The 576,716-nt window shown below is 45.5% G+C and overlaps 6 protein-coding genes, 2 long non-coding RNA genes, 1 other non-coding gene and 1 pseudogene across 18 annotated transcripts; 6 read left to right on the top strand and 4 right to left on the bottom strand.

Annotated features, from left to right (window-relative positions):
* The first annotated feature begins 90,850 nt into the window (after nucleotides 1-90,850).
* On the top strand, nucleotides 90,851-340,945 carry MYRIP (myosin VIIA and Rab interacting protein). 3 transcript variants are annotated; one of them, XM_062200661.1, is made up of 16 exons: nucleotides 90,851-90,960; nucleotides 183,729-183,950; nucleotides 267,464-267,600; nucleotides 271,629-271,709; nucleotides 275,871-275,968; nucleotides 276,164-276,244; nucleotides 277,619-277,747; nucleotides 286,109-286,262; nucleotides 291,327-291,946; nucleotides 302,098-302,337; nucleotides 325,439-325,633; nucleotides 332,932-333,093; nucleotides 337,862-337,966; nucleotides 338,079-338,139; nucleotides 339,300-339,418; nucleotides 340,863-340,945. In XM_062200661.1, exons 1-16 carry the CDS (start codon nucleotides 90,851-90,853, stop codon nucleotides 340,893-340,895), a joined length of 2,547 nt encoding a protein of 848 aa, XP_062056645.1. In that variant the 3' UTR covers nucleotides 340,896-340,945. The 3 variants fall into 3 exon arrangements, with proteins under 3 accessions (XP_062056645.1, XP_062056646.1, XP_062056647.1); XM_062200662.1 differs by lacking the exon at nucleotides 325,439-325,633; XM_062200663.1 differs by lacking the exons at nucleotides 90,851-90,960; nucleotides 267,464-267,600 and having other exon boundaries at nucleotides 183,749-183,950.
* LOC133766861 (uncharacterized) lies at nucleotides 331,156-334,594 on the bottom strand. The gene is made up of 3 exons (XR_009866774.1): nucleotides 332,938-334,594; nucleotides 332,536-332,590; nucleotides 331,156-331,704 (listed from the first exon to the last, which is right to left on the bottom strand). It is a non-coding gene; the product is annotated as an uncharacterized LOC133766861 (long non-coding RNA).
* LOC133766860 (uncharacterized) lies at nucleotides 337,412-522,936 on the bottom strand. Its single transcript, XR_009866773.1, has 9 exons — nucleotides 522,852-522,936; nucleotides 519,920-520,062; nucleotides 517,684-518,279; nucleotides 513,749-513,855; nucleotides 435,695-435,769; nucleotides 345,030-345,184; nucleotides 344,354-344,449; nucleotides 340,014-340,114; nucleotides 337,412-338,007 (listed from the first exon to the last, which is right to left on the bottom strand). It is a non-coding gene; the product is annotated as an uncharacterized LOC133766860 (long non-coding RNA).
* On the top strand, nucleotides 352,793-353,171 carry LOC133766453 (transmembrane protein 258). The gene has a single exon (XM_062200123.1). The coding sequence runs from the start codon at nucleotides 352,823-352,825 to the stop codon at nucleotides 353,060-353,062; it is 240 nt and encodes a 79-aa protein (XP_062056107.1). The 5' UTR covers nucleotides 352,793-352,822; the 3' UTR covers nucleotides 353,063-353,171.
* Nucleotides 401,306-403,658, top strand: EIF1B (eukaryotic translation initiation factor 1B). Its single transcript, XM_062200122.1, has 4 exons — nucleotides 401,306-401,591; nucleotides 402,276-402,439; nucleotides 402,768-402,869; nucleotides 403,255-403,658. Exons 1-4 carry the CDS (start codon nucleotides 401,561-401,563, stop codon nucleotides 403,297-403,299), a joined length of 342 nt encoding a protein of 113 aa, XP_062056106.1. The 5' UTR covers nucleotides 401,306-401,560; the 3' UTR covers nucleotides 403,300-403,658.
* On the bottom strand, nucleotides 433,686-433,758 carry TRNAK-CUU (transfer RNA lysine (anticodon CUU)). Its single transcript has one exon. It is a non-coding gene; the product is annotated as a tRNA-Lys (tRNA).
* On the top strand, nucleotides 468,806-503,427 carry ENTPD3 (ectonucleoside triphosphate diphosphohydrolase 3). Its single transcript, XM_062200664.1, has 11 exons — nucleotides 468,806-468,877; nucleotides 469,656-469,707; nucleotides 473,229-473,356; nucleotides 482,320-482,437; nucleotides 491,647-491,797; nucleotides 493,370-493,529; nucleotides 494,527-494,760; nucleotides 496,267-496,539; nucleotides 496,704-496,814; nucleotides 499,331-499,468; nucleotides 502,138-503,427. Exons 2-11 carry the CDS (start codon nucleotides 469,668-469,670, stop codon nucleotides 502,372-502,374), a joined length of 1,590 nt encoding a protein of 529 aa, XP_062056648.1. The 5' UTR covers nucleotides 468,806-468,877; nucleotides 469,656-469,667; the 3' UTR covers nucleotides 502,375-503,427.
* Nucleotides 522,937-523,018: 82 nt separating the features above from the next.
* Nucleotides 523,019-526,671, top strand: RPL14 (ribosomal protein L14). Its single transcript, XM_062200660.1, has 6 exons — nucleotides 523,019-523,091; nucleotides 523,451-523,552; nucleotides 524,136-524,230; nucleotides 525,891-525,990; nucleotides 526,081-526,134; nucleotides 526,316-526,671. The coding sequence occupies exons 1-6, from the start codon at nucleotides 523,089-523,091 to the stop codon at nucleotides 526,625-526,627; spliced, it is 666 nt and encodes a 221-aa protein (XP_062056644.1). The 5' UTR covers nucleotides 523,019-523,088; the 3' UTR covers nucleotides 526,628-526,671.
* A 30,570-nt stretch (nucleotides 526,672-557,241) lies between these two features.
* On the top strand, nucleotides 557,242-573,101 carry LOC133766855 (zinc finger protein 621-like). Of its 8 annotated transcripts, none has more exons than XR_009866772.1 (8): nucleotides 557,303-557,569; nucleotides 557,980-558,056; nucleotides 559,528-559,654; nucleotides 560,106-560,210; nucleotides 564,141-564,668; nucleotides 565,734-565,802; nucleotides 566,513-566,585; nucleotides 572,668-573,101. XR_009866772.1 is itself a non-coding variant. In XM_062200659.1 (6 exons), exons 2-6 carry the CDS (start codon nucleotides 558,033-558,035, stop codon nucleotides 565,799-565,801), a joined length of 852 nt encoding a protein of 283 aa, XP_062056643.1. In that variant the 5' UTR covers nucleotides 557,303-557,569; nucleotides 557,980-558,032; the 3' UTR covers nucleotides 565,802-566,478. The 8 variants fall into 8 exon arrangements, 5 of the variants coding, with proteins under 5 accessions (XP_062056640.1, XP_062056643.1, XP_062056642.1 ...); XR_009866771.1 differs by lacking the exon at nucleotides 572,668-573,101 and adding an exon at nucleotides 565,490-565,641 and having other exon boundaries at nucleotides 566,513-566,530; XR_009866770.1 differs by lacking the exons at nucleotides 566,513-566,585; nucleotides 572,668-573,101 and adding an exon at nucleotides 565,490-565,641 and having other exon boundaries at nucleotides 565,734-566,478.
* On the bottom strand, nucleotides 562,352-562,857 carry LOC133766451 (large ribosomal subunit protein eL21-like; annotated as a pseudogene).
* Nucleotides 573,102-576,716: the final 3,615 nt, after the last annotated feature.

Raw genomic sequence — 576,716 nt, 5'->3', positions numbered from 1 at the left:
CACATTTCTGGGTTTCGGTCTCTTAATGTATGATTCTACATCTGGGATGGAAACCATCAATCTGCATTTCTAACAAGTCCCAAGTGAGCTGCTGTTGCTTATCTGGGGACTTCATCTTGAGAGTATTTGGTTTGGACCAGTTTTGAAGAGGGCGTTATAATTATTCCCATTTTACATATGAGTAAACTGAGGCTTGATGTGCCAGCCAGGACTTGCACTCAGGTCTATGGTCCATACCCTTCGAACTTGTGCTCTATTTGCTGCATCTTGTAACACAAGTTAATCACGCCTGACTTCACCAAATGTTCTCTGAGAAGCAGCTCCAGCTGGTTTCCCACGCGGTGTGAAAGTCTGTCTCGTGGGCTGCATGAGGTCGGTTCCAAACTCTTGCCTGCTGGCAGGAAGAAAGATGCATTAGAGTTTCTGGAGGTAATTTAGCTTCATTAATCAAGGCAACATTAATTGCTCCAATCTTCTTAATGAAAGACCACAGATGCAGACAACAACACTTCGTCCAAGACAACCTCGAGGGCTCTTCACCGAGGCCTGTGCTCAGAGCGTGAAAATTCTTCCCAAATGGATGCAGGTTCTGTTTTGACTGCCTAAGTCGCTAAGAAGTTCCTGAGAAGGTAAAATTCCTGTACCGGGAGACATGTGAGCCAGATCTCAGACGTCCGGATGAAGGGGGACTTTGGCCTTTGGAGAATTCAGGGACAGCCTCTCAGGTTTGATTGATGTTCTTTGGAAAAATTAGAAGTTAAAAATCAAAGGATACCATCGTTGTATACAATTTTTATCTGCCCATTTGAAAAATTGAATTTTACTAAGAAATTAAAGGCAAAGGGCTCCGTAAACAAGTGAATTACAAATTAAATTTCCTCCAGCATGTGAAAAAAAAAAAATGGAGATGGGGGTGAATTTGGAGGCCTCAAATACCCATGTGTACTTGCAGCTTTAGTTAAGTTTTCATTGAACTTCTAAGATACACTGAGGGCCTCCGTGATTCTTGGAAGAGGGCAATCTTCTGTGTACCTCTTCTCCTTTCCTCTGTCTCTCTCCAGTTTTCTCCATCGAACCTGATGTTTTTATTTAGAAGAGAGTAGTGTGTGGAGCTGAGACTGAACAGGCAACGTTAGCCCCAGGGCTGAACTTCGCCTTTCCATTTCTCCTGCCCAAGGTTCTTTTTTCTGACAGTCAAACAACCAACAAGCTGAGGGCAAACACAGGAAACTGTTATGGCAGATTCTTCAAAGCACAACTGGAAGTGCATTGCCAGCCATGGTGACCCACTGGGCACATGCAGGAGCTCTGAGTTTGCCACTCGTGTGATCATCATTTCCTGTCTCCTCCTTTTCATCAACACCTCTCTGTCCAGTCTCCTCTGGGCTACTTTCATTGAAAAGGAACACAATCAAAATCTTAAAATTCTGATCTCTGGGGTTTAGGAAGTGTCTTAATGCAATTGTGCAGAAATAGACAGATGGTTCTCCTCAAATAGATGAAAATGCACAGAAGGTTTGGTTATTCTTGAACTCTTTTTGGTCCAGAGAAAGACCCACTTAGCAACTCTTTAAAGCAAAAGGCAGTAGCCTGCACAAAAATAAGAAAGGGGACACGGCTCATCCTTTGAGGTAATAGCTGGCACATCCAGAGACAGACTTTTGCCTAGTGGAGGTTATTTTGTTATAAGGAATAAAAAAATAATTTGGAAATAAAAGTTCCTTCACAAAGGTGGCAACCTGTAAGTAGACATCATTATGACATTATTGTGATATGCAGGAATTAGATTATTAAAGTATATCCCAAGGCAACATCCTCCAGTTAAACTAAAACTCCTTTGCTTTAATAACCATATGAAGTTATGATTGCAATGCAATATTCACAAGCAAAAAATAACTTGAGCAAAATAATGCAAGCATATTTTACAGTATAGAGATGGTAGATTAAATATATGACTTTGCCTACAAATTCCTAAAGATAGATGATGGGTGAAAGCTGGGTGATGTGTCTGGTCCTAGCACCATTTTCACGGTCTAGCAGGTCTTCATTCAAAAGTAGTTTTCCTGGACCAAATTGGAATCCTCTTGTTCCTTCTCCAAAGGGGTACCATGGCATCCTCACCAGTCAGAACACTGTGCTAGAAAGGAAACTGTCTAGCACGCCTGAGACCAAGCGCCTTGGAGTGATCGACTTTATTCCTTATTGGTTGTGGGTGATGAGTATAGGGAGGGGCTGAAGCTTGGGGATATTGATAGAATTCCTAAAGGATATAATGGGGGTGGGGAATTCTAAACCAGCCATGGAAGGATGATTCCTGGTTTTTTATTATTAATGTTCTGGAAGCTCTGTGCCCAGGGAGCTGGTGCCCTCCACTCAGGCCCTGATGTGAGCTGTGTGACTAACTGTGATTCTAGATTCTGCTTCAGATCTTTAAAATGAGAGAAAAAGCTCCTGAGCCTTGCAGTCTATCCAGTTTGGGGCATTGATAGAGTGGTATATTACTGGGAATATATGAAAGGCTGTGTTCTAGAAATCACTTGACCCCTGAAACCCCAACTAAGGGTTTAATGGAATGAAATTCACCTGACTGCTTCCACTTCCAGCTTTTTATGACAGACTCACTTCCATGCTTTATTACCGGATGTCTTCTGGTCCTTCCATACATTTTAGGATGCAAGATCTCTGCTAATTTGCATATTTTTTGTTTGTCTTTAAATGGTTTTCTGTAGGTGTTATTTACCATGTGAGAAAAGTGAAAACCATCTGGCAGACAGATCTTTTTTTCTCTAGTTAATTTTGAATTCTCAATTTTCATTTTTGAAAGTTAGGCTACAATTTGCATACAACAAAATGCACATATATTAAGTGTACAATTTGATAAGTTTTTCTTATTTTAAAGATTTATTTAGTTATTTGAAAGTCAGAGTTACACAGAGAAGGAGAAGTGGGAAGGGGGGTGGGGAGAGAGAGAGGTCTTCCATTCGTTGGTTCACTCCCCAATTGGCCACAATGGCTGGAGCTGTGCCAATATGAAGCCAGGAGCCAGGAGCCTCCTCTGGGTCTCCCACATGGGTACAGGGGCCCAAGGACTTGGGCCATCTTCCACTGCTTTCCCAGGCCATAGCAGAGAGTTGGATCAGAAGTGGAGCAGCCAGGATATGAACCAGTGTCTGTATGGGATGCCGGCACTGCAGGTGGCGAATTTACCTGCTACGCCACAGTGCTGGCCCCACTTTGATGAGTTTTAATGTGTTTATCCCCTCGTCAACTCAGCAAGTTCCCTCATGCCTCTCCTACTCAACTCCTACAACATCCCTTAGTTTGTCTGTTCTTGAACTTTAGAGAAGTGGGTGCTCTTTTGTGTCTTGCTGCTTTTCATTTAACCCAACATTGCTCAGGTTTATCCTTATTTCTTCCTATTCCTTTGTATAGCTGGGTAGTAGTCCACTGAATTTTTGTCCTTTTGAGTATAAGTACTTCTTTTTTCCTGGAGTAGATATCTAGGCGTGGAACTGTTGTATCCCAAGGAAGTCACTTTGTGTTCTACAGGAAAGATGGATGTTAATGTCAGTGATATAACAATTGTGGACACAGAAAGATATTAAAGATGGCAAAATTTTGAGTTTTGATACAGAACTACATAGGAAGTTTGCCACAACTGAAAATGTAATTTCAAGAATTTTTGAATGTGTCTGAATTAGGTGGTTGGTTTCTAGAAAGGCAAACTGAATATTGGGTGTTATTAAACTGTTTTGCATGAAATGTAAACTGGAAAGATGTCATGGCATTTCCTGTTGCTGGACAGAATTCTTTAATGAGGGATTTTATTGGATAATTGGTTTCATTTGATGATTATGATGGATTCCTCCAGCCAGTGGTTATGCCCAAGCATATCTTAATGACACAAAAGACACAGAATTTTGTTAATTAATTTTTAAAAATATTTTTGATTTTTAATTTTTTTTTTGACAGGCAGAGTGAGAGAGAGAGAGAGAGACAGAGAGAAAGGTCTCTGCTGCAGCCAGTGCGCTGAAGCCAGTGCACCGGCTGCTGCAGCCAGTGCGCTGAAGCCAGTGCACCGCGCTGATCCAAAGCCAGGAGCCAGGTGCCTTCTCCTGGTCTCCCATGCGGGTGCAGGGCCCAAGGACCTGGGCCATCCTCCAGTGCGCTCCCGGGCCATAGCAGAGAGCTGGCCTGGAAGAGGGGCAACTGGGACAGAATCCAGCGCCCTAACCGGGACTAGAACCTGGTGTGCCGGTGCCGCAGGCAGAGGATTAACCTATTGAGCCGTGGCACCGGCTTCTTAATAAGTTTGATCAGCAAGAGGCACAAAGTTTACCAAGAGCTCAGTGGCTGCTGTGAGATCCAGCTCTTGCTTCCTCACTAGGTGACCAGTTGTCTCTGTTTGCCTGGGACTGAGGGGGTTCCTGGGACATAGGACTTTCCATTTTATACTGGTGATTGCCCTGGATAAAGCGGGGTGAGCTGGTCACCCTATTCCTCACATTTCGGGCTCTGAGGGAATGTTTGTCACAAGAAGGAACTTGCAGAGGAGATAGTTCCTCCAGGTTAACTCACTGCTTAGCCCTCACCCCACACCAGGGACCACCCAGGCGGCTGCAGTGGCCCCTCCCCTCCAGCTGGCAGTTTTCCCTCTGCTTTCACAGTGTCTTTGCTGCTTTTAAGACCTGTCCCAGATAGAATATTGTACAGCCAGCAAGGAAGGAGAGATGGAAGGGATTTGTTGTATGTCTTTCCCTCTCTCACTCTCTGAGGCTTTTACGGTGTTTGTTGGTCTTTCCAGCTCCTGTGTGCATCTTGGGAATAGCAGGTTGCTTTAAGTGGTCCAGGCAGTCTCCAACCCCTCTGGTGTCAAAAGCACTTCTGGTCGCCCAGTCTCTAGCAAGTTTAACAGTGCTAGAATTGTGCTGGGCCTTGGATTTGCACCTCAGATGTCTTCAAAGCTTCTTTAAGAATGAGCCTTAGGAAAAAAAAACAAATAAATCCAGCTACTGGTGGATTTCAGTTTCTGTTCTGAATGTATTTCAGGAGAAATTTCTGGTTCACTTCAGCAGAGGTTTTAAGTCACCACCCATGGCAGGTGCTTCTATTAACCTCCTCCATGCCTGCTCATGCTCACCATGTCAGTGCACAGGTGGCCTGCTTCCAAATGGGAAACGCCTACCTCTCTTTACAGAGAGATTTTTGTGGTCACCAGAAACCACGTCACTCACCTGCAGGAGGTAAAGCATGGCACTGTGAGTTGAGCACCCTCTGGAGCAGCCCTCAGCCCACGATGAACAGGAACTGACAGAAATGCACTGTGCATCATCCCCTTTGCCCTACAGTGCAGCAAATCTGAGGTCTGCCTTCCATGCTGGTTCAGGTTTTACCTGTAGGCTTAGGCTTCCGCAGCTCATACTGGTAACCTCCTTCAAGGTGCATCTTTGCTTCATCTTCCCTTCCTCACATCTGCAGTTCCCAATAGTGTTCTCTTCACCTCCAAAGCAAACCACCTGCACCCCACATTTGACTCTGCTATGGGGAAACCCCAAGCTAAGACTCTCCCACACAGAAATGCAAAGCAGGTTCTTGTCACACAGATCACGCTGTTGCCTCCTGAGAACTTTTTGCCAGTGAAGGTTATTGAGCGTTTGCTTGTTTCTCTTCTGTCTTCCCGCAAGACTGATGTCCGAGTGTTGAGTCTGTGTCCGTGTTCCTCAAAGCTGTCTTCTCAGAATGCTCACTCAGGGCTCAGTGAGTGGTTGCTACATGGGTGAATGAACCAGTGAATTCTGAGGAAGTTGATCCAGAGCTAACAGATCTGCAATCAGTTTACCAAATTATGCCTTCATGTGTGTGCACATGTGCACACACATACATGCACACGCACATGCACACGTGTGTCCATTAAGCTTATTTTTTATGCAAGAATATCCTCTAGTGAAATCTGGAATCTCAGGCTGGCTGATGTCCAATCCTATTCTCTAAACACTATGTTGACTTTTTTTTTTCATTTGAAAACAAAGTTATTTCTGTATATTATTCCTATCACAGAGGTTTATTGGGAACATTACATTACTTTGTGTGTGATATGGCTTTGAAAAGTGCAAAACATTCCTACCTCTGGCAGATCCTGTTTATATCCACATATGTGGACAAAGAACACAACTGATTTTTTTTTTCAAATTTAATTTGTTTATTTGAGAGAGAGAATTACAGACACAGAGAGAGGTCTTCCATATGCTGGTTTATTCCCCAAATGGCTACAATGGCTGGAGCTGGGTTGATCTGAAGCCAAGAGACAGCAGTTTCCTCCTCATCTCCCACATGGGCCATCTTCCATTGCTTTCCCAGGTCATTATCAGGGAGTTGGATAGGAAGTGGAGCAGCTGGGGCTTGAACAGGCGCCCATATAGGATGTCAGCACCACAGATGGAGGCTTAGCCTACTGCACCACAGCGCTTGCCCCATGACTGGTGTCTTTGACAGAGGTCAAAGACATCCTCCAGGGTATGACATCCAGGGCCACGACAACTTTCCTGCCGTATTTTCCTACTTCCATTAGCAAAATACAACATTGCCACATGTGTACTTTTCTGTTTATCGAGCCAAAATGAAATTTTTCTAACAAACAGATTTTTTTAACTTTTATTTAATGAATATAAATTTCCAGTGTACAGCTTATGGATTACAATGGCTTCCCCCCCCCCATAACTTCCCTCCCACCCACAACCCTCCCCCCTCCCGCTCCCTCTCCCCTTCCATTTGCATCAAGATTCATTTTCAATTCTCTTTATATACAGAAGATCAATTTAGTATAAAGATTTCAACAGTTTGCACCCACATAGAAACACAAAGTGAAACATACCGTTTGAGTACTAGTTATAGCATTAAATCAAAATGTACAGCACATTAAGGACAGAGATCCCACATGAGGAGCAAGTGCACAGTGGCTCCTGTTGTTGACCCAACAAATTGACACTCTAGTTTATGGCGCCAGTAACCATCTTAGGCTGTCGTCATGAGTTGCCAAGGCTATGGAAGCCTTCCAAGTTTGCCGACTCTGATCATATTTAGACAAGGTCATAAAAGACAGAGTGAGGATAGTAACCAATGATCCTAAGAGTGGCATTTACCAGGTTTGAACAATTATACAGCATTAAGTGGGGAAGAGGACCATCAGTACACACATGTTGGGAGTAGAGCCATTGGTGGTAGAGTAGAGGTTATGATTACAAAGGAATGAGGCCCAAGTACACTAGACAGGGCCTAGAACAAAGGACAGAGTCATTATTAGAGGAGCTAAGAAAGGTGCTGTCTAAGCAACAATTAAGTTTTCTGATTGAGAGGCAAATAGAACCTGACAGAAGGGGCTTGATAATAATCTGGTGGGCTTTAGGCCTTGTAAATTCAGAGGCCCAGACCTATCTATCTCTTCACATGGGGTATATCCTAAGGGAGGTGTGAACCTCCTAGGGGAAGGCACTCTGTTGACTTTCATTACTTGGCTGGCCTGGGAGGAGAGCTGGCCAGGTAAAGGCAGGTGGCATCTCTAACAAGAAATTTACAGTTCTGCCTGCAATGTTGCTGACCCTACTTGACCATCCCCTCAGCTGCAGTGGTCACTTTGGAAGTTGGGCTGAGTGTAGGGCTTTTCAGCTTAGAGCCAATAAGATCTGTGGCTCTGACCTGGGCATCCTTCGACTCCAGGGCAGGTCCATTTCCAGTGATCCAACTCTTGGCAGAGCTGCCAGGGCTCTTCACAAGCTGACTTCTGCTGAAGCCCAGGCTTACCACATTGAAAGCCACTGCAGTGGACTGGCCTGTTGGGTCTCCTTGAGGCAGATCACTGTACAGATCAGCCATTAATAGGCCTGCCACCCATTGCTTCTGATGCCGAGCTTTCTTTTCCTCCTGGTTTGTGTTAAAGCAGACCAGAGGATGCAAGTCAAGGGAGTGCCCATGTCCCATCTCTAATCTTCGGTGGCCTGAACTACAAGTCTATAGTCACAGGCATGTTCTGTAGTAGTTTTTCTAAGGTAGACAATGTCCATGAGGAAAATTATATTCTCACTTAAAAACTTTCTTTCCCTTTGGTCTGAAAGGGAGGTTTTTTCTACTTACTGTATACTTCGCTGATGGCGAAGTGAATCTAGCTATGAGATTATTATTTGAGTTCTTATTTTGGCTATGATATTGCAGAAAAATGTTAGCCATCTCTTTTATAAGGTCTAAAGATTAAATTGTGCATCCTACAGATTCCTTCATAATAGAATTAGTTTCCTACCTTGAAGAGAATAGAGAAATGAAAGAAGAAGTTGGGCTTAGAATAGAGAAATGAGGGAGCAAGTCCTAGATCGCTTGCTGACAATAGCAATATCACATGAATACTTAGCAAACCGTTTCAACCATTAGATAACAACTTAAGAAAACATTTACCAGAAGGTCCAATGCCTTCTATAAATTTTAAGAATCATGTATTTGGAAACACCTCTTAAATATCTAACATGGTGTAGTTTGTTCAGCCAGTAAACTTAAGCACAACCATCTAAAATGTTTTTAGTTTCTTTCTACCAACAAGTCTAAAACATATGATACACAGATTCAGGTCCCACAAATTAAAATGTATCTTTGATTGATTTTAGCAGCCCAAATTTATGGACAATCTTATCTATAAGCCATTTAAAATAAAACTCTTAATAAAATTTTCCCATGTGGACATACAATATGTACACACATATAATATAGCATAATAGACCAATATATCAATTTTAATAATAGCTTTTAAAATCTTTAACTCTTTTTGTAGATTGCCAATTGATTTGAATTGCTTTTTCTTTTTAGTAACCTCAGTTAACCATACTTTCTCTCAGTTGGTACTGTTAATACATTATTGGCTTCATCTGTTTACAGAGCCATCCCAAAGTATTGAATACAATAAAAGTGGCTGGAAAAAGTCCATAGGAACCTATAGGAGGACAGCTAAACACAGAACCAACAACGCTTTAGTTTTATGAGCAGCAGATCATATATAACTGTGGATGACAAAAGACTTTAAGTCGCCATGCTTAAAATTATAAACTCATCCACCAACAAGAGGCACTTGCTTACTTCACAGTATTTTTGAAAGCACCTGTAGGATTTTACAAGTATTTAACCCTTTAAGCCTCTGGGGCCTTCTCATTAAGATAACTATCATGTCTAGTAACACAAGATCATTAGACTTTTTAATTCTCAAACATTTGTATTAATAGCATTTTCCATTATAGAAACTTAAAGTCTGGTACCACATCACATCTTGACAGTACTTCCAATATACTCCAAATAGACTGATTAGTTGGTGTCTCTATAAGATGAGAGACATAGGTCCTTCGATTTTTTCAGTTGGGCCCAAACTGGAAAAACCAAAGTCCAGGATTTACTGGAAATTTTAGAGACCAGATTGTTTGAAACTTTGATTTTTTGAATGCCTGTCAAGAATGCCAAGAAGGCTCAAAATCCAAAATATCTGGTTGAAATAAGATTTCTTAAAATCATGACATAACATAGACCAAATTTGATCATTGTTACAAGGTGATTATTCAAATTTTTGAAAAAAGCACATATTTAAATAACCCATAGCTCTTAATAAAAATTCAGCTGTTTTTGAACAATTAGAATTTAACAGACATCAAGAGAACATAATAGATTACTTTAACACATTGCTTTAACAGAGCATCAGAGTTTAATTCTATGTCAAAGAGAAATTGAGCTTCCTGTGATGTTTTGCTATGAGGTTTCCTTCCTTTACCTTCTTTCATATTGGTGACCATGTTTCTGTGTTTCTGTGTGTAAGACATCTTTAAGCATCTTTTGCAGGGCAGGATGAGTGGCAACAAATTCTTTCAGTTTCTGTTTGCTATGAAAAGTTTTAATTTCACCTTCATTCACAAATGAGAGCTTTGCAGGATATAGTATTCTGGGCTGGCAGTTTTTCTCTCTTAGTACCTGGGCTATGTCTCGCCATTCCCTTCTAGCTTGTAGGGTTTCTGATGAGAAGTCTGCTGTGAGTCTAATTGGAGATCCTCTAAGAGTGATCTGACGTTTCTCTCTTGCACCTTTTAGGATCTTTTCTTTATGTTTCACTGTGGTGAGTTTGATTACAACATGTCGTGGTGAGGATCTCTTTTGGTCATGTTTATTAGGGGTTCTATAAGCTTCCTGTACTAAGATGCCTCTGTCCTTCTCCAAACCTGGGAAATTTTCTGCTAGTATCTCACTGAAAATGCCTTCTAATCCTTTCTCCCTCTCCATGCCTTCAGGAACTCCTAGAACCCGAATGTTGGGTTTTTTAATAGTATCCTGTAGATTCCCAACAATATTTTTTAGATTTCTAATTTCTTCTTCTTTTCTTTGGTTTGCCTGTTTCCTTTCCTGTTCTCTGTCTTCTAAGTCTGATATTCTCTCTTCTGCTTCGCCCATTCTGTTTTTAAGGCTCTCTAATGTGTTTGTCATTTGATCTATTGAACTCTTCATTTCATTATGATTTCTAGTCACTATCAGAGTTTCTTGTTCCAGTAGTTGTTTCATTTCATTTTGATTCCTCCTTAATATTTCACTTTCACGAGAGAGATTTTCTATCTTGTCCATGAAGGATTTCTGTAGTTCAAGAATTTGTTTTTGAGAACTTCTTAATGTCCTTATCAATTTTTTGAGATCCGCTTCTTGCATTTCTTCGATCTCATCATCTTCATAATCTTGAATTGGGGTGTCTTTTTCATTTGGGGGCGTCATAGTTTCTTCCTTGTTCTTGTTAGCTTGGTTTTTGCGTTTGTTGTTTGGCATGTTGGAGATATTTGGTTTCTTCACTGTGGTGTTTTTTCTTGTTACACTATGGCTCTATATTAAGTGGACTGTCTGCTTTCAGTGGAGCCTTAGAGGCTTGAGATGAGTGTGGACTGAGAGCTGTGTTTGGTTCCTCAGGGTTGAGGGTGTGTCAAGGATGACACTCCCAGGTTAGGTGTGGTAAATCTCTCTTTCTTTTTTTGATTTAAAAGGGAAGTAATTCCGCACAGCTGAACGTAATTGGAGGTAGTTAGCAGGCAAATGATATACCCACAGGAGCCAGAGATCGGAAGCTCTTTCCCAGGGGCCACACAGGGAATCTCTGCTGCCCTCAGTGTGGGCTCCAATTCTCCTGCAGTCTCCCACTGGGTTGCCAAGTTAGATGCTAATCTCCTGTTATTTCACCCCTCCCCCCAGAGTCAGGTTTTTCTGCTAGGCTCAGGGCTGGTGCAGACCTGAGGTCGCCCTGCTTATGACATATGTCCAAAATGGCGCCTGCTCTGTCTTGCTCGCCTTTGAGAGGTGAGCGGAGAGAGAGAAACTTGTGTCCGTATCAGTCACTTTTTTTATTTTTTTTTTCTCTCTCTTCTAGTTAGCCTGGTGAACTTTTCCCCACGGAGTTTCAAGCCTCGTTCCCTCTAGCCTCCTCTTTCCGCTTGCCCGCTGGTGTCTCGGGCTATGGAGGTTCGGCTCACCTCGCGTTCCAGCGCTGGTGCGTTGAGTCTGCCGCTGGTGTCCCGAACTTGGGCTCCCACGCTCTCCACGCAGGTCCACTGTGAATCACTAGTTCCGGAAGAGTTTCCTCTGCTGTTTCATCCGCTACTCTTCCTTGACCCTGCAGTATCTCCACTTATATTAAACTTTCTCTCCCCCCGGACTAAGTGTGCTTCCTGCCTATTCCGCCATCTTGCCGCCTCTAAGCTACAAACAGATTTTTTTTAAAGAAATCATATAGTATCTTTCGTTGCTATGATTTTTCTACTAGGAAAAAAGTGGGCTGCTTTTAGGATGCTGGTGAGGTGGCTTCGATAGTCGCACTTTTCAGAGGCAAAGAGGCTGGGTGCATTGGAAGCAAACAGGGGACAAGTGGAGGTGTGGATCACAGACAAGGATGGAGGAAGCTTGTAGAGGTGTCTCGAGCAGAAGTCCTGTGCAGACCACTGGCTGGCAGGCTTCCCACTTGGCTCCCCAGGTGATTTCTTCCTTCTTTCTCCTTTCAGGATTCCAAGCAACAAGTCCCGCCCCTTGCCTCATTCAGTGCAGCTTTCACTCTTGTCTTTATTTCTTAGCACCTGCCTGCACCCATGCCCACATGACTTCCTCCCTCTAAGTGGTTCTCGTAAGTTGGGTTTATCAGGATGCAGTCTGAGACAGGGATTCATGGGCACAACTTAAGGATGTGCTCTTGGGGGATCTAATAACATACAATGTGATAGCCAAAAATCTAATGGATCCCTTGTATTTCAAAATTCCATGATTCTATTTTTTTCTACCAAGGAAATCTTTTTCCAGATCTGGATTTCTCCTAGTTTATACGCGATGTCCATCTATAATATCTTTGAGTAAATGATGTAAGGATGTGAGTCAGAGGAAGTCAAATTCATAGGGACTTCGTTCTGAAACCTTAGATGGTGCTCCTTCCTTGGCATGTAATTTCCCAGTTTGTTCTACACAGGGGTCGTGTAGGTGTGGCCAGTATTCCGTGCTGAGGAAATTCTGTCACATGGGACCAAGGTTGGATTACTCGTCCCTTTTCAAATTATTTCTGTGACTGATGGTATTTTAGATGAATTTGTATATCATTAAAATATTGACACCTATGCTCCTTTCGGTGGCTAGATTCAAATTGTAATTTTTTAAACTGCTAGAAAAGAGATACTTTAGAAGGAAGAAACCATGTAATATCTTCAGTTGCTGTGATTTGGGGGATACTGTCAGCTCTCTAATATATTACATTCTAAAGACTTTGAAGACAATGTGTATCTCAGCTGAGAAGCCTCAAGTAAGAATAAACAGAAGGAGTGTGGGATGGTAAGGAAGCAAATAATCTTGCAGAGTGGTTACGACTCTCAGAAAATAAATGTGAAGAAGTAAGCTTTGCCACAACAGGAAATATTAGAGCTATTCCAAATGCCCATTAAACATACGATCAACTCCTTGGAACAACGGTAGAATTTACTTCCTGAAAGCAGTAGTATTTACAGAAGAAAAAAATGTGCATATTATTTTTGCCTGTGATTCTAATTTTAGAATTATTGACTGATTACAAACAAAACAGAAAAGATTAGAAGTGAGATGGAAAGTATGAGAATGCTAGTCTATTTTCCTAGTTCCTTCACTTGGCTTTGAGAACCAAGAAATATTACTTAAATTTACTGAGCCCACTTTTTTACATTTTAAGATGGAAATAGTAATAATAACATAGTGGTAAGATATAGTTAAAGCAAATAAGGCAAATGAAATGAGGTAGTATTATACATATTATAAAGATGGCACATGTATATAAATAATATGCCATCTTTTTTGTGATAGAAATAATGAAATAAGATACCATAAATGTGTCTGCTCATTTCTGTAAAAGGACACACAGGGAGGATAAACTAAAAACCAAAAAAAGTGATCAGTTACAGGGTGTGGTTGGGAACAGGGTGGAAGTGTTGATGAGAAAGAGTGGAGGCTGTGGGATGACACTGCTTTGATTAGTTGATTTTCTAGAATTTCACTTTTTTAAAATCATGTTTGTATTTTATATAAACCACAAAATAAAATTAGAAAGTCAACAAGGATGAGAGGGAAAACCTAAAATAGACTACAGATGAAAGCAACTGTAACTATTTCAAAGGAATAATGTAACAGGGAGCAAATAAGCAGTATTCATCCAAGAAACTTTTCAACACAGTGTTTTGACTGGGCGCCCTCAGAACAGGCTAGGAAAGAGCCGGAAATGAATACCAAACTCTGGGTAGCAGGGAGTTTGTCTGTTTTCCCCCACATCAGTGTGTGTTATAAATTCTAACATTATGTTCTAAACTGAGCAAATAAGTATAGAGGAGGCAAAAGCTAAAGTGACATCCATGGTATTGGATCTGAATTGAAAGGATCAGCATGAACCTGTGAGGTCAAACGCAGCAGTAATAGTTGATAGAAAGACATGTGTGCTGACATGTAGATACCTACGTTTCCTAGCTGTGCCCACTGGGAATTTGGAAGATAGGACACAGCAATAGCAATGAGCATACCTGGGGTCCAGATCTTAATTTCTAAATACAACCTGTAATACAAGAAACCAATGATCCTTGGAAAAATGATTGGTTGGTTACACAATTGGATCTGGGAGATTTCAAGATGAGCCCTGCATGTTTTGTTGGGCCAGAGAGGAAAAAAGTGCTCACAGACTGACAGAGCCAGGCTGAAGGAACTGAAAGCCAACTTAGAGGAGCATGATAGGCCACATAGGGGACAACTGGAATGTCAAGTAGAATAATGAAGGGGGCTGTCTAGCAAAAGCAGGCTTGAAATAGATGCGTGTGTGGACGGTCTTGATGGTTATTTTCCTTTGTAGCCCTTTTTTTTTTTTTTTTTTGGACAGGCAGAGTAGACAGAGAGAGACAGAGAGAAAGGTCTTCCTTTGCCGTTGGTTCACCCTCCAATGGCCGCCATGGCCAGCGTGCTATGGTGGGCGCACCGAGCTGATCCAAAGGCAGGAGCCAGGTGCTTCTCCTGGTCTCCCATGCGGGTGCAGAGACCAAGCACTTGGGCCATCTTCCACTGTACTCCCGGGCCATAGCAGAGAGCTGGCCTGGAAGAGGGGCAACCGGGACTAGAACCCAGTGTGCCGGCACCGCTAGGCAGAGGATTAGCCTGTTGAGCTATGGCGCTGGCCCCTTTGTAGCCCATTTTAAGCATAGTGTGGCTCAGAACATTTTTCAATTTTTAATTAGTAATTTAAAGTGTTTGGTAAATCGTCGTAAAGTTCAGGTTCATTGTGGAGAGGTGATGCGCAGGAGTAAGCCTGATGCTTTAACAGTTTTGACACAAAATGTGTGAAATCCTGCATAATGACAGTAATGGTTTAGATCACACTGAATTAGAATAGAATTCATGGGTCTCTAGTGCTACCCCCAATTGGAGACATGGGGAGAAAAAAAAACTGCTGCTCTTTATGTGAAAATTTTGTCTAATGTATGTAGGAAGAATAATGGGACTGGGGGAGAGTATCATTTTACAACCACTGTGTAATAAATAATTCTGGCTCACTACCCAAACATCCACAACAGCTGGAGCTGGGCTGGTTTGAAGCCAGGACCCAGCTGCTTCTTCTCGGTCTCCCACATGGATGCAGGGTCCCAAGGACTTGGGCCATTTTCTACTGCTTTCCCAGGCATATCAGCAGGGAGCTGGATAGGAAGCGGAGCAGCCAGGACCCAAACTCGTGCCCATAAGGGATGGCGATGCCACAGGTGGCAGCTTTACCACTATGCCACAGTGCCGGCCCCAGAAGCCCAGTTTTTTATAAATATCTGATCCTTGTCTCTTGTCTCCAACAATCTTGAAACAGAAAGAATATATGTCACCATTATTTTCATCTTAAATGAAATCGGGATACTGTGCATTCTGAATGAGTAATGCTAGAAGAAAGCTAATGTTGTGTGTGTTTGGAGTCATGTGGGTGTGAATTCATTGTTTTGCTTGCGTGTATCTCTAGTGTTTTGAATATGAGTGTCTCTGTGTGTTTTAAAGATATTCTGGTTCTCACCAGTCCAAGCATTGCAGAAATCCCCTGCTCGTTTTCTTCCTGGTACCCTGTCTCTCTCCGTGACAGCTGCAGTGGCATATGAATGTATTTGTTCTGGCCAAATGGCAACATTAATTTATTTTAGCAGATATATGTCAAACTCTATTAGGGGTAAAGGAGGAAGGATGTTTTCACGCCCTATCGGCAGACACTATCCAGGGCAAACTCAGTTTAAAATATTCTATTCTCGTTACACGTCAGAAAAACGGTCTCAGTCTGATCATGTATCTCACTTAGGAGTTCAAAGAATATGGCCATTTACACCATCCTGGGGATCCCTGTTCAGCAATAAAATGGGACCCATTTTCTGACATTTGCTGCCATATAAATCAATCTCAAAACATTATGTGCAGTGAAAGACGCCAAATGCAAAAGACCACAGATTCTGTGATTCCATTTACATGAAATATCCACAAATGAAAAATCTATAGATCTTTTGGGGTGAAAGGAAGATTCCAAGGCTGGATTATAGCAATAGCTGAACAATTCTAAATTTGTTTAAAAAAAATCACTATAAACCTAAAATAGGTGAATGCTATGGTTTGTAAATTAAACCTCCATAAAGATGTTAAAAATATTGCTACAATCTTATAAAGGCGGAATTGTGAGACTGTGCTAGATTTGTATGGTTTGCATCTGTATGGTACTCAGTGTCTCCCTGAGACTATTAAAAAAATCCAAGGTCAAGGGTCTGATATTGGCAATAAGAAAGTGAAGGAAGCTTGACAGAAAAAGGAACTCGGGTGCCTCCCAGCTATGCAGGTTGAGATGCTGTCATTCTAGCATCAAGACTACAGCAACTGGGAAGGCAGCTTGTTTGGCATATCAGACATCTACGTGCAGCTCCCTCTCATAATTCGCCTGCCAACGACCTGCCGTAGACAACACAACCTCTCTGTGACCTTGGCTATGTACGTAGGGTTTCTTTTTTTTTTTTTTCGTGCAAATTGTGTATGTAGGATTCCTACGTCAAGAGTTTTTAACTTTAGATCATCATAGCAATCTAATAATATTTTAACCATGTGGTGAATCAGACATCCAATAGAAGAAAAATTTCCAATAATAGGAAGTTGTTCCTTCTAACTCACACCAGTTAACGTTCCATGAATGACCACTCATTGGGGGGCACCTTTTAGAGTTCTGTCCCAAGTGGTGGTGGCTCACAGCATCATCTAATTTGGCCGACATTACCTAGGAAACGGGAGCATGGAGGCTCTCAGAGAATGTCACTGGTGCATGAGACCCCAAAGAGACCATTCCAGGAAGGCACATTGGGGGAGATCTATGGGTCCTTTTACTTCTCCACTTCTTACAGTCATATTTCATGCCTGGTGCCTAACAAAATTGTTTGTTTGTGTCCGGGCTGTGAGCATCTGCTAGGCCAAGAACTAACTGTGTTTCATTAGATTTCCATGTTCATAGCCCCCTTGGAACTGGATGACAATGCAAGATGCCCAACTGTTCCAAGTTCACTTTTGTTCTAACTCTGATATGCAGAGACCGTGAACAGATCTGTTGGTGCTGTGGCTGCTATGAGACCTGGGAGTGGCAGCCCCTTCTATGGCTGCCATCTCTCCAAAGGGAAGTAGAATGATCAAGGCTTTTCTATGCATGGGCAAGCTTTGAGCTATTGCACAGTATGAATGCAAACACTGGGGTGGGGTGTGGTGGTGGGAGCTGATCCAGAGGAGCAGCTAGCAGCAATGGGTTGTCCAAGATTTCTGGCAGGATTAGCACTTAGAAGCTAATCTCATTTTGCTTTGTGGTGTTGGACAAATGAGCTCAGTGGGAACCTTATTAAAGGGTAAATAGTAGCTGATCTGCAGATCCAAATCTGTCTATCTTCTGTGTATTCCCCAAACACTGAATGAGTAGAACTCATGGGCGTAATTGCTAACCAATTTCACTTTGCTTCTCACTGCTCCTTTAAATAAAGCTTGCTCATTGTGAGAAATTCTTCCTCTGGACTTAGGTGAAAACTTACTCAATAAATTCCTTTCTGATCACTCATAGGAAATAAAAGATCCTATGGTCACTTAAAAATAGAACATAGCTCTGGATGCCCACATCCCGCATCCTAGTGCCTGGTTCGAGTCCCAGCCCCTCTGCATCCACTTCAGCTTCCTGCTAACGCACACCCTGGGAGGCAGCAGATGGTGGCTCAAGCACCTGGGTCCCTGCCACCCATGTAGCAGACCTGGATGGAATTGGGTCAGGCCCTGACTGTTATGCCGTCACATAACACACCAAACATCGGGGTAAGGGGAAGGGTTTATTGGGGAAACCCCAGCAGACTGGAGGGAAGGAGCGAAGAGGGAAAAGGAGAGTAAGAAAGAGGGGAGAGGAGAGGAGAGAGGGGAGTGAGAGAGGAGAAGAGGAGGCTAGAGAGAGAGAGAGGAGAGAAGCCAAGAGCCATGTGTTCAGGAGCAGGCCCTTTTAAAACTTTGCCGGAGGGCGGGCAGGGAAGCAGGAGCAGTGAATCCAATTAGGATGGGGGTGGAGCTTGGCACCGGTGGTTGGGCCATGTGGCCACCTGACTTTCAGCAATGGTTCAGCAATGGCGGTGGGAGCCAGGGCATAGGATGAAAATCAGGGTGTAGATCGCGCTATAGATAAAACTGCGCCATTTTCCTAACACTGACTGCTACGGGATTTTGGGTGGAGTGAACCAGCAGGTGGAAGATCTTTCCCTGTGTGTCTCTCTGTCTTTCTATGATATCTCTGACTTTCAAAAATAAATACAATAAATAATAAGAAAGAAAAAGTTGTAATAATAATAACAAGCTAGATTCCAAACTTGATTTCAAGTTAAATCTTCACTACTTTCCTAGTTCGGGGCTTCCCTTCTAGCTCATCTCCTATCTGTCTACCAATCTGTTTTCTGAGTGTTTCCAGAAGTTGCCCAATGACCTCTGAGAATGGCTTGGGAGGCTGCTGCTTCCCACCCTCAATGAGGAATGCACACTTGTTGCTCCATTCCTGATGGCGACTCAAGATAGGGACGCCTGGAGTAGGCCTTAGGCTCCCATGACGTTCCTCAACCTTTGTGCTGAAGGCCTCTCTGTACAGGAGTGGCTGTTGACCCTGACTGTCCAACCATACCCCCCAGAGATTCCAGTTTAATTGATCTGGGTGAATCTAGGCCTTGCTCCTTCTTAAAAGCTCTCCTGGTGACTTCAGTGTGTGGCCAGGGATGAATCGCTGCTCTGTGACCCTTGGGTACTAGCGCCAGGGGAGTGTTGAAGCAGCAGAGACTCTTAGGAGACAACCAGAGATGAGACCCAGGCCATGGAGCTGGTTCAGGCTTTGAAGCACTCATAGCCCCACGGAGGGTTGCACAGTTATGCAAACACACTCCAGTTGAAACATGTGAGGGCTGGTGTTGTGGTGCCGTGGGCTGAACCACCGCCTACAGTGCCGGCATCCTGTGTGGGCTCTGGTTCCAGTCCCAGTTGCTCCACTTTTGATCCAGCTTCCTGCTAATGTGCCTGCGAAAGCAGAGGACGATGGCCCAGGTACTTGGGCTTCTGCCATCCATGTGGGAGACCCAGAAGGAGTTCCAGGCTCTTGGCTTCAGCCTGGCCCAGCCCTGGCTGTTATAGCCATTTGAGGAGTGAATCAGTGGATCAAAGATCTGTCTCTGTCTATGTCTCCCCCTCTCTGTAACTCTGCCATTCAAATAAATTATTTTTTTTTAAAGAATACTGTGAATACTTTGGGGTTTGGCAATTCTAGAGGTGCTGGAAATTGGGGAAATTCAATGAAAGCATGTATGAAAAGATTTGAAGAGTTTAGAATACAAAATATATGAAGCAAAAGTCAAAAGTTAGATTCATTTAATTTGAAGAAGTTGAGTTAGGGAATTTTCTGACTGTTTTGAAGTGTATACCTTTTCCTCATGTTAAGAAAAAAATCTAGTATACAAAAGTCCAACTGTGTATAATAGTGACACAAAAGAGGGTAATTATTTACACCTGTTCCATACACAACTCTCACACGCAGTAACTAAATATAAGCAGGGATTTGGGTAGAATTTACCATAGGCTGGATGCTAGTGTAAGCTCTGTAGAGAAATCATTTAGTCCTTAAAATAACCACATGACATAGATGCAGCTATTTTTCTTTTTTTTTTTTTTTTTTGACAGGCAGAGTGGACAGTGAGAGAGAGACAGAGAGAAAGGTCTTCCTTTTGCCGTTGGTTCACCCTCCAATGGCCGCCGCGGTAGCGCGCTGCGGCCGGCGCACCGCGCTGTTCCGATGGCAGGAGCCAGGTGCTTATCCTGGTCTCCCATGGGGTGCAGGGCCCAAGCACTTGGGCCATCCTCCACTGCACTCCCTGGCCACAGCAGAGAGCTGGCCTGGAAGAGGGGCAACCGGGACAGGATCGGTGCCCCGACCGGGACTAGAACCCGGTGTGCCGGCGCCGCAAGGCGGAGGATTAGCCTAGTGAGCCGCGATTTATTTTTATTTATTTGAAAGGCAGAGTTGCAGAGAGGGAGAGAGAGACGGAGAGTCAGAGAGAGATCTTCCATCTGCTGGTTCACCCCCCAAATGGCCACAATGGCTGGAGCTCAGCCAGTCTGAAGCCTGGAGCTTCTTCTAGGTCTCCCACGTGGGTGCAGGGGCCCAAGCACTTGGGCCATCCTCCACTGCCTTCCCAGGCCATTAACAGGGAGCTGGATCAGAAGTGGAGCAGCCAGGACTTGAACTGGTGCCCAGATGGGATGCTGGCACTGCATACCCACTACCCCACAGCACCAACCCCACAGCTATTATTCTTATTTTAGGTAGAGGAATGTGAGGCACTGAAAGGTTATATAACTTCCTCTTGTTACTACACAGCTCTCAGATTTAAGCCTAAGTAGACCAGCTGCAGAGCCCATGCCCTTACCCATCATGAGGTACTATATTTAGGTATGCGTGTAGATCCTTCAAGTAAATAGAAACAACAGGATATTTATTTGTTATGGGGAATTGGCTTGTGCAGTTATGGAAGCAGGATGAGTCAGCATCCTGGAGACCCAGGAAAGCCAACGGTTCAGTTCCAGTCCCAGTCTGAAGGCCCAAGCACCGGGAAGGCAGATGGTATAACTCCCGGTTACAGCTCTGCAGACTCAAGGCCCAGCAAGAGCTGTTGTTGGAGTTCAGGTCCAAAGGCAAGAAAAAAGCCAATATCCCAGGATGAAGGTCATCAGACAGAAAGAATTCTTTTACTCGGGATGGTCAGCACCCACTCCCCCTGCTTTTTTTTTTCCCTGAGAGGTTCACTTCCTGGATGTCCCCAACAGCTAACACTCCCAGAGCTGGACTCAGGAACCAGGAATACAATCCAGGCCTCCCATGTCAGAGGAAGGAACTCAATTACTTAGGCCATCATTGCTGCCTCTCAGGGTCTGCACATGCAGGAAGCTGGGGCCAAGAGCTGGAGCCGAGGATCAAACTCAGGCACGCTGATGTGGCGAGCAAGCATCTGGACAGTTCGGCTAAGTGCCCATTCTCAAATCAATCTGCCTTATTGTTCAGTAGAGTCAACCGATTAAGCAAGAACCACCCACGTGAAGAAGGGCAATCTGCTTTATTCAATCTGCCTATTTTTTTTAAAAGGACTTTATTTATTTGAGAAATAGAGTTACAGACAGTGAGAGGGAGAGACAGAGAGAAAGGTCTTCCGTCTGCTGCTTCACTTCCCAAATGGCTGCAATGGCCAGAGCTGTGATAGGAGCTTCATCCGGGTCTCCCATGTGGATGCAGGGGCCCAAGGACTTGAGCCATCCTCCACTGCTTTCCCAGGCTGTAGCAGAAATCTGGATTGGAAGTGGAGCAGCTGGGACTAGAACCAGCACCCAAATGGGATGCTGGCATTGAAGGCGGAGGATTAATCTGTGCCACAGCACTGGTGCCTCAATCTGCCTGTTAAAATGTTATTTTCATCCAAAAGACCCTCACAGAATTAATGCTTGACCAAATGTCTGGGCACTGCAGGGCCTGGCCAAGTTAACACATAAAATTAGTCATCACAGTATGTATGTATGCATGTAACTCTGTGTGTGTGTGTGTGTGTACACTCTGCATCCTGCCTGTCCATCTGTCCATCCATCTACTGGGTGTCTATCTATCTATGTGTGATGCACTATGTCTATCCATCCATCTGTTGGGATACACCCAGATATACATATGATATGGATAGATACACATTGTTAAATGTGTGTACATAAACTAGGGAGTCTTCAGAAAGTTCAAGGAAAAAGTATATTATAAAAAAACTGTGCATTGAGTTCAAAATTTCTGCACCAAAATAAACTTCACTTGCATGTTCTACACACCTCTTAAGTGTAGATAATGTTTTAAAGAATGTATATGCATTTTGTTTTACAAAAAGATATGTGTTTCCTTTAGACAATAAATACATTTACTAAGATGATAATTTATAGCACTGAGTTTCACAAATAAGAAAGAATTTTAAAGAGAAAAACATTCTGTTATCATGTGATAACCTGTTATAAATCCTTTGCAGTGAAAGTGTTTTGAAACAGATTAATGGGAAGGCACAAGTAGTTCAATGGAAAAATCTTGGACATTTGTTTTGGATTAGTTAGCATGTGATGGATAAATACAGTGAAAAATGTGTTCTTGTGATACTTTTCCTGCTGGAAAAGAAGCAAAATAAAAGATGGGCCTTTAAAGATTAAGGCTCTGAAATTTGGCGAGTCAATGTCTCATTGTTCTATAACTGGTTAATTGGTGGCAGAACTGGAGAGTAACCCCGGGGCTGCTGGGCATAGTCCCCCTGCACGTGAAGGGGTCCTTAGGAAGCTGTAGGAGTTTCGTTTTGCTTGCTTTGCTCTACTTTTTGTTTTTATAGTGAATGAGTCAAGGTGTTTAAAGGACTGCCTAGTAAACTAGCTGAAATATCATTTTTTTTTTAACAAATATCCTTTAAAATCTTAGAGCAAAGGCCTGGTTTCATGCAGCAATCTATTAATGAGTATGGACATAGTAAGATAAAATTCAAATGTTCTTCTACTCCCTTTTGATTTACTTCAGAAAAAAAATTTGAAGCCTTCCCTTATTGGGTTGGGATTCTTTATTGGTTTTTGATATTTATAATTTGATCATTATAGTACAATCTTAATCAAAAGGCTACTCCAAAATAAAGTCTCAGCATAAGCATCTGGCTAACTTATTTAAACAGCACTGAACTTAAAGAGCCCGCAGTCATAGTGAGCAAACATAATTGAGGAGGAGACATGCAAATCCTGGGACCTTCAGAGTGCTGACTGTGTAAGAAGGCTGACACCAGTGATAGCGGCTTTTCTATAAAGTTGTAGATAGTTAGTGAACCCTTTGAGAAGCAAAGGTAAGAGGACAAAGATGCTTTGTAGAATACTGCTGCTAAAACTTGTAAAAGGGCAGCTGCCCAATTTGCTTGAAATGTAGTAAGACCAAATTAGCTTATATTTTTAAAAAACCCAAAGCTGTCAGAGTCATTCTTTGTGCGGGCTCACATTCTCCTCTGGTAGGATGTGTGTTATGCATCTCAGTGAGTGTTTTAGGCTTGGTTAGAAGCCATCCATGGCACACCACTAAGCCTATTAGACCTCTGTTAGCTGGGTCTCCTGGGGGCTGTGTCTGCTATCTTTCCTCCCATACCCATGCATTTGCTCCTGAGATCAGAGATTCTGGGGGACAGAGTATTTGTGTCTTTGCAGTTGAGCCACTGCTTCTTCCAGGCATGGTTCCCTGCTCCCTTCTCCTGCTGAGATGCTACAGGTCCAGGATCCCCACATGTATCCTTCTTGACAAAGACCTAGAGTAGGTGCACCTGCTGTGTCCACCCCTCACCCCTTCTCATGGCCCTGCTCAGGTCTTCTTGTTGGGGCAGTTTTCCAAGCAGGAAGTGCCATTAGATCATTTCATTTCAAGCAAGGAGACAGCAGTGAGAGGAAGGGGTCTGAAAAGTTCTCAAAGGCACAGAACTTGTTTTCGCATTTCCGGAGCCCCAGATGATGCCTGGCAGCCGCTGGTGTTCAGTAAATAATGCCTGCATCCAGCTTGGACTCTTCCCCCTCCCACCTTCATCCTCAGGATCATTTTGGATTTCTTATGAATCTATCACAAAAACATTTTACTTATAATATGTGGCATGTGATTTGTCCAGATTAACAAAATCTCCTTAACTCCAAAAACATTTTCTTAGAAGTCAGATAAGTCATAGAATTTTATTGTAATAGATAAATGGATTTAAAAACCATTCATATGTAATAATTAAAAATTGATAACAATTACCAGAATTATCTTCTGTAGTGGAGTGGATAAAGAAATTGTGGTATATTCACACAATGGAGTACAGTATAGAAACAAAAATGGTCAGTCCATAGCGGATCACACACACAAAAGTGTGGATGACTCTCACAAATAAAATATCAAGAGAATGAAACCAAATTCAAAGGAGTAGAGTGTATGAGTTCTTTAATATAAAATACATAAGCCAGCTGAATTAAGCTGTGTGATCAGAAGACATAACAGTTGTAACCCTAAAGGCACTGGTCCTCCACTGAGCATGGGTATTTGGCAATGTCTATCTGGGAAGGCATTTTTGGTTGTTATACTCATAGGGATGCCACTGCAAGCTAGTCAGTAGAGGCCAGGGGTGTTGTTAAATAATAAACAATGCACAGAAAATCCCCCCACCCCAAGCAAAGAATTGTCCAGCCCCAAATGTCCAAAGTGCTGGGGTTGAGAAATAACGGCTGAAGTTGAGCCTGGGAGTGTCTGGGAGCTGATGGTGTTCTGTCTCTTGATCACACAAACATGTTCAGTTAAAAGATTTATTAAACTGTAATGTATTAGGTGTAAACTCTTTAATATATATATATTATCCTTTAATAAAAAGTTTTAAAACTGTTAAAATCTACCTATACTTTAGGAAACTCTTATTTAATAAAAAAAATCTGAGCACTCAATTAAAGAATATGTTAAGTAGCTAGGTATCGACTTATGTTGACCAACATCACCTAGACTTAGTAGAAAACAGGGAAAAATTAACTTACATGTGGTAGAAAATCCTAAATATTTAAGGATAAGACACAAAGTATTTCACTCATCAAATCGTGGACTGAATATCAAGATGTAGGTTGTATGCTCATCATTTTAAAATGGAAACAACTTCAATAACAGCATCATGGGCTAATAAAAAATGCATGAATGTTTTATTTACCAGAAAATCCTTGTTGATATGTAGGTAGGAATCTGGCCAAGTCACTTAAAATCTATTATATCAGCATCTGCAGAAACTACAGAGGAAAACAACCCAAGAGCGACTTTTGCAATGCCCCCACTGCCATCCCCAGCCTCTCACTGTGATGTTTCTCTTTAGCCTGCACAACGACAGTGTCCCCTGCTCTGTGATCAGGTCCTTGGCCCCTGAAACTTACAAGGTTGTTCACAGCTTGGACTGCCATTGGCAGAGTATTTTGAGCAGGGAAGCCTATTGTGGCTGTCGGGTCCTTGTCTCACATGTGTTTGTTGGGTGTGCTGAGCACTCCTAACTGTCTTTTCAGTTCAGAGTCTCTAATTATGGGAAGCCTCAGAGGACAGGATCTACATTCAAAACTGCTGGACTGCATTTGAGATAAGAATAAGTATGGGGAGGAGAGAAGTGTATCCTGTATATGGGCAGGCCATCAACAAGTGCGAGCAGATGACGGACTAGGTAGATAATTTTCCAAAATGACTACAGTTATCTCCTTTCCTGGATGTAGACTTTCATACAGTCTGGTTCTCCAGCTGCTCCCTTAGGCGCATGGTGTCTATTTCTCTACCTTTTCTATCTGAGCTGCTTTTGTGGCTTGTGGCTAACAGAATGTGGAAAAAGTGAGACCATGCTCATTCTGAGCCTGGCCTTCAAGAGGCCTTCTCACTTCTTTGGAATTGTTTTCCTTTTGTGTGACCAACCTGTGCTGGTCAGCTGAATAACAAGGGTCCTTGTGGAGCAGAGATCAGCCATCCCAGACCAGCCAGGCCCAGCTAGTCTGGGACGCTGCCCACAGATGTGTGAAGTGTGTCCAGCCAAGAGCAGAGAAATGACTCACGGATGCCCAGTTTGTGTTGACACTCCACAAAGCCATCGACTAAATCAGCTGGAGTGATGTCTTGGGCAGTTTTCACTTTTGTTCTCAGGCAAGATGACCAACACATATTGCATTTGTGCAAAGTCCTCTAGAAGCTTCTCTCACTAAATCACTGAACCGAATTTCTGCTACTTGCTTCCTCCAGTAACTTCTGGAGCCTTTGCTACGGTGGTAACAAAATGCCCTGCTGGCTACACCTGGGTCTTCTCAGAAGCAGAAGTGATACGGTGGAGGAAGTGATGATTTCCAAAAGGTGGGGAAAAAAACACATTAATTGTGCGTGCACAGGGTGCTTAGCCTCTACTGTGAGAACTTGTGGCCGTGATGTTTCCGGCTGGTTGTTCATTGCCTTGTAGATTCTGTCATCACCATAGATACCATGGCCACTTAGCCATTAATTACTGTCCTTGCATGGTTTTAAATGTGGAAAATAAGTAGAAAATGTCATTTAGGATAAGTCGGACATTTTGGGTGTTTAGATTTCCAGCTAATTTATTTTCTACCATATTTTCATCCTAGAGCTCCTCTCTCTTGAAGTGAGGAGAAGATGTGTTGGTTAATTTTATGCTGCTTGCTACCTATTTTTGAATAATATATTTTAGAGCAAAATTCCTGTTTTATGGAAAGTAGAATGTCACAAGCAAAAAAGTGAGGAGAGCTGTTAAATGCTTGAATAACAAATGCAGAGAGAATTGATGGATAACGGATGAAAGAGTATTGTTTGCTTTAATCTTACTTAATAGACTTTGTCTTCTAGCCTTTTGATTTTCTCTGGCTGACTTGTAGATGTTCTTGACTTGAATTCACTTGCCCTCAAAAATAATGAAGACTGTGAAGTGTGCGTGTAGTACAATTGGGGAATTCGCTGGAAACATTTGACCAGGTTGGTGAAAAATCTTTCAGCAGATGAAGATTCTTTAGGTTCTTTCTGTTAAAACATTGGTTTATGCCAATGAGTGACCATCATGGGGAGGCTCCATCCAGGTTCTTGTCCCCAACACAAGAAGGAATTCAAGGACCAACATAGATGAAGGTCAGACAAGAAGCAAAATTTATTTATGTGCAAAGCAAAAGTACATACTCAGGAATGAGTGCAGGCAGTTTTGGGGAGAAAGAGCTGCACTTGACAAGGTTTAGGGCCTTATATAATCTGGATGCATAGCGGGTGTTGTCTGCAGCCAGGCTTAATCAAATGTTTAAAGAAGGCAGAGTTTGAGGTCATAACCACTGGAGGACTGAGAGATGAAATTAGGATACCTCCATAGGACACAATAATCTGCAGCTATTAAAGTGTGTTTTTAAGGAATATTAATTGACTTGAGAAAGTATGCATAGTATTTCTGTAAGTGAAAAATATTTCTGGAGAGTCATGATGTCATCTTGTTCATAATGTGCATACATGTGTGTGACAAATACCACATACGTCGTCTCCAAAGGCAAAATTTTGAATGGGTTTTTCCCTTTAGTGTTTCCTTATGTTTTCTAGGCTCCCACCATCAGAATGTGTTACTTATGTAACTTGAAAATACAAAAATAAAAATGCAGATTGTATCAAGTAACTCTTGTAACACCATGTTAAAAAGCCATGCTAACAAAATAGTTTGCTACTAGAAAAGAAATTCCCAACACCTCCCTTCCCCTTCCCCCAAATGTCTTCCTGTTGCATGAATTTTGAAATCCCTCTTGTGGTCTGATGAGGATATTCTTTGCAGGGCTGCTGGATCTAAGTGGAATGAAATAATTGTTGACATTTACAACATGCACCCTATGTGCCAGACCTCACTCTAAACACTTCACGTGTTACTCATCTAATAGCCTGTGAGGTGTCCATCCTCATCATATAGATGTACTGAGGCACAAAGAACGTAAGTGAAGATGTGGCAAGGCCAGATGTCAAAGTCCTCACTTTCATTTTTTTTTTTTAAGAATTATTTTATTTGTCTGAAAGACAGAGTTACAGAGAGAGGCAGAGCCAGAGAGAGAGAGGTCTTCCATTCTGCAGGTTCACTCCTGAAATGACTGTAACGGCCAGAGCTGAGCTGATCCGAAGCCAGAAGCCAAGAGCTTCTTCCAGGTCTCCCACGTGGGTGCAGAGACTTAGGCCGTCTTGTACTGATGTCCCAGGCCATAGCAAAGAGCTGGATCAGAAGAGGAGCAGCTGGGACTCCATCTGGTGCCCATATGGGATGCTGGCACTGCAGGCTGGGGCTTTAACCCACTGCACCACAGCGCCAGCCCCAGAGCCCCCACTTTTGAAAATCTCTCCTACGGTTCTCTCCTCCCTAGAGGAAGAGGACATTTTATGTATTACTCAGGAAGGCAGGGCTCTGGAGGGAGGTCAGAACTGAGAGTGCAAGTTCCCAGTGGGAAGGAGAAGGCCTTGATCTCCTTGTCTTTGTCTATTCATGGAGGAATTCACTCTGAGGATAGCACTTATCATGTAAAACTTAAAGGGAGATGTGGGTAAAAAGAGACTCCGGTGAGCTCTCTGCCTTATGGAGTCCCTTTTATAAGGCAACGATAAACAAATAAGATGAGCAAACTGATATTTCAGAGTATGACTATTGAATCCTGGCTGTGTGCTAAAATAAAAGGTTTCATGCTTATATAAGCTTCAGAATCAGTGGCTTAGATAAAGTTAGATCTGTTGCTGGACTCTCAGAACCTTCATTATATTCATAAACTTTTTAATCTCTCTGTGTTGTGGACATAGAGTGTACCATTTCTCAACTTCTTGCAACCACAAAGAATCTTTCTCATGGAGTATCTCCTGTCACCTCCCCAAGTTAATGTTCTGTGGAGCAGTCCGGGAAACGTGAGTCTCCAGCAATGGGATTCTGTATATCCATTTCCTCCCATCCTTCAGTGTTTGTTTTGTTTTGTTGACATCTCAGGTTAATCTCAGGTATTCTCTAGAGACTTAAAAAAAAAAATTGTGGGGCTGGTGCTGTGCCATAGCGGATAAAGCTGTCGCCTGCAGTGCTGGCATCCCATATGGGCGCCAGTTTGAGTCCCGGCTGCTCCACTTCTGATCAAGCTCTCTGCTATGGCCTGGGAAAGCAGTGGAAATTGGCCCAGGTCCTTGGGCCCCTGCACACATGTGGGAGACCTGGAAGAAGCTTCTGGCTCCTGGCTTCAGATTGGCGCAGCTCCGGCCATTGCGGCCATCTGGGGAGTGAACCAGCAGATGGAAAATATATATATATATATATATATATATATATATATATATATATCTCCCCCTCTCCCTCCCTCCCTCCCTCTGCCTTTCAAATAAAATAAAATATGTATTTTAAAATATTTGTGTCTTTCTTTGGACATGTTTATTGTAGAGAGGCCTGCTAATTTGGGGGGTAGCTTGTTATACATAAAAACATAATTGATAGTGTTCTTCGCATCGTATTTCAGGTTTTTATTTTGATGATCTAAGCCCACTTTAGCTCTTCATATGTTGGCGAAGCCTCTGAATCTCAGCCATCATCCACATCCTAGCCTAGGAAAATCCATCTTACATTCACTATGATAATGCTGCTTGGTTCTGCCCAAGAGTGCACCCTGTAGGCTAGCTGGCATTTCCTCTCAACTCTCAGCACCTTCCACTTTCTTTCACAGGGAGTAAATGAGGATTTATGGATTCATTCAATGCTGTGTAAAAGCCAAGGGGTATCAGGTTCCATCTCCCGTTTGTCCTCCACATCAGTCTGCCACAATTTGATTCTCACTGGGCTGTATCTTCTCCATGTGGATACATGGTAACCATGTGGAGCTGCCTTCTTCCAAATTTCTAAGTAGAATATGAAAATAAATGAAGACAACCCAGGTGACAGAATGTTGAGGGCTTTCTATAGCAAGGGAGTCAGGTACCATCATCTGCATTTGGCAGAGGTTCAACAGCAAGCAGAGAGCTTAGGAAAACTTTCTAGCAGAATAAAGGTAAGACTTCAGGTGTGTCCTGATTGGAGGTTTATGCCAGGAAGAGGCTGTAGGCAGGCTAACCAGAAGCAAGGCATCCTATGTTACAAGAAGAGGGGGTAAGTGATAATTAGAAGAGGGGGAAAAGTGGTAAAAGACCACTATTGGTGGATAACAACTAGCAGTTTATCAAAAAGGGCAAGAATAATGATTGTTAGTCAATCAAAGAAGAACACTAGTCAGGGTTCTCTGGTGTCTTGGGCAGAAGCTGTGCATTCTCCAAGATCATCTGCATATTTCAGTGTTGTTAGCTCAGTTGTCTGGTTCCAAAATTGTCCTGAGTACTTGGCAAGGTCCTTTGCATTGAAGTTCAAGAGTAGCTTTTCTCTGATGTTTCTTCCAATAGATGGAATCTCCTGATTGTGGATCCTGAAGAAGCCATCTAAAGAGATGTTGTGAGAAGTCAGCCTCATTCTGTTGGTGATAGGACGGATATAGTCTATGAATTCTTTGTGATGTTTTGATCTCTCTGCATGCGGCAGCGTGTCAGAGGTGAAATCTCCAAATGCATGGGACTTCCAGTTACCAGATCACAAGGGGATAATTGACATGACCCTCAGAGAATGGACTGTATAATTTTCTATAGATTCCCCTTTTGACTATGGGTACAACCTATGGTCTGGTTAATTTTTATTAGAATGTTTTGGATTTGGTTCTGGCAAGACTTTGCTCTAATTTGGGGGTCTTTCTTGGCTCTCGGGTTTATTATGGAAAAGGGATACTATACATACCTTTCTGCGGCAATTCAACTGGCTTTTGCCATTGAGCATTTAGTATCAGTGTTTTGACTAAGAGGTGTAAAAATGTTTGCAGCTTACATGATTTTGAACCCAAAGGAAGCCTATAGCTTTCTATGAGTAGTAGCTAGAGGTGTCTGAGTTGAAGGAGATTCTGAAATAGAACTCTCACTTCAGTTTGGGTCTAAGGCTTAAATTATACAACTGCCCAGATATTCCAAGTACATGGATGGGATGGATTCTGAGAGGAAAATGGCTCTTGGTGATCATATGAGAATCAATAGAAAAAGCTGTAGGGTCTGGAAAATGAGAAGAAGAAGAGTGAATGGAAAGAAGTATAGAAAGAGAGCGGTCATAAGGATAAGGTGAAGGAGGGAGAGCCGGACACAGGCAGGCAGCTGGACAAGGAGGGGGAAGAATTACTAGGAAAATGAATATTGTTGTTTAACTTTGTCAAGTTGATTATGAGCTTTGACCAACGGATCTTTTAGTGAAACAATTTCTGAATCAGAATTTCATTTGGAAACTCCTACTTACCAATAAAAAAGTTGCTCTCTGAGACCGAGAAATCTTATTCCATTTCTATGCTAAGGTGCCTCTCAGATGAGCAATTTTGTTCAAGTAAGGTGTTCCTGAGAGTGGCCTTTCTTTTCTTTTTTTTTAAACTTTTATTTAATGAATATAAATTTCCAGTGTACGGCTCATGGATTACAATGGCTTCCCCCTCCCATAACTTCCCTCCCACCCGCAACCCTCCCCTCTCCCGATCCCTCTCCCCTTTCATTCACATCAAGATTCATTTTCAATTCTCTTTATATACAGAAGATCAATTTAGTATAAAGATTTCAACAGTTTGCACCCACATAGAAACACAAAGTGAAACATACTGTTTGAGTACTAGTTATAGCATTAAGTCACAGTGTACAGCACATTAAGGACAGAGATTCCACATGAGGAGCAAGTGCACAGTGGCTCCTGTTGTTGACACAACAAATTGACACTCTAGTTGATGGCGCCAGTAACCACCCTAGGCTGTCATCATGAGTTGCCAAGGCTATGGAAGCCTTCCAAGTTTGCCGACTCTGATCATATTTAGACAAGGTCATAAAAGACAGAGTGAGGATAGTAACCAATGATCCTAAGAGTGGCATTTACCAGGTTTGAACAATTATACAGCATTAAGTGGGGAAGAGGACCATCAGTACACACAGGTTGGGAGTAGAGCCATTGGTGGTAGAGTAGAAGTTATGATTACAAAGGAATGAGGCCCAAGTGCACTAGACAGGGCCTAGAACAAAGGACAGAGTCATTATTAGAGGAGCTAAGAAAGGTGCTGTCTAAGCTACACTTAAGTTTTCTGATTGAGAGGCAAATAGAATCTCACAGAAGGGGCTTGATAATAATCTGGTGGGCTTTAGGCCTTGTAAGTTAAGAGGCCCAGACCTATCCATCTCTTCACATGGGGTACATCCTAAGGGAGGTGTAAACCTCCTAGGGGAAGGCACTCTGTTGACTTTCATTACTTGGCTGGCCTGGGAGGAGAGCTGGCCAGGTAAAGGCAGGGGGCATCTCTAACAAGAAATTTACAGTTCTGCCTGCAATGTTGCTGACCCTACTTGGCCATCCCCTCAGCTGCAGTGGTCACTTTGGAAGTTGGGCTGAGTGAAGGGCTTTTCAGCTTAGAGCCAATAAGATCTGTGGCTCTGACCTGGGCATCCTTCGACTCCAGGGCAGGTCCATTTCCAGTGATCCACCTCTTGGCAGAGCTGCCAGGGCTCTTCACAAGCTGACTTCTGCTGAAGCCCAGGCTTACCACATTGAAAGCCACTGCAGTGGACTGGCCTGTTGGGTCTCCTTGAGGGCAGATCACTGTACAGATCAGCCACTAATAGGCCTGCCACCCATTGCTTCTGATGCCTAGCTTTCTTTTCTTCCTGGTTTGTGTTAAAGCAGACCAGAGGATGCAAGTCAAGGGAGTGCCCGTGTCCCATCTCTAATCTTCGGTGGCCTGAACTACAAGTCTATAGTCACAGGCATGTTATGTAGTAGTTTTTCTAAGGTAGACAATGCCCATGAGGAAAATTATATTCTCACTTTAAAACTTTCTTTCCCTTTGGTCTGAAAGGGAGGATTTTTCTACTTACTGTATACTTCGCTGATGGCGAAGTGAATCTAGCTATGAGATTATTATTTAAGTTCTTATTTTGGCTATGCTATTACAGAAAAATGTTAGCCATCTCTTTTATAAGGTCTAAAGATTAAATTGTGCGTCCTACAGTTTCCTTCATAATAGAATTAGTTTCCTACCTTGAAGAGAATAGAGAAATGAAAGAACTAGTTGGGCTTAGAATAGAGAAATGAGGGAGCAAGTCCTAGATCGCTTGCTGACAATAGCAATATTACATGAATACTTAGCAAACAGTTTCAACCTTAGATCGCTTGCTGACAATAGCAATATCACATGAATACTTAGCAAACAGTTTCAACCATTAGATAACAACTTAAGAAAACATTTACCAGAAGGTCCAATGCCTTCTAGAAATTTCAAGAATCATGTATTTGAAAACACCTCTTAAATATCTAACATGGTGTAGTTTGTAAACTACACAGTAAACTTAAGCACAACCATATAAAATGTTTTTAGTTTCTTTCTACCAACAAGTTTAAAACATATGATACACAGATTCAGGTCACACACTGGAAATTTTAGAGTCCAGATTGTTTGAAACTTTGATTTTTTTGAATGCCTGTCAAGAATGCCAAGAAGGCTCAAAATCCAAAATATCTGCTTGAAATAAGATTCCTTAATATCATGACATAACATAGACCAAATTTGATCATTGTTACAAGGTGATTCTTCAAATCTTTGAAGATAAGCACATATTTAAGTAACCCATAGCTCTTAATAAAAATTCAGCTGTTTTTGAACAATTAGAATTTAACAGACATCAAGAGAACATAATAGATTACTTTAACACATTGCTTTAACAGAGCATCAGAGTTTAATTCTATGTCAAAGAGAAATTGAGCTTACTGTGATCTTTTGCTGTGAGGTTTCCTTCCTTTACCTTCTTTCATATTGGTGACCATGTTTCTGTGTTTCTGTGTGTAACACATCTTTAAGCATCTTTTGCAGGGCAGGATGAGTGGCAACAAATTCTTTCAGTTTCTGTTTGCTATGAAAAGTCTTAATTTCACCTTCATTCACAAATGAGAGCTTTGCAGGATATAATATTCTGGGCTGGCAGTTTTTCTCTCTTAGTACCTGTGCTATGTCTCGCCATTCCCTTCTAGCTTGTAGGGTTTCTGATGAGAAGTCTGCTGTGAGTCTAATTGGAGATCCTCTAAGAGTGATCTGATGTTTCTCTCTTGCACCTTTTAGAATCTTTTCTTTCTGTTTCACTGTGGTGAGTTTGAGTACAACGTGTCGTGGTGAGGATCTCTTTTGGTCATGTTTACTAGGGGTTCTATAAGCTTCCTGTACTAAGATGCCTCTGTCCTTCTCCAAACCTGGGAAATTTTCTGCTAGTATCTCACTGAAAATGCTTTCTAATCCTTTCTCCCTCTCCATGCCTTCAGGAACTCCTAGAACCCGAATGTTGGGTTTTTTAATAGTATCCTGTAGATTCCCAACAATATTTTTTAGATTTCTAATTTCTTCTTCTTTTCTTTGGTTTGCCTGTTTCCTTTCCTGTTCTCTGTCTTCTAAGTCTGATATTCTCTCTTCTGCTTCGCCCATTGTGTTTTTAAGGCTCTCTAATGTGTTTGTCATTTGATCTATTGAATTCTTCATTTCATTATGATTTCTGGTCACTACCATGGTTTCTTGTTCTACTAGTTGTTTCATTTCATTTTGATTCCTCCTTAATATTTCACTTTCATGAGAGAGATTTTCTATCTTGTCCATTAAGGATTTCTGTAGTTCAAGAATTTGTTTTTGAGAACTTCTTAATGTTCTTATCAATTTTTTGAGATCTGCTTCTTCTATCTCATCATCTTCATAGTCTTGAATTGGGGTGTCTTTCTCATTTGGGGGCATCATAGTGTCCTCCTTGTTCTTGTTACCTCGGTTTTTGCGTTTGTTGTTTGGCATGTTGGAGATATTTGGTTTCTTCACTGTGGTGTTTTTTCTTGTTACACTATGGCTGTATATTAAGTGGACTGTCTGCTTTCGGTGGAGCCTTAGAGGCTTGAGATGAGTGTGGACTGAGAGCTGTGTTTGGTTCCTCAGGTTTGAGGGTGTGTCAAAGATGACACTCCCAGGTTAGGTGTGGTAAATCTCTTTCTTTCTTTTTTTTTTTTTTTTGATTCAAAAGGGAAGTAATTCTGCACAGCTGAACGTAATTGGAGGTAGTTAGCAGGCAAATGATATACCCACAGGAGCCAGAGATCAGAAGCTCTTTCCCAAGGACCACACAGGGAATCTCTCCTGCCCTCAGTGTGGGCTCCAATTCTCCTGCAGTCTCCCACTGGGTTGCCAAGTTAGATCCTAATCTCCTGTTATTTCACCCCTCCCCCCAGAGTCAGGTTTTTCTGCTAGGCTCAGGGCCAGTGCGGACCTGAGGTCGCCCTGCTTATGACGTATGTCCAAAATGGCGCCTGCTCTGTCTTGCTCGCCTTTGAGAGGTGAGCGGAGAGAGAGAAACTTGTGTCCGTATCGGTCACTTTTTTTTTTTATTTTTCCTCTCTCTCTTCTAGTCAGCCCGGTGAACTTTTCCCCATGGAGTTTCAAGCCTCGTTCTCTCTAGTCTCCTCTTTCCGCTTGCCCGCTGGTGTCTCGGGCTATGGAGGTTCGGCTCACCTCGCGTTCCAGCGCTGGTGCGTTGAGTCTGCCGCTGGTGTCCCGAACTTGGGCTCCCACACTCTCCACGCAGGTCCACTGTGAATCACTAGTTCCGGAAGAGTTTCCTCTGCTGTTTCTTCCCCTACTCTTCCTTGACCCTGCAGTATCTCCACTTTTACTAACCTCTGTCTTGCCGAACTCTCAATGTGCTCCCTTCCTATTCCGCCATCTTGCCTAATTCCGAGAGTGGCCTTTCGAGGTCAGGATCATTGTTGGTGAAGTTATATCACTTAGAGAAATAGTGAAGAGTCATGATTGTAATTAATGTTGTGTTGCAAAGCCAAAGTTTCATTCTGGAGGAGAAGAGGATTAGACTTAGGTCAACCCATGGGAGCAGGCAACAGTCAGTCAGTGGTGATGCTTGTGCCCTTTGTAGCTGGGATCTCCAGCCTGATGATCAACTGTCAATGAATGCTGACCTAATGGTCGGCACCTCCAGGGAGGCAGAAAACCAATGGAACATTCATCAAAGGGAACTTTGCCTCTGGGTCAAAGCTAAGCTCTCAGAACAAAAATTCGTGATGGATGGATGGAGAGCCTCGTGTAGTTTGTTGGTGACTTGACAATGTTGATCCACATGGGTGCTGGTTGGTTGAGAACTCCAAGCTCATTGGTCTGTGAGCCTGGCTCTAACAACAAGTGTATGGAACCTACACCTATATTTTACCTTGTGATTTTCCTTTCTATGACAAACTACACTTCAGACAACATAGCATAGAATACAAGCACAAAAGAGAGCAAAAAGGGAGCTAAAAAGAAGAACAGGCAAACACCTCCACTCTCTCTGGACTGAGTTCCTTGGCTATTTCTTCTGTTTTGTTACCTGAATTAGGTTGTTAGTTCCTGTTTGTCTGGCACCCTTGGTGGAATCCATTCTGTTTTGTCCCAAGGAAGTGGAGGAAAGGGAAAGCTCCAGGTGTGCCCTGATTGGAGGTTTTTGGATGGGGGAAGCCAACTAGTGGGGTAGCTAGAAGTGAGTCATCCTATGTGACATTAGCAAAGCATTGTTGCCTCCCTCTGATTAGTCCTAAATGGAAACAAGGCCAAAGGAATTGAGAGCTTGACCATCATTGGTCAAGTCCTGAGAATTCTGGCATGATAGAGGCTGTGGGTCAGAGTTCCTCTATCATACGTGGTCTGATCCTTGTTCATTTGTATACTCAGTCTCTCACGAGCTCAACCCTACTAACCCCCTCCGCTTTCACTGTCTGCCTCAAACGTTGTATTATTTCCACCTTATATTTCTCATTCTGGATGTCCAAGGGAACATGGACGATTTAGTCTTACCTCCTTGGAGGAACCAAATAATGTATTTTTTCCCCCTCTCAATATTGCTTCCAAATTATTCTCTTGATTTCCTGGAAGGGAGAGGTCTTCTCTATTTTCTTTCTGTATTGTGCAGACTTCTTCCACATTATATCTCCTTTCTTCCCTACCTTTGGATCATCACAATCTAGGTAAGATCTACTTTTCTGTCTCCTTCTGGCTTTGCCTTAAAGATGCTGGCACTGCTGAAGGGAGGATTACTCAGAGAACTATCATCAGTGAACTGGTCATATCTTTGTAACCAACATAGGGGTTCTTCACTTCTCAAGGAATCTTTAAAATACATAAAATTCAGGTCATCTGTTTGGGAAAATCAATGTAAATTTTCAGTGTGTGTGAGAGCCTTTGAACATCCTGCATTATAAATGTTATGGATGAACATTTTCTCTGGCCATTCATTCAGTAAATATTTCTTGAGCACTTCATGCTTCCTAGACTCTATACAATGCACTTAGAGATGGTGAACAATGCAAAGATCCCAGCCTGCATACAGCTAACATTCTAGTAGGGAGAAAAAAAAAAACAGAAAATAGAAACAGAGTAAGAAAGCTTACAGTGTGGTAAAGGGTGACAACTATTGTGGAATAAAGAAACTGCAAAGCAGGGCTTGGGGAATCAAGGGTGGAGGGATAGGGGACAAGTTCATCTGTCTTTTGGTTTGATAAATGCTTGAATTTACCACATCATTGGCAAGCTTACTGCTAACCTTAGTGAATAAGCTCATGACAATTAAACAATACCACAGGGGTGGAAATTGTTCTGAAGGAAATACATACTCAGATGCAGGGCTCTGGAAAAATTTCCAGACATTATTGCTAATTTTATTAATCCTTAGCCAGCTGCAGACTCAGTCAGCTGCCTTGAGTCTCAACTGGTTCAGGATTTGAGGAGCATAACAATCGGGTGTGGTTATGGAAGCTAACAGCCAAGTCTTTACTTTATCATAGACGTCTGACTTACAGAAAGAAAAATTGCAAGAAGAGAGAGTCATGGGTCAAGACTCCATAAATTATAATAATCTGTACTCCTGTAAGATAATATTGTTATCAGAATCTCACAGGAGCATTTAAATCCCCTCTTGGACACCTTAGTCAACAAATGACAAGATTCTACTATTATTTTTGCATTATTGTTCCAAGATAGAATCAACTTTACTAAATAAAGGAGAAAAGCTTTTTAAAAGGCATTATTTAGTAGGGGACAAATAGCTGTATAATAAAATATTCATTGTTCTAAAAAATACTGTACTTACCAGAAACAACACATTTTCTCTATATTTCTATTTCTATTTAGCCCAGTATGCTTTGTTTCATCCACTGAACATGCACATACTATCACATGTCTCTCTCTTTTTTTTTTTAATTTTTTTTTTTTTTTATTTTTGACAGGCGGAGTGGACAGTAGAGGGAGACAGAGAGAAAGGTCTTCCTTTTTGCCCTTGGTTCACCCTCCAATGGCCACCGCGGTAGGCGCGCTGCGGCCGGCTCACCGCGCTGTTCCGATGGCAGGAGCCAGGTGCTTCTCCTGGTCTCCCATGGGGTGCAGGGCCCAAGCACTTGGGCCATCCTCCACTGCACTCCCTGGCCACAGCAGAGAGCTGGCCTGGAAGAGGGGCAACCGGGACAGGATCGGTGCCCCGACCGGGACTAGAACCCGGTGTGCCGGCGCCGCAAGGCGGAGGATTAGCCTAGTGAGCCGCGGCGCCGGCCACATGTCTCTTATTTTTTTAATTAGTCATTGCTGAAGATCTCAGACTCAGGGTTTCTCTTCTGAAGCATGGATTAGTGAGGTCCATCTGGTTTCTGCAAGAAGAATGAATTGGACTGTGCTTGGTTTTTGTCTGCTGCCTCACAGTTGGGACTGATCCTGTGTGGTTCGGGTTCTGAGATTTCTGTTGCTGTCTGGAAGCCCTTGCTAGTCCAGACCACAGTGGAGCCCTGTGTTGAGAACCAAGATTGCAGGTCCATTTGATTACACTCACGTGTTCCCCCACTGTCCCTGGGAAGTTGACTTATGGAGGCTCCCAGCCATACTCTCAGGTGCTGGCTGCCTCCCATGGTTCCCATGCCAATGGCAAACATTTTCAGTCCTTGTGTTGAGCCCATGCACAAGCCCAGCCTCCTGATTTCTCAAAGTCACTTCAGTGTAGTAGTCTTCTTGCCCCTCTATGCTGCAGACCTTTGTTAGGTCGGGGCCACCCTGTCCAGTTGTGTATTTGTGTGTTGGACACAGGTGTAGGGCTGGAAGTGCAAGTGGAGGTTGAAATTCAGCCCATTCTCCACTTGCCAAGTTCGTGTTCTGGGGTTAAGCCAACCGTTTTCTGATGCTTTCACTTCAAGGCTGAAATAGCACTGATGCATAGAGAAGTTTCAGGAGAGACCTGAAAGTTAATGCAAAAATTGCATTGATAAATAGGTTTATTTTGATGCAAAAGATTTGAAATCAATATATATGTTTAGCATAGTACACATTTTCAATGAACTTTTTGAAGACCCCTCATAGATTTTGGGGAAATATCTCTCTGTGTTCTTGAACCATTTCCCAACTTGATTATGTGGAATTGTTAAAAAAAAAACAACTATTGAATGTTAAGAGTTCCTTATTCTAGATATGTAAATATTTTGTCTGATATGTGATTTGATAATATTGAAAGCGTGTACTTTGAGTATATAATTTAAGCTGTGATTTAAAACCTTTAATAAGGTCTTTCACAGAACAAGCATTTTAAATTACAACAAGGTTCACTTTATCTATTGTCTTCACTTACTTTTTCATTCAACAAATAATTATTGAATACCTGCAGTTTATCAAGATAATGTTCCAAGTACCCTGAAAATTCAAAGAGATGACATGGTCATAACTTCAAGGCACTTTCAGTGTACTTGGGGAGATGGGAGATATGCCTAAAGAACTAAAAGTGGGTAGCAAGTGCTAAGTGGTATGAAAGAAGCAGAGATGCTTACTGATAAGTAAATAGTGAAAGGTCTCAGGAGTGACTGAATGCTACTCGGAGTCCTTGTCCTTTTTCTGCCAGGATAAACTCATCAATCTTCTGGCGAGGAACTAGACCATCCAGTTCCCATGTGACAAGAAGACATGATGCCAGTTCCTTGTACACACAGACGTCCAAAAGCTCTTTTTGATGAAGGAAGAATCCATTAACGCTCTTCTAGCAGTCAGGATCATGCAGGAAATGGAAAAGCAAGCCCTGCCAGTGTGTCATGGGCAGCAAGAGGGGATGGGTGGACATTGCAGAAACCCAGCAAGCTTGTGCTTAGAATGGAGAAATCCAGGAGGTGGCAATTTAGGGGTCAACTTCTGCCAGGTTCATTGTTACCCAAATCACCTTAAAATGCCATACCTTTCACAGGGGGACTTTAAGAAAAATCAGTCTAACCTAAAGGACCATAAATATGGAATTGGAGCTCGTTTTTATTCCTATGTCTCTGGGTTTCCATCTGTAGTTTCTTCCTGTCTTATTTTTGACCTTGTTCAAGTCACTTACCTATTATGTATTTATTAGTCTTTCTTTTAAAGTGTTTATAACTTAGGTCAGATGTTCAGATCTTGATTCTGAGAGTCTGCAAAGGGGTGGGTCTATGTATCAAGCCAACTTTGAAAACATCTGCATGATGTCAATAAGCCTTTGAAGCCATCCCCAGTTTTGTGGTAGCACCCTTTCAGCCAATGACATACTGTCATCTGCACCTGGTCCAGTGTAGTGGCTTGCTCCCCTAAGCACAGGGCACCCGGTTTTGCACCTGACCTGATGTTTTGAGCAGGCGCTGTTATTTTTCATGCACACAACACACTCAAAAAGTGGTTCACTACTAAAACGCCAGGAAGGCAACACATCAGTCAGGTTGGGCACCTCTGGGCATGCACACAGACTCATGAAGAGGTCTCTGAGGTTAGGATGTGGATGTTCTTTTTTCCTGAGTCCTTTAGTGACTTTGATGAGAGTTGGATACATGTCGGTCAAGAGGGACTTGGCAGGAAGTAGTTCTAAAGACAGATCACCATCCCTCCACCCCTCCTGGGCTTTTGGGGCTGATGTAATCCCATATAACACTTGCTTTATAAAAAACAAAAGGGGGGAATGTTAGTAAAATGGCGCAGTCTTGTCTGTGGCATGATTTACGCCCCGGACACCATCCTAGGCTCTAGCCCCCATTGCCATCGCTGGAAGCCAGGTGACCAGATGGCACAACCACCCCCACTATACTGAGATTTGCTGCTCCCATTTCCCTGTCTTCTGGCAAAGGTATAACAGGACATGCTTCCTGCATATGTAATCTCTCTTCACATCTCTTTCTTTCTTCCTCCTTCATCCCCCTCCTGACTTTCCATGTTCAACCGTCTAGCCTGCTAGCTTGGGACCCAGCTGCAGGAGTTGAGGTCTTCTCAAGGTCTGGACATTAATGAATGTGAGTATCTCCACATGGGTTGCTACTGACCCCTTAGGAGGCACCTGTAGCCAAGCATTTGTCAATTAAAGTCAACATTTAAACTGATTTATTCCAACCACCAAGTCTATCTCACTGGCTTGCTTACCAACAATCAGAACAGCCCAGTTCTTACACTTTGCTCAAGGGCTGGACACATGACTGACGCAGGATGAATGTGTCTCCTTGGAAAATTTATTGTGCACTCTGGGAAGAAGATTCCCTCATCCTGGATTTCTTCTCTGGAGAGAAGAAAAATCCTAGCGATGTCGGAGGCCACCACGTGGAGCAGGTCAGCTTGATAATCCCACATCGGGAAGCAAAGAGAGAGTGAGAGCACAGGGCGAGACTGTGGTTCCATCGGTATCACTTGGACCTAGAGCTGCTTGAAGCTTGACCCGCACCTGGACTTTTGGGATTTAAGTGAGCCTGCTTATTTATTTATTTATTTATTTATTTATTTATTTATTTATTTATTTAGACAGGCAGAGTGGACAGTGAGAGACAGAGACAGAGAGAAAGGTCTTCCTTTTTGCTGTTGGTTCACCCTCCAATGGCCGCTGCAGCTGGCGCATCGTGCTGATCCGAAGCCTGGAGCCAGGTGCTTCTCCTGGTCTCCCATGCAGGTGCAGGGCCGAAGGACTTGGGCCATCATCCACTGCCTTCCCAGGCCATAGCAGAGAGCTGGCCTGGAAGAGGGGCAACTGGGATAGAATCCAGCGCCCCAACCGGGACTAGAACCCGGTGTGCTGGCGCTGCAAGGTGGAGGATTAGCCTGTTAAGCCATGGCACCGGCCTATTTATTTATTTTTAAGATTTATTTGAAAGGCAGAGTTAGAGGGGGATGGGGAAACAGAGAGAGAGAGAGAGAGAGGCCTTCCATCCACTGGTTCACTCCCCATATTTGCCAGAGCTGGACTAGTCTGAAGCCAGGAGCCAGGAGCTTCTTCCAGGTCTCTCACATGAGTGCAGGGGCCCAAGGACTTGGTCCATCTTCTACTGCATTCCTAAGCCATTAACGGACAGCTTGATCGGAAAAGGAGCAGCTGGGACTTGAATCGGTGTCTGTGTAGGATGCTGGCACCTCAGGAAGCGGTTTAACCTGCTACAACACCTGGCCCAATTTCTGTTAGAGCTTGGTTTCTGCCATTTATAACTGATTGTCCTTGTGATCTCATTAATAAGTTATATCTTATTCAATGGAAGAACATACAGATGGAAGGAAAGAAGGAAGGGAGGGAAAGAGGGAAGCAGGTGAACAGGAAGGGGAGATGGAAGGAGGAAAGGAAGGGGAAACTTTGTAACGGGAGGGAGTGACTCCATGATACATTATTGAGAGAGAGAGAGAGAGAGAGAGAGAGAGAGAGAGAAACCCGAAGAGTTCAGTGTGTTATAATTTGCATTCTTTGTAAGGATACCTTGTGATTCTGATACATTGTTTAGGGAGAAGCCCTCAGTATGTTACAATTTGCATTCTTTGTAATGATACCTTGTGATTCTATGATATATTGTTTAGGGAGAGAGCCCTCAGTGTGTTTCAGTTTGTATTTATTATTAATACAGTGATGCAAACAGTGTATGCCATTTCACAAAGGATGATTCTGTCCAGATGGACAGAATCTGCTTCTCCCTCCCTCACAGCAGTCGGCAGGTCTCAGTGTGGCTGACTGACTGAACCCTTTTCACCTTGTGGTAAAATCTTGTTGAAAAGCTAGTTTTAAACAAGCATTTAATGTTTCCCTGGGAGAACTGGGTCTCTCCATTAAGAGGTTATTGATCTAACAAAACTAAACCAAGAAATGAGTAAAGGATACAAACAGAGTTAAAATAAAAAGAAAATACCCTGGAGTCTTAAAGCAATGTAAAGATGTTCTCTTTTAAGATAAATGCAAGTCAAGCTCCTGAGGCCCCTTTTCACCTCTCAGACTGGCAAAGACTGAAAAGCTTGGATGGATGGAAGAGTGTATTCATGGAATCGAGAGTGGAAGAGTACATAAATGTCTCAGCATATTTAAAGTCAGGGAATTTAAAGCACAGAACTGATTGTACAGATGATGCGAGGTTCACAAGCTCCCAGGAAACAGCAGGGTCCGTGGAGATTAGCCACTGTGGGGTACCCTGTCATCTCCAGGCCAGAAGACAAAGTGCAAGATGTTGGCATAGTCACGGAGCTGGGCCCACAGGGATCCCGTCTTAGAGGACTTGGAACCACACAGGAGGAGCGGCGGCTGCCCCAGACAACCCCTCTGGGGCCACTAACCACTCAGAGAGAGAAGCATGACAAATAGCCTGGTTTCTGCTCTCCTTCCAGGCTCCCACTGATGACAGGGGAATCTGGTCAGTACAGACTGTAACAGAGTCACCCACCTCCCCTTCCCCTGGTGAGAAAGCAAAGCAGGAAGGGTTAAGAATGGATCTGAGGCCAAACAGGCTTAGGATTGCCAGAGAGGTGGTTTGTGTGTGTAAGCAGATCATTTCATAGCTTGTGTGAGGTCATGAGGTAGCAGCTCTGGGAAGGACATTTGAGATTACCCAGATTGTAAATGCCCGCAACCTTTGACCTCATGACTCCAGTACTAGGGGCTTGTTCTTCATAGGCACTTCCACATACGCACAGTGACATAGCCACGACAGGTTGGAAACTAAGTGAGCACAGCTGGGGCCCGTTACATACATTATGATATATCCCAGTCAATGGAAAACCATGTAGATATAAAAGAAAAACATTCTGGCAACGATACAGAATGACTCCGTGACAATATCTCGTCAAGAAAAAAGACCAAAAAAGACCAAGGTTAGAACATTGTGCATAGTTTGTATAACAGATGCTACCGTTTTGTATAACAAAAGGTAAAACGGAAAGCGTTAGACAAATACATTTATAGACATAGATTTTCTCTAGGAGGGAGAAATGTTTGGAATTCAGAGGCTGGGAGACAAGGGTGGGAAAGAGTCTTGTTAACTGTGTAGCCACATTTTAAGTATGAATGCTGATCAAGCGTAGATTTAAAAGAATTAAAATTGGATGTAAGATAGAAACAAACTTTCTTCTACTTTTACCAGTTTGTGGATATTAAAATTCCTTTCGGGGAGGAAACAGATTTGTAGAGAAATGAACTCCCTTCTACCTTCCAGATTCCCTTTGGAAAGGTTCTGAGTGTTTGGTGCTGCAGCAAAGGAGCCGCCCGCGGCCGCTGCGCACCTTGGCGCGGAGCGCCCTGCACCGACCCGGGGCTGCGGGACTGCGAAAGCGCCAGGGCAGGGGCTCCGCAAACGCCCTGTGCTCACCGAGTGACCACCCTGCTGCCAGGACGGACCGTGTCTTTCCACGCGGACTCTGGGGGGCGGACGGGCAGCTGTCTCCGGAGGATTCCGGGCCCTTGGGCAATGCAGCCACGGCCTGGATGGGATCCTTTCAAGTCCCAGCGATTCTTCCCCGACCGGAACTCCTGGCAGGAGCAGGACTGCTCACCTGCAGCAGGCTCTGGGGTCCTCCTGCCAGCGCGGGCCTCGCTGCCCCGAGGGGCTTTGGGAGACTTGGGCGCGCTTGCCCCTGGACAGCAGCCTTTGCCCGCGCAAAGCCGGCAGTGCGTGCTGAATGAGTGAGCGTCGCTAGAGAAGCAGATTCATGGGAGAGTGACACGAATCCAGATCGGTAGCCAGGGACTGCGCGGCGAGGAGCCGCCACGCGGGCTTCGGCACGACTCCAGGCAGGCCCGGATTCTCCTGGTTCCTCACCCGGCGTTCGGGGAGGGTCCAGGTCCCCGGGGCGCAGAGGCAGGGACAGGAAAAGCCTCTGAGGTCGCACCCCGGGGCCCCGGGTCCGCCTCCCCAGCACTGCACTGCGCCGCGGGAGCGCGCAGCCCGGGTCCCGCCCCCTGCCGATGCGCCCCGCCCCTCCTGGCGCGTGTCGCCCCCGCGCCCGGGGAGCCCCGGAGGAGCGGCCTGGGTCGGCGCCCCTGGTCCCGGCGCAGGCGCGGTCCCGAGCCGGGCGCTCCGCACGCGCCCCCGCCCCGCCTCCGCACGCGCCCCCGCCCCGGGCGCCTCTGATTGGCGGTCGGCGGGGCCAGCAGGTGTCGGCGGCGGCGGCTGCGGCCAGGCTGCCTGCGGCGCGGGCGCCTCCCTCGCAGCCGCTGCCGCCGCCGGCGCCGCCACGCTCCCGGCTCCCGCTGCGGCTGCGGTTCTGGCGCCCGAGCCCCCGCGGCGCTGCAGCCCAGCCTGGGCGCGCAGACCGACCCGCGCGTCGCGCTGCGGCAGGTGCCCTGGGCGTCCCGAGACGCAGTGCCTGCTCCCGGCCGGCCACCCCGCGTGAGTACCATCCCCGCTGGCAGCTGTGCGCCGCTCTGTCCCTCTCTGCCGCAACTTCAGGGGTGGTGTTTGGAGGGGGTCTCCCGCCTCCCCAACCCGCGCATTCCTGATCCTGGATCCCCGGGCGCAGCCAGCCAGTCTGCCTTTGCCGAGCGGCGCAGGAGGCACTTGAACTTGCTCGGGGCTCGCGGCGGAGTCGGAGCCGCCCCTCTCCCCGGCGGACAGGGCGGGAGCTCGCCTCTGCGCTTCCCTACGGCGCTGGCCACGTAGCGCTCGGGCTGCGGTTCACCGCGCACCGCCTCTGCCGTGGGCGCACCCGCGGCGGCGCCCGCAGCAGCCCGGCGCGGCGGACTGGACTCTGCGGGCTCTTGCTTTCTCTCAGATGGGGCGAACCAGGGACTCGCTGAAGGTCACCGCCGGTGCGCAGAGTTCGAGTCGGGGTCGAGGGGGGCGCGCTGTTGCGGGGCGCGGCGGCGGGGGTGTCTCTTGGCCTTCATCCCTTCCGACTCCTTGTCCTCAAAGCTACCGGACTTGGAGGGGTGAGAAGCCGATTCCAGGGGGCTCTGCTGAGGTTTGGGGGTAACTGCGGGGGACCTTCCGGGTGAGCGTGGGGACGCTTCCCTGCACCTGCGGCATTTGGAGCACCGCCCTCACCCCAGCGGCTTTCCATCACTTAATTCGCTGACATTTCGGCCAGGTGGGGGTATTTGCCAGTGCCTGTCCTTAGATCTATGCTGTTCCTTCTCCTTCGCTCAGAGAAGCTCTGTCCCCGAGGAGAAGTGTCCCTAGCGCGCACGCCACTTTGGGCCCAGGGACTTGGTAGGGGAAACAGGGACGCCCAGCCGCGCGGCTGGCTTCGCCAGCAGTGGCTCCCACCTGCTCCTGCTCGAGTCTGGCTTCCTTTCTGCCCGCCCCGCCCCCACCCATGATGTGAATTTGTTGATTGATCTGACGTCTTCCCAGCGGAGCGTGGGGGTCAGTCCCGGGAGCTGTGAGTGCTGTCCGATGGGAACTACGTGCGCCAGAGCCTTTGAGGCGGCCTCTCTGGGGTCGTGGGCTGTTCTAGGCGCCGTGAGTCGTGGACAGGTTCGTCCCTCCCTTTCCTGACCTCCAAACTCCGCGATGAAATGAGCACTCACGTAGCTTTCGAATGACTGATACGTGTTTTTTGAGCCTCAACTTTCTCGTTTATAAAATAGAATAACCCTTGATTTTCAGTCTCCCCCGAGTACCTGGGGTTCAGAGGCTATGGGAGACGTGAACCTGCACTTGGGGTACAAAGTAGGAGATTGGTCGAGGGATCTGGGGCTGTGGGTGGAAATGGAGGTGATTTAAAGACTCCTTCAGCAAAAATCCTCTTGTCAGAGAAATGTAGTTTTGCTAAGACTTTGACACATACCTTGTTAGGCCTTCCTGCTGGGGTTCCTGGCCTCACCTTGGGCAGCTGTCTGTCCTATTTACTTAACCTCTTTCAGCTGTGGGTTGTCTTGGAGCCAGAAGCTGGGTGTGTGGGGCCGGAACCGGCAGCTGGGGGTGAGTGGAGGCTTGTGTGTGTGTGGGGGGGGGGGGCATCAAGGGATCTCCGTGTGTCTCTGAGGAGATGGCTGGATTTTCATTGTGGTTTGGAATTCCTTCCTTAGTGTGGTGGAGGAGGGGCTCCAGGATATGGATATATATATATATATATATTTTTTTTTTTTTTTGAGAAAGTGAAGTGTTCGCCACAGTTAGCAACTTAAACCAGCAAGAGGCTAGACTGTGTGCTGTCTCCCTCCTCCCTGCCTCGAGGGACAGAAAGAAAGGTCATCTGCAGCCTTGGCCTTTATGGCGATTGATTCACACATGCTGGCTGAAAAGCACCTTAGAGAAAATGGGACATCTTCCCGCTTTGCCTTCCAGGTTATGAATTGTGTGTGTACCCAGCGTCTTGTCTCAAAGGCAAGGGAGAGAGCAATGCTAGCGCAGACCTTGGTGAATTTAACATATGGTGGAGTAAAACCCAGTGATAAAATGTGGTGCAGCTGGATGTGTGCACTAGATGGATTTTCACAAACCAAGTGCAGTTGTGTAACCAGTGCCAGCTTTGCAAGCTACAGGATTTCCAGTCTCTCTGTAACCTGTATAGGCTCAATTCCCCCTAGGCGAATCATCTCTCTTAGTTTCCCGAGGCAAGCTTTATTTTTATTACTGTGATTCTGTACTCTGTTACTTTGTTTCCCAAGCTAAAATGAGACTTTCTGATGATTGCTGCCATCCTTTTTTAATGGATGCAAACCAGGGTAGTTATACTTAAGCCAGGACAGAAAAGTAGAAGAATTTGGTCTTATGATCTGAGTGGGGAGTGAGTTGGTTGTCACAACTCACAGAGGCATCTTCACGCCTTTGGGTCATGTCTCACTCAGAAAAAACAGTGCCCAAACTGAAATATTGAGGCCAGTTTTTTCCCCCAAAAGCTTTCTCATTGAGTGAATTTAAACAATGTGAACGTGAAATCGTGTGACATCAAAATAGGAATGAAGACAACTGTGGCCACATTCTCACTTGCAACACAACAAAAGGGAAATATTTTAAATATTTTTACATTCCTCAGTGCTAAAAATTGGTGAAGAATTGGTAGAATTTCCGAGGAGAGATGTATGAATTGTTGGTTCTGTTGCCACATGGTGGCGCCACGTTGGCTGGAGAATTGGAAAACCTACCACTCTTTCCCAAATCCTCAGGAATTCCAGAAATAAAATCCAACCTGTTTCCAGAAATGATTCCCAAAGACTGTTTTCCAAATCTGACAGGAAGGTCCCCCCTCTCTCACTGCCAAGTCTCTGGATAGTCATTGATCCTGGCTCACTAGCACAGCTTGGGAGTGGGGCAGGAGGGGTGGAGTTGAGACACTTTAGGCTTTCCCTTTGCAGTGTGGAGCTAAGGTGGCGTGTCCCTGAGACTGTAAGCAGGGACAAGGGAGAGGCTGGCTTTAACCTGCTGTGCCACAGAGCTGGCCCCTGGACAATTTATCTTAACATAGTATTCCTTTTTTTGATGGACAGTGAGTTGTCTCTGTCTTGGTATTATTAAAAATACCATGGACCATGTCCTTGATAAGATCTCATAGAAAGTACAAGAGTGTGTCGAGGGTTTATATCCCTAGACGATGAATAACTTGGCAGAAGGAATCTGTTGTTTCAGCTGGTTTTGCGGGTTGCTCTGGAAGCTTCCATGGAGCCCTAATTCCCACATCTTCAGCCAAGGCTCGTGTTAATCAGATGCTGTAGTTAAGGTGAATCTGACAAACATGGAGGCGTTTCCCTGCCCTTCCACTTGGCATTCCCCCTAGAGATGATTTTTTTTTTTGAAGATTTATTTATTTATTTGAAAGGCAGAGTTAAAGAGAGGCAGAGGCAGAGAGAGTGACAGAGAGGTCGGCCATCTGTGGGTTCACTCCCCAGATGGCCACAATGGCTGAAGCTGCGCTGATCTTTAGGCAGAAGCCAGGAGCTTCTTTCAGGTCTCCCACGTGGGTGCAGGGACCCAAGGACTTGGGCCATCTTCTTCTGCTTTCTCAGAGAGCTAGATTGCAAGTGGAACAGCTGGGTCTCGAACCGTCGCCCATATGGGATGCCAGCACTGTGTAGGCAGTGGCCTAACCCACTATACTACAGCACCAGCCCCAAGATGATCTTTTTAATATATTTTGGTATTCCAGTTTTCTTTTCTATGCCTTGCTGGTTTTTATTGGAAAAGTTTTGTTCTTCACATTTAGGTCTTATTATTTATACTTCTGTATTTTATGGGGCAAGAATCTGTTTTCCATTTTGGAAACCATTTCTTTCTTTTTTCATTTAATGAATAGTTTGTTATTTTCTTTTTTTTAAAGATTTACTTATTTACTAGAAAGGCAGAGTTAGAGAGACAGGGGGAGAGAGATAGATAGAGGTATCTTCCATTCCTTGGTTCATTCCCCAGATGGCCACACAGCAAGGGTTGGGCCAGGCCAAAGCCAAGAGCTTCTTCTGGGTCTCCCACATGGGTGCAGGGGCCCAGGCACTTAGACCATCTTCTGCGGCTTTTCCAGGTGCATGAGCAGGGAACTGGATTGGAAGTGGTGCGGCTGGGACTCAAACCAGCACTCATATGGGATGCCGGTGCTTCAGGCAGTGCCTTAACCAGCTGTGCCACAAGTGCCAGGCCTATTATTTTCTCAGTTGTTTTATTGCCATCTCTAGCTTACAAGGGGTCTTAAACATTTCATGGAATATGCATATTGTGGAAAACTAAGTGTAGGTGTCCAGAATTCTTTGCACCAAAATAAGTTTATTTTTTAATTCCATTCTCCATGAGCTTTTTTATGAAGTACCCTGTTGTGAAAATTTCTGGTATATTTTTGGATTGGTTTCCTGATTCTGTTTAGTTCCTCTTTTTTCTTGATTCCTCAGCTACTATTTCATTTAATTATTAAAAGATGGACAATCTTCTCTCATACTTAAGATTATCTTGGCTATTTATATTTCAACATGAATTTTGGAATCTTCTTCCCATGAAACGTCTTGGTATAATTCACATGATATCTTTAGATTAATTAGATGAGACTTTTTTTTGGTCATTTTACTACTGATATGTCTGATTTGCAGGCGTGAGCTATCTGTATAAACCTTATTTTTGGCTCATCCCATAAAGCTTTATAATACAAGGGATCCTCAGGAAAGTCATGGAAAATGCATATTTTGAAAAAAAGAAATCCATGCATGTAGTTCACAAATTTTTACTGAAATGAGCATATTGTAATTCCATGTTTTTTCCATGAACTTTTTGAAGCACCTTGTCTACTCCATGAAGATCTGGGACTTGTGTTAGTCACTTCACAGGTTTTTATTGTCATTGTCAATTTTTAATCCACAGCTCTATTGAGTTAATTTCACATACAACACACCCATTTAGAGTTAATAATTCACTGTATTTTAGTAAATTCACAGGATTTTAGAAATCAACTTTAGGATGATATAATTTTAGGACATTTCTGTCTTCTGCAAAAGAAACCCTGTACCTGTTAGTGGTCTCTTGCCAGCCTTATCCCACCCCAATCTATTCCCAGCACTGGGCAGCTGCCAGCCTACCTCCTGTCCATGTAAGTTTCCACAGTTTGGGTGCATCCTGGACTTTCATATACTTGGGATTATATAATAATATGTATGCCATTTAGTGTCTGGCTGCTTTCACTTGGCATGTTTGCAAGGTGCATCTGTGTTGTAATATTATTGTTTCATTCTTCTGTTATTGATATATTCCAACCTATGTTTCTACCACATTCTACTTACCCATTCATGAGTTGCTTACAGATTTTTTTTTTTATCTTTTAAATGGGACCTTTCTTTCTCCAATTACATTTTTTTAAAAATTGGTTATTACCAGTGTGTGGTAATAGGGCTGGATTTTGCACATTAATGTTCTAGGTAGCATCTTTGTTGGCTTATAGGATGTTCTCTAGAAAACCTCATACATCAGAAATAATGGTGATTTTGTTTATTCTCATTTAATATCTGTCTTGTTGGCAGGTGCTGCCTCGGCTTTCTGGCATAATGCTGAGTGATCATGGTGACTGGGACCTCCAGTCTGGCATCTGATAGAATGCTTTACATATTTATTTTTAAAATTTCATTTAAGCTATACTCATTTCATGTATTTCATATGTACAGTTTTAGGAACATAGTTGCAATTCCCATCCTACCCTCCCTCCTGCCAACTCTCCCCGCCTTCTTCCTCCTCCCTCTCCTCTCACCACTTTTAACTTTTACAAAGATTGATTTTCAGTTCACGTTAAGAATGCTTTCAAATATTCACCAATAATATGATGGTTGCTTTAGGTTGGGGGTAAATATTCTCTAACTTTTTAAAAAAGAATTCCATACTTTTGGTATTCTGATAGTACTTTTTTTAAAAAAAAAGATTTATTTATTTGATAGGCAGAGTTACAGACAGGGGGATATATATATAAAGAGGCCTTCCACCTGCTGGTTCACTTCCCAAATGGCTGCAACAACTGGGGCTGAGCTAATTTGAAGCCAGGAGCCAGGAGCTTCATCTGGGTCACCCACATGGGTGCAGGGGCCCATGCACTTGGGTTATCTTCCACTGCTTTCCCAGGGCATTAGCAGGAACCTGAATTGGAAGAGAAGCAGCCAGGAGATAACCCGCCACCCATATGGGATGCCAGTGTGACAGGAGGAGGCTTAACATAATTCGCCACGGCACTGGCTCCTGGTCTTTGTTTCTTAAATTATGCTTGTGTTAAATTTCATCAAATTCCTTTCCTGTGAATTATCATTGGATATAATGTCAGCCGATTTTGAGTTTTCCTTCCAAAGTTGAGTATTATGGTATTATGAGAACATGGTGTGTAGCATTATAAATTAACATTGCATTGGCTTTTTCAAATTATCCTGACACCCAGCCCTGCGAGTGATCGTGGTGACCTTTTCCCTTCTCCCACTGAAGGATCAGTAGCTTGAAGAAAAATCAGGCTGGTTGGAGCATCACATGAGCACTTTTACTAATTATCTACTTCTATTAGTCCTCATGTTGATGTTTTAAGCCAAGCCCAGTGGGTCCTGCCTACCGAAGCATTATTTTTCTTCATGGCTCAGAGGCTCTCTGACTCTGTAGGATTTTATTGGACATCATAGTGCAAGTCCACTGCAGAACAGAATCGCAAATCTTGCAGAAGATGGAGGGCTGCATGGGGCTTGGTCAAACTGGGTTAACAATCTGTGGGAAGCACTTGCTTGCTGTGAAACAAGTGGGCTACAGGCAACCTTGACCTTGGTTAAGGACTCAGAGGAACAGGAACTGAGCAAGGATGTCCTGAATGCTGCAGAGGGGGATGAGCTGAGTGACCAGATAGAGAGAGGGTCTTCTGATGCCACCCTCAGAGAACTTGGCAAAAAAATGATGCTGTCTTTGAGCTTGTCAAAAATGTCACGTGCTCATTGAGGGATCTTAGGTTCTTCTAGGGAAATTAGACCCTAAATATGAAATCTCAATTCACTCTAGGATAGCACTTTCCAATAGAAGTATACTTCTCTGATCACATGTAGCTTAAACTCTCCTAGTAGGTGAATTTAAAAAGTAGCAAAAAAGTGGGACTGATCACAATAGTATGTTTAATCCAATCATCAAGTTTTTGGATACATTTCAAGATATAAATGTCATTACTTTCATCCTCTAATAATCTGCTTAATTCATGGGCCACAATTGATTCAACAAAGCCATTCTTTTAGGACATTACACACACTTCATCTTTATATATGTCATATTTTCTTAGGACCAAGTACACTGTCAAAATCCGTATGTTTTTCTTTATATATATATATATACACACACATATATATATTATACATACATGCATGCATGCATATCCAAATTACCCTCCAGGAAAGTTAATAAATTGATGTTGTCATTAGCAGTATGTGAATGTCCCAGATCCCCATGCCTTGCCCTGGATAACTGGGATTATTCATCAACATTGCCAATTTCTTAAGCAAAAGAAAGATCCCAGAATCTTGCCTTTTTCTTTCATTGTGCTTTTTGTCTTTAATTTTATTTATTTGGAAATCAGAGAGGGAGGGAGGGAGGGAGAAAGGGAAGAACCTGCCATCTGCTGATTTGCACCCCAAGTGCTGGCAGCAGCTGGGGCTGGACTGGGCAGAAAGCCAGGAGCCTGGAGTTCCACCTGGGTCACCCCCAGCAGGTGGCAGGGACCTAAGCTCTTGGGACCCATCTGCTGCCTCCAGGGTACATTAACTGGAAGCTGGCTCAGAAGAGAGCTGTCCTTGATCCCTGGCACAGCGGTATAGGGTGTGGGTGTCCTAAGAAGCAGCTTAAACCATTGTACTGCAACTTTCACTTTTCCTTACTGATGAGGCAGAATGTGTCTGCATGTTTACGGTTCTTCTTCACTATAGAGTTGTGCACAGGGCTTGTCTTGCTTATTTCTTGCACATTATGCAACTTGCATTTATCCCTTATAAATCATGTTCGTATTTCTAACTGTTGAATTTGTTCCATTATATGAAAATACCTTACTTTATTGATCTGTTCTTTTATAATGGACTTTGGGTTGTGTCTGGGATTTTTTTTTTTTTTTTTTTTTTTTTTTACTTTTAAATAGATGCATTCAATACATACCTTTGAAATGTATTTGTGGGACAGATGCTGTGGTGCAGTGGGTTAATGCCTTGGCCTGAAGCGCTGGTTCTAGTCCCGGCTGCTCCTCTTCTGATCCAGCTCTCTGCTGTGGCCTGGGATAGCAGAAGATGGCCCAAGTCCCTAGGCCCCTGCACCCACGTGGGAGACCTGGAAGAAGCTCCTGGCTCCTGGCTTCGGATTGGCGTAGTTCCAGCCATTGCAGCCAACTGGGGAGTGAACCAGTGGATGGAAGACCTCTCTCTCTCTGTCTCTACTTCTCTTTGTAACTCTTTCAAATAAAAAAATCTTAAAAAAATAGTTTAAAAAAAAGAAATCTATTTGTGCACATGCAGATGAAATTCTTGGGGGTTATATGCATAGAGTTGGAACTGTAAGATCTCTTTTTCTAAGAATTCATTCACCATTTATTGGTATCATTGCCTTTCAATTTTTTACATTTTTAAAGTTTTCATTAATATGAATAGAACAGATTTCACGTATTTCATATGAAAAGCTCTAAGAAGATAACCATACTTCTCCGACAATCCCTCTCCCTCCTCACTTTTTTTTTCTTTAATTTTTGCAAAGACATGCTTTTAATCCACTCTGTAGTCACAGGCTTAATTCACAATTAACCATAATATTCAACAGGTAAAAACTGGATCAATCATATCACAACATGTCTGTTTCATTCCTATGCATTTTTCTATGTAAACTTTCAACTTGACCACCTGATGCTAGATTGCTCCCCAAGTGACAATGTTCATTTAAACTCCTTTAGCAAGGTAGATATGTAGCATCTGTCACATTAACACAATAATGCTACAGAAGGAAGAACAAAGGTGTTAGAGACACTATGTATATATGTGATTATGTGTGTGTATAAATATTCTAAAGTTTATTTAGAAAGTTCAGAGGCCTTTGATGTATTCATTTTGAAATTAGGTCATATAAATAATTGTATTTACATGTCAACCATGTATATCATAGAAATATTTACCTAGCTTGGAAGAACTGGCAAGAGTTGAAGCGATAAGCTATTCGTAGTGCGTGTAATTAGGGTGCAGTGGAAGAGGAGGCAAGCTGCTCTAACTGTGCCCCTGCCTCGCCTGTCCCAGGACGCAGCTTCACCACTGGACAAGTTTTCCTTTTCGTCACTGTGTCTTTTAAAATCTGGAAGATTTTGATCGGGTGACTCCTAAGTAGCACTGTGCCATTACCACCCCATTGCAAGCGAGCATATGTATCCGGGACAGCAGCCCAGAGCTGCATGACCTCAGCAGGGATTAGTGAGGAAACTGTGGGCAGGTGGCCTTGACTGTGTCATGCCTGGATGCTTTCTTTACTCAGAGAAACCTCACCCCCTTCAGAGTCCTCCCAGCCCCCCGCCCCCAGAGTGAATCCCGTATTTCCACAAGGAGGGCAAATAATGCTCTGTGGAACTGTGTGCCCAAAGGCGTCCAGAAATTGTTATGGTGTTTTCCTCGACCGTTATTTTCTTGGGGCGATTGAGTTAAATCTTCTGTATGGACTTGTGTAACATCAGCTGGGGCAAGAAAAGCACCCTGTGCAATGTTCTGTGGCTGAGTTTCCCAGTGTAACGTCACTGGTGAGACAGATGTCGCTGTGTCGTGGGGCACACATAGATCCATGCCCTATGCCACCAAGCTAATGTCACTGAGCAGATACACGGGAAGAGAATGCAAGGTAAGGGTGCTCACGGAAGGGCAGGTGCCTGTGGCATTGGGATCCAGTGTGGCTATTTGCCTTAGTCCTTGAGTAATGTGGTTCTGAATCCTCATGGCTCAGATAACTATGTCCTAGTGGAAGGATCTTTTCTTTTTTTTTTTTTGGTGTGGACTATAACTACCTTAAAGTGTGCAGAGGCATTTTTTGGGGGATGGACTCCTAAAACCTGGGGTTCTGCTGGACTCAATGGGGAAAAGAAAAAGGATGCAAAGCTCTCTACATTGTATTTTTTTCTGAAGACTGTCCAATCTGTGTATAAGTGATGCGTCTAGTCCCAAACTGCTTCCTCACTTCCTCTTAAAAACCAGTGTCTCCAGCATTGTGTCACTCACCTATGTGGCTCCAGCCTCAGAAACTAGGGGTGGCACTGTTGTTACTGTTTTGTTATTTTTAGTTTTTTTAAAAGACATATTTATTTATTTGAAGGGCAGAATAACAGAGAGGCAGAGGCTGGGGCGGGGGGGGATTTCCATCCACTGGTTCACTTCCTAAATGGCCACAGTGTCCTCTTCTGGGCTCACTCAAAGCCAGGAGCCAGGAGCTTCTTCCAGGTCTCCCACATGGGTGCAGGCGCCCAAGCACTTGAGCCATCTTCCACTGCTTTCCCAGGCTACAGCAGAGAGCTGGATCAGAAGTGGAGCAGGCAGGACTGGAACCGGCACCTCTATAGGATGCCGGCACTGCAGATCAGGGCTTTAACCTGCTGAGCCACAGTGCCAGCCCTTTATTTTTATTTTAATTAGTTTTTAACAGCGGCAATGTGATTTGTGGATACAATTGGAAGAACCTAATGAGGCACTGGGTTTTTTTGTTTGTGTTTGTTAATGTAACTGTGGCTTTGTTGTACTCATTAGGGATTTTAATTGGCTAGAATGACACATAACCGTAGTTTTTGAGACTAATCTCAGAGATGCGGTTTTAACTGGATCCTTTCCAAAGTGTTTCAGAAATGCCCCTGTCGACTTTTGGGCTTTGCCACCTGGCACATGGATGGTATTGAGATTTCCCCCCCCCAGCTTCCCTCGAGCTCTCATGCCTGAGTCCTTCCTCCCCCAGGTCCCAGGTCCCTGATACCTGCTACCCTCACTGCTGGCACGGCCACCCTCTTGCTGCTTGAGTTCCTCTGCCCTGAGGCTGCTGCTTCTGGTGAATGGGAGCAAGGCTGACATTGCCCACTTCTCTTTTATAAATGGGCCAAATGCAACAGGGACGAGAAACAAAAGACCAAATGCGGTGTTTGGCAAATATGGGAGATGGTTAAGTTGATTACTCCAGCAGGTGTTGGAAAGGTTGCCAGGAGAAGACGACCAAGTGTAGGTGCGTGCCAGCGGCTTAGAGATAAGATCTGTGTCCTTGGTGAAGGCCAAGGCTTCTGCAGAGTGCAACTTCCAGTCGCTTCTGAGTAACTGTGGACACAGGGAGACTGCAGAGCTGTGGGCACTTCCTACTCCTGACCAAGCACCTCCCCTCTTGTCCTCATGATCAGTCTGCCCAGAGACAATCGCTACAGCTTCTTTGCAGACTTGCTGGGCAACTCTGATCCTCTTTTCTCCATGGGATCGTTCTTGTCTATTTATCAGTCTCTGTTCTCATCATCGTCATCATTTCCTTTCTTCTGCTGTTTGGGCTTTATTCCTTTTTTAATCTCTCCAGTTTACATGGTTAACTTATTAACTTGCAGTATTACTTACTTGACATCTGTGTGCTTAGGACTATAAATTTCTCTTTAGGTGTTGCTTGAGCAATATTTGCGTACCACAAACTTTGATATGTTGTATTTTTGTTACTGTTCACATCTAAGTTTAAAAACTTTTCTCTGATTGCTTCTTTGACTTAGGACTGGCTTATCAGTTCTCTTTCTAGAATTTAACAGTTGTTTTTGTTTTAATGCACACTGATCAGAGAGTGCTGTCTCCTTGATTCGAATTCTTTGAAATTTTTTTTAAGATTTATTTTATTTATTTGAAAGAGTTAGAGAGGTAGAGACAGAGAGAGAGGTCTTCCACCCGCTGGTTCACTTCCCAGATGGCCACAACGGTGGAGCTGCGCCGAAATGAAGTGAGGAGCCAGGAGCTTCCTCCGGGTCTCCCATGTGGGTGCAGGGGCCCAAGCACTTGGGCCATCTTCTACTGCCATCCAAGGCCACAGTAGAGCGCAGGATCGGAAGATGAACAGCGGGGACCAGAACCGGTGCTCATAGGGGATGCCGGCGCTTCAGGCCAGGGTTAATCCACTGCACCACAGCGCTGGCCTGAAATTGTCTGTACTCTGTCTATATATTAACTTCCACATTTCAGAGAAAACATGCGTGTTTGTATTTCTGTGTCTGGCTTGTTTCACGTGGCATAGTGATTTCCAGTTCCATCCATTTTGTTGCAAATGTCAGAATTTCATTGTTTGATTGACTAGTATTTCATTTGTGTGTGTGTGTATCACAGTTTCTTTATCCATTCATCAGCTGATGGCTATCTAGGCTGATTCAAGTCCACAGACTTGAGATTACAGGTGTCTCTAACATATGCTGATTTAATTTCTTTGGGATATAATCTGAGAAGTTGGATAGCTGGGTCATATGGTGGATCTATTTTTTTTTTTTTAAAGAGACTTCACACTGTTTTCTGTAACAGTTCCTTGAAATTAGTAGACACTTGTTTATGGACTGATACGTAGCTATTTTTCACAAGTTTTCCAAGTTTTCTTCAGAGAATTACTGGTTGCAGTGACTTCTGTCTGTTAGCTTAAGCTAGTTAATTGTGTTATTCCAAAATTCCATTTTCCTTACTGATTTTTTTAAACCTTATTTTATTGAAAAAATATTTTAAAAAAATTTTTATTTGAAAATCAGAGTTGCAGAGAGGCAGAGGCACAGAGAGAGAGAGAGAAGTCTTCCATCTGATGGTTCACTCTCAATATGGCTGCAATGGCTGGAATTGTGCTGATCCGAAGCCAGGAGCCAGGAGTTCCCTCGAGGTCTCCCATGTGAGTGCAGGGGCCTAAGTACTTGGGCCATCTTCTACTGCTTTCCCAGGCCATAGCAGAGAGCTGGATTGGAAGTGGAGCAGCTGGGACTTGAACCAGTGCCCATAAGGAATGCCGGCGCTTCAGGTGGTAGCTTTACCCACTATAGCCCCGGCCCTCTCAGCCATAATTTCTTTGAATCTTACTGTTCATTTTCTACCATCTCTTTGTGAAAGGTCATAGTCAAAGTGGAAGTTCTCTCCTCCCTTCAGAGAAAGGTACCTTCTTCTTTGATGGCCCCGTTCTTTCCACTGGGATCTCACTCACAGAGATCTTTCATTTAGGTCTTCTTCTTCTTTTTTTTTTTTTCTTTTCCAGGGTGTCTTGGCTTTCCATGCCTACAATACTCTCATGGGCTCTTCAGCCAGATCTGAATGCCTTAAGGGCTAATTCTGAGGCCAGAGTGCTGTTTAGGACATCTGCCATTCTATGAGTCTACTGTGAATCCCACTTCCCATGTTGGATTATTCTCTCCCTTTTTTATTCTATCAGTTAGTATTAGCAGACACTAGTCTTGTTTATGTGATCTCTTTGACTCTTAGACCTATCAGTGTGATCAATTGTGAACTGAAATTGATCACTTGGACTAGTGAGATGGCACTGGTACATTCCACCTTGATGGGATTGAATTGGAATCCCCTGGCACGTTTCTAACTCCATCATTTGGGGCAAGTTTGATTGAGCATGTCCCAAATTGTACATCTCCTGCCTCTCTTATTCCCACTCTTATTTTAACAGAGATCACTTTTCAATTAAATTTAAACACCTAAGAATAATTGTGTGTTAATTACAGAGTTCAACCAATAGTAATAAGTAGGACAAATAAAATACTAAAAGGGATAAAGTATTAAATTGTACATCAACAGTCAGGGCAAGGGCTCATCAAGTCACCGTTTCTCATAGTGTCCATTTCACTTCAACAGGTTTCCTTTTTGGTGCTTGGTTAGTTGTCACTGATCAGGGAGAACATATGATATTTGTCCCTTTGGGACTGGCTTATTTCACTCAGCATGATGTTTTCCAGATTCCTTCATTTTATTGCAAATGACTGGATTTCATTGTTTTTTACTGCTGTATAGTATTCTATAGAGAACATGTCCCATGATTCTTTATCCAGTCTACTGTTGATTATTCCTCAGAAACCTGAATATAACCCTACCATACAACCCAGCCATCCCACTCCTTGGAATTTACCCAAAGGAAATTAAATTGGCAAACAAAAAAGCTGTCTGCACCTTAATGTTTATTGCAGCTCAATCCACAATAGCTAAGACCTGGAGGATAAATATTAATCTTTTCAGATCATGTTTGACCAACTGCAGGCAGCTGGAGTTGCAGACAGAGAAACCATGAATAAGGGAGCGACTGTGGACCTTGTGCCTTCTTCATGTGTTACCTGTGAGCTTTAACCTCTCTCGCTTTATTTCCATTCTTAGTGCTGCATTAGGTTTTTATTTGTCAATCGGTTACTCTCTTCTCTGCCATGTCTATTGTGTTTTCAAATTTACTGGCCACCATATTGGGTAGTGCTTGTGGGATTGTTAGGGTTTCTAAGTTTTTGAGTCTCTGGGGTATATGAGGAAAGGATAACCTAAAATCAAGTATTTGCCTCTGAATTGAAGAAGAGGAAGAAGAGTTGATTTGCATAGCATCTGGCACTCTGATGGGCAGAAGGACTTCAAGAATTTGGTTTGGAAGATTCTCACTTCTGTATAATTAGGAGTGGGGGAGATGTTAGGATGCAGGAAAATAAAGTAGTTCTACGAGTGTGATCTCTTGCTGATCCCCCCACGAACCCACCCCTCAGCCTATGCTCATTCTCTAATCAAGGGCCCAGGGCCCTGGTCTATTTGTTTGCTTTTGGAAGTAGTCTCAGTGACTCCTTCCTGAATAGGGAGGGATCCTGGGTTACAACCCAACACGTCTTATCACCGCCTGCCATTAATTTTCCTCCAGTGTTTCTTCTTCAGGTTCATGGAAGAACTTCTCCAATAATTACCTTTCTCATGGATGGGTGTCTGACAGTGTTTCCATTCTCCCTGTTAGATGCATGAGAAATTCCCCTAATTGCCTCAGAGGCTCTGAGGCTGACGTCTTATGTTTTATTTTTCCCTCCCCTCTTCTGGATTCTTTATAATGAAGTGAGTCTCAGAAATAAGCTTTTGATTTGGGGGGACAGGCCCTCAGTCCTTACATTAGATAAATCCAATAAGGATGAAGAATTTTAAGAAAATACCAGCAATTCGTAGTGAGGAGAATTTGGAGCACGTAACACTCATTTCTCAAGCAAGGACTAGCTGAAAAGCTAGCAACAGCAAAATAGGGTTTAAAAAGTCTTTAAAACCAGGGAGGAGTGTAGAAGCAAAGAATTAATTTTATAGTAAAGCAATGCACCCAGCGAGCCTGCACAAAGGGGCACTCGGCAGCGGGAGTGGTGTTGTCTGTGTCAGTTTTGCCATGCAGGTGGCTTTGTTGTTTCTTGGCTGGTTTCAGACAGATGCCTGAGTGTGTATCTCAGGAGCCTTCATATTCTTAAGCCCCAGTCATTTTATCTCTGGGATTCCAGCCGGAGGGGGAACATCCTTAATGTGAAAAGCCCTTGGTGAAGAGGTGTTTATCACCGTACGCTGTCGCACAGCAGAAATTGGACTTGACCCAGATGAAGGAGGTGGTTCAGTAGATTGATCCACCTGATAAAACACAATGCAGCAGGTGTGAATGACACTTAATAGGGACCATCCTTATGCAGAAGATAGGCTTGAGAGTTCAGTGAAAAGGCATGTGTGTCACAGGACAGTAACAACACAGAGATGACGCCAAAGTGAACCAATGTGTTTAGTAGTAACTGTGTTTGATATTGTCATAGTGAGTTATTTTCTTTTATAGCTTATCTTATCTCTCTAGTTTTCCCAGTGAAGGACCCCAAGTTTGGGAATCCAGTGCGCTTGGGTGGTCGCCCAAAGACCCAAACTCCAGACCGGTAGATGAAAAAGCAAGAGGATTTTTATTAGGCGTTTGCACAAACAGGCTACCTGTCGCTTGAGGCGAAGAGAAGCCCGGAGCCGCAGTTACAAGCAACTTTTAAAGGCAAAAACCACAATATTAACATATTTCGTGGGCTTCAGCTTGACTGGCTAGTTTAAAGGTTGCCACGAGTACTCATTGGGTCCTTTAGATGGGGAGAGGCTGCCCAGAGCGGGAGTTACAATTAGTTTCTTTTCTGGGGGAAACCAAAACATTCGGAGAACAAAAACTCTCGGGAACTGGAAACTTAGAGTGTGTTAGCGAATCTTGGGGGAAGGGACATCTGGCACTTGTTCCCATGCGCGGCTTTTCAAAACTCAGTTTTTAAATGTTACAAGATTTATCCTTAGGCATTAGCAAGCAAAGCTAATGTGTACAGAAGCAAAAGATGTGCAGTTAGCTCTTAGCCACACTTGTCACAAAGCATACCAAACACCGGAGTAAGGGTCCTTCGGGTTTTTCACCAGTTGGGAATTTTGGAGGGAATTCTGAAAAAATCCTTAAAAACTCTACATAAACTCAAAAGAATGAGAGGGACAGAGAGCCAGTGTTGGCTTCCGGTGAGTGCCTGGGGATAGGCTGGGATAGGACAGGGGCTGGGCTGGGCCAGATGGAGATAGTATTGGGGACTGATTCTCTCCATGTCTGAAAAAGTTCAGAGTCCCAGCTGCATGCCTTACTCCTGGGTTCTTTGTTGGACACAGCTCTGTTTGGCAGTGGGCACCCCACCAGTGTGTGTGTTGGGTTTAGAATCAACAGGCAAAGATTCTAGCACATTCCTTTGGCTACATTACTGTTTTATACTTTTGGGATTATACTTTAGATTTTCAAAAACAAGGTGAAGAAAATTTGCCCTTAGTTTTTATCTGATTTGAAGTATTATCTAAGGTCATTACTGTTCAGTACAACAATGACCTTCCCGCAGTCTGTGGGAGTTGCACATTCCTGAACCATGTCTGAACCACCTTACTTAAAATAAAGCCACAGTTGTTTTGGTTATATTATGTTTAAGAGTTTTGTAGTCTTAGCCATAGAGGTCTATAACACACCTTTGATTAATCTTGAAGTAGCAAACTTTAATTGAAGTTTGTGTCCCTGAACCTCCTGCTGATGGGAGATGTGTTACTAAGGTATAGCAGGATTTGTGAAACCCGCAGTGGATTGGGCTAATGTTAAAGATCATTAAACAATTTCCCTCCTGCCTGGGTACTGAATTGGAGATTACTCTTGAGTTGCCTAAAGCAATTTGACAGTGCTCTTTGTTATCTGCCTAATAGGTTGTTATCTGGAATCAAATCTCTTTATAATGTTATTGCTTATAATGTATGTTTGAATATAACCCCACTTTGAAAAGTATAGCTGAGCACAGTACTTTACTGTAAGCTTTTATATTTGAAAACTGTTTTCCTTTTGAAAATATGCACTCTGGTTAGTTCAAACATTTATTTCAGCTTCTGCTGCTAGGAACTTTTTTTTTTCGCACACAGGCCTTGGGTCACTGAGAAAACAAAACAAAGCATAGAAAAAGCTCATATCAGAAGTGTTTTGATTGTTTTAAAACATTTTGTTTCAGAATAATTTTATAGAGTGAGGTGGTAATACAGAATTCCATCCATGGGTTCACCTCCCCCGCCTCCCAATGGCTTCCCATTTGTACCCAAGCCTGGTTGTCTAGTTTGGCCCATGGGGCCGTGCCCTTGGCTGTGCTCTGTCACAAATTTTGTACAAGAGCTGATTGAGTAAGCCCTGGGGAGGACACTGCCTGATTTCCACAGGGTCATCTTGTCCATCTGATCATTGAGAGCTTCATCTGCAGAAGGTGGGCTTGACTTCCCACACAGGTATTCAAATATCATCACACTGTACCCCCTTCTGAAAAGTCCATTGCTAGACCTCTTAGGCAGACCACCTTGTCTTTGGATTTCCAGTCCTGTTGTGTTGGTTGATCCAAAGGGACTTCCAGTGAGGACACAGAATTGAGGGAAGAGAGACCCCAACAGGCTCAGGTGGCATAGGAGTCTGAATCACCTGCCGATGCAACTGATTGCTTCTACAGTGGTTTGAGTCTATTTCTTGGGTATCATCTGCACTTGACAGTGCATGTGTACAGTGCACACCCAGCTTCTGAAGAAAGGCAGGTCCTTCTGTCCCCATGGTCACTTGCTAGCCCATAGTCAGGTGTGCAGCACAGGGCTTGGTGGCAAACACGAGCTGTTTCTCAGCAGGAGGATCATTGTCTGTAGAAAAGCTCAGGACTCTGCTCCAGCACCCAAGGAGCTTTTCTGGTGCTTCTCCTGCAGCTTTCCTGACCCCGATTTGTTGCAAACACTTTGCCAGTCATTGGCTCTGTGGGGTTGTGTATAACCCCAGAGGAAGAAAAGCTAGCTCCGCTGCTTGGACTGGCCACGGCATCTTCTCTTGCTCCAGGCTGTCCTGAAGACTGGCTTCCTTACAGCCCCTAAGTAGACTGGCTACAGCAGAAAACTCCTGTGTGTAGTCTCCCAAGTGTAAGAGTCCATTAAGCTTCACATCTCTTTTTCATATGGCGACCATGACAGTAAAACCAAGCCTCCGTTGTTGAGGACAATGAAGTGATTCAGAGAAACTGTTGACGAAATAAACTCTGGTGGTTGTTAATGGAGGCTGTAGCTGGTGTGGCAGTGTCGCTCTGTCTCCTCTCCGGGCCTGAATGAGGTGCTGTCAGGATGCTTTGCTGTTGGCATTGGCTGATGGCTTGATGTTTGCCCTTGGGATGGGTGGCCTGAAAGGTAGTGGAAGCTGGTTAGAACTTGGCTTTTTATTTCATATTTGAAAAAACAAATCCCCTAATTTGGGAGCTCTTGATATACCTTTCTCATTTTTATAATTGAGATCTATGTTTCTGTATCCAGGGCCATAGTTTGGTTTATTTTCTTTGTATTTTTGAACCAAATGGACCTCTGAGTTTAAAAGCCATTGAGTTGTAGGCACTTCTGTGGATGTTTTAGATGACCTGATTTGGCACAGGGTACTGACACTGTTTTAGTTACAGCACTCATAGATCTTGGTGAAATTTTTGCAAGAATTACTTTAATAGTCTGCTCTCAAATCAGTCAGTGGCTCTACAAATAAATACCATCAATGCCCAGGTAATGCCCAGAGACTTGAAGGACTGATCATCTACTTTCTCCTAAGCCCAGACTCTCTGAATAAGCCAGACCTTTGCCAGTCAGCCTTGAGAACAGCGTGACTGTGACACAGAAACTCTCAAAAGCAAATCCATACTGAACGTTGAGCAGTCACCTGAGACAGAACAAACAGGTTGAAAGGCCCAAGAGCAAAATGAGACGACCTTCCCGCAGTTACGGGAATGCCTGCAGATCAACTGTTGGTTCTGTGCTATCTAGAGGTGTCCTGGAAAATTCAAGAGTGTGGTTATTTTGGAAAGTTTGATTTGGGAACATTGAAAATGACAACATCACTATAGCTAGCACAGAAGCCGAAAGAGTTCCTGGGGTGCTTAGCAGGAATTAAGTTGGGGGACTCTCCCCAGAGTTCTGCCCACTCTAGAGAAATTGTTGTTCTTCCTGTTCCATCCCCAGCCAGCACAGCTTACAAGCACCCTCTGCCACGGTACCATCAAGAGCTTGGTTCCTGAAGCCTGTGTTCATCAGCCCCATAAGAACCCTAGGTCTCCAGGGCCGCTCTCGTCACTTGGATGAGATATTCACTCCCCCTCTACACTCTGTCTGACGTGGTCTCCCCTACCTGACTCTGTACGTGCTGCGTGAGCCAATAGCACTGTCCCCTGTAGCATCATCTTCCCTGATGCACCTCTTCCCTCCTTCCATCTCACGCTGTGTCTGTCCCACACCCCAGCCGACCCTGGGCCAGCAGTGGTGGAGATGTCCTTCCTGTCCCTCACTGCTGCTTTGTGGCTGTTGGAGCTGCCACTCCCCCACAATAATACAAAACTCCTCCACCAGACTTGTCCACGTGCTGCCCTCTATTGCTGAACGCCCCTGTCAGCTCTTGAACCCTTTCCTCTATTTCCCTCAAGATGAGCGCTTGCCCAGGGTAACAGAAATAGTGGGATAGATATGTATAGATATAGATATAGACTGTACATCAGTCTGTCTATAGATTGAAAGATTTATTAGGAGGATTTGGGTTACACACTTGCGTGTGCACAGTCTACAGGGTGGGCCGGGAGCCTGGGACCCAGCGCTGCTGGTGCTGATGAAGTTGATGTCTGCCTGTTGCTCAGTAACATTGTTGTTTTGGTCTCAGCAGGTCTTCAGTGGACTGGATGAGGTCCCCTTACATTATGGAAGGCAGTGGTTTTTTTACTGAAGGTTCACCGAGTTAAATATTAGTCTCATGAAAAATATTCTCTGGGTTCATATATAAAATCGTCCATCACAAGGCTACTGCTCACGTAGTTGGCACCTTTAATCATCTTGATTTCAAATAAAGATAGAAACAAGGTCATACTTACACCTAACTAACCCTTTTTTTAAAGATTTATTTATTTTATTTGGAAATCAAAGTTACAGAGAAAGACAGAGATCTTCCATCCACTGGTCTACCCTCAAATGGCTACAATGGCTGGAGCTGGACCAGGTTGAAGCCAGGAGCCCCATCTATGTCTCCCATATGTGTGCAGGGGCCTAAGGTTGTGGGCCATCCTCTGCCGCTTTCCCAGATGCATCAGCAGGAGCTAGATTGGAAATGGAATAGCTTGGACTAGAACTGGCACCCACATGGGATGCTGGTACCACAGGTGGTGACTTCACCCACGATGCCACAGTGCCGGGCCTCCCATCAGCTCTTTTTTCTAGGAGAAGGTGCAAAGGCTTTGGGTGATGTTTACTCTTCTTGATGCGACGTACCCTCAATTCCACAATCTGGAGTTGACAGTGCTTAAAACACTAGGCTGTGAAGGCAGTATATCTTAGGTTACATGACAAGGGGATAAGAGAGATAAGAAAGCAAAGTAATTTGCTATGCACACACACACACACATCCATGACAAAATAAGGAGGAAATGCAAGGGGCTTTGGAACGTTCATGGAAAATTCATGTTATCTGTTGATTAGGGTTTTATGTGGACTGTTTGAAGCCCATGTACTTGCAACAGATAGCATTATGGCTTCTGTAACTGTTGGTATAGTCACGGCTGATACTTAGAACTACCTTCTACTACCTGGCCCTAGTGTTTCCTTGCTGTCAGTAAGCACTTCAGTTGATGATTTTTCTGTAACCTCCCTTTCTGGATGACACTGCTTCTGGAGTAGTTCTCTGTGATCTGTCAAAATTAATTGATTATTAATCAGAGAGAAGCGAGAGGGGGAAAGCAGACAGGGGATGAGTGCTTATCTGTGGGTTCATTCCCCAAGTGACCACAACGGTCAGGAGCTAGGAACTCAGTCCGTGTCTCCACTGTGAGTAGGGAGCTCTCTACTTGAGCCTTGAGCCTTCACTGCTGTCTGCTTCAATGAGCATTGGCAGGAAGCTGGAATGAGAAGCGGTACTAACCAACTGCCCAGCCTCCTCCTCCTAGTGACCCTGTGCACATCTGCTCTGTTGCTGGGAATTCATGTGTTCTTTTGTCTAAATTCTCCACATGTGTCTCCCGTAGAGGTGCACGGAGGAAAGTCACAGGCGAGTTTGCTGCCTCTGTAATTCCTGTGCAGGACCACACTCCCTTGTGTTCCCTCAAGGATGTTCCTGAGCCCTCGAGTTGTTCTTAGTGTTGGGAGCAAACCTGGGCTTGATGCAGACTGCAGCCAACACACAGGAGCTGCTCCTGGCTGCTACGCAGACCCACCCTGGTCTTCTGGTGCTGTTGAGACACCAGATCTAGTGGGTGCTCTGAGAGCTTGGAGAGCGGCTGGAGCCCAGGGAGGTGTCACCCACGGAGGTCGGGGTGGTCCCTGTTAGGGATAGGAGCCATGTGTCCCCTCTGCTTTACCATTTCTCCTGTTTGGGAGTAGAGAACAAATGAGCAGCCTTCCGGGACTATAGGGTGCAAATCCGCTCAGCTCTGCAGATAGGTATCTCTGCAGTGTTGGAGTCAGTGCATAGAATGTTGTATCCTCACTTCCCACTTAGCGTCACTTAAATGTTTTCTCATAGCATTGCAAATGCTCACTGCAAATGTTTCTTATTTTTTAAAAAGTATTTAAGAGTTACACACATAGATACACACATACAGAGAAAAAGAGAGAGAGAGAGAGAGACAGACAACAGGCAGGGCCAAGCCAGCCCTAAGCCAGAAGCTTTATCCAGTCTCCTGTATGGGTAGGAGGGACCCAAACACCTGGGCCATCTTATGCTGCCTTTCCCAAGGCCTTAACACAGAGCTGGATTGAAACTGGAGCAACTGAGGCCGGCGTCATGGCTCACTTGGTTAATCCTCTATCTGCGATGCTGGCATCCCACATGGGCACTGGGTTCTAGTCTCGGTTGTTCCTCTTCCAGTCCAGCTCTCTGCTGTGGTCGGGGAAGGCAGTGGAGGATGGCCCAAGTGCTTGGGCCCTGCACCTGCATGGGAGACCAGGAAGAAGCACCTGGCTCCTGGCTTAAGATCAGCGCAGTGCCAGCCATAGTGGCCATCTGGGGAGTGAACCAACGGAAGAAAGACCTCTCTCTCTGTCTCTTTCTCTCACTGTCTATAACTCTATCTGTCAAAATAAAAAAAAAAAGTGGAGCAAGTGAGACATGAACTGGCTCCCATAAGGGATACCAGTGTTGTAGGCAGTAGCTTTACCTGTTAGACTACATGCCAGCCCCACAAATGCTATTTTTAATGGCTACCTAACATGTCCTTGAATGACCTTACAGTATCTACCTAAGCTTAAAAACGTAATTTTTAATTTGGGTTGGAGAGATCAAGAGCCTTAGACTTTAAGCAGTTGCCAAAATAAGAAGTATAGGGGTTGGGCATTTGGCACAACAGTTAAGATAACCATTTGGGACATCTGTGTCTCATGTTGGAGTGCCTGGTTCAAAGCCTGGCTACTCTGCTTCCAACCCCGCTTCCTGCCTCCACATATGCTGGGAGGCAGCAGGTGATGGCTCCAGTACTTGAGTCCTTGCTACCCACGTTGGAAACCCAGATTGAATTCTTGTTTCCTGGCTTCAGCCTGGCTGAGCTCTATCTCTTATGGGCATTTAGGAAGTGAACCAGCAGGTGGAAGGTCTCTCTTTGTCTTTCTCTATTTAATCTGTCTCCCTTTTAGATAAAATGAAAATGAAACACAAAGTACCTCTCCTTATTAGGTTATACTCATTTTACAAAGGGAATTAAGGTATAGTTTTGCTTCTCGATGCTTCCTCACGGCTGCTCCTTCAGAAAGGAGGTCTTGCCTTGCCCCGTAAGGAAGTTCTGATGACTGTTCTTGTGGAGTCGTACAGCACCACTAGGAGTTTGTGGGTGACACACGTAAGGAAGAAGGCTGACCTACTGAAGAACTCTCCTGAGCTCTGTCTTCAGGTGATGGGTAGATACGGAAGGGTGAAATGAAACAGATGTAGCAGAAATCCATAGCATTAATTTCCCATCCTTCAAAATCATTGGTATTTTGACTACTGGACACTTATTCTTGAAGACAAATGTGTGAGCATTGTAAATACATCCAATTGTTTTTAAATGTGAATTTTAAAGTCATCGCTTAGTCATTTAAGTTGGTTAGTGGAACATTTTTGTTTGTCAGTGGACATTAGTTGGTGGAATTAATATTAGTGGAATGTTAAGTTTGCTAGTGGACATTTCTTGGGAGACTACACTGAAGATTTCCTGTTGTTGGCAGTTGCTTGTCCTCAGATTTTTCTTCTTTCTTTCTTTCTTTCTTTCTTTCTTTCTTTCTTTCTTTCTTTCTCTCTCTCTCTCTCTCTCTCTCTCTCTCTCTCTCTCTCTCTCTTTCTTTCTTTCTTTCTTTCTTTCTTTCTCTCTTTCTCTCTTTCTTTCTTTCTTTTTTTTTGATAGCCAGAGTGAGAGAGAGAGACTGAGAGACTGAGAGAAAGGTCTTCCTTCCATTGGTTCACCCTCCAAATGGCCGCTACGGCTGGCGTGCTGTGGCCAGCGCGCCATGCTGATCCAAAGCCAGGAGCCAGGTGCTTCCTCCTGGTCTCCCATGCAGGTGCAGGGCCCAAGCACTTGGGCCATCCTCCACTGCCTTCCCAGGCCATAGCAGAGAGCTGGACTGGAAGAGGAGCAACCGGGACAGAATCCGGTGCCCCAACCAGGACTAGAACCCAGGGTGCTGGTGCCATAGGCGGAGGATTAGCCTAGTGAGCCGTGGCGCTGGCCTGTCCTCAGGTTTTTCTGCAACTCCAGATGATCCAAGTCACAGGAGAGTTTGTTCTGCAGCACCGAGGGGATGATGTTCCACTGAGGAGACAGCTAGGAGGCTTGGAAAAGTGCAGCATTGATTGAGAGAAAGAAAAACTGGCCCTTTTGATTCGAGAAGTGCCGATAGGAGAGGATTAGCAACTACCAAAGCCAGAGAATTTTCAGTTCATGGTCCCTCAAATATCCTTACAAGTTCCTAACTTGTAGGTCCTCAACAGTGATCACGGATGTTCCTGTAGGTACTGAGAGAGAGGTCAGGAGCGCGTGTCCTGAGTCTCCTGTCTTGGAGCAGGACACTGCACTGGATGAATGCATGTCCTAGGAGGGCTGGTGTGGAAACACGGAGCAGGAGGAGCAAGGGAGCCTGAGCGTGTGGTGGGGGGAACTGGGCTGGAAGGAGCTGCAAGCTCCTCCAGGAAGCCCTGGTGGTATCCATGTCCCCTGGTGCCCAGGAACAGCAGCAGTGGATCACTGGCTTGGGGAGCTGCCTCTGACGATATCCATCAAGCATTCTCTGGCCCCTGCCCTCCTGCCTCCCCTGTGGGCCAGGCCATTCTTCAGGTAACCATTACTACAGCACATGGGTTCCTCACTTGGTCATTTTATGTCCAGCCGTGCCGGGCTCTGTTCTGAAAGTGACGGTATAAAGGAATAGGACTTTCCTGGGGGCTCTGGGTCACCCTTCGAGACTAGGAGAGCCCTCTGGGGTTTGCTTACTTGACACCCAGGCTCTGCAGCTGTTATTTGCCTAGGCTGTAATTGTGATGTTGACACACGAATTGATACTTCTGGGGAAGTCCTTGATAATCACTTGCTCTCTGTGGAAGGTCAACAGTGTTTGTTTCAAGGCTACTTTTTGCTTTAATCCCTTTGCTTTGTGAACACATGCAACAGTAAACTTCACGGTACTGTGTTTGATTACCAGTTGGGACTTGGTGAAGTGTGCAGTAGTGAGGTTTTGGGTTATGTTTTTTCACCGTATTTTGTTCTCTATTGTAATGATGCGGTCTAGTTCCAAAGTAGTCAACCATCAGCTCTTAAACAGAAGTGTTTTTATTGCAGACAGAAGAAATGTACCAGGCTGTAGGACCGTGCAGGGAGCCGAGAGCATCACTACCCTGTCAGAACGGAAGGGGGATTCTCAGCAGGCTTAAGGGCAGTGCATTTTTATCATACGCTTATTAGTGATCTCCCATGGAGGGGATGAACATTAAAACACCCGGAAGGATGAGAATCAGACAGAGAAAAAGCCCCAGCAGCAGCAGGAGCTTCACACAGGGCTTCCACTGAGTTCAGAGGATTGGGAAACAAAAGTGGAGGACTGTGGGCCTCTCTGATGTCAAGATGATGGGGAAATAAGCTGAGCTGTAACGCTATGGGCTCTAGGCTTTTGGTTTCTTTTTCTAAGACAATTATTGAAGATAACACCAGAACAATTAACACCAAGATTTATAAGCCAGGTCATTTACTTACCAATAATGAATGTCATTTATTTGTCAATAATGGATGATGCTCGTGTGTGACTGTGTGTGGGTGTATGGGAGACAGAGGGTGAGAGTGCTTTTGATTGATTTCAGACCCTAGGATGTATGCAGTGATCACCACACAGCGAAGGCAGTGACACTGCCCCTCTGTACTCTGGGCGTCTCTGGGAGTGAGGGGTGGTGCCGAGAAGAGTTCCAGATGCTTGTACAGCCTTCTGCTTAGAGCAGAGTTTCTCAAGCTTTACGCTGTTGACATTGTGGACTGGGAAGTTCTGTGCCATTGGGGATTGTCCTGTGCTGTGCATTGGCACCTACCCACCCGGTGCCAGTAGCACACCCCCACTTGTGACAACCAAATGTTGTCCCCACACGTTAGTTCTTTCATTATACAAATCAGAGACACAATGAGTGTGTGTGTGTGTGTGTGTGTCAGAGAGAGAGAGAGAGAGAGGCAATAATCTTAATAAGAGATGTTAACAACTGATACCATTGAATTAGGAGAGTCGTAAAATATTAATGTTAACAATTATGTGCTAACAAATTGGATAGAAAAAGATGAATAAGTTATTTGAAACATACAGCTTGCCAAGACTGGGTCATAAAGAAAAAGAAAATCTGAACAGACCAATCCACTAATGAATAAGGAGATTGCATCAGTAATCAAAAGTCTTCTGACAAGCCAAAGACCAGTTGGCTTCATGGGTGGATTCTGCTGGCATTAAAGAATTAATGCGTTCTTTCTCAAATTCTTCCAAAAAGCTGAAGGCGAGGGAACACTTCAAAACTCACTTTACACGGCCAATGCTACTCTGGTACCCAAGCAAGATGAGGACACTGAAGGAAAAGACAGTTCCCAAGGGGCAGGCATGTGGCACGCAATGAGGACTGCACTTGGGACGCCTGCATCCTGGGTTGCAGTGCCTGGTTCACGTCCTGGCCCTGCTTCTTAACCAGCTTCCTGCTAATGCACATCCTGCCAGGCAGCTGGTGATGGCTCAAGTACTTATGTCCCTGCCATTCATCTGCGAGACCTAGATGGGGTTTGGAACTCCTGGCTTTGGTCTGGCTCAACTCTGGCTATTGCATGCATTTGGGAAGTGAAACAGCGGATGGAATCTCTCTGTCTTTCTGTTTCTTTCTCCACTTTTCAAGTAAAATGAAAATGGATTTTTTAAAGAAAGGAAAATTCCAGGTCAATAACCCTAATAAGTGCAAACACAAAAATTCTCAACAGAATATTAGAAAAATTAATTCAAAAGCAAATTAAAGAATATGCACCATGATCAAGTGTGTCAAGGAGATTTATCCCTGGGATGTAAGGATGATTCAATAATATATGTCAGTAAATCTGATAGACCACATTAGGAGAATGAAGAATAAAAACCATATTGTTTTCTCAATAGATGCAGACAAACATTGGACAAAGTTCAACATCTTTTCATGATGCAATCTCAACCAAGTTGAGTATAGGAGGAATGCACCCTGTATGACAAGCCCACAGCTGACATCATACTGAGTGGCAAGCAGGCTTTTCCTGGGTGATCGGGAACAAGATCAGGATGTTTGGTTTAACCACCCACATCCAGCATAGTACTGGAAGTCCCTGCCATGTAGACAAGGGAAAAATGCACCCAAATCAGAAGAGAAATGAAATTGTGTTTGTTTACAGGTGACATGATCTTATATGTAGAAAATCCTAAAGATTCCACAAAAAAAACTCATTAGAAATAATTAATTCATTAAAGTTATAGAACACAATATCATTATAAAAATTAGTTAACATTCTATACACTAACAACAGACTATCTGAAAAAAAGAAATCAACCTCATTTATAATAGCATCCAAAAGTAAAATATTTAGAAATATATTTGACTAAGGAGGTGAAGGATCTATACATTGAAAGCCAAAAGGACATTGATGAAAGAAATTGAAGACACAAATATGTGCAAATACTGGATCAGAATTAACATTGTTAAAATGTCAGTATTACCCAAAGTGATCTATAGATTCTGTGCAATTTCCATCAAAATTCCAGTGGCATTTTTCATAGACACAGGAAAAAAAAATCCTAAAATTCACACAGAATCTCAGAAAAACCCAAATAGCCAAAGCAACCTTAAGTAAAAAGAACAAAGTTAGGGGCATGATACTTCCTGATTTTAAACTATAAGTATGATAGAGTCAAATTAGTATGGTACTGTGGAGACCAAAAAAAAAAAAAAAAAAAAAAAAAAAACCGGAGCAGATTGTCTAGAAATAAACACACAATTAAATTATCACTTGATTTTTTTTTTTTTTACAAAGGTGTCAAGAAATGTAATGAATGAAGGATTGTCTGTTCACTATATATCCAAATGAGAAGAGGGAAGAGGTTTTTTTTTTTTTTTTTTTTTTTTTTTTTTTTTTTTTTTTTAATGTTAACTTCTAAGGTTCTTAGCCCTCACATGATTGCACTTGATCCCATTAGTAGCTTTGAGGTAGGAGTAAACAAGCAAGGAGTCAATTGTCAGACTGGAGTGAGGAGATGTGTCTTCCATAGCCAGTCCTGTCTCAGTCACTTGTTGCTTTTGGTTCTCAAGGTGAATGGTGTGCTCTGTACCTAATGCACAACTGTACAAGACAATCTCATACCATCAGTTTCTAGTTTGTTAGGTGTTTGTTTTTTAATCATGAAGGAATGTTGGATTTTGTTAGGTGCTTTTTATGCATCTGTTAAGCCTGCGAACTGTTGAGGTGGATTCATTCTGAGAGGAGGAGCGTGGTAGGGGCAAGAGGCGTGGAGTCACCACACAGACCCCGGGAGTCGGGTGAAAGCAGGCCAGAGGCAAGCAGCCTGCAGACTCATTTATTTCAGTTGCTACAACAGCTTATATAGCCAAGGCAGCCAATCCGGTCAAGGGGCGGTCTATGCCCTAACCAATCACAACCTGTTGCCAGGCAGTTTCTGAAGCCATCCAATCACAGCCTGCTGCCAGTCAGGCTCCATTGTCATGTGGTTTCCGAAGCCATCCAATCACAGCCTGCTGCCAGGCAGTTTCTGTTGCCTGTGGCCATCTTGGTATGGCCTTCTCATTCCACCACAGTGATCTTTATTCTATATTTTATTTATTTGAAGGGTAGAGAGAGTGAGACAGAGTTAGAGAGCACTCCGATTTGCTTTTTCACTCAACAGCTGTGTGCAACAGCTGGGGCTATGCCAGGATGAAGTCAGGAGCCAGGAATTTAAGTCAGGTCTCCCACGTGGGTGACTGGGACCCCAATTAGTTGAGCCATTGTCTGCCGCTTCCCAAGGTACACATTTTCAGGAAACTGGAATTGGAGGCAGAGCCAGGCACTCCGGGACAGGGTGTGAGCATCCCAGGCCGCGTCTTAACTGCTTTATTCCTCTTTATTCTATAAATAAGCTGTATCACGTTGATTGATTTTATACATTCAGCCAGCCTTGTATTCCTGGCACAAATCTCTGTTATGATGTATATAATTTTACTTATATGTTCCTGGATTTGTTGAGGAATTTTTCATATGCATTAGTGAGGGACATTGGTTTGTAGTTGTACTTTATCGCAATATCTTGGCTTTTGGTATCAGGGTATACTGATATATACCAGGGTATACTGGACTTTTAAAATGAGTCGAGAAGTATTTTCTCTTCTTCTAAATTTTTGGAGAGTTGATGAAGGATTGATGTTAATTCTTCTTTAAATATTAGATAGAGTTTACCAGTGAAGCCATCCTGTCCTCTGATTTTTTTTATAGTTAGTTTTTGATTACAATATCTTTTATAGTTATAGGTCTATTCAGATAGTCAGGGACTGTCTGTACTTATTAGTCATACAGGGAGCCAGGTGGAACCTGGGCTGTTTCAATTTCTGCATTGCTGGATAAGGAGTCTAAAATCTAAGTGAGATGATTTCTGAACCTTTTGAATGACTTGTAGTGAATGATGCTATTTGAAGGTAGTTCTCACAGTGGGCAGAGCACTGACTTTAGAGAGAGACCAGTGGTATTAGAATGACCAGGTTTGTAACCCTCGGTATGTTACTGAATCTGTCCAAGCCATTTCCTCCAAGGAATAATGAAACTATTTACGTGTATCGCCTAGAGGATTTATATAGTTGTTATTATTAACTATCTCTTTTTTATTTTATTTATTTATTTTTTAATTACGCAGAGTTAGAGAGAGAGAGACAGAGATAAAGGTCTTCCTTGCGTTGGTTCACCCCCCCAAATAGCTGCCACGGCCGGCGCACTGCGCCAGTCTGAAGCCAGGAGCCAGGTGCCTCCTCCTGGTCTTCTATGCAGGTGCAGGGGCCCAAGCACTTGGGCCATCCTCCACTGCCCTCCCGGGCCACAGCAGAGAGCTGGACTGGAAGAGGAGCAACCGGTACTAGAACCTGGCACCCATATGGGATGCCTGCACTGCAGGTGGAGGAGTTGCCAAGTGAGCCACAGCGCCGGCCCCCTATCTCTTTTTTATTTGTGAAAACCAGAAGTCAACTTTGTCATTTCCATTTTACTTGGAATATTTATCGCCTCCCTTCTACAAAAATCTGTACCACAACCATTTGTATCAGTTCAGTCTGCTCATGTGGGTTGGCAGAGACTCAACTACTTGAGCTATCACCACTGCCTGCCATGCTCTGTATTACAGGATACTGGAGCAGGGAGCTAGAGGCAGCTGTAGGGTACCCCAAAGTGGGGTGCGAGCATCGTGCTAGCCAAAATGCCTTCTCCTATTTGAGTTTTCTGGTCTTAATTTCAGCCAAAGAAATGATCAAGTTTAGGGCACGTGTTTGGTGTGGCAGCTACGATGCTGCTTGAGTTGTCTGCGTTCTGTATCAGAGTCAGCTCCTCTCCAGCTTTCTGCTGGTGTGCATCTGGGAGGCAGCAGGTTACGACTCAAGGATTTGGGTCCCTGCCAGCTACCTGGGAGACCTGGACAGAACTCTGCGCTCCCAATGTTGGCTTGGCCCAGCCCTGGCTATTGTGGGTATTTGGGCAGTGAGCCAGTGGATAGAAGGTCTCTTTCTGTCTCACTATAAATATAAAGAATAAAAAAGAACAGGTTATAAAAAAGGAGGAATAGTAAAGTTCATATGTCAGCTGTGGTTATCATTCTCACCAATCTCCTTTTTTGTCTGGTGGACTGTTAGACCTCCTGGAAGTTTTCCAAGACTTGATGACACACGTCTCTGACAGCTGTCTGTTCTCTCTGTCTGCATCCTATGCTGGTAGCCAGTGAGGGCTAATCTAACTTGAGAAGCAGGTACCTTTGGGAGAGGAATACGGTGCTCCAAGAATCTCTGACTAGGAAGCTTACAGGATTCTGTCCTTGAACGTATGCCAATTAAGTTACATAATTTGATTTAACCAAGAGCTTAAGTGTTTTCAATTTGCAATGTCAGTCACTTAAACAAATGTGGTTTTGTGATTTGAATTCAGGTTTGAAAATGAAGTCTGTTCTCCATAGGTACAATTCCAGGAAGACAACCACACTTTGCTTCCTGCCCAATACCCCTCTCTCCTTCCCTCCCCTCTCATAACAGAGGTTTCCTCATCTTCGTTGACTGATGTTTGCAAGTAAAGCAATACACTGCTTTGCTCCATGTGGAAGCTGCGTGTGTGTGTGTGTGTGTGACTGATGTGTAGACTTCATTATAGGATAAATCAGGCTGTGCCCTTGCTGCTTCCCCCGCTGGGGAGAGTCCAGTGTTAGCACCTCCACTGCTTTGCATTGGGACCCTCCAGTTTTTCCTTTCTCGTGGCCTCCTGCTCAGGTGTATGTGAGTGTACTAGCTAGGAAGCCAAGCATGGGGCTTGGGTCTGAGGCCTCAGGGTTCTCTATGCACGTTGTAAATGAATCCTCTTGTTCTTACTGGGACTGCACTGTGCCCTCTGCTGTGCCTGGAGTCTCTGCACCCACAGCTTCTCCAGCTCTGTCTCTCCTGAGTGGGAGCTGAGGAGGAGCCTGGTGCTCCCTGTTTTGTTTTTTTTTTTTTTTTTTCAGCCTTTTGGCTTTTGTGGATCAAATGGGCACGATTTTGGTACCTTTCTGCTCTGCAGGCTTGGATTTCATTTTATTTCGCTTGGCCCAGTCAGTCATCCTTTATCTGTGAACTTAACATTACTCATCTCCCTGTCATTTCCTCTCTCTTTTCTTTGTCCTTGAGTTGTTTATTGAAATGATCTTTTACAGGTATTTTGCAGTCTTGGTATAGAGTTTTTGGAGACAGCATAGAAAACAAAATGTCTTAATCCAATAAGTGTAACTAGAAGCATTTTTTATTTGTGTGCTAAATTTAGTCCTTGGTACCTTATGCTGTATCTGATTTATGAGAATTCAACAAGGCATCTGATTGTTCTCTCCTTTTTTTATTAGCTCGTTTCCAGTGAACAGTACATCATGCGTGATGCATGGAGTTACCCTTCACAGTTCAAAGACCTCTGAGTTTATGCCCAGTTAGAAGCATATCTGTTCCCTGAAGCAGGAAGTGGTTGATGTATTTGCAAGTGAATTTTTCCCCCTGTGTCCTCAGTTTCAGAATGGATGTTCTGAGTAATTGTATAGCTTTGTTTTGGGATGGCTTTCCCATGGCTGTTTGCTTATGCACTCAGGCGCATCACAATGTTTGTTTTTTAAACTCATTTAAGTAAAGTAACTGCTGTTCCACCCATAGAAAAGAAGGAGAGATGCTCAGAAAAGATTTTGTATAGAATGGGAAATCAAATCAAAGGATCTGCAACTTGGCTTCATGTGGTCTCGGATCTGAAATTGCTAATGCAGGTTCAGTTTGCTGGCGCTGTAGGCACCTGACAGAAGCAGACTTGTATCCTCTCTAGGGGAAAGTGACTTAATCATAGACTTCAATTTTTGCATCCCAGCATACGTTTAAAAAAATTACTAAGTGCAAGAGGAAGTAGAAGAAGAAATATTCAGGAGCAAAAGAACTGTAAAACATAAGCAGGCCTCCAGGGTTCCCTGTGTTTCCAGCCTGCCTGACTCCCATCAGATTCTGGACTCGCTAAGCTAAGGGAGAACTCTGAAAGATGAAGAGAGGGAAACTGGCCTGGGACCCCAGTGCTGGAGCAGCAGTGCAGTGCCTGGGTGTCCTAGGATGCCTCACTTGGTAGCAGAAGGTGTTGTGGGCTCAGCACTTCCCCGGCTCTGACATAGCAGTGCCAGGAGCCAGTGGTTGTTAACTGGGGGGTCCAACAAAACTGGGCGGCAGAAGCTCCTTCCTCCCCAGCTGGATCTGAGACTCTAATGTGCACTGAGCCATAGTAAGGAGGATTCTGGGCTGTGAGGAACTCTGTATCTGCCCCAGGCAGGGTGTATCCCACCACCACAGTGCCCATCCTTGAAGCCTCTGCATTCCCATGGGGCTTATACCCTCCACCCTACGTAAACACCATGAGTGGCCCGGCTGTACCAGCAAGAAGGATCCTGCTCCCGTGTGCATCCTAGCGCTGGGTACCTCTTTGACCTGACTCGTGGGTGCTCCCTTAGTCCACTGAAGGGCACCAGAAAATCTGGTCTCTGGAGCCCACTGTTAGCCTCCCTAACTCATGCAGCTCTGTAAGGAGTGGCATGAGATAAACAAATCAGATGGAAATAGTCACAGCAGGGGCAGGTACTTGGCCTCCTGTTAAGCCACCAGTTGGGGTATTCACATCTCATTTCATAGTGCCTGGATTTGAGTCCCAGTTTCCTGATAATGCACTCTATGGCAGGGAGCAGGTGATTTTTCCAGTTAGGTCCCTGCCATTCGTTGGGGAGACCTGGGTTGAGTTCTTGGCTCCTGGCTTCAGCCCCTAGCCCAGGGCCATTGTAGACATTTGGGGAGTGAACCAGGGGACAGGAGCTCTCTGTTTCTCTCCAATTAAAGAGTAATAATAATAAAAATCTTACAGCGATGCAAAGGTCTTGAAAATGAAACTGTAATTAGAACTATCCACAGAAATAGGGCAGGATCTGCATATTAAACAGTAACTGCCTGCTTTGACAAAAGATCTGAGTAGGAGCTGGTCTTAACACCACGGTCAAATTGCCTAGGATACAGTAGAAAATCACTAAGCTTACCACGAACTATGAAGATCATGACCAACACTGAAATGAAGCAGATGCTGGAATTAACTGGCAAGTTTTATATTGACTTTTAAAACATTTTGTTAAACTTTTTAACAGACATAAAAATTGTACATATTTATGGGGTAGTCTGTAATGTTTTGGTACATATATACCTTGTATGATGTCCAATCAGGATAAATATATCTATCTCTTTAGTCATTTAACATTTCTTTATGGTGAAAACATCTAAAATCCTATAGTCTAGATTTTTATTTTGGCAAGAATTTTAAGGCAGCCATCGTAAAATTGCTTCAAGATTTAATTACAGATTGAAATACATGGAAAATAAAATCAGATGACAAACTCATTGCTCTGTACACTAATTGCATTTCTTGGGATGTTTACTGTATTTTAATAGCACATTTTAAAAAATTAGAATAAAAATAGTTATAAAAACAAAACAGATTTGTAACTGAAAAATATAACAGAAACCTTAAGAAAATCTTGTGGAAGAGCAAAAAATGGAGTGGAGATGAGAAAGAATGTAGTTGGTGAAATCAAGGATGCATCAATAGGATTTATTCTGAATGAGCAAATGCACAGAGCCCCAGGGGCCTATGGGATAAAAACAACAAATCCAATGTGTTTAAAGGTTAGGGGCAAGAGAGAGCAGGATGTGGGCTAATAAGTGGCCCATTGGGCTGGATCATAGAGGTCTGGTCAGCAAGGTGGGTGTCAGGGCTCAGGAGGTGACAGGCCAGGATGAGATCATCAGGGCTGTCCTGCTACGCTAAATCCTCTGATGTTTGTCCCACAGCTGTGGGCAATGACAGAAGGGTTTTGTGCATGGGGATAGCTTGATCAGATTTGCTCTTTTAAAAAAGATCTCAACCATTAAAAGTGGTGTTTTCAATGTTGAATAGGCAGCATGTTTAAGTATTTCAGAATCAAAGATCATTGAAAAGGATGTTTCATGCCCCTGATCAAGTGCCCTTCCTTTTATGTGACCTATGATACTGGGTTATTTCAGTGGATTGTTCTGAAGGTGTTTTCTGCATACAGTAGCAAGTCTTTGTTTACATACACTCATTAGAAACATACTTTGTTTCTCCTTTTTTGTACAAATGATACATTGTTACCTCCTATTCTTTACCTTACTTTTTGAACTTAACCATTTAAGTATGTGCAAGTACATTAACAACATAGTTTCCCATTATGTTGCTATGCTACCATTGTTTTTGCATGAATATAAGTGTATTATCTTTGTAAGAAGAACTCTTTTTTAAAAAAATTATTTATTTGACAGGCAGGGTTGCAGAGAGAGAGTAAGGTCTTCCGTCTGCTGCTTTGCTCCCTAGATGGACACAACAGCCGGGGCTGTGCCAGGCTGCAGCCAGGAACTCTGCTGGGTCACCCATGTGGGTGGCAGGGTTTTGAGCACTTGGGCCATCTTCTGCTGCTTTCCCAGGCACATCCCCTCTCCCTCTCCCTCTCCCTCTCCCTCTCCCTCTCCCTCTCCCTCTCCCTCTCCCTCTCCCTCTCCCTCTCCCCCTCCCCCTCCCCCTCTCCCTCTCCTCCTCTCCCCCTCTCCCCCTTTTTCCCTCCCTTTAATTGATAGGTACTGACAAGTTGCCTGCCATATAGATGATATTAATTTACTTTCCTAGCAACAATATCTGTTAGTGCCTAATCCTCACAGATTTACTTGCATTATGTGATTATAATATTTTTAATCTTTGCAAATCTTCTTGGTGAAAAAAGTTCCCTTTGATTTGCATTTTTCTTTTTGTATATTGGTAGGTTTATAAGTCACTTAGAGTTCTTTTTGTGAATTCTATCTTCTTTGCTTTTTTCTCTTTTATTTTTCTCAGGTTCAATGAATTACTTATTCCAAGATATCCAATTCCTTCTTTTAGAGTCTCTTCTCTTTTCTCTTCATATCTATAATATTCTTCCAAATGTTTTTGTTGGTATTGTTAAATTTTGGATTTTTTTTTGAAACTCAGGGATATTTTTGTTCTTTATTTAGAAGGCAGAGAGAGAGAGAGAAAATTAATTTGAGAATGAGAGTGAAGGAGAGATAGAGACACACTGAGATCTCTCATCTGCTGGTTCACTTCCAAATGCCTGTCAGGTTGAAGCCAGGAGCTGAATCCTCAGTCCAAGTCTCCCACGTGGGTGAGACCCAAACATATGAGCCATCACCTGCTTCCTTCCGGATGCATGTGAGCCTAGCTGGAAGCTGGACTCGGAAGTGGGGCTGAAACTCGAACTCAGGCACTCTCATACGGGGTATGGGTATCCCAAGTAGGGCCTTAACCACAGTAAGAAATGTCTGTCCCTCAGTAGCCGTTTAAATCCTTTTCGTTTCTCATTTCATTTCTGTGCCTTTCCTCTTGACTGCTCCCTCGTCTCCTTGCTATGTGTCTTGCTTTGTTCCAGAAATTTCTCTTCTCCCTTTTTTGCCTTTTTGGCATAATTTCTGCATAGCTTATTTTCTCCCATAACATTCCTAGACTCTACCAACTCACATTGTATCATCCCTTTGATATTTTCTCCTATTTCTTCCTTCATGGATCTGATCATATTATTGGTTTTTCAATTTCTTGAAAAATTTGGTCACTCTTTCCATTGCTTCATTGAATATCTTATGAGAAATTTTCACCTACTATTTGTCTTACTCATTGTTATCTTAGTATTTTTATATAATTTCTGAGTTCTTTTTTGTTACTTATCATCCAAAGAGTTTTGATTTTTTTTTCCTGAGTAGCTATCTGTGGAAAGTACACAGTATTTGGGAGAATGGTCCAGGACAACTGACTTTTAAAAATGTTTTTGTGATTGGCCTTTATTTCACAAAGCTAGTGGAGAAATTTATTTTTTGTTTTGGGCTTTACATTTTTATTTCTCATTTTTTCTGGTTGCTTTTTGGATGATTTCTGGAACACAAATGGAGAAATATTGACTTTCGTACTATCAGATTCAAAGTAGAAGTCAGCCTAGATTTTTTTAAGCTACAAGAAGCCCAGAAATGTAAACATAATTGTTTTCAAAGTCAAAGAATGCTGTGTAGTATGAAGAAAGTTTCCATAATTTTCTCTTGACTATTCCAGACTACCTTCTTGAAATATCCAACATGAACATTTGATATATTTCCATTAGCATCTTTATATTTTTCAAACAAGTATATACAAAGGGAAATTCATATTATGAAAATCTCTTCATCGATTTCAAATGTTTTTGCACCCAGTTAAAGAAACAACCAACCTGGCCTCTGCTAGCCACCATCTTTTTTCCTTAAGTGTAACTACTTTTCCTGATTTTAAGCTTCACACAATTGGAATCATCAGTATGGACCCTCTGTGTCTTATTTTGTTCCATATAATGCTTGTGAGATCTACCCTTGCTGTTGTATGTAATATCTGTACTTCTTACTGTGTAGTATTCTAGTTGGTGGATGTCATAATTTATTCTTCTATTAATGGATATTTTTATCATTTCCAGTTTGACGTTATTATCTATAGTGTTGCTATACACATATGCTTTTGGTGAAATGCATACTATATTTTTCATCTCATTTTTTCTCTTGACATGTCATAATTGTCTTTTTAATACATCTTTATGGGCAAAAATGTGTTATATGACTGTACCATAATTTAACCGATTCTTCTCTTGGACTTTTTCTTTTTTCTTTCTTTCTTTTTTTTTTTTTTTTTTTGACAGGCAGAGTTGACAGTGAGAGAGAGAGAGAGAGAGAGACAGAGAGAAAGGTCTTCCTTTGCCGTTGGTTCACCCTCCAATGGCCGCCGCGGCTGGCACACCGCGCTGATCTGAAGCCAGGAGCCAGGTGCTTCTCCTGGTCTCCCATGGGGTGCAGGGCCCAAGCACTTGGGCCATCCTCCACTGCCTTCCCGAGCCACAGCAGAGAGCTGGCCTGGAAGAGGGGCAACTGGGACAGAATCCGGTGCCCTGACTGGGACTAGAACCTGGTGTGCCGGTGCCGCAGGTGGAGGATTAGCCTATTGAGCCCCGGTGCTGGCCGGACTTTTTATTTTTTTAAAGATTTATTTTATTTATTTGAAAGACAGTTTCAGAGAGAGGTAGAGAGAAAGAGAGAGATCTTCCATCCGCTCCCCAGATGGCCACAATGGCCAGAGCTGAGCCAATCTGCAGCCAGGAGCCAGGAATCCCTTCTGGGTCTCCAATGCAGGTGCAGGGGCCTAAGGGCTTGGGCCGTCTTCTGCTTTCCCAGGCCATAGCAGAGAGCTGGACCAGAAGAGGAGCAGCTGAGATTAGAACCAGCACCCATATGGGATGCTGGTGCTTCAGGCCAGGGCTTAGCCACTGTGCCACAGTGCCAGCCCCTCTCTTGGACTTTTCAACTAATTTCTAATGTTTTTGTATAGAAAGCAATGATAATATGAACATTTTCATACATATTTGCACATTTTTGCAATTTCTTGAAAGCAATTCTTACACCAATAGAAATGGCTGTGTCAATGTTTAGGTGGTTTTCCCAGATTACTATCTAAAACATTTATACCTACTCATGCCCCTCTATCACGTATATATGAGTGCCCATGTTCTAGGAATCTTATTAAGTGAAAAATTGCAACTCTTCTGTAATTAGCAGTACTTTGATTTGTGAAAGGAAACTTTTGACCTATGTGTTGGACGTTTGTAGTTGAATTGCCTTTTTAAAATGAGCTTTGTCATTTTATCTTTTAGAGAGTTGTGCATTTTCTGCAGTATTTGAGAAGGTTGTTTAATATATTAAAATGACTCTCTGCCTTGTTCTCTCCCATATTGTCACTTTCCTTTTAATCCTACTCATACTGCCATTTTGCTATACGGGCTTTTTGACTTTATATAGTGCTATAGTTTGAACAAGATGGCTTCTGAACTCATGGTGATATTTTTAATCTCAAAACTGTAAGTTAATGCTAAGGTGGTAGAAACTTAATTCAGTTTCGGTGTTTAGATGAACCTAGTGGAAGGAAGGTTCTTGGGTCATGGGGATTTGCCCTTGGAAGGCAGTTCTCAGGAGAGGATTGGTGAGAAGAGCTGACCTGGGACCAGCTTGGATCCTTTTTCTCTCCCTCTCCCTCTCCCACTGTCTCTCCCTGACTCTTGGCTCATCCCCGTCCTCTCCTTCCCTGATTCCTGGCTCCCTGTGTGATGATGTCTCAACTGTACTGTCTTCCAGCCTGTCCAGATGGCTAACCCAAAGGGGCCCACCAGATCTTGGACTATGAGCGAAAATAAACCTCCTTCCTTCACAAGTCTCCTCTCACAGGTGTTTTGTTATAGTAACAAAAAGTTGACTAGCACAAACAGTAAGAGGCTGGCTGTTACTTTTAGGTTATCCACCCCATTTCCGTAAACGTCTGCTTATTCTCAGTTCCTTTATGAGAAGACCTAACATTATAAAGATGGCAGCTGTCTCCCAACTCAATGTCTAAATTTCCCAATCAGCAAGAAATTCATTTGAATTTCTACTCCTCACCTGGTAAAATGATTTTTAAGTTTATCTGGGAATAGAAATGGGAAATGTTAGGCAAATGATTTTGAATAAGGAAAATAATGTGAGGCGATTGGCAATTCTAGATTTTCATGAGTTGTATCAGCTTGAGATCAGTCAGCAGATCACCTGCTCAGGGCAGGATGGGACAGAGAATCCTGAGAGAGACACATGTGTGTGTATCTGTCTTGTTCAGGGCTCATCTGTGTCAGAAAGACTCATCAGTGAATAATGGTAGAACAGTTGGCCAACATGACCAGCTTTGTGATTTCTAGGAACCATTTGTGAACGATGAAGGAGATGCTTCGTGCCGTTCTCAGGCAGGGGTGTAGCAGCCTCTAGGACTCACACACCCTCACACTCCCAGTGAGAACTCAGTACAGGTCAATATTAAATTCCCAGGAAAGCCTTCACCACGGGTCACATCACATCCCTGGTCTAATCACCTGTGCTCCCGTAGTGTGACCATGTCTGCCCTAGGCCTGTTCTGTGCATGGATAAGAGACGGTTTTCAGAAAAGAGGCTGGTTCGTGGCAGGCGTAACACACTTGAGAATGAGGGAATGCAGGTCAGTGAAAGATAGTCAGATCTCTAAGCACTGCACTTTTTTTTTTTTTTAATTATTCCTTTGTTGGTCAAAATTTTTTCTTTTTTCCTTCTAATAGCAAGTGCCTTAGAGGGGAGATTTTATTCTAATAGAGATTTCTCGGGAGGAATAGAAATTTAATTTCCATTTTAGCCAAAAACTAGCCATGGTTAAAGAGAGAAATGCCCTTCCTTGCTTTTAGGACTTTGGATATTACAACTTCATCTTTTTTCTTTGCTCTCTGTATTAGGTACATGGGCACTCCCACAGACAAAACAAAGAATAAAAAGCAAAACAAAAATGTACTGTGTGTCTGTAAAGACCCTCCTCCAGAGTGTGTCCTTGATGCTTCTGTGTGTGTAATTAATACTGAGGTTTGTTTGTTTCATTTGCAAGTTTTGTGTACTGTAGAACCTGCTGTGTACTTCCTCATATTAAGTGTACTAGCTGTGGGTAGCATGGACAATTCTTCGTTTTGATCTGGTAATGGTGAAGTTGTACTCATTTGATTTCCTTGGCCCAAGTCCATGGCATTTTAATTGTCAAATTTTCCTTTGAATAACAAATTCTCTGGGGGCCAGCACCGTGGTGCACTAGGTTAATCCTCCGCATGCAGCGCCTTCATCCCATATGGATGCCAGGTTCTAGTCCTAGTTGCTTCTCTTCCAGTCCAGCTCTCTGCTGTGACCTGGGAGGGCAGTGGATGGCGGCCCAAGTGCTTGGGTCCTGCACCCCATGGGAGACTGGGAAGAAGCTCCTGGCTTTGGATTGGCGCAGCGGTGGCCATAGCAGCCATTTAGGGGGTGAACCAACAGAAGGAAGACCTTTATCTCTGTCTTTCTCTCTCACTGTCTAACTCTGCCTGTCAAAAAAAAAAAAAAAAAAATCCTCAGCTTCTGCTAAATTTCGCCTGACAATGACATAGCGCAATCAGTTTGGTCATCGTGTTAGAGAAGCTGCTGGTGTTTGTTATCCTTGGTTTGACTTAGTGCAAAATCTCCCAGTTAGCTATTTCTTTGGCTACGAAGCAGGCATGTTATTAAGGAAATTGGTTTCTGTAGGCAGGTGTTGCAAGATCCAGGGTAAAACACCATCAAACTGGTGATTTAGTGACAGACTTCTTAGTCTAGTAGGCCTGTATAACCCCAGGAGGGCAATGCAATTTGAAACATTTCTCAGATTGATTAGACCAGAGAGCCTCTTACTCTCAGACTGCTTTTTGTGAACAGTAACCTGCGAAACACTTGTAGGAAATGGTGATCTAATTAAATGTTGACGTCGTATTAATTTTATCAGCAATGAATTTTATAATGTGTTCTCTCTGTTGCCATGCTGTTTGGATAGAAGCTGGAGAAACCAAGGAATGGGAGCACTGATGGAAAGGTTGGAGCACCTGAGCTGCCCGGGACGATGGGCATCTACATCCCGCTCCTGGGCTTGAGCTGTCTCACCCTCAAATGAGAGGTTCCTTCCCTCTCTGACTCATGGGCACCGATGCTTCTCCAGCTCTGTGGTGCTGTTCTCTCATAGCCCAGATCTAATGGTGTTTATTATGGGAAAGGAAGAAACTTTCACCATTTCCCAGTTTTCTCTTTATGTTCTGTCTTGTCCATTTAGAGCTACTGTACAGAAATCCTTTCTCCTCCTGCAGCCTTGATGGGTCCTTTTCAAGTTTGGTGGGATCAGAGCTGGTCTGCTTCGACTAACTGAGACTCTTAGAATCTTATTAGAATTCTCAGAAATGAAAAGCCAGCAGTGAAGTTAAAGGGACAGGCAGAGCAGTTTCTGGGAAACCCACAAGTGTCCTTACCACGTCTAATGGGGTATTGAAAAGGAAGAAGCCAGGCTGCAGTTTCCTTTTGCTGTCTAGTCTGTTTTTTTCCCCTGCCTATCAGGAGGCTTGAACATGGACTTTGGAGCCCCTCCCTTTATCTTTGCAGCCTAAGGATGGATTCTTCTAATTTACTTCAGGTGATCGGCAGGTGCACTAGGTACCCCCCACCCCGCCCCAACTCCCAACAGTGAAAAAAAAAAATGCTTCCTTTAAAAAATAGTTCCTGTTGTGATTTTCTAGTTACATCTTAAGATTAGTTTGTATCATACAGACATTATTTAATCCATTTGGGAAAAAGCTTTGAAATACAGAAGCTATTCTGTCCTTTAAGTCCATGGCTGTTATCTGTCAGTAGAAAAGGAGACAGTATTTGTTTAAATAGCAACCAAGAAATGGACTCTGCAGTGTGTAGTTGTGTCTTGCTTGAAAGAGAGGTTAGGAAACTGCAGACACCAAGTTTTTAGACCCAAGATTCACAGTTAGCCTTTGCATCTTACGGGAGGTGTGTGTATATCATACAGGTGTGAATCCAAGTCAGTCTGAGACACACACTCTGGCTTGCCATGGTCTTAGAATATGTAACTGTGAAATTGATTTTTCTCACCTGTAAGTGGTTTCCTGCTGGATCTGGAAGTGATTGCCTATAGGGTTTCATGGGAATTAGAAAATAGATCTAAATATATGTATTTCCTATACATATATATGAAAAAGGATCTGGAACATAGTAAGAATTCAATAGTGGTTAAAATCATTATTTTATTATAGTCCTCAGCACACTTGGGAAGAATGTTTTAAATACTTGTTTTAATTATGAGATGTATCCAGTAGATTATTTTTGTTTAGCTTTGGGTTTATTTTACCTTATATGCTTGTGAAGATACTGTATGAAGTACCTTAAATGATTTAATAACAATAAGGAGAAGCAGTAGTAGCAACACCACTCTTTCCAGTGGGCTGGAATGTTACTGATATCTTTGAAACCCCTGTTTATATCCCCTGTAATATCTTCTCTCTCCTCTCTCACTTTCTTCTTTATGGTTTTGTTGCCTTTATTCCTAAAAGTGCATATTCTTTGAGTTCTTAAGATTTTGAACCTGTGTGTAGGAAGAACTATACTGTGTTGATGCTGTACATGTTTTCTGCCCATGTGGTATGTTTCCCTGTCTCTACGGTTTTAGGGACACCCATGTTGATGACTGTACCTGTTGTGTGTTCTTTGTCACAGTGGTAGAGTATTCCATTGGACGGAAGAAATGCATTCTATGTTTTATCTTTATTCCTATTTATGGATGTTTGAGATTGCCTCCAGGATTTATTTTTTGCTGTTTTGAACATGATTGTTATGGAAATTCTCCTGTTAGGCTGAACTAGGTGAAATTAGCATTTTATAAATCAATATGATTTTACTTGAGTCAAACCAATTTCCATCTCTTGGTATATATTTTCACAGTTGTATCTGAGGACTATGCTTAAATGTGGCAGAAATGCTGGTTCCTAAAGTACATTCATCTCTAGCTTTACAAATGAAACCTGATTGTTTTGCAAAGATTTTGCCAATCTACATCCCCATATGAAAGATGCCATTGTTTACCTCCTGCCAACATTTGATTTGAATTTTTAATTTAGTGATATGAAGTTTCCTTTTAAATTGCAGTTCTGTAATTACTAATGACATTGGCCATGATTCCATAAGTGTTTTTCATTTTCTGTTTCTTTTCTATAATGCCTGTTCATATCTTTTGCCTATTGTCTGACCGTTGCTTATCTTTTTCTGTTTTAATTGTGGAAACTCTTTCTATAGTCTGAATATAAATCCTATGCCAATTATTTGTGTTGCAAATATTTGTTTCCAGTTTTTGGATTGTTTTTCTCTCTTTTTGTGGTATCCTTTGAAATTGATTTGAAATTGATTTTTATATGTGTGTATGTTGAGTTACTGATTGAACTTAATGGTTTCCAGATGTCCAATACCAGAACTCCTCTGAAGTCAAAGCCAGATCTGTCATGTATCACGTGTCCCTGTACAAATAATTATATTTCTGCTCATCACCACCATGCATTATTAATTACTTTAAATAGAAATAGTTTTATATGACTGAGAAAGTTCCCTTGTAGTGTTTGATTTTAGTGTTTCTCTAAGGAATGGGTATTGTATTTTGTCAAATGCTTCTTCTGTGTCTGTTGAAGTGATCATAAGAGTTTCCACTTTTATTATGTTAATATGGTGTACATGATTGTTGACTGATGAGTCAACCTTAAATCACTTAGACCAACTCCATTTTATCTTGGAACATGCTTTATCAAGCTGGATTAATTTCACTAATAGGTTCTTAAGGTTGCACATTTATGTTTATGAATGGGCACAACCATTCATTAAAATGACTTTTAAAAATATAGTTTCTGGGCTGTCATTGTGGTACAGTGACTTAAGCTGTTCCCTGTAATCCCAGCAAAACCCCACATGAGCCCTGGTTGAAGCCTGGCTGCTTAACTTCGAATTCAGCTCCCTGCTAATGTGCCTGGGAAATCATCAGAAGATGGCTCAAGTACTAGGGCCCTTGACACCTATGTGGTAGACTGGGATGGAGTTCCAGGCTCCTGGCTTCGATGTGGTCCAGCCTGGCTATTGAAGCCATTTGGAGAGTGAACCAGCAGATGAAAGATATTCTCTCTCTCTTTCTCTCTCTCTATCTCTCCATGCCCTCCATTCCTCTCTCCCCATCCCCTTTTGTGTGTGTATCTCTCTCTCCTGTATCTCTTTTAATTAAAATAAATATTTTGAAAGATATAGTTTCCTGTAATTTTTGATGAGCATAAGATATTTCTCTGAACATGACTAAATAGGGTTTTATTTACTTTTTTATTTTTGCAGAAATGTTTATTGACTTCTAGTTCTTATTTTATAGTCATATGATTAAGACTTTAAGGCATATAGTATACATAAGATTTTTTTAAAAATTGTAATTTTGGGGGCTGGCACTGTGGCTAAGTGGATTAAAGCCCTGGCCTGAAGCACCTACATCCCACATGGATGCTGGTTCGAGTCTCAGCTGCTACACTTCCGATCCAGCTCTCAGCTATGGCCTGGGAAAGTAGTAGAAGATGGCCCAAGTCCTTGGGACCCTGCACCAGTGTGGAAGACCTGGAAGAAGCTCCTGGCTTCTGATCAGTGCAGTTCCAGTGCAGACCATCTTGGGGGGTGAACCAGCAGATGAAAGACCTCTCTCTCTCTGTCTCTACTTCTCTCTGTAACTCTTTCAAATAAATAAAAAATAAAAAATCTTTTTAAAAATTAATTTTTTTCTTGCATATAATGCCTAGAATTTAAAATGTCAAACCCTAGAAATTGAGAATTTTTGAATATTGTGTTTTGGTGTTTTATGGAAATCTAAACAAAGTCTTCTGTTTGGTTCATTTTGGTGAAAAGAATAACTTTGTTCTTATTTTAAGAGTTGGGATGATGAAACTGGCAGATGCTCATTTTTCTTTTCTCCTGCAGCCTTGCTAAATGCATCTGTAAATGTTTGCTGAGTATGGGTGCAGAGAGATACTGTCATATATCAACATTGTTTTTAATTCTGTTTTAATTACCATGGGTTGATCTTTGTCCTTCTAGAGCTTGTATCTGGTCTTCAATCTGTGGTCTCTCCTTCTGTCTCCCAGGTCTTATGAACCATGGGGCGGAAGCTGGACCTGTCAGGTTTGACTGACGATGAAACTGAACATGTTCTCCAGGTGGTTCAGAGAGACTTCAATCTTCGCAAGAGAGAGGAAGAACGACTCAGGTGAGTGCCTCTGTTGCCCAGCAGGCAACAGCGAAACGGGTTCCTGAAAATGTCGTCTGCTGCTGGCCCTGAGTTTGGAAGTCTTCATGTCACCTAAACACACACTTGAATTTACGGGAATGTCCTGCCCTTTGCCAGCTTCAGAGCTGGGCATTGTGATGTCGGTTCAGAGTGATGACTTGATACTCCTGGTCAGGATTTTGTTGGCGCTCTCGTGTAAGTTAGGAGCTGTGGAGTGGGTGGAGTTGGTGGCGAAGATGACTGTTTTGAGCTTGCTCCTGGTCTGCTCTTACTGGGCAGTTTGCTTCTTGTGGCTGTTTTGTTACTTTGGTGAAGAATAACAAAGGCATCATGTGCACAGTGTTTTTCTGAGAGTGAGACCCAGACATGGTCTGCTGTTAGAACTCTCATCTACTATGGTAGAGAGAAGGAGCTCTGAAGATTGGTACGAGGAACCTGGGATTGGTTTAGGCTGTGATCACCTGACCTAACACTTCATTCCTCATTTTACTAGAGAGGAAATGAGGGGGGCATTTGGCATAGCAGTTGAGACTCTGCATCCCATGGTGGAGTGTTTGGGTTTGAGTCATAGCTGCATTCGCTGTTCCAGCCTCCTGCTGTTCACAGCCTGGGAGGCCGCAGGTGAGTGCTCAGGCAGTCGGATCCCTGCCACCTAAGCCCTCACCTGCTGTCTCCTACTTGCACAATAGCAAGAATCTAGATGGAAAGTGGAGCCAGGACTTAGACGCAGGCACTGCAATATGGGATGCAGGCATCTTAAGTGGCATCTTAACCACTGTACTGAGCACACACCCCAGATTTACCAGTTTGACACTGAGTGGGGGTATAGGTATGATTTAGAGCTTTGCATAATTCTGCATTTCCATATTTGGTTCTTGGAATATAAAACAGAAGCGGTCGGGGAGGACCCGAGGCTTTTGGGTTGGACAACTTGAGAATGAAGTTGCCATTCACTGTTGGGAGAAGACAGAGGAGAAGGGAGTTGGTAATGCGGGGAAGCTGAGGGTTCTGGCTTTGCTGTCTTGAACCTGATAGGGTTGTTAGACACTCAAAGGGGATGTCAAGTTGGCATTTATTCATATGCATCTAGGCTTCAGGTTGGGAGTAGTTCCTGCTGATCCTAACAATTTTGTAATGGAAAAGGTCACCAAAGCAATAGGATAGTAGGTGCAATAGGGTGATGTAGTACAATTGCTAAGCAGCACCAAGACCTACTTGCAGTGTGTGGTCACTATCCTATGATGAGACCAGTTTCTTCATGGTAGCGAGTGTTTTTCCTACATCCTTCAACTGTACCATGGGAAAGGACAATGTCTTACTCAGTTGTGTACCTCAAACCCTGGACTCACAGCCTGGCACATAGTGGCTGGTCCCTAAATATCTGCAACAGGTGAATGAATGTAGATGTTCTGTTAATCCCTTTGTCCAACTTCACATGTGACTTAAAGAATTGGTTTTGTTGTGTACTCTGCACCATCAAAGACCATCTGTGCATCATGCTTCATCTCCTGGAAACCCAGATACAGGTAAGCCAAGGACTTGTTCATGTCCTGTTTGGATCCCAGGGACTTCCTCTAGCTCTCTGTGGAGTCAGGCACCAATCTACATGGAAGAGCAGCTTTGTGTTTTGTTTGGGGGGGAGAATTTCAAAGGTGGTATGGCTGCCAGTGCAGTAGACAAGATGAGCACCACCACATAGCCCTACTACAGGTCTGAACAAATGCAGGCTCAACGGATCCGCCTGTGCTGGGAAAACACAATGTCTGGAACCATCAAAGAGGTGTTCAAAGAGGAATTACACCTGGCCACAGGCTCTCTTGTGGTCCTGTAATTACATGTTTTTCTATTTCTTCTGGGGGCACTTGTTACTTTTGTCCTTCTACCACAACCATGGCACTCCTCAGTGGATACTGAACCAACAAGGATGATGCTAAATAATTCCATCAGTTATCTTAATATTGGATAAAAAGATGGAGCCTCTGTTCCATATTGCTTAAATTTAAGTGCCTGGATGGGTCTGGGAAATGTTACAGAAGTATTTTTGAATTCTTTCAGATTGACTTGGATGAATGTAAAACTCGTTGTGGAAGGTTTTGCTTTAACAGTCTGAAACCAAATTAGTTTTCTTTTCTCCTTACCAGCTGGTCTTTATTTACCTAGTTTCACCTGCTGAGTTTGAGAAAATAGATCTTAGGTGTAGATGTTATCCTGTGTTTATTAATGAGATAGTCTTTAGGGCTGATGTGAAGTGTAATAAATAGGTGGTGTGGTGCGAGTGTGAATTAAATATTGTCAGAACAAATCATGGTAATGTGCAGATAGACAGTGATATTGAAGAGTTGACTGAGAACTTGAAAGGTATAAAGCAGTCGCTATGAACTGGCATTTCGCTGGGCATTCTGTACAATTCATGTTACTGATTCTTCACAGTAGTTCTTAGAAGGTGATCCCTGATTTACATGGAAGCACCCAAGATCAGAGAGAGATTGAAAAACTTACCCAAGGTCACATGATTAATTGGGGATAGAACCAGGATTCTATTTTCTAAATTCTTTCCATTAAATGGAGTGGGTTCACCCCCAATGGCTCCTGCGGCCAGCGCGCTGTGACTCGCGCACTGCGCTGATACGAAGCCAGCAGCCAGGTGCTTCCTCCTGGTCTCCCATGCAGGTGCAGGGCCCAAGGACCTGGGCCACAGCAGAGAGCTGGACTGGAACGGGAGCAACCAGGACAGAATCCAGCGCCCCGACTGGGACTAGAACCCGGGGTGCCCGTGCCACAGCCGGAGGATTGAGCCACGGTGCCGGCTCCTTCCCTCTTAAAATAATTCATTAATATTGTCAGATATTCAGTAAAGTTATCCAAGTGTCTTCTTTGTTACAGTCACTACATTCAAACCACTGTCCACACAAGATCTGCCCATTAACCTGGGCATTTTGTCATCATTTCAGACTTAGATCTGAAGGGAAGAAGGGTGCTGGGTGTCCCTGGGACATTTCAATTTGTTACTCTCACAGGAAAGGCTGCCTAGTAGGCAGAGCTCAGATGTGTTGTAATTCCCCCCCACACCCTTAAGAAGGTTCTTGTACTCTGCTGTGTGTCCTTCTCAGTCCTTCTATTTAAATTTTGATCCACAACAAATGATTTCTTTGTCCAGAAGGCACGCATTTAGGATGGATGTAAGGTTTTGAGAGATGTGGAAAGAGCAGCTTAACTGCTGGGGCCGTGGCAAGTGGGTGCGGAAGGGCGTGGGGTATGTGCTGGAGAGAGCCTTGGGGTCTCCATTCCTCCTCGGGTTCCTCCCGTTCCCCACTCCCCATCAGAGTCCATGGTGGACACAGTCACATCATAGCTGATGTGGACATACACACTTCTGTGTGTCTGCAAGAATCTTAGGTCTGTATCGGTAAAGGGGTTTTGTGGACCCCATCTTACCCCATTCTTGACTCTCCTGGCACTCAGGATGTGAAACACTGAATTTTTTTTTTAAAGATTGTATTTATTTTTTTTGAGAGGTAGAGTTACAGAGAGGTCTTCTATCCACTGGTTCTTTCCCTAAATGACTTCAATGGCCAGAGCTTAGCCAGGAGCCAGGAGCATCTTCTGGGTCTCCCAAGCACTTGGGCCGTCATCCACTGCTTTCTCAGGTCATTAGCAGCGAGCAGGAATGGAAGAGGAGCAGCTGGGACTCGAACCGGCGCCACATGGAATGCCGGTGCCCGCAGGCAGATGGTTAACCTACTGCGCCGCAGCGCAGTGCAATGACTGTGTGGTGTCCTACCCTTCCCTCTGCCACTCCTGCTCTAACTCAATCTCTCCCTACACTTTACTCTTACACATTCGCATGCTGTTCCGTAAGCATCCACGAGTCTCTGCTGTTTCCTTCATAAGTCAATTGTAACAAATAAGCAAGTCTTACATAATTAGAATTGAAAATACGATTTGCTGCTCCCTCTGTCAGAATTTTATTGAACTCTGCAGGTGCTTTGATCTCCTTTTCGCTTTATGATTGCAAAGTCAGTGCTTTTATTTCTTTGCTCTCATTTTAAAGGAGTCTTGGGAGGCCAGGGAGGCCGTGGAGTGTTTGCTTAGCCTGTTCCCCTGGAACCCAGAGGGTACAGTAACTTGCTTGCCAGTCAGGGCCATGTGGGATCCTGGGGACCATGCAGAGATGAGGGGCACTCCCTGTGTGTGTACCACATACACGGGGCACACTCTGGAGGCAGACAGATCTGAGTGAGAGGACTCCTGTCATGGGTCACCTCCACCTGGTCACCAGCCCTCCAAGTTGCAGGTCAGAACAATTCCAGGAAAGGGTGGGTGGCTGGTGCACGTTAACCCTGCCCTGTGTGCAGGGAAGTGAGCATTGCTAGAAGCTCTGTCCTGTCGCTCATAGCACCTCTGCTGATAGAGCCTCTTGTGGCCACAACCGCCTACGCTGTGGGCTCTGTTCTTTCTGTTCAGGGTCTGTCCCCGGGTCCAGTGTAACAGGCATCTCTCAATTACACAACTCTCGGAAAACTTCATAGAGAGAAAAATAGCCAGGCATCTTGCCCCATTTATGTCTGTGATCAGAAGCCTTGTTCAGCTACTTCATTTCTTCCAGAATTTTGAATTTCCAGGGGGTCAGTAGAAGGGCAGGAGCAAGAGGGGTCACTGTGTTATTTATACAGCTCTGGGCCTGGCCACGGGCACCCCTGGACAGCAGTTGGCTGAGTGTGTTTGTGATGACATTGTTCATGGCAGAAGTAAAGCTACCGGGTGCAGAGACCCTGACCAGCGGAAGACATGCAAGAGACAGCTTTGTAGGTCATAAACAGATCAGCAGAGAGACCGACACAGTTGCAGTGTAGTTGCGGTGGGGAGTGGCTAAGCTTTGTTTTCCTCTGTCTTGGACTCCGAGTGCTTCCTGTGTGAGTCAGACTTAGGAGGCCTGGCGTCTGATTGAGTCTACATGTCTCCCCATGAGTTGTGGGTTAGAACCTCTGACTTGAACATTGTCCCTGCTCCCAGGTACCTCGGGGACTGTATTTGTGTGGGTGCTGGGGCATTTGGTTTAGTGTTCACTGTCAAAGGCTGTGTTCCCTCCTCTCCATCTGCCTTCTGTGTAACTGGTACTCTTATTTATTCTTTTAAATTGTATTCATTTGAAAGGCACTGAAACAGAGATAAAGAGAGATCTTCCTTCTGCTGGTTCACTCCCCAAATGCCTGTAACAGCCAGAGCTAGCCAGGCTGCAGGTAGTAGCTTGTAACTAAATTTAGGTCTCTCATGGGGTTGGGAGGGATCCAAGTACTTGAGCCATCACCTGCTGCCTCCCAGAGTGTGCTTTAGCAGGAACTGGATCAGCAATGGAGACAAGATTTGAACTCAGGCGCTGTGATATGGAATGAAGACATCCCCAGTGATATCTTAACCCTTGTGCCAACTACCAACCCCTGGCAAACTGAATTTTAAGAGCTTTAAAGTTCATCTTTACTTATTTGAAAAGCAGAGTGACATAAAGGAGAAAGCGAAAGGGATTGTCCATATGCTGGTTCACTTCTCAAATGTACATAACAGCCTGGGCTGGGCTAGGCCAAAGCCAGGAGCCAGGAACTCAATGCAGGTCTCCCACATGGGTAACAAGGACTCGATACTCGGACCATCACCTGACACCTCCTAGCACATTAGCAGGAAGCTGGATTGAAAGCATAGGCAGAGGTGGGACTCCATCCCAGACACACCAGTATGGGAGGTGGGCATCCCAGGTTGCAGCTTAAACTGCTGTGCCATAGCACCTGCCCCAAGGACTTCTCCTTTATTGTTGCAGTGTAGTACCCGATGATATTCAGTTAATGTCTGTTCAGAGAGATGAAGTTATTAAAATAAGTAAATAGACCATTGTCCACACGGCAGAGACAAATGGTGCTCACCAGATATCCCACCTGCTCTGCACGTTGCCTGGCCTCCCCTACAGTTGGGCTGCAGCCATGTGACTAGGGCTAGCCAATCAGTTGTGAGAGGAGGGGCCTGTATTGCTTCCAGGGGGAGGTGTTTAGAGCCTGCTGCAGTGGGCCCGAGGTTGAGCCAGGACATCTCTGGAAGGAGGGCACAAGATCCCTCCGACTGAGTACAGGAGAGTTTATGTTGAGCGGCAGGGACTTGGAGGGAGTCTACTGGGTGCAGGACAGCCTCGGATTATCCTGGTTACTCATTTAGGCCACGAAGTCTAAAAGGGTGCTGGGTATTCCTCATGCCCCAGCCCTGGACTTTGCAAATGAAGAAGAGGCCTAGAGGGGGCGCAGGTGGCCATGCACCTGTGGTTCCTAATGCCAGGTCCCGCTTCTGCCATCATCTGCCACTCACATGAAAGATCTCGACTTCGGTGAGAATTACCAGGGATACCCTATGACGTTTATGGTATCGGGCATATTGACAAAACAGTTGTAAAATGAGTTTTCATGGCACAGTATTCTGGTGTTCAAATTGAGTCTTGGAGACACAGAAGAGAGCCACAGCTTTTCAATTTCCTCGTTTACTAAGTGCTTGCTGGAAGCTAGGGAGCACTTGGAGGCTTTCCAAATATTCCTGATGTGCTAATGGAATTGGTCAGTCGGGGAGCAAGGGTTAGATTGGCTGAATTCATTTCCCGTAACTGCGAGTGACCGTTAATTGTCAGGGTTTGCTGAACTAACAGTGCAATTATGCCCAAGAAGGACTGCTGGGCCCAGGCTGGGCAGGGGCCAGGGGGAGGAAGAGAGGGGAGGAGCAGTGAGGGAGAGAGAAAGCGCGCTTCCGGCTTCCTGTCACCTGGTGGGCTCAGCAGCTCCAGGGTCAGCTGCTCCTCTGGTGTTGAGGAGGAGAAAATGCTCAGTGTTGACGCCTTACCCCCTGACCTGGCCTGGCCCTCCTGACAACAACCTGGGGCAGTTCTACCCCTGCGCGAGTAGAAGACTCACTGCAGAGAAGCAAAACCGCTCTCAAAATTAGAAATCAAAAATCTTTTGAAATTCATGCTTGGGTTTTTATTATTTTTTGTAATATACATTTTTCATGAACTTTTAAACAATTTCTCATGTGTAGATTTCATAAAATTTTATATTTCAGAGGCAGAGACAAAATATGTGTATGAATGAGAGAGAGAGAGAGGGAGGGAGAGAGAGAGAGAGAGAGAGAGAAGAAAGAAGAGGAAGGGGAGATTTCTCTTCTGCTGGCTCCCTCCCCAATGCTGAGAATTCAGTTTAGGGCCTCCGTGTGTGTGGCAGGGCCTGAACGACTTGAGCCATCACCTGCTGCCTTCCAGAATGTGCCATTACCAGGAAGCTGGAGGGAGGAAGGTGTTGGGACTAAAACCCAGACGTCCTGATCTGGGCTGTGGGTGTCCCACACGGTGTCCTGACTGTTGGGCCAGACGCCAGCCCACTGAAAACATTTTTGTGCCAAAATAAACCTGTCTTAGGATTCCATTTTCTACTGTGGGAAGCACCCCCATATAGAATCTCCTTGGAGGATTAATTACCAGGTTTTGAAGTAGAAAGGATACAGTGCTTTAATAAACTGAACGATCTTTGTTCATTCAAGATTAACTTTCATTTTAAACAGTGCAAATTTTGTTGTAAGAGCTGCATTTTTCAAGAAGTTTCTTTTTTGAGAAAGTGTCATGTTCCTTTGCTTGTACTGTCCTTTCTTGGAGTCTGTGTAAATTGATCTGTTGAGTTGACCAATAACCCCGGTTGTAGGCTCTCCTGAGGTTGAAAGTCAGATCAAGATGTCTTAACCTAATTGGAATGCGTGTGCCTATAGTCTATAAATAACTGTGTGCACACGTGCACCTGCCTGATACCTCCCCACTAGCCTCCTGTAGCTCCTGGGATTCTCCACTGACACTGTGCTATTAACCTGAGTGGTTAATGAGCCTGCTGTCTTGGAGGGGATGTTGCAAGGCAGTGTTTCCTTCAATGACGTAGTCAATCAGTTTAGCCAGCCAGTCACCCCACAGACCTTGAAAAACCAAAGTGCCAAGCAGGTGCATTGTATGGGAAGTCTTAGACAGCTCTGTTTGCAAATCAGTTTGTGAAGGGTGGGGGAAGATAGAAAATGGAACTGGGAGATGTTGGGAGAGAACCTGGTGACTTGTAGAAGACAGGTGTGGGGACCCCAGGAAGAAGGAAAGTGGGGTGCAAGGGTCAATCTCAAAACTAAAAGAGCCTTAGAAGAGTTTTTGGAACTGTCTTTCTAATCTATTGCTATTTTTGTGACAATGAACAAGACAAATATATAAAATCAAAGCTATTTATTGGATGTTCGTTCATTGGCTTTCATATCATATTTTGAATGTCAGGAGCCTTCTGGGCAAATGTGAAAGGGGCAGAGGGCATGGGGAGAAAGGGAAGGGTTTAAAAATTTAATGAAGGCTTGAGCCCTTGAGGAAGAGTCCAGAGGAAAGGCTCAGCTCCACCTGGGTAATTGGGATGCTACAGAGAGTGAGACATAAAAGCATTGAACAGACGACCAGGAATTCTTGCATTTGGAGGAGGCAGGGTAAGAAGAGGGAAATATATCCTGAAGGAAAGGGTGCATCTGAGCTGACTCTTTGCTTTATTGAAAATGTTTACTCGAAAGGCAAAGCCACAGAGAAAGGAGGAGAGACGGAAAGATATTTCATCCACTGCTTCACTCCCAAATGGCTGCAATGACCGGAGGTGGACCAGGCCACAACCAGGAACTTCTTCTGGGTCTCCCACATGGGTGCAGGGGCCCAAGCACTTGGGCCATCTTCCGCTGCTTTCCCAGGTGCATTAGCAGAGAGCTCGATTGGAAATGGAGCAGCTGGGGTTCGACTCAGCACTCATATGGGATGCCGGCACTGCGGGTTGTGGCTTAACCCATGTTACCACGATGCTGGTGCCCTCAATCTGATTCTTGAAGATGGAGAGACCTGTTTAGTGGATTGAAACATAGGCAACAGGGCACACCCTGGTGGGATGGCTTGATTATGTGACCTCTGAATTTACGCAGAAATTTAAACCCCAGAATCACAAAGTAATGGTATCAAAAGGGGAAAACTTAATCCATTTATACTGTTTAGGGGTGGAGCTTTTGGGAAGTGATTATGATTAGATTCAATTAGATCATTGGGGTGGATCCTAGTGGCTTTCTAAGGAGACGTACATGTAACCACGGGTTCTCCCTGTCTCTTGCCATGGGCCATCACCAGAGGCCAAAGCAATGGGGCCACCCAATCTTGGCCTTGAACCTCCAGGGCCATGATCCCTATAACACTGGGTACCTCAGGTCTTTGAGTATAGTGATGAAAAGCTGGCTTATCCACCTGGCAAAGTCATAGGGATAGGAAAGGGAAGGGGCTGTGTTTGCCAAATTCCAAGTTAGCACCCATGGTAGGGCAGGGAAGGGGATGGCTTTGCTGGTCATTGCACTTCCGCCAACAGTGCGGAGTGGAGTGCAGTATTCCAGGAGTCTGACTTCCTCTCGTTCCCAGAGACTCTGGGAAAAGGGTATAGTCTGCATACACTGCGCAGCTGACACCCTAAAGTGGTGTCAGACGATCTGTTTAGGGTTCACAGTGAAGTGGATGGAAACCCAGGCAGAGTGGCCTTGGGGGAGAACAAGTAGAACTAGGACCCTCTTGGAAAATCGAGCACCTGGACTTACTAAAACCCAGGGTTTGTGCGGTGATGGGCAAGAATGGAGTTTAAGTCAAGATGTGGTGAGTGGGGAGCTAAGGACAACAACGTAGACATTGGCCATGTGTATTAGGGCTTGTCCAAACTGAGACAGGTGTAAAGCACACAAGATTTTCAAAATGTTTGTGGAAAACCTATGTTATTTAAAGAAAAAAAAAAAGCCCTGTGCCTGTGTTTCAGAAAACTTTTGGACCAAAATAAAGTTCTGTTTTAGTTGCATTTTGTTACAAACCTTTTAAAGTTCCTTAGTACATGGTGGATTTCAAAGATCAAGTACAGGGGCCGGCGCTGTGGCATAGCAGGTGAAAGCTGCCACCTGCAGTGCCAGCATCCCAGATGGGCGCCGGGTCAAGTCCTGGCTGCTCCACTTCCGATCCAGCTCTCTGCTAATGGCCTTGGAAAAGCAGTGGAGGATGTCTAAAGTGCTTGGGCCCCTGCTACCCAAGTGGGAGACCAGGAAGAATCTCCTGACTAGGCCATTGTGGCCATCTGGGGAGTGAATTAGCAAATGTATGATCTCTGTCTCTCTGTCTCTCTGTCTCCCTCTCTCCCTCTCTCCCTCCCTCTCTCCTTCCCTGTGTGTGTGTGTATGTGTGTGTTTGTGTCTCCCTTTCCCTCTCTTTTTCAAATAAATCTTTAAAAAAACAAATATTAAAAAGAATATAAAATATCCCAATATTTTTTATTTTCATTACACATTGAAATGTTTCTAAGAGTGCATTTGAAATAAAATTATTGCAATTAATTTCACCTTCTGTTTTATGTTTTTAAATATGGCTACTGGAAAGCTTTGAATGATCTGTGTGACTCTTTGATCTGTGGATGGCATAGTGCTTGTCTGTAGTGCAGGTTAAGGCAACTTTGGAATTTATGGAGTAAAAAAATGAGCTTTGTTATACTGTTTTGAGGGCTAGTCTGTTTTTATATGTGCATTGTTAGATCCAGCTAATAACAATCTAACAATCCTGTGTTGGCCTTTGTTATCAAATATTGCCTTCGATGTGTGAAGGTGCCTTAGAATCAAGCGTGGCGTTGAATGCCTTTTAAAATTGCAGAGGGAAGCACTGTGTTCACGCCATGCTCACAATGAGAGCGTGAACTTCTCAAGACTGAAGGAACCGCTTCCTGTTCCTCTGATGTCAGTGGTTGATGAGGTGCACCGTGACCTTTGAAATGGGGCCGTAGAATGGCCTCTTATTGGTAATTTGTGTCACATCCCTTGCACCTTGAAGTTAGCACAGTTCGGTCTACCTTCATGAACGACCTGGAGGGGTCACTGATGTGTATGCAGGGGGACTCCTACAGGGATGCATCAGAGAGTTCTTGGGAAAAATGGAACTGAAAGATAAGTTTAAAGGTTTGAAGTCCATGCATATTTTTTCATAATACATCTTTTACTGAATTTCTCATAGGCAAGGATTTCAAAAAGTTACTTTCACCAAAACAAACAAACAAGTACTCTCATGCCAAGGGTGGGAGTTGCAGTGCAGCAGGTGGAGCCACCGTTTGGGGCACCCGAATCCCACGCTGGAGTGCCTGATTCCAACCCTGGCTGCCGTGTCTCCTGTTCATCGTCTCGTTAATGCACGCCTTGGGAAGCAGTGTGTGATAGCTCAAATGCTTGGGCCCCTCCCACCCAAGTGAGACCCCCAGATGGAGTTCTGGGCTTCTGTCTTGAGCTCAGCTTGGCCCTTGCTGTGGTGAGCATTTGGAGAGTAAAGCAGCGGATGGAAGCTGTCTCTCCTGCTCTCTCTTCCCCCTTTGAGGTAGATGAAAAATAATTAAATATTTTTAAAAAAGGAACATGAGACATTAATGTAAAAAAATTTTTTTAAAAAAAGTACTTTCACATTGATGCTTTTATTTGCTTTTCAATGTGTGGCCCTTCAAAGATGTTCAGCCACTAGTTTGGAGATTCTGAATCCCTTCTTCCAATAACCCTGGATTTTTTTTAACTTTTATTTAATGAATATAAATTTCCAAAGTACAGCTTATGGATTACAATGGCTCCCCCCCCCCCCCATAACTTTCCTCCTACCTACGACCCTCTTGTCTCCTGCTCCCTCTATAACCCTGGATTTTTTAATAACAATTTTTTCTAGGCTCCTATTGTGGTGCTCCCTTCCTGATCTTATTTACTTTTCTACTGGAAATGTCAGAGGTTCCGCTCCTGGGCCTTGATAAAGCTTTTGTGGCTTCAATTCCTGGCCTGCCCTTCATTGCTGAGCCTTCTTGTTACAGGAAGCATTTCTTTGGCATGATGTGTGCGTAGAATTCAGGACTTGAAATGGAGTAGGGAGGGCAGTTTCCTCCCTGTCGGGAAAAGCAGCTCTCTGGAACCACAGTAATGGAGGCAGGCACACGGTCGTTTCGCTAGAATGTTCTTGCAGGAGGAGCTGAGCGCAGGTGGACGGCGTGGGGGTCAGAGCTGGTTTTTCTTCCTCAGCCCTGTGCTGCTACAGTGACAATGTCTACATTCCCATGGACCGGTCAGTGCCTTGGTGTCCAGCAGCTGCCTTCTGGTCACTACCCAGCTCTGAAGCCAACAGACACATCTCTCTGTGCATTTCTTCCGCTGACAACTGCACAAGAGAAGTCATCAAGACCCTCTCTCTGACTCTCCAGGTGACTTAGGATGAGTTCTTTGTCCCAGATGGAGAGATTCGCACCCCACACTGGAGATGGCTTTGCTGGAGACCAGAGACTGAGACCTGAAAACCCCACAAGAGCCAGCCCCGAGAGTCCCATCCTCGTGGGTTTTCTGCCAGTGCTGGCCTCACTCACTGGCGCTCTCATTCTGCATCGCTGCTTCTCCTGTTGATGGCGTGGGCCTGAGACTCAAGCCTCCTTCTCTGGCTGATTCTTATTTCCAGACCTCAGGCTAGAAAGAGTCTGGGTTGACCCTGTTGGCCCTGGATTTGCAAATGTGCGGCATGCCCAGTAGCTTGGCAGGGTCATAGGTTCTGAGCACTTCTGGGATCAGTGTGAGAATGGCGTGTCTCCCTTGTTCCTATCCGGGCACCCACCCTGCATGTTCCTGTATGCTCAGCCCCTGCAGCTGTGGTAGTTACCCCCAGGCAGCCCCTCGGCAGTGCTTCACTTGCCTTTTACAGTTTCCAGGCTCAGCATCTTACAAGACCCCCTTCCCCATCCTGAATGAGATGGCCCGAGCTGTGACTTTGCAGTATTCCGTGCCAGTAACGTGCTTGGAGACTGGACTTCTGGACTTCCCAAGCTGGTCCCAGACCCTGCTTTGAGGGCTACTGTTTTGTGTTGCTCTCAGAATTCCATCCCCCCACCCCCTCACACACACACACCCTGGTGCCCTGCTCAGCAGTACTGGAGCTTACTTGAATGCTTGTGCTGGATCCTTTGTTACAGCTCCAGACTAAGATTCTGGCAAGGTCCCGGGTCCCGTTGTAAAGTCACAGCACGGACGGCGGTTCCCTCCCTGTGCAGCATCCCTGTGCCCTGGGAGGAGGTGGCAGGTGCAGACACATGCATTTGCCGGGGCCTGAGTTTTTGCTGTGTGGGCTTTCCCTGCCTTGTCCATCTAGGGACATTTCCCCTCTCTCCCCTCCCCTCCCCTCCCCTCCCCTCCCCTCCCCTCCCCTCTCCACCCCTTTCCCCTCCCCTCCCCTCCTTTTCCTTCTCCCCCTCTTGCATCAGTTTCCCTAGTTCCAGGTTTATCCGTCTCTGTGGGTACAGACCCAGGTCTAGAAGGATATACCTGGACTGCTAGGAGAAAGCATCACACAAGTGTGTGTTGCTGAAGAAGGCCCATAGTAGCCAGCATTTGCTGTGCTTTGGGGTAGATGTGGCACGTGAGAGAGAACGAGGAGGAGTTCGCTGTTAACTGTGTTTCTCATCCCTCCTTCTTTGTACAGGGGATGTTCATTTTGTTTTTTGTTTTTTGGGTTTTTTTTGTTTTGTTTTTTTTTTTTTTACAGGCAGAGTGGACAGTGAGAGATAGAGACAGAGAGAAAGGTCTTCCTTTTTCCATTGGTTTACCTCCGAAGTGGCCTCTATGGCTGGCGTGTTGCAGCCGGCATGCTGCGCCGATCCGAAATCAGGAGCCAGGTGCTTTTCCTGGTCTCCCATGTAGGTGCAGGGCCCAAGCACTTGGGCCATCCTCCACTGCACTCCTGGGCCACAGCAGAGAGCTGGACTGGAAGAGGGGCAACCGGGACAGAATCTGGCGCCCCGATCGGGACTAGAACCCCGGGGTGCCGGCGCCACAGGCGGAGGATTAGCCTAGTGAGCCGCGGTGCCGCCCGGGGATGTTCATTTTACAGAGACCTCACAGTAGAGGCCTGGGGTTGGTATTTAATGGCAGATGCTTGATTGACAGACACTGTCTGTCTGTCCCACTGCTAACAGGAGAGCCCAGGGACTTGGTGATGCTGCCTTGCTGTGTAGTCAGGGAGTCCCCACCCGACAGGTGACCTTGCGGGCCGCCTTTGTGTTCTGTGTGATTTCCTCCTGTCAGGTGTGGATGATGGAGGCAGCTGACTGGCGTGTTGGGAGGGTTCCTGTCTTTCCCTTCACTGCAAATCAAAGCCCTTTGGACAGCCCCTGGAACACAGAAGTGAAAGACCTCAGGTGGGGAACTTGCAGAGGCCTGCTCCTGGCTGGTTGTGCTCTTCCATGAATTGGGGGTTATAACTACCTTTGCTTAGTACCATCGTATGTTTTTATGGTTATCTTCCTAAAGAAAGCTGCACTCTCTTTCTTTGTTATTAGATGATTGTCTTCTAGCACAAGGAAATGCCAGTGTTTGTTTTATAGCTGGTGCCTGATTAGACTTTCACTGTTTCTCTTCATTTTGCGTGTTTATTCCCATGCTGGCTTGCAGTAGCCAGAGGAGACCCTCAGATGCCAAAGCATTCCCCCCTCGTGGGATTGATGCCCTCTATTTAGGGAAGTTTATGCAATTTCTGTTACCTTGCATAACTTCTGTAGGAATTGTTAAGTGATTCCTGTGTCTTTCTGAGTATAAAAGCAAAGGGGAGATGCTTCATTTTCTTAGTGGTGGCCCACCATGGCCAGCTCTGGTCAGCCTTCTGTCCACTGAAGTGACAATTCAATCAGTGACTATGGGCCCTGATGGCAGCTACTCCAACAAAACCTCAAGTGCCACTGGTTCCATCGTTGGGCCAATTCTGAAATATCATCTCTGGATCTCAGAAGAACGTAGGCTGTCCCCAAGTCTCACTTTGGCTTGAGACTTAAAGTTTCAAATGCCATCAGTGAATTTCCTATTGAGCTGCCAGATCGGCTCGCATTTGGTTCCTGTCTTTGTCTTCTCTGGCCGGCCTCTGAGGGAGTAGGCCAGTTCTGTCACCAAGCAGGAGTCAGAGCAGCCAGCTCCTGAGAGAGCCTCCCAGCAGGAAGACAGCCAAGTGGACAGCATGCTGTCATGATCAGTCTTTGCTGTAGCCCTTGGACAGGATCCTCATGAAGACCGTGCAGCCACATGGGAAGATGGGCAAACAGCAACTAAAAAAAATAACAAGATGTCCACTGTATGTCCACTGGAATTATATCTAGTAAAATACGCATGTATACCTGCCCATGGATGTAAGTTAGGAAAAGCAAAGGACTGATAGTGATTGTCTTAGGCTGTTAAAATAGTGCGTGAGTTTCTGGCCTCTTTTTATGTGTAGAATTTTGCAAAGTGCCTCTATTAGTTTTGTAAAGAAACATGAGCTCATAATTTCTAAAAAGGTAATTTTTCCTTGTGTTTCTGTTGCATGTTTTTGGGAATGGAATTTAGGATTGGAATTGTTTTGAAGCTCTGGAATTCTGGTGAGAAATCACAGAGCCATAATGGAATGACTGTGGGTACTATGATGAAATGAAGAACAGCGGCCAGTGTTTCAGTGAAGAAATGAGTCTGTGTTAATAAGACAAAACCCATTCCAGAAGAAGAATTAAGGAGAATATAATGTCTAGGTGTATATCATATCTATGTATTAGTGGATCTTCTGTATGTTATTTATAAGGCTGTTTATTCTAATACTTATTAGCTCCCCTTTTTGTGAAAGGTAAGGGTGCTAATGAACTGGAAAGTTGGAGCACACTCTGCGCCTAAGGTTAAGATGCCGACTGAGACAGCCCTGTCCCATGTACGAATGCTTGGATTCACTCCCTGGGTCTCTGGGAGGTAGCGGTGATGACTTAAGTAGTTGAGTTCCTGCTACCCACATAGGAGACCTGGACTGAGTTCCCAACTTGTGGCTTCTGTCCAGTCCTGGCCACCATGGGCATTTGAAGAGTGAACCAGTGAGTGGAGAAGCTGTTTCTCTTTATCTGTCACTTTGTTTCCCAGCCCTCCCCCAATCACTCACACACACACACACACACAACTGGGATGTATCATTTGCATAATATTAGAATAATAGTAGATAGATATTGTCAATAAAATGACATTAAAGTTTGCATTTTATGTGATGTATTCTAACACAAAGGTATTATAACATGGAAATATGCATGGAAATATGTGAAAAACAGTTGGCCCTTGAATAGCAAGAGTTTGAACTGCTTAGGTCCACTGATACATGGAACTTTTGTTTTCAGAGACTGGCAACAATTTGAAAAAACTTGCAAATGAACAGCATAGCCTAGAAATTTTAAAAAGTCCCCATTGAATCAGCAATGGAAGGTCTCTTTCTCTTCCTCTGTTACTCTTCCTTTCATATAAATAAAGAAATAAATTTTTTTAATTTTTTTTTTTTATTTTTGACAGGCAGAGTGGACAGTGAGAGAGAGAGAGAGAAAGGTCTTCCTTTGCCGTTGGTTCACCCTCCAATGGCCGCTGCGGTAGGCGCGCTGCGGCCGGCGCACCACGCTGATCCCATGGCAGGAGCCAGGTGCTTCTCCTGGTCTCCCATGGGGTGCAGGGCCCAAGCACTTGGGCCATCCTCCACTGCACTCCCTGGCCACAGCAGAGAGCTGGCCTGAAGAGGGGCAACCGGGACAGGATCGGTGCCCCGACCGGGACTAGAACCCAGTGTGCCGTCACCGCAAGACAGAGGATTAGCCTGTTGAGCCACGGCGCCGGCCAATAAATAAATATTTTTAAAAGACTTAGAGGGTACCAATCGCAGTGGAGAGAAATATTAATAAATGTAAAATAAGTCACAATTGCATACAATTGCCTGCAGGAGTACTTTGCCACTGTAATAATTTTGTAGGGACCTCCTGCTGCTGTTGCAGGGAGTCAAAGATTTGATACAGATTTTCTGCTGCTGATTGGCGCGCCTCACTGCCATGTTGTTCAAGAATCAGTGATCGCTGGGTTGTCTTGTGATGCCTGTATTCTGAATCATTTTCTTTTGTACTTTGTTGAATTTGTGAGAATTTTCCGTGATGAACACGTGCTTGTGTTTAACTGAATAAGTCAAGTGGCCTCAGGTGCCATTTGAAATGTGGAAGACCTCTTAGTAAGGTAGGTAAGGAGAGTTGAAGGGAAAAGGCAGTGCCGTAGAAAGGTACTACTGTTCTCTTTCCCAAAGGGAAACCACTAGGCTGTCGCTTTCAAACCACAGTTCTTTGTTTTTAAGGACATAGTGTGGTAGAAGAATTTTGAGTGCTGTGCTAGTTCTTTGGCCAACAATGAGAACACATTCTTGACCTTGTTCTCTTTCAATGGTGTGTTTTATTTCCTATCAGATATGTGGATTTAATAGCTCCTGTATCTTAACTTATCTTAACAGAGAAAATTAATCATTATATTTCTTAATGGCACATGATTTCCTCTTAGTGAGCAATTGGTTCCCTCTACTTGGGTGGTTGGTAACACATTTTCATTGTTTGCACTTCATAGTCAGCTGAACAATGGAATAAAACATACATATGAAGGAAAATAAACCCAATTGGATTAATTAAAATTCATTGCTTTGAAATGAAAATGGACCTTCTAATTATGATTGTGACAATACAGAAAAATAAGGAAAGGACACAGAGGTTTAAAAAATTAAAATTGTATATAATTTCATCCTATAGAAATAACCACTATTAAAACATTAATAAGGCGCTGGCACTGTGGCATAGTAGGTTAAACCTCCATCTGCAGTGCCAGCATCCCATAAGGGCACTGGTTCGAGTCATGGCTGCTCTACTTCCCATCCATCTCCTTGCTAATGGCCTGGGAAAGCAGTAGAAGATAGCCCAAGTATTTGGACCCCTGCATCCATGTGGGAGAACCAGAGGAAGCTCCTGGCTCCTGGCTTTGGATTGGCCCAGCCCTGGCCATTGCAGCCATTTGGGGAGTGAACCAATGGATGGAAGACCTCTGTCTGTCTCTCCCTCTCTCTGTCTGTAACTCTGCCTCTCAAATAAATAAATAAATCTTGAAAAAATTAATAAGTTGCCGGCTTAGATACATAGCACTTTTTTTTACTAGTTAGTGCCTTTGATGAGTAATTTTTGGCCTCATGGTATTCATTGCTGTATTTGGTGGGAAAGCTTGTGAACAGGATAGATACAATCCTGGTCCCTCAGCCCTTACTATCGGGCAGGGAATGCTGTGTGTACAGGTGAAGAAGGTGTACAAGAGGGAGGGCAACAGGTAGAAGGTAAAATAGAAAACTACTTTAATGGTTTAGTATAAAAAGTGCCATCATAGGAGAAATGTAGTATTTCTAAAAAGCATGGATTTATGGTAGATGGATTTCTTTTTATTCTGACTTTTAAAATTTTTTATTGATACAAAGTATAAATTTCATGTAATTCATAGGTGCAGTTCTAAGAAGATAACCTCAGTGCCCATCCTTCCTTCTATTCTATTTTATCTTTAATTATGCAATGACTTAATTTCAGTCTACTCTATAATCACAGGCTTCATTCAGCACTAACTGTAATATTCAACAAGTAAAAAGTACGAAGACCAAACTTTCACAGGAATATAAATAAGAGCTAAAAACAAAAATCAAATTACAAGATGTCCATTCCATTCCTATAGATTTTTCTGTATTCTATATTAACTGCTACGTATCAGAGAACACATACGATATTTGTCTTTTGAGGTCCAGCTTATTTCACTAAGTATCATGGAACCTGGTTGGACCTATTTTGTTGCAAAAGCCAGGATTTCATTCTTTTTTTTTATGGCTGAGTAGCATTCCATATTGTATATATACCACATTTTCTTTGTACAGTCATCTGTTGATGGACATCTGGATTGATTTCCTATCTTAGGCATTGTGAGTGGAGATGCAGTAAACATGGGAGTACAAATAACTCTTTCATATGCTGATTTCATTTTGTTTGGGTAAATTCCCAGGAGTGGGATGCCTGGATCATATGGCAGATCTGTTTTCAGATTTCTGGGGAATCTGCATATTATGTTCCTTAATGGTTATACTAGTGTACATTCCAACCAAAAGTGTACCAGGGTACCTTTTCCCCCACATCCTCACTAGCATTTATTATTTTTTGATTTTTGGATGATAGCCATTCTAAGTGGGGTGAGGTGCAGCCTCATTGTGGTTTTGATTGGCATTTCCCTGACAGCAAGTGATCCTGAGCATTATTTCATGTGTCTATTGGCCATTTGCATTTCATCTGCTGAAAAATTCCTGTTCTTGTCTTTCGTCCAATTCTTAACTAGATTGTTTTGTTGTTGTTGAGTTTCTTGAATTCTTTATATATCCCTTATATTGACCCTTTATCAGTTGCATAGTTTGCAAATATTTTCTCCCATTCTGTCAGTTTCCTCTTGACTTTCTTAAGTATTTTTTTGCAGTGCAGAAGCTTCTTAACTTAATGTAATCCCATTTGTGTGCTTTTGCTTTGATTGCCTGTACTTCTGAGGTCTTTTCCAGGAAGTCACTGCCTATGCCAATGTCTTACAGAGTTTCCCTGATCTTTTTCTCTGGTAATTTGATGCTATCAGGTCATAGATTTAGATCACTGATCCTCTTTAAGTTGATTTTTGTATATGGTGTAAGGTCTTGTTTCATACTTCTGCTTGCAGAGATCCAATTTTCCTAGCACTATTTGTTGAAGAGACAGTCCTTTATCCAGGGCTCAATTTTACTTTCTTTATCAAAGGTTAGCTGGTTGTAGATGTGTGGATTGATTTCTGGGGATTCTCTCCTGTTCCATTTGTCTACTCATCATTTTCTTTTTGCCAGTAACAGGCTGTTTGATTAAAACTGCTCTGTATTTGTCTTGAAATCTGGTATTGTGATGCCTCCAACTTTGTTTTTGGTGTTTAATATTGCTTTAGCTATTCAGGGTCTCTTGTGTATCAATATGAATTTTAACATCATTTTTATAGATCTGAGAAAAATGTCCATAGTTTTTTTTTTATTGAAATATTGAATCTGGGGCCAGCACTGTGGTGCAGTAGGGTAATCCTTTGTGTGCGGTGCTGGCATCCCATATGGGCACCTGTTTTAGTCTCGGCTGCTCCTCTTCCAATCCAGCTCTCTGCTGTGGTCTGTGAAAGCAGTAGAAGATGCCCCAAGTCCTTGGGCCCCTGCATCCACATGCAAGACCGGGTAGAAGCACCTGGCTCCTGGCTTCAGATTGGTGCAGCTCTGGCTGTTGCAGCCATTTGGGGAGTGAACCAATGGAAGGAAGACCTTTCTCTCTGTCTCCCTCTCACTGTCTGTAACTTTGCCTCTCAAATAAATAAAATCTTTTTTTAAAAAAGAAATATTACTGAATTTATAAATTGCTTTGGGTAGCATGGTCATTTTGATGATAGTATTTCTTGCAATCTATGAACATAAAAGATTTTTCCTTTTTTGTGTCTTCTATTTCTTTCCTTAATGCTTTGTAATTTTCATTGTAGAGATCTTCACATCCTTGGTTAAATTTATTACAAGGTATTTAAATTTTTTGTAGCTATTGTGAATGGTACTAATCTTACAAGTTCTTTCTCAGGCTATTGATTTTTGTGTGTTGTGTAACTTTATCAAACTCTCTTATGAGTTCCAGTAGTCTCTTAGAGGAGTCTTTTGGTTCTTTTATATATAAGATCATGTCATCTGCAAACAGGGAAATTTGACTTCCTCCTTTCCAATTTGTATCCTTTTGATTTTATTTTCTTGCCTAATGGGTCTGGCTAAATCTTTGAAAACTGTATTGAATCGCAGTGGTGAAAGCAGGTATCCTTGTATGGTTCTGGATCTTAGTGGAAATGCTTCCAACTTTCCCCTTCAGTAATACTGGTTGTGGATTTTGTCATAGATTGCCTTGGTAGTACTGAGAAATGTTTATTCTGTTTCCAATTTGTGTAATGTTTTCATCATGAAAAAATGTTGTATTTTATCAAATGCTTTCTCTGCATCTATTGAGATAATCACATGGTTTTTATTCTTTAATTTGTTAATGTGATGTATCACATTTATTGATTTGAGTATCTTGAACCATCTTTGCATACCTGGGATAAACCCCTCTTGGTCTAGGTGAATGATTTTTCTGATGTGTTGTTTGATTTGATTAGTTTGTATTTTGTGGGGATTTGTTTATCGTGGATATTGGTCTATAGCTCTCTTTCTTTGTTGTATCTTTTCCTGATTTTGGAATTAGGCTGATATTGACCTCAGAGAAGGAGTTTGGGAGTATTCCCTTCCTTTCAATTATTTTGAATAGTTTGAGAACAGTTGAAATTTGTTCTTATTTAAAAGTTTGGTAGAATTGTAACATCATCTTTTTCATGTCTGACGTTATTAATTTGGGTCTTCTCCCTTTTTTTGGTTAGTTGGGCCAATGGTATATCAATTTTGTAAATTTTTTGAAACACCAGCTCTTCGTTTCAATGATCTTCTGTTTATTTTTTGGTTTCAATTTGTTATTTCTTCTCTAATTTTAATTATTTCTTTTGTGCTACTAATTTTTGGTTTGTTCTTGTTTTTCTAGGTCTTTGAGATGCATTGTTAGATCATACATTTGTTGTCTTTTTGATTTCTTGATGTAGGCACTTGCTGCTGTGAAATTCCTATTATTAGTGCTTTTGCTTTTGTGATATGTTGTGTTGTCATCACTCATTTTTAGGATTTTTTTTATTTCCCTTTTGATTTCTTCTATGACCAACCATTCACTCCCGAGTGTGTTCAATCTCCATGTGTTTGCATATTTTCAAGAGTGTCTTAAATTGTTAAATTCCAGGCACATTCTATTGTGGTCAGAAAAGATACATGATATGATTTCAATTTCTTTGAGTGTGCTGAGATTTGATTTATGGCCTAGCTTCTGATCTACCCTTGAGATCATTTATGCATTGATGAAAAGAATATTGTAGCTGTGGGATGAAATGTTCTGTACATATCAATTAGGCCCATTTGGTCCATAGTGTAGATTAGGTCTATTATTTGTTGATTTTCTGTCTAGTTGTTCTGTCCATTGATGAAAGTAGGGTATTGGAGTCTATACCTTCCTTTGCATCCATTAATATTTGTCTTATGTAGCCGGATGCTCTGGCATTGAGTACATGTACATCTACTATAGTCATATCTTCCTGTTGAATTGATCCCTTAATTAATACATAATGTCCTTCTTTGTCTCTTTCGACATTTTTTATGGTATAGTCTTTCTCTGGTAATAGCATGGCTACTCATGCTCATTTTTGCTTTCTGTTAGCATGGAATATCTTTTTCCGTCCTTTCACTTTGAGTCTATGTGTATCTTTGTTGGTGAGGTGTGTTTCTTATAGGCAGCATATAGATGTGTCTTGCTTTTTAATCCATTCAGCCAGTCTGTGTCTTTTAATTGGAGAATTTAGGCCATTTACATTCAAGGTTGTATTTAAAAGTAATTACTTGATCCTGGTGTTTTTCCATAAATATTCCTATTGTTTTCTTTGGCTTTTTTTCATACTTTGACTAGGAGATTATCTTCCTTCATATTCTATCATAATACTGACTATTTTTCTCTGATTTTGTTTGTAGCACATCATTTATAAGGCTGGACAGTGGTCACAACCTCTTTCAATTTCTGTTTTGGAAGGTCTGTGTTTCACCTTCATTTATAAATGAGAACTTTGCTGGATACAGTATTCTGGGTTGACAGATTTTTCTTTTAAGACTTGGACTATGTCTCTCCATTATTTCCTAGTCTGTAGGGTTTCTGATAATAAATAAGAAGTTGTTATAACTGAGATCCTTTGAAGGTAATCTGGCATTTTTCTTGTGCACATAGGAGAATCTTGATTATTTATTTATTTTTATTTTTGACATGCAAAGTGGACAGTGAGAGAGAGACAGAGAGAAAGGTCTTCCTTTGCCGTTGCTTCACCCCTCAATGGCCCCTGTGGCCGGCACACTGTGGCTGGCGCACCATGCTGATCCGAAGCCAGGAGCCAGGTGCTTCCTCCTGGTCTCCTATGTGGGTGCAGGGCCCAAGCACTTGGGCCATCCTCCACTGCACTCCCGGGCCACAGCAGAGAGCTGGACTGGAAGAGGAGCAACCGGGACGGAATCCGGCGCCCCGACCGGGACTAGAACCTGGGGTGCTGGTGCCATAGCCGAAGGATTAGCCTATTAAGCTGTGGCACCGACCCGAGAATCTTTTCTTGAAGCTTTGTTTTTCAAACTGTTACTATAGGGGCTGGCTCTGTGGTGCAGTGGGTAAATCCTCCTCCTGCTCCAGTTATTGTGGCCATTTGGGGGAGCGAACCAATGGAAGGAAGACCTTTCTCTCTGTCTCTCCCTCCCACTGTCTATAACTCTACCTCTCAAACAAATGAATAAAATTAAAAAAAAAAAAACTGTGAGTATAATGTGTCATGGTTGAGAGCTTTCCTGATTGTGTCTGTTGGGATTTCTGTGTGTTTCTTGTACTTGGATCTCCCCATCTTTCTCCAAATTAGAGAAGTTTCTGCTATTATTTTATTGAATAGGTCTTCTAATCCATTCTCTCTTTCAACAGTTTTAGGAAATCTTAAGATGTATATGTTAGGCCATTTGATAATATCCTGTAAATCTTGAATACTATTTTCAGTTTTTCTAATTTTTTTCTTTTTTTTTGTCCGAGATATTTCCAGAGATTTTTCTTCTAACTCAGATATTCTTTGCTTTGCTTCACCAAGTCTGTTGTTAAGGTTTTCCACTGTATTTTTTATTTTACATATTCATTTCTTCATTTCTAATATTTTAGTTTAATTTCTCTTCAGTATCTATATCTCCTGGCAAAACTTCTCATCTGTATCATGTGTGGATTTGCTTCTCTGTGTTTTTGACTAATCTTAAGATCATTGTTTTGATTTCCATTTCAAGCATTTCATCAATATCTTAGTCTTCACATTCTTTTTTTTTAAGATTTATTTATTTTATTTGAAAGTCAGAGTTACACAGAGAAAGGAGAGGCAGAGAGAGAGAGGTAGAGAGAGAGAGAGAGAGAGGTCTTTCATCCAATGGTTCACTCCCCAACTGGCCGCAACAGCCGGAGCTGTGCTGATCCGAAGCCAGGAGCCAGGAGCTTCTTCTGGGTCTCCCACATGGGTACAGCGGCCCAAGGACTTGGGCCATTTTGTACTGCTGTCCCAGGCCAAGCAGAGAGCTGGATAGGAAGTGGAGCAGCCAGGTCTTGAACCGACGCCCATATGGGATGTTGGTGCTTCAGGCCAGGGATTTAACCCACTGCACCACTGCACCAGCCCGTCTTCACATTCTGATATTGAAGTGTTACGTCCCTTTTGAACTATGCCTCTGTGGCTTAGTGGAGTGTCTGCTCCTTCAGTGGAGATCCAGAGACATGTGCTAGGTGGGGCCAGGGAGCTCTTGTCAGTGCTTGAGGGTGGGCAAGGGTGGGCAAGTGCTTGAAGGCAGGTGACACCCCAGTTGGACATGATTTCTATTGTCATCAGGTGGGGTGTGGGGTGTCATTTCGGCTGGTGTGATCACTGCCTCACCACCTCTGCCAAGATGATGAATGCCTGGGGTGAGCCTACATTACACACCCTGCCCACACAGGCACATGAACCACACAGAGGATCTGTGCAGTCCTCAGCGTGAGCACAGGACTCTGTGCAATGACCCACTCAGGGAACTCTTAGTTGCTGAAGCCAGACATAATAATTGCCCAGGGACCTAGCTACACTCCATGCCCTAACGTGCAGCCACAGAATTCCCACAGTCCAGTGTGGAAGGGGTCACAGAGAGAAGGGGAACCACTCTTAGCTCCACGAGCCTGTCCCTACACAGACACAGCCAAGGACTCCCCAGAGCCAGCTGCCTGTCAGTATTCCACCTTGGCAGTTGGAGTCCATGTGCCTGTGATAGAATGAAGGAGAGGAGTGCTTCACATGCCCAAGTGGACAGCTTGCCCCATGCCAACCCTACAGGCCAGACTCATGTCAGTGGGGACTGTGGGTTTACCGCCCCTGATGCCCCAGTAAAATCCCCAGGCAGCACGCACACACACATGCACGCATGCATACATAAGCTGCAGCAGCCTCTTCTCATATTATTAAGATTGTGCTTCCTCCTTGCTAGTCGCTCAGTGAGCCTGTTGGGGTATGGGAGGAAAGCAATGTGCTCTCCCGTCACATGAATAGGTGGGCACCCTGCCCCCTGCTAGTACTCCAGCCAGACTCGAAGTCAGTGTGCTCCACAAGATTCTCTCTCAGGCAGTATCACCAGTGACACAGGATGCCTTAAAGTCCTCTCACTTATCTCCAGGAAGGTGGCCTCTCCCCTGGCCCCCTGCCTGCTAGAGTCCCCAGTGGTGTCCCTGCTCACTACTCTGTGCTGCCCACACTGCTCCGTGATATTTCTCCTCTTTCTGTAGAATTGCCACCGCAAACTTCTCTCCAACTCTCCCTGAAAATGCAGTTACTCCACTTTTCTTCTGTTAAGGTTCCCATGGTCAAAATCAGCATGTCCTTGCCCTATTGAGCCATCTGGGATTCCTCGACAGATTTCTTTTAAAAATAGATATATAGTTTGTCCCCATGTAATAGTGTATTAAGCAGGAGTCTATTAAATTAGGCATGGCTGTGTTTTGTTACAGTATCATATATCACATCAGGTACAAATGCATCTGTTTAAAAACATCTTATTTTTACTTGAGAGGCAGAAACAGAGAAAAAGAGGAAAATACCCTCCGTCACTGTTTCACTTGTCAAATGCCTGTGCTAGCCAGCGCTGAGCCAGACTGAAGCCAGCAACTCAATCTGGGTCTCCCATGTGGGTATCAGGGACTCAAACACTTGAGCTTTCATCTGCTGCCTCCCTGGGTGAGTGTTAGCAGCAAGCTGGATTGGAAAGCAGAGCAGGACTTGAGCCAGGCACTCCAATATGGGATGTGGGCATCCCAAGGATTGTCCATTTTTTTTTTAAGGATTTTATTTATTGATTTGAGAGGTAGAGTTATAGACAGTGAGAAAGGAAGAGACAGAGAGAAAGGTCTTTCATCTGCTCGTTCACTCCCCAAATGGCAGCAATGGCCCATTCAAAGCCAGGAGCTCCTTCCAGGTCTCCCATGCAGGTGCAGGGGCCCAAGTTGGGCCCTCTTCTGCTTTCCCAGGCCATAGCAGGGAGCTGGTTCGGAAGTGGAGCAGCTGGGACTCGAACCGGTGCTCATATGGGATGCTGGCGGTGCAGGCAGAAGATTAACCTACTGTGTCACAGCACCAGCCCCCAAGTGTTGTCTTAAACTCGACACCGAACACTCTGCCTGTATGCATGTATCTCAGTCTCTTTAACAATGCTGACTACTTGCGTTGTTTATGGATTTTATAACAAAGAATGCTTCATGGAACATCTTCCTATATTATGAAATGTTGTCATGTTCTCCAGTCTATTTTTCTGAAAAGTTTATTCTTAAAATTACTGGATTTGAGGTATGGAATTAGACACTCGACCACATTGGTTTTCACTGGGCCATTAAAAGTTACCGTGCTTGCTAGTCGTGAGACGTTTTGTGTTTGATCTTTCTGAAGCTTGCATTCACAAAGCCTTGTGGACAGCCTCCAAGTGAACACGCCCTGAGCTGAGTTCTTTATAACAAGTGATGTTTGGCCAAGGCTCTCTGTTATCATTGAATAAGCAAACAGAACTGAGTTCCATGTATACCACAGCATTATTAGCAAGTACCTCTGCCTACATTCAGACTAGGAAATGAGTGTTGAATGCAGGTCAGAAGTACAAAGGAGGGCCATGTCCCTGGAGTTTCCTTTTGATCTCAGTATGTGTAAAGCATGGGAAGGAAGAGAGGACCACCACTAACCTTCTAAGAAACAATCAGCTCTTGAGACTTTGTCCCAGATTAGAAACGTTGTTATGTGAACCTTGCTGAACTCCTAGGAGTGAGTATAACTCATTTGGACCCGACATTTCCAATTTCTGGATTTTAAAGGAATAAGAATGACCTGATGTTCTTTGTATTGATGCTTTATTTTTTGTTATCGGTTTTAAGAGTTATTTATTTATTTGAAAAGCAGTGTGACAGAGAGAATTATCTTCCATCTGCTGGTTCACATGGCCGCAACAGCCAGAGTTAGACGGGTTGAAGCCAGGAGCCTGGAACTCCGTGCAGGTCTCCCACATGGGTGGCAGGGGCCCAAGTTCTTGGGCCATCCTCTGCTGCTTTCCAAGGCACATTAGCAAGGAGCTGGATGGGAAGCAGAAGAGCGGATACTCCAACTTGTGCTCCTAAGGGATACTGGCATTGCAAGTGGTGGCTTAACCCAGTGCACCACAATGCCAGCTCCAGTTTTCTTTGTGTTTGAAATGTATTAATTACATCAGTAAAAGCAGTAGTTTTTTTGTTTTGTTTTGTTTTTTGTTTTTTTAACTGAAGGAGATGTTTATTTGCTCTGAAATAGGTTTCCAGAGGGGAACATGATAATGATGGAGTGCCGCCATGAGCACATCTTTAGTTTTGGGGACCTTGATTCTGGTGTTCTGTATTCATCTAGGGCACCCAGATCTGAGACCAGGATCTGGGGTATTAAATGAGCTTAATGCTCTAGGCATTACCTTTCTGCGATTTAGAAGAACTGTAACTCATCAAACTTTTATACATAATTGTTTTGATGTCCGGCCTTAATCTATGGTGACATCCTCTTTTGTCCTTCATTTCTGTAGTCCCCACCCTTCTGTTTCATGTTGGTGAAGTTCTGTGATGGCCCCATACAATGAGGAAGAAGAGATGGAAGACATCACTACTGCTGTTTCGTGTCCTGCTTACCAGGGAGTAAGTGTTTAGGTTCATGAGGTTAAAAGGAGGTGAACATTCCTTCACTTTGGGCAGCAGTTACCAGATGAGAACAGATTCGGGGAGGACATGGCCATCATGACTCAGCCTGCCATTGTGTGTCTGCCTCGTGCTAGAGTTTTGTTAACTGCTCTCCTGCCTCCCTGAGTTATCCAGTAGAACACTACTGTCCTGTGATGTCAGACATTCTCCTGGAATTACTTCTTAATTAACTTTTCTGGTATTTAATCCTCAAAAACCCTATGTAGTGTCTAGGCAGTGGAGGAAAGTGCCTGATGGGATTCCTTTTATTGGCAATAAGACACAGTCCCTTGGAGCCCTACTAAATCAGTTCTCATTAGACATTGATTCCTGGGCCGGGAGTTCAGCAGATTGCGGCTGCTGTGTTGCAGGGTGCATTCAGATGGCCTTTGTGGATAAATGCAAACTTAATGGACTCCAGACCCGGAATGTTGAATGTCTTCAGTTCGTAAAGTTTTGTCTGAGAGGAGAGAGAGAATATGAACATGTGTGCTTGTGTTGTTGTCACATGGTTCAGGGAAGAGAGAGGAACCAGGGTAGTTTGGTGCATAAATGAGAGATGTCTGTTCACACTGCCATTGCACAAAATCAAACAAAAAAGAAATTGAGAAGAAGAATTTGAAAGTACCATGTAGTGAGGGCTGGTGTTGGGGTGTTGAGGGTTAAGTTGCCACCACAGCACCGGCATCCCATATAGGCATCCGTTCATGCCCTGGCTGCTCGACTTCCAATCCAGCTTCCTACTATTGTGCCTGGGAAAGCAGTGGAGGATGACCCAAGTCCTTGGGCCCCTCTAGCCACATGGGAGCTGAAGAAGAAGCTCCTGGCTTTGGTCTGGCCCATTCCTGACCTTTGCTGGCCATTTTGGGATATAAGATCTTTTTCTGTAACTCTGCCTTTCAAATATATAAAACAAATTAAAAAAAAAAGAAAATATCATCCAGTGTGGTTTGGAACTACTGAAAATCATGCTATAGGAGACTTATACATTACTAGTTGAAAGTATACACTCTTATTCCATTGATGGAGAACAATGTGACCAGAACATTAACACTGCAGCCTATAATCTAGTGATTTCATCTCCAAAAATTATCCTGAGGATGTACTTCAGACTCTTGAAATGATAGATGTTTGAGGTTGTAATTGTAATTTTGTTCAAAATGTATGCTTATAAGATATCAGGAAGATAAAATATGGTATATGCTGATACTGGGATGCCATGTTGTAAAACAATGAGGAAGTATTCTATAGTTATATTTAAAGATCTCTAAGATATAGTAGGTAAAATACAAACTCCAAGACTATGTAGTGATCAAATTTATCTTGAAAGGGACAAAAATGCAGAAGGAGGGAGGAAGAGAGAAGAAAGTGGACGAGATGTTCTGTAGATGTATAAAATATCTCTGGGTGGCCAACATTGTGTTGTAGTGGGTAAAGCCGCCACCTGTAATGCTGGCATCCCATATGGGTACTGGTTCGTGTCCCAGCTGCTCCTCTTCTGATCCAGTTTCCTGCCAGTGATCTGAGAAAAGCAGCAGGAGATGGCCCAAGTGCCTGGCTCCTGCCACCCTCGTGGGAGACCCAGATGAAGCTTCTGTCTGGCCAGGCCCTGGCCATTGCTACCATCTGGGGAGTGAACCAGTGGGTGGAAGACCTCCCTCCCTCTTCCCTCTTCCCTCTTCCCTCTCTGTCTCTCCGTAACCCTTTCAAGTAAATAAGTAAATCTTTTAAAAAAGTGTATCTAGAAGATTACACTAAAACCCATAACCTTCACTGTGGGGAGAAGAACTGGGTGGCTGAGGAACAAAGTTAGAAAAATACTTTGTACTGTGAAACTTTTTATGCCCTCTAATTTTGAGACATGCCACTTTAAAACCTCTCCAAAGCGTTTTTAATGGAGCGTAGGAAACACGCCTTACGGTCACGATGGCTTGTGTGATAATGCTGGGAGAATACTAAGGGTTCATCAGAAGTTTACTTCCGCTTTCCTGGACGCTAACGTAGTGCAGCTGTGGGTGCTCTGGGACGCGGTATTGTGTGTGAGTTTGCGCTTTTCCTTCTGGGCAGGGCTCTGCGAGAAATGCTCATTTTTACGTTTTCTGTCTGTTCCTGTGTAGCTCTGAAACTGTAAACACATCCGAGAATAAGGAGACTCCATTAATACTTGGCTAGAGCGTAATCCTTCTGCATGGGTGAGGCGGGATTTGATAAAGTGTTGGACGTCTGTGAGTTTCGCAAGGTGTTGACTGGGGAATCTGCAGAGAGTCACAGCGATGGTTTGGCTGAACCCCTTTTCCCCTTGAGGAAGGACAGTCCAGAGAAACAAAACTGTGCTTCAGTCCGCCACTAGGAAATAATGCCTGGCTGGTTCTAGTTCTGGTTTTTTGTTTTTTTGGTTTTTTTTGATTACCTATAGAATATATTTGTGGTTCATGAACTCACAATTATCCCTGTGCATTTAACTTAATTACAAATGCCTCTCTCTGTTTTAAATGATAAGAACTTCATCGCTGAGCAGAAGGAGTTGGGGAAGTACCTTCTACTCATTAACCTGAAGGACTTCAAGATGTTCAAGAACTTAGACTCACTTAAAATTGTCCAGTCAATTAAAAATGCAATCAAAAGAAAGCTTCAGGTTAAAGAACACGGAAAATAAAACAGTAATGAAACCTTGAAATTTGAGTTACTGTTGAATAATGACTTACAATAGTACAACTTAATATGATATCAAAAATCATTTCTAAGAAGAGAATAGTGTCTAAAAATCATTAATAATTGGGATATAAAGGATGCAATCCTTTTATCCCATGGGAGAGAAGAGGAGGCAGAATTACATAAGCATATCTCTAGATATTATTTTTTGTAGGGATTGAGAAAATAGCATTCAATGGTTTAAAAATATGAAAGCATTCAGTGGCTTAAAGATAAGCTAAAAAACATTTAAGAGTTGAAATACTGCATTTGAATCACCAAAGAAACAGAAAAAGATCAAAGGAAACTTCGATTTCTAGAGGAAATGACACTGGGGGAGGGGTGGGTAGCAGAGAGGAGAGCAGCCCCGGGGCACCTGTCCAAATGGCAGGAAAACATCAAAAACCTCATCCCGGCAGCTGTGAATCCATTACACCTGCTTGTTAATAATAATAATAAAGACCTTCAAATTTAATTTTAAAAAGTCAATGGTGTTGCCGGAGACCCAGCTAGATGAAGTGCTTTAGAAAGGATAAAGAACTGAGTGCTGTCGATGGGCAGACTTTTATGATAGGCCGAGGTTTCCCCCACCCAGCCCCATCCTACAGGGCTTAGGTTATGGAAAATGGCCCATTTGACTTTCAGGAAGGGAATTCTCCTGATGGGCCTAAGCACACAAGCCCTTTACAGAGTTTTCTTTGCCTTGGTGAGAAGGGAAAGGAAGAGGGTAGAAGTGGGACAGGGACTCAGTCCCCGGGAGGGTCGCAGTGCTCTGAGAAGCCCAAGGCAGGGATCTAAGAGCCTCCCCTCTGAGGCAGCCCCAGCCAACATCTGGATGAGACCAGGAGCCTCCGTCCTCCGTCGAGGGAGATGGATTCTGCAGCAGCATGAGGGACCTTGGATGGGAACCTTCCCCTGGCTGAGTCTCCCTCAGGAGGACGCAGATGGCGTCACCTCAATTTCAGCTTTATGAGACTCCAGACAGAGGACCCAGCTGAAAGGCGCCAGGATCCTGACCCAGGGAAACCATGGGATAATTAGTTTAGCAGCAAATGCTTGTGTTACTGCCAAAGTTCTACCACCATGGTAGAAAACTAATGCCATTTGTCTGTCCCCCCAGTAGTCAATTCTAAAGAAGTTTGCAGTGGTGCTATTAAGGCCAGGCAAGTGGAATTCAAGCAGAAAGCATTCAGTGAGACAAAGTAGGCTTTTTGCTACTTAAATTTACTCTATACATATATTAAATAATATTAAAACAATCTCAGTGTCTCAATTTGAATAGTAAGGCGAAAGACAGATGCTCAGCTGGGGACAGGTGCACACAGGTCAAATCAGCATAAGGTAGATAGGGCTGTGGTGATACTGCAGAGTGGATAAAAGAATATAGTTGGGAGCTCGCTCTGCAGTTGGGTGACTGGTCCTCCTGGTTTGGCCTCAGTGGGCAGATCTGAAGACCCACAACTCCCTTGGCATAAGAAGAGCTTTAGGCAGGTTTCAAATTCCTAGCAAAGGGCAGCCGTCTCTGGACTCAGATCACTGTTAAACTTGCCTTGTCCTAGACTGAGTGACCATTCCTGCGAGAACCAACAGATGGCTCTAGGGCGCTGAGGTTCTCATCCCTGTAGTAGATCCTGTGCAGGTCCACCAGTGTGGGAGCCCGGAGACCAGTCCTACTCCCTCCTGGTGGCAAAGAGGCCTGAGATCAATGTATCCAAAAGACTGAGGCAGCAGAACCAGGTCTGTACGATACACAGACACTGGAGTCGACAACTCTAGAATATATAAAAAATACTACCATGTTAAAGGAACTTGGGATATTAAGACAGGGATAAAGAGCAGATTCAAAAGCAAACAAAAATAATGCAGATTGAGATGCACAGTCATTTAAATAAAACCCTAACAATGTGCTAGTATTATATAGCAGGTTAAAGGAAGCTGAAGAAAGAATTACTACACCATAAGATAATTTAAAAAACAGAAATAAGAACATGAAGGAGAGGAGTCAGAAAACAGAATGGGATGAAGGCTGACTAGAATTGAAAGAAAAAAGGAAAGGAATGGGTTAGAGCAGTGTTTGCAGAGAGATTTGCTGAGAATTCCCCACAGCTGATAAAAAGCTCCAAAGAGTGTTATTCGTGAAGCTCATCACTTCTCAAGGGGTAATAAAAATAAATCTGCATCCAGAATATTCATAGCAAATAGTCACCAAAGAAGCAGAAGCAGGCGGAGGTAATGATTTAATTTATTCCAGTTAGATGCCTATTATCCAAAAATCAAAATATGGCAAGGACTGGTGAGGTTGTGGAGTAAAGGGTACCCTATTACACTGCTGGGGGGAATACAGGTTAGTACAACCATTATGGACAACAGTGGGGAGATTCCTCAAAGGGACTAAAAATGGTTCTTCGATATGAATGTGACCCAGGTATCCCACCCGTGAGAATATACCCAAAGGAAGTGAAATCCGCCTGTATACCTGCGTACTCATTTTTATAACAGCTCAATTCACAATAGCAAATGTATGGAATCGCCTAGATGTCCATCAACTGATGAATGGATGAAGAAAATGTGGTATATGTACATGATGGAATATTATCGAGCCAAAAAGAAATCGAAATCCTGACATTTGAAACAAAATGGATGGAACTGGAGATTATTATGCTAAGTGAAATAAGCTAGACCCAGAAGGACAAATATCATATATTTTTCGCTTATTTGTTAACATTTATGTAGAGAGATTATAAAAATTAGGGAGACTGGCATGGTGCCACAGTGGGTTAAGCTTCTGTCTGCGGTGCCAGTATCTCATATGGGTGCTAGTTCAAGTCATAGCTGCTCTCTTTAATCCAGTTCCTTGCTGGTGCACCTAGGAAGGTAGCAGAAAATGACCCAAGTTCTTGGGCCCCTGATCCAACGAGTGAGACCCAGAAGAAGATCATGGCTTCAGCCTGGCCCAGCCCCGACTGTTGCAACCATCTGGGGAGTGAACCAATTGATGGAAGATTTCTCTCTAACTCTGACTCTGAAATAAATAAGTCTTTAAAAAAATTATGAGTTGTTGTGTTATTTGTTGTATAGTTACAAATATTGCGTCACTGAATTAGACCATGTATATGACATCTACCCTTGCAGAGCCACTATGATCATTGTTAGGAATCGCATATTTTGTGATAGTAATATGTTCTCAGGAAAAATGTTTTATGTGTATAAGTGTATAGTATCTACATATGAAATGAATATTGCAAAATGTTACAAATTAATAAATCTCAATTTTAAAAATTCCTTTAAAGGGCTAGGCTGCTACTTGTTGTCAGTGGCCAAGCAACACTACTTTAAATCGGCTGAGAAGTAGTGATTGTAAAATTGGTAATCTTTGGTGATGGATTAGACGTGGGATCATGAAGAAATCACTTCAAGAATGCCTGTCTATGCTTCTGGGATAGATGAAGATGCCTTCGCTGGGATTTAAAAAACTACCAAAGTGGGGCCAGCGCCATGGCTCACTAGGCTAATCCTCCACCTACGACGCCGGCATCCCATATGGCAGCCGGGTTCCAGTCCTAGTTGCTCCTCTTCCAGTCCAGCTCTCTGCTGTGGCCCAGGAAGGCAGTGGAGGATGGCCCAAGTGCTTGGGCTCCTGCACCCGCATGGGAAACCAGGAGGAAGCTCCTGGCTTCGGATCTGCGCAGCACCGGCCGTAGCAGCCATTTGGAAAGTGAGCCAATGGAAGGAAGACCTTTCTCTTTGTCTCTCTCTCTCACTGTCTAACTCTATCTGTCAAATTAAAAAAAAAAAAAAAAAAAACTACCTAAGGAAAGCCAGCTTGGAGGGAGAAGTTCATGCATTTACTTTTGGACAAGTTGAGTGGGAGGTACTTTGAGACATCCAGAAGAAGGTGAGGTTCCTTTTCTAACCTGTCACCCAGTTCACAGTTACTGTCTTGTCTAAAACCATGTCATAGGAAGTTGCCTAAATGTCGTGGTGAAATTAACTCCTGTCTCTGACAATCTCTTATCCCATAAGAAATGAGATTAGCTTGGTGTAACTTGGTTTTTAGTCATAGCTCAGACACTTAAACCTGAGTGTTTAAGAGCCTCATTTTCTTCATCTGCACCATGGTCTTAAAATCACATACCCCACTGTGGTGTTGAATGACTCATGGCAAAGTCAGTTCTGGAAGCTTTTTGCTGCATGGTATGCCACACCATTGCTGTCCTTTCTTCAAGAGCTCAGTGAAACTACCTGTTCATTAGCTGCCTTTCTAGAATCTCATCAGGCACTGCTTGCTTTTAAGATTTATTTATTTATTTGAGAGGCAGAGTTACAGACAGAGGGAGAGACAAAGGTCTTCGATCCACTGATTCACTCCCCAAATTGCCACAATGGCCGTAGCTGAGCCAATCCAAAGCTAGGAGCCTCTTCCGGGTCTCCCAGGTGGGTGCAGCTTGAGCCATCTTCCACTGCTTTCCCTGGCCATTAGCAGAGAGCTGGATGAGCAATGGAGCAGCCAGGACATGAACCTGCGCCCATATGGGTTGCCGGTGCCACAGGCGGGGGCTTAGCCCACTGTGCTGCAACGCTCAGCTGTTGCTTTCAAACTTTGTATTTAAAACAAAAGCCACCTCCTTATCTCCTGTTTGGAAAGTGGAATGAGATTGGCTTGGTTCAGACCTCTTGGCACTGTCTTCACAAACTGTGGCTTGTGTTCCCAGGTATAAGTTCTTCTGGGGTCCTGGGATGTGGTTTGGCTTAGTTTACAATTTGAAGTCAGTAACAAGCACTTCTGTGATTTTTTTTTTTTGTTTTAACCAATTTTATCTCATCTTGGGTTTCAGTTTCTTATTTTATTGGAAAATAGTCTGCTCCATAGAGCAAAAGGGGGAACAGAAGATGAAGAGTTCCGATTCCCTACCAGCGTCTGTTAGCCCATATTCTACCATCTGTGCCAAGCTTACTGTTTCATAGTCCTGTTGCCTTAGGATATCCCAGACACCGTTTAGCTCAAATGTTCTTAGAGATTTCTGCCATTTAATTTTTAATATGCTTTTATCTTTAGTATGCACTTCTCAAAAAACATGAGTTTTCGATCTTTGGTTTAAACATATGGCCTCACCGGAGCACAGCACTTTGCGCATGGTAGATATTCCCTGCTTGTTTGTGTGAATGATTGGGTGGGTGAGTGACTTGGATCATTTTCCATATAGTCACATTGCTTACTTGAGATATTGTCTCCTTTCTTCCTTATCAAGGTCATTCCAATTATATACCAATTGATTTTCACTTACATGTTCTACTTCTTTTTAAACTGTATTCCAAAATGAGTCTGATATTGATAGTGCATAAGTTTTCATATATTCTAGAAAAAATAGACTTTCCTGAGGTCCTTTTCTGGACCTGATGATGCCTCGATTTTTATTTCTTCACTGTTAAAATTCTGACATAGGACCACTTAGTCGCGAGGCTTCTTTCTCTTTGGCATTAGGGGGACTTTATATTTGGTATCTGACCTCCTTTGGGACAGCTGGCATGGTGGAATCCCTCTTTCCATATGGCCTTTGTCCCTGAGCCCCTTCTCAGTGTGATAGCCTCAGGATTTCGAGAACACGAGTGCAAGTGCGAGGGCTCAGGAGCTCAGGGCTCAGGCTGATCAACTATTTTATATTCTTTAACATTTATTAATTTTTTATTTTAAGGGACAGTGAGAATGGGGGGAGGGTGAGAAAGAGAGAGAGAGAGAGAGTGAACCAGCCCTCATTGATTGGTTCACTTCCCAAAAGCCCACAATGGCCTGGTGACCCTGAACTCAATCCAGGTTTCCCCAGTATGTGCTGCCTCACAGGGTGTTGCACTACCAGGAAGCTGGGATCAGGCGTGGAGCCAGGACTCAGGTACTCCTGTGTGGTGTGACCGTGTCCCACGTGGTGTCTTAGCTGTTAGGCCACTCCACCTCTTGATGAGAGTTGCTACAAAGAACTGGTGGACATATTTAATCTACAATCTGTGCTAAGTCTTACCCATTTTCACCTATTTTCGTAATAGTTGTTGACTGTATTGGGCTACAGGATTCAGAAATCTAAAATAAGTAAGAGCAGTAGAATTATCAAAATCTTGGCACCCTGTATTTTAATTCGTACCTTTTTGTGTTCAGGTAGCAGAAAGTATGTTTCTGGAGTGGTTTGGCAGAGCGGGACTGGTTATTAGCAGTTAGCACAGATCATACATTTCGGAAACATTGATGGAGAAATAATGGCCTTATGGGCCCTCGCTTTGGGAGACAGAACAGCAAGGTAATTTTGTCACGGAAAGGTCCGTTTTGTCTGCCAGTGGTGTACGTTGGTGTTGTTTACTAATTGTCAAGTCTGCATGTGATGTCAGTGTATTGAAATAAAACTCAGTTCCCTGGCTTTGGTGTCATGAATAATCAAGAACAGCTAACCTGGCTAAACACCAGAATCATGTAGATAGCTTTTCAGAAAACTAGTATCCCGAGATTGTCATTTGTTTGAGTGTCATTGGATTGAGAAAGATTGGTAGAATTCAATTTGCATTTATTTTTTTCTGCTTCCAAGTGAATCTGATGTCCCTTCAAGAAAGACAAACACTACTTTGGAACAGAGCTTGGCTTTTCTTTTCTGTAAAGGGCTAGGTCGTAACTGTTGTAGGTTTTGAGGGCTGTAAGGTCTCTGTTGGATCTGGTGGACTCTTAAGTGCAGTTGTAGAGTTGGGCTTTCTGTGCAGTGGTTAGAATGCTGGTTGGTATGGTTACATTCCACATTGAAGGACCTGGATTGAGTCCTGGCTCCTCTGCTTCTGATCCAGCTTCCTGCTAATTTGCACCCTTGGAGGCAGCAGGTGATGGCTCAACTACCTGAGTCTATGCCACCTATGTGAGAGATCTGAATTGAGTTCTGGGATCCTGGCTTGGTCCTGCCCAGCCTTGGCTGTCATGGCCGTTTGAAGAGTAAACCAGTGAATGAGAGCTATCACTTCTCTCTCTTTGCCTTTCAAATAGAAAACAAATAGAAAAAGATAAATGAAGAATTTAAAGCAATCATTAATCATTGAAAAACCAAGCATGGCTGTGTTTCAATATACTCTATTTGTTGTGATTAAAATTTGAATTCTATGTAATTGTGCATATTTTATATATCATAAGATATTATTCTTTTGGCCTTTTTCCAAATCTTTAGGTGAAAAGCATCCTTAGCTCATGGACCATACGAAAATGGGTGATGGGCCTATTTTGGTTTAGAGTAGGGGTCCTAGTTTGCTGATTCCTCTCCTGGAATACCTCTGACAAATTTATTTCTACTGAAATGTTTTTCTTTGATCTAGGAAAAGATCCTCATGTTTTTAAAATTGTCACTTGTTGGGATGGGCATCTGGTCTACCATTGACATCCCTCATCACAGTACTTGAATTCTAGTTCTGGTTTTGCTCCTGATTTCATCTTCCTGCTGCTACTGCAGACCCTGGGGAGCCACAGATCATGGTTTGGGTGGTTGGGCCCTTGTCATGCAAGAAACCTGAAGTTAGTTCCTGGCTTCTAGCTTTTGTTCTGAATCAGCCTTGGCTGTTGTGGCCATTTGGAGAGTAAAGCTGCAAATGGAAGCTGTCTGCATCTTTATCTGCATCTCAGCCTTTCAAGTAAAAATCCTGTAAAATTTTCATCTTGCGGTGGCGAGGATGTTTTTCCTTTTACACAGTTTTCCCCTGCCATAAAGTTTATACATTTTAAGTGTACAATTCAGTGATTTCTAGTAAGTTTATGGAGTTGTGCAAGCATCACCACAATCTAGTTTTAGAATATTTTTATCATCCCCAAAAGATTGTTTGTGAATACTGAATTCTGTGTCTGTTCTTACCCTAGCCCCAGAAGTCCCTAATCTGCTTGTTTTCTCGGTATATTTGCTTTTTCTGGATATTCCATATATATAAAGTCATGTACTATATAATCTTTTGCAGGTGGCTTCTTTCCTTGAGCTCATGTAGTGTTCATGAGTTTATTACAGTATGCGTAGTCATTTATTTTCTGCTACAGAGTGTGTGTATTTGCCTCCTTTTGGTAATCTGTTCACTTACTGGATTGTTTCTACTCTTTCACTCTTTTTTTTTAAGATTTATTTATTTATTTGAAAGTCAGAGTTACACACAGAGAGAAGGAGAGGCAAAGAGAGAGAGGTCTTCCATCTGCTGGTTCATTCCGCAGTTGGCTGCAACGGCCGGAGCTGTGCCGATCCGAAGCCAGGAGCCAAGAGCCTCCTCTGAGTCTCCCACACGGGTGGAGGGGCCCAAGCACTTGGACCATCTTCCACTGTTTTCCCAGGCTGTAGCAGAGAGCTGGATCGGAAGTGGAGCAGCCGGGTCTTGAACTGGCACCCACATGGGATGCCAGCACCGCAGGCGGCAGCTTTACCCACTATGCCACAGTCCTTCTACTCTAACTCTTAGGAATAATTCTGCTGTGGAGAAATCCCTTTCTAATCCTAGTTGTTGGAGTTTTGTTAATTGTGAAGGAATGTAAGATTTTGTGAAATGCTTTTTTCCTAATCTGTTGAAATGAAGGTCGGAAGAGGGAATATTGGGTACACTGGACAAAGAAGGGATTGGCCTTGGCCTCCTGAGCCTCTATGCAGTGCATCTATTCTCGGAGCTGAGAGTTCACTGGTCTTGGCACAGCCCTGGGGATGAGCAGGATGAGCAGTAGATGTGACAGTGACTGGCTGCTCCAGCCCTCATCACTGGCTCAGGGAATGTCTGTCCAGTCGGTGGGGTGGGTTTGGGTCTTCCATGTAAGTGACAAATGAAACCCACATGTCCCACCTCGATTCAGTCCCATTTCTTGTGTCTCCTAGAGGCCATCACATCCCAAGTGGGAACTAGTTCTCACTGAGCATTTATTCCTGAGACCTTGTGAAAAGCAAGCGACCTATTAACAAAGCAATTATTTAATTTTGCTTAGAGAGACAGTTTAGTAATAGCATGCAGGAAACTTGCTGACGATCTTAAGTTGGATCTATTTCTTTTATAGCCTTAATCATCACATTTTAGTTAGTAAACGGGTTGACTTGCTCTTTGTTTCTTGCCCACCCGAAGAACTTTTAAAAACCCATGCAGCTTTGAATTGGAATATCATATGAAGATGGAACTATTCCCACGATTAAACTAGTGTGACTGACGTACACATCACAGCAATGCCAGTGGTGCCACGTGTACTTGTTGGGTATTTGGCCCAGTTCCAACATAGAACTGGATATCCTGGATCACCAAGTGGTGGTTTAGCTACAACAACCTCCCAGCAAGGGAATCCAGAGGCTGATGTTGCCTCAAATGGGAGCTTACGTAGCCCCTCATCAGTGCTAGTTTTACACAAGCACTTTTCCTGGAAGCAAGTCAGATACTGGAACCTTCTAAATACTGGCGCCTTTCCCCTTGTGTGGAGTGTGCTGTGCAGGCAGGAACCTCGTGCTGAGAAGTGGAACGTTGATTGCTGTCGCTCTTTTAACATCAGCTACGTGGGGTGGCACCTTGCAATCTGCGCATGGCAGCAGTTCCCTCTTCTCATCGAAACCTAGGCTTAAAAAGGTTTCCCTAGTGACTGGATCCAACGTTTGTCTGGCAGACTCGTGCAAGTTGAGTTCTGGAAGGAAATCCAGCCTTTAGAATCTCCTTAGAACATTGTGTCCAGGCTTGGAATCAAGAACACGTTGCCTACGCGTGTTGTTTTCCAGACAGTTTTTCTTGAGTTCTGCTTTCTGAAGAAGGTAGAAGGGTGCTGATAGATGGGAATGGACATGGTAGCAGCACACCCAGAGAGCAGAGCAACCCCACACATTGCCCTGATGGTGGCGACTACTCATGTCTGCTTCCGTCTCAGAGGACTTACCGATGTTTTTTCAACATGTTTTTTTCCTGTTCAACAGGAAACAGTAAGGCAAAGGGGAATAAGAAGAGAGGAGCAAGAAGAGAGGAACTGGTATTCTGTAAAACGAACTGTCCCTACCACGGGGGCCCCCCTTCCTCTGATGTTCTAGGAGTGCATCCAGGAGAGGGAAGTGCTGAGTTGGATAGTTGAGGCCCCAGGTGAAGGCACTGGCTTTGGGGAACAAGATCAGCCGCACTGCCCTTGCTACCGGTCTCTGGAAAGCCTGGGCTTGGATTTTGGATGAATACTTCCATTTATCTAGTTAGGGAGTCAATCTTTTAGTCCTATTCCTTAATGGCTGTTCATGGATTTAGCTCCCTCACAAGGCAAAATGTCTTATCCTGGACCATTAGATCAAAAAGGTGGGAATGGAAGGGAATTAAAAGCAAGCGTTATAGGCAGGCCCTGGGAATAGTGGTGTTTGTTGGAGCTGGAGGGTTAAAATGATCACTATGTGATTGTGTTTCAGGAAAGGAGGATAGATGGACTTATTTAAAAAACATTTCAGGAGGCTAGTTAAGAACAGGTAGCATAGCACGGTAATTTAGACTCTTGATCTCTAATTCCCTAATTCATCTGCGTTCAAAGGAAAGAACAACCATTATTCAGCTGTACAACCTCGAACAAGAGACTTAATCTCTCAGGGCCTCAGTTTGCCTATCTGTAAGATGGTTATGGCTGGCTCCGCAGCTCAGTAGGCTAATCCTCTGCCTGCAGCACTGGCACACCAGGTTCTAGTCCCGGTCGGGGCACTGGATTCTGTCCCAGTTGCCCCTCTTCCAGGCCAGCTCTCTGCTATGGCCCGGGAAGGCAGTGGAGGATGGCCCAAGTCCTTGGGCCCTGCACCCGCATGGGAGACCAGGAGAAGCACCTGGCTCCTGGCTTCAGATCAGCGTGATGCTCAGGCTGCAGTGCAGCGGCCATTGGAGGGTGAACCAACGGCAAAGGAAGACCTTTCTCTCTCTCTCTCTCACTGTCCACTCTACCTGTCAAAAGATGGTTATAATAATATTTTTATTGATATAGAGAGAACAGATTCCACGTATTTCATAGGTACAGTTCTAAGAAGATAACCGAACTTCTGTCCCCCTCTTCTCCCTCCCTTAATCCCCCTCCTTCCTTCCTTCCTTTTTTTCTTTTCACTTTTTGCTAAGACATACTTCAATCGATTGTGTAATCACAGGCTTAATTCACCAGTAATCATAATATTTGACAAGTAAAAAATAGACTACAGTTCCACAGGAGTGTAAACAAGGTCTGAAAGAAGCAATCGTATTGCAAGATGTCTACTTCACTCCTGTGCATGAACTCCCTGCTACAACTACTGTGGAGCACATCCCAGGCTGAGGTTGAATTTCATGATAGTTGCATATATATTTTTTTTTATGGAAGGTGATGGTTTTTCAAGAAGTTTAAACTTTCCAGGTAGTCTTCATTTATTATATGTGTTCACCTGATCATTATAACTGTTTGGAGAATTAGGACAAGAATAATAGCATTTGATACTCGGTTTTTAGAGGACAGTAATCAGGTATACTTGGTAGGTGTGGGAATAAAAAGTTCATTTAAAAACTCAGTGTTTTAATACCGTATCTTTTGAAACAATGTGGACTGGGAAGTAAATGTATAATAAAATTCACATTTGTGGCTAAGTCTTGAGACAGCATAATGGTCTAATAAAGCATTTTATGTCCTAGGACAACGTTAGCAGGAATTACTCTTGATAATTTTCTTCATGTCTTCCCATAAATCTTCTAAATGGACACGTTAAATACTCAATGTTACTTTATTAAACTGATGGATGTTAAGAGCCTTGTGAGTTTGACCTTCATTTTGTACATGTTTGTGGATTCCACGAGCCTCCTGGTGCCCTTGTATGGATGACTTCCCATACTTTTTTTTTAGCCTGCTTTCTGGTACCCCCATAATTTTGATTTTTTTTCAAGAAAGCATCTTTATAGAAGCGTGATTCCTCTTATTTTAAATCTTCTTACTATTGGGAGTCATTTATGATTTGCTCTTCGCCCACCCCACCCCACCGCCTAGAATCAATATAGCTTTAGTTTTTGCTTAATTAAAGCAATGAATATATTTAAGATCTCAACTCTTTGATTTTTGTGTTGGTCAAGGTCAAACAGAGGCAGAAGCAGTAGGAGACCTCTATGAAGAGATGTATTGTGAGGAACTGGCCTCTGTGATGAAGGAAGCTGGCTTGGCAAGTTCAGGTTCCTCAGGGCAGACCTCCAGGAAGGTCAGGCTGGGATGCTCTGGCATGAACTGAAGCCACTGTCCACAGGCAGAATTCCTCCTGTCTCAGAAAAGCCTTGGTTCTGCTCTGCTCTTAAGTCACTGTAGCTCCCATCTGCAGGTTCACTCCCCAGATGGTGGCAGTGGCTGGAGCTGGGCCAATCTGAGGCCAGGAGCCAGGAGAATCTTGTGGGCCTCCCACATGGGTACAGGGGCCCAAGCACTTGGGCCATCTTCCACGTAAAGCAATCTCTCTTACTATCTACTGATTATCGATTTTAATCACATCTGCAAAATACCTTCACAGGAGCACCTGGATTGGAGGTACTCCCAGCCAAATGCACACAGAGAATTGTCCATCCCAGTGTTTAAATGCCAAAAATTTCAAAGCCATTACAAGTAATACAGACGTATGCATAATTGTGTTTCTTTGAAACAAGGTGAAGCCAGTTGCTCCCTTAGTGTCGCACTGAATGCGCATCATGAAAGTAAAAGTTGGAGCTGCTGTTATCAGGGTGGACAGGATGATGTGTGTGTGGTTGTCTCTGGGACTCTCTGGCCTGCAGCCATCAGGAAGGGAGCGGGATAATTCTGGGATTTCAAGGAAAGTCCACAAAGTGCAATCTATTTTGTCTGTAGCTCACAGAACTAGCCTTTCAGAAGGGGGCTCTGTCTGATAACTTCAGAGGGCTTTCCTTGGCTGCTCCAAGTGTACCTGATGCCAGGTGATTGTCTAAAATAGCTGGCTGTAAGCCAGAAATTTTGAAAGCCAGGTGAGTGCACTGTGAGTTTCACCAAGAACATCTTTAATGTTGGAAGAGTGATTTTCCAACCACTGCAGGAAAGAGGATACAGATCTGGTACGAAGGGAAACAGTGAATGGCCAGTTAGTTTTTTTTAAGATTATTTATTTATTTGAAAGAGTTACACAGAGAGAAGGAGAGGCAGAGAAAGAGAGGTCTTCCATCTGCTGGTTCAATCCCCATCCGGCCACAGTGGTTGTAGCTGCACTGATCTGAAGCCAGGAGCCAGGACCTTCCTCCAGGTTTCCCACACGGGTGCAGGGGCCCAAGGACATGGGCCATCCTCTGCTGCTTTTCCCAGGCCATCACAGAGAGCCAGATTGGAACTGGAGCAGCCAGGACTCAAACTGGCGCCCTATGGGATGCCAGCACTGCAGGCGGCGGCTTGACCCACTATGATATAGTGCCAGCCCCTTGGCCACTTAATTTGTTGGCGTCTGCTCCCCCTTCTCAAATAAAAGCTTCCTAAAGGAATAAGCTACATAATTTCAGATCATGTCACAGTGAATAATGTAGCTGTCAGAGTCCCTGCAAGAAATGATGCATCCAAATTAGGGTAGTTTGAAGAGGGCTTAGCAAAAAGTGCTATTTATAAGGGTGCAGGTAGACTCTAAGGTAACCCCAATGATACAACCATTACTTTTCCCAGTCTAGGGGTTAGGACGAGGTTATGGGAGCTTGGACTCGATGATAAAGGACTGCCCTCATGGGTGCTCTGACCACTGATTGAGGGGTAAAATCAGTCCCTGGAGAGGGAGCTTGGGGAAGAGAAATACCCTCACTCAGAAAAGACCCCACTCTCTCCCACAGAACCAGCTGGGCTCCCCTCATTGTCTGAACTCTCCAAAAATGAGAGCCAAGAGTCTACTGACATGACCCCTGCAAGTCAGCCCCCCTGGGGTCCACAGTGGACACTGGTTCTGGAGAAACAATCAGAAGACAGTAACGAATGTCCCACAAGAGATCCAGATCTGTGAACGTGAACAAGCCACGCACTTCTTCTTAGCCTCAGTTTTCTTAATGACGATGCGGCCACCATAGGTGTCTGACAGGCAGCATAGTAGGCTATCTTAAACATGAGATGGTGTTCACTGTAATAGCTGCTGCTGTGATTAGTATAATTGCTAGCACCATTGTGATCCCGCTGAGCTCACAGCAGATGCATGGTTTGCATGCCAACAGGACAAGAAGTTAAAAGATCCAAGAAGCAAGGTCAACTGTTTTGGAAAAACAGCATCTTACATGTATGTGTATTTGTGTGTGTACAGGTGTGCATATTCTTTACCCTAAACTCTGATCATGAATAAGAGCAAATTCCCATCCCCACCGGACACTCCTAATGGCCATATGTTTCCACTTTTCCCTACCTATCTGCCAGGGATAAAAGAGATAATGAGGAAAGAATCTCAATTTGAATTCCATTCCTCTCCTTTCCCACCTACCTCTCAGTAGAGAATTTAATGACAGGGAAAATGGCCAACAGACTTGGGATCCCATAGGGGGTGGGGCAAAACTGTGACTAATGAACATTGCTTGATTTCACAGTTGGGCGAATTTGGTTTCATAAAACCTGTATTAGGCATGTCATGGCACTGCGTTGTCATCACTGTGCTCATACTGGTTATTTCTCTTCTATATGATATTCAGGATTGTAAAAGAGAAAGTATAAGTATGTAGGGGAGAAAAAAATACTTTTTTCTCAGCCCTCATGGGTTCTTAGTTGGAATAGACCCCAGTAACAAACAAACCTGAGGCTTAACAAGGGAAAAACGAACAGAAGTCGGTTGGCGTGTAGATTTCCTAGATAGATGGGCAGTACCCAGGGAATGAGCGATTATCCATGCCGTGGCTTTTCAACAAAGAATAGCAAATTTCTAGAGAAATGGCAGGATGAAAGAAGGGGACTTTGAGTCTTGGGGGTGGCAACGCAAGGCTTGTTAATACAGATCCTGGTTAATACAGTGTCTTAAGTAGTCTCCAATGACGTACCATTGTTCTGCCAGCAAAAAGTGGAGCTGGGTTATCTTTTTTCTTGTAAGTTTGTGTCCTGGTTTTAGGCAAATAGAGGGTGAGCACTGAGATTGCCTGCATCTGCTTCTTATTTGCCTTCAGCTCACCACTTCTCATGTCCAAAAGACATACTTGAGGGCAGCACATGCTGGCTTCCCCGGGACTTGGTATCGATAATAGAAGGGCACTCCAAAAAGGAAGATGGAGTTAAAAAGATGGAAATCCGTATGTATGAGGGGTCTTCAAAAGTTTGGGAAAAAGAGATGTTATGAAAAAACTGCCAGGATTTCAGAACTAGGTTGCACCAAAACAAACCTATCTTTTAATTCCACTTTCCATGAATTTCTTGAAGAACCCTCCCATAGATCACATTGCTTACTATGCCCTATTTAAAAGTACGATTTAGAACAGAAGTCAGATGGAAAGGTCTTAAATCATCATCTCAGAGAAGATTAAAGGGATTTGTTGGGCCGGCGCTGTGGCGCAGCAGGTTAAAGCCCTGGCTTGAAGCACCAGCATCCCATATGGGTGTTGGTTCTAGTCCTGGCTGCTCCTCTTCCGACTCAGCTCTCTGCTGTGGCCTGGGATAGCAGTGGAAGATGGCCCGAGTCCTTGGGCCTCTGCATCCGCATGTAGGAAGGAAGCTCCTGGCTCCTGATCGGCAGAGCTCTGGCTGTTGCGACCGTCTGGGGAGTAAACCAGCGGATGGAAGACCTCTCTGTCTCTACCTCTTTGAAATAAATAAATAAATCTTTTAAAAAGAGGAGGGGGAGGATTTGTTGTAATGTTGGCACAAAAGCAGTCTCTTCCTCCAAGGTCCTGGGGACAGCAGCAGGAGCACACTGGCTGTGAGACAAATTCTTAATCATTGCTCATGACAGGCAGTCCAGGCTGCTGTCTGGATGGGACTCCTGGTTGGGAATACAACCAGGTGGGCGATTTTGCTACCGTTGATCATATTACACCTATGAATGATTCATGTGCCATCTGTTGACGGTAAAGCCAGTTAAGGAATTCTAATAAATGCAGGATTCTTCTTTCCTAAGGGGAAAGCAGCTTTGACATTTATAACTTCCCTGAGCAATAAAATGCAAGGGAAAATATAACTGACAGTTACAGGGCTTTGCCACTCCTAAGCATTAGTCACCCGAAGCACAGTACCTGGTATCTGTATTTCTCTGAGTGTTAGCTACAGAATGATGGCAACGCGTTAAAGCTCAGTTACTCTTCATAATGTCTTAGATTCACATGAGCAAGACTTAATGACTCACAGAGACAATTTGGGATAAATACCGATATTCACCCTGGAATTTTCTTTTTCAGTGGCATTAATTATTAACAACACTGGTTTCTTCCCCAAGGTAGTAATTTTTGGCAGTTTAGTTCTTATTCAGTGTGTGCTGAAGATGAGATTGTTAGTTCCTCTTTCTCAGCATGCAATTATTTGTATAATAATTTAATGTTTTTATTGGTTAAAATAGCACCTTATATCAGTAGAAGGATGTGACTTTAATTAACAAAGTGGGTAGTGGACCCACTGCCAGTCACTTTTTTTTCTTTAAGATTTACTTATTTATTTGAAAGAGTTACACAGAGGAGAGGCAGAGAGAGAGGGAGGGAGGGAGGAGAGGTAGAGAGAGAGAGAGGTCTTCCATCTGCTGGTTCACTCCCCAGCTGGCTGCAGTGGCCAGAGCTTTGCCATTCTGAAGCCAGGAGCCAGGAGCTTCTTCCGGGTCTCCCACATGGGTACAGGGACCCAAAGACTTGGGCCATCTTCTACTGCTTTCCAGGCCATAGCAGAAAGCTGGATCAGAAGTAAAGCAGCTGGGACTCAAACCGGCGCCCATATGGGATGCCGGCACTGCAGGCGGCAGCATAACCCACTATGCCACAGTGCCGGCCCCATGCCAGTCACTTATTTTTCCTGCGTCTGCTTTCTCTTCTGAAATGCAAGAATGGACCCTTCTGACTTAGGCAGTGGAGCTGGAGTCCATTGGTGAGCAGCTCTTTTGGATCAGAAAAACAGTCAGCCCTGTAGGACCTGATTTTTGTCTTCAGCTCTAGGTTTTACTGACTTGAGTCACCTGACTCTATCGTATGTCACCCTTGTGTTTTGAAGGTACAGTTAATAAAATTGTGGTAAGACTAGCATGATACACAGATGTATGTTTGTACTGAATTAAAAAAAAAAGATCAGGAAGGAATATTCCTAAATATTGAAAATGATTATTCTGGGTGATTTTTGTTTAGTTCTTTATAAATATCTTTGAATCATAAGCGTACTTTATTTTCAAGGTGGTAGTAACTAAGTAAAAGTACCCCACTGGCCTCCTAGCCTTATCCACTGCAGAACACAGCCAGAGAAAACACTACAGAAATGAGGCAGGAGGATGTGTATCATGGGGGAGTCCTTGCCAAGGTGCGGGAGGTGCCAAAGGGCAGGGGGGTCAGGCTCCAGTGCGTTGAGCCCCCCGAGAGCAGGGAGAATGGGAAGGGTTGCCTGAATCAGACTCCCAGAAACAGGCAAGTTCGTGAGAGCCCATGGCACCCAGCTGGTGATGGGAGTGTGGGCACTTTGTTGACAAGGAGGCCCCTGCCGCTCTGAGTGCATCCTCTGTCTTACTGGCTGCAGCCTGATGCTTGGTCGGTGAACAGGAGCCAAAGACAGAGGGGAGTTCCCTCTCATTGGTTGGCTGCCTTTGACATACACTTCCACTTAGAGGGATGAGTCACCTCTATTAAGGGTCTGACCTGATGACTTTTGGTTAAATGTAACTCGAATCAGGGTAGCCTTGTGAAATCGACACAGAACATATTGAGAAGTTGGAGCAAATGAGCAAATGGAGAGAATACAATCCACAGACCTTAAGGCTGTTTAATTCCTAGGTCAATTTTTATTTTTCATCCTTCGTGCCTTGTCTTCGTTTGTGATTTCCCTTGCACCCAGTCCCCCAGGCCTCTCATATAAAAATCTTTGTCTTGGCCGCAGTGGCCAGGGCTGGGCCAGGACAAAGTCAGGAGCTTCTTCCGGGTCTCCCACATAGATGTGGGGACCCACGCACTTGGGCCATTTTCCGCTGCTTTTCCCAGGCTGTTATCCGGGAGCTGGATTGAAATTGGAGCAGCCAGGATTTGAACCAGTGCCCATGTGAGATGCCAGTGCTGCAGGTGGTGGATTAACCCAAAACTCCAGAACACCAGCCCTAAAGTTGAAAATTTTAACACTACTCAATAATTGATGAAATAAGCAGACTAGAAATTGAGAAAGATATATCATTGAAATTTAAGTAACAAGATTAGTAATTGATCTTAAGGAACTAATGAACACTGCACCCAATAGGACACATTCTTTACAGACCCAAAGTGTTTAATTAACCATATACTGAGAAAAGGATTGAAATTCTATTTAATAACTTGCATAACTACAGTGTAATTAATCCAGAAAATAATAGAAAATATCATATTTTTGGAAATGAAAGGATGAAATTCATATAAAACTAAATGTATGGGGCCAATGCTGTGGTGTAGTGAGTAAAGCTGCTGCCTGCAGTGCTGCATCCCATATGGCCGCTGGTTCGAGTCCCGGCTTCTCCTCTTCTGATCCAGCTCTCTGCGATGGCCTGGGAAAGCAGTAGAAGATGGCCCAAGTCCTTGGGCCCCTGCACCTGCGTGGGAGACCCAGAGGAAGCTCCTGGCTCCTGGCTTCCGATCGGTGCAGCTCCAGCCATTGTGGCCATCTGGGGAGTGAACCAGCAGATGGAAGATGTCTCTCTCTCTCTCTCTCTGCAACTCTGCCTTTCAAATAAATAAATAAATAAATATTTAGAAAAAAAAAACTAAATGTATTAGTGCATGATCCTGGACTAATCCTAAACTGTAGGGGAAAAACGTAAATAGCAAACAATAAGATAAGTGACATAATTGGAATATTGTCTGTAGATAACTATTTTATTAATCTTAGTTTTTTTTTTTTTTACTTTAACAACCACTGTGATGATAAAGGAGAACATTCTTGTTTGTAAGAGATGCACACTAAATTATCAAGTGGTTAAAGGCCTATGATGACGGTGAATCTGAAAACTGATCAATCTGTATCTAAGATGTATATGCTCTTTGAATCTCTGTGCTCTCACAAATTTAACTTGGCGGTTTCCTCACAGTTAAGCAGTTAATTAAATGGCCTAAGAAATTCCCGTGGATATTTCAAGATATTTTGACTTGAAGCTTACAAAAAATGCCATGTATCAGTCATACCTTTTGATTTATAGCTAAGACCATAAAGAGAGGGAAATTTATATCTTTAAATATTTAGATAATAAGGATAAAAAGTTAATGCATTAAGCATTTATCTCAAGTTGAGAAAAGCAGCAAATTAAAACTAAAGTAGGCTTAAAATGGGATGTAATAAAGACAAGTACATTAATAAAAAAAAATCTTTCTCTTCTTCCTGGATGGTTATAGCTGGTTGTGACCTTGCAAGATAGGAGCCCGCTTCTCCCTCCTGTGGGATTGCATTCATTCACCAGTGTGCATTCATTCACCAGTGTCTGTAGAGCCCCTACTGTGCATGCCCAGATCCTGGGCAGAGTTGAGGTGCTCCTGGATTTGGAAAAGTAACTTTGATTTGTCCACAAAAAGAGTCTCCAACCCTCATCTCCATAGAACCCCTTCGAGGGGAGTTCACTGTGTGCCCAGGAAGGCTGACCTCGTCCTTCCAGCTGTGCCTGTTGACCTGGGCTTGGTACCATGGTGCAGCCATGGTGATGAGGGCTGTTTCTAGTCAGTGCCCTTGAGCTGAAACCTGGGTGGTGTGTGATGCACCCATGAAATAAGCAGTAGTCTGCAAGCATAGAAGAGAAATTTCTACATGCTATATGAGGGTAAGTTCGTGGAAAACCATGCTATTGGGGCCAGCGCTGTGGTGCAGCAGCTTAAAACCATGGCCTGCAGCGACGGCATCTCATAGGGGTGCTGGTTTGAGTCCCACCTGCTCCACTTCCAATCCAGCTCTCTGCTATGGCCTGGGAAAGCGGTAGAGGATGGCCCAAGTTCTTGTGCCCCTATGCCGATGTAGGAGACCTGGAAGAGGCTCCTGGCTTTGGATCAGCTCAGCTCTGGCCATTGCGGTCATTTGGGGAATGAACCAGCAGAATGGAAGACCTCTCTCGCTCGCTCGCTCTCTCTCGCTCGCTCTCTCTCGCTCTCTCTCGCTCGCTCTCTCTGGCTCTACCACTCTCTGTAACTCTGTCTTTCAAATAAATAAAATAAATCTTTTTTTAAAAAAAGAAGAAAATTAATGGTATGAAAAAACTGTGGATTTCAGGGACCTTTTTTTTTAACACCAAAATAAGCATCCTTTAACTCTAGGAATTTTCTGAGGAAACCTCAGACTTCTGACCTGGCATTTGAGGGTACTGCAAAAAGTTCATGGAAAGTGCTATTAAAAGGAGCATTTATTTTGCACATGCATGTAGCAGACAAATAGAACACTGGGAATTTGATTTTTCCTAGTTAGTAGTGCTGGCATAAAATTCCTAAACAGAGCATCCCGGCTGCAGACATTAAGGTTATCAGCGGGTGGTGAGCACTGTAGGCTCAAGGCTTCTGCCCTGTGGAACATAGATGCTGTCTCCTGCAGCCCTCTCTTTTATTTTCCTGTCTTGACATGGCCTTGGGACTGTACAAAGTGAATTTGAGCCCCTGTCAGAATAAGTGCATCCTGTCTGTTGTATATTACAAAAACAACTGTGGGTGCTCAAACTTGAGAGCTGTGCGATGCTGAAGTCTTGATGTTTCTCAGACAGTAGACCTTGCAGAGCGTGCAGCCCAAGTTTTTAATGAGGTTGTCCCTCTTAGGATTTGCAGTGTTTGGTAATTAAAAGTCAGCAGCTGGCTTGCCAGATACAGGCAGATGAACAACCTTTTGTCACACATGCTGCTGGAGGAGGCAGGCAACGTTTGATTTCGTGGCATTTAATAAAGTAATTTTAAAATGGCAAGTAAATTGGCAATTGATGGTATTTTCAAATGAACACAGCTACCACCTAACTACGTTGTCACCTTTAATTAGCATCAGTGTGATCATTTTGTAATGCAACAGAAAGCCAGTGGTGAAGAGGTTTCTATGAGCTCCATCTCAAGCATTCCGCGAATGCCGACCATGGTGGTTGGTACTGAGGACGGAAGGTGAGCTTCAGCGTCCACTGGAACCACAGAAGTAAACGTCATACTGCAATGGTGGTGCAGGTGGTGGAGGAGGGGAGGTATCACGCTGCAGAGGTCACGTTCTCAGGAAGCCGAACTGAGACGGATTCAGATGCACAAAATTTAATGCAGGGGTGCTCCAGGGTGGGAGTGCAGTGTCTAAGTCGGGCTGGGTCAGGGAAGGATGTACTGCTCAGGTGGACTGAGCCTCGGGCTGAACCCACAGGAGCTCTGGAGCATGAATTGCACCAGAGTTGTCCCACATGAAGGCAAGGGGCTGGTCTTTGAAATTGCTCCCTCCCATGCCAGCCAGACATCAACTACCATTAAACAGGGTGCAGCCTGGAAAGGATGGATTATCAACCCTGGGCCAAGGAACCCCCATAAAGCCAAGGGAAATTTTCCAGAGAAGGGATCATCAGATTAGAGAATCGGTGCATCAAATTATAGGGGGCTTTGGGTATGGCACCAATGGCACCTGCACTAGAGATGCTAAGAGGATATGCAAGAGCATCTCAAAAGGTCCATGGAAAATGGAATTAAAAGGTAAGTTTATTTTGCTGCAAAAATATTTTGGAATGCCTGATTTTTTTTCCACAATATATTTTCCTTGGGCTTTTTGAAGTCCCTTCATATGCCTGGATTTCAAAATTTTTTGCATCAAGATAAAGTTACTTTTTATTTGCTTTTTTACATGAACTTTTTGAAGGACTTTCCTCTGACCCACTAATCCTTATTTGAAACCCTGCAGTAGGGGGTGGGTATTTGGCTTAGTAGTTAACACACCCTCATTGCACATGGGTCGCCTGGATTTGATACCCAACTCTGACTCCTCACCCTAGCTTCCTGCTAATAGAGATCCTGGGAGGCAGTTGCAATAATAGGGTTCCTAGCAACCAAATGGGAGTCCTGGATTGAGTGTCCTACTCCTAGATTCAGCCCAGCCCAGGTCATTAGTGATATCTCTGGAATGAACCAGCAGATAGGAGAGCTCTCGCGCGCGCGCGCTCATGCTCTCTCTCTCTTTCTCTCTCTCTCTCCTGTTTCTCTCTCTTCTTCTGTCATTATCTCTGCAGTGATCTCCTGTATCACTCAGAATACGATTCAAATTCCTGAAAAACTATTGTGGAGGCCTGTGAGATCTGGTATCCCTCTGACCTCATACCTTGGATGCCTTTGGGTCAGTGCTCATTCTCCACACACTACCCTTTTGCTCTAGTTACCATGTCTTTGGAATTTCAGATGGTTTTTCTATTCAGTCATGTATAGTTCCTATTTCATATGTTTTCAGTATGTGTTGAGGCATTCAATTATTTATCTTAAATTGTTACTCAGAAGTCAACCAGTGCCTATAGTAAGTAAAAATTTTAACAAAGTAGAATGTTGAGTTCCAGGGATGGATGAGTTACTGTTTCATGGGGACCAAGTTTCAAGATGAAAAGGTACACAATGGAAGGTAGTGGTGATTGTACAAAATTGTGAATGGATTTAAAACCACTGAAGTGTATACTTAAAATGGATAAGATGGTAAATTTTGTGTTATGTGTAGAGTTATAGATAGTGAGAGAAAGAGACAGAGAGAAAGGTCTTCTTTCAGTTGTTTCACTCCCCAAATGGCTGCCACGGCTGGAGCTGCTCCAATCCGAAGCCAGGAGCCTCCTTCCGGTCTCCCACATGACATGGGTGCAGGGGCCCAAGCACTTGGGCCATCCTCCACTGCCCTCCCGGGCCACAGCAGAGAGCTGGACTGGAAGAGGAGCAACTGGGACTAAAACTGGTGCCCATACAGGATGCCGGCACCACAGGCAGAGGATTAACCAAGTGAGCCATGGTGCCGGCCCCTAGCTTTATGTTGAAACTTGACATAGGGTATGATCTTTATGGCTCTAGAGAAATCTCTTTTTCCTTTGCCAAACATGATCAGAATTACTGTCCCCCTTGGTACTACTACAGAGTTGAAGATAAAAGAAAACAGGTTCTTTGAGGTTTTTTGTTTGTTTGTTTTAGATTTCACACATTAGGAGTGCTAGATGTAATGGACTTGCTTATCGGCATTGTACTCTTGGCCTTTAGCATCTACTTTTTTTACACATTTAGGTTTACTGCTTAGAAGTCTGGAGGCTGGGGTGATTTTTTTCTTTTTATTGATTTTGAAAGTGAGAGTTATATAGAAGAGGTAGGGGGAGACGCAGAGAGATTCCATCTCCTGGTTTACTCTCCAGATGGCCACAACAGCTAGGTCTGGACCAAGCCAAACCCAAGAGCCAGGAGCTTCTTCTGGGTCTCCCATGTAGGGCCAAGGACTTGGGCCATCTCCCACTGCTTTCCCATGCCGTGGACAGGCAGCTGCACTGGAAGAACAGCCAGGACATGGACTGGCACTCACGTGGGTTGCAGACATTGTTGGTGGTAGCTTTACCTGCCATGTCACAACATTGGCCCGTGGCTGGGGTCTTTTTAACAACTTTTAAAAAAATATAATACATTTTTTATTATTTAATCAGCAAATATTGTTTTCTTTCTTCTTCATTTCGTCACCTGGGTTCTATGTTAGCACTTGGTTTCTATTCAATGGCAAATTGAAAGAAGCCTGGCTCTTTGTCAAAATAATATGCTATCTCCTGCATTGCTTGTGTGTTGAGAATCCATTGCTCACCATACATGCTGGGGTCTTGGAGCCCCTGTGTTGTTGACATTGTGATCCTTGCATTGAGATGCTTTGAATCATTTTCATTGTCAGCCTGACTGCTAGTTCTGAAACCCTGCCAAAGTGCTGGAGAGATGGTTTTATCTGACATATGTCTTCCAATTGTAGGAGCGTGTGTTACTACTCACCCTTGCACTGTCTGTGTTGGCACTAACACTTAAGTCTGATGGTAGCACCGTATGCATTCATGTAGTGTGAGCAATTGGACCCTGGTGTATAGGCTCAATCCCCGGATACTGTTGACATTTTCTGTTCAGGGCATTGCCAATTTTCTTACCAAGGGAAGTTACCAAAAGGACCACTTCCAAGCTAGTCTTAAGCATTATTTACAAACACTTGATGGCCTTGATTGTGTTGAGTAATACTAATTGTTAATCATTGTGTTTCAGAAGCCTAGGGCCTGCCAAGTCTCTTGGGAATTACACAAAATGTTTTCAAAACAAATTTAGTAACTTCAACATCATCTAATATCTAGCAGGGAAAGCTAACCAGTAAACGTTGTTCATCTTGAGAAATATTGTAATGGGGAAGAGTTACCTTTTTATTAACTACTCTAGAGTAATTTTGTTGTTGCTGGAATCATGGTCCTAATTACTGGGCTTTCTTTCCTGGGATCTTGAAAAACACTTTGTTGTTTGTGAGGCAAGAATATATCCTGGTACATTGGCAGAAATTCCTCTGGTGTTATTTACCCAGTAATGTCAAACTCATAGGTAACCAGATATGTTGACGGCACTTTGCCGTATGTTTCGGTTGTCTAGGGAAATATTAATTGTGACACATCATAGAAAGAATAGCATTTATTAAACAGTGCATTCATATTACATGTAAAACCCAAGATTAAAAATATTTAAAGCAATCAAGAACTTAGTTTTTCAGAAATCTTTTTGAAATTTTAGTTTGGACAAGACTTAATCCATAACCAAATACCATTGCCAAATATAAACCTGAAGTACAGGTTTCTGATATTTGAAAAACTCAACCTGGATTACGTTTTAGCCTTTATGTGACTTAGTTCCTTTATTTACATCACTACTTTGGTGGTATGTGGGCACCAAACTAAATATTGAGACAGGAAAGTACAAAATAGGACTGCAGTAGAAGAAAGAAACTCAAAAACAAAGCAGAGCAAGAGGTAATAAAGGTTTCCTTGATCAAAACTGTGTCCTATGGATTTCAGATACGTATATATATATATGTATGTGTACCTCTTTGCTGTGTAACCTAATTGGTATCTCTTTGAGTTTGAGTAATATGAGTTACTGATTAGAAATCTTCATCACAAAGTAATTTGATCCTGCTGATTTCAGCTCCTAAATCCTCTCCTGCCATCCCACATCACCTTGAGGCTTTCTCTCTCCGGTTTATTTATTGATTCAGCAAAGAGCTGATGGTTTTCCATCTGACCCCAAGGCAGATATGCCCTCTGCCTTCGTGGAATTGACATCCTAGCGGAGAAAACAAGGGAATAAATGAATGGATTGTGAAGTCATTGGTTAGTTGGGCTGAGCCTCTGCACTAGGGCTTGAGCCTAAACACTGAGGGTCCAAGTTCTCACCCTACATAAAAGCATATGTTAACTGAACTCTGAGGTGGACTTTAGTGAGAATGCGTTCCCCACAGGATGCTTGAAGACATCAGCCTTTTTGTCCCTTGATTCCCGAATATGCACACACAAAAGACCAAATTCTGAGTTAGGTGCCAGGAAATCAAAACTGCTGACTTTGCTTTCTTCCTTGTGAAACTCAAGACTATATCATTCATTTATTGTTTTTTTATTTTTTATGTTTGCTCCTGCCCAGGGAGCTCTAACAGGAGCATCCCTCCTATTAGACTATTTGTGCAGCAGATGACCTAAACATCACCTTGGCCCCTGTACTCCTACCACAGAGATCTTCTCATACAAAATAAGTGCTTGTGGGGCAGGCCAGGGCCAGGCCTGGCAGACCAGAACAAAGAACTTTTTCAGGCCTGAGACCGTATGTTTGAAGAAGAGCTTTAAAGAGGAAGTTTCACAGTGTGATGTACAACGTAAGTCACACCGTCATTTCTGTCCAAAACTCTCGCTACAGTTGACATTGCTTACTCGTGTCAGGTGGGAATTAGATTTCTGTTTAAGGGATGTAGCTGCATGTGGAGGCTGACCTGACACTGGCCACAAAGTCAGAACATGTGTCCCAAAGGGAGCAGCCTCATTCTGGTTACATTTGATTCCTGTTCCTTTAATTTTTTTTCCTCATTTTTTTCTTTGCCTATCTTATTGATTACACAAGACTCCCCCAAAATTCTTGGAAAATGGAATTAAAAGATAAGCTTACTGTGGTGCAAAAGTTTTTTGAAATCATGCACAATGCACGTTATGAAAATGCGTTCCAAATTTTTTTGGCACCAAAGTAAGCTTATCTTTTACTTCTGTTTTCCATGAAATTTTGAAGTATCCCTGTATTTACCCATTTATATATAAGGGCATTAGTTATCATTACAAAAAAAAATAGACCTCTCTTTGAATTTCCTTGAGAATATAACATATGAAAGGCGGAAAGACCTGGGTCTAAACTCTTGCTCTGATAGCTGCCAGCAAGATGCTTGGACATGATGCCCCCTGCTGTATGTACCTGGTGCCCTTTGGCAGTCCAGTGACCCCTGTCTCACTGGCTCTGGGTGCCAGCTGCTGATGGGTCCCAACTGGTCCCACCCCTAGATAACTTCATTTGATGCATATTACAGCTCCCTTGAGTGAGAGGTGGAGTGAGTTCCTACAGAGACATCTGGCTAATCTAGGGTGACAGAAGCTGTCCTCTTCTCTCAAGGTGGGACCAAGTCTGTGAACAAAGTATGTTTCAGAGTTCCCATGGGGTCAGACTGAAGCAGTCTTCTGCTGAGACCATGTCTCTGCTTGGGTTCTTCCCCTCACTCTAATCTGCTTCCTGTGGTCCCCTTCTTATGAGGATACAATATAATACATACAGTATTGAGGATACAACTTCATAGCATAGCGTAGCATAGCATAGCATAGCATAGCATAGCATAGCATACCAGATGATAAATCATGTGCTCAAGAGTCCATGCCTCAGGCTGTGTCTGCTCTTTGGGCCTCTGTTGGCTTAATAAAGTAAAGAAAGATCACTCAAAGAATTATTTTGAGGATTAAATGAAATAACATCTGTCTAGTATATTAAATTTAAAGCCAGAAAGTCTTAAAAATCAGGCATTCAAAGGCTAGTATTAATGGTTGCTATTACAATGTTACTCCAAAAACCATGGTGAAAGAGATGTTGAGGAGCTGAAATCTTACTGGAAGCTCTCCAGAGTGTCTTGTTATTCATTCTGATTATTCTAGTCATCACAGTCCAGTGGATGACACACATTCCCTTTCCCCAAGTAGACATTTTCCAGTTTCTAAGTGCAGAGCTGCCCTCTAGTGGAGCAGCTCTTAAATGTTCATTGGGGACGGCAGGTAATTCTTGCAACCCAATGGCAAACTGAAGCCCGGCCTGTCCAGGCATCAGTCTCAATGAGCTTCTAGTCCCTCCACGGACCAACGACTGTAACCAGTTGTCCTGAGATCATGTGTCCCTGTTCCCTTGAGACTTGAGTTTTAGAGCCAGACAGAAACTGCTCCAACTTTGCATGTCCGGAGCAACACCTGAGAATTCTTGTGCACTACTGCCCAGGGTGATTGGGAGAACTGTGTTTTAACACTGCCATGGCCCTGATCTCCAACTCAGAGGTGTTTTTCTGTGTTGTGCCTCTGTCTATGTGGACATGAATTCTTTCCCTAGGAGTGGTTCCAATTTACTTCTTTACACTTACTCCTAAGTATTTCACTACCTTCCTACTGCTCTCTTCTTTGCTCATTTTGCGCTATTCACCTTGTCGTCTTACTGTTTATCTGACACAACAGACAAGCCTGCTGCCCCACAACCTTTGCACTGGCTCTTCCCTCTGCCTGCTGTGCTGTTGTACCATTTTCAAGTCCTTGCTCATGTGTTACTTTCTCGCTCTGGCCACCCTGTTACTATTTTAAGTCACCACCCCAGCATTCCAGGTCTCCTTCTACCCTGCTCTAATTTTTATTTTTACATGGCCTTTATTATCTCCTATCATGCTATATAATGTATTTCTCATTATGTAGTATAATGATGTAAGGGCCCCAAGAAGAGGATTTGTTGTGTCTTTTGTCTTCAGATAACAGTCTATTTGCCTAGAACAGTGCATAGCTCAAAAAGCATCTGTTGAATTAATTAACCTTTGGAAATAAGTTTGTTATCTGGTGGGAACACCACTTAATCCAACCTGGAAATGCAACTATCTAAAGGCTGTAGACAACAGATTTCCTGTGTTTCCTGAGACTGCTGGCTTAACTCTGCCAACCACCCAGTCTTTGCATCATGATTAACCCAAGAGACCAGTCTCACAAGGGGGAGGCTGTCATCAAACCTCCTTACTGACTGTCCCTAAGGGGCCATCGAGATCCAGCCCATCAAGCCTTTCATCCCTAGACAGCCAAGCCTTCTGCATCCCTGGACTCTGTCCCCATGTGGTGCAATTCAGCTCCACTTCTACCGCTCTGACCCAACCCTTGTCCTCTGCCCTCTGGAGCTCACTGTCATTGTCAGCAGGGGAGCTGTTATCCACAGCTTGGCTCTGAGGGTTGTCACTGTCATCTTGCCCTGAACCATGCCTCTCCCCAAGGACAAGTGGCTGTTTCTGCCCCTCAAGAACGCCAGGTCCTTGAAGCACATATCCTCTGAATGTTCTGCACCACCCACCTTTGTCCTAACCACCTTGTCTGTTAGCCTCAGGTCCAGTCCCCCGGGTCATCCTCCTAGTCCCGCCCACTAATCCTGTGACCCTTTCACTTCACTCCGGTGACTCATTATCCCAGCATTGACCCATCCAGCATCCTGGTCTCTCTATTCTATGTCTTCCATCCATCCTCCCAACCATGATCTTTGTCTAGGCCTTATCAACCTCAGTATGCCCAGCCCCCACATTCTTGACCTTATATGTCCTACTCCCCCACTTCCTGTCTTCTGGTGCCCCTTCTGATAAAGCTTCATCTAGCAGCTGCCACTTTTTCCCGGCTAAGGACCTCCTCTGACCTGCCTTCTTACTTACGTGGACTTCACGATCCATTAGGGTATTTGTTCCTTTGTGTCTTAGGCCATTTTGTGCTTCTGTAACAGAGCAATTTGTAATGAACAAAAATTTATTGCCTTATGGTTCTGGAGGCTGGGAAATCTAAGATTTGAGGGGCCAGCATCTGGTGAGGGCCTTCTTACTGTGTCATCCAATGGCATAAATGCAAAAAGATGGGGTGGAGGCAGGCCAAGGGGCCACGTTTGTCCTTGTATAGACAGTGAACCTACTCCCATGATAACATTGTTAATCCATTCATGGGGACAGAACCCTCATGCCCTAATCACCTCTTCAAAGCTCTGCCTCTTAATAATGTTGCAGTGGTAATTAAATTTCCAACACATGCTTCTTACAGGATGCATTCAAAAACAGCACTTGACATTGACCTTCAGCCCTTTGTCTTTTGCTCCTTCAGCCATACTCACATGACAAACTCTTCCCCTGGTTAACCCCTGGTATCCTCTAAGCCTCCCCCTGCACCTGAGCCACTGAATGTCATTGGGGGGGAAACATACTACCATGCTGACTGATGCTGCTTTAAATTTATGACGGGGGTCATTGGACCCTGCGGCCTCCCTGTCACCCCTAAATCTCTTCTCTGCTGGTCCTTCTTCCACTCATCACTTCTGTTATTCACTGAGAAAATAAAAATAATGAGAAAGAAGCTGCATTGTCTTTCAACCCCAGTGCCCACAGCCATGCTAGGCGGCTTAAAGCACACAGCTGCATGTTACTCGTGGGTAGCAGTGACCAGCCTGTGGATGGATGCAGGAAGCCCCAACATGTCAGTACCACAGGGATGGCCACAGCAGAACTGGCCTCTTTGGGTTATGAGACCTTGACTCTGGGGTAACCCTTCTTAGCTTTCAAAGACTGTCAACCTTCTAGTTACTTTATTTTCTGTGACTTCAGATAAATTATGGCGTCATTTTTAGTTCTGTTCCCTTTCATTGACTTGTTAAGTGGGTCATAAAGTATTTCTTTTCAGATAAAGTGGAGTCCATGAGGCATAGAATTCGTGAGTGGCAAAAGAGCTTATGAACATAGACACATATTCTAAATAAATGCATACATCTTGATTATTGTAGCTTTAAGTATGGTCACCCAGGAGGACCATTCAGAATCTACCTGGGAGGTGATGGCAGGTCCTCGGAATTCAGAGGTAGCTTGCTGGGGGTCTCAGTATTGCATTCTCTAGGAAGCAATGTAGGTTGCAGCTTGAATGTCAGCCCATCTTCAAGGGTGCAAGTGGTGCCTTATTCTTCAGCCTCCATTTCAGAATAGTTTCAAATTAACAACAAAAAATGTAAGGTATTAATAAGCAGTTCCCATATATACATCACCCCATTCTCCCTATTAACATCTAGTATGAGTATCTTTGTCACCTGGGAATATACCCAAAAAAATGAAATCAGAGTATGTAAGAGTATCTGTACCCCCATGTTTGGGGCAGCTCAATTCACAGTAGCTAAGATATGGAATCAACCTAGATACCTATCAGTTGATGACTAGGTATGTGGGATATATACATGATGGAATACTACTCAGCTGTAAAAAAGAATGAAGTCCTGTCTTTTGCAACAAAATGGATGGCTTAATCTTTTGGTAGGAGGCTAAGCATGTAGAAGGTGTTTGATCAGCATCGACAAAAGGACTGGTTGAGAGCTTGGTCCGTAAGACTGCATGCATAGCTAACTCATGGTGCAAGATGGTCCCTCCTGCCCCATTTTAAATTTCATTTTGAGTAAGTCATATTTAAATCAGACTCCAGCATTACCTTGTCACTCCAGCGACCTGCCTGCAAAGACAGTTGTAGCCCACTCTTCTACATTAGGAACGTTGGATGTGCGCAGTGACAGGCAGAGCTTAGATCAGGTGAGTAACTGGGAATAATGTTAGGTAAACAGAGACTAAAGCCAATCCAAACCACTAAAAGAAATAGACCTGTATCTATACATATGCACCTAGATTGATACATAGATATGCAAATACAGCTACATCTATGCTAGAGCCACCTAGCCAGCTAGGGATTTGTATTTCTTTAATTGTACCACGAAGCCAAATTCAAGCATTTTAAAGCTGAAGAATGTGGGTGAAGAGTAGAATCAGGAAGAAGGTGGTAAATGGCAGTGAGAACTGATAACTATGGTAATTGGTGAGGACTACCTATGAGGATGTAAAATAAGCCAGTTAGGTTTACTAGAACTTTTGGCTGACTCTGTGTGAAAACTGGTGCTTTCTCTCTTGATGACAGTCTGTGGTGTGTCCTCGAAGGCTTTTTAGAGAGTAGACATGTCTGGGTGAGGGTGGGTCCAGAGAAAGAATCAGACCTGCTTTGAGAATCCTAGAAATGGCAGAGCTGAAGGCCTGCTTGTATATGGATCGAGCCTCTTGACCATAGGTTCTTACTGAGTCAGTACAACTGTAGAGCTAGATGCCAGAGTTGGGATATTGGCCAGCCCTGGGTAGTGCAGATTTAATAGGCCGAAAAGGACATACCTGCAGTGACAGCTCTGGGTGAAGCACAGTGGGTTGAGAAGGCAGTAGTCTGGCCTCCCTTAATACACATTTTTTTCCATTACATTGATCTCTAGAGAGTGTGTACTTCTGTGACTAGCTTTTGTTACACTATACCTCACCTCTTTTGGCACAATAGATACAAATGAAGATGTTTCAGCTGCCAGCACAGATCCACTTCTCTTTAGTACTGGGATGATCGTGTTCTTTCTCCCATTTCTGAAACGCTCACACTGACCTGTGGCCATGTGGAATAACTCATCCTGTTGTCCTGACACCTAAGCCAAGACCGTGAGAGCTCTGTGCATGAGCAGTTTGCTCAGGGCCAGAGAGGAGCTACACGGGACTTCAGCCCAAGCCTTCCTGTGAAGTTTGGGAACTTCCTGCTGTGCCACCTGCCACCCTGCCTTTCGGGTGCTTTTGTGCTTTGCAGAAACTTCCAGACAACTTTGGAGACTTTGCAGCTCTCCTGGAGCCTTTGCCTTTCGAAATTCCCCAGTGTGCATGAACACGTTTAAATCCAGTGGATCTCAGCATTGGCGTGTCCTCCTCGGGATTTCTGAACTTAGCACGTAGTGTCTTGTCTTCCAAACAACTCTTAAAATATTACATTTTGTTAAAGTTTTACACAAAAGCTGACACAAGTCTGAGAAACCAGAGAAATTAGAAAGTATGCATTTGATTCATCTCAGAGGCACAAAGCAGAAAGGTTGCTGGAAGGAAATCTGTGATGCCAGGAAGGGTTTCCACTCTGCTTGATGCTGGAACAGGATCAAAGTGAGACTGTGCTACGGGATCAGAGGTCTGGTGTCAGCCGCTCAGCCTCGCTCACCCTGCGTTGGGCTGACCGAGGCAGCCCACATCTTTGTTTCTTCCTAAATCGCACATATTACCTGTGTCTTAGAGTCATCTTCTCCTGCACCCTGCAGGCTCTTATCGTTTTTTTTTGTTGTTGTTGTTGTTTTTTTTTTTTTTTTTTTTTGACAGGCAGAGTGGACAGTGAGAGAGAGAGACAGAGAGAAAGGTCTTCCTTTACCATTGGTTCACCCCCCAATGGCTGCTGCGGTCGGCGTGCTGTGGCCAGCACACCACGCTGATCCGAAGCCAGGAGCCAGGTGCTTCTCCTGGTCTCCCATGCGGGTGCAGGGCCCAAGCACTTGGACTATCCCCCACTGCCTTCCTGGGCCACAGCAGAAAGCTGGACTGGAAGAGGAGCAACCAGGACAGAATCTGGCGCCCCGACCTGGACTAGAACCCAGTGTGCCGGTGCCGCAGGCGGAGGATTAGCCTAGTGAGCCGTGGCACCAGCCAAGCTCTTATCTCAATACCTTCCCTCCATAACCCATGCTGCTTGGGCTAATGCCATGAGAAAGGCAGTACCAAGTTCGGATTCATTAAATGCCTGAAGTATGTGTTTCAGGCCTAGGTTTATAGTCTGCTGTTCTTCCTGTAGTTAGGTTTATTCTCTGGTTTTATTGATCACTATGCCTTCTCTTTGTCTGCTATTCCCAAGGTTAATAGGCCAGAATAATCTTGGCATTCAAAATGATGCAAATCAAATGTTCAAACATGGAAGATGGACTTTCGTAGGTGGATGACTTGAAGCAATGGGATCTTGATGGGCACAGAAATGCAATATTTGATGATGGTAGCATGAGTACTATTTCCCCTCACAGGTAATGGCTCACTTTACAGCACTCCAGTTGTTTTGGACCTATGTCATTCTCATCTTTTGAGTGGTCTTTATTTTGCCACACAGTAGAGCTGTCATAAACAGTTAGCAGATCTCCTTTGCAACTGAGTCTGTAATGAGGAAAGAGACATTAAAGAAAATAGGCTGAAATAGAAATATAGCGCACATCTACTCTATGTTATAGGAAATTTTAAAACATGTGTAAAGGAGAAATTTGAGGCACTGTGAGAATGGTGATGGTGCATAACTTTGATGTTGGATTAAGAGAAAGCTGAAGTGGAGACACAGAAAAAGGCAAAATGGACTTAGGGTTGAGTTAATACTGGGGCGAGGAGCTTGCACGATGAGAGACAATGTGGAAAACCTTCAAGAAGAGAAGAATTCAGCATTGGAAAAGACCAGAGCCAGGTGCATGTGATTGGAGCACCATGGGGGATGGGTGAGCGTGGAGGAAAGCCAGGCCACGTGTGCTCCTGTTGCATCCTCAGAAAAAAATGAAGCAGGCACCTAAGCCAGTCAGATTTTCATTTAAAAGTCTTTATTTAATTTATTTAAAACAGAGAGCAAACGAGCATGATAGCCAGAGCCGGGAACTCAGTCTCAGTCTCTGTCGTGGGCAGCAGGGACCCAACCACGTGAGCCATGGCTGCTGCCTCCCAGGGTGCACATTAGGAAGCTGGAATGAGGAGTAGAGATGGGACGCGAATGCAGGCAGGTGAGTATAGGATGCGGGCATCGCAAGTGCTGCATCCAACACCTGGCCCCGATGTTCATTTTTGAAGGGACTTCTTCCTGTAGGTTAGGGAAGGGATGGGGGAAGAGGGAGCAGTCACTCCACATTTGAAAGAGGCTGTCAGGGTGGAGCTTAGGGGGCGGAGCCAGGGTGACAGCAGAGATGGAGAAAAACAAATGGATTCCTGGGAGAGTATGTGCAGGAGCTAGGCTGTGTCAGCAGGGGCGAGAGAGAGAGAAAACCCCCTGTGTCTGGCCTGCACCTTTGTGTGGATGGAGGGGCCGTTACTGAGGCTGGATGCCTGGAGCGGAAGCTGTTACCTGTAGACTGATGACAGCTTTACAACCTGATGAATAGAGGTGTCTGAGGACCTCCGTGTTTGCACTCCGGGGTTCTGTGACTGAGCACGTGTTCTTGCCGGGAGCTCTTGCGTGTGAACGTTAATCACGCTGCCCTGTAACTGTGAAGACTAACAGGTTCTCCGGAACATTTGGTGCTTGCAGGATTTGTGGTCCAGCATTTGCACTAACCTATTGAAGACACGAGGGGAGAAATGGAATGGAAAACTGCTGCTGTTGTGTCCCCTTCCATAGCTGAGCGGAGGGAACGGGTGCTGTGAGGGTCCCTCTCATAGCTTTGCAAGCGTGAGGTGGTCTCAGCAAACACTCTGGAGAGCAATCTTTGCATTGGAGAACTGACCGACGTTGGTTTAGTGCCCAGCGTCGTTTGGAGACAGAGGCAGTCTGTATTTTTGTTAGAATTCTATATGTACTGATGGGTCCAACCATGGAGAAAGCAGTTTGAAAATAGACCTGATTGACTATCAGGAGATCATTCTCCTTGAGAGAGTGGCCTCCGAGGACTTAGCTGGTCCTCATTTTCCTATGAGTTGATGGGAGAGCACACTGTCCTCTGAGTATTCATTTCATTATTTATTTATTTTGGATTCATTATTTATTTAATGAATCCAAATTTCATATGTACAGCTCTTAGGATTATAGCGGTTCTTCCCCCCATTCCTGCCCTCCCACCCCACTCCCATCCCACCACCTACTCCCTCTCCCATCCCATTCTTCATTAAGATTTGTTTTTAATTGACTTTATATGCAGAAAACCTACTCTATACTAAGTAGCGATTTCAACAGTTTGCACCCACACAGACACACAAAGTATTTGTTTGAAGACAAGTTTACCATTCTCGTAGTACACCTCATTAAGCACAGAGGTCCAACATGGGGAGTAAGTGCACAGTGACTCCTGTTGTTGATTCAACGATTAACATAGATACTTACATAGATCTAAACACAGACATGGAGAGTGTTCCAATCAGAAAGTTGCGGGGAGCAGTGGCTAAGAAAGCTAGCCCACGTGCATGCTCCCAGCCTTAGCTGAGCTGGCCTTTGCCCATCAGGGCACACAGCCTGGGCTCAGGCTCTGCCCCTACCCATCCTGGGCTCTGTGTCGAGGCAGAGGTTGTGCCGCTGGGGTTCTGCTTCTGCAGGTGCTGGCAGTGTGCATTGAGCAAGTGTGGCGAGTTCTTGAGAGAAATGGGAACCAACAGGATGCGTGTGTACATGGAAGAGGTTGATGAATTTTAAGGCATTGGCTCACGTAAGTCTGCAGGGTGGCTAGGGGGCTGAAGGCCCCGGCAGGATCTTCAGTTCAGATCCAGAGACTGTCTGCAGACAAAATCCCCTCTTCTTCAGTGAGGGTGAGCTCCTTTTTCCAGATTCCAGCTGGTGGGATGAGGCCCGCACTCATTAGACAAATCTGCTCTACATGAAGTGTCCCATGTTAAATGTGAATCTTGTCCAAATAGTACCTTGGCAACAGCATCCCGACTTGTTGGATCAGACACCTGGGTACTGTATTCAAAAGTTTCTCCAAAAATGCCCTTCTAGGCTTCTCTGGTTCCTCCTGGCTGAGTTCAGTAGCTCCAGCAGCTCCAGCTGCTCCCCAAGGCCTAGTCTGCAGGCTCTGTAGTACTTGCCCCCTAAGGACATGAGAATGCAGGGAGCCAATGAGAATGGCTCTGCCTTTTTTTTGTCTCTGAACCTCTTTGTGTTTACAATATCATACAGTACAAGGCATCATTTCCATACATTTTTATTTAATAAAGAGCTACATAAAAAATGTAGGACCCATTTGTATGAGCAAGAGATAGAAGTTTCAAACAAGTCTGAATTTTTTCAGGATGAATTTTAAAGCAGTGGATAAATTTAGATGTTGGCTTCAGGACACATATTTTAACTGAGTTTTAAAAGAAAAACATGTTTGTAGAATCCTAACCCCTGGAGGCCATTAGATGAATGCTGTCTGTCTTGCTTAGATGGTGAAGTTCTCTGGCTTAGAAAGGCTGTACATCAACACAGAGGTCCCAGCTCTCTTTCCAAGGAGAAAGGAGTGTGGTAGGAGGAGGTGGGCCTACCGCTGCCCTATCTTTCTGGGATTCCAGCAGCAGGAGCCAGCTCAGATGAAGAGGAGCAAGAGTTGGAAGACAGAGCTAAGAGCAGACAGCTCTGTAGTGATACAGTAATTAAGAGCAGGACTCTGGGGGACTCTTAACATCATAGCTCTCAGAAGCCTGACAGGTGCAGAACCAGAAAATGCACATTGCAGTCAACCCTGAGAATGGTCGTCACAGATACAGCAAGCCCAAGCAATTGAATTTCTCTGCAGTGAGTTTGGCCCCCTCCATTCTCATGTCCTTAAGTCCAGATGGGACAGGCACAACCTGATGGATGCAGACATGCGTGATGTTTCCAGCAGGGGGCCCCGCTGAGCCCATCTGGGTGCTTTATTGCCTGAAGCTCCTCCTGCCCGCCTTTGCCCTGGGACTGGGGTTGTGTGGCGGGACCCACTGTTAGGGAAGTCCAGGCAAACGGCTGCACAGGGCAGGGAGAGGAATAGCGCATGGAGTGAGACCTCCAGCAGGGCAGGCAGGAGCTCGGAGCTGCATGGACCAGATGTGGAGACTGGCAGGTCCCACGGTTGCTGAGGCTCTGTCCTGGGCGGCATGGCCATAATAGGGGAAAGGGTGCCTGCTGTACTCTCCCTTGGAGGCCGAGGTCTTCCTGAGCAATCCAAGATGGACTTGAAGGGGATGCATGGCTTCTGAATGGACGGGGCTGCTTCCTGGATTCAGAAACCGGGTGTCACTGCAGGTGCCATGTCCTGTGAGATTGCATTTTTTTTTTTTTTTGACAGGCAGAGTTAGTTTGAGAGAGAGACACAGAGAGAAAGGTCTTCCTTCCGTTGGTTCACCCCCAAAATGGCTGCTACGGCTGGCACACTGCACCAGTCCGAAGCCAGGAGCCAGGTGCTTCTTCCTGGTCTCCCATGCGGGTGCAGGAGCCCAAGCACTTGGGCCATCCTCCACTGCCTTCCCAGGCCACAGCAGAGAGCTAGACTGGAAGAGGGGCAACCGAGAAATAAAATGGCACCCCAACTGGGACTAGAACCTGGGGTGCCGGCGCTGCAGGCAGAGGATTAGCCAAGTGAGCCACGGCACCAGCCAAGATTGCATTTCATTCCATCAGCTGGTCCCTGTGCTGCTCCCAGTGCTAATACAATGATGGAAACAGTGATTTTTCCCATGTGTCCGTGATGCTTGGTGCTATGAATGCAAACTTCATTTCTTTCCCATCACACTGTGCTTTGTGCTGGTTCTCCAGCTGGCATACCTCCCTGCTCCCCCCACCCACAGCAGGGTGTCAGCAGTCTGAGAATTCACGCTCCTGGCTCCAGACTGCTTAGACCATCCCGTCTGCCCTTCCCAGTCCATGCTGCTTCAAATCCTGCCACTCTGTCCTCGTCATCCAGCCTTCGCTTTCGATCCTACCATGTCCTCGCTCCACTTGACACTGTGCTGCCCTCCTGTCTCATAGTTTCAACTGTATGTAAGCAAAAAACCCTAATGACAGTGGCTTTTGTAGGGTGGAAGATGATTTTGCGTTCACATGCAGGAAATCCAGGAGTGGGTTTGGGATTAGTACCGCGGCTCCTCCATGTGGCTGAGGCCTCAGGCACCTGTTTCTCTGATCCACGTAGCCTCGCAAGGTCAAAGAGTAGATGAAGACTCCAGCCAGTGGCACCAGCAGAGGCTGACATGGGGCAGGAAAAGCAAAAGGCAAGAAAGGTGTGTCTTCTAGCTGAGTGAGCTTCCTCCAAGCCTCGTACATCCCACATGTCGCTTCCACCTTGGTCTCAGGGAGTGGAAGGTGGTTATGTCCCACATCTGGCTGGGACACGTGGTTTTATTGTAGGAAGCAGTGGCCCAGCTAAACCTCAAGGCCGTGTGTGTCGTCATGGAAGGAGGGAAGCAGGAGTGCGTGCCCCTCCCTCCTTCTGTCCCTCCTCCTCTACAGTGACCTGGCTTCACTCTCTGTTGCGGTTTTGGCTTTTCTTTTGGGTTCAGTGTCTTGGGCTGCTGAGTATGAAAGAAAATCTGTGTATATGTAACCCTCACTTAGTACCAGCATCCTAACCAGGCTCTGGGGCAATGGTACTTCCCACTGTGCTTCCACAAGTCCCTCATGTGAACCCAGGACACCTGCCCCATTGCTTTTAAGCTCAGAGGAGGCAGGGCATTACAGCCGCGTGTGACAGGTGCAGCTTCTTTGCTGAGTCCTTCATCCCTCTCTCTGTTCAATGAACCACCCTTTGTAGATGCAATTAGAAGCAGGAAATAGAGGTCCCGGGGCGTTGAAAGATAAACAATCTCCCCTGTAACTTGGGAAGTTCTTTTCGGCAGAATATCAGTAATTGAATACACAAAATGAACAACTCCAAAGCTACAGTCTCAAAAGAGTGTGCTTCAGTAGCATTCAAAATTACAGCCTCAGGTATCCTTGTTCAATGACTTTAAATGGAAGAATCCACTTAAGAAATAAAACCACAGGCAAATTCTCCATAGGTCAAAAAGGAAAAGCAGCATTTGCTTCCTTAAATTTGCTTTGTAGATTCTGATGTGCACATACTTATGCATGTCACCAAGTAAACAATAGAATGAAGTCATATTAATCATCATAACTATTTAAAATCAAAATTATAGATGGAGTCTTATAATAATATTAGTGTCCAGTTTATATGTATTTGTCTTTGGTTTAGTAGTATCATGGCTATCTGGGCTGTGAAACCAAAACTCCTGAGACTGAGAGATCTCTGAACAAGAGGGTTTGTTGGCCGGCGCCGCGGCTCACTAGGCTGATCCTCCGCCTTGCGGTGCCAGCACACCAGGTTCTAGTCCCGGTCGGGGCACCGATCCTGTCCCGGTTGCCCCTCTTCCAGGCCAGCTCTCTGCTGTGGCCAGGGAGTGCAGTGGAGGATGGCCCAAGTGCTTGGGCCCTGCACCCCATGGGAGACCAGGAGAAGCACCTGGCTCCTGCCATCAGATCAGCGCGGTGCGCCGGCCCCAGCGCGCCTACCGTGGCGGCCATTGGAGGGTGAACCAACAGCAAAAGGAAGACCTTTCTCTCTGTCTCTCTCTCACTGTCCACTCTGCCTGTCAAAAAATTAAAAAAAAAAAAAAAAAAGAGGGTTTGTTGAGCCATTACAGATGCCAGCCAGGAAAAAAGGACCTGCCCAGGATACATTCTCTCAGCACCAAACGGCAAGGCTGGGCAGCAGCTGGACATATGTCCATGGGGTCTAAATAGCAGAGTGTTTGACAGTGGGCATTTGGGGAAGGAAGGCGTGGGTTGGTGACAATGAGCCTATAGCAGCTTCAGGGAGGATGGGTGGGATTGCCCTAAGCAGGGAGAGCTCTTCGGTGGGGATTTACCCCATGGGCTCCCCTAGTTCAGGCCTTCAGACTGGAACTGAATGACAGCACCCATGTCCCTGGGCCTCCAGGTTGTAGACTGCAGGTCACGGGACAGCTCAGCCTCCAGAGGTGCACAAGCCCAATTCTCCTAACTCACTCAAACTCTGCGGGTGGCAGTGTTTCTCTAAGGAACCACTCTGTGGCTGTATCCCAGCCCCGCCTCCCCTCCCATCACCTGTCCTGCCAGCTGGCTCTTCCCAGATGCACCTTGTGTGCACTCACAGAGGGGGAACACTGCTCCCTTGTGGACCTCCCTTGCTGCCTTGTAGCTGTGTGCTGCCTTCTCCCTGTCTCTGACTTTCAGTCTCCACCGCTTCTCCCTGGTAACCGCCCTCACTCCCCTCCTTTCTCCATCATGTGCCCTTGGTGACGAGGTCTGGGGGCGGCCGATGGAATGCAGAGGAGCCACATTTTTGCCCCCAACTCATTATTCTGCTTTAGTCCTGGAGAACTCAGACTCCCACCAGCTGCTCACTTCCGCAGTCTGTAGGGACAGCGAGTGTGCAGAGCGGTTCCTGCCAGAAGACACACGCCTTTTATTCCTGTGCAAGGAAAGAGGCCGTGGGTATGCCTTACGGTGTGTGATGCCTGGGTTTCCAGAGCATGAGCCGTGTGAGCGCCCTGCAGGTTTACCATTGGACATTCCCATCCTTGTTGGAAATCTTCAATGGGACTAGAACCTCGCCCGCAGTGACATAATCCAAAAAGAGCTGGTTTATGGTTTCTCCGTGGCATCTCAGGACTGTGGCTGGTGGCCTGCAGTGGGAGAAGAGAGCCTCAGGACTGTGGCTGGCTTGGACTCCTGTGCAGGCTTCCCCACTCATCAGCTTTGTGAGACCGAGCAAGTCTCCTAACCTCTCTGTACCTTGGCTTCCTGCTCTATAAAACGGAGCAAGGAGAGCTGCCTGTCTCTAGGACATGGCATTGCATTGCAACTAAACAGAATCAGCGTCCATGAAGGTTCCTTGTACCAGGGGAGGCCGCACGCTGTCATTTTAGGCAGGTGGGCGCATTGGAAAGCCAGTGAGCAGCTTATTCATTTAAAGCATACAAAATGCTTCCATTCTTTCTTCATCCTGTCTGTTTCATATTCTCAGCACAGCTTCTATTGTGTTTGATTATGGGGCCAGAAGCACTGAAATCTACTGATATAATGTAAGCATTAAGTGTATTCATAACAGTAGCCTCATTTTCATAAGGAGGGGAAAACACAGCTCCCTGGCTCTCGCTCTCATGGTGTTCTCTAGATGCTGGTGTTTGGGAGAATATTTATAAGGAGCTGTTTGTTGTGAAACTGTGTCATGATTTCAGATTTTTATTTAATTAGACATGTCTTTTGCCATTTTTATCCCTCTGAGCAAAATTCTGAGTGATTTGTAAATATTTTCCTAAGATCAAAATATTGTCTTAAAAGGCTCCTTTGGTATAATTTATTTGAATTCTCTTCCTGGGCTAAACAAAGATTGAAGAATAATAAGCAAATGTTTTTAACATGAAGCAGTGTATACAATTTACCGAAATCATAGTTTTACATTTCCTGGAGCCCTGCCTTTCTTGTTTTCTTCTTGCAAGTGTTCAGACATTCAGAACATCTCCAGGGTCTCAGGAGCAGAACAGTCGCTCCCATTAGCATGCAAAGGTTCACGTGGAGCAGTGGGAGGAAGCTGGCCCTGGGCACAGGTGGCATGGTGCCCTGTCCCTTCCCTGGGCCTGTGTTTCCTGACATGTGTAATGAAGACGTCAGTCAAACCCTAAGTTTCTCTGTGGCTTCCTTCTCATCCTCATGGTCTATGGTAATTTCTTCCTTCCTGGGTTTGTCTTACATGGGACTCCAATGTGGGGTGGCCTGTGGACCCTCACCTGGATATATGCATTGTGCAGGATCCATGTGTTTGGAAAGTTGACCTAAAAATCCAGTATAGAATTTTCATTGACAAACCAGAGGATTCACAGATCTGTCCTGCAGCCCAGCTCTTGTCAAGGCCTGCCGAGTCGTGTCATAGTCTTCTGCTCCCAGGTCACCTTCGCAGGTCATGCACCTGGGGGACTCTGGGGATTGTCATAAAGCAGCAGCTCCATTCTCTTTGGCTTTCCGAGTGGGTCCTCGGCAGCCAGTGGCAAGTGTCGATAAGAATGAGAGATGACCGAGACTTAAGGCACAAACACATGAAGAACCCTGCTTTGCCAAGTTGCAGTTTGCAATGATTGATTCTTCCTGGAATGGTGCAGGATTCCAGGAGGAACTTGACAATTCTAATGGCCTCATGGGATTAGCTTTGCATTCTAACTTGCTTATGTGATTAACTCTGCAAGTAGTTGAATTGGGTCTAAGAAAATCTGGTTGCAAGGTAAATAAGGGTTTAGTTATGAATTGGTTCAGGGTGACTGCTGCACCCCTTCCAAAAGCCTTGGGGAGCAAAGGCCAGGGGGTTGTGGTCAGCCACCAAGAGATAGCACCTGCTGCAAGATCAGGTGAGAGAGGCCTTGGTCGAGGTCGAGACATTTCGGGCTCATGTTTCACGGAGGTGGCAGTAGCACTCCAGGCATGCCTTCTTCGCTGGTGTGGCATCTGGGACAGCACTGAGGTGACAGGGCACTGGCAGTGGAGGGAGACCAAGGGGGCCCCGTAATCTCCTCTCCAATGAGGCCATGTACTGGCCTGGGGTTGGGTACCATATAGCAAGCTTAGTGGCCTGGTCTGGTGGGCCCCTTATCCAAGATGACCAGAGGGGTTTGTTCACCACTGGTGCCCCTTCCTTAGCTCTGAGCCCTCCTGTGTATCCACAGCAGTGACGTCCATGCGTACCCGTGCTTAGCAATTGGTTTGCTCTCTGCGTCTTGTAAAGACATTATTATACTGATAGCAAAGAAAACATTTAGAACAGAACACCTGTAACCAACCAGTGTAGCTTGCTTACTTTTAAATTTAGCAAATAAGAAAGTTTACTGCACCAACGTAACTGTGGCTCAATTTTTGCCCTCACCGCTTTCTGGAAACCTCTGCGAGGTCACCGTTTTATTAACTTTAGTGGCCTTATGTTGCTTGACCTCTTGGTGGCACTGGACAAATCAGCCTATGTCCACCTTCAAGAATTCTTGCCTCCCTCTTCGGTTTCCTCCTTCCTTGTCTGCCAGCCTCACAGGTAGGTGAAGGGCTTGGTCCTGGATTCCCTCATTGTCCCTTGATGCTCTTCTGTGATAATCTCATCTCTGTGCTGGTGACTCCTAAATCTATGCCTTCAGCCCAGATTTCTTCTCTGAGTCTCAGACCTGTAGGCCTCCTTGCCTGCGAGGCATCTCTGCTTCTGTGTTTTGATGAGTGCCTCCCACACCCTCTGCTGTCCTAGCCTCTTCACTCCCAAGGGTACCCATCCCCCCAAGTGCTGTAAGTGTTGGGCAGTTGTCCACCCTTAGCAGCCCCTTCTCCAAGCATTGCCCTTGAGTGCAAGGGAAGCCCTCTGTCAATGACCAGATTTGAGGGTGCCAAAGCCTAGCCCTCTCGCTGCAGGTGGGACAACTCTGTGCTGTAATCTATGAAGCAGAGCTCCCTGTGTAATGACCACAGCCTTGCTTAGCCCCATGCCCTGTCCCATCTCCTTCCCCCCACTTCTAACTATTTTGTACGGGCATCTTTGCAGATTGCTTTAAAATCGCTTCTGTGTTTGAATCTATATTTTTTTCTAAAGATTTATTTATTTGAAAGATAGAGTTACAGAGAGAGAGAGAGAGAGAGAGAGAGAGAGAGAGGTCTTCCATCCGCTAGTTCACTCCCCAGATGACCACAACGGCTGGAGCAGTGCCAAGTCAGGATCCAGGAACTTCTTCCGGGTCTCCCATGCAGGTGCAGGCGCCCAAGGACTTGGGCTATTTTCTACTGCTTTCCCAGGCCATAGAAGAGAGCTGGATCAGAAGTGGAGCAGCCAGGACAGGAACCAGTGCCTATATGGGATGCCAGTGCTGCAGGCTGTGTTTTTAACCCGCTGCATCACAGTACCAGCCCTTGAATCAATATGTTTAATACTATCTTATTATCTGTTGTTACCTAACTTAGAAGTGATAGAGTCAACAAACAATTGCAAGTTTTTAAAACACTCGATTGAATTTATTTCTAAAAATAGAATGGGCATTTCGTTACTTAAACCCTTCAAGTTTTGTGGTGCAGTGTACCTTGGGTCCAAAGCCCGTGGCTGTTTGAAACAGAGAGGGTTTAAATTTCAAGTGGAGATGAACATCAAGTGCAGGAGCAGGCAGCCAGCTGTGTAATCTTGAATGTGTTCCTTTGGACCTGCCTGTTTACCTGTCCTTGGGATGAGGAGGGCTGAACTTGGAAATCATAAGCTTTTTCCTTGAGGTCAAACACTGAGAGGTGAAGAGGAGCATTTCCAACCATGGTAGATGCATGCAGGAAAAATTGTGTTTCTCAAATAGCATACTTTATATGCAAAGCATATAACCTCTCTTCTGGGCCCCTCTGGTTTTTGTAATTTGTTGTGTTCATATTTGCATGCTATGTTTTTAAAACCAGTTGCATAATGTATCTCCCCAACACCACTGTAGCCAAGCACGTCGATATCATGAGCTATGGTTCTGGAGACCCTGTGTGCAAAGGGATTCCTCCCCTGACCGTGTGACACTCATTATCCACATGTGGGACATAGGCATCTGTGGAAAATCAAGGCCGGATAAATGTAGAGGCCCCTCCTTTTCTGCCTCATGGATTTTGTAGGGGAAATTCTGCCGAATGCCCCACACATAGTAGGCATTCCATACAGGCATCCCCATTTCTTCTTTTTTTTAATACTTACTTATTTTTCATTCATTCATTCAATAGTCAGAGAAAGAGAGAGAGATTCCATCTGCTGGTTTACCCTCCAAATGCCCACAATAGGCAAGGTGGGGCTGTACTGAAGACAGGAGCCAGGAACTCCATCCTTGTCCCCCACATAGATGAAAGGGGCCCACATGCTGGTGCTGTCTACTGCTGATTTCCCAGGCACACCAGCAGGAAGCTGGATCAGAAGCAGAGGAGCCGGGACTGAAACTGCCACTCTGATATGGGATGCAAGGTGTCATGGGTGGCAGCTTCACCCACTGCGCCTCAGTGCCGCCTGCATACATTCCTCTTTATAAAAACTTGAATAAGGTCCTGAGGGCTTTCCTACCCTTCACTTTTGTAAGGGAGATGCCAAAGAAATGTAAAGTTTTAAGATGCCTTTGACAGTGTGAAGTAGATTGTTCCCTACTTTTCTTGCTGCAGCGAGATTTGAAGAAGGTAATTCTCTGTATGTGACAAGGGGGCTGCAGACACGAGGCTCAGCTGTGGGTGAAATCAGAGCGGTGACAGAGCAGTGGAACTGGCATCGCTGCACAGGCTGGCATTTGCCTTGACAGACATTGTCTTCTTGCCTGATACATCAAATATTAACGCGAATTAAACTAGGAGTTCACGTACCACACATGATGCATTAATGGTAGGAAATTGTGAGTCTCTAGACCATAAAGATCCTCTGAACTTGTGTCCCTCCCAGGGAAGTGGAGAATGAAGTCTGGAACATTTCTGTATTGTTGACAGCAACCTAGGGAGCAATGACAGCTCCATTTCTCTTGGGAGAGCTGTTTTTTTTTTCCCCCCCCTCAAGGTCAAATGTACTTCAATAAGCCCAGCAACAGGAATAAAATTCTCTGGGGCACAAGCATCTATTTCTGTGGATGCCATGTGATACTGGCTTTGCCCAGCTCTGCAGGGGTTGCCTGTATGTAGCCACAGGCTTGAAATCCAGAAAGATTGGGTTTGTCCAAGTGTGCATTTGTAAATGAATAAATAGTATGAGCATTTTAAATTCTGACATGTTAAAGCTTTTCTCTTATTCAGAAATAAAATAAGGTAGAACCCTATTCTTAGTGGGACCTGAGAACTGAGAATCCATGACCGTTATAAATGTCGGAGTGTTTTATTTTAATTCTGTGGTGCTTTGTTGGAGGTAAATTCTAAGCAGATGGAAATAGCAAGTCTTGCTCTGTGTGTGATTAGAATTTACAGGTGCGAAGGAAGAGTTAGCTAAATGTTTGGTTCTTTTGCCTGTACATTTTCTTCAGTCTTAGATGCTTAAGTGATTAAGGGTGAAGGAGGTTTAATGTTTATCTGGCCAGTGCTCATTCTTCACTGTCATCTCTTGCTGAGTGGCTGAACTTGAACTTGAGGAGAAAGGGAACACACACCCAGCCACTGATACAGGTCAGTCCTGTACTCTGGGACAAAGGGTGCCACCATTGGATTCTTTAAGGAATTCATTGTCTTCTCCAAAGCATATAAAGTATTTTTTTTTATTTGACAGGTAGAGTTATAGAGAGAGACAGAAAGAAAGATCTTCCTTCTGTTGGTTCACTCCTCAAATGGCCATTACAGCTGGCGCTGCGCCGATCCGAAGCCAGAAGCCAGGTGTTTCTTCCTGGTCTCCCAAGCCGGTGCAGGGCCCAGTCACTTGGGCCATCCTCCACTGCCCTCCCGGGCCACAGCAGAGAGCTGGACTGGAAGAGGAGCAACCGGGACTAGAACCCAGTGCCCATATGGGACGCTGGCGCTACAGGCAGAGGATTAACCAAGTGAGCCACAGCGCCGGCCCCCAAAGCATATAAAGTTTTAAAATGCAGCAAGGCATGTGCCAGAATAGAGTAGGAACGGAATGCTAACTGTGTGTAGCAGAGCTGGAACCTGGGGGAAAAGATGATGCAGAATTGGGAGGCAAAGAGGAGAGATTCATCTGTAATGAAAGAGTGGGAGGACAGCACCTGCAGCAGAGACCCAGGCCAGCACAGAGACGGAGAGTTCTGCACAGCTGGGGAGGTCACGTGTGGCCCACTGGTCAGCATCGCACGTTTCCAAGTGACTGAAGACATATGTTTTTGAGTCAACTCACTCTGTTCTCATTGTAGGTGGCTCAGAATAAAAAGTGCAATGTGGGCTTGGGTGCTGTGGTGCAGTGGGTTAAGCTGGTGCTTGGGACGTTGCCTTCTCATGTTGGAGTTCCTGGTTTGAGCCCCAGTTTCTGATCCAGCTCTCTGCTAATGCATCCTGGGAAGCATCAGGTGATAGCTCAAGTGCTTGTGTCTCTGCCACTCGCAGCAAAGACCCAGATTGAATTCCTGGCCCAGCCTGGCTGTTGTGGCCCATCAGGGAATAAGCCAGTAGATGGAAGATCTCTGTCTCTCTCCTCTGTCACTCTGCCTTTCAAATCAGTCAACCAACCATGTGTGAAGAAAACAAAATATGTTGTAGCAATGCAGCATGGGAATGTTGGGGCCTGAACTAAGGCAGTGGTGCAGCAGGACCAGGGAGATGTTCGGAAGTCAGACCTTAGTGGCTACAAGAATAGGAGCTGGTATAGAATTAAATGCAGAAGTTATAAAAAAGGCGAAAACTTGATGATGACTCAGGATTTCAGGAGAGTCTCTAGATGTTAGTCATACTCATTGGCAAAAAGTATGGGAATGGAAATAGTAAATATGCCTTTTGACATTTTGAGTTCGGTTCCATATAAAATTGCCACCTGAAAAAGATATTGCCAATATCAGAAACCTAAGAGACACATCTAGGAGAAAACCCTAGGCAGTTACGAATCTCAGAAGACGATGTGAGATGGAAGATTTCAGAAGCTCGGACTCACGGTCAGGAGTTAGACTTACGGGTTTTGTTCCCTGCTGGCGATGGCTAGAACAACGAGGGGGAGGGCTGAGGAGCAGCCTGTGCTAAGGAGGTAGTGAAACATGAATTAATCTGAAGAGGAAACCAGGTGGCTCCCAGGGAGTTACGGTGTCTGGAGGGGAGAGAGGTCATGACGCACATGTCAAGGAAGCAATGGGCAATGCGGGCTTTAAACGTTCTTTGCATTTGACCATACGTAACTTTCGTGCTCTGCGGATGTGTTGCTTGGGGTCTCATCTAGAAACCCTCTAAATATTTCACACAAAGGGTGTTTTGTTTAAAGAAACTAGCGGAAATGTTTCAGGATACAGAAGGGAGCGTAGCCATCTCCCACTCTCACCCCTCATAAGACAAAAAAGAACTATTTTTTAAAAGTATTTGGAGATACAGATATTTTTAATTTTTTTTAAAATTCTTGATCCACGTGTCATATTTGGATATTTTATGTATTTATTTATTCCCCCCAAAGAAACCTTTCATTTAAGGAATACAGACTTAATGCATTTCATAAATACAGTTGTAGGAAACTAGTGATTCTTCCCACTATACCACTCTCCCACCCCTCCTCCTCCTCCCTCTCCTATTCCCAGTCCCATTGCACAGAAAAAAACAAAAAACAAAACAAAAAACTGTTCCTCAACAGTCGAGACAAGGGCTGTTCAAAATCATTGCATCTTGAAGTTAATTTCTTTTTTTTTTTTAGAAATTTAATTAATTTTAAAGAGAAATCCAAGAATGATACATATCTTTAATAGAAAACTTTTACTAAATAAATATAAATTTCAAAAGTACTACTTTTGGATTATAGCGGTTCTTCCCCCCATAACCACCCTCCCACCTGCAAACCATCCCATCCCCTACTCCCTCTCCCATCCTATTCTTCATTAAGATTCATTTTTAATTATCTTTGTTTTTTTTTGTTTTTGTTTTTTGTGTTTTTTTTGTTTTTTTTTAACTTTTATTTAATGAATATAAATTTCCAGTGTACAGCTTATGGATTACAATGGCTTCCCCCCCCCATAACTTCCCTCCCACCCGCAACCCTCCCCCCTCCCGCTCCCTCTCCCCTTCCATTTGCATCAAGATTCATTTGCAATTCTCTTTATATACAGAAGATCAATTTAGTATAAAGATTTCAACAGTTTGCACCCACATAGAAACACAAAGTGAAACATACTGTTTGAGTACTAGTTATAGCATTAAATCACAATGTACAGCACATTAAGGACAGAGATCCCACATGAGGAGCAAGTGCACAGTGGCTCCTGTTGTTGACCCAACAAATTGACACTCTAGTTTATGGCGCCAGTAACCATCCTAGGCTGTCGTCATGAGTTGCCAAGGCTATGGAAGCCTTCCAAGTTTGCCGACTCTGATCATATTTAGACAAGGTCATAAAAGACAGAGTGAGGATAGTAACCAATGATCCTAAGAGTGGCATTTACCAGGTTTGAACAATTATACAGCATTAAGTGGGGAAGAGGACCATCAGTACACACATGTTGGGAGTAGAGCCATTGGTGGTAGAGTAGAGGTTATGATTACAAAGGAATGAGTCCCAAGTGCACTAGACAGGGCCTAGAACAAAGGACAGAGTCATTATTAGAGGAGCTAAGAAAGGTGCTATCTAAGCTACAATTAAGTTTTCTGATTGAGAGGCAAATAGAACCTGATAGAAGGGGCTTGATAATAATCTGGTGGGCTTTAGGCCTTGTAAGTTCAGAGGCCCAGACCTATCTATCTCTTCACATGGGGTATATCCTAAGGGAGGTGTGAACCTCCTAGGGGAAGGCACTCTGTTGACTTTCATTACTTGGCTGGCCTGGGAGGAGAGCTGGCCAGGTAAAGGCAGGGGGCATCTCTAACAAGAAATGTACAGTTCTGCCTGCAATGTTGCTGACCCTACTTGACCATCCCCTCAGCTGCAGTGGTCACTTTGGAAGTTGGGCTGAGTGAAGGGCTTTTCAGCTTAGAGCCAATAAGATCTGTGGCTCTGACCTGGGCATCCTTCGACTCCAGGGCAGGTCCATTTCCAGTGATCCAACTCTTGGCAGAGCTGCCAGGGCTCTTCACAAGCTGACTTCTGCTGAAGCCCAGGCTTACCACATTGAAAGCCACTGCAGTGGACTGGCCTGTTGGGTCTCCTTGAGGGCAGATCACTGTACAGATCAGCCATTAATAGGCCTGCCACCCATTGCTTCTGATGCCGAGCTTTCTTTTCCTCCTGGTTTGTGTTAAAGCAGACCAGAGGATGCAAGTCAAGGAAGTGCCCGTTTCCCACCTCTAATCTTCGGTGGCCTGAACTACAAGTCTATAGTCACAGGCATGTTCTGTAGTAGTTTTTCTAAGGTAGACAATGCCCATGAGGAAAATTATATTCTCACTTTAAAACTTTCTTTCCCTTTGGTCTGAAAGGGAGGTTTTTTCTACTTACTGTATACTTCGCTGATGGCGAAGTGAATCTAGCTATGAGATTATTATTTCAGTTCTTATTTTGGCTATGCTATTGCAGAAAAATGTTAGCCATCTCTTTTATAAGGTCTAAAGATTAAATTGTGCATCCTACAGATTCCTTCATAATAGAATTAGTTTCCTACCTTGGAGAGAATAGAGAAATGAAAGAACAAGTTGGGTTTAGAATAGAGAAATGAGGTAGCAAGTCCTAGATCGCTTGCTGACAATAGCAATATCACATGAATACTTAGCAAACCGTTTCAACCATTAGATAACAACTTAAGAAAACATTTACCAGAAGGTCCAATGCCTTCTATAAATTTTAAGAATCATGTATTTGAAAACACCTCTTAAATATCTAACATGGTGTAGTTTGTTTAGCCAGTAAACTTAAGCACAACCATCTAAAATGTTTTTAGTTTCTTTCTACCAACAAGTCTAAAACATATGATACACAGATTCAGGTCCCACAAATTAAAATGTATCTTTGATTGATTTTAGCAGCTTAAATTTATGGACAATCTTATCTATAAGCCATTTAAAATAAAACTCTTAATAAAATTTCCCCATGTGGACATACAATATGTACACACATATAATATAGCATAATAGACCAATATAGCAATTTTAATAATAGCTTTTAAAATCTTTAACTCTTTTTGTAGATTGCCAATTGATTTGAATTGCTTTTTCTTTTTAGTAACCTCAGTTAACCATACTTTCTCTCAGTTGGTACTGTTAATACATTATTGGCTTCATCTGTTTACAGAGCCATCCCAAAGTACTGAATACAATAAAAGTGGCTGTAAATAGTCCATAGGAACCTATAGGAGGACAGCTAAACACAGAACCAACAACGCTTTAGTTTTATGAGCAGCAGATCATATATAACTGTGGATGACAAAAGACTTTAAGTCGCCATGTTTAAAATTATAAACTCATCAACCAACAAGAGGCACTTGGTTACTTCACAGTATTTTTGAAAGCACCTGTAGGCTTTTACAAGTATTTAACCCTTTAAGCCTCTGGGGCTTTCTCATTAAGATAACTATCATGTCTAGTAACACAAGATCATTAGACTTTTTAATTCTCAAACATTTGTATTAATAGCATTTTCCATTATAGAAACTTAAAGTCTGGTACCACATCACATCTTGACAGTACTTCTAATATACTCCAAATAGACTGATTAGTTGGTGTCTCTATAAGATGAGAGACATAGGTCCTTCGATTTTTTCAGTTGGGCCCAAACTGGAAAAACCAAAGTCCAGGATTTACTGGAAATTTTAGAGACCAGATTGTTTGAAACTTTGATTTTTTGAATGCCTGTCAAGAATGCCAAGAAGGCTCAAAATCCAAAATATCTGGTTGAAATAAGATTTCTTAAAATCATGACATAACATAGACCAAATTTGATCATTGTTACAAAGTGATTATTCAAATTTTTGAAAAAAGCACATATTTAAATAACCCATAGCTCTTAATAAAAATTCAGCTGTTTTTGAACAATTAGAATTTAACAGACATCAAGAGAACATAATAGATTACTTTAACACATTGCTTTAACAGAGCATCAGAGTTTAATTCTATGTCAAAGAGAAATTGAGCTTCCTGTGATCTTTTGCTGTGAGGTTTCCTTCCTTTACCTTCTTTCATATTGGTGACCATGTTTCTGTGTTTCTGTGTGTAAGACATCTTTAAGCATCTTTTGCAGGGCAGGATGAGTGGCAACAAATTCTTTCAGTTTCTGTTTGCTATGAAAAGTCTTAATTTCACCTTCATTCACAAATGAGAGCTTTGCAGGATATAGTATTCTGGGCTGGCAGTTTTTCTCTCTTAGTACCTGGGCTATGTCTCGCCATTCCCTTCTAGCTTGTAGGGTTTCTGATGAGAAGTCTGCTGTGAGTCTAATTGGAGATCCTCTAAGAGTGATCTGATGTTTCTCTCTTGCACCTTTTAGGATCTTTTCTTTATGTTTCACTGTGGTGAGTTTGATTACAACATGTCGTGGTGAGGATCTCTTTTGGTCATGTTTATTAGGGGTTCTATAAGCTTCCTGTACTAAGATGCCTCTGTCCTTCTCCAAACCTGGGAAATTTTCTGCTAGTATCTCACTGAAAATGCCTTCTAATCCTTTCTCCCTCTCCATACCTTCAGGAACTCCTAGAACCCGAATGTTGGGTTTTTTAATAGTATCCTGTAAATTCCCGACAATATTTTTTAGATTTCTAATTTCTTCTTCTTTTCTTTGGTTTGCCTGTTTCCTTTCCTGTTCTCTGTCTTCTAAGTCTGATATTCTCTCTTCTGCTTCGCCCATTCTGTTTTTAAGGCTCTCTAATGTGTTTGTCATTTGATCTATTGAACTCTTCATTTCATTATGATTTCTAGTCACTATCAGAGTTTCTTGTTCCAGTAGTTGTTTCATTTCATTTTGATTCCTCCTTAATATTTCACTTTCACGAGAGAGATTTTCTATCTTGTCCATGAAGGATTTCTGTAGTTCAAGAATTTGTTTTTGAGAACTTCTTAATGTTCTTATCAATTTTTTGAGATCTGCTTCTTGCATTTCTTCGATCTCATCATCTTCATAATCTTGAATTGGGGTGTCTTTTTCATTTGGGGGCGTCATAGTTTCTTCTTTGTTCTTGTTAGCTTGGTTTTTGCGTTTGTTGTTTGGCATGTTGGAGATATTTGGTTTCTTCACTGTGGTGTTTTTTCTTGTTACACTATGGCTCTATATTAAGTGGACTGTCTGCTTTCAGTGGAGCCTTAGAGGCTTGAGATGAGTGTGGACTGAGAGCTGTGTTTGGTTCCTCAGGGTTGAGGGTGTGTCAAGGATGACACTCCCAGGTTAGGTGTGGTAAATCTCTCTTTCTTTTTTTGATTTAAAAGGGAAGTAATTCCGCACAGCTGAACGTAATTGGAGGTAGTTAGCAGGCAAAAGATATACCCACAGGAGCCAGAGATCGGAAGCTCTTTCCCAAGGACCACACAGGGAATCTCTGCTGCCCTCAGTGTGGGCTCCAATTCTCCTGCAGTCTCCCACTGGGTTGCCAAGTTAGATGCTAATCTCCTGTTATTTCACCCCTCCCCACAGAGTCAGGTTTTTCTGCTAGGCTCAGGGCTGGTGCAGACCTGAGGTCGCCCTGCTTATGACGTATGTCCAAAATGGCGCCTGCTCTGTCTTGCTCGCCTTTGAGAGGTGAGCGGAGAGAGAGAAACTTGTGTCCATATCAGTCACTTTTTTTATTTTTTTTTCTCTCTCTTCTAGTTAGCCTGGTGAACTTTTCCCCACGGAGTTTCAAGCCTCGTTCCCTCTAGCCTCCTCTTTCCGCTTGCCTGCTGGTATCTCGGGCTATGGAGGTTCGGCTCACCTCCCGTTCCAGCGCTGGTGCGTTGAGTCTGCCGCTGGTGTCCCGAACTTGGGCTCCCACGCTCTCCACGCAGGTCCACTGTGAATCACTAGTTCTGGAAGAGTTTCCTCTGCTGTTTCATCCCCTACTCTTCTTTGACCCTGCAGTATCTCCACTTATATTAAACTTTCTCTCCCCCCGGACTAAGCGTGCTTCCTGCCTATTCCGCCATCTTGCCGCCTCCATTTTTAATTATCTTTGTATGAAGAAGATCATCTCTCTACTGAGTAAAGATTTCAAGAGTTTGCACCCATGCAGACACAAAGTATAAAGTACTGTTTGAAGATTAATTTTTTTTTTGACAGGCAGAGTGGACAGTGAGAGAGACAGAGAGGAAGGTCTTCCTTTGCCATTGGTTCACCCTTCAATGGCCGCTGCGGCTGACGTGCTGTGGCCAGCGCATCGCGCTGATCCGAAGCCAGGAGCCAGGTGCTTCTCCTGGTCTCCCATGCGGGTGCAGGGCCCAAGGACTTGGACCATCCTCCACTGCCCTCCCAGGCTACAGCAGAGAGCTGGCCTGGAAGAGGGGCAACCAGGACAGAATCCAGTGCCCTGACTGGGACTAGAACCCAGGGTGCCGGCGCCACAGGTGGAGGATTAGCCTGGTGAGCCGCGGCGCCAGCAGAAGATTAATTTTACCATTAATTCTCATAGTACAACACATTAAGGACAGAGGTCCTACATGGGGAGCAAGTGCACAGTGACTCCTGTTATTGATTTAACAATTGACACCTTGTTTATGATGTCAGTAATCACCCAAGGCTCTTGTCATGAGCTGTCAAGGCTATGGAAGCCTCTTGAGTTCACAAACTCTGACCTTATTTAGACAAGGCCATAATCAAAGTGGAGGTTCTCTCCTCCCGTCAGAGAAAGGTATCTCCTTTTTTGATGGCCCCTTCTTTCCACGGAGATCTCACTCACAGAGAGAATGATGCATATTTTGCGAGCACTTAGACATAATTATAATACAACTCTTTGAAGACAGAGGTCATGCATGAGAAGTTAGTGCACAGTGACTCCTGTTGTTAATTTAACAATTAACAGTCTTATAATGTCAGTGACCACCCGAGGCTCTTGACTTGAGCTGCCTAGGCTATGGAAGCCTTTTGAATCCACAGATTCCATCAGTGTTTAGACATCCATTGCTTACTGGACTGCAGAGTTCCAGGGTGAGGGGGGCGTCCCAGCGCCTCCAAACAGTGCTCACGGGACACTTCTGAGACACGAGGAGTGCTGCTGCCTACGGCACCAAAGGGACTGGCAGTAACTCTGGCTTCAAATGGGCTCCTCCCTTTGTGGCTGCAAACCAGCGGCATATTCAGTGTGTGTCATTAACTCGGCCATTTGGAAGGAATGTTTATATTTGTATTTGCTTTCCTCGCAAATCAGAGAGTCTGGACTCTTTTGGCCTTGGCTCGTATTTTTTAGAGCATCATCACGGGGCAGGAAAATGATTTCGCCTGAAATGAGCCAGTGACAGAGTGATACGATCCATGACATATTAACGAGAGGACATACTTTTAAATTATGAGTATTATTACACTGTAAACTGACCCAGTTCTTCAAGGCATTTGTGACATTGTTGGAAGAAGCATCCCATAGTTGATCTCACCTTGCCTTCATTCTTTGTTCCACGGCTGTCTGGCTCCTGCCCTACCTCCCCCACTGAAATAGTTCTCACCTGATGGCCTGTGACCTGTGTGTGCCACCTCTGGTGGGGACATCTCTGCCCTCCTTGACAGACAGGCAACCCCTTCCCCTTCTGCAAACATCCTCTTCCTCTGCCGTCCTTCTCAGTCCCGCTATCTGGCTTCTCTTTAATCGTTCTGCCGGAGATTGCTATATTCCCTTACCTAGGGTGGATCGTCTATTCCCCTGTTAATGAACGCGACTCTGGAGTGTACATGGCTGGCCGCGCTCTCCTCTCTGAGTGCCACGAGGGTTTGGATATAGTCGGATGAATTAACTGTGTTCCCCAGGGTCTGTTGTGACTGAAGGCTCGTTTGGCCAGGCAGTGTTGCTGGAAGATGGGCAGTCATGGGAGGGCGGGGCTAAGGCCATCCAGCTGCAACTTCTTGGGGTTCTGGAGGTGGCAAAGTGTGAAGGTGAGGTACCAGCATCTGTCAGGGACCTTCTTTGAGCATCATCCTATGGCAGGAGGTAGAAGGTCAAGGGAGAGTTTAGGGGTTGGGGAGAGCCCATTCATATGACTGTGGCATTCATCTGTTTGTGAGGGCTCTGCCTCCTTCAAGGCCCCACCTCTCAACACTCTTGCATTGGGATTAAATTTCCAACACATGCACTTTGGGGGAAACATTCAAAGCACAGCAGCCAGTGATGACTTCCATGAGCTGCTGTGGGGGCAACAGACTCCAGTGAGTGAGAGACCATTCAGAATAATGGCATTCCATCCCTCCTGCCCCACCCCCAGGCCTGTGGTTCCCAATGCCCCCTTTGCTCATGCTAAACCCTGAAGGGCATGGTATAGTTTGTTGTTAGAAATCCAGTGAGGTTTAAAATGCCACCGAAATTTGCAGTCCTGTAGGTCACAAAACAAAACTCATCAAGCTTCAGGGATTCTGTGGATGGAATTCATGGAGCCTTTGTGATCCCCAAAGACTTTCCTTCCTGCAAAATTTAATTTAGTGTCTCTGAAATATCAATAAGACGATTTGATGTTGTTCTCTGGATTATAAACGTCAGAGATGCCACTAGCTTCTGCTCTGTAAATCTAAGGGACCAAATAAGACCACATTTCTTTGTTGAGAAAGCATCGCTGCACTGTCCCCCGACAACGTCGTATTTGGCCAGGTGAACACCTGTGCTGTTTGACACTGTGGCATCATTAGCTGGCCTGAAGTCGTCTCTCCATTCCAGTCCTGGGTTCGGCTCCCTTGAATTCCTAATGTTCAGGCTGAAAATACACAGCAGTGTCTGCTGTGCAAAGCACTAAGCCCTGCTTGGGTGTGAGGTGTGTGGGCCAGCCGAGGGCGCCCAGGAGCTAATACCGAAGACTCTCATTGACCCTTCATGGAAAGATGATACATTGTTAAGTGAAAAAAGAGGTAGAACCATACATTGATTTTCAAATATAGTAGCAGGGGGAGCTGAGATTCTGCAGTGCGTCCTTTGATTCAAAGCACACAAACTACTGATGAAATATGACCTTTAATATAAGAAAGGGAAAATACTTAACAAATCATATATCTGATATGGGACTCATATCCAGAAGATACGCAGGACTCTTAGAGCAAAACAACAAAAGGTAAACAGCCTAGTTTGGAAATGGGCAAAAAAATATGAATGGACATTAAAGCAAAATAGGTCAACAAATGGCCAGTAAATACATAAAAAGATCCAGTATCATTAGTCAGTAGGAAAATGCAAATTGAAACCACAATTAGGTGCCCCCACCCCAAGGGCTATAAAAGACAGAGTGAGAACTATTGATGGAGACGTGGAATTAGAAATTGGAACCCTCAGCTGTTGCTGGTTGAGATGTAAAATGATGCAGTCATTTGGAAAACAGTCCAACAGTTTCTCAAAGGGGTTAAACAGCATCCTCATGTCATCCGTCAGTTCTACTCCAGGAAACTGGGACACATACCCACACAAAAACTTGTGCATGAGGGTCCCTAGAAGCCTTACTTATAATAGCCAAAATCAGAAGGAGGCTACACGTCAGCCAATAAACCCATAGGTTAACTTTGCTGTATCCCTAAATGGAGCATTAGTTGACAGAGAGAATGAAGTGCCAAGGGTTGTGTGATTTGAATGGGTCTTCAGTGTAGTGTGCAAAGTGAAAGGAGCCAGGCACAAGAGGCATGTGTGCTACAGTTCTGTCACATCAGATGTCCAGAACAGGCAAACTGGCAAGGACAGGCCGATCAGTGGTTGGTGGGGGCTGAAAGCAGGGGGAAGTGAGAAATGGCTGTTTAGTGAGTCCTGGGGGTCTTTCATGATGTGCAATTGTCCTGTGACTCTATCAAGGCCTACTGAATGGTACTGTAAAGGAACTAATTTCTGCAATGTGGACGATAGCTTAATTTTTTCAAAGTCAAATGGGAGGAAGGGAAAAAGGGGAAATTGCTAGCAGGTGTATCTTAGTCGGTTGGAGTTGCCGTGACGGAATACTGTGAACAACAGACATGTTTGCTGACAGTTCGGAGGCAGGGCAGCCTGAGGTCACGGCGCTAGCTGGGCAGGTGTCTGGTGAGCACCCACTTCCTGGTCTGGAGATGGTGCCTGGTGGAAAACACAGGGCAGCAACCTGGGGTCTGTCTGAAAAGCCCTCTGACCTCATTTATGAGGGCTCCACCCTCATGACCTAATCAAGTCCCAAGGGCCTCACCTCCTAAAACTATCTTGTTGGGGGTTAGGTCTCAGTATGTGACGTGGTATTTAAGGCCATAGCAGAGTAGATGTGAAGAGGAAAATTTTTTTTTTTAAGATTTATGTATTTGGGGCTGGTGCTGTGACATAGCAGTTAAAGCTGCTGTCTGCAGTGCCAGCATCCCATATCGGCACCGGTTCCAGTCCCAGCTGCTCCACTTCTGATCCAGCTCTCTGCTGTGGCCTGGGAAAGCAGTAGAAGATGGCCTAAGTCTTTGGGCCTCTGCACTTGCATGAGAGACCTGGAAGAAGCTTGGCTCATGGCTTGGATCGGCACAGCTCCAGGCATTGCAGCTAATTGGGGAGTGAACCATCGGATGGAAGACCTCTTTCTCTCCCTCTCTCTCTCTCTCTCTCTCTCTCTCTCTCTTTGTCTGCTTGTCCTCTCTCTGTGTAACTCTTTCAAATACATAAATCTTTAAAGAAAGATTTATGTATTTGAGAGATAGAGTTAGAGAGAGGGACTGAGAGAGAGAGAGAGAGAGATCTTTGATCTGCTGGCTCACTCCCCAAATGGCTGCAAAGGCCAGGGCTGGACAGATCTGAAGCCAGAAGCCAGAAGCTTCTTCCAGGTCTCCTACATGGGTGCAGGAGCCCAAGCACATGGGTCGTTTTCCAGTGCTTTCCCAGGCCATGGCAGAGAGCTGGAATCGGAAGAGGAGCAGGCAGGACATAAACTGGTGCCCATATGGGATGCCGGTGCCACACGTAAAGACTTAGCCCAGTATGTACAGCACCAGCCCCATGAAGAGGGAATTTAAAACCAGAGGCATCAGCCTGATGCAGAGGAAACAAGGGTCACTGGGACCTGCTGCCTGCAGCGGTTTCTGTCTGGAGCAGGAGATGTGGCCTGAAGCTTTGTAAGGCAGGAGCTGAAGGTGAGGTGCCTGCCTGAAGTTCCTGCCACCTTGAAGGGCTGTCCTCTCAGGGAAAGACGCTGCTAGAAGTGTCCACCCATTTGCTAAAGGAGCCACAGGGAAGGTTATCTCTTCCCAGTCCCCTGGGAGGCAGGGACAAAGTCTCCTGGAAGAAATAAAGCAAAACCCTAAGCCTTTACCTCACAGGAGACAGAAGATCAAAATCTGGCTACTGTGGTACAGGATTCTCCTGAGAAAAACGTATGAACAGGTCCGGGATGATGGCCTCTGTGTGGGCTCTGGGGAAGGCAACATCATAGCCGCTGTGACTGAGACACCGACTTCCCAGGGATGTGCTGCTACAGGAAAAGCCATCTTGGCTGGAGCTGACCTTGATCAAAGTGACAAGCCAGGACAGCAGAGGCGCCTCCTGCAACTTGGATGCTAGATGCATTCAGTGGAATCACCTGTTCTACTTCTAAGAACTTCCTGTGACAGCCAGGAAGCGGGTGTAAAAGAAACATCTTTAGAATAATTTAAAAGATAAAAGAAGAAGCAGATAATACAGGGAACAGCACAAACGAGAAAGCAATAGGCAGGCTTAAAGTGGAAATAAATTGATAGAACTGCTAGAAATGACTGCAAATCCGTACAGTTGCAGGAGAGCTAAAGAGGAAGGAAAACACAGAGGGATAAAAAATTTATGGACTGGAAGCTGGCACTGAAGGGCTTATCCTGAATGTGTCTCTGAGCACAAAGACGGAGATGAAAGGTTAAACCACGGATCGAATGGCCGTGCATGCCATTTGGCCTTTTCCAGAAAGTCATGCAGTATGTAACTTTGAGTCTTGCTTCTTGACATAACGACTTTGACATTTCTTTGTGTCTGTGATTCTAGAGTTCTTCTTATTTATTTGTTTTCAGTTTATCTTATTTTCATTCTATTTGAAATGCAGAGAGAGGAGGAGGAAGAAGACGGGGGAGAGGGAGAGGGAGAGAGAGAGAGATCTTCTACCTACTGGTTTACTCCCCCCAAATGTCCCTAACAACCAGATCTCAGCCAGGCCAAAACCATGAGCCTAGAATTCAATCCACAAATCACAAATCTGTATTCTGACATGACTGCCAGGGACTCAAGTACTTGAGTCATCATCCGTGTCTTCCAGGGTGCACATTGCAGGAAGCTTGATTGGAAGTGGAGCCAGGACTCAAACCCAGTCACTTTGATAAGTGAATAACCACTATTCCAAGTATCCACTTCCCTAGCTCTTTGTTAATAAAAGTTTATTTATTTATTTGGAGGAACTAGAGAGAGCAATGGAGACACACACAGAGAGAGAGAGAGAGAGAGAGAAAGACCAACCTTCTATTCACCGATTCCTTCCCTCAAATGGCTGCAAAAACCATGAATAGACCAGGCTAAAACCAGGAGCCAGGAACTCTATCCTTGTCTCTCATGTGGGTGGCAGGGGCCCAACTACTTGGGCCGCCTTCTGTTGTCTTCTCAGCCACATTAGTGGGAACGTGTGATGGAAAGGGAGCAGCCAGGACTTGAACTGGGACTTTGATATGGGATGTTGGTGTTGCAAGTGGTGGCTAAACACACTGTACCATAATGCAGCCCCTCCTACTCCAAGTTCTTTTTATTTTTGACTAGTATTCCAACTTGTTGATATACCATTGTATCCTAACATTGACACATTGAAATGTATTTGGGTTGTTTATAATTATTTGTGATCATAGAAGAATCCCACTAAAACATTTGCATACAGAGAAAAAGAGGGAGAGGGAGAGAGGGAGGGGGAGGGAGGTAGAGAGAGAGAGAGAGATATGCTATGGTTTGGAGGTATCCCCAAACATTCATGTATCGAAAAATTCATTCCTCAATGCAGCAGAGCTGAGAGATAGGGCTTGGTGGCCAGGGTTTGTGTCATGAGAGCAGGGCACTCATGAGTAGATTAATGCCATTCTTGAAAAGCGAGCTATCATGGGGGTTGGTCCTGTCTTGTCTGTGTGTGCCTCTCTCCTCTCCTGATGTCTGCCATCTTAAGCATCACAAGGCCCTCACCAGATTCAGCTGTCTAATCTAAGAACTTCATGTGGTGGTCAGGCTACACTTGGGATGCATGTATTTCATAGCAGACTGCCAGTTGAGTCCCAGCTACCCCACTTCCTATGCAGCTCTGTGCTAATGCAACTGGGAAGTCACAGATGATGGCCCAATTGCTTAGGTCCTGTCACCCATGTGGGAGACCCAGAGGGAATTCCTGGCACTTACCTTCATCTTGGTATGTATGTCTGTGTGTGAAAGAGAGAGAAAGATCTTTCATCTGCTGGTTCACTCCCCAAATATATATATATATATACAAACACACACACTTGCACACACACTTGATTGCTCTGCTTTTTGAATAAAGGAATAATTCTTTTTTTAAAAAAATGAGTGCATTGGGGCTGGGGCCATGGGTGACTTGGTTAATCCTCTGCCTGCGGCACCAGCATCCCATATGGGCGCCAGGTTCTAGTCCCGGTTGCTCCTCTCCCAGTCCAGCTCTCTGCTGTGGCCCGGGAAGGCAGTGGGGGATGGCCCAAATGCTTGGGCCCCTGCACCCTCACGGGAGACCAGGAAGAAGCACCCGGCTCCTGGCTTCGGATCGGTACAGCGCCGGCCATAGTGGCCATTTGGAGAGTGAACCAGCGGAAGGAAGACCTTTCTCTCTGTCTCTCTCTCTCTCACTGTCTATAACTCTACCTGTCAAATAAATTTAAAAAATTAAAAAGCTTTAAAAAAATGAGTGCATGATAGAAAGCATTTGCCATATACATCATAGATATGCCCAGTATGAATTGCATAATCACAAACTGGGTGCAGAGAAATAATGATAGAAGTAAGTTATTATTGCAGCAGTAAAATTCCATAGTACTATTGTAGTGCAACTTACCATTATCATTGTAAAATGCCGTCCTTTTCTACTATAGTAATAATAGTATACTAGTAGTAAAATTACAGCATGGTAGTAATAAAATAGTAAAAGCAGTAATAGTAGTGGAAACAATAACTTGACTACTACTTACTGTGGCCCTCACTTGTGGGGTAGGAGAAAACAACTCAGACTTGGCAATGCATAGTAACTCGCTCGCTCTTAGCAAGCTTTTTCCCAAGTAACTAAGTCTGGTTTGGGTGAAGATTAATGTTTTATCCTAAGCGATCTCCTGCTTCCTTAAAAAGGCATTAATTACGTGGAAGGTTTTATTCTCCAGGGATGTGCTTAGTTTTGCAGTGGTTTTATCTCTGTGTAGTCTCTGAAATTGAAGTGAGAAGTTGGTGCTTTCTCATAGAAGGTACAACATACATCTAAAATATAATATACAGAATTAGCTCAGTGTTAAAGTTTGTCTCTGGACATGGTGCCAAGCGATTGCTCTTTCTGTAGGAAGAGCCTGGGTGGTTGCTTGGCCTGTGGGAGAGCCGGGGCAGGGTGCTCTGGGGAGACAGCCCCTGGCCTGATGTGCTCTTTCTCTCCTCCTCGCCCTTTCTCCACCCGGCCTTGACAGTGAGATGAAGCAGAAGCTGGATGAGGAAGGCAGCAAGTGCAGCATCCTCTCGAAGCACCAGAAGTTCGTGGAGCACTGCTGCATGCGCTGCTGCTCGCCCTTCACCTTCCTCGTCAACACCAAGCGCCGGTGTGGGGACTGCAAGTTCAACGTCTGCAAGAGCTGCTGCTCCTACCAGAAGCGTGAGAAAAGCTGGGTCTGCTGCGTCTGCCAGCAAGCGAGGTGAGTGGCCGGGCACACTCTCTCCAGATCTTGGCTGCTGGCTACAGCCAGGTAGGACCTGCAGCGTGTGATTTACAGATCCATGCAGAGCGCTGATTGCACTAAAGAGATTATTGAGGTGATATGTGGTTAAAAATACCTACTGGCCTTCATAAAGGGAACAAGAGAAGGCACAGGGAGTTCCCAGCTATGAAGACAAAGGAGAGCTATGGTGGTTTTAGGATTGAAGATATTTCTTTTGGAATTTCTCCTCTGACCTCATCCTTTAGTTCATTTATTTCACATATGTGTTGGATTCTTAAAAATTGTGATGTTGGTCAGAAAACATACATGATTTGATTTGATTTGACTTTTTAAATTTGTTGAGACTTGTTTTATAGCTTAGCATATGGTCTATCCTGGAGAATGTTCTATGCACTGATGAAAAGAATTTGTATTCTGCAGCTGTGGGATGAGATGTTTTGTAGATACCAATTAGATCCTCTTGGTTGATGATATAGAACTGAGTTGTTTCTTTGTTGACTTTTTGCCTAGTTGATCTGTCTGCTGGTGAACGTGGGGTATTGAAGTCTCCTATCATTACTGTATTGGAACATATGTCTCCCTTCAGATCCATTAATACTTGTTTTTCATAGTTGGTGCTCTAGCATTGTGTGCCCATACATTTACAACAGTCACATCTTGAGTTGATCTGTTAATCATTATATAATGATCTCTTTTAACAGTACAGTTTTTGTGTTAAAAGTCTATTTTGTCTGGTATAGCTGTTCCTGCTTGTTTTTGATATTCCCATTGGCATGAAATATCCTTCTTCCATCCTTTTACTTTTAGTCTGTGTATCTTTGTTGGTGAGATGTGTTTCTTGCAGGCAGCATTTGTATGGGTTTTGTTTTTCAATCCATTCAACTTCTGTATCTTTCAACTAGAGAATTTAGTTCATTTACACTTAAAGTTATTATTGGTAAGTAATGACTTGGTCTTTCCATTTTTCTGTAAATATTCCTATTGTTTTGGATCTCCTTTGTACTGTTCTAGGAAGTTTTCTGCCTTCACATTTATATTCTTTGATGATGCTAATTATCTTTCTCTGTTTCTGTGTATGGTATTTCCAGAGACCCTTATACTTAGTGAAATAAGCCAGTGCCCAAAAGACAAATAATGTATTTTTCTCTGATATGTGGTAGTTAATATTGAATACAAAAAAGTATAAGAATGAAAGTGACATCTTATCATTTGGTTATTGTTTATAGCCTTTGTCTATATTCCTGTGGAATAGTGGTGTGTCTACTTTTTAGTTGTTGAATATTATGATTAGTGACACATTAAGCCTGTAATTATAAAGTAAATTGAAAATGTGTTGTTGCAAAAATTAAAGGAGGAACAAAAAGATAGGAAGGAATGTTTGTTTAAGAGAGAGAGAGAAGGGAGGTATAGTTATCTTCTTAGAATTTTATTTGTAAAGTACATAAAATCTGTTCTCTTTATATTGATAAAACATTTTAAAAATTGTTATTTGCAGGAAATATTATGGTGAATTAGTCAGATTGTTAAAACTCCAGAAACTTAGGTGGACAATAGAATATGTAACTGTTGGTCTCAGTGTTGGTGATATGTGTCCTGACCACTTTGTCCATTGGCTATGAGGACACTGGGCAAGGAGTGACCAACATCTGGGGCTTGGAGGAAACTTCACAGAGGACAAAAATGGAGGAGTGAAAAATACCAAGGAGTCAGTGTTGTGCAAGGAGGGGTGATGGTCCCCATTGAAGGAGGTGCCTAGTGTGGTGTTTCATTTCCTGCCTGCGTGACAGGCGGCGTATTTCTTTAATATGTTCAGTACTGGAAACTGATGTCTTAGCATTTGCACAGAGTGCATTATGGTTTGTATTTGCTCTTTATGATACCTATTTGCTGTGTTTCCTTCCATATGCCTGTGTTACTTCGAGCAAGACTGAGGCTGGCTCTCAGGAGTCCCCCCGCCCCGCACCTTCTCCTCCTTCCCTCCTCTCTCCTTCTCTGCCCTGTTGACTCGGAGTTTTCACACTATCCCTAGCATTGTCCCATAGAACTAGTTATGGTGGCAGATACTGTCATTGAGGTCTCCAAGGAATCAGTCTCTGGGCTACAAAAAGAAAGGTAGCCCAGAGACATCAGTTGGTTTGTTGAGTGTCCAGTGTCCAGGGCTGGTTGCTTCTGGAGTTGCAGAATGAATGATGGACTACTTATTTTGGAAGTCATGTAATAAATGGAGCATTACCGAATCATTTCCTTTGTCATTTTAAGATCATAAATTTATCTTCTTGAAATTTATTGTATAAATTCATTGAAACATTGTAAATAATATATATATTTAGTTAGTTGCATTATGTAGCCTTCTGCAGGAAACAAAACTTACAGAGTGAGCCCAGCCCAGAGCAATTAGCCATGATTGTTTTGGTGTGACTTGATTCTAGAGTGATGTTTCTCCTTACTTTAGGAACAAATTGGCTTTCTAGCTCTTTGCTTCTTAACAAAAATTGTTCTTTCTGATTTTTGTTATTTGTATCATTACCCTTAACACACACCAGTTTGGTAGATTGTTTTCAGGGAATAAAAGGAAAAAAAAATTCATCCTTGGAACTTACATCAAAACACATCTCATTATGCCTTCATTTCTCTGTGATCACTGGTTACTTGGCATTCACACAGCCCACATAACTCGTGCACTAGCATATGCCCTTTCGGCATAAACTCTACCATGGATTTTACTGTTACCCCAATGTATTTGTAATACCCCTGAAGAAGATGCAATATTTTTTTAAAGATTTTATTTATTTATTTGAGAGGTAGCGTTACAGACAGTGGGAGGGAGAGACAGAAAGGTCTTCTGTCCATTGGTTCACTCCCCAAAGGTTGCAACTGCTGGAGCTGCTCCGATCTGAAGCCAGGAGCCACCCGGGTGCAGGGGCCTAAGGACTTGGACCATGGAAGATGCAATATTGATTGATGTTCACTGTGGCCTAAGGACACTCACAAGTTACTAACTCCATGGGGAAATGTTGAACCTCACTGGAAATCAGGGGAATAGAGAGTAATGCTTCAAGTCGATTGTTTCTCATTAGGTTATTGGTTTTTTAAATAAAATTTTTTACCCAGTTTTGACAAAACTACATTGAAAAAAGCATTTTCATTTTTAGTCAAGTCTAAATGGGCATAACCTTTTACCAGCATGTATCAGGAATCTGTAGCATATCTAAGAACTTCTACCCAGTAATTTCACTTTTGAAAACTTGTAACTAATAACAAAACAGATTATTTCAAAAATTGTAAAAAAAAAAAAAAAAACAGAATAGTGCTGAATTACTGGTAGCGTAAAAGATATAAGTAATCTAAGTGGTAGAATTAGGACATTCAGTTTGACAAAATGTGATGATGTCTTTAAAATAACCTGCATTTTTTATTGGCTTGGGTAAACACATTAAAGTGAAAGATGAAGAATGTCAAGTAAAAAAAACCTACATACAGCGTAATCACCGTGTAGTAAGTAAAACAGACAAAAGACTGAAAGGAAACAAAATCATTGCCATTAACAGTGAACACTTTGGGGGAGATAGGCTTGTGGGCGTTTTTTTTTTTTTCTTCTGTTTTCCATTTAGTGTCCAAGTTTTCCACAATTTGCACACATGCTTATATGAACAGTCATAAAGTAAATAAGCTTAAAGTAATGTAGGCCTGCTTTGAAAGGAGGACCATGTACCCAAGAGCCGAGGAAGTTGCTGATCATTTTAGGTTCATTGGGTGTTCATGAGTTTTCACAAATTGGATATGATGAAATGAGGATTAAAATTGATCCTGACATCTTATATAAATAAAAAATTGTTATAAGAGAACCAGGTAAACAAAAATTGACAAAAAAATTGATCCTGAATTGGAAATAAACTGAAATGATTAAAATTTCTTTAGAAACACAGTATGAGAAAATAAAGGATTCCATTTTTAAGGACACAGATAGGCTGAAAGTGAAAGGGTGGAATAAGATACCCATGCAAATGGAAACCAAAAAAATACAGGAGTAGCCATACATAAATCAGATAAAACAGATTTTACAGCAAAATAAGCAAGAAACAGAAAAGGAAGATCTTTATATAATGATAAAGCATTCAGCCCAGCAAGAGGAAATGATTGTAAAGATACATGTTCCTAATATTGCAGCACCCAAATATATAAACATCAACAGATTGAAAGAGAGAAAATTCAGTGCAGCAGTCATAGGGAACTTTAGTTTTCCACTTTGAGAAATGGATAGATCATCCATACAGAAAATCCACAAAGAAACAGGAGAGTTAATGTCAGCTACAGAACGTTCCATCCAATATCTACAGAATACACATTCTTTTCAGCAGTGTATGGAAGAGTCTCCCGGGTAGACCATATTGTAGGTCACAAAGCAAATCTCAACAAATTTTAAAAAATAGAACAAGAGTGAATATCTTTTCTGACCACAAGAAGGAATTAGAAAAATGTCTTGAAAATAATGAAAATGAAAACACAGCATACAAAATCTATAAGATACAGGAAAAGCAGTACTAGGTGGAAAGTTTATAGTAGTCAAAACCTACAGAAAGATTTCAAATAGCAACTTATCATTGTACCTCAAGAAACTATAAAAACAAGAACGAATCAATGCAGAATTAGTAGAGATAAAGAAATAAAGCTTGGAGAAGAAATAAATAATACTAAAATTTTAAAAACTTAATGAGAGAGGAAGTGGTTCTTTGCAAAGGCAGATGAAATTGACAAACATTTCTCTGCAAAAGAAAAAAAAAAGAAGATCCAGATAAAACTCAGAGATGAAAAGGGAGAGATTGCAACTGGTACCATAAAAATACAAGGGATTGTTAGAGATTATTATGAACAATTACATGGCAACAAATTTGATAACCTAGAAGAAATGAACAAATTCCTGTCCATATATTGCCTTCCAAGATTGAATCATGAAGAAATAGAATGCCTAAACAGACCATTAATTAAGTGGTTTTGAATCAGTAATAAAATGTCTCCCATCAAAGAAAAGCCCAGGGCCAGTGCCACGGTTCAATAAGCTAATCCTCTGCCTGCAGCGCTGGCATATGGGGTTTTAGTTCTGAGCAGGACACCAGATTCTGTCCCAGTTGCTCCTCTTCCAGGCCAGCTCTCTGCTGTGGCCCAGGAGGCAGTGGAGGATGGCCCAAGTGCTTGGGCCCTGCACCTGCATGGGAGACCAGGAAAAGCACCTGGCTCCTGGCTTTGGATCAGTGAGGTGTGCCGGCTGCAGCGTGCTGGCTGCGGCAGCCGTTGGAGGGTGAACCAATGGCAAAAGGAAGACCTTTCTCTCTGTGTCTCTCTCTCACTGTCCACTCTGCCTGTCAAAAAAAGAAAAGAAAAGAAAAGAAAAAGAAAAGCCCAGGACAAGATGGCTTCACTGCTGAACTCCACAATATGTTTAAAGAAGAATTAACACTAGTCCTTCTTAAATCATTCCAAAAAATAGAACCTGAGAGACTTCTTCCAAATTCACTTTACAAGACTAGCATTCCCTTGATACCAAAAACCAGGCGAGAACATTAAAAAAAAAAAAAAAAGCTACAGGGCAATATTCTTGATGAACATAGATGTAAAAGTCCTCAAGAAAACATTTACAAGCCAAATCTGAGAACCCATTAAAAATATTATTCACCATGATTGAGTAGGATTCATGGCAGGGATGCAAGGACAGTTTAACATACAAAAATAAATGAACATGATACACAGGATCAACAAAATGAATGACAAAAATTGTATGATCATCTCAATAGATGCAGAAAAGGCATTTGATAAAATTCAAAATGATTCATGAAGACTCTGAACAAATTAGGTTTAGAAGGAATGAGCCTGAACATAAAAGCCACATGTAACAAGACAGCAGGTAGCATCATACTGAATAGAGAAAAGCTGAAGGCTTTCTAAGATCTGGAGTAGGACATGTTTGCCCAGTTGGATCATTTTCATTTATCATAGTATTAGAAGTACTAGCTGGGGCCGGCGCTGGCACTGTGACATAGCAGGTAAAGCTGCCGCCTCCAGTGCTGGCGTCTCTTATGGGCATGAGTTTGAGTCCCAGCTGCTCCACTTGTGATCCAGCTCTCTGCTATGGCCTGGGAAAGCAGTAGAAGATGGCCCAAGTGCTTGGGCCCCTGCACCACGTGGGAGACCTGAAAGAAGCTCCAGGTTCCTGGCTTTGGATTAGCTCAGCTCCGGCTGTTGCAGCCATTTGGGGAGTGAATCAGCAGATGGAAGACATCTCCCCCTGTCCCCCTGTCCCCCTGTCCCCCTCTCCCCCTCTCGTCCTCTCCCCCTCTCGTCCTCTCCCTCCCTCCCCCTCTCTGCCTCTCCTTTTCTCTCTGTGTGATTCTGACTATCAAATAAATAAATAAATCTTAAAAAAAAGTACTAGCCACAGCAGTTAGGCAAAAGAAAGAAATAAATGGCATCCAAATTGGAAGGGATGAGTCAAATGACATAATCTTCTATTGAGAAAACCCCAAAGACTCCACAACAAAATTATTCAAATAAATAAATTCAACAAAGTTGCAGGATATCAAGTCAGTATACAAAAATGAGTAGTTTTATTATACTCCAGAGAGCAAATTATCTGAAAAGGAAATCAAGGAAACAATACCATTTCCAATAGCCAGAAAACCCAAACAAAACAAATACTGTGACCAGTAAATTTAACCAAAAATAGAAAGATTTCTACAATGAAAACTATAAAACATTGATGAAAGAAACTCAAGACACAAAGAAATGGAAAGACATACTGTGTTTATGGATTGGAGGAATCAATATTGTAAGAATTTCCATGCTACCCAAAGCAATTTACATATGTAATGCTATCTCTACCAAAATACCGTGACATTTCCCAGAGAATTAGAAAGAAAACTAATATTTTCATGAAACGACAAAAAACTCCAAAGAGCCAAAGAAACCTTGAACTAAAAGAATAAAGCAAGATGCATATGCTACTTGACTTTATTTATTTATTTTTATTTATTTGACGGGTAGAGTAACAGACACAGAGGCAGACAGAGAGAAAGGTCTTCCTTCCATTGGTTCACTCCCCAAATGGCCGCTAGGGCCGGTGCTGCGCGAAGCCAGGAGCCAGGTGCTTCTTCCTGGTCTCCTATACGGGTGCAGGAGCCCATGCACTTGGGCCATCCTCCACTGCCCTCCTGGGCCACAGCAGAGAGCTGGACTGGAAGAGGAGCAACTGGGACTAGAACCCGGCGCCCATATGGGATGTCGGCGCCGCAGGCGGAGGATTAACCAAGTGAACCACGGTGCTGGCCCTACTTGACTTTAAAATATTTTTCAAGATGCAGTATTTAAAAGAGCATGATATTGGCATAAAAACAGACACATAAAACAATGAAACAGAACAGAGATTCTAGAAGTAAATCTACTCATTGACAACCAAGTGATCTTGGATGCAGAAGCTAAGAGTATGCATTGGAAAAAAGTCTTTTCAGTAAGTGGTACTGGAGAAACTGGACATCTACATGCAAAAAAAATGAAACTAAATGCTTATCTGTCACCAGATACAAAAAAAATCAACTCAAAATGTGTTAAAGACATAAATTGTGAAACTGCTAGAATGAGACATAGAGGGGATGCTGCAGAACATTGAAGTGGGCAAGGATTTCTTTTTAAACAGACCCTTAAGCCCAGGAAACAAAAATAAAAATGGACAAATGGTATTTCATCAAACCAAAGAGTTTGTACAGCAAAGGAAAGAACCAACAGAGCAAAGATAAAACTCACAGAATAAGATAAAATATTGGCAAGTTATAGATTTGATGAGGAATTAATAACCAGAATATATAAGGAACTCCAACAATCTAATAGCAATAAAAGAGTCCAATTAAGAATTGGCAGCAGGTCTAAACAGACATTTCTCAAAAGAAGACACCTTAGCAGCCAACAGCTTCATGAAAAAAGCATTCACTATAACTAACCATCAGGGCAATGCAAATCAAAACCGCAGTGAGACATCATTTCACTTCTGTGAGATCAGCAGTTATCAAAAAGACAAAAGGTGGCCGGTACCGTGGCTTAACAGGCTAATCCTCCGCCTTGCGGCGCCGGCACACCGGGTTCTAGTCCTGGTTGGGGCGCCGGATTCTATCCCGGTGGCCCCTCTTCCAGGCCAGCTCTCTGCTATGTCCCGGGAAGGCAGTGGAGGATGGCCCAAGTACTTGGGCCCTACACCCGCATGGGAGACAAGGAGAAGCACCTGGCTCCTGGCTTCGGATCAGCAAGATGTGCCGGCCACGGCGGCCATTGGAGGGTGAACCAACGGCAAAAAGGAAGACCTTTCTCTCTGTCTCTCTCTCTCACTATCCACTGAGCCTGTCAAAAAAAAAAAAAAAAAAAAGACAAAAGATAACAAATTCTGATGAGAATGTGGAGAAGAAAACCCTTGCACATGGCTGGCAGGAATGTAAATTAGTACAGCTATTGTGTAAAAATGGCACAGAACTTCCTCAAAAACCGAAAAATAGAATTACTGTATGATCCAGTGGTCTATCTGTTGGGTTTGTATATCCCTTGGAAATGAAAGGACGCTGTCAGAGGCATTTGCACTCCCATGTTTACTGCAGTCTATTCACAATAGCAAAGAAATGGAAACAATCCAAGTCTCCATCCTTTGATGAATGGGTAAGGAAAATATGGCTCACATACACAGTGGAAGACTACTCAATTTGCAAAAACATACATGTCACTGGAGGTCATTGTGTTAAAGTGAAATACACAGAAAGACAAGTGCTGCATGATCTCACTCATGTGAAATCTGAACCAGTTGATCTCATGGAAGTTTAAAGTACGATGGGAGACTAGGGGAGAGAGAGGGGTGGGAAGAGATTGATGAGTGGGTTCTAAGTTATACTTAGAAACATTAAGTAAGGATCTTGATCTAATGTGTGGTAGGGTGACTGTAGATGATGATCATGTATATTTCTCTTTGAAAATACCTAGAAGGGAGCCAGTGCTGTGGTGTAGAAGGTCAAGCCTCTGCCTGCGCCATCAGCATCCTATGTGGGCTCTAGTTCAAATCCTGGCTACTCTTCTGATCCAGCTCTCTGCTATGGCCTGGGAAAGCAGTAGAAGATGGCCCAAATGCTTGGGCCCCTGCACCCACGTGGGAGACCTGAAAGAAGCTCCTAGCTCCTGGCTTCAGATCAGTTCAGCTCCAGCTGTTGTGGCCATCTGGGGAGTAAACCAGCAGATGGAAGACCTTCCTGTCTGTAACTCTACCTCTCAAATAAATAAATAAATCTTTAAAAAAATAAATAACTACATGGGGCCAGTGCTTTGGCACAGCAGGTTAATGCTCTGTGGCCATCTGGGGAGTGAACCAGCAGATGGAAGACATCTCTCTCTCTCTCTTTCTCTTTCTCTGCCTTGCCTCTTTTTGTGTAACTCTTACTTTTAAATAAATAAATAAATCTTTAAAAAATAAATAAATGAATAAATAAATAACTACAGTAAAAATTCCTAGAAGAAATGGTGAATTTCTAAGGAGATGGATATGTTTACCCTGATTGGAGATTAAATACAGCATACAGATGTATTGATACATCACATGGTACTCCACAAAGATGTACAATTTAAAGTCAGTTAAACATAAAATAAGCTTCAAATTTTTTTTATTTATTTGAAGGGGGGAGGAAGGAGAGAGATATATTTACTGGTTCACTCGCTCAAATGCCTGCAACAGCTGGAGCTGGGTCAGACCAAAACTGGGAGCCCAATCAATCCAAGTCTCCCATGTGGGTAACAGAGACTCAACTATGTGAGCCATCACCTGCTGCCTCCCAGGGTTAACATTAGCAGGAAGCCGGGATCAGGACTCAAACCCAGATACCCAATACAGGCTGCAGGCATCACAAGCAATACCCCAATCACTACACCAGATGCCTGTCCCAGCGTTTCATCTTTTTTTTTTCTGCTCAAATAAATGTTTAATTGTCAAGCTATTAATATTACAAAACTAGTATTTAGCTTAGCAACATGAATACCTAATGTAGACTGGTTTTAATTTACTATTTAATTGTAAGGTTATATAAAGAGAATTAAGAATGATATAACAAAATTTATGAATCCTTTACCCAGGTTATTAATTAAAATATTCCCCATGCTGTTCTTCATACTCAGAGTCTGAACATGCAAATCCTTAAGCAATGCACAGTAATCAGCTTGTTTGTTAACTTTCTACATTTGGAATTATAAGTGTATGTTATTCTGCAACTTGAATCTTTGCTCAGCTTTGCCATAAGTTGGCAAAAGTTGGCACAGCAGAGTTCATGCAGTAGCTATCGTGCTCACTGAATATTCCATATCTCCTGGCATTTCCCAGCCTCCTTGGCAGGTGACTTGGAGCCATGGGATTGGTTCTGGATGGTGAGTTGGAGCAGAAGTGTCATGTGCTTATCAAAGCCAAGCCACATCCCCAGGGTACTTCTCTCCTCCCCCAGCAGTAGCGTTGAAGGCCTTGTGTTCAGATCGTGTAGCAGTAAGATGGCAAACTCCCCGCTGGCCTGGGCTTCTGGGTGACTCTGTGGAATAGGGGCTCCTGCCAATCCAGGCTGCACATGTCCTAGGTGAAGAACCGTGATCTCTTGTGGTTTTAAGCCAGCTGAGAGTTGGATGCTAATACAGTAAGGCCTGCCCGTTCTGACTAATACAGCCAGCTGCACTGCTGTGTGCTATCCACCACATGACTGTACTCCACGTTATCTGTTTGCCTGTTAATGCAGGTTTGGGTTGTTTCTAATGGCCTAAGAGTTTCTGGGAAGTTTGCCACATACGCTTTCCCCTCCATCCTGCCATTCTCCTCCATGCCTGTTCTTTCAAGCATGGATCCTTGAGTTTGCGTTATTCTCCTGCCTCCATCCTTGTAATCCTGCTGTGCTGAAGGATTCTGAGAGCCTCTCAAAGCCCGCGTGTGCTTTGCCCTGGCTGGTCTGAGGTGGGTGTTCAGTGGTTACACATTGGTGGGCTGGATCAGGACCCCATGCAGAACTCGTTTGGGTGTTGAGACCCATGAGTTCATGTCCACCATGAGGATATGAAAAGATATCCTACTCACGTGACGGGAGTTTTGGGGAAGGAGGAGGAGGAAGTTCCTGCCAGGATAGGGGGCAAGCAACACAGAGAACGCTGCCTGGGCCCATAGGGAGAGGAACTGGATAAGGGTTCCTTTTTATTATTTTTTTATTATTATTATTTTTTAATTATTTTTTGACAGGCAGAGTGGACAGTGAGAGAGAGAGAGACAGAGAGAAAGGTCTTCCTTTGCCGTTGGTTCACCCTCCAATGGCCGCCGCGGTAGCGCACTGCGGCCGGCGCACCGCGCTGTTCCGATGGCAGGAGCCAGGTGCTTATCCTGGTCTCCCAAGGGGTGCAGAGCCCAAGCACTTGGGCCATCCTCCACTGCACTCCCTGGCCACAGCAGAGAGCTGGCCTGGAAGAGGGGCAACCGGGACAGGATCGGTGCCCCGACCGGGACTAGAACCCGGTGTGCCAGCGCCGCAAGGCGGAGGATTAGCCTGTTGAGCCACGGCGCCGGCCAGGGTTCCTTTTTAAAGCTCATTTGAAAGGCAGAAAGAGAGAGAAAGCGACAGAGACAGACAGAATGAGAGCACGCACGAGAGAGAGAGAGTGAGAGTGTGTACTTCTGTCTGTTGGTTCATGCCTCAAATGCCTGCCACAGCCAGGGCTCCCCTGGACTGAAGCCAGGAGCCTGAAGCTGGGTCTCCCAGGTGGGTGGGGTGGGGTGGCAGAGACTCAAGTACTTGAGCCATCACCTTCCTTCCAGAATGCGCGTTAGGAAACTGGGTCAGAAGTAGAGCTGGCAGTTGAATCCAGGAACCTCAGTCCAGGGTGCAGGAATCCCAAGTGGCCAGTTAACTGCTGGGCCAAGCACCCATAGCTGGGTGAAGGTGCTTGCATTGGCATGGGACGTGCATGAGCTGAGTATATGGACCTTGGAGCCACCTTGCCCAGTTACAGGACTGAAAGTGGAGGAGGAGAGAGGGAAGTGGGGCTCCAGAGCTGTCAGCCGTCAAACGTCAGAACTGGAGCCGCCGTCCTCATATTACCAGGCATCGTTAGCGTTGCTCCTCGAGGTGACTCCTGCTTTGGATGGCCATGTGTTACGACCATCTTGCCGGGGAGCTGAGTTCTCAGTTGGCTGCCGAGAGATCGGGGCAGTGGTGCCTTTGTGATACTTTAACCAGATGCTTTCTGACTAAATGCCTCTTTGTGAATGATAACCATGAGCTGAGAGAACTCTGCCACTTTGCCTTGTAGATAGCTTCTGCGTAAACTCAGAATTGTTCCTGTTTTTCTTATTCCAAGAGAAGAGCACCAACAAAATTGTATGCTCTGTTCACGACAATTTTGTGAATAAGGCCATGTGCATAGTTACACTGGGATATTTTAGAGGACTCTTGGGAAACATTAAGGATTTAGGTTACTAAATATTTTTGTATCAAACAAAATACAAAATATTGAATGTGCTTTCATAGGTATTCAACAGGGCATACATATTGATGCTGTTGATATCTTTGATTAATAGTTTGACTTTATCATGCTTTTTTTTACTTAAAGGCTTACTTATTTTAAAGGCACAGTTAGAGGGAGAGGGAGTGCCAGAGAAAAAGATCTTCCATCCACTGATTCACTCCCCAAGTGGCCACAATACCCAGAGCTGATCTGAAGCCAGGAGCTTCTATCCGGGTCTCCCACGTGGGTTCAGGGGCCCAAACACTTGGGCCTTCTGCCGCTGCTTTGCCATCCACATTTTAAGGGAGCTGGATCAGAAGAGAAGCAGCTGGGACTTTAACCAGCACCCTTATGAGATGCTGGGACTGCAGGTGGTGGCTTAACCCACTATGCCACAGGGCTGGCCCTTTATCATGCATTTTTTTTTCTTTCTTTCTTTCTTTTTTTTTTTTTTTTTTTTTTTGTTGTTGTTGTTGTTGACAGGCAGAGTGGACAGTGAGAGAGAGAGACAGAGAAAGGTCTTCCTTTACAGTTGGTTCACCCTCCAGTGGCCGCTGCATCTGGCGCACCGCGCTGATCCGAAGCCAGGAGCCAGGTGCTTCTCCTGGTCTCCCATGGGGTGCAGGGCCCAAGCACTTGGGCCATCCTCCACTGCCTTCCCGGGCCATAGCAGAGAGCTGGCCTGGAAGAGGGGCAACCAGGACAGAATCCGGTGCCCCGACCGGGACTAGAACCCAGTGCGCCGGCGCCGCAGGCGGAGGATTAGCCTATTGAGCCGCGGTGCTAGCCTATCATGCATTTTTAAAGCCCCACTTTTTGTTGAAATCAGCAGACAACACAATGAGATTTTAAAGCATTATTTAGTGCAAAAATTATACTATACCAAAAGTGTAACAAATTTTTTTCAAAAAAAACATGTGTTCTAGAGTATGTGTAATGGGTAGGGGACCTATTCGGAATCCCTGAGCACCATAATCTTGACTAAGGATCAGGTAAGGTTAACTTTGGATCCTATTGATTTTAATAAGGAGCCTGTGCTTGCACATTTCAATGTCCCTACAATCAAGAAGTGTCTTAAAAATAGTATCAAACATACTTTCCAGGCACCAGGGAAAGAGTAATTGTAATTGCCTATTCACTTATAAATTTGGCCTTGTGTAACAGGTGTCTGCTCTTGAAATAATCATGACAATTTAGTTTTTTGTATTGCTTGCACCATGTGCAATTTTTTTCATTTAATTTATGCTGGGTAATTAGCTCTTGACATGTCTTCATACACCATGATGCATCAAGTCAGAGAAAGATACTCTGTGCTTGAACAATCCCATGCCATGCAGTGCTGCTCAGTAGAAAATCTGTAAAGCGATCACTTTCCTGGATTAGATTGAGAATGGGATGGAATAAGATTTAAGAGAAGTTGGTGTGAAGTTTCAGCTATGTACTGTGAGAGACAGTCTATCTGTACAAATTTCAGAGTAAATCCAACCTCACCCAATACAAGTACACAGTGGGGGATGTTAGAATATGTGGCTTGAAGCTTTCAAAATGTGGTGTGTCATGAAGAGGACAAAAGATAAAAATGTGAGAGAGGGGCCAGCGCCATGGTGCACTAGGTTAATCCTCCACCTGTGGCGCCAGCATCCCATATGGGCGCCGGGTTCTAGTCCGGTTGCTCCTCTTCCAGTCCAGCTCTCTGCTGTGGCCTGGGCGGGCAGTGGAGGATGGCCCAAGTGCTTGGGCCCTGCATGGGAGACCAGGAAGAAGCACCTGGCTCCTGGCTTCGGATCGGCGCAGCACGCCAGCCGTCTCGGCCATTAGGGGAGTGAACCAACGGAAGGAAGACCTTTCTCTCTGTCTCTCTCTCTCAGTGTCTGTAACTCTACCTATCAAATAAATAAATAAAATCTTTTTTTAAAAAAAGTGAGGGAATGTTTGGATTGAGAGTTAAGGAGACAGAATAGCTAAACAAAGTACCTGATCCTGGATTAACTGCTAAGGTAGGGGACTAGAGCTAGTCAGCTACCTTAGAACGTCTGGAGAAAGATGCAAAATTTTGAAATTCATTTACCTGGAAAGTCTTCAGAAAGTTCATGAAATATTTGTTTCATGAAAGAATCCAAGGACTGGCACTGTGACACAGCAGGTTAAAGCTGCCACTGCAGTGCCGGCATCCCATATGAGCGCTGGTTCTAGTCCCGGCTGCTCCTCTTCCGATCCAGCTCTCTGCTATGGCCTGGAAAAGCAGTGGAGGATGGCCCAGGTCCTTGGGCCCCTGTACCCACATGGGAGACCCAGAGGAAGCTCCTGGCTCCTGGCTTCGGATCAGCTCAGCTCTGCCAATTGCAGTCATTTGGGGAGTGAACCAGGGGAATGGAAGACCACTCTCGTTGTTGCTCTACTTCTCCCTATAAATCAGTCTTTCAAATTCTTTAAAAAAAAAAAAAGGAAATTACATGGGTTTCAAAATTTTGATATCAGAATAAACATCTTGCATTTTTTCAAGAACCTCTCAAAGTAGCCTTGCACTGTAGTACTTGCAGGTGGACAGTGTAGCTAAAGCAGTGAAATTGCATGGGAGGTGCAATTAAGGAAAAATAAGTCCAAAAAGGCCCCCTGGGGGGAAAAATGAAGAACAAAGCAAAACCTTACCATATAGCAGGACAGGTAAAGCCAGTCTCCAATCACACGTCTCCTGTGTTGCCTGGGTCAGGCTGATTGTTTGTTCCTAGAGCGCAGGGCTTGCTCCCTTGCCTTCATTAACAGCCTTTCTACAGCCTCCTAAAGGGATCTGTTGACCTTGTTTGAGAAAAGCAACAAAAATGAGCTTGTGTTGACTTGAGAAAGGTGTCCTCACCCTGTGATTTCATTCCTCACCTTGTTCAAAGCAGCAGGTGGAGTGCAGTGAGTGTGTTGATGATGTGTTATCTCTAGGAGGGCCAGACGAGGCACGTCTGGGTTCTTGGTGAGACGGTATTTAGGAAATGATGATAACACGCAGACTTCCACATGCCCTGTGATCAGCCGCGTGAACCCTGTGTGATCATTCCCTAGGGATACCATAACCCGCTACGTGCCCTACAACAGAAATGTGTGTCTCAGGATTCTGGAGGATGGATGCTGGAAATCAAGGTGCAGGTGTGGCCTCGCTTCCTCTGAAATCCATAGGGGCGTCCTTCCTTGCCTCTTCCTGGCATCTACTGTTGGGTCAGCAGTCTCAGATGCCATCAGTGGTACCTGGTGGGTGTTGATGTTGGTCTCTCCAAGCTGAGGCATCTGGGGGTTAGTCTGGAGCTGGCGTCCATGTCAGAGACCCTGCCACCCATGTGGGAAGCTGAGAAAAAGAGATAACATCCAACAGCAACAGGTAGGGGAAAACCCACAACACATGGACAGTGAGGAGAAGGTGACAGGAAGTGTTCTGGGCCACAGAAAGAATTGTAGAGATCCTGGTTTCACATCATCATACCTTACGGGAGCATGCGGCTCTGGCGGCTCTGGTGGCTCTGGTCTCGGTGATGGTTGGCCCTTGTTCCACCCTGTCTCGAAGGGTGGCATTTATTCTTCTTTCCTTTCGTACCTCTCACAGCTGGAGTCCACAGAGGTTCAGGCAGTGTGGAATTGAAGACTCAGAGTCCAGACTGGGCTTCCCAGATCTGCAGTAATTCTTTCAGGTGGGACGAAGCTACATCCCTGCTCTCATTTCTTGGAGAAATAGTCCTTGGCACGGTGGAGAAAGACCCCCTCCCCCCCAGTTTGTGCACAACCTCTCCAGGGATTCATGGTGGGAGGAGAATCACACTTAGAGTCCCAGGGGTGCTCATTGTTTCTGAGAAGTAGAGGAGGAAGGAGGAAAAGGAGATTGTCAGATAAGCCCAGGCAGGCCTGTGCTGTGAACCACCTTGCCCTAGCCTGGGCTTGGTCTTCTCCTTTTCCCAGAGAAATCTGGGAGCTCCTGGCATGGGGGTTCTGATGTACACAGATACACACTCCAGAGTCCATGAAGGCCACCCTGATATGTTAAAGAAAACTTCTCCTCAAGGTGCAGTTTTTCCTTTAATTTTGTGGCATCTTAACTTCAATTCACGAAGGGTGTTAGCAACATTTTTTTTGCTTAGGGTGAAATTGAGCTGGATGAAGTGTAGATTTCAACGCTTTTATTGAGAGTTTTCACCTATTAATTGAAACTCTGGACATAAATGGAAGCCTGTGAGCCCCTTAAGGTTGTACCTCTTGTTCAAATGTATGTCTGATTCCTCATTCATCTCCTGGTTGAATTAAAAAAAAAAAAAGATTAATGAAGTAGAAGTCCTCAAATGTGCTCAATGAAATCTTAGTGCAGAGGAGATCCTGCACACCCAGCAATGTGTAGTGGATGCAGCCTGACATTTGGTTAAGGCTACAGGCTATGTGTAACAGCAAGTGGGTGTTGACTCTACAAATTGTTGTCTAAGGTATTCTTAGCATTTCACATCCCCAACTTCTTTTTGCTTAACTTATTCCTGCTGGAGTCTCTCTCTACTACACTGTGCGTGAAAAAATGTGATGTGTACAAGCCGTATGTGTGTGTGTTCAGATAAAAAAACTGAGACCTTTCTGTTGGCAGGCAACTTCCACATTTTTTTTTATTTTCTGTGGTTTCCACAGTTAACACTTACTACTTAAGCAATCAGGGAAACAACGTTTATGAATAAACATATGATGGCCTCGCAGAAAAAAATATTCTTAAAACCAGGCCAAGAATAAAAATTATCTTTTTCTTCCAGTTGTCAGAGGTGATTCAGAGTTGCAAATAACAAAGAAGAATTCTGGTTCTGCTCTTCCTGGAAGAGAACCAGACTCAAGTATCTATTCAACAGGTGCTCAGAAAAGTAGCCATTCATTACCTACTGGTGGCTGGGTTTAACAGAGGCTCCAGGACCAGGTAAATCAAGTCTGTGATCTGGGTGGGGGTGGACCCACTGGCTCATAGGAAGGTCAGTGTCATTGTTCAGTGGACATTCAGGAATAGCTTTCCTGAGAGTGCCTTGATGATCAGAGTGTGTGTAGCGCTCATCTTGAGTGCCATGGAGTATTGTACAGTCTGTGGGACAGTCACAAGCCAAGAGAAGCCGCTCCCTCCAGAACCCTGGGAGGTTTTGTTGAGAAGTAGCAGCAGTCTGTATTGACTGGGCTTTCCCTGCACAGAGGGGAGAGTGGGACTCTGTGGAGTCAAGCAAGGTGTGGCTCTCAGAGGCTTCATTTCTACTCACAGAGACCTAGTTGGCTTTTCCTTTGGTCCACCTAAAACCTACCTTTTCCTCTTCCTAATATGCACTAAATACCTTGAAACAAAGCCTAAGAGATGGTGGTAACAATTCCAGTACCAATATTTAAAGGGTGCTTATTAGATGCCAGGCATGGGGACAGATCACCCAGGAACCTGTATAGAGTTATCACCATCTCTGCATGTTTCCATCCATATAAGTCAATATTTTCCATGATGATAATCATGGTGATATCTACATTTTACTGTTAGTTGACTTAAGTATATCAACCCCTAGCCATATTTCTATATAATTTTTACACCAAAATAAACTTAGCTTTTAATCCCATTTTCCCCAAATTTCTTAAAGCACAGTCATTGGTAGTGATCCAGTAGAGGAGAAACCGATGAATGAACCAAGAGGGAGAACTCCAGGTGTAAGGCTCTTGGGAATCCAGGAGGGGATGGGCCCCAGAGCACGCGTGTACAGCTAAGTGTGCACCTGCTAGATGGCATATCCCACCACTTGGCAGAGTTGGGAAGGGGAGTGCAGACCCTGGAAGGCTTGGGTGCAAGACAGGGGACTTCCACTTGTTGTTATATATAAACAAAACAAAAAAAATGAGTTGTTCGGGGAAAGAGGGAAGTGTGTCTTCAGGAGAAACCCAGAAGGAAGGCTCATCAGAACCATGTACCCATTTGAAATCCATGGCCTTTGTTCATGCGAAGCCAGCCAGCTTGCTTGTGTAATCTTTATGTAGCATATTTGGTGCCTCACAAGCCAGCATGCCGACAACACATTATAAGACACATTTGGGGCAGGCATGGGTTTTGGTACTTAGCTCTTTAAGTCTATTGTATGTGTTGAAAATGAGAAAATGTTTGCTGTTATTTTTCTGAAGCCATATGTATCATATTTTTTGTTATCACTCAGTTCATAGTATATTCCAATTTCTATGGTGTTTTCTCCTGTAACTCCTGAGTTATTTAGAGCTATGTTTCTAAAATTTTCAAGCTTACAGAGATAGCTTGGCTGTATGTGTTGTAGTGATTTTTAACCTTACTGAATAGAAATCCGAGAGCTCCTCTGTAGAATGCCAGTCCTGTGAAATGTTTGGAGACCTGATTTGTGGTCCAGGATATGGTTAGTTTTTATAAATGTGTGTATTCTTTTATAAAAAAATGTATAGTTGTTGAATGCAGTGACATACTTCAGAAAGATCATGGAAAATGAAGTTAAAAGAAATTTAATTTTGGGCAAACATTTTGTGAACTTCACTCATAGCACTTTCATAATACCTTTTCCATGAACTTCTTGAATAGTCTTCATTTACATAAATAGATATGGATACTCATCTGTTTATTAATAATTTAAACTCTCCTATAGTCTTAATAATCTTTTAACCTGCTTGTATACTTTTTCATCTATCAAATTAGCAAAACACTAAAGTTTAATAATACCTAGGATGGATGTGTATATATGAGGAAACATACATTCTGATGCACAATAATAAATATATATATTTTATATATTAATAAACAAGTGCAAACTTTCAGAGAGCAATTACAGATACTTTTCAATTCTAAAATTTCACCAAACATGACCAAATTAGAAAAGAATGATGAAGATATACGTAAATACAGTGATATACTTACTGAAATATTTCTAATGATTAAAAGAAACCTGAAACTATATAAATGTCTACTAACTAAGAACTGGTTCAAGAACTGGAAATTGAAACATCCATTCCATGGAATTTTAAACAGATTCGTCTATCCTGATAGGAGAAGCTTGAGAGTATTGTTTGGAACTAGCTTCTTGGGTGCAAATCCTGACTCTATCATTATTGACTGTGTGATCTGAGCCAAGTCATCCCGCCTCTTGTACCTTCATCTTTGTTTGTATAATGTCAGTAGTAGCGCCCACCTACGAGGGATTTTGTGAGACTTACATGAATTAGTATAGTAAACTAGGGGACAAAAAGGTGTTTATCTTTGTCAGAGAACCATCCAGGGTGAGTGTTCCACTTTGGTCTGATCCGCCCAGTCTCCAAGGTCCCGGGACTCTGCCATCATCTTGGGGCAATACTTCACAGATTCCACTGCGTATTAGAATTCTCTGTAGAGCTTTGAAGGCATCATGTTGGCCAGCCACATTGCCCACCAATTAAATCGGAACAACTGGGTGGAACCAATGCTTGTCGGGGAGCCTTAGCATCTAATTGTCGATGTCACTGCTCTGTGACATGTCAGCCTCTGAAAAGGAGAGGGAAGCATGCAGAAGGCCCCTATTCTGTACGGGGGACCTGGCCTGAAAGAGGCACGTGCCACTGTACTTCCACTCCAATGTCAGGGCTGTAATCACCCTGACAACTGAGCTTACAGGGCACTGGCGGCCTCGGGGCTGAAATTCTGCTTCCAGGCAAAGAAGGAGAGATGGGATTTGGGTGGCCCCATAGCACCTCCATGGCACTAACCCTGTGCAGGTGACATCCTCTTTCCTACCAAAACAAAGGATTATCTAAATGGTAGGATTATGGTCTTTTTCTTTATGGTTTTCTGTATGGCAGAAACTCCAATGTTATTTTTTAACCTGGGAAAAAGAAATAGCTTTCCTTTGAAATAATAATACACAATTTTCAACTTATGAAGTGAGTTGGAGATGAGGAGCCTTCAGTATGAAATCCCTGCACCTCAAGGCAGCCGTCTAGAGGGACATTCAAAATGAGGCACAATAGTAAACCAATCTTGGCATATCTCATTAGGTGGTCCAATGTTTGAATGCAGCAGACAGCACCAGATGGTTGCATTGATAACCTTTTTCTATTGCATGTCACAGGTTGCACTGCCGTATGACTTATCATTTCAATAGAAGAATAAAACAAAACCATGAGTCCGTTATGATGATGTGTTTTTGCCACATTTTAAAATACAGTTTAGAACTTTATGGTACCCACCTCAAAACACTGCTGAATTCAAGATCTTCTTTCTCTCATAGTTCATCTGAGGGTACTTCAAACATCTGTGGAAAATGTAATTCAAAGATAAGTTTATTTTGATAAAAAGTCTTTCAAAGTCCAAGAATCTAAGGTGTCTGCAGAAAGTTCATGGCAAGTGCCAGCACTGTGGCACAGCGAGTTAAGCCGCTGCTTGCGACGCTGGCATCCCATATCAGAGCACCGGTTTGAACCCTGGCTGCTCGGCTTACCATCCAGCTCCCTGGTAATGTGCCTGGGAAGGCAGTGGAACATCTTCCACTCAAGTATTTAGGCCCCTGGCACTCCTGTGGGAGACGAAGTCGGACTTCCGGGTTTCTAGTTTTAGCCTGACTCAGCCCTGGCCGTTGCAGACATTTGAGGAGTGAAGCAGTGGATGGAAGCGCTCTCGCTCGTGTGCGCTCGCTCTCTCTCTCTCTCTCCTCCTCCTCCTCTCCTCCTCCTCCTCTCCTCCTCCCCCTCTCCCTCTCCCTCCCCCCTTTCTGTCATACTGCCTTTCAAATAAAATAAATCATTAAAAAAAAAAAAGTTCCTGGCACAAGTATATTCTGAAAAAATATTAGGCATGAATCTTTTGCACCAAAATCAGATTTTTTTTTTAATTTTATTTTTTCCTTGAACTTTGGAAAGCACCCTGATGCATGGAGAAGCTTCCCCCAGCCCCTCAGATGCTGGTAGGAAAGGCATCCTTGGAGTCCTCTCCTCCTCTCCTCTCCCCTCCCCTCCCCTCCCACGAGCCTCCCAGATTAGCACTTGTGAAATGGCGTCTTCTGCTGTGGCAGCCAGATGGTTCTGCCAAGAGTCAGCTTGTGTTCTGGAGAGGAGACCACTATTTTGGGAGATGCTGCCAGCTTCGGCTGAAGGAGACATGGGGGTGCTGCCTGTCACAACCTGATCTGGAACTCCTGGGGGAAGGGGAGCTTGCCATCCTCGGAGTCCTCAAAACGCCCCCCCCACCCTGAAACTGCGCATCCCCACTTGACCTTCATCACCTGGAGCTCTTCCCCACCCCCACCCCCCCCAGACGTGAGGCCGGGCAGTGCAGATTAGAAGGGGAACGGGCTCAGTTGCTTCAGACGGCAGTGAACACCCCACAAAGAGATGCAGGCTAGCAGAACTCGCTCCCCTGGGATTTATTTATCAGAGACTTGAAATACTGAATCTAGCGTTTGCTGATGTGATGGGACTTCAGAAAGCTCGTGAGTCTTGGGTATGGAGTACAAAAGAGAATCTGCGTGAAACTGACGTCTTGAGATAGGATTATTGTTTATGGCCCCTGTGTATAATCCTGAGGAACAGTGGTCTTTACGCTTACTATTGAATTCTTTATGTAGTGGAGGAAGAAGCATGTAAATTGGAAATATGTTATTGCAAAAATTAAAAGAATAGGAAGGAGGATGGCAGATGAGAAGTATCATTAGGTTCTTCAAACTGGATGTGTGTGTGTGTATATATATATATGTATATATGAAGTCTGTTCCCTTTATATTAATTTATTTTTAAAATTTGAATATAAATATTTAAAAATAAGTTTATTTGGGTGCAAAATATTTTGAAAAATCTATGCATAGTTTTTTCATAATAAGCATTTTCTGTTACCTTTTTGAAGACTCCTCATGTGTAAGAAGATCACACAGGGAACCTTCTGGGATGCTTTTGAGAATGAACAGCACCTTTAAATATCCTGGGACCAGAGCCATAAACCAGGACTGTTCTGGGCAATGGGTTTACATGCTGTCCCCAATAGGTGGCCCCTTTAACTTGCAGAAAAGCTACCCTTGGTCTAATAGTTCTAACTTCTCAACACCCAGGAGGCCTGTGACCCCACATTAAGGGAGAGTACCTATGAGTTTTGCTGTTAGAGAAATTCTATGCCCTCAGGGGACAGTTGCCCCAAAACCTCTGGACCAAGGAGTCCTGTTGGCCACTCACACCTCTGTCAGAGATAGCCCATGCTAACCTTAAAGCAGCTGCATTTAGCTTTCAGGCCGCGTCTGACTGGTGACACAATCAGGACTCACTGTGGGTCTATGTAAGAAGCAGCAACATCCTAAGAAACTGTTTCTAACCATACATCTGGTCATGAACTGTTACGGACAGGGGTTGTCAGGTGGTTTCATCATGTGCAAACCATCTTAGACTGACTTAACTAAAACAAGGTGGTACAGGTCAGTCATTCCATATGGCTTCTTTATGCAGTCAAGAGACATCATAAACTCCACATGTTGTGCCAGGACAGCACAGCCCTCTGATTCACAGAAAAAAACATTTTTTCTAAGTAGGAATGCATTTTAAAAGTGATAGAAAGCATAGTTAAGTAAATACATAAACCAGTAACATAGCTGTTTGTTAGCACGTGTTGTGTACTCTACGTAATTGCATGCGACAGGCAGTGCCTTAGGTCTGCTTATGCCAGCAACACCACAAACACATGTGATGTGTCACACTGTGACATCACTAAGTGACAGGAATTCTCAACTCCATTGTAATCTTACAGGCTCATCATCAGATATGTGATCCATCATGATCTGCAGCACACATACTATGCGGTACATGACTGTAGCACTGAAAAAGCCCAGTTTCTTCCTTCCTCATCCTTATCAGCTGTATTTCTTTTTCCTGTTTAACTGCCCTGGCTAGAACCTGCAGGAACACTGAATAGTACAAGTCATTGCCATTAGCCTTGGGCAATTCCTGCTCTTCAAAATTCACCAGTGTGTGTGAGAGGAACTGAGGGGAGTTTAGGATGCTCCTTTCCAGAACAAGTTCCTTTTTCTTCTTCCATTTCTAATAGTTTTTTACACAGATGGATGGCTTTCTTCTTTTTTAATTTGGTGACTTACATTAATTAGTTTTCTATTTTTAAAAATATTTCTTAATTTGAAAGGCAGAGTTGCAGAAAGAGAGAGAGAGAGAGAGAGAGAGAGGTCTTCCATTCACTGGTTTACTCTCTAAATGGCTGCAACAACCAGAGCTGAGCTGATCCAAAGCCAGGAGCCAGGAGCTTCCTCCGGGTCATCTGGAAGCAGAGGCCCAAGGACTTGGGCTACCTTCTGCTGCTTTCCCAGGCCATAGCAGAGAGCTGGATTGGAAGTGGAGCAGCCAGGACTTGAGCCAGCGCCCATTTGGGATGCTAGCACTTCAGGCAACAGCTTTACCCACTACACCACAGTGCCAGTTCCCATTAGTAAGTTTTCTAAAAAGCAAACTAACTTGCATTCTTGGCACAAACCAAGCTTGGTTGTATATTATCTTTTTTTTTTCCTTCAAAGATAACTTTAATGGTAAAATTGTCTAACAGCAGAGATTTTGCCTTCACAATTAAAGTTTAACATGAGTGTTGCAACTTCTTAAACAAAACTGTAATATACATAAGGGGAAATATTTTGGTTTCATCTGTGGAAAACATTAAATGATCAAATTAAAGTTATAAGGTTAAGCTCCTAGTTGTAATTTCAGTTGGTTCTGAACACAGGCTTCCTAGGATATGACCAGTGACCCTATTTAATGAAATCATAGTTGGAAATGTCCAAGTCTTGAAATAGATGCAGACATCCAGACACAGGAAGCTCAAAAGACCCCCAGCAAGATTGAACCAGAAGAAGACCTTCTCCAAGGCATATTATAGTCAGATTGTCAAAAATAAAGACAAGGAGAGAAAAACATCCAGTTGTATGTAAAGGAAAACTCATTAGACTAATAGCAGACTGTTAAGTAGAATGCTACAGGCCAGAAGAGAATGGAATGATATATTTAAGGTAATGAGGTAAAAGAAAGTCCAACCAAGAATACTATGTGTAGTGATGCTACCCTTTAGAGGTATTATTCTTTTATAATCTGTTCATATTTGTTAGTATTTTTTCACCTCTGTTCAGAGGTCAAATTGGTCTGTTTGAATCAGTTTCTGCTGTTGGTTCATGTTTTAAATTTTGGTATTCATGTTAAACATTTCCATGAATTGAATGAGGGCATTATGCCTTCTTTCTCTATTTCCAAAAAAATGTGTGTATAAAATTAAATGATTTGTTCTGTAATTTGTAGTCAAACTTGCTTTCTTGGGACTCAGATTGCTTTTTTAAGAAGAAATAATTTTACTACTGATTGACTTTCTTTAATGAGTGCAGAATTATTCATATTTCCTATTTTGTCATGAGTTGGTTTTTAGTAAGATGTGTTATCTAGGAATTTTCCTTTCCATCTTTCCAATTAATTTGCAAACCGCTGTTTATGATATCTTTTTCTCTGATGTCTGCCTGCATCTGTAGCTTCATGCATATACTATTTGTACTTCCTCTGTTTCAATTTTAAGAAAGTAGATTATATTTTTCTGTTTTTCAAAAAATCCTATTTCTGACTTTCTAGGTCTTCTCTATTGAGTATTTGTTTTCTACTTGTATTCATTTCTGATTTTTATCTTCTGTCTTCTTTCCACCCTCTGCTTTTCTTTGATTTCTGCTATTCGATGTTTAGATCATTTATTTTCAGACTTTTTTTTTTTCAGTAATTGTCTTTCTCTATATTGTAGCAAACACATCCTACAGGCATTGTTATCCTCTTCTAATTCTAAATATTGTAAATTTCTACTTTAGTATTTATTTTTTGACTCAAGTGTTCTTTAAAAATACATTTTTTGTACAAAAATGTGATTTTTATAAAATCTTTTTTTTCTTGATTTCAGACTTAATTGTGTTACGCTCATAGACTGTGGCCTGAATGATACCAGTTCTTTAAAAGTGAATGAGACTTGTCTGTGTCATAGACACCTTCCATAAATATCCTACACATGTCTGAAGAAAATATGCTTTCGTGAATTATTTAGTAGAGTGTCCTGTGTATGATCTTTTGATGGTGTGCTCTTCCGATCTATATTCTTGGTTCATCGCCATAATCATTGAGCCCTGGTAGTCTTTGTAGTCAAAATAGAGCCACGCCATCCCACTGTCAACTGTCAAAGGAACCTGGATCCAGAAATTGACGTAACTAATAGAATCAGAATTCCCCTAGTGAAAAATGGCAAAAGGAGTTACTTTCCATCCTACATTTATTCCAGAGACTTTATTATGCCCCTGCACCATGCCAGGTATAATACCAGGATCCCTAGGGCATAGGAAGCCTAAACAAGCCCAGGTTCTTCCCTCAAAGCCTCAGCTGTGACCCTGAGCTAGACACTCAGAGCTGATCAGTGGAGAGGATGCCTCCCTTGGAAGCTCCTGTCCTCCAAGTGCTGTGACATGCAGGAGTGTAACAGATGACCAGTGTCCAAACCCTTCTCAAAGAAGGCTTTAAACTGAGAAGCAAGATGATGTCAGCACTGGTCACATTCGAAGCAAATCTCAGGCAGAGTTTGGAAAAGCAAACAGTGATCTAGACCTCAAAGCAGTGTTAGCTCACCATGATTGAGCCCTAGTTGGGGCTCCTTCTTGGCAAGGGAGGCCACTCCCTTGATGTGGCCTTAAACTGTCATATATAGACATTCTCTCAATCACCTACTGTGTACCAGCCATTGTGCCGGAACCTGAGATGTTGACAAGATATATGAAATTTCGGCTTCACTGGGATTCACAGCATCAGGGGTGAGAGTGACGGTGGTCATTTAATTGTAAAAATGAATGGATATTTTCCAGCAATGCCAAGGCTTGTGCAAGAAGAGCTTGCAAAGGCATGAGCCCTGTAGGTGGGAGCGTTGTCTGGGCTGGCGATAAGGCAAGGCTTTCCCAACATGTCTGCTGAGATCTAAAGGTTCAGTAGGCATTATAAAAGCAAAGTGGAGGGGCCGTGGGGAAGGGAAAGTACCATACAGAGGGAACAGCATATGCAAAGGCCCCAAGATAAGTGTAAGCTTGGCCAGACGAAGAGCTCAGAGGCCAGGGTGGCTTTGGAGTCGGAGAGGGTGGAAGAGAGAGGGAAACGGTAAGGACAGAGGGTGCAAGTGCCTGACCTGTGCCCTGTGAGAAAGCTCCCCCATTTAATGCAGCAAAGATTTACTGAGCAACTGCCCTGTGTCATACACTGTTGTCCATGCTGCATGTTCTTCAGAGCAGGGTATAAAGTGCTTGACCTCGTGGTGCTTAGATTCCAGATGGGTGACAGATGGGTGACATGAGTGCTTAGATGTCTCGTCTGGGTGACAGTGGCCTGCGCTCAAGGTGAATTTGGAGAAATACTTTGGAAAGAAGTGGGACACATTTGAGAAAGTGCTCAGGTGTGTGCTACTGATGGAAAGTCTCCCTTAGGAGGCTTCTGTCTTGGATGTCCTCACAGCTCTTTGATGTTTTCCTGTTCTGTTGCACCTCGCAGTTGGTGAGTATACATTTAGTTGTCTTATTTTACTTAGTTTGTTTCTCTCTCTTTCCTTGAAAACGGGCTCCATGGAGCCAGAGACCATGTCTCCTTCTGTTCCGTGTTACGTCCCCAGCCCCTGGCCTGGTGCCTGGTGCTCCCTTAGGCGCTTAGTAAATAATTACTGGTTGGAGGAATGAATGTGTAATTGGTGAGTGAGGTGGGGATCCAGGATGACCCCTGGCTTCCCGGCTTACCCTCAGAAGTCGGAGTGGTCTCATAGATAGAGTTAAGGAGCAGTGTAGCACCAGGCTGGGGATGAGCTACGGATGACAGATTTGGTTTTGCACATGATGAGCTTGGGCTGCACTGAAAGTGCTGAGTCAGATGGAATGGTGGCCAGAATTCAGGGGCTCTGGAATGTACGGATGGTGCCCGGGCCTAGAAGGAGCAGACCAAAGTTGCATTATAAAGTGAGGGGACCCCTGGTGTTGGTCTGGGTGATGATTTTCTGGATGGGACACCAAAAGCACAAGCAGCAAACAAAAAAATAACCAAGTGGAACTGAGTCAGACTAGAAACTTGTACACAGCAAAGAAAGCAGTAAAATGAAAAAGTGATGCTTAGAATGGGAGGAAATTTTGGCAACAAAAAGTATCACATAGGATTCATATCCAAAATAGACAAGGAACTCATACAAAAAAGAACCAAAAACCCAAACATGCAGTTGGCCAACAGGTACAGAAAAAGATGCTCAAAATCTCTAATCAGGGAAATGCAAAGAAAACTCAGTGTGACATCACCACATACCTGTTAAGATGATTGTTATAAAATAAATAAATAGCAGATGCTAGTGAGGATATGGAGAAAAGGAAACTTCATTGTTGTTGGTGGGAATGTAAATTGGTATAGCCATTATGGAAAATAGTGTGGTTGTCTACTCAAAAAATTGAAAAGAGAACTACAGTTTGATACAGCTACCTCTCTCCTGGGTAGATGGCCAAGAGAAGTAAAGCTGGTACATTAAAGAGATGCCTGCACTCCCATGTTCATTGCAGTATGACTCACAATAGGCAAGATATGGAGACAATTTCAGGGTCCATGAACAAATGAATGGATAAAGAGAATGTGACACATGCGGAATGTCATGTATGGATGACAAATGATGGTCACTTCTCTCTCTGCTGTGTATATATGTGAATTACAGATGATGTATGTCAGGCCATTTTTGACAGCATAGATGGACTTGGAGGGCGTTATGCTAAGCTGAATAAGCCAGGTAGAGAAATAGAAATGCTGTATGGTATCACTTACATGTGGAATCTTTACAAACATAATTGTACCCAAAGACATCAGTAGAATGGGTTGGCTAGGCAGAGGAAGTAGGGAGATGTTGCTCAGAGAGTTCCAATTTTTGGTAATAATATCAAGAAGTTCTAGAGGTCTAATGTACAGAATAGTGACTATAGTTAATAAGACTGCATTGCATATTCAGATTTTGCTAAGAAGTGGGTTGGTCTTGTGGCATAACCAGTTAAGCCATCACTTGGGACACTTGGGACACTCACATCCCATATTAGAGTGCCTGGGATGGAGTCCTACCTCTGCTTCTGAGCCAGCCTCCTGCTAATGGACCTGGGAGGGAGCAGGTGATGGCCCAAGCATTTGGGTTCCTGTCACCCTCATGAGAGACCCGGATGGAGCTCCAGGCTCTTGATTTCAGTCTGGAGTTATTGTGGGCATTTGGAGAGTAAGCCAGCAGCTAGAAGATCTCTCTGTCTCTGTCCCTCCCTCTCTCTTTCACTGCACTTTTCAAATAAGCACATAAATAAATTCGCTGAGAGAGTATATCTTAAGTGTTCTCAAGAAAAAAAAAAAATAAAGAGGGACTGTGTGAGGTGATGGATGTGTTAAGTCAGTTCCATAAAGGATACGTGTGTCAGATCATCCCTTTATACACTATAAATGGGATATAATTTTATTTGGCAAGTCTACTTCAATAAAGCTGAAAAAAAGTGCAGGGCGAGGGTCTAGGATAAGCCTTGTAGTTCAGAGTTTCAAGGTTTGCTCTAAAGCCTCCATGGAAAAGCAATTTAAGAAGCAAAAACAATTATTTGTTTCCCCTTAGAGTGGACTAACCAGAACTTAATGCCTATTTTAGTTTTGAAAAAATATTCAAATGAACAGTAAACCCTGAGAGCTTCTGCACAGCAGAAGAAACCATCCTGTAAAGGAAGAGGCACTTCCGGTTGTGGTCTGATTTGGACCAGGCAACCTGCTGCGTGGAGGCAGTTGAATCCAGCAGGCACAAATGTAAAAGGTAATGCTGTGTCCATTAGGACTGCCAGCAGCTCTTCCAACTGAGAGCCAGAAGGAGGCTTTTAAATGTCTTCAGCGCCCATTTGAAAACGCAAACCGGTGGCCTCAAGAAGACAAACCACATGAGCCCCAGCTGTTGGGAGAGCAGGCGCACTCAGGCCAGGAACAGGAGCTGCCTAGCGGGTGTTTTATAAGCCCTCCTGCTGTCCAGATTGCCATGGACCCTGGCAGAGGTGTGGATTGCTCTCAGAATTGCCATAAAGGAAGCAGAGAAAATTGTGCTGTCTCTAATTCAAAGGCAGCAACCAGCCGGGAACACTTGGGAGTAGTTGATAGGAAGAAACGGAAAAGGCTTGTAGTTTACAACAGAAGTGAGGATATGAGCTGATTGGGAAAAGGGGATCTCCTTTATTCTAAAGAACTGTTCCATGGACCCCCAGCTGCCCAGGTAAATAACATCTGGATCCTCCACCTCGTTCAAATGAAACCATACAGAGACATCTGCACTCCAAGGACTGCGTGTGCCTGGGGTGACCATGCTGGGCGTGGGGACTTAGCCTCCTACCTCTGAAATGGGAAGACTGAAGAGACACATAAGGATGGCCATGTGGGCCCAGAAATGGAGCAAATCCCAGATGAGCTGTGTTGTACAGCTCAGATGTAATCAGAAAGCACAAAAATGTGTCCATTACTTTTCATAAATTAAGCTTGTGTCTTTAACTTTGGAACAATTATCTAGAAGGTAAGCTAGATCTTACCTTTCTTTATTTATTATTAGGTGTAAAAGATTGACTTTGCACTGTTTACAAATTTCTTTTTTTTTTTGGGGGGGGGGGGCGGCATTGTGTTGCAGCAGGGTGAGCCACTGCCTGCAACATTGGCATCCCATGTGGGCACCAGTTTGAGTCCCAGCTGCTCCACCTCCAATCCAGCTCCCTGCTAATTTGCCTGGGAAAGCACCAGTGGATGGCCCAAGTGCTTGTGCCCCTGCAGCCACCTGGGAGACCTGGAGGAGGCTCCTTGCTCTGGGCTTTGGCCTGGCCCGCCCCAGCCCCCTACCACTGTAGAGATTTGGGCAGTGAACCAACAGACGGTTGATATCTTTATCTGCCTCTCTGTAACTGCGCTTTTCACATATAAATAATTTTTTTATGTTTACTTATTTGAAAGGCAGGACAACACACACACACACGGAGAGGGAGAGGGAGAGAGAGAGAGAGAAAGAACCTCCATCTACTGATTGACTTCCCAGATACCCACACAGCAACCAGGACTGGGCCAGGCCAAAAATCAGAAGCCAGAAACTCCATCTGGGTTTCCCACGTGGGTGGTAGGGACTCAGTACTGGAGTCATCATCTGCTACCTCCTAGGTACATTATCAGGAAGCTTGGTTGGAAGCAGAGGCAGAGGCAGGCCTCAATTCTAGGCACTCCAATATGGGTGTTGGCATCCACAGTACGCACCCCTAATTTTCATATGTATTAAATTGAAGCCTTTGTGTTTAAAACTTGCCTTCAGGGAAACAAAGTTTGGGGTATATTCTCATATAAACACAGTTTTTAAGTGTATGTGTGTTTATGTGTATTGTCCAGTTTGTGGACAAATGGGATTAAAAGGTGAGTTTGGGTGCAAAAAATTTGTGAAACCCATGCATAATTTTTCATTGCATGCATTTTACATCAACTTTTTGGAAACCCCTCATATTAGGTTTATTTATACTTAAGTTTCCACCGAGTTACAGTTCTGTCAGCTTACAACATAGATCAGGGAGAGCTTTATGTGAATTATGATTTGGGAGAGGGAGGGAGCCTGGCAGAGAAGAAGGGTTAAGCAGGATATAGGATGAAGAAAGAATTTGTCCCTTCCGAAGACAGTCACTGGTATGACAGAGGCATGGAGTGCATTCTCGAAGGGAGGAGGGGTGGTTTGCCATTGACATTGGGAACTCAAGCATGCCTAGAGCAGTGCCACTTCTGAAAGGCTTCGCAAGGTGGAAGACGTGCAGTGCGCTCTTTGGTATGTGTTTATTGGGTGGGTAAGAATGGTCTCCTGCCACTTTGCCTCCAAAAATTCACCAAGAAAGCATTGAAAGCTTCTGGGAGAACACTTGAAGTCACTCGGACGCGTTCTTCATGTAAGACAGTAAACTTCTTCCTTCCCAGTGCTCCTTTGGCTACATTGAAGAACAGCACATTTTCTATAGCAAAAGCAAACAAGAGTGGAGATGGCTGCTACCTGGAGGAGCTGACAGAGAGGGGCATGTCCAGAAAAGGCATGTGCGCACATGGGCACCCAAGCTCTATTTCTAGCATCTCCAAACTAGAGCCAACCCGGAAGTCCATCAGCAGAATGGGTGTCTATACGGTGGTGTGTTCAGATGTCAGAATGCAATGCTGAAATGAAGAAGGAGGAACTAAATACTTGCAGCATCCTGGATGAACACGTATAATGCTGAGTCAAAGAGCCAGACACGGATGAGTACATGTCGTATGAGTGCCCTTGTGTGGAGTTCCAGAAAGCTCACACTGACCTGTGGTGGGAGAAAGGAGAATGCAGAATGCCCCGGAAGGCAAGAAGCTTTGCAGAATTAGGGGGAGCCTCCTGGAATGAGGAGAATGTCTTATACCTTGACTTCTCAGTGGCTTACATGTATTCCTATGGAGAAATTACTGAGTGCCACATCTAACATCAGTGCACTTTACTGTATGTACACTACACTGCCCCAAAATAAATAAATTAAAAAAAAAACAACTTTGTGACATTTACCCTGACTCTTCCATCTAACAGCTGTGTGGACACTGACCAGTTGATGATCATCTCTTTTTTTTTTTTTTAAAGATTGATTGATTGATTTACTTGTTCATTTACTTATCAACTTATTCAAAAGGCAGAGTTAGAGAGACAAGAGTTCTTCCATCTGCTGGTTCACGCCCCAAATTTGGCTGCAACATTCGGGGCAGAGGCAAGCCAGTGCCAAGATCCGGGAGCTCTATCCAAGTCTCCCTCATGGGTGACAGGGGCTGAGTACTTCAGCCATCATCTGCTGCCTCCCCGTGGGTATTGGCAGAGAGCTGGACCAGAAGTAGAGCAGCCAGGGCTCGAACAACCACTCTGGTACAGGATGCTTCTGTTGCAGGTGGAGCCTTAACCCATGGTACTACAGCACTGATAAATATCACTCAGCATCATTTCTTCATCTGCACAGTGAGATCTAATGACGGTTGGCTTGTAAGGTTGGGATGAATCGTGCCCAGACTCCCAAAGACAAAAGCTGCCATTTGTTTGACAGCAAGAATCTGCAGCCTGTGCCCTGGTTCTCATATGGAGAACCAGGAAGAACCTGGGGAAGATCTCAGAACCCTCTGCCTAGGCCTGGGGGACTCTGGTGGTGGTGGATGTTCTTGGTTTCCAGGACTTCATTTTAACACATTTTTTGTTGACAGTAAGTAAACATATTTACGGACTACGCTGTGACATTGCAGTGTGTATATATAATGCGTACTGACCAAAGCAGGGCAGTCGATAGTTCTCCTTCTTTGAGATGGCTTTATGATTGAAGACTTGGAGTTCTTTTTTCCTATTTTTTTTTCATAAAATGCGTCCTAGATTATTGTGGACTGTACTTTTTCGACAAGGTTATGTAACACAAGAAAATTACTCCTTCAGTCTAACTCTGAATTGGTACCTGTGACAAACTTCTTCTGTAACCAGTACCCCTCCTGGCCTCTAGTAGTCACCACTCTGTTCGGGTGGAATGATTTTTTTAGCTCACGTCTATGAGGGAGAACGTGTGCTACTTGTCTTTTTGTGTCTGCCTGATTTCGCATGAGGTCCTCGAGTTCCCTCTGCTTTGCTGCAAGAAACAGGAGTTCGTTTTTTGAATGGCTGAAGAGTGTTCCATAGTGAAGAGAGACCACAGGTTCTTCATCCATTCATCTGCTGATGGACATCTTGCTTGATTCCTTATCTTGGCTAGTGCCAACAGTACTGCAGTAAACGTGGTAGAGCAAGTATCTCTTTGATAGAATCATTTCGTGTCTTGGATGTGTGCCAAGTAGTGAGATTACTGCGTCGTATGGCCTCTCTATGTCTAAGTAATCTGCATACTGCTTTTATACTGGCTTTAGTAACAGACATTCCCACTAACAGTATCTAAGACTCCCCTTTCTCCACATCCTCACAAACATCTGTCTTTGATTTTTGGTTTTTGTGAGATTTATTCATTTAATCAAAAGTTAGAGTTACAGAGAGAGAAGGAGAGACAGAGAGATCTTCTGTCCACTGGTTCACTCTCCAGATGACCTCAGTAGCCCAGCACTGGGCCAGGCCTAAGCCAAGAGCCAGGAGCCAGGATCTTCCTCCAGGTCTTCCAGGTGGGTGGCAGAGACCCAAACACTTGGGCCGTGTTCAGCTGCTTTCCCCGGGCCATTAGCAGGGAACCAGATCAGAAGTGGAGCAGTCGGGACTCTAACCGGAGACCATATGGGATGCTGGCATTGGAGACCACGGCTTTACCCGGTATTCCACAGCAACAGCCTCTGTATTTTGGATAATGATCATTCTAATAGTGGTGAGGTGACATCTCATTGTGGCTTTGATTTGCATTTCCCTGTTAGCTAGTGATATTGAACACTTTTTGATACATTTAATGGCCATTTGTATTTCTTCTTTTGAGAGCTGTCTATTCAGATCCGTTGCCCAGTTCTTAACTGGATTATCTATTTTTGTTGCTGTACTTGAGTTTTTCCAAATTGCTGATGTATTCTGAATATTAATTTTGGGTTGATAAGTAGCTTACAAATATTCTGTTTTTTCTGTCAATGTCTCTTCGCTCTATTGTTTGTTTTTGTTTTTGCTGTACAGAAGCTTCTGAGTTTTGCTTTTGTTGCCTGCACTTTGGAGGTCTTATCCAAGAAGCCATCACCTACTTCAATGTCTTGAATTGTTTTCCCTCCATTTTCTTCTAGGAATTTCATAGTCTCAGGTCTTGGATTTAGATCTTAGATCCATCTTGAGTTAATTTTTTGAACATGGCGAAGAATTTCACTCTTCTGCATATACCATGGATGTTGGCCAGTTTTCATTCCTCCAGCCAATAATGCCCTGGCGTGCTCTGTGCCAGGCACCACACGTAAGCTGGAGAAACGGCCCTGAGCAGGGTAAGGTTCATCCAGGATCTCAGAATGTAGCGTGAGAGACAGAAAACCACCATTTGTAGCCACACAGAGTTAGTGCTGGTGCTAACAGGGTGACCAGCAGGGCAGAGCAAAGGCCCTGAGGAGCGACCTGGGACCTGGAGCCTATCCCTAGGGCTGTGGCTTCTCCCTGTTTTTGAAACATCAGGGAGAAGCTGGCCTAGGGCTGGATGGAATGCATGGGCCAAGACCATAGGGCCCTCTCCTCCCTGGTAGGGAGTTTATGATTATCTTGAGAACCAAGGACAGGAAATGGGGGGGCTGGACGTAGTGGTACCTGTAGAAATGGAAAGACAGGGAAGGTTTGAGAGAGATCTCGACATGTGCACAGTGAAAGAAGAAGAAATTGGGTGGTGCTGGGACCGCAGCTCGGACACCCCATGGGTGCAGGTGTCAGCTGCAGCTGCTGAGACAGGTGTTGTGTGAATGTGAGAATCTGGGCCCCCTGGTGTAGACATCCATTAGGAAGAAAGGGCCCCATAGAGAAAGAAGGCACCTTGATGCCAAATAAATCCAAAATTAGACTCTGGCTACTAAGCACTATACAGCCATACATTACTTAGCACTTAAATTTGAGAAGCATTTGTGTTTTCTTTGTCTTAATCTCTCATCATCCATGAGTTATGCACAGCCAACATTCCAATTGCATAGATGAAGAAATGAATGGTTAGAGGTGGTTATGACATCATCCTTTTTCATCTTTGGACTTGGTGCCTTTCCCTGCAGGTGCTGTGACTCCAAGTGAATTCACATACCAGTAGAAGTTTTGGTCCAAGAACTAGGATGCTTAAATACTCAAAATGTTAAAGACGTATGTGTGCCTCAAAAAATCACCTCAAACAAGAGCCAAAAACAAGCGAACAGAAAGTGAGACTTCACAAAATGTTTTTCTGAGATTTTCATGACTGTGTGGTTATCTAAAAGGTTTTGCACAGTAGTACAGAGGGAAATGCTACTCTTTGTAGGATGTTGCTGGCTCATTATATTGGCCTTGACCATGGATTGTTTATGCAGAATTGCATTTGCTTTCCATAAAACCTTTTCGTACAAATTCCTATTTTCTTCTCAAATTGCATAGAGGATCTTTAGGCCAAAGTGCATGTGGTATGTGAGTGCCTGCAAATCTATTTCAATAAACAAAGGTCAAGGAAAGTCACTTACCACCCTGCCTGCACATCGACAAGGAATACACAAGTGCTTTTCTCAATTCCTGTATTTTTGACCTTTGGAAAGTCTCTCTTAGGGGTTTATTAGTAAGTCCCTGGTATGATGTTACTGGATGCTAGCAAATGCCCCATGAATGTTGGTTGCATTCAAAATTTCATCCAGAAAAATCAACATGTTCAGTTTTATTTCTGGTCGGGCTTTGTTCTTGTTTGGTGAGCTTTGAGACATTGGGCAAAAGCCCCTCACTGGTCTACTGGTGACCAGGGAGGCCTGGGACATGAAGCACCCGGTACTGACCAGGGAGGAGATGGACAGGGTTTCTGCCTGAGCCTCACCTATATCCTGACAATCAGTGATTGTGACCAGGTGCTGTGTGCACTTAGAACTGAAGGCTGGCGTGACTTCCCCCAGCAGGGACAGAAAGAGGAAAGGATGAGACAGCAGGGGAGTTTGCCTCTGTGTTGGATACAGTGGCCACCTACTGTGGGGTGTGAGGCTCAAGTCCTCGCGGGGAGCACTCACTGTCAACCAGTCAGACTCGGTCTTGGACCACTCCAGCTGAAAGAGGGTTACTCACCACCGAATGCAGGTCAACGAAGGCATTGGTCAGGGGTGGTGCTGGGACCGCAGCTCAGACACCCCATGGATGCAGGTGGTCAGGTCCAAGGACTCTTCTGCAGTGGCCTCTCCTTTGCAGCCCTGGAACCTTGGTACAAGTCTAGCTTAGACCTAATGGCCTGCTCTCTACCAAGTGAGAAGTCATGTGAGAAGAGGAGCTGGGAGTTTGGGGGAGACTCCAAGTTTGGGTTTCCTGGTCCTGATGTTCATCTTGTTGAAACCTTTCCCTTGGTGCCACCTGCATTTTTACTTTGACCTTTATTTATTTATATATTTGAAAGAAGGAGCGAGGGAGAGGGAGAGAGAGATCTATCCCACCTGCTGGTTCAATTTCAGATGCTGGGCGTAGTCAGAACTGGGCCAGGTCTAAGTCCAGGTCTCCCTCATGGGTAGCAGGGACCCAACCACTTGAGCCATCACCTGCTACCTTCCAAGCAAAATTAGCAGGAAGCTGGAATTGAGAATGGAGTTGAGACTCTGACCCAGCCCCTCTGATGTGGGATGTGAGTTTATTAACCTCTGAGCCAAATATTCTCCTGCTTGTTTTTAATTAAAAATATGGTATTCATCCAGCACAGTAAGTTTAAAGGTCATAGGACCAATCAAGAGCCATCCCCTCTAACCCCAGGCCTGCTCTGGTTGTCTAATTGGGGTTGCTAGGCACACATGTCAGCAGACAGTTGCTGCGTGCATCTTTAGCTGGCTTTTGGTTTGTCTGTCATAAAAGACAGGCATGGTTTAATGACTATTAGCATTTTGAATGGGGTATTTCACTTGTCGCTTCTAATTCTCACATTTAATAATGTGTTTGATCTACAAATTAGACTGCAGGATTCTTATCCATGCTGCATTGAGGACTGGGTGGAAGAGGGAGGAATCAGACAGAACAAAGGCTCTTTCTCAGCTATGTCCTGCTCTCCCCAGAACCGCCCACAAGGAGCATTTTGTACGAAAATTGCCCGCGTCTTCACCTTCCACTCTCACCCTGGTAATGGTGCCAAGTATTGAATTTGCATGGCCAGAGATGAAATTGCAAACAGACTCATTGGAATGCATTGCAGAAGCTATAAATTGCTCCTCAGAGGCTCTGTGAGCTTTAAAAGAGACTGTGTTCCAGGAGTGTCTCCTGGGCCCTGTGCCGCCCATCTGCCTGAGGACACACCCCCCACCCTGGGGCTGTGAGGGGGATGCACCTGGTGCTCCAAGGCTCTTTCCCCTAAGGGTTGGAAACTGGCTCTGGCTTGTGACTCAGAGACCCTGCCTGGAGTCTTTGCTGCTTGTTCGTGGTCCGTACCCTCAAGTCCCCAAAGATGTCTCCCCCAGCTGCTTGGTCCATTTCCTGGGCCTTCTTCCTTCTGCTTTATCTCAGCAAGCTGCCAGGAAAGGCTAGGAAAAGTGATTACCCAACACACTAAGGAATGGATGTGCCTCCTTGAATCCCTCTCAAGTGAATTATTTTGACCAAGCAAATAAGTTGATGCAAAAACCTAGGACTTGACTTTGGAATGCTGTGTTGGCTTCTGTTCTCACATGTGGCTCAGGTGGGTGACTCAGAACCCTGTGAAGGGTTTGGAAAACACAGGACACATCCTCTGTGTTAGGCCTGTTGCATGTGTTCACTGATAAACCTTCAAACAACAAATTAGGTATTATTCCCAATTTACAGTGTAGGAGATGGACTCAGAGAGGTTGCAAACCTGCTCAAAAACACACAGCTTGTAAGGCACTGAGCTTGGATTTGGAACTCAGGGCATTTGACACTGAAGCCTTTAACCTTTCTGCCATCTGCCCAGGATAGCTGGGGGCATGAGGCTTCCACCACCGGCTTCTAGAAGCTAGGCGGTCTGGGGTGCTCACACTCGAGTTGAGCTTGTGAACAGGCTTCACGTTCCAGGAGGTCCAGGCTTTGGAGTTAGTAAAGACCCCTTCCTAGATCCCACCGCAGGAGATGAGGCCCATGCCTGGTGCCCCTGGCCCTCAGCCACTCATCGTGATTTCCTTAGCTCTTAAGAGAGAGGTGGAACTCCTTAACATCCAACAAAGGCTTGGTCCTTCTGTACTCCCTCCCTCCCTCTCTCTGGCTGTCTCTCTCTCTCTTTTTCTGTTATTCTGAACCTGCCCACTCTCCATTGGGAAGGTCTCCCTCCCATTTCGTCCGACTGGGACATGCCCTTCGCACATGATGTTGTCTCTGCTGGAAAGTTCCTCTGCCTCCCTCTTGACATCTTCCAAAGCCTTCTGCTTCTAGACCTTCCTTTCGGGACCAGGCTGCCGTGTAGCAAGCTGGCACCCTCCGGGTGATGTCTGCCTCACTGGGGTGTAAGCTCCCTCTCCTTCTCGCTCACCGTGTTGTCCACAGTGTGTGGCACATCCTAGGTGCTCAACAAAGCTCTTAAAGGGCTGATGACATGTTTAATGACTACAGTGGTCTTCCCAAGAAGGCTCGAAGATGCGGAGTTGGCATTCAGGGCTTGGGCGCGCTCTGCCTGAAGGTGCTGCTCTCACAGAGAGACAGCTCCTCAGCCTGGTTTTGGCCTCTTGACTTCTGGAGTGGTCTGTCGGCCTCCTCTGCTTTGTCACATGAAGTCCTGTTGCTGGAACTTTGGTTTCTCGTGCAGGCATCTTCTTTCCCAAGGCACTGGGGGCATGGCAGGAACAAGAGCCTGGTGTTTTGTCACCTCCTTCCCCAGGAGCTGTCACATCTCCTGCCTGGCTTAGGAGCAATGGAATCTCAGCAGGTGCTCAGGGATCTGTGAATCACCAATGGAAAAAAATCCAATCCAACCCAGCTTTTTTTTTTTCTTCAAAATTTTTTTATAAGGTGAACAAATTTCATAGATTTCCTATGTACAGATGTAGGTGTTTAGTGATACTTCCCACCCTGCCCTCATTCTCCTTTTCTTATTCTTTCTTTTAAATTTTCACAATGACATACTTTAATCTTACAATCATAAGCTTAACCCTCCACTAAGTCTTAAAGAAAGAGGCCTGGGTTCAAGGATATAAGTAACAGAGTTCAAGTGTAGTCTGGATTCAGGTGCACCTGGGTTCAGAGCCCAGGCTATACTCTGAAGTCTTGGGATTTTTCCATTGCCTCCTCCTGCAGATGGGCTTTGGTTTCTCACTCCTCACAGTAGAGAGATGAAGGCCAGAGCTCTGCTGCCTCCTGTGTGTGTCTCAGCCACACAGTCTCAGAGACTGCCCTGCTTGGCCCTGCTCACACTGATGTGCTGTGAGGCCCCTTGTCCCTCTCTGGCCTACTCACAATGGCTGGGAGACACCCTGATTCAGCTAAAACCCACTCTTGAAGCAGAGAATGAAGTCAGCTCCACCAAACGGCAAGAGCTGGGAGAGGGGAGAAGCAGTTGCCCTAATATATGGCCACTATTTTGCCATGAAGAGGGCGCATGGAGGGACCAGCACTGTGGTGTAACAGGTAAAACCTCCACCTACAGTGCTGGCATCCCATAAGGGTGCTGGTTCGAGTCCCTGCTGCTCCACTTCCAATCCATCTCCCTGCTAATGTGCCTGAGAAAGCAGCAGAAGATGGCCCGAGTCCTTGAGCCCCTGCACCCACATGGGAGACCCAGAAGAAGCTCCTGGTGTCAGGCACAGCTCTGGCCATTGAGGCCATTTGGGGTATGAACCAGGGAGACCTGGTTGGGGAGAGGAAGACCTCTCTCTATATATATCTCTGCTTCTGCCTCTGCCTCTATCTAACTATGCCTGTCAAATAAATACATGAATCTTTAAAAAAGGGGGGGGGGCACATGGTTGACAACCTGCAAGAAATCCAGGTTTCCTGGGGCCAGTGTTGTGGCATAGCAGGTAAAGCTGTGCCTGCAATGCTAGAGTCTCTTATGGGCACTGGTTCAAGTTGCAGCTGCTCCTCTTCTGATCCAGCTCTCTGCTAATGGCCTGAGAAAGCAGCAAAAGATGGCCCAAGTACTTGGGCCCCTGCACCTGTGTGGGAGACCCAGAAGTTCCTAGTTCCCTGCTCTGGCCTAGCTTTACCTTGGCCATTGTGGCCACTTGGGGAGTGAACCAGTGGATGGAAGATATCTCTCCCTCTCTCCCTCTCTCCCTCTCTCCCTCTCCCTCTCCCCCTCCCCCTCCCCCTCTCCCTCTCCCTCTCCCTCCCTCCCTCCCTCTGTCTTCCACCCCCTTCTGTAACTCTGCCTTTCAAATAAATAAATCCTTTTTTAAAAAGAAAGAAATCCAGGTCTCCACTACCACATCCTTGTGCAATTTTGCAAAGGAGCTACACCTTCTCTGACCCTGACTAGCCTAGCATTTTTTAAAAATATTTTTTTTAATTTGACAGGTAGTTAGAGAGACAGAGAGAAAGGTCTTCCTTCCGTTGGTTCACTCCCCAAATGGCCGCCATGGCTGCTGCTGTGCCAATCCAAAGCCAGGAGCCAAATGCTTCCTCCTGGTCTCCCATGTGGGTGCAGGGCCCAAGCACTTGGACCATCCTCCACTGCCCTCCCGAGCCACAGCAGAGAGCTGGACTGGAAGAGGAGTGACCGAGCCCATATGGGATGCCGGTGCCGCAGGCAGAGGATTAACCAAGTGAGCCATGGTGCCAGCCCTAGCCTAGCATTTTTAGCACCCAGGGGAGGGATGCAGCCTGACTACCTGACCCTCACATCCCGTACGGGAAGACTTTGTCAGGCTTGAAGCTGTACCACCAGGCTGGACCAGGCCAAAGCCAGGAGCATGGAACTCAATCCAGGTCTCCCACACGGGTGGCAGGAACCCAAGTACTCGAGCATCCTCTGCTGCCTCCCAGGAAGCCGGAGTGAAAAGCCAAAGGCAGGACACACATGCAGGCACTCTGATGCTGGGTTTCAACCACCAGGCCAAACCCCTGCCCCCAAAGGTCATGTTAATTGGTCTCAGTCAGCTGTGGAGTGGAAATGGCCACCCCAGACCAGAATTTCTGCATGGCCTCCTGCCAAGGACTTCATGGATGGATGTGTGGACCAGCCCAGGTGACTGTGACAGCAGCCTTAGAAACAGGGTTCAGTCCAGCAAGTCTCCAGTTGCTCCCTGTCTCGGAGCAGCAGGGCTGAGAGCAGGGACAGGAACGTGCCATCTCTGAAATGGTGGAAACCTTTGCCAGGCAAAAGGACAACTGTAAGAAAACTCTGGAACTTGGCGGTGCAGCTTGGCAAGGCTCACGCTGCCTGGCAAAGTCACTGTCTGCTGTTTGGATGGAGAAAACACCGCACCCAGCATCCGTGCTTCCTGCCATCTGCACAAGCTTGCCTGAAGATCAATAGCTCTGCCAGCAGCCTAGGGGAAAAAAAAAAAAACCTTATCTGTTGCCATGGAGGCTTCTGACTTCTTTAGAGTCAAGGCCTTGAATCACTGACTTTGCAAATAAAATCCACTACCACCAAGAAGAAAAAAGAAAGAAAGATTAAGAAAACATATAGAGTTAGGAAATTATTTCTCTGTATAACAGATTATCAAGCATTTATTTTGGGTTGGTTACTGTCCTAAGGGCTCCCCATAAGGAGTTATGTTACCCCATAAGGCAGGTGTAATTCGTCCATTTTGTGGACACAACTACCAAGGAAAGAGAGGTCAAGTCTTTTGCCTAAGATCTCACTACCAGCAAATTAAAAGACTCAAGGTTTGTACCTAGGCAAGACGGCTCCTCTGCACTCAGGAGAGGCTCCTTTAAGGAGGTGTGTGGCCGGTGCCGCGGCTCACTTGGCTAATCCTCCGGGTTCTAGTCTAGACACCAGATTCTGTCCCAGTTGCTCCTCTTCCAGTCCAGCTCTCTGCTGTGGCCCGGGAAGGCAAGACCCATCCCCTTAAAAGCCCCAGCCTAAATGTGAACTGTGCACTCCCCCTCAGGTTCTGTCTAGAGAACGTTCTTATGGATGTCCCTACCCTAATACACCTTGCTATGTTGCTTTCCCCTGCTCTCAGTCTCACGCCTGAATTCTTTCTTGTGTGAAGACAAGGCCCCTTTGCTTCTCTGGTAACATACTGACCTGGGTTCCATGTTTTTGTTTGCAGAATATACATTTCCTTGCATGTTCTTAGTAAGTGGTCACTGGTTTTTACTTGAAAATGAGCACCGCACGCGCTTTGTCAAAGTTGGTGTTTGTATCCTGCAAATGTGGAGAGAACGCATTTCTAATGCAAGTTATTTCATCAAATTGAGCAGAATTTGCACAGAGGCATTTGAGAAACGGACCCATTGCCAGAGAATGTGGTTAACTGACAGTGGGCAAGAAAAAGATTTCCTTCCTCCCTCTTCAATATCTTCTCTGAATCCACTTCTCTTTAGCTCCTGTTCTAAGTAGTTCTCTATCAACAGTGGTTTGCCCTCCGCAGAGTGCCCTGGGCTTCAGGAATATTCTGAAGCAGAAGCTAATGTTTTGACTTGCAAACTATGCTGCCACCCTCTTCACAGGGACACGCATGTTCTTCACAATCATAGCTAGAGCCTCTAGTGAGAAGCTTCCACGATTAATTCTGATCAGATATTCTGTTCCCTCCTTTTCTGTCTCTGTGTTTCTGTGTCTGAGTGTCTGGGGAATGACATGGCAATGTCTAGAATTGTTACATTTTACAGTCATCGGCTCTGGGCAGTTAGGTAGCTTTCCTTGGAGACGTTTCTGATGAGCCCCTGAATCTATCCTACCTACGTGGAAGGGATAGAGGTGGCAGGAGATAGATTTCAAGCCCCTGCCTGGGATTAAAGTTAGCAGTTTACTTCTTCTGAGATGGCGCCGCTGTAATTTATGTGGTCTGAGAAAAAAGCCATCATCTGTGCTTATTGGTGCTAGGGCTTTACAAAGTGTGCAAAAGTGTTGTGGTCTGGTACGTCACGAGTGTGAGACCTTTAGATCTGTTCAGTAAATTTGGAAAACCAGAGAGGGGTGGGGATGATACCCATTTTACAATGGAGGACAGTGAAAATGATTTGCCCATGTCACAGAGCTAGTGAGTGAGCAGGTCCCATCGTCACCCTTTTCCCATGGTCACTTGGATCCTCATGAATGGGATAGAACACATGCACGCACACTGTGCTTTTCTCGGCTCTGCGGAGATGTGTACCCATTTGCCCTGCCTCCCCAAAGAGTGAGCCCCTGGGAGTTCACCTCCAGCCATCCCCTTCCCTCAGTCCACTCCCCTGCTGTCACCTGAAGTGCATTGACCAAAGCAAAGCCCACAGAGTGTGACCAGCTGAAATGCACGTGATGAAACCTTGAGTCTTGGGTTTTTCTAGATCACAAGAGTCTGGAATTTGTAGGCCAGCACCGTGGCTCACTAGGCTAATCCTCTGCCTGCGGTGCCGGCACACCAGGTTCTAGTCCTGGTCGGAGCGCCGGATTCTGTCCTGGTTGCCCCTCTTCCTGTCCAGCTCTCTGCTATGGCCCAGGAAGGCAGTGGAGGATGGCCCAGGTCCTTGGGCCCTGCACCCGCGTGGGAGACCAAGAGAAGTACCTGCTCCTGGCTTTGGGTCAGCGTGGTGCGCCGGCCGCAGCGCGCCAGCCACAGCGGCCATTGGAGGATGAACCAATAGTAAAGGAAGACCTTTCTCTCTGTCTCTCTCTCTCACTGTCCACTCTGTCAAAAAAAAAAAAAAATGTCTGGAATTTGCAAAGCAAGAAAGTGGGGGGGAAATGCAGAAAATGTGGAAGTACACGTTACGTTTCTCCCACAAAGTCGTACTGTACTGGGCAGCCTTGGGAGGACGTGGGTGCCTCCCTGGCCCTGTCGCACGGGTGTTGATGGGTTTTTCTCAGTTTGGTTGACAAGATTTCAGAACTCTCTGTCACCTCCCTTCCGAGGACGGTGGTAAACACGGGCGGTGGCTCGGCGCTGTTCCCGCGCGCTCTCTGCTCCAGCTCTGGGTCTTTTCCTGAGAAGTCCTGCTCCTGCTTACGCTCTGTGTCGGCTGTTTCTGGCCATGAGTACACGAAGAGATGTGGGGGCTGCTTCAGCTGAGTCCTGGCAATCAATTCTTTGTCTTCACTGAAGAACTTGGCAGGGAGGAAATCGCTGGTTCCTCTGGTAACTATGGCAAGTAAACAGTGTTGACGTGTCCTTTTCACACTTTACTGTTATTGATTATTTACCAAAACCTTTGGCTATAGGCTGCCCAACTATTGCTGTGGGTGTTTTCCAACAGAACGGAGTTATCTGTGTTCTATGTATATGTCAGTGCTTAGCGTTTTGGATATGAGTATCTGTGCAAATGTAACATAATGAATTAGCAAGGGCATTGTGAACTCTTGACTCCATTTCTTTTTTTTTTTTTTTTTTTTGACAGAGTGGATAGTGAGCGAGAGAGAGAGACAGAGAGAAAGATCTTCCTTTTTGCCGTTGGTTCACCCTCCAATGGCTGCTGCGGCTGACGCATCTCGCTGATCCGAAGCCAGGAGCCAGGTGCTTCTCCTGGTCTCCCATGCGGGTGCAGGGCCCAAGCACTTGGGCCATCCTCCACTGCCTTCCCGGGCCATAGCAGAGAGCTGGCCTGGAAGAGGGGCCACCGGGATAGAATCCAGCGCCCCAACCGGGACTAGAACCCTGTGTGCCGGCGCCGCAAGGCGGAGGATTAGCCTGTTAAGCCACGGCGCCGGCCTCTTGACTCCATTTCAAGACTATGTTGGGAAGGGGGAGTGTTTCTGTATTGATGGCTTTAGAAAAACAGGTAGAATTTTTTTTCTGCTGCTGATAAAACCAGAAATGTGGTGTGGGGACTGCGGCAGTGGTGGCTAGTTTCGCTGCAGACCTGCTGTCTCCACATTGGGGCTGAATCCCTTGCTTTATTCCTACAGGGAAAAGCAAAGTCGCCTGTCAGTGGAAAGTCAGTAGTATACCCCAGGCCAACCCAGGTTGTTGGATGAGCACCAACCAATGTGTGCCCTAGAGCATTTCATTACTCACCCTTGAATTTTCACACAGCAGCCATCACATGACACGGTCTCCATCACCCAGAAGAGACAGGAAGAGATTTCTCGGGATCCTACAACTAGGAACCAAGCCCACAGGTCTTCCCCTTAGTTGTTTATTTTAATTGAGGTCATGAATGTATATGCTGTAAAACACCAAGCTCTGTTGATTTTTTGCAAGAAAAGGAAACCCTTGCGCCTCTGCCTACCCCCGGGCACCACCGTTTTCATCCTGAACCCTTGCTTCAATATGTGCCTCCAGTTTTCTAAACAGCATGCTTACGCTCCTGGTTCTAAGTTTTATCTCTTTATGTCCCTTTGGGAAACAGTTTAATTTTTACCTCTGATCCCCTCGTTACATCCATATTCCCTTGCAGCCATTCTCTGAGTATATTTATAACATCCTCTGTGCTACATCAGGTTTCAGTATCTCATCATTGCATCCATAGAAACAGCTTTCTGATGTTGCTGTTCCATGGTCCAAAGTCGTTCTGCTGTCTAATCCTGTGTGGCTTCTTTTCAGTCCTCTGACAATTCAGAGGCTCTGCTCTTGGATCGCAGTGTTAGAAACTTTCACCAAGGTGTTTCCATGTGTTTTTCTCTTTTCTGTATTTGGACTCTTAGAACGATTGTACTTAGGAAACACAGCTTTTTAGGTTTGGGAAATTTTCATGAATTCCTTCGTTGATTATTTTCTCTCTTCCATTTTCTTTGTCCCTTTGGTCATCACTCTCCAGTGGGTCACAAACAGAAGTTTGAGAAACTGTAGTCACCTGAGTTCATACCTGGGCTCCTGCAGCTGCACAGTTACTGTCATTTCTGTCTGTCTGTCTCTCCACCTTTCAAATAAATAATAGAAATTTAAATATATAATTAGTACTTTAAGGACTAGCTGTGGAGAACTGCCTTGTGCACATCTTTCTATATAAATCCAAATACCTGTAAGCATTTTGTCTGGATTCTTCTTGCGTCCTGTCAGATCTGTCTCCCAAAAGGACAAACCAGTTCAAATTTCCATGAACATAGGAATACCTGTTGGGTTACCTACAGGCCACTTCTAGGTGTTACCATCTTTAAAATTTTTCTGGTAATTTAAAATTTTGGTGAGGTAATGTATATTTTAGTAAGGTAATATATTTCGGTAAAGTGATATATTTGAGTAAGGTAATAGGCTTCAATTATTTCCCTTGTGGTTCCAACCTTGAGTATCATGCTTTTGAAGGAACTTCTAGAAACCCAAAGTGTAAATCATTTCGGTTTGTCTATAAAATCACATCAAATAATATTTCCCATTTTCCTGATGAGAAATTGACTACCAATAGAATTGTTGTGTTCATCTTCGATGCATAAACTTTTAGAGGTAGAGATGAATTCATCCAATGTCTACTGATAAATCCAGCTAATAGGGTAGCACGTGCACCTGTAAAAGCACCCAGGTGTGCAGCCACACTCTACCTGGGAGCCACAGGCCTCTTCCCCCCTCACCTCATGAACCGGTTTTACTGCCCCCTTCCTGTCCTGTGGGCCCGCCCTCTTGTCATCCACCAGCTCTCTCTGAGTCGGAGCTCAGCCTCTCTAGCGTAGCAGCCACACTTCTGTCTGTGTGGCTTCCATTCTATGTAGGGTTCTGTAGCAGAGATTTTCATCTCCGACCACAAAGAGGCAGTCTCAAGATGTTTGTTTGCAACGTATCCCGAAGGTTTCAGAGAGTTTTTGGAAAATAGAATTAAAAGCAAAGTTTATTTTGGTGCAAAAAATTTTGAAATCCATGCAGAGTTTTTTCATAATGTACGTTTTCCATTAACTTTTTGATGACCCCCCTTGTATTATTGTTTTCCACAATGAAATGCTATGTTTTATGTTTTTTAAGTTCTACTCAAGATGTTTATGTGTGGTTTATGGAGTTGAGATTTGGTATGAAGAAGTCTTTCAGCTTTGCGTTATCTCCCTTTCCCCTCTCCTCTGCCCATGCTCACAATCACTGTTAGCCCTTTCACTTACTTCGATGATAAAATTGCCCTTCATGTTGCTATACAGTGTGCCCGTATTGTTCCTTGTAAATGGTTTAGTTTCAGGCATTGTCTGTTACTTCCCACTGGGATGGAAGAATCTAGCCTCTTCTACTCCCTATCCCCTCCATGCCCCATCCGTATCTCTCCCTACACCTATGTCATCATTCAGCGTTTACATTACTACGCCTGCATAAGTGCTATTCCCAGCTAAGCCCTGTCCTAAACTGCGTTTTATGTCTTTCTACTATGTTGAATTTTTAAACAGTTGTGAAATGTGTCATATATACCCAAGAATGTCTAAGGTTTATTTTCACAGCTTAAACAATAATAATAAAGTGAATATCCAGGTTAAAGATAGCAACCTTGTCACAGTCACATTTGCCTTCCCTTCCCCAGAGGTCACCACTCTCTTAACCTCTCTGTCATCTTTTTTCCGATAGTGTTAGCACATGCGTAGGTTTATACTAACTGGACAGAGCCAAGGTTAGGAGATGTGTGGTGTGGATGCCTGAGTTCCCCCTCAGGGGTCAAGGAGCTCAGGCGCACTGCAGATGGCTGCCCTGGATGCAGCAGGCTGCCCGTCCACCCTGTCACTGTGCAGACCAACACCTGCGCCCATCTCACCGCAAAACAGCTGGAAACTCCGCAAGGAAATAGATGGGGTATTTCTTCTTGGACAGACGTTACTAAGAGGAATTTCGTGGGAGGAGTGTTGGGAGAGGAGCTGATATGTAAGTGGTGTAAATGTTCATGTTTGTATTGGCAGTCTCTCCAGGGTCAGCAGGACCCCAGAAGGCCAAGTATCAAGTACACAGACTAGAAAATGTGACTGCTACACCTTTCTCTTTAGCAGAGGGGAGCCTGACTGCTCACTGCCACAGCTCAAACTTCCTCACCCCCGCCACAGCGTCCTCACTGCAACCAGCGTTCATTGCCCTGGAATCGCTCTTCCCACGGCTCTAAACTCCCGGCTGAGTCAAAGGGTCCCACGGCTGTTCCTTCCTGTGGTTTCTGTAGCTACTAGTGTACCAGTTCATGATCCGTTCTTGTCCTCCGTGTTCTCAGAGGCTTCTCTAGACCAGCCCGTAACCATTCCTGCAGCCTAAGCTCCTCTAGGGTAAATGAGCCGTGCATTTGCTACAGATGACTCTCACTGTGGGTTGCCATGCAGTGAGCATGATGGAACCCCACTGTACATAGTTTTGGGAAGAAGGGAGTTGAGTAGCACATGATCCCTGCCCTGTGAGCTCCCGCAAGAGTAGAGAGAAAATGTGTGTGAGGATACAGGGCATCCAGAACTGTTAGGTGTGAGCAAGAGCTCAATGCGGGCAGGGAACATGCAGCCAGCCCTGGAGCCTGGTCGCTCGTTCCTTAACGACTTCTAGGTCATTATGGGACCGGCCCTGCCGGAGTTGTGGACAATAGAGTCTCAGCAGCGATGGAGGCAGAGAAGGCTAAGAGAAGACCTGAATCTTGACCTTGAAAAGCCCTCTTGCCTGTGATGGCCTCCTTGGAAAGAGACGTTGGCATTCTTTGACGGGCTACTCTGTCCTGAATCCAGCCTGTTTTTACAAACGTAATAGAGAGCGTTGCCTTTGTAGAAAATTGTGAGAAAGTAGTCCTTCCAGCTCAATTTGAAATAAGTCTATTTTAGAAGCCAGTGCCCAAAGAAGTCCCCCCAGAGGACCGATCATGTGAATACAGGAAGTGATGAGAAGCAGTGATGCCGATTCCTGGTCACAAGGGAGCTCCAGGTGGTCGAGGCAAGGGAAGGACTGGCTGCCTCCTTTGCACCTGCGCAGCCTGCCACAGTAGAGAGCAGAAGCCAGTGCGCACCAGGGAAGCCACAGATCCTTTCCCAGACACCTGGGCTCCGCCTGGCCTCCACAGGCCTGGGAGCTCTGCGGCCTGTTACTCCTTTTACTGTCTTTGCTTCTCGCTGATGGATGCACACGTGCCCAAGGCCTGGGGACATGGGGCCCAGCTTCCGTTGTCACCCCATGCTTTCACTGCAGGAACACAGGCCTCTGTTCTCTCTGCAATATCTGCCCCTCCTGAAGTTTTTGATTAATATATAACACCTGTACACATTTAGGGCCACTGTGCCATATCTCAGTAGATATATACAGTATACAGAGGTCAAATCAGACAATGAACATTCTCACCTCACCACCCTTCCTCGGCGTTCGGAGTCTCCCAGCTCCTGTAACCTGATTCTTCACACAGTAGATCCTGCGGTACCGTGATCTCACTTCCCGGTTTCAGCTCCCTCTCTGTAATTGTTTTCAAATAACCACAGATGCCTTCCTGGAACTCTGGAGTCGGGGAAGAGGGGTTGCATGTTTGTGTGTGTGCTCACCCGTGTTGATGGGCATCTTAATTTTCAGAAAGACCTTTCTAATGCTTCCAGGAAGGAGAAGTTCCAGCATGTTGATTCCAAGAAATGGGAAAAGGGCAAGGTTGGGACCAGGCCACCCTCAAAGGCAGTTTTCTGTACTTGGACTCTACCATTCAAGGTAGAACCACAGTCCAGTCCCCTCCACGGTGTCACCTGTTCACACTGGCTCACAAGAAGGGAAATTCGTAGCAGGCTGTTTGGCAGAACGGCTGTCTACCTGCTATGTTTTGTTATTCCTGTGGTCACAACCTTTGTGGACGTGTTGATGACCCTAGAGTAGATCACCAAGTCCCCCTCTGGATTTGTGGCTTCAGTAAACATTACTTGAAATTGTTGACGATCCGTTTAACTCTAAAGAGTGGTTCTGCTCGGCTCTGGTGTATGAGATCTTGGTTTTGTTCACCTAGAAACTCTGCACTCGAAACTCTTGGCATCTCAAAAGGAAAGACTGAAGACCCCTTTTCTAGTTGTGATAGCAAAGAAGTTTTAGAGACGGATTTGACAGTGTGTTGCTGGCACTGTTGCAACCAGCGATGTTGGAGGTAGCCGTGGACTGCGGACATCCAGGAGCCCCAGGGGTTCTGAAGAGTACTCCCATCCTGACTCTGGGTTCTGAGTCTCCCGTCCACACTTTCATAGGGTGGCTCAACCTTTATCTGATATATCGGGGTTCTACGCAGATTGCCCATGAAGAACATTTGGTTAAAAGAAAGTTAGCAGATGACCTGATACATTAAATAGTGCAGTACTAACTACGTTAGGAAGATAACAGATGGTTTCAGTTTCCAAGAGTTAGGGAGAAAGTGTTCCCCAATCAAGAGAGTCCTGGACCTACAGTCAATGGATCTAGGCTGAGGGCCTTGCTAACAGGCTGTATGACCACGAGCTGACCACTTTACCCATAGAGGTTAAACTTGATCATCCCAAAGGTTCCCTCTGGATCTGAGAATCTGTGAATTTATACTCTTGCTACTTACTGTCATTAAACAGACAAGTGCTCTCATCCACAAATCAAACAGGTGAGGGTTTGAAAGGCTTAAGCAAAAGAGATGGACCTGGATGGCCAGATTTCGGGCTGTGTTATTCCCATGTTTCCCTGGTTCTTAACACAGTCTTTTCCAGAGATGGAACGGTCTCTGTTGTCTCACCACATTCATACCAGCGTTGATTTCCTGCATTTAGGCTCTGGCTGGAGTGAAAGGAGGGGCTTTGTGGATGAAGACTGGAACACACTCGTACATGCATGCACACGTACATGTGCACACGCACACTCCATAGAAGTAAATGTTGCACAAGGAGGGGAAAAGGAGGAAAGAAGAGTGAAGTGGGGCATGAGGGAAGGAGAGAGGGTTAAGGAGGAACAGACGGGCATGCACACATCAGCCCTAACCATGCCGGGCTGACCCTGGTCCTCAGTAAACATTTAAGAGTCTCTGCTTCTGGGAAGAATGAGTGGTTGACCTACAACAATCCCATGGTGGTCAGTTAACCCCAGTTCCTACCCCCGCAGAAGCATCAACCTGGGCATGGGTTTAGCCCATCCCTTCCCAAAGCCGGCCGGATCCTTTGAGCAGTGCAACTATGTTGTAAAATGGCAGCCCTCACTGGGCCTGAGCTCCAGAGTGCAGGGGCACTGTGGGTAGTGTGGGCAGTCGGGGGCGTCAGGCAGGGTGGGGAGGACGGGGTAGACCCACTGCCTCCTTCTGCCCTCTGGATCCAACTTTTTGTGCCTTTTTGCTTCTATCCAGTAATGTGAATGTTAGAAATGTAACCGTAGCCATGGACTGGGAGCCAGGAGCCAGGAGCCAGGCTGGTAGAAAGCTGATGGTAGTGAGGGGGCTGTCATCTGTTTGTGAACAGGGGGCCTGACGATCCCTGTGGCCACGGGTGTCTGCCGTCCAACCCAAGGGCAGACCTCCTCGGAAAGCAGGTATGAGTAGCTGTCCTAGTTACTGAAGTTTATTACAAAACTCCACCCATTAAGATGGTTTGGTTCTGATGCCTGAAAGGGCTGTTAGAGCAGAAAAGGAGAATCCACAACCAGGCCTCAGTCCACAGGAAGATTGAGTAGATGAAGTCAGTGACATTTCTGAGCCTTATGGGATGACTTGTTAAAATAAATAATGCTGGGACAACTAGTTACTCATTTAGAAAAAATGAGGTTAAGTCCCAGTTCCATCAAGGTAAGTTCCAGATGGTTCAGGGATTTCAGTGTTTAAGAAGTAACAGCAAGAAAGTATTAGAATACATGGGAGAATGTATTCTTAGAATCTTGGCATGGAAGCAGCCTTTCTGGGAAACATAACAAAGCCCGTAAAACTTGAAGAAAAAAGTATTAATCACTATGACAACCTAATACTTTAAATGTACTGCAAGGCCAGATGTGCCATAAATGACGTGAAGAGATGAACGGTACAATAAAAGCAGGGGGCATTTGGAATCCCACAAATATGGACCAGCATGTGTGTAACAGCCAAGAACAGACTGACTTAGGGAAAGAAGACTTCTCATTAATCAAAGGCCAGCAGGCCAAGAAAGGAAAAAAGAAGCAAAATTCAGGAAAAAAGCACCCCAAAAGACGCTTACTGTCTGTAGTAAATAAATGGAATTCAAAGCAACAGAGTGGTCATTGACGTCAGAGTAATCAGCACCAAGAGCCTTAGGAGTCCAGTGTTGACAGCAGGGCATGAGTGGTGTTAGAAGGTGCTGTGGTGGAGATGTGAATCAGAATGGCTCCTTTCTTTGCTGGACAACTTGGCAAGAGCTATAAAAGTTGCAAATAGATAGAACCTTTGGACTCTCTGCTCCATTTCTGGGAACGGGGAATGCGACATAGAGATACGTCCACACGTGCCTAAAAATATTCAGTGCAATATTGCTTGTTATGGCAGAAGCTAGGAAACCGTCTCAATGTCTCTCAGTTCCATATATAAAGTATCGTACACACTTACAGTAGCATGTTCTACAGTGAGGAGGAAGAAAGGAGTGATGTGTTGCATGGAAATAGCAATATGATGCTATGTCTCTCTGTTCATGTTTTGGAGAACACCCAACACAAGGCTTCCCCTGATGTAAGATTGGTCATCCATAGAAAACAGGTGTTTCATTCCTACTTACCTTTAAGATGGAACTGGTATTTAAAACCATGTAGAGTTAGAATCTGAAGATCGAGATAGAATAAACATTAATGGCCTTGTCTTCTCACCCTGTTTGTTTGCAGAGAAAGAACCTGAAATGCACAAAGTCCATGGTCACTCGGCAAATTAGATTCAGAACTTTCCTGCCCTCTGTTCACCATTCCCCTTCTAAATGCTGTGGAATTTGCTTGACTACTATTTTTTAGTTTATTTAGTTTTTTTTTTATTAAACTTTTATTTAATGAATATAAATTTCCAAAGTATAGCTTGTGGGTTACAATGGCTTCCCCCCTCCCATAACTTCCCTCCCGCCCGCAACCCTCCCCCCTCCCGCTCCCTTTCCCCTTCCATTCACGTAAAGATTCATTTTCAATTCTCTTTGTATACAGAAGATCAATTTAGTATATATTAGGTAAAGGTTTCAACATTTTGCCCATATAGCAACATCAAGTGAAAAAACTACCATTGGATTACTAATTATAGCATTAAATAGCAATGTACAGCACATTAAAGACAGAGATCCTACATAATTTTTTTTCAAAATAATTAATTTTCTATGCCATTTCCATTTTAACACCAGGTGGTTTTGTTTTTTTTTTTTTTCATTTCCAATTCTCTTTATATACAGAAGATCACTTCAGTATATAATTAGCAAAGACCTCATCAGTCTGCGCCCACACAGAAACGCAAGGTATAAAAATACTGTTTCAGTACCAGTCATAGCATCACTTGGCTTTAGACGACACATTAGGGACAGATCCCGCATGGGGTGTAAGTACACAGTGACTCCTGTTGCTGACTTAACAATTTGACACTCCTGTTCATGGCGTCAGTAATCTCCCTAGGCTCTAGTCATGAGTTGCCAGGGCTATGGAAGCCTTTAGAGTTCGCTGACTTTGGTCTTATTCCGATAGGGTCATAGTCAAAGTGGAGGTTCTCTCCTCCCTTCGGAGAAGGGTATCTCCTTATGGGACATGTACTCCATAGAATACTATACAGCAGTAAGAAACAATGAAACCCAGTCATTTACAACAAGATGGAGCAATCTGGAAAACATCATGCTGAGTGAATTAAGCCAGTCCCAAAGAGAAAAATATCATTTGTTTTCCCTGATCGATGACAACTGAGCGCCAAAGAGGAAACCTATTAAGTGAAATGGACACTATAAGCAACAATGAACTGATCAGCTCCTGTCCTGACTTTAGATGTACAATGTAATACTTTATCCTTTTTAGTATTTGTTGTTGTTGTTGTTGTTGTTGTTCTAGTACTATTGGTTGAACTCAGTAATTAACACACAATTATTCTCAGGTGTTTAAATTTTAACTGAAAAGTGATCCCTGTTAAATCTAAGAGTGGAAAAAGAGAGGGAGGAGATGAACAATAGTTTATTTAGTTTTAAAAATTTTTTTGATAGTGAACAAACCTCATGCATTTTGTATATGTGGGAGGCTTGGATTGAGTTCCTGCTTCTGGCCCTGAACTGTCATGGACATTTGGGGAGTGAACCAGCACATGGGGGCTCTCACTCACTCTTGGGTCTCCTCCCTCCCCCCCCCTCCTTTCTCTCTCTCTCTCTCTCTCTCTCACTCTCTCTCTCACACACACACACACAAACACACACACAAATTAATGAATTAATTAAAAGAAACATATGGAAGTCATTCCCTTCCTCTAAAGAATTTTTGTGATCTCCACCAAAAACAATGAAAAATGCTATGTGAGGATTTTTTTTTTCATTTTCTGTTACTCTTAGGGGTCAAATAAGAGAAGACTTGTTGCTTTTTAATTTTCATGTATTTATCTCTGAACTAGGCTATCTTTACCCAGACTGGGAGGTCTGAGCCTGCCCGCCTGTTTACATCAGGTTGGGAGGGAGCACCTTGAGCCTACAGCTTCAGAGTGTGACATCTTGGCTTTTGACAGTTGACGAAGGGTGTGCACAGGGCAGAGAACAGAATGGAAGACCCTAGATGGACACTGCAGGTTCTTACTCAGCCATAGATAACAAGCAGCTGTGTCCAAAAAAACTCAAATTTGTTGGCATGGAGAAATTCAGGTGTTTCTCTGTCATTTCAGTTAGACTCTTGTTTTTGGCCATGAAGCACCTATTTCAGGAGCCACACCATGGCGTGTTTCAGGCCACACCCTACAGTAACTCCATAAATGCAGAGGGCATGGAGGCCGCGCGTGTATGCGTTTTTCTCTGTTGCTGCGTTCTCCTCTCCGTCCTGTCTTATTCTCACTGTCTTGCCTTGTAGCTCGGCTGGAATGCAGTCTGCTGCCAACGTGCTGTAGCACCTGCCTTGCATTCCTCCCCGCTTTTGTAAAATAAAAGTTGATTGATGTAAAATTTTTCAGCCAACTGTACCAACTTTCGATGGTCAGTTTGGAAAAATTTGATAACTGAACTAATGAAACTATTATAGCTTCTCTCTTAATGTGTCAGTCTAAGGGTTTAGAAAGACACAAGGATATGTGAAAGCAGGTAAGGAGTAATAGCAATGACCCTGGGGATGGAAAAGCAGAAACAGAACTCAACCCGGAAATGTGGCTTCATCAGTCACGTGATGGCTTTTGTGCTTATGCAAATTGAAACAAGTGTATGCAAATTGTAGCCTTCTAGGTGTTCTTACCCTACACCTACACCACTTGGGTAAGTTCTGTCCACACGTATGCCTCTTGTTTCCTGAATATTCCTACTTCTCCATGCTTAGCTGTTTGATTTCTTATTTGAAATGTGCTTTGTTTACTGTCCTTGCCAATGTTACATTGGAGTTGCTTCTTCCCTGAAGAGTGATATTGGCACATCTGAAGCAAGTATCTTCCATCATCAGTGCAGTATATTAATTTCTTGGTACATTTTTTCAGTAAGGAGGCAGAAGAGGAACAGTAGGCCTTAGTATATTGGGGATAGAAACACAGACTTATGTTTAAATCTTAGCTCCACCTGTAAAAAAAATATAAGTGTTTGTATCCTTACCCTCTACCTAACATCAAAATTAATCTCCTTTTGAACAAAAACTTAGGTATAAACAATAAAAAAAAAATCACAAGAGGTCATGGTCTCAAACCAGAAGCTTCATAAAAATTTTTAAAACCCTCCCTGCCCAAAACCATCATTAACTAAGTCAAAAGCAAATGACAAAGTAGGGCAATTACTTGTCATTTATATAGCAAAAGCTAATTCTCCTAACATAGTAAACCCTCCCTCCAAATCCAAAAGAAAAAGTACAACCACCACGTAGATAAAAGGATAGGAAAGGGGAACAGAGAGTTTACAGAAAATGGAACACAAATATCTCTCAAGCAAATCAGACAATGCTCAGCCTCCCTCATAACATGAAAAACCAGTCGCAGCAGCCACCAAGTGGATGGACAGTGAGCAGAAACCCTGATAATCGACTGTGTTGGCAGTGGTGTAAGTTAGCACGAGATTCTAAATGGGATAACCCATAGGGAATGGAGTCTGGCAGTACTGTGAAGTCCTCTTGCGTGTGCCTCGCACTCTGCACTCCATCTCTGGGAACTTACCTTGCACGTGCATTTATCTGCATTGATCCACATGCAAAGGCCGCTGCCTGTAGCACCCACAGAAGAGCAAGTGAGGAAACAGCCTAGCTGCCCATGCTATGGGGGTGCTCACAAAGTGAACCGCTTGTGTTCCAAGTGGGAATGAGGGACAACTGATTTCTGATGTGCAGTGATCGCTTTCTTATGAAAATGGCAAATAGGGAGCAGTATAACACAGTGATGCTGCCACCGTACAGAAAAAGCGCCATAGGGAATACGTTTCCATAGTTCCTTGTGTCTGTATTAAGGGCCTAAGAAACCAATAATACTGTTTGCCTCTGGAGATGGGAACTGGAAGGATGGTGAACATGAGGAGCAGGAGACTTAAATTTTAAATCCTGTGACCTATTAAATTACCTTTAAAAATTAACAGACAAGAAAAAGGAGCTACTGACTTCACCACTAACCAGCTATTTTGCCATCACAAAATAATACCTGTCCCCTATATGTCCTTTGTCTTGACAAAAGGACCTACCTCAGTGGCAGGTGCATACTCTGTATTCAGTCAGAGACAGATGTTATTAAAAATATTTTACTGTGGGGGCCGGCGCCGTGGCTCACTTGGTTAATCCTCTGCCTGCGGCGCCGGCATCCCATATGAGCAACAGGTTCTAGTCCTCTTCCAGTTGCTCTTCTTCCAGTCCAGCTCTCTGCTGTGGCCCGGGAAGGCAGTGGAGGATGGCCCAAGTGTTTGGGCTCCTGCACCCACATGGGAGACCAGGAGGAAGCACCTGGCTCCTGGCTTCAGATCGGTATAGCTCCGGCCGTGGCAGCCATTTGGGGAGCGAACCAACAGAAGGTAGACCTTTCTCCTGTCTCTCCCTCTCACTGTCTATAACTCAAATAATAAAAAAAAAATTTATATTTTACTGTGAATGAAGTGTAACATTTATATGACATCTTTAATTGCTCACTTCATGTAGCAAAAACCCTGCCTTTCCATTCCCACGGTAACACACTGTGTGTGTGTATTATAGCTAAAGTCCAGAAGTGGCTAATAATAACAGTAATCACATCATCTGCTTGTTCCCACAACCAACTAAGAATTTAATTTAAAGGGAGAACGCCCCAGGATTCTCATGGAGCCTAATGTTACCAAGAGTGAAACAGATGCATGAAACCCGAAAGGAAATTGCACACCCTTTGAGTATGAAGGTGAAGATGTTATCTGAGCCAAACAGGCACATGATCATCAGGACATCAGTGAGACATAACCCATGCAGCCCTTATGTGTCCCTGGCTGTGTGGTTAGAAGAAGCCATGGTCATTTGCATTCCGAGGATGAGGGAGAGAAGATGCAGAGAAAGAGAAGTGGATGTTTTCAAGGCCACGCGTGGGCTGATATGGGGAAGGAAGTTGGTATTCTTTGCTGTCTTGCTCCCCAGGACAGACAACTTAGCACAGGGAAGATGTAAGGTTTCCTTTCTAGACTGTCTTGGCTCAGGGCACAAATAATTTGCTGCTGCTTGAGCAAGAATAGCATCTCTCCAAATAGACACAGCTTCTGACAAGCAAAAGAAGACCCAAGAGCTTTGTCAAAAAGGAAAGCAAGACAAATGCCCCATTGAAATGATCTTTATTCCTGCCTCCACACAACTGGGGCTCAAAGAAGTCATTTCATTCCCTATGCCCCGGGCTGGACAGCTGTCTGCTTTGGTGTGAGTCAGTGTGGAGGTGGAGCCAAGAGCCCTGGAGACCTCCTGAGAGATGAACAAGTTCATGGCAAGGTCAGGCCAGTGGCCTCCAGACTGGAGAGAGGCCCTGGATGATCTGGTAGAGACAGCTGGGTGGTCCTACCAAGGCCAGGGTGGCTGCAGAAAGTGGTGCTGTGCCCAAGCCATGTGGATAGCACTTAGGCAAGTCCTAGAAGGACAGAGGGCACTGACCCATCCATTTCTGGTCCAGCTCAGAACATGTCCTCATGTAGACCTCTATCAGAGACCCATGTGACATTGGTTTCTGTCTGGATTGATGCTGGACCCAAGCTGCCTACATGGCTCTTCCCCCAAGCCACCTCAGATTCATGGATTTCTGGAAACTTCCACGGGCAAAAGTATTGATGACAAGCCATGTCATCTATGGATTTTTTAAGCCGCGTTATTCATACTTTGTTTCTTCACTTTTTTTAGGTTTTTAATTTATATAGACGTAATAATGGTGCGTACATATTTATGAGGTTCAGTGTGATAATTTAATCCATGTATATGACATGTAATGATCAAAATAGGGTAGTGAGCTTTTCCATCTCCTTAAATATGCATCATTTATTTGTTTTGGAAGTCTTTGATCTCCTCTCTTCTAATTCTTTATTAAATATGCCGATGATTGTGAACTGTATTCACTGTGCTATGCTGTAGAATGTTAGAAGTGGTTTTTTTTTTTTTTTTTTGGACAGGCAGAGTTAGACAGAGAGAGAGAGACAGAGAGAAAGGTCTTCCTTCCGTTGGTTCACCCCCCAAGTGGCCACCACGACTGACGCTGTGCTGATCTGAAGCCAGGAGCCAGGTGCTTCCTCCTGGTCTCCCATGCGGGTGCAGGGCCCAAGCACTTGGGCCGTCCTCCATTGCACTCCCGGGCCACAGCAGAGAGCTGGACTGGAAGAGGAGAACCTGGGACAGAATCTGGTGCCCCAACCAGGACTAGAACCTGGGGAACCGGCGCTGCAGGCGGAGGATTAGCCAATTGAGCTGTGGTGCTGGCCTATGGTTGTGTTTTGATACCCATTTTCTCTCTGGCCTCCCTCCCCTGCCCTGTAGAGACCACTACTCTACTGCCTACTTCAGAGAGATCAACCCTCTTACCTTCCACATATGCGTGAAAACACGTGCTGTGTGTCTTTCTGGGCCTGGCTTATTGCCTTTACCGTAACTGCCTCCAGTTCCATCCATGTTGCCGCAAATAACAGAACCGAATTGTTCTTATGGCTGAATATTGTTTCATTGTGCATTTCCACCACACTTGGTTTATCCGTTCATCTGCTAGAGAGTACCTGGGTGTTTCCGTATCTTGGCTACGGTAAATGGTACTGCAGTAGCATTGCAGTAGTCGTGGGAATGTAGGCATCTCTTGGATGTACTGACTTAATTTCCACTGGATACATACCCAGGAGTGGGATAGCTGGATGAAGTGCGAGTTTTATTTTTCATTTTTTGGGGAAACTCCACACTGTTTTCCAATAATGGCTTTGCTAATTTACATTTCCACCCACAATGGATAAGCGTTCTCCTTTTTCCACATTCTCACCAGCATGTGTTATTTTTGTCCTTTTGATTATAGCCATTCTTTTTTTTAAAAAAAAATTATTAATCTAAAGAGAACAGACTTCATATATTTTATAGGTATAATTTTATGAAGATAAGCATGGTGAGATGGCATCTCATTGTGGTTTTGGTTTGCGTTTCCCTGGTGACTAATAATAGTGAGCATTTTTTTCGTATCTTTTGAGAAATATCTATTCAGGTCATTCACCCATTTTGAGTTGGGTTATTTATTTTCTGCTGAGAAGAATGATAAGCATTTTTTCCTAGTTTCTTTTGAGAACTATCTGTTCAGGTCATTTACTCATTTTTAATTGGACTGTTTTCTGTTGTTGTTTGACTTCCTTCTCTATTCTAGAAATGAATGCCTTGTGCGATGGGTGTTTGCAGATATTATTTCCATCCTGTAGGTTGTCTATGACCTCGGTTTAGTGTTTCCTTGCCGTGTAGGAGCTTTTTTACTTGATGTGATCTCATTTGCCTATTTTTGTTTTTGTCGCCTATGCTTCTGGGATCATATCCAAAAAAAAATCTTTACCCAGACCAATTTTTTTAAACTATCTCCCCTATGTTTTCTTCTACTACTTTCACACTCTCTGAGCTTACATTTAAGTGAGATCCATTTTCAGTTGATTTTTAGATATAGTAAAAGATCAGGCTCCAGTTTGTTTCTTCTGCGTATGAATATCCAGTTGTCCCAGTATAGTTTGTTGAAGTGATGCCTTTTCTCTGGCGTTTTTGGCAGCTTTGTCAGAAATTAGTTGGCTGGGGCTAGTGCTGTGGCATAGTGGGCTAAGGCTCCGCCTGCGGCACTGGAATCCCTTATGGATGCTGGTTCATATCCTGGCTGCTCCTCTTCCTATCAAGCTCCTGCTGATAGCATGGGAAAGCAGTAGAATATGGCCCAAGTGCTTGGGACCCCGCACCTGCTCAGGAGACCTGGACAGAGCTCCTGTCTCCTGGCTTCAAATTGGCTCAGCTCTGGTCATTGTGGCCATTTGAGGAGTGAACCAGTGGATGTAAGACCTTTCTCTCTATCTTCCTCTCTCTGTCTGTAACTCTACCTCTCTGTAATAAAATCTTTTTAAAAAAATTACTTGGCTAAGGCCGGCGTTTTGGCTTAACAGGCTAATCCTCCGCCTTGCGGCGCCGGCACACCAGGTTCTAGTCCCAGTTGGGGCGCCGGATTCTATCCTGGTGGCCCCTCTTCCAGGCCAGCTCTCCGCTATGGCCCAGGAAGGCAGTGGAGGATGGCCCAAGTCCTTGGGCCCTGCACCCACATGGGAGACCAGGAGAAGCACCTGGCTCCTGGCTTCGGATCAGCGAGATGCACCGGCTGCAGCGGCCATTGGAGGGTGAACCAGTGGCAAAAAGGAAGACCTTTCTCTCTGTCTCTCTGTCTCTCTCTCTCTCACTGTCCACTCTGCCTGTCAAAAAAAAAATTTTACTTGGCTATAGATGCTTAGATATGCCTGTGTTCTCTATTATATTCCATTGGTCTGTGTGCCAGTTTTTATGCCTGTGCCAGGTTGTCTTGGTCAAAACAGTTTTGTAATGTGTTTCAGGGTCAGATAGTGTGAAGCCTCTGGCTTTGTTGTTTTTAACTGAAGATTTCTTTGGCTATTCAGGGTCTTGTGTTTCCATATGAATTTTATGACTTTGTTTCTGTTTCTGTGAAGAACGCCATTGCTATTTTTATTGCATTGATTCCATAGATCATTTTGGGCAAGATGAACATTTTAACAATATTAATTCTTTTAGTCTGAGAACATAGGATATCTATCCTTGTTTGTGTGTTCTCTTTATTTTCCTTCACCAATGTTTTGAAACTTTCATTGTGGAGATTATTTGCTTCCGTGAATAAATTTATTCTTAGGTGTCACTTTTTTTGCAACTAATTAGGAAAAGGATTTCTTTCTTAGCAAGTGTGTTATTGGTTTAGAAGATGTTACTGATTTTTGTATACTGATTTTGTATCCTGCAACACTGCTGAATTCATTTATCAGTACTGATGTTTTTATGTTTTGGTGGAGCATACATAAAATCATGTTATCTTCAGTGAGGGATAACTTGACATCCTTTTTCTGATTTCAATGCTCTTTATTTCTCTTTGCCTATTGATCTGGATAAGATGTCCAGTACTGTGTTGACTAAGAGTGGTGAAAGTAGACATCCTTGTTTTGTTCCTGATCTTGGAAGGAAACACTTATAGCATTTCCCCATTCAGTGTGATGTTGGCTGTGAGTTTATGATATATAGCCAATATTGTGTTGAACTGCATTCTTTCTATACATAATTTGTTGAGAGTCTTTGTCATGATGGGATGTTGAGTTTCATCAAATGCTGTCTTAGAGTTGAGATGATCATGTAGTTTGCTCCTTCGTTCTGGTGATGTGATGGATGACATTCATTGATTTGCATTTGTTGGCCCATCTTTGCATCTGATGGATAAATCTCCATTGATCTTCGATGTGCTGTTGGATTTGTTTTGCTGGTATTTTGTGCATTCTGAATACTGCCGTGTCCATTTGGCACCACTACTGCACTGGGAGTTACCAGTGTGCTCGTTGGAGACCACCCTCCATCCTGGGAGTCTCTGCTTCACTGGGTACTACTACCCTTGCCACTGGCATGGCTGTTTTCCACCTGCCAGGCTACTGGTGCCAACTGTGCTGTCTTGTCAGGATGCCCAAGGTCAAGGTGCCCAAGGTCAGGATGAAGCAGGTGAGACACCCCTCTCAGGTGCCAAAAAACTCAGTACTCAAGGCAAATCATACCCTCAATATTAAGTATTTAGTGCAGTATTTTTTAATTCAAAATTAATGCACAAGGGGCCGGTGCCATGGCACAGTAGGTTAATCCTCTGCCTGCGGTGCCGGCATCCCATATGGGTGCTGGTTCTAGTCCCAGCTGCTCCTCTTCCAATCCAGCTCTCTGCTATGGCCTGGGAAAGCAGTGGAAGATGGCCCAAGTGTTTGGTCCCCTGTACCTGCATGGGAGACCTGGAAGGAGCACCAGGCTCCTGGTTTCAGATCGGCACAACTCCGGACTTTGTGGCCATCTGGGGAGTGAACCAAAGGCCTGAAGACCTTTCTCTCTGTCTCTCCCTCTCACTGTCTAACTCTACCTCTCAAATAAATAAATAAATAAATAAAATCTTTTAAAAAAATTAATGCACAAAGTTTATAATGAACAAACTATAGAACTTTTAAATAAATTTAGGATTCTGATGCTGCCATTTCCAGCCATATTAAAAGCTGAAGTACAAGTAAATACATGTCCCCATGCCAGGCTTTTATGTATTCTAAATGGTTGATGTTTTAGAATATTAATATAGATGAAAAAATTGAAAAATTCTGATGTAGTTCTATTAAACTTCATCATTGTTTTTAATTTTTCATATTATATTCAAACCAGAAGTCATTGTAGTATTACTTCCCTGGAATTAATAGAAGCAGATTCATCAGCGATATTTTCAAAAATCTATTTTTGTTTATCTCATTTTTAACATCAATTTCAACAAATGAAAGCTGGGCTGGCACTGTGGTATAGTAGGCTAAGCCTTTGCCTGCAGTGCCAGCACCCCATATGGATGGCAGTTTGTGTCCCATCTGCTTCTAGTCAGATCCAGCTCTCTTCTTTGACCTGAGAAAGCAGTGGAAGATGGTCCCAAGTCCTTGGGTGTGTGCACCCACATGAGAGACCTGGAAGAAGCTCCTGGCTCCTGACTTCAGATAGGCCCAGCTGTGTTACAGCCATCTGGGGAGTGAGCCAATGGGTGGAAGACCTTTCTCTCTCATGGTGGCATGGTGGTGTTTTTTTTTTTTTTTTTTTTTTTTTTTTTTTTTTTTTTTTTGCTTAACAGGCAGCAAAAGACAACAGAAACCTAGGATTCACGGTGATGATCCGACCCCTATAACTCAAGAAAATTGCCTGGGAAGATGGAGTCCCATCTGTATGTGCCCCACTCACATCACAGCAGAGCAGCCCTGAGAAGCTGCCTACCTTGTGATCCCGTAGGCTAAAGCATTGGCAGACAGACATTTCTAGAGGGGAGCGGGGAACTGGAACAGAGCTGGAGCTGTTCTGGTCCATTCCTATTTCAGGATGCTCTCTTCCTAGCACGTTGTAAAGTTCTTCTTGAGAACTACAAGCGAGAAAGGGAGTAGAACTGAGTCAGTTTGAGACCACCTGTACAACTGCCCTGCCCCTGGGGCTTCCGAACAGCATGCTGGAACATACTGGAAGGGAAGTTCAGACCTCTTAGGAGTGAGCCTTAGAAATCAGACGTCACTTCTGCCACATTCTAGGGAACCAGAAAGTCATCAACACCAGTACAGACCCAAGAGGACAAGGAATTTAGACCGCACCTCTCAGCAGGAGAATCTTTGACATCTTTTATCTAGCCCCGTTCCAAGGAAGGATGCTTCCTTCAGAGGTTGGCTGCAGAGCATCCAGAAGCTCAAAGCTCCAAGTTCCAAGCACAGCGACAACCAAACCACAGTCTCACGTGGGCCAGGATTCTCCCCTACATGAAGGCCCCTTGTGAGTGCCTGCTAGGAACCTAGCATGTTTTGATGTCTACAGCCATGAAAAACTCCATCTGAGGAAGAGCGCTCCATTCCACACTGGGTCAGCTTTCTGGGAGAAGGATCAGGACCGCTCACCGTTGTGGTCAGGACTGGGGCTGGTGGAGACACAGGGAGGAGAGAGCTGGACTCGGCGGTGACTGATGCTCTGTCTCCCCTGTGTGCCTGGCCTTTCTTCTTCCCTTCCTTACTTTGGGGGCTGCTCAGGTAGGCTCAGTAATGGAAGAGGGGGATGGCCTTCCAGGAGGGAATCTGAGATCTGGCAAGGATGCTCTGGCCAGCTGGTGGGTGTGAAGGAAATTGTTCTGGCCTGGAGAAGTTGCGTGCTGTTGGATCAGCATAACGGAGGAGATGGGCATGCGAGACCCCAGGCCGACTCAGCCCTCTGAGGCTCGGCTGCTCCGACAGCTGGCATTGTTGAGCAGCTGCTTTGACCTCCTCTTTGGGCAGGCCTCCCACCTCTGCCTGCCTGATTGCCTTCCTTCCATCAGTCTCCCCCCAGCACCCTGTACGGAAGAAGCAGAGCAGTGGCAGTGGTGATGGGTGCAGACCCTGCATCAGGACCAGGGCACTCTGACTGCGAGGCTGGATAGTCTCAGGCAGGGGGTGGAACTTCTGTGAAATGGGGAGTAATAACATACCTGTCCCATGGGGTTGCTGTGAGGATTAAACAGGCTGATTGTAGAAGGCTTAGAAGTAGGCTCAAAAATGACACCTACACTACAGGTGATCTAGTGAGATGGACGGGCATCGAGGCCAGATGCAACTCACGTTCTAGCTCTGCTGCTTACTGCCTCTTTGGTCCTGGCATCTTGAATCCCCTGCATCCTCAGCTGGTTCACCTGCGTCCCTCTAGCTTCCTTAAGGACCAGAGAAATTGTGCACAGAGGCCCGGGAGCAGCTGCCCTGTACTCACTTCGCCTCCAGGCTTTTCTGCCTTCCCGTTGCTTGTCAGCTCTGCCTCCTTTCCTTAGCAGGGTGCCTCGTGTTAATGGCAGCTGTCACGTATCAACGGAGCGTGACGTTTCCGGCCTCCCAGCCACATCTGTCTGCAAATTCCCAGCAACACACTCAGGGATAGCAGCATGAGGGCTGTTCGATTCCATCTGGACTCCCAGCGTCTCGTGACTTTCAGAGCTGATGGCTCTGGCTCTGTGCTCAAGGGCCTCTGAGCTGTCAGGGCTGGAGGCCTCCTACCTTTCAAACCCCTGAATAAGATTCTTTGGCTTTCCCCATGGTGTTCAGTCCGGAATATCTTCCACAGGCTCTTTGTGCCATGCCCTCTCTGTGGGCAAAATCAGTGCTCCTCCAAGTGTGGTCTCTGACCGACAAGGTCATGTCACCTTCTTGGGAGGAGCTGTCAAAATGCTGGTTCCAGGCCCCACCCAGTCTGAACCCCACCCAACTCAGAGGCTCGAGGTCGTGACCAGCAGGCTGGGTTTTCACGAGCTCTCCAGGAGATCTTGATGCAAACTCAGATTCAACAACTACAGACGGTTAAGAAACAGCTTGACCCCAAGCCTGGCATTTTGATTAAGATGGAATACAAGAACTGAACACATTTTCTTGCCAAGTCTATTTTTACTGTTTACAAATTACACCCACACCCTTCCAAATAAGGGTGAAAAGAGACTTAGTATAAAATACTAATGCTGAGGTTGAGAACTCTACCGAGAAGCTGCCTTGGGAGAGGTTCTGTGCTGAAGGAGCCCTATGAACTCAATCACTAGACATTGATAATATCTGAAGAAGCATTGATCATCTCCACGTGCATCTGAAGAAACAAAACCTCTGAAATATTTGGGAGGAAAAAACTGCCTATACCTGAAAGAGATATTTTTCATTATTTTGGGAGGTTTTTGTTTGGAAATTGGTCACCAATTTCCAAATACCTTGAGCTTCTTTGTGACACTGTATCCAAAGAGCTTTTCAGAAATACTAATGCCTAAGAGTTGAGGCTCATGAAACAGGTGTGGATTGAGTGATTCTGGTGCCAAAGGCATCCCTGGGGCCTTCCCTCAATGCTGAGCATTTAGCAAGGCGAGCTGCCACAGCAGGGGACGGACCCAGTTGGAAACTTCTGGGCACACATGCCTCTATCTGCTGGCAGGAGACCTTGAGAGGAGCAGGTGCCCACATGGCTTTGCTCTCACATGACATAAAACAACCATGAAAGTCCCTAACTGGTGTCAGTGACCAACCCTAATGGACAAGCCAAGGTCCTCCAACTGATCCCATATGGTGACCCTTATAGGGCAAGAGCAACTCTTTGGGTTTACTTCTTTAAAAGAAAAGACTGGGGCCAGCACCATGGCTCACTTGGCTAATTCTCCACCTGCGGTGCTGGCATCTCATATGACCGCCGAGTTCTAGTCCTGGCTGCTCCTCTTCCAGTCCAGCTCTCTGCTGTGGCCTGGGAGTGCAGTGGAGGATGGCCCAAGTACTTGGGCGCCTGCACCTGTGTGGGAGACCAGGAGGAGGTACCTGACTCCTGGCTTTGGATTGGCGCAGTGCCGGCCATAGTGGCCATTTTGGGGGGTGAACCAACAGAAGGAAGACCTTTGTCTCTCTCTCACTGTCTAACTGCCTGTCCAAAAAATAAATAAATAAATAAATAAATAAATAAATAAATAAAAGACCTTTATTACAACAGTATTGTGTTTCTTCTGAGATTAAATAGCCAGTTTCTCAATGCTCACCTATTTGGGTTCTACAGTGAATGCTTCAGCATAGTCAGTGATGTCTCATGAAACTCTCCCATTTATCTTAGTATTTCCAGTTTGCAGACAAGAAAAATGGCACCCAGGGAGGTTGGTGAATCGCCCTTGACCACACAGGTGGTGGGTGGTGAGGTGCTTAAACAGGGTCCCAGAGATGCTTTTCACAGGCTACAAACTGATCCTCAGACATAGTCTCTTCTTTCCTTCTTATGAGCAAATGGGTCGCAGTTCTGCAGACTTACTGTCTACTTGAAACAAAAGCCATTTGCTTAGTAACCTACTGGGAGAGTCAGCGTGCGTTTCCAGATTCTAGTGTTCCCCCGCTGGCATGAGCATGGGTGCCAGTCATTCCCTGTGTACAGCCAGACTCCACCCCTACGGCCTTTCCCCGGCTCTGTGCTCCTGCTTGGCTGAGCCCCACGGGCTGCATCGTTCTTGCTTCTCTTTGAGCTTAGCCAGCGGAGGCCTTGCAAGCAGAAGGAAGGCAGGAGGAAGAGATCAGGTTGGATACAGGGTATTTCTCCTTGTCTCTTCCAGGCCATATCTCTAGCAGCAGTTGCACGTCTTCTGCTGCCCCAGCTCCCAGCTCCAGGAATCTCCTGGTAATGCTACCTCCTGTCCTGTCCCTTGGCCTTGGGGTGGCAGCAGCAACCCCTGTTGCCAGTCCATGAGGTGTCCCCTGGTCTGTGTTGCTCATCCCACGCTTACCAAGCTCTCCTCCGCATCTCAGGGATTGTTGCGCTATCTATATAGCCAGTAGCCTGCATTAAACTCCCTCTGTTTGAAAGACCTAGAGCATTTTCTCTTTTACTGCTACTCAGTGAATTACCAGTTTTTACTGAAGTTTCTCTCCTACATTCCACATAAATGAAAGCAAAGTTTTCCCAAGGGCTCCTTCATTATCCACATACAAGAGGTTTTCATAATGTTTGTGGAAAATATGTATTACAAAAATCTGTGCGTGGATTTTGAAATGCTTTGAACCCGGCATAAGCTGATCTTTTACATCCACTTTTCCATGAGCTTTTTGAAGTCCCCAGGTAGCCTCAAGGCCATCTTGAGTTGGCCATGGATTTTAATTGCTGCTGTTCTGCCGTGTTACCAATGAAGATTAGTTTAGCTCCGTTGTCAGGATAGTTTGTTGCAGACTGAACGGTGAACTTTGCGATGTATCTTGATTTGAGTGTGTATCAACAGAATTTCTGACATTTTATTTTCTTATATCACTTGCACCTGAATTGGGGAGTACCACACTGATTCTTCTGTTCTTTATATGTTTCTATCACCCAGTGGGAAGGCAAGTCAGCTGCTCTACTTGATCTACTAAGTAGACTGTGGTCAAAATTTAAAAAAACTGGGGCTGGCACCATGACTCACTTGGTCAATCCTCCGCCTGCAGCACTGGCATCCCATATGGGCACTGGATTCTAGTCCCGGTTGCTCCTCTTCCAGTCCAGCTCTCTGCTGTGGCCCGGGAGGGCAGTGGAGGATGGCCCAAGTGCTTGGGCCCCTGCACCCACATGGGAGCCAGAAGGGAGCACCTGGCTCCTGGCTTTGGATTGGCGCAGCGCCAGCTGTGGCAGCCATTTGGGGAATGGGCTGTCGGAGGGAAGACCTTTCTCTCTGTCTCTCTCTCTCTCTCTCTCACTGTCTATAACTCTTCCTGTCAAATAAACTTTTAAAAAAATTAAAAACAACATTGCACCACCTCTGAAAACACCTGGTCTGTGTTGCTCATCCCACGCTTCCCAAGCTTTGATGCACTTGGGAATTTTGCTGAAGTGCAGACTCTGATTCAGCAGGTGCAAGGGTGCGTGTGGACAGCTGAGATGGTGCTTTTCTGTCAAGCTTCTGGGTGGTACCCAGGCTGCTGGCTGGAGGAGCTGTAAGGTCTACAAGCACTCCCGAGGCCTCCTCCATAGTAACTTCAGCTTGCACAGGTCCCTGCTGGGTTGGGACAGAGCCTAGGGAAGCCTTGCTTCATCGCCAGCAGTGAGGTTCTGAGCATGCGCCACTGTGTTGTGTTAGTCTTCATCCTCTACGAAGCTTTCATGTGAGTGTACGTTCAGTGCTGTTCTTGAGCTGAGGTATGTGACTCAAGTCTGCCTTCCAAGGAGCATCCATCACGTTTACAGATGGAGTCACATCATGGACAAGGAAGTTAGCTGTTTACACAGCAAGTGGCTTGAAGTGATCATTATTTGCAGTGTGAAACTAAGGGAGGTATTTAAGGGAAACAGTGCACTGACTTCAGATCTTTCTTCGCATTCTTTGATTCATGGGGCTTCTAGTTCCTTCAGTTTTGGAGCAAAAGCCCAATTCGCGTTAAGAGCGCCACCTGGGCTCCTGGAAGCAAACAGCCCCATCAGAGATCACGGCACTGATACAGGAATGAGGCCTGCCATCTCTTCCCAGATCTGCTTCTACTTCAGTCAGTGATGAGTGAGCGCGTTATGTAACCTGTTCCCATTGTCCTCAGTAAAATCGGGATACCTCCAAGACATCCACTATGAGCTTAAATACTGCCTGTGGGCCGGGAACTCCCAAACTTAAATTTCTAGTTCCAATTTCTCTCCTCCTCAGGATATATGTGAATACTTCAAAAAGTTCATGGAAAATATTCTTAAAAACACATTTATTTTGGTATATAAAGATAAAGGCTTACAATTTGTTGGTAGGGATAGAACTTGCCACCTTGAGAGTCATTGAATACCTATTACTGGGGTCCTATAGGCAGAGACCTCAAGTACTTTATACACATCATAATACACATTTTCCATGAACTTTTTGATGCATCCTTATATATTCACATGGGTGCATTCACATGTCTACCAGGTATCACTACCTCAGGGTGTGGTAGTTGCCCCAAATCCAGGCATCGTAAATGATGCCTTCTGGACTGGAGCCTCTCCCCATACACCCCATCCTGGTTAGCTGTATGCCCATCACAGCTCACTTCCACACCATCCTCTTCTGCACTGTGTGCCCCAGGAGGCTACAATGGCTGTCCTTAGCCTTTAAACTCCAGAACTTACACTAGACTTGGCACACCAACACACTCAAAAAATGTCCTGAGTTGATTGGAACTCTATAAAAATGGGTGCTCCTTATGTCCCTGGAAGTTACTTCTGAGAACTGTGAAGAACTGCCAGTGTGACGATGGCAACCTTGTATCATCTCCACCTAACACACACTTACGAAAGGTGAATACAGGTATTTTGTCAATGATTTCTTTTTTTTTAACTTTTATTTAATGAATATAAATTTCCAAAGTACAGCTTATGGATTACAATGGCTTCCCCCCCCCCATAATTTCCCTCCCACCCACAACTCTCCCCTTTCCTGCTCCCTCTCCCCTTCCATTCACATCAAGATTCATTTTCAATTCTCTTTATATACAGAAGATCAGTTTAGTATATATTAAGTAAAGATTTCAACAGTTTGCCCCCACATAGCAACACAAAGTGAAAAAATACTGTTTGAGTACTAGTTATAGCATTAAATCACAGTGTACAGCACATTAAAGACAGAGATCCTACATGATATTTTTTAAAAATTGGTTAATTTTCTATGCAATTTCCAATTTAACACCAGGTTTGTTTTTTTTTTCATTTTCAATTATCGTTATATACAGAAGATCAATTCAGTATATAATTAGTAAAGATCTCATCAGTTTGTACCCACACAGAAACACGAAGTGTAAAAATACTGTTTCAGTACTAGTTATAGCATCACTGCACATTAGACAACACATTAAGGACAGATCCCACATGGGATGTAAGTACACAGTGACTTCTGTTGCTGACTTAACAATTTGACACTCCTGTTCATGGCGTCAGTAATCTCCCTAGGCTCTAGTCATGAGTTGCCAGGGCTATGGAAGCCTTTAGAGTTCGCTGACTTTGATCTTATTGCGATAGGGTCACAGTCAAAGTGGAAGTTCTCTCCTCCCTTCAGAGAAAGGTACCTCCTTCTTTGATGGCCCCGTTCTTTCCACTGGGATCTCACTCGCAGAGATCTTTCATTTAGGTCGTCTTTTTTTTTGCCAGAGTGTCTTGGCTTTCCATGATTTCTATTACCAGTGACTGCAAACTCCCATTAATCTGGAAGCCATATGAGCAGAGCTCAGTAGTGTTCTAATTATTATTTTACATTCTGCCCTCACTGTTTTATGTATGTATTTTATTTATTTTCTCACCACACTTAGAACCCATCGTCTTTCTTGGATGCAATCCTGCTATACAACAGCATCATACTAGGGGCTCTGTGACATGGTCTGTAATTCTGCAGCCTGTGGGGTAGATTTCATGGACACTGCTTTTAAATGAGGAATCTGAGGTTCAAGGAGAGCTAAGAGATGCCCCCAGTATCACACAGAAGTGAGTGAAGGGCAGAGGTGCAGGTCTCTTTACCCTCTGGCTGCTGGGCCTTCCTAATACACGTTAGGGAGTGCAGTCTTCCTTCCTCTTAGTAGGAACAACTTCGTGCACGTCATTCTTTTCTGTTTATAAAATCATATATGGCTATGCAGTTTGCAAAATTTAAAAAAAATGACATAATTCCACCATCCAGAGATACTGCGTTGCACTTTGATATGTTTACTTCCAGGTGGGTTTTTTTTTTTTTCTATTTATAATTACGGGTTTTTTAAATATGCCGCATTGGTTTTCTGTTAACGTTTATTTATGTATTTTCATTTTTTAATTCAAAGGCAGGGAGGCAGACAGAAATCTTCTACCCGTTGATTCACTCTCTCAATGCTGCCAACAACCAGGGCTGTGCCAGGCTGAGATCAGGAGCCAGGAACTCTATCCAGGTCTCCCTCGTGCGGTCAGAGACTTCATGTACTTGAACCATCACCTGCTGCCTCCCAGGAGAAGCTGGATCAGAAGCGGAGTAGCGGTAACTTGAACCTGGTGCTCCAGTGAGGGCTGTGAGCATTCGAAGCACCAACAAGTGCTGTGCCGAACACCCACCCCACTCCGTTGTCTTAAATTTTGTTCATCTGTAACATATCCCAGCATCTGATATGGGAAAAGCTTCCTTCTCCTCCATAGCTTTTCTTTTTCAAAACTTTTCTTAGGTATATATAAGAAGAGAATTCCTCATTTTTTTAAAGTTAAGTTTCTTTGTTTGAAAGGCAGAACTAGAGAGAGAGAGAGAGAGGTCTTCATCCACTGGTTCATTCCCCAAATGGCCACAATGGCCAGAGCTGCGCTGATCCGAAGCCAGGAGCTTCTTCCAGGTCCCCCACATGGGGGGCAGGGGTCCAAGGACTTGGTCCATCTTCTACTATTTTCCCAGGCCATAGCAGAGAGCTGGATTGGAAGTGGAGCAGCCGGGATTCGAACCAGTGCCCATATGAGATGCTGGCACTGCAGGTGGTGGCTTTACCCGCTACGCCACAGCACCTGCCCCAAATTCCTGATTTTTAAAAACTGAGGACTTGTCTCAGTTTCCTTCAATCTTGCAGATTGGATCCTTCTGAGACTCTGGGCACAGAAGCAAGGATCCTCTCCAGCAGAAACCACTGCAGAAGCTCAAATGGAGGCTGATGCCTGATGGCCAAAGGAATCTCAAATGCGCCTCTATCATTGTAGAAGAAATCAATTTCTTCAGTGCTAATGGAAATGTCAGTTTGCTTCTGAAGGCCTTCTCTGAGCTAGGAATTAGGGAAGGTGCTGTCCCACCAGGTGGTGAAATGAGGCCAGAAGAAAACAAGACCTTAGAGGTTTAAAAAATATTCTGTTCATTCTCTACGGCTGCAGAAAAGGAGTTCACGTGTGGGGGAGGGGGCAGAGGAGTGAAAACTTAGCCTCAGAAGAGAATTTTACCCCAAAGGGGGTCCCAGTGGCATTGAAGTTACCAAAGCAGTGTTGTTCCCTCCCTTCCGCTGCAAACCTCGCAAGGCAGCCTTGAAGCCGAGGAGCAAGAGACACTGCTAGGGCTGCAGCCCCTTTCCCTGTCTCCGTGCCCACCTGCAGCTCCTAGAGCATTGCAGCCCCTCAGCAGCTGTGGTCAAGAAATTCTCCAGAAGCCCAGGAGCTGTGGGGTGAAAACTGTGATGGCACCTGGACATACTTTCCTCAGCTAGAACCCTGAGCAGCTCCGGGTCCCCTTAGGGTTTTGATCTCTCTGTGGATCTAAAGGCAGGATTCTTCAGGAAGCCCCTGCCTGGGAGCATGAAGTGGCTGCCCCAACCTGCTTTTCCAGCTTGGACATTTGCTGCCCACTGGGCTGCTTAACCAACAGGCTCACTGCAGGTGTGTTGCAGAATCTTTGACCCCACGGTGAACTAGAGGGATACAAAATGATGGGCAGGAGCAGGCATTTGATGCAACAGTTATGATGCACCTGTCCCTGATCCCAGCGCCTGCTCCTAATTACAAATTCCTGCCAATGCAGACACTGGGAGACAGCAGTGATGGCTCAAGTGGCTGGGTTCACCTCTGTGGGAGATCTGGATTGAGTTTGCCTTCAGCCTGTCCAGTGCCATCCACCGTGGGTGTTTGGGAAGTGAACCAGCAAATAGGAGATCTCTTACTATCATCTGCGTGTTGGTGTGTGTGTGTGTGTGTGTGTGTGTGTGTGAGTGTGAGAGAGAGAGAGAGAGAGAGAGAGAGAGACTGACTGTTTCCATGGTTCACTTAATGAATACATACATACATAAATTTTTTTAAAGATGGGTATGATGTCTAGTACCTGTGTGCACAGAGGTCACCCAGCATGTGCTAGCTAGCAGTGCAGCCTGGCCCTGGACATAACTTGCAGCCCCAGGCCAGTCCTCCCTGTTGAGCACATTGGCTTTGTCAAAGCCAGCACAGGGATGCTCGTGTTGGTCACGGACTGTTGGATCGGGGTGGGAGTTAACAGTAATGCGATGGACTGATATGCGAGCTGAGATCACGTGGAGCTTCCCGGTGGGAAGCATGCAGATGCCTGCGCTATGTGGGGGCTGGAAGAAAGGAGCTGAAGGAAGAAGAGTGTGCAGGGAAAGCAGAGGTAAAAGGAGGAAAGGAAATTCATATTAACTGAGCCAATCATGGAAGTACAAATTAAGACACAGAACAAACCCTCCTGGGAAGCGAGCGGAAACAGGAGCTGGGGAGGTGTTTATGTTTTCATTTAAAAAAAAAAAAAAAAGAGTAGGATGGTGTTCTCCTTGCAAAGATTGTCTTGGTGTAGTGGCCCAAACTGTGAAGCTTGTGAACCACCTGTGGTCCCTTCTCTTGACTGCTTCACTGAGCAGCGCACACAGATTCCTGAATAATTCATGAGCACAGCACTGCGGAGCGCTCCCAAAGGGTTCACGCTCGGAAGAGAGGGGAAGAGGTTGGATTAGGTTTGATGGAGGAGAATGGAGACCACAGGTGGAAAGAATGTGTATTTGGGATTTTGTTTTGTTTGTATTTGGGAGTGTTTGAGACGTTCTCAAAAGTCCCTGGCATGCTGTAAGGACACCATGGGCCACTTAGATTTGCCTCGCAGTGACTTGAAGGAGAGGAAACGTTGTCTGTATCATTAAAGCTTCGAGCTCCTCTCTGGCTCTGTTTCCCTCTCGCCTTGAAATGGATGTATGGTTCCCATACATGTCACGCGATGTTACAATGTAGTATGACCAACATATGTATATAGTGTTGCTCTGTATGATACTTTTAATGTACGTTAATGGCATCATGCTGCGTTTGTTGAGTTCTGAAGGAGATTTTTTTTTAATGAACGTTTTAGGGAGGATGGGTTTGGTTCTCTGTGTCGTCCTGCTGCGATTGCTCAGGAGGTGGATGAATCCCAGGTTGGTGATGACAGCAACTGTTGTCCTTGCTTCAGGCATGAGCACTTCACCTGGATTCTCCACAACTACCCCCACACCCCCCTGGTTCCCTTCTTCTCTCTGTGTTACTGGTGAGGAAATGGAAGCAGAGTGAAGTTAACTGACTTGTTCAGCTCGTGGGGAGCAGAGCCAGGATCGAAACCCAGGCTCAAAACTGTACTAGTGATGATACTACTAATAAGGTATATTTCAAATGGAACTGTAGTTTTGTGCTAGATTGTATTGTGCTTAAAGCTCTCTGCCAAGTGCTACAGGAGGTGGGGCTAATACTTTTCCCATTTTTCTGAAGATTAAGGCACCAGCAGTAACTTGCTTGATGTGATGCTTCTGGAAAGAGAGCGACCCAGCGTTTGAACCCATTTCTCTCTGGTTCTAGAATCTCCGCTTTATCCACGGTGCTGTGCTTTCCCACAGCGCTGTCGTGCTGAGCCCACACTCCTTCCTTCAGGGACAGCTTCCCTAGGAAGGTGGCCACAGCCCAGCCTCGCCTCTGGCCCTTAGTGCTGCCCTTCTTGTCATCCTGACCATTGCATAAGCTCTTAAAGGACAGATCCAGTCACACGTCTGTGTCACACATCTCCTGACATCCTCTGAGAGGTGTGTGGTTCTCGGTCAGTTTTGCTGCCTCATCAGTAACATCCTTCATCACAGTCCTTCATTCTCCATAGAGGAATGGAGTATGGCAGAAGGGGGGGGTGGATAAGAACGTGCATGTTTGAGGACAAAATCACCTACCAAGGGGTGATGCTGTTGTCCTCATTGAGGTCTGTGTCCCATACTGAGAATCGCTCATTTGCAGCATTTGGGATGTTGCTGTGGATTCGTCCTGAGAGGAGGAGCATGGTGGGGGCACGAGGTGCGAAGTCACCACACAGACCCTGGGAGTCAGGTGAAAGCAGGCCAGAGGCAAGCAGCCTGCAGACTCGTTTATTTCAGTTGCTACAGCAGCTTGTATAGCCAAGGCAGCCAGTCTGGTCAAGGGACAGTCTATGCCCTAACCAATCACACCCTGTTGCCAGGCAGTTTCTGAAGCCATCCAATCAGAGGCTGTTGACAGGCAGGCACCGTTGTCATGTGGTTTCTGAAACCATCCAATCACAGCCTGTTGCCAGGCAGTTTCTGTTGCCAGCGGCCATCTTGGCATGGCCTTCTCATTCCACCACATTTCACCCTTTTCATTTATTTTTGAGCAACGAGAGGGATGATTCTTGGCCATACCATTGTTGACCCCATTTCTTTGTGGTCTCTGTGTGCGGCTGTGCCTGTCTTAGGTTGTCCTCCAGGGGATCTTACCCATCATTGACTACCCAGCACTCAAAACGGGAGATCACAGGAGTGCTTGCTCAGATGGTAGGAATGAGGAACAATGGTCATCAGGAATGGTATGATTGCACACAGGCTATGGGCCATTTGATTGACTGACCAGAGCTAGTAGGTATAAAACAGTAGCGGATGGGCTATGGTCAGTTTCTCAGGGTAAGATGATAGGGCAGGTGCGTCTAACAAGGCGGGCTCTCAGTCTTGTTCAGCTGGTTCTGGTTGGGTGTCAGTTGCAGGCTTGATGTTTCTGGCTGGTACCCAAATGGGCTGTCCTGCATTCTCTGGAAAGACACAAGCATATACTTGACCCTTGGTTAGCAGAGGGTGTGGTCCCTTCCATTCTCCTGTTAGGGAGTCTTTCTACCTAACCAATAGGGGCTGGGGTCTGGGGTCTGGGGTCTGGGGTCTGGGGTGGAAAGGATCCCCGGTGTTTATAAGCTGGGATGATCCCTTGGGAATCAAAAGTAAGAAAATTGATAGTGAAAAGGACCTCAGTCAAAGCAAGCTGTGGGTCTGGGGGCATATGATTGTTTTTCTGTCTTTGTAAGAGATCTTTAATCATCCTATGAGTTCTTTCAATGATTGCCTGTCCCTGAGGGTTGTATGGGATACCTGTGACAGACTGCATGTTTCAGGACCTCAGGAAGGAATTAAATTCCTGTGAAGTATATGCTGGCCCGTTATTAGTCTTTATGGTCCAGGGGACACCAAGGACCAGCATGACTGACTTAATCGCCTTTATCACATTACTAGCCTTTTCTCCAGATTGGGCTGTTGCAAATACAGCCTTTGAATAAGTATCTACCACCACATGGACAAACTTAAGTTTACCAAAGGAGTTAATGTGGATGATGTTCACTTGCCAGAGCTTATTAGGAGCAAGGCCTCGCGGGTTCACTTGCCTTTGGTGGTCTTCATGTGTTGCACAGCATCTCGTAAGCACGCGTGTGCCAGCCACGGGACAGACACTTGCCCTCTGTATGGGGCCATTTTCTGCCTGGGGCTGATGCAGCTGTGGACCAAGCAAGCATGGGAAGAGCTCACATGCCTCTCTCTCTTGCCTTGGCAGATGCATTCTGCCTATCCCAGCCTAAGCCATTGGCCAGAAAGGGCCAGGTAGACTTGAAGAAGTCAAAACTCCGCATGTCCCTGCAGGAGAAACTCCTTTCTTACTACCAGAACCAGGGGTCTGTGTGGTGACTCTGTGCCTCTTGCCCCCACCACGCTCCTCCTCTCAGAACGAATCCACAGCAACATCTGGCACCCAACGTGGGGCTCGACCCCACGGCCCTGGGATTAAGAGTCCCATGCTCTACCGACTGAGCTAGCTGGGTGAAAACAGGCCAGAGGCGAGCAGCCTGCAGACTCATTTATTTCAGTTGCTACAGCAACTTGTATAGTCAAGGCAGCCAATCCAGTCAAGTGACGGTCTATGCCCTAACCAATCACAGCCTGTTGCCAGGAAGTTTCTGTACCCATCCAATCAGAGGCTGTTGTCACTCAGGCACCGTTGTCATGTGGTTTCTGAAACCATCCAATCACAGCCTGTTGCCAGGCAGTTTCTGTTGCCAGCGGCCATCTTGGCATGGCCTTCTCATTCCACCACATTTGTCCATGGCAGGTGCTTAGTGGTCATGCAGGAAGATGTGTTCACTCGCACTCAAATCTAGCTGCATCCCCAGCTGCTACTCTCAGCTGAGTCATTCATACTTATATGTGTGTGTGTCATTATATATATAGACACACACATATAATTGAATCATTATAATATATGTAAGTCATTATATATAAATTAAATATATATATATTTCTTCCTCCAATGAACCCTACAAGCTACAACTTATCATTCCATTTTTGTAGAAAATAATAGCTCTAAGACCTAAAAGTAACCAGTTCCAACAGTGTCATGATTGGTGAGTTTTAAATGTTTGCTGTTGGTTTTTTTTAAAAGCTCTAGTCTTAGGAAATCATCATGTTTGAGTCTGTGAAACCACCCAGAGGTAAGGTTTGTGTGGTCATCCCTGGGGCATGTCTAGCATCTTTGAAAAGCTAAGCCAGGGAAACCAAGCCAGGTTCCCATGGCGGTTCCCAGCTGGTCTCCATCCTTGCTCAGCTGTCTGTGTGGTTGCTTCCTGCAGCTGCCAGGCAGCCGAGAAGAGGCCTGAAAGAGCAGGCTGGCTTCCATCTCTTACACATCTGTGGGAGTGATCTAGAATCCCAGGCCCATGGAACACCAACTGTCTGGCCCTTTGCAACATCCTGGCTTTGGCTTTTCATCCCGTCTCATGACTCACCTGGCATCTTTGAGCAGATTCTTCTGCAGCCCTGGGGAGTGGACACTTCATCTCTCTTTGCTCCTAATTCAGTACCTGGCATTTAGTGGGCACTGAGTAAAAAGTGAAGGCATGAATGAGAGAACAGTGAATCCATGCAGGGAAACAGGAGTCCACGCTGCCTTCTGTGTCTGCAGGGTGAAAGGCCCTTCCTTTCTTGTCTACCCGGATCTGAGGTTGTTGTGTGTTCAGTTGGAGGCCTGATACCTGAGGGTGGGCTACAAAGCAGTGCCCATAGCCAGGCCTCCCTATGTCCTTACAGCCCTCTGCCCAAGTCTCAGCTCCACAAACCACGTGCATCCAGTTGGTGTCCCTTGAACCATGAATTTTTAAATAAATGCAATAAAAACAGCAATATCAAATGAGGGTAATCATGACTGAGCCTTCCCCGGGGCTTCCAAAATAGCTCTGTACATTAACTCTAAGTCAAGACATAATCTGAACCACATCACTTCCTAGGGAAGAGTTGTCTGCTTCCCACATTGAGCTGTGGTTTTGCTGATCATTCTCTGGGGCTCCAGAGTTGGTCCCCACCTCTATACCCCCCAAGGGTGATACCCCAATACTGGCTTGAGCAAGGGGAGGCTTTGTATCTTCAAGTTCACTAAAATGATTCTGTTTTCCAGAGAGCTGTGGTGTAACCAGTGAGTGGAGAGCTACTGATGCTGCCCTTGAAACCTTTCAGGGGTGTCTAGAATTTGGAATTAAGACTCTTGGTTGCAGATAATAGACTTAACTCAAAAAGGCTTGAACAAAAAAAAAATGGATTTTGTAGAATTTATAGAGTTGACTTCAGGTTGAGTGGAGCCAAATATTCTTTTTTTTTTTTTTTTTTTTTTTTACAGGCAGAGTTAGAGAGAAAGGTCTTCTTTTTTCCATTGGTTCACCCCCAAGTGGTTGCTATGGCTGGTGCATTGAGGCCGGTGCACTGCGCTGATCCAAAGCCAGGAGCCAGGTGCTTCCTCCTGGTCTCCCATGCGGGTGCAGGGCCCAAGGACATGGGCCATCCTCCACTGCACTACCAGGCCACAGCATAGATCTGGACTGGAAGAGGAGCAACCGGGACTAGAACCCGGGGTGCTGGCGCCGCAGGTGGAGGATTAGCCAGTGCCAAATATTCTAAGTATAATATAAGGCCCTGTCCCTTCTTACTGGCAAATCTGCTTTTTGTCAGGAAACTACGAGTTTCTCCCAAGAGATGGCTAGGTGGTCCCCGCAGCTCCAAGCCTTTCATTCTGGCACAGAACCAATCCTGCAAAAAGCCAGTATTTCTATCCAATAGCTTCAATAAAGTCCCTGCCTGGACCCTCATCGGCAGGTCTGAGTCATGGGAACATGCTCCTGGAGCCAGGGGTAGGGCCGACCCTTCCAGAAGCACATGGACTAAGTTGGGGAGGGAGGGACAAGTGTCCAGTCAACGATTCCTGCACCAACACTGCCCGGGACCTTCTCAGCTGTAGAGCCAGGCCTTGCAGCAGGGCTGTCCCTGCAGGGTGCTGTGTGGGGAGGGGCAGCCTGGAGAACATTTTCTTCCCAAATTGCATTTCTTCTGTGCTTTGAAATACATTCATTTAGATGTGGTCTTTATTTTCTTCATTTTTGGCTATTTTTTGCATGTTCTATATTCCAAAAATAGCTTGATAGTTTTTAATAAGAAAGGCAAATACACGTTGCAATGAATTTAAAATATTATTAAGAAATAAAAGCAGTCATGTCAGATACTGAAGAGAGCAGGTGTCTGCTCACACTGTGTACCTGTGAACAGCACGAGCACATGGTTGAGAGCTCCCATTTTTGAATCCCTACTCAAGTTCTCATTTCAGAAAATAGAGAAAAGCAAAATGAACAAGAAACCTTCCAGATCAGTGGGGAAACAGGCACGCGTCTAGTCGCTCTGTCTCTCCAGACCTCAGCGAATGGGGAGACGATATCCAAAGAGGGGGGTGAGGGAATATGTAAACATGAGAAAAAGTTCTGAAAATTGAAAGTGAGGGATAGTCATAAAAATAACAGAACATTGTGCTTCACAGTAGATGAGGCAGGGCCGGCACCGTGGCTTGCTTAGTTAATCCTCTGCCTGTGGTGCCGGCATCCCATGTGGGCGCCAGGTTCGAGTCCCAGTGGCTCCTCTTCCAGGCCAGCTCTCTGCTGTGGCCCGGGGAAGGCAGTGGAGGATGGCCCAAGTGCTTGGGCCCCTGCACCAGCATGGGAGACCTGGAAGAGGGTCCTGGCTCCTGGCTTCAGATCAGCTCAGCTCTGGCCATTGTGGCCATGTAGGGAGTGAACCAGCAGATGGAAGACCTCTCTCTCTCTGTCTAACTCTGCCTGTCAAAATAAAATAAAATAAAATAGGTGAGCCAGGACTCTGGGAGATTCAGTTTTCAGTTGCTTGTTTCAGACAGGTTTGGCTTGTGATGTATTTTTCAGAAAGATAATTTAATGGATGTGTGACAGCAGTGATGTTTCATGGGTCCCCTCCCTTCTTCATTTAACAAAACAAATTGCCAGTTGACTTAAGAATAATTTGTCTTAGTCCGAAAATGGAAATCAGTTCTCTGTAGATGTCAGCAGAGATGGGGTGGTAGGTTGATGTCTTTGCAAGAGGAAGAACTCAGATGTGAGGCAGAATCGTGGTAAGTGAGGGGTAGGGCATCTGTCAGAATGGATGGGACAGGACCCGAGAGAGCGAGCCCCGGCCCTCAGACTGGGGAAGGCAAGGTTGCATGGTTCAGTGGAGAGAATGCACCTGGCAGGCCAGACGGGTGGCTCGGCAGACCCCTGAGTGCTGGGCGTTTGTTCAGGCTGGGGCTTATAAGGGAGAGGGGTCCAGTTCTTCCCGCTTTTCCTCCTTCCCCTCCTCCTCCTCCTTCAGGACAGAGCTTGCTGAGTGTGAATTGGGTGAAATTCCACCCAAGGTTTTACGGAGTGCTGTCAGACTGGAGGGCCTCCCCCAGGGGCCCTGCCTTGGGGGAAGGACATAAGGGTTTTACTGCTCAGTCAGTGTTATCAGGCCAGAGTTATCAGAGCAGAGAGGATTCTCCTGGGGAGCTTTCCTTGGGGGCAAGGCTGAGACCACCTGTAAAGGAACTGGGGTCTGGGTAACTCATGCTAGTTACTTTTCTTAATTAACCAGGCCCTTTGTTTAAAAAAAAAAATGAATAGATGATCAGGGATAACCAGCCATTTGAAACAGCTCAGTAGCATAAGAAGGAATGACCAAGCAACAAAGGTCAAATCAAGATAATCCAAAGTACTGAAAATAATGCAGATTCCAATTAAAAGTCAATCATGATTTAAAAGAAGCTACTCCATACAATGGGCTGTTGTGATGTGAAAGGTAAGCAGAGGATAAGCACTCAAAAAATGTGCTGACCTGGTTCTCCTATGGGATGTCTGTGGAGTTACAGGCAGCAGCTTAACCTACTGCGCCACAACACTGGCCCCTGGGACCCCTTTTTAGTTGCCTTTCTTAGTTTGGGAAAGTTTTCCTGTGTTCTATCTTTGACTTTTTTTTTTTCCTCCTCTCCCTTTTTCTCTTCTCTCCCTTTACAGATTTGTGTTAGATGCTGAACCTCCTCAATGGATCCTCCAAGTCTTTTTCTTCTCATAGGTCCCATCTTCTTGGCTGCTGTTCCTATATTCTAGAAATTTTATATTGACTTTAATGTTTAGACCTTCTGTTAAGTGTTGACACCATTTTCTGTTCCTGGGGCATTTCTGTCCTCTGAGTTCTTATATTTCACATCACACTAGCCTGTTGTGTCTTTCAAATCACTATTAATTGGAATCTTGGGTTTTCTTCAGTTCTTTGAATGATGTATACTGGACTTTTGTAAATTGTCCTTTGCTGATCTGGGTACTTTATTCCTGTGCCCCTGGGCTGTTTCAGATGGCTGGTGAATTTTGTTATCTCTTCATGATTTAAAAAAAAGACTTGATTGGTTAACAAAGGTAACCAGCCCACACCTCCTCTGCCTCTGGACAGGTTAGAATTCCCAGTGAACCTTTGTCTTTTGAAAGGAAACTGGAGGTGGGGCACTGCCTCAGAAAAGCTGCCATCTGGGACATGTGGGTGGGATCAGGGCGGTGGGCATGGCCGGGGTGCGGGTGCTCCCTAGGGTTTGCTACACTGTCACCTCCACAGTGTATCCCAGCTCTTGCTTCCTGAAGGACGGTGCCTTCTATAACCTGCATGTCACCATTCACTTACAGTGTTCCAGACACTTGTCAAAATGTCTGATTCCATTCTCACTCTTTAATAAACTGGGGCCTGAAGAAGAAGAGCAGCTAACTGTGCTGTTTGTCTGTGGAATCGGTGGTCTTTATCTTCATTGCGTTTTTCTGCATGTGTAGTATTACATCCATAATTGCGACAACAGCAATGAAAACTATTCTGCAAGTGGAAAGTCTGTAGAGATTGGTTCTCATCCGGCATTAAAGAAAAGGATCTTGACAATGGTTAGCACCAACGATTGTGGCACTGACCATGAAACCGCTTCCCATGGTGCTTCAAGCTGGTTCTAGAAGAGCCTGGAGAATTTTGCTGTCTGACTTGTGCTCTTTGTTTTCCCATGCTAAAGAGTGTCAGATCCAAAACCTGCTATTAAACAGACGCATCAGTTAATCTCTGCTGTACAATAAACCACCTCCAAATGGAATATCTTAGAATAGCAAGCATGTATTAGCTTGCTCTTTGGACTCAGGTTGGATGAGCCTGCTGGTCTTGCCTGGGGTCAACTGGCAGAGTGTGGCCTCACCCTGTTGGCCAGGGCAGGAGGGGTGATTGGGCTGTGCACGTATCTCATCACACAGCCGGCTCAGCTAGGCTCGGTCACCTGCTGATGGGTTACAGCAGGAAGGAAACTACAGGATTCGGGATTCACACGGCACCACTTCCACCTCTGTGCTTGGCCGAGAGCCCAGCCCAGAGTCAAAGGGTGGAGAAATAAACCCCACACCTCGACGGGAAGGAGCTGCAACGCGGTTTGCCACTCACTGGTGGACACTCGTAACGTTCTGTCCTGTGGTTCTGTCCCTCGCTCAGGCTTCTGAGAACACAGTCTCTGGAGTGGTTCTACAACAACGTGAAGAGCCGCTTCAAGCGGTTCGGCAGCGCCAAGGTCCTGAAGAACCTGTACCGGAAACACCGGCTGGAGAGCGGCGCCTGCTTCGACCTTCTCGGTAGGTACTCTGCGGCTCTGGAGGGCTTGGTGGGCGGAGCGAAGAGAGGAAAGCCTGGGTTATGGGGGAGAGGGGCCCTGTCTGTTGGGGCGCACACGCGCGGGGCAGAGACGTTTGCCTAGATATCTTGAGGAGCAGAGGGACGGATGCCAGGAACTCCAGTTCTGACCTTGGTTCCAGCATCCCTATGAACCAGAGCTCATACGTTAGGGACAGGGAAGACCAGTATCTCTGCAAGCTGTGAGTGTTTTAATTCTGGATCCTTTCAAGTGAGAGATTCTTGGTCATCCCTTAAGGATTAAAACGTTGGAAAGTCATTTTCCTTTGGTTACAGAGAGATGAGGTCTGAGCTCGCAGGATGTGTGTCCTCTGCTCCCCTCTCTTCCTACCAAATTCTGTTCTTCCCAGGTTCAGCATTTGATGGAATGGGAGGTTCAGGAAGGCACTGGCTTCCTGCCAAAAAAGTTAAAGGATTTTGCCATTTTGCCAATACTATTAAAATACAGTCAAAACCACAAGTTAACTAGATTGAGAAATTGTGTTCTTTGGTCCTGTTAGACCAGCGAGTAGAAAGAAATGGTTGTCAGAATGTGAACACCATGTCTTCCAAAAAAGCGTGATTTTTTTTTTTTCTGTATAGAGACAGGTTTTTTTCATCCCCTTGCAGACACAGATGAATGCTTTTTATCTGTGAGAAACAAGAAAGAAAAAATATCTCATCCATATCATTTGTAGCTTATTCTCCATCATTATTTTACACTGTTGTATTCTCTGAAAGTCGTTAGTTGTATCTTATCGAAAACCATGCCAGCCACTTAGACAATGGGAAAATAAGGTGGAAGCATTAAAGACAGAACATCATTAGGGCTTTTTGTGGTGCTTGTTAGAGTCTGTCTTTCAAACTACTCTGGGAGCCTGTAGCTAAGAGAGCAGTGCCGGAGGTTGCCACGTATTATTTTTATCTTCTCTCTACTGAGTTTTATACATTTTTTTTTTGGTCTAGGAGTGAAGGCAAAAAAGAAATAAAGGTTAAAAGTAACACAACCATCATTTCTTGACCCCAAGAGCTATCCCATGAGGGTTCCAGAATAGAATCTGCTCATTCATCTGTATCCCATCTTTCTTTGCTGTGTTGTGCTTCCGTGGGTCTGTTTTATTTACCCCTTTAAATATCCCCAAATTCAAATCTTAGAAGCATCTACTACCACTGATGCACATTGATGGAGAAAGCAAACATATGGAGGATCCTAGAGAGCCAAGCACTCTACTGATTTCTCTCCGTTTCTTCCTGAGCCCTCCCCTCCCCCAGGAAGAGGTGGACAAGTGGGCTGGTGCAGGGCTTTGACATGTACAAGTGTCCTCTTCAAAGGAGAACCAGTTGCTGGGGCCAAGCACCTGCCGCAGTTGAAGTTGACTGAGGTGCTGAGTCCTCTATGACTCGCCACTTCTTTAATCCGAGCCTCAGTAGCAGCACGTACCGCATTGCATCCAGGTGATGCCTCACAAGGCCACATCTCCAGCCAGTCCCTGATGTGCAGGTGGTAGCTTCTCCATCTCTGTGTTCCCAAAACAGGGATCCGTGCCTGGCACATCATGCCTTCTCACTACTGCAGTAGTTCGATCTGAAACGCACCTTGTGAAATCCAAGACATTTTCTAAAACGCACCTTGTGAAATCCAAGACATTTTCTAAAAGTGCATATTATAATCAGTTGCTTTAGTATGATCAGTGTCTCCAAGGTTTCCTTTTGATAAACATGAAGACAAGCAGATAAGGATCAATTTATGAGATGATACCCAAGCCTAAATCCATAATCACCAGACAATAATGTTTTCACATGCACACCTTGTCCTGCCATCTGTCCCTCCCAAGCTAGCCTCACTCTTCTCCCTTGGCCCATATCAGGTGCTAGATTAGGCCTAAAAAAGGGAACTCATCATTTTTCCAGATAGGTCTCAGATTTGTCCATTTCTTCAGTAAACAGCTATTGAACACCAACTGTGTAAAAAAGTTGAGGTGGAGATGCTGGGCTATCCCCTGCCATCTCCAAGCCAGCATTCCAGTAAAGAAATCAGATTCCTAAGTAACCACATTTATTAGTAACATAGTGTCCAGTGGCATTGAGTAATTCTATGGCCCATCTAATGGAGCCAGCATGACATTTTTAAGTTATCCTAAAAAGAAGCACTACATGAAAATCTAAAAGTAGCCATTATTAACATACTTAGTCTTGAAACCATTGGAGAAATAATACGTGCTTTTATTTCATATTGGATAAATACAATGGGGAAAGCAAACCCTGTTGCACATGTTAGTACTGTGTCTATTTTTGACATGATTATTGGAAAGGTCTCTTGCCTCTTTCATCTGGGATTTGATTGACACATGTGAACTTTTCAGAGTGCTAGATTCCATGAACTCAGAGGTTCGTCCAAGTCATGAGAAGCAGTGACTCAGCATCCTCTGGCTGCTGACTCATTGTACTCCCTAATGATTGCTGTCTGCCCTTGGAGAGAATCACATCATCCTAAATGACACAGATGCTCCCACCTATGCATTTAAGGAGAAACAGAGGGATGGACATTGTGTTGACAGTCTTGATTTCAAGTCTTGAAAAACAGGAGCTTGTCCCCTGATGAGCCCAGTCCTGTGGCAAGCTCACACACATTTTAACATAATCTCTCCTCAGACTCTGCAGTCTCCTCATTTTCTCAGTGGAGTACCTCGCCTTCCTCTGCTCATGTCAGACAGGCTACCTGAGGCTGCAGTTGGGGCACCATCCCCCTACTCTGTGAACTGCCCCTCCTCTTGTTCTTTGCATATAATTCCCGTCACCTTCCAGGAAGGTCTCAAGGTCACTCCATCCTGCCTAGACAACCTGTGTCTTAAGCAGATCCTTCCTGGTGGTTTCTAAGCACACTCGAGTCTCTCCCAATTCCTAAATTGCCTGTTTCTCCACTCATTGCTCTGCCCATCTCATCACAAGCAAACTCCAGAGAGTGGGTTGCTCTTGGAGCTTTCATGTCTTGTCCTTCCTCACTCCCCATCTCCCCCTTCTCCTTCCAAGCTCTTCTCTACACAGTAGCCATGACACACCTGTGGAAGCACAAATCTGATCCCTTTCTGTGACCCCTCATTGCCTCTTCTATAAATCCTTGGATGTAACTTGTTCTCCTGTTGCCCATCCCTGTGCAAGCCACTTGCTAAGCTCCGTTCTCTAACTTCCTGGCAGCCCCTTCACTGGCTAGATCAGTCTTCCCCACCGAACATTTTAACTGTACTGTGAACTCTGCTGTATTACTCCTGTTTTTCTGGAAACTGAGTGTTAGATAAGGAAACTTGCTCAGAGTCACACAGTTAGAAAGATGCCTGTCCAGGAATTGATCTCACATTCTTTCTTTCTTTGACCTCTCCGTTACCTCCAAAAAAGGTATCTTAGACCATTTTGTGTTGCTGGACCAGAACATCTTGAGACTTGGTAGTTTATAAACAGTGGAAGTTTATTGGGCTCTGAGTTCTAAGGGCTAGAAGGTCCAAGAGCGTGGCCAAGGTCATCCTGCCACGTTATCCCTAGGCAGAAGGACAGGAGAGCATAGACAAGAGGCAGAGAGAGCAAGAAGGGACCACTTTTGTTTCAAGCTCACTCTCCTAATAACTAGCCCACTCAAGAGAAAATGCATCAATACATTCGTGAAGCAGAGCTCTCAAGATGTAATCACTTGGTGTTGGTTTCCACCTCCCAACATTGTTGCCTAGGGAATTAGCATTCAGCATGAGTTTGGGAGGCAATAAACATTCAAGTCACAGCAGAAGGTACTGGAAGAGAGTTACAGGAGACAGAAGGCTTCACCAGGAATTATTGTGAGAGGGCGAAAATATGTACAGGATGACAAGATTATTGTGGTGGATCCGAGGATTCTCTAAATCCACTTGCGAGGCTAACTTAATCCAAGTGAGTACTGGTGGTTTGCCAGTGCAGTGATGTTCGCTATAAACCTTTTATTCTCTCTGTCTCCCTCTCATTCTAGGAGGAGGATTGTTTGAGTCAAATCTGGAGAATGAAGGAAGCATTTCAGGAAGTGACTCAACATTTTATAGGCAGTCAGAAGGTAAGGTTTCTGGAGTTGATAGCTACTGAGAAGTTGGAGGAAAAAAAAAACCTTCAGAGTCCCCCAGGTCACTTCTTACTCCTGGATGCAAATACACACACACACACACACACACAAAATGTGGCCTGGAAAACTGTTCACTACCCAACTCTTTGATGATCAACTGGCATTGAAGCTTAATAATCAGTCCTCTGATTTGTGCATCTCCTTCTAAAATATTCCTAGAAATAACTAATCCATTTATTGGTTAACTTATACTTTTTTATAATAAGGATTTTATTTATTTATTTGTGAGATAGAGTTACAGAGAGGGAGAGAAAGCGAAAGGTCTCCCATCTGCTGGTTCACTCCTCAAATGGCCACAATGGCCAGAACTGGGCTGATCTGAAGCCAGGAGCTTCTTCCAGGTCTCTCATGTGGGTGCAGGGGCCCAAGGACTTGGGTCATCTTCTGCTTTCCCAGGCCATAGCAGAGAGCTGGATCAGAAGAGGAACAGCTGGGACATGAACCAGCACCCATATTGGATGCCGGCGCTATGTACATAAGCTTAGCCTACTATGCCACAGCGCAAGGCCAACTTTTTTATTATACCAATAAAATAGTCCCCTTAGAGCAGTGGTTAAAAGCAAAACAGACTTCTAATTTCAAACAAAAACTACTGAAGCACTTCAACTCCTTCTCTAAAAAGCTTGACGTTGGTAAGCCGTGGCTTCTAAGTTACTCACCTAAGTCTCCAACAGTTCTTGCTGTGGGTGCTATGATGCTTAATTTTATGTGTCAACTTGACTACCCTAAAGGATGCCCAATGGCTAGTAAAGAACAATTTGTGGGTGTGTCTGTGAGGGTGTTTCTAGAGGAGGTTAGTGTCTGAATCAGTAGGCTGAGTTAGTTGAGAATATCTGCTCTTACCCATGTGGGCGGATATCAGTAATCTTGAGGGCCCAGACAGAACAAAAAGGCAAAGGAAGTAGATTCCTTCTTTATCTTCCAAACTTGACACAGCCATCCTCTCCTGCCCTGGGACATCAGAGCACCTGGTTCTTGAGTCTTCAGAATCAGTGACATGGACCCTTGGTTGCCTCATTTCTCAGACCTTTGGGTTTGGACTGAATTACACCAACTGCTTTTCTAGGGCTTAGCTGTGTATCCTGGGGCTTTTCAGCTTCTATGCTAGGCTGTGAAGCAGTTCCCATAGTAGTGTGTTTCTGATGAGAACCTTCTTGGGAAGGTTCCAGCCTGTGTCATCCTTGCAGCCTACAACTTGCCCATGAGTGACACTGTCCACCTGCTGCACAGCTGTAAGTGACCAGCCTTGATTCCAGCCCAGAGTTTACGGTTCAGCTTTCTTTATGTTTTATTTTCATTGCCTGTTTTCATGGGGTACACAGTATGGTACCACATCAGAATAATTAGCATTTCCACTTCCTTGAACATTATTTAAAAATTCTTGATGAGCATATAGTAATTGTACATCCCTATGAGGTATATTATACTTCAGTAAATATATATATATATGAATATGTAGTGATCAATCAGGATAGTTAACGTTTCCATCTCCTTATTGTTACTTTATGCTTGTTCACTCCTCTCTTCTACTCGTTCATAAACCATGGAGTAGCTTCCTGTGAACTATGTCTGCCTGCAATACGTAGAATACTAGATCCTACTCCTTCCATGTAACTGGGTACCCATTGTGCAACCTTCGCTCTCCTCCATGTCCCACCATCTTTCCTACTTTCTAGCAGCCACTACTTTATATTCACATTCACTTTTTGTTGCATCTATGTATCAGTATTTTTCTTTCTGTGTCTTAGCTACTTCACTCAGCTCACTGTCCTGCCACCTATCCATGCTGCTGCAAGTGATCGCAGATGTTCCTTTTGTGGTTGTGTAATATGTCACTGTGTGTGCACACCACATTTTCTTTATCCACTCATCCATTGATAAGCATAGACATTAATTCCACATCTTAGCCGTTGTGATAGTGCAGCAATAAACATGGGAGTAGAGGTATCGATTCACTATGCTTATTCCCTTTCCTGTGGATGTTACTCAAATCTTAGATAACTGGATCATATGTTAGATCTGGTTTTTTTTTTTTTTTTTTTTTGGAAAGGCAAAGTTACAGAGAGGGAGGGAGAAAGGAGGAGACAGAGAATCTTTCATCCACTAGTTTGCTCCTATTCTTTGTTGTTGTTTTTTTTTTTTGTTTTGGGTTTTTTGTTTTGTTTTGTTTTTAATTTTTTAATTTGAAAGGCAGAGGTGCAGAGAGAAAGAGACAGAGAATCTTCCATCCAGTGGTTCATTCCTTAGTTGGCTGCAATGGCCAGGACTAGGGCAGGCTGCAGCCCGGAGCCAGGAGCCTCTTTTGGGTCACCCGCGTAGGTCCAGGGGCCCAAGCACTTTGGCCATATTCCACTGCTTTCCCTACCATTAACAAGGAGCTGGATGGGAAGTGGAGCAGCTAAGACTGGAACCGGTGCCCATATTGGATGCCAGCACTGCAGATGATGGCTTGACCCACTGAGGCACAGCACCAGCCCCGTTTTTTTGGTTTTTGTTTTTGTTTGTTAAGCAGCCTCCTTACTGTTCTCCACAATGGCTATACTAACTTAAATTCCCACCAGTAGTGCATAAAGAGTTCCCTGTTCCAGGCTGACGCTGTGGTGTAGAGGGAGCCACCGCCTGCAGTGCCAGCATCCCATATGGCCGCCAGTTTGAGTCCTGGCTGCTCCACTTCTGATCCAGCTCTCTTCTATGGCCTGGGAAAGCAAAAGAAAATGACCCAGGTCCTTGAGCCCCTGCACCCATATGGGAGACTTTGGAGGAAGCTCCTAGCTCCTGGCTTTAAATCAGCCCAGCTTTAGCTATTGCAGCCATTTGGGGAATGATTCAGTGGATGGAGGATCAATCTCAATCTCTCTCTCTCTCTCTCTCTCTCTCTCTCTCTGAAATAAATAGATTGTTATTTTTTTTAAAAAAAAAGTTCCCTTTTCTTCATGCTCTTTCCATTATTTGGGGTTTTTTTTTACTTCTTTTTTTTTTTTTTTAAATTTTTGACAGGCAGAGTGGACAGTGAGAGAGAGAGACAGAGAGAAAGGTCTTCCCTCTGCCGTTGGTTCACCCTCCAATGGCCGCCGCGGTAGCGCGCTGCGGCCAGCGCACCGCGCTGTTCCGGTGGCAGGAGCCAGGTGCTTATCAGATTTATTTATATGTAACTCTGCCTTTCAAAATAAATATATAGAGAGATCTTCCATCCACTGGTTCACTCCCCAAATGACCACAATGGTCACAGCTGGGCTGATTTGAAGCCAGGAGTTTCTTCTAGGTCTCCACACAGGTGCAGGGACCCAAGGACTTGGGCCATCCTTCACTGCTTTCCTAGGCCACAGCAGAGAGCTGGATCAGAAGAGGAGTAGCCAGGACTCGTACTGCTACCCATATAGGATGCTGGTGCTGCAAGCAAAGGCTTAGCCTACTACACCCAGCGCCGGCCCCTTGTATTTGCTTTTAACCAGTATCACAGCCTGGTATTCTTAGGACATTTAATAACTTTTATCCCTGTCATCACAGTGACACATTATGTGAAAACAAAAATAATGTCTATCTGACAAACTGGATAAAGAACCATTATTTCCTTGTATTGGACCCTTAAGCTGTTACTTTGTTTAAGCCACTGTGTGTGCTCAGATCTGTCCTTAGTGTTAGGATACAACAATGGATGCAGCCAGATCCTGCTGAGAATGACCTATGGGAGGGGGACAGGGGGTAGAGTCTGTCTGGCTCCAGAGGAAGCAAACCCAGGACCCTGGATGGACATCAAGGCACTGGGGTGATTGAAGGGATCAAGGAGGAACCCTGGGTTAAGCTTTAGGGTCCCCAGAACCAGGAGCAGGAGACCATAGGCCCATAGTGATGGAGTCATGTCAGGAGAGCTGGTAGCTCTCAGGATTCCTGAATAACTCCACAGTGCACATGGTGTGAATAACGCATGGGGACAGAGAGGGTAGGTGGGACAGCAGGGAGCTCTGTGCCCCCCTGAGCAGTTTGCCTCTCCCCCTGGAGCCCCTGAAGGACTGGGGCGGAGGAGCTGCAGGTGGACCGGTCGGTGCGCACCTGCTTCCCTTGTAGACCTTGCTCTGTATTCTGTTTCCCGTGCAGGACACAGCGTGATGGACACCTTGGCTGTCGCCCTGAGGGTGGCTGAAGAAGCCATTGAGGAAGCCATCTCCAAAGCAGAATCCTATGGGGACAGCCTGGTAGGGCCTCCCCCTGTCCCCTATGGGTGGTGGTGGCTGGGGAGTGGGGGCAGTTGCTGGCTGCCAGGAGAAAGTAGATTGTCAGGAAATCGGTGTTATAGCAGCCCCCACTGGAGCCGTGCCCACCTCCTCTGCTCCCAGAAGAGTGATTGCCAGATCCCCCCAACCCCCCTCAGCACTTCTCTTGCTCCACAGGACAAGCAGAACGAGGCCAGTTACCTGCGGGACCACAAGGAGGAGCTAACGGAGGAGTTGGCCACGACCATCCTGCAGAAGGTGGGTGCAGCCTGGCTGCCTGGGCCAGGACATTTTTATTTTTCAGCTGCTTCCCACATGTGGGGAGCTCAGAGCCTGGAGGCCTTTGCACAGATGGCCCCGTGAAGTCTGAATGGCTGTGCTGCACGGCGAGTGGTCCGGCTGAGCGGAGGCAGAAGCCATCCTGGTGACTGTGGGTGTCTGGCCCCTCCTCCGCAGGGGGCCACACCCTCGAGGCAGGATTCACAGCCAGACTGCAGGCTGAGACCCCTGAGACCCAGCCACAGCGTGCGTGGGTTGTGTGACCCTGGCTGCTTGCCTTGTCTCTCTGAGCCTGTTTGTTCATCTATAAAATGGGGTGAATGAGGGCCTTTTTCTCTTAGAAACACTCTGAATGAGGTAAAGCATATACAGTACCCAAGCACAGAACCCAGTGTATTGCAGGCCTCTGAGAGAGACAGTTAGCTTGCTGAAGACTTGTACTTAGCCCTCCGTGTCTGTGGGCTTTGGCATCCCTCAGTTGAATCGACTGTAGATCCAAAATATTTGAGGGGCCAGCATTGTGGTACAATGAGTTAAGTTGTCATTTGCAATGCCAGCATGGGATTACCAGTTCAAGTCCTGTCTACTCCACATGCAATCCAGCTCCCTGCTAATGTGCCTAGGAAGGCAGTGGAAGATGACCCAAGTGCTTAGGCTCCTGCACCCACATGGGAGACCCAGATGGAGTTTCAGGCTCCTGACTTGAGCCTGTATCAACACTGGCTGTTGTGGCCGTTTGGGCTGAATCGGTACAGATGAAGTGAGGTGTAAGCTCACCCTGCGACAGCCTCTATGGTTCTACAGCTCCTCCACCCGCCTCCAGCACCTGCTGGCCTCCGGTTCATGCTCTGTGTAGCTGGACCTGGTCTGTCCTGAGCACACACCGACTGTTTTCTGTCACTCTTTGCAGACGGTACAGTTTGCCCACTGGGGACAGAGCATTTACACCGTAGTAGGTGCCCTAAGTAGTCCAGAGAGAATATAAAGGAAATGGGACGTGGTGCTGAGGCTGTGTGAACATACTGCACCATTATATATAAAAGGGGTGGAGCATCCTCAGAGGTTGGGTTCTGCAAGGGGGTCTTGGAAACCATCCTCATGGACCCCCAGGGGTGACTGTATTTGCCAACTGTAAAGAGCTGAAGAATGTTCAAGGCCACCACCGTGCTGCCTCATCGTAAGGCAGATCAGAGATAGGTTGGCGTTCTATGGCAACCAAGCTCTTGATTGGATTTTTAAAAAAAAGAAAAATCCCAAAGGTAATCCCAGTTACTTGTCTCTGGGACCCCGTCCACGTAGTTCCTGGAGCCTGGTCCAATAACTTGTCCTGCTCTTTTCACACCCCCTGTCCAGATCATTCGAAAGCAGAAGAGCAGAAGTGAGCAGCAGGTGGAAGACGAGCCCCCGAGCTGCAGCCTGCAGGCAGTGGACAGCGGCAGGATGGCCTCCCCAGGAGCCCGCCAACCTCCTGCCACCCTCTGGGTGAGTCCCCGGCGAATGCTCTGTGCACTTGAAGTTGACCGGTACCCACTGGATCTTAAAGGACAGGAGAGAATGAATGAATGAATGAATGAATGAGAGTGGGGGCAGGTGGGTGAGAGAGGAGAGACGGAGACCAAGGAGGCACATAGAGGGGGCTTTTACCTAGAGAGCAAGAGAGGGGAGAGTGAAGATGTTCATGTGTAGCATTTTTAATTCATCCTGGGGAGGGCTACCCAGAGTCCCATCAGAGGGAATAGCTTCATGAGGGACACGTGCATTCTTAACAGTGTAGCTCACCTGATTTACTCAAAAACAGGAGGGACAGCAAGAAAACCGCCACTGTCATCTCAGCCACATCTGGACCTGGTGGGGAGGCCTCAGTGTGGTGCCACCCCTGTTTTTGTCTGGCACTCTAAGATTGACGCCATGGGCACAGTGCTCCCAGAGCTCATACAACCCTTGGCTGCTGGGCCAAGTTAGCCCAACAGGGGGCGCACAGGGCACATGCAGGACACTGCAGTGATGGGGAGGAGCCAGGTGGAGCAGGGTCAGCCAAACCCTGGGGCGCCCGTGGTCAGAACATAGGGCCAGGACAGGGCAACACACAGTGTGGTTTAAAACTGGAAAGTCAGCCGTGGAGAAGACTGCAGCAGGAATACATCGTTTTCCCCATAGGCCCCCGGTGGGACTCATTCCAACAGGGGCAGGGTTCACAAACAGCCTGAAAGGTAGCAGGGGAAGTTCCAGAAGTGATTGCCATTCCTCACCTGCAGGAACTCCCCAGTGGCCTCACCGCGTGCCCAGCAGGTGGGGGCAGCGAGGAGTAACTTAGCGCTTTATCAGAGATTTGCCTTTGTCGCTGGATTGGCAGAACTCCCCTTGCCGGCATGCTGCTGGCTTGTGTTACTACTGCTATTGTGTGTTCAACATCAAAGACAGAAAAATAAACCAAAGACTTGGGTCTCTTCCCTCCAGAACTTTCCATGCCGGTTAGCAAGGCAGGAGGGAAATGCAGTTACTACTGGTGAGAAGGAGAAGCTAGGAGACAGTGCAGAGGTGGGCATCCAGGTGAAAGACGCACGCTGGAAAGGGGTTCGGGGTTCAGAGCAGGAAGGTACCCTGCTGGCAGTGAGACGGGGAGGCCCCTACCGTGCAGAGCGGAGGTCAGATGCCCTTCAAGTGGTCTGTCACTCAAACTCAGTAACTCACACCTGCCCTTCCTGGGTTCCACCTGCATGCACCTTGCATTTGGAGAGTCTTTCTGGAGTGTTTTCTGCAAAGTCAAAGACTTGTGTTTTCGGGGCTCTGGGAAGTAGAAATCCCAATGGTAGTCGCAGACAGTCGAGTGGAGGAGTCAGAGTCAAGTCCAGGGAGCCTGTGCCTGTGCCGCGGCTGGGATGGGATTCTGGGTTTGCTCTTGACCCTGACCACTGGGGTACCAATTCCTTTGCCCAAAGGATTCCTCACACAGGTACCACCATCTTCGCTGGGCTGCTCTGCGGGGTGGGCGGGGGGGAGCCTGTGGGGGTGCTGCGGAGTTGGGGCTCTCTGCAGAAACAGGCTCCACAGTAGTGTGGAGGTGAGCTGCACATCGACAGGCACACAGGAGCCCCCAGGGCACAGAGAGCACCTGCTGGCTTGATTAGGGGGCAATCTGGGAAGACTTTCCTAGGAGGTGACATGAAATCAAGACTGGAAACACAGGAGCTTTGGGAGCAGCGGAGGGAAAGCATTTCCGTAGAAGGAACAGCATACAGGGAGGCTGCGAGCCGGCCCGTTCTGGAAACAGAGCGGCAGCCATGCGGCTGGAGACTGAAAGGGAAGGAGAGGTGGAGACAGAGCTCTTAGCGCATCAGCGGATCCCCCAAGTGGTACCCATCGTTCTCTCTGTGGCCGCGCTGTTTCTGCTTTTCAAAATCAAGGTGACTGTGGCACAAGGTGCCCTGTGAGTTAGGAGTTGGACCTCTGTGTGTTTCGGTCGGCTGGCCCCAGCCCGGACAGCAGCAGCTGTCCCACAGGTTCTGAAACATGGGCTGCCTGCCCGCTATCCAGCCAGCCCACTGCAGGTATACACACACACACACACACACACAGAGCAAGATGGCATCGGCTTGCTTCTTCCCGCAGTCTCAGCTTGCCCAACTGGACCACCTCTGTCCGCTCTCTGCATCTCGGGGCTGCCTTGTTCTTCCCTCCTCAGTGGCCAAGAGCGCCTTTCCTCACCCTGTCCCACATCCCCCTGCGCTGAAAGGACCCCTCCGCGGAAACAGACCTTTCCCTGGTTGCCCGTTTGCATCCGCCCACCGCAGCCCTGAACGGCATCTGAAGTTCTCGTGCAAATCCCCTGAGATCCACAGAGAGGAGAGAAGCAAAGTGAGGCCCAGCTAGCTTGAGCCACTGGAGCTAAGGGGTTCAAGAACCAGAGCCCTTGTCTCTGGGCTCCAAGCATCTCCTACCCTCGGCTGTCTCCTGTCTCACTGGAGAGCCCTGCTTCCTCCCCGATGTCTCCCGGGTCCCCTTGTGGTGCACATGGTTAAAACTAGACAAGGGGCTCCTCCTGCCTGCTGAGCTGGAGGTGCTCACGGGAGGTTTGGGACAGTGGGCACTGGTACCAGGAATCTGAAGGGCAGGCAGAGCAGCGATTACAGGCTATACACAGCAGGGGGCGCTGCCCAAGGTGAATCTCCTGCTGGGTTCATCAGCTCTCTGGGACAATCTCCGTGGGTTCTTCACTGAGGAGCAAATCCCAGCGCTTCCCTGGATTCCCATGTGATTTGCTAAACCAGAAACCTCTGCAGATGTGATTCTCCCGCTAGAAAATCTACCTTGCCTAATCCCCGCCTCCCTTGACTCACGGCCGCTGTGTTGACAGTGATGCAGAGGGAACGTAAACTTTCCTTGGCTTTTTGTTTCTGGAGGCTTTCAGATAGAAAAAAAGCTACTGGATTCTAATGTGCCTTTTGAAGTTCTGATTCCTGGTGCTTTGCGGGCTACGTCCACCTCCTGGGTACTTGTGTCTGCCTGTGTGGGCGGGCAGGGGGAGGTACTGGGAGGCCCCATAGAGGACACACTGATGCTCCCCACTGGGAGAGCACCCCTCCTGGCACAACGCTGTCAGCACCCCGATTGTGTGCCTAGCAGGGACACGGGCACCCTTCAGAAAGGACGAGATCATTGCCCGGCTCCTACCACAACCCCCGACTCTGACTTGGGCATTTGGTCAAGGTTTCCTCCTGTCCTCTCCTTGTATGTTCTTAACATCTCGTGATCTGCAATATGTAAACAGCACATGTCTGTCAACAATATCAGATGGGAGGAAGTACATGCTTTATCCCACTCCAGCCACACTTACAGTCATGGGGGCTGCCCAAGGCTAAACAACCCAGATCTGGGAATAAAGAGAAATGCATGATGTACCCAGCTGAGCCACTGCACAACTTGCCCTTGTGAAGCCCGTGATATCAGCCCCCTCCTGATCCTCGGTGGTCTCGTTTGTTCTGGCTTTGCTGTAGCTGAGTATGTGATGGGCATTCGGGCATATACAGCTGGATCTGGGTCCAAGGTCAGCAGGCAAGCCCTGGACTTGAAAACTTCCAGTCTGGCTCCTGGAGTACCTGTGATGGGAACAGAAGCAGAGAGAAGTTTGTTGACCAAAGTCCCAGCGAGAGCTCTGGGACCCGCCCCCTTCGAAGTGACTGGGTTGACCTTTTGGTAAAGTGCTGTGATTACGGCTTTGTACAAACACCCAGACACAGGCCTTTAGCCTAACAGGCAAAACCCAGTGAAAGGCGTCCATGTTCCACGTTGAAGGACCAGTGAGAGGGACGGGCCCTGGCCAAGGCTGCCCTGTGGCTCGGCTCCAGGAGCAGTACCCATACAGAATACAACAGGAGTGACGGCGCCGCGTCTGTGCAGCCTTGTGCCTGTGGCTCTAGCTGCCACCGAGGTCCATGTGCAAAGGGACTGGGAGTGACCACTGATTAAGGAACAGGCACTCTGCTTGCCTACTGCATGTTGTGTATTTTCCTTGTCATCACAACATGGAGACACAGGTACTGACCCATTTTACAGATGAGAAAATTGAGGCCACAGATTTGCGTATCGTTTTTCTGCCCCAAAGCCCGTGACTTAGCATTTTGCTCAGTAAAATGAGATTCACAGGCTCAGTATCCAAGGCCCCCGTTGAGCTCAGAGAATCTAGGGCTGTGCTGCCCAAATGACTGTATTTAAATTTAACCCGGTTGCAACTGGATACATTGAAATCCCAGCTCTTTGGTTGCTCATGAGCACCCGTGCCTGGTGGCCCGTGCTGAATGGCACAGGTGCGGGCTGTTCGCATCGCCGTGGGGATTTGTATCATGCAGCACTGGCTCTGGGGATGTAGATAAAGAAGAGACAAACAGCACGCATGAGAGCAGAGACCCACAGGGACGCTGGGCAGAGCCAGGACATGGACCAACGACCTCTTCTAGGATCACAGGGCTTCCTGACCTGCAGATGGTGACAGGTCGCCTCCTGGTGGGGCCTCCTCTGTCTTCAGGTCTCCAATAGCTAGGGCATGTCTGGCTCAGGGCATCACAGAAGAACCCCAAATGCTGACAGTGCTGCCGCACGGGCTTAGCTGCAACACCCAGAGGTCCGTCCCCTCTCCTGTGGGGTTTCGCACCTGTGCTCTTTAAAGACCGTTCATTCCCCTTCCAGGTCCCTGCTGCATCGTGTGGCTCTTGGCATGGAATATTCTAGAAGGCTCCAGCATAGGGGGTCTAATTGATGGAATGCCTCTTTGGGCACATGTATATAAAAATGGGGACCACGGTAATCTGGTGATCCTGTTGGTGACAAAGGTGATGACAGCAGGGCCAGACGGCTCTTACGTGCCTGATGACGCTCTGACTCCGGCTACTCTCTGTCGCCCATCTCCCAGCTCTGTCTGTCTGCCTCAGCCATTTGTGTCTCTCTCACTTCCTCCCTCACGTCCATTCTCTGCTTTGAAAGGCTGCTGTACTTTTTAATATTGACCTAATTACAGGGTGATTTTAATGCCTGCGTCTGACCTTAAAAATACAAAGCGAAGCATGCCTCAGTCGCATCAATGCCTGTGACCACTCTTATCCCTTTGCTCTCCAGTCCTTGATACTAAAACATTCTCTCTCTGTTTCCTGCTGGGGGCTCCTTGGGAGCAAAGACCTGTGAAGCCACACCAGTGCCTGTAGGAGTGATGCTAGTCACAGCGCTCAGAGCCACAGTGCTTCCTTCCTGGAAGTGTGGGTAGAACACGGGCTGCCGCCCGGGAAGATGGACCGAGGGAACTCGCGAACACGGTGGATGTCTCGCCCAGAGCCTCGGAGAGTGGGCTGGCTCAGGTGGCGAGTCCTCCTGGGCTGGAACGTGTGAACCAGAAACGCCTTGTTCCTGGTTTTTGGAAAAGGCTGGCAGGCATGCGCCAGCATCCCCCGGGAGCCACGCAGACCGATGCTCAGCCCCTGACTCTGCCCTTGAGCAGTACTGACTCAGTTTACCCATGTGCACCCAATCAGATTGAGTGGGAGACTGGACTGGTTTCCCTGGCTTGGTGGTAGGCTGAACAAATGATCTTACTTGGGCTAATATTTATTAAATGCTTCATGATCCCTGAACACGAGAAAGGTGAGGCTTAGAACACTGATGTTTTTCCGAGATCCGAACGGCCCACTGAAGAGCTAGCATCTGTCACTTGCTAGTTGGTGCCTGATGAGCAAAGACAAGGTGTCTCCTTCTCTCTCTGTCTCTCTGTTTCCCTCTCCCTCCCTCCCGGAAGCTGAAATTCACAAGTCCCTCTTTGCAAGACTACTGGACCCGAGGGCTCCCCCCAGCCACTGCCAGTCCCCATAGCAGAGATGTGTGACTCTGGCCAGCGACCCCAAAGCTACACCAGCCCTGATTCCACCATGGACCCCAGGGTGGTAGGAAGGGAAGAAAAGCAGAGTCTGTGGGTGAGAAAGAAAGGATGGGCACCAGGGCTCAGCAGGGATACTGAGAAAATAAATTACCGAGTGACCCCATCACGGCCCAGGAGCCATAGAGATGGAGCTGGCTGGTGAGTAAAAGCCTTGCTGTGGCGCCACCTTCTGGACCACGCATTCATTGCAGTGAATTTGGCAGAAACCAGATCCAAATCGGAGCCACTTGAGGGGAGTGTTAGCTTGACCTCCTGCACGTAGAACTTTGCTCCCCAGGATGTAAGTGGGGACAGCAGTGGGCTTCTATTTTTTGTCTCTTACACCCCAGTTTTATCTAAGTTGTCATTGAAAAAAAATGGCGTGTCTGCAGCCATCGCCAAGTCCCACTCGTGACACCACAGGCATTCCTTGCTTTCCAGTTCTGTGCTGGCTACTGCTCCTGGGGCTTGGGATGGTCCTGTTACAGGACAGCTCCTTTTTTGCTTCACGGTGTCATGGATCAGGCCCGAGAGGAGACGTTGGATATCAAGTGCTGTCAAGCCCAAACAAACACAGAGGAAGCCAGGACCCCCAGCCCAGCTAATATTTATTAAATATTAACGTGTTAATATTTAATATTATTAATATCAAGTATTAAGTATCAGTGGGTTTCCCATGGGCCACAGCCAGCTTGCAGTGGATCTTAGCAACATGGAGTCTGGGGGACGACTCATCTGCCATTGGGCTGCATTAACCTGTGATTCGTGTGTTGAATGTCAGGGGTGCAGGCCCGTCTTGCTGTCTCTTCTCCATTCAGAGAATGGCGAGGACATAAGAGGGCTCCATATTTGTTCTGTCGACCTATTTGCTTCCTGGATAATCCCAAGATCTTGGAAATAGACATGGAGATTTCCTATCATGTTCTGAACTTCAACTGGTCTATGCCACGCTCCCCAATAGAACATTCCAGAACCCATGTGTGTGAGGGCCCCTGGGCTCCTCCCAGGCCTGCAGCGCTGGGAGTGCTGGACTTGGGTGATCATCTGTCTCCGTGTGCTTTTTCTCAGCCTTGTTCAGAGTCCAGAGCAGGAAGGGTCATGGAGTACTGGTTCTCACAAAGCTCATTGCTGTCACCAAATACATTTGGGTCAGAATTTGCTGTCTTTGCTATTCTCAACACCTTTTCTGCTCTATGCTACCCCTTATCATGTGGTTTCCTGCAAGCAAAGAGCAAAGTTAAGTTTCCAGACCACAAGGAATTAAGTCACTTGGCCAAGTTGTCATAGCAGGGCTGGTGTCAGAGCCCAGGCGGGGCAAATTCCTGTTCAGCTGCAAACCCCTCCACAACCCTCCAGAGCTCTCCTTTTATCTCCTAAGCACCTGTGGGAGCAGGGGAGGGAAGTAGGGAATGTGACACGTTTCTTGCTTGGGATAGCAAGGAGTGGGGCGGTTGGCCAGCAGGGGGAGCCAGATTGCTTAGGGAGCCTGAGTTCTACTTTGTTTCAGTGGCTTTGTAAGTAGGTTCTTTGCCTGTGAAGTTCATTGACAGAGCAAAATGGGGACAGACATTTGGAAGAGCAGCAACGATGCCAGGTGGGACACCCACATCTTAGATGGGAGTGCCTGCCCCCGCCCTGGGTCCTGATTCCAGCTGCCTGCTCATGAGCCCCCTGGGAAGCAGCAGGTGACAGGTCAAGTGTTTAGTTAGGGCCGTGCCACTGCCAACAGTGCAGGCTTTGGGAGAGTGAGCCAGTGGATGAGATTGAGCGCGCTCTCTCTCTCTTGCTTGTTCTCTTTCGCTCTCTCTCACTCTCTCGCTTTCTCTCTCTATGTCAAATAACAATAATAAATAAAAGAAGCCATGTGACAGTTGGCTGTGGTGGCTCCACTGCACCCCCCCCCTTAAAGATTTATTTATTTACTTGAAAGAAAGAGTTACAGACAGAGGGAGAGACAGAGAGATCTTCCATCCGCTGGTTCACTCCCCAGATAGCTGCAACAGCCACAGCTGGGCTGATCTGAGGTCAGGAGCCAGGAGATTTTTCGGATCTCCCATGCAGCTATAGGGACCCAAGCACTGTGCCATCTTCTATTGCTTTCCCAGTCATCAGCAGAGAGCTGGGTTGGACGTGGAAGAGCCAGGACTCGAATGGGTGCTCATAAGAGATGCCGGCACTCCGGCGGATGCTTAACCTAGGCCACAGCGCTGGCTCTGTGCACTGCATGTCTTAGACTTCTGGAAGGCCTAGCCAGCTTGCAGCAGAATTAACAGGGAATCCTCCATATATGTGTGACATGGTGTTATGTTCTGACCACAGGAGAAAAACCAATACCATCAAATGCGTTCCCTGTGTGCAGTCCACATGCACGCCCAGAGGCTGAAGGTGTTCGACCCAGGAAGAGTGCCTGACGAGCGCCCCTGTCCCCTCTTCTCTTCCCACAGCGGTCCCAGTCTGCCTTCTCCATCACCGGAGACGAGGCCCTGAAGACTTCCTCCCTGGACACCGTGTCGCAGAAGCTGCGGGCCCGGGGCCAGCATGCAAGGGACAAGTCTGCCCTGCCCAGCTGGAAGAGCGTGGACAGACTGGATGAAACTAGTAATGGTTTTAAGCTGTTTGTGGTTGGGCTGTGGGCTTCCCCAGCGCTGTCCTAGAGCCTCGGGGCTGTTGTGTGGCTGCACTGCTCTTGGTGCACGCTCACTGCGGGCAGTTAAGTCACTGAGTCGCGAAGCCTCCAGCAGACACACTGTGTTTGGTGTGGTCATGCTCTCCTAGCTGCAGGGGTAGAATGAGGGCTCTTGATGTGTCGCTGGCACCCTGTGTTCTTTATTGAGACCGGAGAGGTCAGGGTCAAGGAGCTCCCAGCATGCTGCTGCGTGTCCCCTCATGAGATGCCTGCTGTGGGGGCACCAGGAGAATGAGTCCTTTGTAGGTCAAGGGCACCAGAGCAGCCTAGGAGGTACTTTAGCTTTCAAAGGGACATGGGTCCCAACAGCAGCCTTGTTTTAAAGGTGCCTTTTCTGAAGCTGGGTGTACTAGGGCAATGCATGCTCCTCTAACAGCTCAGCCGAATGTTCTAGTGGCGAAATGCAATAGTTTTCTTTCTCACCACCCAGGAGTGCGGAGTAGGTGTCCCTGGCCCATGGCAGGCCTGTAGAGACCACCACTCGTACCTGGGGACTCTGCTGTCCCCCAGGGCCCTGAGTCTTCTGCTGGGTCACCCAGGTTGGGCCATCAGATGGAGGAAGAAAGGAGTGGAGGTCCCGGCATGCCTGCTTCCCAGCCCCTTCCCCACCGTCTGGGGAAGGCACCTGCCACAGTGACTCCTGTCCTGTGGGCACACCTATATGCGTGGTCTCCCCTCTGTGCCTGCGTGTGGTTTTGCTGTTCACTTGGGGTCTTTCCTCTTCCTGGTTCCTCCTCCTAGAATGTCCGGCCTCTGAAGAGAGCAGTTGAGCTCAGCCCAATGTCTGTGTCGCGCAGTCTTATAGAAAGCTGCCAAGTCATGTAAGCCCTCAAAATGAACAGGTTTAAGTGAGCAGAGTCACCTTCCTGAAGCCACTTCAGGGGGCTGGGGGTATCTGGGACCCACCTGAGGGCTTCTTAGGCCACACGACCATCAGAACAAAGGTGACAACCCCTGCCCCAGCAAAGCTCTGCCCCTCTCCTCACCGAGTCCACACCTCCTGTGTAATGGAAGCCAGACACACTCAGCTCCCATGAGGAAGTTGGCGATGGGGTTCTCATCTCCCATTCTTCATCAATTCCAGATGTCTTTCCTGAACAACAAGAAATGTTTACAGCGAGACAGCCGTCCTAGAGATAAACTTCAAGACCGTGCTGTCGTTTCGATTCTATAAGGGAGAAGGTTTACCTGCAATGTGAATGAGACCCACCGTTGGCATGGTGCAGACAATCAGAAGACAGTCAATATTTTTAAACTGATCTTCTAAAGATTTCCCAAAGGAGACCGTGGCCGTGCAAACCTCTTAGGAGAAACCGCAGAAGCACAGCAGTGCAGGGATTGGGTAGCACACAGCGTGGGTTGTGTTTGTGCTGCTGATGTGCGTTTTTCCTTTCTGGATGGGCCTCTCTCAACTGCTGCTCTACCCCGTGCATTCAGGTTCCTTCATGCGTTCTGATTCTCCCTCCTTTCCTGTAGCTAGCAAATTCCCACAGAGAAATGACGCTGAGGTTCCACAGGGCATATAAGAATATCGTAGAGTAGATCTCCAATAAACCATAATAACTGGTTTTTAAAAAATCACTTTCCAATGTGCAGTAACTCCTTTATTTATTCTTCCAACGGCATTGGCAAAAACTGTCCTTGACAGTTGCTTGGAATAGAAGCACGTTGATGGACAGTGAGGTCCGGTGACTTGTCCAGGACTCCAGGGCTAACGTGAGCAGAGCTGATCCTCACACCCAAACGACCCAACACCAACATGCGTGTTTTCGACCGCTGCATGACCAGTCTCTCCCCACTATAAAAACAAACAAAAGCCAGCACATCAGAGTTCAGGCTTACAAAGTGATAGATTCATAGGACATGATGGAGAACTTTGTCGAGATACTGCATTTTACAAAATAGCAAAATTACAATTATCTCTATTGAACATGCAAAGGCCTTGGGTTTTCAAAGCCTGCTTTTGTGCACCCTTATAGGATTTGTGCATTGTGCACAACAGGGTTTTATACCCTACTCAGAAATCCATCCATCTCTACGGATGACGCTTGAAAATCAAGGCACTGGGCGTAGAACACTTCTGCTGTTTCTAGGTACTGTTGAGCCCTCGGCATGCTCATCTCCATGCCAACCACAGAGGTCTGCAGGGTTGTGTGACATGTTTAGCAGGAAGCACATTACTCCCAGAGGCATGGCTCAGTGTGCACACAGCAGAAATGTAGAACAGAGCAGGCCCAGGGGGTGGGACGGCCACCGGGCTATTTTTAGCAGCTGTGTTGATGCTGCAGGAAGTGGGTTGGTTTGGAGCCTGTTCGTGCACCGATGGGGTCAGCCATAGGGGCACTTTGGTTTGCATCAGCCAGAGCGCTGCTACTTTCAGTCTTGACGGTGCTTACAGCAGTGAACACACGTTCTTTATTTTTTTATTTTTTGACAGGCAGAGTTAGAGAGAGAGACAGAGAAAGGTCTTCCTTTTCCGTTGGTTCACCCCCCAAGTGGCCTCTACGGCTGGTGTGTTGTGGCCCGCGTGCTGCGCCGATCCAAAGCCAGGAGCCAGGTGCTTCCTCCTGGTCTCCCATGCGGGTGCAAGGCCCAAACACTTGGGCCATCCTCCACTGCACTCCAGGGCCACAGCAGAGAGCTGGACAGGAAGAGGGGCAACCGGGACAGAAACCAGCGCCCCAATTGGGACCAGAACCCGGTGTGCTGGTGCCGCAGGCAGAGGATTAGCCTAGTGAGCCACGGCGCCGGCAATGAACGCACGTTCTTTTTATGGGACTTGACTGAGCACCTGCGGTATCTGAAGGCGTGTGCTCAGTGCTGGGGGAGTTGTCACTGCTTTTGGGTAGCTCGCTCTAAGTTGTCTGCACGATACTGAAAAAGCAGGAGTGTGGCTAAGTGGAGTGTTGGGGGCAGTCGGGTCCCCGAGGGGTGTTCCCAGTGGCCTGAGAGAATGTGATACCAGGAACCAAGTGCAATGTTGAGCAGTTCAGACGGTGCAGCTTGACAAAGACCAGGGTTTCATAAGGTCAGGTGTTCAGGGCCTTCCTTTAGAAGGAGAGGTTTTTGCTGAGCTTGTAGCTGGGCAACTTCTAGTTTCCCTGAAGGCTCATAGAAACCTGGGGGTGTAAAAGGCAGGAGAGTTGCTAGCCGTGAGCGGGATCCTCTCCAACCACGGCGCGGCTGTTGGGAGTCTAGGGACCACAGTCCTGGAGCCAGACACTGAGGGCATCACCAGAGCCTTTCCTTAAGTGGCCTTGTCCCATGGCCCTGGGAGAAGCTGTAGAAGCGCTGAGAGCTGCCCAGTGGTTGAGAGGGTTCCCGCCCAGTCCTCTGATGTCAGGATGCACGGTCTTTCCCTTGCACAAACTGGCTCTGGGACCAAACAGGTGACTTTGCTTCGAGAGACGAATCGAGGACCGAGGTCCAGGCTCTCTCAGCTGCCTCGGCTGTGTGCCTGGCCAACCAGCACCCAAGGAGGATCTCAGAATGAGCTTGTGAGGAAGGTTGAGTGAGGAGGAGGCCACATCTGGACAGGGAGAGAATGCACTCTGGGAGAAGGAGGCGGTGGGATGAGGTATATGAGGCAGCCTTGGGTGGGGAGGGGGATACTGACAGCAGGAACAACAGAGATGCTGGGCACGTAGCCTCCGGCTTCCAGATGGCCCCTGCTATCATCAGCCCACTACTGGGACCCTGCCCCCTCCTGCATGCAAGAAAGCCCCACTCCTGAAAGGGAACCTGATGTCCCGCCCATCTGAGCTGTAGCCAGGCCACTGAAGTGGAAGTGGGTCGCTGAGCTGAAAACAGCTGTTCTGCCAGAGCCGTGGCTCTGAAACAGGCCCAGCAAGCTCGCTGCCCTGAAGGCGACACCGTGCAACGCCAGCACGTGCATTCCAGTCTGCCGGGCAGTCATAGTTGAAGGGGGGCGAGAACCTGTGTGTTTGTAGTAGCAGGAAGTAGGCACAGCTTCAAGGTCCCTACTGCAGCACAGCTGTGGCCCTGGTGAGCCTCTGGTCCGGAAGCTGCTGTCACAGGTTGAGGGTCATCCCTTCCAAGCCCCAGGGGCCCTCAGCACCCTCCTCCAGGCATCCCCGCACAGATCGTGATGAAAGACAGCATCAGCTGGCCTCTGACGTGCCCAGGGCCACACAAGCACCATGTCCTCTTACTTTCAGCATCAGAGCTTTGTCCCTTTTGCCTTTTAGCAAAAACAAAACACAGCAGCTCCTCCCTGCCCCCCACCTCTCTGGATGCAGGTCAGCTTGTGGGATGCAGAGGCCCTGGGCAGCCCCAGGCTGGACCAGACCATCTGGGATGGCTCTGGGGGCTCTTGCATGGTGCTTCATACCTGGCCAAGGCCTCCCTTGGCCTAGCCTATGAGCTGGTATCGGATGGAAGGTGCACCTGTCCCCATGCTGCCCATGACTGCCCTGCACCCTCCAGCAGGCCGCTCAGCCCTGCTCCTCTTTGGCTAGTTTTCCTTTCCAGAAAGAACAAGGCAGTGCCTCCAGTTCATGGCAGGCCTGTGTGTCCACCTCACAAGGCTGTTGTGAGACCAGTGAAAGCCCTAGGGTGGATGTGCAGACCGGTGACATGCGCCAGGGCAGGTGATGGGCTTAACGTTCCATCAAGAGGATCCCAGAGACAAAACCATGATCCAAGATTAAAGAGCCATAAGCTGGGGCTGCCAAGGGGAGTCCTGTCCTCTCCCATCTCAAACCAGCCTAGGGCAGGCGTGGGGCCATTCTGAGCACCAAGGTGGCCACCTACCCTGGTGGAGGTGCTACAGGAACAAATCTGAGAGTCTGTCTCCACCAGTGAGGCCTCAAGGACGTCTTAAACTTGCAGGGCAGAGTTGAAAGGTCCCTGTCCCCCCAGCCCCTCTGTGAGCCAGTCCTAGGGAGGTGACAGGTGCAGACCTCACTTTGCGCTAAGGTGATGATAGCCCCTCTCTCCTCTCTTCCCTTCCACAGCCTTGGCCCCGGTTCTGCAGAGCCCCGATGGCAACTGGGTGGCAGTAAAGGATGGCACTCTGCCCCCCACCCGCCTGCTGGCCAAGCCCAAGAGTGGGACATTTCAGGCCCTGGAGGAAGCCTCCAGTGTGGCGTCCGCCTATGATGAGATGGGTTCCGACAGCGAGGAGGAATTTGACTGGAGCGAAGCCCTGAGCAAGCTGTGTCCGCGGCCCCGGGGCCGGCCCAGGAACCCCCAGGCTCAGGGCTCTGCCGGCCCCTCAGCTGCCTCTCCATGCTCCGGGATGTCCCCCAACCCCGAGACCATGTGCTCTGACTCCGAGACCTCCTCGGCGGGCTCTTACCGGGAAGCAGCGTGCCGGGCCAGGCTGTCCTGGCTGCAGAGGAAGGCTCCCAGGAACCCAGAGGCCGAGAAGATGCGCCTCCAGGGAGAGCTGGACGTGAACTTCAACCCCCAGGTGGCCAGTGGGGAGACCTCAGACAGCAGTGAGCCGGAAGACGCCTCTCAGGCCACAGACCGGTGGACCAGGAGGTGGAGAAGGGCGCGCATGGGCTCAGAGGACCTAAGCAAAGAACCACCCTCCCACAGCGCCCACACCCAGGATCTGCACGCACACCAGGTAACAGAACTGTGCGTACACACATGCACACAGACTTCTCAATAGGCTCTGTTGTCCTGTGTGCACTGGTGACAGAGTCCTAGTGTTGGTTTTGTGGCTGCGTGGTCCTGGTGTTGTATAACTTGGGACTCAGCCAGTGTCATTCAGCGTAAGGCAAGGCTGTGTTTCCAGTGCTCTGCGACTCTTATCCATGTCACACCCCATGCCTTCTGGGCGCCCCACACCCCGGCTCTTCCCACGTGGCCTAGTTGATGACCCCCTGTTGTAAACGTGGTTGAAAGCTGTGAACTCCCCTTAGAAAAGTGCACCTGTACACTCTCAGTCCGCCACATGTGTATGTGTTGCTTAGCGTTTCTCATGGCCCGTGGACTGGCAGCACAGGAGCCACCTATCCCCTCCTGCACTCTGCTCATTCCCAGCTCTGTGCCTTTGCCTGCGCTGGGCTCCAGCCATGGCCTCTTGAGCTAAAGGCCTGCGTGTCACCGTGGGGACCCAGTACCAGCTGTGGTGGAGCCATCTCTAGCCTCCTCAAAGCAGTGTTTGTCAAGTAAAAGTGACATATGCCTGTGGCCCGGGAAGGTTGAGTGGTTCCTTAGAAGTGGTTGATTTTTTTGCAGCATTTGAAACTGAGATTTTCTCATGGGAAATCTAGGTGGGTTCAGAGTTGTCGATGACTTTGCTATCAGTTGGACTTGTCACGCCCCTGGGCGGGGGGTGGGGGGGTACTCCACTTCCTGAACGTTGCCACAGCTCCCATGATCCCCGCCACCATGCCCTGCATTGCCCATTAAAGTCCCTGTTGGTCAAAGGCAAGCCCTGAGTCCAGGGAACACATTGGCACAGCCTCTATGTGACTCGCTTGCTGGGGTGGAATGCCAGGTCTCCGCCACAAATGCACGTCTAAAGCTGCCTGTATCCAGCAGTGACTTGAAAGTCGTCCTCGACTTTGCTCAGCTTTGCAAGGCGTCCTTAAAGATCAAGCGTGGGCCAGCAGAAAGGTGCGAGACCCGGTGGCCGCTGCCTCCTTGGGAGCAACCTTGAACCTGTGGCAGTGTCCTCTCCTCCCCACTAGGTGGCAGTGGTGCTGAGTTCCCGAAGACAGCTAGACTTGGGCCTTGGCATTCTTCCTTTGAGTTCGTTTTCTAGGGCAGCTCTCTGATTTGGCTAAATGATACCGCCGTGTCATTGTGGAAGCCTCTTTGTCCAAGAACTGGAATTGCTGTCGTGAGGCACGTATGGGGCTTTAATGTTGCAGTCTGCATATGCCCAGCCTCGGGGCAGTGTCCGCGGAGGGGCCAGTGTGTGTCCTCACGCGCCCCACAATGGTGCTGCCGGTCTGTTCACCTGTTGCCAATTTTATGTGAGAAAAAAATGAACATTTTCAGAATTACTGCTGAGATGGAGCATTTTTTTCTGTGTTTAAGACTACTTGGATTTTTCTTCTATAAAAGGCACATTTATATTTTGTATTTATTGTTGTATTGGACTGTATGTCTTTTTCTTAATGATTTTTAGAAATTGGGTTTGTTTTCTAATTATAAATTTTAGATCTTTGATGTTTACTAATGAAATTATTCTCTCCCTGCCCATCACCTTTACCTTAATTTTAGGCTTATTTTACAAACGTCCTTGTTAATAATATTCCAATTATTTTTTATTAGTAATAATTGACTCATGGTTTCTTTTATAATTTTTGTAGTTTGTGCCTTGGTTTAAAAGGCCTTAAGTCCTCAAAGTTAAAAGAATTTTTCTCATTTTTTTCCTAATTCTTTGTAGCTTTGTATTTTCCACTTAGCGCTTTTGTGCATCTATACTTCTCTGACTAATACAGGATAAGATAAAACTTTGTTTTTAAATCAAGTGTTTGTCACCACATCGTTGTTAAGTGACCCAGCATTTACTGCTGGCCTCAGATTCACCCTGTAATGCACAGTAACCTTGTGTTTCCATGGGTCTGTTTGTTTTCACTTTCTGTTCTGCTCCGTTGATCATGCATCCCCTTCCCCTATGAAACTACTTTAGTTTTGTCATCACAACTCTGTAAACACCTTGGATGTTCTTCCTTTCCCTGGTGGTGTTTTTGCGGATGACGATAGCATTTGCTAAAACTGCCCTGGTTTTTCACAGTCTTTTACTCATATAAATGACTTTTCGAAATCTGTTCTTCAAGTTGCAAAAAATTTAGTCTTAAGCGTTCGTTAGAAAGGCGCTATGATTTTGGGGGTCATTCATTTATAGTACGGAGCCTTCCCTGACAAGAATGCTGTTCTTGCCAAATATTTTGACTTGCAGTAAGGTTTCATAGATTTTGCAAAGCTCTTGTCTTGTTATGTAATTTTTAATTATATTGCATATTTTATTGGTGTTGAAAATAAGATTTTAAAAACTCTGTTACATGTTCTCATTGGGTTTACTGTTGTAAAGAACACAGTTGATTTTAGGTTTATGTGTTGTAACTCAGTAACCTAGTAGGTTGTCTTGCTATCAGCTGATTTTCTTAGCTATTCTGTCGTATTGTCTACAAGTAATGACGCACTCATTCTTCCCTGTCCCTTACTCGCACTGACTTCTTTCTTGACTTGGCCACACTAGCACGATGCTGTGAAACGGTAGTGACAGGTGCTGTCTTAACTTTCTCTGGCTGCTTTTCCTAGCTTCCCGAACTAAGTCAGAAACAGCTTCATTTTCTCAACGTCTTCTGGCATTTATTGAATTATCCTAGGTTTTCTTCTGTCCATTCATGTTGTAAGTCACATGAATGCATTTCTTAATTTTGAATCATCTTTTCCTTTGTGGCATAACTTTTGCTTGACTGTGACTTCTTTCTGTTCACACTGGGTTCCTTTGCCTGGTTTCCATTTTGAGCTATTTAGTTCAGATTCATATCAGGTTCTCCTAAGGATTTGGCCAGGATTCTCTATATTACTTTCTAGAATACCATCTCTTTGGGAACTCATCCTAGGAGATTAACAGGTGCCTCACTACCACTGCACCCCATCTAGATGTTCCACCTCCCTAGCCAGGATTGACAGATAAAGTCGTGGAAGTCCTTTTCCACATTCTACCATTGGCCCTGGCTTCAAATTCTGCTTAACACAGACCTTTGTCCACATTGCAGCTCTATGTAGTCTGTAATCATAAACCACTGGACACGCTCTGTTCTCCAAATGCCCACAGAGAAGATGAAATCCATGGGAGAGAACACTTTTGTTGCGACACCATGCAGTGGATACTTCATTGATGTTTGCATTTTAATGTTAAAGAGAAAGTAATTTTTCTTATTCATATATTTTTCTGTTGTCCTACATATTTGCTGGATTTGTTGTAGACTTAAACAGCATAGTGGGTGTTTGTTCACTTTTTGCTGTTAGATGTGTTATATGAGTGCCTTCCTGCTCACTGAAGTATTTTTTCAAATCAGGATCATTGTCTTCTGTCATTTTGATTATTACTTCTTTCACATGACCCACAATGTATGAGAGCACTTCAAAAAGTTTGTGAAAATTGGATTAAAGAAGTTTATTTTGGTGCAGTAAATAAATTAAGTCCAAGCATAGGGTATTTTTCATATACATGTTTTCCTTGAATTTTTTTAGTTTTTTAAAATTTGTTTTTAACAGATTCATTATAGTTCATAGATGCAGTTCTAAGAATATAATGATATGCCCACCCTGCCTCCCTCCCTCCCTCCCTCCCATCCTCCCTCTCTCTGCCTTTTTTCTTAAGTTTTTTGAGATCACATTTTTTCAATTTACATTACATTAAAAAAGGTGTTTTTTGCTTCCTCAAATCAGAAATTTAACAAGTAAAAAGCAAAACGGAGCCCAGTTTAGTGGGAATATGGGAAATGGCTATAAACAATAACTGAATAGAAAAATGAACACTTTACCCATATACGTAAATTTTAAAGTAATCACACATCATTAAACTGTAGCCCTGTAGCATTCTTAGCCATTGGTTTGACAAAGATTTGAAACAGATTCTTACAAAACTACATTTTCAGGAATGCTGGCACACACAGGCATTTATTTGCTTCATTTTTGTTTTTTAAACAAATTTTATCTCCCACATATAAGGAATATAATGTCTCTGTGTCTGGCTTATTTCACTCAACATGATATCCTCCAGTTGCATCCATTTTGATACAAATGGTAGAATTTCATTTTATGTCTGAATAATATTCCAATATTTATGTATATATGCCTCATTTTCTTTATCCATTCATCAGATGATGGACACCTTGGTGGATTCCAACTTTTGGCTGTTGTGAGCAGTGCTGCCGTAAACGTGGTGGTGCAGGTGTCTCTTTGATACAGTGTGTTCGTGTCTTTTGGGAATATACCCAGCAGTGGGATTGCTGGATGATGTGGCAAAGTTGATTTCTAGTTTTGTAAGAAACCTCCACTCTGTTTTCCACAGCGGCTGCGCTAACTAGTCTACCCCCTAGCCCTGTGTAAGTGTTCTCCTTTGTCCTCGTCAGCATTTATTAATCTCTGATTTTGGATTGTGGCCATGGAGACAGGGGTGAGGTGATAGCTCATTGTGGTTTGATTTGTATTTCCCTGATGGCTAATGTTGTTGAACATTTGTTCGTACATTCATTGGCCATTTGTGTTTCTTCTTTACAGAACTGTCTATTGAAGTCCTTTGCCCATTTCTCCACTGGATTGGTTGTTTTTATGTTGAGTTTTTTGAGTTGCCAACAGGTTCTGGATATTAATTCTTTGTCATGTAGCTCACAAATGGGTGTCTGTTTGCTCTGCTGATCATCTCCTTTGCTGTGCAAAAGTTTCTGAGTTTGTTATAATCTCATGGTTTAGTTTTGCTCTCGTCGCCCGTGCTTTGGGAATTTGTCCAAGAAGGCGTCCCCTACAGCAGTGTCTTGGACTGTTTCTCCTGAATTTTCTTCCAGCAGCTTCCTAGTCTCTGATCTTAAATGAGAGTTGATTTTTGTATGTGGTGAGAGATATGAATCTAATTTCATTCTCCTGTATATATACCTGCAGTTTTGCCAGCGCCATTTGTTGAATAGACTTTCCTTACTCCACTTTGTGCTCTGAACACTCTGATAAAAGTTCAGTTGGCTGTATATGCATGGATTATAATTTCTGGGCTCTCTGTTCTGTTCCGTTGGTCCATGTGTTGGTTTTAAGCCAGTACCATGCTGTTTTAACTACTGTATCTTTGTAGTGTGCTTTCAAGTCAGGTAGTTTGATGCCTCCAGCTTAATATTTTTTTTTTGCTCACATTTGCTTTGGCTATTCTGCATCTTTTGTGATTCCGTATGAATTTTAGCATTGTTTTTTCTAATTCTATAAAAAATGTCATTGGTATTTTCATAGAGATTTCCCTGAAATATTTTGATGACCCCCTTACACACTGCATCCTCTGTCTTTCATATCCATATTCTTACTTCACTGTGGCTCCCTTTCCTCAGCCTTCCAGGACACCCCCTTGGAGTTTGGCCTCCACATGACTTACTTGATTTCCCAATATTAATTCTGCTATTACCACCTTCAAATGCAATTCTCATTCTGCAGCTGGGTTTTCAATTTTTTTTTTTTTTGCAGTGTTTTTTCCTTTTCGGTCTTCTAATTTTAGCTCAGCTTGTTGTCTCCTAGTCTAAGTGTTTATCTCTTAGAACTTTCAAGTTTTGTTATTGAAACTCCAGGGAGCACGCAAAGCTGCTCCCATACTCTGTGTCCTGGTTTTTAGTAAAATTCCCCTCCCAGCTTCACGCTAACTTTTGTTCCCTGTGCTGTGCAGTGTCTCCCGTGGACTCTGTGTTAACTCATTCTTGAGTGAGGACGATGGTATCCCCACTTCACTGTTTCCCAATATCGAGCACACTTGAATCATTTCCGTGCTGCTAGCTAAAGATAGGAGACTTTCCCCTAGTTTTTGGCCTTGCTCTATGTCTTCCTAGAAGAGACAGCTAAGAACCTAGCCTCGGCACTGAGAGTGTGCATCTGACATGAGTTAGGACTGACAAACAACAAATATTGTACACTTGCCATGGGTTTTGTAGTCTGTAATCCCAGGGGGCTTAGTTTTCGTGACCACACCTGCCAGGATGCCACGTGGCACCATGGATAGTTCTTCTCCCTCCTCCTGGAATGGTTTTCGGGGGCTGTGTTTTCTAGTAGCCATAAAACAGGGAAGCACTGTGGAGGAACAGAGTAGGACTTTCCTTGGATGCTTAGAAAGTCCCACCACCACACTTGAAGGCTCAGCTATTATGGTTTTTGTTTGTTTGATGTTTGCTCTATTTTATGATGAGTGTTTTCCTCCCATTTATAGAGCACAGTTTGAGGTTGAGAGACGGCTAAGGCGTGGAGGGTGACAGTGATGTCAGCAGTTACAGTGACGACTGGGAAGAGGGAGAGAACGGATGGGCCTGCACCTGCAGTTTCACTCCACCTGCTCGGGCCTCAGACTTGAAAAACGTTCCACTTGCTGACAACAACCTGGCTTCTATTGCTGTTCAGTGTTGTACCTTCTCGTCTTTTTCTGTATCTTCCCACACAGCCTCTGTGGAAAATGCGGAGAGGCTGGATGAGAGATGTTTGCCAGATGCCATTTTAAAATGGAATCGGGCTGATGGTGTCATCAGCGGCGGACTCAGGGTGGCAGGAGGCTGCTGTTTGCATCTCGCCCAGTGTTTCATTTTTGGTCATCCTCATCAGTGATAGATTGTTTTCTCCCAGGAAATTTGCCCACAAATAGCATTCCAGAGCCTAATTATTCTTAAATATATATACATATGTGTGCGTGTTAAGACTCTTGCTATATCAAGAAGCCACTAATTCCTTGTAATTAATACTCTATAATTATTCCTTTATTTAATGTGTTTATGTCTTGCTCCAGAAATCATTTAAACTGGCTTACAGAAATATAAACAGGAAAAAATAAAACTACGATTATGAGAAAAGTAGGACAAAGGGAAAACCAGGGTAGGAACAGTAAGATAGAGCCGAGAGTAAAGTTATTCATAAAACAGATGCATCAAGGTCCACGTTGTAGGCTGTAGATGGCAGAGCTTTGTGCCTGTGCTTTCTGGAAGACCATAGGAGGATGGCGTGAGAGTTTACTCGGTCATGGGAGCCGTGTAGAGCAGTAAGTGTTCCTCCAAGGTGCTGTTCTTGGAGCTGACACCCAAGAGAAGTTTGTCCTAGGGATTCTTCTGGAGAGGATGCATCCTCTGCTGTCAGCTGCTTCCGGGGAACACACGCCGTGGGGATGGAGGGCTGCATCTCGCGATGTCATTCAGTGCCAGGCGGTGCGTCACAGAAGATGCAGTTTAGTTAAGCTTGTGGATCAGAAGTGGAGCAGCCGCGACACCAACCAGTGCCCAGACGGGATGCTGGAGCTGCAGGCGGCGGGTGTACCTGCTACACCACAGCACCGGCCCCATGAGCTTTTAATTTTTATGTCAGGCTTGCTGTGTTTCATCAGTAGGAATGGGGACAGCCTCCAGGACCCTAGGATGTCCTCAGCGAAGGCTGACGTGCAGTGGCTAAAAGTAATCCTTTAGCCAGGATCTACTGGAAAAAGTAAGGGAGGGAGGCCAGCAAGGTGTGGTGGTGAGAATGCTGCTTGGGCCTCCGACATCCCACAGCACAGTATTGCCAGGGTTCGAGTCCTGGCTCTTCTGAGATTCCAGCTTCCTGCTGGGGCACACCCTGGGAGGCAGCAGGTGATGGCTCATGTCCTTGGGTTCCTGCCACTCAAGTGAGAGACTGGAGGAAGTTTCTGCCTCCTGGCTTTAGTGTGGCCCAGCTCCAGGTGTTCTGGGCATTTGGAAACTGAACCAGTTGATGGTGTATTCGTATTCTCTCTCTCTCCCCCTCCCTCCATCACTCTCTCCCTCACTCCCTCCCTCCATCATCACTCTCTCCCTCTCTCCTTCACTCTCCCTCCCTCTATCACTCTCTCCCTCTCTCCATCACTCTCTCCCTCTCTCCCTCCCTCTCTCCCCCTCTCTCCATCACTCCCCCCCCCCTTTTCCTCTTTCCTCCTCTTTCCCTTCTACCTCTCTCCCTTCTGGCTGTTTCCATCTCTCTGCCTTTCAAATAAATTAAAAAGAAAAAAAGTGGAGAAAACCCCAAATTTGCCTCCCCCCCCAAAAACAACCTGGCAGACAGAATATTGGCTCTGTGAAAAACGGCTTCTCAAACTGGATGGCTCCGTGCCCTCCCTGGCTGCGCCTATGGATGCCACCTGTGCCACACGAAGCCTGGGGAGACCTGGGGACTCCCCTGGCCTCCCTCTGCTGTCGCTCCCTGGGACTGATCAGCAGCTGCCACAGCCCCCCATCTTCTGGGGCATGGAAGCTCAGAGGCCACAGGCATCCAGTAAGGCTGCCTCCCCCAAGTTCCAATTCGGGAACAAGCCAAATGCAGCCTTTGAGCGAGTTGGTGTCTGGACCTGCCTTCTCCCTCCACAGTCTGGCTTTCAGGACGCTCACGGCCCAGAACAGGTGATGGAGTGAGCTCATTAATGATCTCTTGGCTCTGGAGCTGCTTTCTCCTTCCTTGGGGGAAAAAATGCTTATGGCGTAGCCTAAGGAAATGAAGATGCAATTTAATGGAGCATGGAAAACATTGCTTTCCTGTTTTCCACATAATGTCCCATGAACACAGATTCCAGTTGATAAGGTGAGAGGTGTGAGACACGCCCCCCCCCCCAGGCAGGCAGTCATACTCCCAACAGTCGCTTGAAGTGCTGTAGGCCCAGATGCACGTGTTTCTCTATAGTTGTCTGGTTTGCCCGTAAGGAATTCCACGCCGTGACCTGTTTTCAAGGCATACAAGTTTCTCAGAATTCTTGATTTTCTCGTTGATCTATTGCATGAGTCCTTGTTCAACACACTTGGTATTTTTGGTGTTTGGGTGAAGTTTGTTTTGAAATTCAAGGTCCCTTTGAAGTAGCAAAGAGACGTGGGTACTTCAAAAAGGTTGTGAAAAACGGAATTAAAAGTTGTTTCTTTTCATGCAAAAAAAAAAAAAAATAGAGATCCATGCACGATAGGATTTTCCTGCAAACTTTTTAAAGATTCCTTGTACTCATAGAAAGAGCTTAATATCACCAAATGGGTCACAGAAGCAGGTGATGTGAAAATTGGGAGAGTGTCAGACGTTGCTGATTTCTGTGTAAGGACTTGGCACCCTCTGCAAATCTCTGCCTAGAATACTGTTCTCCCCTTCTTCCTTACAACTGCATGGCCATTACTTCTAACTTCCTTATAACTGCATGGAATCTCTGTGCAAACATCACTTCCACTGGGAACCCTTCCCTCACCCGCTGACCCCTCCCATTCATGGGCTGCCAGGCACACACACACACACACAGAGTTATCATCGCCATCCTTGTCAGCATTGTCGTCATCGTCATCCCCGCACATGAACCACTATAAAAGCTGCTGCCTAGTTTCCGTGCCCCCCCTCCACCTGGGGACTGGCCAGGCAAGGCGGAGCTAGCCAGCTTTACTCAACACAGCAGCACCAGCTCATGGGCACGTGAACAGTGCCACCCCTAGTGGGAACTCAGTATTTTGTGAATGAAACAGAATGAATTTGAAAGCTTTTCTGGGTACAGATGCTCACCTGCCTGAACCCCTTAACCAAGTGTTACAGCGCACGCGTTTGGCAAAGTGCATGGCAAATAGTGAAAGTTCATGTGTAGAAAAAGCAGGCCAGGTCAAGAGCTGTTGCTTTCCTGCGCCATCTTCGCCTTGCCTTTGGGGTCATTTTATTTATTTATTTATTTATTTGACAGAGTCAGACAGTGAGAGAGAGAGAGAGAGAGACAGAGAGAAAGGCCTTCCTTCTGTTGGTTCACCCCACAAATGGCCACTATTGCTGGCCCTGCGCCGATCCGAAGCCAGGAGCAAGGTGCTTCCTCCCGGTCTCCCATGCAGGTGCAGGGGCCCAAGCACTTGGGCCATCCTCCACTGCCTTCCCGGGCCACAGCAGAGAGCTGGACAGGAAGAGGAGCAACCGGGACTAGAACCCGGTGCCCATATGGGATGCCGGCGCCACAGGTGGAGGATTAGCCAAGTGAGCCACGGCGCCGGCCCCTGGGGTGATTTTAGAAATGAGCCACGTGACGCTAGCTGGAGGGTCCTCATCTCGGTTCTGGCTCTCACGCAGGTGTCGAGTGATATATCAGAGACTGATGGCAGCAACGAGGGTCAGCGCCCCTGGACCGGCCCGGACGCCATGGAGGAGACGCTCAGAAACAGGCTGTACGAGTTAGCGATGAAAATGAGTGAAAAGGAGACTTCTTCCGGGGAGGACCAGGAGTCTGAGCCCAGGACGGAATCCGAGACCCAGAAGGAAAGTCTGTCTTCTGAGGAGAACAGCCGGAGCGTCCAGGAAGAGCTTAAGAAGGTAGGGGCCGCCAAACCACGGACAAAGGGCTCTGGGCTGCAGCTGGGGCATGGGGGAAACGTGCTGTGTCTCTGCAGAGATGCTGAGCCCCAAAGTGCTCTCTGTGAAGAGCCATCCATGTGCAGGTGGGAGAGCCCAAGGGAACCCTTCTTGATTGGCGCTGGGGGTACCATCCGGAAAATAGCACCGCATGGTCCTGCAAAGTCTCCCAAGAGCATCAGAGCCACCTCTCGGCTCTAAGTGTGTAACTCAGTGCCCCAATCATTCTCAGTGGTTAAAAAACAGAAACAAAACACTGTTTCTCACCCCAGTCTCCCTCTAAGCAATCCTACCCATGGAATTTAATCAAGTCAGCAAACCCTCTTTTAACCCACAGTGGAGCCTTTGTGTTGAAGCCGCCTTTTGGATCATTTGTGTCTCTGGTGTTCGATTTGGGTTTGTGTGTGTGTGTGTGTGTGTTGTAGCCTTGGAATCCTTTTCCATTCCAAGTGCCTATGGAATCCCAGTGTTGCAATCAGATACAGCTCTGCTGCTGTCAGGTTCCCCAAGCCCCATCCACTGTCCAATCTGACGCTCCTCCTCCACTGGCCCTGCCCCAGCCAGCCACTGAGTTCCAAGGGACATGGAGGAAAGGGGTGCAAGACTCCCTCCGGAGTGAGTGCGCTGCCCACTGCCCAGGCGTGCACGTGGGTTCCCTCCACAGCTTCTCAAAGCACATTCATGCCAGACTTGTCCACTGTAGAGCCAAGACATCCCTGCCTGTCTCCAAGGACAGAGAAGAAATTAACATTTGTAGCGTATCTCTTCCATGCCTGGTGCTTAGCATGTGTTAGTGAGCTCGTTACATAACCCTTTGGAATAGATGCAGCCCATTTTTCAGATGAGGAAAACTGAGGTTGAGTCAGGAAGGTACTTACACAAAGGCCACAGACAGCAAGTTTCAGCGCTGAGGCTGCCTCTCAGCCATGCTTGTCCTCAGGTCACAGGCGATGACAAGGAACCATCAGCTCCATAGCTTGGGGACCGTTTAGCCTACATCTCCGTTTCTGTGCACCTGTGATGCAGTCAGAACGAAATACTCCGTTTTATCTTTGGAATGATGATTCTGGCAAGGAAGTCCCTTCTAGGTCTGTTCCCTGTCCTACGTGAGTGTTGTATAAGCTACCAAGTTGCTGGTGACCTAGATGTGTGGGTGAATGAGCCCCCTTTCTCTGGTGAGTGGCTGAGCTGGGGTACCGTGGAGCCAGGCCAACCCCTCCACCATGGCCACCAGTGGTCCAGCAGAGGCCCCTGGGGACGTGGGGGCTGTCACTCATGACTGAGTCCCTGAAGCCTCCGGTGTTCACCCATTCTCAGGCCAGCCTCCATAGCCACTGTGTCCTTACCCATGAGTCTTCATCCGGGCAGGTGTGTGGGTTGAAGAGTGGAGCCTGGTCTGCACGGGCAGCCCCTCCCTGGGAGGTGGGTTCTCACCTGGTGCCTCCTTGATGCTAAGGGGCTCTGATCCACTCTGTAGTTGAAGATGCCACAGCGCAGTTGCCTCTGCGTGCCAGAGCCGGCAGCCAGATGCTACCTGAAGGAGATCGCGTTCTCTCTCCCGTGGCTCTGTGTCCTGCTGCCGACTCACACTGCACCAGTACCAAGCTGGGGCACAATGAGCCATGACTCCCACCCCTCATTAGGCTCCAGGGACCAACCTCCTGGAGGCACAGCCATCCACCAGTGCTGTGCTTTCCCGGGCAGAATGCAAGCAGGGCAACGGGGAGGCATGGGGGCAAAAGCCAGGGAACTTGGCCACAACCCCTCCCCCCACCCCTTCCCTGCCCTTGCTGAGGGGAAAATAGGAGAGTCAGCTTTATCCAGACTCCCAGGTGTGTCAGCTGCTACCCAAAGTGGCCTCTCAGCCTACCCTAAATCAATGAATTCAATATTCCATCAGATATCATTGTTGGCATGCAGCAATCCATGCAGCAAACAGAAAGATGATTACTTTTCCCCATCAGGCCTGGACTGCTCTGGGTAAAGGAAAACAAACACGGGTCTGTCTACATGTTGAGTATTATTTGAAAGCAGGAGGGTATGGAGATAGGTTTTAGGGTTAGACTGGATTTGAAATGCAGTCATGAGCTTAGCCAGCTCTGTCTTAGCTCCTTGCCACTCCTAGAACAAGCCAGTGCCGTTTGTGGCTCCAACTCACTTTGTGACTTGTCTGCCCGGCCCTCCACCTGCTTCCCGGCCGCTCCCGTCCCTCTGGGCTCAGCAGCTCTCGGCTTGCTCTCGGCTGGTGGACACACCCGTGTCTGTCTGGTTTCTAAACTGATCTCGGGGACCTAGCACAGATGTCCAGTGTTGGCTAGGTAGACACACCCTGGCCTCGTTTGTGAAGTGGAGATCACCATAGCCCCTCATGGAGTCGCGAGGTGTGAATTGTGCGTGGGGTGTAGCACGTGGCTGAAGCCCAGCAGTAAGGAATTACTGGATCCTTTGGAACAAGCTCAGGGCAAAAACTCCCCGCCATGATAGAGCATCCACCTGCAGGGCTACTGAAGGAGCAGTTACCTTGGTGGCGGTTTCTAGTCCATGTTTGCAAGATCGAGCGTGGTCTAACCACCTTGCTTGCTTCCTTGTGCTATGCAGAATGTGTGAGTAAATGGGTAGAACTCTGCATCAAAACATCTGAGTTCCCATTTTCAGGATCAGAGTAACTGGCTTCCCTCATGGGCCAATCAGCAGTAGTGTCTACACACACAGACACATACACACACACACAGTGGGGAGTGGATCTCAGCCCACGTGACTGTCCCAGCTTCTGTCAACGGCCACCTGCCCTAGACTTCCTCAGGCAGCCGGAGCACCATTTCCTGTGCAGCAGGCAGGCGGGAGGTGCCAGGGAAATGTCAGTCCCCTGGGGCAGCCCTAGCCAGTGACCGATGGGAGGCACATTTATACTGCAGCTCCTCTGCCCTGAGTTGGGGTGCTGACTCCAACTTGCAGGCCCCCAAGTTCCCCAGTGGATTTAGCGCTGGGCACCCTCTGTGGTATGTTGCTTGATGAGGCAGCCTTTCCTGACTTTCTCTCTCTCAAGTTCCATTTCCTGGGACCGTGTCCCAAATAAACCACCTGCACTCAAATTCTTGTCTCAGGCTTGGCTCCTAGGGGAGCCCAGCTTAATGTGGTGGCCACACAGGAAAAATGCAGAATCCCCAGGTCACAAGCCTTTACGCCAGTGTTGTGAGGAAGGCCACTCATTGCCCTTCTCTTACCCAAAGGAGCCCTGCCTTGCACAGAGGAACAGCTCAGCCTGGCTTCTCAGGATCCCTCACCTCCCCCACTGGGCCTGCTCCCTGAGAATCGAATCAGAGCAATGGGCACACTTGTCACCATAAACATGGTGACCGGTGTCAGTGGCACTTTGGTGTCCCTTGTATAACTTCTTATGTAGAAGCATTTTAGAACATCATTTCTTGGTTGGAGTCAGGCCCTTCCTATAGGCAGGCCTATCCCTACAGTTAGGTTAGATGTCTCACCTTGGCTGGAGGTTGGGGCCCAATGATGATGTAATGGTGATGACTGGCATCCAGATTTTAAGTAGCTGAAGCATCGGTTTGTAAAGCTGGGACCAGTCTAAAAACCTCTTGAGGACTAGATGCCCTAAGGGCCACACTTCTGGAAGTAACAGCTTTGTTCCATCGGCCTCAGCGGTCAGCTTTCCAAACCACGTGCTCCCCAGAGCCTGGGAATGGGCACTCGTCTCTCCTCCACCTCTGTGCAGGTAGCCATGCGATGGTTCTAGAAGCAAGTCCTGGATGAAGTGGTTCTTGTAGGCGTGTTCTCCTAGGGATGCAGGTGCTACATTTCCCAAAGAGGGATGCATAGACATGGGGCAAGAACTCCCGGTCTGAGAGGGAGACTGAATGCAGGGGCCAGGTCTCCCACAAACCCTCTGATCTTTCCAGGGCTGGAGAAGAAATCCCCCCAGGTCCCTTCTGCCTCCACAGTCCGTGGTTCTAGACATACAGTGCGTCAAACAGGTTTTGTTTCCTGACGTAAGTGTCAGTTACACTGCTGTTGACGTGGCAGAAGATGTCCTCTTTGTCATTCTTTGGGGTCATGAGTGTTTACTGAAAGCCAGATTCTTGCATTAGAGTCAAATTTTGACATTCACATGTCATGAAGCATTGTAAGGGGTCTTCATTCATTCATTATGACAAACAGCTGAGTCATTGTGCTTTGTTTTCACAAAGAAGTCAGACAGCAAACATCTCCCATACTTAGAACTTCCTAGAATCATTCTCCTCCAAGTGTCGCGACTTCTCTAAACTGATACACGTCTTTCTCCTGCAAATAAGAAACTAATTTGTGCATCTTCTGATGGCTTCTCTCAAATTGCCAAACTCACAACCAAGGTCAATGTCAAGGAGACAGAATTACTGACTGTTCTTAAGAAAATCCAGGGCCATGGATTTCTCCCATTTCATGCGCTTGTGAAAAAAAAAAAATTGTGGATGTTTTCCATGTTCACTAAGTGTTCTTTGTGTCCCACCTCGTATGGTAACTCACCTGTCACTTGAAGGTGCCGTCTCAAGTAGGCTATTATTCCAGAAAGTTGTCTTCATCTTTGTCTGGCGGTAGAGTGAATACAGTGTTAGGTCCTGAGTTAAGGCTTCTAAGCTACTCAGATTTCAGTGTGTCTCATGACTGCTGCCCTAGGGAAAAAGAGAAGCTATGGTGGTGTAGTTAGAGCTCCAGCTCATAGCCACAGTGCTGGAGCAGGCCCACACTGCCATCATGCACACCCAGGCTTACATGCTGTGTTTGTGGGGAGGGGCCCAGAACCCCAGTGAAAGGCGAGGAGCAGGGGGAGGCATCACTCCCAACCCCAGCAGTAGAATCAGCCAGAGCATGGTGGGATTGGAGGGGAGAGAAGCTTGTAGAAAGTTGTGAGTAGAAAGGTGTGAAAGTCAAGCCACTGGCTCAGAGCTCGTGCCTCCAAGCCCAAAGGTAAGATGCCCTGGGGAGGTGGAAATAAGAGTGGAGAGAATGGAGGAGTGAGCATGAGGAAGGTGCTGTGTGCCGGAACCTCACAAGATCAGCACGATTGTGCTCCAGGTGGAGCGACTATGAAAACAAAAGAAATGCACACTCACATGTGCACACACGCACAACATAGTTCAAAAGTTCATGGAAAATGGAATTAAATGGAATTTTAAAATAACTTTATTTTGGTGCAAGAAAAATTCAAATCCATGCATAGTTTTTTTATAATATGCTTTCCCATGAATTTTTTTTAAATAAAAAAACCCTAGTGTATATAAACATGCCAGTCTCTCCTATAAACATAAATTTCTAAATCCTAATAAATACTATCAAACCGAATTTTGGAATATTAAGAGAATCTTGTGTCACAACTAGTGTGTTTCATTCTGAGAACAGAAAATGAAGTTAAGAGCAGGAAGCCTCACTATTGGGATACATTGGTTAGTAAGTGCTGCAGGTGTTTTGGTTTTTTTTTTTTTTAAAGATTGATTGATTGATCGATTTATTTATTTGAAAGTCATAGAGAAAGGGAGGGACAGAGAGAGAGAGAAGTCTTCCATCTGCTGGTTTACTCCCTAGATGGCCGCAATGGTCAGGGCTGGGCCAGGCCAAAGCCGGGAGCTTCATCTGGGTCTCCTGCTCGGATAGCAGGGGCCCGACCACTTGGGCTCTCTTCTGCTGCTTTTCCCAGGCCATCAGCAGGGAGCTGGATCCAAAGTGGAGCAGCCGGGACATGAACAGCAGCTTTACACGCTATGCCACAGTGCCAGCCCCAGAGGTGCTGTTGTTTTCAAAGCACGTCATGATCCCAAATGATGGCAGAAATATTGAGCACACATTTCACTAAAAAACAAAAATCTCTCAGTAGACTGGCAAGGTAATTCTATTGCACAATGAAAGGATGTACAGCTCACAGCCCCACAGGGAAACCCTAGGTTTTATTTTGGTCTGATGAGAACTCATTTTAAACATCACACATATCATAATATTTTACTATTGATCGAAGAAATACATGACAGGTGAATTTGTAAATGTTTTTACATAAATGTCTATTTTGTTTATCAAAATAGCCTGTACATATGTTTGAAAAAGCAATACGTGGAGCTTGAAGATCTGTTTAAACTCTAGGTGAATACTCTGTAGTCATTTAGAAAATAGTGTTTGTAAAGAAGTGAACGAAACTGACTGCTGAAGGAGTATAAGATGTGAAGAGATCACAGGAGAGATTGGCAAAGTGGTCAGAGAATTACTCCTCGGGAAGAAGCTAGCTCTGTGTGTCTTTGACAGAAAAGTCCATGGAATGACCATGCCATTGAAGTTGTCCTTGAACACTATGTGGGGGGAAAATTAGGAAGCATGCCGGTTCATTATGTCTAATTAAAACCTTGGCATGAATATGACACAAAAATTAAGTACCGCCAAATATTTACATATAGACTCACTGGTGAGTAAACATTGAAAAGTTCCCAACTGAGAGAGAGAGACAGAGACAGAGACAGAGAGAGATCTTGCATTCACCGGTTCACTCCCCAAATGGCCACAATGGCCAGGGCTGGGCCTCTCTGAAGCCAGGAGCTGGGAGCTTCTTCTGGATCTCCCATGTGAGTGCAGGGGCCCAAGTACTTGGGCCATCTTCCGCTGCTTTCCCAGGCGCATTAGCCAGAAGCTGGATCAGAAGTGGGACTCAAACTGGAGCCCATATGGGATGCTGACACTGCAGGCGGAGGCTTCACTCTGTGTGCCACAGTGCCGGACCATAGGAAGTCTGACGCTTTTATTATATTTACAGGATGAAGGGGGAAACATAATTATTTCAAGAAACTCTTAGCTTGATGTTTGACATAAAGTAGAAATTCATAAATAGCAATTGAAGAATGCGTTCCAAAACAGCAGCTGATCAGTTCGAGCCAGCATTTATGATACAGTAGAAAGACAAACACTCAGCTCCAGTGGCTGATACTCGTCTGTGAGCAGCAGGCCTCATTATGAATTCTGGTGAATGTTGCGAACACTCTCTCTCCATAAAGTATAAAGAATGGAAATGATTTGGACAGAATTAGAGAATTCTTGGACTTGAGTGAAGCCCTTCCAAAGCTTAAAAATCACCCTTATTCATGAAAAAAAAAAAAAAAGATACCTTGTATTCCTTTTATCATTCAACTTGGGTCTGGCATCATCACCAATACAATAAGTTACCAGTATTAGATGGCAGGAAACAAAATTAGGATGCTATATTCCTGACTTCACACTTTGGAAGTAAAATAACAAGATTATTGTAAATAATGAGTGTGTCAAGGTGAATCCTCATAAAAGAGTAGAGATGCGGAAGCAAGGATTTCCTCCCAGTAGTAACATCTCAGAGACGATAAAGGAAAAATCCTATTTGCAACAGCAACAAAAGTATATACAGTCCTGGCCAACGCTGCGGCTCAATAGGCTAATCCTCCACCTGCGGCGCCGGCACACCAGGTTCTAGTCCCGGTTGGGGTGCCGGATTCTGTCCCGGTTGCCCCTCTTCCAGGCAAGCTCTCTGCTGAGGCCCGGGAGTGCAGTGGAGGATGGCCCAAGTGCTTGGGCCCTGCACCCGCATGGGTCTTCCCCCAAGAGAAGCACCTGGCTCCTGGCTTCAGATCAGCGCGGTGTGCCGGCCGCAGCCACCACTGGGGGGTGAACCAATGGAAAAGGAAGACCTTTCTCTCTCTCTCTCTCTCTCTCTCTCTCTCTCTCTCTCTCACTGTCCACTCTGCCTGTTAAAAAAAAAAGTATATACGGTCCTGACATCCACTTGGCAGTCCCACCCCTATGTATTAACCAAAGAGAAATGAAGTCTACAAATGCATACACAAAGCCCCAAAATGCATTAGACATGCTTGTAACAGCTCTGTTCGTAATCACCAAAAGCCAGAAACAACCCAAATACTCATCTCTGCTGAATGGACACACTGTGGTACACCCATACAATGAAATACCACTCGGCAATAGGAGGGAAGATAGACACAGTGAGGTCCCTGAGTGCTGAATGAGAGACTCCAACGGTGACGTGCTGTCCACTTCTATGGCATTCTGGAAAAGGCAGCACTCTGTAGGCAAGAAACAGCAGTGGCCACGAGAAACTTAAGTGGGTGGGAGGTTAAGGGACATAATGGGATGTTCGTGGTGTGACAGAAATATTCTGTCTTAATTCAGTGGTGGCAGCACAACTGTCTGCCCTGTTTATAAAATTATTTCTAAAAATGGTAAAAAAAAAAAAACTCATAGAACAATGTGCCTTTAAAGGGCGAATTTTACTGTGTGTAACACATGTGCACACACACACACACATATGGGAATATGTAAGATCTGAATGAATAAAATTAACTAACTTTGCTAAAAAGAAAACACATAGATTGAACAAGTGTAGAAATATATCCAGTGTGTAAATGGAAAAAATTCACACTTTCATAGGTGTCAGTTTTCCCCCAGATTAACGCATGTATTTTGGAGAATTTGTCATCTTTTTAAAGAGATTTTCTTGAAACTTGATGAAGATTTTTGAAACTTCATCTGGAAGAATACATGCATAAAATACAGACAAGAAAATTCAAGGCAGTAATGATAGCCAAGAGAATTTCAACCATAATAGCCATGGTGACAGCATTGGAATAAGCAAACAGATGAATGAAACACAGTAGAAAATACAGAAGCAGATAAAAATATAAGGTGATATGAGAACAGCATATTTAAGCAGAGAATATATAGCAAATATGTTATTTAATAAATGATGTAGCACAATCATAATTTAGTGATTATGGCTGATCATTTGAGAAGCCATATGAGACCCATACATTGTATCACATACAAGAATAAATTCTCAATGGTAGGAATTTAAAATGCTAAGTGGGAAAAGCTGTACAATTACTAGAATAAACTGGTAACATTAGGACAAGAAAGGCTAGAAATCTTAAAAGATGGAAATAAATGATTGCATACAATTAATGGCAGATTTATAAAAATACCCATACCATTCAAAAGAAAGCAATAATTAAGAAGGCATGCTGCCTGAATATATGATGGGTAGAGGATTAATATCCTCCTAAAACTGATAAAGGACAATGCATATAAACAGCTTTTAAGACGGAAAAGGAGAATGGAAATGGTCAAAAAGCACATGAAAAACAATTCAACTCCCATCATAATTTTATTTAATATAACACCTCACTCAGAAATTGGCACAATCATCTTTTTCCTCATTCAACAAATTTTTACTGAGTGTCTCAGTGTGCCCAGCACTATTAAAACACTGGGAAGTCAGCCATACCAGGGAAAAGTTTATCATTTGCTCAGTTAATAAGAATACCAATTTCCAAATAAGTGCAGAGCAGGCATGTAGGCCAGCAGTTAAGAGGCCCGTATCCCACATGGGGCGCTTGAGCTAACCCAGCTCTGGCTCCTGAGTCCAGCTTCCAGTGGGTGCAGACCCAAGGAGGCAGCAGTGGTGGTTCCTGCCACTGGGTTCCTGCCTCCCACGAGGAAGACCTCAAAGGCCTCGCTGTGTCATGGCTGCAGCCCTGGCCCAGCCCCAACCATCGTGGGCATTTATTTAGTGGAAGGGAGCCATGTCTCTGTCTCTCTGTATCTGTCCGTCACTCTTTCCCTGTCTCTTCTGTCTCTCAAATAAATAAATTGAAATACTGATAATCATAACGAAGTTCCACTTTAGCTGAGAAACTGGATGATAACAACAATAATCTGTGTTGCTAAGAATTCAGGAAAACAGGCGACTAATGAACAGAAAATGGTAGGAGCACATGTTGGCACATCGCTAACTTGGCACACTGAAGCAGTCTAAGTGTGGCGTACCCCTGGATCCAGAAGGTATACTTTTACTGATTCATCCTAAGGAAAAACTGGGCAAGCAGCCAAGAGGGTAGTTCCCCAAACATGGTGTTTTTTATTGTAGGGGCGTGTGGGGAACAGTCTGAATAGTCAGCAGTAAGGGATTCTCCAAGGGGCAGGGAATGTGGGAGACAGATGGAGCAAAGGCTTTGGAAGAGCAAAGATACACTGGTTTAGATGCAAGTAAGTGGGGAAATATCTCAGTAAGCTGAGGCTTTGTTTTATGTTTGCTTTGGGGAGAGAGCACGGTAATAATACTGTATACTCTTTCTCTGTGTCTCCCTCCCTCTCTCTGAACTAGGAGCCAAGTTTATCTTCGGAAAGTAAGGAGACAGTGGAACTAGAGTTTCGGGATTGTGGAGAGGATTAAAATAGCTGTTGCATAGAATGTGAAGAGAACAAAGTGGGGAAGTAGGGAAGACCCTCCCCCACCAATGCCAGGCAGCACCAAGGCCTAGACGAGGTCAGATCGTGAACATTTATCTGAAATGTTAAGAGCCTGTAAAAGAATATGGCAAGCTGGACTGCAAATCAGTGCAAAATACAAAATCCATTCTATTCAAAGGAGAGGTCCATTGGTAGCAGATTCATTCATAATTGCATGTCACTTGGCATAACTCTGCAGTGCAGCTCAAGTGGTTCTGGGGTTTACATGAGGTCTCCCCACTTGAGAAGTTCCTACTGTAGACACCAATTTTCTATTAACTAAAATTAGCATCTGAATCTCAGGCCAGGTTGAGGGGGTGGGGTATCAAATAGAAACCTATCCCATCCACAGAGCAAAAAATGTGAAGTTAAAACGCAGCAGGAAAACTGCTGAGCTCAAACCAGTTTGCTGGAAAGATGGTGTAAAGATGAATTCTTCCAAAATTGGGTTAGAAGTTTAATGTAATTCATGTCAAAATCCAAGTCAACTTCTCAAAAAGATTATGAAAATCAGAATCATCCAATAGGATAAACAATCAAAAATAGTGTTGAAATGTTTAGGAAAAAAACAGGAATGGAGAGGACCCATCTATTAAGATATAACTTACATGTCTTAGGGGCACTAGAATTAAATTTGTGAGATATTGATACAGATGTATGACGGGGCATGATGGTCAAGGGGAGAACAGTGGGGACAGGAGGGCCCAGGCTGCAGCAAGCAGGGCCGAGTGACCCTTGGAGGAACTTCAGCATTTCTTCTGGTGAGACAGGGAGTGCCCAAAAGAGTTTAAGGAGAACCTGCTATTTGTGCAGATCGGCTGGGCTGTCCTGAGCTGGCTCCTTTCTGAGCACATGTGGGAGGTGATTTGTGTCACTGGACCCAGCCCTGGTGGTGCCCTGGTTAGCGCCAGCCATGGAGAAATGTTTCCAACAGGTGTCAGCACTTACTGCCTGAGAAACACCCAGTAGAGAAGAGCAAAGCAGATCCACGGCCATGACCACCTCTCGGGCCAAGAACAGGGACTGTGGCCTGTTCTGTGCCTGCCGGGGCAGATTCGGTCAAAGGTGATGGCCCCAGCAGCCCCGTCCCCTGCAACCCTCCCCATGCCCTGATGTGGCTCCATGTGGGTGGCCTAAATCAAACAATACTGGACACCACAGAGGAAGGGCAAGAAAAGGACCCCAAGGGAACACCCAGACCAGTGGGTTTAATTCCAGAACATAGCTGCCGGTAGTACACTTGTCCATTCTTTTGGTCACCACTGTAAAAAGGGGAAAAATCTTATTCCTTTCATAACTGGCCTTGGCCACCAAGCCCTGTGTGGTTTCTCAACCTGAACCTTCTTAGAGGCCGGTTCTGCTCTTGTACCTGTTCTGTGTGATTGCTTCGGTCTGTTACATATGCAAATTTATCTGGTTCCCGGTCCAATTTCTTGCCACGGCTCTACGCCACCCTCTTTCATCAAATCACTCTTCAGGGACCCGAGTCTGTTGGTGGAGAAGGTATTTTGACGGGTTTTAGAAGCGTCGCTGGAAGTGCCTTATGTCTCGTGAAGACCAAAACACATTCACATGGAATTTTTCTAGCAGATTTCTGTCAGCGATTCAGGAGGACAGATGGAGTTTCTTTTCTTACCTTTAAAAGGGAGGAAAAATACGTGAAATCAGGGCTTCTGGACAAATTTGCTTGCTTGCTCTGGTGGATTGATGGAAGCATTGCACAAAGCCGAGACGGCATCTGTAACGTGAGACAGAGAAGCATCGAGCAGACTGTGAAGTCTGCTTTGGACTTAACAGATTTCCTTACGAAGCACATTCTTTTACAGCCTGGTTGTCAGGGGCAACCGAGTCCTAGGTGGGCCTTGGAAGTACAGAATAGGACCTCCTCGCTGGACAGCTGGCGGCGTGGTCACAAGGCTTGCAGGATGGAGGGTGTCTTTTTGATGTCAGCGAGTTGGAGCTGCTGCACGGTGTGGGCTGCCTGTCCTGCAACCCTTCCCTTGCTGGTCTGTTGTCCACCGGTGGGATGCGTCCCTAAGTTTCCGGTTCACCGTCGTGTTCTACAGTCCTTTGAGTCCAGGGCGTTTGTACCTGTGGAGAAGATGGTGGTGTGACTGGGTTGGAGGGGAGGAGCATGAGTTTGAAGATCAAAGTCTCTGAGCTGGAACCCCAGCCCTGCCCCTTCTTCACGGACCCACAGTGTCTTCATCGGTAAAGATGGAATGAGAGGGAGCACGTCCGGTCGTTGTGAGGTTTAAATGAAATTTTGAGATACCAGGAGTCTCCCCTGGAGCAGGGTGGAGCTGGCTGGCTTCCTTCCTCCCTCCGCTTTCCCTTCCTAAAGGCATCTCTCAGCGGTGGCCTGGGGAGCTGGGACCCTTTGTTTTATGAGCTGTTAAGAGCCTTCTCCACTCCATAATCAACTCTGCACCCCTCCATTCATCCTTTTGGGATTCAGACAGACAAAGAGCTCCCACATGCTAGCTCACTTCCCAAACACCCACACAGAAGACCCAGGGGACGGGGAGGTTTCTTTCCTCTCGTCTGAGTGTCCGTTGTCCCCAGGGAGCTCCTACGGAGGAGTGTCCACTTATCCCAGGGCTGATAGGAGGCCCGGAGGTCCCCACCTTTTCACCAGTGTCTTGATTTTGCTAAATCCAGCAATGAAGATTGTATCGCTTTACCCCCTGCCCAGAAAGGATGGTATCAAAAATAGTAAATTCAAAATAAAAACTGAACAAATGAGTTAGACATTATCCCATTTTGGCATTTGGTAATCACCCAGGCTCCTGGGTTGTGAGAAAAGTAGCTTTGAAATATTTATGCTTGGCTGGCACTGTGGCTCACTAGGCTAATCCTCCACCTGCGGTGCCGGCACCCCAGGTTCTAGTCCTGGTTGGCCTAGTCCTGGTTGCTCCTCTTCCAGTCCAGCTCTCTGCTGTGGCCCAGGAAGGTAGTGGAGGATGGCCTAAGTGCTTGGGTCCCTGAACCCACATGGGAGACCAGGAGGAAGCACCCAGCTCCTGGCTTCGGATCAGCGCAGCGCCAGCCGTAGGGCCATTAGGGGAGTGAACCAACGGAAGGAAGACCTTTCTCTCTGTCTCTCTCTCACTGTCTATAACTCTCTCTCTGTTTCTCTCTTTCTCACTAACTCTGCCTGGCAAAAAAAAAAAAAAAAAAAAAAAAGAAGATATACTTGGAGCCAGCGCCGGGACACATTAAGTTAATCCTCCGCCTGCTTCGCCAGCATCCCATATGGGCGCCAGTTCTAGTCCTGGTTGCTCCTCTTCCAGTCCAGCTCTCTGCTGTGACCCGGGAGTGCAGTGGAGGATGGCCAGAGTGTTGGGCCCCTGCATGGGAGACTAGGGAGAAGCACCTGGCTCCTGGCTCCTGATTGGCACAGCACCGGCCGTGACAGCCATTTGGGGGTGGGGGGTGGGGAGTGAACCAATGGAAGGAAGACCTCTTTGTCTCTCTCTCTCTCTCACTGTCTGTAACTCCACCTGTCAAATAAATAAGTTAAAAAATCTTTAAGAAAAAAAAAAGTTTATGCTTTTCCTTATTTCAGAAGCCAGAGGAGCTCCTCCTTCCCTTCAGTGTTAAATCTTCTTTAGTGGTCTCAGCTCTTCCAGGACATCTCCTGGAAAGCACAGCAGCAGCTGCCGTCTCCCACAGCCCCAGAGTTCTCGCCCTTTTGCTCCCAGGACATGGAACTTTCTGTCCTGTCACCCCCTTGGGCTCTTGTGACTTCTGGTTGGAGCTGCCGTAATACAAAGGCTCTTCAAGAATTTCATGGAAGTTGTGTATAATAAAAAAAAAAAACTACTTACTTATGTATTTCAAAAATTTTTGCACAAAATTAACTTATTTTTGCAATTCCATTTTCCCATGAACTTGAAGTCCTCTCCTAGTTGCCAAGGCTTTCTCTTTGTGTCCAGTTCTCCCCCAGCCCCAGTGTGTTCCTTACGGGGCAGTCAGAATTATAAGTGTTGAGCACAGTTTTGTACTGGCAGGTGCACAGCTTGGGTCCTTTAGGGCAAACCACATCACCTGTCGGAGCCTGAGTTCATCATTGTCAGCTAGAGGTCTCATGGTACCTACAGGGTTAAATGAAGTAAGGCAAATAAAGTACTTACCCCAGAGCCTGGCATGTGGCTCCAGCCTAGTAAGGGACAGGTTCAGAAAACCCCAACAGCAGGAGCCTGCAGTGGCACCTCCTGGGCACCAGTGCAAAATGCAAATCCTGGAAACTGTTTTCAGGGCACTGTGGGGCCCAGACCTGCCTGGCTGTGGGCTGCAGTGCCGCTGGCTCAGCATCTTTCCAACCCCAAAATCAGCTGCCAGCAGTGCTTGGTTGACCTCTCTGAGGTCCACAGCCTGCTGCTCACAACTCGGTACAGGACGGGTCTCCTACCCTCTGGTGGTTGTCTTCCTGACCCTCTTCTGTGTGCTAGGGACAGAGACCACAGGTCACTCAGGTCTGCATCCCCTGCAGAGCCTGGTACATAGGCTCTTCTGCTTCCTGAAGGCTTAAACTCAGTTCGTGACGATGGAAGGTGGTTGGTGATGCTGGGAGGCCTGGCTTCTCCAGTGCCCCAGCTAAGCAATGCCAGGTCTTGTCTTTACTGCACTTCAGAGTATGTGGTTCAGTCAGCACCAGGGACCTTGCTCTCTTTCTAGTCTCTCTCCTTAAAACAGCAAAATAATAGAATGGGGAGAATGGGAGAGAGAAAGACCTCTCTGTCTTTCTCCACACCTGCTTCTGTCTCCCTTTCTGCTGCTGTTGCTGCTCCTCCTCCCCCTCCTTCCTCTTTATCTCCTTCCTTCCTTCCTTCCTTCCTCCCTCCCTCCCTCCCTCCTCCTCCTCCTCCTCCCTGCTCCCCCCCCCCCAGTATGTGCATGCCAGGTTACTTACTGTCATTTCTTAGGACATGCTATATTCTATTATTATTATTATTATTATTATTATTATTATTATTGAGTTATAGACAAGGAGATGCAAAGAGATCTTCTATCCACTGGTTCACTCCCTAAATGACTGTGTGGTCAGGGCTGGGCCAGGGCAAAGCCAGGAGTTTCACCCAGGTGGGTCTCCCACATGAGTGCGGGGGCCCAAGGACTTGGGCCATCCTCCACTGCTTTTCCAGGTGCAGTAGCAGGGAGCTGGATCAGAAGTGCAGCAGCCGGGACTCAGATCAGTGCCCATAGGGGATGCCAGCGCTCAGGCAGTGGCTTTACCTGCTACACCACAGCGCCAGCCCCCAATCCGTATTCTCATATGATATATTCCCTTTTTAGTGTTGAGTTATCCCTTTGTGAGATTGTGGTGGTAGACATTTGTAGATTGTGGCTGATTTTTAAAAGAAATATTTTTAGTTGGCAAAGGATAAAGGAAGGGGATAGGAAACAAAGTTTAATTTTTTTGGTAAAGAACGGTCAAAAGCAATCTTCAAAACACCAAGTAGGCATGGCAAGATGACTGAAGAGCACAGGCCATAGTGAGAGGCATCGAAGCCACCAGGCCTTCACCAATAATACGCCCACCTCCAGCTGGGACATTGGCCTGGAGAGCAAATTGGAGAAACTTGAGGGGACTACAGCTCTGGACTCAGACTCTGTGAACTCCTGCCCCTTGCTGTCTGATTGAGTCCCCTCAGAGCCTCTCGAGCTAGGTAGTGCTGTTTCCATTTCAAAGCCCAGGCCCTGAGCATTAAATTGATTGCACAACATCATACAGGGAACATAACCCGGGTTTCCCAGGCTCGTGGGCCTCTGTGTGCAAATGAGGAGATCAGTTAGCATGGTCCCCAGTAGAAAACTACAAGTCCACAGCCATCCCCTCTCACCCTGCCTCCTTCATTTCAGAATGTCCTCGGGGAGGGTCTTGCCATGCATCTGTGAATGGTCCTCCTGTAGGTGCCCACTGTCTGCAGCTGGCACAGCCCCTGGAGAACAGGCCTCACCATGCACCTGCTGCCCAGCTTCCCTGGGACCCAGCTCACCCAGGGGTCTTCTCAAGGTCGGGCTCGAGATCAGCAAGACCAGGGCTGATGGATGACTTCGGCAGGCCCAGGTCCTTTTGCCTTTATGAGCTCTTTTCTCCATAGAAATGGTTTTCAAAATCGCATTTTATCGGTGTTGCTATAAATAAACCCATTCTCAGACCCCAAATTTTATTTGTTTTCTTGAAATTTCAAGAGAAATTAAAACATTCCTGTACTCAAACAAGTGGTGCTCCTAGGCTGGATGCCTGTTGTACTTCAGGAGACCCTTGGAAGACACTAAAACTGCTCTCCCAGGGCCGCAGCCCCTCTCTGCTTCTTGACTGACCTGTGGGTCCCCAGGCACACTGCTCACTTCTGTATGTCTCAGGAACCCCACTGCACTGTTGTCTACCTGTTTGTTTGCTTTTTTTTTTTTTTTCGCCTGAGATTCAAGTTTCTGAACAGCCTTTGAGCTAGAGCTAGAAAAATCTCAGACACCTGTCCATGCCCCTTCATCCTCAAAGCCCTTAGTTCCCCATTAATTATCATGTGTGAAGCCACAGGGCTACCAAAGACCTGTGGCACAGCCCCTGCTCCTCACACAGCCAGACACTGACCGTGTTGGGCCAGCAGGAAAGGCAGACACAAACACACACAGGGTGAAGGCGAGAGCTGGGGTAGGAATCTACTCTATTTACTTCCACAGTGGTCCTATTTTAAAAAAAAAAAAATGTATTTATTTTAAAGGCAGAGTTAGAGGGAGGGACAGAGAGAGATCTTCCCTCCACTGGTTCACTCCCAAAATGGTGGTAACAGCCAGAGCTGGGCCAATCCACAGTCAGGAGTTTCTTCCAGGTCTCCTAATGCAGGTTGAGGGGCCCAAGCACTTGGGCCATCTTCCACTGCTTTCCCAGGCATATTAGCAGGGATCTGGATGGGAAGTGGAAAAGCTGGGACTTGAACTGGTGCCCATATGGGATGCTGGTGCTGCAGGTGGCGACTTGACCCACTATGCCACAGCACCAATCCCCGTGGTACTTTCTATTAAGCCAGGAATCTCATGATTAGAACAGGCCCCTACTACTACTAAAATATCCTGAAGATATTTTAGCAAGGAACATTTGCATTTATCCCAACTCAAACCCAAATGGCATTTCTTAATCTAACACAAAGCAAGCCTGATATGAATGATGATACAAGGAAAATCTCTGGAGCACTGGCAAGGATTGCTAATCGATAGATCCATCACATGTTGAGAATGAAGGTGTTCTCTTCTTTGCAGTACTGGAGGCTCAGAAGCTGCTTGGCAACACTCGGCATTCTGTATGTCTTTGGAAAACAAATTGTAAAGATTAAATGGGGTAAGAATTTGTAGGTAGCAATGTGTTGTGTAGGCCTGGGCGCAGGATAGAGAGGTGGCTAAGACTAAAGTCTGTGGATCATGGCGCAAAAAGCAAAGTTTGCTCGACCCTGCAGTCAGCAGACAGAGAGGGGTCAGAGATTGACCACAGAGATCCTGGCTTGGCCATCTTCTTTCTTGAGTGCAGTGACACAGCCACTGTGGTGGGCCCCAACCTTGGAGTGGTAAACTGCTTTCTTAAAAGCCTGTTTCAGCCCTATTGTCAGGGACGAGTCGGGCTGGAAACCTGAGTCTTCATCAGGTTTGATGCTCGTGTCACCCCTTGGCTGATGAGTGATGGAGAAAGCTGCACGGTGACCGAGGGTGCCCAAGCAGGTGACCTTGCTGTCCCTCTGCACACTGGTCTGTTGGGGACTTTGACCACCAGGGGCTTCTCAGCCCCTCTGTACCTCAAGTGGTGGAGTGGACTGTTTGTTTCAGCACCGGTGGTTGTAGAGCTAACCTTAGGGATTTCGTGTTCCCCCTGGCACTGTGACCCTTGGGCTCTCAGAGGGGAGACCCAAAGTGTGGATGCATCAGAGCAAACGCATCCCTTGGTAGATCAGCAACTCGGGCTTCAAGAGGGTTTCAAACAGTGGGAAATGTACATAATCTTTCATTCTATTTCTGCCTGAAGTTTTTAATGTATTTGAGAGGCAGAGAGAGTTCTTCTATCCACTGGTTCACTCCCCAAATGGCCACAATGGCTGGAGTTGAGCCAATCCAAAGCTAGGAGCTTCTTCTGGGTCTCCCACACAGGTGCATCTTCCACTGCCTTCCCAGACCATAGCAGAGAGCTGGATCAGAAGTGCAGCAATCAGGACAAGAACTAGCGCCCATATGGCATGCCAGCACCACTGGCAGAGGTTTAGTCGACTATGCCACAGCACCTGCCCCTCCGTGAACCTTGTAAAGCCCCCTTGTGCCCAGCGCCCTTCCTGAGCTAAGGCTATTGGCACAGACTTGGCATTCTTTTTTTTTTTTTTTTTTTTTTTTTGCAGGCAGAGTGGACAGTGAGAGAGAGAGACAGAGAGAAAGGTCTTCCTTTTGCCATTGGTTCACCCTCCAATGGCCGCTACGGCCGGCACACCACGCTGATCCGAAGGCAGGAGCCAGGTGCTTCTGCTGGTTTCCCATGGGGTGCAGGGCCCAAGCACTTGGGCCATCCTCCACTGCACTCCCGGGCCAAGGCAGAGAGCTGGCGTGGAAGAGGGGCAGCCGGGACAGAATCCAGCGCCCCGACCGGGACTAGAACCCAGTGTGCTGGCGCCGCTAGGTGGAGGATTAGCCTGTTGAGCCACGGTGCCGGCTCAGACTTGGCATTCTTAAAGAGAACCATCCATGTATCTGGTACTTGATGAATTTGTTGTTTAATTCATACTTCCTTGATCACTGTATGATTCAGTTTTGTTACACAGGTTTACTGGCCATTTTCTTTCCGTGATCCGTGGGTCCCTTGTCGCCAAGTATCTCTGCAGCCAAACTTGCAATTCTGTGACAGCCTCTTTTCCTGTCTCAGCACTCTGACCTCTGCTTATCTGCTACCATGAACCCCTCCTTTGATGTATCTTGTGATTAGTACCTGGAGAGATGCTGGAGACCACAGCAGAGCGCTCCCCCTCAGCTTCCCAACGGCTCTGCACCGTTCAGCTTAATCCTGCAATGAGAAGGAAAAAGGATCCTTTGGCTTTTCATTTCTCCCACGTCTGGGGCTCCCTGCCAGCCACCTCTGAATCTCCACTGGCTTTTCATCTGAACAAAACCCTACCCAGTGCTAAAGATAGCTTTTGTGAAAAAAACAAAGTTGGAGAAGGTGTTTTCTACTCTTCACTCTGGGCTGGGCAGGGAACAGGGCATTGACATAACAAGCAGTGTTAACGCTGTAAGAAATCTGATGTCTGACTACGCCAGTGAGTGCTGGAAGGATCAGGGAGGCCCTACAGCCAATTAAATCATAATTATCTTGATTTCCAACAGGTGCACTGACTATCTTCACCCCTCGTCCACAAACAGCTCTTTCCTAGGTTTTTGGATAATGTCTGGTGGGTTCCAGTTTGCATTTCCCATTGCAGAACAAAATCTAGTTTTCATATATAATTTTTTCCCAGTCATTTCCCCCCAGCTGGAGGCTAAATCCTTTCTGCACTAGTCCCAGCTTTTTGTTTGTTTGCTTTATTTATTTGAAAGGCAGTGTTACCTGTGGTGGGGCCGGGGCAGAGACAGAGAGAGAGAGAGATGGATCTTCCACCTGCTGGTTTACTCCTCATATGGCCACATTGGCCAAAGTGGGGCTTATCTGAGGCCAGGAGCCAGGGCCTTCTTCCATGTCTCCCAGTTGGGTGCAGGGACCCAGGCAGTTCAGCTATGTTCTGCTGCTTTCCCAGGTGCATTAGCAGGGAGCTGGATTAGAAGTGGAGCAGTCAGGACTTGAACAGGCGCTCCTATGGGATGTGGGTGCCGTAGGCTGTGTGTGGTTTAACCTGCTCTGCTACCATGCCGGCCCCAGCACTCCAGGGTTTTTAACCAGACCACAGATTTGTAGTTAAAGCTGTGGTACAGTCATCAGACCAGCTGTCAGGGACTCCTCACTCTTGACTTGTGCAAATGCTGATGCCTGCACAGTATGCCAGTGTGTCAAGTGGCTGGGTAGAGTGAAAGGCAGCCTGGGAGGCCGGGGACTTCATCTGTCTCGTTCACTGGGTTGCCCCTGAACATGAAGCGAGAGCCTCCACACCACAGGCCCTGAATGAATATGTAGAGTGACGGCTGGGGACTGTAGAGACCTGGGAAGTACCCAGCTCACAGAGGGCCTCCCACCGCCCTCAGAACAACCACACACACAGCTCTGGGCAGAGTTTGGCTTCCAGCTTGCCCCTGCCACCGGTGGGTAGACAAGGCTGTGTGTGGAATGGAAGGGGGACTGCCAGCCCTTTGATGCTGTCTTCATCTGGAGTCGGGATACAGTTTACTTCTTCTGTTTAGTGTCCCTCACTTCCTACTCATGAATGACACTGGCCCATTCATGACCCCGGAGTATTTGAGAAATTTGTGTCAGTTTCCACACTTTCCTATCCATCATGCTGTAGTTTCAATGTTTTTTCTTTGAACCCCTTAATCATATGTTTTTATCTACTAAATAGGTAGCAATTTTCTAAATACATATTTTATATACTAAGAGGAGGGTAACAAATTATTTTAAAGGTTTATGTATTTGAAAGGCAGAGTTACAAAGAGGGAGGGAGGGAGAATGAGAGAGAGAGAAAATCTTCCATCCGCTGGTTCACTCCCCAAATGGCCGCAACAGCCGGCGCTGCGCCGATCCGAAGTCAAGAGCCGGGAGCTTCTTCCGGGTCTCCCACATGGATGCAGGGGCCCTCGGACTTGGGCCATCTTCTACTGCTTTCCCAGGCCATAGCAAAGAGCTGGATTGGAAGTGGAGCAGCTGGGACTAGAACTGGCGCCCATATGAGATGCTGGCACTGCAGGCAGCAGCTTTACCCACTATGCCACAGTGCTGGCCCATAAATCTTTCTTAGATACCCTGTTGACTTCTCTAAAACGGACTTCAGCAAACAGTGCAGCTGGTTCTTGCCAAAACCATTTTGAGTCCAATTCTGCTGCAGATGCTGCCACAAGTTACAGACAGTGAGGGTGACAGCTCTGTGGGTTTTAGGTAAAGCGTTGACCCTGGCTGGTCTCCTGAACATGGCCCATGTTCTGGTGGATCTGTATCGCCTTGGCTTGTCCCATTCCCCTGACACTGAGACCCAATGTTGGGGGTAGCAGAGTCCCTTAAATCAGAAGGAACGTGAGTCTTGGATGAATCAGGCAGTGGTTGTGGAACAGACGAGCTAGAGGGGAGCCCTCTGGGCACGTGGGTTCCAGCCCTAAGATGAATTCACAGGCATGAGACCGTGTGCCTGAGCATGGAAGCTTCTAGACTGTGGACTCAGTCGGCCCCTCATCACTTAGCTCCTTTGATATTCTCTCTAGAGAAGTGGGGAGGTTATGGAAAACCTCCTCTAGTGAGACAAAACCTGAGTGGACTACAACTAGGGGAACAAATAAAACCAAGCAGTAGTTATGACCATTTTGGTGATGATAGATAAACTAGGTAGACATGTCTTACCAAAGGCATTCAAATTCCAGATACTGTTGAAACATCTGACTTGCCAAACCGGTCTCTGGGTCATATCTGACTTGGAATTTGTGGCCCTTGTGATAGGATAAACAAAATTATTTTTAGAAGAAACCCTCAGTACCAAATAGCATACGTCTCCAACTACTGCCTAGTGCTGTGTGTTCAGATGAACTTAAAGATGTGACAATTCTTTCTTGTTAAACTGCCTCTGCTCTCTTGATGCCCTTGGCCTAGACCTGGATTGAGCACAGTTTTGAGCCATGAATATAAAAGCTGGAAGAGACCCGTGTCAGTTAGGAACATGTTCAGCCACAAACAGCAGAGAGCCTGGCCAAGTGGCTTCAATAGGTGGTTTGTATTATGCACCAAGAGGTCCAGAAGCAAGCAGTGACCTCCAGTAGCTCCCCTAACCCCCTGCTCTCGGGGCCAAGCTCTTTTATTCTTTGCGCTCTGTCTTACTTGGCTGTTTGGTGCCTGCCCTCACCCTTGTTGGCTTGCAAGCTGCAGATTCAGGGAGCGAACAAGTATGTGGGAGGATGGGGGTGGGAGGTGGGCATCAGATCTGTTTGTTCTCCTGATTAGGAAACCAGAAGCTTTTCTGGAAGCTCCAGAGGCTTTCCCTTCAGGCTCACTGGTTAGAACCATGTCACATGACTGCCATAGCTGCAAGGGAGGCTGGAAAACAGCATATTTGTGTTCACCTTCGTGGTGGAGGAAAGCAAGGCAGAAATGGCTTGAGATTAGCAAGACATTGCCTGGGACCCTCAGTCCAGTACTCTCACTGCACAGGTAACTAAACTGAGTGCCAGAAACAGGAAGTAACTTGGCCAGGTTCCCGTAACTAGATGAAGAGCTAAAGATCAGCTGATCCAATTCCTCTGGGCCATTTGTGGATGTGGTTTGACAGATGCTGTGACTGTAGTTACACCGAGGAAGTAGACTGTCCAGCGAACAAGGCAGTGGATATTAAACGATTAGTGGTGGACACATGATCTCTTCTTCCTTCCCTCCTCCCTAAGCATCTAAAATCATTCCTTTCCAGTCACAGGAGCTAGGCCCAGCCCAATCCAGCCTCCGCTGAGCTCCGTAGGCTGTGTAGAGTTTACCTTCTCATTGCTTCAGCATGTTGATTCTTGTGTGTGTTATTACAAAATCAATCTCATGACGATGTAGACTACCCACGTCGTTGTTAATGTGCTGTTCTTGTCTTCTGTCCCCTTCTGTCATTGGACCAAACAGAAGTATTCTGCTGTTTCTCTCTGCAACATCTCCACAGAAGTCCTCAAAGTCATCAACGCCACAGAGGAGCTCATAGCAGAGTCTGCAGGGCCCTGGGAGTCCCCGCCCGCCCCTCCTGACAGAGAGAAGGACACGTTTCCTCTCGGGACAGACCAAGTGCGACTGGATGAGCAGCTGACTTCCCTGGAAGAGAACGTGAGTTACCCTGTCTCGGTGACCATGTGCAAGGCAGAAGCTGTTGAAGCTGAAGCTCATCACAGTGAGTGCAGGTGCACAAACACACACACACACACACACACTCCGGTACCGTACCACCCTGGCAAGTACATTTTCGGGAAGGGTCTCGGGGCGGGTTCCCCAGAAGCAAACAGGCCCATACAGTGAGGATGCACACGCAATGACTGATTAGGGAAGGGCTCCCAGGAGAAGCTGGTAAAGGAATGGTGAAAATAGAGGAAGTGCATCAAAGAGTAGCCAGGCCTGCAGAGAGCTCTACAGGATAAGGTGCAGCTCGGAGTTGGCCTGACCCTAGGTAAAGCCCCTGCCCACAGCCAGTAGGTGCTTCAGTCTTGCAGCAGGCAGATGTCTCAAGAGCTCCAAGGCAGTCCTGTGCATGGATCTGTGCCATTGGGAACTAAGGCGCATTAAAGCTTGGCGGGTTGGGGGAGCGGGGAGGGTGTTAGAGAAGAAAATTATTCAGTGATACTTGTTAAAGCCACAGTAAGGAAGGGTTTCTTCGGAACCACTGTGATGGGTATAGGGACCACTGCAACAGGGTCTGCAGAGGGAGAGACTGGGCTGAACTGAACATTCTGCACAGGCAAGGGGAATGTGGGACCAAGGAGCAGGGTGGGAGTCTGGATGGAAACTTAGTATGGAGAAACGTGGGGTGAGGAGGACTCTCGCTGAAGACAGGCCAGGGGAATGGGACGACACGTCGGGGAAGGTGGGGAGTGAGGAACCTGATCCGATGTGGGGGATGGCGGTTCTGGCTAAACCAACCCAGCAGGGTCTGTGCTAAAACTGGATGTTCCAAGGAAGTGCTAGAAGGTTCAGAGCCTGACTAAAGTTTGGCCAAGCTCTGCGTCTTTGTCAGTGGGAGTATGTCGAAAGTATGAGATCCAAGGGGGTCCAGGCAGAACACGGCCAATACCACCACAGAGAATGAGGTAGTTGCCCAAAGAACTTAGGCTCCTATAACTGGCCTGTCCTGCTTCCCTCACTCAAGATCCCAGCACAGTCATCCAGTTTTTGTCTGTTTCCAATGAAATACTCTGGCTTCCATGTGTCATTGGCAGCAGGAAGCCCACTGCCTTCCTCCTGGGGCCTCCACACCCCACCCCAGAATTGTCCAAGGACTCTGGGAACTCATAAGATCCTCCTGCATTACCTCCTGGCCACATTTAGACCCTAGACTCTGCCATCAATCCCCCACTCTATTCTGACCTTTCTCCCACCCTCTCCACCGAGGAGGAGGCCAGGGCTGGTGGAGCTGGCTGATCAAGAGGAAAAGACCTAATATCAAGCATATTTAAATTTACATCTCTTCTTTGGAAATAATATATTTAGCACAATGGTTGTCACAAAGTAAATACTCAAATGTGTTAGATATTTTTCTTGGATTGTGACAGTCGTGTCATTATCCAAGTCCTAACACAGTCCTGTTGACATATATTGAAGACTGAATCTGTACACAGTTCTTTCTGTGCCAGTGTCCTGGCCACACAGAACTGACAAAGTCAGAGAAATGGTCCACCATGAAAGGAATGCATTTTTATAATGCACAGCATCAAAAAAAACCATGTGTGGATTATCCAGATTTAAATAGCAGTTGTCAATTCTCACAGCATACTTAAGACATTGTGCTTTGCATTTTTCCACATGTTCCTTGGAGGAAATGCAATGGCCTTGTGTGACTTTTCATTCTGTAAGGTCCTGTCATGGCATGTTAGGTTTTTTCCCTTGGCTTCATTAACACTCTGAATTTCAAACACACCCACTTACTCCCTGATTCAAAATGTCAGAAGCCCCCATAGGAACACAAGGCTGAAAGGTGGGGTTTAGAGTTGACTACTTCCCTGTCTAGCATCTCTCCTGCTCACAAAGGGTTAAATCCCTCCCCATCCCGGTCCTCCTCTGGCTTTTCAGATTTCACAGCAGAAGCAGCTCCCCCTGTGTTCTTTTGAATTCCATGGGTTTGGATGACTCTCTTCTTCATGCCTTTAATTTGCCAGATCACAGAGCTGTGGGCACATCATTGCGCTGTGCTCTTTCGCGACGGAATTCAGTCGAGCAGCAGGAGAAGGCCAGGTTCTTAAACGGGCCTCCGGGCACAGCTGCCTTAATGAAATCATGGCTTTGTCATCTGTGTTGAAAAGAGCGCTCCTTCAGTCCTTGGCTGCCATTGGCCTTTGTGCTGGGGAAGCAGGGACGGTTGGAAATAGAAATGGCAGCCCGACGCGCACCTGCTAAACATTGGCTACCATAAACCAGGTCTCTGAAAGGAGACTGTTCACCTTTAAAAAGGCTTCTGAAGTTTTCAGAGCTACATCAGGTGCAACAGAAATAGCATATTTGTTTATGCAATTGCCTGTTTCCATAAACTCCCATGCTGACTCTCTTCACTGGGGAGGGGGCATGGGGATTTTTGAATTCTCTTAGTCTGGCAATTCGGGCACCATTCATCTGTGGTCTGGTGTTAGCTCTATGAAATTGGCTCTGCTCTGCCCTCAAGGCAGGAAGCAGGGACCACCTTGCACTGATCCCAGCCAAGCACAATGGGACTCAATTCCTCCAACTGAGTATCTGTGTCTCTGGGTATTGTATGCTCTCGCTGAGAAGAGTTCTGTTGTACCTGCTGCAGTTGGGCTGGGAAAGGAGAGGTTCATAAAGGGACTGTTGGTCAGGTTAAGAGGGGCCAGAGAGAAGCAGTGGGAGGCGGTTATTACCAGGGCTGGGCAGTGTGACCAGAGCCAGGAAGGACTGGAATCCTGAAAGAGGACCTATACTCAGAGCTCTCAACACAAGCAGGGCTGCAGCCAGCTCCGGGGTGCCCACGCAGGTAGAGAACAGGCAAAGAAGTACTCCTCCCAGCCAGCCAGGGCGCCCTCGCAGGGAACAAAGCAGGCCAGAGGAGGGTTCATGATGGATTCACAGGGTGAACAGAGCACTAGCCTGCCGTGAGAACGGTGGGGAGAGCCTCCTTGTGGATTTTTGCAGGGTTGTGAGTGGGAAGGCTAAGTCAGCTCTCTCTCCTTTGCTGCCCCAATCTGAGGACATACCTCATTTTCATCTTTGCTGAATACCGGAGGCAACTGGGATAACCCAAGATCCCTGATCACAGAAGTATTCCCCATTGGTTCTGTCTGGTATGGCCCATGTAGGACTCACCCAGTGGTAGCAGGCACAGCTGGACTGCCCTACAGGGAGCCCAGGTCTGTCTGACTGACTCAGTCTGGGACTGAGCAGAGGATGCTGGTCCTCCCTCTTGAGGCTCTTGCACAACCCCCACTGCAGTGGAAAAGATGTGGCACCACAGGGCCCGTGGAGGTAGTGAGGGCTCCTCAGTGGTTCTCTGCCCTTAGAGAAACACTACCTGTTACTGTCTTACCTTAGTCCCCAGAAATATATTTTGTGGAAGCCAAGTCCAAGGAGATGTGCTAGGGTCAATTCAAGCTGGGCCAAGTGCATATTCTTTCTCTATTGGCACGTTACGCCCACTGAGGATTCCTGCAGTAAAGTCAGCTCCATGATGCTCCTTCTACTAGGGAGTTTGACCTCCAAGTCTTTCCTTAATAAAAACACCTCATCTCTTGAACCACTCTGAGAAAAGCCTGGTGAGGTTGAAGCCAGTGATGGGCACTGGCAAAGGACTCATATATGGCCCTCATAGTACCCACCAAAAGTGGGCCTCACCTAACCAGGCAAATCTGGCTGATTTGGTTTGTAAATGGGTTATTTTTGATAAAGCGAGAAACGCACTGTCATCATAGAGTGTGTTAAGTTCTGTTACTTAAGCTAGCAACAGAGCAAATATCATATCCATCTATCACCATGATAATTCTAGTACCTTTAATGTTAAAAAATGGAACATAAAATGCCAAAGTATGCCAACGAAGACCGAACATCTGTCTTAGTCCATTTTGTATCGCTGTAACAAAATACCAAAGGTTGGGTACTTTAGAAAGAGAAGTTTTTTTGGCTCAAGATGTATGGCAGCTGGAAGATCCAGACAGCATGGTGCCCGTGTTCTGGCGAGACCTCCCTGTCTGGATCACAGCACGGCAGAGAAGCCGAAGGGGATCTGGCTGCAGGCAGAGAGGGCCTGTACGTGAGCAGGAGCGGAGCGGAGCAGGGGGCCAGGCTCAGTCTTTTCTAAGAACTCATTCTAGTGGGAACTAATCCACTCCTGTGAGTCCCAAGACCAGCACTGATCCACTCATGAGAGTGGAACCCCAAGACCTAATTATGTTCCACTGGACCCCACCTCTCAAAGATTCCACCAGCTCAACACCACACTGAAGACCACGCTGCCCAGACATGAACCTGTATCCAAACCACAGCTGTATCATAGCCTCAGAGGGCAGGGAGGATGAAGCCAAGGGCCTGCTGTCAGCCCTGCTGAGCTCACTTCCAGCTTCCACCATTTTGCAGCTGCTCGATCTGGGAAAGTCACCAATGCTTCCTAGGACATAAAAGGCTGTCACCCTTCACATAGTCGTTAGTGTGATACCGACACTCAGTGGTTTCCATGAGCATCAGACACATCAAAACATTGGCTCGGTCCCGGGCTCAGTGAATCCATGATGCCATCAGCACCACCACCCTCCTCTGGTCCTTAGGCACCATCACTTTGGCCCTAAGCTCCTGTTCAGCTGGTGTCAGTGCCGAGCCACTGATTCTCGCCTTCCCCCTGGTGCCAGGAAAGCAGACTTTGGAGAACACAAAGTGAAAGACGAACAGTTTGGCCTTCCTGAGGGCTTGGAGCGATGTCATACTGCTTTGTCTTGGCAGAAAAAGCAGAAACATAAGCAGATGACCGACCAGGCTGAAGATACAACAGCAGTTATGTCGACACATTCCCAGGGTTCAAGAGGCCAAGTTTTGTATGGTTCTGGTAGATTGAAGGTTCAAAGAGCTGAGTCAAGTGTATATAACCATTGCCACCACACTTGACTTAGTCATTTAAGTCCCGTATTAATTCCAAAGTTTGTTATGCTGTATGAACCCTGAGTTTATATAAACTATACAAGCTGAGTTCATATTCCAAATTGCGTTATTAAAATAAATTTACCTTTTGTTTTAAGTATATAGGGAAAAGTATAAGCAAAGCATAATAAACTGCAAACTGTCCTGGCTTTCTCCTCTCGCTGTCCCTCTCTCACCTTCCCTCTCACCCCCACTTTCTTCCCCTCAGCGTTTCTTCTGCTCTGAAGGGACATTTATCAACTTCAAATTTTTCCTTTTTATTTATTATTTTATTTATTTTTCCCCCAAAGAAACCTTTTATTTAAGGAATACAGACTGCCTGCATTTTGTAAGTACAACTTTAGGAATACTGTGATTCTTCCCACCATACCCGCCCTCCCCCACCCCTCCTCCTCCCATTCCCATTCTCCACTAAGATCTATTTTTGATTACCTTGATACACAGAAGACCAATTCTATACTAAGTAGAGTTCAACAATTTTATTTCAAAACAAAAATGTTCCTCAACAATCGAGACAAGGGCTGTTCAAAGTCATTGCATCTCAGCTTCAAAATTTTTAAGAGATAACTTTTTTTTTTTTTTCAGGAATTTCTCCACTCAGATACCTTTGAGATAGTCATTGTATTTTTCTTATGAAAAACCGTAAAAAACCATTTCTTCTTTTGAAAACAAAGAGTAAATTGGGAAGGTCTTTCAGGAACAGGTCTCTCACAGTCAGCATATGACAAAGAAATGTAAAACAAAAGCCAGCTGAAACATGGCCCCCAAGTGGCCAATCACTGGGGGAGACATCCGTGGCATCAGTCACTGCTGGAAGCTTGCACAGCTCAGCTAATCACGCCTGGTGATGGTGCACAAATACGCTTTCATCAAACCTGCCCCTGCCTTTGCCCCACTTAAAAATGTTTTATAAAACTGGCAATTTTTAATGCAGATGAGTGGATCATGCCAAGGAATTGATGAGTAGGAGCGTCTCCGGGTTCTCAGTGCAGAGAGTGCCCACAAGCTGTGTGCAGAAACACCTGGCTTGTCCCCAATTCTGGTATCTGTGTATATACCTAGATCAGAACATTTATACTTATTTATCACAAAAATGGAGAGCAATAGATTGAGTGGCCACCCTCTGGTTCATTCCCAAATCCCCACATTGTCTTGGAGCCAGGCCAAGGCTGCAGCTGGGAGTCTGGAACTCAATCCAGGTCTCATTGCTCATGTGGTGGGTGGTTTTATCCCAGTGTTGAACAGGCTGAGGAAACATCTGTCCCATTCACTCTGGCCAGCATCCCTCAGTCTGAATTATCCTCCTGATTTTACTTTGTTTGCTCACTTTTAAGAGAACCTCCTTATAAACTTATTAAGTCAAAACACTTGTTTTCCCTTAGCAAAACAGGTAAGACAATCAATGTGAGATAAGTTCCAATATCTCTCAAAAAAAAAATTGTCCTAATTGACAGGAAAATTTGACAGGCTTCTCTCAACATTAAACTCTGAAAAAAAAAATTGAGTCAGTGCTACCTAGAGAGACACATCTTCCATTTGCTGGTTTACTCTCCAGATGCAACAATGGCCAGCACCAGGCTAGCCCAAAGCCTGGAGCCATGAGCTTCTTCCAGGTTTCCCATGTGGGTAGCAGGAGCCCATCTATTTGGGCTTTTCCCAGGCCATGAGCAGGGAGCTGGATTGGAAGTGGAACAGTTGGGACACAAACCAGTGCCCACATGCGATGCTGGCACAGCAGGCAGTGGCTCCAACATCATACTCTGTTTTAAGAAATAATGTATTTTCCTAAGCAAATTTCCTGTTCATTTTAATTCGTTTACCCCCATCTCAAGCACACAAGGAAGTAATTAACTTGTTCAGAAGTTTTAATTATTTTAAGTTAATCTCACCTCTTTGATGTTTTCTGAGTTTTTCTCAATTCCTGAATGCCATCCAAAAGTTTTGCTAGGGTAAAAAACCCATTGTGAGTTTCTGTCTTTGTTTCTTCTTTAGTTCTTACACACCACAGGTCAATGCACAGCCACTACTGTGTGTTTTGTATTGTTTTATCCAATTTATTAAAATTGCTTTCTATTGCAGGAAAGTTGGGGTGCGGCTGACAGATGGGTGGCAAGATCTCATGCTACTATTTCAGTGAGAAGAATGTTTCTAAGTGGGCGTTCCCATCTTTCCCCCAGAGATCCCACCCAGTTCTCTTATTCTCCTGAATCCCTGGGCCCTCTCAGAAGGGCCCCTTCAGTCCCAGACCCCCGGAGCTCAGCCTCAAGGCCGTGTTCTCTCTGCAGGTCTACCTGGCAGCAGGCACTGTGTACGGGCTGGAAGGCCAGCTAAGCGAGCTGGAAGACGCCGCGCGCTGCATCCACAGTGGCACTGACGAGACGGAGCTGGCGGAGCTGGAGGACCAGGTGGCCACGGCTGCAGCCCAGGTGCACCATGCTGAGCTCCAGGTGAGAACGCTCCTCTAACTCCGCGGGGGACCTGCAGTGCAACAGAGGGAGCCTCCTCTCCCACAAGAATCATTTCAAGCTCACTGTCATCTCCAGTGAGGTTGCCTGAGTATGGTCCTTTTAGGAGCAAGACTCCACTAAATCACTGTTTGAAAGTATAGTCTTCCCTCCCTAATGCTCTCCGTGTAGGTTCTGGTATCCCCAAGACCACCCTTCCCTGATCCTTTTCATTCTGATAATTACCTATTAGACTAAAATTATCATAAGAGCTAAAAGCTATCCAGCTTAACACAGTGACTCCAGTGCCTCAAACAGCACCTGACACAGATGTGGCATACAAAAAAAAATGGGATGAATGAAGGATTTCAGGTGGAAGCACAGACTTCTCAGACCAATATTTTGCACGAGGGGCAGGCAGGATTTAAAAAAATATATATATATATTTATTTATTTGGAAGAATTACAGAGAGAGAGGAGGAGAGGAAGGCAGAGAGAGAAGTCTTCCATCTGCTGGTTCACGCCCCAGGAGCTTCTTCCAGGTCTCCATGCGGGTTCAGGGGCCCAAGGACTTGGGCCATCTTCTACTGCTTTCCCAGGCCACAGCAGAGAGCTGGATTGGAAATGGAGCAGCCAGGACTCGAACCGGCACCCATATGGGATGCAGGCAGCAGCTTTACCCACTACATCACAGTGCTGGCCCCAGGCAGGATTTTGATATGGCTATTTCAGAACTGATCTTCATGGTCTAACTTCACAGTCTGTAAAATGCCTGTGAGGTTGTCATGGATGTCCACCTGGCCTTTGATTGTATGGTCAGAATAATCTAATAACTAATTTGCAAAGTGGGTCTGCAGACTTACTCTCAGGAACCCTGGACCATTTCTTTCAAAGGGCCCCTGTGTTACTCAGGTCTGAGAAACACCCATCTCTACAGAATCAGTTCAGGGGCCTGCTCTTGTCCTGGGAGCTGCCCTGGTCACAAGAAGAGCAAGGCCGCAGCTGTGGCCCTGGGCAGCTTCCCGGAAGGCAGGCAGGCCGAGCTGTCTCTGTGACTGGGGGAGCCGCTGACCATCGTCTCCGAGGGCGGAGACTGGTGGACAGTGCTGTCAGAAGCTCGGGCCGGGAGTACTGTGTCCACGCGGCCAGAGTCTCCCACGGCTGGCTGTATGAGGGCCTGAGCCGGCAGCAGGCTGAGGAGCTGCTGCCTGGGAACACTGGCAGGGCATTCCTCATCTGGGAGAGCCAGACCAGGAGAGCCGGTTGGAGCTGGGAAACCATCAGAAGTCCTCGTCCTGCTCCTCACCTGTCCATGTACACTGACTCGGAGACCCCCGAAGGGGAGGGGCACGGTGCTCCTCCCATGCCTGGTGCAGGGCCTCGGCCAATTAAAAAAAAAAAAAAGAATCAGTTCAGGCCGGCGCTGCGGCTCACTAGGCTAATCCTCCGCCTTGCGGCGCGGGCACACCGGGTTCTAGTCCCTGTCGGGGCACCGATCCTGTCCCGGTTGCCCCTCTTCCAGGCCAGCTCTCTGCTGTGGCCCAGGAGTGCAGTGGAGGATGGCCCAAGTGCTTGGGCCCTGCACCCCATGGGAGACCAGGAGAAGCACCTGGCTCCTGCCATCGGATTAGCGCGGTGCGCCGGCTGCAGCGCGCCTACCGCGGCGGCCATTGGAGGGTGAACCAACAGCAAAAAGGAAGACCTTTCTCTCTGTCTCTCTCTCTCACTGTCCACTCTGCCTGTCAAAAAAAAAAAAAAAAAAAAATCAGTTCGGTATAGACCCCTGGTTAACTGATTTAGGTACAGACCCTGAATCTCAGTACTGCATCTCAGGGAAAACTGTGGCCACTAGAAATCACCTCTTAGGTGATCCTTATTTTTAGACTATGATTTTTATTTTAAATTATAAAAACAATCCCAGTAACCATTGGTATCACTAACTAACTACTCTTGAGAATGAGCAGGTGCCTCTCTTCTACTCCAGTGGGGTTAGGGTTGACACAGCCGTTCCCAGTTCCCAGACAGAGGGTCCCATGGACTGTTCGTTCTCAGCAAGGAGGGATGGACAGCATCTTTCTGTCACCTAGGATACGATGAACTTACTGTCGAAGTTATCCCATAAAGAATGGAGTCACTTGCTTTCCAGTATATTGTGTAGCAAAAGAATTCTCAAATGATGGGGCAGAGTGTAATAATTTTTATGGGTATCTGAGAAGATTTAACTGCGTAACTACTTCTGCTTCTAAGTTTTTAGTCCCAAATTCCATTTTCTGTTTTTTTTAAATGAGCCTATTGATTTTTCATTTTAAATATTATAGTGATGTTATAATAGTCCTCCATGTTCAGCAAACCTTACTTTGTGCCAGGAATCGTGCTCAATGCTTGAGCCCATTCTTCTATCTACAGTGTTAGCAACCATAGGTGGTGACTAGTTGGTCTTTCCCTTTATATTTCTGGGGAAACTGAGGCTCCAGTCCTCAGTGTTCATGGTCACACAGCTAGAAAGTGGTAAAGTCAAGACTTCATTGCAAGTCCTACCTCACATCCTGTGTCACTAACGGTGCCGTGCTGCGTGGTTTCCTGAGATGTGTGTTGGCATGCATGCCCTTGGCTGAGTCCCTAACAGGAGGTTGCTGGCTCTGCCTTCAGCATTGCAGATCGTCCAGTGCTAGGACCTCTGGGACCTCACGTTGCCTGCTGCTGCCAGAGAACAAAGCCACCAGCTCCCTGTGGCCTGTCCACCCCGCCCCCCCCCCCCCCCCAGGTCTCCGAGACGGGGTTTTTGCAGACTGGTAACGGAGTCCCTCTGAGGACAGAAATGCCAAACTGTGTTCTCCTATTAGATGATTTTCTAAGGATTCTACCAACTTGGAGGTTTCCTTTGGGACTTAAGACCACTCCTGGGGACTATGCTTAGGGTGCTGTGATGTGCAAGGTTCTCTGTGAGCACCCCTGGGGGAGGTCTCCTAACTCTTCGTATCAGGAAAAGCTGTCCTTCTGAGTGGTGGAGGTGGAGTCCTACACTCAGCTGTTAGTGGTGGCTCCTGGGAAACAGAGCAGAACTGGTCATCCCCTTCCATCAAGTGTATGCGTCATTATTGGGCACACAGTGCTAGGAAGGAAGTAGGACATAACTGCACATAAAGATAACACCATATAGCAAAATCATCTCTTCCTAGTTGTCTTCTGTCATTGTTCATTGTGCTAGGGAACTACAGCTTGGACAATTATCTCCTCCTTGTTCCAGAAGCAGACAGCTGATCAGGAGGTCAGCAGCTGGCTTCCCCACTGACCTTGTCTCTGGTCCCCCCTTCACAACAGCTTCCAGGGAAGAATGTGGGCATGTAGTCTTCCCCAGTGCCAATGACTGGTCAAAGCTTAGCCTGCAAGTTTTCTCAGATGCTTGTACAATTTACTGGTCTATAAACCAAAGGAATTCACCCCTTACTGTGAAATTGGAGAAGTCAGAAGGGCGCCAGGGCAGCTCACGGGCTCCCGCTGGGCAGCTGAAGTTGTTTGCTTTCCCCAGCTGCCAAGGGCTGTACTTCACTGCCCTCCCTCCTCCTCCTCATCTGACCAGGGCTGGGCAGGGGAAGAGTCTCCCAATCACTTACCATTCAGCACTTCTCTGTGCACTTCCGATAGCACCTACCCAGGTCAGTGTTGTCCAAAGATGCCCGCAGTAAATGACAACAGGATAAGGATCTGTCTTGAGCAGCACCGGCTTCTGAATGGAGTCTCAGGGATGGGGCACACGCATGGGGGCTGCAAGCCTGGCTTCGGGTTACCTCCTTGATTTCCCAGCAGCCCTCAGGCTGTGGCCTCTCTGCAGGAAGACTGATGCACGCCTCAACTCAGCCTGCCTCTTTCTGTCTCGGCCAGTGTACCCCTCTGCAACACTCTGACAAGTCCTCAGAGCTGTGACGGTGTGGCAAGCGCGTGGACGCTGGCATTAATGTTAACATGTCGCAGCCGGTTTGGGGCAGAGCTTGAGTTTATCCCTTTGAGCCGCATTTCCCTCCCCTGTGAAACCAAGAGAACAGTACCTATTTCACAGCATTATTTTAAGGCATGAATGAGTTCAGGGGTTTGAAACTCTCAGCGTGGTGCCTGGCCCATAGTCATGTCCTTTGCTGCAAGCAGGGGCCTTGTTTTCTTCACCACAGGAGACAGGGGAGGACCAGGGTTCTCTCCAGGCACTGAGGGGGCTCCTGCTATCTGTTTCTGTCTTCAAACTCTATGGGAGGAAATCTGAGTTCTTTCTGATCTTCCCATATGGCAAATGAGGAAACAATGCCCAAGAGGAGGCCACTCAACCTCTCAACAAGAGAGATGTACTTGAACCGGGGCTGTAGTTTCAGACAGAGCCACGGATGAAGGGCACAGGGCCTATAAATTGCCCTTGCCCTTCAAAACTCAATTCAGTGTTGCCTCCTATGGCAGCCTTCCCAGACCACTCTCTCTGACCCTCATGCTAAGGTAGGTGACCCTGCTCCTCACAGTGCTCTGGACTTGCATCTATCCTGAGGTGTACTTTGAAGAGGGTGTGGATATGCTAGTCTAGGGCTACCGGATAGAAATTTAAACTTTTAAAGAAAGGTCTGTAAGGTATCGGTTCCCTACAGCACAAAGGAGAGAAGTGGCTCATAGACACTGAATAAACGAATGAGCGTCCATCAAGACTGGTACTTTATAAATCCATGATAGTTTTAACAAGACTCTCACCTTCTGTGTTTTCTCCCTGCTGATCCCGTTTTGCTGTTACGTTAAGATTTCGGACATCGAGAGCCGGATTTCAGCCCTGACCATTGCAGGCTTGAACATCACGCCCTGTGTGCGCCTCACAAGAAAACGGGAACAGAGGCAAAGGAGCCAGGTGTGTCTGTCCTTCACTCTCTCTGTTGGAACACTGGAAGCCTGAAAAATTTAGAAGATAAAAATATCTTTGGTTTTGCAAAGGTGTATTGATCTCTGTGCTCTGCATGTAGGTTCACACCATAGATACATCAAGGCAGCAAAGGAGGAAGTTGCCTGCCCCGCCAGTGAAAGGTACGCTTTCATTAAAACCACAAAGCTACCAAAGAACTAATTTGAAGCATTTCCTCAGAGTAACTCAGAGACCTGAGCTTGAGAACCGGATGTAATGGGGAGTTCTCATCCCAAATGACGCTTGTGTGTCTGGACCTGGATCCCCACTGCAACAAACCCCAGGAAAGGATGGGAGTACAAGAAGTGCGTTTCGGAAGCAATTCTGAGGAACACTCATAGGGGAGGAGAGAGATGATTCAAGAAAGGAAATTAAGTCAAGACAGAGTAGTGTAATTTCTCTAGGCAAATGAGGCTAAATTCTCCTGGGGGCTCCTGGAAGCCAGTGTGAACTGCACTTCTCAGCTGCCTGCCTGGAGGGAAGGCAGATGCAGTATTTGACCCTCAGCTCCTTCACTGGCTTAGCATACTTCTGGAATGCTCCACACATGAGGCAAGCTAGTGTGGCAGTGCTTACAGTAGGCGGCTTTGGATGGGCTGGAACGGTGACCATCAGACACCAGAACGCATTTGCCACGGTGCCGAACCCAGTAGGATGCCAGCAATGCTAGGCCTCTACCCTAATCCAGTGGACCTTTTCAACCATTTCCCTGGATGTAAGAACCACATAAATGGTGATGCCACACTAGAAATTGAGATTTACAAATTTGAAGACTATCACAGTTCCACCATCCTGTATCTGAAACCCTTGGGTGCACATGTATTTCATAATTTCTTGACTTTAATATGGTACATGTCTGCTTCTTAATGTCTCCCCCAGCCCCCGATGTCTGGGAAGCACCTAATAAATACAAGTATCCTTGCAGCAACACATGTATGTGGTCACACTTTGACCCTAAATAGCCACACATCAGTTCACATCAGGTTTTGCTATGAGATGGTTTTATCTCCAAAGTTACACAACTTCGCAGGTTCTAGAGCATTTTCTATTTCAGGATTGCACCCAGGAACTTACGGAGTGTACTGGAGTATCTCCAAGCCACCTTTCCCCAAAGAGCTACCAATGATGCCTTGACTTACTTGATACAAAACAACACAGGAACCACAATCAAACTCCTGACCCATCTAGAACAGAGAGCTGGGTAATCTGACCACCTGGCCTTTCTTCCTTAACAATGGATCCAGTTTCTGGGTAACACTTATTTCCATTTGTCTCCTTTTAGCTGAAAACATTGAGGCATCTTCCATGAGCACCATTAAAACGTTTAACCACAATTTCATTCTCCAAGGCTCCTCCACAAATAGGACTAAGGAACGGAGAAGCACCTCTGCAGAGCTGATGGTAAGTGGCATCCCTGTCTCGGTGCCCGTCGCTGACGGTACCTCCCTTCTGCCCAGAGCCTCGAGAAGCTTCCTCCCCACCTGGGCTCACTGTCTGCTAGATAAGGGGGTGGGGGTTTCCCAGACAGGTACACAGCTGCTTGCACATACCAGATCTGAGAGAAGATTGAGAACTGGTTCTGTTTTCAACCTGCTTTCACCCTTTCCTAGATTTCTTGTTTGCCATTAATGCTGTTCATGACGCCCCTGCATGTGAAGCAAGGAGCATTAAATAGTCTGCGTGAACGCAAGAGGTGACAGCAAGGCCGATGACAGATCGCTTGCTGAAAAACCAGCATCTGTGGCAGAATTTCGGCAAATGCTGGAGGCTGCTCACACAGGAAGTGACAGGCCATGCAGAGCACAGAGCCTGCGTGGGCTGACAGGACTGACGCACAGGCAGATTTATCCTGTTGCCTTGCCCGGCCACCCATCTCTCCTTCCCCGTTCTTCCCCCTCACTGTCTGTCGCACAAGCACACAGGCACCAGGCGATGGCACAATGCTGGGCACATCCCATTCCCTTGGGCGGCGTCGCACAACGGCACTGCTCCCTACCTTTGCTTCGCTGGTCAGCTGTTGTCCGACGCTGCCCAAGAGAGTAGGATGTGCCCGCCGTTCTGCCCTGGGCATCTTCTCCTGGCCTTTCCTCCAAAGACCTGCAAGAGAGGTTAGCCCAGTCAAAGAGCAGACGGCAAGGAGTCAGGGAAGGAATTGGGTCTAAGATAGTTAAAAGTAAACTACCTTTCACAGAGCTTAGACTGGTGCTGGCGAGGGGATGGCTGCTTGATGGCCAAGGGCAATGGCTGCACAGCCTGTGAATGTCCTAAATGCCACCCAGTCGGGTGTGGCATCATGTAGAGTTTGACTCAAAGTTTTTAAATAAAATAAAAAATTACCATAAAGTAACAGAGAGAGAGGTGAAAAGTGAAAGGATGGGAAACACTAAGCACATTTTAAAAGGCAGAAATATTATATTCAGACAAAGCAGATGTCAAGACAAGAACCATGCAGAGACGAGGAAGGGGGCTCTAATCCTGGTGACGTGGGGAAGTGCTGGGCCCCGATGTGTCACGCGGAGTGCCACACTCGACTGCACGAGGGCTGGGGACATTCACACTCCCTCGGCAGCCCAAGAACACCAGAAATAAATCCAATTAGAGAACTGAATCGTGTCATCATTAAGCCTTAATGAAGACGTGTATCTAACTTGATACTTGACAGAGTATTTGCTTTCTTTCAAGCGTCAGTAGTCCATTTATAAAAATTGATTTTATATACCAGCCCACAGAGAAAAACTCAATACATGCCGAAATGCAGAGTGTGTGAAGCTGTTGCTGTGACCACAGCGCCACACGGTCCCTTTTGCCAAGTAGTGACGCCACTGTACCTGATGTCTCACCGCAGGAGCCCACCCTGGAGTCTGCTGTGATGTACTAAGCCCACGGAACCCCACTGCCAGTGACCCACTGCCTCTGGCCGTACACGACAGTGCCTTGACCCAACAGCCATCGAATACTGTATGGATTTCCACCTTTGGGAGGGCCTGGGGAGGTCACGGGGCTGTCCCGATACCTCGCCCAGAAAGCAGTTCCGGACCCCAGCGTCGCGCGGTCAGGCCCACGCTCTGCCTTCGGCTCCCAAGGGAATCCAGGACCGAAAATCAAGACGCTGGCTTCCAGCAGCCGAGCTCCATGTTCAAAGGACCCGTCACTTCCCTGTCTGCTTTGCTACTGCTGTTGTCTTTAAGATCTTTTGTTTTGATCCCTCTGTCGACTAGCGTTCCATGTCAACCATTTATCCAAGGGAAACCGGTTGGGGGTGGTGGAGAGGGACCGGCACAGGGAAGGGAGGTAGGCATTCTGTACTTCCTAACCTCGTACAAGCATCTCTGTCTCACACATGCTAAGGGGAAAAGTAAAACTGCCCCCTGTGCAGTAAGATCAGTCCTCCACCATCACAGATGCGGGTCTCCCTTCAGGCAGCTCATTCCCACAAAGCTCCTGGCGTCTAACAGAGAGCTCTGACCCAGCCATCCCACGCCCAGCCCTACCTGCAACGACGTCGCAATAGGGAGTTAGGGCCCTGCCGCAGACTTACTGTCTCCCCCCCTGTGAAGGAAAGACCGCCACCAGCTCACCTGGAGGGTGCTGCCCAGAGTCAACGTGACGTGGTCTAGCAAGGACCACACCTCAAAGAGGTCTGGGCAAATGCCTAACTGCAGAATACTAACACCCGATGAAATGTCCCCCATCAGTAGTCAGCAAAATAGCAGAATGACGTTAGAGGACAGCCTTAGAAAATGGATGAGTATGAAAAAATGAAGGATAAACTGGACTTAAGGGAATCAGAGCTGATACGTGTGTGGTCTGTCTGGCCCTGTCTCAAAGGCCTCACTGTTTCGAGCGTGTTTATAAAAACCAACTTTGTTTTCTCCTGGTATATTCTAAATCAGAGGATGAAGCAAGGTAGGATAGGAAGCAAGGCAATAGCGTGACCGATGACTTTAAGGAGATCATGTTTTGCCCCTTTGAATCCCAGTAAAATCATATCCACTCAGTAACCCCATCTTTCAGATTTGATAACTGTGACAGCCAGAGAGATTAACTTACCAAAACCATACATTTAAGCTTGTTATCATCGGATACCTCCTAGAAGCCTAGCCCTGTGTTCTTTTGCTGCTGTGTACATTTCCAAACCTGATTTGCAGCCAACTGTATGTCGTGATCATCTCAGATGCGGGGGGGAGGGGGTCCATGTATCTTCCAATAACACCCTTGCTGATGCTGTGTATGTGTTACCCAACAGCAATGACACCTCTGAAATAAGGACATCTTTCTTTTTGTTCTGTCGGTGTGATTCAAAGCAAAACAAAAAAAATTTTAAAAACACAACGAAAAAGATCTGACTTCCAAATAGAATGTTTCCTTTAAGAGGCATGAAAAGCAACTATTGTTGTGTTACAGTGTTAAAAATATTCAGTTTTGACAAAAAATGTGTACTGTGTAAGCCTTGCAAAAAAAAAAAAAAAGCCTGCTCTATGGCATTTGAATTTTTATAAAGACTTCCTTGTGCCAAATAAGTGCAAAGATTTAATTTACTATTAGAAACCATAAACATATGTTATAGTTCCAGAAGAATTATTTTGTCATCAAGTGATTTTGATCTCTAGTGTCAATATTTATATTTAGATTAATTTTTATAAATGAAAATATTTTAATGGTTTAAGAAAATGAATAGGATAATAACTTTGATGACTTCTGAAAGTTACGCTTGCCTTCATGTTATATGCACATTACCAAGAATTACTGTCAAGAAAAATGATAAAGAAAGAAAAGTCATTTATGAAAGTGAAGTTTTTGAGTGTGCGTTTGTTGTTGTTAAAGGTAACTAGGAGAAAGTGGGGGAGAGGGAACAAAGTCATATGGCCAGAAATTGGAGGGACCAAGAATCAAAGTCACTGTTGACCCCTCCCTCCTTCCGGTTCCACCTCCATTGCAGGTTCCCCTGTACACAGCATTTCCCTTCAACCACCCCCACCTGAATCGTCAGGTAAGAACCAGCAGTTCTCAAAAAGAGTACACTGTGCACCATCACCCTGGGGGGGATGTTTAAAAATGTGTGGAAGGGGGAGCAGGCATTGCGATATAACAGGTTCTTTAAAGATTTACTTATCATTTATTGGAAAGGCCAAGTCAGAGGGAGAGGTATCTTCCATCAGCTGGTTCACTCCCCAGATGGCGACAAGGGCTGGGGCTAGGGCTGTGCCAGGCCAAAGCCAGGAGCCTCTTCTGGGTCTCCCAGAATGCAGGGGCTAACGTGCTTTCCCAGGCACGTTAGCAGAAATCTTGATCAGAAGTGGAGCAGCCAGGTATCAAAGGTGGCAGCTTAATCCACTATGCCACAATGCCAGCCCCATAACAGGTTAGCCTGCCACTTAGGATATCTGCATCCCATATCATTGTGCTGGGATGGAGTCACATATCTGCTCCCAAGCTGGCTTCCTGCTAATGCAAGCCCTGGGAGGCAGCAGGTGATGGCTAAAGTAGTTAAGTCTCTGCCACCCACAAAGGAGACCCAGATGGAGTTCCTGACTCCTGACTTCAGCTTCTTGGCCATTTTGAGGGGCGAACCAGTAGATCTCTATCCACATCTACCATCTCTGGTTGTTCTGCCTTTCAAATTAAAAAGGTAAACATACTGAGACTTTATTACAAAAACATGGAGGCAGCTAGTGTGCAGAGTTTAAGGACATTACTAAAGATCCTACAATCTTACAATCCTACAAGGCAACGTGGCATAGTGTGTAAAGCCACTGACTGCAACATTGGCATCCCCTATGGGCACTGGATGTCCAAGCTGCTCCACTTCTGATCCAGCTCCCAGCTAAAAGCCTGAGAAAAGCAGCAGAAGATGGCACAAGAGCTTGGGCCCCTGCCACCCATATGGGAGACCTGGAAGAAGCTCCTGGCTCCTACCTTTGGCTTGGCCCATGGTTGGCCAATGCAGCCATCGGGGGAGTGAACCAGCAGATGGAAGATTTCTCTGTCTCTCCCTCTCTCTAACTGTGCCTTTCAAATAAATAAATCTTTTTTTTTAAAAAAAAATCCTATATTATTCAGGAAAACCCCTACTACAAATAATTATCCAACCCAAAACATCAATAATGCTGAGGTTGAGAATCCTGAGGAAGACACTAGAGGTCAATGTTAGGTGTCAACAGAGAAGCCCCTACCAACCTCTGGGGGTGGGGTCGCTGAGTCAGGAGCAAGGCAGGGACTCTCCCAGTCTTTTGCAGGCTCAGTGGAAGTTGTCCCCTGAGGCTGAAGTATCCAGAACACTCAAGCCAAACACTGACCTTTGCCATTCCCAAATAAAGCTAGGAACCCTCCACTAACCTGAATCTCAGCACGTCTCATTTGCACTTCCAACAAGCTCTTGGGTGAAAAAGACACTGCTGATGCTCCAAGGACCACATTTTGCAAACCTCTGACCTAGGAGCAAGGAGAAAGGAAGCAGCTGACCTTAAAAGCCACCACCTGTACCTAGGATACTCCGCCCTGAGAACAGTGGAAAGGAATGAGCTACCATCTCCTGTCCATCAAGCTCCACTCATCCTACTCTTCATATCACATGGAGAAACTGATGCTAGGAGAAACTAGTCAGCCAGGGAGCTGGGATGTAAAGGAAGCTCTACCAAACTCTAGAAATCTCTCCTCCGCATGCCAGAGAAGGGGCTATCTCGAACGTCACAGCTGGGAAACGAGGATTTGGGAAAGAATGCATTCTTTGTGGAGCAACCCAACCGAGCCCTGCACGTACCTCAAGTGATTTCCCTCAGACAACTTCCAGAACAATGAGGGTGAGTCTACCAAGGTGCCAGGGTAGAGGGTGTGCGAGGAGACAGCATGGAAGCTCTGTAGCCTCCCTCGCCCCGCCCCTTAGCCTGCCCCATGCATCTCTTTCATTTGGCTCTTCTGAGATACATCCATGAAGGTGCAACTGTAATCACACGTACAGTGCCCTCCTGAGTTCTGAGTCCTAGTGAATGAACAAACCCGGAAGGAGAGTCACCATTGTGCCTGGATTTGTAGCTGACGAGGCCGAAGTGCAGGGAGCCTGGGGACCGCACTTGAGGCTGGCGTTTCAGGTAGGGCAGTCTTGCAGGACTGAGCTGGAGCAGACTGTAACCTTGGCATTCCAGATGACCTTCTGTCCAGCCAGCTCTCCTGTGCAAGAAAAGGTAAAGAAAGGCCGCGACGTGAACAGAGGTTTCCTGAGTGAGGCTGTGGTGCTTCCTCCTTCCCCTCCTCCAGAAAACAAATCTTCTCTTTTTCACCCCATTAGAGAGCCACCTTCGCAGGTAGCTGCATGAGAACGCAGAATGGATTGCAGTGGTGCCCCACGGCCACCCAGAACCAAGGAAGGGACCTTAGCACCCTGCATCTTTAATTCAATCTTTGTAAAACTGCATTGCTGACCTATCCCCAAGATGAGGAGTCCTCCATACCCCCCCCCCAATTCTCACAGACACCTGCCAAACACTGGCGCTCCACGCTCCTGCCCCCGTGCCAAACTCCAATCCTAACACAGACCTCAGAGCCCCTCTCTTCCCCCACTGACTCTAAAAGAGAAAATGCGGAGCCCTCGCCCCAGCCCTCTCAGCCTTCCCTTTCCACTGCTTCTCCATCTAAACTCCGTGATTCTTATTGTTCCCAATACTGTCTCCTTTCTGGAGTAGCAATTAAGAGACTTTATTTTCCTGACGGGAAAGCAAGATTTCCTGAGCTAAATCTAAATCTGGTTGTCCCCAGTACTCATTCTACTTTTCTCTACACTACCATTATGTGGCTGGCACAGTAATGTTTACTCAACATCAACAACAAACAAGCTAACATTTAGATGGTCAAGGCACTTCCTATAAGGGGTTGGGGGAGCAGAGTAAACAACCCGCAACAACCCCAGTAGACCAGCTGGAATCCTCTCCAGGCAGGTAATTCCTGACCAGAATTCCTGATTTTCCCATCCCCCTAACCCGACATCTACATGCCAAGGGAGAGCAAGACATGTAAGACCGTGAAAAGGGCCAAGAGATGGACATCGAGTCTAGTGCTCAAGGTGCTGCTAAGAACAACTGTGTCCCACACTGCAGTACCTGGATTTGGTTCCTGACTCTGGATTCTGACCCAGCTTCCTACACATGCAGACTCAGAGGCAGCAGCTGATAGCTCCAGTGATTGGGTTCCTGCCACCCAAGTGGGAGACCTGGGCTGAATTCAGCCCCAGCTCAGGCTCAGCCCCAGAGATGAACATCTGGGGACTGGATCATCGATTGATGGCTTTCTCTCCTTCTCTTTCCAAATAAATAATTAAAAAAAAAAAAAAAGACAACGACGATGAAAGGGGATGCAGCCACACCCAAGCTACAGGGGCATTGATCCTCTGGAAGCCAGAAGCCCTGACAGCAATGTGTTGAGCATCTCACCTGCAGGAACCATCATTATCAGGAAACTGGGGAGAGAGGAAGCTCTACTCACAGAAAATGCACAGGGAGTACTTGAATAAGTTCATGTGTAATGAAATTAAAAGATAAATGTCTTCGGGTACAAAATTTTTTGTATACAAAGATTCTTCAAAGGTGAATTAAAAAAAATGTGTATTACAGGAAAAATATGTATAGGTTTCAAAGTATTTTGCACCAAAATGAACTTAGCTTTTTATTTGGTTTTTCTATAGATTTATTCAGGTACCCTCAGTGCCCTATTTTCTGGGGTAGGTAGGTACAGTGTGAAAATGGAGAACTCAATATTCAAAACACCTAAAGGTTGCAGGAAAAAACAAAAATCTGGGCTCCACTCTCAGATCTGCCATTGGTCAGCTCTGTGACCTGTCCTAAGCCCTATAAAATGGCATTACAAATACCTTCCTTATGGTGCTGTTGAAAAGTTAAATAAGGGGCTGGCATTGTAGCACAGCAGTTAAGCCACTATCTGAACTGCTGGGATCCCAAACAGGCACTAGTTCGAGTGTTGGCTGCTTTTCATACAGTCCAGCTCCCTACCTAGGCACCTGAGAAAGCAGCAGAAAATGGCCCAAGGACTTAGGCCCCTGCACCCATGTGAGAGGCCCAGATTAAGTTCCTGGCTCCTGGCTTTGGCCTGACCCAGCCTTGACTACTTTAGCTATTTGGAGAATGAACCAGCAGATGGAAGATCTCTCTCTCTCTCTCTCTCTCTCTCTCTCTCTCTCTGTGTGTGTGTGTGTGTGTGTCTGGCTTTCAAATAAATAAATAAATCTAAAAGGTTAAATGAAATGCATGAGAAAACTTTCAGCAGAACGCTTGGTAACTAAGGTATTTTACTACTTCCTTCCTCCTTTTTATTTTACAATAAGGAAAGCATTCAAATATCAGCACCATGCCTAATTAGAATATAAAATTCATTCCTCAATGTTACTACGCATGATAGAAGAGATTATTGTTCTACAAATATTCTCTGACTCTATCCCTTAACTCTGGGAGAAGTCCACCACCCTGCCCCATGGAAGCGGGGCTTCAATGTGCCTTGCCTCACGTTCAGTGGAGTATACTTCAACCCTTGCTGCGTGATGTGCTGTGCTGGACAGCTTTTTCACTATAACTAATGCCCAAGTGGAGCTACTCATGAAGGAAGATTTATTTCAGCTTACACCTTGGGATGACCACAGTCCACGATCAGGTGGCCCCATTGGTTCAGGTGTCTGGTGAGGCCAGTGGATGGTGGAGGGGTGATCACATGGCCAGCCAGGAAGCAGAGAGACAGGGAGCACACACATCCATGTCTGTGTCTCTCCTTATATAAAACCACCACGATTTGATCCTATGCGTTCCACCACAGTGACTTAACCTTGTCTCACCTTCCCAAGGCATCATTATTGGAGTAAATTCCCACCCTTACTCCACTAACCACTAACATCAACCCATTAACATAAGACTTTGGAGACTTAACATGTGAGCCGCTGGAGGACACCCACACTAATATTCAAACCACAAGCACCTGCTTTGGCTAATGGGATGTTCACAGAAGAGCTATAAAAGAGACTTTAAGTGTTCTTTTGGAGCTGGGTTGTCCAGTTAAATCATTCCATTCACTGTGAAAACATGCCACAAGCAACCCACTGGTCCAAGGAGCATACCTGCACCCAGCCTGCAACTGATAGCCAAGCTCAAATGAGTCCTTCTAGAATCAGCAGAGCTACCCTCACCAACCCGTACACATACGACCAAGCGTAAAAGACCACTCTTTGAAACCACAGGGTTTTATGGTGGTTTATTATGCAACATTATTGTGCATAATAGCTATACCACCTGAAAAATTAGTTTTATCAATTTAGATTTGTTTCTGTGATGATGAACTGAAGATTAGTGAATATCCAAAGTAAAGTTACTTGTCAATGTGAAGGATATATATGGAAACTACTGACCTAATTGTTTTTGACATTTCCCAATGTATACATATGAAACTTGTCTCATTTGCGGGGGTGAGGGGGAAGGATCCTGCCTGGGAGGGCATTAATGCTTCACAAAAGGTCTTCCATGCCCTGGAAATTGCGATAAAATACTGAAGTATGGAAGACATTTGGTGTGTTCCTTTAAAAATAACTTCTTGTACGACAGCTGCTCTGTTTTCTCCCAGGGGAAGTATTTCCCATGCAAAATTTGCATTTTGCAGAACAGTTGGTTGTGTGAGCCTTCTGTCTCTGCAAATGAGTTACAATTATGATAAAGTGCAGGTACATGGAGCTGCATTTTAAAGAGCTTTCTAGGGGTTAGAAAAACCTCAGTATCCACCTTCAAACACTGGAAACCTCAAAGGGGTTATCGGAAGGATTCAGTTTGGTAGAGCCAAGTACAAAAATACAGAAAAATGTGTTTTGTATCAAAGTTGTCATGTTTGGTGAAGATGAAAGACAGAAGACAGTTCTCAGGTTTTAATGAGCCAAGGAATTGTGATTCGGCAGTTCTGGGGTGGGGCCCAAGATGCTGAATTTCAACAAGCTCCCCGAGGATGCCAGTGCCACAGTCTACACTTCGAGTAGCCACGTTAAACAGCATTCCTCAAGGGGTTCACTGGAAGATCAAGGCTCAGTAACCACAAGGGTGACCCATCCATTGATGCCTCATTTGTGACTTTCCTGTCTTTATTTTCTCACACACCCTTCCCCTCAGCTTGTATGCTGGGACTCCTTCCCAAATGAACAACTCAACTCAGAGTCTGCCACGGGGGAAACTCAGAACTGAGATACCCCTTGAGTGTCGCACATGTGTTTGCATGTCTTTCTGAGGAGCTTTGTTCCATGTGTCCTGCACAGAATGGCACACAGCAGGTGTCTGAAATCCATTTGTCTCACCTAGGCAGCTGTAGTGGTCCTGGCTCTAGGCTGTGGCTGTGTATGTCCATGACACTGAATTTAAGCTCCTGTACAACGAGGGAGGGAGCAGACCCTCTCATGCCAATCCCAGGGGTTGGGGGTGAGTCTGCCCCCAACATTGAAGTGTGTAGGAAGAATCCCAACCCAAGATGGAGACCAGGGGGCTCCATTAAACCTCTATTTCTCCCTCATCCCTGGGCAACCTCAGATGGCAATGAATGATTTAGGCACCTGCCCTCCAGAGTCCTCTACAAGCCCATGTATTCAGACTCTCATTGGCCCCAGTGATACATCATATCATGCTATGCCACTTAAAATGCCATCACTGGGCTACAAGTTAACACACAGTTCTTGGGGCTGGTATTGTGACACAACAGGGTAAGCTAGCAACTGTGATGCTGGCATTCTATGTGAGCAATGGTTCAACTCCTGGCTACTCCAGTTCCAATCCAGCTCCTTGCTAGTGCAGCTGGGAAAGCACTGGAAGATGGTCCAAGTGCTTGAGCCCCTGCACCCACATGGGAGACCTGGATGGAGTTCCTGGCTTCAGCTGCTGTGGCCATTTGGGGAATTAACCAGCAGATGGAAGACTTCCTTCCCTCCTTCCCTCCCTCCCTGCCTCTGTCTCTCTCCAACTCTGTCTTTCAAATAAATAGAATTAATCTTAAAAAAAAAAAAAAATCCATGGGATGGCACTGTGTGGCAGAAAATATTGCCAGCTGTGATGCCGGCACCACATAGGGGCATTGGTTCAAGTCCTGGTTTCTCCACTTCCAATCCAGAACCCTGCTAGGGGCCTGGGAGAAGCAGCTTGGGCCCCTGCACCCATAAGGGGGACCTGGATGGAGTTCTTGGCTCCTGGCTTTGGCCAGGCCCAACCAGGCTCAGCTACTCCACTGTGGCCATGTGGGGAGTGAACCAGTAGATGGAAAATCTCTGTGTCTTTCCCTCTCCCTCTGTAACTTTGACTTTAAAATAAATAAATTTTTTTTAAAAAAATTCCTCACCACAGAGGACAGACAACATAACATCTCCAAAGGAGGGGGAGAAACATTCAGTTCTCGCATCCCATCACCCTCTCCTGCCATCCTTGTTCAGCTGTAGAGAGTTCAAGATGCTCTTTATAAATATATATATTTATTTATTTATATAGTATTTAAATATATATATTGAAAGGCAGAGCTAGACAGAAATCGTCCATCCACTGGTTCACTCCCCAGATGACTGTAATGACCAGGGCTGGTCTAGACTGAAGCCAGGAGCATCTTCCAGGTCTCCCATGTGGGTGCAGGGAACCTAAGGACTTGGGCCATCCTCCATCACTTTCCAAGGGGCACCAGCAGGGAGTTGGATCAGAAGTGGAGCAGCCAAGACTTGAACTGGTGCCCATATGGGATCCTGGCACTGTAGGCAGTGGCTTTAACCTGTTATGCCACAATACAGGTCCCTAGATGCTTTTTAAATTGATTTCCTGGACCACAGTCCATGTGTCCAACCTGACCCATCTTTTCTCTGAATGAATCCCTTTTCCTTCCTTCCTTCTCCTTTAAAAAACTTGGGGAATCCCAAAAGTTAGAGCAAGTTTTCAAAGAAGGGGGCAGACTAGACACAAGTACAGAAGATGGCCCACTGGGGCAGATGAAATAAAATATTATATACATATTTATACGAGTACTGAATTTTTACCTTCAATTAAGTTTCACCAATGTTAGCAATATGTACAGTTAAGAGTGCACATAAATTATTTATAAATGAATGTATGTATTTTGGAGGTACACTGACACACGGCTTTTACTGATGAAATGTGGCTAAAAAGATTTGGAGACTACCAACCAGTTAGAAATCCTAGCAAGTTTCTGGTGACTAAAATTCCCCTCCAGGTAGTCCCCACCTACCCCTGTTGTGGGCAGCGCTAGCTCCCGAGACCTGACACAATGCTTAGAGGTGGGGAGGTAACTGACAGCCCGACCTACTGGTGCCCCTCGTGGAGAAACAGGGTCCTGGGTGTGTGCAGCTTCATCCCTTTGGTTGGTCTTGTCTGTCTGCCTTGATTTCCTCCCCTGCCCAGGGACAGTGCCCACTTACTGTCCAACTAAACTGAAATTCAGGCTATTGATGCTCAGCAATGGGCACCTTAAGATGCAGGGTTTCCCATCCAGTTGCCTGGTGGCTTACTCAAAGGGACCAAAGTTAAGTCTTTCGCTGGTGGCATTCTCAGGTACGTAAATCAGCTAAAAGCCTTCTGTTATCTCCAGTTCTGCTTCCCATTGTGTTCATGGTGTCCAAAGAGAGCCAGCAAGGCTGTGGCAGAAACTTCCAGGCCCAGCATCTTGACAGCCTCTGTAGTCTACAGGTGCAGGAAATGGGTGATGAGCATCCTGCACGTTTACCGCTCTCAAGTCTTCCACAAGTTCAGTCTGTACTCTCCTACAGTCAGGACACTTGGCGTGCCCTTGGTGCCTCCCAGATGGCCCCTCCAGCTTTGCCAAGGACTGAGCCTTGCACTTGCTCAGGAAGGTACGACAGCCAGCTGCTTCTCTCCGTGCTGCATCCTATGACAAGGAGCAGTGCTGGCTCAGAGGCCGGCTGTGCTACAACCATGAAGTGTGAGGAGACCGGATGATAGGGTGTGTAATCACTGTCCTCGTTCCCCGAACGCCACCTTAATTACTTAAGTGAAAATAAAAGGGCTGTTTGTTAGCCTGTGGTCATAGTACATGTTTTCTATCGCACTTCTAACTTCAACATGCCCTTTCCTGTTTTCTTGTAATGTAATAATTGGCACTTTCAGAGCCTGTCCTTTGTGATTTAGTCTCTCTGCTATTTCATTCACTTCATGACAAACCGCTGGAAAATCACAATGAAGACGTTTAAGGCTGGTCTTCTAAAAGGGAAGGCTCAGGGCCAGCGCTGTGGCATGATGGGTAAAGCCGCTGCCTGCGATGCCTGCATCCCATAAGGGTACCGGTTTGAGTCCTAGCTGCTCCACTTCTGATTCAGATCCACGCTAATGTACATGGGAAAGCCGTGGAAAATGACCCAAGTGTCTGGACTCCTGCTATCCACATGGAGACCTGGATGAAGTTCTTGGCTGCTGGCTTTGGCCTGCCCCAACCCTGGCTGTTGCAGGCATTTGAGGAATGAACCAGAGGATGGAAGCTGCTTAACCCATAATGCCATCATGTCGGCTCCTCAAGTACCCTTGAAGAATCCCTCAAGTCCTTCCTTGAGGGCACTAACCCCACTCATGATGGAGCCCTTATGACCCAATCGCTTTCTAAACCCTCTATCTTGTAATACCATTGCACTTGAGATAAGCGTCCAGGAAAATTTTGGAAAAACAGAAGCATTCAAAGTATAGCACAACGTAACCACATAACAGTGGGAAATCCAACTTACACGTCCCTGTCTTCAAAAATCTGGGTGGCGGAGTGGCAACTTACGCTGTGCCCGGCAAAATGGAGCTCGAGGCCATGAGCAGATACACCAGCCCAGTGAACCCAGCTGTCTTCCCTCATCTGACTGTTGTGCTTTTGGCCATTGGCATGTTCTTCACCGCCTGGTTCTTCGTCTATGAGGTCACGTCCACCAAGTACACTCAGGACATCTACAAAGAGCTCCTCATCTCCTTGGTGGCTTCGCTCTTCATGGGCTTTGGAGTCCTCTTCCTCCTGCTGTGGGTTGGCATCTATGTATGAGCTCCAAGGGTACCAGCCAGGCGGCTTCCCGGAACCTCCACTTTTGTAAAAAAAAAATTTTTTACTGTTGCTGGAAGCATCCCACCTGCTCTCACAATAAAGGCAGATGTGTGACACACAAAAAAAAAAAAAAAAAAAAAAAAAGTCTTCTCTGTCCGCTCTCACCATTGGGCTCTCATATAGTATCAGCCTCCTGGTGTTCCCTGCGTCTCCCCTCTGGCCTCCTTCCTGACACCTGGCCCTCAGACAAAACACAGAACATTGCATCCGTGTCCCACCTTCTGACCCCCACGCTCCCCAAGGGGTTTATCTAGACAGTTCATCACCTGAGCACACTTCTGGGACCCGATATTAAGGATTATTTTCCACCTAGTTGCATGAATAACTCTTTCATCTTCACAAGAGAGCATTTTTCTCCCATTTATCACCATCTATCATTTATGTGCATGTCTGGATTGATGCATTGCATTTTATCTTTACTCTGTGAACAACAGGAAGCCACTGAAAACCTTACGAGGGGAGTAACCTGATCAGATTTGTGGCATTGTTTTTTCATCCCTCTGACTTACAGCAGGACAAGAGAGTGTCAGTAGACGACTCAGGAGACACCCCTCCTGTTGAAACAGTCAATGCAATCGGCACTTCGCTCAGGAGGCTCCCTTACAGAAAGAGTCAAGAAAACTGTGATTAAGGCGATGAAGAAGGAAAATTTTGATGGATCCAAGAGACATTTTTTGAGGCAAAATTGGATTTAGAAATTCACCAGATATGAATCGTGAGAAAGACTGATGTATGAAGGATGCACTGAGGGGCGAGTATTGTGGTGTGGCGAGTCAAGCCACTCCCTGCAGTGCCGGCATCCCATGGATACCAGTTCAAGTCTCAGATGCTCCACTTCTGATCCAGCTCTCTGCTAATGCTCCTGGGAAAGCAGCAGAAGATGGCACAAGTGCTTGGGCCCCTGCATCCACACTGGATACCTGGATAAAACTCCAGGCTCCTACCTTCAGCCTGACTTAGCCTCTGCTCATTTGGAGAGTGAACCAGCAAATTGAAGATCTGTTCCTTTGTGTCGCTCCCTCCCTCTCTCTGTAACTCTGCCTTTCAAATAAACAAAATGGAGGAAGAAGAGGAGGAAGAGGACCACGGTGGTGGTGGAGGAGGAACTTGAAGGTGTGCCCATGGATGAGAGGGGCAGCATCAGACTTGGACATCGAGAAGGAGAAGCAGACACCTGAAACAAGGAAGCTTAGGAAGGAAGAAGTGACTGAAGAGCTGAGGGCTCAGACTGTGTGAACAGATTCCAGCAACCAATACTGTAACAGAACAACAAGGCTGAGCAGAATACAGACTAAAAAGATCAGTGTTTGGTCACATGGAGTCTAGGGAACTCTGGGAAGATCCTGATGGAGCCAGCAATGTGTATACTATAAACACACACTTGTTCACTAAAATCAGCAACAGGTGCACAATGTCTACTGTTAGCTAGGCATGGTATCTGGCACTGGATATACTCCTGCCTTCTGGAAGCTTGTGGTCTAAGAAGGGAGATGAGACAGAATTAAGTAAGGCTGGCATGCTCTGTACAGAAACACAGTCAAGACTGGGCAGTCATATCGTCCAGAGATAGGCTCAGAGGGTTAAAGTTCTGTATCACGTGTGTCAAGACCTCATCTCTAGATTTCCCTACATTCTTCCAGCTCTGCTTCATAGTGACTTCTGTTTCTTTATTTCTCCTGCTGATGAATTTGGGTTTGGGAGTCTGTTCCTGCTGTGAAAAAATGGTGTATTCCCCTTTGATCTTGAGAATCTATAGTAGGCCGGTGCCGTGGCTCAACAGGCTAATCCTCCGCCTTGCGGCGCCGGCACACCGGGTTCTAGTCCCAGTCGGGGCACCGGATTCTATCCCAGTTGCCCCTCTTCCAGGCCAGCTCTCTGCTGTGGCCAGGGAGTGCAGTGGAGGATGGCCCAAGTCCTTGGGCCCTGCACCCCATGGGAGACCAGGAGAAGCACCTGGCTCCTGGCTTCGGATCAGCGCGATGCACCGGCCACAGTGCGCCGGCCACAGCGGCCACTGGAGGGTGAACCAACGGCAAAAAGGATGACCTTTCTGTCTATCTCACTATCCACTCTGCCTGTCAAAAAAAAAAAAAAGAGAATCTATAGTATAACTTGAACCTCCTAATTACACAGCTTAAGGGAGGATGAAGAGGGCTTTCTAAGAATATGTATACCAGGGGCTAGTGTTGTGGCACAACAGGTTAAGCTACAGCATGTAGCACTGGCATCCCATATCAGAGTGCCAGTTCAAGTCCTGGAAACTGCATTTTCAATCTAGCTTCCTGCTAACATGCTTGGGAAGGCAACAGATGACGGCTCAAGTGCTTCAGCCCCTGCCACCTATGTGGGAGATCTGCATGGAGATCCTTCAGCCTGGCCAAATCCTGGTGTTAACAGACATTCTATAATAGCAGATGTAAGATACGTAGGTAGGTAGATAGGTGGGTAGGTCGATTGATCTCCACTCCCCAACCCCGTCACCATTTCAAATAAAATTTTTTAAAAGAATACAGATGCCAGCTCCTTCACTTCTTCCCAAATTCTAGCATTTCACACAATTTTGTTCCCTAACCACCTCCCCACACAGGCCCAGAGCAAGAGTGAGGCTGAAAGCAGAAGTTAGGAACTGGAAGCAGATTCAGAGGCCAATCAGAAAGAGCAGACTGGAGGGAAGAGTATGTGGAGAGCCCCCAGGTTTCCTCTCAGGACTGCTGTGTCAGCATCAGTTCTACTTGCTGAAAGGGTGGAATGAATTTAGGAAGAGAAGTGCTTTGTTGCTTTACCTGATTTTGCTATCTCTGTGCTGTTTAACTGGCTAGCTTAAAGACGCCTACAGTTATCAAAGGTGTGGTACTCTTGCCATTCTTGGTATCTCAGCGCCCCAGTCATACACCTCACCTGTATGCCTGTGCTGTACAACCTGGTGACGGAGTTTACAGCTACCAATTTATGTTTTCACAACATCCCAGCTCAGGCATGAAGACAAATCTCGTTCCATCTGTTTTTTCTGCTAATGGGTCAGTGATGTCCCCAAAGTGAATTATAGGAACTGCATGGAAAGTGATGTGTTCATGTTAAAAAGCCAGGTTTGGGTTTTGTGACTGGGTAGTTAGCACAGATGCACAACCATTTCTGAGAGGGTGAAGGTCTTCATTCTTTATTGCTTGTAAGGAAAAGCCACACGACTCCCCTTCTGCAGTTACCCTGAGAAATACAACTGAGAAATCGCCTGTTCAGTCACTGAGGTGCTTTACTTATACTGGAATTAAACCCCAAGAAGCAAAGGCTTGGCCCTCCAAGCTCACTGCTATTACCGACAGCTCTGCACATTGCCTTGTGTCTGTTAAGGAGTGCTACTATTGAAAAGGCCTCATAGTCGAAAGAAATCAGCCTGAGCTAAACTGAAGTGCAGATTTCCTTGTATTTCATCTGTTTTCCCACCTTCTCTCCAAGGTCCTCCCGTAGTTCATGGCTGAATGGACCTGTTTACAAAACTGATCTCTGCTTCCCTTCCTCAAAGACCTTTTGATGCAGAAGAGCTTCTTCTCCATTCTTTTTTTACCTAATGCGAAGGCAAGTTATAAACCATTTCCTTCTTGCTGTGACCAAAAGTAACCCAAGAGGAAATTATCCAAGGCTCTCCATGGTCTCATGAATGCCTGGAAATAGGGACCAACTCTATGCTGGCTCTGTCCTCCTCATCCTGACCCTGTGGTGCTACTGAGCACAACAGTGATATTGTCAGGCCACCAAGTTCAATGGTCCTGTGCCGGTGGCTGCTTCTCCGAAAGCCAGTCTCTGGGCTGCATGTTCCCTCTCTTGGCTTCCAAGACTCCACCACCTCCTGACTTCCCTCCTGTCTTAATGATTACACTGGCACAGATTAGACAGACAAGGAGACAGCAAGCATTCGAAACAGGGTGACCAATGATTATGGAAGAAAACCAAGAAAGGATGACACCATTCAAGTCATGTCATTTGGACAAACATGGAGACAGTGCAGTAACACACAGATCAAGCAGACTTGGCTGAGAGTAGTTTTGGTGTAACACTGCAGGTGGAAGCCGTTTGATGGGGTTGGGAAGAGACAGGTCACAATCAAGAAGACACGGTGACTGCAGATGACTCTTTGAAAGAGGAGCAGAGAAATAAGTCCTGAAATGACAAAGACATAAGATCAAAAGAAATTTTTGCTTTTTTTTTTTTTAAGATAGAATATTCTAGAAAATATTTGCGTCTTGATGTAACTGTATTAATAACTGTAATATTAAAGAGAGGGAGAGGGGCCAGTGCTATGGTACAGCAGGTTAACGCTCTGGCCTGAAGCGTCAGGTTCCCATATGGGCGCCAATTTGAGGCCCGGCTGCTCCACTTCTGAACCAGCTCTCTGCTGTGGCCTGGGACAGCAGTAGGAGATGGCCCAGGTCCTTGGGCTCCTGCACCTGCATGGAAGACCCAGAAGAAGTTCCTGGCTCCTGGCTCCTGGCTCTGGATCAGTGCAGCTCCAGCCACTGCGGCCATTTGGGGAGTGAACCAGCAGATGGAAGACACCTCTCTCTCTGCCTCTCCTTCTCTCTCTGTGTAATTCTGACTTTCAAATAAATAAATAATTAAAAATCTTTAAGAAAAAAAAAAGGGGGGGGGGAGATATAGATGAGAGAGAGCAAGCGAGCAGATGCTTACAGGATCAGCATCTTTGAGACGACAAAGAGGAAAACTGACATTTCCTGCACTGCAAGCAAATGCCAAGGCAGAGGAAGGGCCAGACCTGCAGGAAGATTTGGAGATTTGGTGCCTGGATCAGTTCATTTCCACCTGATTTTCTTCTTTCTTCTCAAGAAATATGAGCAAGGTCACTGGCTGAGCAGAAACATGGTGGTGGTGGTGGGGAGTTTGGAGTGTGAGGAGAGAGAAGATGTGTGAGACCATCACTGTGGAGTGAGAAGATCATTCATTCTAGGAAGTGTGGTAGGAAGTGCAGCATTTATGGCTCATTTGAGACTTGTGGTCCTGGGCGTAAAATGAGTCTCAGTAATAGCAGGAGTACTGCATGGGAAGCACCTTGCATAGAACTGGCACATAACAGATAGTAAAAGCAAACTGTTACTATTCTGCCATACGACTACTTCTTTACTATTTGCTTGGATCGGAGCCAATCTCATCAAAAAAGAGCCTGAATTTTAGGTAAGGTTCCACCAGTTTTATAAATCCACTAAACACAGAAATTATTTTCAAAACTGTAAGATCAAATTCCAGTCTTGAAAATGTACCCAGTATCTAAAACTGATCAAATACAAAGTGCATGATATCCATTAACTAAAATTGTATGAGGACATAGTGCCAGTTGTCTACATTGCAACATGCTGTTACTAGAGTTTGGGCAACCCTGGAATGCAAAGGCATGGTTGGTCTGGTATTACATAGCAAGGTGGGCAGACTATTATATGGTATACTGAATATTTTTTCAAACAGTGACTCAGAAGAGTAGCAGAATCAGTAAAGTAGCTCATATTAAAAGTGAGCTAAAGGGGCTGGTGCCGTGGCACACTAGGTTATCCTCCGCCTGCAGCACCAGCATCCAATATGGGTGCCGGTTCTAGTCCTGGCTGCTCCTCTTCCAGTACACTCTCTGCTGTGGCCTGGGATAGCAGTGGAAGATGGCCCAAGTGCTTGGGCCCCTGCACCTGCATGGGAGACCTGGAAGAAGCTCCTGGCTCCTGGCTTCGGATTGGCACAGCTCCAGCTGTTGTAGCCATTTGGAAAGTGAACCAACCAATGGAAGGAAGACCTTTCTCTCTGTCTCTCTCACTGTCTGTAACTCTACCTGTCAAATTAATTAACTAATTAATTAATTTTTTAAAAAAAGTGAGCTAAAGGAGGCCTGCACTATGGCGCAGCGGGTTAAAGCCCTGACTTGAAGCGCCAGCATCCCACATGGGCGCCAGTTTGAGTCCCGGCTGCTCCTCTTCCGATCCAGCTTTCTGCTGTGGACTGGGAGAACGGTAGAAGATGGCCCCTGCACCCATGTGGGAGACCCAGAAGAAGCTCCTGGCTGCGGAATAGCTCTGCTCTGGCCATTGAAGCCATCTGGAGAATGAACCAGGGGATGGAAGACCTCTCTCTCTGGCTCTACCTACCTCTGTAACTCTTTTAAATAAATAAATAAATAAATAAATAAATAAGAGTTAAAAAGAGAATTCAGGGAAACTATTATCACAGTGAGAATATCAGCATAAATTTAAGATCTGGAAACGCCACTGCTCTGTCCCTGAATAAAAGGCACCAAGCTGACACTTCCAGAAGACAGCTTGACATGCAGCTCCAACTCACACTGGGGAACAGCATGCTGAGAGCAGAACTCGGTGATCAATTAAAATCAAATGCTGTTTTGCATTTACTGAGATGACCTTAAAGCTTGAGTCACTGACTGAAGTATTAGAGGAAGAAAGGATCCATCTTTTCACAATGTAGTAGTGTCTCACATCTGCAATTAGATAAGTTACAGCCTCAACTTCTCAAATGTGCACGAGGCAAGTGTTTGGCCTCATGGTTAAGACACTTGAGATGCCCTCATCCTGTTTCAGAGTGCCTCAGTTTGAGTCCCAGCTCCACTCTTGATTCCAGATTCCTGCTAATGCCAATCCTGGGAGGTGACAGTAATGCCTCAAGTAGTTGGATTCATGCCACCCACATGGGACATCTGGGTTGTGTCCCTAGCTCCCAGCTTTGGCCTGGCCCACCATGAGGCATTTAGGTAATGAACCAGTGGATGGGAGCTTGCTCTCTCTATATATCTGTCTCTGTCTCTCTCTCTTTCTTCCTTTCAAATAAATAAATATTTTTAAACCAAGAATAGAAGTTTTGTTTAGAATATCCTCAGAGTTGTGAAACCATCATCACAATTTTAGACCATTATTATCACCCTAAAAAGAAACCACATCCCCTTTAGCAGTCACTCCCCAGTTCCATTAAACCATTACCTGCACAATTCATATCAGTGAAATCATGCAATGTGCCATCTTTTATGATTAGATCCGTCTACTTAGCATCCTATTTCCAAAGTTCATCCATGTTGTAGTGTACATCTGCCTTAATTTTTTTCTAAAGTGCATTCATTTTTCTCTACTTCAAATATAAGGGTAGGACACAGGCTTCCACCTACTGGTTCACTCCCCCAAATGACCACAACAGACAGGGCTGGACCAGACTGAAGCCAGGAGCCCAAAACTCCATCCTCGTCTCCCATATGCGTGGCAGGGGCCAAAGCACTTGAGCCATCATCCACTGCCTTCCCAGGCACATTATAGAAAGCTGGATTGGAAACAGAGTAACAGAGTTGAACTAGCATTCTGATATGGGATGCAGGCATGCCAAATGGGGTCTTAATCTGTTGTACTGCAATGCCTACCCCTAGTTATAATATAACGTATAAAGGTATAATGTACAAAGGTATTTTAAAAGGTTCATGGAAAATGGAATTAACAGTTGTTTACTGGTGCAAAAAATCCTGAATTCCATGTACAGTTTTTCTACAGTATGTATTTTATAAACTCTGAAAGACAGAGTGACAGAAAAAGTAGAGAGAGAGAAAGAGAGAAAGACTGAGAGAGAGAATATGATTTTCCATTTTCTAGTTTGCTTTCCAAGTGTCCACAATAGCCAGGGCTGGCCAGGTTGAAGCCAGGAGCCAGGAACTCAATCTGGATGTCCTATGTGGGTGGCAGGAACCCAAGTCCTTGGGCCATCATCCACTGCCTCCCAGGCACATTAGCAGGAAGCTGAACCAGGTACTGCGAGATTGGGTGCAGGTGTACAAAAAGCAGCCTAACCTGCTGTGCCATGATGCCCTCCCCATATAAACTTTTTGTTTGTTTTTGACAGGCAGAGTGGACAGTGAGAGACAGAGACAAAGAAAAAGGTCTTCCTTTTGCCATTGGTTCACCCTCCAATGGCTGCCACGGCCAGCACGCTGCGACCAGCCCACCGCGCTGATCCGAAGCCAGGAGCCAGGTGCTTATCCTGGTCTCCCATGCGGGTGCAGGGCCCAAGCACTTGGGCCATCCTCCACTGCACTCCCGGGCCACAGCAGAGAGCTGGCCTGGAAGAGGGGCAACCGGGACAGAATCCGGCGCCCCGACCAGGACTAGAACCCAGTGTGCTGGCGCCGCAGGTGGAGGATTAGCCTAATGAGCCATGGCGCCGGCTCCCATATAAACTTTTAAGACCCCTCACATGTGTGGATTTCTAAAAAGTTTTACACCACAATAAACTTATCTTTAAATTCCATTTTTCCATGAAATTTTTGAAGGACCCTTGTATGTATCACACTTGTTCACTCATTCATCAGTTGATGGAATCTGGGGTTGTTTCTATTTTTGTGTATTATAAATAATGTGGTTATGAACATTCATGGACAAGTTTTGCAAGCACCCACGTTTTCCTTTCCCTTAGGGGTACATACCTTGGTGTAGAACTGCCGGCCCATGTAACTGTCAGGAACTGACAGGCTGTTCTCTAAAGAGGCTGCGGCATTCTCACACTTCCACCAGCAGCAAGCATACAAACATTTCAATTTCCCCACATCCTCACATCCTTATCAACACTTGCTATTTTCTGTCTTTCTCATTGCAACCATCCCAGTAGGTGTGAATGACTCTGATTTGGATTTGCATTTCCCTGAGAGCTAATGGCACTGAACATCTTCCCGTGCACCTATTGGCAACTGAGTATCTTTTTTTGGAGAAACATTTATTTAAATTCCCTTTATTTACTTGAGAGGTAGAGCTAGAGCAAACAAGCGAGACAATGCTAGACGAAAGAGAGAGCTCTCTTCTATTGGTTCACTCTCCAAATGCTGACAACAGCTCCCAAATGGGGCAAAAGACCTACGCCAGGAGCTCAATCTGGGTCTCCCACATGAGTGGCAGTAGTCCAACTATTTGAGCCCTCACATTGCCTCCCAGGGTGATCAGTGGCAGGAAGCTGAATGAGGGTCAGAGCTGGGTATCAAACCCAGGAACTCTGAAGTGTAACCCGGGCATGCTAAATGGTGTCTTAACTCCTGGAACAAATGCCCACTCCTGAATTCTCTGCTTATTTCATAATTGGGCTATGTGGGTTTTTTTTTTTTAATTTATTTATTTATTTTGACAGGCAGAGTGGATAGTGAGAGAGACAGAGAGAAAGGTCTTCCCTTTTGCCGTTGGTTCACCCTCCAATGGCCGCTGCGGCCAGCGCATTGCGCTGATCCGAAGCCAGGAGCCAGGTGCTTCCCCCGGTCTCCCATGCGGGTGCAGGGCCCAAGCACTTGGGCCATCCTCCACTGCCTTCCCGGGCCATAGCAGAGAGCTGGCCTGGAAGAGGGGCAACCAGGATAGAATCCGGCGCGCCAACCGGGACTAGAACCCGGTGTGCCGGCGCCACAAGGCGGAGGATTAGCCTGTTAAGCCACGGCGCCGGCCTATGTGGGTTTTTTAATTATTGAGTTATATTAGTTCTTTATGTATTCTGGACACAACTTTCTTATCAAATATAATTTGCAAATATTTTATCCAATTCTGTAGTTCTTTTACTTTCGTGATGTTAACTTTTTAAAATCTGTATTTATTTTCATCTACTTGGAGGTGGGGAGAGATCAGTCGTCAACCACTGACTGACTTCCCCCCAAATACCCACAATAGATAGAGCTGGACTAGGCTGAAGCCAGAAAGCTTGGAACTCTATCTGCGTCTCCCACACAAGTGGCAGGCGCCCAAGCACCTGAGCCACTGTCTACTGCCTCCCAGGATGTCCTAGCAGGAAACTGGACTAGAAACTTGGAGAAGCTGGGACTCAAACCAGCACTCTGATACATGAGGCGAGTGTCTAAAGCTGAAGTTCAGCCCACTGTGCCACAATGCTTCGCTTTGCTCTACTGCTTTAGCTTTGGTGTTCTATCTAAGAAACCACTGCCTATTCCAAGGTTTCAACGATTTTAATCTATGCTTATTTCCTAACAGTTTTACAGCTTCAGCTCTTACATGGAGGTTCATGGCCCATTTTGAGTAATGTTTTGTCTATGGTGTGAGGTTGTGGTTCAGTTTCATTCTTTTTTTTTAAGTTTTTAAGGATTTTATTCAGTGAGAGAAATGCACAGGCAAGCAGAGGCTTTAATAGGGGAGGAAGAAGTCTAGAAGCTAAGCTGGGTCCATGCCAGGCAGAGAGCAGGCTGGCTGCATGTGGAGCAAGCACACCGGCAGGAGAACAGAGATCGGGCAGAGGCCGGTAGTCCTCGCACCCAGAGGCGCGGTGCAACAAGGGCTCCATTTCATTCTTTACGTGTTGATATTGCCCCAGCACCACTGGTTGGAAAGCCTATTCTTTCCTCTTTATACTGTCTCGTCACCCTTGTCAAAATTGAAATGTAAGGGTTTATTTCTGAACTCTCAGCTCTATTCTACCGACCTGTATTTCTGTCTTTATGATTGTACACATTCTTGTCTACGGTAGTAAGCTTTGAAATCAGGGAGAACGCATCTACCAGCTTTCCTCTTCTTTTTTCAAGACGTTCAGTTTGGCTGTGTTGGGTGTCCTATATTGCCCTGAGAATTTTTGAATCAACTTCCATTGTCTGCAAAGAATGGAGCAGGGGTTGTGGTAGGGACTATGTTGCACAGGTAAACGGACTCAGAAGCTACTGACCATATCAAGTCTGTGACACAGGAACATGGGATGTCTTTCCGCTTCTTAAATCAATTTCACCCATTTCTTTCTAGAACATTTTGTAGTTTTAAGTTTTGCAATTATTTTGTTAAATTTATTCCTAAGTATTTCATTACTTTTGATACTTGTGTAAACCATTTCGTGGATGTCATATTTTAGCACTACTGAATAAGCTGAGAAGCTTTTCATCTTCTATTTTTTGAAACATTTTACATGCATCAGATCTTTAACCTTTGATGTGTCTGAGTGTGGAAGGATTTGGGCCAGGTCCCCTTTTTCAGGAAAGGATATTTTCCTATGCTCTACTTCTTTATAAATCAATTATAAAAATTTATGGAAAATCATCCTTTGCATTTAGATGTTTTGAATTTAGTCCTAAGAATGCAAGTAAAGAATTCTTATCATTTTTAGAACAGTATATTATATATATATATCAATAATTCCTCCTTATTATTAAGGTTATACTTATAAGCCACTCTCTTTTCTTGATCAGTTGCCAAAATATTGTCTAAAAGTATTTTAAAGACCAAAAATTGTTCTCTTGTCAATGAATTACACTGAACACTACTCTTGTTTTTTATAACTTTTTAATACTTACTTTTGTTTTTGTTTTTCTTTCATATTCTTTGGACTTGCTCTTTTTCTAACTGCTGAATTAAAAATACAACCCATTTATTTTCCATATTTTCTTATAAATACAAGTACAAACTTCTCCCTAACACTGCTTTGGCTACATTTTCTAAATCTGGATCTGTAGTTCTTTCATTTTTAAATTAATTTTTTAGGGATGGGTGCTGTGGCGTAGCGGGTAAAGCCACTGCCTGTGGTGCTGGCGTCCCATATGGGTGCTGGTTCAAGACTCAGATGCTCCACTTCTGATCCAGCTCTCTGCTATCATCTTAGAAAATGACCCAGGTGCTTGGGCCCCTGCATCCATGTGAGAGACCCAGAAGAAGCTCCTGGCTCCTGGCTTCGGATCGGCCCAGCTCCGGCTGTTGCAGCCATTTGGGGAGGGAATGAGTGGATGGAAGATCCCTCTCTCTCTCTGCCTTTGCCTTTCTGTAACTCTGCTTTTCAAATAAATAAATAAAGCTTTTAAAAATAAATAAATTTTAATGGTTTATAATCTCAATTTTGATTTGCAGTTTAACAATTCAGGAAAAGTACATAAGTCTAAAAATTTTCAAGTAATAATTCTCTGTAGCTCTTTTTTTAAATTAATAACTGGTTGAATTCCAGTCGATCTGTCCTACATGATTTCTGTATTTTAAGTTTTACGGGAGATTCTCTTCATGAAATAACTGTGATCAATTTTTAGCATGCCATGGATATTTGAAAACAACTGGTATGCTCTGCACTGCATGTGTGTAGTGGACCATGCATACTGTATAATAAAAAAGCCTTTCGCCTGGGAGACCAAAGATGGCTCAATAGGGGAAAAGACGTACTGATTCTGACCACAGGAAGAGAACAGAACTGCATTCCCAGAGGACATCTGGAGAGGAGTTTGCAGTGGAAATTCTACAAAACCAACAGAGAGAGCATGGAGCAGCAGGGACACTGCAACCACGAAGCAGAGACTGCAAGGCGACTCCTGCACCCAGAGGCTGAAGGGTTACCACCTTCTTGGAGCAAGGCCCTGGCAGCCAGCAGGGAGGAAACGCTACCTTAATAAGGCAAATAGAGGCTGCTGTGGCCAGCACACAACTGGGGGATTTTATCAGAGGCATAAATCCATGGTCCCCAGGGACTTTGATTCTGGCCTGGAGAAAGGGGGGTGGGGTGGGGAGGAGGGGGTGGGCAGGGCGCCCACACAGGCCTGTGAAGTACTCCCTTCTGCTCTCTCCACTAAGGGCCCAGACTCGACTGGCCAAGGCAGAGCATGAACCAACCTCTAGCAGTTAAGCAGCTCTCTCTGAGAACACCACAGCTCTTTCCAGGGATGGGGGAGACTTGTGGGACTGAGGATGGATCCCCTGCACACTGTGACTGTGGGAGATCTGCACCCTGCGACTATGAAGCAGGGCATGTGATAAGGTGTGGCTGGGTCTTTGGGAAGTCACTGTATCTGGGTCCAGAAGCTCAGAGTTCTGCACTTGCACAGAGGGGCACTCAGATTCTTTGTGCAGATGGTGTGCCAGCACGGAGGAGGGACCTGGGCACTGTGGGCTCCACCTCGGTGGTTGGTTCACCTTGACAGAGAGGGGCTGATGCTGTGATCCTGCCAGCTGATGCAGTCACACACTCCCTCCTGCTGATGATAGAGCACATCTACCATGCCCAACCTGGGTGTCACCTGCGACCCTGGCCCCACCCCGTGCACTGGCCCGAGCTCCCTGCCCCACCCAGCACATGCCTCTGGAAAGCCACTCCACTAAGTCACAGAGGGGTATTTCAATAAGAAGAACTGTCAGAGGAGAAAACCAACAACTGTTTCCACAAACGCCTAAAAATAAATGTAGGAATACGAGAAGCAAGAACAAGGAAGACAAGATGACTCCCCAGAAGGAACACAACGACACTGCAACACTAGAATGCGAAGATAAGGAGACTGATGGAATGCTGAACAGGAATTCAAAACAATGGTCACAGGATTTCTCAAAAATACAGAAAAACAAATATGTAAGATAAAGAAATCCACAGATGAGGTGGATGAAAAATTCTGCCAAGCAATGGAGACAGTGAAGAAAAATCAAAAATAACAGAAATATGAAATACAGGGGAAAGCCTTAACAACAGAGTTGGTGAGACAGAAGAAAGAAATACCTAGGCTAACATACAAATCTTTCGAAATACTCAGAACAAAAAAAAACAAAAACAAAAAAAAAAAAAAAAGAAGGAATTAAACTGAAAATAGAGTTTGAGATTTATGGAATACTACCAAACAACCAAACATACATGTCGTAGGAATTTCTAAAGGCGTGGAAATACAGAATGGATTAGAAAATCTATTCAGTGCAATAATAGCAGAAAACTTCCCTAATTTGGAGAAAGATAGGAACATCCAAGTACACAAAGCACATAGAACTCCTACTGACAAGTAAAAATCTTAACCAAGACATATTATAGTCAAACTTGCAACAGTAAACCCTAACAAAAAATTCTAAAATGTGAACTTGAGAAATGCCAGAAAAACTTCAAAGGATCTCCAGTTAGATAAACAGCTGATTTCTCATTAGAAACTCTACAGGCTAGGAGAGAATGAACAGACATAACCCAGCTCCTAAAATAAAGAAAACTGTGAACCCAGAATACTGCAGCCAGCAAAGCTCTCATTTATAAATGGAGGTGAAATAAACAAATTCCAAGAACAAAAGAAATTGAAAGGATTTGTCACCATTCATCCAGCCTTACAAATAATACTTAAGGATGTTCTACACTCAGAAACAGAGAAAGCAAGCCAACATCATGAAGGAATGTGAAGGCAGAAAATCTGGTAAAGCTACAAAGGAGATCCAAAACAAATGGTAGGACTACTTATGGAAAAAAGACAGGACCAAGTTGCTAGTTATCAATAATAATTTTTAATGTAAATGGCCTGAATTCTCCAATTACAAGATACAGACTGGCTGAATGGATTAAAAAATAAGACCTGTATGTTTGCTGCCTACAAGAAACACACCCCCCCCCCCAACAAAGAGACACACAGACTGAAAGTGAAAGGATGGAAAAAGATATTCCATACTAATGGAAACCAAAAAGAAGTACCGATCAGACAAAATGGACTTTAACACAAAACCTGGTAAGAGAGACAGAGAAAGGCCATTAGCAAGGAGCTGGATCAGAAGAGGAGCAGCCAAAACATGAACCATCACCCGTATGGGGTGCTCGCATCACAGGTGACAGTTAACCCAGCTACACTGCAAAGCTGGCCCCTAGCTATATGCTTTTTAAATCAGCTGAAAGGTGCCCTGTCTCATGGGGCTGTTAGTGTAATACTTGACTTCATTTTTAAAACAAATTACTAGAAGGAGATACAAAATGGCTGAATAGGGTACAGCCACTCTAACTTAAGCTGCTCTGGGATATGAAAAGATCAGAGGAAGTACTAACTATCCAAGGGTCTTACTGATGGAAGTTTTCTGTGAAGAAGTGAAAAACAAAAACAAAGCAAAACAAAACAAAACAAAAAAAAAACAAAAACCCACGGTAGACTCCATGGAACAAGAGAGAAGAATGAGACACTGCAGCAGCCAGCCATGTAGCTCAGCCAGCCACCGTCTACGAGCCTTCTTCTTACCATGTCAAGGCAGGAAAAAACTGCTGTGTGCCCCGCCACTCACCGCTTTAGCTGAAAGGGCATTCCACAGTCACCACTGACTTTTATGTCAGCCTGCAGAGCTGACTGGGGCCTGAGCAACTGCTGGGTTTGGAGCAGAGAGGCCCCTTGCTTCCTTCCCCTCCTCCACTCCTGCACAGTGCCATACCTGGCAGCATAAAGCCACACAGTGTGCCTCTGTCCTCCTGCCAGCATCACAGTCAGAGTTTGGGCAACGTGTGGGGCAATGGACAGTTCCCCTGCAGCCTGCAATGTGGGAGTTTAGGGGCATGAGCACTCTACATTAGCTCCTGGGGGTTAACACCAGAAGCATCCCATTAAAAAAAACGGACTCCCACCGTGGGAGATCTGGGTAATGAGGCCACCCCGCAACACCAAGACTGTAACAATCCATTCTAAACTTCTCAGTGCCACTGGAATCTATTTGGTGGACACAGGGAAGTACCTACCTGAATTCTACCTTTCTGGACCCCTACCCTCCAGAGTAAAATCTCCTGTTTACCTTATAGTCACCCTGTAGGATTGGAACAGGGTGCAGTTCACATCCCCTTGCCCTAGGATAAGCCCCAGCACAACTGGAACTCCCTAGCAGGACCTGAGGGAGGCCCCATTCAGATCACAAAGTCCTAGAGCTTCAGCAGTTGCTACCACAAACTCCAGCATCACTCAGGCTTGCCAGTGGGACATGCTGCAGCCACCCTTGTCTTGCTCAACACCAAGAACAAGGCCCTGGCTAGCATATTCACTAGAGAGACAGACAAAGAGCTCTCTACAGACCAAAAGATACACATCCAAGGAAACACTTACTCAAAGTCACACTTCTATCCCTACAAACTGCATATCTGCCCACTGTGTCACTTACAGACACACCTGACACTGATGAAAAGAAATCACTCAGAGACTACACTCCTGGGCTCACCAAGAACCAACGCCAAAGCAGGAAGCCAAGTGATGTCTTCCAGCTAAAAGATAAACTCTTTTACAATAAAAACTTTTCCATGAAGCAGGGACAAATGGGGCAGTGCTGTGGCGTAGCGGGTAAAGCCATGCCTGCAGTACTGACTGGCATTCCATCTGGACGCCGGTTGAAGTGCCAGCTGCTCCACTTCCAATCCAACTCTCTGCTGTGGCTTGGGAAAGCAGCAGAAGATGGTCCAAGTCCCTGGGCATCTGCACCCATGTGAGAGATCTGGAGAAAGCTCCTGACCCCTGGCTTCAGATCAGTGCAGCTCCAGCCATTGCGGCCACTTGAGGACTGAACCAGTGGATGGAAGATCTCTCTCTGTGCCTCTGCCTCTGCCTCTCTGTAAATCTTCCTTTCAAATAAGTAAATAAATCTTTAAAACAGGGACGAATACAGCAGATGGGAAGACATCAATGGAGAGACACAGGAGACAAACTATCATGATGCACCAAAAAGAACACAATACTCCAGAATTAGATCCTGAACCGAAGAAAATCTATGAAATGAGACAGAGAACTCAAAACGATTCTAAGAAAGCTCAATGAGATGTCAGGGAATGCAGATAGACAGATTAGGGAAATGAGGAAACCAGTGAATTACCCCGATGAAAATATTACTAAGGAGACAGAACTCATCAAGAAGAACCAAATAGAAATGTTGGAGATTAAATCTTCAATCAGTGAAGTAAAAAATAGGATTGAGAGATTTAACAGCAGAATAGATCAGAAAGAATTTCTGACCTCAATGACAAAAATTTTGAAATAACCCAATTAGAGGAAAATAGAGAAAAAAACTAAAAATAAAGAAAGTCTACACGAATTATGGGATACCATTAAGTGAATAAATATCCATATTATAGATATTTCCAAAGGAAAAGAAAAGGGAAAAGGCACTGAGAACCTGTAAGTAAAATAGGTGAAAACTTCCAGGTCTTGAGACATGGAGATCCAGATACAAGAAGCTCAGAGGACTGCAAGCAGACCCTACCAAAAAAGGTCTCCACCAAGGCATACTGTTGTCAAATTGTCAAAAGAGAGAATCCTAAAGATTGCAAGTGAGATCGCTGGGAGATCTACAAGATGGCGAATAGTGAGATAGCGCACTTATAGTCTGGGAAAAGATAGTTTAATAAATAGTAGAGATACTGTAGTCTCAGGGAAGAGTTAGGGAAGAAACTGCAGAGGAAACTCTTCCAGAACTAGTGGGACATGGTGGACCTACGTGGAGGGCACAGGTGCCCACAGCTCGGGACCCCAGTCACCGAGTCTATGCACCAGCGCTAGAAAGGGAGGTGAGGCGAAACTTCAGTAGCCCAAGACACTGGTAGAAAAGTGGCAGGAAGAACATAGAGGGAATGAGGCTTGAAGCCCCGTGGGGGAAAGTTCACCAGCCTAACTAGAGGAGAGAAAAAATAATAATAATAAAAGGGACTGGTATGGACACGATTCCCTCTCTCCAATCACCTTACAAAGGTGGGGGAAAACAACACAGCAGGCGCCATTTTGGACATACATACTAGCTGCATCAGCTCAGGGCCGTGCCCGCCCTCAGCCCAGCAGAAAAACCTGACTCTGGTGGGGAGAAATAACAGGAGGTTAAGACCTAGTGAATGTGTGGAGCTTATGAACTGGGACTGTGAAAAAAAAAAAAAAACTGAGGGTGTATGGGAGAAATCACGGTGTGCCTGAGACGTGAGTACTCTTGGTAACCTTGGGAACCTGATGAGAGACATTGCAGGGGAATCTGAGCTTACACTGAGGACTGCACAGATCCTTTGTGTGGTCCTTGGGACAGAGCAGATGAATATTATACAACTGGGGCTAGCAATCAGGTACTGACTGCCATCAAGGAGAATAGCTCAGCTGAGTGGAATTACTTCCCTTCTGAATAAAAAGAGAGAGAGAGAGAGAGAGAGAGAGAGAGAGAGAGAGATTGACTGATTACCACGCCAAACCTGGATGTGTCACCTTTGGCACACCCTTAACCCTGAAGAAATGAACAGAGCTCTCTGGCCACACCCACCACAAGCCTCTACAGATTCACCAAAAGCAGACAGTCCACCTAATTTAGGGTCGTAGGATAATGAGAAAAGCCACCACCATGAGGGAAAAAAAAAAGAAGAAGAAACAACCAAAGAATATCTCCACAATGCCAAACAACAAACACAGAAACTGAGGAAACAAGAACAAGGAAAACATTATGACGCCCCCAAATGAACATTACACTCCAATACAAGATTATGAAGATGATGAGATAGAAGAAATGCAAGATACTGATTTCAAAAATTTATGATAAGAACATTTAGAAGTTATCAAAAACAAATTCATGAACTACAGAAATCCATACTGGACAGGACAGAAAATCTCTCCTGTGAAAATGAAATTTTCAGGAGGAATCAAAATGAAATGAGAAATTTAGTAGAACATGAAATTAAGATATCGAAAAGAAATCAAAATGAAATGAAGAATTCAATGGAACAAATGACAAACGCATTTGAGAGCCTTAAAAACAGAATCAGTGAGATAAAAGAGAGAATATCGGACTTAGAACACAGAGCACAGGAAAGTATACAGTCAAACAAAAGAAGAGAAGAGGAAATTAGAAATCTAAAAAATATTGTTGGGAATCTACAGAATACTACCAAAACCCAGCATTCAGGTTCTATGAGTTCCTGAAGGCATGGAGAGAGAAAAAAGATTAGAAGGCCTTTTTAGTGAAATACTAACAGAAACTTCCAAGGTTTGGAGAAGGACAGAGACATCCAAGTACAGGAAGCACACTGAACCCCCAATAAACGTGGCCAAAAGAGATCCTCACCACGACACATTGTAATCAAGCTCATCACAGTGAAACATAAAGATTCTAAAATGTGCAACGTCAGATTACTCCAGAGGATCTTCAATTACTCACAGCAGACTTCTCATCAGAAACCCTACAGGCTAGGAGGGAATGGCGAGATATAGCCCAAGTGCTAAGAGAAAAAAACTGCCAGCCCAGAATATTACATCCTGCAAAGCTCTCATTTGTGAATGAAGGTGAAATAAAGACCTTTCACAGCAAACAGAAATTGAAAGAATTTGTTGCCACTCATCCAGCCCGGCAAAAGATGCTTAAGGATGTGTTACACACAGAAACACAGAAACACGGCCATCAATACAAAAGAAGGTAAAGGAAGAAAACCTCCCAGTAAAAGATCACAGGAAGTTCAAAGCATATATCAGAAATATCTTTGGGAAAATGGCAGGGCAAAGTCACTACTTATCAACAGTCAAATTGAATGTTAATGGCCTCAACTCTCCAGTTAAAAGACATAGACTGGCTGAATGGATTAAGGAACAACACCCATCTATTTGCTGCTTACAAGAAACACATCTTTCCAACAAAGATGCATGCAGACTGAAAGTAAAAGGTTGGGAAAAGATATTCCATGCCAACAGAAACCAAAAAAGAGCTGGCGTAGCCATCTTAATATCTGACAAAATAAACTTTAACACAAAAACTGTTAAAGAGAGGCAAGGAGGGGCACTATATAATGATTAAGGGATCAATTCAACAGTAAATGTAACTATTACAAATGTATATGCACCTAATTACAGGGCACCAGTTTATTTAAAAGATATGTTAAGGGACTTAAAGGGAGACTTAGACTCCAATAAAATAGTATTGGGGGACTTCAATACTGCACTCTCAGAAATAGACAGATCAACAGGACAGAAGATCAACAAGGAGACAGCAGATTTAAATGACACTATAGCCCAAATGGATCTAACAGATATCTACAGAACTTTTCATCCTACACATAAAGAATTTACATTCTTCTCAGCAGTACATGGAACCTACTCTACGACTGACCACATACCAGGACATAAAGCAAGCCTCAGCAAATTCAAAAGAACTGGAATCATACCATTCAACTTCTCAGACCACAGTGGAATGAAGCTGGAAATTAGCAACTCAGGAATCCCTAGAGCATATGTAAACACATGGAGACTAAACAACATGCTCCTGAATGAACACTGGGTCATAGAAAAAAATCAAAAGAGAAATCAAAAACTTTCTGGAAGTAAATGAGGATAACAACACAACATATCAAAACTTATGGGATACAGTAAAAAAAAGTGTTAAGAGAAAGTTTATAGCAATAGGTGCCTACATCAAGAAATTGGAAAAGCACCAAATAAATGAGCTTTCAATGCATCTCAAGGATCCAGAAAAACTGCAGCAAACCAGACCCAAAACTAGAAGGAGAAGAAATAAGAGAAGAAATCAACAGGATTGAATCCAAAAAAACATTGCAAAAAATCAGCCAAACGAGGAGCTGGTTTTTTGAAAAAATAAACAAAATTGACACCCCATTGGCCCAACTAACTAAAAAAAGAAGAGAAAAGACTCAAATCAATACAATCAGAGATGAAAAAGGGAATGTAACAACAGACATCACAGAAATAAAAAGAATCATCAGAAATTACTACAAGGACTTGTATGCCAGCAAACAGGGAAATCTATCAGAAATGGATAGATTCTGGACACATGCAACCTACCCAAATTGAACCAGGAAGACAAACAAAAACTAAACAGACCCATAACTGAGACAGGAATTAAATCAGTAATAAAGGCCCTCCCAAGAAAGAAAAGCCCAGGACCAGATGGATTCACTGCTGAATTCTACCAGACATTCTTCTCAAACTACTCAGAAAAATCAAAAAAGAGGGAATCCTCCCAAATTCTTTCTATGAAGCCAACATCACCTTAATTCTTAAACCTGAAAAAGATGCAGCATTGAAAGAGAATTACAGACCAATATCCCTGATGAACATAGATGCAAAAACCCTCAATAAAATTCTGGACAATAAAATGCAACAACACATCAGAAATATCATCCACCCAGACCAATTGGGATTTATCCCTGGTATGCAGGGATGGTTCAACATTCGCAAATCAATCAATGTGATACACCACATTAACAGGCTGCAGAAGAAAAACCATATGATTATCTCAATTGATGCAGAGAAAGCATTTAATAAAATATAACACCCTTTCAAGATGAAAACTCTAAGCAAATTGGGTATAGAAGCAACATTCCTCAATATAATCAAAACAATTTATGAAAAACCCACGGCCAACATCCTATTGAATGGGGAAAAGTTGGAAGCATTTCCACTGAGATCTGGTACCAGACAGGGATGCCCACTCTCACCACTGAAATTCAATATAGTTCTAGAAGTTTTAGAAAGAGCTATTAGGCAAGAAAAAGAAATTAAAGGGATACAAATTGAAAAGGAAGAAATCAAACTATCCCTCTTTCAAGATGATATGATTCTTTATTTAGCGGATCCAAAGAACTCTACTAAGAGACTACTGGAACTCATCTAAGAGTTTGGCAAAGTAGCAGGCTATAAAATCAATGCACAAAAATCAACAGCCTTTGTATACACAGGCAATGCCACGGCTGAGAAAGAACTGCTAATATCAATCCCATTCACAATAGCTACAAAAACAATCAAATACCTTGGAATAAACTTAACCAAGGACGTTAAAGATCTCTACGATGAGAATTACAAAATCTTAAAGAAAGAAATAGAAGAGGATACCAAAAAATGAAAAAATCTTCTATTTTTGGAAAATTGGAAGAATCAATATCATCAAAATGTCCATTCTCCCAAAAGCAATTTATAGATTCAATGTGATACCAATCAAAATACCAAAGACATTCTTCTCAGATCTGGAAAAAATGATGCTGAAATTCATATGGAGATGCAGGAGACCTCGAATAGCTAAAGCAATCTTGTACAACAAGAACAAAGCCAGAGGCATCAAAATGCCAGATTTCAGGACATACTACAGGGCAGTTGTAATCAAAACAGCATGGTACTGGTACAGAAACAGATGGATAGACCAATGGAACAGACTAGAAACACCAGAAATCAATCCAAACATCTACAGCCAACTTATATTGGATCAAGAATCCAAAACCAATTCCTGGAGCAAGGACAGTCTATTCAATAAATGGTGCTGGGAAAACTGGATTTCCACATGCTGAAGCATGAAGCAAGACCCATACCTTACACCTTACACAAAAATTCACTCAACATGGATTAAAGATCTAAATCTATGACCCAACACCATCAAATTATTAGAGAACATCGGAGAAACCCTACAAGATACAAGCACAGGCAAAGACTTCTTGGAAAAGACCCTGGAGGCACAGGCAATCAAAGCCAAAATTAACAATTGGGATTACATCAAATTGAGAAGTTTCTGTACTTCAAAAGAAACAGTCAGGAAAGTGAAGAGGCAACCAACAGAATGGGAAAAAATATTTGCAAACTATGCAACTGATAAAGGATTAATAACCAGAATCTACAAAGAGATCAAGAAACTCTACAACAACAAAAAAACAACCCACTGAAGAGATGGGCCAAGGACCTCAATAGACATTTTTCAAAAAGAGGAAATCCAAATGGCCAACAGACACATGAAAAAATGTTCAGGATCACTAGCAATCAGGGAAATGCAAATCAAAACCACAATGAGGTTTCACCTCACCCAGGTTAGAATGGCTCACATACAGAAATCTACAAACAACAGATGCTGGCGAGGATGTGGGAAAAAAGGACATTAACCCACTGTTTGTGGGAATGGAAACTGGTAAAGCCACTATGGAAGTCAGTTTGGAGATTCCTCAGGAACCTGAATATAACCCTACGTACAACCCAGCCATCCCACTCCTTGGTATCTACCCAAAGGAAATTGAATTGGCAAATAAAAGAGCTGTCTGCAAATTAATGTTTATTGCAGCTTAATTCACAATAGCTAAGACCTGGAATCAACCTAAATGCCCATCAACAGTGGACTGGATAAAGAAATTATGGGACATGTAGTCTATAGAATACTATACAGCAGTTAAAAAAATGAAATCTGGTAATTTGCAACAAAATGGAGGAATCTGGAAAACATCATGCTGAGTGAATTAAGCCAGTCCCAAAGGGACAAATATCATATGTTCTCCCTGATCGGTGACAACTAACCGAGTACCAAAAAGGAAACCTGTTGAAGTGAAATGGACATTATGAGAAACAATGACTTGATCAGCCCTGGTCCTGACTATCAAGGAACAACTTAATATTTTATTCCTTTTAGTATTTTTGTTGTTGTTGTTCTACTTAATACTATTGGTTGAACTCTGTAATTAACACACAATTATTCTTAGGTGTTTAAATTTAACTGAAAAGTGATCCCTGTTAAATATAAGTGTGGGTATAAGAGAGGGAGGAGATGTACAGTTTGGCACATGCTTAATAGGACTTGCTCCAAACGGTAGAGTTAGAAACATGCCAGGGGATTCCAATTCAATCCCATCAAGGTGGTATGTACCAATGCCATCTCACTAGTCGAAGTGATCAGTTTCAGTTCACAATTGATCATAATGCGAGGTCTAAGAGTCAAAGGGATCACACAAACAAGACAAGTGTCTGTTAATACTAACCGATAGAACAAAAAAGGGAGAGAATGATCCAACATGGGAAGCGGGATACACAGCAGACTCATAGAATGGCAGATGTCCTAAACAGCACTCTGGCCTCAGAATCAGCCCTTAAGGCATTCTGATCCAGCTAAAAAGCCCATGAGAGTATTTCAGGGATGGAAAGCCAAGACACTCTGGCAAAAAAAAAAAAAAAAAAAACACCACACCACCCTAAGTGAAAGATCTCTGTGAGTGAGATCCCAGCAGAAAGAAGGAGCCGTCAAAGAAGGAGGTACCTTTCTCTGAAGGCAGCAGAGAACTTCCACTTTGACTATGACCTTGTCTAAATAAGATCAGAGTTGGCGAACTCAAGAGGCTTCCATAGCTTTGGCAGCTCATGACAAGTGCCTCGGCTGATAACTGACACCATAAACAAGAGTGTCAATTGTTAAATCAACAACACGAATCACTGTGCACTTACTCCCCATGTAGGATCTCTGTCCTTAACGTGTTGTACTATGTGAATTAACGGTATACCTAGTACTCAAACAGTACTTTACACTTTGTGTTTCTGTGTGGGTGCAAACTGTTGAAATCTTTACTTAATATATACTAAGCTGATCTTCAGTATATAAAGATAATTGAAAATGAATCTTGATGTGAATGGAATGGGAGAGGGAGCAGGAGATGGGATGGTTGCAGGTGGGAGGGAGGTTATGGGGGGGAAAAGCCACTGTAATCCAAAAGCTGTACTTTGGAAATTTATATTTATTAAATAAAAGTTTAAAAAAAAAGAAATCCATGAGCATGCAAGTGCAAAGAGTATCCTCTTGCATTAGTTATCATTAGTATTCCAGAGCTTTGAAAATCAGTTTTTGTAATTATTACTCAGTATAAATCCATGTTAATATTTAAAGTCATCTAATCGAAGGAGGGGATGCAAAATAACTATATACTTGAGTTCCTTTTACTGTTGCTTAAATTTTTTCTAATTTGTGATATATTTCATTTATTGATTTATTTATTTAACCTCTGCTTCATTCCAGAATGGGTGTCTGTCTCCTTACAAAGACAAGAGACACTAAAATTGGACAACTATGAACAAGTTCATATGATTAAAAAGAGAACAGTTCCTCAGGAGTAATACAACTGTTCTTGCTTCTAAAACCAACCAGGCATTTCTCTGAGGATCCTTAGAAATAGACACTGTGATATTCCTATGAGACAGGCAATGATGAGTGTCACTTGCGCTGGTTCCTTCCCTGTCTCTCAGCACAGGCTGATGACAGTCTCCCCCCTCCCCCAAACAACAATTCAGCAAAACCAAGTTCTCAAGGGCTGGGGAGTAGCAGGGACAAATTCGAATGCAGTACAGTTCCTCTGCTGATCTGGTGTGATCCAGGGTAGACTTGGGGACATCTAGAGCAATAGCCTCTTGACAGCATTACAGCCAAACCACAACTACTAGGTGGTGGTGAGTACACCCTGGGCTCAGCAGTCTGCCTTTGCAGGTGGGTTGTAACTAAGTCCAAGAAGGGCACTGACACCAAGCGTTTATCCTTCAGTTGCTAGTTCACGCAGAGGTCTGGGGTCCTAGGGAAGGAAGAAGTCAGGTGTGGGAGAGGTTGGGTAAAAGCTGTTTTCCAATCAGCATGGAAGTATTTTTTTTTTTTATTTGACAAGTAGAGTTATAGACAGTGAGAGAGAGAGACAGAGACAAAGGTCTTCCTTCCGCTGGTTCACTCCCCAAATGGCTACCACGGCCGGAACTGCACCGATCTGAAGGCAGGAGCCAGATGCTTCCTCCTGGTCTCCCATGCGGGTGCAGGGCCCAAGCACTTGGGCCATCCTCCACTGCCCTCCCGGGCCACAGCAGAGAGCTGGCCTGGAAGAGGGGCAGCCGGGACCAGAATCGGCACCCATATGGGATGCTGGCACTGCAGGCACAGGATTAACCAAGTGAGCCATGGCACCGGCTCCATGGAAGTATTTTAATAACAAAACCACTGGAATAAATTCAGTTATATATATATATCAACTGTATACCAACCCTCCAAGACTCAACCAAATTATAAAGTGTGAAACAAGGACTGCTTGAGACTTTTTAAACTGGCATTTGCAGAGACTCCAATGCACCACTAGAGTCCTGGTGGCTTTGTGTGCAGACAGTACACAGTGTTAACTGTGATCCAGTCTTCCCCTTGTTCTCCTGCAGGACAGTCACTGTTGCTTACTGAAGAGATGTGATGAACCCAAGATAGTTCATGGACATCTGCCCTGCCATGTGGCCTCTGAAGTTTAAGGAGACACACTACATGGTCAGTTTTTGTCTCGAGTGTTCTCCTACATAACCCACCGTGAGCTGGCCCAAATCCCTGAATCATGGCTGAGACAGGGAAAGTAACCCAAGCCATAGGAGTGGGTGCTAGGAGAGTGCCTGCCCAGCCTCTGAGTCCTGGGGTTTCTGTTGACGCAGTGTTCTTTAGGCTATGGTTAAGTTCAACTCCATGAAACTGAAAACCCAGAGAAGAGACTTAAACACATGGGCTTTATTCTTCCACACGTAGAAGTTTAAGACTGGGAGTCCAGGGCCCTGGGCTCCCTCCACCATTCTGACCCCCAGCTGCAGCAGACCCATAAGGCAAGGTCACTTCACGATCCAAGATGGCTACTGGGCACACAGCATCATGTCTGCATGCCAGGAAGCAGTAGGAAAGAACAGAACAGGAACCTTCCCTAAACAAGTCAGCTTCCTTCAAGACATCTTTTTTGAAAACCCATTCAACACTGCTGCCTACTTTCACTGACCACAACTAGCAAGGAAAGCTGTGAATTGTGGCACAGTCTTTTGGTTGGGCACACTGCAGCCCAGAAGAAAACTGAACTCTGACTAAGAAAGAAGTGGAGAATGGATACTGGGTAGCAACCAGCAATCTCTGCCACAAACAAATTTCAGTGAAGACTACAGGAGAACAACAGAGTACGGGAGCTTCGCGACCCACGGCCTGTTCTGGACTAACCCAAGCCAGAGGAACCCCTCCATCCCTCTTAAGCTACATGGTACAATTTAACTTGTTCCAAAATGCAAATCATTTCCTTTATGACTTTACTCTTTGGCTTGATGCTAACTCATACTCAACAACCCCCAAGGCAGAATAATTTGGTCACCTTTGGCTCCATATCTTACTCCTACTTTTTAAAATTCACTGCTAGTTTTTCTCAAGATAATTCTACTAATGTAATGATGCAGTCCTACGGCCTGAGCAATCAGAAGCAAATGATGTATACATCGGCCTGGACTGATTTTTTTTTAACAGACAAGCTAGAAATTCAGATGCGTTCTTTAAAAGAAGGCAGAAATGCAGGGTCTTCCTTTCTTGGAACCCCCTCCCTGAGGTTTCTGACTTACATAAATCTCTTCTTACATAAATCTTGCCTTGTCCACATGGAAATTCTTCTACATGAGAGAAGAAACGAGGTCGTCGTCCTCATCTCTGTTTTCCCCATAACAGCTTGGCACTGTGACTCGGATCTAACTCCGGCGTGACTCGGATCTGGTTCGAATTCAACTTCAGCCAGCACTGATGGCCGTGCCAGACAGGTGAGCATGCAGACTGCACTTGCTTCTGCTTTTTGGAAAACCTCACTCTCCTTAGAAACTCTCTCAGAAACACTGGGTCCCTGTCAGCCAGTTCTAAGTGGTTAGCAGGGCTGCCAGTCTTAAGACTCAGGGGTCAGGCTTGTTGACAAGGCTGGAGAAATCCCCTGGAGCTGAGACTCTGTTCTTATCTCTCCCTCTTTCTCCCCCTCTCTCTCTAGGATTGGCCCTTCATGAGGGACTGGGAGAAGACCCTGAGCTGACTGAGGAATTCTAACGCTGATGTTTCCCAAAAATCTCTCGGCTAGACCCCAGCCCCTGAGAAGCCCATGTGGGCAATGGGCCAGGAAATGTACTTTATGCAAGGAGCAGCATTCAGTTTGGAGCGAGGCTTTGGGTCCCCACGACTCCACCCTTTGCCCCAAACTCGAGCACTCATTATCTGCTCTTTGTGAGGCCTCACAAAGGTTAGAGGCTCTGCGTTTCATACTTCTTGCCTCAGCTCTGTGAAAGCTGATCCTGTCCAACTCAGTTTCCTTTCACCGGGATCGGCCCATCACCAGAGACTGGGGGAAGGTCTTGGAGTAATTGCAACATTCAGGCCAGGCCAACACTCTGGTGTGTTTCAAAGGCTCCTTGACTGGACAGTCGACTGACAGCCCCTTAGGGTATAGAGGTGGGAACTACATTCTGTCCTTTGCTCTTCAGGGGTCAACTGGTCAATGAGACCGGGTGCAAATTTGGAGTGAAGACATGGGCTCCATGCAACAGTGGATCCTTTCTTTACTCCAGACCCCGACCAAAACTCCATCTCTTTTTCCACTTGCGACATGCCTCCAGATGCTCTCCTTGCCCCGCCAAATCCCGCCAATTCTTCCAAACCCAAATTCCTAGTCCCATTAGCTGGTACTTCCCTAGACATCTGGTCAGTTCTTGGTCAGAGCTGAGACACCCTGAGACAGGCAGCTTTTCCAGCTAGGAGCCCCATTAGGTGCAGGTGCCCAGGTGACCCTCACTTGTAGAGACAGGTCCTCCAGCATGCCCTTCCTTCCTTCTCCAATCTCCCCCTTCTTTTGGGTCACCCCTGTCAGGTCCCTCCTATGTCGTTCATAGGCTTCCTTTGTGCTAAACTATCCCTGATAGATCCGGGGCCACAGGAAAATCCCCCTGCCTTCTTAGAATGCCTGAGGGAAACTCTAAGGAAATATAGCCATTAAATCCTGACTCTGTAGAGCAGCAGGCAATTTTACCGGACAGACTGTTAACTGAGTCTGTCCGGGACAATAGGAGAAAACTCCAGAGGCTCATAGTGGGACCTGACAGCATGCTGGACAACCTCTTAAAGGTGGCCACCACGGACTTTTACAACAGAGATCAGGAAGGGACCCAACAGCCGGAGCGAGGGAGATAAGAGGAGGGGTGAGTTCCTAGTGATATCTCAGTTCCAGAAAGATCCCTGTGGACCTTCTAAGTACTTTCACTGCAAAGACACTGGACACTTCACCATGGACTGTCAAAAAGGACCCCTAGGGTCATGCCCTATCTGTAGAGGAGACCAGAGATCTGACTGCCCCCAAAGACCAGGGACTCTGGGTCAGGCATTTCTGATGGATCTCCCACAACTGAGGGGCCCGGGGCTCTCCTTACCGGCTCCAGTGACACATCAGATCAGCACCCAGGAGCCTTGGGCGGTTCTCACCCTGGAAGGAAAGCCTACAAATTTCCTTCTGGACAGTGGAGAGCAATTTTCTCTGTCCTTTGTTCTAACTTTGGCCCCCTCCCTTTTCATACAGTGAATGTAAGAGGTGTCTCAGAAACCCCCCAAGTTAGATATTTCACCCAACCTTTGAGCTGTGTCTGGAAGGATCTAACATTTACTCATTCCTTTTGGATCATCCCAGAGAGTCCTGGCCCAGATGAAGAACAGAGTTTTTACAGGACCCAGGGTGCCTTGATGCCTCCCCCTGACAGACAGACATCAATCCTGAAGTTTGGAGGGTCCAGGGAAAAGTTGGTCCAGCTGTAACTGCTCAGCCTGCCCAGGTTCGTCTTCTAGACCCATCCTCCTCTCCCCATCAGAATCAAGATCCATTAAGGCCTGAGACCTGGAAAGGTCTAAGGGCTGTAGCAGACAACCTCAAGGTGCAGGGACTTCTGAAGCCATGCAGTGATCCCTGCAACGGTTCACTTCTAGAGGTTCAAGAGCCAAATGGAGATGCAGACAAGCACAGGAGTTCCAGCTCATTCATGAGGCAGTGGTGCCCCACGTCTTGTGTTCCCAATCCCTAGACCTCACTATCTTGCTCACTGCTACTCCATCTCACGTTTGAACTCTTTTTCACACGGACAAAACCTCTCTTTCAGCCAAAGTCTCTTGGCCACAGCTGTTCAGGAGAAGTATCCTTAAAAAGGCCTAGGCCAACTTACTCTCTCTCAAATTCTCCCCTAGCCCCTTCTGACTTCAGCTTTCCTGATCTGCCCAGGGTCTGTTCCCCACTCCCTCTCCTTCATCTCAAATGTTTGGGGTTGGGGAGGTGGGGAGGTGGGGAGGTGGGGAGGTGGGAGACACACTGCATCTGTTCAGCAGCCAAGGCCCAGCACCTGGTCTCAGGTGGCCCACCCTACTAACGGATGCCACGGGCCTCATTTTCCCTACTCCAGAGTTACCATTTTGAAAAGACACTAGCAGGAACTCATCCTAATAGGGTTCATTTAAACTGCTGGGGTTTTTCTTCTTAACCACTGAAAAGACACCCTGCGGGACCTTGTTATCCAAGTTCCTCTTCTCAAGTTTTTTCCTGGCTGCTCTCAGAGTTCACATTTTCTCATTTGCTAAGTCCTAAAGGTTCCTCTGCCCCCTGTGTAAGGTTCCTGTGTTCTCCAATCATCAATATGTGCCTTGTTAAACTACAGAGCTCACTGACTGCCACTGCCCTGAAAAATATCAAGGTCTGTGAAATCCTGCTACCAACTGCTGAGTTATTGTAATCATGACCACTTTGCATCTTCTGACATCCACAATGTATTCTCAAAATATTTATGTAGTATTTTTTAACAAAGCATTGTTGGTACTCTGCTTAAATGTCTTGTCTTCTAGGCTAAACATTTTCTTGAGATTCCTAGGGCTTGCAAGACCTTGGTAAGGTAGAATTGTGTAAAAAATCATTTACCTGTTTCATACCTGGATTCCAAAACTGCTTTACTGTTTTCAAAATTCAAAACTGCTTTAAAGTAACTGTGGGTTAAGTTCTCTATGTTCTTCTAAAAGAGTTTTTCCCTTAATTTAGAGGTGTTGAAGACTGTTTTAGGATATGAATTGAACCAGTAAGTAGGAAATAAAGTTGTGGAGGAAGCTATAAGCATGAGAATGTATTCTTGGTTACAGAAGGTTAAGCGAAATTTTGAATAGAAAGAATTTTTTTTGGCTACAAAGAGGAACTGATGGCAAAGCATGATGTAGTAGGTTTGTGGAAGTTGAATGCTGTGCAAGATTAGTCTGGATTACATTAGAAGGAAATTATCTTAAAAGTTAGCTCTTCCGCCGGTGCCGCGGCTCACTAGGCTAATCCTCCACCTTGCGGCGCCGGCACACCGGGTTCTAGTCCCGGTTGGGGCACCGATCCTGTCCCGGTTGCCCCTCTTCCAGGCCAGCTCTCTGCTGTGGCCAGGGAGTGCAGTGGAGGATGGCCCAAGTGCTTGGGCCCTGCACCCCATGGGAGACCAGGAGAAGCACCTGGCTCCTGCCATCAGATCAGCACGGTGCGCCGGCCGCAGCGCGCTACCGCGGCGGCCATTGGAGGGTGAACCAATGGCAAAAAGGAAGACCTTTCTCTCTGTCTCTCTCACTGTCCACTTTGCCTGTCAAATATTTAAAAAAAAAAAAAAAAAAAAGTTAGCTCTTCCTTAAAAAGTAGCAGGATTCCCCGATTCTCTACCTTTTTGTAACAGGATGTATTCTTAACCTGTCCTGTGACAGGTTCATATGCTGAAAGCACGGTGCTAATCCTTTCCTATCCAAGCTTTTCTGTGTTTTGTTACCGACCTAGGTGACAATTTTATGCATCGCAGGGAAGTTTCGTTTGTTTTGTATTACCTTTATTGAGTTTAACTGCCTTAAAAATTTGAGTCTTAAAGGAGTTAACTTTGCTTTAATTCTCATTACATCTGGCCCACAGCTTTGGTTAAAATGCTCAAGTTTAACTTAGTTTGACCAAATGGTTTAAACCTCTGCCTTTTTTTTCTTTTTTTTTTTTTTCTTTTTACATCTAAAGCTCTGAGACTGAGTCTTTGACCTTGAGTTTTCAGCTGGATCCCTAGAACTCTGAAAAGATGAGGCTCTCAATTGGGAGAGACAATAACTGTCTTCCATGCTTTGTGTTATCCAGGACTAAACAACTAGAAGCCATCAAACGCCAGGTGGTACTCTAGACAACACCCATGAGGAAATCAGTACTCTACCAGGTACCCTTAGATCAACCCTCAGAAGAACGCTCTGTTGCTACCCCTCAGCAAACCCCCTTGTATGAAGCAGTCAGAGCATAGTCCCCATATCCCTAACAGCAGTTAGGGTCCATTCTTCGGGGTGGGGGATATGACTAGTTAGATGGGCTAATAGGTGGTTAGGTAAGGTCCCTTTTAGAATGAGAAAAGGGAGAGTCCCTTTAACAGTATACAAATCGCTTGCTTCTCCCCCAGAAGCTGCTGTCACCAAGACAAAATGCCAATCCCACTCCTCTCGGCTTCTAGTTTTTTTTTTTTTTTTTTTTTTTTTTTTTGACAGGCAGAGTGGACAGTGAGAGAGAGAGACAGAGAGAAAGGTCTTCCTTTGCCGTTGGTTCACCCTCCAATGGCCGCCGCGGTAGCGCGCTGCGGCCGGCGCACCGCGCTGTTCCGATGGCAGGAGCCAGGTGCTTCTCCTGGTCTCCCATGGGGTGCAGAGCCCAAACAGTTGGGCCATCCTCCACTGCACTCCCTGGCCACAGCAGAGAGCTGGCCTGGAAGAGGGGCAACCGGGACAGGATCGGTGCCCCGACCGGGACTAGAACCCGGTGTGCCGGCGCCGCAAGGCGGAGGATTAGCCTGTTGAGCCACGGCGCCGGCCTCGGCTTCTAGTTTTATCATGAGAACAGCAAGAAGGCAGTGAGCCCAACCCTTCTGAATTTCCAGTTTTATCATGAGGAGAAAGCTGAAATTACTTATCCTTTGCCTCTGATGACTTTTTTGTTTTATCTGAGCAAGGCAGAAAGGATTACAATTCCAGGTTTCTGATGCATTTTGTCCCAACCCTCTGGTTGTTAGTTATTCTGATCAACCAAATTGTGTTTAAGGCATCACCTTCACAAATTTCTCGGATCTTCCCTTCTTGGAGCTCCCCTCCTGACTGCTGCGGCAGGAGGTTCTGATTTAAGTAAATCTTGCTTTGCTAAAAAAATTTTTTAAAAAAGGCAGATATCTGAATTTTCATGTGAAATATGATAGGTGCAGGTTATTCTACTACTTGGGACACCCACAATACATATCAGAGTGCCTGGGATTGAGTCCCACCTCCATATCTGACCCAGCTTCCTTCTTGAAAAAAAAAAAAAAGTTATATACAGGGAAACAAAGATACAGATGACAGATTTTTCCTTGGGAACAATGTAAGCAAGAACAAAGTGGAGCAATTTTTTAGGGTTCTGAAAGAGGGAGAAAAAAAAACTGTCTACCTAGAATCCTATACCCAACAAAAATAATTTCTCAAAAATTAAAAAGAAATAAAGATATTTCAGATGCACAAAAACCGGAAGAATTTCTCACCAACATACCAGCACCTCAACTAATGACAAAGGAAATTCTTTAAGCAGAAGTAAAAAAAAAAAAAAAAAAAAAAAAATACCAGATGAAAATATGGAAAGTGGCCAGCACCGTGGCTTAACAGGCTAATCCTCTGCCTTGCAGCACCAGCACACCGGGTTCTAGTCCCGGTTGGGGCTCGGGATTCTATCCCGGTTGCCCCTCTTCCAGTCCAGCTCTCTGCTATGGCCCAGGAAGGCAGTGGAGGATGGCCCAAGTCCTTGGACCCTGCATCCGCATGGGAGACCAGGAGAAGCACCTGGCTCCTGGCTTCAGATCAGCGCGATGCGCCGGCCGCAGTGGCCATTGGAGGGTGAACCAACGGCAAAAAGGAAGACCTTTCTCTCTGTCTCTCTCTCTCACTATCCACTCTGTCAAAAAAAAAAAAAAAAGAAAGAAAGAAAGAAAATATGGAAAGTAATGAAGAGCAGTGGAAATGGTAACCATGTAAGTAAATATACAAGACTTTTTTTCTTACTATTTAAACCTCTTTTAAAGGTAATTATTTTAACAGATCTGCCTGTCTAATGTTCATGGCAAGGAAAAACAAATTGAAAATGACCCCCACGTGCCAATTTTTAGAAATCAAAATAAAAGAAAAATTCAAAACAGATGTGACAGAAGGATGCAAGTAAGAAAATAAGGAGGGAAATGTATCCCAAAGTCATCACTAACACATCTTTGATAAGAACCAACTTTCTTGGGCTGGCACTGTGGTGCAGTGGGTAAAGCTGCCACCTGCAATACCCACATCCCGTCTGGGCACTGGTTCAAGTCCTGGCTGCTCCACTTCCAATCCAGCTCTCTGCTATGGCCTGGGAAAGTAGTAGAAGATGGCCCAAGTCCTTGGGCTCCTGCACCCACGTGGGAGACAGGAAGAAGCTCCTGGCTCCTGGCTTCAGATCAGTGCAGCTCCAGCCATTACAACCATTCAGGAAGTGAACCAGCAAATAGAAGACCTCTCTGTCTCTGTCTGCCTTTGCCTCTGCTTCTCTGTAACTCAGCCTTTCAAATAAATAAATACATATTTTAATAAGGTAATTGTTTTAAACAAAATAAGAACGATGTAGTATACAAGTAAAATGTGTTATATCAAAACCACACAAAGGCTGAGAGGGAAGGCATCAGTGTAGATGGTTGCAAGGTTCTCACGCTATGTGCAGAGTGTCAGGCAGAAGATGTACTGAGGATGCCCTTTGTACAGACAATGCTGGGCAGCACTCCTCACAGGGATGACAACAACCCTGCTCCTTGAAGAATTGACCTCCTGCTCTTCCCTCTTGGAAAGCCTAATAGCTCTTTTGCTGACCAGAAAAACCATGGAGTAAGACACACTGTTTAAAGTGATCTTCTTTAAAATGTTTCAGTTCCACACTGGCAAAGCAGTACAGAACATATGACAAAAGATGCAATGTTACTTATACTTTAAACAAAGACATGCCTGGATGGTCATTCGGCCTAGTGATTCAGACACTCACCATCTGCATTAGAGAGCCTGGGTTCAACTCCTAGCTCTGGCTTCATGTTTTTTGTTTTTTTTTTTTTTTGGACAGGCAGAGTGGACAGTGAGAGAGAGACAGAGAGAAAGGTCTTCCTTTGTCATTGGTTCACCCTCCAATGGCCACAGCGGCCGGCACGCTGTGACCAGCACACTGCGCTGATCCAGCAGGAGCCAGGTGCTTCTCCTGGTCTCCCATGGGGTGCAGGGCCCAAGCACTTGGGCCATCCTCCACTGCACTCCCGGGACACAGCAGAGAGCTGGCCTGGAAGAGGGGCAACCGGGACAGAATCTGGCGCCCCGACCAGGACTAGAACCTGGTGTGCCGGCACCGCAGGCGGAGGATTAGCCTATTGAGCCACGGTGCTGGCCTGGCTTCATGTTCTAGCTTGCTCTTAATGCAGATCAGGAGAGTAAATGGTGATGGCTTAAGCAACTGGGTTCCTGCCACCCATGTGGGAGATTCAGATTAAGTTCCCAGCTCCTTGCTCCTGCCACAGCCCAGCCCTGGCCACTGTGGGCATTTAGGGAGTGAAGCAGCAAATGGGAGTACTCTTCCCACCCATCTCTGCCTCAAGCAGATAGAAAACAATAATAAAAAAGAAAGATGTGCCTGTAGATAAAGCATATTGTTACATATTACCATTAAAACTATTTCTATGCTCAAAACAAAGGACTAAAGTTTCTACCTCCGGGTTAATTGAGATTACAATTAAGACCAAATCAAGAGTCCCAGATTCATTCACAATAGATCCCTATAACTAATAGTATTCAAACACATTTTCCAAATTTACTTCAATAAGAAAGATTTAAATTTACTTCCATTTAAACAAATGTGATCCCAAGAACATCTATTTTTAAATATGGAATTACATAAGCCACCAGGAATGGATCTGGCAATGTCAAGGTCATGTCTCTGGGGCGGAATGTGCTATCCCGAGCATATGGATGTGCGAGCAGGGATAGTGAGAGAGAGAATAGCAACCGGTGGGGCTTTCTGGCCTCAGGAAACTCCTACTTCCTAGGAGTACATATGCATCTTGTGGCAACACAAAGGTTTTTGCTGCTTTTATTCTGTGTCTGTCTTTCCTGGACTGTTCTAAAATAATCACATTACATAAATTGTCATCATTTCAAAACAAAAATTATTGTAATGAACCAAAGCAACTGTGGCTATAATAAAATTTCACAAGAGCACAGGATCATAGGAAAGTAAGAGAGAAATGTTTTTGGACTCCCACAGCTGGTGGCTGGAGGAGACACCATCTTTGTGGAAGGAGAGAGAGAATCCTCAGCCAGTCCATATCCTTGGTGATATTGTCCAAGAACCCTGCAGACCATGCTGACTTTGATTCCAGTCTGGAGCCCTAGATGGCAGCAGGGAGCCCACCTATCCCCAGAAAGGGAGAGCACATAACTTTCTTCCCATCCCCCTACAAGGATGCCCAGTGACTACCAGGGAGGAAGCTGGATGGGAAGTGGAGCAGCTGGGACTCGAACCTGCACCCATATGGGATTCCAGCACTGCAGGAGGCAGCTTTACCTGCTATGCCACAGTATCTACCTCTAAGCACCATCTTATTAAGACAAGTAGAGGCTGCTGTAGCCCATGTGTGACTGGGCGATTTTATTGGAGGGATAAATCAAGAACTCCCACTGACTTTACGCCTGGGCTGGAAGGGTGGCAGGCACTTAGGCCTGTGATTCACTCTCCTCCCTTCACTCTGTCAAGGCACCCAGATTCAACCTGCTTAGGAAGAGCACTGACCAACTTCCATCAGGCAAGCAGCTGGCTCTGGTAATGCGTTGGCTCTCTCTATGGCCAGGGAAGGCTTGCAGGGCAAAGAGTGGGGTCTCCTGCCCCATGTGACTGCAGGAGCCTTGCACGCTATGACTGTGGGAATTCTGTGACTGCATGAGAGGGCATGGGTGTGGCTGGGTCTCTGTGCAATCACTGTGACTGGCTTCAGAGGCCCAGAGTTCCCTGAGTACGCAGGGTGGGTTACCATAGAGGGTTCGGGCTCACACTGAGAAGCACACAGACCCTTTGTGTGCTTTATGCACCTGCTGAGTGGGGTATGTGGCCACTGTGGGCTCAACCTGGACAGTTGGTTCACTTTGACAGAGAGGGGGTGGGGCTATGATCATGCCAGCAGATGAGATCATACCTCCCCACTACTGATCTTAGAGGAAATTACAGTGACCAACTAGGGTATCACTCTGGACTCTTGCACCACCCTGAAGCCCTGGTCAGAGCTCCCTGCCCCACCCAGCACATGAATCCAGTTATCTGCTGAAGGAGCAGACACTCCACGAAGCCACAGAGGAATATTTCAAAGAGGAGAAAACCAAGTGAGTCTACAAGTGCCTAAAAATAAATGAGCAATAAAAGAATCATGAACAAGGAAGACAATATGACTCCCCAAAAGGAATTCAAAACTTCAATATTAGAATGTGACAATGTAGAGATTCACAAGATGCCTGAAAAGGAATTCAAAAGAACGATATAAGATTACTCAGAAACACAGAGAAGCAAACACATGAGTTAAAGAAATTCATACATGACATGGATGAGAACTTTTGCTGAAACACAGTACTGGAGAGAAATCAATCTGAAATACTAGAAATGAAGAATTCAATATGTCAAATAAAAAATGCAGTGGAGGGGCCAGCACTGTGGCTCAGAGGGTTAAATCTCCAGCCAGCAGCACTGGTATCTCATATGGGCACCAGTTTAAATCATGGCTGCTCCACTTCCTATACAGAGCCCTGCTAATGCTCCTGGGAAAGCAGCGCAAGATGGCCCAAGTACTTGGGCCCCTGCACTCATGTGGGAGATTCAGAAGAAGCTCCTGGTTCCTGGCTGTGTGGCCTGGCGCAGCCCTGGCCATTGTGGCCATTCGGGGGAAGAACTAGCAGATGGGAGATATCTCTTTCTCTCTCTCTCTAATAAATAAATAAATCTTTTTAAAAATAAAGAATAAAAAATATAGTGGAAAGCCTTAGAAACACACTTGGTGAGGCAGAAGAAAGATTATCTGAGCTAAAAGACAAATCCTTGGAAATTTCTCAGATAGAAAAAAAGAAAAAATTCCAAAATCTGAAAAAAGTGCTTGGGATTTGTGGGACACTATCAAATAACAAAAAAATGCTTGTGTTAGAAGTTCCTGAAGGTGTGGAAAGAGAAATGGATTAGAAAACTTACTCAATGAAATAACAGCAGAAAACTGCTAATTTCAAGGTAGGGACATCCAAGTACAGATAGCACATAAAACTAATTGACATGATCAGCAAAGAACTTCACCATGACACATTATAGTCAAACTTTCAACAGATCCTAAAATATGCATGACTGAAATGCCAAATTACCTTCAAAGAATCTCCAATTAGACTGACATCTGATTTCTCATCAGAAACCCTACAGAGTAGGAAAAAATGGATAGACATAGTCAAAGTCCTAAAAGAAAGAAACTATCAACCCAAAATACTGTACCCAGCAAAGCTCTTACGTATAAATTGATGGGAAACAAAGACCCTCCAAAACAAACAGAAAATTAAAGAGTTTTTCACCAATAGTCCAGCCTCATAAATGATACTTAAGAATTTGCTATCCAGGGAAACAGAAAGATACCATCATGTTAAAGCAGAAAATCTCCTACTAAAACTACAAAGGAAATCCAAAACAAATAAGAGAAATATTTATGAAAAATGGCAGTGCCAAGTAGTTGCATATCAATAATAACCTTGATTATAAACAGCCTAGGGGCCGGCACTGTGGCTCACTTGGCTAATTCTCCACCTGTGGTGCTGGGATCCCATATGTGCACCAGGTTCTAGTCCCAGCTGCTCCTCTTCCAGTTCAGCTTTCTGCTGTGGCCCAGGAAGGCAGTGGAGGATGGTCCAGGTGATTGGACACCTGCACCCACGTGGGAGACCAGGAGGAAGCACCTTGCTCCTGGCTTCAGATCAGTGCAGCGCCGGCTGTAGCAGCCATTTATGGGGTGAACCAATGGAAGGAAGACTTTTCTGTCTCTCTCTCTCTTTCACTATCTAACTCTACCTGTCAAATAAGTTAAATAAATAAACAGCCTAAATTCTCCAATTAAAAGATACAAATATCCCTGATGAACACAGATATAAAAATCCTCAACAAAATACTAACTAAATGATTTCAACAACATATCAGAAATATCATTCACCCAAATCAAACAGGATTTATTCCTAGTATGAAGGGATGGGTCAACATACACAAATCAATAAATGTGATACATCACATTAACAAACTAAAGAATTAAGACCATAGATTATCTCAATAGATGCAGAGAAAGCATTTGATAAAATATAACATTCTTTCATGATTACAAAAAAAAAAAAATTAAGCAAATTGGATATAGAAGGAACATACCTCAACATAATCATGGAAATATATGACAAACCCACAGCCAGCATCATATTGAATGGGGAAAAGCTGGAAGCATTTCCACTGAAAGCCAGAACCACACAAGGAAGCCCACTCTCACCATTACTATTCAGTACAGTTCTGGAAGTTTTAGAGCCACTTGCTAAGAAAAACAAATCAAAGGGATACAAATTGGAAAAGAGGAAGTCAAATTAGCTCTGTCTGCAGATGACATGGTCCTAAACATAGGGAAACCACAAGACTCCAATAAAAGTCTACTGGAACTCATAACAGAGTTTGGTAAAGTGGCAGGATATAAAATCAACACACAAAAATCATTAGCCTTTGTATATGTAAATAATGCCATGGCTGAAAAAGAACTTCTAAGACCAGTCCCATTCATAATAATAAATACCTTGGGATAAATTTAGCCAAGGATGTGAAAGACCTCTACAATGAAAATTACAAAACATTAAGGAAAAAAAAAGACGACAACACTGACAAAAAAATGGAAAAATCTTCCATGTTCATGGATTGGGAAAATTAATATCATCAACGTGTCCAAACTACCCAAAGTAATTAACAGATTCAACATGGTCCCAATCAAAATACCAAAGATACTCTTCTCAGATCTGGAAAAATGACCCTAAAACTCATATGGAATCACAAGAGACTCCTAAATAGCTAAAGCATTCCTAAAGAATAGAAATAAAGCTAGGAGCATCATAATATGAGATTTCAACACATATTATGGGCTGTTATAATCAAAACAGGCTGGTGCTGGGAGAAAAATAAACATGCAACCAATGGAACAGACTAGAGAAAATTAATCCACGCATCTCCAACGGAGCTTTTTAAAAAAAAAAAAAAAGATTTATTTATTTATTTGAAAGTCAGAATTACACAGAGAGAGGAAAGGCAGAGAGAGAGAGAGGTCTTCCATCTGATGGTTCACTCTCCAATTGGCCGCAATGGCTGGAGCTGGGCCGATCAGAAGCCAGGAGTCAGGAGGTTCTTCTGGACCTCCCACGCAGATGCAGGGTGCCCAAGGACTTGGGCCATCTTCTACTGCTTTCTCAGGCCACAGCAGAGAGCTGGATTGGAAGTGGAGCAGCCAGGACTCGAACCAGCGCCCATATGGGATGCTGGCGCTTCAAGCCAGGGCGTTAACCCACTGCGCCAGCCCCCAACTGAGCTTTGACAGATGAGCTGAAATCACTCCCTGAAGAACGGTCTCTTCAACAAATGGTGTTGGGAAAACTGGGTCTCTGCACGCAGAAGTATTAAACTTACCCTACATCCTATACAAAAGTCAACTCACAATGCATCAGGGATCTAAACCTGAAAACTCAAACCATCAAATTACTAGGGGAAACATTGCAAGACATTAACAAAGGCAAAGACTTCTTGGATAAGACTCCAGAAGCATAAGCAATAAAGACAAAAATAGACAAAGGGGATTGTATCAAGCCAAGAAGTTTCTGAACGGCAAAGGAAACCTTCAGCAAAGTGAAAAGGCAACTGAAAGGATGGAAGAAAACATTTGCCAACTGTACATCTGATAAAGCATTAATACCCGGAATACACAAGGAACAACAAAACAAGCGATCCAGTTGAAAAAAGATCTAAGGATATGAACAGGCATTTTTCTAAGGAGCAAATACAAACGGCCAACAGACACATGAAAAGATGCTTGGGATCAAAAGCCAGCAGGGAAATGTGAATAAAAACCACAAAGAGGCTTCACCTCACCCCAGTTAGAATGGCCATCACCCAACAAATAACAAATACTGGCAAGGATGTGGGGTGAAATGTACACTAATACAAGGCTAGTATAAATGTAAACTTGTACAATGATTGTGGAAGACAGTATGGAGACATCTCAGAAATCTGAAAACAGATCTGCCATATGAGCCAGCCACTCCACTCCTGGGAACTTACCCAAAAGAAATGCAACCAGCATAGGAAAGAGTTATCTGTATCCCCATGTTTATAGCAGCTCAACTCACAATAACAAAATATGGAATCCACCCAGATGTCCATCAGCTGATGACTGGATAAACAAATTATGGTAATATACATGTTGTAATACTACTTATTCATCAGAAAAAGAAATGAAATCCTGTCTTTTCCAACAAAATGGATGCAGCTGTAGATCATCATGCTTAGTGAAATAACCCAGTCCCAAAGAGACAAAGATCATGTTTTCCCTCATTTGTGGTAACAAAAACAGAGTACCAAAAAAAGTAACCTATGGGTGAAATTGATATTTTGAGATGTGATTATTATTTATAGCCCTTGTCTTTACTGTTGAGAAACAATGGTTTGTCATTTAAAAAGAAAAACTTCAATAACCCCCCCAATCCATTCATTTGTATAGCACATCTCTTTTGCAGGTTTATTATCTTCCATGCCCTGTTATGGGTGGTGCTTATTGAAGCAAGAATGAACATAAATTAGAACTTTGTTGTGAACATAAATGTCTTTGTATATGATTTTGTTTAGGGGCAAAACTTTTGAAGGTACAACTTTCATTTTGTTCTTAATAAGGCTTTAAATTAAAGATATTTCTAGCAAACAGACTATGTTCTAGAGGTAAACTTGTGATCCATTACAACCTGTAGTTGCGGTTGCTGTGGTTTGAAAATCATTCCACCCATCTGAAACTCATGTTAAAGTTTGACTGCCACTGTGATAGTGTTGGGAGACGGGGCCTTTGAGGGGTAATTAGGTCACTGAGAGGGATTAATGTCTTTCTCATAGGAGTGAGCTGGTTATCAGAGGAGCAGGTTATAAAGAGCACCGGCCACTCACGCTTTTGTTGTTTTACACATGTTCACTTGCCCTTCCACCCTCTGCCATGTTGTGACAACTTTGTGGGAAACAGTCTCTCTGACCTTAGACTTAACCTCCAGAACCCTGAGCCAAAATAAAGGTCTTTTACAAAAAACAAAAAAGACAGTGAGAGAAATATCTCATATATTTTGTAAGAGAATGTATAATGCTCGATTAACTACCTCAACCTCACATTAAATTCACTTCCCTCACATAACTCCCGGAAAAGACTTTTAATGGACAGGGCTTCATCTTCTGTTCCAAGGGCTATAATAAGTGTTTTAGATGCTTTCTGATGCAATTATTACACAACCTTGTGAGGCAGGAGTGAGTTCTGTCCCTTTCACAGAAGACTGAGACTTAGGTAACATTCTCACAGCTATTAATGACTAGACAAGGACAGGATGCCACATCGAACCCTTCAGCATGGCCCCTCAAATTCCATACCATAAATAAATCCACTGGACCCAGGTATACTCAAGTCATATCTAGGACCATAGGGAAGATAACTTATCAAGGGTCAGTAGTAAAGGAAGACTAACACTACTCCTGTAGACCAAGCTTGTGGCTGAAACCCCAATGCAGAACTATCAGGAAATCTGGGCTGGAACATTAAGTCAAGGATTGAAGACCTCTAAGGCCTTCTCTCTCCCCTAACTCCAGTGTTCACTCACAGAACCAGCTGGCTCTATGGGAAGAAGGAAATTGAGAAGAATGAGTTCAAGGACGTAGAAGATAAGCAGGGGAAAGCAGCTGCCTACGTCTGCCCTCATGACTTTCTAGGCACTTGAGAACACAGGATGAAAGAGTGACACATTCATGTACAGGACCTGTCAACATGCAGTGGCCTTGTCCACCAGAAAACACAGCCAATGGAGTGCTCCCAGAGTACTCAGATTCCCCCCCCCCCCCCATAAAGAAAGAGTAGACAGTTGCTGAGGGGAAGTAACCCACTATGGGCCGTGAGGGTACCTGCACGTGCTTGCTAATTTTATAAGGCTTCAAGGCCTTGGCTGCTTCATCCTTGCCATTTCTCTTTGGGTTATGATTTCAGGGAGCAATCTTGAAGGAAAAAGTGCCACCTTCCCCAAGACAAGCTTGCTACTTGTCGGGGCCAGTGGCCCTGGCCTGACATGAGATGCAGCAGGCTGAGGCTGTCCCTTATCTAATCCTGTTTCCAAGACTTTTCATCCCACATTCCTGCAGGCAGGATGTGACTTCTGATGAAGGTTTATGATGTTCTTTGCTCTATCTGCAGAGCTTGTACCCTGATCATTGCTACTTTGTAAACTTGCTCTATTCCTGTGCTATGCATGATTGCACACAATGAATGTTATCTGTATGGGGTCTGGGGTATATATCCTTGTCTTTCTGTGTGCTCGGGGCTGGAGACTGAAGGGTTTCCTTAGGGAGACTGCCTCCAGTCCCTCATCGCCGGGCCCCCTACTTAGGCTTGGAACGCGATGAGGCAATAAACGTGGTGATGAATTGACTGAGTGCTGCGTGTCTCCATGTGGTTTGTCGGGTGGCCTCCGACAGCTACTGCTCGTAATAAAAGCAGAAGATGCCACCCGCACACCACTCCTCTCCCTGAAGGCCACCCAGTGCATATGCAGCCATTCCTCTGGGAAGCCAACGTGAACACGAAGCTGGAGGTAGCTACTACTTCCTCCATGAGTAATAAAGTATTCTGTCTCTAATCCTTGAAGCTTTAGAATTCCCATAAGCATGTATGAAATTTTTAGCTTGACAATTAGGCTACAATCTCAAGTCCTTCACAGTTCTTGACAGGCAGAGGATAGAACAAAAAATAGAGAGAGAGAGAGACAGAGAGAGAGAGAGACATTTAGATATATCCTTTCTCCATCCTGGAAACCACAAGTTGAGTAGCACGGCTGTGTATCTACATTCCTCCTAAGATAACCAATAGAGAGCTTTTACCTCAGAGAAATGCCCTCAGATTTCCTGGGTTAACTCCATTAAGTCTTCAAACTCCCACATCTCTGAAATTTTTTTATTCTATTTGCTACTTGATTGCATGTTGGCTGGATTTAACTCTTCTTTTAGATTTGCTAGCTCCCTGAACATAAGAAGAAATACTGGCTCTTTAGCAACTGCACAGTGTTTCCATTCAGTGTAATACTCTGAGGATACCCCACATCTAATATGCTACTCATCAGCACGTGGATCACTTCCATGGTTTGAATGTCTTCCAGAAATACACATGCTGGAAATCTAATCCCCAAGGCAACAGGGCTGGGATGTGGGATCTAACGGCAGGTGTGCAGATCATGAAGGCTCTGCTCTCATGTACGGATTAATCCTGTGATCAAAGGGCAAGTCTGGCCTCCCTTCGACTCTTTGCCCTTCCACCTTCTGCCAAGTGAGGGCCAAGCTTCCTCCCTTCGGGAAGATGCAGCATTCATGGTGCCATTTTGGAATCAGAATCACCAAACCTGCCAACACCTTGGTTGTAGCATTTCCAGCCTGCAGAACTGTAGGCCAACAGATCTCTGTTATTTACAAAACACCCAGTCTCTGAAATTTTGTTAAAACATCACAAATGGATGTCCTCAGACAACCATCATCAATATTTTTAATTAAGTGCCTACATATACAGAGCCCATTCACTCAAGTCTCCTTCTTTCTCCACCACATGAGATTAAGAATCAGGCCTACACTGACTTTTTCTATTGGTCTTCACATCCTACAGATTCCTACAGAAACTGACTCATTAATCACTGTTTTAGACGTAATTAGCAATTGAGTTCTGTTTACTTGTATCATGCAAATTGTTAGCCACTGGGCAATAGGGTTCCAACCAGAAAACAAAATTTTAAAGCCTCAGCTATTTAACACTCATTAAAAACTGAGCTATGAGAAACACTAGTTACGATGCTCAGAAGTGAACAAGACACTCATTCTTTGGAATTTCTCTTTGACTTGGTGTTCTGCAAGTGTCAACTTCATGGACAAGGCACTTGGGGATGGTAATGTCCCATTTCACGGATGCAGTAAAAGATCCCAGCGTCATCCCAGTCAGGGGATGGCAGCAGCCTTTCCTACGAAGATTGGGACATCTGCTCCAAGGATTATATAGACCTTCGTTTTACCTTTCAATGTGCTTACATTTTCTTACCATCAGATATAGAGGTACAAAGGGCTTAGTTTAAGGTGCAAACCCAGAAGAAAAGGTGGGCCTTACTGGGGGAAACACCTGTGAGGGAAAGGGGAAGGAACCAGAGGTGGTCTCACCCTGAGGAGAGAAGGAAGAAGAGCAGTAAAGAAAGGTCTTAGAGTTCAGCACAAATCTAAATTCAGCGAGGCCAGCTGAGAGTCCCTGAGCCATAGTTACCAGTCAGAGGATCCCACCTCTCTCAAGAACAGGTCTGCATTAGTAGCTTTACTGTACGTGGTCACTGGCTGGGGAGAGCTAATAAGTGTGGCCTCAGCAAACCCAACGCTCAAACGAAAGGGTAGCAGCTGGGGCTGTCCTTCAACTGCACCTGCTTAGGACAGACATCTGAGTGGCCATTAGCTCATTATCCAACATAGCAGGCAGTCTGTGGGCAGAGAAGGACCCAAGGCTCTCAAACAGCATGTCTTCAGGACTAGCAGAAACAAGAAACAGCTGCATAAAACCTAACACTGTCTTCATCGCAGGGATACTACATCATAGTGTCCCCTTTATGAGGGCTCTAGAAAAACCCCTCCTGGGCTTCAGAGCTAGGCAGAGCTATTCCTCCTGCGCAACTGGTACGTTCTCCTCCTGTACACTTAGGGTTTTCTAGCCGATTTCCTCTTGTCTTAATTGCCAGGAAATTAGAAACCAGATTTGGAGGCTACCTCTAGCTTTGGGGACTTCTCTTCTTCAACTGTTCTACTTCATTTTCTCTGTCCTGATTACTATTATTACTTTAGTCAATTACTATTATTCTCTACGCATGGTTTGTACTCCTTTCTGAAATATGGCAGGAAACCATGACTTTAAGCTAGTGGGTACCTTTTAGAACTAAAAACACTAGATTTTAAATGCTTCGTTCTTTTTATAACCTTACTCAGGGTTCAAATCCTTTCACTCCAAATTAGGATTTGAACCACATATAATTTTAAGTTTTCTAATGGATGCATTTTAAAAGTAAAAAGAAAGAAGTAAAACTACAATTAGGAAGACATGATGCATCTGAAACTTCCAGACATCTCAGTTTGAACCTGCAAGTGGTCAGTGGCCTCACGTGGCTAGTCGTTCCTGTATTGGACAGTACAGGTCTAAACATAAAGACCGCATGACCAGGGAATCAGAAGAGCCTTCGATAACCACAACTGTTTCCAACCTGTATTCCTACTGAATTTGGGTAAAGATTTCCAAGTTTCTGGAGGTCTCTGATGGAACTCCAAGGTCTAAGAAAGCATGACCTCTCCTAACAGGGGTAAATGACAATGAAAATTCAAAGAGTTCTGGAATTATTTTTTAAACTTCTCTGTTTCTTTGAAATTCTTTTCATGGACTACTCTTGGTTCCTTCTGAAGAAATAATTCAAAAAAGTTAGGTGCATCTAGTTAGAGTGGGAACAAAATACAGATATGTTTCATTTATTCTGTGATTCATCTAGAGTTCTAAAAATTACTTAGAGTCTTAGAATATTAGAGTATAAAATTACAGTATTAAGATTACTTTAAGGCACACTTACAAAAGTATTTTAACTGTGTTTCAGGACCAGCTCCAGAACTTGATACCCTAGTTTGTATAAAAGTGTTTATCATTTGAATCAGGGACAGAAGACCAAAAACTTAGATTCCTGAGTTAAGAATTTGACTTTTTTAAAAAGCAAATTACTTAAAGCACAAGTCTTAATCTCTACATCTGTTATATAGAATGGCTCTGTTACACAGAGGACTCTATGCAGATCGTTAACATTATATCTAAACCTTGCAACAGGCAAATAATAAGCCCTCCATAAGTGGTAAGTATCAGCACGGTTACTCATAAAACTATTAAATCCAGATATCCCTTACCTGGGGTCTGCAGAGCCTGGGTTCACGACCAAAACTGCAAAGGTAGGGCTTCCTAAACTTGATGGGGAAAAAGATTACCCCTGCACTTTTGCTAACCTAGAGCAAAATGTAGCATTTCCTTCCATTGCGAACACAGGCAACACCACAGTAGTATTGGAAGGACCTGTTACTTTGAACCAACAGAAGGAAGATATTTGCATATTATTTTCTGATGTTACAGACATCTCAAAACACCAGTTATGTGTATCACCTTTTCAAACTATTGTAGCTATTAGACTTGCAGCTAAGCTACTTAATGCATCAGCAAGGTAGATACCACGTTGCAATGTATTGTTTACAATTTCAACTTAACTGGCTTCTTTTGTAATCCTATACACTGGTATTTTGCTTTAAGTACTTAAAGTATTATTCTGAGAAAGATCTACAGTCTTCACAAAACCTCGGCGGCAAACCAAGTTTAAGAATCCTGAATTTTAATCTCTCTGCTTCTAGAAAGCCAACGGGGTTTGACCATTGACACCTGCCTGGGTGAGCTAATTCTCAAAGTTTCGGGTTTGTCTTTGTGCCTGTGACTTTACAGGAAGACATTGCTACAGTTTTGGTACCTGTTAGTTGAACTCACCTTCAACTTACAGGAGAGTGCTTCGAAAAGTTTGTAGAAAAAAATGGGATTAAAATATAGGCTTTTTGTGAAATAAACTAAAACACAAGTGAAAACCACGCGTACAAGGGGTCTTAAAGAGTTCATGGAAATTGCTTGTTAACGAAAAACTATGCACAGACTTCGAGTTTCTCTGCACCGGAACAGACATACCTTTTCATTCCATGAACTTTTGGAAGAAGCCTCCTACCGGGCACCTTTCCCGCTCAGATTCTGAGCTGCACCCTGCGAACAACACAAGTCAGCCCGGTTTCTCGGCACGTTCGACTCACTTCCCGCAGTCCCACTAGAAGCCAGGCCCCTGATGAGGCTGGGCCCACACCTGTCCATCAGCAGCACCTAGAAGCCCGTTAAGGCTGCAGGCCTTCAGGTCACAGCCAGACCCTGGCGTCTAGCAGTCGACGTTCGGGTAAGCAGAGACACACGGTGGCGTTCGGACTCCACCGAGCCAGGGAACCCCATGGCGCCCCAACCCTGGAAGGCGGGCTCCCACTTCCAATCTGAGCGAGGACCAACAGGGACCCAGCCACTAGGAGTTGAAAGTTCGATGCTAGGAGGACGCTTGTTTGGCTCCTGCACCTCCATCCTGCCTACAGGGCCGCGGGCCTCGAAAAATGACAGGGCTGACTCCCCAACGCCGCAGCGCCGCTGCACGAGGGAGGAAAGGAAGTGGAGGGAGCGCCAGCGAGCACAAGAGCAGCGCAGCCCAAGTCGCACGCCGCCAAGAACCTCCCTGGCCCGGGCCGCCCTGCGCCGCAGGGCGCACGCCCTGCCGGGAATTGCGGCCTCCAGAGCCCGAGGGCCTGGGCTAACCTGGGCTCCGACGCCGCCCGGAAAACTACAAGTCCCAGAATGCCTGGCGCGGAGAGCGTCACGTGGGAGAGGCGGCGGGCGCGGCTAAATAGTCTCCGTCGGCCATTTTGTGGGAGAAGCCGCAGCGCCGCCTCTTCTCTCGCGTCCTCGCCTCCGTCGCCGCCGCCTCTTCCTCCGCCTCCTCCTTGGCCTCTTCCTGCCTCCTCCCGGCTTCCGCCGCCGCCGCCGCCGCAGCTGCTCTAGCCGCACCTCGCAGCCCCGGGACGAAGCGTTTGGGTGCCGATTTCCGTTTTCTCGCCACTGCAGCCTCCTGACACGGTGATCCGGGCGGGCCCCGCAGGCATTTTATCCCCTCACCGGCCTCACACTAGTGTCGCATGTCCACTATCCAGAACCTCCAATCCTTCGGTAAGATCGGCGCGCCCGAGGTGCGGGGAAGCGGGGCTTTGTCTCGGCGCCCGGAAGATGGCGACTGGGCCCCCTGCGACCCCGTCCCCGAGCACGGCGCCTCCCGGGGCCGGCCCGGGCCCGCTGCCGCCGCCCGGGGGACGGCCGGGCGGCCCTGGCCCGAGGAGCCGCCGTGGAGGCCCGGGGCGGGCTGCAGGCTGGCGCCCGCCCGACGTGGGCGCTGGAGCCGGTGTCTGCCTTTTTTTTTTTGGCCAGGTGGCGTTACTGGGAGTGATTGGGGTGGGCTTAGTCGGATGCTCGCGTTGTCATCAGAAATTGGGAATTGAGATGACGCACATTTAATTTTTTTTTTTTTTTAACTGGCTGCAAAATGAAGGTTTTGTGCAGCTCTGCTTGTCTCGTGAGAGGGCCGTGTTCCGTGATCACATTGTTTTTGGTGCAGACATCAGCGGACAGCCCTTTTTGGGTTTTTTTTTGCTCATTTTGTGAGGACCTCGGATATCCTATTAAGGTAGCACCGCCATCTCCATCCTCGCCCGCAAGCGCAGAGCAAAGGCGCTGGAACTTTCGTAGCCAGATTGTCTCGATCGCTGCTGTGTTTCTAGAAGGTACCTTCTTAAAAAAAAAAAAAAATGTTTTTCTCCTTTGGATTTTTTTTTTTTTTTTTTTTGTCTCCCTCTGCAGACCCCTTTGCTGATGCAACTAAGGGTGACGACTTACTCCCGGCGGGGACAGAGGATTACATTCATATAAGGATCCAGCAACGGAACGGCAGGAAGACGCTCACCACTGTCCAGGGCATTGCAGATGATTATGACAAAAAGAAGCTCGTGAAAGCTTTCAAAAAGGTGACGCTGTCACGAGGGAAGGGTGCAAGGGGGTTGGATGGGTCAGCGTGTCCCTGTGTGCCGAAGTGCTGGGACCCACGGAAGCTCCCAGCCTGTGTGGAATCAACAGTCCGGGCTCTTAGAACGTGATTCACATGGCTGCCAGGCAGAATGGGAGACACGGAGTTGTTGATGTTCCATCTGAGGGCCTTCCTTGGCTGCTACGATCTGATTGGTTTCCAAATTAACTTGGGAGGGTTTCTCAAATAGATTATCAATAGATTGTCACGCCTACTGACACAGTGTTGTATTTGACTGACTTATGTTGTCCGCTTATGTGCTTGTCCAGAAATTTGCTTGTAACGGTACTGTGATTGAACATCCTGAATACGGAGAGGTTATTCAGCTTCAAGGTGACCAAAGGAAAAACATTTGCCAGTTTCTCTTGGAGGTGAGTGGGTGGGTGCTTCCCGTGTAACCTTGAGACTGCTTTTAGAATCGAATGTAAAGGCAATGCTGTAAACCCAGTCCCATGAATGAAGTGAAACAGCTGATTAAATTACAGAGTTGGCATTCATTTTGAAGGCAGTAAGGCCTTTAAGCATCTGATTCTGTCGTTAGAATGAGCTGCCCATTCCTGGGTCTAAGGGGTGTTTGTTGGCATGCGGCAGATACCTCAACATCTCTATGGTGAGTTGTTAACTGTTCCCAGTGCACGCCACGGACGATACTGCTGCTGTAGGCTGTTACTCTTTGAAGTGGTGGCTGTAGTTTCTTAGGGATTAAGTTATGTATTCCTTAGAGTAATTCCACTAAATTGAACTTTGTTTTTGCAGGTTGGCATAGTCAAGGAGGAGCAGCTTAAGGTTCATGGATTCTAAAATGAACCTAAACACGTGGAGAATTTCGTGAATAATTTTGTTCTCTAAACCCAGTTTGGCTGCCTTGTGAAATGATTCCCTGCAGTAAACGGACTTTTCATTTACTGAATCATTCGAAGTCCCATTCACATCTGCATGATTACAGAAAACATGGGGTGTGCAGGCTAGTAACACAGAAGAAAATTGCCGTGAGATGGTAACGAAGCCCCGTATTCATCTTAACATGTTTCCAATGGAAAATATTTTGTTCTGAGTTTTATTTGTTTATTGTTCAGTTTATTACTTTTCACTTAATTAAATGTTTTTCTGTTGTATTAAGCCATGTATGTTGCAGCCTAACAATAAAAAGAAAGAAAAAACGATGCATCCTTTTGTGAGCAGTGACGCTCCCAGATCTAAGCCATGGTACGCGCTCCTCTTTCGTAGTTGGAGCTCTCCTTCTTCCTTCTACACCTATTTGATGATCAGCTGCTGTTAGAGCCAGAGGGAGAAGAGAGCCGTCGTGTGTAGCTTTGTTTCTTACTGATTTACATTAACAAGCGTGAGCTCAGCCAGGGCCACTGCTCCCTTGTAAACCATCTAAAAGTTGCGAGCAGTTTATCAGAATCTAGGGATCAGGGTTTTGGTTTTTTTTCCCCCCCTCCGTTTTTTCCTCGGTTTTTAGCGATCATTCCAGGCTTAGCCTGTCCCAAAATACAGGTACTGTAATCTCATAGGATATATTTAGTCGCAGGCCCTGGCCTGCAAGTGTAGGTGGTATTATCAGTGTCTTGCAGGTGGAAAACATGGCCTTCGGGTCAAGTGGCCCAGGGTGCTAGAAGGTGACATTTGGGGTGCCAACCCAGAAAAACCATGTCCTTTGGCCAGAAGAAGCAGGAGCCGTGGGTGACCATAGAAGCTCTAGTTCTTAAATCTGTGAGATTCCTGCAGCTCTCCTTGAGTTTGATTTCTGCCTTCTATTGTACAACACATGCCTTTAAAACTATTTGCCCATGGCACAGAAATCTGGTCACAAGTGTGAGCCTTTTAATACCATGGGTTGATGATGGAGTGCGAAACAACTCCGTACCCAACAAGCCCTTGGCCCTGTCTGGTGATTCTGCTGTCCGGGATCACAGCTCCCACAGAGTTTGCCTCTTACAGATACTAAGTAAAGAGGAGTGTACTGGAGAGCCAAGTTTGAGAAGCCATTTCTGGAAAACAGTTTGACCAAGATGAAGAGGTTGGGGAGAGTGTACCAGCATTGATTGTACCTCTCTACTAGAGGGTTGTTACGGAAATAGAAAGACTGACGCCCGTGTTCTAGTGTTGCATACAGCAGAGGCTGGAGCTGAGCCATTGCCTGAGAAGGCATGTGTCGCCATCAGGGAGGCCTCCCCCAGATCCTATTGGTGTCCTGTGAGTCTGGCCACTCCGAGAGGATGTAAAAAAGCCTTAAGCAGGTGGCTGGATGTGATGAGGGGTTCCCCAGGTCCTTAAGCCTGAGTGTGGGACCTCCAGGGTGCCTCGTCACCGTAGGGCAGCCTCCGTCCTTGAACAGGCTGTACTCTGCTCCCTTTCTTGAACTAAGAGTATGTAGCACCTGCAGGTTTCTGAAAATGTCTTTAAAGTTTATGGAAAGCGTGACTCCTGCAGTTGCACTCTAACTAGTCAAAGGATTGACTTATCTAGAGTTGTCAGCTGGGAAGCAGCTTCCGAGGCGGGGGTACCGGAGCACCAGGCCGCAGAGCTGACTTGGACTGGCCTCAGGCAGGAGGGACGTTTTGTAACAGGAGGGAAGACAGCTTGTGTCTCGGAGATGCGGCAGAAGTACCAGCAGCCTGAGTACTTCCTGTGCCTGCCGTGTAGGGAGATGCCGATTTGCAGTTTGTTAGAGGTTTATGCTTTAAAAATAGCGAGGAGAGGACAAGGAGAGCTATCCTTGGAGGTCCAGACTTGGCGGGGCCGCTGGGAGATGCCCCTGGGTTGAGGTGCAGCCTGAAGTGCCACGCGCAGCAGGGTCCTCTGCCGTTGGGTCTTGGCCCTGGAAGCAGCCTGCTCACCTGCCGCAGGCCGCTGGCAGTGGGCGTGCCCAACCACCCTAGACAGGGCGACTGTGATCCTACAGAAGGAACAGTTCCTGTCTGCGCAGATGGTGGCGGTCGGCAGAGTAGCTTGAGAACTACCAAGTGCTAACATAGACCTCTGCCTCCTGTGGGCCACCAGCTGGGCTCCAACGAAAGGAAGGGGTGCTTACAACTCAGCAGAAGTCAGTCCCACAAGGCCGCCCCCACACCCCTGTCCCACTGGGCCTCTGAGGAGGTTCCTTACCAAGCCAGAGGGAACCCAGGGAGGCCTGATTGTGCTGTAACCAAAACCAAGGGAGTCCTCATCTGCAGTGGGCTTCAGTCCCCCGACAGGCAGGAACCAGGGAGGGGCTGCGTGAGTCAGCTAGAATTAAGCAGCAGCAAAGCTACGTAGGCCTTCGTGTGGTTATAGACACAGCTCCCCTGCACCTGCATACGGTGCGCATGAGAATAGAAGTCACAGACGGGGATGGCAGTAGTTCCTGCAGGCTGACACGTCAAGGTGGAGTTGGTGGCAGTGAGCGTTGCCACCGTGGGTGGAGGGGCTCACAGCTGAGCCCATAGGACTGTGACCCTACCAGGGAGAGCGGGAGCTCTGCCACCACAGCTCTGCTTCCTGTGAGCCCGTGGCAAGGCACCGACTTCCAGTGCCTTCGTGTCAGGCCAGTGACCAGGTTTCACACTGTTCCTGCAAACACTAACTGTATGGAGCCCGGCAGCATTCATTCAAGGTATGGAAGAAGTTCACAACTTGATGCTAGAGACCCCTACTGGGCTTCAGGTGCTGCTCTCTGTTCTAACCCAGAGGGTTTTCAGTGGCCTCCAGGCCTACAGAATAGTCCAAAAAGAGGCTAGCTTTAGCCCCTGTGGTGGTCCTTTACTCGTTCTTATCAGGACCCCAGACCCACCTCCTGACTCCACTGGGCAAAGACAAAGAAAGGTTCTGGGGCCGGCACTATGGTGCAGTAGGTTAATCCTCCACCTGCAGCGCCAGCATCCCATGTGTGTATGGGTTCATGTCCCAGCTGCTCCTTTTGTGATCCAGCTCTCTGCTATGGCCTGGGAAAGCAGTAAAAGATGGCCCAAGTGCTTGGGCCCCTGCACCCACGTGGGAGACCCAGAAGAAGCTCCTGGATCCTAGCTTCGGATGAGCTCACCTCTGGCCATTGCTACCATTTGGGGAGTGAACCAGCAGATGCAAGACCTTTCTCTCTCCCTCTCCCTCTCACTGTGTAATTCTGCCTCTCAAATAAATAAATAATTTTTTTAAAAAAAAGGGCTTTAATCATGTAACCATATCAGCACCAGGAAAGGATTTGGAGGAAGACATAATCCCCTGAAATAAATAACCCATCCAATCTCTGATCGAAAATGCCATTGACTTATTAAAAAGTCACTACTCCATGTTCATGTTAAGGAAGTTAACTTCATCAGGAAGTGACACATGGCTGGTGGAACGCATGGGAGGGGAACCCCCAGTAACCCACCTGGCAGACCAAGCTTGCTAACATGAAATAATGCCAGTAGAATGAAACTGTTAAAGGAATTGAAGGAGGGGCTGATTAGGGCAAGGATGTAGTCTTTTATCACCCCCTTGTGGCCATTTTAAAAACTCTCTGGCTCTTAGCTGTTCACATAAATTATGAAGGTTGAGTTACTGCAGCCATCATTAAAAGCACCAGCGGACAGATTTGATTTTGTCATCCCTCAGATGTTATCCAGAAACTGATGCTGGCAATCATTTATTACAGCAATCCATTTGCTATTCCCTTAGGGGATGTTTTCATGCTCTTGCCATGGGGTATATAAAGTCATCTCACCTGTCTACCACAATGCTCTTAGAAGGAATTTAAATGTAAACAGAGACCTCTGTTTCTGGCCTCCAGGGAATGGGTGACTGAGCTAGGAAATAATTGAGCCTCCTAAATTGTCACTTGCTGAGACCACATCTGGAGTGATGACATACACACAACCCAATTAAGGAGTACTCCCAGTGTAAACCTTTGCCGTGGACAGAGACACAAGGTGATGTGCCTTGTCTGGAAGTACATCCTGTTGGAGAGTCCCCTGAGAAAGCGGCGCCTGGCTTCCCTAACCCCACCTAAGGTCACAAGATGTGATGTGATTCTATTATAGAACCCAGAAACAGAGCAGACTTGAAAAACAATCACTAGTACATTCACTTGGAGGCCCTCGGGCAGAGCCCACCTGCACACAGGGGAGAGGCTACTGGGCATGCACAGAGAACTTGCAAATGGCACCTAAGTCAATGGCAGCACCGGTGGTGGCATCCCCAGGAGGGGCTCTGGTTAGAGAATCCCCCTAAGAGGTGTTGAGAGTAGTTAGAAAACTTACTCTCTAGCTCTCATTTTAATGATTTGATTATTTGAAAGGTAGAGTGAAAGAATGAGAGCAAGATCTTCCATCCCCAAATTCAGCCTGGCTCAGGCTGAAGCCAGGAGCCAGGAACTCCATCTAGGTCTCCCACATGGGTGGTAGAGGTGTGAGTATTCGCGTCGTTTGCTGCCTTCCCAGACTCATCAGTGGAGAACTGGGTTGAAAGTGGAGCAGTCAGGACTTGAACTGGCACCCAGTACAGGAAGTGTACATTCCAACCAGAGACTTACCTTGCTGAACTACAATGGCCACCCCCCTTTTACATCTGCAATTTTTAAACCGCTCCTGTTGATGTCTCCATTTTACCAAGCATCACACCTCCTCTTTTCACTTCTCTTGCATGAACAACACAAATAGCGACTTTCTTTTCAGCATGTATATTCCAGGTCTGGCTCTGAGTTCTGATTGTGTCAGCTCAGAGAATTCTCTCTACAGATTTCCTGATCTAGCACAGACCCCTTGTCTTTCCATGATAATCACACTCTTGCAGCTACCCTCATCTCCCTGGGTCCTCTCTCCTTCCTTTGAGTTCCTCTGTCAAAGCCTCCATCCTTTTTCAACGCAGCCACCCAGTTCCTCCAAGCCTGCACAGGACAGCCAGAGGCAGCTGGAGAACAGTGGGTTTTCTTTCACTGCCTTCACCCTCATCCTCCCTCCTCTTTCGTCTCCAAATCTATACAACAAAGACAGCCATGCACACTTTGTCTTCTTTCCAGCTGTCGATGGAGAAAGATCCCTAGCTCCCATCAAACCAGCCCTGCCCCCTTTGTGTCTTGGGTACTCTCTGCTTTCCTCCATGTATTATCACTGTCTCCTTTCTTCTGGGTCATCCATTTCTTCCTCTCCAGTGGATCACTCTCACCAGCAACACTCTCTTTGACCCTCCAACTGTCAAAGAGAAGAGGAGGAAGCCTCCTGATCTCATTCCTGTAGCCTGGCAGCCTGCCTGACACCAATTTGCACAGGAAATGGGTCTCTCAAACTTAGCCTGGCAGATTTAGAAATATTGACTCCCTCTTCTACCGCAAATTCTTTCCCCATCCTGCCTCATAAGCAGAGGGCACCTCCATCCACATAATTACTGAAGTCTAAAATGTAATCACCTTGAAAACTCTAAGCAAACTGGATATAGAAGGACCAGTTCTCAAAATAATAAAAGCAATTTATGATAAACCCACGGCCAGTGTCCTATTGCATGGGGAAAAGTTGGAAGCATTCCCACTGAGATCCCAAACCAGACAAGGATGCCCACTCTCACCACTGCTGTTCAATATAGTCCTGCAGGTTTTAGCCAGAGCCATTAGACAAAATATATAAATCAAAAGGATACAAATTGGGAAGGAGGAAGTCAAACTATCCTTATTTGCAGATGACATGATTCAATATATAGAGGATCCAAAAGACTCTACTAAGACACTATTGGAACTCATAGAAGAGTTTGGTAAAGCAACAGAATATAAAATCAATATGCAAAAATCAACAACCTTTGTATACACAGACAATGCCATGGCTGAGAAAGAACTTCTAAGAACAACCTCATTCACAACAGTTACAAAAAATATCAAATACCTTGGAATAAATTTAATTGAGGATGTCAAAGATCTCTATGATGAGAATTACAAAACATTAAAGAAATAGAAGATACAAAAAAATGGAAAAATCTCCCAAGTTCATGGATTGGAAGAATTAATATCATCAAAATGTACATACTTTGGAAAGCAATTTACAGATTCAATGTGAGACCAATCAAAATACCAAGGACATTCTTCTCAGATATAGAAAATATGATGCTGAAATTCGTATGGAGGCACAGAAGACCCCAAATAGCTAAAGCAGTCTTATACAACAGGGACTGGCACTGTGGCGCAGCAGGTAAAGCCGCCGCCTGCAGTGCCGGCATCCCATATGGGTGCCGGTTCAAGTCCCGTATGTTTCACTTCCGATCCAGCTCTCTGCTATGGCCTGAGAAAGCAGTAGAAGATGGCCCAAGTCCTTGGGCCACTGCACCCGCATGGAGCTCTCTGCTATGGCCTGAGAAAGCAGTAGAAGATGGCCCAAGTCCTTGGGCCACTGCACCCGCATGGTAGACCTGGAGGAAGCTCCTGGCTCCTGGCTTCAGATCGGTGCAGGGCGCCAGCCATAGCAGCCACTTGGGGGGTAAACCAATGGAAAAAGGAAGACCTTTCTCTCTCTCTCTCTCTCTCTCTCTCTCTCTCTCTCACTGTCTAACTCTGCCTGTCTGCATAGCAATCCGGAAGGTGTCTTCCGAGTCCTGGGGTGGGGGAGGATCAGCAATCCCAGCCCTAAGCCCCACACAGGTGCTTCCTGTTTAGAATCCGAAAGCTTGGGCCAGGCGGTCAGAATGGAACCCAGCACCTCTGCGAGTGGATCTTTCTTCCTCAATGCACAGAGCTACAAGCTTAGGATGAAGCGGAGAGCGGCTCATAGGTTCCCGGCTACGTCTCCCTTCCACCCCCTGCTGACTCAGCTCGCTCACCCCTCCCCCTCCATGCCACACACCTGGATCAAACATTACCTTCCCCTTTGCTTCAGCCCTGCCGGCCTGTTTGGGCCTTTAGGGGTGGGGCCAGCAGATGGGAGGGGTCTCAATAAAGTTTTAAAAGGAAAAAAAAAGAATTTAAAGAATTTACCCAAGGGAAATGAAATCAGCATATGAAAGAGTTATCTGCACCCTCATGTTTATGGCAGCTCAATTCACAATAGTTAAGAAATAGAATCAACCCAAATGCCTGTCAACTGAAGACTGGATAAAGAAATTATGGGATATGTACACCATGGAATACTACACAGATGTAAAAAAAAAAATGAAATCTGGCCATTTTCAACACAATGGACAAATTTGGAAAACATCATACTTAGTGAAATAAGCCAGTTCCAAAGGGACAAACACCACATGTTCTCTCTGACCTGTGATAACTAATAGAGCATCTAAAAGGCAATCTGTCGGAGTGATATTGACTTTGAGAAGCAATGACTTGAACAGCCCTTGTCTTGACTGTTAAGAGACAGTTGCTTTTTTTGTTTGTTTTTACTCTTTGTTGAACTCTTTACTTAACAGAGTTAATTATATGTATATAAAGTCAATTGAAAATAGATATTAGTAAAACATAAGAGTGGGAATAAGAGAGGGAGTAGAAAGAGGAGTGTGAGTGTGGGTGGGAGGGTGGTCACAGTGGGAAGAATCACCATGTTCCTAAAGTTGTAATTATTAAGTATATGAAGTTTGTAACTGTAAAGCTGTATAGTTCTGCATGCATTCCTATGGACTTACTGTTAAGGGTACAGTTTAAAAACCTGCCAGGGGACCCCAAATTCCATTAAGCTGGGTGGTAAAAATGCCATCTTAAGTGTTAAATTGAACATATTAAGTGTTAAAGTAAACATATAGATAGGATTAAGTGTTACAGTGATCATATAAATAGGATCAAGTGCCTAGCAATAATAAAAGAATTAAAGAGGAGAGAATGTCCAACATGGAAATTAGTCCACACAGCAGACTCATAGAATGACAATAGCTCTAAACAGCACTCCAACCTCAAAATCAGCCCTTAAGGCATTCTGGTCTGGCTAAAAAGTTCACAAGAGCATTTCAGGCAGGGAAAGCCAAGACACTGTGGCAAAAAATGTCCTACACGAAGAACCTAGGTGAGTGAGACCCTAGCAGAAAGAAGTGGTCATCAAAGAAGGAGGTACTTTTCTCTGAAGGGAGGAGAAGACTTCCACTTTGCTTATAGCCTTGTCTAAATACTGATGGAGTTTATTGATTCAAAAGACTTCCACAGCCCAGGCAGCTCACGTCAAGAGCCTCAAGTGATCACTGATGTCATACATAGAGTATTAATTATTAAACTAACATCAGAAGTCACTGTGCACTAACTCCCCATGCAGGACCTCTGTCCTCAAGGAGTTGTATTATGAGAGTTAACTATAAAACTTGTTCTCAAAGATTTATTTTGTTTTACTGTAACAAGTGGAGGATATTACGTCTCACAAGTTTTAGTTATGCCTATGTGTCCAACTCCATTGCTTCTTTTCTTTTTTTTTTTTTTTTAATTTTTGACAGGCAGAGTGGACAGTGAGAGAGAGACAGAGAGAAAGGTCTTCCTTTTGCCGTTGGTTTACCCTCCAATGGCCGCCGCGGTAGCGCGTTGCGGCCGGCGCACCGCGCTGTTCCGATGGCAGGAGCCAGGTGCTTCTCCTGGTCTCCCATGGGGTGCAGAGCCCAAACACTTGGGCTGTCCTCCACTGCACTCCCTGGCCACAGCAGAGAGCTGGCCTGGAAGAGGGGCAACCGGGACAGGATCGGTGCCCTGACCGGGACTAGAACCCGGTGTGCCGGCGCCGCATTGCTTCTTTTCTTAGGTGCTTCCTTAATTAATGATAAAACTCATTAGCAAGAACTTACTTTCTTTTAATGTATTAAGTGGAGGATATTCTAATGTCTTACAAGTTATAGTTATGTCTAAGTGCTTGCAAAAGATGTATCCTTCTTGGGTGCGCCTTTAAAATTAAGGTTTTTTTTTAAAAAAAAAAAAAAGAAGAAGAGAAATTAACTATGAGATGCAATGACTTTGAACAGCCTTGTCTCAACTGCTCAGGGACAGTTGTGTTTTTTTGCTTTTTGTGTTTTGGGTTTTTTGTTTTTTGCAAATTGTTGAGCTCTTTTCTTAGAATAGAGTTGGTCTTCTTCATATAAAGTTAATTGAAAATGGATCTTAGTGAAGAATGGGACTGGGGATGGGAGAGGGAGGAAATGGAGGGGTGGGAGTGTGGATGGAGGGTGGGCATGACGGGGAAAATCACTATATACCTAAAGTTGCACTTATGGAATGTATGAAGTTTGTATTCCTTAAATAAAAGGTTTCTTTGGGAAAAAAAAATAAAATCTAATAATTTTTTAAAAATTATTTAATTGCAAAAAAAAGTAATTTTGATTCTACTGGTACTGCAGTATCCCATTCAATCTAATAAAGCTGTACTGTTTCCATGGCAGAATATATCTCATATTCATCCTTTCCCCTACCCCATCATCTGGCTAGCCCACCCTCGCCCAAGCACCTCATCTTTCACCGGGGCCTCTGCAGTAGCCCTCCAACTGGTCTTCATATATACCCATTGACCACACAGAAGCCTGGGATTTCTGCAAAAATTCAAAGACTAGAGCTGGCATTGTGGCCAGTGTGTAGAGCCACTGCCTGTGATGCCGGCTTCCCGTGCTGCAGCTCCAGTTCGACTCCTGGCTTCTTTGCTTCCCATCCAGCTCCCTGCTAATGCACTTGGGAAAGCAGCAGATGGCAGCCCAAGTACTTGGGACCCTGCCACCCATGTGGGAGACCCAGCTGGAGTTCCAGGCTCCCAGCCTTGGCTTGGCCCAACCCCAGGCTGCTGAGGCCATTTGGGGAGTAAAACAGAGAGATAGAAGTTCTCTATGCCTCTCTGTGTCTCCCTCTCTCTGTCACTCAGCCTTTCAAATTAATACATTTTTCTTTAAAAATCAAAGATTATGCCAGTTCTCTGCACAAAAAACTCCTACAGGCTCTCCATTGTGTGTAATACTAATTCCAAACACGCTACAGTGGCTTCCAGGATCCCACACACTTGTTTCCCCATCTCTCTCTTTCCGCCGTGTTGCTCTATTCCCAGAGACACTGGTCATCACCTTGGAGCATTCGCCTGCCTTGTCCTCTCTGCTCTGTCCCTGTCTTGCTTCTTGTCCCTCAGTTTCAGCTCATGCCTCAGTTCAAGGGGGCCATCCCTGACCACCTCATCTAAACATGCATCCCCCACCCTTAACACGACACCCTGTATTTTTCTCTTCATTTTTTACATTTATTTGAATGGCAGAAATACAGAGACAGAAAGAGAAAGAAGAGAGAGGTCTTCCATCTGCTGGCTCACTCACCAAAATGGCCATGACAGCCTAGACCAGGCCAGGAAACAGAAGCCTCCTCTGGGTCTCCCACAAGAGTGCAGAGACATCTTCTGCTGCTTTCCTGGACACATTAGCAGGCAGCTGGATCAGAAGCACAGAAGCCGGGACTCGAACTGGTATCCATATGGGATGCTTGCACTGTATGCTGCGGCTTTAACCTGGTGAGCCACAGCACTGGCCCCCATCTTTGCCTTGTTCAATCACAAATCCCCAGGTGTATTTATTTTGTACGTTCAATAGAGGAATAACGATGGCCGTAGTACTCAATAATAGTCAACAGGTGGTGCTGTTGGCCCATTTAAGACAAATCTTCAATTTATTCACCTGCATTTGAGTTTGTTTTAGGGAGAAGGCCCAAATGTCAGAATGGTTGAGAGGTGTGTAATACAGGCTACACTCTCAGATATTCCAGGCACTAGAAAAAAACTAATAAATAAAAACTTTGAAAAAGCACAGAGACTGCCGGCGCCATGGCTCACTAGGCTAATCCTCCGCCTTGTGGCGCCGGCATACCGGGTTCTAGTCCCGGTCGGGGCACAGATCCTGTCCCGGTTGCCCCTCTTCCAGGCCAGCTCTCTGCTGTGGCCAGGGAGTGCAGTGGAGGATGGCCCAAGTGCTTGGGCCCTGCACCCCATGGGAGACCAGGAGAAGCACCTGGCTCCTGCCATCGGATAGGCGCGGTGCGCCAGCCGCAGCGCGCCTACCGCGGCGGCCATTGGAGGGTGAACCAACGGCAAAAAGGAAAACCTTTTTCTCTGTCTCTCTCTCACTGTCCACTCTGCCTGTCAAAAAAAAAAAAAAAGACAGAAAAAGCACAGAGAACTATTCAGCAATGCACCTCGTGGGACGGGTGGAAGGGGAGAAAGAGAGGGGATGCACAGCCAAGAGTCAGAAGGACCAGAGTGGCCTCCAGGCTTCTGTCCAACAGGCATCAGCTCCCCTGAAAGGGGGTGGGGTTTCCTGCTTGGCAATGGGAAGTTGCATACCCACAAATCCTGGTCTGGGGTTTGTCTCAAATTCCGTGAGAATGAGCATGGGGAGAAAGATCAGCAGGATCATGAAGATGTTACACTTTTGGGCAAGGCATTTTATCATTATTGTAGCACAATTTAACCTAAGGAATTCCGATGCTGGGCATTTATGCCAAAGAGGATCAGACAACCAACAGCAAATCCAAATGCATTCTGCTTGTTCAAGGCTCTATTGTTCATAACGTGGAGCATTCTGAAACAACCAACAGGAGACTGACCGGTCAGATCCATTAGAACCAGGAAGGATTTAGGCAGGCAAAGAGCAGGAGGTGGCAAACTTCATAAAGAGGGCTCAGCGTAATCAGAACACAGAATGTGAAGGCACGGGAGGAGGGCAGTTTGAGGCAAGCGGCCAGACACAGCCTCGGAGACCACAGCAAGAAGCCCGCATGAGTCAGAAGCGTTGATGGGATCTCAGCAGGGGAGCAGCAGAGTTTGATTTATTATAAGGAGCCGATTCTGGCTGCTCTGCGGGAAGAGCAGTGGAAGCAGGAGTGGAGGCAGGGAGACCCATCAGAGGCGACTGAGATGGTCCAGGCAGGATGATGCTGGCAGACTCAGAGCAGCGCGCGGATGAGGGGCTTGTTGTGGAGACGAACTCACAGTGCTTGCTGCTGCCTTGGCCAGAAGTGGCGAGGAAAAGCTGACTTCTGGGACCCCCATCTGTAGAAACTGGGAGGTTTGGAGTGACATTAAGATGAGGGAAGCCTGGGACAGAGAGAAAACGGGTTCCAGGTTTCTGCTACACCCAAGCTGCCCCCTAGTTGTGGAGATTTGGGGAACAAAGAAAATACGCATGCTTAAAAAGAATTCCATTTTGAAAATCTCAAGTTTTAGATGCCTAAGAGACAGCCAATTAAAGAGGTCAACCAAATAGCTGGATTGATGTCTGGAGCCCAGAGAAGACACACATTCAGGCAGCGTGACCAGCATTGTGGTGCAGCGAGTTAAATTGCAGCCGGTTCCAGCTCCCTGCTAATGCGTCTAAGCCAAGAGCTTCATCTGGGTCTCCCACATGAGTGCAGGAGCCCAAGGACTTGGGTCATTTTCCACTGCCCTCCCAGGCACATCAGCAGGGAGCTGGATCAGAAGTAGAGCAGCCTGGACGCGAAGTGGTGCCCATATGCAATGCTGGCATTGGCACTGCAGGCAGCAGCTTAACCCGCTATGCCACAACACCAGCCCCACCTTCCTTTCTTAATTTTGATTACCTTTTGGTCCCATTGACAATGATGCTTCTCCCTTCTCCCTGCTGCATTTAAAGTATTTGTGAGAACATGGACAACCTGAACCCATTTCCCCAGGTCTGGCTATGCCAGAAGTCCAAAGCTGCAGAACTAAATGTCCCCTTCAGGGGATAGAAGTGGCAGGAAATGACACACCTGCCCCCTCCTTTCCATGCCCACACCCACAGCAGGTGGGTGAAAACCAGACCCAGACCCTTCTCCACTTAGACCCTCAAAGACAGCAGCTTGAGCAGCCCAGGAAGGGGAACTTGGACGTCATGGTGCTCAATATGGTTACAGACCTGTGAGAAGCCGCTCTGTGTCTGGGGCCCCAGGCCACCCACACTGGCTGTCTTTGTTGCTACAACCATCTTTCTCAATGTCTGTTTGTCCTGCTGCAAGAGAGAAAGATGTCTCACAGACCTACACACACCTGAGAGGAAAGAGTCCTGGTGCTCCCCAGGCTAATCCTCACCTAGGACGCCCACCCCGAGGGTGTCCATCCACATATGAACTTTCAATTAAACGTCAATTTGCTCATGCCTTGCCCCTGTGGCCACATGCGGCTGGGGACTAGTGCCACAGCAAGCCGGACTCAGGCTAAGGCCTTGCAGAATAACAATTCAGAGAGACATCAGCAAGTAAAAACAGACGACCTGGCTATTAAATCCAGAGCACTCCCAAGGGAAGCTGTGACCTGGCAATAGGCAGAGAACAGATGTTCTCAGTGACCCCTGCACCACCACCACCACCCCCCAACGCAGATGTGAGCAAATCGCAATTATGTGATTTCTCATGTAAATCCATCTCATTTCCTACGGGAACCCATCAGGATGAGCATGAGAAAAACAAGAACTTCCACCATTCACATGTCTGCAGGGCTGCCTTGCTGTTGGGCACACAGCAAGGAAATGAGGCATAGCTTCCTGCACACTCCCAGTGCCCCACCCACCGTGCACCTGCAGGACACCTTCCATACTTGCCCACAGCACCCTCCCTGACACCCCTGCATCTCCCGGACTGAGATGCTCCTGTGGCTGCGGGAGCCTGGGGCAGTGTCTACGGCAGTGAGGGGGCCTATTGAGGGACAAGAGCTGGCAACCCCAGTTGCCTCTCTTCTTGGTTCTCCTTGGTGTCTTAGGAGATCCCAATAGGATGGGGCATCCATCAGCCGCCTTGGCCTCCTGCTCATTAATGCTTCTTTTATCCACTTTCATTCTTCTCTCAATCACTCCCCATCTCCCTTATCAAACCTTTTGGCATCAAATAAACTACTTGCACCCAAATCCTAAGACATAATTAGGACATTATGAACCTCCATGTGAACCTCAGTAATAACGACATATAAAATTAGCCGTACTCAAAGCGAGGATCTCAAACATCTGTACCCCAAACCCAAGGAGTGGCCGAACAACCATGGGCACAAATCTACAAATATCTGGGTGCTAGGGGTCTTCAAAAAATTCAAAGACGATGTGTATTATGGGGAGAGGGGAGAACATGGATTTTCACAAAATTGCATCAAAATAAACTTATCTTTTTAATTCCTGTTTTCTGCAAACTTTTTGAAACATGCTCATACATAGCTAACAAATATCTGCAGGCCAGGGCCCAGCACTGTGGTGCAGCAGGTTGAGCTACAGTTTGCAGTGCCAGCATTCCGTACTGCAACTCTGGTTTGAGCCCCAGCAGCTCTGCTTCCGATCCAGCTCCCTGCTGATGTACCGGGAAAGCAGAGGAAGATGCCCCACCACCCTCCCAGTACTTGGATGGAGTTTCCAGCTCCATGGCTCAGTCTCAACCATTACAGCCATTTGGAGAGTGAATCAGTGGATGGAAGATTCTGTCTGTCTGTCTGTCTCTCTCTCTCTCTCTCTCTCTTCTCTCTCTCTCTCTCTCTCTCTCTTTCCCCCTCTGTTGCTCTACCTTTCAAATAAATGTTTAAAAGATGTATCTATAGGCCAAAACCAAATGGGGCATTCAAGGTTGTGGAGAGCCCGTGTCCCTCTGGGAGGTAGCTGCTACTCCACTTAAGAGGCTGTCCTGGTGTCAGAAGGCGGAGTGAGTATTGTCAGATCTTCCAGTTTCCAAACAGAAGCTGAAATGTTGCATTTTCATTTGGGCTTTCCCAATTCTGAAATGTTGGAATCAACTCAAAAATACTAAAGCACAATGAAACGCAAGAGAATTTCACTCATGGACCGGAGCCCACTCATAGTCCCCCGTTTGTGATCCAGAGGTGGCTTGGATTTTTCAAACAGGCAGCCCTGACGACCTGTTCCACAGCAGGTTAAACTGAACAGTGATGCCAAAAGGCTTACTGTGCAGAGCTGAGGAAGCAGTGGGAAGTGAGGAAAACAGCGGAAACCTGCATACATGGTCTTTCCAGTAACAGTGCTGCAGCAGCAGTAATGGAGGTCAAAGACGTGCTCAAGTTCTTAAAGTCTGGACACTCGGGAGTCGTTTTAAGCAGAGAGTGAAGAGAGATGGAAGAACAAACTGAGCGAAGTTTCTCCAATGAGGGGTGGAGAATGGACTCAGGAGTGCCCGCTGAGGGATGGGCACAGGGAGACCCAGAATCCTCTGAGCCAGGAGGCAGGGGTACAGGATACCCTGGGGGAAAGATGTGCTGAGGTTCCTCAAGGCAGAGGGGCTTATTGCCTTCATTTTCCTAAAAGCAGTGGTTTTTTAAAGTTGATTTCTATCATTTATTGTTACTTATTTGGAAGGCAGAGCACCAGATAGAGAGAGAGCTCCCATCTACTGGTTCAATCCCCAAATTCCTGCAATAATTGGGTCTGGGCCAGGCAGAAAGCAGGAGCCCAGAAATCCAACTGAGTCTCTCCGTGGATGTCTCGAACCCAAGTACTTGAGCCATCACTACTGCATCCCAGGAGCATTGACAGAGAGCCAGTACCAAGAAACTGGGGGGGTGGGGGGCGTGGCGGCAGGATTCTATCCCAGGCACTTTGCTGTGGGAGACAAGTGTCAGTGGTGACTTCACCCACGGCACCACAATGCCTACCCCTCATTCCTGTTAAAACAACATGCATTAGGTATTTTTATCTTATATTAACAAAGTATAAAGTCAATCACATTTATTGTGGAAATGTTGAAAAATACAGAAAAAATAAGGCAGAAAGCAAACATTCTCTGTCCCATAACACAGAGAGAATCACTATTAATATTTTGCTTCTATACGCTTTTCCTTTTAACAAGGACCATACAATACATAATGCTTTGTAATCTGATTTTTAAAATTTTTTTAAAGATTTATTTATTTACTTGAAAGTCGGAGTTATATAGAGAGAAAAGGAGAGGAAGAAAAAAAGAGAGAGAGAGAGGTCTTCCGTCCACTGGTTCACTCCCCAGTTGGCTGCAACTGCTGTAGAGGTGCCGATCTGAAGCCAGCAGCTTTTTCCAGGATTCCCACTCGGGTGCAGAAGCCCAAGGACTTGAGCCATCTACTACTGCTTTCCCAGGCCACAGCAGAGAGCTGCATCGGAAGTAGAGCAGCTGGGACCCGAACTGGCACCCACATGTGATGTGGGTACTGCAGGCAGCAGCTTTACTTGCCATACCACAGCACCAGCCCTAAAATTTTTTAACTTCCTAACTTATCAAGGACATGTTCCCATGCCATTAGATATTCTTTTAATATATGATTAGTTATAATCATGGTATATTTCCCACCAAAGACCCCCTCACACACACACACATGTCTCCTGTCCATGTGCTCTTCCTGTAGTGTGACGTTGACATGCCACCATAAGGAGGTGGGGGGTCTTCTTTTTCTCCCTTTGAATCTGGCTAGACTTTTGTCACTGCCACAATTCATAGCACGTGGCCTAGGTGACACTGTGTGACTTCTGAGGCCGGGTCATAAAGGCACCATGTCTCTTTCTTCCTTGGTGGCCTTGGTCACAAACCACCATATTGCAAGGAAGCCCAGGCTACATGTGGAGGCCATTTGTGAACGTTCCGACTCCTAGACTCACTCAGGCCTCTGGCTCATACCAGCACCTGCAAACAGGTGAGCAAGCAACACTTCCAGTGGTTGCAACTTTAAGTTCTCCAGCTGAGGTCCCACATATCACAGAGTAGACTTCAGCCACCCCCTTGCTATCCTGAGTCATGGAGATAATGCATGATTTGTGCTGGTTAACTAAAGCAGTACTGCATTGCATGGAAACATCATAATGCCCCTTCCTTGAGCCCTCAATTGTCTCTAAATTTTTGCTTTTATGATTAACACTGAAATGAGCCTCAGCATAGCTGATTCTTTGCCTAATTAACCATTGAGCTCCCAAAAACAAATCTGTGTGGTTGCAACAGCGAGGTGGAAGGATATGACCGTTGCACAGGCTTTGGAAACACATGGCTAAGTTGCTTCCTAGAATGACTGAGTCAGTTTGTGCTCCCACTGTTAGAGAAGTTATGGAAGCATGCGGAGAGTTATTCTTAGTTCCCATCTTCTGATAGCATCACATTTCTTTTTTCAGTGCTGTCATCCCTACCTGTGTCAGTCACTTCTTGAGACATGAGTCTGGGACTCAGCCAACAGATGAGTGGCTGTCACACCAGGAGCTGTGCAAGGCAAGGGACAAGTGGGAACTCCTAGTGGTGGCAGGGGGATGGGGTCTGGCAGCTTTGCTCAGAACAGAGGGCTCCCACAATCAAGCTCACTACAAACCGGAGGCTCTGCCTACCTGGATTGGAAAAAAGCTGGAATCGCATCTCCAACTATGGCACCAAACCCAGGAATATGCCTGCCCCTTCCCTTTTCTTAGAGCAGTTCGCTGGGGAGAGACTCCCTCTTCTTATCATTTATTGATATTGAGATGCAATGCACATATCGTAAAATTAATCAACTTAGGGGCTGATTTATGGGGAAGCTGCCATTTATGATGCTGGCATCCCATGTGGGCGCCAGTTCATGTGCTGGCTGCTCCACTTCCAGTCCAGCTCCCTGCTAATGCATCTGAGAAAGCAGCAGAAGATGACCCAAGTGCTCAGGCCCCTACACACATGTGGGAGACCTGGAGGAAGCTCTTGGCTCCTGGTTTCAGCCTGATCCATCCCCAGCCATTGGGGCCATTTGGGGAGTGAACTAGCATATTGAAGATCTCTCTCCGTCTCCCCCTCTCTCTATAACTCTGCCTTCCAAACAAATAGTTTTTAAAAATTAACTATTTTAAAGTGGCCAATTCAGTGGCATTTAATACATTCACAAAATTGTGCAACCATCCCTTCTAGTTCCAAAACACTTCCATTGCCTCAAAAGAAGACTATCAACTCGTTAAACAATCATTCCCCATGCCCTTCCCCCTCGGCCCTTGGCAACCAGAAATCTATTTTTTTTATCTATCAAATGATCTATTCCAGGGGTTTGCAGTGTGGTGCAACGGGTTAACACCCTCGCCTGAAGTGCTGCCATCCCATATGGGCACCAGTTCTAGTCCTGGTTGCTCCTCTTCCGATCTAGCTCTCTGCTCTGGCCTGGGATAGCAGTAGAAGATGGCCCAAGTCCTTGGGCCCCTGCACCCATGTGGGAGACCTGAAAGAAGCTCCTGGCTCCTGGCTTTGGATCAGCATGGCTCCAGCCATTGCGGTCATCTGGGGAGTGAACCATCAGATGGAAGACCTCTCTCTCTGTCTCTACCTGTCTTTGTAACTCTTTCAAATAAATAAAAATTAATCTTTAAAAAAATGATCTATTCCAGATCCATTTATTCCCTCTAAATGGAATCATGTCATATGTGACCCTCTGTGCCTGGCTTTTGAGGCTTCTCCGTGTTGCTTTTTTTTTTTTTTAAGATTTATTTATTTGAAAGAGTTACACACAGAGAGAAGAAGAGGCAGAGAGAGAGAGAGAGAGAGCAAGAGAGCGAGAGAGCACTCTTCCATCCACTGGTTCACTCCTCAATTGGCCGCAACCGTCAGAACTACGCCGATCCAAAGCCCCGAGCTTTCTATTGTGTCTCCCATGCAGGTGCAGGGACCCAAAGACTTGGGCCATATTCCACTGCTCTCCCAGGCCACAGCAGAGAGCTGGATCAGAAGTGCAGCAGCCAGGACTTGAACCAGCACCCACATGGACATCGGCACTCTAGGTAGCGGCTTTACTCACTACGCCACACACCGGCAATGAGGTTACTCCATGTTATAGCATATACTGTACTTCTTTACTTTATATAGCTGAATAATATTCCACTATGTAGAGATACAGCAATTTATTATTAATTCAAAATCATGCAAGGACATTTGGGTTTGTTTCTTGCTTGTTCCTTTTTATTGGAACTTGCTCCACAGGTCACCATTTCTTGTCACTTTTCTGGCTGAGGTCCACAGTAAGCTCCTTGGCTTGGTTATTAAGGAATCTTCATTACTCTCTGACTCACCGCTAAAAGTCACTTGACTCCGTAGGAAACCCTCCTTTCACTCGACATGGAGTTCATTTTCCTCATTTACTTTCAAAGCAAACCAAAACCGTTTCCATGGAGGCTGTCAGTCAACTCTATGTTATTTGGTAGAGCAGGCTTTGAAAGTCGATACTTCAATAGAGTCAAGGCAAGCCGCAAGGTTCTAGAAGGCACTTCCAATTTAGCTGGATGAATTTGAGCCAAAGAAGTGTTTACCAAGACTTTCCTTTGTCTTTGCACATGGCTCAACAAAGTGAGCACTCAACTAACAGGGGTAGAGAGGAGTTTGCCATTTGAGCGTTAAGGTGAAAAAGGCTCTACCCAGCCTGCTTTCCACACGGGCCTCGAGCCTGAACTCTTGTTACAACATGCAACAGACATAGTGTGAGGCAGCTGGTATGTTGACCACACCCCTTGTATAAGCAAGCTGCTGCCACTTCATTCTCTTTGTTCAGTTTTTGGGTACCCATGGGGACCCACTAGAGCCTTGGCTGAGACATCAGAATCAAGAGCTTGTGGCTCATTTGCTTATTTCCTTCTTTTTTAAAAAATAATTATTTTTTAAAAGATCTATTGATTTCCTTCTCTTTCTTTAAACATTTATTTATTTATTTGAGAGTTTCAGCCAGAAATAGGGAGAGACAGAGAAAGATGTCCTCCACTTGCTGGTTCACTCCCCTCTCATTACTCTAATGGGGGGTAAATATAATGGGCTCCACAAGTTTGTCCTAGGAACAGAAATTTCATTAAAGCTTAGGAATAAGACATGTTTATGGACACATCTCGAGGACCATGGCTTTTATGTCACTTTGTTTGGTTGCTTGCTTGATTGTGTTTGGAGCTACCAAAGTGACTTACATGAACTCTATCTGGACATGTTCACTAGGACTCCCATTTCTTCTCTAGTAGTAAACAGGGTTGCTTTCGGATTCTGTGCCTTGTTTTCTGGTCCCAGAGGGCAGGAAGAGTATTTTGATCTGGATGGAAGGCTTACAGGTGCTGATCAAAGAGACCAAGATCATCAGATAAGACGCCTGAGGACATATACCTCCCCTGGATGAATGTCTCTCAACTGGTAACAAGAATCAGAAGGTTTATGTTCGCTCTTTCTCAGTTCTCTGAGGTGTAGGTTGTTATGGGAAGGGAAGTGGATTGAAAAGGAAGATGTTTCGCAACGTACAGAGAAATGAATATTATTAATCCCAATAGTCCTGATCACGTGTGCCAGAAATACAACACAAATTAATTTAGCTATACAAAGACTGTTTACTGGCTCACTGAACTAAATATTTGGAGTTGCAACTTTCTTCAACCACAGTTGAGTCTAGGAACTCAAATTATGGCACAAGTTCTGTCTTCATTGGTGTAGTCTGCACTGTTAGGCAATCACGAGGAGAAGGTTAGCCCCAAGTGGACCAAAAGACAGAGGAGAAGCTTGCTTCCACAGAATAAAAGCTAAAATTTCTAGGTAAGGGCTGGTGTTGTGGCACAGCGAGTTAAGCCTCTAACTGCGAAGCTGGCATCCTATATCGGAGCACTGGTTCAAATCTCGGCGACTCTGCTTCTGATCCAGCTCCCTGCTAATGTGCCAAGGAAGACAGGTGAAGATGGCCCAAGTGCTTGGGCCCCTGCCACCCATGTAGGAGACCCGGATGAAGTTCCTGGCTTCTGGTTGGTCCAGCCACAAATGTTGCAGCTATTTGGGTAGAGAACAGTGGGTAAGAGACTCACTCTCTCTCTCTCTCTCTTTTCTCTCTCTTTCAAATAAATAATCTTCAAAAATAAAACAAAACTTCAGGGTGGACAAAAACAAGATGTTCTACCACAAGAGGTCATATCTTCTGTATCTTTATAAAAGTGACTCCATGGAGCTTGAAATGTCACATTGCCTGATCTCATGTCTCTTGCTATCAACTGAATGGCCTCACTCCCAGTTCACATGTTGCAATCCCAGTCCCCAGTGTGAGGGTGTTAGGAGGTGGGAGCTTTGGTGGGATGGGACTAGTGCACCCTAGAAAGAGACTAGAGAATGCCCTCTCTCTTCACACCAGAAACCCCCATCTGAGTCGGGAAGAAGGACCCTCACCAGATAGCAGATCTGCTCACATTGCGTCTAAGAATTCCCAGCCTTTATAACCGTGAGAAATAAATTTCTCTTGTTTATAAGCTGCCTGGCTTATGGCATTTTGTTACAGCAGCTCTAACTAGAACATCTCTTGTGTGCCAGGCACCGTGCTGAGAGCTAGGAATATGCTGAAGAGCAAAATGGACACTCTGTGCTCTCATGGAGTTTGCATGTGAAGGTCAGTGTGCTCCTGTGTGGGACTCCCAACAGACTGGTTGCTGCCTTCTTCAGGAATATCCACACAACAGCTGCTGAGGGGAGTATCATGGCTAAGTTTATTCCAGGCAGAGCCTGAGCCAAGGATTAGGTATAGATGACTGACAGAAGGAGTGTTCTTAGAAGGGGTGGGATGAAGTAGGGGGAGGAGCTAAACAAGGCAGTGGTCTCAGCTGGTGTTGGCTTCAGTCCAATCTCAGGGAAGGCTCTGCAGCCCGGATGGTAGTGCAGTGTGGCTTCCTGCCCTGGGGAAGAGGTGAGCATTTTGGACCCTCATGGCAGTCACTCATTGGTTATTATCCTCTGTGGGCTGTGCAAAGGTCAGGTGCTCCTCTTCTACCAGGGCAGCTCTCTGAAGCAGACAGCCAGGCCTGGAGAAGGCATCTGGGTGGGATGCCAACAGGGTCACCATAGATGGGATGAACTGGTTAAATTTTTCTTACTGCAAGCTGTTATGACCATCCATTAGAGAGCAACTTTGATTCAACTGTTAAGCAATATGACCAGAAATCACAATAATAGGAATAAGAATAACATGGGAAGGTGATTTTAAACTTGCTTTATGCTTTCTTGGGAACTTGATGGCTATTTTAGGCCCAAAATAACACTAATGACAGTGCTAAATTAAAGCCAATTTGTAAGCTGAGTCTTTCTCAGTACCACCTGGGGTTTGTCAAAAAACATAAAGGAAATGAGGTTGGATACTGTAAATTATGTCTGGCAGCTGGAAAATGCCGCTTCTCCCAGGAAGTCTTTGCTTCCTAAAAATGGAAACGCTGTTGGATGAAGTCAGGACAATTATGGCCATTCATCATGTGTAGCTGAAACCTTGTAACTGAATCAAATGAGAGCTGAAAACTGCAAATGTGATTTGTCAGTAATGGACAGATTATGTCTCCTGGAACCTCCACAGCAGACAAACAATGAAGACTGTTACTCAAAGTCTTGCGCCTTCTTCTATTTTAAGACCACGTTGCCTCTTGGGAATTGTGGCATTACTGACTACAGCAATGCTACAGGCATTAAGAGGATGCGGAGCCATCAGTGACTCGCTTAGGAAGGGAAGAACTGAAGTCCGGGGAGCTCAGAGGTAGCAGGTGCACCAGGGTTGGAGTTTGCAAGCCTGCACCCACTGTGAGGAATGCCTGGCTAAATTTTGTGTGGAGCAGCTGAAATGAACAACCCTGGGGCCAGCACTGTGGCGTAGCAGCCAAAGCTGCCACCTGCAGTGCCGGCATCCCACATGGGTGCCGGTTTGAGTCCCAGTTTCTCTACTTCGAATCCAGCTCTCTGCCATGGCCTGGGAAAGCAGTAGAGGATGACCCAGGTGCTTGGGCCCCACCACCCGCGTGGATGACAGGGAAGAAACTCCTGGCTCCTGGCTTGGATTGGTGCAGCTCCAGCAGTTGTGGCCAACTGGGGAGTGAACCAGTGGATGGAAGACTCTCTCTCTCTGCCTCTCCTCTCTCTGTGCATTGACTTTCAAATAAATAAATAAATATTTTAAAAAAAAAGAAGAAATCAACATTCCTCCACAACCACACATATAGCCCACAGTCTACACAAATGTGACTTTACAATTTTATCTGCTATGGTTTGGGTGTTAGTTTGGATGTTAACTGGCCCCCAAAAGCCCACATGTTAAAGGCTTGGACCCTACTATGGCTCTACTGGGGAGTAGTGGACACTTTAGAATATAGGGCCTAGGGTCTGGCGCTGTGGGGCAGAGAGTGAAGCTGCTGTCTGCGGCACCAGAATCCCATAGGTGCTCTGGTTTGAGTCCCGACTGCTCCATTCCCTATCCAGCTTCCCACTAATGTGCTTGGGAAAGCAGCGGAAGATGGCCCAAGTCCTTGCACCCCTACATCCACATGGGAGACCTGGAGGAAGCTCCTGGCTCCTGGCTTTGAATCAGCCCTGCTCTGGCCATTACAGTCATTTGGGGAGTGAACCAGTGGATGGAAGATCTCTGTCTCTGTTTCTCTCTCTCTCTCTGTAAATCTGCCTTTTAAATAAATAATATAATAAATCTTAAAAAAAAGAGAGAGAGAGAGAGAGAGAGAGAGAGAGAGACACTATGGGACCTAGTGGCAGGGGACGTGTCCCTGGAAAGTAGTTTTTGCAAGAAGGTTGTTATAAAACCTGAGATTAGGCCCCACCTCTCTCTCTTTTTTCTGACTCTGTATGTAATCCTTCCCCTGCACACATTCATTGTGCTTCTTAGATTTTCAGCCCCCAAAACTGTAATCAACACAAACCTCTCTTTCCTTTCTAAGTAGCTGTCTCCGGTATTTCACTGTAGTAACATAAAGCTGCCAGATATACCATCCTATGCCTTAGCATGACCTGGAAATGCCCAAAGACTCCTGCCCAGGAATATATCCTGAATGTTTACAACAGCACCTGCCTAGAAAGACACAGCCTAGGAAACATCAATAGATGGCAACCAGCATCCTGGCAAGCATCAGCATACTGCTCATTTCCAGAGATTCTTCCAACCCCTCATCTCGAAGCCCTTACCATATTCTTTCTACCAGTTCTAACCCATCTTATATATTATATATATAATAAATAAATAATTTAAAAAACGGAAAGCCCTTCCAAGCCTTACAAGATGCTACAGGAACTGTATATACACATAAAAACACATACACACACTCTATCTCCTTCCATCCCGTGCCATCTTTTTAATGAGGCCGACTCTGACCACTGTAAATTAAAATGTAACCATGCAGGTTGCAACAGTTAAGCTACCACTTGCAACACCATCATCCCATGATACAGTGCCTGGGTTCTAGTCCTGCCTCTGTTTCCTAGTTTGCAGTTAATGTGCACCCTGGGAGTTGACAGCTGATGGTACAAGTACTTGGATCCCTGCCACCAACATGGGAGAGCTAGATTGAGTTCTGGGCTCCTGGCCTCACTCTGGTGCAGTCCCAGCTATTGTAGGAATTTGGGGGAGAAAATCAGTAGATGGGGATCTCTCTAAGAAATAAGAAAAATAAGTAAATAAATAGCAACATGTGTCCCTAGCCTGTACTCCTCCTCCCCCTCCCCCTCCTCTATTACTTTGGAAAACATCTGTCCCTTCTTTGGCATCTGTATCTTCACAATTTGATTATTTATTACCAGTATTGCTTATCATCTATTTCCTGTTACTAAAATCAAAGCTCCACAAAGGTCAAGATCTCTTGTTTTGTTCATTGATGGGTCTTACAAATCTGGAATAGTGCCTGGTATGTAGTAAGTACCTTATAAATACCCCTGGAATAAGTATACTTTTTTTATGCCAAGATGGAATGTTAGCAAATTTTGACCACATAGTAAGTCAAAAAGGAAATGTCAACAAACTTCAAAAAATATATAAATTATTGGGCCGGCGCCGTGGCTCAACAGGCCAATCCTCCACCTTGCGGCGCCAGCACACTGGGTTCTAGTCCTGGTTGGGGCGCCGGATTCTATCCCGGTTGCCCCTCTTCCAGGCCAGCTCTCTGCTATGGCCCGGGAGTGCAGTGGAGGATGGCCCAAGTGCTTGGGCCCTGCACCCGCAAGGGAGATCAGGAGAAGCACCTGGCTCCTGGCTTCAGATCAGTGAGATGCGCCAGCCACAGCGGCCATTGGAGGGTGAACCAACGGTAAAAAGGAAGACCTTTCTCTCTGTCTCTCTCTCTCTCACTATCCACTCTGCCTGTCAAAATATATATTGCCCCTCTTCCAGGCCAGCTCTCTGCTGTGGCCAGGGAGTGCAGTGGAGGATGGCCCGGGTGTTTGGGCCCTGCACCCCATGGGAGACCAGGAGAAGCACCTGGCTCCTGCCATCGGAGCAGCGCGGTGCACCGGCCGCAGCGCGCTAACGCGGCGGCCATTGGAGGGTGAACCAACGGCAAAAGGAAGACCTTTCTCTCTGTCTCTCTCTCACTGTCCACTCTGCCTGTCAAAAAAAAATATATATATATATAATATATATATATAAATTATTAGTATACATTTAATGGCCAGATTGCAATGTTTAGTTGTTCCTCAGTTTCTGCAGGGAGTTGGTTCCAGGACTCATGTGGATACCAACATCCAAGAATGCTCAAGTTCCTTGTGTAAACTGGGCAAAGTGTTTGAGCATAACCTACACACACTCTCCCGTGTGCTCTAGATAAACCCTATATTTCTTAAAATACTTAATGCAATGCAAATAGTTATCATTTAGGGAATCATGGTAAGAAAAAAATGTCTGTATATATTAGATATAGACACTTTTTTCACATTTTTCCATCCGGGTTGGATGAATCTTCTGATGCAGAACCCTTGAAGGTGGACATTCAATTCTATAGTAATTAGAAATGAACAGCTGGGATGGCACTGTGTCATAGTGGGTAAGGCTGCTGCCCCCAGTGCCAGCATCCCATATGGGTGCCGGTTCAAGTCCCGGCTGCTCTACTTCCAATCCAGCTCTCGGCTGTGGCCTGGGAAAGCAGAGAAAGATGGCCCAAGTCCTTGGGCCCCTGCACCCATGTGGGAGAACTGGAAGAAGCTCCTGGTTCCTGGCTTCAGCTTGGAACAACTCCAACCATTGCAGCTATCTGAGGAGTGAACCATCAGATGGAAGACCGACCTCCCTCCCTCCCTCCCTCTCTCCTCCTCCTCCCCTCCTCTCTCTGTGTAATTCTGACTTTCAAATAAATAAATAAATTTTTTAAAAAGAGAGAGACATGAACAGCCATGTAATACTTTAAAAATCTTTTGACTTTACTATTTTAGAACACTTTTCTATGTATATCTTTTCTTCTTCCTTCCGTCTCCCTATCTTCCCTCCCTCCCAAAACACATGTGCCTGTGATTCCTGGGTGATACTCTGTATTGCCTTCCTCTAACATCTCCATCTCCAGCTGTGAGGCTTCAGTGAGAGGAGCCCCTGGACGACAGGCTGTGGGTCAGCAGCCACCTGCACACTAAGTACAGAACACAGCCTGCCCATTAGCCCATCCGTTCATGAAGGAGAAGATAAGGGGGTACATGAGTCAACATTGTCCTGTGTAGGGACAGTGACTGCTCTGGCACTGATCTGAGATATGGCATGGACAAAGTAGGCAGTTACGCCAAGAGCCCACACCCAAAACCTGAGTTTCCCATGCTGGCCGTCTCTGGGCACAGGTCTATCTCTGTAAGCCTATTCCATGGTTACCGTGTCTCCTCCTTGAGCAATTGTGACTGTGGGACTCAGACATCTGTTTCTCCTTGTATTTTCTTTATTGAATACAGTTGAAACGTAGCAGTGCTTTCAGAAGAGTGACCAAGTCATGACCGTCTAGCTGTGCTGTGTGTGGATTGGATTGTGTGCTCAAGTTCATACACTGAAGCCTGAAACCCAGTGTGACTGTGGTTGCAGAGAGGCCCTGTGCAGTGACAAGGATTAAATTAGGCGATAAGGGTGGGATTCCAATCTGATAGGATTGGTACCTTATAAGAACAGGAAAAGATCTCAAGTCTCGCTTGATCTCTCTCTCTCTCTCTCTCTCTCTCTCTCTCTCTCTCCCTCCCTCCCTCCCTCCCTCTCTCCCTCTCCTGCCATGTAGGACACAACTAGAGGGCTAAAAGAGAGAACTCACTAGAAACCAAATTAATTGCAACCATGATCTTAGACTACATCCTCCAAACTGTGAGAAACAACTCTCTATTGTTCAGATCACACAGTTTATGACATTTGTAGTCCAAGATGATTAATACAAGCTCCATGAATTCTCACAAAGTAAGCCCATTCCGTGATGTTCTCCATCAGGATCAAGCTGTAGCTAGCATATTTGGGGCTGGTGTTGTGGCGTAGCAGGTTAAGTTGCCACCTGTAGTGCTGGCATCCCATAGGGGCAGTCCCAGCTGCTTCTCTTCAGATCCAGCTCTCTGCTATGGTCTGAGAAAGCAGTGGAAGATGGCCCAAGTCCTTATGCCCCTGCATCCCTGTGGGAGACCCAGAAGAAACTCTGGCTCCTAGCTTCATATTGGCCCAGCTCTGGCTGTTGCAGCCATCTGGGGAGTGAATCAGCAGATAGAAGACCTCTCTCACTCCCTCTCCCTCTCCCTCTCCCTCTCCATGCCCTCACCTCTGCCTCTCTGTAACTCTGCCTTAAAAATGAATAAATAAATCTTTGAAAAAATATTCAATTTGAGTGTGCTTATTCTTTCCTAGATGCTATGACTGTCCCCAGAATTAAAATATAAGTTAGAATTTAAAAGTATTTTAGCAAGTTTCACCAGGAGTATACACACACACACACACACACCAATAATAGTAACCACAGGAACACTAAAGGAAAAACTGCTGCAAATATGGAAGAGTTGGGACAGGTGGGTAGCCTATCTGCTAAGACACTGGTTAGGACAACCACATCTTGCATAAGAGTCCAGGGGTTCAATTCCTGGCTCCAGTTTCCTGCCATAATAGAATTAAGAGGCAGTAGTGATGGGTCAAGTAGTTGGGTTTCTCCCACCCTCTCAGGAGACGTGGACTGAGTTTCTGGTTCCTGGCTCCTGACTTCAGTTCCAGAAGGGGGCTGTGGTGGGCATATGCAGAGTGAACCAGCAGATGACAACTACGTCTTTCTCTTCCTCTCAAATAAACAAACAAAAAAATTTAAACATAGAAGAGTTTTTAAGAACTCAATAAATGGATGTTTTAGATCAAATTTGAAAATTTAATGAAAATGGATTATTTTCTATGGCAGTATAGATACAAGTTGGTGGAAGGGAGGGAGGGAGGGGGAAAGAGGGAGGGGGAGAGAAAGAGAGAGAGAGAAGGAGGGAGGGAGGGAGGGAGGGAGGAAGGAAGGAAAGAAAGAAAGAAATATAGTTAAGATATACCTTAAAGAAGGCAACTAGAGCCAAATGATGAAGTAGGACTAGATAATTTCCATATTATATAAATTATTCTATAGCACAGAAAATGATCAACATCTTCCCAACTCTTTTATAAACTTGGGATCAACCTAAAGCCAAAATTGGTCACTTAGGAGAAAATGATTAGTTGATTCTACTTAGTAATATGAATGAAAAATCCTAATAAAACCCTGGAAAAGTGAGTCTAGCAGTGCATCAAAAGAATAGTATGAGTTTATTGCAAAATGGAAAGATGACTCAACATTAAGATGTCTATTACTATAATTCAGTGCATTAAGAGATTAAAAAGACAAAGCCATATGATCATATCACTGGATGCTGAAAATGCCTTTGATAAAATTGAACACCATTTCTATATTATTTTAAAGAAACATTTTCTAGCAAAACAAGAAAGAAAGGAAAAACCCCTTCTCATGTGCTGGGTATTTCCAGACAGCTACATCCAACTAGATGGGGAAAAGAAAGAAACCATAGATAGCATGGATCTCAAAGAAGCAAGGCTTTTAAAAATGACTATTATTTTGATACTTCAAGTTTATTTATTAGTAAATATTATGTGTCATGCTCCCCTATTCAAAAGACACAAATGGGTACAGTGGAAAATTCTTTCTCACAGCCCATCATCCAGATACCCAGTTGCCCTCCCACAGACAAGGAGCCAATTTGCTCACATTCCCAGATTTTACTATGCAAAGAGTTGCAGATCGTCATGGTCCACACCTTTCATCATTGCATGGACCCCAGCCACAGTGGAAGCTGCTTTTCATATCAGTTCTGGAAACCCTTGTGAGACTCTGGGCCAGTTGCTCAATTTCCTGGGCCCCACTGGGAAAGCTAACTTTTAAGAGTTTCCAGCTCCAAAATTTAGGATTCTATTTCAATCCTGTGGTTAGCCGGAGTCACAGTAAATAAAGAGCATCTTGCCACCGAACCTCTATCTGCCACACTCCTCCTATGTATCCTTCTGAGCATAGCCCCACATGGACACCAGGTAGGCATTCAACAACTTCGGTATCTGAATGACTGAGTAAGTGAACGGATGGCAGATTCTGCCAGATTATCTGTGAATGACATGAGAGCTATGGAGTAATAAGGACTGGGGTTCTGTTGCCTTCTCCTATAGCGCTCGAGATGCTATTCTTCTTCTGGTAGATACCACGGTCGGGAATGAATCCCAAGAGTCCTGAGGACTGGGTGAAAGATGGGATGAAGCTCCTTGCCATTAACAGCATCTTTTTTTTTTAACTTTTATTTAATGAATATAAATTTCCAGTGTACAGCTTATGGATTACAATGGCTTCCCCCTCCCATAACTTCCCTCCCACCCGCAACCCTCCCCTCTCCCGCTCCCTCTCCCCTTCCATTTGCATCAAGATTCATTTTCAATTCTCTTTATATACAGAAGATCAATTTAGTATAAAGATTTCAACAGTTTGCACCCACATAGAAACACAAAGTGAAACATACTGTTTGAGTACTAGTTATAGCATTAAATCACAATGTACAGCACATTAAGGACAGAGATCCCACATGAGGATCAAGTGCACAGTGACTCCTGTTGTTGACCCAACAAATTGACACTCTAGTTTATGGCGTCAGTAACCACCCTAGGCTGTCGTCATGAGTTGCCAAGGCTATGGAAGCCTTCCAAGTTTGCCGACTCTGATCATATTTAGACAAGGTCATAAAAGACAGAGTGAGGATAGTAACCTGTAGTGGAATGAGAAGGCCATGCGAAGGTGGCCACTGGCAAGTGAGCGTCAGTTAGTCAGGAATGGCTTTGAAACTGCCTGGCGACAGGCTGTGATTGGATGGCTGTGGAAACTGCCTGGCAACAGGCTGTGATTGGTTGGGGTATAGACCGCCCCTTGACCAGATTGGCTGGTCTTGGCTATATAAGTGTTGTATCAACTGTAATAAACGAGTCTGCAGGCTGCTCGCCTCAAGCCTGCTCTCACCGGACTCCCGGGGTCTGTGTATTGACTCCGCGCCTCTTGCCCCCACCACGCTGCTCTTCTCAGAAACGAACCCACTGCTACATTGTAGAGAATTCAACGGCTACATCTGGCGCCCAACGTGGGGCTCGAACCCACGACCCTGGGATTAAGAGTCCCATGCTCTACCGACTGAGCTAGCCGGGCTAGCTGATCATATTTAGACAAGGTCATAAAAGACAGAGTGAGGATAGTAACCAATGATCCTAAGAGTGGCATTTACCAGGTTTGAACAATTATACAGCAATAAGTGGGGAAGAGGACCATCAGTACACACAGGTTGGGAGTAGAGCCATTGGTGGTAGAGTAGAGGTTATGATTACAAAGAAATGAGGCCCAAGTGTGCTAGACAGGGTCTAGAACAAAGGACAGAGTCATTATTAGAGGAGCTAAGAAAGGTGCTGTCTAAGCTACAATTAAGTTTTCTGATTGAGAGGCAAATAGAACCTGATAGAAGGGGCTTGATAATAATCTGGTGGGCTTTAGGCCTTGTAAGTTAAGAGGCCCAGACCTATCTATCTCTTCACATGGGGTATATCCTAAGGGAGGTGTGAACCTCCTAGGGGAAGGCACTCTGTTGACTTTCATGACTTGGCTGGCCTGGGAGGAGAGCTGGCCAGGTAAAGGCAGGGGTTATCTCTAACAAGAAATTTACAGTTCTGTCTGCAATGTTGCTGACCCTACTTGACCATACCCTCAGCTGCAGTGGTCACTTTGGAAGTTGGGCTGAGTGAAGGGCTTTTCAGCTTAAAGCCAATAAGATCTGTGGCTCTGACCTGGGCATCCTTCGACTCCAGGGCAGGTCCATTTCCAGTGACCCAACTCTTGGCAGAGCTGCCAGGGCTCTTCACAAGCTGACTTCTGCTGAAGCCCAGGCTTACCACATTGAAAGCCACTGCAGCAGACTGGCCTGTTGGGTCTTCTTGAGGGCAGATCACTGTACAGATCAGCCATTTATAGGCCTGCCACCCATTGCTTCTGATGCCGAGCTTTCTTTTCCTCCTGGTTTGTGTTAAAGCAGACCAGAGGATGCAAGTCAAGGGAGTGCCCATGTCCCATCTCTAATCTTTGGTGGCCTGAACTACAAGTCTATAGTCACAGGCATGTTCTGTAGTAGTGTTTCTAAGGTAGACAATGCCCATGAGGAAAATTATATTCTCACTTTAAAACTTTCTTTCCCTTTGGTCTGAAAGGGAGGTTTTTTCTACTTACTGTATACTTCGCTGATCGCGAAGTGAATCTAGCTATGAGATTATTATTTAAGTTCTTATTTTGGCTATGCTATTGCAGAAAAATGTTAGCCATCTCTTTTATAAGGTCTAAAGATTAAATTGTACGTCCTATAGATTCCTTCATAATAGAATTAGTTTCCTACCTTGAAGAGAATAGAGAAGTGAAAGAACAAGTTGGGCTTAGAATAGAGAAATGAGGGAGCAAGTCCTAGATCGCTTGCTGACAATAGCAATATCACATGAATACTTAGCAAACCGTTTCAACCATTAGATAACAACTTAAGAAAACATTTACCAGAAGGTCCAATGCCTTCTATAAATTTTAAGAATCATGTATTTGAAAACACCTCTTAAATATCTAACATGGTGTAGTTTGTTTAGCCAGTAAACTTAAGCACAACCATCTAAAATGTTTTTAGTTTCTTTCTACCAACAAGTTTAAAACATATGATACACAGATTCAGGTCCCACAAATTAAAATGTATCTTTGATTGATTTTAGCAGCTTAAATTTATGGACAATCTTATCTATAAGCCATTTAAAATAAAACTCTTAATAAAATTTCCCCATGTGGACATACAATATGTACACACATATAATATAGCATAATAGACCAATATAGCAATTTTAATAATAGCTTTTAAAATCTTTAACTCTTTTTGTAGATTGCCAATTGATTTGAATTGCTTTTTGTTTTTAGATTACTTTAACACATTGCTTTAGCAGAGCATCAGAGTTTAATTCTATGTCAAAGAGAAATTGAGCTTCCTGTGATCTTTTGCCGTTAACAGCATCTTGTCTGTACCAATGTCTTTAACTGACTGTTAGGTAAAGCAGCACGGAAAACTCACCATTGGTTCCAGAAGAGACATCTGTAGTCAAGTTTAAGGGCACAGCATTTGGCTTGACGTCAGCATTCTCTCATTCTAAAAGTGGTAACAAATACAAGAAGATTAAAACCTGGGCCCACACCTCTGAAAAAGAAAGGGGAGTGGCAGTGATAACAAATGTCTTCACCTGTAAATTAATGATTTTTTTTTTGCAGAAAAACTTATTAAAGCAATAATGTGGGTTTTTATTGCTGAAGGGTTATTTCATTGCACTGATATGAAACTTATTTTATGGAACCATATATCTCTGCAGATTTTCTTTTTGCCTCAACTCCTTTTAAATTAACATTTACCTTAGCAAAAACAATATAAGCAAATTATCTTTGGAACAATACACACAAAAAAAGAAATTGTTGGTTGCTTATGCAGAGGGAATCTAGTTGGCTGGGGGCTGCATCACTTGAATTTTGACATACGAAAATACTTTCTATTCTAAAAAAATAATAATGAAATACTGCAGGCACATAACTTTAAAAATCAGTATCAGAAGACAGGTCTTGGCTCTACCTATCACTGTCTCCCCCTTCCTTTTCCAAAGCATCCACTCTCATTCTTCATAACTGCTCCTCATATTTATGCTTGACCTCACACACCTCAATGGGATACTCTTGTGGCTACGTCTATATTTATCCATTCTGGAGAGTGTGTTCATTTCCAATTATGGTACTGAGTTTAGTTCTCTTACACCCCAGGACCACCAACTTCCCCTTCATCTTTGAAATAATTGCATCAGGGTTCTCGAGTTTCACAAACAGCCCATGTGAGTGTCAGTCACTGGGGTGTCGGGGACAGCTAAGTACACTTCTTTCCTCTTACAGTTTTCCATTTTCTTGGTTTTTATTGGCTGAATCTATGTCATTGTTAGTCAATAAATCTATCATGTCTCAATTTTTTTCAAAAGTCCAAACACATCAAATTTCTTCTGCATTTTTAAAAATTATTATTATCATCATCATTATTGCTGTACGGAAATAATCAATGCTGGTTATCAGTTGCATGATGCAAGGTGATTCACTTCCTTCTTCATAGATTCCTTTGTCTACACTGGCTTTTCACTGCGATGCTGTTACCAACACAGCCTTACCTGGACATAGCCTTCCCCCAGGGATTGCCAAGACTACCTGACTCCCCCCCCTCCCCGCTTCTTTTTTCTGCTGTATAAGGTACGTGGGGTTCAAGGTGTAAATATGGTTGGTTGGCCCCCAGAAGACATTCTAGGTTAGCAAGTGTGCTTCTTGGTAGAAATGTGTCCGTTAACGAGCTTAGTGTCCCAGTGGATGCAAGCAATTGGGCAGCATTCCCAATGTCGAAGACCTTACCATGTGGCTCATGTGGCAGGGGTGAAAGAGAACCAACAATGAATAAAAAGCTTCTTTCCCTCTCTGATACTTCCTTCACACACTAAACATAGTGTTTGTAAGATTCTCTCCTTTGTATTCTTTCCTTCTGTCTCCTTACTGTCTTATCCTATATGCCAGATTCAATCCTCATATCTCATTGAATAATCTAGGTATTTTTATATTGTGTTGGAAAGCTCTCATTTTGCTTCTAAAGCTGACGTGCTCCATCTCAGTTTTCTTCCATGTAGAATGGAAATAATAATGTTGTAATTTAAACTGTTGTGAGCACTAAATGAGAAAGTTAATGTGAAGAATTTATCCTAGTTACTGACATTATGGATAAATTGTCAACAAATATTAGTTATTATTTGTGTATTAGAGTTATTTATCACCATCCTCACCATTGTATTTGCTCATCGAAAGGAACCAGAAAGCACTGTTTCACCATCTTTTAGGAGTATGATAGTTAAGAGGTCTGATGCCAATCTGATTTTAATTCCTTTATAAGCCTCTCTCTGTCTCTCCCTCTCACCCATCATCAATGTTAGCAAATTCACAGTGATGTGCTTTGCTTGCCTCGTGTGTCAGCCATTATGCTCAACATCAATTTGCATTTTCAATGGACACTGCCTTTCTACAATTCTGGGAATTTTCTTGTTTTACTTCTTTGATAATTTCTTCCCTTCATTTTCTCTATTTCTGGAACTTGCTACTAGATGTTCTACTGCTTAGATTGAGCCACCAATTTTCTAATCCTTTATGTCCTCTTTCCATATATTTATCTTTTATAATAGATCCTAATATCTTTTTTATTAAACTTTTATTTAATGAATATAAATTTCCAAAGTATAGCTTATGGGTTACAATGGCTTCCCCCCTCCCATAACTTCCCTCCCGCCCGCAACCCTCCCCTTTCCCGCTCCCTTTCCCCTTCCATTCATGTAAAGATTCATTTTCAATTCTCTTTGTATACAGAAGATCAGTTTAGTATATATTAGGTAAAGATTTCAACATTTTGCCCATATAGCAACATCAAGTGAAAAAACTACCATTGGATTACTAATTATAGCATTAAATAGCAATGTATCTTATCTTTCAAGTTCTCCATTGTTCTCTTCACCCATCTTGCTTTAAAAGCCCAACACGATGTTCCACGCACTAAAACAGTCCCTGTTCCATAGCATTTCTCTCTTTTTAAAAAGGTTTTGTTTATTTGAAAGAGAGAGAGGGCAAGAGAGATATTTCCTCTGCTAGTTCATGTCCCAAATGCCTGCAACAGCTAAGACTGAGCCAGGCTGAAGCCATGAACAAGAAGCTCCATCCAGGTCCCCCACATGGGTGATAAGAACTCTGGTACTTGGGCCAACTTCTGCCAATTTCCCAGGTGAGTCAGCAGGGAGCTGGATTGGGAGCAGAGTAGCAAGGACGTGAGCTAGCACTCTCAAATGAGATACAGGCATCAAGCAGCAGCGTAAGCCACTGCACCAATGCACTTGCCCCAATATTTCTATCTTACTGAACGGCTACAGTATCCTCAAATTAGCGTTAGAAGTGTAATAACGGTGGCATTTCTTTTCATCTCTTCCACCTCTTGCATTGTTTTGGTTTGTGTTTCCCTTTCTGAGGCCTTTTTGTGGTTGTTGTCCGTTTTCTCCCTCTCCGTCATGTGTGTTGGTGGATGTCTCTACTCAATGCGAGCCGGCGGTTCATACCGCAGGTTCATCAATTCTGCCTGGAGCATGGGGCCCTCAGCTGCCACCAGGCACCGAGCAAATTGTGCGGTCCAGAGTCCCTGAACGCAGGCTGTTTCTGGGAGGTCGTCACAACACGGATCAATAAGCTCCCGCAGTGGAGCCAGGAAAGGCTCTGTCCGTGAGAAACTGAGGCAGGCGGCAGCCTGGCCCTCCTAAACACAGGGTCTCCTTCTCCTCCAGACAACGCTGTTTCTACCAAGCCTCCCAAACACTCCTGGATGAGCCAGGTTACGCCAAGTCATGCCATAGAGAAGAGATGTGAAGGTATTAGGTCAGCCTACCATGAGCTCTACATACTTCCTACAATACAATAAAATTGTATTCCTACAACACAATACAATTGACTCCACATTTTCATTTTAAAAAATTTTTAGAAGATTATTTATTTGAGATGCAGAGTTACAGAGAGGGGGAGAGACAGAGAGAGAGGTCTTCCATCCACTGGTTCACTCCCCAAATGGCAGCAACAGCAGGAGCTGAGCCGATCCGAAGCCAGGAGCTTCTTCCGGCTCTTCTGCTCGGGTGCAGAGGCCCAGGGATTTGGGCCATATTCTGCTGCTTTCCCAGGCCATAGCAGGGAGCTGGATGGGAAGTGGAGCAGCCAGGACTCGAACTGGCGCCCATATGGGATGCCGACACTGCATGCAGAAGCTTAGCCTACTATGCCATAGTATCGGCCCCTCATTCAAAAAAATGTTTTCCCCAAACCCAAACAAGTGAAGAATAAGTAATGAGAGGAAAGACATGCTTGCTGCAAAGAAAAAAAGCAGTGAAACTAAATCAGAAGAATTTAAGGAGCATGGATCAGGATGACAGATAGGAAGATAAGGCCTGAAATTCCCTGGAAGACAGAGTCTGGCACGGGAAACGCTGATACCCAGCAGGAAGCTCCAGAGAGAAACAATGCAAGGCATTATTTGATGGGAAGTGAGCACCAGTACCTGGATGCTGGGTAATTTGTTAGAAGAAATAATTAACAGAAAGCATAGGGCTGGCGCTGTGGCATATTAGGCATGATCACCGCCTGCAGCACTAGCATTCCATATGGACACCGGTTCTAGTCCCAGCTGCTCCACTTCCCATCCAGCTCCCTGTTAATGGCCTGGGAAAGCAGTAGAAGATGGCCCAAGTCCTTGGGCCCCTGCACCCACTTGGAAGACCTTGAAGAAGCTCTTGGCTCCTGGCTTTAGCCTGTCTCACCACTGGCCATTGCAACCAACTGGAGAGTGAACCAGCAGATGAAAGATTCCCTCTCTCTCTCTCTCCTTTTCCCTCTCCGCCTCTCATTCTCTCTCTCTGTAACTCTGATCTTCAAACAAATAGATAAATCTTTTAAAGAAAAAATAAAGTTTAAATATTAATGGGTTTTTAAAAAGTAACATTAAATTCATTCTAAAATCTGAAAATGTTTCAGGAAAACAGCATCGAAACATTCCCATTTTAGGCAGAAGCATTACACACAGTGTGTCAGCGAAGGGAGGGTGACTTTCCATCACATTCTCTGAGTGGAAGGCAGGGAGAACTGTTTAAGTTGTCTATTAGAGACCACACCCCATGGGATCTGAGCGTCTGGGGGCCGGGGCTATCTGGCTAAAAGGTCTAGGTGTCTCAGAGGTAGAAACAGCTCAGCAGAGAAGCCACCGCAGCTCCGGGGTGAGGTCAACAGGAGACACTGCCTCAGGGGGACAGCTCTGGTGCAGTGGCCAAGCATGGAACCTTCTCACTAGGGTCAAACCACCCAGCCCCAGGCCAAGGGGAAGCACTCCCACAGCTGTAGTTATTAACTTTGTAGGCGTGACTCCTGCCTTCACTGTATGAGTGGCAGGGGTAGAGCAGTAGAAATTGAAGGATGGGGCTGGCGCCGTGGCTCACTAGGCTAATCCTCCGCCTGCAGCACTGGCACACTGGATTCTGTCCGGGTTGCCCCTCTTCCAGTCCAGCTCTCTGCTGTGGCCAGGGAGGGCAGTGGAGGATGGCCCAAGTGCTTGGGCCCTGCACCCGCCTGGGAGACCAGGAGAAGCACCTGGCTCCTGGCTTCAGATCAGCGCGATGCGCTGGCCACAGCGGCCATTGGGGGGTGAACCAACAGCAAAAGGAAGACCTTCCTCTCTGTCTCTCTCTCTCTCACTGTCCACTCTGCCTGTCAAAAAAAAAAAAAAAAGAAAAGAAAAGAAAAAAGAAAAAGAAAAAGAAAGAAAACAAAATTGAAGGATGACCAGTTGCTCCTCTTCCAGTCCAGCTCTCTGCTTTGGCCTGGGAGTGCAGTGGAGGATGGCCCAGGTCCTTGGGCCCTGCACCTGCGTGGGAGACCAGGAGAAGCACCCGGCTTCTGGCTTTGGATCGGCACAGCACACTGGCCGTGGCGGCCATTTGGGGGTGAACCAACAGAAGGAAGACCTTTCTCTGTCTCTCTCTATCTCTGTCTAACTCTGCCTGTCCAAAAAAAAAAAAAAAAAAAAAGAAATTGAAAGATGAGAGGTTGGCACTGTGGTGCAATAGGTTAAACCTATTTGCAATACCCACACCCCATATTAGCATGCTGGTTTGAATCCCAGCTTTTCTACTTCCGATCCAGCTTCCTGCTGATACATTTGGGAAGGCAGCAGACAACAGTGGTCCAAGAGCTTGGGACCCTGCCACACACACTGGGAGACCCAGATAGAGTTCCCAATTCCTGGCTTCAGTTGGGCCCAATGCTAGCTGTTGCATCCATCAGGGAGTGAACCAGTCGATGGAAGGTCTCAATCTCCCTCTCTCCCTCTCTCCCTCTCTCCCTCTCTCTCCATTTCAAATAAATAAATCTTTAAAAAAAAAAACAGATGAATAAGCTAGTAGGAAAAAAAATGGACAAATGAAGCATACTTTCAGTTCACCAAAACAAAAATAAATGGCCAATAAAATATGAAACATTATTTTTAAAATACTGTAAGTGTTTGAGTATATTTACATCACCCTATCTTTGTTATAATAATAAAGAGTGGGAAATTAAAACGTTCTAAAGTCAACAAGTGCCTTCCCCTTGGCCTATTACTTTGTTATATGACGAGAGCAAGAGTGGCTCTCAATTTCAAAAGAAAAGCCAACTCAGAGAAAAGCTAAAATACATCAGCTTCTTTGGTTCCTCTGTCTGTTTTAATTCCCATTATCCATGGCCTGATTTACTTTTTGCTCAGATTTGTAACTGTCAGTGTAATTACCAATACATCTCATGGTCATGGCATCAGAACCTGAAATTTCTATACTTAAAAATAACATACTACCTCACAATTAAAACTAAAAATTCTAAGTTAAAATTACAGGCTATCAGCTGTAAATCACACATTCTGACTTCACTCTGGAGTGATTTTTAAATTACATTATTCAAAGGAATGCATTTTGTTCCATGTCTTCTCCGAGAAGAATAATAGGAGAACTCTAGCAGGGCCTTGATGTGAAATATGGCTCGTCCGTCTCTGAATTTTGCCTTTTTCATTTTATCAATGTGACTTTAAGGCAACCTCCAAGAATTTGAGCCTTCTTGCATCAACACAACCAGCATCCCAGTTGTATCCCAACCCTCTTGGGTTGTTTTAAGACCTTTGTAGGTTCTGAACTTTTTTTTTTTTTTTTTTTTTTTTTGGAGAAAGCCTTTCTCAACGTCTCTTCTAATCTTTTCAAATGCATTTGTATCACAGATAGTTACTGAACATCTACATTGTCCCAGACGTTGTTCTAGGAACTTGGCATTGACTAGTGAACAGAACTAAGACCCCTACCTTTGGGGAGCCCTTATCTCCATACACTTGATAGCCACCTAAGGAAGAGCCAGTTTGAATTGAGTGGAACCAGAAAGCACAGGAAAGTTGTAGGAATCAAAATAGAATTCCCCGCATGAACCCCAACAAAAATATTAAATAAATAAAGCCAGCAGGTTATGAAGAAAGGGTTCTGGTGCATAATTTCCTGACAGTAACTATCGCAAGATTCTTCCAGAGTCGCATTACCCAGAGTCCACCACAGCATTACCCAAAACATTACCTCCACAAGAAACTATGTCCAGTCTCAGCTAAGCATCCCCATAGTCATTAGTCATTGTGGCCAAAGATTATTGTTTCAAAATGTCTGACATAGTCTTCCTAGCTTTTTCCCTCAGAAACTTTCCCATGCCTCAACCTATCTGAATACCTACAGCTTTCTCATGGCATGTCTACTCCCATTCCAATGCTCTTAGATTCCCAAACACATATCACTGGTGTTTACACAGTCTTTTCTGTTTCCAACTGTTGCTTGTGTTGTTATTTAGGTTGATGGGAGTATAATGCAAGTGTCACACTATATTATGCAGACTCTCGGACTGTCGGGTCCATCTAGACTATGCTGAGGTAGGCCTCAGTGGTCTGACATAACACCAACCACTTTCTCTGGGAGCCACTATGTATGTAGTATAGTTTGAAGGCTCCCTGCTCCATGTGGTCACCCTGGGGAACGCAGACTATAGAGGCCATCTCCACCTTGAATCTGCCCCAGGGAGAAATGCCTCCTTCCCAGTCTCCTTAACTGATTATTTTTGTTAAAAAAATTATTTTATTTATTTGAAAGACAGAGTTACAGAGAGCGCCAGAGCCAGAGAGAGAGAGGTCTTCCATTCTGCTGGTTCATTTGCCAAATGATTCCATCGGCCAGAGCTGAGCTGATCTGATCTGAAGCCAGGAGCTTCTTCCAGGTCTCCCATGTGGGTGCAGGGGCCCAAGGACTTGGACCATCTTTTACTGTTTTCCCACGCCACAGCAGAGAGTTGAATCAGAAGAGGAGCAGCCAGGACTCAAACCGGCGCCCATATGGGATGCCAGTGCTGCAGGTTGGGGCTTTAACCTGCTGTGCCACAGCACTGGCCCCTCCTTAACTGATTTTTAAATGCTTCCCATCAGAGGTGCCAAGGGCCACTTGCAGTCATACCCAATGTCCAGAACTAGCCACAGGTGCTCCCTAATCACAGGGGGCTGGAAAATGCAGGAAGTTTGGGGACAGACATGGGAAGTGAACAACCCCGCAACATAACTTAGTTAATATTTGTTGATTCTATTTTTGGTCTTTTAAAGCCAACGAATGTTTTTGAAATCTCAAGTATCTTAATGAAGAAATCGCAGGCCTTATACATGGTTCCTAGAATTATAATAGTTTGTAACCTCACTGCATGCCAGCTATGTTTACAGTGCTTTATCCGTGTGTATAAACTTACTGACATTTACTTCTCATGATGCTGTGACATAAGTCCTGCTCCTGTCCCTGCTCTTCAGTTGAGAAAAATGGAGGCATGGAAGTGACAAGTCTCTTGCCCTAGATGCACATAGCGGCAGTTCCTGGGTTCATGCCACTTGCTCATACTGCCTTTAATACAGAACAGGCAAACAGCCTGTGGGACAGGCAGAACTTTTCTTCTTTGCCTGAACCAACACTTATGGCAACAATAATGAAAGAGCAAAGAAAAGCAAAGAGAAAAGCAAGACCCTGCTGCCCAGTACAAGCCCAGTGGTAAGCAGGTCTCATCTTCTTCTGGGCGTTTTTGCCCAGAACAGTGCTATAAAAAGAAAGGAGAAACAGGAGATGGTTCTCATCTTTTAAGAGCTTGAGACTGCAATACCCACAACCCTCTGCATTATGATCAAATGGAACGGGGCAGTTACCCAATCAGAGCTCTCCCGATGGGGTTTATTTTATGTCCAAATGACCATCAAGTGTGATTAAAGAATGGAAATTATTAAACAGATGAAGTTCACCAAGGCATTCATTTTCATTTTTGCACCTGAAACAGATATAAATGCAGCCAGTTTACTCAAGATGCTGCCTTACCCCAAAGCTGACAATTAGAGATCCGCAGAACATCTATGACTCAGCACAACTATTCAAGTGCCTGTTGTTTGCTCCTGGTTGTACTCAACGTATCACCAAGAAGGGCAAACAAGGGCAGTGTTTGAGCGTGCACCATCACGCTCATGCCCATCACTTGAAGTGGGAGGCCACACACAAGAGCACACACGATACAATCCCATCAAGTTCAAGTGCAGGCAGGGTGCATTGGTGGTGATGGACATCAGAATAGCCATTTCCCATGGCAGGAGGTCGAGGGAACATTCTGGAGGGGTGCAAGTGCTCTGGGTCTTGAACTACGTGGTGTTACACATTACAAACTCATCAAACTAATCACTTAAGACTCACACTTGCTGTTGTATATAAAGTATAACAATAACTCTACTGCTCCCCCCCCCATTAATCGTAATCATATAATGTATCGTTATACCGTAATGAGGTTAGACAAACCAGAGGTTGCTTTTATCACACGCCATCTGGTGAAGATGATATCAGCTGGGTGAGCCTGTGCCAATCACTTTCTAAGTTCCAACTGCCACTTCCATAAAAAGGAGCCACCATTGTGCCTCTCCCAGCTAGTCCTACTTACACATTCTCTAGTCCTAGCCACAAAAAGCTATACTTTATTATAAAATACATAACAAAATATATAACAAAAGTCATGCATTTGCATAATGATATATAAAATACTCATATATATACACACATGAGTAATATGTATGTGCCTGTGTATGTGTGTGTATATACATTGCTGCTGTTGTTTAAAATACAATAATATCGAGGGCGTATCAGTACTGGAGGCAGAATTGTTAGCATTCAACAGCTGGTTTGCATTTCCTAAAACATGGAAGAACTTCATCTTCAAAGTGTCCCAGGGTGAGGAGAGAAGCGCTCAAAGAGGTGGACATCTGAGACCCCAAACTTAGGAACTGATTATGCATAAGTTATGGAGATCCAAAAAATAAAAAAACCCACACACAAGAACCACTCAGCAAGTTGTTTACCTAGCCAGGGTCAAACCACTATGTCACGTTGTATACATTGTGCACTGTGTAGCTACAGGGTTATAGTCCACATGAGTGGTATCCCCCATAGTTGTGTTGGACAGGATTATTACGAAGGGTACCATTAGGGGGCACAGAACTCCAATGTCCAACCTTCTCCAAAAGGAGAACCTATCAGGTCAGGACTGAGCGCTGACTGCATCAGCTCTTCACCTGATGATTTCTTAAAAGTGCAAACCCCAACTCCACAGTGAGCTTTGTTCTGTCCCTGTATGAGCGCCCCATTTGACTCTGCTTGGTAACATCCCTACAAGACATAAACCCAGTAGTACCTCTGGGCTCCAAGGGGTGGAGAAGTGAAATCCACAATTACACTTGTTGGGCAAGAGAACTGAGCAGACTCATGTTAGGGGCACACGTACCCCACCCCTTGTATCTGCTGGTGATGTACATTGTGTATTTTTATTTGTTTCATAGGCTGAGAGAAGAGAAAGAGCTCCTATCTGCTGATTCACTCCCCAATGCCTGCAGTGGCTGGGGCTGGTCCAGGCCAATGTTAGGAGCCAGGAACTCAATCCAGGTGTCCCATGTAGGTGGCAGGAATCCAATTATTTGAGCCATCTCTGCTGCATCCCAGGGTCTGGATTATCAGGAAGTTAGAGTTAGGAGTTGGAGCTGGGACTTGAACCAGGCACTCCCGTGGGATGCAGGCATCCCAATCTGCATCATAACTTCTGGGCTAAGCATGTGCCTCTGCTGACAGCATTATGAAGAATATCATTAAAACCTCTAACGGCGGCTTATCTGGGGCTCTGAAAGGGTTGTTTGTACCAGAACTCATCAATATCAACATATTGTATGAGGCTTCAGAAAACTAAATCTTTCATGGAAACATTTTGCAAATCTCCCTTTCCCTTTATTCCGTGGTGAAAGATAGGCTGCAAGAGATCTTAAACCCAAACAGTTTAAAAAAAAAGATACCAGGCCAAAATAACATCAAAAACCATTGTTTCTGCAAAGGGAGTGGGGGTGGTCAGAGGGCAGGGACAACTAGAGCTTGGGGCCTTGAGGGGCCAGGAGGCGGAGTGCTGTTTTCCTCCCATGAAAATTGCATGTTCTTGCTTGGAGAAACATGTTCATTTCATAAAGAGAGAAACGATTGTCTAGACAAAAGAAATGACTTCAAGGGGGCAGTTCATTTCTGTTTCTTTTTTGCCCTCTTATTCTTTTATAAGAATAGATTTTTTTTGAATTCTTTTAAAGATTTATTTTCATTTATTTGAAAGGCAGAGTTACAGAGAGAGGGAGAGACAGAGAAAGAGATCTTCTATCCACTGATTCACTCCCCAAATAACCACGATACCTCAGGCTGGGCCATGACAAAGCCAGGAGCCTGGAACTCCATCCAGGTCTCCAATATGGGTGCAGGGGCCCAAGCCCCTGGGCCATCCTCTGCCACTTTCCCAAGTGCATTAGCAGGGAGCTGGATCAGAAGTGGAGCTGCTGGGACTCAAACTGGAGCCCTCATGGGATGCCGGCACCACAGGCCAGGGCCCTAACCCGCTGAGCCACAGCATCGGCCCTGGTTTAAACTTTTATGAATACAAGAGCACCTCAAAAAAATGAATGGAAAATGGAATTAAAGGAGGTCTGTCTAAGACACATGAAAAAATGTTCAAGATCACTAGCAATCAGGGAAATGCAAATCAAAACCACAATGAGGTTCCATCTCACCCCGGTGAGAATGGCTCACATTCAGAAATCTACCAACAACAGATGCTGGAGAGGATGTGGGGAAAAAGGGACACTAATCCACTGTTGGTGGGAATGCAAACTGGTTAAGCCACTATGGAAGTCAGTCTGGAGATTCCTCAGAAACCTGAACATAACCCTACCATACAACCCAGCCATCCCACTCCTTGGAATTTACCCAAACGAAATTAATTTGGCTAATAAAAAAGCCATCTGCACATTAATGTTTATTGCAGCTCAATTCACAATAGCTAAGACCTGGAACCAACCCAAATGCCCATCAACAGTAGACTGGATAAAGAAATTATGGGATATGTACTCTATAGAATACTATACAGCAATCAAAAACAATGAAATCTGGTCATTTGCAACAAGATGGAGGGATCTGGAAAGCATCATGCTAAGTGAATTAAGCCAGTCCCAAAGAGACAAATATCATTTGTTTTCCCTGATCGGCGACAACTGAACACCAAAGGGGAAACCTGTTGAAGTGAAATGGACACTATAAGAAACAATGAACTGATCAGCTCTTGTCCTGACTCTAGATGTACAATGTAATACTTTATCCTTTTTAGTATTTGTTGTTGTTGTTGTTGTTCTAGTACTATTGGTTGAACTCTGTAATTAACACACAATTATTCTTAGGTGTTTAAATTTTAACTGAAAAGTGATCTCTGTTAAATTTCAGAGTGGAAAAAGAGAGGGAGGAGATGTACAATTTGGGACAGGCACAATCAGACTTGCCCCAAATGATGGAGTTAGAAATGTGCCAGGGGATTCCAATACAATCCCATGAAGGTGGCATGTACCAATGCCATCTCACTAGTCCAAGTGATCAATTTCAGTTCACATTTGATGGCTCTGATAGGTCTAAGAATCAAAGGGATCACACAAACAAGACAAGTGTCTGTTAATACTAACTGATAGAATCAAAAAGGGAGAGAAAGATCCAACATGGGAAGTGGGATACACAGCAGACTCATAGAATGGCAGACGTCCTAAACAACACTCTGGCCTCAGAATCAGCCCTTAAGGCATTCGGATCTGGTGGAAGAGCCCATGAGAGTATTGTAGGCATGGAAAGCCAAGATACCATGGAAAAGAAAAAAAGAAGAAGACCTAAAAGAAAGATTTCTGTGAGTGAGATCCCAGTGGAAAGAACGGGGCCATCAAAGAAGGAGGTACCCTTCTCCGAAGGGAGGAGAGAACCTCCACTTTGACTATGACCCTATCGGAATAAGATCAAAGTCAGTGAACTCTAAAGGCTTCCATAGCCCTGGCAACTCATGACTAGAGCCTAGGGGGATTACTGACGCCATGAACAGGAGTGTCAAATTGTTAAGTCAGCAACAGAAGTCACTGTGTACTTACATCCCATGTAGGATCTGTCCTTAATGTGTTGTCTAATGTGCAGTGATGCTATAACTAGTACTGAAACAGTATTTTTACACTTTGTGTTTCTGCGTGGGTACAAACTGATGAGATCTTTACTAATTATATACTGAATCGATCTTCTGTATATAAAGATAATTGGAAATGAAAAAAAAACCTGGTGTTAAATTGGAAATGGCATAGGAAATTAATTTTTTTAAAAAAATGTTATGTAGGATCTCTGTCTTTAATGTGCTGTACACTCTTATTTAATGCTATAACTAGTACTCCAACAGTATTTCTTTTCACTTTGTGTTGCTATATGGGGGCAAACTGTTGAAATCGTTACCTAATATATACTAAACTGATCTTCTGTATATAAAGAGAATTGAAAATGAATCATGATGTGATTGGAAGGGGAGAGGGAGCGGGAAAGGGGAGGGTTGTGGGTGGGAGGGAAGTTTTGGGAGGGGGAAGTCATTGTAACCCATAAGCTGTACTTTAGAAATTTATATTCATTAAATAAAAGTTTAATTAAAAAAAATAAAATAGAATAAAGGAGGTCTGTCTAGTACTGGTGTTGTTGTCTAGTGGGTTAAGCCACCACCAGCAATGCCTGCATCCCATGTGGGCACTGGTTCAACTTTCGGTTGCTCCACTTCCAAACCAGCAGGTGAGGGGCACCTGCTGGTGAGGGGCAGTGGAAGATGGCTCAAGTGCTTGGACCCCGCACTCATGTGGGAGACCTAGAGGTCTGGCCCAGTTCCAGCTATTGTCATCATTTGTGGGGTGAACCAGCAGATGGAGGACCTCTCTGTCTCTCCTGCTTTCCATCTCACCCTCTGTAACTCTGCCTTTCAAATAAATAAAGCAAAACTTTAAACAAAAGGAATCCAGCTTGTTGCAAATTAGTGTATAATTTTTTAAAAAGAAAATACACATTTCATGAACTTTTTGAAGATCTTGCATATGCACGGATTTCAAAAATGTGGGGGCCCAAATAAATTTATCTTTTAACTGTTCTCCATAAATTTTTTGAAGTTCCCATGTATCTACATAGATCTCAGATTTACCTTAGGAAAAATAGACTCACAAATATATACGTATGTGAGGTCGTGGTCAAAACTTACTTGACAAATTCTGCTTTTCTATTTCTTCAAATGTATATGCATGTGTGTGTATGTGTGTGTGCCCGCGTATTTATTTTATTGTTGCTATTACTTGGGGGTATTTCACGAAATTAGGTGAGAATACAACTCAGTGGAACTGTTCAATGCACTAAGGAAAACATCTCTAATGTCTCTTGAAAAATTAATTCACCAAATGATAAATCACCTTCCAAATGTCACTGAAACTGATGGTCAAACTTTGTTTTGTGTTAAATATTGAGTGAGGAACTTTATAGTGTTCAGTTATTTAATCTTCAAACAAACCTCTTCTGACTTGTTTGTAACCCTTAAGAAAAGCTAATTTTATAAACTCTATGAGTTATATAATCCTCAACAAAAAATCAGCTGGTTGATATACATAAATAAGCTGTGGATATAAAAAAATGAATATGATACATCAGTGAAAAAAGAAATGAAGTTTTGATGCATGCAACAACATGAATGGAACACAAAAAATACCATGCTGAGGCCGGCATTATGGCATAGCATTTAAAGCCACTGCTTGCAGTGCCGGCATCCCATATGGGAGCTGGTTCAAGTCCCAGCTGCTCCACTTCCAATCCAGCTCTCTGTTATAGCCTGGGAAAGCAGTAGAAGATGGTCCAAGTCCTTGGGCTCCTGCACCCATGTGGCAGACCTGGAAGAAGCTCCCAGCTCCTGGCTTCGGACTGGCTAAGCTCCGGCTGTTGTGGCCATTTGGGGAGTGAATCAGTGGATAGAAGACTTCTGTCTTTCTCTGTGTCTCTGCCTATCTGTAAGTCTGCCTTTCAAATAAATATAGAAACCTAAAAAAGGATTATGCTGAGTCAAAGAAACCAGACCCAGAAGGTAACACACTATAGGAGTCCATTTATATGATACTTTGTGGAAGATAGAATTAAAAGAACAGAAAACAGATTAGTGGGTGTCAGGGACAGAGGATTGGGAAGTGATTGGATGCAAAAGAGCAGTGCAAGTGAATTTTGGGGCATGATGGAAATATTCTGTATCTTGTGTGGTGGTGGCTATGTAACTCTATGCACCTGCTAAAACTCAAACTGTACACCAATAATAGAGAATTTTACATATTGCAAACAAATTTTCTTTTTATTAATTTATTTGAGAAACAGAGAGCTCCTATCTGCTGGTTCTCTCCATATGCCTGCCATGACCGAGGCTGGGCTCGGCCAAAAACGAGCTGGGAATTCAATCCAGGTCCCCTGCATGGGTGCCAGGAACCCAATTATTTAAGCCATTGCCACTGCCTCACAGGGTCTGTGTTAGCAGGGAACTGAAGTCTGGAACCAGAGTCAGGAATCCAACCCAGGTACTTTGATGTGGGACATGGGCATCTTAGACACCAAACTAAATGTCTACCCTCCTTCCAAACAAATTTTAAAATTAAATTTTAAAATTTTTTTCCAAGTTCAATAAAATATATACAAAATTGACCAAGTGTATATCCATTAGGAAATCTTAACCATCAAAGGCCATTATAACACACAAACACACATCAAATTTTTTAAATCCAAATTACTTGGAAAATTTAACTCCCAAACCTCATACTAAGGAAATACTTATAGGGGCCAGCACCATGACATAATGGGTTAAGCTACCATCTGCAACACCAGCATCCCATATGGGCACCAGTTCAAGTCCCAGCTGCTCCACTTCTTATCCAGCTCCTGCTAATGTGCCTGGGAAATCAGTATAAGATGGCCCAAGTTCTTGGGCTCCTGCACCCAAGTAGGGGACCTGGATGAAGCTCCTGGCTCCTGGCTTTGGCCTGGCCCAGCCCTGGCTGTGCAGCCATTTGGGGGAGTCAACCAGCAGATGGATAACCTGTCTCTCTCTTTCTCCCTATCTCTTTCTCTCTCCTTGTAACTCTTTTAAACAAAAAAAGTAAATCATTTTTAAAAAGATTTTTAAAAGAAAATACTTATATATAATCAAAGAAGAAATCTCAATAGAAATGACCAAATAAATAGAACCGAGTAGTAACAGAAGAATTAAGCACCAAGGTTTGTGGAGCACAGCTAACATGGCATTTGGAATGAAGAGTATTATCTTAGATGTGGATAGAGAACATGAGCATCTTTTAAAAAAAATAATAATACACCAAGAACAAACTTAAAAAGTAGAGGGAAGAAAATAAGGCAACCAACAACAAAATTAGCGTTAATGGCCACCAAAGGCACAACGCAGACAGGACTATTAATAAAGTGACAACGTTGTGGCTGAAAGCCAGACAGGAAAGCTATGAAAAGATTGCAGAATTCAATCAGATGGAAAAGAGAGTAATGGAAGCCAGTCAAGTGGAGAAGAAAATTAGGCATATTCCAGCCAGAGTGCAGAATTTCATCGTTCCCTATCTGGTGACAAAAATTGGAAAGATATTACAATGAAAATTGGTGCCTAGGGGACATGTGGAGTACTTGTTCAGGAGCTCAGTGAGAGGCCTTGGCCTGCCCTTGCCCACCACGTCCTGGAATAGACAGAGCCAGACCTTCACAAGGGACTCAGTGTGGGTCAATCTATCACTCAGGTAGCATTGGCTCAGTATACAAATTCTCAGGACCTCAAAGAGCTTCTATCTCTATGAAGGGTAGCTGCCAATATTCATCTCACTAGAGTTGAAAAATGGGAATTAAAAACTACTCATTTTAAAATAACAGTGTGGCCGGGTTGGGGGGGTGTCCTGTGTAGTGGGTTGAGTCACTGCCTGCAGCTCTGGCATCCCATACAGACCCCAGTTCGAGTCCTGGCTGCTCCACTTCTGATCCAACTCCCTGAGGGTATGCCTGGGAAAGCAACAGAGGATGGCCCGGGTGCTCAGGCCCCTGTGTGCACATGGGCAAGCCAGAGGGAGCTCCTGGCTCCTGACTTTGTCCCGGCCCCACTCCCAGCCATTGCAAACATTTGATGGGGGTCATGGGGATGAACCTGTAGATAGCAGATCTCTGACTCTCTTTCAAATAAAGTATTAAATTGAAGAACAAAAATAAAAAAGATAAATCTAATAAAACACTTTCACAAACAATCTAAAAAATAAGAACAATCAAAATATCCACAAACAGGGGAAAGTATAAGAGGGTTGAAGTTTATCTGCATCATAGTACACTATCCAGCTTATTTTTATCTAAATCTATAGATATCAACATGGATAAATCTCAGGGGAGAAAAAGGCTTTTGAGCAAAAAAAACAAAAAAACAAAAAAACAAAAAAAAAACACAGAACATGTAATACCATTTAAGTACACTTTTGAAAAGCAGAAAAACATTCACTGGTAGAAGCAGTTCTTTGAGTGCCAGGTGGAATTTGAGTTTATCCCACAAAGCAGTGACAGCTCACTATTGAAAGCATGAGTCATAAAAGAATTCTGAGCAGGAAACCCACACATCTTGCCCTCTGCAGAGAAGGTCGGTTGGCTGGGGTTCTTAGCCTGGGGTCCACACAGAATTCAGAGGGCTCACGTTCATGCCCAGGGGAAAAGGACACTTTTATTTTCAGGAAATATAATATTTTGTTCTATTATGAACATGGGCAAACACATGATATGAACAAGCTGACTCCGTTGCTAATAGAAACCACAGATATTTTCATGCCTTGTTACCATTGTGGTAGACATCTTCAAATACCCTTTATGCTCATCACACTTTAACAAGAGTCAGGATTAGACCTGCTGCTGGGTCTTATTATATAACAAGTTAATAAAGAAGCATGTAGGGGACGGCACCCTGGCGTAGCAGGTAAAGCCGCCGCCTGCATTGCCAGCATCTAACATGGGCACCAGTGAGTTCTGTCTGCTCCACTTCCCATCCAGATCTCTTCTATGGCCTGGGACAGCAGTAGAAGATGGCCCAAGTCCTTGGGCCCCTGCACCCGCATAAGAGACATGGAAGAAGCTCCCGGTTCCTTGCTTTGGATTGGCCTAGTTCTGGTCATTGAAGCCATTTGGGGAGCGAGCCATTGGATGGAAGACAACTCTCTGTCTCTCTCTGTGTGTGTGTCTTCCTCTGCCTCTCTAGAATTCTGCCTTTTAAATAAATAAATAAATAATTCTTTAAAAAAGCATACATAGAGGTGATAAATTTGATTTTTAAAACATTTTGAAAATACATTTGAACATAAAGCTTTCCTTATGTGTTTCATCTTACATATTTAATAACATGACTCTGAAAACATCCAACAGCTTCACCAGACTTCCCAAGGGGTTCATTGTACAGCACAGAAAAAAATGAAAACTAAGCAAAAAAGCTCAGAATGGGGAGAGATGGGTGCCGACTTCCTGGGAGGCTGTTCCAGCATGTTCTGCAGCAATAGCAGGGCCTAGAGGACATACGTAACAGGACAAGAGGGACGTTCACATCCACAAGTGTTCGATCACTTCCTGCCCAGTCCCAGAAAGTACAGCTCCCAGGACACAGAAGCCACTGAGAGAAATCTATTAGATGAATCCAAGATAGAACTAGCATAGGAGGCCATTGTGAAGTGGAAGGGTTGTTTGGCTTCTGAGCGTAGGAAGAGAGAAGGACAAAGGTGACAGACGTGGCTGCAGCAAACTCAGAGCATTCCAGCGACACCTGGGACTACAACAGGTGCCAGGTAACGGCAAACATGCAGTATGCCTACCCTACGTAAGGGGCTCATTTCTTTCTGAGCCTACAATAGCCAACCAACATAGCTCTTAGATGTTAATTTCACTGACCTTGTTCTAAATTTGCCATTTTCCCTTTGTACATGAGAATCCTGAGCACACGCAGTATGGCCAAGGATCGCTTGCCCTATATGACATCAAGACAAGACCTGAGTCTGGAGCTGGACCACAGATTTCTTTAAAAATGCAATGGGATTCAGTATAGCTAATTTTATCCATCAGCTTGACTGGACCATGGAGGGCCAAGCTATTTGATTAAACGTTATTCTGGTTTGTCTATCAGTGAGAATGTTTCTGGACTGGATTAACATTGAGTCAGTAGAGGAAAGCAGTTGGCCCTTCAGAGCGGGTGGCCCTCATCCAACCCCATGAAGGTGCAAATAGAACCCAAAGGCAGAGCAAGGCGGAATGCACCCTCTTTGCCTGCCGTCGTCTGGGTGACACCTCAGCAGGTTTTCTCCTGCCTTCAAATTTGGACTAAGACTCAAGTTGACATGATCAGCTTTCCTGGTTCTCAGGTCTTCAGGTCTGGATGCTAACTGTGTTGTATTCTCCCGGGCCTTGGATTCACTGGCTGCATGTGCTGGGACTTCTCGGCCTCCACAGCCAGGTGATCCAAGCCCTTATAATAGGTCCCGTCACATACACCAGTGCCTGTGCCTGAGTGTGTGTATGACATATGCACGCATGTCTGCACACACACACGGAAGAGGGTGCTTCAAAAAGCTCATGGAAGATGCAATTAAAAGATAAGTTTATTTGGGTGCAAAATGTTTTTGAGACCCATGTGCAATTTTTTAATTTTTTGTTTGCTTGATTTTTTTTTTAATTTGGTAATCCACATTTTCCATGAACTTTTTGAAGATCCCTTGTACATTCTTGGTTCCGACTCTGGAGAGTCAGATTTCTGAGAACACAGATTTCTGAGGATATAAGACGAAAACAACCTTATCTGTTTACAATTCTCCATCCATGAAAATGTTCCAAAGCCAGAAATCTAGAGAATAACTGATCTTCATGCTTTGTTAAATTTGCTGGGCCAACAAAAAACATCAAGAAAAATGGAGAAAGTAACGAATTTCTGCAGAATTTAATTTTGGCTGAAATGATGAAAGGACAGACTGGTTTGCAGGGGACCAGAGTTGAGGGTTATGGGGGACAGGCATGTACACATGTGTGCATGCACACACCCACATACATACACACACACACACCTCTGCCCTGTTCCTCTTCTTCCACTCTTCATTACTCTGGCAGTCTCTCCCCAAACTCCAACCATTCCCATGGTACACATCTCTAGCTTTATGCTTTCAAAAACGATGGAATCAGTGTCAGTGCTGTGCAATAGTAGGCTAAACCTCTGCCTGCAGTGGCAGTATCCCATGTGGGTGCTTGTTCGAGTCCCAACTGCTCCTCTTCCTATCCAGTTCTCTGCTTATGGCCTGAGAAAGTGGTAGAAGATGGAACAAGTTCTTGGCTCCTGCACCCACAAGGGAGACCTGGAAGAAACTCCTGGCTCCTGGCTTTGGATGGGCCCAGCTCCAGCCGTTGTGGTCATTTGGGGAGTTAAGCAGTGGAGAGAAGACGTTTCTGTCTCTCCCTGTCTCTGTCTGTAACCCTACCTCTCAAATAAAAAACATCTTTTAAAAAGTGATGGAATCACAAGTTACCTAATTCTATTCAACATCTTCATTTCACAGGTGAAAAAAACTGAGTATCCTACAAGTCTACAGATGTGTCCAAGGTTACACATCTGCTGGTCATTAACAGAGGTGAGACTAGAAACCAGTTTCCTAGCTACATAGCACTAGCCCAGTTGTCCCTCTGGGGTATATTCTAGTTTGTTACTGATCTCCTATTAGATACCTTGTATTTAACTGAAATACTGCAAACCTCAACACACAATCAGGCAGTAGTCATTCTTAAAAACATTAGAGTTGATCTTCTGTATATAAAGATAATTAAAAATGAATCTTAATGAAGAATGGGATAGGAGAGGGAGTAGGAGATGGGATGGTTTGTGAGTGGGAGGGTGGTTATGGGGGGGAAGAACCGCTATAATCCAAAAGTTGTACTTTTGAAATTTATATTTATTAAATAAAAGTTTTCTATTAAAAAAATTGAGTCTTAAGCGGCAATCCATGAAAATTATTTCTCATGTAAGGTAGTCAAAATACTTGTATTCTCATTTTATAAAGGAACACCCTATTTATTCAACACATGTGTTTAATGAGTGCTTAATGTGTACCTGATCATACTAGGCACTGGGAATGCAACAAGCAATGAAAAGAACAGCATTGATTCCTACTAGATTTGCTATCTCACAGGCGGAGAAAGACTCAACAGGGAATTACTGCTGGGAAAGGCAAGTCATATACAGCTTCTTATTCCCTTATGCGTGGTCACACATAAGGGAGGCTTTGGGCCTGGAAACTTTCCTTGCATAGAGAGAAAGCACCCTCACAGGCTGTACTGGGTATGCCTCTTTGCTTTTCAGTATCTCTCCCTACCCTGGGATTGATGTGTTCCTCGTAACGCTTGAAAACATGGGTACGACTCAGGCACGTCCCCACCTTTCTTATGTCAGACCCCCCGGGGGTTGGGTTGAGGAATTTCACCTGCAGTACAAGAGGCATGGGTATAGATCTGTGTATTAATTTTTCCACACTGTAGCTAAAATACCTGCGCATCCATGACCCAGTCAAGTTGACACATACAATTCACCACTACACCTGGAATACAGTGGGAGCTTCTTAGGTAAAGAAGAAGGTTACAGCCCAAGATCAGGTGGCCCCATTGGTCTCACGTCTTTTCGAGGCTATGGAATATGTGCAGTGGGATGATCACATGGCATTCTGAGAAGCTGAGAGACATAGGGAGAAGACTCAGCTTACATTACGGAACCCCCTTCTGAGGGCAAGCCCTCAGTGACTTAAAGACTCCCCACTAGACACATATCCAAGACACTGTAATTGGATTAAGTCTCCAACTTTGATCCATGAACCATTGACATTAATCTGTCAACACGAGACCTTGGGGTTTCACATCTGCATATGTTCAGGAAGCTAAATTCTGTTCAACCTCTAAGACTGGCCATTGGGGTCTAATATTCAGTATTAAAGCTGATCTTTCTGTCTCTGTGTGAGTGTTTTTCCAACCAGTGCCCATGTGATTCTGTCTTGAAAACCCCAACATTTGCAAACCATGCAATGGGTTCACATGCAGGTCCTGCTGCTCCTGGTGGTAAGCAAGGGGTCACTTGTCCCACAGTTTGGTTCTATAAGTAGGGTTATCTACAAAGCCTATGATGACATGGTAGGGGCACAAATTTTTATCAGTTCAGTCTTCCCAAAGTGGTGCCAGCTCCTTAGGGTATGACAGGATGACAATTGCACTAGACTCCCTATAGTCACACAGTAAGTGAGATGTAGACAGTCACCCTGTCAACAGAAATAAGTTAGAACAATGAGTGAAGCTGGCTACGTGAGACGTGGGTCCTATAAAGAGTAGGGAAACAAAGCCTGAATCATGGCTGTCTACCTACACCCTCACCACCTGCCAACTCCCACTGTGCCCCAGGTGTAATGGTTAATTCTATGTGTCAACTTGACTGGGTCATGGATGCCCAGATAGCTGGTTAAATGATTTCTGGTGACTCTATGAGGGTATATGTGGAAGAGATTGGCATTTTAATTACTGAATAAAACAAGTGACTCTCCCCATCGTGGGTGGACACCATCAATCCACTTAAGAGCCTGAACAGAACAAGAAGGTGAAGGAAGAGAGAATTCACCCTCCCTACCTGACTGCATGAACTGGAACATCAGTTTTTCCCTGCTCCTGGACTGGATGCACACCCTCAGTGACCCTAGCTCTCGGGAACACAGACATGCACTAGAATACCACTGGCTTTCCTGGGTCTCTAGCTTCTAGATGGTGGGTCATGTGACTTCTCAGCGCCTGTAATCATGTGACCAAAACCTTATGATAAATTAGTAGATGAACTGCATGTGAGTGTGTTTATCCTACCAGTTTTATTTCTCTAATACAGCAGACATCACAGATAATAATTGAGGGAAGTCAGGGACCATGTGTGGGGAGTCACACATAATCCTGGTTGGTTGTGGGCTCCAAATAAGACTTGTTTTTACCCAATGCAAACCCACCAATGAAACTATTAAAGTGAGATCCTTCTCTGAGAATGAAATAGGATAACTGAAGGCCACATACAGGCAAAAGCCAGGGAGTCTCATACGGTTTGGTCGGTGACTCTTTTGGACAAGGAGGCACTGCACACCCAAAATCCTCAGGTCAAAAGCCACATTCATGGAAACTAACCACTGATCTATTTCAGTGCATTTTTGCCCACATGGGACAGCACAACCAACAGGAGAGAGACAGAAATAAACCCACACTGTGATCTAGGTAGCGTGAAATATGAAGGCAGTATTTCTGTCCATGAGGACTTCCAAAAGAGCAAGATTGTCTAAAAAATTCCCCATGAGTCCATAACTACCATGCACGTGTGAAGGCAATAGACACTTGGTTATGTGATTCCCTCCTGGACTGGATGAGAATGAGGCAGCTCTGTTCCAGAAGACGTTGGAGACTTTCATGAGATAAGAGCTATTCTTTTTTTTTTTAAAGGCAGAGTTAGACAGTGAGAGAGAGAGAGAGAAAGGTCTCCCTTTTCTGTTGGTTCACCCCCCAAAATGGCTGCTACAGCCGGCATGCTGCACCAGTCCGAAGCCAGGAGCCATGTGCTTCTTCCTGGTCTCCCATGCAGGTGCAGGGCCCAAGCACTTGGGCCATCCTCCACTGCACTCCCGGGTCACAGCAGAGAGCTGGACTGGAAGAGGAGCAACCGGGACAGAAGCCAGCGCCCCTAGCGGGACTAGAACCCGGTGTGCTGGCGCCGCAAGGCGGAGGATTAGCCAAATGAGCCACGGCACTAGCCCAAGATAAGAGCTTTTTAACGGATGGCCACCCCTTGTCTCCTACTATCTCTGGGAAGGATGGGGATGGAAGAGAAGGGGCAGTGGAGAAACTGTTCCCAAACATCCTGTGTTAGAGTGCAAACAGCAAGATAGTCTCTACCATTGCCACTGACGCAGGCTCTGACGGATGGAGTCCTGGTAACAAGAAGCAGTCCCAAGGGGCCAAAAAGGAATTCTAAGAATGATGGAGGAAAGGGAAATGAGAGTAGGATCCATGGGCACAACAAATTGACTGCACTACTGAAATGGAACAGACAAGACAGAAATGGGTGGGATTTCCACAGTAGAGCTCTACCAGCGCTAAAGGTAGAAGGGGGTCCCCTAAGTTAAAAGTCAGCCTCTGCTTAGAGCCAGAGATGAGCAAGGGGATGGGGACTCACAGGACTGGAAGTTATCTCCAGTCCTATGTAGTGGCACCCTGAGTCCCTGAGCATCGTCCAGGGAAGGCGGGCACTCACATTGCCAAGGTTGCCCTGTACGTTGCTGAAGATGGCAAAGAAGACACCTACAATGGGGATCAAGAGTCAAGTAAGGAGAATGCACTCTCACATGTATCCTGACCGGACCTCCTTCACAAAGAACAATTAGAGGTGGGGCCGCCAAGCCCTATGCTCTGAAGGGTAGAAAGAAAGGGTAGGTAGTTCAGACTCTTATGGAGCTCTTAGACACTGCTGGCCAAAGGGCAATAACCCCAGGCCCCTCCAGGAATAGAAGTAAGCTGGTGGCATTGGAGGCTTCAGGTGCAATGCTGAGACCCAGGGCAGGCATGTGCCCATGTGTTTATGGGTAGCGTGCCTAGGTCACTGGGGCCCACCACTGAGTACATTTTAGGTTTCGGTATTGTGGCTGCTGTGGCCATATCACTACCACCATTGCAAGGTATGTAACCCCCTTCATAACAGGATTCACCCATAGTATCAGGGAACATTCACTCCTGCCTATCACTGAGATTACCCAGGACCCAATGGGTTACTGAAAACAATCAGTAGATCATACCAGGTAGAGAAAAATATATTACTTATTGTAATAGCATTGCTTAGGCAGAAATACTATGCACCAGTCTATAAAAATTTAACTACTCAGTCTGGCCTATACAACAGGCTTCAGGATGGCCTGTGATCTGGCACAGTGGGTTAAGCTGCTGCTTGCCATGCCAGCATCCCGTCCCAGCTTCCCCACTTCCCATCCAGCTCTCTGCTAATGTGCCTGGGGAAGCAGTGGAAGATGGTCTATGTACTTGTGCCCCTGCCACCCACGTGGGAAACCCAGAGGGAATTCTGAGCTGGACTCTGGCCTAGCCCAGCTCCAGCTGTTGTGGCCACTTTGGGAGTGAACCAGTAAATGGAAGACCTCTCTTTCTCTCTCTGCCTCTCACTTCCTTTTGACTAAATAAGATAATCTTTTTTAAAAAGTCCTCAGGAGTCTGAAGGCTGACAGTGGGCTACTAAAGACTTAACACTGAAGCGCTGCTCTGAGCTCCTGTAGTAGCTGTCACTGAGGAAGTGGAGGTCCACATGGGAGACCGTTATTTCTGTGGTTAATGTCTTTATCCTGAATCCTTTCGTGGACTGGTAATCAGGACCAGTTTGCATTCACATGGAATGGTCTGCAATGTACTTTCACTCTACTTAAGATGCCTTAATTCCTTGGTACTGTGCCACCAGTGGCTAGGGCTAGATCTGCGGAAGCCCAGCTATACCCAGGAGTACTTGTTGTCCACAATATTGATGGCATTCTCAGTGCTGATCTCGAGAGGAAACAAGCTGACCAGATCCTAAATGAAGTTATGGACACCACGACACAGTTTGGGCTGTCAACCCTGATAAAGTCTATCTAGGGAGCCACCTGGCCTAGCAGTCAGAGGCACACTCCTGATTAAAGTTAAACAAAAAAATGCTTCCTTTAGAAGCCCCCACTGATAAGAAAAAAGCTTTACAGCTGGTAGTCCTCTTTGACCATTAGAAACAAAATGTGCCACATCTGAGGTTATTTTGGTCGCTTAAATCCAGTTTACCCACAAGGAATCCACTTTTAAAATGGGGGCCCCCAAAACAGTGGATTCCACAGGCAAAGCCATGTGTGTGAGCCCAGGCCCTGACACGGGGGCCAATGGAACCTTCCAGCCCTGTGGAAATAACAGGTCTTGGTGGTTCCTACCCAAGTGGACTACAGTCTGCTGAAACAAAAGATTGCCCCAGGGTGCAGTGGCCTATAGGTCTTGAAGATATAATTAACCTCAAGAGGGTTTCCAGACATACCCCCTTTAGACAGCAACTCCTAGCCTGGCACTGAGCCCTAACAGAAACAGGGTGCCCGACCACCAAGTAGCCATAGTAACCTTAAGCCTGAAATGCCCATCCTTGTGCCAGTACTTGCTAATTCTACTAATAAAAGAAGTCAAACTCAGCAAAGCTCCATCCAAATGTTACATTCAAGATGGAGTCCTACTGGGACTCAAGGTTAAGTCAACTCCATGAAATAACTGCCTTGCTGTAGGAGGTTGAACACATCGCAGATGCTCCAGGCCTTCTGTATTAGTGGGGGTTCTCTAGAGAGAAGAAAACAGGATAGGTATGTGGATACAAGGAGGATTTCTAGGGGTTTTGCTTACACAATGATGGCAGCTGAAAAGTCCCATGACAAGTTGTCTGCAGGTGGAGTTCCTGGGATGCCAGCAGCGTAGCTCAGCCCAAGTCCAAGGGCCTTAGTACCAGGACAGCCGAGGATATGAGTCTCAGTTCCAGGCTGAAAGCTTGAGTGTCGGAAAGGGGGCCACAGCTGTAGTTTCTGGAGTCCAAAGGTTAGCAATCGCCCTCCGAGGCAGGAGTCAAGCACACGCCAGTTTCCTCAGAGAGAAACCAAGCTGTCTTCATTTAGTCTCTCCAGAACTGCAGGTCTGTGGAGTGGAGGAGCTGCACCTGCAGTACAAGAGGGCTGCGTGCAGACTTTTCCTCTTTATCAGGTAGGGGGTGAGACCCACTGTCCATGCAGGACTGACATTCGGTATTATAGCTGATCTTGCTCTGTCTCTTTTCTATGTGAGTAAAGTGTTTTCCATCCAGTGCAGTGAGTTCTATCTTGCCTGGTGGGAACATTAATCTTTCCTCTTCTCTTTCCCTCAGGATCCTTTGTCATGCCTGGCACAACAAGCAGCCAATAAGAACTAGCAGTGCCATGTCAGGATAAACTAAGCTCAAACCATGTTTCTAGTCCCATACTCCCATTTTAATGGCCTTACTGGTACACAATATCTCAATCCTTCCTCAAGCTATTCAAGACCACAACACTCTCTAAACTCTAACCGTGGTGGTGCTTGTGGGTAAGTTAATAGCCCTCAATTATCTGCAGGTGGAAGATAGTGTCTGTGTTATTGTCAACCTCTGTGTCTTTGTGTATTAACAATTTGTGGAAGGGAGAAACCAAGCTGGAAGTGATCCATGCTCAGGTGGGATAGTGCTAGATTGATTTGTTGACTTCATTATTTAACTTAACTAGGCATTCGGTGTTCCTGATTAAAGACCGTGTTCTAAGCAGGACCGGCCCTCCAACTGAATCTGATTCTCCTTGTGGAAAGGTGAGATCTCAAAATGATAAAGAGGTTGTGCAAGCTAACTATAGCCATGTGTGTTGCTTGAGAGCTAACTGTATTCAACTTCACCTCCACTTCCTGAGCAATTGATGACCCGACTAGATTTGATACACTTTATTTGACAACACGCATGTGTGGACTGTTGAGACAGGCGGCGATACACAGCTTCTCACCTCCTGCCTGGTTGCATTTAAGAGTGGACAGGAAACTTTCCTTGCGTAGAGAGAAACATCATCACAGCCTGTACTAGGCAGATCTCTTGCTTTGTAGTATCTTTCCTTGTTCCGGGTTGGATGTGTACTCCTTTGTTCTGCTTAAGTGAGTGGGTCAATGGCCCTCAGGCATCTCCCCAGCTTTCCGTATTGCCGACCCCATAGCGGATGGGTGGAGGACCTTCACCTGCACCATGAGCTGTGTGCAGACCTTTCTCCTGCCTCAGACCCGGTGGCTATGGGGACAGCCATTCAGTATTAAAGCTGACCTGTGTATTCTCTATGAGAGTGAAGTGTTTTCCCTCCAGCACCAGTGTGGGTTCTATCTTGTTGACCCTGAAACCTGCAAACCACGCAGTGGGTTGACATCCTGTGACCGCTGCTTCAAGCAACAGGTGTCACTTGCTCAACGAGAACCACAAAGAAACTCTGGCTGCAAAGGAGGGACACCTGCTAAAGAAGCATATAACTAAGGGATCGGACCCTGATTGATTGTACGGCCCGGGAGAGAATGTCAGGGAGGTATCAGAGGAGTGGTAGAGGTGAGAACAATATCTCTAAGCAAGAGCTAATTAGAGAAAGGTAAATGAAAAGGGCAGACACCACAAAAGAAATAGTGGGAAAAGTCCTTGTGGAAAGGGCACACCTGATGCAGCTGAAGAAGTGAAAGAAGGCTGGTTTGCCCTTTGCTAAGACCTCGGTTATTACTTGACAGGGAGACCGGAACCATTCCTTGCAGGCCTTCCTAGGTCACACTGAGGATTTTATTCTGTACCCATCAGAAAATGACCAGCACAGAACTGTTTTCAAAGGAGCATTTTCCCACAGTGAGATCTGTGTTTCAAGGAGATAGGGCTGTATTTAAAAAAAAAAAATGTTCCATGTCACTTATCATTAAGGTGATGCAAATCAGAACCACCATGAGGAATCACTTCACCCCAGTCAGGATTGGCTGTTGCCAGAAAGACAGAGTAACACATGGCAGCGTGGATGAGGAGACAAAAGAGAATCCTTGTACACTATTGGTGGGAGTGCAAATGAGTATAGTGATTGGGGGAAAAAAGTAGGGAGGTTCCTCAAAGAAAATTAAAAATAGAACTATCATATAATCCAGCAATCCCATGACTGGGTATTTATCCAAAGGAAATGAAATCCAGCTGTCAGAGACATCTGCATCTCCATGTTTATTACAGCACTACTTGTGATAGCCAAGATACGGAATCAACTTAAGTGTCTACTGATGGGTGAGCAGATAAAGAATACACGGTACATATACACAATGGAATGCTATTCAGACTCCAAAAAGGATGGAACCCTGCCATTCCCAGCATCATGGAGGAACCCGAAGGTCACTATGTTAAGTGAAATTAACACAGAGAAAAAAGAAAATCACATGTCGCTCTTTTGTGGAATCCATAAAAGGCTGATCTCATAACAGAGTATGGACAGAGGGATGATGGAAAAAGATGGGACAATAATTACAAAATTCAAGTCCGAGATGAAGAATAAATTCTGGAGCTTTGTATGACTAGTTCTCAATATTATATTGTATATGTCAAAACAACCAGAGGAAAGGACTTTGAAAGTGCTCAGACCAAATGAGTGATAAACTGTGAGGTGGGAGGGGATGTTTGGTGGAGCAGGTTAAACCGACTACCACTTGGGATACTGCGTCTTGTGTCAGAGCGTCTGGAATCAAGTCCCACCTCTGCTCCCAATCCAGCTTCCTGCTAATGTGCATTCAGGAAAGCAGCAGGTGATGGCCAATTACCTGAATTCCTGCCACCCACCTGGGAAACCTGGAGGGCGTTCCTGGCTTCTGGCTTCAAGCTGGCCCAGCTTCAGCTGTTGCAGACATTTGGGGTGTGAACAAGTGGATGGAAGGCATCTCTCTTTCTCTCTCCATCTCTCTCTCTCTCTCTGCCTTTCAAATAAATACATCAATTTTTTTTTAAAGTTTGAAATGATGGATATATTAATTGTCCTGATTCGATCATTATATAATATATACACTTATCAAAATATCACACTGTAACCCACAAATCGGTATAATTATTATGTGTCCATTAAAAACAAACTACAGCTTAAAAAGAATCAATGGGGATGGTAGCACTGGGAAAAATGGATCCCAAAGGAAGAAAAGGAACATGGATTAGTAAGGTTACCAACTTGGATCAGCAGAAAACCTCACCTCTCAGAAGACACTTGGAAATATCTGGAGATATTTTTTGGCTATCATACTGTGAGTGGTGGGCAGTTACTGGCATCTAGTGAGTAAGGGTCAAGTCTGCTTGTAAGCAAACATCCTGGAACACACAAGCTGGCCGACCCCCAAGCGCAGAATCATCTGACACGAAATACTGGAGGTGTGCAGACCAACATACACTGGTTCAGACCACCGTGGTGGTGGGGATGAAGACCGGTACTTACTGGAGGGACAGTTCAGAGGTGGAAACCAGCAGTCACTATGACTGATTCATTAGGGACACAATGACAATGAAAAAAAGATGATCAAAAGTAACCCTCAGGTCTCTGGCCTGCTCCCGGGATGAGTGGAGGTGATGAGAAACGCTTGAGGAGTTGCGGGCTTGGTGGGGGAAGCCCGAAGCCCAGTAGATGTGGGATACCTGTGAGACGCCCAGGCGCGGTCAGATGCCGTTCACTGGATCTGCAGCGCAGGTGGGGAGGCCTGAGTGGGGGCCAGGCCCCTGAGGGACTTCTGTGACTAGAACAGACACAGCTGAGATTAGCGGGGACGAGAACACAGAAGGGGGAGGGAAAAACATTCCTGAGTGAATCTTGAGGAACTCCTGGGAGAAGAGCACGCGGCAACTCAAAGCTCGCAGAGCGGTCAGAGGACGCGCCACACACGGAAATGAGAGAGCGCCTGTTTCCCCCACACTGTGCCGACACCAGCACTCCAGATCTGTTTAAATGTCGTTAAGCTAATCAGCTGAAATGTGCGTGCATCCTGGCAGGTGCTATGGCGTAGTGAGACAGTAGCAGCCTGAAATGCCGACATCCGTATGGGCGCTGGTGCAAGTCTCAGCTGCTCCACTTTTGACCCAGCTCACCGTTAATGCTCCTGGGAAAGGAAGGTGCGTGGGCCCCTGCTACCCACGTGGGAGATCTGGAAGAAGCTCCTGGCTCCTGGCTTTGGCCTGGCCCAGCCCATTGTGGCCATTTCGGGGAGGGAACCAGCAGATAGAAGATTTCTCTGTCTCTCCTTTCCTCTCTATATCCCTGACTTTCAAATACATAAATAAATCATATAAATACACACACACACACATATTTCTGTTGGAGAACTGGTGTTTAGCCCCAACAGCTAAGGCACTTGCATCCTATGTGGAGTACCAGGGTTCAGTCCCCAGCTCTGGCTCCTGACTCCAGCTTCCTGCCGAGGCAGACCTTGAGAGGCTGTGCTGATGCATCAAGGAGTTGTGTCCCTACCACCCACATGGGAGACCTGGATTGAGTTTCCAGCTCAGGCCCATCCCTGGCTATTGCGGATGGATGAGAGCTATGTGGGTGTGTCTGGTTTTCTCTCCTCTCCCACTCCAGTCTCTCCATCTCTCAAATAAACAAAGAACTTGATTAATTAAAGTCTTTTTTAAAGGTATCAAAGTTCTGGGGCTGGCCAGAATCCCATATGGGCACCAAAGAGCAGTGTCACGGCTGTTTCTCTTCCCATCCAGCTCTCTGCTATGGCCTGGGAAAGTAGTAGAAGATGGCCCAAGTGCTTGGGGCCCTGCACCCGCATGGGAGACCCAGAGAAAGCTCCTGGCCCCTCGCTTCCAATCAGCTCAGCTGTGGCGGTTGCAGCTATTTGGGGAGTGAACCAGCGGATGAGTGACCTTTCTCTCTGTGGTTTCCTCTCTCTGTCTGCAAGTCTGCTTCTCAAATTAACAAATAAAAATCTAAAGGTATCAAAGTTCTAAGTGGAAAACTTGGGTAAGTATTGCGATTAAGCATCTTTGCCATGAGCATTGGTCACTTATATTCCTCTTGGACAGTGCATGTCATTTGTTCATTTTCCTGTTTGAGACATTCCTATTTGTCTATGCATTCACAGGCCCACTGTGCCAAATGCGTGCCCCTAGCCTTGCGGGTGGAGATGAGCAGAAGGTAGGCTGGCAAAGACTGGTCTGTTAGTTTCAGACCAGCACCAAGTACATTGCAAGGCCCCCTAGGCCCTGATCTTTTCCCAGCTCCTAGGAAATCACTGTGGGGGGTGCATTCCCCCTAGAGCCGGACTTCCTGACTCAGATCTGGGACGGCATTGGCAGCTGTGTGGGGGCTTCTGGCCCGCTGGATGCTCAGGGATCCTCAGCTCCCGGTCATAGGCCTTATCTTTCAGTAGCCCACAGCTGCCAAAAAAAACCCAAGTCTCCTAATGCAGCCAGCACTCACTGAATGTCTCAGACCCTGTGCCAATCCCCCAGGAAGGGCCCCTCCCCAATCCTGTCTGGGTGAGAGCCGGCTGCACACACACACACACACACTTCTAACTTGGGTCCTTCTCTTTGGGTTCAGAGGTTTCAAAACCAGGGCATTTCTCTGTTAAGGGTCTCTAGTCTCCTAGGGGCCTTGGCCCCACCTGCAGCCAAGGGGAAGCTGGTGGGTTTCCGGGGGGGGGGGGGGGCGGGGGGAGGACAGGCACGCCCACAACATGGCCAGGGCCTCAGCTCTCTTCTTCCAGGAGCTGCAGGTTGGGGCTGCTCAGCAGGTCCCACTCTCTTGCTGAGGTCACTGCGGGGGTTCCTGGGCTCACTCGGAGGGCCCAGGAGGCTGCTGCTGCTGTTAGACTCCGATCCCTGGGGCACTGGGTTTCCGCAGCCCCACACTGTGGTTTAGTCCTCTTTCTGATTTGGTTCTTTGCAGGCTGCCCACTGCGATCCCCTCCACCCCCTATGGAGGGATGGGGCACCGCAGCCCCCAGGGGGCAGGTGTGTGCGAGTGAGAGGACTGCAAGCCACCGAGCACCACCACGGAGTGCCCTGTCCCTGCCGGGGCCCTGGCCCAGTTTTCCCTCTACTTAGGGGGCAGTGACAGTGGAAGAAACTAGCACGGGAATCCAATGGTTCTTGGCCTTGACGCCCATGCAAGGCAGGCGGGCAGGCAGCAGGCCCCTTCCCTTCCCATGTGGGGTTGAGGGGCTGGAGGAAGGAACCTCAAGAGGAACCGTGAAGTGCAATTTGCCTTGTACCTGGAGGGGGGACAGTAGGTGGTCTCCGGCACGAGGGGCTCGCCCCCTCCCTTCTCCGTCCTCCAAGGGTGGCGGGGGGCGGGGCGGGGTGACGGTGGGAGGGGCTGGAAGAGAGAAGGTGAGCAGGTGCTCAGCACCGACAGGGACGAGGGGGCGGTCCCGGGCGCGGCCTGCGCCGCCCAGCCCCAGCCTGCCCCGCCTCCCCAGCCTGGGTCTGCCGGTCTCTGGCGCCCGCAGCCTTTCCCCGAATCGGCAGCGCTCAGGTAAGGTCAAGGGACTGCGGATCGCCCCGGCCGCCGAGGAAGGAGCAGGTGACAGCGTGAGGCTGGGAGTCAAGAAGGAAGGAAACGGATTCCCGCAGAGGGCCGCGGGGAGGGCCTGGCGGGCGCGAGCCCCAGATCCTGGGGCGGCGGGGAGGTGGTTCCCGCAGCGCCGGCAAGGGCTGGACGCGTCTTCACCCCGAGTCTCTGCGGCTCGGGAGATGCCCGTAGCCCGGCATGACGCGGTCCGATGAGCCCCCGCCCCCACCCCGGGTCGGGGTGCGCTGTACCCCAGGGGCTCGACAGCCCCTTTGCAACTTTGTCCAGCCCGCAAAGATACAGCTCCCTGGTCTTGAAAAGGCGGGTGGAGGCTCGCAGGCCACGAACACACACAGGCGCCTTCCTTGCCTGTGTGCCCTGCCCTTGGTCTTCTCCATGGGAGCAGGTTTGTTCTGTGTGCTGCGTGCAGGTGGAACAGTCTGCCGAAAGAGGCTTTTTATTTATTTATTTTTAAAAATGTCTAATTTTCAAGTTCCAGCAAACCCCATTCCTCCTTGGTTTGCCTTTAGGGAAATGACTTGAGAATTTGAGCTCCGGCTTTGGTCTCTGTCTGAAGTTCTGGGTCCGGGCTCACTGTTCCCGGATGAGGTTTTGATTGGGAGGAAGTGGAGAGAGGGTTTGTGTTTGAACTTGTGCACGATTTTCTGAACCTGCGGAGTCGGGGGCTGGGAGAGGGGAGCGGGGGCATCGTGTCACTCGGTGTTTTCTCTCGCACCTGCAGCTGGGAGAGAACATGTTCACGGTGCTGACCCGCCAACCGTGTGAGCAAGCAGGTTAGTGTCTCAGCAGGGCAGCCAGGGAGCTTGGCCAGCATGCAGGAGAATCCTGCTCCGGCCAGGCCCGCCGCCTTTCATCCTTGTCTCCTGCCAATGACAGTGGAACCTCGTTAGCCTGAGACTCAGTGGTGGCTCGCTGGGGTTTCGCCGCCGGCAGCATTCCTCACATGAAAGTAAGGCTTTTCATCAAAGCCACACAAAACAAGGATGAACACGCATGTTCCGCTTTGATGGCTTTTCCGGTTTGTGTAATCCATTAATTTGGCCCCTGTGGTTTCCCTTACCTAGCTGTGTGCAAGACTTGCTCTAGGATACTGTTGATTTTGTGATGGATCGTAGCGTACTTGGACCTTGCCTGTGTTTCCAGCCAAATGTTGTTGCTGGCCCAGGGCCGCCAACTCCCCCGCCCTCCAGCACGGGTCAGCATGATGGTTGACACAAGTACAGAATTTTCTCTCTCTCTCTCTCTCTCACACACACACACACACACACGCTTCGGAGCCTGCCCTGCCAGTCTCTGGAGCGCTTTTTGGAGCCACTCATGTGGAAACTCAGAAGGCTGCAGCCTCTTCCTGCTCACCTTGCAATTACACTGTTTGTCCGGCCCTAATGACAGCACAGCTCCAGGCTGCGTTTCTTAAATGCATGAGACCTAGGCTCGTGCATTTTGCTTTGTAATACGCGTTTCTGCTGGGGGGAGCATTTGCTGAAGGTAATCACAGCTTCTTCCTTGAAAACTGCTGCAGCACAGAGCACTGAGGCGGCCAGCCACGTGGCTGCGGTCAGAGGCTGCTCACGGATCACCCGTCCCTCCCACGTGGGTAGATGTTCTTTATTCGTGGCCCTGAATTGGGCATTCTTATTCTCCAAAAGGATAGGATTCCAGGAGAGTAAGGACAGTCTATGCAAAAATAGGAAAGTTTTTAAAGGGAAGTTTTACTTAGCTGGTCTATTTGGATGTCCAGGTTTTCCCCAAAACGCTTTTGACATTTTAGCACCGTGTACTGTAACATCACACATACAGATGACCTCTGACATTTCCTTCCACGCGACGACTTGAATTGGGCAGCTGAACTCTCTGCCATGTATTATTAGCTGGAAACAATCCCGAAACCTCTGTAACTGACACTTATGTTCTTGGAAAGTTGATGTCAATCTTTCCTCAGTGGCTGAACTTGTTTCTGGCTGGTTCATATGCTTTTTTTTTTTTTTAAGATGTATTTTATTTATTTAAAAGAGTTACAGAGAGAGGTAGAGCCAGAGAGAGAGAGAGGCCTTTCATCCGCTGGATCACTCTCCAAATGAGCCGATCTGAAGCCAGGAGCCAGGAGCTCCTTCCAGGTCTCCCACGCAGGTGCAGGGGCCCAAGGACTTGGGGTCTTCTTCCACTGCTCTCCCAGGTCATAGCAGAGAGCTAGATCGGAAGAGGAGCAGCCAGCGCCCATATGGGATGCTGGTGCCACAGGCCGGGGCTTTACCCGCTGCGCCACAACACCAGCCCCTTGTACATGTACTTTTACCTGGAATCACAGAAAAGTGACCTGGGACCCCTTTAGATGCCTGAAGTCCAGCTCCTCCTTGGCTGGGCTCCCTGTGGTTGCTGCACATGATTCTGTATCACAGATCACCGTGTGTAAGCCATTTTACCCTTGTGGGGCGAATCCTGAAGAATAAATTTCCAGGAGTGGAGCTGTGAGTCAGTGGGGAGCTCACTTGCAGTTTTGATGCATATTAACAAATTGCTCTCCATGGATGGAGTTGCACACCGTATAGTAAGGTAGGAGAATTAAGGTGCTGAGTGACCAACAGTTGACATTACAGAGTGTCTGACAGCATTTGCACTGCAGGAGAATCAGATGGGGCAGAAAGAGAGTTGCCTGTTGGGTGCCTTGAGGCCCACGGCCTGCCTGCCCAATGGTGAGCTGTCATGTGATTGGATCTTGGGGCTGAGTTGAAGTCTAGGAGGAGTCTTCAAAAAGTTCATGGAAATTCCTATTAGGAAAAAATTAGGCATGGGCTTAAAAAAAAAGTTTTGTACCCAAATATACCTATGTTTTAATTCTATTTTCCCCTGAACTTTGAAAGCTCCCTCATTCCATGCCGGCATAGACACCCTTTTCTTCCGGGAAACTATCTCCTAGAAATAGCAAAGCAATAAAGCGCAGGTTATGTCGACCTAAGAGGAAACTTTCTGAGCAGGGCAGGATCCTCCCCACTGCAGAACGGTCTGCATTGACAGAGATGTTCTGTAGCTGTGCTGTGCAGTGTGGCAAACACCTGCCCATACATGGTTACCAAACATTTGACCTGTGGTTAGTGAGACTGAGGAACTGGGTTTTGTTTTGTTTTTCATTTTCATTTTATTTAATTTTAATTCATTAAAATTTACATAGCAATTTTTTTTTCAGTATTTAAGGTATACAAATTTCATGTATTTCCTATCTATAGATTCAGGAACATAGTAATACTTCCCACCATACCCTCCCTCCCTCCCATGTTCCCACCCTTGTCCTCCTCCCTCTTCTTTTCTCCTAATTTTTACAAAGATCTATTAATAAATATTATTTAGATCAATTTGTAAAAGATATATTTGGATTCTCTGATCCAGTGATCTTTCTATTATGCTGGTGTTTACCATATTTCAGCCATTCAGTACCATTAATATTTATGTCTGATAGTTCATTTTAATTGATTGTCTTTTTACCTTCTTTTTACAAAAGATGCAATTTATATACAAAGAAATGGATAGATCTTAAGTCGTCTCCTAATTTGTATATGCTTGCCTTTCAAAATGTATGTGTTCTTAGGATAGTGAGAGCAATTTATAAGAATCTACTTTTTAAGGGAAATTATACTTAAACTCGTTGTATTGCTTCTTGGCCTTTTGGCTAAAATCCAAGTGTAGAAGCTGGTTATTTGATTTTCAGGTTTTCCCAAAGGACTTGGAAAGGTTTGATGAGTTTTGACAGATGTCACACCCACATACTCTACAGTCCGGTTAAGATGCAGAGCACATCCCTGACCCCAGAAAGTGCCCACTCTCTTCCCAGGGAATGCCTGCCCCAAGCCTTCAGGAAATCATTGTTTGAATCCTGTTGCCTGCCTGCTCCAGAGCTCTGTAAATGAAATCACCTCCATACAGGTCAATTCTGATCAACTGAGATTCTTTTCCAACAAAATGCTGTGTCGTTGGCTTTAATAGAGGACCCAGTGTTCTAAATCTGCATTAGAACAACCATTGCTATAGATCAGCTCAGGGGTGACCACTAATATGCATAACACACTTGGAGAAATACCAGGAAGCTAGATTATACTGCTCTGTCTGTAAACACTGTTTGAGTCCCCGGTTTTGGAGGAGGATAAATGGGAGTTGGAACCCAATTGCTATTCCACCTTAAAATCATGGGTCTGCTGGAAACAAGAGACAGTGACTTCTGCACATAATTATGGGCCCACAATCCGTGGAGTGCCTGGGTCCGGCTTTTCCTGCATGTCCCTTCTTGGTATTCCCATTTTAGGCTTCAAAGCCCTCTCCCGAACTCCAACCATCATCGCCTTGATAGTCCTGCTTGTGAGTGTTGTGGTGCTTCTGGCTGTCACGCTTATCCAAATCTACAACCAAGAAGTCTTTCCTCCGGGACTGAAGGTAAGTGGGATAGGACTGACACTGAAGGGAAGCACTTGACGATACCATCCCTCATTCTGAAACCGTAACTTAGAGACGAGGAAAAGGTGGTGAAGACCTAGGGGAGAAGGCCTGGAAGTGCTGGGTTTGTGATGTTTGAGGATAAAGATTGAGAACGGTGATACCTTCACCAAGGACGGTGCAGTCTTTTCTTTCGGGTCTGACTATAGAAACCAAAGCTAACATCTGGAGCCAAGAATTGAAGATAACTACCAAAGATTGACCAGTTTGCACAGTTTCTGTTTTCACCAGCTTGTCCATTCTCCCAGACCACAAATCCTGATCATGCGTGGAGACCAGGTCACCACGGTTCCTCTTCTGGTCTAGCCTGGGCACACAAAAGATGAAGGACTTGAGGTCTCCTTGAGCTGCATTGGTGCTGCCTTCCAATGTCTGGAACCTCTGCTATGACCCTTGCAACCCTTCTGCCCTCTGCCCCACAAAAGTTAATTAGGGTCTTGTGCTTATTCCTTGAGACCTCTGTCACCCCTTAACAAATTCACCTGCCAGTGGCCCTGAGGATGATTTCTGGTAGGCTGAGAATCATGTCAACAGCCTGGGACATGGGCGGTGACCTCATGAGAGGCTAGCAACTGAAGGGGGAAGTGGGTCAGTGAGTTCTGCAGTCACGTTCAGTAGGCATAAAAGCAAACTTTTTCCGTAAAGGGCCAAATAATCCGTATTTCAGGTTTGAGGGCCACCTGTGGTTCTGTGGCATACTGTTCTGGTTTTTGACTCATTAAACATGCACAAATCCTTCTTTGCTACAGGGCCTTAGGGACCCAGTAATTCAGCCTTGTTGTTTGACTCTATTCAGCATTTACACTTGACCTCACAAGTTCTTCCCACATCTCTCTGTTGTTAGAAACTGTTTAAGGGCTGTATTTGAAGTAGAATTTTTTTAAAAAGAAACTGATATGCCCTAGGCTGTGTGGGTGGGTTGGACCTAACATTGTGAGTCTAGTTTTCTCAAAGGCTAGGGTAAAATCTCCTTTAGATAATGGCATTTGGTTCTTTGATAAGCTGTTTTGTTTGAGAATCTCTGTTTTTCAGGCCATGAGTAAAAAAAAAAAAAAAAAAAAAAAAAAAAAAAAAAAGCCATGCAAACTGCCCAGTGATGAGATGGAAACAAATTAGCTGGTTGTCCAAATGCATTGCCCAAGGCCTGGAGAAGCTGTTTTCCCAAGCTCCAGGCACTGCCTTCTTTGATAAACTACACCAAATCAGAACTGTAACTAAGAGTAACTCTGTCTCCCTGCACTTCGTATTCTGAGCACTTTTCCCTGAACCATCTCATTGAACCATCTCATTGTCTCCCTGAACCATCATGAACGGTCATGATGACTGCAAGCACTGTGATTGTCATCTTGCAAGTGAAGAGACACAGGCTTGGCCAGTGGATGGCAGGACTAGAACCGAAATGAGGTCCTTTCTGCTCCCAAGGCTCTTCAATCCTCCACCTGTGGTGCCGGCACACCGGGTTCTAGTCCCGGTTGGGGCGCTGGATTCTATCCCGGTTGCCCCTCTTCCAGGCCAGCTCTCTGCTATGGCCCGGGAGTGCAGTGGAGGATGGCCCAAGTGCTTGGGCCCTGCACCCGCATGGGAGACCAGGAGAAGCACCTGGCTCCTGGTTTTGGATCAGCGTGGTTCACCCATTGGGGGGTGAACCAACGGAAAAAGGAAGCCCTTTCTCTCTGTCTCTCTCTGTCTCGCTCTCTCACTGTCCACTCTGCCTGTCAAAAAAATAAAAATAAAATAAAATAAGAACAGAATCCTCCATTTATAAAATGTGACCTCGGGGCCCTACAAATATTAGGGACCGGCTTGTTAAGGAGATGCCAGCTATGGCTTCCATTTGTTCTGGAAGGTAAGGGAGGATGGATGTGCGCATACTGGAGAGATGTGGAGGAATCAGACCACAGAGTAGAAGAGTAAACTGAGTGGAGAAAAGCACAGCTCTGTACCATGTAGGAGCATCTCCATCAACAACAGACAGCCTACATGACATAGTCCATAGACTATCATAGAGCTGAGAAATTGCTGCCACCTTGTGAAGCCATCATCACCGTCATGATGTCATAGACAGCATGTTGCTCACATGTTTGGGTGGTGCTGGTGTAAACAAACCTACTGCATTGCCAGTCATCTAAAAGTATGATGTATGCAATTTTTAAAGATTTATTTTATTTATTTGAAAGGCAGAGTTAAAAAGTGAGGGAAGGAGAGACAGAGATGTCTTCCATCCTCTGGTTCACTCCCCAAATGGCCACAATGGCCAGGGCTGGGCCAGGCCGAAGCCAGAAGCCAGGAGCTTCTTCTGGGTCTTCCACATGGGTACAGGGACCCAAGCAGTTGGGCCATCCTCCACTGCTTTCCCAGGCATATCAGAAGGGAACTGGATTGGAAGTGGAGCAGCTGGGACTTGAACTGGCACCCATATGGGATGCTAGCATCGCAGGCAGTAGCTTTTCCTGCCATGCTACAACACTGGCCCCACATATACAGTTATACTCAGGACACAATGGTTGATCGTGATGACCAGTGACTGCAGGTTTATGTCTTTCATTGTTACATATTTTAGAGTGTATTCCTTCTATATAGTAAAAAAATGGTTAACAGTAAAACAGCCTCAGGTAGGTCTTTCAGGAGGTGTCCAGAAGGAGGTTTTGTGACATAGCTCCATGTGTCCACGGCTGCCCCTGAAATTTCCAGTGGAACCACATGTGGAGGAAGAAGACCCTGGGCAGCCTAGGCTTCTGTAACTGTCTTTGTTTTTAACAGAAAATGTCTAAAAAGTAAAGATTTGTTGATTATTTGAGAATCAGAATGACACAGAGATCGACAATTAGACCAACAGACAGAGATCTGTTGGTTCTCTCTCCAACTGGCTGCGAAGTCAGACTGAGTCAGGCTGAGCCAGGCTGAAGCCAGGATCCAGGAACTCCATCTGGACCTCCCACATGGGTGACAGGGGCCCAAGCACTTGAGCCATCGTCCACTGTTTTCCCAGGCACATTAGCAGGGAGCTGGATTGGAAGCAGAGCAGCTGTGAGTCGAACCTGTACTCTGGTATGGGATGCCAGGGGCTTAACACACTGCACCACAATGCCAGCCTCTCCCACAAAAAAAAAAAAAAAAAAAAAAAAAAAAAAAAAAAAAAAAACTTAAAGAAAAGTTGATAGACTAAAGATAAAAAAAAGAAAATATTTTTGTGTGGCTACAAGATGTGTTTGTGTTTACAGCGAGTGATTATTACAAAAGAGAGTTTCAAAAAAATAAAAGCGTATGAAGTTAAAATATTATGTTAGAAAGACTTATTTGTTTGAAAGGCAGAGTTACTTGGGCAGGGTGGAGATAGATCTTTCCATCTGCTGGTTCACTCCCCAGATGGCTGAAATGGCTCAGATTGGCCGAGGCCGAAGTCAGAAGCCTGGAACTCCAGCTAGGTGTCCCATGTGGGTGGCGGGGGGCCCAGTAAGCTATTACTTTGTTCCTGAAGAAAGAAATATATTTCTTAGAAACTTGGTATAGGTTAAATTTATACAATCTACCATAGCACACAGTGGGGTCCTAGGCTCTCACACTCACCCACCGACAACCAGAGCAACTTCTAGTTCTGCAATCTCCACTCTAGATTAGGGTCCCACACAGGTGTCCTGTGCTTCATCTTTTGTCCCATCTTTTGACTACCTTTTCTGTGATTTAGATATGCTTAGATGCACAAACACCATTGTGTCACAACTGCCTACAGAATTCAGTGCAGGTCTGAAGCCAGGGCAAGTACGCTGTAGTACACTGTAGCTTAGGTGTGTAGTAGGCTCTGTGATGTAGGTTTATCTGAGCACACTCCGATGTTTCCAAGGATGAAGTTGGTCAATGATGCCTTTCTCAGAATGTATCCCTGTTGCTGAGCGTTGCTTGACTGTAGATTCCAGGGCACTATGGAGAGCACTTCTGAAGGAGAGGATCACACGGGTTCAGTGTCACTGCCTTAGCTAGGTTATGTTCCTTTACTCAAACATGTGGGTTTGCTTAGAGCATCTCGGGGTAACCCCAGGAAGCAAGGGTTGGGGAATAGGGAAGTGAGATGGGAGGTGAGGCAGCTAGCTAAGGGGGTCAGCACTGTGGGTAGCTGGGGCTCTGTCCTGCTGGGGATCTCTGGGAGCCAGTGCAGAGTCCATCTCAGAGTTGTCCTACACCAAAGGTCCTAGAGAGGTGAGCTTCACAGATGTTCTATTCAAGGTAGCAGTTACGCACCAACTTCCGCCAGTCATTGGTTGAGTGGTTGCTCCTTGGAGGAAGTTCGCATTCTTCCATTTCTGGCATATTGTGTGCTCAGGTAGGCTCGAGGCCACTAGAGAGACTCCAGCGAGGTGGGAGGTAGATGTGGATGGCTGGACACTGCAGTGGTCAGATCTAAGGAGATGTGGGCAGGGAACTCTTAGTGACGGTCCCATGCAAATGCTGTAATTATTGAGGTGAGAAAGACAGAGGAACAGAAAGTGCAGACAGCTTCCCGTGGTCACACAGATTGAACATAGCCGAGCTGCTATGGAGGAAAGGAAAGAGAGCGGAAGACCGCAGTCATAAGCAAGGGTCTGGAGGAACTGCAAGACACACCTTCCACCACTTAGTAGACAGTTCAAAGAGGGGATTTCAGTCTCTTCCAAAATCTTTTTTAATAGCCTGGCCACGGTTACAAGGGACTGGACATTGTACAAGGGAAGATTGGCTCCAACAGCGCAATCTGCTTAACTGAGTGAATTCACTAAGAGAAAAGACTGATGTCCTGGGCCAGCTGAGGCAGCAGCAGAATGACAACCATGGAAGGGCACTATCCACACTCAGCTTCTCTCAGCGCATTGAGACTGCTCTCCTGTGGTTTTGTGTTGTGTGCTGGGGGTGGAAAGAGCATTGCAAGGGTGAAGCTGAATGAGTATGAGGACTCTTTTCTACGTTTACAATTTCATACCCTGAGCTCTGTTTTGCTCTTGTGTGCAGCCGACAGTTGCCACCTGTACCACTGGAGTGCTCTTAGGGCTACACAAGACCCTCATGGAAGGTCATGCTATCTGGCTATTATATCCAACCTTGGTTTGCCTGACCTTGGTTATATGAGTTTAAGAGCAGAACTATTAAAACTGAACTCAAGGGTCAAAAATGTCTCCAGTGCCTTGGGTTGCTGGTCTGACCTGCCCCGCGAGCTTCAAGAGAAAAGGTGGTGCTATTGTTTGTATTGTTCACTAAGGCCCCCACCTGCTTCACTATCAACAGGTCTAATATCTTGCTACTGAGTCTCACCCTTCCCACCCCCAATCACAGTGGTCCAAGAGCCTTGGAATTCTCAGTCCAGAGAACAGTATCTCATGGCTGTTTCCTCTAGCAGCCACATGGTGTCGCTGCTGAAGACGAGGCCTTGCATAGTCTCAAGATCTCAGGGATAGACTTTTCTGCTGTGATCTGATCAGGCTACAATACTTCTCCATGTTGTGCCCAATTGTATAGGCCATTATAGTTCACCCTCCCACATGCAGTCATTATTCTCCAAAGCACAGCTGCTGAGTCAGGCTGTGTTGAAGTCATTCCCCTCTAACCCTCACTGAGTCTTGCTCAACAGCCTGAATTTCTGGTGCATTGTGGCGTGACCCAGTCTGCTATTAGGAGCGAGAATTGGACTATTGGCTTCTCTCTTCCTAGAAGACACCAGGTTGCTTAGACAAATTGGGTCACCTTTCATCCCAGCTACTTCTGCACACCCCTTAACCAAGAATGTGCTTTCAAAGAACGTTCTGTCTAAAGGAAGTCTGCAGTACCATATCAGGTACCTACCTTTACTAAGTAGGCCCCATTAGATTTGGTGTCCTTGGAACTCTGTGAAAATGTGGGAGCTATGAGAAAAGGTTTGGGAGTCCATTGGACCCACACTGGATCCCAGTTCTGTGATGTTGAGCAATGACTTATCTATTTTTTATTTATTTATTTTATTTATTTATTTATTTTTTGACAGGCAGAGTGGATAGTGAGAGAGAGAGACAGAGAGAAAGGTCTTCCTTTTATTTATATAAAATAAAATAACGCACATCAGGGCACCGGATTCTGTCCCGGTTGCCCCTCTTCCAGGCCAGCTCTCTGCTGTGGCCAGGGAATGCAGTGGAGGATGGCCCAAGTCCTTGGGCCCTGCACCCACATGGGAGACCAGGAAGAAGCACCTGGCTCCTGCCTTCGGATCAGCACGGTGCGCCAGCCGCAGCGCGCCAACCGCAGCGCCCATTGGAGGGTGAACCAACGGCAAAGGAAGACTTTTCTGTCTCTCTCTCTCACTGTCCACTCTGCCTGTCAAAAAAAAAAAAAAGATTTATGTTGCAAGTCAGAGTTACCAAGAAAGAGGGAGAGATAGAGAAGAGAGATCCTCTGTCTACTGGTTCACTCCCCAGATGGCCGCAACACGCAAGGCTGGACCAGCTGAAACCAGGAGCCAGGAGCTTCATTTGGGTCTTCCAAATGCAGGGCCCAAACACTTGGGCCATCATCTTCCACTGCTTTTCCCGGGCCATTAGCAGGGAGCTGTATTGGCAGTGGAGCAGCTGGGACAGGAACTATGCCACAACGCCAGCCCCTTGCCTTCAGTTTTAACCTGCACTCCTTCTCGCTATGAATCCCTGGGACAGACTGTGAACAATGCTCCCCTTATTCACCATGGGAGGTGTCATGTCAGGATCCTGCTCAACATTCATCAGAGTGAAAGGCTGAGGTTAAGAGACTGTCCAAGTTTGAATACCAATGTCTGTAGAATGTTATATTTCAATATAATGGAGAAGCTGTGATTCTGGAGCCAGAGCAATGTTTTCTTTCTTTTTTTCTTCTTCCATTTATTATCATTTCGAATGAAGCAAGTATTTGTAATAGTAGAAGGCTGGAAGTTTCCTAAGTGTCTAGAATCAGGGAATTAGTTAAATTATTGTACATCTCGCAGTGGAAGCGATGGATGTATTGGACATGGTGATATGAGTCTATTTTTATTTTCGGGGAGAGATGTTCATAATATGCTGCTAAGAAAAGATCATTGTTGGGGGGGGGGGGCGGTCAACCTAGCAGTTAAGAAGCCCACTCCCATATCAGAGTGCCTGGGTTCACTATCTGCCTGCAGCTCCTGACTCCAGCTTCCTGTTAACGCAGAGCCTAGCAGGTAGTAATGATGGCTTAAGAGACTGTGTTCTTTCCACTTAGATGGGAGACCCAGGTTCAATTTAATGGCTCCTGGTTTTGCCTTGCCTAGTCCCAGATGTCACACATATTTGAGGAGTGAACCAATAGATGGGAGCTCTCTGGGTCTCTCTGCCTCTCAAAAAACAAAAAGTAAAAGCAAAAACAAATGTATGTATAGTTTGAAACTATGTTGATTTGAAAATATACATCTTGTGTATGTACATATATGCATATATAGCCATACCCACATACTATTAGAAGATATACATTGAAGGGTTAAAACAGTACTTGGATTTGAGGGACATTACTCTCTTTTCTTTCCACCTTTTCTTGCTTTGTAATTTTTTCTGTCTTGCTTAACTGGATTTTCTGTATATGATCCTAGCTGTGTTTATCGAGAAGCACTAAGCAGCAGGGGTATGGTCTCCTGCTGACTTCTAAAAATGTTCTCTAAAAATGAGGGCACCCAGAGAGGTACTACCTTACCCAGCATCGTGTAAGTGATACTCCATTCGAGTCAGCCTGGGGCCAGACCCAATTTCATGTCCTTCCACAAGTCAGGGGAGGCTGACCCTGAGGCAGTGGGATGAGGGGAATGGCTGCCACTCTGGAAGTCTCTGGGTGCTCTGGGATGACTCTAGGCCCAGCCAGAACCCGCAGCAGGGTCAGCATCGCTGACACCAAACTCCGTAAGCTGCTCACACATGTCCCTTCCAGGCCAGGTTTGGTCCAGAGCCTGGACTGAGCCAAACCTTCAAAGGAAGCTCCCTGGTACCTGCCTCAAACTGGGTGAGATGGTCCAGGATTCCCAGCCCTGTCCAGTAGCACCTGTTTGTCCAGGTGTTCACACACACACACACACACACACGAGGGGACTGCAAAAAGTTCATAGGAAATAGAAGTAAAAGGTAAGTTTATTTTGAGGCAGAAAAAAAAATGAAATTCATACAAAAAGATGGAATCTTTACCATGTTCATGGAACATATTATGAAAAAACTATGAATGATTTTCAAAACATTTTTGCACTAAAATACTTATTTTCTTTCTGTTTTTCCATGAACTCTTTGAAGTACTCTCATATTGCGAAAGTGGCAACAACACGTCAATATTAACTTATGTTTTAGTTTTTCCTCCTCAATTCTGAGTACTTCAGTTCGAAGGGCTGAACGCAGGTATAACACATCTCTGCCTTGTGAGAACTTCCTGCAGTTTCCTCCTAGGGTTTGCTCGTGGTTGTTTCCAGGCTCATACCCCTGGAAGTTGGGAGAACGAAGGGCATGCAGAGGACTCACCATTCACTTCCTTTCTGAGACCCAGCTGGCTTCTGTCCCTCCCCTCAGGGCTCTGGACGAGGGAGAATCAGGGGACCTCTCTTCCTATGAAAGATCCTTGGGGAATGACTCTCAACCTTGGCTGCATATGGGAATCACCTGGGGAGACGTAACAGCTGTTGATGCCTGTCCCCTCTCCAAGGTCTGGTTCAGTTGGTCTGGGGTGAGCCTTGGCACTGGGAGTTGTACAGCTCTCCAGGGGATTCTGATGCATGCCCAAGACCAAGAACCATGGCCTGGACCAACCTTACCTCACCCACTTCCTCTCACCTCCACATAAGCCAAACAGGGTGGGTAAAAGCCTGCAGGGTTCTCAGTGGTGCACAGGGAAGGGAGTCCTCAGAGAGGTTCAGTGTGTTTCTGACCCTCCCTTCCCTTTTCATTCAGTATGGAATCGTGCTGGACGCTGGGTCTTCCAGAACCACCATCTACGTCTATCAGTGGCCAGCAGAGAAGGAGAATGACACCGGAGTGGTCAGTGAGACCTTCAAATGCAAAGTGAAAGGTAAGGACCCGACCGTGTTGCAGCTCAGAGGGAAGTGAGGCGGGGTCCCAAGTCTTTGGGAGACCACGAGAGGTCCTGAGGAGGTGCCCAGAGGCAGGAGTCAGGGCAAGAGGAGACCTGAGCTAGGGCAGCTTCTTGTCAGTGAAGAAACCCTGGCCCAGTCACTTCCCTTCTCTCAGCCCACTTTCCCATCTGTAGACAAAGCAGGGCATGTCAACAGCTGTGATTTTTATCCTGAAGTCCTTCCAGAGCTGCTGGTGAGAAATGGGATAATTCTGGGTCAAGCCAGAAATGAAAGACAGTTTGTTCTCATAGCAACAGCAGTGGTCAGAGCATCCACATTTCCTTGTGCTGCTTCTCTGACTCCCAGATTGCCAGGATCATGTGAAGAGGGCCCCAACAGGACATACCTGCACAATGGGCTGTGTTACAGAAGAAGAGCTCTGAGTTTAGGGAACCTAGAACATTTATAATGAGCAGTGAGCATGCCCGCCTGTTGTTCTGGGGGAAAACACTTTGTCTTCTGTGGCTGCTTGCTGTGCAAACACCCTTGACAAGAAGGTCCACCACATGGCAGTCAGCACCTCTGCTCTTAAGACATGCGAGAGACCCATGGACAATTGTCTTCCAACAGAACAAAGCCAGGGCTGTGTGTGCTGGGAGCAGGGTACAGTGGAGGGAGGGGGTGGAGACCTAATAAACACATGAGAACGACCCTGTTCCAGTAAAACTTTATTTATGGACATGGAAATGTTGAATTTCATACATTTCTCAAATGTCACAAAATACTATTCTTTAAATTTTTTTCCCTATCATTAAAAAATGTAAAAACCCTCTTACCTCATAGGCTATACCAAAAAAAAAAAAAAAAAAAAAAAAAAGATGATGAACTGGATTTGGTCCATGGACTGCCAATCTCGGAACAGAATCTTGTCATCTTTCCTTCTCCCCTCCCTTCCTCTGTCCTTCTCTCCTTCTTCAGCTTCTTTCAGTTTTCTTTTTTAATTGTGGTAGAGAGAAAAGAGAGAAGGAGAGAGAAAGGACAGAGGGACAGGGAGAGGAAGAGAGAGAAGGAAGGGAAGGAGGAAGGACTTAGAACACAGATCCACTGATTCACTCCACAGATGCCCACAGGTGCCACTACCTGGGGCCAAAGCCAGAAGCTGGGAATTTGATCTGGGTTGCAAGGGACCCAACCACTTAAGCCAGGGTGTGCATTAGCAGGAAGCTGGTGTTGGGAGCAGAGCTGAGACTTAAGCCCAGGCATTTTGATATAAGACATGGTCATCCCAAGCAGTGTCTTAACTGCCAGGCCAAAGGCCTGCCCTAGTTACCAACATTTTTAATGACCCTTTGTGCAGCTTTTTTTTTCCTAAATATTTACTTATTTGAATAGGCAGAGTGACAGAGAAAGTGCTGGGGGGTGGGGGAGAGAGAGAAAAAAAAATCTTCCATCTGCTGGTTCACTCCCCCAGTGGGTGCAATGGTCAGGGCTGGGCCAGGTTGAAGCCACGATCCAGGAACTCCACCCAGCTCTCCAGGTACTTGGACTATTTTCCATTACCTCCAAGGCACATGGAAGCTGGATCAGAAGGGTAAAGTAGCGAGGACTTGACCCAGGCATTCCAGTATGGAATGAGGGTATCTTAGCCCACTATGCCACAATGCCCACACCCACACATGTATTTATGTAAATGAAATTGAACATACATTTTTCTGCCATTTTCATTGTTCACTAACATTGAGTTTTTAAGATTCATCTGTGTTGGTGTGAGTATCCGTAGCTCATTCATTTTTCCCTGTTGATGGATATATGCATGTTTTCTGCTTACTAATAAGGCTAGGTGTCTTTCCATCCATTATGACCGTTTCTGTTTTCTGTGAAACGCTTGTTCAAGTATTTTGTTTATTTTTCAACTGAATTGCTTTTTCTTACTGATTGATGGACATTCTTTATATATGTCCTGAATATGAATGCTTTGTTAATATTATCATTAGGTTGTTTCTAATATCTTCTCACCATCTGCAGTTTGTCTCAGTTCCTTCACAGTGTCTTTTGTTAGATGGAAAGTCTCAATGTTTATGTAGGTGCAAGTATCAGTCTTCTCCTCTGTGACTTGCCCATTTGTGTGTTTTATTTACAATCAATCCTCTGCTTTCCTGAGGTCATAAAGATATTCTTCTAGCGGAAGTGTTATAATTCTTTTACAATTAAATCTTTAGTCTGCATAATCATACTGGTTGGTGAGTATGTTTCTATGTGCACCTTTTTGAAAGCTACTCCACCTCTTTAGAGCATTAGGATCTTTGAGTTGTCCTGGAACTTCCCAACCAGTGTATCCCAAATGGGTCACAGGTAAACCTTCAGCCCACAGGACAGCAGGTAGAGACTTTGGACTTGTCCTCCAAGCCCCCAGCAGTCTCCTTCACCTCCCTCCGTGAGCAGCCCAAATGTAATTTCTTGAAGGGCCTGGCATTGAGAAGCTGGGAAGCAGGGTCTTCTTTTTTCCACAGGGAGGCCGGAAGTCTTCTTTGGATAACCAGGGGAGTTCTGATCATCGGCCCTTGCAGGAGGGCAGCCAGGAGTTCACACACCCTGACACCCAGGTGTTGCAAGTTAGGGTTTCTAGAAGCCAGTGTGGAGACAGCCTGAGATGCTGGGGAATTATCAGAGATTCACTCCTGTGGCAGGAAGAGGCAGAAAAAGGACAGGACAGACAAAGTCCAATTTCAGTGCAAGTTGGATAAAGCTCTAGCTGCTGAGAGTTATCCTGCATTGCTGAAATGGCCTGAAATAGCTGAGCTTCGATGCCCATTGCCAATGTCATTGGCTGTCTGCCATCCTGAGAGGATCAAGATCCTGAGCAGTGCAGGTCTCTGCAGTTTTGGCAATCCTGAAGGAGCTGCCTGCTGAGACAGTTAGTCTTTATTGTAAGAGGCATCCGCATGGCGCATCTTTGGTTTCACCACAGCAGCAGAGTTGGATGCTTTCTGTTACTTGCCCTGTTATCCACAAGACACAGGCAGCAGCAGGCTGGCTCTGACCTCAGCTAGCAAGTTCATGTCTGTTCAGCCAGTTTCTGAGCCATTTCTTGACCTCCAAGCATGAAAGAGGACATCAGGGCACTCTTTGAAAAAAGGAGGTCACCTTCTTCAAGAAAAGGGGAGGGTAAGGCAAGGTAGTGATAGAGACTTCTCATCCCCACTGTGTGCACTCTGGGAAGTTATCTAACTTCTCTGAGCCTTGATTTCCTCATCTCTAAATTAAGAAAAGTGATAATAGCAAAACTTACCCCATAGGATTTGAAGATTGGATAACATAATGTGTGTAAATCTGGTAGCAAATGCCTGGCATACAGTAAGTGTTAGCTGTTATTATTCACAGAGCACCACATTCCCGAGTGCCTCATGAACCGTTTGGCCAACAGTGACTCTGTCCCATAGTTAAAAGATCTCAATCTTCTGCTGCTTTTCCCAGGAGCATTAGCAGGGATCTGGATAGGAAGTAGAGTAGCCAGGGCTCAAACCAGGGGCCATACAGGATGCCGGTGCTGCAGGCAGCAGTATAACTGTGTATGCCACAGTGAGCCCCGATCTCTCTGTGACTATAGGCAGAGGTCAGGCTTATGTGGGGAGAGTTTCAGGCTGCCTCTCAGGGCAAGAGGCTGCAGGGCAGCCCCTGGATGCCACATTTGACTGACAGAAGGGGCAAGGTCATGAAGCCCACAACGCATCCATGAATGGATTTTCCCTCCTGTGATCACAGTGGCCTCAGACATCCATGTATACTCTGAACGACCAGAAGGCCACAACTACAGCTTAAATTACAGACGTGAAGGCTGGCAAGTGTCATCCCTTCAAGGACATGTGGTTTTTTTCAAGGGTAATTTCAGTTTCTGGTTTCTAAGTTGCAAATTTCCCAGGACCTCCCTGTCTTGGCCAATGTGAGGGGAGTGGTGGATGTTTGCTCACCCAGTAGTGATTCCCAGATGTCTAGGCCCTTAGAACTTTCTTTCTCTTGGGGCCCCGGTGGGATCCTGTCTTTTGTTGCTCCTCTTTCCCAGAGTTCATTGGCCACTGTCTTTTTGATGATCCCCAGGCTGGTTTCTGGAGCTTTGGCTGCTTGTGGTAAAGCTGTGCCCTGGCTGAGCCTGGTTCCCATCAATGCCACTCATCTCTCTTGCAGCCTGCTTCCGTCTTCTCCTAAAAGAGATGTTCAGGACAGTCCAGTGGTTCACAGTTCTTTAAGCTCCACTGCAGCCTAAACTTAACTATCCCCACCACCGAAATGCCTCAGAGGGTGGCTTCAGGAACCAGGTACCATACTGTTAAAAAGTAGCCTTTGCCAGCAGTTGGCCAAAATTCAAGCTGAGGCATGCATCTTTGGCTCCTGCCCCTCCTCGGGTTAAGTTCTATGCCATCTGTTCAGTTCTCTGTGTATTGAAACAGCAATCACAGTTCTGTTCCCATGGGGTTGTAAATTCCCATATCCCTTGAGCCTTGAGCCTCTCTTTTCCGTCAAAGAGGCCTAAGAAACCTGAGGCAAACAGGCCTTGGGTTCCACGCCCCAGGGTTTCCCTACTCTAACTTGCTCCTAAACAGCCCCCACCCAGAAACCCGCTCTAGCAGACCATATTTTGCTTGCCCCATGTACTGCAGTATGTGATCCATTTCTACAGATAGGTGTCAGTTTGAAAATCTCACTGATTGATTGGTTCGCTCGTTCATTTAATAAATGTTTGTTGGGTGGCTGCTGTTTGCCAAGAACTTTTCTTGGCACTGGGGACTCAGAAATAAAGAAAATATGCAAAACTCTCTGCGGTGGGTTTCTGGAATTTATATTCCAGTGAAGGAGACAGACAAAAAGTAAGTGGTGTGCAATGCTCAGAACAACCTCACCACAAAGAATTTACCACTTGATGTGTCATTAGTGCCAAGGCTGAGAACACTGAGCTAGGATGGTTATTGGGAAGGAGTTAGAAGTGCTCAGATTTTCAAAGTAGACCCAAGAAGACGTTATGATGGATTTGATGTCAAGCATCCAGGTTGATGGTGTGTGAACATCAGTTTGACCATGTGTGCCTCATGGTATCATTTACTGAGATTGGGAGACACTGGGAGTGGAGCAGGTTAAGGGCAGGGCAGGGATTAAGGAATTCGACTTTGGTCACACATGAAGGTGAAGATGCCTATCAGTCATCTAAGTCAGAGGACAGCAAAGTTTTCTGGAAAGAGCTGGATGGTAAATACTGTTTTAGACTTCTGGGCTCTATGTCTGTCATGACTTCTCAGCTGTCTCTCTAGCACAAAAACAGCCGTGGGTAATATGCTGATGAATTTACGTGTGCGTGTGTGTGTGTGTGTGTTGTTTTTGTTGTTAGCAACTCCTTCCACTCTGAGCTTCTGGGACCGTGCTGTGGTGTCCATCAAGACCGTGACTTGATTTGCTGTCGTTTGTCTGTGGTGGGAGGCTGTTCCTCTAGGATGGGAGGCTCTGTCCTTGGCCAAGATTGGGAAAGCCCATCCTTCTCTAACACTTCTCTGGCACTGGGGATGAAGTCCACATATCTGTGCATTTTAATGGATACATCCAAACAAACCTTTCTCAGGCTTTCTCATTGTTTGTAGTAGCTGGAAGATGAGTGGGGACAGTTAAGACAGGACAGTGGAAGGAGACAAAGACTATCAGTTCTGAACACACCAAGGAAGTTTCCAGAGGATTCTTATTTCCCCCATCTTCCTTGTTGATCTCGCACTTTTCTTCTCCTAAACTTGGATTGATTTAAACTCAGATCCTGGATTGACAGAATAAACTATGTTACATGCACACAGTGGCATCCAATGCAACTATAAAAAGGAATGAGGGATGTTTCATCCTGCTACGGAAGGGTCACTAGGAAATACTGTTAAATGCAAAAAGATAAAGTGGAGAAAGGTGTATAAAATAAGCTACTAAAAGACGGGTAATACAAAATATATATGAATATGCAGAGTTTTCAGAATGGTTATAGAAAATACTTATTATGAAAAAACTGTGCATGGATTTAAATATTTTCCACCAAAACAAATTTAATCTTTCAGTTCCATTTCCCAAGATCTTTAAGGAGTCCTCTCAGTTTAGCTTATATTAAATATACATTGATATCCTTTTTTTTTTCAAAAAAGGAAACTATACAGAGAGAAAACATGAGTAGAAACTAGATATCTGAATACACCTAGTTCTGTAGGTTTGATTTTGGAACTACATAATTTTTTATAAGTTTAAAACAAAATGAAATTTAAAGAAATCAATCTCTAACATTCGGGAGCAAAATGAAACAAACCAGCCTAAATGTATATCAAGTTACTGATGTAACAATACTGAAAAAAAAAATCTCTTACTGGTTCAACACGCTAATTTGATTGTAGTAGCCTAGTGGAATATACCTGAAGGATAAAAAGGACCTTCAAAAAAAAAACAGTTGGTGGCAGTGCTGACATTGTTACATGGAGACTGTCATGTGTGGATTGTGACATAGAGCAGGTGAGTTATGTTGGAGTTCCTGGATGGGAATCATGACTGTTAGCATAGGAATAAGAAGATGAAGGTGTAAGGTCAGAGATGTTAAGTAAAGACCTGCCGTCTTGAATTTGAATTGGAAGCATCAATAAGAGTTTACAGTTGTGTGTTCTCAGAGATGGAATTTTTCCTAGGTCCATCCTCTGAAGAGAGCTTGCAATGAATACCCAAGTTCTAAATTTTGTACCATTGTACAAAATTGCACTGTTTCTCAATAAAAGAAACCAGGGCTCCACAGAGAAATGACAGATTTCAGATTTGGGGCAGAAAACATACAATCAAGGACATCTGATGTATCTTAACACATCAAAAGCAAAGAATCTCTGAAAGCCTTCTGAGATTATATAAATAGGACTCATGGGTCACACTGAAGAGGGCCTCCCAGCCCAAGGTGGGGTCTTCACTAAGCATAACTGCAAGCACTGAAACATGCCAAGTATCTCTAAGTTCATATGACCCTAAGAAACCGGAACAAACAAAATCCCTCATGGTTTAAATGGGAGGGATGCTAGAGAGGCAAACTATATTATTAAAGCTTATAAATAATTAAGCACATATCCTATCTTTGCTGTATAAACTGTACCATAGTTAATGATAATGAAGATTTTTCTATTATAAAATTATTTTAGGTAATAAATGAAGAAAAAATTAAAATGCCATCCAGTGGAATAATAGATCTAAGCCATGATCATTAATGACTGTTTATAGCACAAAAAGAGAGAAGACACTATATGCCTCCTATTGGAAGTTTACACTAATCTCTTCTGTCTTTCTGAAAATATTCAAACATGAATCTGATCAATTCTCTACATTCAGTTAATGACTTACAGGAAATACAGGGAACCAAAGCAAGATGTTTATTGAGCTGTGCTCGTACAATCAGCAAATTCTTGACTGGAAACTCTGCAGGACAAAGAAATTGCAAGGAAATTGTTTAATAAGTACTAGGGAAAAGACAGAGTGGCAGAACCAATAGATTAAAAGAAAGTGAAGACTGCACTGAATGGAATTGATTGGGATCCTAATTCATCTAAGAAAGAGGGAGGGAAGAAAAAAGGAGAGAGGGGAAGAGAATGAGAATGCATGTGGAGGCAGTGTGAACAATGACGGAGAGTTGATGATATTAAGAAATTATCTTGGGGCCGGCACTGTGGTATAGCAGGTAAAGCTACTGCCTACAGTGCAGGCATCCCATCTGGGCATCAGTTTGAGACTTGGCTGCTCCACTTCCGATCCAGCTCTCTGATATGGCCTGGAAAAGCAATGGAAGATGGCCCAAGGCCTTGGGCCCCTGCACCCACGTGGGAGACCTGGAAGAAGCTCCTGGATCCTGGCTTTGGATCGACGATGCTCTGGCCATTTCAGCCAATTAGGGAGTGAAACAGCAGATGGAAGACCTCTCTCTTTCTCTCTCTCTCTCTCTGCCTCTCCTTCTCTCTTTGTGTAACTCTGACTTTCAAATAAATAAATAAATCTTTTTTTAAAGATTATCTTTTACTTTTTGGTTAGTGTAATAATGGAATCCTCATTGTGCCTCTTTGAGAGAATCCTTGCCTTTGGGATACATACTGGATTGAAGTGAGATGAGTCTGTAATTTGCTTTGCGAGGAGAGAATGGGAGTGAGTACAGATGAAGTTACTAAGAGTCAATCATTGTTGAAGCTGGGAGATGGATGCACTGAGTTCACGATGCTCTTCTCTCTACTGCTATTTATAGTTGAAATTTTCATGATGAGAAAAAGCAAGCTGTGGATCACTCTTTCCCCTCTGTAATTCATTCTTTCCAGAGGTTGGAAGTGGACAGATCCTTGGAACCGCGTGGGACTTAGCCCATCTACCTGTTTTCTTTTCTTTCTTTCTTTCTTTTTTTTTTTTTTTTTTTTTTATGTATTTGAAAGACAGAGTTACAGAGAGAAGTAGAGATAGAGAGAGGTCTTCCATCTGCTGGTTCTCTCCCCAGATGGCCACAACAGCTGGAGCTGCGTCGATCCGGAGCCAGGAGCCAGTAGCTTCTCCTGGGTCTCCCACATGGGTGCAGGGACCCAAGGACTTGGGCCTTCTTGTACTGCTTTCCCAGGCCACAGCAGAGAGCTGGATCGGAAGAGGAGCAGCCAGGACTAGAACTGGTGCCTGTATGGGATACCGGCACTTCAGGCCAGGGCGTTAACCCACTGCACCACAGCGCCAGTGTGTCTACCTGCTTTCAATTTCCTTCCCAAACCCAATCATTGCTAAAGCTGAATTTTTTTTTTTTTTTTTTTTTTTTTAGTTTAAAAACTATCGTTGAGGGCCCAGCAGTTTGGTGCAGTGGGTTAAACCTCTCCCTGCAGCGCCAGCATCCCATATGGGTACTGATTTAAAATGAGTTCTGGCTGCTCCACTCCCAATCCAGTTCCCTGCTAATATGCCTGGGAAAGCAGTGGAGAACAGCCTGATTCCTTGGGCCCCTGCCCCTATGTGGGAGACCTGGAAGGAGCTCCTGGTTTCAACCTGGCCCAGCCCCAGCCATTGCAGCAATATGGGAGTGAACCAGCAGATGAAAGATCTCTGCCTTTCAAATAAATAAATAAATCTTAAAAAAAAAAAAAAAAAACAACACTCTCATTGGTTCCTGGGAATGCTGAGAAATGCTGACTTTTTTGCTCCTCAGGCTCTGGGATCTCCAGCTATGGGAATAACCCCCAAGATATCCCTGCAATCTTTGAGGACTGCATGCTCAAAGTCAAGGGGCAGATTCCAACCCATCAGCACCAGTCCACCCGCATCCACCTGGGAGCCACGGCTGGGATGCGCTTGCTGAGGTAAAGGCCAAAGCAGCACAAAGGGGCCCATTGGATCAAATAGCCTGGGATGTGTTGAACCTTGCCAAGAACATAGCTCTGTTTCTGGCAGCACACCCAAAGAAGTTCATATTTAAAGGTTAGGAAACTTTGAGTCCTTTTTCTTTTTTTAATGCCCAGAAAAATACAGTTCTGAAACGGATTCCCTCCTCCTTGGTAATTTTATGTAGAACTTTGGAAAAAAAAAAAAAAGATCTGCTCACGGGTGTGCCTCTAGTTCTTCAGAAAAGTAGAAGTTAGTTTATGAAACCTGGTATTTTGAGATGTGTAAAGGAGTAGCTGAATTGTGTAGTAAGTGCTGTCCATAGCTGAGTAGCTTCTGCCTGTGTACAAAATGTTCCTGAAATCTGCTTTAAGACAATGAATGTCTGCAGCTCACGCCAGGCTCTGGAGTTGTTAGAAAAACAAATCTCACATTTCATTCAATCAATCAATCCATTCCTTTTAAATTTGCAGCCCAGCCTCCCTGTTCTTAAATACCTTTTCTATTCTTTCCCCCTCGTTCTATTTCCTTGACCTTGAAATAAAAGGAAAATAGTTTCAAAAAAAGAAACGTTAAACTGACATCGACTCAAGGTGGAGGCTGCTCCCAGTGTTGGAAGATGATAGTCCCTCTGCTTCAAAGGCACTTTAAGATCCCAGTCATGTAAAATTATATATCTGGGTATGAAGAAAATCTATAGGACTGAACAGAGACATGTTAACATGATCATGAGGGGGGGGGGTCAGTAGGATTCACGAAGCACCCTCAGTTAAATTGGGCCTACTCTTGGAGCTCCCATATCCTTGTTTGCAACTTGAAGTCCTGCTTCTTGTTCTTCCTGAGCCACGAGCGAGCTGGCACCCCAGGCTTTCTTAACTCACTGATGTCAGAGGGAATAGTCTCCCAAATAAGCTTTCTTTTGTAGGGCGGAATGGTCATATATGGATGCTATAATGATGCTATATCATGTGGCCACTGCTCTGTGGGTCAGCACACCAATGGGTTTCCAATGACCAGTGATGACCATCGTGTCCCTCATGATGAAGTCACCCCAACAAGTGAAGCAGGAGTAGCTGAAGATGCACCTCCTCCTATCCCCCTTGCTCCAAAGCTCACCTTCCCTCTGGCCTGATGAGGGCTCCTTTATATGGTGCCCCCAGAAGATAACTTATGCCCCTCTAATGGCTTTGCCAATCTCCTTTCTTCTGCTGATCTGGGACAAAGCAACAGTGGCTAAGAAGGAAGCTCTTTTGATTAGCTGATCGCTAGAGAACAGAACAGGAACAGGTAGGGGTGGGGAGAACAGATCATGCTTTTATGGAAAGCTATTTTCCTGCTTGGCAGATTGACAGGTGACAAGTACCTCCTGCATTCACAGTCACCCTGGGATGCTTCAACTTGCAAAAGGGGCTGCTGTGTAGTGAACACATCTGGAAAATCATCCCTGCCAGCAACGGGGGATTGGGAGGTATACATTTTCACTTGAGTGAAACTATTTTAAGACTGTGTTGTCTGGGCACTCAGCCTTTTGTGTTCTGTGCCTTGCATAGGTTGAAAAATGAAACAGAAGCTAATGAAGTCCTTGCAAGCATCCAAAGCTACTTCAAGTCCCAGCCCTTTGATTTTAGGGGTGCTCAAATCATTTCTGGGCAAGAGGAAGGGGTATATGGATGGATTACAGCCAACTATTTAATGGGAAATTTCCTGGAGGTGTGTGGAAACAAATGCATGGTTTTTATTTCTCCCTGTTTATCTTGTCTCCCAGGGGGTGATCGCTTAAGTAAAGGTACCTGCCAACAGGGGCATCTATTCTGTGTCATTCCTATCCTCCAATGCATTAGGGAAACACCAATGCGATGGTATCTACGAGAAGACACTTAGATAGCTAGGACAAAACACATCATAAACAGGACCAAATACATAGGGGAGGGAGATTATGATCGCTTTGTCAGCCTGTAAGAAGTTGGAGGGAGTAGGGTCTAAATTTAACACTGGGCTGTCGGTCTTCTAAGGGCAGCTGGAGAATGACCCTTGCCAGGGGTTCCACAGCTGTCTGGAATTTACAGAGCCCGAGGCAGTCTGCTTCGCCCAGTCCCCAGAGAAAGAAGGAAGTGCTCTCCGTGTCCCCAGGTCTCCTTACTGCCCAATTCCTGCACTCCCTGCTCTTAGGGCAGAGGAGATTCAATCCCAAGAGACCATCACCTGTTTACAGAGGACACACACTGAGGGCACCCAGGCCGTATCTAGCCCATGACCTATTCTGTTCCCCTGCAAACACTTTAAAACCTAAAATCAATTGCCAACAGGTAATATTTGGGAAATGTCCACATCTGGAAACTTTCCATGTGGATAACATTCCATACTTCCAGCTTCTTTTGACCTCCTCTCCTTCAGAATTGGAGGAACTGGTCACAGTGGGCTCCCTTTCCTACCTGATGACAGCTAACAGTAACAGTGTGGCTCCTGGACTCTCCAGTCTGTCACAGTCCCCACCAGTCCCTATTATATGCACCTAATCCACCTCACTCATTACCAAGCTCCCTTCCACATTTCAAGTCAGCACCCCTGGAATGAAAGGAGAGAACTGACCCCTAATGCTCCCGTATCACACTTCTTAGTGACAGGAGATGGGTCTGGGATGGAGAACCCTGAGCAAATGGGGATGGTACCTCTGGCCTTTTTCTCACTTCCTTTTCTCACTGTGCAGAAGAACCTGTGGCATATGTGGGTGCATCCATATGGAGTGGAAACCACAGGTGCCCTGGATTTAGGTGGTGCCTCCACCCAGATAGCCTTCGTTCCAGGAGAGAGGGTGAGGATGAAGACCAATGACATCGTGCAGGTGTCCTTGTACGGCTACACGTACACGCTCTACACCCACAGCTTCCAGTGTTACGGCCGCAATGAGGCTGAGAAGAGGTTTCTGGCAATGCTCCTGCAGGTACCTTTGCTGGGGTAGGGAGGCAGCAGCATGTGCTCCCTTGAGGGTATAAATGGAGGGTAGGGTGTCCTGCTTCCTAGGAGTTGTCCTTTCCACATCAGTTGGAAATGCTAGCATTTTCTAATTTACTCCTGGAGGACCAAGCTTACTCATGTTTTCTCTATGTCTCTGTCGGTCTCTGTCCCTGTCTCTCCTGTCTCTATTGCTTTGACCACTTCCAGTGAATTTGAGTAGGAAGTCCAGGGAAGTTCCAGAGTTCCCAATTCAGGACCTGGAGTCCCTTTATGGACACCAACTGTTTGAAACAAGTAGCTGCATGAGCCTAATTTTAAGGCTCCTCTATGTGTGAACAAAATATCAGAGGCCACAAGAGAAATGTCTGTAGAAAGGAGGGAGCGCAGAGCCCTCCCTAGGCTCAGCATTACGTGGGATGGGCCTGTATTAGGCAGGCTCCATGCCCTTAGTAGGGTGGGGCTTTAGAACAACCACATTCCTTCATGTTGGGGAGTGATTCACGTGGAATTGGTGTGCCAGAGCATAGAAGGCTGCTTCCTGGCATCCGCCAGAGCCTGTCACCAATGTGAACACAACACGAGTGTGGTACGCATAACCTAGGACACTAGAGATGAGATCCCAAATCCCAGCATTCAGGGAACATCAAGCTCAGCCATGGCTGGGCTGCTGGGAAGGAGGGGTCAGAGATCCTGGCTTCTGATGGGACGCTGGACAGGGGACACGGTCTGGGTTGGGCTGTGAGCATCCTGGACAGAGTATCAGTGGTCACCCCTGCTCCTAACACCTGTGGGACAAAGACTTCACTTTTATAATGTATTCTTATCTGTGTCTTTTACCAGGGAGACAGATACTATTCTATCGAAGATAATAAATTAGGGGTGGGCATGTAGACTAGTGGTTAAGATATGTACCTTCCACATTGGAGTGCCTGGGTTCCATATCTGCCTCTGGCTCCTGACTGCAGCTTGCTACTGATGCAGACCATGGGAGACAGCAGTGATGGCTCAATTAATTGGGTTTCTGCCACCCACATGGGAGACCTCGATTGAGTTCCTTATCTCTGGCTTTGGCCTGGCACAGTCCAGGCTATTGCAAGCATTTGGGGAATGAACCAGCAGAAGGGAATGAGTGCTCTCTCTCTCCCCTCCTGAACTTCTCAAATAAATGTTTAAAAAATTTAAATGATGAATTACATACCTGTTTTCTCTTTAAAATGGAGTTCATAAAACCCACTTCATAGAGCTAACATAAGGGCTGAGTCAGAGAATCTGAGAGCCAACATTGTGCCTGGTGCAGCGTCACTGTTATACACTCCTTTTCCTGTCTCTACTTGAGTTATCTGGACAAGGTGGGATTGAGTACACACTGATACAGATTTGTATTTTTTCAGCTTCTCTCTTAACATTGAAGGGTGGTAATAGTGAGAATTTGCAAAAGGGAAATACATAGACAAAAAAAGTGATTTCTAATGCCTTACTCTTGTACCTACAGAATTCTTCCTATGCAACCAATGTCACCAATCCCTGCTACCCTTGGAATTATAGCACCACCTCCACCATGGGTGCCATATTTGACAGTCTGTGCACAATGAAGCAGAGGCCAGCAAGTTACAACCCCAAGGACATTATCACTTTTGAAGGAACTGGGGACCCACTGCTGTGTAGGGAAAAGGTGGCTTCCGTATTTGACTTCAAAGCTTGCCGACATGGACAAGCCTGTTCCTTTGATGGAATTTATCAGCCAAAGGTTCACGGGCCATTTGTGGTAAGAGCAAAACCCAGTGGAAGATTTTCTTCGTCCCATCAAATATTTGTTTCTCACCCGTGTGTGTCTGTACTGTAACTTATTACCCATTTATTCCCCACCTTGAAACTTCCATATCATGCTCCATCTGAGCACTAACTTCTTACTGTACGACTTATTTACAGGCTTTTTCAGGATTCTACTACACAGCCAGTGCTTTAAATCTTTCAGGGAGCTCTTCTCTGGAAGACTTCAACTCAAGCACCTGGTATTTCTGCTCACAGGATTGGAGTCAGGTCAGTATTTTAAAGAGAAAGGAGCAATGTCCAAATCAGAAGTAGAGCTCCGCGTATTCCATTTGTGTGTGTGTGTTCTGAAGTTAGTCTTTGTGCCCTTCTACTTCTACCACATCTATAAAATGGAGAGAATAAGGGAAGTGGGGGTGGTGTTGTGGCACACTGGCTTAAGCTGCCATACGCAATGCCTAGCATCCCATACTGCGGCAATGGTTGGAGTCTTAGCTGCTCTACCTCTGATCCAGCTCTTTGCTAATGTGCCTGGGGAGGCAGGGGAAGACATAGTAGGGCCTCTGTCACCCCTGTGGGAGCCCAGGATGGAATTCTAGCTAAATCTAGAAAGATTTATTTGATTATTTATTTCTAGCTAAATCTAGGAAGATTTATTGATTTGAAAGGCAGGGTGACAGAGAGAGAGATCTTCCCTCTGCTGGTTCACTCCCCGAATGGTCACAATACCCAGGACTGACCCAAGCTGAATCCAGGAGCCAGGAGCTTCTTCCTGGTCTCCCATGTGGGTACAGGGGCCCAAGCACTTGGGCCATCCGCTATTGCTTTCCCAGGCATATTCGCAGAGAGCTGGATCGCAAGTGGAGCAGCCAGGACTGGTACTAGTGCACAAATGGGATGCCAGTGCTGCAGGCTGAACCTTTAACCCACTGAGCCACAGTGCCAGCCCCAAAATAAATAAATCTTTTTAAAAAGTAAAAAATAAAAAGGTAACCTAACCCAAACATGTATTGTAGATTAATGTTCCAACCACATGCATAATAATTAGAACAGCAGCTTGGAACATAATAAGCTCTCAATGAATCGAGATTATCATCATATGATAGAGTATAAGGATACTTGATTTATTACACTATATCATTGTATTATTATGAGGGTATTTAAAAATTCATGGAAAATGGAGTTAAAGTTTACTTTGTGCTAAAAAATTCTGAAATCTGGCTGGCGCCGTGGCTTAACAGGCTAATCCTCCGCCTTGCGGCGCCGGCACACCGGGTTCTAGTCCCGGTCGGGGCGCCGGATTCTATCCCGGTTGCCCCTCTTCCAGGCCAGCTCTCTGCTATGGCCCGGGAAGGCAGTGGAAGGATGGCCCAAGTCCTTGGGCTCTGCACCCGCATGGGAGACCAGGAGAAGCACCTGGCTCCTGGCTTCGGATCAGCGCAGTACACCAGCTGCAGCGGCCATTGGAGGGTGAACCAACGGCAAAAAGGAAGACCTTTCTCTCTGTCTCTCTCTCTCTCTCACTCACTTATCCACTCTGCCTGTCCAAAAAAAAAAAAAAAAAAATCTGAAATCCATGGAGGTTTTTTTTTTTTTTTAAGATTTATTTATTTATTTGAAAGTTAGAGAGAAGGAGAGCCAGAGAGAAAGAGAGAGGTCTTCCATTTGATGGTTCACTCCCCAGCTGGCAACAGTTGGAGCTGCGCCTATCTAAAACCATGAGCCTGGGGTCATCTCCTACTGCTTTTGCAGGCTATAGCAGAGAGTTGGATTGGAAGGGCAGCAGCTGGGGCTCCCATATGGTATGCCAGCACTGCAGGCGACAGTTTTACCCGCTATGCCACAAAACTGGCCCCATGCAGTCTTTACATAATGAGCATTTTCTATGAACTTTTAGAAGATGATATTCATTTTTATTGTGAAATTCTGAGTGATGAGATTTTTTTTTTTTAATTTTTTTATTTTTGACAGGCAGAGTGGACAGTGAGAGAGAGAGAGACAGAGAGAAAGGTCTTCCTTTTGCCGTTGGTTCACCCTCCAATGGCCGCCGCGGTAGCGCGCTGCGGCCGGCGCACCGCGCTGTTCCGATGGCAGGAGCCAGGTACTTATCCTGGTCTCCCATGGGGTGCAGAGCCCAAACACTTGGGCTATCCTCCACTGCACTCCCTGGCCACAGCAGAGAGCTGGCCTGGAAGAGGGGCAACCGGGACAGGATCGGTGCCCCGACCGGGACTAGAACCCGGTGTGCCGGCGCCGCAAGGCGGAGGATTAGCCTGTTGAGCCACGGCGCCGGCCAAGATTTTTAAAAACTATGTTACTCTAAGGTATTCTGAAGTGTGCATTTAAAACCATACCTGCAGGCTGGCATTATAGCATAGCAGATAAAGCCACCACCTTGAACACCAACATTGCACATGTGCACAGGATTCTGTCCTAGCTGTTCTCCTTCCGATCCAGCTCCCTGCTAATGGCCTGGGAAAAGCAGCAGCAGATGGCCCAAAATCTTAGGCCTCTGCCATCCATGTGGGAGACCTGGAAGAAGCTCCTAGCTTCTGATTTTGCCCTGGCCCTGCCCTGGCTGTTGCTGCCATCTGGGGAGTGAACCAGCAGATAGAAGATAACTCTCTGTGTAGCTCTTTCAAATTTCCATATGGACTTTAGGGTTGTTTTTTCCAGATCTGAAAAGAATGTATTTGGTATTTTGATTGATATCATATTGAATCTGCAAATTGCTTTGGGTAGTATGGACATTTTGTGCACCTCAGATTTTCAAATTTCCTTTTCAGCTCCAACTCCTGCTTCCCAAATTTAATGAAGTATATGCCCGCTCCTACTGCTTCTCAGCCCACTATATCTACCACTTGCTTGTAAATGGATACAAATTCACAGAGGACATCTGGCCCCAAATAAATTTTGAAAATGAAGTAAGTCAAAACACAAATCTCTTCTCAAAAGAGAACTCGGTACATATATGTGTGGATGACTTGAAGAGGTAAAGGTACTGGTGAGTTAAACTTGCTCCATGGAATCTGTCCAGGAGGAAGAGTAATGAGAACATAGAGTAGTTGCTCCCAGGAGACCCTTCCAGGTGAGGAACCCACTGGAAGCCAGGCCAGAGGACTGGGAGCTCCTCCCAGGCAGAGAGGGGTCTCCTTACACTTGCATTCCCAGAATTAGGGACAGGCACTAGAACCTAATACGTGGTCAGTAAATGCTTGTTGAGTGATAAACGAACATGCTAAGGATCATATTTATGAGAATTTTCATCCCGAAAATAACCTTCAAATATAATAATTTTTCAGGGGATGGTAACTAATTGTTTTCTCTTTTACACACGTCAGAATAACATACAGACTTTAGAGCATGATCAGTTAACATTAGCATTAGATAAGAATTTTCTGTTTCAGCAGAAAGTCACTGTACTTACAAAGTTTTGAGAGATGGGAAGTTTTTTCCACAATATACTTTTTCTGTGAACCTTTTGAAAACCTCATGTAGGCATAGATTTCATCAAAATATCTTTTAATGTAATTTCCTAAGAGCTCTTGGAAATATTCTCATGTGTGTGTATGTGTGTGTACTGTCACAGAAGTGTTCATCAAACACTACTGTCCAAAACTGGAATGACAGAGGACATCCCAGTGAACCCCAGGGACTCAACCCTGTGAATACATCCAGCCAGAGCTGTGTTCTGCAGGTTCTGGGAAGGTTTTCTCATGTTAGGAACAGTCGATGTGAAGTCTGAAGATGTCTGGAGTCAGGATGTTCCATACCAGTCTCAGCAATAATTAGATCAAGCCAATCAATAAATCAATATCCTTCATTAGGCCTGTGACTGTCTATTTTCACATAAGTAAAATTGAATAATGTATAAAAAATTAGGATATCTGGAGACATTAGGGCTGTTGGTGGCATGTGCTGTCTAAGCTTCACTTCTAATGAATCTAATTACTAGGAAAGAATATTATCAGAACGGAGAAGGACTTCCTGTTAAAGAGCAGTGCAGATTAATGGAACATTCAGATTTAGAGTTCCTTTCCTTTAATCAATTACTTTTCCATCCAGTCAAATTAGTATTTAAATGTATAAAAAGACTTTGGAAGATTTTCAACACAAAGACTGACACTGAAAGTATTTTTTGGAGGAAGTAATCAAATAAAAAGTAAATACAGGAGAAATTACAAAAAGTACAAGAAATATGAATAAATGATGCTGTGGCTTAAAGTTTATGTTAAAAAAGAAAAAGAAAATTAATGCTAAAAAAAAGTTAAAGACAAAAATCTACCCATAGAACCCAAGTATGGAAATTATCCAACTTAAGGGTTACAACAGAAGGGGGTGGGGTACAGGAACCCGGGTGCAGCCTAAAATTTTCATCTTTTCAAAGGGAACACACAGATACCATTTTTGAGGCAAGAAAGAAGGAAATAATAAAGGGAAATAGCACTAATAATTGAAAATTTTAAAGTAAGATATTAATAGGCCAAATTTACCACTAATTACAATAGTCATAAGCGAATTCAACCTATCAGTTAAAGGACAGATATTGTCAGACTGGATTTTAAAAAATCAAGTAGATTCTGTTTATAAGAGAAACACTTGAGCTTTAAGCATAAGGACATTAACAAAGTAAAAAAAATTCAATTATTAGGCAAATACTACTTAAATGAAAATTGGTGTATCTAATATATGGAAAATAGTCTAAAATAAAGAGCATCATTCAAGACAGAAAATTACAGCATTTTAATAAAAAAAAAATCAATTCACCATGAAAATTGCAAGTTCAAGACAGTTACGTACCTATGAAACAGTCTAAAAAATACAAAGCAAAAGTGCATGAAGCTATCAGAAGACATTGACCGGCTGGCGCCGCAGCTCAATAGGCTAATCCTCTGCCTGTGGTGCCGGCACACCGATCTAGTCCCGGTCGGGGCGCCGGATTCTGTCCCGGTTGCCCCTCTTCCAGGCCAGCTCTCTGCTATGGCCCGGGAAGGCAGTGGAGGATGGCCCAAGTGCTTGGGCCCTGCACCCACATGGGAGACCAGGAGAAGCACCTGGCTCCTGGCTTCGGATCAGCACGGTGCGCCGGCTGCAGCGGCCATTGGAGGGTAAACCAACGGTTAAGGAAGACCTTTCTTTCTTTCTGTCTGTCTGTCTGTCTGTCTGTCTCTCTCTCTCTCTCTCACTGTCCACTCTGCCTGTCAAAAAATAAAAAAATAAAAAAAACAAAACATTGACAAAATCTGCTTCCCAACTGGACTGGTCCCATCCTTAGAAACGGGTCCTGAGTGCAGTGTCCTCTTTCTGTAGCCACAAGCACTCCTGTATCCTGAGAAAATAGGAATACTCTTCTATTATGTGTAACTACTTCACACTTGGCTGTGACAAGGGTGGCAGGATTCCATCTTCTGCAGTGCTGAAGGTAGAACCCTCCACGCCTTGGCAGCCACAGGGTTGTGTCTGAACATGGGCAAGTCCTTTGACCTCTTTGGAACACAGTGGCTGTAGGAGCTTGGTGGGGTTGGCAGTGGTGTGCCTGGGAATGTTAATTCAGCCTTGCCCCAAGAACTGAGCCATTTTCTCTGCTCCACAGGTGGGGAACAGCAGCATAGCCTGGTCTCTCGGCTACATGCTCAGCCTGACCAACCAGATCCCAGCTGAAAGTCCCCTGATCCACCTGCCCATAGAGCCACCTGTCTTTGTGGGCCTCCTTGCCTTCTTCGCAGCAGCAGCCTTGTTATGTCTGGTGTTCCTTTTGTACCTGTGTTCTGTGTCCAGGACAAAGAAGCACTCTGTGCACGCCTTTGACCATGCAGTGGATTCTGAGTGAGCCTTCAGAGCAGGTCCTGGAGCCCAAGCCGGCCCAGACCAGCTTGGGAGGCCCCAGGCAAGCAAGCAAAGTGGCTGCCCTTGGAAACACACAGAAGTCAAATGCCTAGGTCATGTGCCTCTCAGATTCTGATTTCTGCCAAAGCACCTCGTAGGGAGCCCCTTGGCTGTTCTGTCTCATTGCTCCTCTACAGACCCCCTGCCCACTTGGTTATCTGTTGGGGAACAGAGGAAAGGCAGGCTGTCAAGGTCAGGCTCTTTATTCCAAGTGCCACAAAGGAAGAGTAAGTCGAGAATATAACAGTTTCACATTTAAGAATTGACCTCAGGGTTCAGTTTCCACTTTGCCTCCCTCAATATTTTTCCTGGCAAGATGCTTACTCAGCATCTGGCCCAGCCAGGTCATGCATTTCATAGCTTCCTTCTGTTGTCCTTAAGACTTTCTTTGAGCAATCCCATGAGCACTGAGCTCCCTCAGACTGGTAGAGTATGGTATCTGAGGGACAGGACCCCTTCACCCTGAGGACAGTGGCCACAGCCAGGCTTCTGGTATGCGGGCAAAACCTGCAGAATAGACCCATAGAAAGTCTTCCAGAAAACTGCAGGCCATTCTCAAAGTGGAAATTACACTCAAGTCTCTGCTCATAAGACAGCAACCTGTGGGAATATCATCATCTTCATCTCACCACCATGTTGCTGTGTCCACTTGTAAAATACACTGACTCCTCACGAGGTGACTGCACTCCAGACCTTACAGCTGTGCTAGGCTTCTGCTTAGGGTTGCTTTCTACTGTTACCATGGCATCCCCTTAGTTTGTCTGCCACTCCTGCAGGTGTGCTTGATGCCATCCTAAGATGTCCTAGTCTATGATTTTCTTACCAATTACTTTCCTGGACAAAGGCCTTTCTGCACAGTAGCCATAGGTCTTGACTTCGGGGAAATAACAGGAAGCTGCAGGAATATTTGCCTCCAAAGTGGGATGAGAAAGAACTCAGGCAAGTCCAATGGCTACCAACTAAAAATCAAGATTGTTTCAGATTGCTGTTTGTTAATCGAGTGTGTAATAAAAAGTCTCTAATTTCGACTTGCAATGTGTGTGTTTGTTAAACTGCACATGGCTAGGGGCTGGCACCGTGGCTCATTTGGGTAATCCTCCGCCTGCAGCGCTGGCATCCCATATGGACACCAGGTTCTAGTCCCGGTTGCTCCTCTTCCAGTCCAGCTCTCTGCTGTGGCCCGGGAGTGCAGTGGAGGATGGCCCAAGTGCTTGGGCCCCTGCGCCCCCATGGGAGAACAGGAGGAAGCACCGGGCTCCTGGTTTCAGATCAGTGTAGCTCTGGCCGTAGCGGCCATTTTGGGGGTGAACCAACGGAGGGAAGACCTTTCTCTCTGTCTCTCTCGCACTAACTTTATCTGTCAAATTAAAAAAAATCCTCTTAATGGAGAGGTTAAAAAAAAAAAAGAGAGAGGCTGGTGCCGTGGTTCACTTGGCTAATCCTCCGCCTGCGGTCCCAGTACCCCGGGTTCTAGTCCCGGTTGGGGCGCTGGTTCTGTCTCAGTTGCCACAGCTCTCTTCTGTGGCCCGGGAGTGCAGTGGAGGATGGCCCAGGTGCTTGGGCCCTGCACCCGCATGGGAGACCAGGAGAAGCACCTGGCTCCTGGCTTCGGATCAGTGCAGCACGCCAGCCGTAGCAGCCATTTGGGGAGTGAACCAACGGAAGGAAGACCTTTCTCTCTGTCTCTCTCTCACTGTCTAACTCTGCCTGTGGGGGGAAAAAAAAAAGAAAAAAGAAAAAAATAATGTGTTAAGTGTCATCTTTATTTCAAAGTACTTTCATTTTGACAAGCCTTTGTCTTCTTGAAATAACTGAGTCAAACATTTCCACACCTTATTGGATATTCACAACCTGCCAGTCAGATATTTATTCTCACCTAATGGCTGCCCCCATTCCAAACTGCACCTTTACTCACACAATTTGCCCTACTTCGACTGTGAATCAACCTCCCACCCATGAAAATAGTACATATGTCTCAAGGTCCAGTTTTAGCTTTACATTATCCACAAAGCGCTGTCTCGCTCGCGCTCTCATACACACACAAACACACACACCACTAAGTTGATATATATCCCAAATTACCAGAAATCACAGTCCAAGATACATGAATATGCTTCAAAAACTTCATGGAAAAATCAAAGTAAATGATAAATTTGGTGCAAAAGAATTTTGAAATCTATGCATAGATTTTTCCTACCATGCATGCTCATCAACTTTTTGAAGATCCTTTGTATGCATGGATTTCAAATTTTTTTGCACCAAAATAAGTTTAATTCCATTTTCCATGGATTTCTAGACTTACTCTTGCATACCTCAGAGATGTGTGTTCTTCTGTATACCAGGACACAACTAAGAATTATATTTACCAACAACCAAGATGCCTATTCCATGCAATGTATGAATACACAGTGGTATAACTGCACTGCAAAACACCATACATCAATGAAAACAAAGAAATGCTATTAAAATATACACTCAATATGGACTGAACATAATGTCAAGTATAAAAAGCAAGTCACCAAAAAAAAAAAAAAAACAAAAAACAAGCAGTATAATTCCAATTATATAAAGCTCAAAACCAGGCAAAACTAAACACAGAAAATAAGCTAACGAAAAGCAAGAAAATTATTACTCTTAAATTTGGAGGAAGATGGGGGTTGTGTTTGGTAAAGTACAGAGGAGCGTCTTAGTTTGCTGGAACGGCCATAACAAAATACCATAAACTGAATGGCTTGAAATAACAGAAATCACTTGTGTCACCACTCAGCGGTTGGGAAGCCCAGGTGCCAGGTGCCAGCTGATGCAGTTCCTGGGAGGGCCACCTCCCCGGTTGCAGAGGCTCACTTTCTAACTGCATCCTCACAGGGCCTTTCCTTTGAGCTCTTGGATGCTTTGTTTTGTTTTGTTTTGCTTTGGGGGGGGGGGGGAGCAGGGCTTCAACATATAACTCTGAGGGGATGCAAACACCCAGTCCATAAGGAAGGGCTTCCGGTGTGAGCGGTTACAACCTTTTCAATCGGTTACATACTTTCTAGATGTTACTTGAAATAAAGTTACAGAGCTAGGTTAACTTATGGATTTGCTACTTGCTGCCTTTATGATTTTCATGTCTTTCTGTCTCTTTCAGCTTTGATATCCTCATTTAGAAAAAGGGGATTATGTCTACCTCATGGGATAGTGAAAATAAAACACTGAGCCAGTAGCTGGCTCAGAAAGTAGTTAATAAACTCAGATTTTAAAAGCTATTTTTTTCACCTAATTTCCAATTCATTTGCTCATCACACACTTATCTAGTTCACCTTGAGCCACCCTGAGGTAAATGACTGAGGCTCTAACAGGAATGAAGCAGCAGCTGTCTCTCCTTTTGAAACACAGGGGACTTGAAGGCCCTCTGCTGGAGCCAGGGGGAAAATCTTTCCAGCTCGAGCTGCCTTTTTTTTTTTTTTTTTCCTTTTTTACTAATGAAAACACTGGGAGGAAAAATCATTAATTCAAAAATTAGTTCAAAAAATATTTTCAGCATTATAAAGTGATGAAACAATTGGAAATCTGAATGTTTGATCACTAATTTTTGTTTAGTTGAGATAATGGTATTGTGGATTTTTTTTTCCTTCCAAGAATCCTTCGTGTTCAGCTACTTGCTGAACAATTTCCAGATGAAGTAGGAAGTCTGGGGGAGTCAAGATGGTTGAATAGGGAACAGATGTGCTGATTTTGACCAGGGGAAGATAATGGAAGAAAAGTGGAGAAAGTACAATCCTAGGGTAGAGCTGGAAGGAAGGAAGATACCGCAGAGCAGCGTGGACAGTACAAACAGGCAGCAGCGAGTGTGGACATGACCCATGACTCCCGCAGCCGGGGCCTGGAGGAGATGCCATTTTCAGAAAGTGGGGTGAAAGCAGACTGCGGCATTCCATGTCATTGGTGATACTGCCTGAGGGAGAACCCTGTGCATCACACTGACTCTGAGTCTGCCCTGGAGCCCAGGGCTCGGGGGAGGGAAGGGGAGTAAGGAACTCTCTGAACCCCATGAAGGAAGAGCACATTTCTTTTTCCCCGTTCCCCGACAAGGGCACCCAGCAACCAGCAGGGAGAAAGTGCCATTTTAATACAAGTAGAGGCTCACACACATGCTCATCTAGGGGATTTTATCAGAGGGATAAATCCACATTCCCTACTGACTTTAAGTCTGGACTGAAGGGTTGGCAGAAGACTGGGCAGCCTGTGAGGTACTCCCTTAACTTACTCTATCACAGGCTCCCGGGCTCAACCTGCCCAGGTGGATCACCCACAGGCAGCAGGCTCTGGGAGTGCCTCTGCTCTGTGGATGGGGCAGGCTCACAGGGCTGAGAGCGGACCTCTGTACCCTGCGACTGTAGGAGCCCTGCACACTATGACTGAGAATTCTGTGACTGTACCACCGCCTATGGCTGCGTCTCTGGGAAATCACTGGTTCAGAGGTCCCCTACTGCTTGAGATGGGTCATTGCAGAGGGTTCCATGCTCAAACTGTGGACCAGGTACTCTGTGTGGTTCATGCCCCTATGTGAGTGGGGATGGTAGCCACTGTGGACTAACTCCAGGCATTGATTACTTTGGAAGACAGAAGATGATACTGTGATTATGCCAACAGATGGGATCATACCCTGGCCCTGCTGACAATAGAGGAATCTACCATGCCCAACTTGGATGTCACCCTGGGCTCTTGCCCTACCCTTGAGCACTAACCAGAGCTCCCTGGACTCACCTAGCACAGGCCTCTGAATATCCACTGAAGGAGCTTTCACTCTACCTAAGACACAGAGGCCTAGCTCAAAGAAAAAAGCCATCATAAAGCTGCTGCCTGCAGTGCTAGCATCTGATATGGGCACCGGTTCAAATTCTGGGCTGTTCCACATCTGATCCAGCTCTCTGCTATGGCCTGGGAAAGCAGTGGAAGATGGCCCACGTCCTTGGGCCCTGTACCTGCATGGGAGACCTGGGAGAAGCTCCTGGCTCCTGGCTTTGAATGGGCACAGATTCAGCTGTTGCAGCCATTTGGGGAATGAACCAGCGGTTGAAGACCTCTCTCTCTGTGTCTGCCTCTCTATAACTCTGCCTTTCAAATAAATAAATAAATATTAGGCCAGCGCCGTGGCTTAACAGGCTAATCCTCCGCCTTGCAGCGCCGGCACACCGGGTTCTAGTCCCGGTTGGGGAGCCGGATTCTATCCCGGTTGCCCCTCTACCAGGCTCTCTGCTATGGCCCGGGAAGGCAGAGGAGGATGGCCCAAGTCCTTGGGCCCTGCACCCGTATGGGAGACCAGGAGGAGCACCTGGCTCCTGGCTTCGGATCAGCGAGATGCGCCGGCCGCAGCAGCCACTGGAGGGTGAACCAACGGCAAAAAGGAAGATCTTTCTCTCTCTCTCTCTCTCACTATCTACTCTGTCTGTAAAAAAAAAAAAAAAAAAAAAAAAAAAAAAAAAATTAAATTAATAAAAGCCATCAGTAGAAAACAAAAGTGTTGGGGCTGGCGCTGTAGCGCAGCGGGTTAAAGCCCTGGCCTGAAGCGCCAGCATCCCAAATAGGCACAAGTTCAAGACCCAGCTGCTCCACTTCCAATCCAGCTCTCTGCTATGGCCTGGGAAAGCAGCTGAAGAAGGCCCAAGTCCTTGGGTCCCTGTACCCACATGGGAGACCCGGAAGAAGCTCCTGGCTTCAGATCGGTGCAGCTCCAGCCGCTGCGGCCATCTGGGGAGTGAACTAGCGGATGGAAGACCTCTCTCTCTCTCTGCCTCTACTCTCTTTGTGTAACTCTGACTTTCAAATAAATAAATAAATAAATATTTTTTAAAAAAAAGAAAAAAACAAAGTGTTTCCACAAATGCCTAAAAATAAATGCAGAATTACAAGAAACAAGAACAAGAAAGATGGCCGGTACTGCGGTTCAATAGGCTAATCCTCTGCTTGCGGCGCCGGCACACCGGGTTCTAGTCCTGGTTGAGGCACTGGATTCTGTCCCGGTTGCCCCTCTTCCACGCCAGCTCTCAGCTGTGGCCCAGGAGTGCAGTGGAGGATGGCCCAATTCCTTGGGCCCTGCACCCCATGGGAGACCAGGAGAAGCACCTGGCTCCTGCCTTCAGATCAGTGCGGTGCGCCGGCCGCAGCGGCCATTGGAGGGTGAACCAACGGCAAAAAGGAAGACCTTTCTCTCTGTCTCTCTCTCTCACTGTCCACTCTGCCTGTCAAAAAAAAAAAAAAAAAGACAAAACGACTCTCCAAGAGGAAATCAACACTTCAATATCAGAATGTTAAGACAGAAAGTTGATGAAATGCCTGAAAATGGATTCAAAAGAATGATCACTAGGGCCAGCGCTGTATGTATTATAAAACAGCAATAACAACAGCGAACACAACATTTCCTCTGCTTACTGAAAAGAAACAAGAGGAGTTCAAGGTCATGGTTAAATATCAGGTCATCAGTATCAGTCCTGGAGACGGTAATCATTAGCAAGAGCCAAATCTAGTTATCTGTTCTTGTGTGCAGGGGAGGAAAACCCGTGGACCGGCGGTCTGTAATGGGATGCCAGCATCACAAGCAGCAGGGTAACACACTGCACCACAACACTGGTCCTTGTTTTGTTCTTAGAAACACAAGTATCTATCATCATTTCCTTCAGGATCAAGAGATCTGGGTCTGGGCTCAGTCTGCTCCTGGCCCTGATGATTGTCTCACAACAGCACAGAGGGCATCAGATGTGCAATGGGAAAAGATCCTTCTCAACAGATAAATGAGTCACAGTTCATGCTAACTAGTGTATTATTCTTGCAGGACACAATAAACATGATAATGAAAACTAAGGGATTGAAAACCTCAAGATTAAGAAACAATTACGAGTTTTATCAACCAACCGTGTGGCACTGAACAGGAGATTTAGTTTTCTGAGCCTCAAATACCTCACTGGAAAAATGGCAATAATTATGTAATCCCCCCAAGAATTACCACAATGATTAAATGAGAATGTATCCAAAACAATTAGGACACCCACCTGCCACACATACTTAACATTTAATAGATGATAATTCATGTTACAGAGACTGATTGAAGACCAATTCTATGATAGAATAAGGACTTCATCTAGACCTTGATTTAGAAAATGATGGTCCATGGGTCAATTCCAGCCCATTGCTTATTTTTGTAAATAAGTTTTATTGGAACCCAGCCACATACATACATTTTTATATCATCAGTGGTTGCTTGCACCAAAATGGCAGAGTTTAATCATTGCAACTGTCAACATCTATAATATTTACCATCAGACACTTTACATGAACAATTCAACAATTGCAGTATAGATCATTCCTATTTTATCATAGAGAAGCTGGGGTTTAGAGAAGGTAAGTAACTTGCCCAGTCACTCAGTCGGTGAGTATCAAGAACACCATCGAGACTGTCTTCTGACATCATCATCCAGTCTCCTATCACAGTCATTTTCCCACCTCATGAGAATTTTGTGACAAATCAATAAGATACAGTAGGTCAAAGAATTCCAAGGTGCAGGAATATTAAATCATCCAAGATATCATAAGTACTTTCTCTACAGACCATCCTGAGTGTCTTTGTCCCTTTACAGAAGTGACTCTGTGCACTGGTGCAGAAGAACCAACATTGCCCTGGGATCTCAACCACCCCCCACCCACCCCCTATAAAGCCCCCAGCATCTCTGCCATGATTTTCCCCAGCAGACAACACAAACTTTGTGAGTTCCATTAGAGCATAACTAGTACCAGTCCATTCAACACTGCCCCATCACAAAGTGGGGTCCTGTCCTGTGGTTCCCTAGCTCTGCTGGTCCACCAAGGAAAAGTTCTCATTCCTGGGCTTTAATAAGAACGGGGACAGACACAAACCAGACCCAGCTCTTCTGAGGGAAGGGCAGGTGAGCTACTGAGCCCAGCCCTTGTCTGGTGAATTCATGGCACGGAGCTGACCAGAGTTCTCTCACAGGCTGGGGTGTTAAGAAGGAGAGGCTGTGTTATCAACCCAACAGCCTTCTTAGCACAGAGGCAAACACACAAAAATAGTGTCCAAAAAATGACAGGTATGATCATTGTATATATGGAAGCTTGCTAAATAAATCAATCAGTGAAAAATGGTCTCATCACAAATTTCTCAGCACCATGGTAGTAAACAACATATGCAACCTTATTTAAAATGTATTTTCCACATTTTTCAATTTGTATTATCCTTCCAAAAATCTTGAAGAAAATAAAAAAACTTTTAAACCCCATTTCACAGAGGAAAGGAGATTAAAGAGGTTAGATAATGCTCGCACTTCAGAGAGCAAGAGGGGAATGCAGGAGAGATCTGACCGAGCAGTCTTCTATTTCCTCCAGCAAACCACACTGCCTCTCTTCCAGAGAGCCAGATGCAACAGCTGAATTTGTTTACCCACTCCCCACACAAGCATCTTTCTGTTTGGTCTCTCTTCCCTTCTCTGTGAAGTCCACCTCCCTATCCCACCCCATGTCAGGACCCATAAAAAGGAACTAGGATGATTCTATACTAGATAGTTCTGCTTTTTAAAAAGTGGCCTTGGGTTTCTTGGAAAGTTTTATGTTGCAACAACAGAAAGTAAAGAAAATTTAACTTGCTGCTTGCACTCAGGAACAGCACACCTAACAGTTTACGGGAGCAGTGATTGGGTTTAAATGTATTAAGCTCTCATGCCTGTCTCTACACATCTATCCCTCAACCTCACTGCACTAAAGTTTCACAGGATCCACTTTCCTCAGAAGAATATAAGTAATCCAAGTTCCAATTACATAGGAAAAACAGAAAAACCCAAAACGATATTCAGCAGACATATTTGCCCCATGACAAGTTCCAAGTGCTAGTGCACAAGCCTAGCAACACGGGATGTGTTCCAGTCATGCTGTCAGTGTGTGCCTGGCTCAGTCATCCAAGACCTGATGCACATCACCTCCGATGCCCTGAGAAATACATGTAAGGACCAGCCTAGCAAACCCTTGCTCCCTTCCTGATTGCCCCTGTCAGATTCTGATTCTCTCTAACCCTGAGGTGGGCCATGAGGGAGGGGTTCATAGAGGCTGCATGAACACTGGGATAGAAGATGAGCTTTGAGGCCGGCGCCGCAGCTCACTAGGCTAATACTCCACCTTGTGGCACCGGCACACCAGGTTCTAGTCCCGGTCGGGGCGCCGGATTCTGTCCCAGTTGCCCCTCTTCCAGGCCAGCTCTCTGCTGTGGCCTGGGAGTGCAGTGGAGGATGGCCCAAGTGCTTGGGCCCTGCACCCACATGGGAGACCAGGAGAAGCACCTGGCTCCTGCCTTCGGATCAGCGCAGTGCGCCGGCTACAGTGCGCCGGCCACGGCAGCCATTGGAGGGTGAACCAACGGCAAAAAGGAAGACCTTTCTCTCTTTCTCTCTCTCTCACTATCCACTCTGTCAAAAAAAAAAAAAAAAAGAAGAAGAAGAAGATGAGCTTTGAGTGTTTCAACGCAAGGGTATTATTCGGCTGCTCCTGCCTGGGAACATCAACTCAGCCATCCAACTCTGCAGCTGTTTTCTGTACTTGTCTACACAGGGACAATCCTCCTTGAAAGCCTAGGAGTGCTGCCTCAGACTTGTCATTGCTTAGCAAATACAAGCTGCTTGGGTTGAAGGCCTGAACATCAATCTAGAGAAGGCACCTGAACAGCTGCTGCTGCAGTTAAGAAGTTACATGGTTCAGGAAGGGAGTGTGGTTCTTCCGGAAATCCAGGACTGTGAAGACACTGTGGAAAACTTCTTGGCCATACAACTAGGGGAAGGGATGGTGGTTGAGTTTTTTTTCCAACACTTTACTTCATTTTACATGGACACAAAACCCAGGTCCCTACTATTCCTCATTGCCAGGAGTGTCTGTATGACACAGTTGGTTTCACTAGACAAGTAAATGAGGTCAGTATCACCCTGATGCAAGACTTAAGATTTGAAAAGAGATAGTCAATACACATCATCATTACCATTTAGTCAAAAGTGACTGAATACAGGTCTTTTAGACCCTGTGGATATCTATTCTTCAAAACATTGAAGATTACTGCAGACTTGGCCTTAGAAAAAAATCAGACACTGAGTTTGCTCCACCTGACATTGTTCCTGATGTTTCTCTTTTCCTCCTCCTCCCAGGATTCACCTCAGTTATTCAGACATGAAGGCAGCAACCCAAGAAGTGACAGCTTCCAAGGATGCCCTAACAGTATGACTTTGCTCAAAGTACCCGGATGTTGAGTGATTTGTTCTACTGCACAAAACCAAATAATGCCTGGGTCCAGCTCCCACATCTTAGAGGGCAAATACAAGGCTTTGGTAAAGATGTTACAAATCCTTACCACCTGATGATCTATAATCACCCTCCCTCTGGTAACCAAAACCACACATGAGTTCCTTTGATAACCTCCATACTATTAGTCTCCTCAGGAAACATTCTGTCAGATTTTCAGTCATGTCAGTGGTCTCTACAAAATCACTCAGGTCGGGGCCAGCATTGTAGCATAGGGGGTTAAGCAGATGCCTGTGACACTGGCATCCCATATGGGTACCAGTTTGTCTGTGATGCTCCATTTCCAATCCAGCTCTTGGCTAATGTACCTGGAAAGGCAGCAGAAAATGGCCCAGTGCTTGTGCCCGCCACCCACATGAGACCCAGAAGCAGCTCCTGGCTCCTGACTTTGGTCTGGCCCAGCAATGGCTATTGTAGTAATTTGGGAAGTGAATCAGCAGATGAAAGACCTCTCTCTCTCCCCTTCGGTTTCTCCTTCTCCCTATAACTCTGCCTTTTATATAAATAAATAATCTTTTAAAAAAGTCACACAGGCCTTTACAAAACTCCACCTTACCTTCTCAGTCTGGTGAACATAATGGAAAAAAAGAGATGGATTTCAGTGTTCCCATCTATGATCCAACTAAGGAATCTGGCTGCTTTTTTTTGTTTGTTTTTTAAAGATTTATTTTATTTATTTCTTTGAAAAGCAGTTAGAGAGAGGCAGAGTCAGAGACAGAAGTCTTCCATCTGCTGGTTTACTCTCCAAATGGCTGCAACAGCAAGAGCTGGGCTGATTCAAAGCTAGGAGCTTCTTCCGGGTCTCCCATGTGGGTGCAGGGGCCCAAGGACTTGGGCCATCTTTCACTGCTTTCTCAGGCCGTAAGAGAGAGCTGGGTCAGAAGTGGAGCAGCTAGGACTCAAACCAGCACCCATATGGGATGCCAGCACTGCAGGTGGCAGTTTTACCCACTACACCATGACGCTGGCCCCAAGAATTTGGCTGCTTTTACCTGAGCCAGGGGCTTGTCCTCGTTTGGAGGCCTACTAGCTTGATCAGCTCTTCTGCATCTGTTTCTAGGGTTACACATGATGCATTCATCCAACATGGGTTCCAGTGCTGCAATATAATGTGAGTGAGCATATATGAATACAGTCTTAGTGTTACTGAGTCTTCCATGAGACAGAACATTTACACTTTCAGTTTTTAATTTGTTATTTATTTAAAAGGCAGAGAGAGATTCCACTAGTCCACCTCCTAAATGTTCACAATGCCTGGAGGTGGGACAAGCTAAAGCTGGAAGGCAGGAACCCAAGTACCTGAGCTATCACCTGCTGCCTCCCAGGGTGCACATTAAAGGAAGCTGGTATCAGAAGTGGGTCCAGGCCGGCGCCGTGGCTTAACAGGCTAATCCTCTGCCTTGCGGTGCCAGCACACCAGGTTCTAGTCCCGGTTGGGGCGCCGGATTCTATCCCGGTTGCTCCTCTTCCAGGCCAGTTCTCTGCTATGGCCCGGGAAGGCAGTGGAGGATGGCCCAAGTCCTTGGGCCCTGCACCCGCATGGGAGACCAGGAGAAGCACCTGGCTCCTGGATTCGGATCAGCACGGTGCGCCGGCCGCAGCGGCCATTGGAGGGTGAACCAACGGCAAAAAGGAAGACCTTTCTCTCTCTCTCTCTCACTATCCACTCTGCCTGTCAAAAAGAAAAAAAAAAAAAAGAAGAAGTGGGTCCAGCTATCAAGGAATGAGGTATCTTTCTCTGAAGGAAGGAGAGAATTTCCACTTTGATTATGGCCCTGTCTAAATAAGGTCAGAGTTTGTAGACTCAAAAGCTTCCATAGCCTTGGAAGCCCATGACAAGAGCCTCGAATGATCACTGACATCATAAATAAGAGTGTCAATTGTTAAATCTACAACAGGAGTCACTGTGCACTTGCTCCCCATGTAGGATCTCTGTCCTTAATGAGTTGTACTATGAGAATTAGCTGCAAAACTAGTCTTCAAACACTACTTTATACTTTGTGTGTCTGTGTGGGTGTAAACTGTTGAAATATTTACTTAGTATAAAGTTATCTTCTGTATATAAAGATAATAAAAATGAATCTTAATGAAGAATGAGATGGGAGAGGGAGTAGGAGGTGGGACGGGAGTGGGGGTGAGTGGGCGGGTATGGGGTGAAGAACTGCTATATTCCAAAAAGCTGTACCTATGAAATTTTATTTATTAAACAAAAGCTTTCAAAAAAAAAAAGGAAGGAAGGAAGGAAGGAAGGAAGGAAGGAAGGAAGAAAGGAAGAAAGAAAGAGGGGTCCAGGGCTGGTGCTGTGGCATAGCAAGTAAAGCCACTGCCTGCAGTGCTGACATCCCATATGGGCACCAGTTTGAGACCCAGCTGCTCCTCTTCTGATCCAGCTTTCTGTTATGGCCTGAGAAAGCAGCAGAAGATGGCCCAAGTCCTTGGGCCCCTGCACTCACGTGGGAGACCTGCAGGAAGCTCTGGGCTAACTTCAGCCTTGCCCAGCCCTGGCTGTTGCTGCCATTGGGGGTGTGAACCAATGAATGGAAGATCTCTCTCTCTGCCTCTCCCCCTCTCTACAACTCTTCCAAACAAATAAAAATAAATCTTAAAAAAAAAAAAAAAAAGAGAGAGAGAGAGAGTAAAGAACAGAAACCAACATCACTTTGCTGGTTGCTAAACACAAAGCACAGACCACACAAAATCCCACTCAGGCACATGGAAGACGGGACAAATGTATACTACTGAAGGAGCTGGGAATTGCATTCTAACAGCCCTGACCTACTGCAGAGCCCATCAGCCTCACTGCAACCTGGAAGTTGGAAGTGAGTTGCTAACATGGTATTCATTTTCATCTCACTCATGACTACCCATCAGTCAAGAAAACGAGACACAAGACAGATGTTAACAAGAAACAGCATTTCTGCTGAGGTCATGCTACATCTATAAAGTATCATAATACATGACTTCAAAAAGTTAATGCAAATGTGTATTATGAAGAAAGTAGATATAGCGGGGCCAGCATTGTGTCGTTAACAGGTAAAGCTACCACGTGCAATGCTGGCATTCCATATGGACACTGGTTCTGTTGTGCCCAGATCGTTAGATCCCCGCAGAGACCCCCAGAGAGTCGATCACACCAAACTGCAAAAGCAAGGTTTATTCGGGAGTACAAGCCGCGACAGGGACCCCATCCAACCCACCAGCACAGCGGAGGAAGGAGTGAGGCCCCGGTCTTTGTTTGGGAGAGTTTTTAAAGGAAAAAAGGGCTACATCAGCAGGAAAAGAGTTACATACAGCATGGAAGCTTTGGGCACAGGGAGTTACAGCGGGGGCTTACAGCACAGGAGCTTTGGGCACAGGGAGCTACTTTGTTTAGCAATCTCTACTGTGCTGTCCTTGGTCTGCTGAGCTAGCCGTCCCTGGTGAGCTCTGACATCTCCGGAATGCCTGAATGCCTGCTTTTACAAGGACTCGGGTCTGCTATGGGAAACGGAGGCTGCTTTTTTTTAATTGTTTAAAAATGGAGTCACTTTGGCTCTTCAGTTCATGTCCTGGCTGCTCCACTTCTGATCCAGCTGCCCGCGAAGGGCCTGGGAAAAGTAGCTAAAGATGGCTAAGTGCTTGGGCCCTGATATCCATATAAGAGACCTAGAAGCAGCTCCCAGCTCCAGGCTTTGGCCTGGCTCAGCCCCAGTCTTTGTGGCCATCTGGGGAGTGAACCAATGGATGGAAGATCTGTCTGTGTCTCCCTCTCTCTATTAAAAAAAATAAATAAATAAATACATCTTTTAAAAAAAAAGATTTCAAAATTTTTGCACCAAACTGATCTTTTAAATTCCACTTTCTATTAATTTTTTTGGTACTTTTATAATCCTCTTCTTTGAATGACTACTGTTTTCTCATTCACTGAGACACTTTGTTGTCTAAAATTTAAGACTTCAAGAACTTCTACTTGGAATTTTGTCAAGATGAATAAAACATCCCACTCTTGCTGCAGGGATCTAAGTCATTTTGATACAGAAAAGCAGATTCAATGCATAAGCCGGGTGCACAGCTTGAGTAGGGCTCTGGATAACATTTTCAGAGAAACAGGATCACGGGGCCTGCTCTGTATTCCAGGTCTCATGTTGAACCTTTTTCACATATCTGTTTTGATTTTTGAGATTATCAAAGACTGTTTCACCTAAACTCCTTCTAGACTTCACATTTTCCCATAATCCTATAATCTTCCTTTGGTTAAATGCTCCATTATGTCTCTCCCTATCCATTGCAATCTCCCTCATTGCCATGGATCAACAGACCTGATTTTGCTAACCGTGTATTTCTTCCTGGTGGTTTACACTGACTGGGTTGGACCCTGTCTTGCTCAGCTTTAGGGTTCCTAGGATTGCAAACGCTGAAGACAGATTTAACACACATTTTTTCACTGCTAAATACATATGCACAAGTCCACCCTGCCAGGTGGTCATGCATGAACATGATCACCACTCCTATTTGGACATAACTAGAATTTGTTCACACTCCAGCAAGGTTCCAGGAACAAGAAAGCAAGCCAGGCTGGAAAGGGTGTAGGGAAGGGAGAGAGAAAGTGAGCAATGGAGAGAGTTACAGGTGTACAGTCGGATAGAATGTTTTAATGTTTTACAGCACAGTAGGATTACTATGGTTAGCAATTACCAGTGTATTTCAAAAGAGCTAGTACAATTTTGAATATTCCCAAAACACACGAAAAGGTAACTGTTTGAGGTAATGGATATACCAATTACACGGATCATTGCACACTATATACGTATTGAAATATCACACTGAACCCCATAAATATGTATATTGTGTTAAAAATAAGTTTAAAAAAAAACATAAAATCGGGGTTCTGGTAGGCTTCTGGTTCCCTTCCATATTTTTATTCTCTCTGAGGCTCCAGACATTTTACCTGCTCAACTGAATCCTCTATGTCCAGTGGCTGAAAAAGGTGGCATCTACCCAGCTGAAGCTCATGGAAATAACGGGGCCCACCCGCTTACAGGCAGACAGTCCTAGCTACGTGGAACGCCCAGTGACCTGCGACGCTGCTAGGCAACGAGTGTACTGCGACCCTCCCTCGCGTCCCCATCCGGCCTAGTACCAGCGCTGCGCTCCTGCACACGCCCACGACGGGAATCCGAAGCACCGGCCTGCCTTGCCCCTTGCCACAAGAGCCGTGGGTCACGGCTTCCGGGACAGCTCCCGCGAAGTACCAGCTAAGCGATTCTAGCCGCCAGACTGTCTTTCAGGCTCCACGTCAGCTACAGGTGCAGACCTCGCCTCGCCCTTCCTCTTGAAGACGGAACGTTAGACAAAGGGGGAGGGTCCAGAGTCCACTACCGAGAACCACGGCGCGATGCGGCACGCCATCTTGGCTCCCGGCGTGCAGTTGACCGGTCGAGCGTACCGGAAGAGGCGTGGCTCTGCGCGAGGAGGCCGAACGACGAGGGCGCGCGCCCACGATACCATCTTTACTCCGGGCGTCGCCCTCAACTTGCCCTTCTCCTGTGATTGGACAACCAAAGAGAGCTTCCGGTAAGCACGTAGCCGGTCAGCGGAGCCCCGCGCGTTTCGAGTGGGCGTCCTGCGTCCTGTACCTGCTGACGGCTGTGACCTGACACCCTGGGCTCCCGAGGAGGACAGGGCTTCCTTGGGGAGAGTTAAAGGAACTTGGAATGTGAAGACGGCCTGGGGCTGCCCGGGAAGGGGACTGGAGACGCTTCACGAGGGTGCACTGCGGTTCTCCGGGGAGGAAGAGCGCATTCTGGGACAGGCGGCCCACCTGCATAAAGAAGCCGGAGGCTTGGGGCGCAGAGCGGGCGGCCGGGGACAAAGGCAGGAAGGAACGCGTTGTGGGGTGAAGTTGTGGAGGGCCTTGAACGCCAAGCCGGGGCGTTTGCGGCTGATACTGTGGCCAGGGGGTAAAAGCGAGCTTTCCGGGGATACAATCAAATCGTACACTTGGGAAAGCTGTTACTATTAATATTAAAATAATTAATAAAATCTATAACATTTGAATGAATCTCAAAGTCTGTTCAGTGAACCATTTGGGGAGTTTTTTTTTTTTTTTTTTTTTTTTTGACAGGTAGAGTGGACAGAGAGAGACAGAGAGAAACGTCTTCCTTTGCCAGTGGTTCACCTTCCAATGGCCGCTGCGGCCGGCGCACCGTGCTGATTCGAAGCCAGGAGCCAGGTGCCAGGTGCTTCCCCTGGTCTCCCATGCGGGTGCAGGACCCAAGCTCTTGGGCCATCCTCCACTGCCCTCCCGGGCCACAGCAGAGAGCTGGACTGGAAGAGGAGCAACCGGGAAAGAACCGGCACCCCAACCGGGACCAGAACCCGGTGTGCCGGCGCCGCAAGCAGAGGATTAGCCTAGTGAGCCGCAGCGCCGGCTGGGAGCTTGTTTTTAAACGCAGATTCATGGAACATTTAAAACAGGGACTCAAGGCCAGTTCGAGTCCCAGCCGCTCCATTTCCGATCCAGCTCTCTGCTGTGGCCTGGGAAGGCAGTAGAAATGGCCCAGGTTCTCGGGCCATTTGAGGGCACCCGCGAGGGAGACCTGGAAGAAGCTCCTGGCTCCAGATCAGCTCAGCTCCGGCTGTTACGGCCATTTGGAGAGTGAATCAGTGGATGGAAAACCTCTCTCTCTCTCTCTGCCTCTCCTCTCTGTAACTCTGCCTTTCAAATAAATAAATAAATCTTAAAAAAAAAAAAAAAAACTGCGAAACTCCATTAGAAAAACTTTATATTAACAAGTGTTTGGAGGGGGAAATGTTTTGAATTTTCTCAAGCTACACATGCTCCTGGAGCAAACACTTCTGCCTGCACCCAGGGTAAACACAGTCAGTACTCCTAGCAGCCATTTATTCGTTTTGACGTTTAAGTTCGGAGTAAACAAAATCACACAGCATATATTCCTCGTGTCAGATGACTTCACTAATGTTAGGTGTGAAATTCACCCGGGTTCCATGTACAGACTACCAAAGCTCATTCCCTTGTTTGTGGGCCTTTGAGTAGTTTCCAATTAGGGGCTATTATTCACTCCCCCCCTACAAAGAAAAGCTGGTATGAATATTCTCATTCATGTCTTTGACTTTGTGAATTGCAAGCCAAGATACTGAGCCCTAAGGATTAAGTCATTCACCTTAATCTGAGTCTCACCGTGGCAGTGTGCTGAGGTCAGCAGAAAAGACAGTCCCAGGCTGGGGAGGTGGGGTTCTGGGTAGGTGGTAGATGGCCAAGATACTGCCTTCACAGAATTTATAATTGGCACAAAATTACAATAACCTAAGTGGACAGAAAAATAAGTCAAATGATTACAATTGTCATAATAACCCAGAGGGAAATAAAAACAGACAAGGGGAGACAAACGTACTTTTATGTGGAAGCCAGGTTAAGTCTATCAGATAGAAGAAATACCAAGAAAAGAGATGAGTTGTCATGCAGATGGAAAAGCATCCCTTGCAGGGGAGACACCATGTGCAAAGGTCATAGGAGTGACCTAGGCCTATGTAAGGCCAGTGTGGCTGAAATACAATGATGAGGAAGGAGTGTCTAAGTGGATTTGGATATAGGAGCATTTGATGTAAGATCACAGTAAACTGTTCAGATTTTAAGTTCTGTTAAAATATCTTAAGGAGTGATGTGAACCGATTTGCTTCTTTTAAAGATCCGTGCCTGCCAAGCAGAGAATAGAGAGGGCCAGACCTTGGAGGCTGCTGCAGCAGTGCTGGGGAATGAGCCAGCACAAGGCCTAGACAAAGGCTTGAGATGTATTTGGGAACTGAAAGCACCAAGATCTCGTAAGTGATGAAGAGTGGCAGTCACACACTGTGAAGTGTGTTATGTGATGCACTAAGGACACAGCATTGCTATCGAAAGTGCAGTCTGACTCTTCATGAGGAGACTGCCCACAACGCTGTAGGGACTCAGCTTGACACAACCGCAGCCATCTTGGTTTTCATCTTGCCTATTAGGCGATCCTGGCATTCGTCCCAAACCGTTGGGATAAAGTTGTTGTGGAGTCTGCTAGGCATCTCATGTCAGGCCTGACACCTGGGATGTCCTTTAATTGACATCTAAACTATTAAAATTTCTTGAAAAACTCCAAGATAGTTTGCCTGGCCAGGGGCTTCCTGGGCTTCTGGATGTGGGCAGCCACTTGTCTTGGGTTACCCAAGACCCTGTTCCGGTTGATTTTAAAAATCCCCAACTTGTATTCTGTGTAATCCTGAACTGGTTTGTATCTTTCTTGAGTCTCATGGATCCTTCCACCTTTGACAGCCAGTTTCCACATTCTGGGATTTCTTAAAAAAAATATAGAGAGAGAGGGGGTGGGGGGGGGAGAGAGGGAGGGAGAGGGAGGGAGAGAGAGAGAGAGAGAGAGAGGCAATCTAAAAAAACAATTAGCCTGAAAAGGGGGGGGGGGGGGCGGCGGGCGGGGCTCGGCACTGTGGTGCAGTTGGTTAAAGCCCTTGCCTGAAATGCTGGAATCCCATACGGGCGCCGGTTCTAGGGTTCTAGGCCCAGCTGCTCCTCTTCTGATCCAGCTCTCTGCTATGGTCTGGGAAAGCAGCACCCGTGTGAGAGACCCAGAGGAAGCTCCTGGTTCCTGGCTTCAGGTCAGCTCAGCTCTGGCCATTGCGGCCATCTGGGGAGTGAACCAGTGGATGGAAGACCGCTCTCTCTGTCTCTATCTCGCTCTGCAACTCTTTCAAATAAATAATAAAATTATTTTAAAAAATTAGCCTGTACTGTTTAGAAGTGTTAAGTATCAGGAAAAACTAAGAAAGGCTTAGGAATGATTGCAGACTTAAAAAAAAAAAAACAGTAGAATGACAGGTGTTTGGCACAATGGTTAAAATGCCACTTGGGACACCCATATCCCATATTGGAGTGTCTGGGTTTGAATCCTGGCCCTGCTTCTGATTCCAGCTTCCTATCCGTGCACACCCTGGTGGGCAGCAGGTGATGGCTCAAGTGCTTGGGTCCTTGCTACTTATGTGCGAGACCTTGTTCGTCTCTTTCAAATAAACTTTAAAAATACACTGAAAAGTAAGAACAGTAGACACCTGATAACTAGGTGGAACTCATAATCCTTGATCATACTGGGCCAGGGGAAAAAATTTTTTTTAGGTTGTATTTATTTATTTAAGAGGCAGAAAGGGAGAGACAGATCTTCCATCCACTCTTCACTCCCCAAATGCCTGCAACAGCCCAGGCTGGGCCAGGCAGAAGCCAGGAGCCAGGAACTCCATCCTGGTTGTCCCATAAGGGTGGCAGGAGACCAAGTAACCAAGGCCATTTTTTCTCGTTTTCTTGAAATGGAACAACTGATAGCCTTCGATACCGCAGAATTGATGAGAATTGTAAAAACCTTCAGATTTTAAGAGAGATTTATTTATCTGTTTGAAAGCCAGAGTTACAGAAGGAGAGACAGAGACCTTCCACTTGCTGGTTCATTCCCCAGATGGTGGCAATGGCTGGGGCTGGACCAGGCCGAAGCCGGGACCCAGGAGCTTCTTCCAGGTCTCCACCGGGATGCAGGGCCCAGGCACCTGGGCCATCCTCCACTGCTTTCCCAGGTGCATTAGCAGGGAGCTGGACTGGAAGTCGAGCAGCAGACACTGGAAACCGAGATGGCGGCTTAATCTGATACGCCACAGCGCGGAACCGAATCGTCCAGAATTTTATAACTGATAATGTTAAAGAACGCCTTGGTCGTTAGGAAGTACACATTTAAGAGGTCAGAGATAATGGGACATCACGCCTGAGTTTCCTCTCAAGTGGTTTATAATTAGATGATAGGATAAAGCAAACGTAAACAGCATTCAAGGAACCTAGAAGGATTTCTGGGAATCATTAGTCCTATTTAAACGACGTTTCTGTACGTTAAAATACAAGTTAACAAAGATTACCTAGAGAAGGTGAGAAACGAAAAACCCTAATATTTGCATAGCCAAAAACACCCCGCAGAGGACTAGATATTAAAAAGAAGGCTGCAAGATGCAGAGTTTTAACGTAAGGCGAAGTTTCTGTGCGGTTCTGTAACCTAACGACCTAGGAGTGCAACTCACCTAGGCCAGTCACCAAACCCAACAAAGTTACAAGAGAAGCGCCTCAGAAAGAAAGCCGGCTCCGCCATGTTTTCCCAGCGAACCCCGCGCGCGCGCGCGCACGTAGCACGCAAGTACGCAAACACGCACGACCAATCGGCGCCCGCGTCTGCGTGTCGGTGGCCGCACGAGTGGGCGGCCTTCTGCGCTTGCGCAGCGGAGGGCGGGCCTTCTTCCTTCTCGCCGAACGCCGCCGACATGGTGAGTCGCGTCGTTCCTGGCTCCCGCTTCGGCGAGCATGCTGCTCGGCGTCCGCCGCGGCGGGGGAGCCCAAGCGCTTAATGGCGGCTGGAGGGTCGTGGGAAGTGCGCGGTGAGGGGCCTCGAGCAGGCCGTGCGCGGGGTTCGGGCCGTGCTGGGCGCGCTGCTGGCGAGCGCGTGGATGGCCGGACGGGCCGGGCGCGCCCCGGGCCACGCGAGCAGCCGCCCTGGCGGGGCTGGGCTGGATGGCTGGGGCTGCGGGTTGCTCGCCGCGGCCGCCCGAGCCGGGTGGAGCTTGGGCAGGCGGGCCTTTTTTTTTTTTTTTTTTTTAATGCCGTCTTTTTTTCCCACTCGTTGTAGGTGTTCAGGCGCTTCGTGGAGGTTGGCCGAGTGGCCTACGTCTCCTTCGGGCCTCATGCCGGGAAGCTGGTCGCGATCGTGGATGTCATTGACCAGAACAGGGTGAGTGGCGGTGGGTGGTCGGCGCCGTTTCTGGGGCCTCCGAGGTGGGGGTCGTGAGGGTAGCGATTGTGTTTTATCATTGAGACGAACAGGGTGGACTTGATTTTGCTATGATTGAGCTCGAGAACGAATCCCCAGCCGTTTCAACTTTGAGGGGCTGAAGCAGTTACTGTGTGTGAGTCGAGTTTAGGACAGATAAGAGCTCAGGAGACGCTTGCTTCCGGTTGTCAGTAGAAGAAAGGAGCAAATTCAGGGGCGGACCACATGGCTGTGGACCAGCACATTGGAAATGTGGCATTGCCAGCAGCTCGCGAGCCGTGGTGTGCTACTGGGCAGCATTCTAAACCTGCGGTGGCGGTGGCTTACATGTTCTGTGGTGAGCAGAAGCACAGGACCTGTATGGCTCCAGTTGAATTTACAGGAAGTCTCTTTGTAAAGTGAGACGATCTGGCTTTTTTCTGAGCATTGTATTTAAGTGGTAGTGCAGATGTTATGGCCCGGGAAGGACCAGGAATCGTACAGATATCTCTCCATTTAGTTTCTGGTACGTTTTGCATTGAGCTCCTTGATCTTTGTGTTCCAGGCCTTGGTTGATGGACCCTGCACCCGGGTGAGGAGACAGGCCATGCCTTTCAAGTGCATGCAGCTGACTGACTTCATTCTCAAGTTTCCACACAGGTAACTGGCCACCGGGCTTCTCCCCTCCCTGGGTCCTGTGTACTAGGAGTAATTTGCTTAGCATAATTAAGACTAGATGTCACTGTATTTCCTTTGAAAACACGGCAATGCAGTTCAGAAGAGGGATTTACGTTCTAGAAGTACACAGGTGGGGTGGGTGTTTTGTAGTGGTTGAGGTGGCATTTGGGAAGCCCACATCCCATATTGGAATGCCTGGGTTTGAGTCTTCGCTCCACTTCATTGCCAACCACCTACTAATCCCCATCCATTATAGAGGATGATTCCAGTAGCGGGGTCCTTGATACCCGTATGGCAATGCTGGACTGAACTGTAGGTTGCCAGCTTTGACCTGGCCCAGCCCTAGCTGTCACTGGCATTTGGGGAGTGAGCTCTGTCTTTCAAATAAATAGGTTTTTTGTTTTTTGTTTTAGATTTATTTATTTATTTATTTGAAAGTCATAGTTAGAGAGAGGTATTCGATCCGATGGTTCACTCCCTAATTAGCCACAGTGGCTGGAGCTGCGCTGATCAGGGGCTTCTTCCAGGTCTCCCATGTGGGTGCAGGGGCCCAAGGACTTGGGCCATCTTCTTCTGTTGTCCCAGGCCATAGCAGAGAGCTGGATTGGAAGTGGAGCAACCTGGTCTTGAACCAGCACCTATATGGGATGCCAGGCCAGAGCATTAACCCTCTGTGCCACAGCGCTGCCCTCAAATGAATAATTTTTTAAAAGAGGTAGATGGGTATTACGTACTTTGGCAGTGTCCTGTGGTTCTTTTTGTACTCTGTTGGTGCTGTATGGTTTTATTTACATTTGACTTCTCCTTTGTTTAGTAACAAAATCCTCCTATAGGAATTCTGATTGCTCTACAGAACGTAGTCACTTGGTTACTTTCAGCATTAAAACAGAAATACCAACTGTCACTTGTTCACATAGTTAAATTTTCACTGTCTTGAAAGGTGGTATTTAACCTAAGAGTTTCTAGTGTTAGTTTATATACAGGGAATTGAAGCAGTGATTAATGGTGTTTTTTTTCTACATGGAAAGGAAAATACTTCCTGTTGTGTGTAGGAAAAAAAACTGCTTTGTGCTGAGTCCTCAGTGCCTGGCATGTGCGCAGTGGGCATTTGAGTGCTGGTTTTTGAAAATGGGAGCCAGTGCTGTGGCATTGCATGTAAGACCACCACCTGCAGTGCCAGCATCCCGTTTGGGCTCCAGTTTGAGTCCTGGCTGCTCCACTGCCAATCCAGCTCTCTGCTGTGGCCTGGGAAAGCAGTAGAGGATGACCCAAGTACTTGGGCCCCTGCACCCACCCAGATGGGAGACCTGGAAGAAGTTCCTGGCTTCAGATGGGCCCAGCTCTGGCTGTTATGATCATCTGGAGAATAAACCAGCAGACAGACTCTCTCTGCCTTTCAAATAAATAAATCTTTTAAAAAGTAAGATGGACTAGATTGTAGAGATGGTGCTTAAAATTATAGGCTATCCTGGCTTAGTGAACACTGATCAAACAGGTAAGAAGGTAAGGTGCAGTGTGCTTAGGAATGTGTCCTATACAGAACAGATAAAGCTGTAATGAGTACGGTTTTCAAGGCTGACCAGCTTTCCCTTTATCATGATTTCAAAGCTGACCTTTAATCTGTTGTCTTGGCTCTGTGTAGTGCCCGCCAGAAATATGTCCGAAAGGCCTGGGAGAAGGCAGACATCAATACAAAATGGGCAGCCACAAGATGGGCCAAGAAAATTGAAGCCAGAGAAAGGGTAACGATTTACGATAACTTGAATCCTGACCTTGTTGGGGGTGTTTGGAAGGTAGTGTATGAGGGATAATACTTTTTTTTTTCTTTCCAGAAAGCTAAGATGACAGATTTTGACCGTTATAAAGTCATGAAAGCAAAGAAAATGGTATGTATGTTAATATATCTGTGTCCTCTGGTCTCATGAATTATAGTAGCCAGCACCCATTCCATGTCCTTGTGGAACTCATTGTGGTAAACCGATCACTTAATGCCCTTTCTGAAGATGAGGATGAATTGAGTTGTGTGTGTGTGTACGATAAATGCTTCCTTACGTTGACATTCTGCAGAGGAACAGAATAATCAAGAATGAAGTCAAGAAGCTTCAGAGGGCAGCTCTGCTGAAAGCTTCTCCCAAAAAAGCCCCTGTTGCTAAGGGTGCTGTAGCTGCTGCCGCCGCCGCCGCTGCAGCTGCCAAGGTTCCAGCGAAAAAGGCGACCACTGCTGGCAAGAAGGCTGCAGCCCAGAAGGCTCCGGCTCAGAAGGCTCCGGCCCAGAAAGCCGCGGGCCAGAAGGCAGCGCAGCCTCCTAAAGCTCAGAAGGGCCAGAAGCCTCCAGCCCAGAAAGCACCTGCACCAAAGGCATCTGGCAAGAAAGCATGAGAGGCTGTTAAAGTAATAAAGGCTCTTGATGACTTGTCTGTGGATTTTTTTTTTAAGGTGTATTTTATTTATTTGAAAGAGTGACAGAGGTCTTCTGTCTGCTGGTTCACTCCCCAGATGGCCACAATGGCCACAGCTGCGCCGATCTGGAGCAAGGAGGTTCTTCCAGGTCTCCCATGTGGGTGCAGGGGCCCAAGGAGTTGGGCCACCTTCTACTGCTATCTCAGGCGATAGCAGAGAGCTGGATCAAAAGAGGAGCAGCTGGGACTAGAACTGGCATCCATGTGGGATGCCAGAGCTTCAGGCCAGGGCTTTAACCCGCTGCACCACAGTGCCAGAGTGTCTGTGGATTTAAAACCTGGTTTTAGGGCTTGGGTAAGGCAACTTGATAGAATTGTAAACATCCAGAAAATTGTGTATTCAGTTAGTACAAAGCCATGATAAGGTTATAACTGGTTAATACATTGTGGGGTGTCATAATTAGAAAAAGTGATGTTTTTCTCGCACTCCCCTAATGTATGTGCTTTGAAACCTGAGAATTTTTGAGTTTAGAGTTTCAGATTAAGCTCCACTGGTAGGTGTTGCACATTCTCTGAAATCTGAAATGCTTCTCTCCATGTTTTTGGATAAGGGATACTCAGCCTTTACAGATAAGTGAAGTTTTAGCCTCTTCACTTTCGAGAGTCTAATAAATATGGGAAAATGAGGGCAAGTGCACAAATTGTCATACAGGTAACTTGGCATTTATTTCCTTCTACCACATTTTAGTGGAGAGTGGATGGCTTTAAATTATATTTACTGCTCATGATGAGAGTTATGCCAGGTTTCAAGACAAGTATGGGATTCAGTTGTATCGGTAGTCAAAGGTGGCCCCGAAACACTAAACAGGAGAGATTAGGAAGGAGTCATTGGAGATGGCACACTAGCAAGAATTACGATTAAGGTGGCTCAAAGAGGGTTTTTTAAGTGAAGGAATTGTTAAGATTTTTCAGAGGTTTTGTTTTTGTAGTTTTGCTAAGGGTGCTGTAGCTGCTGCTGCTGCAGCTGCCAAGGTTCCAGCAAAACATGTTTAAGTGCTTCTGGGAAAGGTTCTAATAGAAGGATAGCTTTGGTTTTTAGGAGACTGGCTTTATGGGAAGATGGCTTCTACAGGGTGAGTAGAATAGAAAGAGGTAGATAGAGCTCTTGTGTTTGCTGGTTCACTCCCTAGCTGCTGCAAGACTTCCACATGGATAGCAGGGGCCCAAACATTTGAGCCATCCTGCACTTCTTTTCCCAGCCCATTAGCAGGGAGCTGGGTCGGATGTAGAGCAGTCGGTGGGGTGCCAGTGTTGCAGGTGGATGCTTTACTTGCTCTTCCTCTCGCCTACTGGTTTGTAATTTCTTGTAAAGGTAAGGGGAGAGCCAATGACTTCGAGGGCAGTTTGGTTAATCCACGGGATGCTCAGGATGAGAAAGACTCAAGGTGGAAGCAGCATTCAAGTGGCACCTAGGAAATAGTGCAGGTGGAAGCAGGCAATTTTGATGTAGATGTGTGATCCTGGGGAAATGTGTCTTATATGGGGGGTTGAAGGAAGGGGAAGCAGGTGGGGAAGTTAATGATGTACCCAGGCAGCAGTAGTCCTTAACTGACCTGCATTCCCGCTACTTCTTGCAGCATGTTCCGTAAATCTAGCTGTACTCAAGAAAGTTTGTACAGGGACACTAGTCCACTTTGATTATGAAGAACTGCACACTTGTCTAGTTACCTCATTAGAATATAACGGGACAAATACCAATGCCACAGTCATATCCAGGTTTAGGTCCAGTCATTGAACCAAGGGTCATTGTACCTCACATGAGCCGTTTCTAATACCCACTTTATATAGTGTCAAGGATGAAGTGAAATGCTTAAGAAATTGGCAGTTTATATCAACACCTGGTGTGATTTAGCATTTGTCGCTCAGTAATTTTGTTTCATATGGTGTTGAGCAAAATTGGCTCAGCAGGCAAGATTACAACATTGGGCAAGTTTTTAGGGAGCCAGCCTCTAATCTAGGTAGTTGGCATGTCTTCTAATTCATACTTTCCCTCTCAAATACTAGATGAGATTCCATTTTTCCCTTTATTACCTAAATTAAAACTAGCAACTAGCTAGTTTTTTCAGACTTAATAAAAAAAATTTACCATAGTAAAATAGTTGAAAGTCAATGGCCCCTTAATTATACGCTTCCAGTATCAGTACCCAATGTAAAGGAACCTGTTAGGTACCTCCTTGAAGACATTTCACTGTGCATTTCCATACAAGGTGTGTTCAGAAAGTTCATGGACAATGCAAACTATGAAAAAGCCATGGGCTACAAAATTGGGGGCACCAAAATTTAATTCCATTGTCTGTGAGCTTTTTTAAAAGTGATCTTGTGTATTCACATAAAAATGTTAACATAGTTTGTTTTTAAACAAATATAGGCTGTATATACTCCAGTTTGCTTTTTTTCTGTGAATATATTCTGGAGATTGGTGAGCTCCAGTTCTGCAGAGAAGCAGGACCAATAAGCTAGATAAGGAGATTTATAGGTATCGGGTGCTGTGATGATGGGTGCCAGGGAGTCCCATGGTCTGCTGTCTATAAGCTGAACCAGGAAAGCTGCTGTTGACATTCAGTCCCAAGTCCAAATTCTGAGATCCAGAGAGGCCTGTGATGTAAATTCCAATCAGAGTGCCAAGGCCCAAGAACCAGGAACACCCATGTCCAAGAGCAGGAGAAAGTGGATGTACCAGCTCAGGCCAGTTACCCGGTCTTTAAAGTTTTGTCCTGTGCAGGCCCTCAACAGATTGGAAGGGGCCATCTGCACTGATGAGGGTGACCTTAACTCAGTCTACCAATTAAATGCTAATCCCTTACAGAAATACTCTCAGACACCCAGAAATGTTTTACCAGCCTGTGCAAATTGACACACAAAATTGTGACAACCCCTGTTAATGTATCTATTTATATATAAATACATATATCTGCACAGTAATTACAGTATAAAGGTTCGTGTGATATATTGGTAGGGCTTTTCCTTTGACTTCTTGTCATCAGCTTTTCCATTTAAGCAGTGTTTCAGGGTCTTCCCTTCTTGGGACCCCGCGGCCACTTTGGCAGGAGGTTTCCAAGTTAAATAAATGCTGCTTTTCTCAAAACAACAGTGTCAGTGGTCATCCTTGTTCATACCTCCTTCTCTACAAATCTAAACTTCCGTCAGCAGTGAATGAAGACATTACTGCCTAGCAGTGTTGAACTCCCTATATTATTTCTTAAATATGTGATGTGTAAAAAGTAACTTGTATTTTCCTGACCCAATACACTAATTAGCTTCATGTTCTCTTTAGATAGACATTAGGACAAGTCCTCTCTGAGATTCTTTTGTTTTTTAAGATTTGTTTTTGAAAGGCAGAGTTAGAGGGGGAGAGATGGAGGCCAAGATCTTCCATCCACTGGTTCACTTCCCAAATGGCTGCAGCGATCAGGGCTGGTCCAGGCCAAAGTCAAGAGCCATGAACTTCATCTGGGTCTCCCATGTGGGTGGCAGGAGCCCAAGCACTTGGGTCAGCCTGCACTGCTTTCCCAGGGACATTAGCAGGGAACAGGACAGAAAGTGGAGTAGGCAGGACTCAAACCGGCACCCACTTAGGATGCCAGTGTCACAGGCAGAGGCTTAATCTGCTATACTACAATGGTAACCCCTACTTTAAATATTTAAGTTTCTTCCATTTTGTTTTTCAGATAAGATTTAGAAGTAGCATGTCAGTTAAGTCCTATTTAAGAAAAGATTATTTAGTTGAAAGGTAGAGTTAGAAAGAAAGGTCTTCCATCAGCTGGTTCACTCCCCAGGTGGCCGCAATGGCCACAGCTGGGCTGATCTGAAGCCAAGAGCCAGGAGTTGCTTCTGGGTCTCCTAAGCAGATGGCCAAGACTTGGGCCATCTCTGCTTTCCCAGACCATAGCAGAGAGCTAGATCAGAAGTGGAGCAGCCGGGGCTCGAACTTGGAGCCCTTATGGGATGCCAGCACTGCAGGCGGTGGCCTCAGTCCTATGATTTTGAGGTTGTGTTGAATTCATAGATGTGTTAGGGGACCAAATATTCAACATCTTTGCAGAGCTAATTCTATCTAGGAACATGATGTATCTCCAGTTAGCAATTACTTTATAATTTGTATGTGTACGTCCATATGTGTCTGGGCTTATTCCTAGTGGTTTTGAAGTAGGATTAGTACCTAGGACCTTTTCTAACTGGACATTGATAAATATAAGAAGGCTATGAATTTTTGTATTAAATGTTTGTGTCACATTGCTGAACTCTGTTATTGTCTTAATAGGTTGGGTTTTTTTTTTTTTTTTAGTTGATTTTCTTGGATTTTTGTATGTGGATGATGATAAAAAACAAAGAAAGGGAGAGATGCAGAGAGGCAAAGAGAGACAGAGAGTGTGTTTTTTTGCTAGTTCACTCCCCAGATTGTTGCAACATCCAAGTCTGGACCAGGCCAAAGCCAGAAGCCAGGAACTCCATCCGAGTCTCCCAGATGGATGGAAGGGGCTCATGTGCTTAGACCATCTTCTGCTACCTTCCCAGGCACATTAGCAGGGAGCTGCACCAAAAGCAGTGTAGCTGGGACTTGACCGGCACTCCAGTATGGCATGCTGGCATCTCAAGTGTAGCTTAACCCACTGTGCCACACAACCGGCCCCTCAAATATATATTTTTGTCCCTTCTTTGAAATAGCTACTTTGGGGCCGGCGCTGTGGCATAGTGAGCTAAGCCTCTGCCTGCCGCACTGGCATCCCATATGGGCGCCAGTTTGTGTCTCTGCTGCTCCTCTTCCGATCCAGCTCTCTGGTATGGCCTAGGAAAGCAGCAGTAAAGGATGGCCCAAGTGCTTGGGCCCCTGCACCCGTGTGGAAGACCCAGAAGAAATCCATGGCTCCTGGCTTCAGATTGGGCCAGCTTTGGCTGTTGTGGCTATTTAGGGAATGAACCAGCAGATGGAAGACCTTTCTGTCTCTCCCTCTCCCTGTCTGTAACCCTACCTCTCAAATAAATAAATGAAATCTTTAAAAAAAAAAAAAAAAAAAAAAGCTACTTTGAATTTTGCCCTCTCCAGTTAGTCCAAGATCTTATTTCCCACACCTTCATGCACAAGGCCTTCAGGACAATCTTTGAAAAAGGCCTGCCTCATTTAATACTTCTATTGGAAACCAATTCTAAAACTGGGTTGTGCGGAAGAATAGAGTGTGATTATCCAGCCTGTGGCTCACAAGAATCTCTTCCCCCTTCTTTCCTTCAGTGGACATTTTATAATGACAAAGTCTTTTCGCTTCTTGGCCTTTGGCTAAGATGAAGTGTAATGACAAAGTCTTACGTTAAATTCTGAGTGTGTGGTCTTTAACGTAGTTACCAGATGGTCAACAAGTGATGATAGTTATTTCTTATATCTTTAACACATTTAGTTTTCTTTTCCTTTGAAAAGCTTGTTTTTGCATTTCTTTATTTTGATTTTCTCATCCTATCTAATGAGACCAGTTTCTCTCCATTCCCCCACTCTAGCCCTTGGAAACCACCGTTTTGTTCCCTGCTGTTATGATTTCAGCTTATTTGAGGATTCCACATTAAGTGAGATGGAGCAGTATTTGGCTTTGTGAGCCTGGCTTGTATCACTTAGCGTAATGTCCTCCAGTCCATGCATGTTGCTGCAAATGATGGGATTCTCCCTTCTTCCAAAGATGAAATTTTGCCTCACATTTATTTCCATTCACTCATTGATAAACACTGAGGTTGATTCCCTGTTGTAAATACTGCTTCAGTGAACTTGGGACTACAGATATCACTTTAAGAGTAATTTTATTTTCTTTGGATATATACTTACAATTTCTAGATCATATGGTAGCTTTACTTTTTAATTTTCTATGGCATCTTCATACCATTTTTCAGGAAGGGTACCCTAATTTTTAGTGCCATGAACAGTGTGCAAAGATTCTATTTTCTCCACAGCCTTATCAACACCTGCTATCTTTTTTTTTTTTTTTTGACAGGCAGAGTGGATAGTGAGAGAGAGAGACAGAGAGAAAGGTCTTCCTTTTTGCTGTTGGTTCACCCTCCAATGGCCGCCACGGCCAGCGCACCACACTGATCCGAAGCCAGGAGCCAGGTGCTTCTCCTGGTCTCCCATGCGGGTGCAGGGCCCAAGCACTTGGGCCATCCTCCACTGCCTTCCCGGGCCATAGCAGAGAGCTGGCCTGGAAGAGGGGCAACCGGGATAGAATCCGGCACCCCAACCGGGACTAGAACCCGGTGTGCTGGCGCCGCAAGGTGGAGGATTAGCCTGTTAAGCCATGGCGCCGGCCAACATCTGCTATCTTTTTGATAATAGGCATACTAACAGCTTTCAGGGGACATTTCACTGTGGTTTTAATGTACATTTCCTGGATAATTAGTGGTGTTGAGCTTATTTTCATATACCTGTTGGCCATTTGTTAACAGCTGTCTAGTCAGACCCTTTGCCCATTTTTTATATAAAATATTTTATATAAAATATTTATAAATATATAATATAAAATATATAAAAATAAAATATTTAAATAAATATTTTAAAATAAAACTATTTGAAAGAGTTACAGAAAGAGAGAGAAAGACAGAAATCTTTCATCCCCTGGTTCACTCCACAGATGGCTGCGTTGGCCAGTGTTGGGCCACACTGAATTCAAGAGCCAAGAGCTTCATCTGGGTCTCCCACATGGGTGGCAGGGCCATCATCTGCTGCTGTGGCTTTTTTGGGGGATCTTTTGTGGTTCCATATGAATTTTAAATTGTTTTCTCTATTCTTGTGAAAAATGCCATTAGAATTTTGATAAGGATTGCATCAAATCTGTAATTTCTTTGGGTCATATGGACAATTTAACAGTATTATTCTAATATTTAAACATTGGCTTTCCATTTATATATGTCTTCTTCAATTTCTTTCATTAATGTTTTCTAGTTTTCAGCATACAGATCTTTCATCTCCTTGGCTAAACTTAATTTTTTATGCTGTTTTTAGTTGGATTGTTTCTTTCATTTCCTTTTTCGGTAATTTGTTAGTGTGTAGTAACGGTACTTATTTTGGCATGTTGATTTTGTATTTTGCAGTTTTACTGAATTCATTTATCAGCTTTTTTTTTGGTGGACTCGAGGATTTTCTGTGTGTATGAGCATGTCATTTGGGGCAGGCCTATGGTACAGTGTGTTAAGCCACTGCTTGTGACACTGGCATCCCGTATTGGAGTGCTAGTTCCTTTCCTGGCTGCTCTGCTTCCTATCTAGCTTGCTGCTGTTGCACCTGGGAAAGCAGCAGCAGATGGCCCACGTACTTGGGCCCCCGCCACCCACATGGGACACCAGGAAGGAGTTCTGGGCTCCTGACTTCTGTTTGGACTAGCCCTGGCTGTTGGGGCCATTTTGGGAGTAAACCAGTAGATAGAAGATCTTTGTCTCTCTCTCTCTTTATTTCTCTGTCACTGTGCCTCTCAAATAAATATGTTAAAACAAAGAATGGGGGCTGGTGCTGTTCCATAGTGGGTAAAGCCGCCACCTGCAGTGCAAGCATCCCATGTGAACGCCAGTTCGAGTCCTGCCTGCTCCACTTCCGATCCAGCTCTCTGATACAGCCTGGGAAAGCAGAAGATGGCCCAAGTCCTTGGGCTCCTGCACCCAAGTAGGAGACCCGGAAGAATCTCCTGGTTCTGGCTTCGGATCCACTCAGCTCTGGCCATTGCAGTCATTTGGGGAGTGAACCAGTGGATGGAAGATTTCTCTCTCTCTCTCTGCCTCTCTGTAACTGTGCCTTTCAAATAAACAAATAAATCTTTAAAAAGAATGTATATTCAGTTCTTGCAGGGTATATCAATCCTGTTAATAATTATTCAAATATTTTAAATTACTGAACAATTTTTGTATTATATTTTAGCTAATTTTCTCTCCTTTTTAAAAGCATTGCCATTTTTATTTTGTTTTTGGTGCACGCTTACAAACAGCATTTGTTTTCATAAACCCAATCTGTCTTCACCCATTAATGCAACCCATTTACAGTGCATTACATTCTGCCTAGATTTGGCCTTCTCCCTGTCATGTGACTTTGTGTTTTTCCATTTGCCACCCTCTTTTGGTGTATTTCTTTCTCCTTCCCTCTGTTGCTGCCTTTTGTTTCTTTAACTGGCTTGGAAGTCATACACCTTCTATTTAGACCATTCCGCCGGCCTATAGAATTAAACACCTGTATCTTCTGTCCCTCCGCGCAGAGCGGCTTAACGCGCAGTTCTGTGGCTCGCAGCTGCCGGCCCGGCGCCTGAACAACAGGAGGCACCACCGGCCCGTTCCATGACCAGTGCTGACTTAGGATGCAGAACCAGAAGCTGCCAGCAGTGCCTCCCTCGGCCGAGAAATCGGGTCGTGGATTTAATTCGCCGGGGGCAGGGCCAGGTCAGGCCGTTAGCAGGGGCGCGGGGCGCGCACTCACCGTCCATGAACAGCTTAGCGTCTAGGTGCGGTGCTGAGGCGCTAGGCACAAAGAAGCCACCAGCAGCCGGGCCAGGGCCGAGCAGTGGCCGGGGCGCGGGTCCGGCTGCCGGAAGCATGAGAAGGGCCGGCCTCCCGGCTTCCTAGAGAGGCCCCAGACCGCTTCCCCGCTGGGCTCTGGTCTCCTTTTCCCGGCTCTGTGTGCGGGAGGTGCGGAGTCCCGGCCTCGCGGACCCCCTGCCAGCAGAACCACGGTCCACCCCGCTGTCCTGAAGAGCCAGCCTGAGGGCTTGGGCACTCAGGGCTGGGGGCCCGTGAGGCGGGGGTCGTCTGCTTCCAGTGGTGCGGGGTGCAGACCACAGTCGGGTCTCGGGCCAGCATTGCTCTCAGGGACATTGAGCCCCGCGGGCCAGATCCCACTTGCCTTGGGTCCAGGGGTCCCCGTGGTCCTGCTTGGTCTCCAGCTGCTCATGTTATCACTAGAAGCATTCCGTACAAACGGACTAATAAAGCATTCTCTCCTGGTGGGAGCAAGGATTGATCCTTCCTTCCCTCCCTCCCTCCCTCCCTCCCTCCCCATCTTCCCCTGTTTTCCCAGGCTCATCCTAAGGGAGTTGGATTGGAAGTGGAGCAGCCAGGACTGGAACTGCCCTCCATGTGGGATGCTGGCGCCACAGCACTGGCCCCAAAGATGGTCTTAAAAGCCAAGAACGCCCTGCAGTTCTTGACTCCTGTTGCACAGATGTTTCTCAGAATTTGTGGCTTCTTCAGGAGGTTGCACACAGGGAGCGTTTGCACCTGAATCCATGGTTGAGTACAGCCAGAGTGTACTGAGAACATCTCTTTCCGGGACAGTAACAGGAGACCGAGAGGATGGTGAGTGTGGGAAAGATTGGTCTCATTGTTTTCTCTCTCCTCTTAGCTCTGTAGGCTCTCGCTTTCCCAAACAAGCCGTGCATGAAGCCAGTGGCCATCAGCTTTGAGCCACACAGTGTGGTCCCAGGTGAGCTGAGCTGTCTCCAGCTTCCCTCATTTTTAACAAATAGGGAAGTTCAGTTCAGGCCCAGCGGCCAGTTCCATGCTTGGCCTTGCCTCCATCAACAACATTCGGACAAGGAGAATGCTCGATCTACATCCGGGAACACTGGAAATGTGGTCCATAAATGAACAGCTTGGGCCTCACCAGCATCCAGTTTGCAAGACAGAATCTCAGGCCTCACCCCAGACCTCCTGGAGAATCCACACTTTTTACAAGATCTGGGGAATTGAGGGCCCAGTTAAAGTCTGAGGAGTGCTAGTCTGCATCACAATATAAAGAGGAAGACCCTCCAGAGAGACTGGACAGGTCCTCCTAGGAGGAGGAGCTTGCCCTGCAGATGACCCAGTTAGAGTACAGTGGAGGCCAACCTGGGAACCTGTGGAAGATGTGGATTGATGAGGGAGCTGTTTGCTTGGAGAAATGCTGAGTCTGGGGCTGAAGTGTATGCCTTTAGCCTATTACAGAGGTGCAGCCTAGCCTCTGTGGGCCTGTATCCTTGGTTGGCACGAGTTCATGTAGCATTGGCAGCAGCTGTCCTTCCTGAGTTTGATGGTGGAGGGTGAGTCTGCTTCTCCAGTGTCCTGGGTACTATAGTGCGAAAGCTCCATCCTGGAGTCTGAGAAGCAGTGTATGTGTCTGTTGCTCTTGTTCATGGATATTGGACTGCCCACTTTTGTTGAGTACTTCAGTCAAAATTAGTTCCTACAGGTCAGGAAAACATCTGCAGGGGCATCCATTCTGTCTTGGTGCTTTGCCTGAAACACTGTGGTCACTCGGGATAAGGTTCCAAGGACACCGGCTTAAACTAGGTAGAGGCTTCTCTGCCATGCAGTAGCAGGCTAGGGGAATCAGTGCAGGGCAAGTGTGCTGACTCCATTATTCTCATGTGTTCAGGCTCTTTCTGCTCTACCATCCTAGCACTGGCCCTGGGTTATCTTGTGGTTCCAGGTGGCTGCTTGATTTCCAGCCAGCATGGGTGCCTTCCAGCTAGAAGAAGAGATGCCACAAAAAGGTGAACCTGTCAGTTGAGTTCGTTCTCTTCTAGGAACCTTCCCAGAAGTATTTACACTGGAATCTCATTGGTTTCATTTAGTTGCCAGGGCTGGGTGCAACTTCAAATAAGATAAGGGTTCCATTAATAAGGAAGAAAGGGCGCGCACACACACACACATACATACACACATGCACACACCTGTCAGTCTTTGCTGTAATCTCATTTGTCATTTGGGATGTTCTAAGAAGTTGTACCAACCTCTGAGGTTGTAGTAAGTACTCAGATTTAGATGACAGGATGTGCCAGGGAATGTTTTAGTGGTTACACGTAGTTAACTCATTCCATGCATACAAGAGCCCACTAAGATAGGCACTACTATTCGGTTTCATAAGTGAGGTGACCGAGGCACTAAAAAGTTAAGTATCCCATCCAAGACCTCACAAGTGATGAGAATTGGAGATGGGACTGGCCTCTAAGGAGTCTGACTCTTACAGCAGGGCTTTTCATGGACCCCAGTAGATTTACCCCTTCCCTGGAATGCAGATCCCTCCCTCTGCTCTCAGGCAGGGCTTGAGCAGGAGTGTGTGGTTTGGGGAGGCAGTGGCACTTAAGAACGTGGCTGTGTACTTCACCCAGGATCAATGGACCAGGATGGCCCCTGTGCAAGGGCCCTGTACAGGGAGATGATGCTGGAGAATTACACAAACATCCCTTCCCCGGGTAAGGTCTCTTTCCTCTCTGGAGCTTAGCTTTTGCCTCCGAGGGGCTCCTGGATCCTCCATGCATATGCTGCACAAGCTGAGGTCTTCCATCCCCGGTTCCGGAAGTAACTAGATGGAGAAAGATCTGGGTCATTTTGATTCTTAACAGGACTCAACTCTTCCCTGATTCCTGGTGGGGACTGTATTGCAAGGGGTCTTGTTCTGGGCACAGAGAGAACTGAGAAGATGGGGCCAGCGCTGTGGCGTAGCGGGTTAAGCCTCCGCCTGTGACGCCATGGGTGCTGATATGATTCCTGGCTGCTTTACTTATTTTTTTTAATTAATTCATTTAATTATTTAATTATTTTAATTAATTAATTTATTTATTTTTAATTTTTTGGCAGGCAGAGTGGATAATGAGAGAGAGACAGAGAGAAAGGTCTTCCTTTTTGCCTTTGGTTCACCCTCCAATGGCCGCTGCAGCCAGCGCATTGTGCTGATCCGAAGCCAGGAGCCAGGTGCTTCTCCTGGTCTCCCATGCGGGTGCAGGGCCCAAGCACTTGGGCCATCCTCCCCTGCCTTCCCGGGCCATAGCAGAGAACTGGCCCGGAAGAGGGGCAACCAGGATAGAATCCGGCACCCCAACCGGGACTAGAACCCGGTGTGCCGGCGCCGCAAGGTGGAGGATTAGCCTGTTAAGCCATGGCGCCAGCCTGGCTGCTTTACTTCTGATCCAGCTCCCTGCGAATGCACCTGGAGAAGCAGTGGAAGATGTCTCAAGTCCCTGGGCCCCTGCCACCCATGTGAGAGACCTGGAAGAAGCTCCTGGCTCCTGGCCTCAGTCTGGCCCAGCTCCGGCCATTGAGGCCATTTGGTAGATGGAAGACCTTCTCCCTTTCTCTCTGTAACTCTGCCTTTCAAATAAAATAAATTTTTTTTTATGAACATGGAGCTCCATGTTCATCCCTCCAGTTTCCCATTCCCCATCTTCTATGTGTAAGTGTCTTCTAGAACCCCCATGTTCACACCTCCAGAAATTGTGGAGCTTTCTGTCCTCTCCAACAGAGAGCAGAGTAAGCTTAGAGCTCAGATTCTGTCCTCTCTGGCCTCAGTCCACGTCATTGTTCGTCAAAGCAGAGGATGGACCTGGGGAGTCGGCTGTCTGTTCCTTTTCTTCTTCAGGAGCAGTTCCACTCCCAAGACCAGATCTAATACTCCAGCTGGAACTATGGGAAGCCCCAGGGTGCTCAGATCACTGGGCACCTGTAGGGGAAGAAGTCCTGAGAGGTGTATGCACAGGTGAGCAGAAGACCCAACCATCCCCCTCCCAGCTTTGCCTCCATCCCACCCCCCCTTTCATGATTTAGCATGAAAAGAGTTTTCCCCTGTTACATGGCCATTGTAGGGTCACTTGGTACAGCTTCAGCTTCAAGCTGTAGAAGACCAATCATTTCATTTTCTGTCATTTTTCTTCATAAAGTTTAAGGTTTTCAAAGTCTTATAATGAAAATAGGCTTCTGTTGGTCAATTTAAAACACAACTACAATATAGTAAGAAGTTGTGTTTTTTAGAATATTTATTTATTTATTTAATTTGAAAGACAGAGGGAGTGAGATTCCATCTGCTGGTTCACTCCCCTAATAGGCACAATGGTCAGAGCTGGGCTGATCCAGAGCCAGGAGCCAGGAGCTTCCTAGGGGTCTCCCACGTCAGTGCAGAGGCCCAAGCGCTTAGGCCATTTTCCACTGCTTTCCCAGGCCATAAACAGAAACCTAGATGGGAAGAGGAGCAGCCAGGACATGCACTGGTGCCCATATGGTATGCCAGCACCGCACAGGCTTAGCTCACCATGCCACAGCGCTGGCTCCCTCCTACTATCAATTTTTTAAAAATATTTATTTCATTTATATGAAAGAGTTACAGAGAGAGGTAGAGCCAGAGAAAGAGAGAAAGAGGTCTTCCATTTGCTGGTACATTCTCCAAATGACTGCAACGGTGCAGAGCTGAGCTGATCCGAGGCCAGGAACCAGGAGCTTCTTCAGGGTCTCCCACACAGGTGCAGGGGCCCAAGGCCATCTTCTACTGCTTTTCCAGGCCATAGCAGAGAGCTGAATCGGAAGTGGAGCAGCGAGTGCCCATATGGGATGCTGACCCTACAGGCCAGGGCTTTAACCCATTGTGTCATAGCACCAGCCCCTAATCAGGTTTTAGCTTGGCTTCAGCACTTCAGGTCATCTTGAACCCTGGGACCCTTTCCCATCAGCCTTCCTGCAGTATCAGTGCTGCCCTTCCACACTGCTGCACGCTGTCTGTTCAGCCTGGCAAAGGCTTGAAACCATCATTGTCCCATAAAACTTGCCACTGTGATGGAAGTGTTCCTGACTGTGCAGTCTGATATGGTAGATGTTGGCTGTGTGGGGGCTAGTGACCCTTTTCAGAATCACTGCTCCAGGACAGTTGTAGAGACATGGTAAGATGTTTATTTTTAAAGGGATTTTTTGGTGTTCACTTATTTGTTTATTTTGAAAAGCAGCATGACAGAGAGACAGATGACAGAGATTCAGGCAGGCAGGCAGGCAGGCAGACAGAGAGATGGAAGAATCTTCTATCTGCTGGTTCAGAATACCCACAACAGCCAGGGCTGACTCAGGCTGATGCCAGGAGCCTGGAAATCCACCTTATCTCTCCCCGGGCGTGGTAGAGACCCAAGTACTTGAGTCATTATCTGGTACCTCCCAGGATTCATTACCAGGAAGCTGGATCAGAAGCAGAGGAGCTGAGACTTGAACCAGGTATCTTGATGTGGTTTGTGGGCATCCCAAGCAGTGACTTAACCCACTGCACCACAATGTCCACCCCTGGAAAGGTATCTTTGAAAGTTGCATGAAAATGTAGTACTAAGAAAATGGTACACACACTATATGTTGGCACCAAAAATTATGCCTGCAAGGGGGGCATAGAGAAATGTTGATTTTGGTTAGGTTTTTTTTTGAGAAATATTTTAAACATAAAACTCACCCTTTCAAAATGTGCAGTTTGCTAAGTTTTGACAAATGAATACACTTGTATAATCAAGATACAGAAAGTTATGTTCACTCTCAAAAGTTCCCTCAGCACAGGGAGAATTGTTTTTAAGTTTTATTTATTTGAAAGGCAGGGAGAGATGGAGAGACGTCTTCCATTCAGTGGTTCACTCCCCGAATGCCTGAAACAGCTAAAACTGGGCCAGGGTGAAGCCAGGAGCCAGGAACTCCACCTGGGTCTCCCATGTGGTGGCAATGACCCAACTGCTTGAGCTGTCATCTGCTGCCTTCCCAGGTGTATTAGCAGTTAGCTAGATGTGAAGTGGAAGGGCCAGGACCTGAACTGGCACTCCAATAGAATGTGGGCATCCCAAGGGGCGGCTTAACCTGCTGTGCCACAGCACACGCCCCACAAGCAGAAATTCAAATGGCTGGTGAGATGTTGGGGATCTTTCTTTATTTTCATCCTTGATTAATTTTTAAAGGTTTATTTATTTATTTGAAAGTCAGAGTTACACAGAGGGAGGAGAGGCAGCGGGGGGGGGGGGGGGGGAGGGGGAGGGCGGGTCTTCTGTCCGCTGGTTCACTCCCCAATTGGCTTCAATGGATAGAGCTGCACTGATCCGAAGCCAGGAGCCAGGAGCTTCTTCCGGGTCTCCCACATCGGGGCAGGGGTCCAAGGACTTGGGCCATCTTCTACTGCTTTTCCAGGCCATAGCAGAGAGCTGGGTTTTAAGTGGAGCAGCCGGGTCTCAAACTGGCACCCGTATGGGATGCCGGTACTTCAGGCCAGGGCGTTAACCCGCTGCACCACAGCGCTGCCCTCCCCACCCCCCATAGCTTTTATATAAAATGTAAAATTTAGGAGAAGAAAAAAAACAAGACCCACTAAAATTATTTTTTTAGCTATAGTTAAAGCTTCCAGATTATGCAGAGAACGCTGAACAACTGCTAAGGGAAGCAGTCGGAATGGAGGAATATGACACTGAATGTGGTTTCTCTGTCATCATGTGGACATAAATACATTCAGAAATTTTTTTGCCCACTTTCCAAAACAACATTAAACAAAAAGGGTCTCACAGAGTTTCTGAGATGGTTATAGCAAGGAAGGGAAGTGGTGAGAGAGACTTCAGCTAGCCTGTCTTCAGGAAGGAGGAACTTCTAAGTGTGGTTTAGAGGACAGCAGTTTTTGTGATAAGACAACATGGACAGCAGGGAAAAATTACATACGTTCCTTGACTTATAGTGAGGTTATGCCCTGATAAACTCAGCGTAAATTGAAAATGCATGTACTACAGCTAACCTACTGAAGGCTATAACTTAGCGCCACCTGCCATAACCATTCTCCCAACACATCAGCCTACAGTTGGGCAAAACCATCCAACACAAAGCCTGTTCAAAAAAGTGCTGGTTATCTAGGTGACTTTCACTACAGAACAGTGTACAGCACTGGCTATGTCTCCCATGTCACTTCATAGCTAACTGAGGGGCTCAGCTCACTGTTGCTGCCCAGTAGTGAGTTGGGAAACCTTAAGTCAGACCATTGTTGACATTGTTGACTTGGGAACCCTCTGTAAATGGATTTGCTCCAGGCCTCAGGGTCAAGAGATTGATTTAAGGGTTTCTAACTGGTGATCTATTTTCTCACTTATTTATTCACTCAACAGGCATTCAGCATTCACACACTTCCGATTTTTTCTTAAGCTATGATACACCCCCCAAAAGTTATTATACACCCTGCTCAGCACTTATAGTAAGTACAGAAAATAGGTAAACAATCTGGCACTTTGAACGCAGGGACTAATGTTGCCAGGTAGTCTGACATGTAGTAGATACTCAAGTGCTTCTTGACAAGAGGCTCACGGTGGGGACAGATGTGTAAATATAAACTCATACATCACACAGTGTTCTCTCGAGGACTTTCTATTTTCTCTGTAAGTGAAATGGTTATATGTAAGCAAACTGGCTCCCGCACCCCCCAACCTATGATGTGATACATAAGACATGTGTATATTTGTCCTTCCAGTTTTTGGTACAGAGCTCCTAAAACTCCTTATAATTTCTTGAGTGATATAAGAGTCCTCGGTTGTATTTTTTTAAAGATTTATTTATTTTTATTTGAAAGTCAGAGTTACACAGAGAGAGGAGAGGCAGAGAGAGAGAGAGGTCTTCCATCTGCTGGTTCACTCCCCAGTTGGCGGCAACAGCTGGAGCTGCATCGATCTGAAGCCGGGAGCCAGGAGCTTCTTCCAGGACTCCTATGTGGGTGCAGCGGCCCAAGGACTTGGGCCATTTTCTGCTGCTTTTCCAGGCCATAGCAGAGAGCTGGATTGTAAGTGGAGCAGCCAGGTCTCGAACTAGCACCCATTTGGGATTTCGGTGCTTCAGGCCAGGGCGTTAACCTGCTGCACCACAGCACCAGCCCCCTCAGTTGTATTTTTGGTATTGGTTCCTGGCTCCTGATAAAAGAGCTGCTGAAGACCCTTAGAATCTCCAGAAGTGTGTTCCTGTGCTAACGAGTGCCTGGTGACTGAAGACTCTAGGTAGCTAAGGGAAGCAGTTCCATGGCCAATGCACTATTAGAGAGTTGGAAGTTTCAGCCCCAGCCTCTCCAACCTCTGGGAGGAGACAGAGGCTGGAGGTTGAATTCAGCACCCTTGAAACCTCCATAAAAGCCCTCAACACAGGACTCAGAAGGCTTCTGGCTTGGTAAACACATCAAGGTGCACTGGAGCGGGTACCTGCTCCCGTTCTTGCCCCACGCATCTCTTCCATTAGGTTGTTCCTGAGTTGCATCCTCTATAATAAGCCAGTTATAGTAAGTGCCCTCTTCAATTCTGCGAACCATTTTAGCCAACTCTCAAGCCCAGGAGGGGTGTACAAGTGGCTTGGGACTTGCAGTTGGCATCTGACATGGGGGCAGTCTTGGGGTGACTGAGCCCTTTAGCTGTGGAGTCTGATACTAACTCTAAGCAGTTAGTCCCCCAATCAAATTGTCAGACACCCACATGATGTCCAGAGGGTTGGATAATTTGTTGTGTGCCCACACACTGGAGGTCAGAAACATTGTGAGTAAAAACAGTTCATATCTTCTACTTGCTAGTTTTAAGATTTGCATAAGGACTGCCCACTTCCTTCTGGAAAGGGTTTTAAGTGTATAGTCCTTGAGTTGTTTAGTCTCGAGACTTTTTTTTTTTAAAGATTATTTATTTATTTATTTATTTGAGAGGTAGAGTTACAGACAGTGAGAGAGAGAGAGACAGAGAGAAAGGTCTTCCATCTGATGGTTCACCCCCAAAATGGCCGCAATGGCTGGAGCTACGCCGATCCAAAGCCAGGAGTCAGGTGCCTCTTCCTGGACTCCCATGTGGATGAAGGGCCCAAGCACCTGCACCATCCTCCACTGCTTTCCTGGGCCACAGCAGAGAGCTGGACTGGAAGAGGAGCAACCGGGACAGAATCCGGCTCCCATATGGGATGCTGGTGCAGCAAGCGGAGGATTAACCTAGTGCACCACGGTGCCAGCCCCTAGTCTCTAGACTTTTATCTTTACCAGTGACTTTGTTAAGTATACTATTGGGGAATCCATCTACAAACAGTAAAAGCTTACTTGAATGAACTAAATATACTTAATTTATTCTAAGGATTCCCTTAGATTCTGGCATCCAAGGGCAAGAAGGCAGACAGGGGGTTCTGGAACCTGGAAAACCCAAGCCATCGGGAAGAACAGGCAGCAAACGCATGCTTAGTCTCCGGTCTTCCCTCAGTTCGGGTCCCTTCACCCCTCTTAGCATTCCTGCTTTCTCCATGACAGAAGTTACCAGAGGTCCCATGCCAGAGATGAGTCCAAATTGAGTTGGAATTGCCCAGACTTGATTCCAAATTCCTGGGAGAGAGACTCGGATTTGCTTGGTCAAGGTTAGATAGTTACTTCTGCTCTCTGCTACAGCCATGTGGGCTGGGTTGCCCAGGGTAAAGGAGGTTGCTGAGGCCTGCTCTGTGGTGAGGGGACAGGTAACTAGGCTGGTCTGTTAGCCTTGTAGATGACAACAGCTCCTTTGCTCCTGTTGTTCCCGAAGCCTAGGATACTTTTCCCTTCCAGCCCGGAAGCTTTAGGAAACTTACCTTTGATGGTCCATAATGCATCGGTGTTAATCACCCCCCATTAATTTTCTTGGTTCACCATGAGCTTGCTCAGTCTGTTCTTCTGGATCTTCCTTTACTGATGGTTTGGGACTGGGCTGTCTTGGGGTGGAAGAACTAGTGGGGCTACAAGGACTGTGAATGTGGTCTCTGCTGGTTTCCTCTGGGCTCTGTTCTTGGGGTCCATGAGCACCTCTGGCCGTGGCTGAGTGAGGGTGACCTGTTAGGACTCTTGAGTCTTTCTCTTTAGGATGTGTGTGTGTGTACAGCTAAATCTGAAACTGCAAGGCTGGCTCAAGTTATTCCTCTTCATCTGGTTCAGTTCTGGTTTTAATCCTGGTTGTCCAAGCCACTCCAATACGGAGGCTGGATTGGGGGCAAAAACTGTGACTGCGTGATTTCTCCTTAACTGCCATAACTCTGGAAGGAGTAGTCCTCTGTGGGTGGGAGTGGGGTGGGAGGGTCTTCCAGGCCCAGCCCTCATTTCTGGGACATGAGATCTCTGGTCGGTATCTTTCCAGCGCTCAATACCATAACAGCCATGAGGCAGGCTGTAGGGTAGACCTTGGCCTCCTTGCACAGTTTAGTCTAAGTTGTAAGGTGGTTGGCTGGTAGCCTTCAGTGTTTACCGCCAAACAGGGCTAATTCCGTGGTCTGTAGCCTCCGTCTGTGGCACTCAGTATGTCAGGCTGTTAACGAGGTCTCACAGGATCACATCTTCACCAACACAGCCCCCTGGACAAGGCCCTAGGAATGGGGAGGGCTTAAGAAGGGTGGCAACAGCTGTTTCCTTGTAGGGTGCCACCCCTGGAGACCAAGCAGTGAGGCTTTCCCATCCTATGTGCATGTAGGACAGGGAGGAGCTCCAAACACCTGTGTCACCACAGGTCGTCCTGCGGTCCCCTCTGTAGTCAGCCACTGATGTTCTCACTGCCCAGGCAGCGTCGAGACTGTGGCCAAGCACCCGGGGGTATCGCCAACTTGCAGGGAGGAAACCACCGTGCAGGTGCATCACGCAGGGGTCCGGGACCAACGCACCAGGGAGACACGAGACCTCCAGGCTTCCTAGGGCTGTGCTCCCTTCGTGGATCCGGCTCGTGGGGCGCTGGTGGAGTCGGCGTTCCCACGGTGGAGGGCACCTGTCTCTGGCACTCCTCACTGGTGCGCCACCACTGTGGAGGCCAAGCACTCTGTGACCCGGTCTGGCCCAGGAGGCCTCTTGAGCTGGAGTGGAGGCCACAGTACTTGCTCCGCGCCCGGAGGGCTGATGGCACCTGCCTCTGGCCTCCTTCCTAGGTGTGGCCGTGATGTTGCCATCGCCTGCTCCTGCTTGTTCCCAGCGGGTCTGCAGCTAACGATCATTTTTTTTTTCTTTTCTGTTGCTTCCAGGCACTTTGTCCAGCCTCCACTTGCGTTTTTGTCTTGTAGCCCTTAACGGTCCAGCTGCCCTCTGCCTGCCTTTTATTTGCGGTCAAGGTCGTTGGACTCATTCAGTAAAAGCCGTTGTCTACACCCATGCAAGCAGTCACCTGGAGGCCAGGATTCTGCTCCAGGTAGCACTTGGTTCTGGACGATGAAATGAGGCGCCATGTTTTGACAAGGATGGGTCAATTCACCGAAGGAACAGCTACCGCTCTCAGGTGAGGTGGGGCAGCAGGTCCTGGCGGGATGACAGGCATTGTTGTAAGAGATAACCGATCTTTGGCATGGTGATCAGAAGGAATACTGCATATATTTGCTGCAAAAGAATGTCCACACGCGGCTCTCCTCTTCTCACTTAGATCCCAGGCTCCTTTCCAGAATCAGAGAGCAGTGCAGGAAGCCAGGGGATGGCCCCATATGCCCCAGGCAGTGTCCTCAAGGGCCCTGGCTTCCCAATAACCTGTCGTAGGTGGGCTTTCAGAGAGGTGTGAACTGGAGTCAGGGCCCTCACCTGGCTCCCCCTTGCAAGGAAGCTAGGTGAAGTTTGTGTGTGTGTGTACGCAAAAGTGTGTTTTTGGAGGAAAGTGGCTTGAGGCAAAAATGAAATTATCCGGACTGGGAGATAAACTCTGGCTAGAGAGAACATGTAATTCTGAGATCTATTTTAGTGATGAGGTGGAAGCACCTGCTAGGAGAGTTTACATGCAAATCTTATGCCAGTTTATACAAGGGACTTGAGCATCCATGGATTTTGCTGTTCTGGGTGGGGAGGTCCAGAAACCAATCCTCCATGGATACCAGGGATGAGTGTGCACCCGTCAAACAATCATTACAATCAGATATAATGAACACAGCCACACTCCCAGCCTGCTCTTCCCTTGTCACCAGCCCCAGAAATCTACTTGTCTGTTTTCTTTTTAGATTAGTTTTCCTTTTCTAGGATTTTACCTAAGTGTAAAAGCACTGTTTTTTTTTGGCATGATGTCTTTCACTCGGTGTAATTATTTTGAGATTCATCCCATATTATTATATGTGTAAATAGTTTACTCCTGTTTATGGTAGAATAGCATTCTATTGTATAGATATACCACAATTCTCTTATCCATTCACCTGCTGATAACATAAGAGTTTCAAGATTTTGGTCATTACAAATAAAGCTGCTATGAACCATTTGTGTCCAAGACTTTGTAAAGATATATGTTTTCATTTATCTTTGGTAGATATCAGGAGTGCAATGGCTAGGCCAGAAGTTAAGTGTGTGTTAAACTTTTTGAAAATCCTCCAACCTGATACTCAGAAGAGGCTGTGCTTCATTGTACATTTCCACAAGCTTTCCGTGAGAATTCCAGTTCCAATACACTCTTGCCTACCTTTGATGTTTTCTGAATTTTTAATTTTAGCTGTTTTATTAAATGCAACCTCATTGTGGCTTTAATTTGCATTACCCTAACGGCTAATAATGTTGAGCATATTTCTCTTGCAGTTAATTGCCTTCCATGTACATTATTCTGTTGAGGTGTCTATTCAAATGTTTTGCCTAATTTTTTAATTGGATTCCTATGAGTGAGGTTTTTTTCTTTCTTTTAAAGAATTGTTTATTTGAAAGATAGAGGCAGGGAGGCGGAGAGAGAGAGAGAGAGAGATCTTCTGTCTGCTGATTCACCCCCCAAATGGCTGCAATAGCTGGAACTGGTACTGGTTGAAGCCAGGAGCTGCTCAAACTGGCCCTCCAATATGGGATGCCGGGGTTGTAGGTGGCAGCTCAGTTTGCTGAGCCACAAGGCCAGCCCTCCATGTGTAAGTTTTGAGAGTCTTTTATCAGAATATGAATTGCAATGTTTTCTCCCAGTCTGTGGCCTGTCTTTTTATTCTCTTAAGTGCACCTTCTTGAAAAGTAAAATTTAGTTCTGATGACATGCAGTTTATCCATCCGTTCTTCTGGCTGACACTCTAGAGTTTGTGGTGTATATGTGTGTAAATGGATGTGCACCCATGTAAGTGTACTCATTTCTCTAGATTCACAGTAAATGTCCATCCACAGGTTTAGAGAAGGGACAGAGTTTAAATGTCTTTATCATGTTATTGATCCTGGCTGTCTAATCAATTATTTAAAGCAACTGTTCTGCATAAACTTTCCATGAAAATACTAGTCAGTAGGGTAGCTAAGTTTCTGCACCAAGGTAGTTGATGCTCTCGACCCCACCTGTAGACAGTCTGCCTTTTGAATGATAAGCCTCACTCTTCCCACGGCCACGCCTCCACGCCAGTGCAGTTAAAAATTTCCGGGCATCTTTGGCACTCGTGGGGCCTCTAGTGCAGCAGAAGCCACGGCACCCAGACTGTAACTTATCTGTGGCCTTAGCCAGCCAGACAGCAACCCCCAGCGGAGCTACAGAGTGGTGGCATTGCAGGAACCTGGCTCGGGACTGACCCCAGGTTCCTAGAGGGTAGGGGAACAGTAAAAGACACTTCTGGCTGAGATGGTCTAAAGGTTTCCCCAGAGCCGAAACAGGTGGTGGTCCTCACAGCTTACTGTGCACCTGTACCACACAGGGTTAGTGGTTGCTGACCACTAGGTTTCCTGGCCTAGTAAGCAATTCCCTTCCCTGGGGCTTTTACTGCCTGGTTCTGTAACCCCTGTGCCTAAAGCAATTCTGCTGTTTTGTAGACTCCATTGGATTTCCAGCAAAGATAAGTCTTCTGTGAATAAAGCCGTTTTGCTTCTTTCAGTCTGAGTGCCTGTTCTTTTTTCTTGCCTCGTTGCGCTGGCTGGATGCTTCATGTCAATGCTGACTAGAAGTGATGACCGCGGACACCCTTGTCTCATTCACGATGGTACCAGTCATTCTCTCACCCTTATGTGTAACGTCCACTGCAGGATTGGTGTGCCTTTGGTCAGTGTCCTTTATCAGGTGGAGGGCCTTCCCTTCTGTTCTTAGTTTGCTGCAAGTTTTTATCAGGGATGGATGTTGGTGTTTGAATAGTGCTTTATGTTTTAAGTTTAATTTTATTAAATTGACACATAAAAATTGTACATACTTATGGGGTTCCTTGTGATGTTTCAATATATGTTTAAGTTGTGTGTGAACATATCTATCTCCTCAAACATCATTTCTTTGTGGTGAAAATATTCAAAATCCTTTCTTATAGCTTTCTAGAAATATATACTACATTATGTTTATCTATAGTCACCGTACCGTGCAATAGACTACCAGACCTTACGTTTGCTATCTAACTGTAGCTTAATGCCCAGCGACCAATCTCTCCTCGTTCCTTCCCTTCCCCCTACCCCAACCTCAGCCTCTGGTAAACTGCTATTCTGTGCCCAACTTCTCTGAGATGGACTTTTTTAGATTCTACACATGAGTGTGACCCTGCAGTATTTGTCTTTGTGTACCTGGCTCATTGCACTTCACAGCCTTCAGTTCTGTTCACATCAGTGCAAATGAGAGGATTTATTGTTTTAGCGGCTGGATAGCATTCCATTGTGTATCTATACTGCAGTTTCTTTATCTGTCTTTCTGTTGATAGACCCTTTGGTTGATTTCATTTCTTGGCTGTTGCGAATCCTGCTGCAGTAAATGTGGGAGTTCTGATATGTCTTCAACACACTACTGATTTCATGTCCTCTGAGTATATACACCCTCTAGTGGTTTTGATGGATCATATGGCAGTTCTGTTTTTTTTTTTTTTTTAGGAACCTCCATGTTTCCTACCAATAGTATACAAGGATTCCCCCTTTTCTACTTCCTTACCTGCATTTATTAACTTTTCATCTTTTTCATGATAACAGCTCTAACAGGTATAAGGTGATAGCACTTTGGTTTTGATTTCCATTTGCCCGGTGATTAGTGATGTTGAGCATTTTTTCATAATCCTGTTAGCCATTTATAGATCTTCCTTTGAAAAAATATCCGCTTAGGTCTATCACTCATATTAATTTTTAAAATATTTTTATTTATTTACTTATGTGAGAAGCAGAGAGAAAGAAGGAGAAAGAACATGCTCTCATCTGCTGTTTCACTCCCCAAATGGCCACAATGGCTGGGCCTGAGCCAGACCAAAACCAGGAGCCTGGAGCTCTGTTTGACTCTCCCACATGAGTGGCAGGGCTATTTGCTGCTGATTTCCCAGGTGCAATAGCAGGGAACTGAATTGGAAGTGGAGCAGCCAAAACTCGATCCAGCACTCTGATATGAGATGCTGCTTTCACAAGCAATATCTTAACCTAGTGCTCCATACTGCTGGTCCCATCAATAGTTTTCATATTGATGTTTCTCTAGGGAGATAATCACTGTAGTGTCTTACCACGCCATCTTGCTCCCACCCTCTTCCATTTTCTGTGTCTATTTAGACAACGATATGACTTGTCTTTTTTACTTTTTACATGTGGTGAATTACATTGATTTTTTACATTCCCGCCCAGTGAGCTTGAGAAGGAGATTGTTGTTTCCGGAGCCAATGACCTTTGAGGATGTGGCTGTGTGCTTCACTGAGATTGAGGGGGCCAGTTTGGATCCTGCGCAGAGGGCCCTGTACACGGAGGTAGTGCTGGAGGGTTATGCAAATGTGGCTTCCTTGGGTAAGACGTCTCTTCCTCCTCTTGTCTGCCTCTGCCCTTTGAGCATCCCGGCTTCTTCCTTTCTTGGTCTCTAATGACCCTCAGGAAAGTTACTCTGGATGCTGAGCTCCCCAGAGGTTTCTGGGTGGAGAGAGCTCTGTGTGCCAGGGTTTGAAACCAGCTGTCTCTCCAGCCCCAGGAGGGGCCACACTGCAAGCATGCAAGGAGATGAGGAGTCCAGCAGAGCCTCTTGTGCCTCAGTTTCCTTGTTTTCTGAAGAAGACTTGGGGCTCCCACGCAGGCTTTTTTCTGGTTCTTGGTCCCTGTTTGTGGGAAGTTTGTCCCTGACATCACTTTGACTCTCTCTCTGTGTGGCTCAGCAGAGAAAGATAAAGATGGCTGATAGGGGACCTTGCTGTGTGATGGCCTCTACCTCCTTGCTCTCATTCCCTTCTCCCCATGCAGCTTTTCCTTCCCTCAGTCCTGCTGTGGTCTCCCAGCTGTAGCAGGGGAGTTTCTTTTGGGCTCCAATCCCTGGGAACCTGAGGGCAGGGAGGCCCCCAGGGGTGTCCATGCAGGTGAGCATAAGGACCCTTCTGCTCCCTTTTTGCTTGCTGCTTTCTTGTTTCCACATTCCAGCTTGGAAGAGGTATCTCTTCTTCTGGGAGACTGCCCTCGGTGCTGTGGAATCACCACATGGGACCTTGTGACTCCTGGTGGCCGTCTGCCTCAAGTGGGGAAGGGTCAGTCTCTTCCAAGGCAGGCACCTTCGTCTTTGCTTCTCCTTGTGAACTGCCGAGGGAAGTCGTCTGACTGAGCAACTCCACTCTTCCCTGTCACGTGGAGACAGCTGCCTCACGAAGGCAATGGGCTTCTGGCAGCCTGTCTGGCCATCTGCATATTGTAGAGCACATTATTTCTCTGGGAAACTGAATCGTCAATTCTCACTGACTTAATAAAAAACTCATTTTTGTAATGGAAAATTTCAAACCTATGCAGACATCAGCATCATGCAGCCCTTGGATCCCTCACCTAATCTCAATAGTCACAATATCCTGCCATTCTTGTTTCAGCTTTGTTACCTGGATACTTAGATTTTCTTTTTAACACATGAACTTTTGAAGCTAAACCTAAAAAAGCAAATGGATTCTCCATTTTGAAAGTGAGAGATACAAGACACAGTGTCGTTAGTTCTGATTTTCTTAATTCTGTTTCATCCCTTCTTCGCTCTTCAGGCTTATTCCAGAGGATTCCATTATTGTCCCACCTCCTTATCCCCCAGGAGCCTTGTTAATGTTACTCTTTTCCAGATATGACCCCAGGACTTCAGCCTATCAGGGGAGAAATGTTTCCTAAGCAATTTGCTTAGCTTTGCTTGTGAACACATGAGCTTTTGCACTGCCTCATTGCTGAAGGTTATGTAAGTCTGCAAAGGCCTTGGTAGCAGAGGGAGAATACTCTTTGCTTTTCCTCTTTGGCATCTTAGTTAAAGATTTGATATTCTCCCTCCTTCCCTCTCTCCTTCCCTTCTTTCCTTCCCTCCTTTTTGGGAGACAGTGAGACTGACAAAGAGAGCCCTCCTGTTTGCTGGTTCACTCCTCAAATGCTTGCAATGGTCAAGGTTGAGCAGGGGCTGGAGCCAGGAGCCAGAAATGCAATCCAGGTCTTGCACATCGGAGCCAAGACCTAATTACTTAAGGCCTCACTGCTGCCTCCCAGCAGCTGCATTGGTAGGAAGCTGGAATCAGGAGCTAGAACTGGGACTCAAATTCAGGCCCTCTAATGTGGGATGTGCGCGTTTTAACCACCATGCTAAATCCCCTCTGTCTGCACACTGTATTTTTGTTATGCCTGGTTTTTTTAGACTCATTAGTATAGCAACCTGCAATTTTTATTGAGCCAACTTGATGATAGAGATCAGTTCTTTTTTCAAAAACTATGACATGGATAATGTTTGCTTTGTTTAATTTTCACTTCATTGGAAAGACACACACACACACACACATACACACAAAATCTCCCATCTGCAGGGTTACCACCTAAGTGCCTATAATAACCAGGGTTGGCCAGGCCAGAGCCAGGAGGTAGGCACTCAGTGTGGTTCTCCCACATGGGCGGCAGGGACCCAAGTACTTGAGTCATCACTTGCTGCCTCCCAGGGTGCACATGAGCAGGGAGCTGGATTGTGAATGGAGGAGCCAGGACTTGAACCAGGCACTCAAATAAAGCAGGCAATCCAAGTAGTATCGTAACTGCTACACCAAATGCCCTCCCCTGGATTAGTTTTCTGTAAAGAAGAGCAGCTCTTAAGGAATTTCAGCCTATGGGGCCCTTTGTAGTGCTTGGGAAGTCTGACTTGTCCCTTATCCCATCCCCAGGGTCTTCCGCTCAGCTTGGGTTGCTGTTCATCACTTCTGCATGCCTACCCCGTTACCCGGCCCATTCACTTTTCTCTCAGTCGTTCTGCTCTGTTTGACAGTCTCTTCTGCTTTCCAGTCTTCCTGGGCCGTCCTCCACTGCCCTCCCGGGCCACAGCAGAATGCTGGACTGGAAGAGGAGCAACTGGGACTAGAATCTGGTGCCCATATGGGATGCCGGCACCGCAGGTGGAAGATTAACCAAGTGAGCCACAGCGCCAGCCCCAAATGATGGCCATTTGACCTTGTTTCCCTTTAGCATAGGTATTTTTTTTTTTTGTGACATGAAGGGCTGACACTTGTATTTTCTTTTTTGTGACATCAGGGGTCAGGGGTAAGACTAGAGCTGAGATGGAAGAATGAACTCCAAAGGAACACATTTCACGTTTGCAAAGACACAGAGTCTAGCAGCCGAACAGCAGGGAACGTCTCCCAGGATCTTGGCTTTGGGAGCAGCAGAAGCAGCGTCGCAGCCAGTGGATAGTGAATGCAAACGAAAAAAGGAATGATGTCACACATGGGTCAGGCAGGCGTTGTGAGGCCTGTGGAGTCAAGAGCAGAGAGAAGTGTGAGAAATTAGGAAAAAATGGCAGTGCGAACACACAACTCGGTAGGAAACAGACAGTCCGACATCTTACGAATGTGGGACATGTGACAGTTCAGTCGAATGGCAGATTTGTACTGACAGCAGAGACACCACACTGCTGCAGCGTAAAGGGCATGGAGAAGACTCTCGGTGTGGCATCAGATAACTCACACTGGAAAGAAACCACATCAGCGTGAAGCGTGTGGGAAGGGTTTGAGTTCGGACACAGCCCCGATTCAGCACCAGAGACTGCACTGGAGAGAAGCCCTGTGTGGATGTTACGGAGTGCGGCCAGCACCAGAGCTTCCACACTGGGGAGAAAGTCTGTTGGTGTAGCGAATGTTGGGAAACTTTCAGTCGTAGCTGAAGCTTCACTGTCCATCAGCGAATGCACACTGGGGAGAAACCTTATGAATGCAAGAAATGTGGCAGGGGCCGGCACTGTGGCTCACTTGGTTAATCCTCCCCCTGCGGCGCCAGCATCCCGTTTGGGCTCCGGGTTCTAGTCCCGGTTGCTCCTCATCCAGTCCAGCTCTCTGCTGTGGCCTGGGAAGGCAGTGGAGGATGGCCCAAGTGCTTGGGCCCTGCACCCACATGGGAGACAGGGAGAGGCACCTGGCTCCTGGGTTCGGATCGGCACAGTGCGCTGGCCTTAGTGGCCATTTGGGGAGTGAACCAGTGGAAGGAAGACCTTTCTCTCTGTCTCTCTCTCTCACTGTCTAACTCTGCCTGTCCAAAAAAAAAAAAAAAACAAAAAAAAACAAAAAAAACATGGCAAATGACTCACCTCCATCACTGCTTGAGCCACCATTCGTACCAGGGAGAACTTTGAAGGTAAGGAGTGTGGGATGGCATTCGATCAGAAGATAACCCCGGTTCAGCATGAGCAAGCTCACACTGCGAGAAACCCTGTGAGTGTAAGGTATGTGGGAGAGCCTTCAGCTGGTATGGAACATTCCTTCTGCATCAGAAACTCCATGCTGGAGCCAGCCTTGTGGCGTCATGGGTAAAGCTGCCACCTGTGGTGCCAGCATGCCATGTGGGCACCGGTTTGAGTCCCGGCTGCTCCACTTCTGATCCAGCTCCCTGCAAATTTGAATGGGAAGGCAGTGGAAGATGGCCCAAGTGCTTGGGCCCCTGCACCTGCGTGGGAGACATGGAAGAAGCTCCTGGCTCCTGGCTTCAGCCTGGCCCAGCCCTGGTTGTTGAGAAATCTGATGCTATTCTCATTTCCAATCTTTTGTTTTCTCTAGAAACTGTTTTGGAGCTCTTCATTAAACTTGGTATTTGATCATTCACAGTGATGTTCTTAAATGCAGGCCCCCCCCCCCCCCATCCACCTTGTTGGACGATCAGTATATCTTCCCCATTTGGAAACTTAACATTCCTTCCATGATTTTAATTAGGGGCATAGGAGGATGTTGTTTTTGTCTTTTTTTTTTTTTTTTTTAAGATTTATTTGTGGGGTCGGCTCTGTTGCGCAGTAGGTTAATCCTCTGCCTGTGGGAGCCGGCATCCCATATGGATGCTGGTTCTAGTCCTGGCTGCCCTTCTTCCAATCCAGCTCTCCGCTATGGCCTGGGAAAGCAGTAGAAGATGGCCCAAGGGCATGGGCCCCTGCACCCGCTTCAGAGACCAGGAAGAAGCTCCTGGCTCCTGGCTTCAGATCGGCGCAGCTCTGGACATCTGGGGAGTGAACCAACAGAAGGAAGACCTTTCTCTGTGTCCCTCCCTCTCACCGTCTGTAACTCTACCTGTCAAATAAATAAAAAATATATATATTTTTAAAGATTTATTTGTTTGAAAGGCAGAGTTACAGAGAGAGACACACACAGAGACAGAGATCTTCCATCCCCTGGTTCACTCCCTAAATGGCCATAATGGCTAGGGCTGGGTCATATTGAAGTCAGGAACCAGGAACTTCTTCAGGGTCTCCCACATGGGTGCAGGGGCCCAAGCACTTGGGTCGTCTTCCGCTGCTTCCCAGGTGCACCAGCAGGGAGCTGGATTTGAAGTGGAGCAGCCAGAACTTGAAGTGGCACCCATATGGCATTGTAGTTGATGGCTTTAGCAGCTACGCCACAACACCAACCCCAGTGGTCATTTCTTATCTTCTGGCGCCAATGCCCATTGTATTACACTGAAGTCCTTGGTGAGTAAAGTTGTACCTGGAACTGTCCAAAGTATGAGAGTAGTCAAAGTAAAGCAATGTGTGTCCATCACGTGTCATTGGAGTAAGTCCGCTGTTGCCCTGTTGATTCTCAGGAGTAGGTCACTATGATTAGGTAAGTGCTGATTGGATCTCGTCCAGTGGGTAGGGCTGTCACTGATTGGTTGGCTTTTAGGGGTGTTTATCATTGATTGGTTCCCGTTCAGAAGTTCTGGGCTGCTATCCCTTTGCTTACTTTCTGAAGTGTATTTACTGCTTATTGGTTGATTTTCAGGCATATATGTTGATCTGAAGTTATCTAAATGAACAATAATTACCTGTTTGTGATTTAGGACTTTGGTCAAAGTACTTTTAACTCTCACCCTCCCCTTTTCAATTCCCCTAGCCCCTTCCTTCAACCGGCCAAACCTGTCGGAACAACCTTTAGGAATCGTCCAGATCCTTATTTTGGGAGGCATGATTTTTTTTTTCCCAGCCAGTGCTGTTATTTAAGACAAAGTGTCAGTTCCTGGGTGGAAATGTAGCTCTAACTAATGAATTTTTGCAACTTATAAGCTACATAGAGGACCTTGAGGGTTTCCTGCCCCAACTGAAAACAGGACAAAATAATTTAATATAGGACATGTCCTGTATGAACAGAATGTTTGGCAACCTTAGCCAGCCTCAGTTACTCTGGGTATCAAGTGAGTCTGCCCTAAAAGGTTCCACATTCGTCTCTAAGAAGGGAGAGGGCTAACAGAGCAGATAGAAGCCACGGTTTTCCTCCAAGTTGCCAGGCCTCGTCTGGGGCCTCTTAGAGATGATACAACTCAGGTGACCCACGGAGGGTAGGCGGCGGGCCGGCAGCCGAGGGCCCCACCTCCGCCCAGATGCCGCGGTCTGGGCAGAGCCCTGCTGCAGCCCTGGTGCCGCCAGATACAGCAGAAACCGCCACGCGTTCCCGCGGCAACCCCGCCTCCTCCGCGGGCCGGGGCGAGTCACGTGGGGCCAGCGACCACCGAGGTGGGCGGCCTCCGGGCGGCCTAGAGGGGCCCTGGGCGCGCGCGCGCTTCCGGGTTGGATTCCAGTTACCGGCGTCTCGGGGTTTGGGAGCGAGGAGAGGTGAGCGGCGTGGAGTTTGGCGGCGTCTCCGTAAGACGTCCGCCCTCTGCGGACTTTCTCGCTGCTCCTGGCGGCTCGCTAGCCTCCTTCCCTCTTGAACTCGGGCCCAATGGCGACCCTCCCCTCCTTCACCCGGAGCTGGGGGGTGTGGGCCTCGCAGAAGCCGCCCGAAGTGTACGCGCGGCCTTCCAGGGCCGGGGCCCAGTGCGGGGCCACCGAAGCGTGAGCCTCTTTGCTCTCCTCCAAGAGCTCGTCGCGACAGCTTCGCGCGCCCGGTACCGACGGTTGTGGTGTTTGGGGGTCTCCTGCCCCCTTGGGTGGAGTGTTTAGATCCCTCCTGGGTCTCCGGTCAGCATCTTCCCCTCAGCCCGCCCGTGGCCAGCCATCCCGTCTCCTTGGCGGAGGCTTTTCGGAGTCGGTGCCATGGTCCTTAGAAACATTTCTCACAGACCCCACACCGTAGGGTCAGTCCTCTCGGCGTGAACAGGCCCAGGGATGCCCTTAAGGACTGAGTGGCCCAGGGGAGGATTAACCCGAGACCAGGTGTAGCCATTCCTAAAGGGAGTGGGGGGGGGCGGTGCTCGGCGTGGGAGCAGCCGGAGGGCCCCCTGATGGAGCCCCCGTCCAGTGTGAGACCGCTGGAACAGAGTGCCCAGTACTCACGGCTCTTCTCTTCGCCTCTAAGGAGCTGGCGCTTGCACATCCCAGGGCAGTGCGTGAGGCCAGGGGTCGTCAGCCATGCTGCAGCCGGTGTGGCCCCAGGTGAGTGGGGCTTCCTTTCAGCCTTGGTCACTCACGGTGGTCAGGAAAGGACGGAGAAGGCCTCATCTGGCCAGGCTGCGGTTTCCCCTCTGGCAGATGGGAGTGAGTGGTGAGAGAATTAAGAGTTTGGTGTGTAGAGGGTGGTGAGTGAGGATGTGTAGACGTAAGCGGAAGGAGAAAGGTGACCCAGGCCAAGGCATGGCCCCCTGAATGTGGAAGTCGAGGTCACATTCCACGAATCAAAGTCGCCAGCTGAAACCAGAGGAGTCCCTCGGCGGAGAGGGCGGACGTACCCCGGAGAGACCGTGTTGTTCTAATAAGCGTTTCCTAAAGTCTAAACGTGAAGCCTCGGAAGTGAAGTCAGAGCGGGTGGCTCGTTTTGAGATGGGAGAAGTAGACCCCACGTGGTAGGTCATGGCGAAGACTTCGGTTTCTGTTCCAGGTTCAGTGGGAAGGCACTGAAGTATTTTAAGCAGGGAAGGGGAGACAGGGAGAGTGACATGATTGGATTTATATATGAAAAAGGTTTTTCCTGCCCATGATGGCAAGCTGTGGGAGGCTATGGGCCAATTAAGAGGATTTTGATGGGCCGGTGCTACGGCTCACTAGGCTAATCCTCCACCTGCGGCGCTGACACCCCGGGTCTAGTCCCGGTTGGGGCGCCGGTTCTGTCCTGGTTGCTCCTCTTCCAGGCCAGCTCTCTGCTGTGGCCCGGGAGTGCAGTGGAGGATGGCCCAAGTGCTTGGGCCCTGCACCTGCATGGGAGACCAGGAGGAAGCGCCTGGTTCCTGGCTTTGGATTGGTGCAGCGCACCAGCTGTAGCAGCCATTTGAGGGGTGAACCAACGGAAGGAAGACCTTTCTCTCTCTCTCTCTTACTAACTATGCCTGTCAAAGAAAAAAAAAAAGGATTTTGAGGGCCGGCACTGTGGTGTAGCGGGTAAAGCTGCCGCCTGCAGCGCTGGCATCCATCCCATATGGGCGCCTGTTCGAGTCCTGGCAGCTCCTCTTCCAATCCAGTTCTCTGCTGTGGCCTGGGAAAGCAGTGGAAGATGGCCCCCAAGTCACGTAATGGACAGTATTGGGGAGATCAAAGAGAAATTGAGTATAGGGAACAAGGGGGAGCCATACGAATGCACTTATTTGGCAGTTGTCTTCTGTAGTGGTGGGTGTGTAGCATGTGAGGCAGTGGGGTCGTGGAGTCCATGCAGATGGGGGGTGCATCTGTAAAGCCGCTGTGCCAGGGTGAGAGTGGGACAGTGGTTTGGGGCCCCAGGACCATGCGAATGGAAGTGTTGGGACTCCCTTCTTGAAAGCGGGAGCACTGGTGGAGGGTTGGGCCCTAGCTGGGGTGCTGGGTACTCTTCTTGATAAAGCAAACCTTCTGTGGGGCTCAGGTCTATCCCTTCTGCAGCTCAGGCTGCTTCCTTCTGCCCCTCGCACAGAGCTTGAGCAAGAACCTGTTGTTTCAGGAACCAGTGACCTTTGAGGATGTGGCTGTGTACTTCACCCAGGACCAGTGGGCCAGCCTGGGCCCTGGGCAGAGGGCCCTGTACAGGGAGGTGATGCTGGAAAACTATGCAAACGTTACTTCCCTGGGTAAGGTCTCTCTCTAGGGCCCTTTGCAGTAGTTTGACATCTCCCTCAGCTTTTGGGGGATTCTAGTCCCTCCTGGGTTTGATGACCCCTAGGGGTATTCAGTGATCATAGCTTCCAAAGCTGCTGGGTGGGAAAATCCTTTCTCCCCTGTTTTTGAAATTGGCCATCCTTACACCCCAGGGAAGACGCTTCATCCACCCTTCGCGAGGGAGTGCCCTTTCCGTAAGTGGAGGCCAGACTGCAGAGCTGCTTTCCAAAGAGAATAGTCTCTTCTTGGCATGTGGTGGAGCAGTTTGAACCCTTCCTGAGAACTCCTGGCAGCCTGTGTGGCCTCCTGGGAGTTCTGTTTCTCTCCCCACGCACCCCATGGCAGGTGGGCTGAGAAAGGTCTCAGGAATGATTCTGGATGTTCTTTCCTCAGCCTGTTTTTCTTTTTTTATTCCTGAGGTAGCATTTTCATTTCCCAAACCTGCTCTGATCTCTAAGCTGGAGAGAGGGGAGGCACCATGCGGCCCAGATCCCTGGGACACAGAGGGTTTGAGAGGCATCGGCTCAGGTGAGTAAAAGAACCTAGTGTTAGGTTTCCCGTTCTGCCTTCCTGGTTTACTGTGGGAGAAGTGTTTGTTCTGCCAAGCGGGAGCAAACTTCCGGTCACTTCCAAGGCTGTGCTCAGTGTGATCTGTGACCTCTGACTTCTGGTCTGAGCCTGGAAGAACAGCCCTTTGGGGGCATGGCTACTTAGTCTGCCTGTGCCAGTGGCCATCCTCCTGTGAGGAAAACTGTGACCAGTAGTTCCTGCACCATGACTTTTCTCATCAGTAGGGATTTTTTTTTTTTTAAATTTGAAAGAGTTACACAGAGAGAGGAGAGGCAGAGAGAGAGAGAAAGAGAGAGAGAGAAAGAGAAGTCTTCGATCTGCTGGTTCACTCCCCAAATGGGCTCAATGGCTGGAGCTGCGTTGATCTGAAGCCAGGAGCCAGGAGCTTCTTCCGAGTCTACCACATGGGTGCAGGGACCCAAGGACTTGAGCCATCTTCCACTGCTTTTCCAGGCTATAGCTGAGAACTGGATCAGAAGTGGAGCAGCCTGGACTTGAACCGGCACCCATATGGGATGCGGGTACTGCAGATGGCAGCTTTTCCCACTGTGCCACAGCGCCTGGCCCGGGAGTTTTATGCCATTTTTTATTTGAATGAAGTGGTGTTTCAACCAGTTTTAAGGGATAATGTGATTCTGTAGGACGAACTGATTTATTTATTTTTGCCACAGCTACAGATTTAATTCTTACACATTCGGCAATGAAACATGGCTTTAATTTGTTTTTCTAGTATCTAAATCATCTAAAGCTTCCATGTACATAATCTTCATATTTACACTGTGTTTTTCCCAGATGGGACTGTGGAGCACAGCCTCTCTCTCTCTTTTTTTCTTTCTTTTTTTTTTTTTGACAGGCAAAGTGGACAGTGAGAGAGAGAGAGAGAGAGAGACAGAGAGAAAGGTCTTCCTTTACCATTGGTTCACCCTCCAATGGCTGTGCTGATCCAAAGCTAGGAGCCAGGCGCTTCTCCTGGTCTCCCATGCGGGTGCAGGGCCCAAGCACTTGGGCCATCCTCCACTGCACTCCTGGTCCACAGCAGAGAGCTGGCCTGGAAGAGGGGCAACCGGGACAGAATCCGGCGCCCCGACCGGGACTAGAACCCAGTGTGCCAGTGCCGCAAGGCGGAGGATTAGCCTATTGAGCTGCGGCGCTGGTCTCTCTCTCTCTCTCTCTTATACACACACACAGCACTTAGGGTTTCCCTGAGAGGGCCGTCTGTCCCAAAAGGCTGTGATTACCTAGGTTTCCTTTTCTTTGGAGGCAAATCTCCAAGCCTTACTTCTCAAACACACAGTTATTACACTCCCTGCTTTTTGAAGATTTATTTTTATTTATTTGAAAGAAAGAGTTATAGAGAGAGGTGGAGACAGAAAGAGTGAGGTCTTCCATCCTCTGGTTCACTCCCCAAATGGATTCAGTGGTTGGAGCTGAACCCGGCCTGAAGCCAGGAACTTCTGGGTTTCCCACAAGAGTGCGGGGGCCTAAGGACTTGGGCCATCTTCCGCTGCTTTCCCATGCACATTGGTGGGTAGCTGGATCAGAAGTGGAACAGCCAGGACTCAAAACTGGTGCCTATATGGAATGCTAGCGCTGCAGGCCAGGGCTTTAATCTGCTCTGCCACAGTACCAGCCCCAACCCCTTTGCTTTTTAAAGATTCATTTGTTTGTTTGAAAGACAGAATTACAGAGATAGTGAGAAAGAAAGATCTTTCATCTGTGGGTTTACTCTGCAAATGAGGGCAATGGCCAGGGCTGGGCCAAGCTGAAGCCAGGACCCTGGAATTCCATCTGGTTTCCCAGATGGGTGTCAGGGCCCCAGATACTTGGGTCATCTTCCTCTGGTTTCCCAGGCGTGTTAGCAGGGAGCTGGATCAAAAGTGGAGCAGCCAGAACTGAGACCAATGGTCATATGCAATGCAGATGCTGGTATTGCAGGTGGTGACTTGACCTGTCACGCTACAACAGTGGCCCCTGGTGGTCCCTTTACAGTGATACCCTGATGACCTGCAGCTCTCCAATCTAACTGCCATTCCAGCTGCCTGTCTGAAATAAAGTATGTTTTATTTCAGAGTATGATATAGAATATTTTTTAGCTCTTATTTATTTATTTTACATTTATTATGCCATGAATTCATAAGGAATGGGTTCCAGCAGCTCAGGCTCCTTTCCATTGGTTCTGACAAAGTGGGCTTCTCTGGGTGGAGCAGGCTGACGCTTTAGTTGAACCCAGGTACCCTTCTCTTTGGCTTCCTTCTTTTTCTGATCATTTTCCTTCACACGTTTCAAGAAGCTATCTCGGCTCTTAGAGTGCTTAATGTGTTCAATACGCACATTTATTCTCTTGGCAAGAATCTTGCCCTTTACTTGTTTGTTTACAACAATGCCAACAGCATGCTGGGTAACATTGTAGACTCTTCCAGTTTTTCCATGGTAACATTTATGGGGCATTCCTTTTTGAACAGTACCCATTCCCTTGATATCCACAATGTCACCTTTCTTGTAAATGCGCATATATGTGGCCAAAGGAACAACTTCCATGTTTTCTGAAAGGCCTGGAGAACATGTACCGGGAATATCACCTCTTTCCCTTTGTGTTCGTCATCTTGGCGAATTACTGGAAGATGGCGGCTCCGGCCGAAAGGATATAGAATATTTAAAAATAAAGTTAATTGGATGTTATTTAGAACCTGGTCACTGTACATAGTAGGTGAGGCATTGGGACCCATCTGTCTACTGGTTGCATGTCTTAGCCTGTGAGGCCTCTTATAGTCCTAACCTTCCCTCTATTCCACTCTCATCTCTTATTCCTTTTTTGGTTTGCTTTCTTTCTCAGCCCCCATCTCTTAAAAATTTTTCCCATTATTAAAAAAAAAATTATTTATTTGAGAGGTAGAGTTACAGATAAAGAGAGGGAGAGACAGGCAGAGAGGTTTTCCATCTGTTGGTTCATTCCCCAGATGGCTGCACTGGCTGGAGCTGAGCTGATCTGAAGCCAGGAGCCAGGAGCTTCTGGTTCTCTCATGTGGGTGCAGGGGCCCAAGCCCTTGGGTGTCTTCCACTGCCTTCCTAGGCCATAAGCAGAGAGCTGGATCGGAAGAGGAGCAGCTGGGACATGAACTGGCACCTGTATGGGATGCTGTTGCTGCACGTGGAGGCTTAACCTACTCCGTCACAGTGCCCCCTTCCCTCCCATTTTTACTGATTCCTCTTGTCTCATACTTACCTTTTAACTATTTATTTTTGTCTCATTTTTTAAAATTTATCTGTTTTCTTTGCCTTTCATTTGCCTTGGCTCAGTTCCCAGCCTTCCTTATGGGGGTACTTCTCAGCTTCTTTACTGCTCTGTTTCTGATGTCTTCACTTCTTTAGTTGTATGTCCCTTGTTTTATTTGTCCCTTTTATTTCTTGCATATATATATATATATATATATATATGCAAGATATATATATCTTATATATATATATAAGATTTACTTATTTTACTTGAAAGAATTACACAGAGAGAGAAAGAGAGGCAGAGAGAGAGAGGTCTTCCATCCGGTGGTGTCATTCCCCAATTAGCCCCAGTAGCCGGAGCTGCGCGGATCTGAAGCCAGGAGCCAGGAGCTTCCAGGTCTCTCATGTGGGTGCAGGGGCCCAAGGGCTTGGGCCATCTTCTGCTTTCCCAGGCCATAGCAGAGAGCTGGATAGGAAGTGGAGCCTGGGACTTGAACCGGCGCCCATATGGGATGCTGGCACTGCAGGCGGCGACTTTACCTGCTACGCCACAGCACTGGCCCTCTTGCATGTATTTTTAAAAGTCATGCTCTAAAAGAGAAAATTAGGACCACTGGATTCTGTTTTCCTTCCAGTCCAATAACTGGGAACACTTGTGGTTTCTTTGGGCAGGTGGTGAGTTCCAGATCAAAAAGGAAGTGCCCTCGATAAAGCAGGAAAGTCCTGAAGAGTCGGAGTCACACAGAGTGCCTGTAGAAGGATTCCTTGGAAAATCTGAATGTTCTGATTTCAGAAACAAGCCAAGGCAGACTTGCGATCTAAATCCAAATCTGATACTCCGAGGGGGAATGAAGTTCTATGAATGTAAAGAATGTGGGAAAATCTTCAGATACAACTCAAAACTTATCAGGCATCAGATGAGTCACACTGGGGAAAAGCCCTTTAAATGTAAGGAGTGTGGCAAAGCTTTCAAGTCCAGCTATGACTGCACTGTGCATGAGAAAAACCACAGCGGGGAAGGGCCCTATGAATGCAAGGAGTGTGGCAAAGGATTGAGTTCCAACACAGCCCTGACTCAGCACCAGAGGATCCACACTGGGGAGAAGCCCTACGTGTGTAAGGAGTGTGGCAAGGCTTTCCGCAGGAGTGCAGCGTACCTTCAGCATCAGAGGCTGCACACGGGGGAGAAGCTCTACAAATGTAAGGAGTGCTGGAAAGCGTTTGGTTGTAGGTCACTCTTTATTGTCCATCAGAGAATTCACACTGGGGAGAAACCCTACCAGTGTCAGGAGTGTGGCAAAGCCTTCACTCAGAAAATAGCCTCCATTCAGCATCAGAGAGTCCACACCGGGGAGAAGCCTTACGCATGTAAGGTGTGTGGGAAAGCCTTCAAGTGGTATGGAAGCTTTGTTCAGCATCAGAAACTGCACCCCCTGGAGAAGAAGCCCCTCAAGCCTCTTGGGCCGTCCCTGGTCAGTGTCCAGCACCCATCTCCAGCCTTAACTCCAGTTGCTCTCCAGGGATCATGCTCCGCCCCAGCACTGACCGTGCCTTCACTGACCTTTCCACATGCTGTGCTCATTCCTACCTCAGGGCCTTTGTTCATGCTGCTGCCCACACCTGGAATACCTGCTTCACCTACCCAGATAGTACATGTTTTCCAGGGTTTCACTCCCACTGTGAAATCTTGCCCAATTATTCTATCCTCTTCTCACCCCTCTTGAACTTTATCTTGGCACTCCTATGGTCCTTACCTTCAGGAAATCTTGCCCTTAATTTGAGTTTCTTTTGTATTTTTTCCTTACTTGTGTTACAACTGTTTCAGCATAAACTCCACTATAATATATGTACACTTTTTTTTTTTTTTTTAAAGATTCATTTTATTTATTTGAAAGACAGAGTTAGGGGGAGAGAGAGAGAGAGGTCTTCCATCCATTGGTTTACTCCACAAATGGCTGCACCAATCCAAAGCCAGGAGCCAGGAGCCAGGGGCTTCTTCCGGGTCTCCCATATGGTTGCAGGGGCCCAAGGACTTTGGTCATCTTCCACTGCTTTGCCAAGTGCGTTAGCAAGGAGCTGGATTGGAAGTGGAGCAGCTGCGACTTGAACCTGTGCCCATATGGGATGCTGGTGCTATAGGTGACTTACCTGCTATGCCACAATTCCAGACCCTGTATGTATGCTTAAAGACTGTATTTGTATAATATATTTTTTTCTTCTGGGTAGACAATGAAAATACTCACCCTTTGCCTTGGTCCCTTTTAGGCTTGAACATCTGTGACTGTATCTGCATCATGGGGTTGCTGGTGTTAGAAGTGCTGGGACAACATTAAGGTGTGTGAAGGAACTTTGGGGAAGTGAACATCCCTGTAATAGGCCAGTGTGGTTAGAGAGAACCAACCTGGGAAGGACAGGAGACACACAAGCCCTGTGGGAGCAGAGTTGGAATAGGCTTCCCAGGAGGATTTCAGAAATGAATATAGACTGTTCAGTGGGCCAATGGTGGAGTAATACAACTACAGTGGGTGGTCTTTGGCACAGATCACAGAGGATCTTATATTCTATGCAAAAGGTCATGTGAAACATACTGAAAAGTCTTTGTTGATAGCAGTCATCTACATGATTGATAGCAATCAGGTGTGGACATGTGTGTAAACATGATGGAGTTTTGCCCTTGATATGTAGATTTTTTTGTTGCTTTTGTTTTCTAAATAAATGTACATAACAGCATTCATCTTTGTTGCATCTATGGTGTCAGTTTTGCTTGGCAGGCATCTTCATGTTCTTTTTGCAAGTACTGACTTCCAGATTTTATTTACTTAAGGTAGTATGAACTGTAGTGAGGAATCTGGTGCATTACTAAAGAAATAGGAGGAATGGTATAAATCCAACTTAAGGAAACCCTGAAAAAAAATCTCTGAAGTTGTTTATACTTCTAGAAATTGAGGGACCTGTGTGGTAGGGTCAATGGCTAGACTTAAGTGGTGGGTTAGTGACATAGAATTTTGGATTTCTCTTGGTATTGACTTGATGATCCTTTACAGCTATGCAAAGGACTATGTGAAGTAATTACTGGAACAAGAGCTGAGTTACGCATTTATTAGCATTAATGTAAAGGTAAGTTCTAGATGTTGATGGAAGGGGCCGTATGTGTCTTTTGTGTGTGTTACTTTTGCTGTCTAGTTGTTTCTTCTTGACAGTTAATTGAAAAACCTTTACATTGTTGATTTTTAAATGTTACCCTGTCTGACTTAGCTGCTATGCAGTAAAAGTAATCTTCTGGCTTATCTCCCAGGAATTCTGATTTGGGGTGTTTGTGCTGATGGCCAGATCGTTAGTGTGCCCCATTCTTTGAGTGATGCATTTTAAATGGAAGATGTGAGTTGGGACTTTGGAGGAAACACTGATAAGGGGTTTGGGAGGGACCACTTTATTTCACAGTGGATCTGTAGGAGAGAGACTGCTAAAAGAAGCTTGGTTGACATCAGTTTAGAAGAAGAGAAAAAGCGAGTGGAATATGGCCTGTTGGGGAAAAAAAGAATGGAGCAAAGAGACTTAATGTGTATGACCCATGAAGAATTCTTGAGGTCTTCATTGTTGAGGTCTTTGGGAGTTGACACGGGCAATCCTTTGCTGTCTATTTGCTTATTGGCTGAAGTAATGAGGAAATAATTCTTGTTATAGAGTTAATACACATCAAAAAAAGCTCTTGCATTAAAGAGAGCACAAAATAGATACTAGACCCACACTAAGAGTAGGAAGTACCAGAGTCTGTGAGATGTGAAAGAAGTTGGTATTCCGGGCAGTATTTATATTCTTGTATGCATTCTTTAGAAAACAAGTGTTTGAAAGCTTACTGTTTGGGAAACTGGGGATGGGGCGTGGTGGGAAACAAAATTATCCAAAACCTAAAAACAAATCTGAAATCCTAAAATAAATGTATTAGCATGCAGTAGGGTTTTTGGTAAAGATGGTGGTTGAACATGTCATACCCTCCTGAAACCCCACTAAAATAGTTGAAGTGGTTGAGGATTAAAAGGCATAAATTGGCCAGCGCCGTGGCTCACTAGGCTAATCCTCCGCCTTGCGGCGCTGGCACACCGGGTTCTAGTCCCGGTCGGGGCACCGATCCTGTCCCGGTTGCCCCTCTTCCAGGCCAGCTCTCTGCTGTGGCCAGGGAGTGCAGTGGAGGATGGCCCAAGTGCTTGGGCCCTGCACCTGCATGGGAGACCAGGAGAAGCACCTGGCTCCTGCCATCGGATCAGCGCGGTGCACCGGCCGCAGCGCGCCTACCGCGGCAGCCATTGGAGGGTGAACCAACGGCAAAAGGAAGACCTTTCTCTCTGTCTCTCTCTCACTGTCCACTCTGCGTGTCAAAAAAAAAAAAAAAAAAGGGTAAATTGAGATGACAGCACAAGTAAGATGATGCTAACATTTGGGAGTTAGAAAGCAGTTGGAAGCGTTCTCACTTGTGGCAGACCTAAGGAAGGTAAACCCTAACCTGCACTGGAGGAAACAGAGCAGCCATTCTACACATGGCACAATCCCCCAGAAGGCGTGAGAAACAAGGACTTCAGATGTCTTAGGAAGTAGGGCATGCTGGTGGGGCTAAGCACAGGAAAAGTGGCTGAAAGTCTTAAAAACCATGTATATTCTCAGGTCCGCTTCTCAAAGCTCTTTATTTTCTAAAGCAATAAAACAGGAATTTTGGAGCTTCTGTTGCCACTTCTCCTTCACCCCAGCACACTGCCAGCTAGACTTCCGTGTGTAGGCTGGAAATTGTAAGGGCTTTCTTGGGGGAGATCTGATCAAGTCAAAAGACCAATGATACATCTCAGTTTCCCCAGTGAAAAGGCTCTACAGAGGGATTCCAGCTATGCACACAGCTTCTAGTTTGTTTTGGTGTATTTGAGAGAGTGACAGAGAAGGAGAGATAGGAGAGAGAGAGAACAATCTTCATCTTCTGATTCTCTCCCCAAGTGTCTGCAGTAGTTGGGACTGGGCCAGGGCAGAGGCAGGAGCCAGGAACTCCATCAGAGTCTCCCACGTGGGAGACAGGAGCTCAAGTACATGGCCTAATGCACTGCCTCCTAGGTGCACTAGCAGGAAGCTGAATCAGAAGTAGTAGTGGGACTCTTAGGCTCTCTGATATGGGATACTGTGTCCCAAAAGGTGGCTTTTCCTGTTGCATCATGATACCTTTTCCCTCCAACCAGGTTTTTAATAATCCATTCTTTAGTATAAACAAATAGGCAAGGATATGAAAGAGGCTGAACTGTGTGTATACACACAAAATAACTTGAAGGAAATAGACTGTTTGAGAAGGAAGTATTTTTTATGATTAGAAAAGATATTTGCATCCATGAAACAATAGCATGTGATAAGAAAATTAAAGAGAATAAAGAAGTCTTTAAAAACTGAAAATAACAGAAATGAGATTCTCAGTATTAGCATTGGAAAGCAAAGTCAATGGGGTTAATGACAAGAACAAAAAGAAAAGTAGCCGAAAAAAGGTTCCGTATATATGATCTGACAGTCATTAAAAAGAGAGAAATGGAGAAATTGGAGAGAAAATCAAAGGAGTGTGTGCTTTGTGTGTCTCAGTCACCACAAGGCTCCCTGGACTCCAGCGATAACCCTGTTACATCTGCACGTTTGCCTTTCTGTCTTCATCTGTTCCCTCTGCAGCTCTCTAAACCCTTACATTCTGTGGGTAACGGACAGTCCCTCGGTCGGTAGCTAGAGTTCAACTATCCTCAACATGTCTGCATGCTGCTTTTCTTCCTCCAATCAAAACGTGCCTATCCCTTGAGGATACTGCTTCTCCAGCACCCTCTGAAGTGCAGTGGATTTGTGTTTCAGTATACTCCATTTTGCTACTTTCCTAAGGACACCTGGGATTTTAATAATGTTAAAAATGTATTTTTTTTCCTGGTGCCATTTCCCATTTGATATTCAAGCTCAGGGCATTGCAGGTTGGTTTTGACTCCGGGGATGGTGAATGACCTTGCTCATGGGTGAAGTGTTTTGATGGCTGCTGTCAACTCTGATGTAAACTTTCTAAGAACAGCAGTCTCAGTGTAGCCGAGTTTTCAGTGATACTGCAGTGTGAAGTAGTGACTGGGAGTAGGGATTCTTTTTCTTACTGCTGTCTTGCAGGCATTCTTAGCAGTTTAGTTACAATTCCTTCTTCAGTGACTAGAAAATTGGTTAATTATGGAAGGATGGTGTCTGTCAGATTATAAAAGTGCAAATAAGAAGTGCCCCGTGTATAGGCAGCAGAACACTGAAGCCAGATCGTGCCTTTTAGTGAGACAGGAGGTTCTCTTTCCAGCTGCTGAGTGCTGGGGACAGAACAGTTTTGTACTTCTCGGTTTTCCATAAACAAGGTGCTTAATTGTTTTGCGAACAGCTTGCAAGAGATGTAGACATCATTTACAGAGTGTCCATTCTAAATCTTTTGATTATGCAAAGCAGCTTTTAAATGAAATTTAGGTTTAAGAAATTATTTTCTGATTATAAAAGAAATACATGCTCACAGCAAAAAGCTAACTTAGAAAGTAGCCAGGCCTGAATTTCACTTTTAATACAGTGTGCCCCACATATCTGCACATTCCACTTTGATGGATCCACCCAACATTTTTCTTGCTGCTGTTCCCTAAAAAATACCAAGTAACTATTTAGATAGCATTTACAATGTAACAGCTATTACATACCATCTAGAGATGATTTAAAGTACACTGGAGGATGTGTGTAGGTTTTTTTTTTTTTTTAAGATTTATTTATTTGAAAGTCAGAGTTACATAGTTGCACAGAGAAAGAAGGAGAGGCAGAGAGAGAGAGAGGTCTTCCATCTGATGGTTCACTCCCCAATTGGCCGCATCGCCAGAGCTGCGCTGATCTGAAGCCAGGAGCTTCTTCCAGGTCTTACATGCGGGTGCAGGGGCCCAAAGACTTGGGCCATCTTCCACTGCTTTCCCAGGCCATAGCAGAGAGCTGGATTGGAAGTGGAACAGCCAGGTCTTGAACTGGCGCCCATATGGGATGCTGGCGCTGCAGGCCAGGGCGTTATCCCACTGCACCACAACGCCGGCCCCAGTGTGTGTGTGTATGTGTGTGTGTAGGTTATATACAAATATGGCAGCATTTTATAAAAGGAGAGAGGAGAGCCAGACACAGAGAAAGAAGTCTTGGATCTGCTCATTCACTCCCCAAATGGCTGCAGTGGCCAGGGATGGGCTAGACTGAAGCCAGGAGCCAGGAGCTTCATCTAGGTTTCTCATGTGGGTACAGGGGCCCAAGGACTTGGGCCATCTTGTATTGCTTTCCCAGACACATTAGCAGGGCGCTAGATCAGAAGTGGAGCAGCCGAGACACAAACTGGCACCTATAAGGGATGCCAGCGATGCAGGCAGTGACTTAACCTGGTGTGCTACGGCGCTGGCCCCCATACATAGATGACATTTTTCACTTAGCAGAATATCATTCACATGTCCTGCTCAACAAGGACTCTATGATATATATATATATATATATGTATTTATATGCCCATCCTTTTAAAATATATATTTAATAGCTGCATCATATTACATTGCCTAGAATTGTATTTATGGAATCAGTTTCTTATTCTTGAACGTTTAAGATATTTCCGGTTTGAATGTCTTAAAAACTTTAATGAACACCTTGTACATACGTGATTGATACAGTCATGATTTTTAAAGTTTATTTCTACATATTTTTTAAAAATAAAAGAAATGGAATATTTCTGATGAAGTGGGGTCTCTGATCATTGTTTTCTGTCTCCCTCCATTATTTTTTCAGATTTTTTTCATAAATAATATATAGTATTGCTTGGTACATTAAAAAGGTTTACATAGATGCTGTTGTCCCAGGGGCTTAGGAGACAATTTTGCCATGTTTAAACATGTGCAGTGATCTGGTTTTAGTCTCTGTGTATCATATATAAACTTTTTTTTCCCCTACTAATTTATGCTTGAAGTTTAAAAAAATGTGTGGTTTAGTAAAATGAGGAAGTAGACCAAACAAAGATTCAGTGTCTAAGAAGTGGAAGATCCATTATTTACAGAATAGTGGAGGGACAGGAAGACCATTTTGTACCTGTTTAAACTGGAATGGGATGTTAAAAAACTGGGAGACTTTCAAGGAAAAAGTACAGAATTTCAAATTCCAGCCCATTATTATGTAATATCAGAACACTGAGGACTAAGAAAAGGTATTCTTAGAGCTCCTGGGGATGGGCAGGAATGGGGAACAGGTCACACATCAAGAAACTGGGATCAGAATGGCATCAGTCTTTAGCAGTTCAAGTTGCTGAAAGATAATGGAGCAATGCTTTCAAAATTCGAGTAAATGATTTTCAGCCTAGGATTCCATCCTAGTCAAACTATCCATCAGTAGTAAATTAATGGAAGTAGAATGTTACGTGTTGACTGATAAATATGCTAAAAGTGCTAGCATTAGAAAATCATCATACTGAGACCATTATCATAAAAATTGATTCATGTGAGAACCATCAGTGAATGTTCAATCTAGGGGATAATTAGGATCAGAATATTTGTATAGTATAAAATGGAAAGCTTATTAATAGCAAGAGGAAGCACAGTAACTATTTAGAAGTTATACAGTGTCTGGACTGGATGATCACAATTAACGCTACCAGTGAGGGGCAGATGGCAATTGTGTCTTTCACATATGATGACCTGAGAAAGGCCCAGCACTGAAGAGTGTTCCAGCCTGAGATGACTCTGGATCTAACCACGAGGGTGCACCAGATAAACCCAACTTGATTACATTTTTTAAAAAAGGAGTTTTTGTATTAGCAAATGTGAATGTCATTGAAGAGAGATTGAGGAAATATTCCAGATTAAGGGTGACTAAAGGGACATGATAATTAAATGCAATACTTGATCTGAGTGGTTCTTCTCCTAGTGAAAAAGTAAACTGCCGTAAAGGAAATTACAGAACCAATTTACAACATTAGAATCCCTGCCATAGAGAAAAGCAGTGGGTCAATGTTAAACTTACTGAAGTTGATAACTGTATTATGGTAATGGAATATTATCCTATGGAAATATATACACAAGTCTTTATGGATAAACAATTTTGTGTGCAACTTAGTCAAATTTTTTTTCCAAGCCCGACTGAATCCAGCTTTACTAAAGGTTCTTTTCATAAACAGACGTGGTATTTCAAGCACAACATGGACAGAGAATCCCTAACAGTATGCAGCAACTTTCAACTCCCTTCTTCAGTGGACTATCAATCAAAAAGGCACTTTACCCAATGAATGGGGCTGACTTTGTTGTGTGGTGGGGAAAGCTGCCCCCTGTGATGCCAGCATCCCATATGGGTGCTGATTGGAGACCCGGCTGCTCTACTTCCAGTCCAGCTCCTCCTGATATGCCTGGCAAAGCAGCAGAAGATGGATGGTCCAACTGTTTGGGCCCCTTCACCAACGTGGGAGATCCAGAGGAGGCTCCTGACTCTTGGCTTCGGACTGGCTCAGCCGTGGACATTGTGGCCATCTGGGGAGTGAACCGGCACCTGGAAGATCTCCCTGTCTCTTTCTGTCTCTTCCTGTCTCTCTTTATAACTCTGACTTTCAAATAAATAAATCAGTCTTTAAAAAAAATGAAGTCTTTATTTGATGTTCTGAAAAGGGAAAGTTTAGAGTGAGGGTTGACACTTCACATTTAGCTCTGAATATCCGCGGTCCAGAAAAGGAATAGTGGCTCTTAGGAGGGACACCATCTCAGTGGTGGGACTGTGAAGTCCAGATGACCTGTTGTGCTCGAGTCAGGTCCCAGCACGTCTCAGCATTGGCTTAAGGGAGTTAAGTCTATGCTGAAGGCAGGCAGGGAGGAGGAAGAGGACATAAAATCAAACTGAGTTTTTCCATGCCCCAGGGTTTTGTGCCCTGATGGCAATATGTCAAAGGCAGAGAATCCCTGCTGGGAGCCAGGAGGAAACCTCTCAAAACTACAAGGGAACGCTGTTTTTCCCTACATCATTCCAGCTGTGGAGACCCCAAAACAACAATGAAGTGTTCCGTGTGCTAACAACATGGCTTAAAAAGTAAAGCAAAACTGCATTTTTGTAAAAATTGGTAAGAAATGGTACTTCAGACTGTACAGTCACCAGAAGTACACAGTTACAAGAAATGCACACTTCACTTGGCATCTCCTGCACCTGCAGCTTCCTGTGCCTGGTCTCTGTTGCTGTCTCCGTTTTCTGCGGAGTTATTCCCATCCTGGCCAGCATCAACATTTCCCCTTTTCCCTTTGGGTTCTTTCTCTCCCTTTTACGCAGGGGTCTTTTTAGGCTTGGATTCTGGCTTTTGGAGGAGCTGGTTTAGCAGACAGCCTTCTGGGTCTTCTCCATGGTTTGTCCTTCACGTTGGCCTTATCTCCTTTAGCATTCCCTTCAGCATTCCCCACCAGTAGGGTGATGGTGGGAAGCTCTAGGTGTGGGGATGCAGGAGCTCACAGGGTTTTGTTGGTCTAGTGGTTGTTCTTGCCTCCTCTTTTTCCTTAGTCAAATCCTTTATTAAAATCATCTCTACATCCAAGAAAGAGGAAGCAAAAGCAAATGCTAAGGAAAATGAAAAAAAGCATTCATAAGTGAATCTGGATAACAGGTAAATGTTTCATGTACTATTATTAAAATTGCTATAAATTTGGAAAATTTCCAACTGAAGCAGAAGAAATTCATGTGACTACACTTTAAGCATTCAGGGACCAAATATGTTAAGTATAACGTTTTAAGAGTATGTGGGGACTGGCACTGTGGCGCATCCCATATGGATGCTGGTTTGAGTTCTGGCTGCTCCACTTCTGATCCAGCTCTCTGCTGTGGCCTGGAAACGCAGTGGAAGATGACCCAATTCCTTGGGCCCCTGTAACCATGTGGGAGACCTGGAAGAAGCTCTTGGCTCCTTGCTTAGGATCAGCTGAGCTCTGGGCGGTTGCTTTCATTTTGGGAGTGAACTAGTGGATGGAAGACCTCTCTCTGGCTGTACCTTGCTCTGTAACTCTGTCTTTCAAATAAATTAAATAAATCTTTAAAAAAAAATGTGTGCTTCAAAAAAATGAGGAAATAGCTAAGAAAAAGAAAACAAGGGATCCTGGAATTGAGGATTCAGTATTAGAGGAGGAGAAAGGAAATCCTAAGAATGGAGTTTATTCTGTTGCTAGACAGCAACAAGTCTAAATTATAGTAGAAAGATAAAGGGCTGTGGGAGGGAGCTCTCTAAAGGGGATGAAAGGGCAACTGACAGATTACTTAAAGTGTTTGAATATTAGGGAAAAATACTGACAGGTCTTTGGGGAAAATTGGTCACAGAAAACAAAATTACAAAAGGGTCTAAGCAGCTGTGAGCTACAGGAAAAGCATAAAGCTGAGAAAAAGTAATCATAAAGTAAACTTTTGCTTGGAAGATAAGACTACATGGTCATGGTAATATAAGTGCTATGTCTTATAACCAACATGATACAACAATATTGGGAGAAGGTTAGTTATAGTGACATGAAAAAAATTAAATTTTAAGTCATCTCAGAAATTCAGTAGATTCTATCTAAAGTGGAAAACTGTTAAGAGCAGTGTAAACATGTGACAACTACAGTTGGTTGTCAATAAAACATGGAAGCTTTTTCTGAAGCCTGGGTTTTGCTTAGTATTGTTTTTCTCCGTTAGCCATGTTCATTAAGGGTCATTTCTGGGGGGGGTAAACGTTGGTTGGTCCAAGTAAATCACGCTGGTCTTTCTGACTGCCTAGGCCACAGCAGTGTACTGCAGTTCTGACCAGTGACACAAAATGGAGAACTTCTTAGGGGCTTGAAGGAGTAAGTTATTCACTCTTAACAAAAGGCGTGCTTTGGAAGTGGCCTTTAGGTTACTGTCACATCAAGATGCAGTGTTTCAAGCTGCTGTAGTGATCCTGTAAGCCCGAGGGGAGCCAGCCAGGAGCTCTGAGAGTCTTGGAGAAGTGGATCCCTGATCACACTGCACCTTATGTTTTCTTTCTTTTTTTTTTTTTTCTTATGTTTTCTTTTGAAAATATCTTTAAAAGATAAAAATCAAAATAAAGTAATATGATAGGATTTACATCTACAACATTGCTATTTGCTATCTTTATGTCTCATGTCTTTTGGTTCCTATGTTCCTCTGTTGCTGTTTTAAAAAATGTCAGGTAGCTTTAATTTTTTTAGCACACCATTTAAATATTTTACTGTACTTTTTGTAATTATTTTCATAGTGTTTTACAATAACTTCTCAAAACAATTTAATTCAGATTAATTTTAACTTAATTACAGTAGTATAAAGAAAACTTGCTCTCTCTGGCCTCAGAATCAGGCCTTAAGGCTTTCGGATCTGGCTAAAAAGCCCATGAGAGTATGTCAGGCATGGAAAGCCAAGACACTCTGGAAAAAAAAAAACAACAAAAAAGGCCCAAATGAAATATCTCTGTGAGTGAGATCCCAGTGGAAAGAACGGGTCATCAAAGGAGGTACCTTTCTCTGAAGGGAGGAGAGAACTTCCACTTTGATTATGGCCTTGTCTAATTAAGGTCGGAGTTTGTGAACTCAAGAGGCTTCCATTGCCTTGGCAACTCATGACAAGTGCCTCAGGTGATTACTGATGTCATAAATAAGAGTGTCATTTGTTAAATCAACAACAGGAATCACTGTGCTCTTGCTCCCCATGTAGAACCTCTGTCCTTAATGTGTTGTACTATGAGATTAACAGGAAAACTAGTCTTCAAACAGTACTTTATACTTTGTGTGTCTGTGTGGTTGCAAACTGTTGAAATCTGTACTCAGTATAGAGTTGATCTTCTGTATGTAGAGATAATTAAAAATGAATCTTAATGAAGAATGAAATGAGAAAGGGAGTAGTAGATGGGATGGTTTGTGAGTGGGAGGGTGGATATGGGGGGAAGAACCACTATAAAAGTACTTTTGAAATTTATATTTATTAAATAAAAGCTTTCTATTAAAAAAAGAAAATTTGCTCTGATATTTTCCATCCTTTGTGGTGTTAATGTATCATACAAAGTACATCTTTATAAATTATAATTTACTCACATAGTTATCTGTAATGGTGTTCCTAATGTCTTGGGGTAACTTGGAGTTGTCTTCTACTGTCCATTCTTTTCAGCATAAAAGACTCTAGTATTTTTTATACAGCATGTCTGCTGGCAGAAAATTTTCTGTTTTACCTGGAAATGCT

This window comes from Lepus europaeus, chromosome 9 (assembly GCF_033115175.1).
Source record: "Lepus europaeus isolate LE1 chromosome 9, mLepTim1.pri, whole genome shotgun sequence".
Taxonomy (NCBI): domain Eukaryota; kingdom Metazoa; phylum Chordata; class Mammalia; order Lagomorpha; family Leporidae; genus Lepus; species Lepus europaeus.
Note: the sequence above shows the minus strand (reverse complement) of the source record. Positions and strands in the feature narration are given on the sequence as shown.

Coding starts and splice junctions, on each gene's coding strand:
- MYRIP (XM_062200661.1), top strand. CDS start 90,851: ATGGGGCGGAAGCTGGACCTGTCAGGTTTGACTGACGATGAAACTGAA. Junction 277,748..286,108: donor AACCTCCTGCCACCCTCTGG/GTGAGTCCCCGG, acceptor CTCTTCCCACAG/CGGTCCCAGTCTGCCTTCTC. Junction 337,967..338,078: donor AACAGAGGCAAAGGAGCCAG/GTGTGTCTGTCC, acceptor CTCTGCATGTAG/GTTCACACCATAGATACATC.
- LOC133766453 (XM_062200123.1), top strand. CDS start 352,823: ATGGAGCTCGAGGCCATGAGCAGATACACCAGCCCAGTGAACCCAGCT.
- EIF1B (XM_062200122.1), top strand. CDS start 401,561: ATGTCCACTATCCAGAACCTCCAATCCTTCG. Junction 402,440..402,767: donor TCGTGAAAGCTTTCAAAAAG/GTGACGCTGTCA, acceptor GTGCTTGTCCAG/AAATTTGCTTGTAACGGTAC. Junction 402,870..403,254: donor TTTGCCAGTTTCTCTTGGAG/GTGAGTGGGTGG, acceptor TTGTTTTTGCAG/GTTGGCATAGTCAAGGAGGA.
- ENTPD3 (XM_062200664.1), top strand. CDS start 469,668: ATGTTCACGGTGCTGACCCGCCAACCGTGTGAGCAAGCAG. Junction 473,357..482,319: donor TCTTTCCTCCGGGACTGAAG/GTAAGTGGGATA, acceptor CTTTTCATTCAG/TATGGAATCGTGCTGGACGC. Junction 482,438..491,646: donor CTTCAAATGCAAAGTGAAAG/GTAAGGACCCGA, acceptor TTTGCTCCTCAG/GCTCTGGGATCTCCAGCTAT.
- RPL14 (XM_062200660.1), top strand. Junction 523,553..524,135: donor ATGTCATTGACCAGAACAGG/GTGAGTGGCGGT, acceptor TTTGTGTTCCAG/GCCTTGGTTGATGGACCCTG. Junction 525,991..526,080: donor AAATTGAAGCCAGAGAAAGG/GTAACGATTTAC, acceptor TTTTCTTTCCAG/AAAGCTAAGATGACAGATTT.
- LOC133766855 (XM_062200656.1), top strand. CDS start 558,033: ATGCTGCAGCCGGTGTGGCCCCAG. Junction 558,057..559,527: donor TGCAGCCGGTGTGGCCCCAG/GTGAGTGGGGCT, acceptor CTGTTGTTTCAG/GAACCAGTGACCTTTGAGGA. Junction 560,211..564,140: donor TTTGAGAGGCATCGGCTCAG/GTGAGTAAAAGA, acceptor TTCTTTGGGCAG/GTGGTGAGTTCCAGATCAAA.